At 46.5% G+C, this 576,716-nt stretch overlaps 1 protein-coding gene and 7 long non-coding RNA genes across 10 annotated transcripts; 2 read left to right on the forward strand and 6 right to left on the reverse strand.

Annotated features, from left to right (window-relative positions):
• The first annotated feature begins 3,230 nt into the window (after nucleotides 1-3,230).
• On the forward strand, nucleotides 3,231-477,257 carry EPHB1 (EPH receptor B1). 3 transcript variants are annotated; one of them, XM_035704776.2, is made up of 17 exons: nucleotides 3,231-3,399; nucleotides 56,298-56,357; nucleotides 184,758-184,822; nucleotides 210,242-210,923; nucleotides 336,416-336,571; nucleotides 359,319-359,654; nucleotides 383,993-384,117; nucleotides 391,470-391,632; nucleotides 395,258-395,366; nucleotides 396,231-396,295; nucleotides 408,595-408,717; nucleotides 420,783-421,030; nucleotides 428,781-428,996; nucleotides 463,733-463,882; nucleotides 470,212-470,405; nucleotides 472,317-472,472; nucleotides 475,789-477,257. In XM_035704776.2, exons 3-17 carry the CDS (start codon nucleotides 184,766-184,768, stop codon nucleotides 475,895-475,897), a joined length of 2,889 nt encoding a protein of 962 aa, XP_035560669.1. In that variant the 5' UTR covers nucleotides 3,231-3,399; nucleotides 56,298-56,357; nucleotides 184,758-184,765; the 3' UTR covers nucleotides 475,898-477,257. The 3 variants fall into 3 exon arrangements, with proteins under 3 accessions (XP_035560669.1, XP_035560670.1, XP_025304583.1); XM_035704777.2 differs by lacking the exon at nucleotides 56,298-56,357; XM_025448798.3 differs by lacking the exons at nucleotides 3,231-3,399; nucleotides 56,298-56,357 and adding an exon at nucleotides 44,331-44,745.
• LOC118352037 (uncharacterized) lies at nucleotides 92,185-98,770 on the reverse strand. Its single transcript, XR_004808466.1, has 5 exons — nucleotides 98,639-98,770; nucleotides 96,998-97,210; nucleotides 96,418-96,471; nucleotides 95,290-95,512; nucleotides 92,185-92,494 (listed from the first exon to the last, which is right to left on the reverse strand). It is a non-coding gene; the product is annotated as an uncharacterized LOC118352037 (long non-coding RNA).
• On the reverse strand, nucleotides 98,847-101,343 carry LOC112660978 (uncharacterized). The gene is made up of 3 exons (XR_003137352.2): nucleotides 101,218-101,343; nucleotides 100,401-100,609; nucleotides 98,847-99,904 (listed from the first exon to the last, which is right to left on the reverse strand). It is a non-coding gene; the product is annotated as an uncharacterized LOC112660978 (long non-coding RNA).
• LOC112660980 (uncharacterized) lies at nucleotides 288,916-292,081 on the reverse strand. Its single transcript, XR_003137354.3, has 3 exons — nucleotides 291,812-292,081; nucleotides 289,920-290,059; nucleotides 288,916-289,385 (listed from the first exon to the last, which is right to left on the reverse strand). It is a non-coding gene; the product is annotated as an uncharacterized LOC112660980 (long non-coding RNA).
• Nucleotides 292,055-297,156, forward strand: LOC125753427 (uncharacterized). The gene is made up of 2 exons (XR_007405264.1): nucleotides 292,055-292,624; nucleotides 296,788-297,156. It is a non-coding gene; the product is annotated as an uncharacterized LOC125753427 (long non-coding RNA).
• Nucleotides 387,246-404,614, reverse strand: LOC112660979 (uncharacterized). The gene is made up of 4 exons (XR_004808465.2): nucleotides 404,474-404,614; nucleotides 402,819-403,795; nucleotides 401,292-401,413; nucleotides 387,246-387,830 (listed from the first exon to the last, which is right to left on the reverse strand). It is a non-coding gene; the product is annotated as an uncharacterized LOC112660979 (long non-coding RNA).
• Nucleotides 476,275-486,977, reverse strand: LOC125753430 (uncharacterized). The gene is made up of 2 exons (XR_007405267.1): nucleotides 486,730-486,977; nucleotides 476,275-476,562 (listed from the first exon to the last, which is right to left on the reverse strand). It is a non-coding gene; the product is annotated as an uncharacterized LOC125753430 (long non-coding RNA).
• A 24,981-nt stretch (nucleotides 486,978-511,958) lies between these two features.
• On the reverse strand, nucleotides 511,959-556,499 carry LOC118352038 (uncharacterized). The gene is made up of 4 exons (XR_004808467.2): nucleotides 556,438-556,499; nucleotides 523,639-523,778; nucleotides 520,527-520,641; nucleotides 511,959-517,769 (listed from the first exon to the last, which is right to left on the reverse strand). It is a non-coding gene; the product is annotated as an uncharacterized LOC118352038 (long non-coding RNA).
• Between the last annotated feature and the right edge of the window lie 20,217 nt (nucleotides 556,500-576,716).

The raw sequence follows: 576,716 nt of genomic DNA on the forward strand, positions 1-576,716 counted from the left end.
TAACTGTGTTTCTGATTCTCTGGGCCTGCTGGCAAAATTCTGAACCCTCACTGGAAACTGGATGCAAATTTGGGACAAATATTGTTTGTCAAAAAGCAGAGAGATAAGGATCTTACCAGAAAGCTATCGATTACTTATATACTCTTTAATGAGTTTCTTTTTAAAAATATTTTTTATTTAAATTCAATTTTGTTAACATATAGTGTATTATTAGTTTCAGAGGAACAACTTTGTGATTCATCAGTTGTATATAATTCCCGGTGCTCATTCCATCACATGCCCCTGCTAATGCCCATCACCCAGTTACCCCATCGCCCCCCACCTCCCCTCCAGGAAGCCTCAGTTTGTTTCCTGTAGTTAGTTAAGAGTCTTTTATAGTTTGCCTCCCCCTGGTTTCCTCTTACTTTCCTTCCCTTCCCCATGCTCCTCTATTTTGTTCCCTAAATTCCACATATGAGCGAGATCATATAATTGTTTTTCTCCGATTGATTTATTTCACTTAGCATAATACCTTCTAGTTCCACCCACATCGTTGTAAATGGTAAGATTTCATTTTTTGATGGCTGAGTAATATTCCAGTGTGTACATAAACCACATCTTTATTCATCCATCTGTTGGTGGACATCTGGCCCCTTTCCACATTTTGGCTATTGTGGACATTGCTGCTACAAACACTGGGGTGCAGGTGCCCCTGTTTGTATCCTTTGGGTAAATACCTAGTAGTGCAATTGCTAGGTCACAGGATAGCTCTATTTTTAACTTTCTGAAGAAACCCCATACTGAGTTCCAGAGTAGCTGCATCTTTAATGAGTTTCTGCATGTGTTTTTCTAATGTAGGTTATTCTTCATTACCTGAGCAGAAATACCAGCCCCTCCAAATATTAAAAGAAAGCTTTATTAAAGTTTAATTATATAAAATAAAATGGTGTAGTTTAAAGTAAATAATTTGATAAGTTTTGACATATGGATATGTCAAAACCTGTGAAATCATCTCCACAATCAAAGTAGTGAACATATCCATCACTCGAAAATGTTTCCTCATGTGCCTTTGTCATGTGTCCCTCAGTCCTGTACCTGCACCCCACCCCTGCTTCCCACTGCTGCCTGGAGACTTTCCACAAGCAGTAAACCGGGGTATCTCAGGACTCACCCCATTTGTTTCCTGCTTCTCAGGGATAACCCTTCTCTGCTGCCCCATGCCCAATGTCTCAGGCACCATTGTTCTGTATATTTTGCGTGGGTTTTGTGGTTGTTCCAGATCAGAGGGCAAACTTGGTCTCTGTTGCTCCAGCTTGGATGGAAAAGGAATTCCAACCCCTCCTCTTGAGTGATTCTCTGCAACTTGATATGAAAACAGTGCCTTCCCAACTTCGATTCAGAAAGTCTGAGTTGTGCCATGGTTGATGTCTTGGGTATCCACTATGTAAGAGGTTCTCTCACTCCCACAGTCATTCAACAAAGAAGTGGTTTTGAGAATGTTCATGTGCAGGGCTCTCTCTCCATTGGGGATACAAGACAGACAGAGTTCCTGCCTTCACCCGAATCTCTGTCAAGTGGAGACCCAGACAACTGCACAATCTCGGGGCAGTGGAACAAGGCCACATGAGAGGTGGTCATGGCCATGGTCTATGGGAGTGTGTGTTCACAGACTGGTGCAGATGCCCCGCGGGCCCCATTTCTTCTCTCCCCAGCCCACCTCCAATTTCAGCTGCAGCCATGGTGGCAAGTTCCACATGAGTTCAAGCCCTCCTCAAGTGCCCCTTGCGCATCTCCACTTCTCTGCCTCAGGCCTTCCCTGAAGCTTCAGAATCCCACACATCTGCAGACGAGAGCACCTCTGAAGTATAGCCTGGAGGAGGGAGTGGGAAGTTAACAGGCATGTCAGTCCTTAACCAATGGGAGATGGGAAGTCCGCCTCTTGTCCTTTGTTTTTTTTTTTTTTAAATTTTATTTATTCATTCATGACAGAGAGAGAGAGAGAGAGAGAGAGAGAATGAGAGTGAGGCAGAGACACAGGCAGAGGGAGAAGCAGGCTCCATGCAGGGAGCCCGACGTGGGACTCGATCCCGGGACTCCAGGATCACTCCCTGGGTGGAAGGCAGGCACTAGACCGCTGAGCCACCCAGGCATCCCCCTCCTGTCCTTTGGATGGACAGTCTTAGGGGGGCATTCTGCATGCTTCTCATCTCAGGGGTTCCAGCAGGATGGAGGCCTGATTACCTGCAGTGAGAGTTGTATTGGTTTTCCCTCTCTCCTGACTTGCTCTCCCCAGATCTTTTCTCCCAGTCTCTGGACTAACTTCCTGAATAAATTGCCCACATCCAAATCCTTGCCTCAGGATCTGCTTCCAGAGTGGACTCCAATTAAGACATACACTTATCTAAACTTCTATAGTTCCATTTTACAGTTGAGAAAATTGAGTCATGGAGCTTTTCCTGAGGTCGCGGGACTAGAAAGTGACAGATTCAGTGTACAAACACAGGTGATTGGACTTCAACTCCCTACTTCTTTCCATGTACTCTGGATGCCCCCAGAAGCCAGGTTAATAAGAGCATTGGTCTGGAAGAGCTGCAGGGAGCTTGTTTTGCATCCTCTGGGGGCCCAGCAACATCTCTGTAGTAATAGTGAACCCAGTAGTAAAGTGAAACAACTGTGCCTGTGTGGCAGTATGTGTCCAGAGAAGTCGTGACAGCCTAGGGAGCAGTGCTTGAGGCGTGGCTTTGAATCAGCGGCCATATACATGCAGGGTGCTGGTGTTCAACAGTGCAAACTCGTGGCCGTGCCCTCAAAGAGCTCACAGTCTAGGTAGGCAGCGAGAGAGGGAGAGGCTGCTATTAAGTAGTAGGGTTGTAGGCTAGGCAAGGCTGCAGGGGGGCACCCAGAGAAGGAGTGGCCAGTGTGCCCTGAGAGGAGAAAAAAGGACACCCAGCCTGGGGGAACAGGGCATAGAGGCCTCCAACGGCCCTTGTCCAAGGAGTCCTTGCTAGGTGGAGAAGTCGATGCAAGGTGTGCTGGGGGTGGGGATGGCAGTAAGGTTTGGGGAGGAGGAGGCAGGATTCAGAAGATAGGCAGGGAGTCGGTCCCAGAGGTTCTGGGTGTCATGCCAAGGAATCTGGGCCTGGCAGTGGGAACCACTGAAGCTTTTAAGTAGGTCAGTGGTTTTCAACTTCAGCAGTATCACAAACACTTGGAGAGCTTGTTAAAACACAAATTGTTGGACCCTGCCCTGAGAGTTGCTGAATCGATAGGCCTGAGATGTGGTCCTGCATTTTTTTCTTTTTTAACCAGTTCCCAGGGGATGCCAATGCTGGTGGTCCAGATCCACACTGTGAAGTAGGCAGGTGAAGTGCTCAGATGTTCACCGGGATGGCCTGCAGAGGGACGAGCTGGAGCAGAGAGGTAGGTGGGTCCGACGGCTGCTGGCTGCTGCCAGTGATTCAGGGATGGGCTGGAAGGGCCCAAAGCAGTTGTGTAGAGATGGGGAGAGGGGGATGGGAGGGAGAAATGGACAATCAACAGGACTGCAGTCATTTGGAGAAAAAATAATATAAAAATCTAAGTGGGTCTTATCATTATCTCAAAATCTCCAGAAGGGGAGTCTGTGAGTCCAACCTGGGGAATTGTAGGGAGAAGCCAACAGACCCTCCTCCTTCGCTTTTGTTCCTTCTACCTCCTTCCCCTCCAAGTTAGAAGAGCAAGAGGAATTGTTCAGAGAAAGGAAAAATGCACAGGGAAGATAAAGTGGGATGATAACACAAAATAAGAGGTGAGCAGAAAATTGATCCCCAGCTGGAATCCAGAGGCCAGGAAACTGGGCAGCCAGAGGAGAGTCAAGAGGACAGACAGACAGACCTGTCTGTCTAGCCCTGGGCCTTGCTGGTGGAGGGGTGGGGCCCCCGAGCTGCTAATGGGTCAAGGTACCCTGTGATAGGTCCAGTCTCCCAACAGTTAATTCAGCCTTTGCTACCAGCTTCTGCTGGCTGGTTTGGCTTTGGAGGGAGGAGCACTTGGAAGCAAGTGCCCCACGCAGCCAGATAACACCTTACCATCTCATCTGCTTTACCTGGGTTGCTCCTTTCCCCAGCCCAGTGCTCTAGAGACCGAATCAGCATTAGCATCCCCTGGCCAACTGTCCCAGTGTGAGCCCTTTGGGACTCATTCCAGAATGAGCATTCTTATCCAAGACCAGGCCAGTCATTGGCCATGGCTGTAAGGCATGATGGGAAGGGGCCTCCAGCTGCATTTTGGCCCACTGCTCCGGCCAGAGCCCTTCACTCCCTGCTATGAAATGTCCTGGCCCTTTGGGCACCTTCTGGAGGAGCAGCCCCACAGAGCGCAGCCTCCCTGCTCCTGACCCCGGGAACTTCCAGAGCAGGACCAGCCCCAGCAGTCCTAGGGCCAGAGCGGCAGGATTCCCCTGACTTTCTCTCTCAGCAGCTCATGGGATGGGGTGGAGTTGCCTTCTGCTTTGAGGCTCAAATAGCTTCAAGGCTGCTCAGGGTGCCTGGGCTGCTGAGGCCAGGCCTGAATGCTGGTGCCTGCGTCCCACCCTCTGTCCCAGGGGCACCAGTCCTACACTGACAAGACAACAGCCTCCCCATGGGGGCAGTTGTGGGAAGGCCAGCTCATCTGAGGAGGGTTGTAGAGGAGAAAGAGGCTTTCTGTAAGCCAGTTCCCCATCCTTTGGCCCCAAGTTCCCTATTGAGTGTTCACACTGCTAGCCTTTCTCACCTGGAAGTGCTGGCATTCCTATTCTCATAACAGAAAAGGGTCTATGTTCAAGGTCAACAGATTCTCCAGGGAAAAACTTGCAGGCTCCTTTAAAAATGAGGTGAAATTCACATAACATAAAATTAACCATTTAAAAGGGAAAAATTCAGTGGCATTTAGTACACTCATAATGTTGTGCAACCACAACCTCTGTCTGGTTTCAGAACGTTTCCACCACTCCAAAAGAAAACCCTGAACCCATTAAGCAGTTACTTCTCATTTCCCCTCCTCTCCAACCCCTGGCAACCACCAATGTGCTTTCTATCACTGTGGATTTGCCTACTCTGGACATTTCACGTAAATGGCAGCATATAATGTGTAACCTTCTGTGTCTGGCTTCTTTCGCTTAGCAGAATTTCCAGGCTCTTCCACGAGTAGCATGTGCTAGTACTCCATTCCTTGCTGTGGCTGACTAGTACTCCATTGCATAGATACACCCCATTTCATTTATCCAATCATCCACTGAGGAACATTTGGGTTGCTACCACCTTCTGACTATCATGAATAGTACTGCTAAAAATATTTGTATACAAACGTTTGTTTGAGTATCCATTTGCAACTATTTTGGGTGTTAACCTATGAGGTGGAATGGCATACATGGGAATGGGTTATACGAGAATTCCATGCTTGTCTTTTTATCTTTAACTTTTAGTTCAGGAGTTCTCATGCCTCAGCCTAACCCTGCTAGAATTTCCAGGACACCATTACTAGTGCAGATGGCGGCTGGGTTGTAGCTCAGGCAACTGGACCAATGGGTGAATGGTGGTGTCGTCACTACAGGACTGCAGTAGGACATGGGCGATGTTCCATTGGGATGTTAGATTTGCAGTGCCTGTTGGATGCCCACAGGGACTGGCCTGTGGGGAGGGATGGTTGTGCTCACCTGCAACCAGAGGGAAGAGTGTGAGCTGGACACTGACGTGGGTCTCAGTAATGGCTCAGGCCATCATACACGTCTTCACTCGCTAAGCACTGACCGTTTCCTCAGGTACCATTGCAAGCACTTTCCACTACTTAACCACCCCAACACCCCTTTGAAAAATCTTCATTTTCCATATAAGGGCAAAAGTGCTGGCTGTCTCAGCCCTTCTCATATCCTACAAGCACTGAGCTCATCGACTTTATGGTTGCTTTGTTTCTGGCTGCTCTCCTAGAAGACTGAGCTCCTTGAGTGCAGGGACGGTCTTTCCTCTCTGCCCCCCTGGGCCTGGCTTGGGGGCTGGTGTTCTTGTGCAATGGGTCCTGGGGGTGAATGGGTTTCCTAAGTTAGGGCTTCAGAGTGGGAAGAAGAACGGGCTGGAGTGGCACCGGGGGAGCCCTGACATTTATGGGCAAGTGGAAAAAGAGTAATCAGTAAAAGAGACCAAGAAACACGCTCAGAAAGGGAGATGGGAACCGGAGAAACCACAAGGGGACATAGTTTAAGGTCAGTCAGAGCAGAGGCCGTACCAGATGTTGCAGGATTTCGTCTCATCTGGTTGAAGAATGAATCCCACGGACACAAAAAGGTGAAGTGAACTGAAAGTTTATTACGTGTTGGGCAGCCCGGGTGGCTCAGCGCTTTAGCGCCTCCTTCGGCCCAGGGCCTGATCCTGGAGACCCGGGATCGAGTCCCACGTCGGGCTCCCTGCATGGAGCCTGCTTTTCCCTCTGCCTCTGTCTCTCTCTCTGTGTCTCTCATGAATAAAAAAATAAAATTAAAAAAAAAAGAAAGTTTATTACGTGAAGGTGAGAAGGAAAGGAAAGAAAAAATCTCTCCAGAGTGAGAGGGGTCCCGAATGGTTCTCCAGTGGGGACTTTTACGGTCAATCTTTTATAGAAAACTGACCAAGGAACTTAGATCTTCTTGAGGTCACCACTTAGCACCATGTTTATGTCTCCTTGAAGTTGGGTCACTTTCAGTGGTCAGTTTGTAACTATCATGAAACTCTCTTGCCTATAACATTTAAGACAGACAAGGTGGGTCTCTCGGGGTTCCCTTCCCTCTGGTTGCGCATGCCTCAGTGTTTCCCCACCGCTGGGATCCCTGTGGGCCTGGTCACGCAGCCCCCCCATCTCTCCCTACCTAGCCCCACGCGGCCCTCACCCAGTGTGACCATCACTGCGACGAGCCCAGTGCTGGAGGTAAACAGTCCAGCGGACGTGAGCATGCGACACGACCCCCGTACCCCGGTTCTCCCATCAGGGAGCCGAAGCCACCTTACCCTCCTACCTCCCCCCTCCACCCACCCCATTCCACAGTGGGGGCAGCGGCCGACTCCCCTTCTGGGTGGCAGATGATTAGGTACACGGCCAGCACGTTCGCTTATCCCCCTGGGAAGGCATTAATTACAGTCCTAAAAAGAAGACAGAATTTCCAGGGTGCTCCCCCCCAGAGGAGGTGCGGCCAGGACAGGGAAGAGGCCTAGTGTCACAGGGCCAGGCATCACAGAGGAAAAACACCTTCCGCAGGGAGGCAATTGCTCCGGGTCTCATTAAAGCCATTAAAATGCAGGGCTGACAAGCAAAGGTCCTAGGCGGTGGCCCGGGCCTCTGGGTTCGGAGCCTGTGGAAGCCCCCGCCCTCCTGCCCGTCCCGCCCGCCCGCGGTGACCGTCGCCGCCGGGGCTCGGAGTGGCTCTCGTGGCCAGGAGAGGAAGGCCCGTGGGGTGTCCAGGCCAGGAAGCGGGCCCAGAGGTCACAGGCAGCGGGGACGCCGTGCTTCCATCCTCCGTTCCCGCCTCACGTGGGCCACTCGAGCCCACGGCCCGGACGCTGGTCCTTCTCTCTGTCCGCCGTGTCAGTGGCTGGCTGGCTGGGCCGGCCTTCCGAGGCCGCTCTCCCTACAGGCCGTTTCTGCTCATCCCCTTTGCATCCGTCACCGCTCTATTTACAGTGTCTCTTGCTCTATATTTATCCTGGCTCTTCCCCGCCTTGTGTCCCTGCAGTCAGCGCCCCCTCCCCGGGGACCTGCGGGTCGCTCCCGGGGCTTCGCGGCCCACCGGTGACCAGGGCCCCACTCCCGGCCTGGGACCGTCCCGGCTGCGGGCCCGGACTCTGCTGAGGACCCTCGTTGTCACCGATGGGCGCCCAGGCCACGCTCCATCACTCAGGGAGCGAGTGCCCCCTGGTTTCCAGAGCCCCCCACTCCGCACCGCCACCCTGGGCGTCCGCGCACAGGGTCAGGCACAGACCCCAAACTAGGGCTCTGCAGGCCAGCTTCCCCCTCAGCTCCCTGGACGTAGGTGGCAGGGACACAGGCACTTTTACAAAGGAGAAAGCAAAGGCTCAGAGAGGGGGACTAACTTACCTGAGGACACAGAGCTAGACAGCCACGGATTGCTCTTGGCCCGGGGACCCCCACCCGAGCACCTTGCAGTACCGTCTCGGGCACCGTATTGTGGGCCACGGACGTATTAAGCCGCACACAGGTGTCGGTGCCCGTATTGTATCTGCGAGGTTTCTATGTACGCACGTGTGGGGATTGTTTCTGGGTGTGCCTCTACGTGTATTTTAAGATCCGTTTCCTTTTTAGGGAGCCCCTTAGAACAATGTAAAACGCTCCTTCCAGTCTTTGCTGGAAATGTGATGAAACAGTGTCTCTGAGCCCAAAGGACTTGCCAGGCAAGGCCTCTGCCTCCCAGGCTGAAGCACGCTCCTGCTGGCCTTGGCATCCTACGCCATGCACACATGGGGCTGGGCCAGGCAGGGGGAGTTGTAGGTTGGCCTCAAGGAGTCCTTGTGTCTCAGGCTGACTCCGGTTGAGCCTGTGACAGCCATAGGGGCCGTGCGGCTCTGGCTCAGAGACCCTGGGCTGTCCTCTTTGTCTATCAGGAATCTACTCAGAAGGCCACAGTTTTTCCCCAGGGTTTTTGTGGATGACACAGCTCATCTGTCAACAGAAAGGCTGTCCCCAATGTGAGGAGGGCCTCCTCCTGCATCCTAGCCCCCTCCCCTTTATCAGGCAGTAGGTTACTTTCCCTTGTGCATTGACCTGGGGCTGCCTGGGCTTATGACCACGCCCAAGGCCTCGGGCTGCCTTGCCTACAGATTTTCAAACTGTATCCTTGAGACTCAGCCTCTCCAAGAGGCACTTCAGTGAGGGCTCAAAGCCAGGAATGGAGATGGGATACTCAGAGGATGGGACTCTGTTTACCCTCTTCTGCCCACGGCAGCCCTGATTTTGTGTGTTCTGCAATTGGGCTTTCTTCTAGGAGCTTGGCTAAGCCAGCACCCAGACTCATGTCACATTTTTATTTGTCTTCTTAAAAGGGGCTACCACATGACTCTTAGCTAGGGATAAGCAAGATTTCAGCCCTGCAAAGCCATCCCTCCTTCCCCTGTGGTTCTGAGAGAAGCAAACCTCTCGTGAGTGCTGGAAAGAACATTCAGGGCCACCTGGGCAGCTCTGACATGCCTCTCAGATCTCAGCAGCACCCTGGGCTCCCTCTTCACCATGGAAGAGGCCAGGACATCTGGGGCTTCTTGGGCAAACTGAGTATGAGGGCAGCTTGTTCTGACCTCAGACTGGAGGGTGCTGGGCCATGTGGCCTCCAAGAGCTGGTTTATGGAGGACCCAGAATGTACTACAGTGGAGGGGATGCCTCACCCTCCACTCTGTGGGAACTCCTTCTAGAGCCCTGAGCCCTGGAGGCCCTGGGAGCTCCCACCCTGTCCAGAGCTGCCCTCTAGTGGAGAGTGCTCAAATGGCGACTGAGCCCTCACCTCGACTTCCAGAAGGCATCTCCAGGGGGCTCCCCTGGAGACAGGGAGTGGGGTCCACCACACTGCAGGCACAGAGCAATTTGGCTTAAGAGCCGTCACAGAGCTACTCTAAGGCTGATTGGCCTCTAAGTGGGGAGAGAGATCACGCTCTCCTTCTTCAGCCTCCTGTGCCCGCTGCCTGGGGCTAGGGTCTCTCCACATGGCACAGCTTCTCCCAGACATGCTCAAGGTACTTCTTCTGAGGCTGTGACCAAATATCAACTTCCTTCCCCCCTCCCTTTTTCAGCTTGCCTCCCTTTGGGGAGAAGATCCCGGAGAGGCACCTCAGCTTTGGTAACCCCCTACCGCCCACAGCTGGGGTACTGCTGCTAAGGAGTTGAACCCTCACCTGGCTCTCTGAGTGTCTGATGCTAGAAAGAGCTGTGAGAACTGCAATGGGGGCTTCACACGCCCCTGAATGTGAAGTCCCATAAACAGTTGCTAATGCAACAGCACAAAGTGCTATTCACACTTGGCCTCTGAGTGATGGTGCAGGAAGAGTGGCCCCTGGTTTGGAGAAAGGCTTGCACCTGTGGTCCCTGGCTGGGCCAAGCCCCATACAGGGGGCAGGAGGAGCTTGTGGTCCTGCTGGGAAGCTGGAATCGGTGGTGTGGCAGGCAGGGATGGACAGAGGAGCTCCTGATGGTCACTGAGCCCTTTGTGGGGCATTTGCCCAGCAGAGGGGAAAGTCTCCACTCAGCACTCCAAAGAGTATTTTGAGTGTTCCTGGTCTGGATGGATTTCTTCATTCTAGCTTTCCTGAATTCAGGTTAAAATCAGAGGAGAAGAGGGCCCATGCCTCTGTATACTAAGCATTCCCAAAGGGATGGTCCATGGACAGCGGGGAAATCCTCCTCCTAGCACTGACCACTCTGCAAAGTGTCAGGGAGGCCCCTAGATAGTAAAGAAGAAGATCTTTATCAAGAGCCTGGTGTGGGAAGTCAAGTCCTACCATGTGCAGGGATGGAGGGCTGCAATGTTTGGTACATTTCAAGGACCAGTATGATGTGGGGTCCGGAAACCAGTCCTATTCTGACAGCTGAAGTTCCAGCTAAACCTGGAAAAAAGGAGACACACGGGATAGAGAGCAACAGTCATGTCTGAAGACTTGTCCTGCACCCTGTCCTTCCAGTTCCAGGAGGACTGGTAGGAGAAACTTCCATATGGGCCCAGAGGTCACTCAACAGCAGAGAGACTCTCATATCTGGGTCTCTGAGTAGAACTGGAGTTGGGACCCTGTGGACCTCAGGGTCTGTCTAGCTCCCAGGTTCTGAGCCCCTGAACATAGACCACTCTCTTTCCATGGAGACATCAAGCAGTCAGATACCTTTCCTTTTGCGATTTTTGCATGGAGTCTTGGCTGCTTACCCTCAGCTGGTGATGACTCTGGGACCAGAAGGACCTGCAGGATGCAGCACGTGTCACCCTTAGGCCAAGACTGGCCACCCAGGGAGCACGTTACTACACAGGACAGAATCCAGATTTTGCCAAGGAGCACAACGAGACTGGATAATGGGCGGGTGAGCAGTGGTGTTTGCCAGAGTCCAAGCTCTTCTAGTCCACAGCCTCACTTCTCAGATAAGCGCACTGAGATGCACAGAGTTCCATAGCTGGTGCTGGACTTGGTTCTAGAACTCAGAACTCTGTGCGCCCACCACAAGGTTGTTTTATCAGCACTTCAATGATATTTATTAAATATGCACAGGATTTGGTGATTAGCAGAATATTAAGGGCAGTTATAGGAAGAGGAATCAAGAATTATTCAAAAATTTGAGGTCCTCAAGAGAGGAAGAATGTGGGCACCTGGGTGGCTCAGTGGTTGAGCGTCTGCCTTTGGCTCAGGTCGTGATCCCGGGGTCCTGGGGATGCTGTTTCCCCCTCTGCCTGTGTCTCTGCCTCTCTGTCTGTATCTCTCATGAATAAATAAATAAAATCTTTTTAAAAAGAGAGAGAGAGGAAGAATGTCCACAATTAGGGAAGAGATGAGTGATGAGCAAGTTTAAGTTGGATGCGTGCGTGTAGTAGATTGTGGGGAGATGGGATGGTAGGCACAGGAGGTGCCGCTAGGAGGGAGGATGGCACCAGGATGGCAGAGAGTCCCTGGGACAAGGATGGGACCTTCCATGGTCACCTGTGTCAGCAGGGCCTAGAGGATCCCAGACTGGAGAGAGCAGAAAGGACTGGGGGTGCCTGTGGGAAGGGTGCATCTGGGGGGAAGCTGAAGGCAGTCTGGGTGCTGAGGATGTGAAGGGGACCCACTGGCAGTGAAGGGAGGCGGAGCAGTGGATGGTCATATGGGGGTCAAAGATCAGGGAAGGACCAGTTTGCAAGATTGATGGGACAATGATAGACGTGTAGGCTTTGGTGGAGGAGTCAGAGGAAGCGGGTTTGGGGGTGCAGAAGTGAGCAGATGGACTGAGCAGGGAGGGAAGGGGCAGAAGGGGCTTTGGCACCAGGTGAGAGGAGGGGTTGATGTGAGGGCTTCAGCCCTGCGCCCAGGTGAGGGGCTAGGAGAGCAGGGAGGTTGTGGGGGCCGGGGGCGGGGCGAACCTGTACGTGAGTGTGCATGCGTCCCCATGTGTGACTCACCACCTGAGCCTACGCTGGGATGGGGGCCAGGGAGAGCATCCATCTCAGTGCTGTGTGTAGAGACGGAACAGCAAAAAACGTTTATGAGCACAACCTGTCTGTGCCAAAGTCACCCTTGATCGTAGCTGTTCTCGATTATCAACCCTTGATGGGCTGCTACTGGGGGTAAAGACGTGATCTGGGTGTTAGCGGGGCCTCCTTGAGAGCTGGGTGAGATGGGCCCCAGCCCACCCTTACTGCACCGTCCATGGGAGCCCGAAGGCTTCGCCGCATGTCTGCAGGTGTCTGGACCCGGGCTATTTGTACCCTTCTCTACCCTCGACACTGCTTATGTCACTGCTTGTGTGGTCTGACGACCACACAGAGTAAGCATCTCCCTGGAGCTCTCCAGAGAGCCCGGACACTGCAGGGCCCCTGAGGTCAGGTGTAGGGCAGGGCAAGGCAATGGCCCTGCACCTGCCCCTTCTCTCTACTGTATTCACTGTCTGCCCCTCATGGGAGCCTCACACCAGCCCTGCTGCATCTCTGACCCTCCCCAGCTTGTCTTCTCAACCCTCGCTCTCTCCTCTTCCTCTTTCTCTCCCCTGCCTTTTAGAGTCTTCCCACGGAATGTACCCCCTACCTGAAGCCTTGGTTCCAACAGACATATTTCAAGAGATTCTTGCCAAAAGGAACGACAGCATCCATTAGAAGACTGCATTAAATCAATTTTTCACCACCCACTGATTATTCACATTTCTGCTTAGCTTTATTTTAGGGAGCCCTTGAACTCTGCACTTGACTCTGATCCTGTCTATCATGTTCTCTACCACGCATAGGGCCTGATGACTCTCTGGGTAATATGATCACATGATTGTGACTCCCCAGAACACAGGAGACACTTTCTATGCAGAGGAAAGATCCTGGGCCAGGAGCAAAGAGCCAGGGCCGTACCCGTAGCTGCACCACTGACCATTGTAGCTCGGGGAGAGGGGAGCAGGTTTTGTCTCTCCCTGGGCCACTGTTTCCTCATCTATCAGGTGAGGCTGTGCCAGTCACCCTGATGGGCTCTTTCAGCTGGAAGATTCTGGCTGCAGGTTCCCAGCTGCCTGCCTCTCAGCAGCGCCCCCCAGCTGGGCTCTGGCCCTACTTGTTCCAATGCAGCCACACTCTAGACCCTACATGGCCCTGCTGGGTGTGAATGCAGCTCCTTGAGCCAGCCTGGGACCACTCCCTGGGTACTATCTCCTTTCTTGCTCTTTGTCACCCAAACCACCAGCTGCTCCATTCCCCTGATGTTTTATGCACACTCAAACCCAGGGCATATGTTGTTTTGTCATCCACTTCTCTGGGGACTAAGCTCTAGCTTTAGGGTCAAGCTGGAGTTGCTTTAGGGTCCTTCTGGCCTACAGACCATCCCCATGTGTACCTCCCCATGGGATGGGGTTCTCGTTATTAAGGAACAGATACATACTCTGTCCATTAATTTGGGTATCCAACAATTCCTTCTGTAATGGGTTGAATGGTAACCCCCAAAAGTTATATCCAAGTCCTAACCCCCAGTACCTAGGAATGTGACCCTTTTTGGAAAAAGTTTTTGTAGATGTAATTACATTAAGGATCTTGAAGTGAGATCATCTTAGATTAACCATCTGGGCCCTAAATCAAATGACAAGTGTCCCCATAAAAGGCAGAAGAGGAAAAGACACAGAGAGAAGGGTGTGGGGGAGTTCACATGAAGGTAGAGTCAGAGACTGGAATGATATGGCCACAAGCCATGGAATACCCAGAGCCACGAGAAGCTGGAAGAGGCAAGAAAACAGTTCCCCTAGAACTTATAGAAGGAATGTACCCTGCAGACACCTTCATTTGAGACTCTTGATCTCCAGAACCACGAGGTAGTAAATTAGTGTTATTTTAAGCCACTAAGTTTGTGGTCATTTTTTTAGCAGCTTTAGGAAACATGAGTCTCTGACCAAATGGGTCTGCCTTCCCCATTAGAAGAGCAGCCCTCTTTGCCTGGGGCCTGTGACTTCTGAGGATTCAGAGCCTCACCTTGTCAGCTCCTCAGTGTTTCTGCAAGAACTGGGAACTGGCCCTGTACAGAGGACATACTTTTGTCTCCAGTACCATCACCCAGTGGCTTTTCCTGGCAAGGAAAACCTCATTCCCCTCTCGTGCTGTTACATGAGACCATTCCGGTCCCAATAACAGGAAACAAATCCAAATGAACAGGAAACAGGCAGGATCTGACACTGACTTGTAACACCTGGATTTTAAAACGTGAAACCAATAAAGCCTGACTCGTAGGACTGTGGTGTGGAAAGAACCCCTGGTTCAAGGGATGGCTACCATGGGAGGAAGGGAAACCAAGTCACCTTCCCAATGTTCAGACTTTTATATAGGGGTTTGGGCCTCTGGTACTGCTGTATAAGCATGAGAGCCTTTTAGGACAAGCAACCCTAAAGCAGGAAATACAGCTACAATTATTGCATGTGCTACTATTGATAACAATAAAGACAAAATCTGCAACGCAATAATAAGACTAACAAAGGTTTACAATGTGCCAGGCACTCTTCTAAGCATTTAGCACATAACTTCTTTTTAAATCCCTTGTAGAGTACACATATGATTTTTTTTCTATTGAGATATAATTCACATATAACATTATGTTAGTTTCAGGTACACAATGTAATTATTCCATATTTGTATATATTGCAAAATGATCCCCACAATAAGTCTGGTTAACATCGATGACCACACATAATTACAGATTTCTCTTTGGAAAAAGTGAAGGTGGCCAAAAGGAATAAACTTCCAGTTATAGAATAAATAAGTCCTGGGGGGTGTAATGCATAGCATGGCAACTATAGTTAATAATACTGTGTTATGTGTTTGGAAGTTGCTAAGACAGTAGACCTTAAAAGTTCCCATCCCAAGAAACGAAATTGTGGCATCTCCTTTTTCATCTTTGCAGTAATCTACACAATGTTTGCCTTTATTGTTCCTGTTTTGTAGATGAAAAACTGGCACACAGAGAGGTTAAGCAATTGCTTAAAAGACAATTAGAATGCATGATGAGTCTGACTCTAGGGAATGCATTCTTTTTTTTTTTTTTGAAGATTTTATTTATTTATTCATGGGAGATACAGAGAGAAAGAGAGGCAGAGACACAGGCAGAGGGAGAAGCAGGCTCCTCGCAGGGAGCCCTTTGTGGGACTCGATCTGAGACTCCAGGACCACGCTCTGGGCTGAAGGCTGCGCTAACGCTGAGCCACCCGGGTTGCCCTAGGGAATGCATCCTTGAATCAAGTGTGAAAATATTCACCTGCACCATCACAGATCCCAGAGCACATCCCTCTTCCTGGTGTCATTTTGGTGCCCAGAGCAGCAGACAGTAATCCTCACCTGCATTCTTCAGATGAGGAAACAGGTCAAGAGACTGGTCCAAGGAAAAGTCACCACCCTTGTTCCTGTTCAATGTCTGTCTGGTATATCTGTAGAGCAGGGGCCTGACCTAGGGTTATGGGGAGAGGGATAAATACAAACAGTGAAAGGGCTAGCATCTATCCCCACCATCTGCTGGGGATGGTGTTAATGCATTATCATGGGCTCATTCAATTTTCCTAATAATGCCTAGAGGTGGAGACCAGAGAAGCTTGCTTGAGGTCATATAGTGAGTAGCCAAGCCAGAGCTAGAAATGCTTTGGGATCTGGGATTGAGAGGAGCCCAGAATTTAATGCAAATAGCTTCCATATCCATACTTGGAGACTTAGAAGGGGCGATGTTTTGTTTTCTTTTCTTTCTTCTTTCTTTCTTTCTTTCTTTCTTTCTTTCTTTCTTTCTTTCTTTCTTTCTTTCTTTCTTTCTTTCTTTCAAAGCTATGGTCATCAAGACAGTGTGGTACTGGCACGAAAACAGACACATAGATCAATGGAACAGAATAGAGTATCCAGAAGTGGACCCTCAACTTTATGGTCAACTAATATTCGACAAAGGAAGAAAGACTATCCACTGGAAGAAAGACAGTCTCTTCAATAAATGGTGCTGGGAAAATTGGACATCCACATGCAGAAGAATGAAACTAGACCACTCTCTTTCACCATACACAAAGAGAAACTCAAAATGGATGAAAGATCTAAATGTGAGACAAGATTCCATCAAAATCCTAGAGAAGAACACAGGCAACACCCTTTTTGAACTCGGCCACAGTAACTTCTTGCAAGATACATCCACGAAGGCAAGAGAAACAAAAGCAAAAATGAACTATTGGGACTTCATCAAGATAAGAAGCTTCTCTCTTGGTTGTAAGGTGCTGCTGCAGGATGACAGAGGCTCATGCCTGCTTTGTGCCTCAGAACCCATGGCCCGCTTCCCCCGCACCCTCTCCTGGATTCTCCGGCCAGGACCCCTCCCTGGATTTGGAGTTCTTTGTATTGACTACACTTGTGGCTCAAAAGACTGTTGCTAAAAAAAAGGCTGAGGGGTCTTTCTTACTCTTAAATGATAACCTTCTCACGCAAAAGAGCTTCAGCTTTGGGTGGGAGGAAGGACTGGAACCAGCCTCCGTGGTCACTGGGGTGATTGGTCTGCACATGCTGTCCTCTTCCGTGGAAATGTTCAGAAAGCCCCACCCCTGAGTCTGCAAGCCTCCCTTGGCTGACCACCAAGCTCTGCCCATTCGTTCTCCCAGGACGTCCCCCTAATTAAATCTCAGGGCTTTTAATTTTCATATGCATGAATATGGAACACGAGTGAGGCCGGGAGAGGACCGGGGTGGAAAGGCCTGCCGCAGCCGGAAGGGCAAGGTCAGGACTTGGACTCCCTCCAGGAGGCTCCCTTGGCATTGTGCAGCCTTCAGAGAGGCTGGCTCTGAGGACGTGCTCCTGGATTCACCACAACGCTGAACTGAGGACCACTCATTCTGTCTGAAAGGGCAAGAGGGAGCCCGTGCGTTGGCAGAGAAGCTGTCAGCAAAGCCACTGCCTTCCACCCTGGGCAGTGAGGGAGCGACACGCTCAGGGCAGGGGCCTGGCCGCCACCAGGCCCGGTCCACCTGGCCCCTCAGGAGTGCTTCAGGAATGCTGGCTCTGAGGGAGGTGAACAGCTTGCTGAGATGTGCCTCTTCGTCTCCACCTTTCATTTTTCTTCTCTGTGTGAATCCTAGGATGTGCCTGAGCCCCTCCCTTGTCCTCCTCCTTTGTCCCTGAGGTAGACCACCTTCTGAGAGTTTCTCTTAAACCTGAAAAGGAAGCGAAACCCTGTAGGATCCTCTCTTGCCTGCTCTTTTTTTTTTTTTTTAATTTTTTTTAAATTTTTATTTATTTATGATAGAGAGAGAGAGACAGAGACAGAGACACAGGCAGAGGGAGAAGCAGGCTCCATGCACCGGGGGCCCGACGTGGGATTCAATCTCGGGTCTCCAGGATCGCGCCCTGGGCCAAAGGCAGGCACCAAACCGCTGCGCCACCCAGGGATCCCTCTTGCCTGCTCTTTATTGTTCCTATAGGAGCAAAATCTTCCAGCGGTTTCCGTCCTGAGATTTAACAGAGTTGCCACATTTTGTAGCTAGTTGGGCAGGATGAGAAGTGAGAAACCTTGATATCAACCCCTTGGTTATATAGTTATGATGTGTGGGACCAGCAGACGCATCAATGCCACTGTGGGGAAGGTCCTTGCCTGCCGGATGGTTAATACAGCCGTGAACGTAGGCCTAGCCCTACAGGCCCAGTCTCTAAACACGTTGGTGGGCCCAAAGGGAATCCGTCAGAGAGACCAAGACTGAGTGCGTGCCTTCCTACTTAGCTGCCATGAGGTGGGCATTACTGAAGGTGAGTTTCATATCATGAATGCAAATTTCTCCCCTCCACTGTGGAAATGTGCCATTCTCTGGGGGAGCTGGGCCCAGGTAACGTGGCTCTCTCATCCCCTATTTGGCACAAATACGCGTGAGTGAGGTTGTTGGATGTTAGGGATTGAATTGTGTTCCCCCAAAATTCATGTTGAAGTTATGACCCTCAAGACCTCAAAATGTGGCCTTATTTGGAGATGGAGTAATTATAGAAGTAGCCAAGCTAAAATGAAGGGTGGCTTCTAATTCCATATGACTGGCGTCCTTGTAAGGAGGGGCAATTTGGGGATCCCTGGGTGGCGCAGCTGTTTGGCGCCTGCCTTTGGCCCAGGGCGCGATCCTGGAGACCCGGGATCGAATCCCACATCGGGCTCCCGGTGCATGGAGCCTGCTTCTCCCTCTGCCTATGTCTCTGCCTCTCTCTCTCTCTCTCTCTCTCTGTGACTATCATAAATAAATAAAAAATAAAAAAAATTAAAATAAAAAAATAAAGTAAAAAATAAAAAAAAAGGAGGGACAATTTGCCCAGGAGGGAGATGGACAGACACAGGGAGAAGAGGGCGTCCACAGCCATGGAGAGATCCTGTCCTCACAGCCCCCAGCGGTGTGTGAGACCTTGTCAACACCTTGATTTCAGAGACTGAGCCTTCAGAACTGGGAGACACTATGTTTCTGTTAATGAACCACCCAATTTATGGGCAAAGTGATCCAGGGAACTTCATCAGTCAAACCAAAACAGAATAAAAGTAAACAAAAAACACTTCTAGCTAAAATTTTAGGACTCAGTGAATAAGTGGGGATGAGAAGTTCCTCCTGAGGTTGGGGGGTGAGGGTGGGGCAGGTCCCAGAAAGCTCACCAGGCAACTTGTAGGGCGATGTATTTATAACATTTCTAACTGTGAAGAAGGCAAAGGCAGTTGGCCAAACCAAATTAAAGGGCAAGAACACTTCTATCGTTAATTTTTAAAAGTAATTTACAAGGCTCATTATAAACTGTGGCTTTTCTATAGTTCAGGGCAACATTGGGGTGTTCCATTTTGTCTTCCTTTTATGAAACAGGAATCGGACAGGCCGGGACTCCGTAACGAGAGGTGTGAGATCAGTACCTCTAAGATTTATTAGGTGTCTATGAGAGATATTATGGCAGCTTGTTTAGTTCTAAAACAACCTGCTTAGGAGATATTTTTATTTGTTTTGAGATAACCCTGAGGATCAGAGGGTCTAAGTCACTTGCTGAACTCACACGGTGAGCTATGTGTTGGAGGGATATTTACATCAAATGCACATATTCTTTTCAGAACGACTGGTTTCTGCTGTGAATCAAGTGTCTCCACCAGATATCTGAGATGACGTTGGTGTTCCTCATCCTGACCTCTGGCCTAATTTAGCCTAAGCGATCATTTTAAATAAGGTCCCCTTCTTAGTGACCCAGTGAACGCTTTTCTGGCTTCATGTGGCGAATCTGCTTTTGGTGGGGTTGGGGTGTTCCACTCCTCCCTGCTCATTTCTTGGGGTTAACACCACAAAGGTAGGGTAGTCCTCTGACGAGGACTGCAGATCCATGCCTCCTCTGTTTTCTTCCAGGGTCAGAAGGGCAGCCCAGGGCTGGCTTCGCCGACTGTGTAGAGTATGTTCTGCTGGCATGTGAAGAGTATCTGAGCACGAGCTGTGCAGGGATGGACCACTGAGCGGCGTTTGGTAGAGCTCGAGCCTGCCACTAGTCATGGTTCACCAAGCAAGCCTCTTATTTCCATTTTGCTTCAATGCCAAGTGGCACGAGTTTGCAGATGCCTCATCTTTAGAGGAAGGCAAACACTTTCTGGTGGGACTTCAGAGAAAGCCCTGCACGTTCAGGTTGGGGTTCCTCTTTCCAAAGCCTTCCAGGGACACTGGTGTTCTGCTGTCCCCTGGATCACAGCGCCTCGCCTCTTTTACCCTGACTTCAAAGGGAGAGTATGTGACAGTCTTTGCCTCGTTGGGCAGTACTAACCTGCTTCATTTGTCCCAGTCTGATTCTTTGGCATTCCTAACCCGTCTGTGGCCCCACCCCGAGCCTGGAGCCTCCTCATGGGCCCCAAGGTGCTGGTGGCCACTTGCGTGTCATTTCTGCAGGTCTCACCTCTCCTGCCTACGATGCTTACTCCTCACGAGGGGGTGGCTTGCAGAATTTGGAAAGGCCTCGCTCCCCCAAACCCGCCAGTGAACAGAACACCTCCTCAACAGCACTGCTTCTTACTCCTGCCACAAAACTAGCCTTCAGCTCACCTGGTTTCTTGGTTGTTGCTTTTTTATTCAATCTCCAAATTATTCACCTGACAGAGCCATCATCTTTCCTCCAAGCTTGGAAACTTGAGCAGGAACCAGAACCACCCAGAGATTTATTAAAACCAGATTGCTGGGCTCTACCCAAGTGCTTCTGACTCAGTGGGTTGGGGGTAGGGCCTGAGAATGTGCATTTCTGAGAGGTTCCCAGGCAATGTTGATGTTACTGGTGAGAATAAAACCTTGAGAACCACTGTGGTAGTGCAGGTGTAAGGTATTTAAAACCCTGTCTAATATGAATGTAGGCTAATATCTCCATAAGACAATGACGAAGTTCATGTTCATTCATTCAACAAACACTTATTGAGCACCCATTGCTCACTAGCCAGGCTTTGGGGATGAAATAGTGACTGGGATGGATCTGACTCTGCCGTCACAGAGAATGAACCAGACCAGCTCTGATGATTCAGGAGTCAGGGCTGTAGGAGGGAAAGTGCAGGCTGCTCTTGAAGCTCAGAGCAGGAGGCCCAGCCCAGTCTGATGTGGGAGTAGCGAATAAGGGGGAGGAGAGTAGTCATGTAAGGCTTCCTGGGGGAAGTGACATCTATGCTGGATCTTCCAACAGAGATAGGAGTGAGATAGAAGAATTTGGAGAGGGGTTGTGTTCTAGGTAAAGGAGAGAGCATGTATAAAGATCTGTGGAGAGTTATGGTATGGTATGACCTGGAAATTGGAAGAAGTTCAGTAGTAGTGGGGAAATTTCTGTGTATGAGAGCAGGACGGGGAGTAGGGAGAAAGGCTGGAGGCTGGCATTGGCCATGGTAACAAGGTGAAGCTAGGGCAGCGGCTCCCCAAGTAGTCCTCAGACCACCAGCAGCAGCAGCATCACTTGGGAACTTGTTGCAAATACAACTTCTCAAGCCCCTTCATAGACCTTTTGAGTCAGAAACTTTGGGGATGAGGTCCAGCCATCTCAGTTTTAAGCTGATGCTGCTCAAGTTTGAGAATTACTTGACTAGAGAAGCTGGAAGAAGCTGGGTAGGAGCTATGTAAGTTGTACTAGGGCATCTGGATTTGATCCTACCACAACCACATCACAGGACCATTTCTCAGAAAACACATTTATTGAGTAAGCAAACAAGTGAAGGAATTTAAACAAAATGGTAATGTGACCTACTTGCCTTTTCAAGAAATTGCTTTGGCCAGTGTGAAGGATGTCTTTAACAACATTTCTGTGCATAGTTTTGTTCTCAGGATTAGCTGTCTTTACATTGAGGTAAGGTCTTGGAGTCATAGTCACAGAGGTCAGATGTTGAAAGTATTGGCTGAGCCTGACTCCCCATGACTTTTAAATATATTTATTAATATATACCAACAATAGAATCAACTTGATCAACTTGTATGGAAAGAAAGGGTATTCTGGTTCATGAAATGTTCTGGACAGCTGGGGTTGAATATACTCATACTGTAAAAGTACTTGAGATCAGGGTGCTAGATGCTCTCTCTCTCTCTCTCTCTCTCTCTATTAGGATCTACATCTTCCACGATTTTCTTCTCCTGACAACTCTGGAGAGGGTCAGAGATGCAGATATGAGCAGCCCTCTGGGAAGCAGCAGAGTGTCTGTGACTATGAGTCAAGTCTTGCTCTGTCTTTTCTTGTACACAGTTCTGGTTCTGATTGGAAGCCCTTCCTCGGATTCTTGGGAGCCTGTCCCCTCCAGCATGAAGACTGTCCCAGCGTTCCTGTAGAGCTGCCATCCTATCTGCCTGGACCTTTTGCCACCAGGGCAACCCTGCAAGGACTGCTCTGTCTGGTACTAGAGAGGGTCCTTCTTGCCTGCCCTATGCACATCCCCAGTGGAGGCTGAGTGGGCCTGGTTGGGGGCTATATCTTCTGTCACTCTTGGGCCAGCGATGTGGGCCTCTGTGCCTGAGTTCATGTCAGGCCAATTCAGACTCCTCCCTTGAGAATGTGGGAACACACAAAGGATTGGGCCCTGAGCATAGCAGCTGGAGGAGCAGAGCCATAGTGCGGGGACAGTGAGGCTGGCACGGCCACAGGGCTTTGTGCAGTCTGAGTCATGTGGGAGCAGAAACCACATGGTGGGGAGGTGCTGGTCAGAGAGAAGATGCAGGAAGATGTCTCAGAGGCACCGAGGGAGAAACTTGTCCTCATGGTTTTCTAGCTCTCTGGCTGCTTGGACTTCCAGTTTTCCCACAATCCGCAGTTTCACTCCATGGCATCCAGCAAGAGCTTCTCCACCCCTATCCAGTAGCACGTTAGATCTCTCTCTTGAGAGATCTCTGTTCTTTGTAGCTCTTCGTCCCTCAGTGGTTGTCCCATCACTGGTTGTGTGCCTGGGGCTGATGGGTGCTCTGTGGGGCCTGCCCTGCCCCAGGGATGCCTATCCTACCCACAAAGACTGTGCTGTGCCCTGGGGACCAATCTGTTCTGCATCCCAGCTCTGCCATTTGGCTCCATCTTGCTGCCAGTGGCCCTATGGGCTCAACTGTGGGGAGAGGCTGGCTGTGGACATGTGCACACTGGTGTAACATGGCCTTTTCAACCCCTGGGTGGGGAAAAATGGGGTTTCAGGTATCCAGGTGCCCAGCTATTGACATGGACATGCAACACCATATGACTGACTTGTAATGCATGTGGCATTCCTCCTCTTGGCCAAAGAGGAGGCTGAATGATGTTCCCCCTTCAATTAAAAGACTGCATCTGAAGGTTAACTTGATAGTCACTTAAAAACAGGCCTGAGGGTTTTGGGGAAATGGAAGGCACGTGTTCTGGCCCTCCTGGCTCCACTCTTCAGTGCATGTCAAGATGGCAGGCTGGCGGGCTGGACTTCATGGGCATGTGACCTATGAAGTTTACATTTATTTTTAATAAATCTTAACAAGGGACCCTGCATTTTCATTTTGCAATGGGCCCTGGAGGTGAAGCAACACGGCCTGCAGACTGGGCCCTGTTCTCATTCTTTCCTGACCTGCACACTGATTATTCCACTGCAACTTCGGGTGTCCTCACCCAGGTCTGAGTACTCTAAGTTCTTGCCAAAGACATTATTCTTGTTGCTTGTAAGACAACATCTTTGAGTGTCTATCCTTTGCCAGGCAGCATGCTAGTTCAGGGAGCTCTTTGTCTAGGGGAGGAGATAGATGCATAACTGGATAATCAGCATTCAGGGGTGCCTCATCTGGCCTAGCCCTGGGGGGAGAAGATCCTTCTTGAAGGAGCAGACATTTGAGTTGAGTGTTGGGTGATTAATGATCCTCCAAAGACTAGGGGGAAAAGATACTCTAGGCAGAGTCATCCAGAGCAACGATCTGGCGATATGGGAAGTCACAATGTGCTGAGTAGCTTAGAACCCTGAGGCAGGACATAGTGTGAGGCCGGGAGTGATGAGACTGCAGGAACCACCAGGGTCAGACCAGGGAGCCTTTTACATACTCCAGGAGCTTGGAATCTTTGGCATCAAATGGAGAGCCATGGGAGGATGAGCAACAGGAAGGAACGTGATCAGATTTGCATGTTGGATAATCCTTCAGTGGCTGGGGTGTGGCCAATGGATGGAAGGGCATGAGTCAGAAGGTTGTCTGTAACATGCTACCCCATTATTGAAGATTATCTCTAGCTAGTCAGACCCGAGTTTCCCAGGAACAAGGACTGTGTTTGTCCTGCTGCAGACTTTGCCTACGGATCTTCATTTTGCAAGCCTTGCTTCACAGTTACTGGAGCTCTAATTAAGGCAATGAAAGGCTTTAATAGTGACCAGAGGCCTTTTCCCTCCCTTCCTCTTCATGGTGCCAGAAGGCTCTGAGAACCCCTCTCTCTTCTCAGTTGGCATTGGCATCCCTTCCTAATTCTGGGAGGGAGCTGGGTGCTGGAAACCCTGGGATCCAACGTGTCCAGGGACTGACTGCTTGCACGCATGACACTAGGAAAGAGTAGCTTCTCTGAGTCCTAGCTCATGGGGAAGCATGAAAACAGGTAGTGTCCTGGGGAAGGCACATGTCTAAAGATGCGTCTCAAAACTCCTGCACCCTGGTTATTCAGTCAAACACTAATCTTAGGTACTGCTGTGTGGGGACTTTTCTTTTTTTAAGATTTTATTTATTTATTCATGAGAGACACAGAGAGAGAGAGAGAGGCAGAGACACAGGCAGAGGGAGAAGCAGGCTCCACGCAGGGAGCCCTATGCAGGAATCGATCCCAGAACTCCAGGATCACGCCCTGGGCCGAAGGCAGGAGCTAAACCGCTGAGCCACAGGGATCCCTGTGTGGGGACCTTGAAGATGCATTCGGTTGCCAGTCAGCTGGCTTTAAGGCAAGGTGCTTACCCTCGGCTGCCCAGATGGGCTCCGTGTCATCACATGAGCCCTTAAAAGCAGAGGAGGGTGCAGGAAGATTCCAGGCATGAGAAGGAATGATATGCTATTGCTGGCTCTGAGAAGGGCCACGTGCAAGGACCAGACTGGGTTCTGGGCACTAATTCGGAAGAGCCCAGGTAGAGAGCCAGCAAAGAAATGGGGACCTTAGTCTTCTGAGTTCAAGTAACTGGATTCTGGGAACAACCTGACTGCACTTGGGAGAGATTCTTCCCCAGAGCCCCCAGCAGGGAGTACAGCCCCCCTGTCCCTTTCTTATCTTACCGGAGGGCCCTGGCCTGGCTGGAGGGCCTGCTTTGATAAGGAAGGAACAGAAGTCGGGCAGGAGTCTTGGGCTTATTCACAAAGTAGAATAGCTTTGGGTGGCTCTGTGGGAAGGGAGGCAAGGCTTCGGGTGGACCCTGGATACAGGCTCTTCTTTCTTTCTTTCTTTCTTTCTTTCTTTCTTTCTTTCTTTCTTTCTTTCTTTCTTTCTTTCTTTCTTTCTCTTCTTTTCTTTCTTTTTCTTTCGACTTTACCCATTCATGAGACACACGCAGAGAGAGACAGAGACATAGGCAGTGGGAGAAGCAGGTTCCCCATGAGGAGCCTGATGTGGGACTCAATCTCAGGACCCCAGGATCATGCCCTGAGCCAAAGGCAGATGCTCAACCACTGAGCCACCCAGGCGCCCCCCTACTATGGGTTTCTTGAGATGCAGGCACTAAGTACCTCAGCAGTTCTGAGTGTGGTTCTGGACCAGCAGGGTAAGCATCCCCTGGGAACTTTCAGAAAGCAATTTCTGGGTTCTGCCTCGGGACTGCTGAGTCAGGAAGTGTTGGGTGAAGGCAGAAGTCTGTGTTAGCAATCACCCTCCAGGTGATCCTGATGCTGGCAGTGTGTGAGGGCCACAAATGTAGCTCCAGGACGGCAGTCTCCCCCCTGGCCACGCATCAGGATCACCCGAGATGCTTTCAAGATTATAGTTGCCTAGACCCTACATGAAACCAATTTATTAAACATTTCTAGGGCACAGCCTGGACATTTGTAATTGTTAACAGTTCTGCCAATGACTGTAACGTACATGAGAGAGTTGTCACTCAGGTGCCTGGCACATTATTGAAGCTGAATAAATTTTTCCTGACTGGATGGATGGTTAATAATATACTCTGAAAAATCCTGATGTAAGTGATTCTCCACCAGAGGAGTAACCCCAAAGCTGGACCATACGGGGCCTCAGGGAGTTGTGGGGGGCAGCCGGGGGTCAGCTTTTGGAAGAGTATGGCCAACTTAGGTCCTGGTGTCATCCTCTGAGCGGTCTTCTGACCTCTAATCTGCTCTGTGTTTACCCAAAAGAGGCGGAGATGAGATGTGGAGGCAGGAGAGCCTACATTTACCTCTGTTCCCTCTTAACATCATGTCTTCAGCCCTGGTTTGTGGAGTACAAATTGGTGTATTTCTGAGATATAGGTGAGATGTAATACGTCAGCTCCTCTATCGTGCCTTTGAGCTTCTTTCCTGTCATTTCACTGATGTGCAGGGCCAGCATGTCAAGGTTTCTCTTCTTCTCATGTGGAGGCTTTCTGCAGTAAGGTAAGCTGCCTCAAGTGTGAGATGGGTCCTTGTCTTTGTAGTCCAAATAATCAGGCCTCCCTGGAGGGTGGATAACAGAGAGACCCAAACCACAGTTCTCAAATCTGGCTGCCCATTGGAATCTCCTGAAGGGGCGCCTGGGTGGCTCAGTGGTTGAGCGTCTGTCTTCAGCTCAGGGCATGATCCTGGGATCCTGGGATCGAGTCTTACATTGGGCTCCTCACAGGGAGCCTGCTTCTCCCTCTGCCTGTGTCTCTGCCTCTCTTTCTCTGTGTCTCTCATGAATAAATAAATAAAATCTTAAAAAAAAAAAGAAATCTGGAAAAACAAGTGACCATTCATACTACCAGTTTCCCTCTAGACCCATCCAGTCGGGAGATTCAATAGTGGAACTCAAAATCTTTTAAAATAGAATCCTCAGAGACTGATATCTCAGTGCATGGGAGTTTGGGGATCACTGCATCCTAACAAACTCTTTTCACAAAGTTATGCTCTTTTTCTAGAAAATGAAAATAGGTCTTAGAGTTGTTACATGTGAACTGGTTTTAGAAAAAAAGATTGCACATCAAAGCTGCATTACTTAGAGTGGAAATTAAAGAATTGCAAATACTTCAGAAGCATCACAATCCTTTCTACTCATCTTTCATTTCTTTTCCACTAACCTGATTCTATTCTCAGGACTTGGTGGTACCTCTCATCCTCATCTCTGATTTCAGAATTTAATTCTCTTCCCCCCGTGATTTTGGGGTGTTATGCTAGTTTGTCATCAAGCACCATTCAAGATGCTTCTACGTTTTCCCCTTCCAGATGCAATCACTGCTTAGGTGTAGCGAAGTGGATGGGAGGTGATGGAATTGATCTTTCTACCGACAGGGTCTTTGCCATTCTCCCTCTTAGCATCCACCTTCTTCTTATCAAATGGCAAAGGAAAACTATAAATAGTTAAATAATAGTGTTGTCACCCACTCTTGAAATCTCCTCTTGTGTCTGTTTTGTCTTACTGGTACATGGGCTAATTAGCTTCCAAGTCTTTCGAAGTTACAGCTTGTGTTGATGCTAATTTGGAAAACAATGATAAGATCTACATACCAAACACTTTCCTCTCCATTCCCTTAGTAACCATCCCCAAACCTGATACAAAATTATCAATCCATGTTGCCCAGAAAGCAATTTTAGGAATATATTTGGACAGATGCTAACAAAGGGAGTCAACATCCTCACTTCCGTTCCTGGGCACTGAGGCTCACAGTGGGCTAAAGTTCTAAAGGCAGGAAAACCCAGCCTCCTGCTTCCACACCATTAACTCTACTAGATCCCCGAATCTGGCCAAGAGGACCTTCTCTGTCTTTCCTCCAGGCCGAATGGAGGTGGACTGCCTGAAGGGCTAGTGAAGAGCAATCCATGTCCATCTCCACCCTCACAAGGCACCAGATCCGGGAGACTTCATTTTCTAGTAGCTGTTCACTGACACTTGAGGAATACCCAGAATTTTCTTAGAGGATATTCTTAAATCCATATGCATTCTGGATCCCTGACTTAGAGGGGAACAAGTTACAGGGCTGAGGGTTATTTGCAAGCATGCTGGTGAGATCGAGTTGCAGACATCTTTGTGCAGGAAAGTGGATCCAGCCATCCAAGGTGGGCGGGACAGAAGCAGACATAGGCACGCTGAGCGGAGGCATCCCGGCCAGGCCCATCTGAAACATCAGTCTTGGCCACCCCACTGCCTTCTCCCCTGCAGGCACTGTGGGCATTGTGCTGTTTCGGTGCCAGGAGAGGAGGTGGATGGGAGAAACCTGACCCTTTCATGCCAGACACCCGGTGCAGCTGATGCACGGCTGGATCCTCTTGCCAGACTTGGCTGGCCTCCCTCTCTGTTCGAGGCAGCATTAAGAAGATTGATTTCTGTTAGCTGGCCATAATGGGGGACTGTAATGGCTGTGAGGGAGACACTTGGCTTGTGGACACCTTGTACGGGTGCCAGTAGCTTTGAGGGAGACCACTTGACAGAGAGCCAAGCAAGGCTTCTCTTTAACTTCTCACTTTTCTGTTTTTTCTTCTCTCCTCTTCTCTTTCCCACACTTCTCTCCTATCTTCCATTTGCTTCTCCCTTTCCACTCCCTATTATCTCCCTCATGGTTTGGAAATTTCCATTCAGAGCTGCTCTTGGCTTTGGATGCAGGGTGCTCTCTTGCCTAGGTTTTTCTCATCATACCCCTGCCAAGTGCACACATGGGTTCTCTGTAGCCCCACAGTGGGGGGCTCTCACCTCTTCTCCATGACATTCCAAGATAGCCCTTGGGCTCATCTGCCAACTGCAAGCATTTCCTTGTGGAGTTGTTCCCAAGAGGGAGCAGAGAGCTTGGTCATCTCAGAAGCTGAGAGTTGTTTCCAGGAACTCGGCTTGACTGTGACTCAGTTTATGCTGCTTGCAGCCTTTTGGGATGAGGAGAAGGGAATTTGGCTTCTGGTAGGTGGAGATCGCTAACTGGGCTAGTGCTACCAAGGCACTGTGGTCAGTGAACCTCTCTCCTGGGAAGGGCTTTCTAGATTCCAAAGCATGGGCATAGGCTGTGGCCTCTTTCACATACCCCAAGGTGTGCCCAGAGGTGCCCAGACCCCTCTGAATCATGCTTGCCAGCCCCAGCCTCCCACCCACGTGCTTAGAGACAGCAGGGCTACAGGGTGTCCCAGGGGGACAGCAGATACAGCTGCTTCCTCATTCTTGTCCCCACCCCCAGTTTGCAGGATCCTGCTCCCGTTTGCTGCCACCAGCACTCAGAAATGAGGCCAGGCCTCAGAAAAGACAAGGAGACCCAGCCATCATTTAGAGGTGGGCAATGTAGTGGGCTCCTTTCCTGCAGGGGCCAGTCTCTTTTGGAGTGGTCTGGCTGGGAGGAATTTTGGAGGCCACTCAAGCCACTCCCTAAGCTCAGGAAAAACAGCACTCGTAGAGGCCAAGTCTATTTTGAGCATTAAGTTCCGGGCACTGCTGTTGTTATGGGTAGGTGTGGGGGAAAACTCAAGTGCACCTGCCATGTTACCCCAGTCCCAAGCAGATCCCCCAGCAAACAGCTTCATGAGTGCCATTTTAGAGCATAACCCAGAAGAGAGAGGGCCCCATACAAATGAACCCTGCCCATCTTTCCAACCTCATGTCCTACACTTTTAGCTATTTGCTCCTCACTTACTAGACTTCAGCCCCACTGTCCTCCCCTGGCCTCTGGCATTTGTGTTTACTTGATTAATGTTATGTCCTCATACATGCCCCTCCCTCCCCCCAGTGGCCCTGGGTGAAGTCATGCTCCTCATCCCACCAAAGGCACCCCTCTATCATGCAGTGTTTTACTTTCTACATGAATCTTAGTTGATATCTCTGAGATGATCTTACTTGGTATTGTTTCGTTTCTCGGGGGGATGATTGTCACCCCTACAATTTAACATCCATGAGAACAGGGACTTTGTCTTCTTGTTGCTTCTCCAGCGCCCAGCCTTGGTGCCCAGCATGCCACAGGTGCTCACCAAATACATGCCAAATAAAGCATCGACTAACAGCAGGAACAGAGAGCCTCACTCCGCCACTGCAGAGCCTGGGAGTGAGTGGGGAGTGGTGGTAAGCTCTGTCCTCTGGGTGCCAGAGGTCAGGAGACAGCTCCCATTCAGTGGGCCCTGGGACAACATTTCTGATCTAGCACGTCTCCCCATGTGGCTGTGTTGTTGGTTCACAAATTAGCCCCCATACATGGAGGCTAAAGAGAGACTGAAGAAAGAGGCCGCTCCAGATTGGTAGGTGGCAGGCGTAATAAGCAAGAGAACTTACACAAGAGGCTCCTCTTGGCCCCAAAGCAAGATCTCTGTATCCTCTGTCCAGCATCTTAAAACTTTGATAAAGGACTTAATGGGATTCAATCACAAATACCATCCACATGGTCTCAACAATCCTTGAGAAGAGCTCCCACTGTGGGAATAGTGGGCAGACTTGTATTCCAAGGCAGGGGAGGGGGTGACAGGCCTTTGCCTAGAGTTGCCTCCACCAGCCATCCTGTCCTCAATAACCTCCTGGCAACAGGCTGATATCAACGTCCTTCCCTCCTTGTCCCCTTCCACAGGCTCTCTGGGCGATACTGGTACCCGCACCCTTGCTCCTTCCCTTGCGCTAAGTCATGAAGCTAAGGAACGACACAAATAATTTACTCTCCAATTTAGCGTACAAACTTAAAAACTGAATTCTTAACTCAAGGCAGCATAATGACATACCACAATACTAATATAATAGAGAGGAAAATTGCTTTATTAATCCATAAACACCTGCTAAGGAGAGAGAATTCTGTAAACAGAAAGACTCTTGTGCCCTCCCTCTGTGAACACACACACACACACACACACACACACACACACCCTCAGCATTTGTGTGTGAGGGAGATATCCCCAAGGGTTCGGCAGTGATGAAGGAGATGATTACTTTGCAGAAATACAAATGGCCTCACAGATAGCATTCGATCTTCTCCCAAGATAGACAAGAGCCCATCAAGGGATTTAGCAGGGCACACTTTGGGGGAGAATTGGTATATGAATACCCCAGCTTCCTTGCTTCCTTTGGGGGGTGACATCTCTTAGGTGTGTGTTCTGCACTGGCTCCCAGTGTTTCCCTAGAGGATTAGTATCTAGTCACCCATGGTGGTGACTGGCTCAAGAGATAGTACACCTTTACTGCCTGCTTCGCCTTTGTCTGGCTCTCCCTGGCCCTTCCCCACCCTCACTGATCCAGGTTTCCTTCCCAACCTGCCTTAGTGAGGTCCCTAGAAACAGAGTTTGAAAAAGGGTCTTATTCAAGTGACTTAGTGGGAAGGGGAAAGAGGCCTGTAAGATAGGGCAGGGGAAGGGGTGGAGCAAAACTGTGGTCTTGCCTGGACACTGGCTTCGGCCTGACCCCAGGGGAACTCTGGAGTACAAATAGTACCACAGAGTTAGTCCCCCTTGGAGTCAAGGGAACTGGCCTTTAAACCCCTATTTCAATTAGGCATTTCCTGAGGATTTTCCTAAGGGTGGAAGAGGGTAGGTAGATCCTCCTAAATGAAGCAGTGCCCATTTGGCCAAAGGCAATGTTCCAGAAAAGGGCTCAGCTGAGCTGTTGGTGGCCAGCATTCACAGCTGGAGATGGGTGCACCAGTCAGTAAAGGGGAGCACCCAGTGTACCTCCATATGGGCTCTTATTTTCATCTTTGTCTTGGGATATGATTCTCGGGTACGGAATAAGATAAATTTATCTAGATCTCTGGGACAAGGGAGACCTCAAATCCCTTGATGGCAGAGTCAAGTTCCCAATGTCCATTTGGTACTGGAGGTCATTCTGGATAATTGACGGAGTTATTCAAACATAGGTCCTTCTCTCTCCATCATTCTTTCCATGTGAAATGGTACATCTCCTCCTGGAGTGACCCAACCTCTCTTTTTCATTCTTCTCATTCTTACTGCCATTCAGTCATGGACGTGGGGCTCTCTGCCTCCCCAAACCCCTCTTTCCTGCGTCAGGTCTATGTAGGGAGCACTAATGACTGAAATGGCATAAGTGGCCAGCTGCTTCTTCAGCAAGCACTTCCCCACACATTAGTCTGTGGGCAGAGATATCTGTGGCATTGTAGGACTGGGTCTCTGACTCACCTCCCTACAAGTAGCTTTGCCCCTCTGAGATGCCCTGCACCCTGCTTTGTGGGGACTTGATACCTGCCTAATCCTTGCTAATAACTGGCCCAACAGAGCCAGATTCTGTTTCCTAGAGTTCTAGTCAGCAGCTGGTTGGAGTTGAAACATAATGCAGGCTATGTATTTTCTAGTAAACAAACTAAAAAGGTAAAGAAAACAGGTGAAATACATTTTAATAGTTTAATATATTGTGTGATATTATAAATTTAACATGAAATCAATATAAAAACTATCAATGAAGTATTTTACATTTTTTTTCATACTAAATGCTTGAAAGCTGGTATAAATTTCAGTATATTTTATACTGAAAGTGCATTTCAGTTTGGACTAGCCCCATATCAAGTGGTCAATGACCACATGTGACTAATGAGAACCATATCGGGAAGCTCAATTCTAGAGTCTTTGGTAGTCAGTCTGGCTTTATTGACATAGCTTGACCATGGGGTCTAGGCTGAACTAGGAGACAAGAGAAGCCAAGAGTACCTAGTGCCCTTGGATGATGTAGAGCAGATGGATTGAAGTTGAAGCTATAGGGTGGTGGTGAGGAGGGGGTGAGGAGGGGGTGCTGCTAGCCTGGGAGGTCCTGGTCCAAGAGGGGAATTACCAGAGGTGGAAATCATAGAAGTGGGGCAGTGTCTGATGCTGGTGGCTGTCAAGACGGTGTGGAGATAGGGACCAGTTACCTCAAGTGATGAAGGAGCTTTCAGGTGAGTGTTTTTAAGGCCTGTGAAACCATCCATGATACTGATAGGAAGAGGAACAGACAGACAAGCCATGGCACCCATGATGATGCTATTTGGGGAATCAGGACTGGGTTAAGATGAGGTGAGATCAGAGCCAAACTTGCCAGTCTGTGGCTTGTCTATTAATCACTAGAAAACCCAACCATCCTCAGTTCTATTTTTTCTAAGATTTCAAAGGCGAAAAGGGACAAGCACAAATTTAAGTAGCATGCTTCCTATTGCATTATCAAGTCCATGGTGTAGCTGTTAAAAAAGGCAAGGTTTTGTATTGACCTCCTCAAAAAGCACTTGTGGATTTTACCATTAATAAGTCCCCTTTGGTTCTCCCTCCAATTAGTTGTGTGACCATCTAACAGTATTTTGATCTGGACTGTATTTCTTGTTATAATGATTAGCATTTCATACCTCGGACTCTCTGTGAAGAGCAAGATAAATTGCCTTCATTTCTTCTCCTTGATCAACCACATATAGCACTTCATAAAGAAAACGATCAGATTGTGCACTCTCAAGTGCCTGCTAACTGACTTTTGAGCAGAATATATACTCACTTCATTTTTCAGATGGGTAAACAGAGGCTTTGGGCAATTACTGGACTCATCCAATTGACTTGCTTTTTTTAAAAAATGGTAAAACCCAAAAAATTTCCTTCCTAAAAATACATGGAAACAGTTAGTATGGTGGTTTCTACGTCTCACTTTTGGCAAAATTCAATCCTTCAAGTTTGAGGTAGCCGGCCAAGCCTCTTATTGGTTTAAGAACATTTCTAAGGTTAATATTTTAAAACAATTGTTCCTCAGGTAGGCCTTTCGAAGTGGCAAATTCTTTTTGGAAGCAACTGAAAACACACAAAGTATGCACACACACAATCAGATAAAGACAGACACACACACATGTATGAACACACACTCCTATGGGAAACCTGATACTGTTTTCTCTTGTTTCTTCTGTAACTTGCCTTTTCACGGAACCCTGGGTCTTGGAGACCTCCTCGCATTAAGTTGCACATCACTCTTTTTATACTTGCATAATACTTAGTAGTATGACTGGATCAGAGCTTAGTGTTTTCCTTAATTAATGGCATCTAGGTTATTCTCAATTTTGTGCTATTTTAAGATTTGCTGCACTGAACATCTCTGCACACGGCCTCCATGGTTTTTCCTCCAGGTTAGTGCTGATCAGCGAAACAGCAATTCGTAGAGATGCCCAATTTAGGTGTTCTTAGATACTGCCAAAATGCCCCACAGAATAAAACTGCGATTTACACTTTTACTGTCCATCTGCCCACAGCCTTGCCTGGATTTAATATTAACAAACATTTGTTTTTACCAGCCTGTTGGGTGAAAAATTATACCTACCTCATTTTGAGGAGCTAGTTTTACTATGGTAAATATATACAAAATAATGACTAGAACTACATATATATGTATCTATGCATGTATAGACACACAATTTAAATATTAATAACTACTACTCAGTTGAATATTGATGTTGCCTTAGGAGCATCTTCCCAATAGTGCCGTAGTAATTCATTCATTTTTGCTCCTGGATAAGAATATACCCAACTTTATTTATTCTTTTGTTTCACAATCATGGACATTTGAGTTTTTTCCTGGGTTTTTCTTGCCTGTTAGGAATTGCGCATCAATGAATTTCCTTGTGTATACTCTTGGTGCACACATGCATAGTGCTGCTAAGGTGTACCCTGCTGTGAAATTGCTGAGTTGTAGAGTGTAGTGGAGATGGCCAGTTGTGCACTCAAATCCTTTCTCTCCATCTGCCCGCATGGGGTCCAACCAGACCTCTCTCCCAGCCACATTTTGGTTGGATGTGGCCACATGACTGAGTTCTCACCAATGGAATCTCAGGAGTTCCCACTCTGCTACTTTGGGATCAGGACTTTAAAGCAATGAGTATAAATAAATAAATAAATAAATAAATAAATAAATAAATAATAAAGCAATGAGTGTACTTCCTCCATGCTCTCTTCTCTCTTTCTATGGCCCCAAACCCAAACGTGGTGGTGACTCAACTTCAACTTTGCAGAAAACAACAGAGTCCTACATATTGGTAGAGCAATGACTTAGAAAGAACCAGTTACCTGTATGACCATGAGGATCAAAGTTGTCCCACTGATCAGGACAGTAAACTTTGGGTTTGATATATGAGAGAGTAATACATTCTTTACCTTTAAGTTGTTTTATCATTAGTATCTGCATTATGGTAGCCTGTACTTACTCTAATACATAAGAAAGCACATGTTAAACTTCACTGAATAATGCCATACTCCCATTCAGAATGTTTGAACCGATTGATACTCTCACTAGCAATGTATGAAAGCTCCCATTGCTCTATCTCCTACCAACTCTAGCTGTTGTCTGAAATGTCTATTCAGATCTTTTTCTCTTTTGAATATCGGACGCTTTTAAAAATTATGGTTAAATATATATAACATAAAATTTGTATTATAACCATTTGAACTGTACAGTTCAGTAACATTAAGTATGTTCACAATATTATGCAACCATTACCAGTATCTATTTCCAAAACCCATTCATCACTCCAAACAGAGACTCTACCCATTGAGCAATGGGTAGTTCCCCATACCTCCTTCCGGGTAACCTCTAATCTACCTGCCTACCTGAGATATCTCATGTAAGTGGAATCATACAATATTTGTCCTTTTTTGTCTGGTTTTAAAAAATAAAGAACACTTCATGAATTTGTGCAGATGCCATGCCAATCTCTATCTACATTATTTCAGTTTTATTATATGTGCTGCCTAAGGAAGCACTTGAGCACTTTTAAAAATGTTTATTTCTTATGGTTTGTAGAAGTTCTTTATACAATCTGGATGTTAATACTTTTTAAATTAAATGGGTGGCAAATATTTTCCCACTGGTGTGGGTGGCTTCACTATGTTTATGGTATCTTTTAGTACCAAAGTTTTGCATTTTATACAGTCAAATGTGTCTGTATTTTCCTTTGTAATTTGTGCTTTTTGTGTCCTGTTTATGAAATTCTCCTCCACCCACCCCATGTCATTAAAATATTATCCTGTATTTTCTTCAAGAATATTTTGAAACTTTTGTGTTTCATATTTGTTTTTGATCCGCTGGAATTGAATGTGTTTGGTGTGAGAGGAGCCTAATTTTATTTTTTTCAAATTGTCTCAGCAACATTTATTTAATAGTTGGTTCTTTCCAGTATTTTGTTAACATTCTCTTCTTGACATGGATTTTCCATATACACATTGGTCCTAAATCCCTACATTGGTTCCATATTGTTTTAATTATGCCTTCCATTTTGTTTGTCTTCAAAATAGTCTTGGTTGTTCTTGCCTTTTGCCTTTGAATTTTGGATCAAATTGTCGAATTCTTCAAAAATACTGTGGGTACTTCTCTTGTATTTGTATTAAGTTTATATTTAAAGTTGTAGAGAATTACCATCAGTTTTCTTACCCACGAACATAATGTATCTCCCTCGTTACCTACATGGACTTTAAAGATTTTATTTATTTGAGAGAGAGGAAGAGAGAGAGAGAGAGCATGAACAGGGGGAGGGGCACAGGGAGGAGAGAATCTTGAGCAGACTCTCTGCTGAGCATGGAGCCTGATGCTGGGCTCCATCTCAGGACCCTGAGATCATGACCTGAGCCAAAATCATGACTTGATACTCAACCAACTAAGCCACCCAAGCGTCCCTAATAAAGTATTATAGTTTTTTCCATACAAGACTTCTAAAGCTTTATTTAAATTTGTTCCAAGATACTAGAATTTTTGTTCTAATTAAAAATCATTACGTATTACATATTATTTTCTGTAGATATTTAGGGAAGCAACCAGCAAACTTGCTCATCTCTTATGCTTGGTCTACTGGTCTGTTTGTATAGTCTCTTGGGTTTTCTAGATAAATAATCTTACTGTTTGTGATAATCTTCCTGTTGGTTCTCTTTCTTCCTTATGGCTTTCATTTCTTTTTCATGTCTTAGGATGCTTGCTAGGACCTGCAAGAAAATGCTGAATAGCAACAAGGAGAACAGGCATCCTTTCTTTTTCCTTAACTGTAAAGGGAATACTTCATTTTTTTTTCCGAAAGAGTTTTATTTATTTATTAGACAGAAAGAGAGCACAAGCAGGGGGGAGCAGCAGAAGGAGAAGTAGAAGCAGGCTTCCCACTGAGCAGGGAGACCAATGTAGGGCTCGATCTCAGTACCCCGGGATCATGACCTGAGCTGAAGGCAGATGATTAACTGACTAAGCCTGTCAGGCCCGCCCCCCGCCCCCCCCCTTCCCTGTTCCAACTTTCTGCCTTGCATTCATTCAAAGCCTTGTTTCCAACTGATATACATTAAAATTCAAGCTATTAGATTTCCCAGAACAGGGACTAATCCCCACCCACACTGCAGTGTAAGCTCCCACATTTACTATTTGGGATTTTAGTACTTCTTTGTTTCTAGGCCCTTTGGGAATACTTCTGAGCTCTGCAATATATTGAGAAGAAACTATTTTACACATTATTGAGTTTTTCTAGCTGTGTTTAGCAAGAAGTTTTGCAGGTTAACTTATTACCATGATTGAGAATTATTCTTTTACTATTTATTTTTCCCTTTGTTTTCGGTATTATTATTATTATTTGCCAACCTGAGTCTTTTTAACCAAGTCAGTTCATTTATACTTGTTATTGGAAGTGATTATGTTCCCATATATTCTTACTGTTTAAACTTCATTATGTTTATTAAATATTATTTCAATTCTTTTTTAAAAAAAATATAGGGGTATATTTTGGTTTTGTCTTCTTCAGGATTTTCAAAGGCATATATATTTCTTTAAAGTATATTTATAAAAATTTTTAACTATTTAAATTGTTTTTAAACCAACTTCAATTATTTTAAAGCAATTTCAATATTTGTAAGATTCGAGCATTAAAAAAAAAACCCTACCCTGAATCCCACCCACGTGAACAGGGAATTTCACATAGCTCTGCTACCCTTCCTTAAATGCTTCTTCTCTTAAAAAAAAAAAAAAAGCTTCTTCTCTTTGTTCTTATTTAATATAATTCAAGTTATTAAATTTAGGATTTTGTCATCAGAATTTTAACAACATGTATATTCTTTATTGAGACTATTTTTGACATTTCAATTCAATTTATTAGTAGTTTGCAAACATTTAGACTTCTATCTTAATTGATTTTATTGCTTGTCACCAAATTTCATCTCTTTGTCATTTGAATATATTTTCAAGTAAATTTTTTTCTGAACAGTTGCAAGTTTTCTGGGACCTGAAAATATTTATTGCTTTCAGTATGCTGGAAATATATTTTCTGTGTCACAAATTTTCTCTTATAAAACTCTATAGCTCTGGTTGCATTTTCTTTTGGACCTTAGTGTTATGAAGTTAACAATCTTTATTCTACTGTAGGTAATCTGTTTGTCCATGTGTGTCCTTAGATAGATGTCAGATTTCTTTAAAATATCCATATGGTTCAAAAATGTTACCTAGATGTAACTATCAGGTTTTTGTTCAATTAGGACGAGGTTTATTCCTTCATAGCTCTGTCACTACTTTCATGGCATTTGTACTGGTATCTCCTTTAATAATGCACTTAGGGACTCTTTCAAGTCCCCAGGCCTTTGCAAGTATGGCCACAATTTTGCATGTGTTGGTTCTCTGTTTTCTGTCTTCCATGTGTTTTGTATTTTCTCTAGATGTTTTCCCTTTTTCTGTCCATTTTGTATTCATTCTTGGAGAGATTTTCCAATCTGTCTTCTACATCATTCATTTATTGCTCAACAGCAACATATCTGCTCTTTCCTGCTATACCAATGCGAAGTTAGATCCCTACACAGCATTTCTGTTTCTTGAAAACTCTCTTTCCCTCCCCTTCTATCATTCTGTTCTCTTTTAAGATTTCATTCATTCATTCATTCATTCATTCATTCATGAGAGACAGAGAGAGAGAGAGAAAAAAGCAGAGACATAGGCAGAGGGAGAAGCAGGCTTCCAGAGGGGAGCCCGATGAGGGACTCGATTCCAGGACTCTGGGATCACAACCTGAGCTAAAGGCAGACACTCATCCACTGAGCCACCAAGGTGCCCAGGTGCTCCTCTGTTGTCTTTTCTGCTTAACCTGGTTTCTTGTAAGCTTGTTCCTTTTACATGTCATTGTCTTCATGCATGCCAAGAAGCTTCCTGAAAATGTCTCCTGCCTGTGCAGAGCACCATCTTCAAAGGGATGCTTCCCTCTGGTCCTGGAGGTGCTGTTCCTGCTCTTTATTCTGAAGTATTCCAACAGACCACGAGTGTCTTGATTCCTCTTTACTTTTCCTTGAGAAGTAAGAGATTCATTAGTTCTTGCTGTTTTTTGCTAGGCAAGATGAGTGGATTGGCTTTGGGCCCTCCATCTTTCTCTTGCTTGATGGTTGAATCATCTGTTTAGACCTACACTGGAGGGCCAGCCAATGTTCAATTGCCAATTGCCAACAGGCTTCATCTAGTATATATCTGCTCTACTGAGATGGCATCTTTCCCTAACCACCAGCCTGATTCTCTGGTGCTCTGATCTAATGTGTCATAGGAAAAACAATGCTCAGAAAGCTGCACAACTTCCATAGTTATTACTGTGCCTGCTCCAGCCTCTTGGCCATTCTTCATATCCTGAATACATTGTGCTTTCACCAGCCCATCTGTCTGGCCAGTTGTCTTGCTCATTTTTGGGCTCTTCTAGGGTATAAGAAGACCTTGGGGAAGGGAGGAAGATGACCTGGGAAAACTTCATTCAGTGTGAAGCAGAAGCAACAAAACAAAGAATATTTACTCCATTCTCTGGTTAGTACAGATCTTGGGTATCTGAGTCAGGTATTGAGAGAGAGGGAATGACAACGTATCTTCCTATTTCTTCAAAGCAGGTTCTCCTTATAGAGGAGAAGTTGGCATATGTCATCCATGCTCTTGATAGGTTGTTCTCCATCCAGTTTCATCTGCCTTATAAGTATTGTCAGTTCCTTCCACATCCTGGCAATTAGGTTGTCTGTCAGAGTTCATTCACTTCGTTAGTGTGAGTCTTCATATTTGTCTGTGTTTGCTGGGACATGTTCCTGAGAAGCAAGGAAAGGCTTGCTGGAAGCTGCTTGCCAGAGGCCATTTTGTACAGAAAGCACCACAATGCATTTCAATGTCTCTCTTCCCAGCGAGCCCATGAGATCCTTAAAGGGAGGGGCTGGGCCACACATATCACTGAGTCCTCAGCACCTTGAAGGCTACGGACCCAGAACTGCTACCCAATACCTGTTGAAAGAACAAAAGCCCAGGTGGCTTAGTGGTTTAGCGCCACCTTCAGCCCAAGGCCTGATCCTGGAGACCCGGGATAGAGTCCCATGTCGGGCTCCCTGCATGGAGTCTGCTTCTCTCTCTGCCTGTGTCTCTGCCTCTCTCTCTCTTTGTGTGTCTCTCATGAATAAATAAATTTAAAAAAAATTAAAACAGAAAGAACAAAGGAGAGGAAGCTTTTTGTTATTTGTCTTATCTCCTCTTGTTAAAATGTTTCAAATGACTCGTAAATGGTTCACCTGCTTCTCTAAAAAGAATTGAAGAAAATGTATCTTGCAGCCCAAGAATCAAAGTAAAGGTAGCTTGGGTCACGGAGGGTATAACTAAAGCTTATATTTATGGAGTTAAGTATATTTAAAAAGAAAAATATGGGATAAAGGAGCAACTTAATGTCTTTTCATGTACAAGATAGCCATATGATCATCTTCAGGATGGCTACTATTTGCCTACACTCTCCACAACTAGGGAGAATGAGGAAAACAGGCTTAAACTATAACAAGGGGGATGTAGCTTAGAGGTGAGCAGATCCTTTCTGTAGGATAGCTTTATAACATACAGAATTGTCAAGAGAAGTTGTACAATTGTACTCGCCAGAAATGTTTTTCAACCTTTTAGACAGACGCTCTAGAGGTGAGGGTGAATTGGGTGACTGCTCCAAACCTTCTAAGCAGAAGGGCTTCTGAGCCCTAGAAGAAGGGTCAAATTGCCCTTGGGTTCCTGGGAATCCTTAGCTGCTGGCTCAGAGGCAAGCATGTGTAGCTTTGAAGGAGTGATTTAGTGATACCAAATAGCTGGGTGATTAATCAAGAAAACAAGTGAGCATTTGACATCAGAGAGAAAAACAAAATAGCCAAGGAGATGCTTTGGGGAAAATAGGCACCCAGGCTTGGATTGCCCAACCAATGCTGTTTTCAGGGATATTTGCAAATCACAACCCATTGCAAGAGAAAGATCAATTTGCTGCACAGCTAAATTAATATTTAACTTGTTCAAGAAAAGTCAATCCCCTGGGTTATTAGAGAAATTAACAAAAGCCCTAAACTGATGCTATTCTTATCTGAGCCATCAGCATGCTCTCAAAGTCATCAATGCTGTTGTCCTCGCCCCTTCTGATCTGAAGTGCCCCAACCCCACCCCATCCAACCCTCTCGTTTAACCCCCCCCACACTTCTTCCTATTCTTGTCACAGAACCCTTTCTTCAAACAAAACCTGGTAGCGATGCCCCTAAAACAAAAGGTTGCTAGAATAGAGGTGGGTCTGAGGCCCCATGCCCTGTTCACTTAGGTATTTCCCCACTTGGCCAACCCCTGAGATGACCTGAGAGCACGGTATTAAACACCTGGGCAAGAACAGTGACTCCCAAGTCTCACTGGTGCGGCAGAATCAATTGGGGCGGGGGCTATGAAATCATATTTGTGGGCATCCCTACTGACTTCAAATACCCAGGGGTGAAGCCTGGAAAATTAGAAGACATTTCATCAGAGATTCTTGTGTAATTTGGCTGGTATAGCCTGAAAGACCCTGGCAGAGTGCTCCTTGGGATCCCTGTACTTATGGTCTGCTGGGGTCCTTCCAGGAGTGATGTTTTGAAGTTGGACAATGGTCAGTTCTGTCTTCAGCCAGGTCTGAAAGAGCCACTCAGTACTGTCCAAAGAGATGGAGCATGAGACAGTGGGCGGGGTGACCAGCTGAGGGATATCAAGACATCCAGGGAGAGGCGGGGTTTGGCAAGAAGCAGGGTGGGAAACTCTACTCACTTCATCTCAGTTTTGTATGTAAATGTCCAGCACGGTGCTTGTATGCAGAAGGATGCATAACCAGAAGCCACCCCCCCCAACCATGTCTAACTGCACCACCACCCTTTAACTGTTGCCTTGCTTTACTGTCCTTGCTTTACATGCTGCTGCTGCTTTGTCATCCTTCCCCCACTGCTCTGTATCCTTCCTACGAGCAGGGACTATGTTGAGTCCCCACAGTGAGGCACAGGGCCTGCCTGGCTCATCACAAGTACTCAATAAATATTTGCTGAGTAAGTGGGTAAGTGTGTGGCTAGCCAGGTGCAGGGGAAGGGGAGCCTGGGTGTGGGTGTGAGTATGGGGATCAGGCTGGCTCAGCAGCCCAGGCCCAGAAGGCAGGTTTCAGGGAGCCTGCAGAGAAGTCTGGATGCCTTGCCAGAGTGGTTGGTCTTTCTTTAGCAGACAGTGAGGAGCCACTAGTTTTCTGTGCTGGGGAGAGATAAGATCAGGTTTGGCTTGAGAAAGATTAGTTTGGCAGCAGAGTGCAGAAAGATTAGAGGGGGAAGGAAAAGAAGCTGGGTGGCTGAGACTCTCCAGTTGTCCAGCTGAAGGAATATGGTCAGAACTGGGACAGGCTCATGGGTTTGGGACAAGGGCACTGGGAGGAAGAAGGTGGCAGGACAAGCTCTGCCAGACATGCCTGTCAAAAGTCTGTGACATAGTGAAGGAGAGAAAAGAGTCTGAGACTCATCCATCTGTCCACAAGTGAAGGGAGGGCAGGCGGTAGAAGAGCAGGTGAAGCTGCCAAGGAATTGTCCATTGAACTAGAGAGCAGAGGTTCCAGGGACAGAGGTGGTGAAGGGGCTTCTTTTGAGAGTTGAAGAGGGTCAGCAAGAAGCAGTAAGACAGGAGGAACACGGGGACCACAGAAAGGGAGGGCTGTGGGAGACTTGCCTGCCGGTCACTGATGCAGTCACTGATGTGGAGGGTGCTGAGGATCTGGGCCAGTGATGGGTAACTGGGGGCGGGTCATTCCCATGGTGACTATTCCAGAGATGTTGGGACATATTCAAGGTATGTGGCAGGGCAGAGGGCAGCTGGCATGGCGTTGAGGTGGCTGATGCGGGAATGGATCTCCCTTTCAGGGGCAGAGTCAGGGTGGGATGGTGGGAGAGGGGAGAGGGAAGCAGTGCAAATGAGAGTGGGGGGGAGACAAAGCGGTGTCAGGACAGGGACACAAATCTGGCTGTGACTGAGGGGGTGCACAGCAAGGGAGAGACTCTGCACACAGGTGGGAAACGGATTTAGCAAAGCTTGGGAAGGAGAGCAGAGAGCGCTGGAGGGGTCACCACATCTGGCCATTGTTAACTCATTGACAACTCTGGGAAGGGCTTGGTGGGGAAGAGGCAGCCGCCTTTGCTGCTTTTAGGGGGGCCATCTACCAGGTCCTCCCTGACCCCATAGGGCCGGGCCATCATCAGCTCTGGGGTGGGGGTGATGGGGTGGGGACACTTCTCCAGCACAACATTACAGCCTCAAAGCAGGTCCTTGATTTAGAACACTATGTCCAGAGACAGGAAGGGAGCCGGGCCTGGGGGACTCACTCCTACCTCCAAGGCCCCCTCCTCTTGTTGCTGCCTATTCAGGTCCTTCCAACCCATGCTCAAGGCCTCACCCACGATCAGAGGGCCTTTCTCTGTGCCTCACCTTGCAAAGCCCTCTGCAGCCCCTCCTTCCATCTGTGTTTTTTATAGCAGGCTGTGTGGCCACCTTAGTGTCCCACCTGACCTGACTTCTGGGGTCAAGCCTTCTGCATGCGCGCTCGTAGAATGCACTCAGAAGCGAAAACTAAAGCCCGCCAGAAACTTATGGAGGACTAGAGCAGCAGGGAGTTGGACATGAAGCCTATCCAGTGCCCTGCATACACTGGAGCAGTCGTCCAATCATTCTCTGAACCTCATTCACTCACTCACTCACTCACTCACTCACTCATTCGCTCACTCAGTCAACAGATATACCTCATCGCCTTCTATGGGGCTGGCACTGCTCTAGGCATTGGGCATTCTGCAGTGAACAAAACAGACACGAATCCCGAGAATGGAGACCTTCTCCATTCTAATAGGAGGGAGGAAGACCACCAAACACATAATTGATTAGTAAAAGCCATACTGGGTCAGAAGGTGAAGTGCTATGAACAGGAGGGATAGGGTGTGCCTTCGGGTTGCACTGTAATGGGTGGTCAGGGTAGGTGTTGGTAAGATGAAATAAGAAAAAATATATATACTGTTTAAAGCTCACCCGGTTCCGGTGGGCTAAAAGGAAGGGTAAGGACCGGCACCGGTTCCCCGGGCTGGGCCGCCTCGGTCGGGAGCGGGGCGCGGGGCGCGGGGCGCGGGGCGCGGGGCGCGGGGCGCACGGTGCGCTTCTCCGAGAGCACCACGAGGGGGAGCCCGGCCCCCTCCTAGCGCCTTCCAAGCCCTCCCGCACAGCCTCGCAAGCAAAAGTTTTTCTTAAACTAACAATGCCAGCGTAAGGAGGTGCTCGCGCCTGATTGGCCGGGGGAATTTTGCAGGTTTGATTCCTTGATTGGACAGGAGGTGTTAGGGGTGGAGAGAGAGCCGATGGTGGGGGATCCCGCGCCCTCCCCCGTCAGTCTGGCCGGCTCCGTCCTCCCGCAGGCTCCGCTGTAGCTCGCAATGTGACACCAGGACGCACACGCACTCGCGCGCTCTCCGGCTCACACTCCCTCGCCCTCCCTCACAGACACGCGCACGCACACACCCACCTCTCCCATAAACACACACACACACATGCACACCCACACCCACGCGCGCCCGCACCGCCCCACGCGCGCACACTCCCGCCCACGCCCACGCCGCGCTCCGGGGAGTCCGGTCCCAGCGAGAGCGCGAAAGGATACGGAGAAGCCACCGGCGGGGAGTGCAGCGGCGCCCTCCCCGCGCGGCCGCCTCGGCTCGGGCTCGGGCTCGGGCTCGGCCTGGGGGCCGCCGGCCGGCGATGGCCCCGGATTGCCTGCTGCTGCTCCTCCTGGCATCCGCAGCGGCCGCGATGGAAGGTAACGTGGCCTCCGCCGAGCGAGGCGGCGGCGGGCGGCGGGCTCCCCGGGGCCGCTCCGGCCGCTCCGACCCGAGGGCACGGCTGGGGGGGCGCCCCGGGCGCGGGGAAGGGCCGGGCTGGGCGGCACCCCCGGCGCGCCCCCGGCTGGCCCTGGCTCGCGGCGCCCTGCGGCCGGCTCGCCCGCCCCTGGTCCCGCGCCCCGGCGCTCGGGGCAGCGCGGGGTCCGCAGCCCGGCCCGGGGAGCACGGGGCCCGCTGCATTGCGGAGCGGGCGGGCGGGCGGTGCAGGCGGTGCAGGCGGTGCAGGCGGGCGGGCTCCGGAGTGCGGACGCCGTCGGCTCCCTTCCCTTCCCGTCCCGGCCGCGGACGCGCTTAGGGGGCCGTGCGCCGCCGATTCTTGTGCTCCGCTCGGGCGCGGCGGGCTCCGGGGCTCCGGGCTGGCGCCGAGCGCGGGCCCCCGGGAGGGGCGCGGAGTTCCTTGGCCGGGCCCTCGGGGCCGTCGGGTGGTCCCGCAGCCGTGGAGCCGCAGCTCCCCCGGGAGGCTCGGGGCGGGCGACGCGGGCACCCCCAGCCGTCCGGAGCCTGGGAATGGGGGCGCGGTGGGTGGCCGGTCGGTGCGGCCGAAGCTCTCCCAGCGGCGCCTCCTGCCCAGAGGGGAGACTCGCCGGCCCCGGGAGCGACGGGCAGGGACCCCCCCCCCCCCGCGCCCCGCGGCTTCAGCTTCGGCCGAGCTTCGGGCCAGCGCGCCCCCGGCCCCGCGCCTGGCGCAGCGGGGAGCCCCCGCGAATCCCCGTGGGAAATCCCTGCCGCGCTGCCCCCGCCGCCCCCGCCCCCGCCCCCTGCAGCCCCCCCGCCCCCGGAGCGCCGCCCGGCCCGGGCCCCGCGGAGATGCTGCGGGCGGAGCGCCTGTCGGGGGCGGGCGGCCTCTCCACCAGGACGACCCCCGCCGCCGCGCCCGGTTCTCCCTGCGCGCTCGTCGGGCCGCGCCGCTCCGACCCCGCGGCTGCTCCCGCTGGCCCCGGGAGGCGCCTCCGTCCAGACCCCGCGGCCCGGGCCCTCCCCGCCGGGTCCCGCCTGCGTCCGGGGCGGCGCGGGGCGCGACGGTGGCTGCGAGGAAAGCCCCCCGGCTTCCCCGAAGGGGGTGTTCGGTGCGCCCCCCGCTGCCCTTCCCGGCCGCCGGCCTGAGCGGAGGGCTCGGAGGTGGGGAGCGCGGGCGCCGGACAGCCCGCGGCGGAGATGCTCGCGCTGGACCTGCGGCGCCGAGGCTGGCAGCGCTGGGCACGGGGCGAGCCGGGCGCCGCCGCTTCCACGCCGCTTCCACGCCGCTTCCACGCCGCTCGGGGCCTCCGGGTGGGCGAGCGGGAGCCACGCGCCCGGCCCGCTGGGCTCCGTAGCGCCGGGGCTGCGCGTCCCCCCCCCCCCACCTCGCTTTCCGCGCCCGCGGGGGTCAGGGGCTGGGCCTCGGGGAGCAGACGGGTGCCCACTTTGGGAGCCCGGTCTCGGCACTGGGTCTGCACCGATGGAGGAGGACACATGCACGCGAGCAAAATTGTTTGGAGAGCAGGTGCGTGGGAGCACACCCGGCGTCTGGATGCCCGCAGTTTCCTTCCTAGACCGCTTCTGGGTGAGCTCTCCCTGCCTGCTGGGCTGGCGCTGCCCGGGAGAGGGTGCCCGGTGCGGGCGCCCAGCCGGGTCCCTGGGCCCTGCCACTGGGTCACCCGGAGGGGCTCACACTGTGGGAGTTGCGTGCCTTCTCTCAGCACAGCCCTGGAAACTTTGCCCGTAGCCTGGCAAGAGGAGCCTGAGTCCCTGGGCTGGACACCTCTCCAGCAAGGGTTAAAAGAAACGCCACATTCAGCAGAATATTAAAGCAGCCCCGCGTCCCTGCTCAGCGCGCAGGGAGAGTACACACCATTCACTCCCATCTCTCCTCCAGCGAACGCAGGCGGGTTCATTTTCTCCTCTTCACACACGGAGCCCAGCCGCCTTCCCGCCTGCCTGGCTGGGCCGGGGCCAGCGTCGTTCGGTTTGTGATGAGTGAGGCATAATTATCAGAAAAGTGGATCAATGAGCTGCCTGCACAGACAGCAGATCCCTCCCCAACTCTGCCGGGGGCTAGGGGCATCGCTGCTGACTTGGTCCCCTGTCTTCTTTCCCGGGGCGGGGTCGGGGGAGCGCTTTGGGGTAATTGCACTGGGGTCTTAAGGCCAAGGGCAAGCAGCTCCAAGACCAGACAGTTCCTCAGTCCAGGCTGGGGCAGGAACAAAGGGACACTGGCGGCCATGGGCCAGTTGGGGACACTTGGCCAGACAGGCAGGCTCCTACCAGACCCTCTGCCTGGGCAGAAGGAAAGAAGGGGCTGGTTGAGATAGGGTGTGGGAAACCCTCACTGCAAGAGAGCACCCCTTCCCTCCTCTTCCCTCCTCTTCCCTCCTCTTCCCTCCTCTTCTCCATTCCTAGCCAGAGGCTCTGCTTTGTGGGGAGAGAGAGAGATGCCATTGCAGGGAAGGGCTCTCCTGGACTTTTAAAGTCTATTTTCAGAGGAGAACAGGGCAGGCTGGGAGGCAGGGATGTCGATATCCTCTGGCCTTCTGGACACAGAAGCAGGCCTTTTAGTCTCCAGACAAACACCTCCCTCTTCAAGCCCATGTCTTTTTACACTGGGTCTGGAGCTTGTTGGGAACCCGCCGCTGGACTCTTCGAGGGAAGGCAACCATCTGCATTCTCTGAGCTGCCCTTTGGCCTGTGCTCTTCAAAACAGGGTCTGGAGGCCTGGGCTTCTTTCAGGGTGTTTGTGCAGTAGGACACGTTGGGCTGGCAGCAGACACCCCGCCCTCAGAGTGGACAAAGCCTGTTGGCCTCTCTGGGCAGCAGCCACCCAGAATCACTGAAAGCTTGTAGCATCCTCCCGGCCCCACCCCTGGCATCCACAAATGACTATGTACCTGCAGGTGGCCTCAGTGTCTGGATACTGGCTGACCAGAGCACGCCCACGAGACCTCATAGGTGTGGCCTCAAGTAAAGTCCTGGCCTTGCCGTCCTGGAACCCGCACATGTGTTTGATTTGGTAGTAGATTTCTCAGGGTTTGACAGGAGGGGCTGCTGAGGCACGGATACGTACCTGAGTTACCGTGCCCCTTTCTGGCATACCACACCTTCAAACGCAAGGGCCCTGAGTTACAGGGTACACACTTAAATCTCCATTACAAGTTCTCGTTGAAAACCCCCCACGCTCCGCCCATGTGTCTACAACAGGCCACTGGGCTCCACACTGATTGGCTGTTTCTGCATTTTATGTTAATATTTCTTTGCTGTGTGTGCATCTGTTTTGGGCATCCATCAGTGTGCATGAGCGTACGAGCAGTAGCAGGCGCCAAAGATTAAAAAAAAAAAATGTCTAGCAGAGAAAAGTAAATTTGAGGAAATTCTATTAGATGATTTTATTTTCTGTGCATGGTGGAAAGGTGCCTATTACTCAGTGTTTGTGGAGGGACCCCCTCAAGCCAGCGAATGGAATGCTGGTAAGGTAGGCAATGCCGCTCTGGGTAATTGCTTGAGAAAATTCTTGGCAGTGTAAACAGCTACACAGGTTGGGTCCAGCCCCAGCTTGAAGTTTTCTGGGTCGACAGAGCAGAGTCGCCACCCGTGGTGCCGAGGAGCATGAGGAAGTCCTGCTGGGCCACATAGTATCCTGCCCCAGCCCCTCTTGCCATTTGGTGACCTGTGCAGACCCAGACTGAGATCCCAGAGCCCCTACCCTGGCGCCTCACAAGTACGGATCCTAACAACCAAGATGTGCTTTGGGAAAAGCCCTTGAGGCAGAGGCATGATATGGCATCCTTTACAGTTTCACGCATCTAGAAGTAGTCTTGGATAAAATAGATTGGACCAAAGAAACAGGGTGGTGCCAGGGAGTGCATGACAGCACCTTGACCCCTTCCTCCAGAACGAGTGTCTGGACCCACCCCCAGCCCACTTACCATACACTATGTATTCTCTGGTTGGTTGATTGAATTTCATGAATTTGGGGTGGTGGAGAAAGGTGTAGGGTCAGGAATGGGGTCTGGCCATGAGGATGGGGCTGAGTCCACATGAGGTGGAGACAAATGGCTGGATTGTGAAGCCAGGGTACTCCCTGTAGATTTTTCATCTTCCTACTCTGTGGCTTGGGGAAATCACCTAGTCCCCCTGGCCAAGTGTCTTTCTCTGTACTGCGGGGTCATGACTCACCTTTCAAGTTGGACGAGTTATATATGTTACAGGGTATATCTGTACTATCTTAAAAATTAAGGTGCTCTTAAAGTCAAAGATACTTTTTGATTATTGAAACAAAACAGTCAACTGGGCATGTATAGCTAGTCTCTAAGAGTTCTTAATGACACTCAGATTTGGAAGCAGAGCATGTGCCAGTGTGAGCAAAGGATGGAAACAAATTTTTAAAAAAGATTTTATTTATTTATTCATGAGAGAAAGAGAGAGAGAGGCAAAGACACAGGCAGAGGGAAAAGCAGGCTCCATGCAGGGAGCCCGAAGTGGGACTCGATCCTGGGAGCCCAGGATCACACCCTGGGCAGAAGGGAGGCGCTAAACCGCTGAGCCACCCAGGGATCCCCCTGGAAACAATTTTAAAAACCAAAAGAGGGGAGTATAATCTTGGGCAGTGGTTCTCAGGCTTCAGAAAGCCTCACGGCACCTAGGCAATTTGTAATAGACTCCTGGGAACTCACTCCAAAAGTTCAGCAGGTCTGGATGGACCCTGAGAATCTGCTTCTGGTCTCTCTAGACGCTTCCTGGAGACATTGCCCGGGGAGAGGTTCTCAGCTAAGCTACATTCAGAAATCATGGGTAGTCTTGCTCCCTTTTGCACTTGCTGAGTCAGAATGGCCTGGACATCTGCATTTTAACAGAGGGCTCCAGTGATTCAGGTGCAGGCAGCCTGGCACCGGTGTATTTGGGAATTGCCGATAATAGCCAATACTTTACACTAGGTGTTGTTCTAGGTGCTTTACATAAATTAATTCACTTAATCTGCACAACAACTGTATCAAGTAGGTGCTGTTACCAACCCTACTCCCATTTTTCAGGTGAGAAGACTGAGGTACAGAGTAGATAAGTCATTTGCTAAGGTCATAGCTAGTTAAATGGCAGTGCATCTGAACCCAGGTGGTCAGGTTCTGGAGTCCGCGTTCATAACCATCCACCTGACTACACCACTCTTAGTGTGTTTTGCATGAAAAAAGGCTCGTATCAGCCCAGGTCCACGGGCAGAAAGAATTCTGGTGCTAATTCAGCCACTGGCCTTGGGTGCTTCATTGATTCCTGGGCACTCCATGTTCCCATGGTCCTGGGAGAAGAGGTGAGTGAAGTGCTCAGATAATCTCAGTACTTCAGCTCGAACACCAGTCTCCACGTAGCCCCTTCCTGCCCCTTTCTCACCTCCTATCCCTACTCCCACCACACACACACACACACACACACACACACACGCACACACGCACACACAGTTAGAGACCAGCACTGCAGCATGGCTTCTGATGAGGAATCTAGTAGAAAAACCGGAGTATCTTTCTTCCCCTCCCTGGCCCGGCCAGCTCTCCTAAGGAAGAAATGATTACAGACAAGTGTCCCCAAAGGAGATGGGCCTGGGCACCCCGTGCATTCCGGGGGTAGTGGAGGGGGCACATGAGACCCTTGCCTGTCTCCACCTGACCGCCTAGAGCACATCCCTCCCCCTGGACTTCGGGAGTCTGCGTTCCCTGGAAGAGCTCCCTTTATGTCTCCCTCTTCTGCACTAGCCACTTAAGCAACCTGAATATTTCTATCAGATTTCCATGTCTTCAAAGGTGGTGGGGAAACAGAGCATTGGATGCCTGCCCTTCTGAGGAAATTACTAGAGTAATAAAGTAACACCCTGGGAGAGATTTCATAGTTAAAAGCAAAATAGTACATGAGAAATGCCTCAGCTCCTTCCGTGGATTCCACCTCAATTTCAGCAACAGTTGGGGCTCTTGGTCAGAGTGTCTGACGGTGCTTGGCGAGGGGCATCGACCGGCCAGCTCAGGGCCATCGAAGACCCCTGACCTCTGATGTCTGAGCTGCCTCGCTGGCCTGTGTTGATCGCTCATCTGGGGGTTAGGGAAACGGGAATACGCTTTCTAGGGAGGCCTGGAGGATGGGGGGGCTGGTTCTCTGCTAATGGAAAACTGCTTTCCACCTGACCGAAGCCTCAGAGAGCAGCCAGATGCACGCTTTGCTCCCTCTCTCCTTGTGCCTCAGTCTCCCCGTTGTTGACTCAGCCTGGAGGGGGGGTCACTATGGTGGAGAGGGTAATGGGGGCTTAGGGTGGGGGCAGACCCTGGGGTAGAAGCAGTGCTGGAAGTAGGGGGGTTGACAATTATAAAACTGGGGCGCAGTGGGGTATGGCGACCCCCCTGGCTACTTGTGGGTGGCATGGGGCTCCTCAGAGGTTGGTGCGGTTTCTGCAGGGGCAGCTCAGGACCTGGGTTTTGGGCAGCAGAGATGAGTGAGGGCCTCAGCCTCGTGCCTTCCACGAGGCAGGCCCTGTTCTAGGACCTCCCACTGGCCGGCAGCAGGCCCAGGCCTGTGTAGGTGGTGCAGGCCGCACTGGGGCTGCGTCCCCGCTGGTCCCACGTAGTGTCACCTGCCAGTGCAACTGGCTTGTCAGTTTGCCTCTAACGCAATCAAGGAGAAGGCTTCATTTCCACAGCCTAGAAAAGGCATCTCGCTCACCTGCTCACTCGCTCGCCAGCCGGATGGGGTGTTCCTCAGCTTCTGAGAGAATGCCCAGAGCTGAAGACCTGGGAGCCCTTCACCGTGCTGGAAGACCCTGCCGGTGACTAGGGCTTCAGGATGAGCCATCTGCTAAAGGGGGAAAAATGGTGAGCGGGAGAAGGACCTGTTTCCCCCTGCATCACCTGTGGAGGTGTCCCTCCAGGGCAGGTGAAACCCTGGCAGCCCAGACACGCCATTAGCGGCTGCTTAAGGACGCTGCGCTGTCGCCTCATGGAAGGTTCCCCTGGAGTTCTCTGTAGCAAAACTGGGCCAACGTGGACACGCACAGGAAATTTCTTGAGAATTACCAGGACTCATTTCTGCCTGTGGATTGCACCTGAGGCCCTGAGTCTCTCCTCTCTCCCCTCCCACTTCCTGACAGCAAGTGACAAAATGACTGATTTGAATTTAACCTCCTTGCTCTGCTTCTCCATCCCCCAGTGGAGGTGATAATGAGCAGAGAAATGGGCAGAGGCAGGTGGCAAGGAGGGGAGGGGACAAGCGAGTGGAGCTGGGGCCCTGGGCTGTAGCCTAGCACTGGCCTCTGAGGGGTCTCAGAAGCTCTAGGGAGCTGAGACAAGGGGTTGGACTTGAAGGGAAGAAGCTTCCCAGAAATCCTATAGTCTCGTGGCACTAGAACCGGGACTGAACTAAGCTCCCATCCACCGTTGAGCCTTTACCACCTGCTGGTCCCTGTGTGTGTCTTGATCCCATACCCTTAATATCCAAGCACTCATTCTCCCACTTTACAGGGGAGGAAGCCAAGGCACTGAAGGGTTGTTACTGCTTCAAGAGCTAAGATTCAAACTGACGTTCTGACAAGTAGGATGACTCCCCAGGCCTCTGCCTCCCCATTCAGCACCTTTTCCATTAACGTCGCTTATTCAGGAATTAATTCAAGGAGCATCTATTAAGCATCAGTTGTTCACTGTCCTGCCAGGTGCTATCAAAGGTTCCAGACAGTGCCATGGGTCTCCACATTCAGGTTCCTGTGGCCAGGCTCTTCCTTTGCTTTCTGGAATTGCCCTACTTGTGCCCCCAGCTGGAAGAAACCTGTTTTCCTTCCGGTTTGCCTTTTCCTGCATGCTCTTTGCCTCTCCTGTGTGCTCCCCAGCAGGCAGACTGTGGTCATGATAGGTTTTTGTTTTTGTTTTTTTTCTGTATGTCCATCTGGCACTTGTTTCTGATGAGCTGTTTTGCTTAGGAGGTTGCAATTTAGCACCTGTGCCTGGCTTTTAGGGGTGGGAGTTGGAGGGAGTTTGGGGAGCAGAGTCCCCGTGGGTCTCCTGGAGCTCCCTTCACAGGCTCATCCTCCAGGGGAAAGGAGAGCTATGGGTGCTCACCTTTGGGGACCTCCCTGGCTTCTGTCTTGTGGGTCCTGTCCTGCCTCGGGCATTGTTGCTTCTTGAGTTTTGGCTGCTCCCTCCCTCCCCCCCCCCCCCCCCCCCCCCCCCCCCCCCCCCCCCCCCGACCTGGCCAGGTGCAGACACGGTGACATCAGAGGAGGACACTGGGATTTGGCATCAGCTTTGAGCACAGAAGGGTGTGTGGGAGGACGGGGAGGAGAACAACCCCTCAGTGTCTTAGTCTCACTGGGCAGTGACTGGTCCCCCGTGGGACTGTGACTGTGGAAAGGGCTGAGCAGGAGGACTGGGTTGATTGCACGCAGCTCCATCGACGCTGGCAGCAGAGAGAATGCCTTATCTGTGAGAGGCAGCCGGGCCTGCAGTTAATTATGCTGTTGTTTTCCTCTTGCTGTTTTTCTAACACATCAAGGTAGGACCTTTGCCCTTGGCTTTCTCATTGATGCTGAGGCTGGAACTGAGTGGTGAGCCTGGAGGAGGGGAGAGGGAGAGGAGGAGCCTCACTGGGGAAGGGACCCATCCAGGTATGCTTTCTGCCCCTTTGGCAATGCATCCAAAGGGCCTGGGTGGAGGAGCACAAACTATAATCTTTGGGGCAAGAAAGAGGGCCTCAATATCATCAGAAAATGCTTTGAGTTTTGGCAGATGCTCAGGGGCTTGTGTTGGGCACTGGTCGGACCAAACTTTGGGTGTCAGACCACAGATTGGTATTTTGGTTTATCCTGGCCACCATGTATGGGAATCTCTTCCAGCATCTTCCTGACCAGTGCAAGACCCTTCACAATCCAGGCTTTCCTTTCCTCTTCTCCTCCTGGCCAGCAGCATCACCTGCTGCGTCATTTCCCCCTACTCTGCACAGGCACACACACACTACACAAGTACATACATCTGGGCGTCATCCCATTTTCTTTTTTTCCATCTGTGCAGAGGCCAAACTGAGCTTCTGCTGCTGTGTGCCTCTGGGTCAGCACCTGCCTGCTCTGCCTTTGTTGCATTTCTCACTGATCTTTTCTTGGCTATTCTTTAGAATTCATGGTCACCTCCTCATGGAAGCCTTCCTTCCAGCCCCAGGCTGGATTAGGTGGCCTCCTGGTCACTACCACAGCTGCCTGTGCCTCCCTCTGGTTTGTAGTTGTGTGTTGCTTTCACTGGATACCCCATAGCGCTGTGAGCCTCTGAAGGGTGGGGCTCTATCTTAATTGTCATGATATCCCCAGCAAGTGGCACGTAGGTAGCATCGATAAGTGTGTGTTGTGTGAAAACCTGGGATCATGTCCTGTATAGTAGTTTAAAACATCTCTGCAAAATTTTTGATGCCCTTCTTATCAAATATTAAGTCCCAGCTCCTCTCCCCTTCAATCTGGGTTGGCCTTACTCACTCTCATGAATAGAATATGGCAGAAGTGATCCTGCAGGACGTTGGAAGTGACATCAGAGAGGATTCCAGCCTCTGCCTGGCTCTCTCTCCTGGCATGCTGGAGACCCAGCCACCATATTGTGAGGAAGCCCAGGTGACATGGAGAGGCCATGTGTAGATGTTCCAGTGCTACAGCCCCAGCTCAGATCCCAGCCCTCTGCTAGCATCAAATGCCAGACATTGGAGTGAAGGGGTTCCAGATGGTTTTAGCCCCCAGCCTTCTAACCATCTCTGTTGACTCCCAGTGGGAAGAGACAGGCTTTCCTCACTGAGTCCTGTCCAAATCACAGATCTGAGAACAAAATAGATGTTGTTACTGTTTAAAACTATCAAGTTGTGGGTTGGTCTGTTATACAACAATTGATAAGCAAAACATCCTAGCAGAAATAGAAGAAGAAAAATGGATGGTTTAGAGAAGACCAGAGGGGATTTACTGGAAAGCTGGGGAGCGGGGGAGATGTGGTATGTCATTCATTCAACATCTAACATGTATTTCTTAGCCTCCTACTATGTGCTAGGCTGTATGAGTAAAACAGGATATGTCTTAGCTCTTGGGGTGGGGGGGGCAGTCATTAAGACAACAGATAACATAGAATATAATTTTAGGAAAGTGCTGTGAAGGGATAAACAAGGTGATGTGATAGAAAATGACAGGCTTGTACAGGCTTGGACAACTTGAAATGAGGGAGAAGATGGGGAATGGAAGGCCTCTCTCTGTGAATACGTGAAGGCTGGTCTGCCAAACAGGTTAGCTTTACTCTGGATGCAAGATAGATTTTTGACTTATGAAATTCTTTCCAGCCAAGCTGAACCAAGATGCAGTGGGCTGCCTTGAGGGATGATCAGTCCCATCCCAGGTCTCCACGTGAGGGCTGAGCCACTCCCAGACCGGAGATCCCAGATTCTACAAGAAGGAAATGAGGAGTGGGAGCAAAGAAACAAAACTGACAGCTTTGCTTAGAAGCCATCAGTTTCATGACTACTCATGCAGAACACAGTTATTGAACATCTGCATGAAAAACATTGTACTTGAAACTGAAAACATGAAGGTAAAGAAGCCATTCCTTCAAGGAGCCACCTATTGACAGACTGGTGGGGGAGACAGACCACAGGCTGGAAGAAGACATATGGAGTCTGATAAATGTGGTATACCAGTTACACGCCAGCTGCTAGAAGAGACCAGATGAGAGGGTCATACTTCCAGCGGGAAGGATTGGGGAAGGAGTGTGTGTATGTGCATGATGGGCGTGTGCATGCATGTGTGTATGTGGGAGACAGACCATAGAGAGATCCAGGGTGGAGGTCCTTGGAGGATGGGTAGAAATTTGTCAGATAGAGATGCGAGTGGGTAGGAAGGAGAAAGCAAGCCTGGATTATTCTTACTCCTTGTCTCCTGGAGGTGGAAATCTCCATCAAAGGCTTTGCCTATTCTATTAGCCATATCTTTGGTTGTAGGGACAGATGTTCAACTCAAGTGGGAGGAAAGCAAAGGGCAGGGGTGAAGACTGGCACTTGTTATTACCAGACAGCATGGTAATAACTTTGGTTATGATTATATGTGGGGCCACTAGTGCTGTGTCAGGACTCAATCTCCCTTTTCCCATTCCTTATCTCTGTGCCTGTGTCAGCCAGGGTCTTGGCAGAGAACAGACGGCACTCTCGAAAGGTTGATTTAGGAGAGTTTAGTGAAGAGACTCTTTGTGGAGTTCTGAATGGGGTTAAGGGAATCACTGTAGATGGGGATGCAGCCAGGGGCTGGCAACAGTCATGGAAGCCATGACTCCCCACAGCCTGCAGGACAAGGGGAGGGAGGGTGCTATGGAGACCTGGCAAGAGCTGGAGCATGGGAGAGGGCTCCCTGACCAGGAGCTGTAGATATAGGTAGAGGAATGCAGCTGCTGCCCAAACCATGTGGGACCAGAGAAGGGGCACTGTATTCCCTGAACTCCTTCACTTGCACTTTCTCTCTTCCTGCCAGCACTTCCCATTGGACGAACTCAGCAAGGAGGCAGGAGGCATGGAAGCCTGCTTCAGAAAGGTCAGTCTCCTGAGGCTCAGAAGAGAGCAAAGAAAGGTAGAGAATGGATCTGAGGGGACAATGAACAGAATCATTTTTGTTGACTTCATCCTCAGGCAGGCCTTCTGCAAGATGGTCATGTGGCCACTGGCAGCTCAAACTCACATTCTTTGGAAACTTCCACAGAAAGATAAATGCTCACTCCCAGGAGCTCTAGCAAAAGCCCTGGAACTTTTGTCTCCTTGGCCTTCCTTGGGTGCTAAGCCCCTCTTGGCGAGGCTTGGGGTGCAACTACCTCTGGGGCTGGGGGGAGAGGGTTAGCCCAGACCCATCTGAAGCACCTGGCCTGAAATGAGGACTGGCTCCCCACAAAAAGTCAGGGTGTTGTTATAAGATGCAGGAGTGGGTGTTCAACCTTTCTGCATAACTGGATCATGGAACATGATGAAGAGCAGTAAAGGAAAGGATGTGGGCCGTGGGTAGGGGAGGGGCAGATGGGGCCTGCTGTGTCTGTGGTGCTCCTGGTAGACCTGGGAAAAGCTGCAGAAACTGAAGGTCATGGGGAGAAGTAACAACCCAAGGTGGCTGGGCAAACAGCTTCTTTCTGGATGAGAATGTTCCCTACATTCCTGAGCATCATGACCAAACTCGAAGTCATGAACAGACAAACAGCAGGGGTGTTTGGCTACAAGTAGTGATTTCATGACAAGGGTATCTCAGCCAGACTTTGAAGGAGGAGGTCTCCTATTTGGGGCAAGATGAAAAAACACTGCATGAGGGGCCCTACCTCTCACTGTCGCTCTCAGGGTTGCAGCATAGATAGCAGAACATCTTAACCTAATCACTGCATTTAAATTGGACCCAGTGGAGAGCAAGAATGAAAGAAATGCAAACTCCTGGGAACATGGGATGGCTCCTTTCCCTTCATGTCTTGGCGTTTTCAATCCTGGCTTAGTCTCACCTGGAATTTCCATTTTATATCAGTAGTTTGTTTGTTTTCATTCATTCATTCATTCATTCATTCATTCATTCATTCATGAGACACACACACACACACACACACACACACACACACACACACACACAAAGAAAGGCAGAGACATAGGCAGAGGGAGACATAGGCATCGGGAGAGCCGGATACAGAACTCGATCCCAGAACCCTGGGATCATGACCTGAGCCAAAAGCAGATGCTCAACCGCTGAGCCACCCAGTCGTCCCCATCAGTAGAATATTTATCTGCTGTGCTCTGTGCGGTATTTGTCAAGGCTCTGAGACTTGTATAAAGAAGGCGGGTCTTCAGAGTCCTTCGCAGACTTCTTCCTTCATACTTTAGAGGTCTCTTCCTCTCTTGAGGAATCTGCTTAGAATATATCAGAGGAGGACTCCATTTGCCCTTCCAAATTCCCTGCTCTTGGCTCCAACTTTCCTCTACTCCCAGCCAAGCAGAAAAAGAACAATTTCAATTTTTTTTTTAACACAGTAGCACAATGCTGCTGCTCTGCATGAAAACCCATGGTTTTCTTTTTCCAATCAGAAGAAAGTAATTTTCCTTTCACTCACCTGACTAACTTGTTCAAAGCGTCCCCACCCCACCCTTTTCTGATATCTCGCTGCTAAGTATTTGCCAATTCATTTGCATCTCAATGGTTCCTTAGCAACTATCGTACCCTCGGGATTAGGTACAAAGCTGCTCTCTGACACAGACCGCCTGGGCTACATTGCCCTTTTACGGTGCCTGAGTTCCCAAACCCAGCCTGCCCTGCCCAGACTCGAAACACAAAACAAACACGAAACCCGGTTACTCACAACTGCACAGGTTCTGCATTACAATGCACTTCCTCCTCACCTTATCAGAGCATGCACGCTTCCAGGCGACCCTTGCACAGAGATGCCCCCAGTGGCCTGTTAGCCCCTGAAAACCGTCCTCTAATACCTGTCTCCAGAGAGACTCCAGATCTCAGCATCAGAGGAGAGTCCCGTCTCCTTCAGGCAGGCGGGGAATGAGGTCCCTCTGACAGATCCAGGTGTGAGGAAGGTGCGAGGGCCAGAGCGCAGGGCATCGCTGCTTCCTGGGCCACCGTCACAGGCTGTGTCCTGCCAGGAGCGACCCCGGTTTGCTACCTATTGGTGAGCTCTCGGGTTAAATGTCAAGAAAGTTCTATTTAGCATACTTAGGCGACTCTCTTCATCTGCGGTCCTAGGAACTGTCACTATTCACTTGACTAGAGAGTGATTGCCCACGTGAATATGCCAAGTGTGTGCGTTTTCTCTAGTCCTGGCAGTTGATGTTCTTTCTCTGGTTGGGCTGGTGGCCGAGGGCGGCACGGGCGGAGAGCGTGTGTCTGTGTGTGCGTCTGTGTGTGCATTTACGCAGATGATATAGACAGACAGTGACACTGGACCATTTAGCAAATTAGAGTATTCCACCCCGAGGAGGTGGTGCTGTTTCTGTAGCGCACCAGGCCTCCGCCACCAGGGCTCAGCGGCATGGAACAGCCTGGCAAATGGAAGACACTATTCAGAAAAGGACAATGAGAACAGAGCTCATTCTACGGTAGGGCTGACCTTTGCGACTCCCACTTCACGTTGTTATTAAATATCGGGAAGAGACTGAAAGAACAATTATAGTATTGTCATCATGTATAAGCGCACAAAGCAAGCCATTCCCGAGGAGGCTCTGGCTCGGCTGAGCCTGACAAAAGCGGGGCACTCAGCTACGGCGCTGATTTTCTTCTCTGGAAGTTGTCTTCATTATTTAGCACAGCAGAAAACCCTGAACGTGCCGTGCGCACTGCTGCCATCGCAGGTTCCAGAAAGCTCAGATGTCAGGGAGGGAAGAGGTGGAGGTGCTTGGATCTCTACTCGCATCCCTGTGGACTGCCATGTGGAGTCTTGGTTGCAGCCGGCTTGATGGCCTGGGCCTAGCTGGGTGATGGCTCTGGGGGTTCTGGGGGGCGTTCGCTGTGCTGTGCTGGTTTCTTTCATAGGAGGCCCGGGAGTGCCTGGCTTTCCCATGAAGAGGTAGGTGTCCTATAGAGAAGGATCACGGGAGCTCCTGTGGCCACGGCCTCCTACACACCCACCCACCTAAGTTTGCCACCCAACTATGCCGAAGACGAGGGCCCACCACAGAGGTCATCTTAACAGGTGGGAATTCCACACCTGGGCCTAGGCGCTGCCCTGCAGTGTCACTTTCTCCCATGGAGATCTGCATCGAGACCCGTGTTTCTCAGCCTTCTCGTTGCAACTCTAAGGAGTCTTTTTTTTTTTAATTTATTTTTTTTAACTCTAAGGAGTCTTTAGAGACTTTTTCTTCTTGAGCACTCCACGCCCTATGAAATGTAGTATGTACAGATGCACTGTATGTCTGTTCATGTACTGAGGCTTTTTGATGGACCCCAAACCATTGTAATATTTAAGTGTTTTTGTTCCCCTGTGTCCCCCAAGAATCAGTTTTCACCTCCATTCGGAATCAATCCATGACTGAAACGAAATAAGCCTGGCAGCCAAGTAGCCAGCTCTCAGCTGAGTTAGACCACTGCTTTGCACCATCTGTTTCTCCATCGAACTTTTACCCAGTGTGGCACCGACCTGTTGGAAGAGGTGTCCACCTTGGCTGATCCAGGAGGTCCCCTGCTGGCTGGGATTAACCTTTAGTTGTTGGGTCCTGGGGCACAAGGTCACCAGAAGCCTCAGGCAGTGGTGATTTACCAGTAGGGGTGGAAGTATTTCATACTTTAACAAGCGTGGCTTTATCAGCGTGTACTTTCTGAATGGCAGCCCTGAGCTTACCAGATTTGAAAATAGTTTTTTGAGTCTGTGGTCTATTTTTTTTTATTGTGATTTTAATTTTTTAAAAAAAATTTGATTTAAATTCCAGTTAGTAATATTAGCTTCAGGTGTACAGTTTAGTGATTCAGCACTTCCATACAACACCAGTGCTCATCACCATAAGTGCACTCCTTAATCCCCACCTGGGTCCATTTTCTTTAAATAAATAAATTTTCTTGATATAACTTACATTCAGTAACAGTCACCAATTTTAACTGTATAGTCCCTTGAGACTTGACAAACGAATATGGTTGTGTAGCCATCGTACAAACACGATACAGAATATTTTCATTACCCTCATGTCCCTTCACTGTCATTCCCCTCCCTGTCCTCTTATTCTCTCTCAACAACTGAGCTGATTTCTGGCTCTCTAGTTTTGCCTTTTCTAGAAGTTCATATAAATGGAATCGTAGCATATGTTTGCCTTCTTTCACTCAGCATAATGCATTTGAGATTCATCATGTTGTTTTGTGTATCACTGGTTCCTTCCTTTTTATTGCTGAGTACCATCCCCATTGCATAGATAAATCATGGTTGGTTTATCCGTCCAACAGTTGATGGGCGTTTTTTCCTAGTTTCTAGTTTTTGGCTTTTTTGAATAAAGCTACTGTGAGTACATGTCTTCATATGGACACAAAATGAAAAATAGGTTTGCATTTCTCTTGGTTAAGTACCTAAGAGCGGAATTGCTGGAGAATATGGTAAATGTATGTTTGACTTTACGAGATTGCCAATTTGTTTTCCAGAGTGGCTGCACCACCTTGCATTCCTACCAGAAACGTATGAGAGTCCTGGTTGCTCCACATCCTTACTGACAGCTGATATTGCCAGTCTTTTAAGTTTTAACCATTCTCTTAGCCATATAATGGCATCTCATTGTGGTTTCCCCGTACATTTCTGTAGTGACTAGTGATGTGCTTTTCACATGCTTCTTAGTCCTTCATATATATTCTTTGATGAAATGCATGTTCAGATCCTTTGTCCATTTTTATTGTTGGGTTGTCTGTTCTGGGTCCATTTTCAACTTGGATGGTTGTTTGGAGGCTACAGAGGAATGCCACCCCTACTTCTGCGTGTCTGGGTTGCTGTGTTGTGCTAAGAAGACCATGGTTTGTTACCTGCTGGGTCTTATTCCTGGAGTGGAGGTAGAGATGGACCAAGATCTTCCCCACAGGGATGGTTATTAGTTATCAGGGATGAAGTACATCCCCAGATAGGGGCCAGGACCCTGGAAAGTGAGCTGTCACTATGTGACTATGTGAGCCTCCATAGGAAACCCAGCTTTGGGTGAACCAGGATTGTGTTCCTGGTATTTATTTCCCGTGTGTCATCCCCAAATACTAACCTCGTCTCCACTATACTCCTGGATATGAAGGAAGGACTTGTGCCCTGATCCCTGCTTGGTATTGCAGGAGGAACTGTCTCCCCATTGGTGGCAGCAGAAATCAGGTAGATGTCCCCAAGGATTCTGCTTCCCTGGGGTGTTCTTATTAGAGGTATCTTTTGGTTTAGGGTTTTATTTTTATGAAGAAAGGTGTGATTTTCCCATGAAGGGTATTCTCATCCTACACAGGGAATCACATGCAGGCTCAGGCCAGATGCTCAGGGCTGGGCACCCCAGGCTGCTCATCACCTTGTTCCTGCCACTCCAACTCCGAAGGGGTTTCACAGCCCTTCTGATTGGTGCTATGTTCAAGCTGCAGAAGATGCCTTTGGCTCATTTCTGAACTTTAGATGACAGACTCGGGATTCCACAGGCTTTCTAACACTGGGGATGATGTACGTGCTTCAGCCATGCCTACTGTGATTTGCATGATGATCAGTGATCACAGTAATCGTGGGGGAGGTGACAGATGACAAGGATGCAGAGAGACCTGCTGTGGTGTCATCAAGGATTGGTATGCTGAGCCGGGTCCCACGTCACTTCTCACAAGTACCTCTTGTGCCCATGAGCAAAGCTGTGGTTGGTGCTATGTCCTTTCTGGCTGTGGGCAGCACAGGGTCCCCCAGAATCCAGCCCAGGGCCAGGCACTTGGTAAATGTGAAGGGATGGATGAATGGATGAGTGGATGGACAGGGTCTCTGTTATACTGCGTAGGTCACTCAGGGAGAGGCTGATGCAGGTGCCCCCACAGCATAAAGCCAGGGACTCATGTCAAACAAAAGAGACCATAGCAGATGAGAGCCTGAAGATCTGATTGTGGAGACATGACTGGGGTGACCAGTGCTGGGTACAGAGACCCAAGGTCAGATGAAGAGCTGCCATTGTAAGGCCTGTTTCTAGGGGAATCCTAGGGGTAAGCTGTGCCTCAGATATATGGAGATGGAGAGTGGTGGGGAGTACATCATGGGAGAAGTAGCAGAAGCAGAGGTGTGGCAATGAGAAAGGGAAGCAAGTGCCTGGAAAGGAGAGGCAGGTGCCTGGAATAGCAGGTGAGTGCTCAGGGGTACAGCTGGTTGGTCAGTGCTGTGGAAAGTGAGAGGACGGAGAGTTTGGAGTAGGCTGGGTTAGCCAGGGTGGCTTCCTGAAGGTGGGGGTAAATTTTGAAGGAAAAAGAGAGTTTGCTGTGGTAAAGGAGGGAAGGCATAGGTCTTCCTTCCATCCAGACTGGCCCAGTCCAAGCTGACATCATCTGGGGTGGTGAACTAGCAGACAGGTCTGTTTCTGTGATGCATGCCCCTCTGTCTAGGACATCGTGGCTCTACAAAGGGCAGGAACTGTTCCTGTGAGGGAGGGCCCAACATCACTGCTTCGTCCTGAATCCTGTGGCCCAGTTGACATTGCCCACATGGTTCACCTAGAGGAAAGCAAGATGTTTCTTGCAATGCTCTGGACCAGCTTTTCACTAGCTATTTACTTTGGTCTCATGCTCTATGTGGTCCGTGGGCTTCACCTGAGAGCTCCTTGGAAATGCAGTATCTCCAGGCCTCGCCTCATAGTGACCAAATTCAGATCCACCTTGATCAAGAGTCCTAGGCTTTTGATTTCTGAGTCAGGGAAGGAGCCTCTTTTTAAGAAAAAAAAAAAAAAAAGATCTTATTTATTTGAGAGGGAGGGTGCTGAGTGCACATGAGCAGGTGTGCGAGGAGCAGAGGGAGAGGGAGAAGCAGACTCCTAACTGGCCTGGGAGCCTGATATGGGGCTAGATCTTAGGACCCTGAGGTCATCACCTGAGCCGAAGGCAGATGCTTAACCCAGTAAGCCACCCAGGCGCCCTGACGGAAGCAGCCTCTTTAAACAATTTAACCGTTTTTTGAGCATTTTTTTTAAAAGGAACCATTCCAGATTTAAAAACAAAACAAAACAAAACTAAGGAGACACATCAAGTAAATATAACACATGATCCTTAACTAGATCCTGTACTGAAAAAAGAGTTGTTCCAAAGGATAGTATTTGGACAACTAACAACTGACAATGGGCTCCCAAAATTAGGGTAGAGGGTCTCATTAGATGGAAGTATTATAACAATGTTAAATGTTCCAAATTTGATAACTATATTGTGGTCAAGTAAGAGAATACCCTTCCCTCTTGATGTATGCAGCCTACTCTCAGAGGGTTCACGGAAGAGGATAAACAAAATAATCAATGTGTGTATATATATTATAATAAAGGCACATATAACACAACACTGTATATGAAATTTATTATATCCCATTTTACTATGTGTAGACAGAGAATGAAAAAAATTTGGCAAAATGCTAAAAATTGGTGAATCAGGGTAAAAGGCATATGGGGGTTCTTCGTTCCATTCAAGCAACTTTCCTATGTGAAAAAAAATGTTTTTTAAAAATATATGGCTAGTTTAAAAGTTTGATGGATGTTGTAGGTTACCCTCCAAAAAGGTTGAACCAATTTCTATTCTCACAACGCCGTGAGAGGCTTGGTGCAGCTGTTTGATGGAGCTAGTTTTAGTCAGCTATTTTGATGTCAGAGACTTTTTCTGATGGGGTCATATATCAGTTTTGACCCGGGGACATTTTGCTTTTTTCCCAGTGTATTATAAATATTTCTAAAGGTACAGAGTTCAGAGTGCAATGAGCATCTATTGTCCATCACCCAGATTCAATAGTTGTTAATATTTTATGATATCTATCAGAACACAGTTTTGGGGGAGGTTGGGAATTGAGACTCAGCAAAATTAAGTACTTGCCAAAGGTAAGTGAAAGAGCCAGACGTCATATCCTCTACACCTGGCTCTTCATCTCCTGTTACCCAGATTTTCCAGAATTGTTTCTGGGTCTGATAGAGCTGATACCTTTTTTCTTGAAGCAAACTGGTAGAGCATTGGAGGTGGGCAGATCAGAATTTGAACTCCAGCTCTGGCCTGGAGGGCAAACTCCTCACCCTCTCCTGGCCTCAGTTTATTCATCAGATCAGTGGGGACGACACCTCTTAACCTGTTCAGATTGTTGAGCAGGGTCAGTGAGACAGCCCGCCGAAAGCATGCGGTAGTCATTATCATCATTATTTCTCCTGTGTCCTTCATCTAAACAGATCTCCAGGCCATCTCCTCCAGGTCCCTGCCTTTTCCCTGCCTCCGGTATGTTGTCTGGCCCGTGGACTGCTGGTGTGTGGCTGTCTCATGTACTCCAGTAGATGGGGAGCCAGTGCTCCAGGAGTGTCTGAAAAGTTGGTACACAGGCACATGTGCTGGGGTGATGTTCAGCAGCCGGCTGTCACACTTCACTGACCCAGAATCCCAGGCCTGAGCAGCAGGGCCTCCCACCCAAGTCACTAACCCCCAGGTGGGCAGGCCTGGACAGAGTCCCAACAGCCCTGGACTAGCAAGGAAAGGGCCTGTGGCCCCTTGTTCCCTTTCCACCCTGTCTCTAGGACTACTCACTGGACCAGAGTTCCAGTTTGTGGGGAGGAAGTGGCACAGGGATAGGACTAGGGTGCGGAGAGAGAGGCACTCACCTTGGGTGCACAGTTTAAGGAGGAACCCCAAATCTCAGTAACCAGGATAAATATTTTTTAAAAATAAAATCTTTAAACTCTGGCTTGTTCCTGGCTGCTTGTCTTTGTAAATAAAAAATAAAGCTTCAAAATAATATTCGAAGGTCTCAGTCAGTTGGTCTGCACACCTGCTTTGTGGTCCTTGGAATTGGGCTGGTTGGAGAGCACACTCCTGGCACTTGTTCTCAATACAGCAATATCAACAAGTGTGCCATTCTAGAGTTCGTTCAGTGCCTTCATCCCTTTTTATATATGTGGTTTTGTTTTGTTTTGTTTGTTTTTACTGAAGTTCGATTTGCCAACATAAAGGCATTCTGTGCTCTTAGCACTTGGCTCCCCAGGCCTGTGGTCAGTGTGGCTGGGAAGGAGGCATGTGGGGTGGTGGCTTCAGTTGGTGCTGGGTGGCACTTGTTTTTCTGTCATGGTGGACGAGATACACAGAGTCCCTCTCTGGCCTTCGTACTGAAGTATGCCTCTGTGGAAGAGATGGGGTGCTGGAGGTTGGAGAACTGGCTCACATTTATCTGCTGGTGAGCTTGGAAAGCCACTCATTTTCATCCCTAGTCCAGTGGGCGTGGGGGTGATGGGGTTTAATCGCCTCCAGTCAAGGTTCTTCAGTAAGAGGTTGTGGAGTAGAAATTGGAGCCAGTGTGCTCCAGTGAAATGCTTTGTTCTGGAACTGGGACATGCTCTGGAAACGCAAGCTGCCCTTCTAGTTGCAGTGGATGTGATGGATTCTGGTGGATAGTGTTAGTTCCTGGCCTGAGGCTGAGTGAGTGATCACGCCTATAGAGGAGGATCAAGTCCAACACCTCACCCAGCCCAGAGCAAGAACAGATGGAGGGGCTTCTCAATGTCTAGCCAGGTTCACAGATACCTCTTAAGATCTTGTGCCTTTTCCCCAACCACCTACTTCTCAAATAAGTGACTCCCCGGTGCTTGCCCCTGCTGCCCCATTCCTGGCTCACCTAAGAATTGTGGGGTTGTCCATTCCTCTGACCCTTCAGAAAGCCATGTGGAGAGGAAGGACATGGAAAGGGAAGACATAACGGGGTACCACAATATGCCGGCCGAGTGGTTACCTCACACACCTGGATGATTACAAGGCCATGGCTATAGATTTCACTTTTACCTTCCTTTGACTTGTCATTCCACAGGCGGTGGAACCTGTGGCTGGCTCTTGGGTAATGAGATTGGAAGTCCCTGGTGCCATATTTAAGAACCTGACAGGCAACCAGCCAGTTGGGGGTGGGGGGTTCCCTTGGCTTGCAATAGGCAACCCAAGCATGGTATGACCATACTGCTGAGGACAGTGCTATGGTTCCCCAAGAACCCTCCAGGCACCTGCCCTCTCCTCAGGTAGGACTGTGTTTTAGGGTTAGTAGGGGGCTGATCAGAGGCTGAGGAGCAGAGGGTAACAGGCATCCTGGCTGGAAATGGGGCGGAGGTGAGAAGTGGGGGCAGATTCGTTCTTCAGACTACCATGAGATGCCTGGTGGTCAGTTTATGAGCAGAACTGGTCATGTGGACAGGATAGAAATGAATCTGTACATGGAATAGCAGACAGGAGAATGCTTTGCCAGTTGGGAGTTTTGCTAGATGCAGAGGTGAACCCCTCACTGAATACAGAGAAATGGGAGCTGGATAGGCATCAGCACAACTCTGTCTTACATTTCTGTACTAAATTGGGGTTTTCCATTTGGAGTGTGTCCATCCTCTCTGTGCTTCCTCAGGCCTATTGGGGCTGGATTTGGATTTTTTGGATCCAAAAAATTTATGGATTGGTGTTTATGGATTGGTGCCTCGTGTTTATGGATTGGTGCCTTGTGCAGACTGGCACGGGCAGGCAGGGTGTGTGCCCCACAGTTACTCCCCATTTCCCAAGTGTTGGTTTGCAAACTAGGCCCCATTAGGAGGGCACAGAGATGGAAGAAAGAGACAGACCACTCCAGATCGGTAGGTGGCAGGTGTAATAAGGGTGCTTCAGTACGAGGCCTATCTTGGGCGCCACAAGACTCTTAGATCTCCACCAGAATCTTTTTTTTTTTTTTTTCTCCACCAGAATCTTAAATGTTTATTTAAGAGGCCTTAACAGAGTTCAGTCATGCTTACCATCCGGGTAGCCTCAACAGCATATTGCTGTCTCAAGCCTATGTCCTTGAAAATGGCTTCCACAGTGGGGACGCGGGCAATGTGTACCCAAAGGCAGGGGAGGAGGGGAAAAGATCCTCCACTGCCCAGGTCCAACTCGTGGGTCAGTCAGCGGTCAGGTCCTCTCAGTGACCTCCTCCAACACCATGAAGGACATAGAATGGTGCTCCTTGGGTGGTCTCAGAGAGCAGGTGCCCATCTGCTCTCTTGAGCACCTCTCTTGAGCAGTTGGGCCACTCTTGAGGTGTGGGTCTTGGGCAGTCATCTCGACCTTGGCAAAATGGAATGAGTAATACCTCCGTACGGGGATTTCAGTATAAGATAATATATGTCTGTGCCACTACGGTGCTGGGTATGTACAGTGCTTTCTTTCCTGTGCTCTTTCTTTCCCTTCTCCTCCAAGGCTTGTAGTGTAGGGGTTCTGCTTGGGGAGTCTGAGTCTCCACTCCGTACCCACTGCAGGCTGCATAGACATTGGCCTCGTAGCTCCCCCTGGTGGGCAGGGTGGCTGCCCTAGGACTGGTTTTACCCGCGGCCCTGCTTCTCTTATCTTTCTGCCCTTCTTCTGTGCTTCCCAGTGATGGGCAGCCAGGAGTACGGTTGCCTCCTTACCTACCCTGGTGCTGCCACCCCAGCCTCCTGCCCTGCGCCTTGCTGGGATGGGCCCAGCTCAGAGGACAGATGGATACCCCTGGTGCCAATTTCCGATTTGGCCGATGTCAGCTAATTGCTGTAACAACCGGCTCCATATGTGTTATCCAATAAGATAAAGTGTATTTCTTCCTCATAACACAGGCCAATGAGGCCAGCGGGAGCTCTGGCCCATCCCATCATTCAGGGGCCCATGAAGGAGAAGACACCCCGTTCCTATGTCCTTCACCCCCGAGGTGATGCATCCTTTCCTCTGTTCAGTGGTCCCATCCAGATACAGCTGAGAAGCCGAGTGAGGAAGAGGGTGCTGGTTTTAGAGGGCAGGTGACAGTGTCCCTGCTGTGCACCACAGCCCCTCTGTAGGACAGGGGATGCCTCCCTGCCCTCAGGGGAGGCCTATTCACAAAGAGGGCTAGAAAAATCCCTGCTTCTTCTCTCCCTACTTCCCTGTCCTTCCCTCCTTCTGCCAGCATTTAGAGAGCATTCCCTTGGACCAGAAACTGGCTGCCTTGATGAGGTGAAGGAAGAGATACCTGACTTTTCACATCATGGAGGCTGGGCTCTCTGATCACAGAGCCAAAAATTATCCACATTATTCCAACACAGAGAGAAGTGATGAGAATAATTAAGGGCGAAGCACTTCTCCAACAGCAAGTTCTTGGTGTTGTTTTGTATTTATTTCTGTTTGCCTGGGCGCCTGCAGTGCACCCCCCACCCTGGCTGCCTCCTCTCTTCCTGGCACTTCCCGCGCTTCCTCCTGTCTCCCAACATTTGCACCTGCTGTTCTGCGGCTGGGTAGAGGGAACAAAAGTCCCATAAGCTTTGAAAGGGAGAACGGATTTTAAAAATTAAGGAAAAGCATTAGACTTAGGCATGTAGAGGAATTTAAAAAAATGATAATAAAGTGGTAAAAACCAGGGAGTTAATTTTTAAATTTTTAAAAAAGATTTTATTTATTTATTCATGAGAGACACAGAGACATAGGCAGAGGGAGAATCAGGTTTCCTGTGGGGAGCCCGATGCAGGACTCAATCCCAGGATTCTAGGATCATGACTTGAGCCAAAGGCAGACACTCAACCATTGAGCCACTCAGGGACCCCAAAACCAGGGAGTTTAATTGTGTAAAAGAATTTGTGAAAAGTGAAAATGGCTCAAGTACAGAGAAAAGATAGGGATAGAAATAACGATGGAATAAAAGGGTAAACCCAAACAGACAGGAGAAAACATGTGAAATCCAGAAACCTAAAGTACTCTAAGGTGAGCCTATAATAACATAAGAAAACAAAATTCAGAAAAAGACAACCATTCCCAAGCCTGGCTCTGTGATTGTTCTGGTAGGTGCCTGCATCTCTTTCTCTGAGGACTCTCTGGGTGTGCAAAGTTCGAATGCAAATAGGAACGTGTTCCTCCTAGGAGGAAGAGGCCCCAGGTGGGCACTGTGAAACTGGGGAAACTGGGAGGCTGGGCAGCTTGCACTACTTGTCACGCCCCTGGAGTCCAGCCCTTCTGGTTCTCCCTTCGTTTGTGGCAGCTGTGTGGGACACAGTGGTTGTGGGGGTCGGAATTTGAGGCCACTAAGAGCAGAGGAGCCCCTCCTAGATGGTATATCCTGGAGAACATTGGTGACATGGAAATTGAGACAGTGTTAAAATGGAGGAAGAGGAGGCCCCTAAGGCCTGGTGCTGTCTGGGAATGTGCAGAGGAGCTGGGAGGTCTCCCTGTTCCACTTCTGGAATTGAGGAATGTATGCTGGGTATAAAAGGGGTGCTTCAGCTGGCAGAGACACCCCCTTTCTCTCCCACTGCCCTCCAGCCTGGAACCTGGTCTCCGGGTCCCCACAGACCGTGTCCCCACTATGCCACAGGCATGCACATACTCTGCAGACACCCTGTGGCCTAGGCTCCCGGGCCCTGGCATCTCTCTGCTCTGACACTGACGGCCTTTGGCTCGGACCCGGCTACAGGTGAGCTGAGCTGTTACAGGCCGGTGCTATGTGCAGGACGGTGGGGGGGGGGGCGCTAGCTGCCATGTGGGAGTCCTTTCTTGTTCCCACTGTGAAAGGATTTGCTCCCTAAAGTCAAGACCTTGCTCTGACCCTTCAGGAATGCCCATGATTCTTTTTTTTTTTTTTAATTTTTATTTATTTATGATAGTCACACACACACAGAGAGAGAGAGAGAGAGAGAGGCAGAGACACAGGCAGAGGGAGAAGCAGGCTCCATGCACCGGGAGCCCAACATGGGATTCAATCCTGGGTCTCCAGGATCACGCCCTGGGCCAAAGGCAGGCGCCAAACCACTGCGCCACCCAGGGATCCCAATGCCCATGATTCTTATTTTAAGGTGTAGGATATTCTGACACACGATTTGTGAGCAAGACCTCTCTGGCCTCTTGCTGTCTTGTTCTGATGAACCATCCAACGCCAGAGCACGTTCCTTTTTAATTTCACCTCATTTTGCAAAGATGACAGATCTAGATTACATCAGGGACCCTTCTGTTTTAAAATAGCATACTTTTTGCTATTAAAAATTTTTTTTTGTTCCAATCACCTTGTGTCTTCTCAGGAGCGGTGGGATGGTTTGTGGGAATTGGGGTAGCAGATTATAGCTTTGACTTGGCATAAATGAACCCAGATGGTCTAACCAAGGATCATACTGAGCTGATTTCTCAGCGGGACTTGCACCCTTGCCTCAGATCTGGCCAAAAGGGAAGCAGAAGTGCCCTCGGCGGGTGGACTGGTCCACCGCTCCTGTCCCTGAGACCACCTGGTTTCCTAGTTCCTTTCACCCTGCACGTTTCCAGACACTAGGTTGAAAGGCTTGAGTAGCTTGCTCCTGGGCCTGTGGCCTCTCAGATGACTGATTGCTTTTGCTTAAAAGCTATTACATCTCAGGAGAAGGTGTGAACTGGTGTACACAATTCACCTGCCTCCTTAATGGAGGAAGGAAATTCAGAGAGAAGTGTCCAGAAAACAAGGACAGGCCAGCGTCTCCCAGAAGAGAAGTGTCTTCTGTGAGCTATGAGTGTGGTAAGTGGAATGGGCCAAGTTTGCACAGAAGGGAAAGGCTGGAGGGGGTCACTCTGGACTTCAGAACTGGAAGGAGCAAGATATTTCCAGAAAAAACCCAGCACATTTCTGTAGCAGTCTGGGTTGGGGGTGGGGGAATGGTAGTGTTTGACTCTTGGCTGGAGGAAAGCTCCTTGTAATCCACAGAGGCTGTCTTCAGCATCCAGGGCTTCTGGAGACTTCTCAGATGGGGTCACCGGGGCTAGAAGGTGAGTGCTTGGGATGGTGGGAGAGAGATCTTTCTAGACTAAAGAAGGGTCAGGCTCTGGACTATGGGGTGTGGGAAGAAAGGAAGGAAGGTAAGGGTAGAGGAAGGGATGGAGAGAAAGAGGGAGGGAAGTCGAGGAGGTAGAGTGGGGCTGAAGATGACCTTTTGCTGCTTCATGTGGCCCTTTCTGGGCAGAAGCACCTGCAAAGGGACGCCTGAGTAGCTCAGCAGTTGAGCACCTGCCTTTGACTCAGGGCGTGATACCGGATTCCCAGGCTCGAATCCCACGTCGGGCTCCCTGCATGGAGCCTGCTTCTCCCTCTGCCTGTGTCTCTGCCTCTGTCTCTCTCTGTGTCTCTCATGAAGAAATAAATAAAATCTTTAATAAAAAAAAGAAGCACCTGCCAAAATGGGCCACACATGCTCTTTAAGTCAGCTTGGGGTGCGAGTGGGCATGGAGGGCTGTTCAGAGAAGAGAAGACTTGCCTGCTGAGCACCTGCCTTGCCCCAGATGCTACAACACCTAACCCTCATGTATGCTTTGCAGTAACCCAAAAGGCTCAGTCTCCTCATTTCCATTTTATGGACCAGGAAACTGAGAACTAGTTTGGCCAAAGGAAAGGCAGGTTCTTTCTACTATTCCCACGAGGCGATCATTGACAGGGAACCGAATGAATACTCAGGGAACTGCCAAGTGTCCCACTGAACGAACATCATACATAGGAAGATCCACACCGATATCCTCTTAGGAAATTGTAAATACAAAGAAATTCTATTGCCTGAAATCAGAAGTCGGTGATAGCATCAATTTCTATGGCAACAGGCTATGATGTCACAGACAGATGCCTTCAACAGCAGAGAGACAGCAGGCAAGGGTAGTGGGGAGCCATGGGGGAGAGGATGTCAGACGTGAGCTGTTCGCACAGATGCTGAAGGCCTTCCGTCCACCCTTCCCCCAGCACCTGCTGCTGCTTTTTAAAAGCACTGACACTTGAAGCAAATACATGAGCTTTATGAACCATTGAATTCTTCACCTTGCAAACTCACACAATAAGCCAAAACAAACATGATTTCCCTGAATGTTTTCTTCGAATATTTGCAAAAAGAACCATACTTTGTTGTTGTTGTTGTTACTGTTATAATACTGGGTTCTTGCATTCCACTGAGTGCTGGTTGGTTCTTTGTGTGTCCAGCGCGGTGAGGCTGTTAATTCCTGTTGACATGATGTGCCAGGGTCGGGATGGCAGTGCGACAGGACCTGCTGGGGCTCAAGTGCCGGGAGGCAAGTGGGTTTCTGGAAGGAGATCGGCAGGTGAGGACCAGGTGTTGAACATGCTGGGGCTGACTGCTGGTTGGTATACCTTGGACTTAAAGAGTCTAGGTCTGGGGCTTGCAGGGTGTGACACACAGCAGCTGTGTCCCCTTGCCCTTGCCAGCTGCAAGCTTCATCGTGGTGCTTCATGTTTTCAAACCTGTGGCCCATTATGATTGTTCAAAAATGGCTACAACAGTATCCGCCATCCCACCTGCTCTTCACCAATGGGCCTGTGCCAGCGTAGTCTCCTGCCTCTCGCCTTGAGTCTGGACTGGTTTTGGTGACTCACTCAACCAATAAAATGTGGCAGAAGTTCTGGGACATCTGAAGCTAGGTCATAGGCAGCCTCACAGCTTCCAGCTGGGTCTCTGGCACTCTGCTCCTAGAACGCTCACTCCGGGAACCCAGTTGTCATGGTATAAGATGCCCAAGCCACATGGAGAGGTCCATGGAGGGACTGCAGTTGACAGCCCCAGGTGAGCTCCCATAATGCCAGCCAGCACACCTGCCAGCCTTGTGAATGGGCCATTTGGTTACCAAACTGGGAAGAGCTTTCATGACTGTAGCTTCTACCAACATTGACTGCGATGTTCTGAGCAACCCCAAGTGAGAACTACCCAGCTGAGCCCAGTCAACCTGCAGAACTGTGAGGAGGACTAACATGTTATCGCCTCAAGCCACTATATCTCAGGGTGATCTGTTACAAACAGTAGATAACAGGAGATGACAGATCAAAGGGACACAAGCCATCACCTGAAGCTGTCATGAGGCAGAAGCCAGGCAGGCTCCAGGTCAGTGACCAAAGGGGCAGGTGACTGCTCCTGGCACGGGCCCTAGGGTTCAAGGCTTCACACCTTCGATCCCAAAAGGAACAGTCGGTGGCCTGTCTGTTGGGGAATCCTACTCTGAGGAAGGCACAGTGGAGGTGTGGGGATCATCTGTCAGTCAACTCTATAAGCTTGGCGATGGGTCTGCAGTTTGGCAACGTCACTGCCCATCAAGCCAGATCTATTCTAGCTCTGATGGGATCATTTTGAACCTAAGCATGCAGGACTGTTCATTTCATCAGGTTGGTTTTGGATGAGCATCCCAGCAATTGAGATTGGATGAGTGTCCCTTGCAGGGTTTCATCCAAGTGGTTGCTGAAAATGCCAAAGAGAGCAGAGCCTGTGAAATCTCACAGGAGATGCTGCTTCCACTGGGCCCTCTTTGGCTACTGCTCTTACAGCTGCGAATCCACCAATTTGTACTTGTCTCTGCCCAGAGCTTTCCAGCTGATCCGCCATTTCATGAAGTGCTTTACTGAGATCCAGATACACCATCATCTGGTGGCCTAGGAAGACTTTTAAGGAGGAAAAGAGATTTGGTGGTTCTTGCTCAACCCATGGTGTCTCCGGGCCATCTCTACTTTCCTCTGTGTGTAAATATACCCCAGTCTCCACCTTCCACCATGGCTTGGCTCATGGCACACAGTATTGACTCTTTCTCCCTTAAGGAAATAATGCGTTCGCCTCCCAGTTTTCTACCATGGTTTTCATCCTCTGTCATTCCTTGAAGAATATGGTCATTCTCTGACTATATCTGTATTGTCTTTCTATATTGTATTTTCTCCCAGATAGTATTATAACATAGAAGGTGCTGGAAAACGTTTTCAGATGCATAGCTTAGAAGCCGTATACATTTAGGAAGTTCTTCCTGTTATCATTTTGATGTCTAGCCTAAACCAGTCCGGATGCATTGCAGTCTTTTTTCCTCACTTCTTTCCCCCTCATCTCACATGGGCCAGACATGGGCCTCTCCTCAGCGGTACTGCTTTGCATGTAATTGACGATGCTTGCTGTGTCCTTCATCTGCCTTCCCTGGTTCTGGATAAATAACCCCCAGCTCCTTGTGCATCTCGTCACCACTCCTGTTTTTCAGGGCCCTAATCAGTTTTATTTCATTCTCCACTATAAATGATTTTAAAGCCCCTTGGAAATATAAAGGTTGTCTAAATAATAAATCATCATTTTGGCAAATGATACCGAGACATTTAGAGACATAAAATTAATCACCCCTTATAGCTACCTCGCAGCTTTTCCACGAGGAGTACAAAGTAGTTTGTAGAGCTCATAGTTAATTCTCTGCCCAGTCCCAGAGAAAGAGGGTAGGGGTCGTTTATCTATTTTACTGGGGGAAAGGTGGTGGAGGTGCAGGTGACTTCGTCCTCAGCACCCTGTGGCAGGCACGGTCCGTGGTGTGAAAGAGGCCTGGGCTCTAGCTCTCTACCCAACATCTGCTACCACACCCAGGGGTGCGTGGTCTCTTCTCCAGCTGGAGGGCGCTATGCGACGGGCTCCCTGGGCGGGCATCATTCCCTCTGCAGCCTGTACCGTGCCCAGGCTGATGAACATAACGCACGCTTTCCTTAGAGCGAGTTCTCTGCCCGGAGTGCTGCAGTGTCTCCCACAGCATCACGTACAAGTGCCACAGATTCTACCAATGTTCACGGAGCCTCCCTTTCCACATACATCAGCTCGTGAATTATGCTCGCTTTGTAGATGAGGAAGCTGGGGCTTGTGGCACCCAAGTGGCTTATTCAGACTCACGCAGCTGCCCTGTGGTGGTGCCAGCATCTGAGGCCAGGTTTCTCTAACACCCTGGTCTAGCGCTTTCTCTCCTCTTTGGTCTGAGCTTACGGCTGTGTCCTTGACGATTCTTTTGGTTCTGAGCGACAGTGAGCAGAACCGATGCATATGCACACGGAGACTCACACCGTAGTGGCCCGTGTGATTGCAGGAGCAGTGTGGTGCTGCTTTCAGGCATGGCACGAGTCAATATGCTAGCAGGACTCAGCTCCTGCCCCGCTTCGTCAGGGTTAGCCTCGTGCTCTCCCAGCATGGGCAGCAGATCCGTTGTCCTGACGACAGCAGCAACAGGGAGATTCACTTCTTGGTCCCTGCACTGTCCTGAGGTTCATTCTGAGTGATTCCAACCTAGATCACATGCTCATCTCTGAACCAGTCACCATGCCAAGGGGCTGGAATTTATTGATTGGCCCAGAGTACTCCTTCCCCTGGGGAGCTGGAGGTGGTGGATGGTGTGTGTGTGTGTGTGTGTGTGTGTGTGTGTGTGTGAAATTGCAATGAGTATAGGGGCACTTATGAGAAGTAGGGCAACAGCCCTCCCTTGGCACTCCACCCTGGGTCCTCACGTTCTGACTGGGCTGCTCCTCAGATGGGCATCCCCCTGCCCCACCAACATCTCTTCACTTATGCATTTTTCCTGCCCCTGCTTTTCACCCTTCTCGTCTGAATCCCCCACACCCATTGGCCTGTTTCACTCCTCCTTGGACTGAGGAAGGCTTCCTGGACACCAGGCCTCAGAGGCTTTATCTCTTGAGGTCCTGTGATCTGTACCTTCATTTTCCCTCATTTGGTACCCCATCGAGGAAAGACATCTGCTTGGTACCTTGGACAGCTTTCAAGAAAAGAGATTATGTTCAAGTTGGAATAAATGTGCAAAATTCACATCTCAGCGCTATTTGGGCTTTTGGTGAATAGTTGGTGAAAAATCACTGCAGCAAAGGATGGAGGCAAAAAGAACCATGAATGAGAGGGAACAAAAAAGATCATGGGGTCTTAATAGACCCATGATGAATATGACTGAATATAGTGCTATCAGGAGAAGTCTAGCATGGACCTTCCAGTTCCCTGAGTGGGATTAAAACAAGTAGGGCCATTCAAGCTGGGAAGTTGTCCTCTTGCTCTCTTCCCCGTCAGTTAGAATCTTCTTAGAGACTCATCCCCAGTTGGGTCACTAGATGTGAAAATGTGTGTTAATTCCCAGCATCTGACTCAACCTAATTATTTTACAGATTAGGGATCTGAGATTGAATTAATTCCCCAAGAATCTTGCAGTGGGTTAGCGGCACAGCCAGAAGTAGAAATCCTATTTGGTGCCCTTTCCAATTTATGTGGTTGTCTAGGGGGCCCAGCAAGGTGCATAAGGCTGGAGAATGACTCTGTGAGGCTGGTTTGGGGACTGCAGGTTGTCTCCAACCAAAAGGAGGGTGAGGGTCACAGAGAGGGTCCAGTGATGCTTTCCTGGAGGCTGGTCAGCATAGTCCTGGCACATGTGGACATTGAATCAGTACATGGACACCTGGATTGGCTTGATGGTGCTTCTCAAGTTTGGAAGCTTCTAGCTAGGAAGATGCCGCCTTACTGGTTTCTGTACTGCAGGAGAATGGGACAGAGGCTGGGGTGGGCCACACGGGATGGCTGCTGGGTCCCATCTCTGGAGGCATTAGAAGAGAAGATCTGGGTGGCTCAGATATGAGCTGCCTGAGGCTGGCAGGTTGGGGCTTTCCCTCACCCGGTTCATACTCTGGGAAGTACCTACCATCCCCATCCTCCTCCTCGTCAATGAAGTATTGCTGTGCAAATGTGCTGCTTCTCAGACATGATTTGAATAAACGGAAAACTCTCATATGGAGTATGCTATTTTTAAGAGATACTAGTTAAGGAATAAAATTCTGTGAAACACACAATTATTTAGCGTCTTTGTTTAGCAACATTCTTCTAATTAACCACCACTAGCATCTATTGAGATGCTGGGCAAGGACACCCTGCTATATGCTTGCCTCAAACGGGAAAAAAATTGGTTCATGTTCTTGACCCAAATCCTGAGTAAGCCTCCACTTTAAGGACCTGAGTCCATCACTGCAGGGGCAGGGGTAGGAGACTCTCTTTGTTCTTGGGGCATGGGGACTTTGTCACCTTCCTTAGGTGCCTCTCAGCAACTGCCTCCCTGGGGGGCTTTTAGAACCCCAAGGGCCGGAGAAGGCTTCTCCGATCATGCTGTCCTCTGTACACCCTCCCCTTCAGTCCCTTCTTAGAGCTCCTTTCCATTTATCCTTAACAAAAACCTTTTAATTTTGAAATAATTTTAGACCTACAGAAAAGTTTTTAGTACAAAGAACTCCATTATGTCCTTGTGACAGGTTGAATTGTATCCCCCACCAAAAAAGATAGGTTGAATTCCTTACCATCCCCCTTCCCATGCCTCAGAATATGACACCATTTGGAATTAGGGTCGTTGCATATTTATTGGTTAAACTAAGATGAGGCCATCCTGGAGTAGGGTAGACCCCCTCATTCAATATGACTGGTGTTCATATAAAATAGGGGAGATTTGGGGTGGCCCGGGTGGTTTAGTGCCACCTTCGGCCCACGGTGTGATCCTGGAGACCCAGGATCGAGTCCCACGTCAGCCTCCCCGCATGGAGCCTGCTTCTCCCTCTGCCTGTGTCTTTGCCTCTCTCTCTGTGTCTCTCTGTGTGTGTTTCTCATGAATAAATAAATAAAATATTAAAAAAAATAGGGGGGATTTGGACAGTTCACACACACAGGGAGATTGCCGTGAGAACACGAAGGCAGAGATCGGGGTGATGTACCAAGAAGCGGAGGGAGGCCAGAAACTGCCAGAAGCTGGAGGAGACGCCTGGAACAGAGTCTGCCTCACAGCCCCAGAAGGAACCAGCCCTGCAGGTACCTTGATCTTGGACGCCCAGTCTCCAGAATAGTCGAAAGATAAATTTCTGTTGTGAAAGCCCCCCTCTTCCTCTACCTGGGTGGCTTAGTAGTCGAACATCTGCCTTTGGCTCAGGGCATGATCTTGAGGTTCTGGGATCGAGTCCCACATCGGGCTCCCCATAGGGAACCTGCGTCTCCGTCTGCCCATGTCTCTGCCTCTCTTTGTGTGTCTCTCATGAATAAATTAATAAAATCTTTAAAAAAGAAAGAAAGAAAAAAGAAAGAAAGAAAGAAAGAAAGAAAGAAAGAAAGAAAGCAAGCCACCTCCCACCCCACGCAGTGTGTGGTACTTTGTTACAGCAGCCCTCGCAGACTAATACATGCCTTTGCTCAGATTTCTCAGTCATCGATGTTCTACCACTTTCTCTCCTGCACACACACACACAGAACTGTCATTTTCTGGACTGTTTGAAAGTTGTATGTGCAATGCCTGTCCATTGCTAAGTGCTTCAGTGTTTGTTTCCTAAAGACAAGGAAATTCTCTTACATTACCATACTTATAAGGATCAAAATCAGGGCATTAGCACTGATACAACACTAGTGCAGTACCGTTTCAAATGTAGAGACTCATATTTTGCTATAATGCCAAAAAATAACTATTTTGATCCATTTTATCTTTTAAATATACATATTTCCCAATTAATTAATTCATTTATTTTAAGGAGGCTCCACACCCATTGTGGGGCTTGAGTTGCATGCTCTACCAACTGCGTGAGTTGCACGCTCTACCAACTGCACCAGCCAGGCACCCATAAACAAGTTTTTTTTTTTTTTTTGAAGATTTTACTTATTTATTAGAGACAGAGAGAGAGAGAGGCAGAGACACAGGCAGAAGGAGAAGCAGGCTCCATGCAGGGAGCCCAATGCGGGACTCGATCCCGGGTCTTCAGGATCACGCCCTGGGCTGAAGGCAGCACTAAACCACTGAGCCACCGGGGCTGCCCCATAAACAAATTATAATTAAAGTCTTTAATTTTTTTCTCGAACAGCATTTTCTTATTTTTTAAAAGACTTTTTATTTTATTTATTTATTCATGAGAGACACACAGAGAGAGGCAGAGACACTGAGGGAGAAACAGGCTCCCCGCAGGGAGCCTGACGTGCTCTATCTCTTCCTGTTCTCAGCCGGACTTCTCATATGTGACCATTTTTATTGTATTTACTTTTTTCTCTTCTGGTGATTATGCCTATGTAACATGTGTATCACAATGTGTCTTGGTTTATCAAATTCAGAGGACTTTTGCATACACTGTCTGTTGACTTACCTGAAATAATAGATTGAAGCTTTAATCTGTTTATCCTTCCCATTCTCCATACCCCATTCCTCTGAACACCCAGATCTCTATTTCTTGCTTAGTCCGGCAGATGACATCTCTTGATTTTTTTTTTTTGTAAGAGGAGGACTGTGGCACTGCCTGCTCCCCAGCAGCTCATCCTGTCTTGTCAGCTGTGCCTTCACTTTTACATTGTGAAGGGCGATGTTTGTATTCAGTTCTTTAACCACAGTGGAACTTTTCATAATTTGACTGTGGGTTGATTCTAAAAGCCAAAATCCATCACATAGCATTTATGACATCATAATCTGGAAGTGTTGTTCACCACAAGGCCAGCAACATGCTGTTGATTTGTCTTTCTTGTCCAAGTTTCTAATGCCATCGCTCCTGAGCCATTCAAAATTAAGTATTTCTAGCATTTTTTTTCAAATGGTGCCAGTTGCTCAAAATAATGCTTTAATTTGGTCTGTTACATGTTTGGAGGCTGTCTTCCTTGTTCTTTTTTCCTCTTGTAGTTTACATCCTTCCTTCCTTCCCTCCTTCTTTCCTTCCTTCCTTTTTGTAGTATACGCCAGTATCATATCCCCAGTTTCCCCCATAATAAGTTTACCACAAAGTATTTCTAAACACCCTATCACACTGTGTAACTGAGCTTGCACCCTCTCATTTTTCAGAGACTTCCCTCCTGAAATTCTTCACCCTCATGCTCCAGTCCTGACTGGTTTTCTGCAGGGTTGCTGCACAGTGGGCCCTGCCCCCCGCTCTGCCCCTGCCCGGGGACTTCTCAGCTCTGATCTTGTGGATTGATCCACTCCCTGTGTCCTGGCCCCTTGTCTTTCTCTTACATGATTGATACCCTTGTTTGACTACAGTACTTCAAATAACCTCTAAGAAAGGGGGCCTAGAAAGTAAACTTGGTATTAGCAGGCTGCAAATGGGAGCTGGGTGCCTGGCATGAGCCCTCATGGCTCTTCTTTTGCTTTCCTGTTCTGTGTGGGGAGAGTTCCTTTGCTTCATCCTACAACCATTGTTTGAAAGATACATATATTTTGACAATAATTTTCTAAGCTTTTAAAGATCACTTTTGTCTGTTTGCTCTATTTTTTTTAATATGGTGTCCTATTCTTGCTGCTTGGATCTGATAGAAACAATGCCTTGTTTCTATCTGAAGGTACCGATTAGAGAATTTTTTAATGGGGATCAGGGGAAGATGAGGAAGGGCTGAGGGAAACTATTTTTTGAATTGACCATTTTTCCTATTTGTGTGTCTTTTGTGTTGCAGGGCTCCTCAGAGATCTAGTCCACATTTAAGAATCAGAGAGACTCCATCTCTGTTCTTGCCGATGACTTTTTGCATCCTGCTTCAAAAGGAAGCACTTGTCCGTGGGCTTTCATCAAGGAATTTAATGAAGTCTTTTCTCTAGCTCATTCTCTCTGTGGGTCTGGGTTTCTTCCCCCCTCTACCTACAGGAGGAGAAGATCCTGTGTGTTCAGCCTGCTGTTTTCTGAAGGCTGTGTTTTCTTTTTCTTTCTTTCTTTCTTTCTTTCTTTCTTTCTTTCTTTCTTTCTTTCTTTCTTTCTTTCTTTCTTTCTTTTTTCTTTCTTTCTTTCTTTCTTTCTTTCTTTCTTTCTTTCTTTCTTCTTTCTTTTCTTTCTTTCTTTCTTCTTTCTTTTTCTTTCTTTCAGATTTTATATATTTATTCATGAGAGACAGAGAGAGAGAGAGAGAGAGGCAGAGACACAGGCAGAGGGAGAAACAGGCTTCTTGCGGGAAGCCCGATGCAGAGCTCAATCCCAGAACCCCGGAATCACACCCTGAGGCGAAGGCAGACGCTCAACTGCTGAGCCACCCAGGTACCCCTGAAGGCTGTGGTTTCTTAAGGGTGCAATCTGTTAAACACGCAGACTCACTAACTGTTATTGGTCCTATTCCTCAGTGTGAAGGGATCCCTTATGGGCAGCTGAGTCTTGATGGAGATGGGCTGGGAAACGCTGGAGAACCTGGGAGAGAAGATCCCTTCTTCACAGGAGGTCCTTCCTATCCTGAGGCCTCAGGACTTGGGGTTTGGGTACTTTGCATTTGCTTGCATGTCATCCATAAACAGCCCAAGGAATAGAGGGCCCCTCCGATGCTCTCCCTCCAGTTGTGAAGTGGACAATGATTTCCTACTCTTTATATAAACTGTAATGGCATCCCTCGTCCAACTAGAGAATTGCTCCTAAGTCCTTCTAATAAAGAAATTTCAGCATGGTCTCCAGTGAGGAGATCATTGAACCATTAAGAGGGTGTGCCTCGTTGGCATAATGGAGATCCAGTGTCCTGTCTAGGCAAATTACTGCCCGGGGCTCTGAAAACACTCATAAGTATGGGCCCCAATCTCCCCCAGAGCTTGGGAGAGCAGCTGGGAGGCTAGGCGTGGACCCACAGAGTTCCAGAATCTAACAAGGGAGCTGTGGCATGTTGAGCTGGAGCCCTGATCCCCCAATCCTAGACCAGCTTGCTGATCCCATAGCTGGGCAGATTTAGGTGCCAGCAGGTGCTCTGGGACCATGCCTTCTCATCCTTTTCTGGCTCACTTTCTCCATCTTATTTTCCCTAGGTTTATAGACTGGCTCATGTCCCCCCGAAACAAGCAACACAGGCTTGCTTCTGGCCTGTCCTTCCCCTCTGATATTTCTCCCTTCTTTTCCAGCATCTTTGACAGTTCCCACACGCTGCCTCCACTTCCTTGAGGACATTTTTTTCCTATGATTGGGGTTGACTCTTCATCTCCTTGCTTTCCTAAAGGTTGCCTCTCTACAAATGGAAAATTACTTTCCACCTTCTCTGCCTTCAGGCCATTGTGACTTGGCTCAGTACTCCCCCCAGCCCATTTTATATGATTTATTGCCTCCCCCTAATCCCATTACAAAGGAGATATGTGCTTCTGAGCTTTCCTTATTTTCCAATGTGGAGATTCCATATTCAGGGACAGCTGACAAGTGATCTGGGATGTCATAAGAGAACTGAATTTCCAGATCTTCAAATGAAGTGTCTGAGTTATTGTACCTCCCTGAAAATTTGCTATATAAACTGGGGACACTCCCTAGCTCCCTAGCTTCTGCCATCTGAGTGTCCCTGCCATGATTTCTCCCTTTGCCCCGTTACCACCGGTGCTAGCATATCTGTCCTTGGTCAAATCACTTAAAACCAATATTTGTCCTTAAGTCACTTAAAACCTTGAATAAATGTATTTCAAAAAGGAAACTTGATTCACCTCTGTCAGGGAAAAATCTCACTTCTCACAAATTGAAATCTCACTTCTTAACAAATTGCAGATAACTGTAAACATAAGGACATTGAAATTGATGGGTATTGAAATCTAACTTTTGACTCCGAGTCTGAAACTTGCTCTTGATTCCTTAAAAAAGTGAAATGAGGATGTGGGAGAGAAGTGCTAAATGACACCCTAGTCCCCAGCTGAAGCTTTCTCCTCCTCCTCCTCCTCCTCCTTCTTCTTCTTCTTCTTTCTTCTTTTTTAAATATTTTATATATTTATTCATGGGAGACAGAAGAGAGGCAGAGACAGAGGCAGAGGGAGAAGCAGGCTCCCTGCAGGGAGCCCAATGTGGGATTTGATACCAGGACCCCAGGATCATGCCCTGAGCCAAAGCAGAAGCTCAAACCACTGAGCCACCCAGGCATCCCTGAAGCTTTCTTCTTGATAATCAGAAGAACCAGAGAAGAGTTGTAGAGGATGCCTCTTTCTGACCCAGCGAGGCAGCATATTCAGTGCTGTGGCCATGCATTCAGGGTGATGTGGCTCACACTTCCAGGTAGTGCTGGTATTGGGTATGGTGCAGCAGTAGCCAATAATACTGGTTTATTATTTATTTATTTAAAAAACTCTTTATAAGTGAATTTATTTTCTCTGTGGAGAAAACAAGATTTGAATATTTGTGCTCAGGAGCCTGACTTTCTGCAAAGCATGCATGGATTAGGGTTAGGGTCAACTTGAATCCTTTGTAGTTGACCTTAGGGATAATGTCCCAGGACCATGAGCCACCATCTGGCAAAAAACCATCTTGAGGTCCCTTGGGACTCTCATCCCCCCGTGAGTGAGACTGTAGGGGCAAACCCAACTGGACTCTCCAGCTTTAATCTGATGGTGGTTCCACGCTGACCCTGTGACACTGCCTGGGAATGGTTGGATGGGAGGCACAGCACAGGATACGACATGCCAAATGGACCAACATTTGTCCCTGGGACTGTGAATGGGCAAGCCGTGTCCCCAACAGGCCAAGCAGAACTTGGAACACAATTTTTCCATGGAAACAATGTACTAAAGGGTAGTTAGGTTTTATGGTATGATTGGTTCAGGATAGTAAACTTTCATTGAGCACCTAATATGCTCCAGACACTGTGCTGGGACTAGAGAACATATAAAGCACTTTTTCAGGCTAAATGGAGTTCAGTCTTGAGGGAGAAAGAGCAAATGTGCAGGCACTGGCAATTCAGCATGGTGGGTGCCGGTGCTGAAAGAAGCGAGGGTGCTGTGGGGTCTAGCGGAGGGCCTAGGGCATCTGGAGGAGCTGCTCTGAAGCTGATCTCGAAGGGCGAGGAGGTATTTGACAAGTGAAGGGCAGGGAGGTGGGGCATGCACAAGAGCAAACGGCCAACCGTGGGGCAGGAGCCTGACCAGCTCTGTGTATATTTCTCAAGTGCCTCGAGCTTGGAGAGGTAAGGTGAGAGGGTTATGGAGGCCCACCAGACCCCTAAGAAGCATGGACTCTCCATTTTAGGGAGGGGAACCACTTACCTTTAAGAAAGTTGCCCTGGCCCAGGGCGCGATCCTAGAGTCCCGGGGTCGAGTCCCACGTGGGGCTCCCGGCGTGGAGCCTGCTTCTCCCTCCTCCTGTGTCTCTGCCTTTCTCTCTCTCAATCTCTCTCTGTCCATCATAAATAAATAAATCTTTAAAAAAGAAAGAAAGAAAGAAAGTTGCCCTGGCAGCTGTGTGGTTGATAGCCGAAGGCTGCTCGGACAGAGGGAACAGACCAGCTTCTGTGGCTCTTTGGGTGGAGAATGGAAGACTGGACCAGACCAATTGCCAGGTTCCCTAGAATGCAAACTGCATGATGACAGGGATCTTACTCTGTTTTGTTCAGACATCTCTTCAGTGCCTAGAATGGAGCCTGATACACGGTAAGCAACCAATAAATAGGTATTGAGTGAGAGGCTCAGACTGAAGGGGAGGTTTAGGGACTCCAGCTTTGCAGAGATGAAATGGACATTTGATATTCCAATCTGGATTCCTAACTATCCCATTTAGACCTCTGGAGCCAAGATTTGTTCTTTTCTCTTTTTTTTTTCTCCCCACACAAACCAAACTGACTTATGGGTGGTCTTTTGGGATGTGAGGGCAGGTTGCCTGGGACTGTCTTTGGTGTGATCATCCCCAGGATCCACTCTAGGATCTTTTCTGCTGGATTCAGATTGGCCAGTCCCATTCTCTCTTCTTTGGTCATTAGTAAAGACAAAATAGTGCTCTACCTTTTTTTAATGCTCAGAACATGTCACCTTCTAGCTGTTTCTTAGAGATGGCCCTCCCCTTTGAGCTTTTTACTGTTAACATCAGGTGGTCTTTTCAAATATTCCCAGTTGGAGGTTGTCTTATAATCTTTGAATTGAGGACAGCCAGGCAAAGGTCTCCTGGCCATTAGGGCAGTTTTGGATGTCACCCAGTGGAGGAACATGAACAGCCACACCATCAAAATCTGTGATTAATAGACATAATCTCCACCAGAGCATTAATTTTGGGTATAATCAAAGCCTGCTGAATTACTTCAGTGTCAGACCTTGACAGAGAAGTCAGCCTGGGATTAGCATTTTGATTTAAAGTTCAATGGGTGGTATTTATCTTTATTTCTGCCACATACGAGTGATTGACTGTCTGTCCTGGAAAATAAAAACAAATGCTACTTCCTCAGTCAAGTGAACAGGGGGTAATTTAGAGGCGCTCTCTCACGGTTGGGTGGACACATGTGTAATGGGTTGGCAGCCTCTTTTGGCTTCCAGAGAGTGTCTGGGATTCAGGTTCTTGGTTCTGTCAGAGGTCAGGCGACCATGGGAGAAGTTGTGCTAACATCTGAACAGGTATAGGACTTCTGATGGTAGTGCCTTAGCCATGCCTTTTCTTGAAGTGAGAGATACTGGTGCGTATATTGGAGGTGGTAGGGACTGTGGAGAAACCAGGTCTATCCCAGCGGGACTGGTGTCTGAACACCAGAGATCCCTTCTCCTTCCTGAGCTGGACAGCATTTATTGGTGGTAGATTCCAGATTCTAGCTCTTATGATTGCTACTGCCAGCCCTGCAGAGGAGCTGATAATGGGAACAGATTCACATATGTGTGCGTATGACATTTGTTGATGTTGACAGAGCAGCCAGGCACTGGCCTACTGTCTTTACCAGTATTATCTTGAATCTTGACTACAACACTTTATAGTTAAGGACATGGAGGCCCACAGAGATGAGATGACATGCCTAACAGAAGTAGAAATGGCAGCCAAGAGTCCAGTCCAGAAGAGCTTGACTCCAAAGCCTGTGCTATTCCTGTCCTAGCATGTGATACATCCAGCCTAGTGGAGCAGACTTGGGTGGAGGTGAGAAGACAGGCCACTGAAGGAGGAAGATGGTGGCTCTGTGAAGGAGGAAGGCCAAGGAAGGTGTGTCAGGGCTTCCCTGGCTCCCCAGGGCTGTATCCATTCTCAGCCCCACATCAGCATCCCCTTTATCAGAACCTGGGGATTCCTGTCTCCCTGCCTGTGGCCTCCTTTGGTTGAAGGTTGGAGGCTGCAGGTATGGGAGCTGTTTTGGTCCTAATAAGAAATGACTGGCGCTCTACCAAGAATCAGCAAGCTTCTTCATAAAAAAGGTTTGAGAGAAAGGTTATGTCATAGCAGTTTGTATCTTCTGTGCACATTTCATTTGAGGGCAGAAGTTGATGCAGGGGGTGTCTGGAGATGGAGAAGGGATGCGTCCTCCCTCTGGGAGAGCTGTCCACTGGGAACCCGGTGGGCAGAGCCATCCTGGTCCCGGGCCACGCTGGACACACTGAGCACCCCAAAGGCACGATCAGTCCCTATTTGTTCCAAAGTTGATTTGACTGCAAGAGTCAATGCAAGGCATGATTTTAACATATATTATACTTAGCTTTTTCAATTAAAAAGTAAATTATTAATAATGGATTTAAGCTCTTAGATTTTCATAAATCAGATGCAGGATTTTTTTTAAAAGGTGCATTTAGAGAATTAACTTCATTTGTCTGTGTTTAATTTTGCATCTGAAAATGTAGTAATCTTTTAGGAACTTTTTTTATTCACACAAATTGAAGCAGATATTTGTAAATTAAGAGGGAAACCATCTCCAATCTAGCAGGGAAATGATATATATTTGGTGAATTTTTTAAAACTATATTAAGCAAATAAAGTGTAACAGAAATAACAGACGTTCAAATTATTTTGTTTGGTTAAAACCACCTATTTACACATTATAAATATCTACATTCAATAAAAGCACATTTTAACAAAACCATGCACACGCGTTGTTAGTTTTTCAGTTATGAATATGAAATGCGGGCTTAAAAAATAACAGTAAATATGAATCAGCCTAAGTTTAATCAAGATAAGAAATGCAATATTGTTTATTATGCAGCGACTTCAGCATTTACCTTCTCCTTCCTGCTAATTTATTGACCGGAAAAGAAATAGAAGCTCTCCTACTTTTCCAATTCCCAAGTGACGAATCTCGAATAAATTTGTTTAAAGAAAGAAGACATTGTTTCTATATTTATAGAGGAGGCTACTGTTAATAAAAGGTTATTTTATCATTTTAATATTCTGATGAGTTTAGGTAATGACTTTAACTTACCGAAATTAGTCATCAGCAAATACCTACCTCTTAATGCGTTCATGCTGAGGTTTGACTCATAGAGTTGATATTGAAAAAGGATGATCGCTAGTTGTTCATGTGGCTGCAGGCCAGCGTGTCCCTGCAGTTAAAAGAGTGGCTGCAGCCCCTTCTCTATGGAGACTACTAGCAACCAATGTGTCAGGAGCGTATTGGGACCTATTTGTAAAACTTTCTTTAAAAGATTAAAATAACCTCGTCTTTCAAGTACCCCGTAGCTGAAGAATGTATTTTCTATTTCATGATTCTTTGAGCTGCAGTGTATATTTTTGGCCATAAAAAGGCAAATTGATGTTTTAAATGGAGATTAATTTTTTTAAATGATGTTTTAAAACCTGGTTTACTCCTAAAGAATCCCTGATTGTCATTCCTCTTGGTTCATGTGGGTGCAGATGTTGTTGACATAAGCTTGAGAATGACCACCAGAGGGTTCCCATAGGGTTCAGGCTGCTGTGCAGGATGCTCCAGCTGCCCAGAATGATGGCAGGGGAGGCGACAACCAGTCTTGCTGTGCAGACTTTGTTGGAGCAGGGGAGGTGTGCGGCTGTTGGAAAGGAGGCCTGCGGGGCTGAATCTTAGTGGGCAAGAGAGAAGTGTTCTTGGCCTGGGGCTTCCTTAGGACTTGTTTGCTCATATTTTTACAAGCATGATTTTTTCAAAGGAATGGAATCTTACAGAAAGTTCTCCCCTGGCTGCCAAAGATTGAGAATTAGCCAATATGAAGGAGCTAGATGTTAGGGGCTATTTGATGGATTTTTTTGTTTTTGTTTTTTTTACCACATCCATACAAGGAGGATTTCAAAGGAAAGCAGGGAACATGAATAGTCTCATTCATGCTGTTTCTCCGTTGAGGGTGCTCTCTAGATAAGAAAAGCTGTGATCCCTGCCCCACAGAACAGGCACTGGATGTTACACAGCCACGCACATAGCCATACACAAAGAGGAGATGGCATCTAGGTGGACCCCAAGAACAGACAAGCAGTGAGGGCAGGAGTATAGGGAGTACAGAACTGGGATGTGGTTTGAGTGGGATTGAGCTTTGGGACTATTTGAGAAGTTTTAGGGACTCATTGGTCCCGGACTGTGCTGGTCTCCCACTCTGGCCCCTTAACACCCTCAGGCACCAGTGATCAGATTTCATGCAACTGCTTTGGGGTCTGCCTGCGGTGGAGATTTATCATCACAAGGGAAGACAGAGGCTCGGATCAGGGAGATGCAACACAGAAAGGTTGAAGATATGTGTCAGCTGAGGTCACGGGAGCCACAAGAGACCCTTTACGCCCTCATCTCCTTTTATAGTGAGGAAAGTGAGGCATAGAAAAGTTTGGTGATCTGGGCAGGGGCTCACAGTGTGTTGGGTAGCAGAGCCCAAAGAAAATCCTGGTTTCCTGATTTTTTTTGTCCTAATCTCTTTGTCCCCTCATAGCTTTTCTGGGCTTATTTTAGCTCTTGGGAACATCCCCTGAGTGTCTTCTCTACAGTCTCCTAGCAGTTTATTCTAAAATGTTATTATCCTGTTGGTCAATTAGTTCTTTCTATTATGTCATCTATTTTGCCCAAATTTAAAGCCTTACCCTCTCATGCTATGCTTGAAAGTCATGGGAGAATAATTGCTTAGCACTTTCCTTTAAAAAAAATCCTTCACTTAATAGAATCTTCTAATCAATCATATGTAGCCTTTCTTGCTCTTTGAAAATTAATATCTGGAAAATTCATGGTGGTAGCTAGATCTAAGACAACTCATGAGCTTCCAGCTTGCTAATGAGCCCAAAGCAGCCACCACCACCTGGTGGCAGTGTACCCTAATTACAAGAGAAGTACATAAAAAGAAGGCAGCTTTTTTGCATGTAACTTTGAAGCTAGAAAATGAAGGTGAACACGCTACTCCCAGGGAAATTCTAATAAAAACAAAAGAATGGAGTAATTAGAAGTGGTCTGGAACATGTTCAAGTAAATTCTTTTTTTTTCTATTGTATATTCATTAATTCATCAAATAATGTTCAGATGGAAGAGAACCAATATTTATTTGCATACTGCCTCCTTTTGCCAGACATTGTGTTAAGTCCTCTCATTTGATTCTCAATGTGCAGCCCCCAAATATGATCCCTATTTTACAGATTCAGAGGTTGACAGGCTAAGATACATAATCTGGAACTCTCAGGGTTAGGATGTGAACTAGATCGTTCAGGCCCAAGGAATTGTCTTTGTCACCCCGCTGCTGCTGATTCTGCAGAGTCCTGTGCTCTCCCATCATCAGTGCACAATGAATGGGCTCAGCCCTGTCCTTACCATGCTTATTATTGGCTGGTGGCTAATTCCTGTCCTTGAAAGAATGAATGATCTGAGCTTCACCTGGACTCCTAAAGCCTGTTACTTTATTGTTGGGTGTTCTGGCTGTGTCATCAGCCACTGCCTCTCATGAGACAGGAGGGGGTAGAATGAATCCTGGGGAAGAGAATGTGACAGGAGCCAAGAAAGAGGTTTTAGGTTATGAGAAGAGGACACTGGCATGTCTTTAAAATACCTCTGCCCTTGGGCACACTTTGGAAGCCCTGCTGTGCCATGCGCTCAAGCACAAGACCAAGGATGCCAAATCCTGGTCTCCTGACTAGGTCTAGCCTCAGGCCAGGCTATCCCTGAGTAGGATGACCAGTGCTGTGGACAAATCCCTGATGGAGAGGTTGTAGCCTGAATGGGCTCTGGCATAGGGCCGGGCGGTGGTTGAGTAATACGATATGGACCTCAGAGCCACCTGGCAAGAGTTTTCTATGTCCCTGTGAGCAGAAACCCCTCACCCATCACCCCTCACCCCTGTAAGGAGGGAGTCTGACTCCTTAGATAGTGGGGACTGTTTGTGTGTGGGATGAAAAAGCTTCCAAGTGATTCTACTGTGGACCCTGGGGCACTTTTTGGGAAAAACAAGTGAAAAGTAGAATGTGCTTCTGCTTTGTTAAGGATTAGTTTAGGATGGGCTAGGACTGACACCTCATTAGGGACTCTAGGCCATCCCACTAGAAAGTCTTGGGGCTGGAGCAAGGAGTCACATTTCTTTGTGGGACCCCATTGCTTCTCTCTGCCTGCGAGATCTCTTTATCTCCACTTGGCTCCTCCATTATTGTCTTGTTCTCATTCCTGTTTTGGTCAGTTATTTCTGTGTGTCTATCTGTCTCTCCAGGTAGAATGAATCGCTGGGGCACAGAGATCAGGTCTTACTCGATTAGTTCCCCATGGTGCCTGGCACAGGGCTTGGCCTGTAGGAGACTCCTGTGATAGTGTGTGTGAGTCATCTAGAGCAGGGCCTCAGGCTTGCCAGGCACTACAGGTTTTGTAAGCAGGTGAGATGGCATGATGGGGGCCATGGAGATAGATGAGCCCATTACCCATCTAGTTATATGGGCATTGCCTCATCTTCTGTATTTTCAAGGGGATGTTACCCAATTTTTAAATTTTGATGAAAACATGTTTTCTGTCTTTTTTTTTCTTTTTTACATCTCCGTGTAGTTGGTTGCATTAAAAACCTCTAAATTAAAGCACTATAAATAGTCTGTGTATGCCCTAGTCCTTTACAAAATAGTGTCTTAGTGTGCATGTTTAATGAAATGGGCCTTGGCAATTGAACTTCTGTCTTTCAAATGAGTGAATGTGTAACAGCACCCTCTTCGTAGGAAGGAAAAATTTTATGAAGTTGTCTGAGTTAGAACCATAACAATGCCAATAAAATGTATTTTATGAAGTTGGTGAGAAAGTTGTAATGTGGATGCCATTTTACAGTGCGCAGAACTGGTACATGTTGTAAATGCCAACTCCCTGCCTGTCCCCTTGGCCTCTTCTTTGGTGGCAGATATGAGGTCCCCTCCTTTCAAGAGTCCCCAGAGAAGCTTCCAGCACAGTGGTGGACACATTAGTGGCTCTGGCCACTCGAAGCTTCCAGCACAGTGGTGGACACGTTAGTGGCTCTGGCCACTCACAGCCCTTCAGCTCACTTCCAGATTGACTCATTCTGGGCTGTTATTGGCAGGTATTATTAGGAAGGGTGAGTTTTGAACTTCATGTGATGTGCTGCTCCATCTCAGGGCCCCTTGTAGGAGATGGGATCCCTCCCTGGACTCCCACACTTTCAGAGTCCCCCTCTCCATGCCCCATCAGCAGAGGATGTGTATGCCATGCCCCACCAGTAGAGGCAGAACTCACTGGCACTGAATTGTGACTGGAATCCCCCGTTCCTCCTGGGTTGTTTTCATGATTTCTGTGAAGAGCTCTGATGTGAACAACAAACAGTGGCTAGGATGTCCCCAGAACTCCATTAGATGCTTTGGCTGCCCCATGTTCAGATCCAGCCCAGAAGCCTTGGAGGAGCAGGACTTCCTGCCCCAGCAGGCTTATTCCTCTTGGTATTCATGCTCTTGGCCCAGGGCTGCCTTTTGGTGGCACTGTCTTTCCTGAAAAGGCATATGTCAGTGTGTATATGTGTGTGTGTGTGTGTGTGTGTGTGTGTGTGTGTGTTTGCGTGTAGGGGGTGGGAGTAGGCAGAGATACTGAGGCTGTTCACCACTGCACAATGCTGAGCTTGGGTGTGTTGCTTTCTAGGGAACACAGACGGAGACGAAAGATTCCTAAAAGGACGCAGGAATGAGTCTAGCTTAAACAGCTCTCTACTCACTTCACCACTGATTTGATTGCAAGAGCTTATTCTGGGAGTGGGGGCCTTCTCACCTGAAGAGTGGCTGAAACTGTGGGAAGAGTGTGAGCAGTGAATCAGGCACACATGCATCTGAATCCTGCTTTTACTTTATACTTATATGAACCTTAGGCCAGCCAGTATGTCCTCAGTCTTTTCCTTTGCAAAATGCATTTAATAAAATCTCCTTTTCAGGCTTAAGTGAGGGAATTTGGAGCGTTTATCAGAGAGTCTGGCATTGTGTATGGATTTATTTAATTCTTTCATGGGGCACCTGGGTGGCTCAGTCAGTTAGGCATTGGACTCTTGATCTCAGCTCAAGTCTTGATCTCTGGGTCGTGAGTTCAAGCCCCCTAGTGGGCCCCGTGCTGGGCATGGAGTATGGAGCCTACTTAAAAATTTTTTTGAAAAAATTCCCTTATTCATTCGAGTGTCCACTCTTTGGGGGTCTCCCTCATTGCTTTATGTCTTGATGAGCTTGTTGGCAGCGACTTTGAGAGCTGGGGAGAGAATAAAAGTAAGAGGACATCATAGACATATAATTCCAGTGGGCTCCTGAAAACTCCCTCATAACGTGCCTCACTCTTGCATGCCCATGCCATCTGGAGCCATGCCATCACAGCACCCATTCCATCTGGGACCTGAGCCATTGCAGTGCTGGTAGCCAGAAGACACTTTCCTGAGGCACTGATTAGAAAGATTTATTTCTCTAATAAAAAACAAAAAACAAAACAAAAATCCCTCCAGTTTCCTTTTGAATGGGGAAAAAACCAGTCCTATTTCCTTAGCCTGGCTTTCCACAGGTCTCCTTAATTACCTTTAGGCAAATCTCAACCTAATCCAACCTGGCCCTCAAATCAGACAACTTGCACTTCCTCAAACATGACTTTCTTGTCTCTACACTTTTGGCTGTTGAGTTCTCTCTGCCTGAAGTCCCTTTGCCACTGTCACCACCTCTTAAGACCCCCCCACATCCTTAATGGCCTTGTTGAAGTGATGCCTTCCTCTTCTTTATGCTATTCCTATTGTGTCTCTTGCATTTGTAGGTGCTGTAAACTCAGTACAGTGTTATAATTATTACTTCATAATCTTGTGTTTTTGAAAGACATTAGTAAGCCTTTCCATTATCATTTCTTTTCATGCATTTCTGTGTTTCCACATTACCTTCTGGTTCATTTTCTTTTATACTGAGTGACGCCCTTTACAATTTTTTTGTGAGGGATATTTTCTAGCAATGAATACCCTCTGTTTTTATTTATCTGGGAATGTCTTTATTTTGCCTTCTTTTTTTTGTAGGATAGTTTTGCTGGATATAGAATTTTGGATTGGCAGATTTTTTTTTTCCTTTGAGCACTTTGAATATCATTCCACTGTGTTTGGGACTCCATTTCAGGAATCAGTATCAATCAGATTGATTTCCCTTGTATGTGATAAATCATTTTTATCTTGCTGCATTTACATGCTCTGTTTTGTCTTCTAAAAGCTTGACAATGGTGTATCTATGTGGGAGTCTCCTTAACTTTGGGTTCATTGAGCTTCCAGAATGTGTATAGATCAGTGTTTTTGATCAGATTAGAAAAGTTTTGAAGCATTGTTTTTCAGAAATTTTTGTGTCTCCTGTTCTCTTCTTCACCTTGTGTATCTCTCATCACACATATATTGATGTGCTAAATGTTATCCAACAGGCTTCCAAGGTTCTGGTGCTTTTCACTTTAATCTTCATTCTGTGTTCTTCAGATATGGTACTTTCTATTGATCTGTCTCAAGTTCACGATTTTTCCTTTTTCCTTCTTGAGTTTTTGATTGAGTTTCTCTAGTAAGTTTTTCATTACAGTTCCTATACTCTTCAACTCCAGTTCCATTTGGTTCTTTCTTTATAATTTTTGTCTCCTTAGTGAAAATCTCTGTTGATTCATTGTTGTCACATTTTTCTAATTCAGTAGATATGGTTTCTTTTGGTTGTTGAACATATTCGTAATAGTTGATCTGAAGTCTTTGCTGAATCCAATATCTTGGGACTCAGAGACAGTTCCTATTGACCACTTTTTTTTTCTTGAGTATTGATCACACTTTCCTGTTTCTTTAGATGTATCATATTTTTTAAATTTCAAGCTGGACACTTAGATAATATATTTAGCAACTCTGGGTTCTTTTTTTTGTTCCTCTTGAAGACTGTTACTGTTTTTGTTTGTTTATTTGTTTAGTAACTTGCCTGGGCTAAATCTGTGAAATTTGTCTCTCCTGAAGTGTGTGGTCACTGATGTGTTCTATGTTCAGTTTGTTTTTTAATTTTTTATTTTTTTAAAGATTTTATTTATTTACTCATGAGAGACACAGGGAGAGAGAGGCAGAGACACAGGCAGCAGGAGAAACAGGCTCCATGCAGGGAACCCGACGTGTAACTCAATCCCGGGTCTCCAGGATCACACCCTGGGCTGAAGGTGGCGCTAAACCGCTGAGCCACCCGGACTGCCCCAGTTTTTGTTTTTTGTTTTTGTTTTTTTATTTGTGTTTTTATGTTTTATCTTACTCTCTTGGGGTAACCCCCCTATCTGGGTAGGTGAGGGGTCTTGCAAGGGTCAACAGAGTTTGTGCTCAAATACTTTGTGTCAGTAAGTCTCCCATTCTCTGTTCATGGATCTGCGTGTGGGTAAAAAAGCACATTCAAAATTCATATCATCCTGAAATATACTCTGGCTTTGATTTTGCTTCTCCTATGAGTAAGCACAGTGCTGGTGCTGCCAGTAGGATGTGAATATCTTGGGTCTTCTCTGGCTTCACTGGATATATGTCTAGCCTCAATCAGCCAGAAATATGCTTGTCCCAACCGTGACCACAGCCATACCTTCTGAGATCTTCACTTCTACTGACAGTGCTCCTGGATGTGGGCATCACCAGCCACTCCAAATCAAGTGAGTCCTCTTTGACCCCACACCTCCGCTCTTTTCATGTCATTTCCTTTCCTGGCAGAATTTCCATGTCAGCTGAGGTGGGGGGTGGGTAGGAAGAAGGAAGCAGCCCTACGCAAGAATGACACAGGTTCCCACCACTTTTTATCCAATGTTTAGCCTTTGAAATATAAACACTTCTCAGATGGTCTCTGATAAATTTCCAGAGTGCTGAAAGCGTTGTTTTGTTACTTTTGCCTAACTTTGTAGTTACTTTTTAAAAAAGAGAGTAATCTTTTCCCTCTGCTCTAGCCATGCATCTCTACCCGGTTGTGTATTTTTTGATGTGATCAGCTTTTTCTTGGCTGTGGAGTCTGTGGAGAGCTTGAGTTTCCTCCTCTACTTACTCAAGAGCTCCATCCAAATCTACTTTGGATTTGTCTTTGAATCCTCCACGTGTGGCATCAAGCCTGGTGCGCAGCAGGTGCCCAACAAATGTTTGTTGCACTTATGATATGAAAGATGGCTGACAGATGGCATGATCCATTTAAACACTGGATGTGGACTCATGCAGATCTAGCTTTGGGGCTCAAGTAGAGTGCTTCCCCGTATTGATCCTTGGTTTCTTATCTGAAAAAAAATGTCAAAAATAAAAATCACTTCTTGGGATATTTGTGTGAATTAAATAAGATAAGATATAGAAGTCATCTACAACAATACCCAGCCTGAAGTAGTGCTTTGTAACTATTAATTTCATTTCTTTCCATAAGATGTGGGATTAATGAAGATAATATGCCTTGGGTAATCTGGTTTATCCATCCATCCATCTTTATACAGATGCCAAGATAAATGAAACATGATGCATGCTCTGGAGAAGCACATCTAGTAGAGTAGACAGCTATATAAATAGACAATTTGTAATCCTGTAGGCAAGAGCTATGGCAGGCATCAGTGAAAAGCCACAGGTATAGAAGTCAGAGGAATGACATTGAGTGGGGGATCTGGTGTCTGTGACGCTTTGCTGTGGCTTTGAAGCTGTCTGGTCAGGGGCAGGGAGCCAGAGTTAAGTAGAGACAAGACTGCCTACCCACTTCCTTCATCCCATAGAATCTCAGGGTCTGGTCTCTTTTGGGGAGGTGACCCAGCAGATGTCACATGGTGGTGGTCATCTGTGTGCTCACACTGCCATTTTATTTTTCTTGCTCAGAAATTTATCACTTCTATCCATTGTTTTACCCCAAAGCACTCACATGTCATACATAGTTTTTCAGTGGAGTCCAGGAGAGCCTAGGGAGCTCTTGCTTTTTTTTTTTTTTTTTCCTTTTCATGGAGGAGGCATCCTCACCTTTGTAAGATGCCTGGGGCTATATTCCCCACCACAACACACATACACACACACAGACACACACATATATTTAGCACTGGGAGGTTTCCTTGCCTGGGTCAGAGAGAAGAAGACCTGTGGTCATTTCTATCTACCTCTGCAGAAGGTCTGCTGCAGTGGGGCACACCCTTGGGGAAGTGGGGCTGCCTACCTGCACTCCAGAGTTGCATTTCCTTCTCTGCTTCTGTTGCCTCTTCTCCGGGGCCTAGGGCACAGGAGGGCAGAGATCAACACACAGGTTTTCCCTGAGTCTTTTAAGCCAGCAATAGTTTTTCTCTGCAAACACAGACTCATTTTAGAAGGCGAGTACTCAGTGCTGTGTGTGAATAGAAGCCCATTAAGAAGTGGTTCACTGCTTGCACATTTGCGACCTACCAGGGCAGGGCCCTGGGGTTCCATTCGAAGGGATGTTAGCACAACCCAGTGCAGCCCAGGTTGTCCATAACGCTGCCTCCACACGACCTCCCAAGCTCTGCATTGTTCCCTCCACGCACATCACCAGGAGCGTTGCCCAGGTGCTCCTCTGCTGGCCCTGGGAACTTTATAGCTCATATTTACTATTCATTATTGTTTCCAAAGTACATCTTGGGTGATGTCTGTTCAGTGGTAAAATGACTTCCCCCCTCTTCTCCATGGAGTTACACCAAAACCTGCTCCTGACTGAGGGCGGGGGACAGGCCTCTTTAGGAAAGCTTTTGTGGAGAATGAAAAGACACAGAAGCTTTGCTCACCTTTGCAGTGGTGGTTTGGGAGGAAAGGCTGAGGGCAGCCAGGGCCACTCGCTGGTCCATTTTAGAAGTTGAAACTGAAACTTCTGGGGATTTACGCCGCCAAGTCACCTGGCTGAGGAATGGTTCAGGAGGGTCATGTGACAGGAGTCAAGGCGAACACAAAAGAATCCATTTATTATCCTGGCAGGAAATTTGTTCTTTTGGATGCTGTAGCTGCAGACATAATGATTTCATTTCCTTCAGTGAAGGGAGATTAATGGCCCTTACCCCTGGGCCTATGTGGACTGCTGTTTCCTTCATTTCCCTAAGTGTTGTCAACTCCGGTATGCCTGCCTTCCCGTGGGGTCAGAGGGCATGTGCCAGTTCACACTGATTAACAGAATGTGGCCTTCCCTGTGGAAGGCTCCAGGATACCCAGAGGTGACCTGGGTTAAAACACACACATCATGGAAAAACACATCCCAGACAGAGAGGCTGTTCACGGGAGCCCCTGAGAGTATCCAAAGCAAGCAGGGCCAGGCTTGGTTCCCCTCCTGCATCAGAGATGGCTACTCCTCCTGTGGCTGGAGAAGTGTGCTAGAGCACTGACTCCCCAGGAGATGGCTAGCGCTAAGATGGCACTGCCACCGGCCCATTTGCTATGCAACTTGGAGCAAGGTCCCTAACCTCGCTGAACCTAGTTTCCTCATCTGTAAATGTAGAAATGACACCTACTTTACCAGGCCTTGGAGAGGATTAAGTGAGATCTGTGCCAAAGTGCTTTCAAACCAAGGTCCTGTCTGGGAATGGTGGCCACTTGTGGTGCTTCTAAACTCCTGGTGGTTGTGGGGAGGACATATCTGTTGTTGAATTGGTTTTGTTGAAAGGACATGAGAAGGTGGGTGGATTGAGCCTATTGGTCTGCCCTAGATGAGGAATTTAAGAAGGCAGAAGGAGGAAACCAGAAGGCCTTTGAAGGGAATGTCACTGGATGAGCTAAGGTGGCAACTTCTACCTGGCTCCAGTGTTTCATATTGTGTAAAGCAGATGTCCTATATGGGGAGTCAGATTCCATGTCTGAATAAGGATCAGAGTTGTGTTAAAAAAAAAAAAAATCAGGCTTAAACAATTTTCCCACCGTGGCCTTCAAACATTGTGTGCTCTGAAGCCCTGCCTGGAGTCGGGCCCTGGATTGTGAGTCACTGTGGCTTCCTCCTGCTGAGCCTGCTCATAAGTGGTACTTAATGGCTATTTGCTCATTATACATTTTTTAAAAGATTTTATTTATTTATTCATGAGAGACACACAGAGAGGGGCATAGGCATAGGCAGAGGGAGAAGCAGGCTCCCATGGGAGCCTGACATGGGGCTCGATTCCAGGACCCTGGGATCATGCTCTGAGCTGAAGGTAGAAGCTCAACCACTCAACCACCCAGGTGTCCCTCTTGTTATACCTTTTAATTAACACCTTTGCATTCCATAGAGATGCAAGGTGATTTATTCGGGGAAATATTTGTATTTCTGTAGGCCTCAGTTTCTCATCTGTGTCTCCACTCCACCCCAGCCACACATTCCTAATGGAGAGTAATGAGTTTCTTACGCTTTGCATGAAGAGATGTCAGATTGAATATCATGAAATTAAACTGAGTTAAACTGACATTACCGTTGAATACGGGACTATGTGACCAGGACGAGGATTGTTCCCTGGGGCCTCAGAACAGGTTGAAGCTCTCAGCAGAGGTGGGCTTTAGGGTAGTCTTTCTGGAGGCGAGGGTTATCTCGATGAGGCATTACTAAAAATACGTTAAATATGGATAACAGAGCAATTTTAATAAACATTTTACTTTTAATATGTTTATAGTGTTGTTAATTATCTCTCTAAGTGGAGAAAATAGAAATTGTAGCACATTGAACAAAGATTGCTGATTAGGATAATAAAATGGAAATTTTAATCAAGACGATAACTTGAAGTTAAAGGGGGTTTTCTCCTAGGCTGCTGGAGCTTTCATCTTTATTAAACACCCCATTTATCATCACCACTCCATTCATCGTGAGCATTAGATTAATATTGACAATTTAAAATAGAAATAACTTTTTCTTGCCATTATGGTGCTGATTTGATAATGGTGCCGGAGACTTTGAGGGAGCCATCACCAGCTGTCGTTTCCCTCCCCTGCTGCAGTCGGCTGCCACTCTTCCAGCCAAGCCTGAAGGCACCAGCCACCCGGCAGAGAGGGCTTTTCCTGCCAGGAAGCTCCTCCATGACATGCAGCCCACTAATGCTCCTGGGAAAGCAAAAGACCTCTGGTGGCTTGAGGTGATCTCTTCATGGTGGAAGCGGGCTGCCCAGAAGTCCCAGCCTCTGACTGCCTGTGCCCACAGAGCAGCCACAGGTGCTCCCCAGCGAAGAGGGGGAGGTGGATTATGACCAGTGCAAGAGCTATTTATTGAGTACCGGGTAGGTACTATGGAGTGCCCACGGAGGTGGGATAGCCCTGCCCTGTGGAGACCACACCTGTGCCTAAGGCAGGAGGCCTGAGTTTCAGGTGAACCACTTGGACAGACGCACCCCAGAGATTTAGGTGGAGCTTCTTAAAGTGTGGTGCCCAGGCCACCAACATCAGCGTGCACACCAGTGGCTGAGGTCCACTGCTCCTAACCAGTGGTTCTTTGACTTCAAAAGAATCATCTGGGGGCTTGTCCAAACATATTGCTGCTCCCCTGTCTTGAGTTTCTGCTGAGTAACTTCCGGGTGGAATCCAAAAAATTGCATCGTGAACAAGAGGAAACTGATGACCATGCTTTGAGTACCACCCCTGAGCCCCACCAGAAAGATGGCTAAGAAGAAGACCGAGAAGATTTCATGGAGAAGGATCTTTTAGCTTTTGTAGGAGAAGTTGAGCATCAGCACGTAGAGGCGAGAAGTCCCCTGGAAGGTGAAGTGGCCAGGGTCAGAAAGAGGAGGTTTGGAGTGCAGCTGGCCCCTGGGGTGAGATATCTGGGTTAAGAACCCTTGATGGCCTACGAGCAGGGGAACCAGCAGGTGGACCTGGGAGTAGGACAGGGGAGCTCTGTCTCTGCCTCTGCAGAGGGGTGAGTGCACCTGGGGGAGCTATTGCTGCCACCATGAGAATGAAGAGGGCCCCCCGAGGGTAGAGTTAGGAGATCAGGGGTTAGCGGCCATTCATTCATAGCAGCTGGACAGCTGTCTCCGGAGTGCAGCCCAGCCCACACCACGAGCACCTGTGCCCGTGCCTACTGTTTGGGTTAACTGCGTTTCCCTACACTGCTGTCTTTGCTGGGCAGGGCAGGGGGTGGCCCTGGGTGTGCTCCCTAAGCTCTGCTTCACATGCCCTGTGCTGGGGGAGAAGGATCACCTTGGAAAGAGGATTGCCCCTGCCTTGTGCTGGGTCTGCTGGGCTCACCTTTGGGGGTCACCTCAGCAGCAGGGGTCCCTCAGCTGTGTTGGCAAGCTGCCCCGGATGGTGCTCTAGGGTGCTGGGGATGGGACAAGGTCATTGACGCCTGCATGGTGCTGCCTTTTCTGTGGCTCCACTTCATTCTTTCACCTTCCCCAATCCTCTAGGGCTTCTTAAACGTGCTACATTGCTTCTTAAAAGGCCTCTTTCTTTTCCTTGATCATAAAATTGCCAAGGAACAATGGCTGTCATTTAAAACAGCAGCATTAAAGCTCCTTCCCACCAGTTACTGCCATGTCATCGCCTTCTACATCAAAGCAGCACGGAGCTCCCTGGGGAGGAGAGGTAGGAGGGCCTGGCCCATCGTCCCGGTGCAGGGGGGCCAGTCAGCATGCGGGCTGAGACCTTCTCTGAGTAAAAGGATGTCCTCCACACTGGCCCCTGGGGAGACGTCCCTGGTCTGGGGCTTGAGAGAATGAGATTGGGGGCCTATAAGGATGGGAACCCCTCAGTCTTCTTGAGAATCCTCTCGGCCTGCCCTCACTGACTCCTCTCAGGCAGGGCCGGGAAACGGGGGCATGGAGCCAGAAGGGGAATATGTCCCAGGCAGGGAGGAGAGAAGGGGTCACAGAGCCTGGGGGCTGATGTCGGGGTCTTGGTGCCAGCCACTTATGCTGGCCCCAGAGGGTTTTGGGGATTGTTCCTAAGCCAGTAGAGGCAGGCTGCACTATGTGCCCACATAAGCTATGGGGATCCCTGACTTGCTGTCTAATGGGGCTGGTGAGTCATAATCCAGCCCACTTCCGCTTCCCATGGGGAGCACCTGTGGCTGCTCTGTGGGCACAGGGAAGGCCACACAGTCCCCGCATGGAGCAGTGTCAGCCACATCAGATGCCCCCGGCTGGTGTGTCCAGAGCCAGGAGGGTGATTGTCCCCTTCCCCTTGTGGACAGCCCTGCAGAAGCAGCTGGAAGGGAAATTGCATCACAATAGAAGGATGGTCCTTGACCTCTACCCCATCAGGAACTGCTTTTCTCCTCTCTTCCCTGTTGGATCATTGCCCTGTTTCCTCCTGGGCTGGAGGTCTGAGTATGTTTGGAAGGAAAGGTGCTGGTCCTGTGTCCTTCTGGGATCTGGCTGGGAGCAGCCAAGAGGGAAAGGGAAACTGAGGCCCCCAGGGCTGGACAGACTTGATTCAAGGGAAGGATCCTTGCTGTAAGGAGCCTACTGAGCAGTTGCCTACCTGGCTCCTTAATGCACTGCCACCTGTCTCAGTGACAGGTTTCCAAAGGCAGTTGGGTCTCTGGAGAGACTCCTTTTGGGGCCTCCTTGGGGTCTCCTTCACAGCCTTTTCCCCATGGGGTGTCAGTCCTGTGCGGTCCAGCTCCTCCTGGCACAACCTCCTCTCCTCTCCTCACCACCCCCTTTCTTCCCTTTCATTCTGATCTCTCATTCACCCCTCCACTCTTTTCCATCCCCCCACATCCTCCTCCTGTAACTTTGCTTCTAGAATCCCCTTCTTCTGACAGCAGCCCCCCCCCCCCCTTCCTGGTGGATGTCTGCCTTGAACTCGATGCATATTTGTATGGCCGGGCTCAATGGGGGCTATCTTCGCTTCTGCACTCTTGTTCCTTGGGCCGTTGCCAGTTCATTGTGGGGGCACAACCATGCTCATCGTCCTCAGGGCTCTGCCCCATAGGCAGGGTGGTCACTCTTCACGGCCTGACAAGGGATAGTTTGTTTCAGATCTGAGGTTTGTTCACATGTTGTCTTATAAAAGAAAGTATGAATATTAAATCCCCCTTGTTTCACATTGAGTGAATTATGTTGGCTGAAAATCATATAATGGCACAAAATCTTGAACAACAACAAAAAACTCCTGTAACCTTGTTTAGCATTTTGTATCTGTGTCCGTGCTCAGAGCCAAGCAGTCATCCTTTGCCAGGCTCTGGAGACCTGACGTGTGTCCATGGACCTTAGGATGAGCCAGGGATCTTACTGTGTCCTTCTTTGCTCACTGTCTGTTTTGAAACTCTGGCCAAAGGTGGATTTTCGGTAAAACCCCAGGGCTGTCAGGGTCTGTCCAAGTTCAGATTACGTGCCCCGCCCTCATCCTGTGCAAGCGGCTGTGCACTTAACCCACCTCAGGGGTGTTTTCCTACCCGTTTTAAGTGGTCACAACAGGACAGCGCACCGCCATCTGGTGTCATCCACCTACCCCCACCTCTCACCGCTGTCCTCCTCCGTGGTCCCCTCCTTTCGGCTGCCCACCCCTCTGGCAGTCTGCCTGGACCCTAAATCTGCAGCCACAACACACCCTGACACTCCCACCCTGGCGAGCAGCATTCTCACAGATGGCTCTGTTAAATCTGGATGGGTTCCGAAGATGTTATTTGATTTCTGCGGCCCTCTTGTGCCAAGACCATATGGGGCTACAAGGAGAGAAGGGCAGAGGGTCAGGCGCTTGCTCCCCCACCCCTCCCCCTCTGTATTTCCTATGGGTACTCTTTTCGTGGTATTTTATTAAATCCTTTGTGGTGAAATGATGGGATTTTGAAGAGGATTTTTATAGGCGCATCCAATTGCAACAGAATGCATCAGCCTCACCAGGAGGAGAACTGAAGACCTAAAAAGCCACAAAAGTAACATTTGGAGAGGATGAAACTTCTCTTCTCTGAGATTTTTGGGCGCTGGATTCCATGTGTGCAGTAAAATGTAGAGACAGACAGACGGATGTACAGACCTCCCCAAGCATCTTGATTATTGACTTGTGTTGTAGGAAGGATGGCCCTGTCTTCAGCGGAGGGTCACAGACACGGAGTAAGGAACAGGGACAAGGAAAATCAGTGTTGGCTGGGGTCGGGATATCCCCACTGTCCACCTTGCTGCCGGCCGACGGTGGGGAGAACGGGGAGCTGCTTTCCCACCCTGAGCCTCACGTATCCATCCGTAGTCAGACGGGCAGATGAGGTCACTGGCAACTCTGACTGTCACATCTGAAGACCAGGCTGAGGGTGGAGTCGGGGGCAGAGGGAGGGAGGGAGAGAGAGAAGTCAAGGCCAAGGAGTGGGAGCGAAAGAAGCAGAGTGGAAGGTGGAAACAGAAGTGGGGGCAGACATGAGAGAAAAGCGAAGAGAGAGCCAGGTGAGCCTGCCCTGGGAGCTGGTGTCAGAGGGGACAGGAGCCGTACGTGACCGGCTGGAGGAGCTGCTGCGGGCTTGGGCTCCTCCGGGACATCCGCCCCCGCCCCGCCCCGGCCAGCTTGGGCGGTGCCAGCAGAGGCAGCAGGTGCCTCCGAAGGCGCCTCCGTTTGTGTGGTGCCCGGGGGCAGCGTCTCACAGCGAACCTGGAAACGGAAAGAAAGGCAGATCCGTTTCAGGGATAAAATCAACAGATTTTAGTGAAGGCTGTGGGAAGGGGCGGGGAGGCAGTCAGAGGTGGCATCCAGGTTTCTGGCCTTTACAGCCACTGGATGGTGGTGCCACTTGCTGAAATGGGAGGGGGTGGACGACTGCTGTGTTTGGGGGACTTGACGCGGCTGTGTAGATCTGGAGCTCGGAGGAGAGGTCTGCGGTTGGCGTGGACTTGGAAAGTTGGTAGCTGCGGCATAGAGATGGGGGATCCCCATCAGAAGCACCATGGCCCAGCAGTATTCTTGGCCTCTTCTCAGAGAAGAGAAGAGCTTTGGGGAGGGAGAGAAGGTTCTGGGCTCCACCACCCAGAACTAGAGCCAGGGCGGAGAAGTACGCAGCCTGGTTCCATGCAGGACTAACATCACATCTCTGTGAAGTGCGTTCTCCTCAACCAGCACCAGAGTCCATCCAACACATTTTCCTTCACGTGAGCCCATACTCAGCCCCGGAATCCCTCGCTCCAGAAGCTTCTATCAGTTGCTCTGTTGGCATGCAAGCAGGTGCACATGTTCCTCTCCTGCCCTGGAGATTAACCAGAGGCTTCTGTGCTAACAAAACAAAACAAAAGGTGTTTATCTTGCTGCAAGCTCCAAGATGACATCAGGTGGGACTGGCCAGCGCCCTGGGTGTATGACAGGCCTGGGGTTATTGGGAGTAGTTGATGATAGGTGTGCCCGGGAGGTGCTCAGGGAATGTGTGTGGAGTGAACAAAGGTGTAGAGGAGTGGGCGTGTGCAGCCTCTTTGGGGCAGAGGTGTAGGATCCTCTGATGGCCCTACATCAGGGGACTAAGCCAAGCTGAGCTGAGCCTAGGAAGAGCTGAGTTGAAGGAGGAGGCTCTTTGAAAGGTGATCTGTGTCCTCACCTTGATCCTCTAACGTCTCCCTCTGGGTTATCTGGGATCCACTGCGAACTCCGCCTCCTGGGTGCCCGTCCTCAAGGATTTGCGTTTGCGGCACCCGGCTTTGGGGAGATGCCATCAGCCCACACTGAGGGGCTGTAGACGAACAGCCCCTGGAAACCCTGGGTGTTTACTGTGAGTGTGTCGTCGGCAGCACTCATTGTGTTACACGCCGCCCTCTGTGAGGCCCCGTGGGAGGCATTTGCTTCAGGTTTCCGGATCAGGAACGGCTGGGCTCTTCTGTGCAATCATTCGGTTTATGTCCTGTGGACCCCGTGACCCGTGTAACTGATCGGGGTTTCCTCGTCCATGGACTGTTAGAGAATCCGGCTCCCAATGTGTGGCTCGGCCATAGAAAATGAGTTGCTTTAGCCCCACTGGGGGCTCCAGATTATGCCTTTATTTTAGGCTTGGCTTTTTCATTCTTACCTGTGTCTCTTTAAAAGCTTTTTATTGCTTTTCTTCTTATAAAACAGAAATAGGTGCTCTACAAAATGTTAAGAAAATATAGAAAGGTGTAAGGAGAAAACAAAATCATTTATAATCCCTACCCCCTCTTGTTAAATTTTGTGTTTCGCTTACCTGTGACTTTCCTATACATTCATGAGCATACAACATAGAGGTGTGTGCACACATGCACGCACACAAACACAATATCCAGACAATTTCACCACATTACATATAGTGTATGGTAATGTACACAATAGCAATATATATTTTTATGTGGTTAGTTAGATATAATATTTTACATAATTTTCGTAAGACCTACCTTATATCTTCTAGAATAGAGTGGGTTATAAAAAAATAAAATGTAAGATTTAAGGCAGTGACTTCCAGGGAAGCTTTGGAACCCAGAGGCAAGGTTTGCAGCAAAATCTAGAGAAGAGCCCAGAGGGGCTCCCCAGAAACTAGAGGCTCTGGACTGTGGTGAGAGACATGTACCTCTGGGGTGGAGGACCCCTGGCAGGCTGCCTCAGGTCCTTTAGGGGGTGTTTGAACACACTGGAAGAAGTTCAGAGGTGTCCATTGGATCCCAGAGTCAGATGGAAAGAAATTTACCTGTTGAATCTATAGATAGAATGTTGGGACAGCTAAGAGGTGTTAGAAACGGGGGGAATGTGTGGCCTCTGAGTGATAACCTACTGTTCACCTGAGCAGAAATATCAGAAGTCACCTTAAAGCAACAAGCTGGCTCCTAGTTACAGATTGGGCTGGGACCTGATTGAGTATACTAATTGTAATGGGAATTCTGTTTTAGAAATATCTGCTGATAGGGGCGCCTGGGTGCTGCAGTTGGTTAAGTGTCTGATTTTTGGTTTCAGCTCAGGTCATGATCTCATGGTTGTGAGATTGAGCTGCTAGTTGGGCTTCGTGCTGGGCATGGAGCCTGCTTAGGATTCTCCCTCCCTCTCCCTCTGCCCCTCCTGCTCATGCTCTCTCTCTCTCTCTCTCTCTCAAATAAATAAATAAATAAATAAATAAATACATCTTTTAAAAAAAGAAATATCTCCTGATATATTGTTCTGTATCTATAGGCTTATTTATTTCCCTGCAGCCCTTCCACCAATGATGTTGGCGGAAAGAGGAGGGAAAAATACTGCCCAGTAGGGAAAAAGGAAGCTAGGAGCTAGAGAAGTTTCTGCTCCACTGTTATAACTCATGTCATTGAGCCCTGACCCGGTAGCAGGCTCTCTTCTGAGCGTATTATGGGTATTTGCCATTCAGTCCTCAGAGCAGCTCTATGAGATGGTAGTATTGGGATCATGCCCATTTTATAGATAAGGAAAGAGAGGAAGAGCAGAGTCAGTTTTTTTCTAGGTCATGTAGCCACTAATGGGCAGAGCTAAGATCCAAAGTCAAGGAGCCTGACTAGAGACAGTGGCCTTAATTTATGAGGATCTAGGGCCCAATCAGGATACAAATAAAATCCTTTTGGTTCCTGGAGGAAGACAAAAAGAGAGAAAGGCAAGGGTGGAACTGAGTGCCTGCACCCCACAGCCCCACTTTGGGATGGGGGAAAGTGAGGGGCTGCCACGGGCTGGGAAACCCGTAGACAGGTTGGGGGGAGTGGGTGTATGGTGGTATCAGCAGCTGGGACCAAGCCTGCAGTGCGGCTGCATCAGAAGCAGGAAGCACCCTGTGCAGGCATCGGTGAGCCTGATGGGCCAGGCAGATTCAGCATCCCCTCGGAGGGCAGGCCTGGCTCTCGGCGTGGATGGGGACGGGAGCAAATGGCCACACCCCAGGAGGATAACCTAGCTTCCCTGCACCCCACTCCAGCTCAGTCCTAACTGAGAGGTTCTGTGAGTTAAACATACCCTAGGTTTCGTAGACTTGATATGAATAAAGGAATAAAATATCTCAATAATTTTTATATTGATTACATGCTTCACTGGTAATATGTTGGTCATATTGGGATAAATTATTAAAATTAATTTTGCTCTTTTATTTTCTTAATATGATTATTGAAAACCTTGAAATTCTGTATATGACTTGTATTGTATTTCTGTTGGACAGCACTGATTTAGACCAGGAGGAAGGTCAAACAAAACAAGGTTTCACTTTCTGCAGATCTCACTGAAGTGTGGGAATTTCTGTTGTGGAAAATGAATCACTAGAAGGAAGTGTGGGAATGGAGACCCTCCCGAGTGACTGGGCAGGGTGTAGTAAGGGCTTGATGCCAGGAAGGCAGCAGAAGCTGGATGAGCCAGCTCCAGGAGGCAGCACCCTGTGAGCTCCACTGAGGCAGGCTCCTGGGAGACCCCAGGCTACTCCTTGCCCAGCATGAGGCTGTCCCCTTCTATCTGCTCCCCCCGCCCAGGCACGTGCTCTCCCTCTTCTCTCAGTGTGTCCTCCCTCCCTCCAACCTCTTGCTTCTTTTGAACTTGGCTTCCACTTGGCCTAGGCTCCTCCTAGCTGTCTCAGCCTTCCAGGTCTTACATCATAGTCCTGATATAGGCATTCTGGTTGGTGAGTCACCTTTCCCAGCTGGCCAGGTCACGGTCACTGAATGGCTGAAGATGTCGGTTGCTGGCCTCTAAACAGAGGCCAACTTGACATGTGCCCTTGAGCAGAGGGCAGGAAAGTTGGGTCTGCTGGCAGCAGATAACAGAGGGTGGGGTGATTGATCATGCCAACAGAAGCAAAGACTGGTGGCGTCCATCCCAGCACTGTGCTGGCGGGATGGCAGTGTTCATTCTGAGTACTATTCATAAGTGATGTCTAGTACATCCCTAGGGTAGAGGAGGACAGAACTTGCTGGAGCCTGATGCTGTTAAGTAGTTAATTCTTAAAAAAAAAAAAAAAGATTTATTTATTTATTTCAGAGAGAGAGAGAGAGAGAATGAATATGCATGCTCAAGCAGGGGAGAGGGGCAGAGGGAGAGAGAGAGAATCCTCCAGCAGACTCCCCACTGAGCACAGAGCCTTATGTGGGGGGTGGAAGGTGGGAGTGTGGGGTCGGGGGGCCAGCCAGAACCTGGAGATCATGACACGAGCTGAAATTGAGAGTCAGATACCGAAATGACTGAGCCATCCAGGCCCCCCAAGTACTTAATTCTACCATCAGTCACCCTGTACCTGTTGGATAACACGACTCTACATGCAGCTTGTCTATAGGTAGAGAGCGTGTACTGGCGAGCCGATGTAGGTTTTCTGGTTACCTGGATGGGTACTCATTTCATTTGAAAGCAACACTTGGCATCCTGGTTATACATCACTCTTGGTGAATGTTATTAGCAAAAGTGACCACACTTGGGGGTCTGACCTGGTCTGGGATGATTTCATGAAAGATGATATCAATTTGGCAGGCTTTCTGGAAGCCATCCAGGGGGCCTTAACCTGTTTCATCCCCCCACCTAACTCTTCCAGAGCTGCTTCAGACAACTTTCTCTTGTAAGCCTTATGGTCCCATCAATATTATCATCATCATTATTGTCAACTCCAGGATATCACCACAGGTTGGGATGATATGGAGTCCTTGCTTGGGGCCCAGAAGCCTGTCCTGCTATCACCCCAGGTGCTCATTTGGTTCCCTAATTGGTCAGAATCAAGGGCAATGCTTCGAGTGTGTTTATGTGAGCACTCGAAGTGGCACGTGGGAGGGCATTTGGGGCTACCACAGCTGAGTAATTAAACAGGGAGAATGTATCTGATGTCCAGGTAATTACTGCTGAACATCTGCTAAATATGAAGTTTCATTGATGCCTGGTGTTGTTAGGCACGGAAGTGATGGTGTGTTTGCACTCAACATGGCAAGGGATGATTTAAAATCTGTTCCCATCAGCAGCCCACAGAGCAGCCCCAACATAAGGAGCCTGGAGCTTATGTAACTTGACCCAAAAATCACTTCCAGGAAAGGGCACAGGAAAGCTTCTCTACTTTGGAAAGGCTGCTAGAAATAACAGCAGGGAATGACGGACAGAGGAACACGAAAGGACCCTTGAGAGGTGGTCAAGTCCACTCATCTGATGGTTGAGGAAACTGACACAGCACGGGGAGGGCAAGTGACCACAGACTCAGCGACAGTGCTGGAGCTAGGATAGGCCAGCCCATCTCCAGCCAGGACCTCTCCCCAGCTGGTCCCCAAAGACCAGCCTGTAGACCCCTTGGAAGCACTGGGCCATGCCCACTGGAGCATGGGGATCCAAGTCCTCCCTACCTGCATAGTCACATGAGCTGAAACCCATGGAGGAAGGAATTCAGGGAGGTTTCACCTCTGGTTTAGAGAGCTTTTACTTCTCCCCTCCCCTTGGGGCAGGAAAATATCCTGAACTTGTCTTGATTTTTTGTGCCCTGCTTCTCATCATCAGTGTCTCTCAGTTAATTGTTTTAGGTTCTGACTCAGGGACATGTGACGTGGTATCTTCTCTCCTCCCTCCCTCTCCAGTTACTGCTCCTCCTTAGGCCTCCTTGGGAGACCATCAAATGATGGTTGCCAAATAGAGAAAATTCTTCTCCAACACAGCCTTGGAGTGGTGGTTATCAGAAGGCATAAACGAAACTCATTTAGGCAGCACCTTCCACCCCAATCATCCTGCTGGAAGTTAACTTGGGAGTGCTAGGAGCTTCCCGCCTGTTCTAGCTCATTCTGATCAAGATGAGTGGCAGGTCTGCGCCCTGGTCAGGGTCCCGTGGTCCCAGCCTTGAGATCTCTAGGGGGCCCACCCCACAGTGCTGCTATGTGAAGACTGATGCCCGCAACCCCCTGACTGAGATCCCCCCTTCCCCCCCCGCTGGAGCCTGCAGCAGCCAGTAATAGGACTCATAGTGGCTTCCTTCTGAGCCTCAAGACCCTGTCTTCTGTCCCTGTGGAGCCTGCCAGCTGCACCATTAGGACTTTGAATTTCCCTACGCAAGAGCAATCCCTCATTCAATTAACAGGCATTTATTTGCAGATTTCCTCCTTTTTTACAGTAATGATTTATGCCATAAAATTCAGAAGTTCATTTGTTGGTGATTCCTCTTCCAGTATGTCCAGATGCATACAAATTTAATGCTCATATTTTCCTTGTTCTACATGATCTCTGCCATTTTCATTTTTGATAGCTTTGTCATCGTCCATCAAGTGGCTCTATAATACTTAACCACTCCTCTGTTTCATGAAATTAGGATAAGTAGATCTGTATTTCACTTTCCTTCATAGTGTGTTTTCTTTCTTCTGGTAAACTCTGAAGAGTGGATTATTTTTGAATACCTTTAGAGCTGTTCTAAGTACAGAGTGGCATCATATGCACATTTAAGTGACCAGAATTCAGCTCTAGCAAAGGAGGAAGGGTAGAAATACATACACACATGTACATGTACACAGGGGAAGGGATAAAGTCTCTGCTGATCCCTCAACCCTCCTCCCTCCCACAAGTCTCCCATTCTGGAAATCTCTCCCCACACCCTCATTAAAGATTCTGGTGTTAAAGATGCGTGGTTTTTGTGTTCTCTGGCACCTAAGTGTATACCAACTGCTTCATCTGGCACCTAGCCACAGAAAGGGGCCATCTGTTTCTGGGCTGCTTGGAGAACTGGAAAGATGACATGGTGGTCTCTAGCATGGTGCCTTCCTTGGGGACTCTCAAGGACAGTTTCGACCATAGGGACCTTCAGACCTAACCGTGGCATGAGAAACAGCTCCACTTAATGCTTTCCAAAAAGGTTTCTTGGTGCTGTCACTGGGAGTGACACTAGAGCCTGTCACCAATCATCACACCCACCATGCACCCTGGCTCACCTCAGATTTAATAGGATGAAAAGTAGCACTTAGGACTCACTGCTTAATCTGCATGTGTTTGCTGCCTATTTTGTTTTACTTTCTCTGTGTTTCCCCAAGAAGCGCTTGGTGATTGCATGGGTGAGCAAGAGGCGGTGAGGAGGGGAGAAAGGGCTTGTGAGAGGAAGTGGGTGGACTAGAGTGCCAGCAGGAGGTCAGGGCTGGGTTTGCAGGTGTTGGAATCGTGAGTGGGTGTAGCGGGGAGTGGGGCTGGGGGCAACATATTACATGCGGAACCACACTGGGGTCTGGAGGAGCAGGGAGTGACCCTGGGGCCAGGAAAAAGAAGGAGGTGAAGTAGAAAGATGACTGGGTCATTCTAGAGTTGGTCAGGGCCAGGGTGCTTAAGAAAGCAGTCAAATGCATGGAATGTGGCTAAGATCATCAGTGAAGGGGGCTGGAAAAAGTGGCTTTGACCAGCTCGTTTCCTGGCACGGTGAGATGGAATCCACGTCATCAGGGACAAGGAGGCAAGTGCACCTCTATGTATAGAACATTCACCTGAGATTCAGCAATCAAAATTAGGGAATTTGCTGTGCCAGCTAGAGGAGGCAAACAGCAGAATAAGGAGGACCATGCCAGGTTCCAGAAAAGGAAGCTGTCCTGGAAAGAAGGTAGGTGGAAGAGTTAGGAAATGGATGGAGTGGGGGAGGGGAGGGAGAGACAGGAAGAGAACACCCCCCCTCCCCTCGCAGAGGTGGGAAAGATATGTTTAGCTCTGTTGGATTAAAAGGATGGCTCTTGTGTCCCTGGCCCTGACCAACTTCTGCCAAATGTCTAACTACAGTATGCAATTTGGAGGGGTGAAGAGGAGCCCTCAGAAATACTTAGCAGCCTCCCTGCCAGGTCAGAGTGGGGGCTCTGCTCCACAGGGATTCCTCAGAATGTCCATCTTGGTCTCACTGATGCCCCTGCACACAGCCGATTCTGTGTCTCTGATACTGCTGACCATCGTGGGTGAGGGAGGGATCCTGTGGGCAGCAAGAGAGCATAGGATTTGCCCAGGGTCTTCCCTGCCTGCCAGGAGCATGTGGTCCAGTGCAAAGGGTGGTGGGGCTCAGGGGCAACCCCACCTGGGTGTCTGGCAGAGGGAATGATGCCTGGGAGAAGCTCCTGGCTCTCTGGGGAAGGAGTGGTTGGGCAGGTTTGGAGTTGGGGTCAGCAGAGAGGGAGAAGGAACAGTCTGAGTTGGGCCCAAAGAGGTCAGAGCTGTGTATTCCATGGATTTCCTTAGTCTGTCTCCCTGGAGCCTTAAAATAGACTTACGCCTGTCTTAACCACAGTTTTCCCCCAGGGATACTGCTGAGTTGTTTGGTCATGGATTTGTTTTTCTGGACAGGCTGTTGTTTCTTTGGTTTAAATCATGTAAGTTCCAAAAAAAAAAAAAAAAAAAAAGGTACCCAATTAGAATAAACCTTTAATTAAATCGAAACACCAATTAAAACATATCATCAATTAAAATAGAACACTAATTAAAGTGCTCCCAACTACAGCAGCCAATATGGCCCCGTGGCCTGGAAGCACCAGCCTTGGTCATGGGGTGACTGAAGGGCTGACTGGACGTGACACTGTGGCTCTTGGGGTTTGGGGATCAAGAAGCAGAAGGCTGGCTTTGGGCCCTGGGAGCAGGACATCTCTCTTGTGGAGTTGTTCAGTTCCGTGACCCAGTTGGTGACCCTCTTGCTCCTCTTGGAGGCAGAGAAGCTCACAGCATGTACTGTCCTCCTGGACCTCGGAGTAGGAAGGGCTGCAGGACACACTCAGGACTTTGCATGCACCACACCTGATGGAGTCACTTTGACTTGAAACCACATGGACATTGGTGGGTGCTGTGTTCTTCCCACTTAGGATGGAACTTGGGGCTGTCTGGGTGGTATGGCTTTGAGAACCACTGCGTGTCTGGCTCTGCTCCAAAGGGCGCTGGACATCAGCTGGGGTGGGTCGGGTCTCCTGACCTGGCAGACCTGGAGGACCTGGCGGACCTGGCGTTCATGGTCTCGTGTCACCTGGGCCCTCCTCCCTGTCTTTCCTCATCTCTCACCATCCTGTGTGTACAGAGGCCCTCTACTCAGCCACTCCAGTCTCCTCGCTCACTGGTAAACTGCTGGAAGAGATAAGATGTTCCTCTAGAGCTGTCCCTGGCCACCTACTCCCCACGGCCCACTTAGCCCTATCTTCTTGCTGCTCCTCTAAGTCTGTATGTTGGCCTCGATGGGCCTGTTTCACGTCCTATTGCAATTCCTTCTATACACAGCCATTTCAATTCCTTTGTAGAAGTCAGGGTATCAGTTAAAAATAGCATGAAGTTGCATCTTGTGTAGTTGACTAGGTTTTTTTAAGGGTAACAGTTGACCTTTGCTTATCATTTTAGCCACAAATTTTTATAATTAACTCATCAGCTTTTAAACTTTACGAATTTTATATTCCTTCTAAGGAAGCATTCTATTTTGCCAGGAACAAAGTGTCAGTGTGCGAAAGAGCCCTCTCTGTCTCTGTCCAGCCCTGCCTGCCTGCGGGGCCTGGGACCACCGGGCCATAACCCGGACCCCCGCTTACCTGATGTGAGCTCACTTCAAGAGCAGGCGAGTTCTTAGGTAGAAATCAATATAACCTCATGCGCGTTAGTCTTTTAAACCCAGTGCTCTTAAGTGGCAGCTAGCTCCACCAGGAACAAAAGAAGGAAGAAATTAGGTAAAAGGAGAATCAATATTTGTGTTGGGTTTTTAAAGACTTAACAGTCTTTTACTGTACTTGGTTCCGGGGAAGAGTGGCTATTATTCCAGAGCTCCTGGAGCAAGCCTGGGGAAAGAAACTCAACATTTTGAATTTCCTCTTTCACCTCAGAGCCTGGAAATAGAACAGGTGTGGCACACCCTGCGAAGCATTGTTCCTTCTTCCTAAGGTTGTATCCTCTTACCCGGCTTCGTATTTAATGCAGGGACTGGGATAAGTGGCCTGCTGTGTGTCAGTGTCCTATGGACAGACTATGTGTCCCTTGTCCCATCACCTCCCACGTAAAATGGGGAATTGCAGTGGGCTCCTCTTCACAGCCTGGAGTTAGCGTTCCTGGGGAGGTGGGCAGGTGGGGCTCAGGGCGGTCCTGTGTGTCACGATGAAGGCTGTCTCGTTGGGAAAAGGCTTTGGGGAAAGTGACGCATTCTGTCCTCTGTTCTGCTAAGAACAGCTGGGATGGTGGCTCAGGGGCTCCCCTGCCCCAGTGCTGGGCCTTTTTACATTTGTTAGCCCTACTGCTGTTAGGTGCTTTTTTTTTTTTTTTTTAAGATTTTATTTATTGATTCATTACAGACACAGATTGAGAGGCAGGGACAGAGGCAGAGGGAGAAGCAGGCTCCATGCAGGGAGCCTGATGCGGGACTTGATGCCAGGACCCCGGGATCATGACCTGAGCCAAAGGCAGATGCTCAACCACTGACCCACTCAGGTGCCCCCCTGTTAGGTGCTTTTGTATGAGGTTTTGCTCACCTCCTTCCCTTTAATGCCCTGTTCTGTGGCTTCTGAACCATGCTTGGCAATCCCAGTGTCAGGAGAAGTTTCCAGATGACCTGGGCCCTTGTTCCCAGCAGTCAGGAAGGGCTTCTTTACTTCAGAAACGGCCTGACTGTTTTCTTCGTCCCTGAGGTCGCTGGCCGGCCTTTCCTCCATTTGTTGGGATACCTTTGCACACACACACACTGCCAGTTCCTCTCATTCTCATTTGCTCCTCCCTCTGCCTCCCCACCCGTTCTTCTCTGATGGCTGTATTTCTCTACAGAGCCACAGGCTCAGAGGAAAAGAGAAGCCAGCAGACTCGAAGGAGAGACATTAATTGTTCTATCTCCTTGAACCTTACTTTTCATAAGAACCAAAGCAGCAGGTGGGGGACTCTCTCACCATGGCCAAGAAATGTGGGAGCAGTAGAAGGCCCATGGAGGTGATATGTCGGGAGGAAGCGATTGTTCATTTATTCAGTGCAGCAGATGTCTTCGGAATGCCCATTCACTGCCAGCTGGGCTGGCTAGAGTGGGTGTGGGCTACAAACCCACCCGCCTGTCCTTGCTCGGCTCCCAGTCTTTGCCTAGGGCTATGGGAGCTCCCTGCATGGCCCTTGCAGAGGTCAGAGACTTTGGCGACATTTTCTCAGAAGAGTTTCTACAGTTTTTTTTTTTTTTTCTGATTTTTGAAGAGGTTCAAGATCTAAGGATTTAACATTTAAAAAAATATATTTTATTTATTTATTTGAAAGAGAGCACAAATGGTGGGGAGGGCCAGAGGGAGAGGGAGAAGCAGACTCCCCACTGAGCAGAGAACCTGACTCGGGGCTCAATCCCAGACCCTGGGCAGATGCTTAACTGACTGAGCCACCCAGGTGCCCCTGAGATTTTAAATTTTTGGACCATGGTGTATGGTAAAAAATTCATATCTTGACTCTGTATCACACCTCTGTGTATGTATATCTGTGTGCATGCATGAGTGTGGGGTGTGTGTGTGTGAGACAGAGACCGAGACAGAGAAAGAGAGTTTTCTGGGTATATCTCTATGTACGTCTATATCTCATCTCTGAAACAAAAGTTCTCCAAACAATGGTTACATTGCTTCTACATGCAAATCAATATGGCATTTTCTTTTTTAAAAGAATTTTTTTATTAAGGTATGATTGCAATATAACGTTACATTGGTTTCAGATGTGCAACATAATGATTCTATATTTGTATAAATTGTGAAATGGTCACCACAGTAAATCCAGTTACTATCTGTCATCATTCACAGTTATCTTTGAGGATTTATTCTCTTAGTACCATTCAAGTATTCTCTACAATATTATTGACTTCAGTCACCGTGCTGTACATTATATCTCCATGACTTATTTATGTTATCAATGGAAATTTATGCCTCTTGACCTCATGCACCTCTTTTTCCCACTACCCTACCTCCTTCCCTTCTGGCAACTGCCAACCTGTTCTCTGTGTCTATGATTTTTGTTTTGTTATCTTTCATTTTTTTTTGTCTCTTAAATTCCTCATGTAAGTGAAATCACATGGTATTTTTCTTTTTCAGATTTATTTTGCTTAGCCTAATTCCATCACAGTCCGTCCATGTTGCAAATGGCAAGCTTTTATTCATTTTTATGGCTGAGTAGTGCACACACACACACACACACACACACACATCTTCTCTGCTCATTCAATGGACACAAATTGTTTCCATATCTTGACTATTGTAAATCATTATGTGCTAAACAATAGGGGTGCATATACTTTTTCAAATTACTGTTTTCACTTTCTTCAGATAAATACACAGAAGTGAAATTGCTGGATCATATGGTAGTTCTATTTTTAACTTTTTGAGGAATCTTTATACTGTTTTCCATAGCGGCTGCACCAGTCTACATTCCCACCAACAGTTCATGAAGGTTTGTTTTTCTCCACATCCTGGCCAACACTTGTTTTTTTTTTTTTTTTTAATGTATTTATGAGAAACACACACACACACACACACACACACACAGAGCGAGAGAGAGAGAGAGAGAGAGAGAGAGAGAGAGAGGCAGAGACACAGGCAGAGGGATAAGCAGGCTCCATGCAGGGAGCCTGACATGGGACTCGATCCCAGATCTCCAGGGCTGAAGGTGACACTAAACTGCTGAGCCACTGGGGCTGCCCCCAACACTTGTTTCTTGTGTTTTTGATTTTAGCCATTCTGACAGGTATAAGGTGTTATCTCATTGAAGTTTTGATTTGCATTTCCTTGATTATTAATGATGTTGAGCATCTCTTCACATGTGTGTTGGCTATCTGGATGTCATCTTTGGAGAAATGTCTGTTCATATCTTCTGCCCATTTTTAATTGGATTGTTTGTTTTGCTGCTATTGTTTTATGAGTTCTTTATATATTTTGGATATTAACTTCTCATTGGATATATGATTTGCAAATATCTTCTCCCTTTTAGTTGGTTATGTTTTCATTTGTTGATGGTTTTCTTTGCTGTGGTTTAGTTTCCTTTTCTTGCATGTGGCTGTTCAGTTTTCTCAGCACCATTTACTGAAAAGACGTCCTTTCCCCACTGTCTATATATTTTGCCTCATTTTTTTGCAAATTAATTGACCATATGGGTTTATATCTGGTTTCTCTATTCTATTTTATTGATAGGTGTGTGTTTTTATGCCAATACCATACTGTCTTGACTACTGTTGCTTTGTGATGTAATTTGAAATCAGGGAACATGATGCCTCCTGATTTGTTCTTCTATTTCAAAATTGCTTTGGCTTTTGTGGTGCCATACAAATTTTAGGATGTGTGTTCTATTTCTGTGAAAAATGTTGGAATTTTGATAGGAGTTGCATTGACTCTGTAGATTATTTTGGGTCATCTGGACATTTTAACAATATCAATTCTAATCTAAGAGTATGGGATATCTTTCCACTTATTTGTGTCTTCTTCAAATTTCTTTTATCAATGACTTATAGTTTTTAGTGTACCGGTCTTTCACCTCCTTGGTTAAAGTTATTCAAAGGTATTTTATCATTTTTGGTACAATTGTAAACGGAGTGTTTTCTTAATTTCTCTTTCTGATAGTTCTTTATTAGTGTATAGAAACACAATCAATGTTTGTATATTGATTTTGTACTCTGCCAATTTACTGAATTTATTTATTAGTTCTAATAGTTTTTTGGTGGAGTCTTTAGAGTTTTTGCTATATAAAATCATATCATTTGCAAATAGTGACAGTCTTACTTCTTCATTTCCAATTGGAAGCCTTTTTTCTCTGTCCTTGTCTAATTGCACTAGCAAGAACTTCCAATATGATACACCACTTAATAAAAGTGATAAGAGTGAGCATCTTTATCTTGTTCTCGAACATAGAGGAAAAGCTTCTAGCTTTACACCATTTAATATGATGTTCTAAGCTGTGGGCTTATCATATATGACCTTTATTATGTTGAGGCATGTTTCCTCTATATCCACTTTGTTAAGAGGTTTTATTATAAATGAATGTTGCATTTTGTAGAATGTTTTTTCTGCATCAATTTAGATGATTATATGATTTTTATCCTTCATTTTGTTAAGATGATGTATCACATTGACTGATTTGCAGCTGTTGAACCATCCTTGCATCCACAAATAAATCCCACTTGATCATGGTGTATGATCTTTTTAATGTATTGTTGCATTTGGTTTGCCTTATATTTTGTTGACAATTTTTCTATCTATGTTCATCAGGGATATTGGTCATTAGTTTTCTCTTTTGTGATTTCCTTGTCTTGGTATTAGGGTAATGTGGCCTCATAAAATGAATTTGGAAGCATTCCCTCCTCTTTGATGTTTTGGAAGAGTTTGAGAAGGATGGATGTTAAATTTTTGAATATTTGGTGAAATTCACCAGTGAAGCCATCTGGTTCTGGACTTTTGTTTGTTGGGAGGTTTTTGACTAAAAGATTCAATGTCCTTGGTGAGAATCACTCTATTCAGACTTTTTATTCATGATTTAGTTTTGGAAGATTGTATGATTCTAGGAATTTACCCATTTCTTCTAGTTGTCTGATTTGTTGGCATATAATTGTTCACAGTAGTCTCTTATGATCCTCTGTTTTTCTGTGGTATTTGTTTCTCTTTCATTTTTAATTCTATTTACTTAAGGCTTATCTGTTTTTTTCTTGGTGAGTCTAGCTAAAGGTTTGTCAATTTTGTTTATTTCTCTCTTCAAAGAATCAGCTTTTAGATTCATTAATCTTTTCCATCATCATTTTAGTCTTTATTTCATTTATTTTTGTTCTGATCTTTATTATTTCCTTTCTTCTACAGTGTGCTTCATTTATTCCTTTTCTATTTCCTTTAGGTATAAAGTTAGATTGTTTTTTGAGATCTATCTTATTTCTTGAGGTAGGCCTGTATTGCTATAAACTTCCTGTTTAGAACTGCTTTTGCTGTGCCCCATAGATTTTGGTATGCTGTATTTCCATTTTCATATGTCTCTAGATATTGTTTTACTTCCCGTTGATCTAGTGGTTATTCAGTAGCATGTTGTTTAATTTCCAAATATCTGGATTTTTCCAATTTTCTTCTTATAATTGATTTTAAGTGGCTGGAAAAGATTCTTGGTAGGGTTTCAACCTTCTTAAATTTATTGACACTTGTTTTGTGGCCTAATATGTGATCTATCCTGGAGAGTGTTCCATATGCACTTGAGAAGAATGTGTATTCTGCTGCATTTAAAGGGACTATTCAGTATATATCTTATTAAGTCCAACTGGTCTAATGTGTCATTTAAGGCCAATGTTTCCTTATTGATTTTCTTTCTGGATGATCTATCCATTGGTGTAAGTGGGGTGTTAATATCCCCTACCATTATTACAGTGCTATCAACTTCTCCCTTTAGGTCTGTTAATATTAGCTGTGTATATTTAATTGTTCTTATGTTGAGTGCATAAATATTTATAAATGTTTATCTTCTTGAATTGACCCCTTTATTTTTATGTAATGTCCATCTTTGTCTTTTATTATAGTCTTTGTTTTAAAGTCTATTTGTCTGATGTATGTATAGTTACCCCAGTTTTCTTTTAGTTTCCATTTGCATAAAACTTATTTTTCTACCCCTTCACTTCAAGTCTTTACATTTTGTGTGTCTTTACATCTGAAGTGAGTCTTTTATAAGCAGCATAAGGATGAGTCTTGTTTTTTTTTTTTTAATCCATTCAGCCATTCTGTCTTTCGATTGGAAAAAATTTAGTCCATTTACTTTTAAAATAATTATTGATAGGTATGTGCTTATTGCCATTGCCATTTGTTAATTGTTTCCTAGGTGTTTTGTAGTTTCTCTCTGTTCCTTTTTTCTTCTCTTGTGGTTTGATGACTTTCTTTAGTGTTATATTTAGATTCCTTTTTCATTTTCTTTTTTTTAAATTTTTATTTATTTATGATAGTCACACACACACACAGAGAGAGAGAGAGAGGCAGAGACAAAGGCAGAGGGAGAGGCAGGCTCCACGCACCGGGAGCCCGACGTGGGACTCGATCCCGGATCTCCAGGATTGCGCCCTGGTCCAAAGGCAGGTGCTAAACCGCTGCGCCACCCAGGGATCCCTCCTTTTTCATTTTCTGTGTATCTACTACAAGTTTTTGCTTAATAGTTATCATGAGGTTCACATATAACATCCTATGTATATAACAGTCAATTTTTAGTTAATAACAACTTAAATTTGAATGCATTCTGAAATCCTACATTTTTACTCCCCCTTTCCACATTTTGTTTTTGATGTCACATTTTACATATTTTTATTTTGTGTATTCCTTAATTAGTTATTGCTGTTTTAATTTAATTTTGTTTTTTAACCTTCATACTAGCTTTAGAAGTAGTTAGCCCACTACTTTTATTATATATTTACCTTTTCCAATAGCATTTTTACTTTCATGTATTTTTGTTATTAATTAGTGTCACTTATTTTCAGCTTAAAGAAATCACTTTAACATTTCTTTTAAAGCCAGTTCAGTGGTGATGAACTCCTTCAGCTTTTGTCTATCTGGAAAGTTCTTTATCTCTTCTTTAATTATGAATGATAACCTTGCTGAGTACAGTATTCTTGGTTAGAAGTTTTTTCCTTTCAGCACTTTGAATATATCATGCCACTCTCTTCTGGTTTGCAAAGTTTCTGCTGAAAAATCTGATAGATTTATGGAGTTTCCTTTGCACATAATAAATTGATTTTCTATTACTACTTTTAAGATTCTCTTATTATCTTTACTTTTGACATTTTAATTATAATGGGCCTTGGGGTGGATCTCTTTGAGTTTATCTTATTTGGAACTTCCCTGGACCTGGATGTCTGTTTTGTTCCCTGGATTAGGTACGTTTTCTACTATGATTTTTTTCAGATAAGTTTCTGCTTCTTTCTTTCTCTTCTTCTGGGACCTCTATAATGTGAATGTTATTCTGCTTGATGTTTTCTGTAAGCTATTTTCACTTTTTAAAATTCTTTTTTCTTTTTCTGCTCTGTTTTAATGAGTTCCCTTGCCCTGCATTCCAGCCTGCTGATCCATTCTTCTGCTTCATCCAGTCTGCTGCTTAACCCTTCTAGTATATTTTTCAGTTTGGTTGTATTCTTCAGCTCTGTGACTTCTGTTTTGTGCTTTCTTATGTTTTATCTCTTTGCTGAAGCTCTAATATTGTGTTCATTCATTATTCTCCTGAGTTCAGCAAGCATCATCATTACCATTACTTTTAATTCTTTTCATGTAGATTACTTATCTCTATGTCATTAAGGTCCATTTGTGAGGTTTTATTTTGTTCTTCTGTTTGGAACATATTCCTCTGTTTCTTCATTTTTCTTGAGTTTCTATGTTTATTTCTATATGTTAGGCAAAACTGGTACTCTTCCAATCCTGAAGGAGTGGCCTTGTGTAGGTGATGAATCTTATTGTTCAATCATACTCTAGACATTGGTTGTCTCCTGAATCTTTGTGATTGTTTAAACAGCCTAATTTACTCTTAATATATCCCTGCTGTTGAGGGTGTGTGAAGACATGTCAGTGTTCCAAAGGGGAGGATCTCATTTAGCACCTAGTTTCAGGTCAATTGGCAGCAAGACCCTCAGAAAGTAGCTTTTAAATTATACAAATATATATAGTCCTGTGGGGCTATAACCATAATCCCTGTGGGCCTCTAGACCAGGATATCTGGAGGTGGCCCCCAGGTGATACTTATGAAAATTGGGGCTCTGGACAAGGTATTAGCTTCTTTCTAGGAGGTACTCTTGAGCTGTAGGAAGGCCACAGGAGTATGCAAAGACAGTATCTCCCTGGTTACATTCCCTGAGAGTGCCTCTGTATCCAAAAGATGTGTGGCAAACTCAAAGCCTGTCCCTCATACTGAAGCTCCAGGACACGTTACATGGGCTTTTTCCACAGGAAGACTGGTGGTGTGTTTCCATCTGCTGTCTGTGTAGTGTCCTGAGGGTGGTGGCCTGCCAAGAACTGTCTTTCCAATTGTTACAGTCCTGTGGAGCCCAGGAATGCAAGCCCCCTTGGTGGCCAAATGATCAAGGTACATCCCCCATGTGGATTGCATGTGCCCACTGCCTTTACTGAGGCGGCTGGAAGAATGTATGGGGTAAAGAAAGCACACTTGCCAGCTTTAGCAAGGCAGTTGGGAAAATGCCATGTCTGTGCACCCACTGGCTTTAGCAAGGGAGCAGAAGAGTGCCTGCACAGGCCTGTGGGATTTTGCAAGGGAGTGAGAGAATGCTGTACTGTTCATGCGCTCCCTGGCCTTAGCCAGGGATTGGGGGACAACCACAACTCCTCACTCCCACCAGCCTTAGCAAGGCAGGAGGAGGGTACTATGTCCACCTTTGTTAACAAGGGAGGTGGAGAGTACAACAGTGGCATCCATAGCTCCTCTGTCTCCATGGAGAGTCCCAGCTATCCCCTGTCCCTCCAGCCAATCACCCCAGATTAGCAAATGAATCTCTTTCACATATAGTCTTGGTGCTTTGCAAACTACCACTTTTGCACTTGGTCCCAAGGCAATGTAGTATTTTCTGTTTTATTCTTCTTGATTCTATTATGTGCTATTCTATCTTATTTCATTAAGAAATACTGATTGCAACCCACAGAATTGATTTCATGACTCAGTAATGAGTCACAACCCGCACTTTGGAAAACTCTGATGTAAAGGAAAAATGTTAAGAATCACTGATCTGGGAACTCCCAAACATCACTAGTGGGAATGTAAATTAGCACATTCTTAATGAGGGCCTTTTGGCAAAATCTATCAAATTTACAAATACATACACCCATTGACCCTGATGTTCCATTTCTAGGAATTTATCTTGCAGATATACTTGTGCAAAGTGATGTTCAAGATAATGCTCTTTTGTTTATAATAGCAAAAGATTGGAAACAACCCAAGTGTCCATCATAGGGGACTGGTTGAATAACTAATGGAACATCCACACAATGGAATAATACTCTGCAGCTGTTAAAAAAAAAAAAAAAAAAAAAGGATGCTCTCAATGACCTGAATTGGAAAGATTGCCAAGACTTATTAAGTCAAACCAGCAAGATGCAAAACAGAGTATTTAATATGTTACCTTTTGAATAAAAATGGGGATAATTAGACTCTATATTCACACCTGCTTGTATTGGATTAAACCATATGAAATCACATTTTTAAAGGTCAAAATGATTGAATATTGGCAATTTCACATGGTTCAATGTAACATGCATAGAAGAAGGATAAGCTAAGAAATGAAGCTATCTGGAGAAGGGTGGGGACCTTCTCACTGAGACTCATTGAAGTAAGGAAGTTTTGAGGTGGTTAATGGGAAAGGCATGGAAGTCTATCTGAGCTAGGACGGAACCAGGGGTGGCCCCATGTCCAAGTGGGGCGAGCAGAAGCCTTCTGTCCCTGGCCTTACACTTGGATTCCAGGCAGCACCAGTCCCAGACAGTGGGCAAGAGGCTACGACTGGGTGGACCAGCTGCTGAAAAATTCCTCTGTTTCTCTCCTTCATCCTCCCTTTTTTAGATATTGTGTGTGAATGGTATGGTGAGAATGAGTTGGAAATTTAACTTTTTCAAAATTTTAAATTTTGAAATGCAATTGCATATGGCAAAGAAAGTGTCAAAGATCAGAAAAAAAAAACAGAAGTAAAATCAGTGAATCACTGAAAGACTAATTAGTAAAAGTTTATTGTGCGCACACATGGAAAAGATAATTTGCAAACTGGGAGCACTCAAACCAAAACATGCAACGAGACTCTGAGATAGATTGTTATAAAGTAGTGTGAAGGCAGCGACTGTTCTTCACGGTGATTGGTTAGACTATTAGAATTTTCCTAAATGAAAGTGAATTGTTTATTGCTTACCTCATATCAACTTGGGGGAACAATTTAAGTTTCACTTAGATTTTCAGAGGCATTAGCAAGAAGTGACCCAGGTTGACTTAGCCTCACTTGCCTTGCAAAATAAGCTAAATCAGGCTTTGGTTGTATGAGTAGACTGGTTTTGTCTGTTCAGGGTATTTTCAAGGTGGGTCTCCAGTTGTATTTGATTTTAACAAAAGCATCACCGAAGGAGTGTCAGTCACCATAGGCTGGACCAAAGTGGGCTTTTTACTTCTTAGGGCTAGGCTGGAGAGGGTTCAGGACTCACGAGAGCTTCCCACAGGGAGGGACCACTTCTCTCTTGCCCGGTACCTGCTACCTTCTGCTCAGCCTAATGGTCAAGCTCTGTGAGGTTCCTAGCATCCTAGGGTCATCTGGGTAGGTGTCTGGAGGACTTGGTCATTGCTGAGGTGAGGGTGGATAGAGGTGGAGCCTGGTTTGTTCATTCTAAAGTTCATGCTGATTTTTTTCATGGTTCCCGGGCCAAGGAGGATCCTTAGGCAGCTGGCAGGGTATATTGCTAGCTCTTTATAGGGCACTTACTACCACGGGGAGCTGGATCTTTGGGCTATAGACTTGGAAATTTGTTTTCATCAAATGTGGAGGATAGATCTATCTCTTTAGGGCAGAGTCCCACACTTTAGGTTCCCAGAGGCTCAATGTGGACAGAGCCCTGTGTATTTGTACCCTGGGAGCAGAACTTCCAAGAGGAGCAGATACCCAGGCTCTCTGGCAAGGACACACTTTCCCTCAAGCAACTCTAAAGGGGCAGAAAAACCTCCCTTTGGCAGGCAAGAATCTGAGCTATGTAGGTCAGTCTGGGGTTATGGAACACCAGCCCTGATGTAGACGTAAGACCTGGGGACTTTGCTTTTCCATTGAAGATGGGAAGTACATGTGTGCATGCTGTGGGGGTGGGGCAGTGCTAGGAAGGCCATGGACTAATTCTCTCTGAGAAGTTTTTTTATTCTCTAGGTGTGACCATTCTCCCCAGTGGGGTACATTCTTTCATTAGCCTTATGAATATCTTTAATTTGGTCATAGTTGATTCTAGCTCGACAGAGATCTTAAGTATCCCTCTGAAAATACCATGTTGGAATATTGACATTTTTCTACTTTATATATGTATGTAGGTAGGTATGTCTGTATGTTTGTATGCATGTATGTATTTTGTAAGGGGAAGATATTATGCTCCCTCTCATTTTCTGCCTACGTTTTACCCAGCACCCCACTGCTCAGATAACAGAAGCATTGGACGGTGGTTGGTACAGAGATTGGTGTGACCACAGTGGGCTCTGTGAAATGAATCAGGAAGTGCTGGGGAGACGGAGTGGCCAGGTAGGAAGCTGCTGCAGAAGCCCCGGGAGCATCCCAATGTCCCAGGCTGGGAGGAGCAGGTAGGTGAAAGGGAGTGAGAGGTGCCAGTGACCTTGAGAAGGAGGAGGCTTCAGCTTCAGAAGCTGACTCAGTTTCCGAGGTAAGAAGACAAGACACCACATGCCCCTGGCTCCAAGTGTGGTGTTGGGAAGTGTGATAGAGAGCAGCCTTGGGGAAAAGGTGCTGCATTAGTTCAGAGCTGGGCATTCCGAGTTGACTTGATGATGGGAATGGAGATCCTCCCTCTCTACCTCCCTTGGCTCCGATTTCCTGACTCCAGTAGTTAATCTCAAGATTAGAACTGGGTTCATGATTTTGGTCAAAAGTTCATAGAAGCAAAAGACGGTGACTCACTCAGATGAAGGAATGGGTGAACTCCTTTACAAGGGGGCACAGGGGAAGTAGATGGCCAAAGACCAGATCCTGAGGAACGCTTTATTGGGGAGTGCTGTTCCCTATCACTGATTATTGGGTTTTGTGCTGGCAGTGAGGAGAGAAGGCTGAGCAGACAGTAGGCTGGTCTCCCAGGGCCCTGGGCACCGCATGTTGGAGTCCCCTTCCCAGGGGCTCTGGTACCAACAGTTCCTTCTGCCTATAGTGGAAACGGAGCTGGGGGCATTGGAACCAGCAGAATGTGTACCCTGAGGACAATTAGCAAAGACCTCATCTCTAAAAGTAAAATTCAGGGAGATTTGAAGGGAGGGTTCTGCTGCATCCAGGGGGAAGATGAGGATTAGGTGAGGCATTGATCAATGAGTTAAGATTTAACAAAAAGATACCAAATGATACTTAAGTGCTTATCTTTTTTTGCTTCTTGTTCTTAAATTATGTATCAGATTTAAAAATGTGGACATGATTAATGCTACTTAGGATCTCTGCCTTGGCTGTTTTAACAAAGACTTATATTTTAACTTAAAGAGCATAACTGAGAGGAGATTCTTATCATTTTTCATCAATTAATCACCATACATGAAGCTCAGCTGTTTGGACCCCAAGGCCACACGCAAAGGCAGCACTGCCCCCTGGGTGGTAATTTACCCTCATTCTGGACAGGGTACTTTGGAGGAAAGAAACTACCTCATCGGTGCTGCAGCTGTGATGTGAGGTGAAGGTTATGGGGCGTGCAAAGGTTCTGTGCTCCACGGAAAAAGGAAACAGATGTAGAGGGTGGGATAGGGGGGAGAAGTACAGTGCCGATGCTGGGGCAGGGGCTAGTCTCAACATCTAGATGCATTAGGGAGAGTCATTGGAGAAGCTGGTCTTTGAAGGGAGCAGGTGTGGTGGAGGGCTGGGGAAGTGAAATATACGGAGTAGGGTCCCAACTTGCACAGTTCAGTTTGCTAGACATTTATTAAGCACCTACTATATGTCAGGTTCTGGAGATATAAATAGGAATAAGATGCATTCTTGGCTTCTAGTTGTTTATCATATCATGGGGAAAATGGACTAGTGAAGAGTTGCATACATACCTGTGGTCTCTTCAATAATGGGCATTCGTTTAAGGCACAGAATCAGGTCTCCTCATGGGAAAATAATGAATCCACATAGCTGTCATCTGCCACTGAGTAGCTACATGGTGCATTTGAGGCCATGGACCTCCAGAGTTTGATGAGCTCTAACCAGAGGGATGATTAAGTGGGTTCAGATCTTGCCTCTGCCTCTTACAAGTTGTGTAGCCTTGAAAAGTCATTGAATATCTCCTTGCCTCAGTTTCCTCACAGCGATATTTACTTCACAGGGCTAGTGGAAGGATTAGATGTGTTATATGGTGTTAGCTTTGATGATGGAAAAGAAGGAGCAGAAGTTGTGTAGAAAGCCAGATTGGAAGAGAGTTCATAGAGGAGAGAAAGCTTTGTAGGTGATTGATAGAAAGCCCAACCCAACATGACTTAAACCAACAAGGAATTTAAGACTGTCTCAGTGGACCAGAAAGATCAGACAGTGCCATGGATCTGCTTTCTCTCTCCCCCTTGGTCACTCCTTCTGGGGTGATCCCATTCTCCCAGATTCTCCACATGACCTTACCAAGATGGCTGAGGGCAGCTGCTGGGACTGTGGCCTTCCAGGATGGATTCAGTAGGAAATACTAGCAAGAGTTGTTATTCTGGAACTCCTAAGAAGAGCCCTTTGATGGACCTGGGAGGGTTAAGCCTGTGTTCCTTCTTGAATATCTCCCTGAGGTTGGCTAACTGCTCAGGGGTCACTCTACTCTGGCCACCTAAAGCGCACCCTCTACAGTGGCCACTTATGGCTTCTTTTAATGGAGCAAGAACTTGAAGACCCTCAAGCATTTTGAATTCAAAATCTGCTAGATTTTTAGTGATACTGTTTCTGATCTTTTAGCTTTGTCTTACCCTGTCCAAAAAGTGAGCAATTTCCTAGCAACTTGCGTCTGTTGTCTTTCCAAAACATTCAACTCAGTGTCATAGAAGCAAAAGCTCTTTTTCCACATTTATACTTAATAGGTTTATTAATAGCTAATTAAATTAAGTATTTATAATAACAAACACAACTGGCAAATAGTTGTGTGGACACACACAGCATACTGCAGGTAATTATTCTACTTCACTCGTGGGACACAAGTTTAAGAGTCTCCTTGAGCTGTCACAAGGCTGTGGGCATTGGCTCCATGCCTTTGAGAGAATGAATAGAAAGAAGAGGTAAAACAGGCAAATCAGATAAGGTCATTAACGAGAGTTTCCACTGCCCAAGTTTGTTTTCCAATGACTGGAACAGATGGGCCAGTTGCAGTGGATGTTGAGAGAGCCAACGGTCTAGAGAGAGACATAATGATGTTAGTCCATATCTAGCCTGATGTCCGCGGTCTGTGGTTATCCAGTCTGAGCAAGGAAGGTTCTCAGAGCAGAGTTCACAGGGGTGGAGCGGGGGAGATTGGGAAAGCATAGCCCCAGCCTGCCTATTTTAAGTGTATTCCATTAGGGCATGGGACAGAGAAGAGGATGCCATCCCCTGGCAGAGCAAAGCAGGGGTTAGCTCTAGCTCATAAAAGGAAGTGCACCCCTCAGGTCATCTGAGGAGTATTCAGGAGGAGTTGCCCATCCAGGAAGGCCAGTATGGCACTGAGCCCTTTGTTAAGGAACCCAGGCAGGCACAACATTTTTTTGGATCCCATGAGATTCAAAATCTCAAGCAGAGGCTGGCATCACCTAATGCTGCCTGGGACCGCCTGGCCTTGGCTGCAGTGTGCTAGAACATTCCAGCCTCAGAAAACCCAAGACATAGGCACATCAGGTTTGAGGAGCTTCATCAATAGGATAGCAACAAGGATACCTACCTGAGGATTAAATGAGATGAGAACCACCATGTTCCCAGTGTAAAGTACACACGTAGTATCAGCTTCCTCTTCGTCGTGTCTCCCTGGTTTTCAGTGTAGAAACAGAGGCTCACGGAAGTTAAGAAACTTGCCCCATTTACATGGCACAGGCGTGGGTAGAGGAGGATCCCAGAGCTCCCTCTTTTTGTCCCAGCCCAAGTTTGGTCCAAGTTGCTCCTGCTTCTCTAATAGCTCAGCCCCCTGCGATGGCCCCTGTGATGGCCATGGCCCTTCATGGTGGGTTACCGCATAGGGAGAAAGGCCTCTGCTGAAAAATGTAGCAGAGATCAGAAGAACGGAGGCCAGAGGGAGGCCACAGAAATACCTAGTTACTAAACCGGTATCAGATAACAGCCTCTTACACCAGGTGCAGCTCAGGGGTCGGAGCCGTGCCAGGTAGGTAGTGTCTACAGCTCCGGGCCTGACGGGGAGGCCATCGCTGGTTGATAGCACTCCCTCTTCCTGCTAGTGCATGTGTGCCCCTGGGGTTGGAGGGCTCCTTTCATGGTCTCAGCAACAAATGAGTCCATTTGATCAATTCTCTGGGCCTGGGGACTGGCTGAGCTGAAGGAGGGAAGAATTTGGCAGGTGAGGTCCCCAGGTGCTGGCACCAGGGCGAGAGGGAGGGGTGGGTGGTAAAAGCTCTGGAGTCCTGAGTCCTGTCTTCCATGTGGATTCATTTGCCAGGAACGAATCAAGTGGATGTGGGGCTGTTGGGCTGCCACCTTGCCGTATTCATTATTTACCGTGTATGGTCATTATTATTAGAGACTTTATTGAGTGCACTGTGCTTTATATTCCAGGGCTCCCTAGGGGATCTCCACCATGTCTGGACTTTTAAATACTATCTCAGCACTATGTCTCCCAAAGTCATTTCCAGCCAGAACTGTCCACTCACTCCCTTTTGTCCCTGGATCACTTGGCAGGGATGTCTGACAGGGTCCTCAGGGATAGCATGACCTCAGTCGTGCTGTTCTTCCTCCACTCTTTACACCACAGTAGATGGTGTTATGATCCACTTGGTCACTTGGTCATCACAGCCCCCAAGCGTGGGTCATCTCTAATCCCTCCCTTGCTCTCGTGGCACTTACCCCGCAGACCCTGCTGGCTGTCCTTCCAGAATGCCTCCTGGATCTGTACACTTCCCTCCACCTGTACCACCTGGTGCTACACCTGGCAATCCTTGGCCTCCCTACCAACAGGCACTGCCGCTTCTGGGCTCCTTGTCACCCTTTCTAAGTCAGGTGATTTCTCTCTCCAGTGCAGAAGCTCTCAGTGTTTTCCCATTACACTTGACGTAAAACCCCAACTTTGTACCATGGCCCGTGGGTCCCCGTGTGCTTTGATTCTTGCCCATCTCTGTAACCTTGCCTCCTACTTCTCAGAACCCTCCAGGCTGCACAGACCATTCCGGCCAATTAACAGACCATGCTTGTTCCCCTCTGAGGGCCTCTGCAGTTGCTAGTGTCTCTGCCTGGAATGGTTTCCTTCAGAGTTCTTCGGGACTGGCTCCTCATCACTCAGGGTCTACTAAATGCCAGCTTCTCAGAGAGGTCTTCCCAGCCCCCCTTTATTAAATAACACTCCGCTGCTCCTTATCCTATTCTCTTGATGTATCATATATAGAGCACTTATAATTGTCTGAAATTATCTTATTTATTTACACTTACTTGAGCAGGAACCATCTGTGTGTGGGTTCTGCTCTGAACAAGGCCTAGCACACTGCCTGGGACATAGTAGGCTATCAGTTAATGTTCTTGAGTGAATTCAGGAACGAGTGTTTTTCTAATTTCAATAATAACCCACCAAAGTGGTTTCTTTTGCTCGGTATTACAGTAAGTTCAAGTTCTCAGATGTCAGCTATCTTGCCTGAGGTCATCCAGGCTTGTAAGTGGCAGAGATGAACTTCAAAACCAGTTTTATCATATTTTGACACCCTTCCTGGGGCCGCACCACTTTGCCTGGACAAACCCACTTGGGGGCTCCTCTCAAAACAGAGACCTAGGGGGGTGTCCTGAGAAAATGTTACTTAGCTGGCTCATGGTTATCCTTACAGAGGAGTTACTCTTGCAGGGCCCTGGGGTCTTTGCAATTACTATCATCATCATCCCAGTAGCTGCAGATGAGGGAGCATGGGTGAATGTGTGGGAAGGGCAGGTGGCATAAAGAGTGGCTGCCCTGAAGCCGTGGGTCCTCACAGGGACCACACCGGTGTGGCCTTGTGGTGGTTTGCAGCCAGCCTACCTAAGGGGGGTGAATACAGTTAATTTCACCAAGCTACCAAAGCAAGCAGGGGCAGTGTCTGAAAAAAGTCCAGAAAAGTCCCTCTAGAATGGAACCACTGGGGTAGCTAATTGATAGCAATCATTGGATGCTGTGTTTCCATGTGGTAACACAGGTGCTGCCAAATTGCCCTTCTATCTACCTGCACCTGCTCTTGTCTCCCATGTGGAGGGGACCCCTCCTTCTTTAAAATCCTTGACTTTCTGGTTGTGTCCCCCTTCTTCATTTTGGTTTGTATACATTCTGTTTGCTCTGAACCTTACCTGGCCCCTGCAAATAAAGGTGGCCTCTCACAACAAATTGGCAAAGGATTTCTGGATTCAGGGTAAAGGCTTCACCTCCCTAGGAGAGAACTGATGATCCCACCCTCTCAGGGGGCTCCAGGATACCTCACAAAGTGGCCTTGACATAGTTTACCCGGGCGCTTATACGCACATCTGAAATATGGCTCCTGTTCAAGGGAGAGGCCTTTTGCTAATAGTGTCTTAGTTCTCTCTCCATTGCCTCTTCCATTCCTTATAATTTGGATCTAGCACAATTAATCAGATTGTGAGAGAGTCCAGGAACAGTAAGCAGAATTTGCCGTTTCCATACAAAGCTGAAAGACATGGCAATTTCACATGCGGCGATTAGACGTTTTTATGGCCAGCCTATCACATTACACGCCACAGCTTTCCAATAAATAAAGGAGAGCTGGAGTGGGGGTGCCGATTGTGTAACAATCCAGCTAACAGTATCGTGGACAGAACGGTGCTTTCTTGACATCTAATTTACTCAATTACATGAGTGATCATGTCACTCCCTGCTTAAGCTCCTTCAATGTCTTTCCATAAATTAGAATGACGGGTAAGTACCTCAGTGCTTCCCTCCATGACGGCACTTACGGCAGAGCACCGGGAGAGGATCTTCCCACATGCCTCTCCCACCAGGCTGGGTGTTCCGTGAGGCAGGGACCACGCGATTTTTCCTAGTATCCCTTGACTAGCACAGGCCTAGTGTCCCAAGAGAACCCTCTTGGGGTTCTGAGTGGTTTGCTGAGTTGCCTGGGTGGATAAATGACTGAATGATTAACTCGAGATACTGTGAAGCAGGGGCGAGGTGGACCGGGGAACACTTCGCAGACCTGATGTGGCTCCCGTTCTAGGCAAAATTCACAAAGTGACATTTCTAGATATTTGACACGTCATCTGGAATTTCCTGTCTCGGTGTAGACTGTTACACTTGAATCGTTAGCTTAGAATTATGCACTTAGCTGCTCATCCTGTGACAGAGATCAAGAGAACATGAGCCCAGGAGAGAAAAAAAGAAGGGAGGGTGGAAGGAAGAGAGGGAGAGAGAGAGAGAGAGAGAGAGAATGTGAGGCGAAAGGTAATGATGCCTCTTCTGTTCTGGTTCTCCTGTTTTCCTTGTGACCAAAACGTCTTGCTGCTCTGAGTTGTGATAAGGGATTTGTAATTTAGACTGGCCTTAACACCTAATTCATCCCACCCTTATCCCAAATAAGGGAAAACTTTTCTGGGGCTATATTTGCCACGTCTAAGTGACCCAGATGTTTTGGGGATATATGCTGGTTTTATCTGCATCCTATTAGCTGATCCCAGTAATTATCTTTTTATCTAATCTGCAACTCAGCAATGATAGTGTTTATATTTAGTGAAGACATATGGTAGTGGGGACTCATCACATGCTCTTGTCAATTCACAAGGTTCTGCTTGGAGCTACCTGTCGTGTAACCAGGGATGTCCTGCTCCTTAATTCACCCCCACCCCTTCCTGCTGCGTTTCTGGAGAAGCAGGACTGGCCCATGGTATCATGTCCATAATGCCCCATCGTATGTCCTGGGTCAGCAGGTGGGGGCAGACCGTGTCCTGTGACAGTTCTGAGGAGGGGCACTTACTTGGGGTGGGTTTAAATGCAGGGGAGGGGCCTCCAATGTGGGTTGGGGAACAGAAATAAACAAAACCAAGGAAGCAACCTCTCGCTAAACCTCAGATTCCAGTTTTGGCAGAGTAGCTCCTATTGGGAAGTCACTGGCAGGGCTTTGTCACTCTGGTAGCTCTGAGAGGTTTCAAGAAGAGATGAGGAAAAAAAAAAAAAAAAAAAAAAAAAAAAAAAAAAAAAAAAGAAGAGATGAGGAAGGAGGGTGAGGTGTTCTCCTCTGTAGAAAACCTTTGTTAGGAGCAGAACTTCAGCTGCTTCTGTGGGTTGGTTCTAGAGTGGAAGTGTGAACTCACAGGGCCTGGCAAGTGATGCCTCTGGGGAGAAGCCTGCCACTCACCTGCAGTAGAGCAAGCTGGACCAGATAGATCTTCAGATGTCCTTTAACACAATCTGGAAATTGGGACTTTTTTTTTCATGTGAAAGTTTTGTTTTTTTAACATTAGCAACAGATTTCTAAAATATCATATGCTGCTTCCTCCCCTCCCCCCACAAAAATCCGTGGGTAGCCTTGGAATCATGGATCTTCCGGCTCCTAGAGGCAGCAGGGTGGCCTGGATGACTTGGGAGACTTTTATGTTGAATTCCTTGTGGGCACACAGTGATTCTCCAAGTCCTCCTCTGAGAGCATAGAAATCATGTCTGATGTGGAGACGTGACCTTCTTTTCTTGCTGGAAAATTTGCAGGAGGAGTAACCCCAATGCGTGGGCCATGACCATTACCATAGTTACCCGATGGCCATCTATACAGTGTGGGCCTTCCTCTGCTTGCCTGTCTGGCAGGCTGAGCCGTGCAGCTGGGCCCTTCCCCATGCTCGGGGTCCTTGAGCCTGTCTGTGGGAGACAGTCACTTCCTTCTGTTTCTTCATTGCCTGACTCGGATGGCTGGTGGGCAGGGCTGCCCAGAGCCCAGCTCCTGGAATTCTTTCCTTTTTAAAGGTTTTATTTATTTATTTATTTATTTATTTATTTATTTATTTATTCATTTATTCATTCATTCATTCATTCATTCATTCATGAGAGACACACAGAGGCAGAGACACAGGCAGAGGGAGAAGCAGGCTCCCTGCAGGGACCTGGAGTGGGACTCGATCGCAGGACCCCAGGACCACGACCTGAGCCAAAGGCAGACGCTCAACCACCCAGCCACCCAGGTGCCCGGGCTCCTGGGACTTTAGGAACTCCTCTTCCCAAGGGATCGGCCTCCCTGGTGCTTGCTGGCACCTGGACAGTCTTCAGTTATGCAAGGCCAGGAAGCAGGGCAGCTCGCCTTAGACTCCGCATGTGGCTCTGCTGGCTCCCGGGAGAAGCCGAGCTCGTCCCTGATCCCTTCCATGTGAATCAGCCAGGAACAGCCGACCCGCCCGCCTGCTGGCTCCGCAGGACTTCGTGTTGGCGGCGGAGGGGAGCAGAGGGCCAGCTGGGAGGGAGGGTCCGGGCAGATGGAGGCACCGCGGGCGGGGGAGTCGGGGTGTGGGCGGCCTCCCGGGGAGCGGTCTCGGGGCGGCAGGCAGGGGCTGGCGCAGCCCTGCGGGGAGCAGAGGCCGGCCTGCAGGTGGGTGACGGGGACCGCAGGCCTGCGCCGCCCCGGGCACCGTGCAGCGCCCCGGAGCTCTGCTTTCCACGTCGAGGAAAGGCCGAGAACTACCGCTCACCGAGGCGGTGAGCTCATGTTTGTGAGCTGGCTTCAGACGCCGCAGATGGCTCTTCCTAAGCGACATGCTTGGTTATTCCGTTTACTTGCTTTTATCCCAGTTCTCAAGTACTTATTTTTTCCCAAGTCTTATCTATCATCCATCTATCTATCTATCTATCTATCTATCTATCTATCTATCTATCTATTTATCTATTTATTTTTTATTGGTGTTCAATTTGCCAACATACAGAATAACACCCAGTGCTCATCCCGTCAAGTGCCCCGGTCAGTGCCCGTCACCCAGTCACCCCCACCCGCCCACCTCCCCTTCCACCACCCCTAGTTCGTTTCCCAGAGTTAGGAGTCTTCATGTTCTGTCTCCCTTTCTGATATTTCCCACTCACTTTTTTTCTCAAGTCTTTAATGCAAACGTTCTAAAGACCTAGAAAACGGAACAGATCGGGGAAGTGGCCACAGGGCCTCTCGAGCCTCCGGCACGGCCTGGGGCCCGGAGGTTCTGGCCTCCGCCCCTAACTGGCCTCCGGCACCCAGCTGGCCCCCTCGGTTCCTTGGGTCACACACGGCCTCCAGAGGGAGCTTTTGGAACCTGCTCTTGCCGGGGCGCTGGGTGGCTCAGTGGGGGTATGCGTGTGCCTTTGGCTCGGGTCATGATCCTGGGGGCCTGGAACTGGGCCCCGCATCAGGCTCCCTGCTCAGTAAGGAGCCTGCTTCTCCCTCTGCCCCTGCCTCCTGCTCATGTGCCCTCTCTCTCTCTCTCTCTTAAATAAATGAAGAAAAATCTTTAAAAAAGAAAACTGCTCTTGTCACCTTCCTGCTTCACAACACCTGGTTTGTAATTCTGCACGTAAGCTGTGCCCTGGGCAGGGGGAGGGAGTGAGGAGATGGAGGGGGGGCCCAGCTGTTCCCTAGGCTTATGGGTTGGGGCTGCTCAGTCCCTCCAGGATAAGAGTCACGGCTCCCAAGGTCTCTGGGGCTGTCCCCTTGCAGATGTCTCAGGCCCATCCTCCTCTGCCTCTTTCCCCCCAGCGTCCTGGTTAAACTCCTGGGGCTGAGTGGCCAGTGCTGTCCCCAAACCACTCCTGGGGTGTGGGGGTGGGGCAGTGAGAAGGGGCTCCCGCGCTTTGCCTGCTCGTCTCCCAGGTGCTCTTTCTTCTCCCTCCAGCCCTCCTCATTTGCCAGGTTCCTGCCCAGGCTTCACGGCTCAGCCTTTGTAGGGTTGCAAGCAATAGAAGTTTAACTTAAAAGAACTTAACGGAAAAGTGAATGTATTGATTCACAAAACTTGAAAAGTAACATGCTCTCTGGGTCCAGGGGCTCAGGCAGCCCCAAGAGCCGGTCTCTCCCATCTCATGGCTCTGCTGTCTTCTCTGTAGGCTTTATTCTTCGGCGGACCCCCACAGTGGGGGCAAAGGTGGCCACCTACAAGTTCAGGCTTAAGATACAGCCAGTGTGCATTCCGTGGTAGTGCCAGCAAAAGGCCCTGGGTGCTGGCTCAGTGGGCTGGTCTGGGGCTTGGGATTAATGCTGGTGGCGGGGGTGATAGGTTAGAACCAGGTAGATGTTTGGTGCAGGATGAGGAGGGTATGAGCCTGGCTCGATCCCATGGACCGAAAACGGGAGGGAGCATTTACCAGAGCAGAATTGTGTGGTCTCACTAAAGGAAAGGGCCAGAGATGCCGCGTGGGCAAGCACAGTAGGTTCCAGCACACCTTTCTTAACTGCTGCTACCAGCCTCGGAGTGGCTTGGGGGTCGTGGTTCCGTGCTTTCCACGTGCCTTGCTGCCCTTATTAGAGTGGAATGAATTTTTGTTCATTCACCTGTTTCTCCCAGGGACCTGTGAGCTCCCCTGAGGCTGGAGTGTGTGTCCCCTTAGCTCTGACTCCTCATCGTCCGACCCAGAGCCTGCACCGCATGGGGCTCACTGAACAAGGCCCCGTCTCGGGCTCCCGCACAAATGGAACCACACTGAGAAGAGTCTGGAGTCTGCTGGCAGACCTGGGGGTTGCAGTCCTGCCACCAGGCTCGGACTCTTGCCAGACACATCGGCCCAGATCCTGTGGGTCTTGTGGTCTGGTGGGGTCCTCTGTTTAGGTCTGCTGCTTTGTGAGCTGAGAATGTGCCACACGGACAGGATGACAGTGCTGCCCGGCAAGGACGGTGGTGCATGGCACATTGTCACAGGAGCTGGTCCTTCTCCTTGGGGGAAAAATCAACCCAGTGGCCAGCCCCTGAGCCCCACAGAGCAGGGCCAGCCCTGAGGCTGCGTTCCTCCTTTCTGAGCACCTCTCCTTATCCTCCACTGAGCCTCAGGCCTCCAGCCAATCCCCTTCAGCAGTTAGCTAATTATACCTGACACCTGCCTTCCATGTCACCTGCTGAGGCAGGGAGTCAGCTAAGATTTGCCATCCTAGGCCTTCCTCCTCCCCTGTAGCGATAGGATAACTTGTCCCTGGGCACCCAGGGTTGCCCAGGGTTGCTGGGTGAAGTTGGGGTGAATCATGTGCAGTCCCTTGAGACAAGGCCAGCTGCTTCCTGTCTGCCTCTGTGTGGAGGTTATCACCAGTCCTCCCAGTGATGGTGTTGCTGAGCCTGAGAACGTCAGTTCTTCACAGCCCAGCTAGGATGGCGGTGGGAAGTCTGGGAGTTCTGGAGAATGTTCTGGTCCCGTCTCCATTGATCTTTCTGACAGATATTTGACTTCAGAACAAGTTTCAGGCTGTTCTTAAAGCAGGTTCATTTCTTTTCTATCTTTTTAAAAGATTTTATTTCTTTATTCTTGAGAGACAGAGGGAGAGAGAGAGAGAGGGAGAGGGGCAGAGACACAGGCAGAGGGAGAAGCAGGCTCCCTGCAGGGAGCCCGATATGGGACTCGATCCCAGGATTCCAGGATCACGCCCTGGGCCGAAGGCAGATGCACAACCACTGAGCCACACAGATGTCCCTTAAAGCAATTTTTAAAGAAAATAGCTCAGGTGAAATGAGCTATTCTGAATAATTCATTTTCCTTCTTCCAAACTTACATTTGCTTTTCTCTCAGTGGAGAATCAGCCAGATGTGAAGCAGGGATTGTTGGGGGCTCATATTAAAGTTATGAAAGGACAGAGGGATGCCGGAAACCCCGTGACTGTCGACAGAGAGAAGTGATACAGGGGTTGACATCACCATGCACCACTGGAGTAGAGGTCTCCTTGCAGAGCACCAGGCAGCCCATTGGGCTGGAGGGCCGAGCTCCTGGGGACAGCAGGTGTCACTACTTCTGGCTTCCAGATGGCTGGTGGGAAGGGCAGGCTTGGCCCTTGATGAGGACTGTGACAATATATAGGGACAGTGGTTTTCTCAGTCAGGAGACCCATGCTGAGGGGGAAGTGACCTCCAGTGCCTTGTAGCCCAGTGTTTCCTGAACCTCTGTCATTCACACAGCAGCCAGCTTGTTGAATTTTGGACATAGGGGTTTACTACCTGTACCACTGTTGATGCACTTATAAAAATTTAAGTACGTTCATTTGTAAAAGAAAGTTTAAATCACTCTAGTCTGTGGAAAATTGGACATATACAATAAATACAGGACAATTGTCAAGATGAATCAAATGAAAAATTGGATATTCAGCTGTAGCTAAAATCTAAAGCCTGTTTTCTACATTTGAATATCCAGCGTTCAAGAGGTATTAAAGAAATACCACACCCAAATTAAGACTTTCTCCCTTAAGGTCATCAGAAGACAGTTGAGAGGGGCATGTGTTTCTCCCAAACCAACTAGGTATGATTTAGTGTGGTGTTGGCATCCTAAAATTGCTTTGTATGTTACCATTAGTGCTCACCCTGGAAACTCTACTCTCCCAACTCTCTGCTCCCATTTTGCAGAAGGTGTGACTGAGGCTCACTTATTTTTATTTTTATTTTTAGTTTTAGTTTTTAGATTTTATTCATTCATGAGACACACAGAGAGAGGCAGAAACATAGGCAGAGGGAGAAGCAGAGACTCCCCACCGGGAACCTGATGCGGGACTCGATCCCAGGACCCCAGGATCATGCCCTGAGCCAAAGGAAGACATTCAATCACTGAGCCACCCAGGCACCCCCTGAGGCTCATTTATGGAACAATATATTCAAGGTGCCCAGAGCTGGCCAGAGACAGCACAGAGTGAAGCCCAGGTCTGAAGACTGTTGAAGGAACTGGAATCATTGAGTCATGGCTCAGCCTGAAAAACCAACATCTGATCCCAGTTCCAAGCCAAAAACATTTACTAAGCAGAGAGTCCATCAAAAAATGCAAAGGGTAGAGATCCAAGGAGGAAATTGGCCCCATTTCCTGAACTTCAGAGGAAGGGAATCTCTTTTGGACAAAGTTCTGGAAGAGAGAAGAAGAGGTCTGCAAAGTTGTTATAGAATGATTTATATCAAGACCTAGCCTGATACCATGATAACAGGCAAAATCAAATCCAAGAAGGACATTGGTAGGGTTCATCCGTGAAGAAATTTTAAGACAAAGGTCAGAAAATTATATAAATGAGGCTTGAAAAAAATCACATTCCCCAGAGGGCATTTCTGATTTGAAGCACAAATAATAAGGGACTTCTCTGAGAATCCTGGATTCCTGTTCCTTTATATCTACCCCAAATGCTAGAGTTTGGGGGCCTTCCCTGACACCACAGTGCACTCCTTTGTCTCAGCTGTTCAACTGTGCCACTTACTCCAGGGCTAAAAATGGCCTTGTTGGGGGGAAAAACTGTGTTCTGGTCTGAACCGGCCTATGTGGCCAAACAGTAAACACAGAACCAAAGGTGACCAGGACTTTGCTGTTCTCTAGCTGTTGAAGAACTGCCTGGAAAATGTGAGGGTGCCATGCTGGTAGAGTGGGCTTCTGTGGGAGTGAGTTTATTTATTTTTATTTTTTTATGTTTTAAAGATCTTATTTATTTATTCATTCACGAGAGAGAGAGACACACACACAGAGGCAGAGACACAGGCAGAGGGAGAAGCAGGGTCCATGCAGGGAGCCTGATGTGGGACTCGATCCTGGGACTCCAGGATCACATTCTGGGTCGAAGGCAGGCACTAAACAGCTGAGCCACCCAGGGATCCCCGGAAGTGAGCTTCTTTAATGTTAGCAGTGGCTAACACTAGGTTTATTATAGTCTCCTAGGCCAACAAAGGTGCTTTGGTGAGGATGCCTTCAGGTCTGGTTTGTCTACTCTGCAGTGAGCACCTCCCAGGTGCTGCCCATTGGAGGTACAGACTGGTTCTGCTCCTTCTCCTGTGTCCATCCCTCTTGTCACTGGCCTAAAATGTTCTTGGTGCAGGTCTGCTAGTGGTGGCCACATGTCCACAACTGAGAGTTCTTGGAGACTGCAATAGCCCACCAAGCCAGCCAAGAGATGGCTTCAACCACTTCAGATGGCATGGCAATGACGGCCCACTACTAGGAACCCCGGGGCCAGACAGCTAGGCCCATACAGCTGCTCAGCCAAGATTTCTCTTCCAGGGCCACCATTAGAACACCCAGCCAGTGCTTGGCCGAGTAAGGCCACAGTAAATGAGCAACTCTGCCATTGAGCTATGAGGCTGGTGGCCTGCATGCCTTCCAGGCACATTCAGCACTGATGAGAATCCCAAATATTTCCTCATAGGAAGGTTAGGCAGCTGGGAGTTGGGCTTCTGGGTCCTTCCTTAAAGAGGGAAACCTGTGGTTGCTTTATCTGTGAGAGGAAGGGGTGGTGTGAGAATTACATGGACAAGGGTTCTGGAACTTGGGAAGTAGTTAAGAGGAGTAAAGCTGTCCATCAGGGAATAGCACCAGTTCCACCCCCTGCCTCAGCAGATCAAGGGTAGCACATGGGCTGTGATCCAAAGAGTTCGAGCACTCTGCCCTAGTGGGGGATTCTGGGTAACTGAGCCTTTGCTGATTGTGGGAGGACCCTTTGTTAGCAGTGACCTAGAGCCTTCCTACCAGCATCCTTAATGTAGAAAGTGGCACTTCTTGGGGAGGCAGAGACTCCAAAAGCAGAGGCCCCCTCACCATGAGAAGAGGCGAGTGGGTGTGTTTCACATGTGGATGGATGGGTAGTAGGTGTATAGCATGTACCCAGTGGCATGTTGTATATAGATGTATGTGTAATGAGACGGAACCTGTGGGTGTGTGCAAGCAGTTAGGAGCAGAGGATTGTCTGAAAGGAAAACACACCGAGAAACAAAATGCAGACACCAGGCTGATTTGAAATCAAGGTGCCTTCGTTGATAATGGAGATGAACCCCCATTCCAGAGCTCCTTCCTCTGGCATCCCACCTGCCTCAGATTGATGAGGCCATGAGAGACCACTGGCAGAGACTGAGTACTGGCCATCTGCAGAGCCGGTTCAGAGGAGATGCTCTCCTGGAGGAGCCTCTTTCATAAACCAGGCGAGATCCACAGGGGAAGGAGGCCTGACAAGAGATGCTAATTGGTTTATGTCCATCAGCAGAGCTGCCTCAAAAGACTTCCATGCCAGAATGGTAAATAAATGAATAATTGAGAGTGAGGAAGAACCTCTTAGACAAGTCAGCCCCTTAACACAGGCATAGATCTTATTTTTAATCCTCAGAATTTTGACTTTTCAAAAAGAGCTTGACTTGGCAGGCAGTAGAAGAAAACGTGGGAGGGACTGTTACGTCTGGCCGTGGGTTGGCACAGCTTCCAATCAAAGATGACTGAGCAAATGAAAATAAGGGTTCACGGAGGGTTAATAAAGCTTTATTGCAAAAACCAAACAAAGAATTCATGGAACAAAATGATAATGGGGAGCTGTCCAACTATATTCTTTGGGATGCATCCAAGACTGTAATCAGAGGCAAGCTAATTCAGTACTAATTTCAGGAAAAAAGATGGGAAAAAATGGATAATTAGAAAAGAAAATGGAAACACTAGAGGAATCATATAAACATAAATTAGGTCCCAAAATACTAACACAATTAATCACAGCCAGGGGTGAATCAAATCTCATCCTATCAAAAAGAACTGAATATTTCATAAAGAATACAAAAGAAGGATGAACTGAGGGGCATTATAACCAGCCATAACTTAAAAAAAAAAACAACTACCACTTGTCAGAAATTAACAACCGAAATGTGAGAGAGAAATAACATCTTCATTAACCAGTGGGGATGAAAAATGGACTCAGGAAATACAACAAATGCTCATATTCCTCAAAGCCCAATCTCCTTCTATTGAAATTACAGCCATAACTTTCAAAAATCTTTTTATTTTTCCTCTCAGGAACAGAATGATTCATTGTATATAAAAAAGAAAAGAGAACAGAGGAAATAATTAAAGCTATAAAAAAAATTCCCAATTACGAAGCATCAGAGTCCAGATGGCTATACCACAGATTCACCATGAAGAATCAACTTGCACGCGCATGCATGCCCCAGTGTGTGTGTGTGTGTGTGTGTGTGTGTGTGTGTGTGTTGAGGGGAGAACATCTCTTCTATGCTGGTGGAGCCAGAGACCTGCAGAAGGATGTCCTGAGAAAACACTTCTTTCTGCCTGCAGTGAGAGTGTATTAGGAGTGGAAAAGAATATACAAGCTCGTGTATTCCTCATTTGCTCACCCATATTTCTAATTTGCTCATCCTAACGTGTTGGCACTCTACCTTGAAGGAGGAGAAGCAAGCCATAGTCTGTTCCTAGGAGCAGCACTGGAAGCCTGTCCCAAGAAGACCCCTGGAGGAAATGAGGGCAGGATGAAGAGGAGAAGTCTCAGAGACAGACACGAGAGTCGCTGCAAGGGACCTTTCTGAACACAGAGTGTACACCACCTCTCTGATCTGGGCCCTGGCTGTCTTACGAAGAAATGTCCTGCCATGGGGGGGTAGTGAGCCCTCCATCTCAACAGGGGTGGTACAACCTCTTGGCAGAAATGTTGAGGGAGAATTTGAAAGGGTCCTGCTTAAGCCTTGTGTTTCATAATTTTGGGATTGCAAACTGGTCCAACTTGAAACCCTCTTAGAAAGGTCGAGTGATATATTTAAGATTTCTGGAGGAGTTCAGGGTCACATGGCTGGCTTTGAACAACTGGCCATGAAAATAAAGGACATTGCTTCACTCATGAAGAGGAATTGAGGGAGGTTCTGGACAAGGGGACGGCTGCCTGTTCGGAGATTGGACCTTTCTGAGTAACATCTGGTTGTCCTGGAGCCTCTGTAGCAGCTCCCAGCAGGGCCAAGATGCTCAGAGGGCAGGTGTTGCCCTGCCTGGGTTAGGGGAGAGAGTGGTCAGAGAGAGAGTCCTCGGGTACCTTTCTGGCATTGGGAATAAATGGATTTCATACATCTCATGGCAACTCTGTGAGTCACAAACCATTTTCCTGAGTTTAAGCAGTAAAGAAGTGTAGCCACCTCGAATTTAAGTGATTTGTGCGAAGCCACACACATGTGGTAAGTGGTGGAGGGATGGGATTTGAAACCATGTCCACCATTCTAGAGCTGGGTATACTGCTCAGTGCCTCCTCTTATTCTGGTTTCTGGGTATCAGGCCCTATGGCTATCACAGGGCTGCTCGGCCAAAGATATCCAAATGGCCAAGCAGTGTTCCAGTGTGAGGCGCCATTGGCTGAGTCCCACGGGTCAGAGGCTGTGGTCCCCACTGCAGCACGACAAGGAGCAGTGACAGTGTGGGGAAGGGATTTGAATGCTCCATGTTGGGGAGTGCGCAGCAGGAAGAATTCAGAGTCCGGGAGCAATCACAATTCTATCACTTCATGAAGCCTCAAAGAAGCCTTTTTATATGCATATGCTTATTATAAATCAATGAACGTGAGCCTTCTTTTAACTCTTTGAAAATATATGCTTGGAGCCAGAGCTTCTGAGATGCCCTTCCTGGGGATTCAGAAGTTCATTTGATCAGAAGGTGGTCTGTTCTTGCTAAAGACTATGGTGGGTTCTAATTAGTTGGGGTTCAAAGTCTGAGCGAGCACTGCACACAGTTCTGTTAGTTAAACAAAATATCAAAAATCAGCATAAACAAGCAACAGGATATGAGTTAATAATACCATTTCCCTTCAAAAGATTTGGATGACCCAGACCGCATTTCCTTTGGCTAATTTGACTCTTTGCATTTTAAGAGGCCAAGGCTCCAGGGCACTAGAAAATTGGCAAGAAAGCCTCTCGGTTTCCTCCGTTGTGTGGGTGAGCTGTGCTGTGCCCGCACCTGACACGTGTGAGCACAAGGGAAGTGCTGGACCGATGAACAGAAATTGAGCAATCCATCTATTTAGAGCTGGTCTTAGAAATGTGGTCAATCAGTGAGCATTTATTGAACATTTATGGAAATAAAGGCCTGCTGGAACTGACGTCAGCCCTTGGAGGAAACACGCGTGGATACGGTGATTTGCATACTGGCTTTGTCTTGAATTTCCCAAGTAATTGAAGAAAGAAGTTTGAGATTCTAAGAGTGCAGAGAGTTGTCTCTGCTCTCTGAGGAGATGGAGGAGTGCATGGACACGGTCGGGAGAGACACAGAAGATAGAAAGGGGGTCGCAGTGGGACTTTTGGAGATGAATATCTGAGATGAGAAATACACTGGGTGGGATTGAAGAAAGCCGAGGAGCTGCAGAAGAGATTAGTGCTCTTGAAGACAGGCTCATAGCAACGATCTAAAACAAAACACAGGAGGATAGAAGATTGAGGAATAATGCCTAGAGCGTCCGTGAACCGTGGACCTTAGAAGAATGACACAGAATAGTACGTGCATGATGTTACGAGTCAAGCAGCAGCCAGAAGTGCAGAATGAAAATTGGTAGCCTCTTTGCCCCGTCTGCTACCTGTTTCTCTCCGCAGTGATAATCACCACTAACAGTTTCCTGGGCTTCTTTTCAGAAAACTAAATATGCCCACATCCACCTGTTTGTATTTACATATCCGAGAGGTGATCCCAGGTAACCAAGAAGCAACAGACTGTCTTCCCCACTTCTGTGACTCCAGGACTCCTTCACCAAATTGCCTTACCTGGTCTCCAAGGAATTTCATAGAGCATAACTGATACTGCAAGCCAGAAGGGTTCCATGGCCTAGAAAGTTGGGAAACGTCGGAGACAGCAGAGTCGAGCGAGTGGGCTTAATTGCTGCTGACTTGGTGGAACATTCGACTCCCGGTGGAGGAGAGAGTGAGCAGTATTCCCCAGGCTTCTTTGATTAACGGACTCCTTCGAGGAAAGGGGTATCCTGTCACTCCCACTGGAGGTACATTCTTCGGGGGATGCTGTACTGCCAACACCTGGAGAGGGCGGCTTGACTGGAAACTGAGTCAGAACGAAGGGGCCATGCTGCGTGAGCCTGAAGACGGGCAGTGTGAGGGAGCTCGTAGCCTGGGACGCTGAGCAAGAGCCCAGGTTGGGCAGGGTTGGAAGCTGACCCCACCCACAAAAGTGGTGCCACAGGGAGCTGAGGGTTGGTTAAAGAGTTGATAAAACAAAACTAAACAAAAAACCTTTCCGGGGAGAAGCAGATGATTCAGCAGGTGAGTTTAGTTCCAGAAAAATGTATAAAGTGTTGGAGAAGCTGGCTCTGCTGCTGGAGTCGAGCAGAAGCAGGACGGTTTGGGGGCCCATTTTCACAAATGTGACAGTGGCAAGAGCAGAAGGCATGGAGTCACATAGCTCTTCTGCTTGCTACCGGGTGACCCTGTTCACTTTACTCATGCTTTCGGAGCCTCAGCACCATCATCTGAACTAGGGGGATTATGACCCATGATGCATGCTTGGCCGGAAATAACTGACTGACTTCTCACAACAACCCCAGAGGGGAAGTGCACTTTAATCTCCAGGCTTCACAGGTGAGAAAGAACTGAGACATAGGGAAGTTAAGTCATTTATCTAAGGCCACACAGCTTGTAAGGGACAGAGATGAGAATCAAACTTGGGCACTATTTTCTGCCATGCCCACAAGGCACATCATTGTAAAGGCAGAAATAAGGATCCCTGGTACACAGAAAGTGCTCCATAAAATGTTAGGTCCCTTTCTTCCTGCAATTAACAACAGTAAAGGTATTTCTTGAACAAATATTTTGTAGTCATAACAGCAGCTAATATTTTTTGAGCACTCATAGTGTGCTGGAAACTGCGCAAACCTATTGCATGTTTTCTCTTATGCCCCCAACAACCCTGGGTTGGTACTGTCGTTATCCCTGTTTTATAGGTCTGGAAGTTGAGGCTGAGACTGAGGTTAAGTTACTCACACAGTTAGTGGTTGGTGGGGTCTGAGGCAGTGTCATGACTTCTGTCCAAGACCAGGGGCTATTGGAGAGTGATATAAACCAGAGTGGTGCTTCTTTCCAGTGTGTTTACCTGGAAGAAAACTGGGAAATTGGAAATTAGAAGTTGGAGATGCAGAATCATGGTGCAACAGACATAGGGCAACAGGTATCCATTGTTACATAGCAAACTACCCCTAAATGCAATGGTTTATATTACTTTCTCTTCTGATTTCACCTGGGCTCACCTGTGCAGCTGCATTTCGCTGAAGGGTCAGGGGCTCTAAAGTGGTCTTGCTCTTGTGTCTGGCAATCGGTGCTGGCTGTTGGTTGGGGGACTTGTTCTCCTCCATGTGGCCTCTCATCTGCAGTGGGTCCACTGGGCTTCTTCATGCCATGGTGAACACAGCGGTGAAGGACAAGGGTGGAAGCTGTCGGGCCTTCTGAGTTCGTGAATTCACACATCACATCCACCCACACTACTGGCCAAAGCAAGCCACAGGGACAGCCTGGCCTCAAGAGGGTGGAGAAACAGACACTGTCTATTGAAGGAAGATGTGGTAAATCACATTACAAGAGGCATAGACACAGGGTGGGAAGATTCATTGGGGACCATGACCACAACCATCTACCATACCACATTTGGGACAAAGGGCAGCCAGGAAGAGAATATTTGCATAGGAAAGAATAGCGAGTATTTATTCATTTTCATTTATGTCTTTTGATGTTAGAGCAAAGGCTACCAAAACAACTGACTCCTTATGAATCTGAATAATGCAATAATGCTTGGGGAGTGATGATAAAAGAAATCTAGTTTTTGTTTTAACTCTGCAGGATGATCTATATTGTAAGTTAATAAAAAGTTGAAGATTAATGAGATTGTATCTATGAAGTATTTAGAGCTCCTTGTAAGGAGTGAGAACTATATCAGTATTAGAAGCATCATCACGCAGCTATCAAAATGCCATTTAAAAGAGGACAGGTCATATTTTCTACTTGAAAAGATTTGCTTCTGATTTTCAGGGGCAGCCTGGATTTGTGTAGAGTGTCTTCTCCCATTCCTCTTGGCAAAAGTGGAGTGAGAACCTGCACTCCTCTTGCTGGGAGTGCTGCGGAAGGGGCCGCGTAGAAAGATCCATCTCTGAAGAATTTGCCCCCTTCCCTTGAGGCAGCCACCAGGGGCAGCTGAGGCATACTGTGTGGAGGGAATCCTTTCTGAGGGTAGGGAAGGAATATTACCCGGGAGGCAGCATCTGTGGTTTCACACAGGGGCAGCCTGTTGGAGCTCTGGGGGGGCCTTCCCGTGCCTGGCCTGATCTGGCCTGATGCACAATTTATAATATCACACTAGAGTATCTCAGCTCCACACCAATATAGAAGGTCTCCACAGTGAGTTCGGTGTCCTCAGGGACCTGGGAGGTCCATAGTGAGCTCGCTGTCATCAGGGAGGAGATCCTTTATAGCATCTAAGGACCTGCGGTAAAAGCATTCTGTGGTCTGTTGTGGCCTATATCCCTAGTCCCTCTAGGAAAAGGTACCCCCTCTTTTCTGGAATGAAAGCACGTCTTCCTGGAACGTGAGTCTTAGCCACATGTAACTTGCTTATTCATTAGATATATTGAATGGTGCATACAGGGCACTGTGCGAGGAATGGAGACCCAGCAAGGAACGAGACAGACAAAATGTCTGCTCTCTTAGAGCTTTGAAGAATGTTCTGGAAGGGGAAGCAGGTTAGTGCAAGAGTTCTGAGGGGTTGGGGTTTGGCAGATTCCAGTAGCAGAGAGAAGGTTAGCTGCTAGCGGCTGAATATAGGGCTCAGTGTTGGGTTGAGGTAGACCCCATAGAAGCCAATCATATAGGTCCTGGTAAGGAATTTAGATTTTCTGCTGAGTACCATGGGAGGCTGTTGAACAGTGTTAAGCAGGAGGGTGAATGGATATGACCTACATGTTTAAAAAATCCCTCTACCAATTGAGTAGGGGAACAAGAGAGGAAATTGAGGGAAGGGACCATTGAGGAGCAGGTGCAGGAGGCCAGACCTTATGAGATGATGGCCTGGGCTGGGGTAATCAGGAATGAGAACATATTTTTGAGGGGATTGCACATTCTGCATTCATCACAACAATAAAGCTTGAGTCTTCAAAGTCCCAAATAGTGGGCCAATTTGGGCTGTGGGTCCCGGACCTGCAGATCTCTGTTTACTACCATTTGTCATGAGGGGTACTTGGGTGAAAAACTGTGAGGAGCACTCCCAGACAGAATGTGTTATGTTAGAACGAGTAGGAAGCCTTCTGGAATAAAGAAACAAGAGGAAATTTCTAACTGTTCTTATTTTATTCCACTCATTGACATCTTCTGATGCCAGTACTACACTGTTTTTACTGGCTATGGCATGATGATATGTTTGAATATCTGGTAGGACTAGTTGCCTCTTATTGTTCTTTTATGAAAGCTTTCCTGGCTTTTTTATCATATACACTAGAATGTTTCAGACCTATAAAGAGTAGAGAGAATAATGCAGCACTTTAAGAAAAGAAAGAGAAAAATGTGTTTAGAGACTGACCTCCCAACCACCCAGCTTCTGGAATGTCTCCAGTTGCATCTTCAAATTCAGGGGAAGCCCCCTCCACCTCACTTCAGCCCCTACCCTCCTCCCACCAGGCAGCCACTGAAGTCTGTGCTTTTTATTTCTGCGCATTTTATTCACTTAGAGTATCTGTGTATGTGGACCTAAACAAAACAGTAATCTAGATGTATCTAAATGCTATGTAAATGGTGTACTTTATGTGTTCTTCTGAATCTTTGCCCTTCTTTTCACCCAACTCTACATTATGTTTGAGAGATTCATCCGTGTTCAGACAACTTGCTTTTAGTCCATTATTGCCACAGCTGTGTGGTATTTTATCGTATGAAAATACCACAGTTTATTCATTTTCCTGTTGATGGGCATTTAGCTTGTGTATGATTTTCTGCCATTATAAACAGTACTTCTACTGACATTCTTGTATATTCCTAAGAATTTCCCTTGGATCTTTTGCGTCTCTACCTAGGAATGGAATAGCTTGTTCATAGAATATACACTGTTCAGCCCTCCTAGGTAGAGTCAAACTACTCTTTGCAGAGGGTGTACCTGTTTATTTTTGTTTTAATTTTACAATTAGCTTTACCATTTCCAAATGAACATAGAAATAAATAAGTTGTATTGGATTATATTTTTATTTATTTATTTATTTATTTATTTATTTATTTATTTATTCATGAGAGACACAGAGAGAGGCAGAGACACAGGCAGAGGGAGAAGCAGGCTCCATGCAGGGAGCCTGACATGGGACTCAATCCCGGATCTCCGGGATCATGCCCTGGGCCGAAGGCAGGTGCCAAACCGCTGAGCCACCCAGGGATCCCTGTGATTTAGGAATAATTAACATTTTATGATGTTTAGAATTCCTATCCAAGAATATGGAACTTCTCTTTTTTCTTAGTAAGTGTATCTCCGGGTATGTTATCTTTTTTGTTACTACTGTAAATGAAATTTTTCTCTTCCATTCTGTCTGACGATTGGTTGTTGTTTGCAATGATAAAAACCATCACTTTCTATGTATTACTTTGGTAACTTACCCTTTTTCTCTTCAGAGCAGATTGCAAGTTGGTTGCCTTGGGCTTGTCAGGTGTACAATCATATTATCTACTGATGTTGACCATGTTTGTCTCCTTCTGAATTCGTACATCTCATTTCCTAGACTAATTGTTTTGTCTACTGTCCCACAACACTGCTAAATAACGGTGGCAAATGTGGACATTGTGCCTTGTTCCTAATTTCTATGAGAAAAATTCTGGTGTTGTTCTATTAAGCATTTTGTGTTGAGGAAATGTATATCATCATGGCTGAAGATATCCATCTATTCATATTTTATTACGAGATTTTAAAAATCAAGAATGAGTGTTGAATATTATTTATTGCCTTTTCAGTGTCCATTAAGATGTTTAGATAATACTTGTGTCCAGTAATATGGATAAATTGTAATATGGATTCTCTAATATTGAATCACACTTGCTTTATAATCAACCCCATTTGGTCCTTGAGTGTGTTGTTGGATTCTCTGCCAGTAATTTATTTAGGAATTTTACATCGATACTCATAAGTAAGCTTGGTTTCAAAGGCCTGTGTGGGTGTTGGGGAGCTATGTATAAGGCACCCTGGTCGGATCAGGGTGTTAGAGTCCTCCTTAACAGCTTCCACACTTACACCAAAAGCCAGTTCTCATGATTACTTGGGTCCCCAAATATTCCACAGACCTTTAGGTTTCCAGAGATGATTTTCTCCATCATCTTGTCACAGGATGGCATGTCAGATAGGAGGGGGTCTGTTCAGATTCCTTGGGAATGGCCATGAACCACAGCCCTCTGTTACAGCTCATGTTATTCTCTCTCTAGTCAGGCTTTCTTCCATATAAGTGAGTTTTGGAGAACTGGGCATAATTCATTGTCTGAGCTAACCCTTTCCCAGCCCCCTTTCTGCTCTGTTTACTGCTTCACTAGAAATTCTTTCCAGTTTTCTAAGCAGATTTTTTTTTCAGAGTTGAATTTATAAGGGAGATCTTGGATTCCAGAATGTATTTTTCCAGAGAAAGGAGGTTTTAAGTAGCAGTTGAACTACTTCCTTATCCTGGCCTTGAAGCCCGTTTACAGCTTAATGTCCCTACCAGGGGTCTGGGTGTGGTAGTCTCAACCACAGCTCCTCCCTCACTCCTTGTCTTGGTTTTGTGACAAGAACCTGAGCTGAGTTCCGTGCTGGTATCCTCCCCAGGAGCCCATTCTTTCTGACCTTGGCCCGACCAGAGCATCTTTACTTTCTAAAGGGCTGTCGTTGCTTCTGGGGGATTCTTTAGACTGGGCTGCCTACTTGCACCAGAACAGGTTAACTCTATTTAAGAAGAGGTCCCCTTCTCTATTTGCATGAGAAAAGAGAATTCCCTGCATTTTCACAGGAGAAAGCAACTGCCCATCAATCACTCCCTAGGTGACCCCTCAGGAGAACAAAGGGCAGTTTTTTAAGTCAAGGGTTTGTAAGTTTGGGGTTACCAGCAAATGGGTTCTCTCTTGGTAGGACGCTTTTCTTTTTCTTTTTCTTCTTGATGGACAAATTAGGCTCCATTTTTATTTCTTTCTGACTCCAGGCATCTCTGTAGGTCTCTATTCTCTGGCTTTCCCCATCCTCTTTCTCTTTATTCTCGCTTTCCCCAGTTGGCTACCATTCTGTGCCCCCCCCCCCCCATCCTATCTCTTGGTGTGTAATTTGTTTGCAGTCAGGTTGTCTCTTTGATTTACTGGGCCTCTTCTCAGCAGAATTATAATAAATGGATTGCTTTGCTGAGCCCCAGCTAGTTCAACACCATTTGCTCAGCCTGGGTCAAGCCCCTTGCAAACAGAGGATGCGTCCAGCCTGAGCAGAGGCACATGCTTGCGCACACACCATATCAGTCCTCTGCATCGTTTTCTAGCCAAATATAATGAAAAATCACAAGTCATCCATCTGAGAACCAATGAAGTTACGGTCACGTGGGAAGAGACGTGCTCAGGACAGCCTGCCTTCCCACGGTGCAGTCCTGGCTGCTGATGGCTCGGGGCCTAGAGATTGTCCCGATTACAGACTTAATTAGTTGTACATTAGCAAATGTAGGCTTATAAAACCTTTTTTATTTGCATCCAGAATACACATAAAGAGTGTAAACCTGAACTCTGCTAACTGAAACGGGGAATAAACAAATCCGTTCATGGGTCGCTCTGCCTCAAACACTTTCAATGGCTTTCCTTTGCACTGAGAATAAAGTAGAAAAACAAGCATAGAAGCCATATACATCCAAACAAAGAACATCTTGATGTGGCCTCTGAGGCCCAGCTTGCCTGGATCCCCCTTCTGTTCTGTCCAGTGCAAGTGTGACCTCCCTGCCCTATGCATGCACATGCAACACACACACACACACACACACACACACACACACGTGCGTGCACCAGACCCTGTGAGGACTTTGGCCTCACCCTTGCCTCAGCCTGACAGTCCTGCCAGGTACCAGGTCCCCTCCTTCAGTAGGCCCTTCTACCAATCCATCTAGGCTCAGCTTCAAAGCTGCTTCCTCCAGGAAGCATTTTGTCATCTAAATGCTAGGTTCTATTATCTTCACCACCCACTGTCATCCTCCTCTGCGTCACTTAATGCAGTGGTCATGACATGAGTATATGGGCCACTCCTTGAGGGTGATCAGTCTATCCCTCCAAAACATACCCCTCCTGTATGTGGGCTCCTGTCTGTTGCATTCTGGGCTTCATCTGCAGAGCAGGTGCTCCCTAAGTACCTGTGGGCAGGGCTGAGTGAAAGAAGGAAGGAATGCCAAGAGCAACAGCAGCTTTGTCTCTCTTCACTAAGTTGTTGGGAGAGATTTGCAGCGAGGTGTGAAATCTCTCTTTTCTTAGCTCTCTCTGTTTCCTTGTCCTCACTTGCCCACCTTGATCGCTGTGCATGGCTCATTCTTTCTGAGGTGAGCCCATGCTGGTGTCTCTCCATCAAGGCTGGAACCCGAAGAACAGGGCTTGAGCCTCTCCCCATGTGCATGGGCTCACTTCACCTTCATTGAGTTGCGTTGGTGACTTCATCCAGCTGGGGGTCTGGTGTGGCTGGTCAGAGCAGGTACAGAGTGGCTTGCAAGGCCTTGGCTGTGGGCAGACCCAACTCCCTGTGCTGTCTCGAGACCCCCCAACTCCTGGTGGCAGCTTCCTCATCTGAGGCCCCTTCTAATGATATGTTTTGAGTTCTCTGAAGCAGAAATGCCTACCAGCCTTCCAAGAGGTCATCTCAGCCCCCTCTTCGCATCCAGGAAAGGTGGCACCTGGTATGTCTGTCTCTTCTCTGACATCTGGGCCCTCCGTGTTGTCCTTCTCCCTGACTAGCGGTGTTTGTGAAGACCAGAGCTGTTGATTCGGTTCTTTGGGTTCTGGAGGAAGAATGGGGAGTTTTGTTTGGGCCAACGGCTCCGATGTAGCACATCAGCCAGCCTCTGTCCCCGGACTCTCTGCTGTGGGCTCTGCGAGATTCGCTCCTCAGTTCGGCATTTTGTGAATACATCAGTCAGACAAAGTACATTTCCCCTGCCTCCTCCTGTGGTCACCTCTGATCCACAGAGCTGTGTTGAAGAGCCAAACGCTTTGTTCCTGGAAAACAACCCCTTCTGATGGTTTGATTCCCCTACCTGGTATTTTTCTCTGTAGTCTCTCATTTTTCTCTTTGTCTCGGGGAACGAGGAGCTGCGGCTGTTATGCCAGGGCCTCTCCTTGTCTTGTTTGAGTTCAGTAAATCTCCAGCATCTGAAAGGATGACAGCCTCCAGCCTTGGGCTTCTGTGCAGAAACAGGCTGCCTAATGTATAGCCAGAGCTTCTGCTCTAATAATCAGCCCCCCTCTCTTCTGGAGATTTGCAGTTTCAAAGGTGTCATTTAGACAAAATTAATGCAAAATGGGAATCTGAATTGGGAGAGCCCTCTGCCCTCCACTTGCCCCTGCTCTCCCTGTGGCCCGGTGGGCTGTCTTGCTTTTTCTGGCCAAGCCTGGCCCCCGAGAGTTGACACCCACAGAGATCAAAGCCGCCTCTATCTTGTCTTCTCATTCTGCATTTGCTGGCTTGCTGGATGCCCAGTGAATTAAACATTTCACCCAGTGACAGAGGATCAGGGTTCAGATGGACACAGGAATGGTCTTGGTGGCCAGTGTGGAAGGGGGTGTCGGAGAGTGACTGCCTGTCCTTCCGTCATCGCACTCGGCGGGGAGGGTGAGCTTGGAGAGAAAAATCTCTAACTGTTACCAATGCATTTTTTCCCACAAAGAAAATAAGGAAGCCACAGCTTTGAAGTGGAAATTTTCTAGGCTTGGAAGAAGCTGAAAAGTAAAATATGGTGCTAGGGACCTTTTGTGTGCAGATACAGAATCTGAAAACATGTACTTTCCCATTAAACATGCTCAAATATCCTTCTAGTACTCATGTAAGCAGACGTGAGTTTGCCGTTTATAAGCTCTCAGAGGAAAAGCCACCCGAATGTTAAGAAGGGCAGCTTAAGTTTCTATTCAGGTTTATGCTGCTGGAGAAGGTGGCCTGCTACTAGGGAAAAGCATGCCAGGTTTTTCTTCTGCATTTTGCAACGGATGGGCAGGGGGATGGGAAGTGGGTACAATTTGAATCCAAACTAAAAGGTGCATGGGCCCTTCCAGAAGGTCACCCTTGACCTTTCTTTTTCAGTTCCAATTTCTGCAGCCTTTTCAATCATTGTTGGAAAGGGCAAACGAGACTTGAGGATGAGGTAGGGGTTGGGGAAAAACTAGAATCTTCCCTTGGATTCCTCCAACTTTCTTCCACATAGCCAGTAGCAGGCAGTTGAAGCAAGAGGGGGATGTGGAAATAGAAGCATTTTAATGGGTGCCCGCGTCAGGTATATGGTATTTTAAGGCCAGGGAAAGACGTTCTGAGACACAATACCAGCCAGACTGCCCAGACCTCCAGGCTTGTTCATAGTTCCAGAAGGTCCTCTGAGTCCTCCTTGTGGAAGCCATCCCAGAGATGCCCAGTCTGTGTTTCATGTGTTTCGGCTGGATGTTGTTTTCTTCGGTCTTGGCGCCTTCCTTCTCATAACCTGGCACACTGGATGGAAGTTATCCTGTTGGTAAAGGGGGACGATCAGAGAACCTACCTCATGGGGTCATTGAGGACTGTGGAGACACTGAGACCATGCCATGAGTGTCTAATAATAGTTGACATTTGTGGCAGTGGATATTGGTGTTATGACTGACAATCCTTATCTCTGTCCCTGTTGGCATGCTGCTGCTCACCTGCCTTGTTGCTGAGTGACTTGGTGGTTTCCTCCTGTCCATGGCCTACTCCCTAGCGGGCTGGTCTCCACCGTAGACCTTCACATAGTCGCCCCCCTCTAGCCCTTATTCTCTGCCCTGAAGCCTCTTGGAGGCTTTGCTCATCGGTAGCTCCCTGTGGTGTCAGGCACAGAAGGTAGCCTTACTTGGGCAGACTTGCTAGAAAGCACTGTGGGTTTGGTGTTGACAGAGGTGGCAAACTGAGTACACAGCAGGCAGCCGTAGGCCCCTGCTCTGGGGCCCCACCAGAGGCCCTCTGATTCAAAGAGGCAGAGGGGGCAGCCCTGGTGGCGCAGCGGTTTAGCACCGCCTACAGCCCAGGGCCTGATCCTGGAGACCCTGGATCGAGTCCCACGTCAGGTCTCTGCATGGAACCTGCTTCTCCCTCTGCCTGTGTCTCTGCCTCTCTCTCTCTGTGTGTCTCTATGAATAAATAAATAAATAAATAATTTTAAAAAAACAAAACAAAACAAAGAGGCAGAGGGTGGTGAAGCGTCAGCCCTGGTGGTTCAGCCTCGTGACGGAGAAGCTGAATGGGGAGTTCCCTCCTGGCAAATGTCACTCTCCTTATGTGGTATCTGTCTTGTCACCAGCAGGGCTGTGAGAGGTGTGTGTGACAATGAGGGAATGGACCCATACGGGGGTGGGGGTGTGTAGGGGGGCTGTTGGAGGGCTCTGGTGCTTTGGTGAAATGACTGTGCTTTAGAGAATTTTCCTGAAAAGCTGAGGGCAGAGTTGTTCCCTGATTCTTTCTCACCACCAGGTTTAAGTTAGGAAGTCTAGGGCACACCCCAGCGCCTTCACCATATTCATTCCTAAAGAGCAGCTTTCTTCTTGGTCTGCTTCCCACTCATAGGAGTCTGGAAGATTCCACCTTCCTTTGGCCTGGAGAACCATGAAGGGCTACAGCATCTTTAAGGGGAGGGATGCCACATCCAGCCACTCCCTGACCCTTTGGGACTCAGGCCAAGGGCACAGGGACCAGGGGGTGCCCAGGCAGCAGTAGCCCCTCAGGAGAATGATAATGCAGGTCACCAAAACAGGGTGGTGGGCTCACATGCAGGTCACACAAGGTGGTCCTCCACCACAGGTGCGTCCAATCCTCAGGCACCATTGTTCCCCTGTCCAGAATGCCTTCCCTGCCAGTCTCTTCAAGGCCATGACTCATCTAGAACTCAGAGGGCATTTCCTCTGGGCTGCCCTGCCTCCCTGGACTCCTGGTTCTGAAATGGCAAGCTCCCATCCTTCCTTTGCATTGTTGACTAATGCATGGAATGGATGTTGGATGGAGGGTCACTTCTCACTTTGGGACCTTTATTACCTACCCCTACCCCACACTCTCCTTTTTCTTGGCTTGGAAATCCCGGGCCTAGCTGTGAAAGATGGAGGCTGCTCTGGGGCACCAGCCTGAGTGGGTGGGTTGTGTTTGCCCTCCCTCCACCATCTTTCTGGTGGGCAGCTTGGTCTCAGTGCTCTGATGAAGGGTGGGAGTTTAGAGCTGCTTCTTTTGTCTTCAGGGACAGCCTCCCTTCTCTTCTCTTAGAGCCCAAACTGCATGTGGACTATGGCCTAGGACCACGATGCTCCCTATGTTTCACCATTAAACATCCCTCAAGGAGGGACACCTGGGTGGCTCAGTGGTTGAGTGTCTGCCTTTGGCTGGGGTTGTGATCCTGAGGTCCTGGGATCAAGTCCCGCCTCTGGCTACCTGAGAGGAGCCTGCTTCTCCCTTTGCCTGTCTCTGCCTTTCTCTGTGTGTCTCTCATGAATAAATAAAATCTTAAAAAAAAAAAAAAAAAAAAGCATCCCTCAAGGATTCATGGCTGGGGCCTGATTAAATTAATCATGAGAGGGCAAATCGATGCTGTCTCCTGCGCCAGTGGCATCAGTTGGCATGTCAGCCAGGTGGGCTGCCTAGAAAAAGATTGTGCCTGGGTGGGTTAGTGTGTGGACAGTATCTGTCATGGGTGAGGGGAGAGGTATGGCTGCATGAGGCCAAATGTTTGGTCATCCCAGCTAGCCCCTTCATGCCTGGCCTCCTATAAGTTGCACTTTTATAGTCATCACCTCCAAGAGTCATCCTGTAAAGGGGCTTCGTTAGTAGCCCCATTTTCAGATGGGAGAAATGACTTGATCACAGTGGTACTGAGTGCTAAGGGAGGGACTGAGAGGAAAAGCCAGCTCAGCAGGATTTCCAGCCCAGCCTCCACTGGCTCCTCTTTTCTGCTGACCCCATGGTCTTGTTCAGTGGCACAGATTTGGCTCCTCTGTGTCGCTGGTGGCAGGCCAGCCCTGATGTTCCAAACTCCCAGGAGATCCCAGGCAAGTATGGGCAGTCAGCATGCTAGCAGGTGATCCAGGCCTTCCTCACAGTCTGGTTTGGAAGCAGTGTTGTGTTTTCTAGGCGCCCATCTGTGGAGGAGAGCAGTGTCTGCGCGGGTCTGTCTGCTTCCTGAGGAAACAACTGATGCTCAGGAGTGGAAATGTCTGCCCTCTCGCGTGTGTCATTTCATTTCTAAGCCGAGAAGCTCCAGGGCTTCTCAGGAGATGGATCCAGGCTTCAGGAGCTCTGTCTCCAGGCCCTGGGAGTGCTTCGATGTCTTCCTTTCTTGCCGGAACGAGATGTGTGCATTGCTGGGTATGCAGCAAGCTGGCCGAGAGCTCCAGTCTTGTGTGCCCCAAATTCTGATTCTGGCTGGTCCCTTGAGTGAGTGCAGGTGGAGGGCAGTGTGTGGGGCAGCATGACCTGGAGGGTGTCCTCTGCTGGTTCTTAGTGGGCTCCCAGCAGACGAGGGAGGCACCCCTATTGAGCAGTTCTGGCTTTCTTACTTTCCCAGTGTGCTGATCAGTGAGGCAGAAGGCGAGAGGAGGGCCATGGGCTCTTCCTACCATGGGTGCATCTCAGGGCTTAGAAGTAGAAAAGACTTACCTTGGATGCCTGATGCATGAAGTTCATCCTCATCATCCTCATTATCATCTTTATCATCCTCCTCAGCCTCGGGGACCTGGAGGTTATGGACCATTTTTGCTGGATGTTCCAGGTAGATAATGAGACAGCTCCTCACTGAGGTTGGCCCGAGTGTTCATTTGCTCCTGTCATTGCATCTGAGATCCTACACCGAGCAGCTTGCTGATCCCCGTCACGCACGGTTCTTGCATGCTTCAGTGCCTTTGTCCTTGCTCTTCCCTCTGCCTGGAATTCCTTTCCATGCTTCTTGGACCAGCATACTTCTACTCACCTGCTCGGCCCCTGCTCAAGTGCCCCTTCCCATCTGACAGAATAAATATATTTCCAAGGATGGTGTTGAGCACGTTCTAAAGTTGACCTCCTCCTTGTTTTCAAGTGCCCTGCACACACACACACACACACACACACACACACACACAACTTTGGGTTTATTGAGGAGAAGAGCTTTCTAGATAGGGGCACAGCAGAAGCAGTGGCAGGAAGTCATAACTATACCTGGTGAGTTTGTGAAGTGATGGAGATACTGATAGACCCAGAGCTTTTTTCCAGGCCAGGAGTGGCAGGACATGGGCCAGGTGGGTCATGGATGTCACTGGCATCCAAGCTGATGAAACCATCCCAGGAGAATGGCCTGTAGGGTGAGACAAGACCTTCCTTAGAATCAGGTTGTGGTTTCAGTATGTTCTGAGGCCTCATCTTTGAGCCCAGTTTCTCTGTCTCTAGAAATGTGATAATACAGCCTGTCCCTTAGGTTGCTGTGGGAAGTATGTGGGGTGATGCAGGTAAAACACTAGAAGGTACTCAGATGGGGTGGCTGTGATTGTGACAGTCCTGGCTGAGAAGCTGAAGCCTTTGGGAGCAGAGATCTTTCCGTATATAACTTTCGATCTGCTAGGGACCTAGCATGGTGCATATGCTTATTGGCTGCTCATTTTTTATAATTGGTTGAGCAGAGATTATACCCTAAGAAGAATTTTGAGCCAAAAGAAGAGAGAAGGCCAAAGGAAGAAGGCTCTGGCAATGCTGTGTGTGTAGGTAGGTTAGAGGTAAAGTAGGGGTGTTGGAAGGGAGAGAGAGGTGAGGAAATATCAAGCATACTCTGAAGTGACCTGGAGGGGTCTTTGGAATGTCATGGAGACTCTTCTTCCTGCTTGGGCTCATGGGGCCTAGTGGGCAGGTAGCCTTGGGCAGAGAGGTGGAAGGGACGGACATATGTATGGGTAGAGGTGCTAATGGGTGTGTGTAGGTGTTGGGGTGTGTGTGTGGGTGGGTCCAGAGGACCCCATGCTGACCAAAAGACATATTTCTGCCCTCATATGACTTAAAGTTGCATGGGGAAGAATGGCATCTATGAAATCATTACTTGAAAATGTGGTGAGTGGTCAGATGAGAAAATACAGGAATTCTTTGAGATTTCAAACAAATACCTAATTCATACTCGGGGGCTTGGGGAAGGCAATTTGTTTCAAAAAAGCTTTTATCTTGTGGTCTTATTTATCACAATAAGAATAATTTAATAATTTTTACATGGATAAAGATGTTCATATTTTCTTTAACATAACCATGATATGGGATGCCTGGGTGGCTCAGTGGTTGAGTGTCTGCCTTTGGCTCAGGCCATGATCTCAGGGTCCTGGGATCAAGTCCTGCATCAGGCTTCCTGCATCAGGCTCCCTGCATGGAGCCTGCTTCTCCCTCTGCCTATGTCTCTGCCTCTCTCTCTCTCTGTCTCTCATGAATAAATAAATAAAATCTTAAAAAAAACTATAACCATATCATGATCATATCAAAAAAATTAATACTAATTTCTTAGTGTTATTAAATACTAGTCAGCATTGAAATTTCCGTGTCTCATAAAAGTTTTTATGGTTAGTTTATTTACATCAGGATCCAGACAAGATCCACCTGTTACGTTGGGGTGAATTGTCTTTTTATCTGTTGAAAGCTTTTGGGTCAGAGGGTTATGATCCCATTTGCATTTTAGGAAGCCCGACCTATTTGTAAGATGGATATGGGTTTGGGAGGGGCAAGAACTCAGGTGAGACGAAAGTTAGGTTGATGCTGTTGTCCAGAGGAGAGGGGTCTGGTGTGGGTGGGTGACAGCGATGGAGGTGGAGGCAAATGGACTTATTGGAAGGTATTAAAGAGGGTAAGCACAGAGAAGAGGTAATAGACAAAACAGGTGAGAGGAGGGAGCCAGGAATCCAGGAGAGGGTAGAGAGCTTTGGCTTGAGGCTCCAGCAAAAGGATGGTGGTAAACCTCTGGGATCCTGCGTCAAGCATGCACTCCAGTACTTGTACATTTATGTATTGTGTGGACATGTGTGCATGCTACTGTACTAATATATTCTGTGCATTTTAATATATGCAATAAAATAAAAACTTTTAAAATCAAATAAAGATGAAATAAACAATATTTTAAAGTATCTTGCCATGATTAAATGCCTTCTTAATCTCATTAGCCGGTACAGCAAGGCAAAATATACACTCAAGGAAAGGTTCGTCATTAGCAATGGCAGGTATATATCCATATTTCAAAGAGTCTTCTTGATTATTTGATGTTTTTGGCCAATTTTCAGATCTGATTAGAGAGCATGGCTCTCAGCTCCTTGTGTGGCTGATGAAGAGCAATTACTAAGTGTAGGGCAAGTGTCAGCAACCTCAGGCTCAATGGGCTTTATTTACACTTGAGGTATTGGGATGGTTCAACTTGTGAGTTCTTTGCAGGAAGCTTTTAAAGGTCCTATTCCATTTTTATAAGGGTTAGTTTCGTCTCAGCCAGATTGTAGAACCTGTCAGTGCTCTTCACTGGTCATTTATAAACTGTAATGTCACGCTACAAATGAACACAGAGTTAGGGCCCTCTGGCTGCTTTCTGTATGCTGCCCTCCCATGCTTCTTTCCGGACAACTCAGAAGCTGTACCTGACACGTGACCCCTACCATAGCCTGAGCGAGGACACCCAGGGTCATCTGTATGACTCAGCTCACTTTTCCCCTTTCCTTTTATGTTTTAAGAAGAAATAGAAATGGAAGTGCAAGCACCCCACTTAGAGCCCTGGGTTGCTCTATGACAAGCCAGGGTTGATGGAGGGTCTTGTGCAAGGTGGTTAAGAAAGAAGAGGCCAAAAAAAAAAAAAAAGAAAGAAGAGGCCATAAGGAGCCTGTTGCTGGCTCTAGTCTGGGCTCTTGTATTCCAGGTACCTCTGTAGCTCATGGCATCTGGCTGGTGCATTGCTTCCTATTTGTGCTGGAAAGGCAAGGGTGGGTGTATGAGGAGGGGAGGGGCAGGGAGGGTTAGAGCTTTACATCTACCCTCTCTGGCCTCTTCAGCAGGCTGTCCAGGGGAGAAGCCCCAGCTTGCCCCCAGGCCTGATGTGTGGGCATGTACAGTCAAACCGGCACAGTTAACAGCATGAGTGCCATTAAAAATGAATTTGCCTAAGATCGTTGCTGCCCTTTCTGAGAATCACCTTCCCTGCAGGTCCTAGGGGCTGGAGGTCCATGGTTCTCTCACTCATTTCCCTTCCACCCAGCCAGAGCCGAGTGTGCATTTCTAGGGATGGTGGACCACCCTAGAAATGGTGCAGAGATGCACCAGGCCTTTGAGGCCTCTGCAAAGGGAGGGGCCCTGGGATGCCTGAGTGGCTCAGTGGTTGAGCCTCTGCTTTCGGCTCGGGGAGCCATCCCGGGGTCCTGGGATCAAGCCCTGCATTGGACTCCTGCAGGGAACCTGCTTCTCCCTATGCTTATGTCTCTGCTTCTCGTTCTGTGTCTCTCATGAATAAATGAATAAAATCTTAAAAAAAAAAAAAAAAAGGGAGGGGACCGGGTGCCCATCAGAGAGAGAAATCAGATAATGGATTAACCAGGCAGGGTTGGCAAAAAGAGATGTGTGAGGTTGTTTAAAATTGGTCAGTGTTCTACAGGCCGGTTGTTATTCCGTTACTGCTAATCCTAGATCGTGATGAACCCCCAGGAGATCGCAGGGCTCGCACGCCATTCCCAGGCTGAGCAGGTCCACCTTGACCCCACCACAGCCCACAGCCACATGTGCCCAAGAGGGAAAAAGATTGGAGGAAAGCAGGCCCTAATTGGCTGTGACTGTAACATTGCTGCTTGAGGGTGTGCAGAGGCAGTACAAGCAGCTGCTCTGGCCCTGGAGCCCCTGCAGTTCTGGGGACAGGAGCAGGTACCTGGGCGCTGGCAGGAGGGGGTGTCCGCCTTAATGGGACTGGCTGCTGCCCTGCCCAAAGGAGCTAACAGGATCTCCAGCCCCTGTGGAGTTCCCAGCCCTGGAAAGCAGGTCGAGTGTGAGAAGAAGCAGTGCTACTGGCCAATTAGGAGCCCATGCCGTGTGGCACTCTCTCCCCCTGAGTGATCATTTCCTTCCGAGGCTGGGTTCTACCCTCTGATTATCACAACGCCTTGCCTGTTTGGTTTTTCTCCACTTAACTCCCACACTCATTTTGTGCATGAATGAGTACAATGAAACCAGTTTAATTTGCTGTTAATTCTCTGTTCAAAATATTCTCTTATGTTTAAGAGACATAGTCCTTTTCATCTTTCTGCGGTGGTCTGGAAAGAAGGCACCTGTTGGGGTGGCAGAGGGGGCGAAGAGGGTTGTGGGAGATAGACACAGGTCTTTGGGGAGCAGATGAGCACCACGGAGTGGGACATCCCCTACAGCCTGTTTGGGGGGAGGGTCCATGGTGGTGGGGTCTTTATACTGTGGAGCTAGGGGTCAGTTTGTCATGGGACAAAATTCATGAGTGGGAGAAATACCTCCCAGGGGAGGGGCTATGGCGGAGGGATTCGAGGGTGCAAAGCCAAGCTGGCTTCTGTGGACCCCACATGTGGGCATGAGGAATTGAATTCTGTAGCTGATCACAGTTGTGAGGTGGTCGGGGAAAACATCTGATGTACTCTCTGATGAGAGACGAACTTTACAAATTGCTCAAGCTTCGCTAGTCTGAAAGAGATCTATTTTTGACAAAAGTTGCTTGTTTGGGCCAACCATGCCTGGCTCTTCCACCTGTCTGCTTTAACCAGGGGCCTTGGGGGAAGAGAGCTTTGCAGCTGGTGACAGGTGTCCAATCCCCAGGAGCAGGGTTGCATTTTGAGTGACGAATGACCTACACAAGAGGCGAATCTGCCAAGCCAAAGTAGTGAGTGGAGCTACAGCTTTGTTGCTGATCACTGGACAGTCGCTCAGGCCACGTGGAGGCCGAGGCAGCTGGGTGGGTGAAGTCAATCCATCTTAAGGGTCTGTCTCATCCTCCAATAACTGCAGGAAGACCCCATCCCTTGAGGAGAGCACCCTTTGGGATGCTTTTGTAAGTTGCAGATGGAGGAGGTTGAGAAACCACCACGGATCAGCTTCCTTCAACTTTCCTCCCTGGAGCTATCAAAAGTGCTGGGTGAGCAGCACTTTTGGGGAGCAGATGAGCACCACAGAGTGGGACATCTGCTCAAGAGCCTCCAGGAGGGTGTCAGGTATTCCTCTGTATTCCTTGGCATTCTCGATTCCCAGCCACCACCAACCTACATAGGAGGGCAGAGTTCTGCTTTGGGAAATGTATGTGCTTTATCCATCAGTTCAGGGCATCTATAGGGACCACTTGCCAGGTAAAGATGCCCAGGTGGGTGCAAAGGAAAAGGCAATGAGCAAAGGTGGCCCATGGTGGGTAGATTTACAGAGGCCAGCCAGTATGGCTGTGGGGCTTACCACACTGTACTCCCTGGGGTACTGCCTGGCGAGGAGTGGGGAGGGAGTCCCAGAGTCCCAGGATACTGGGAAGCAGGGATCTTTGGAGCAGACGCAGCTCTGAAGGTGAGGTAGGGGGGTGCGCTGGGCTGGGTTGTGCTCAGCGAGCAGTTAAGGACCCCACCTCAGGCATGTGGCTCCTTCCCACTGCCCCCACTTGAAATGAGCACAGTTTGGGATACTGGGGCAGGGATTCCCACCAAGGAGTAAGCTGAGAATGGACCAAATCAGGGTCAGTGTGTTGTTCAGGGGCACTATAGTTGTACCAAAGCGGAGTATCATCGAGGGATCTGGGTGGCTCAGTCAGTTAAGTGTCCAACTCTTGGTTTCAGCTCCGGTCATAATCTTAGGGTTATGAGATCGCGCTCCATGCTCAATGCAGAGTCTACTTGTCCCTCTCCCTCTGCCCCTCCTGCCCTGCCCCCACTCAAGTGTGTGTGCTCTGTCTCTCAAATAAATAAATAAATAAATAAATAAATAAATAAATCTCTAAAAAAAAGTGGAGCTTTTTTTTAGCTTTTTAAAGCTCATCTTAAAGGATATAGAATGAAGGTAAACACAGTGTGTGCCCCGTCCTCTTGCCTCCTTTACTTTGTTATGAAATTTTCTTCCTCACCAGAAAAGAAGTCATGGCACTCAAGCTCACGTGTCTTACCAGGTGTGTCTCTACCACAAGCTGGGCCCTCCTCATCTCTGGCTTCACATCCAGCTTGTGAGCCACGTGGATGGAAGGCTGAGAATGGTGAGGACTGGCCCTCTGTTCTGCTGCTCCCACCACGCTGGCCCTGCCACAGCCACTCTCTGCTGCCCACTTGCTGTCCTTCTCCTTGGCAGCCAGTACTTGTCCGGTGGCAGCTACTGACGATGGTCTGTTCCTGGAGCCTCACTTCACAACCCACCATTTATCCTTACTCTGAAGAGTCTTGCAGTGAGGACACTGGTTTAATTAACTTTCTAACCAATTTGACCATACCCTCTATTTTCCCCTGGAATATATATTCTTGTTTCCCAGTTCCATAGATTACCCTTTGAGGAACTTGGCTCCAGACCTCTCATTCTCTTATTTCTTCTCCCATCCAAATCCTTCACATAATCCAAGCTGTGCCTCTCGTCCACCTCTTGCAGGATATCTTCCCTGATCATTCCAGGCTCACCTGTTCCTCCGTCCTTCCCAGGGCCCTGCTAGTCTGCACCAGTTAGCTCCAAGGATTCTTTTGGAGACTGAGGTGATAAAGAACATTTTTCAGGACAGTCACAAGCCCCAGGGTCATGACTTTCCAAGAACCTGATCACTACTTCCAACCTCTGCTGTCACTTGCCATAATTCCTCACTCCCACAGCCCCAGTGCCCCTGAACTCTGGGGCTCTCTGACTCTCCCAAGTCAGAGAATTTCACAGCCTTCAGGCCAGTGCCTCAGCTAGCTCACCCCCATCCCTGATCTCACCTTCAGGCCCAGGAACCACCCATCAGCCAGCTCAGGGCTTGCAGCAGCCCTGGCCATCCATTCACTGAACAGATAGTGAGTATTTACAGCATGCCTGGGCCTGAGGATATAGGTGTGAACAAGATAGACCATACCCCTGGGATCATGGGAGAAAGATGCCATTCCTGGCTGGATTAATTCCCTAGGACTACCATATAAAATCATGGTAAGCCGGGTGCTTAGAACAATAGAGATTTATTCTCTCACCGTTTTGGAGGCCAGAAGTTGGAAATCAAGGTGCGGGCCAAGGTGATTCCTTCTGGAAGCTCTGAGGGATAATCCCTTCCATGACTGTCTCCTAGCTTTTGGTGGTTGCTGGCACTCCTTGGTACTCTTTGGTTGTAGCTACATAAATTCAATCTCGGTGGTGATAGGAGCCTTGTTGTGTCCATTACCTCCCAGCTGCCCTCTAGGCTATGGAAGGTGCATAGAGCCTTGCCATTTCCCCATGACTCCTGGGCAGGCCTTGGCCTGTTTGCAGTCAAATGCTCTACCACTGAGATATACCCCCGGCCTGTTTGAATTGAGCATCTTGCTCTTGGCTTCCCTTATGAAGCCCCCTTTGCCCATCTGCTGACTTCTCTCCTTCTGCCACCTGGTTTTGCTATGTTGCATTTTCTCTCAACTGATCTCCTTCATTGTGCCTTTGATTATGGCTCTGTCAGATCAAAGAGGAGTCTTCTCTCAGCCCAGGGCCTGTGGCCCTCCTGAGTGCTCCCATGGCAACATGTCTCTGTGGATGTGCCAAGTCTACAGACCCCCCAGCTGACAGATAAACTAATTATCCATGTTTCTCTGAAAATTCAGTCATGGTGAGTGCGACCTGGGCTCCCTGTATTTCTCCTGTTTCCCTTCAGACCTTCTAGGAAGGACTTAAACTCTGTCCTAAATCTGGTAGAAACCAGTTAGCCCATGAGGATGGCATCATAGACCAGAGTTAGGCTAGTCATCTTCCATGGGTATACTCTGCCTAGAATACCTATAAATGTAAACCATATTTAGTTTTGTTTTTGTTTACTAAATATCCCTGGGGTTGCAGCTGGTGTCTTTCTGGTGTTCTGAAGGGGTCACACAGACTTCTGCAGAAGTCTGTAAGTGTGCTGATAGCTTGAAAGCCATTTTATTATTGTATGCTAAAATAATGAATTAATTGATCAGAAATTACAAGAACAAGTTCAACTTTCACTGAACAAATTATGTTAGCATATTTGTCCAGGCCAGAGTCCTTGCCTGTCTAGATGATGGGTGGGCAAGCAGTGGCCTGTTTTCATGCCGTAATAGCAAGGCAGATTTACATGAGTGCACCAGAAACCTTATGGCTCACAAAGCCTAAAATATTTACTATTTGTCCCTTGGCAGAAAGTTTGCCAACTGTTAGCAAAGATTATTATAGTGGACATCATTTAGCCCAGCTCCTGGATAGTAAACTAAGGCCACCTGGGAAGGGTGTGCTCCTGAGTAGGCTGGATGACTTCCTGTAGAATGATGTTCTTTTCCAGCCAAGATGGTGTATCATCTTCAGAGATTTAGGGAATGCAAGCCAAGACTCAATTAATTGATGGTGCTATGGCTAGTGTGTATAGTAAGATCTCAAGCAGTAGGGCACATACCTATCTCTTAGTAGTCTTTTGAAGATGTGATAATGTCTTTGAAAACATTTTATAAGCTCTAAGGGCTATTTATTAAAGCGTATGTCAAAATCCCCTCAAAAATGAAATACTTACGTATAAATCTAACAAGATATGGATGAGATCTTTATGAAGACAATGGCAAAACTCTGATGAACAAAATTAAAGAACTAAGTTGAGAGATATTCCATGTTCATGGATGGGAAGATTCAATATTGTCAAGGTGGCAGTTCTTCCCAACTTGAGCTATAGATTTAATGCAATCCTTTTTTTTTTTAAGATTTTTTTATTTATTTATTCATAGAGACACACAGAGAGAGAGAGAGAGAGAGAGGCAGAGACACAGGCTGAGGGAGAAGCAGGCTCCATGCAGGGAGCCCGACGTGGGACTCGATCCTGGGTCTCCAGGATCCCACTCCAGGCTGCAGGTGGTGCTAAACTGCTGCGCCACCGGGGCTGCCCAATTTACTGCAATCCTAATGAAAATCCTGACAGGTTATTTTATGGGCATAGACAAAATGATTCTAAAGTCTATATGGAGAGATAAGAGACCTCAAATAGCCAAAATAATATTGAAGAGCAAAGTTGGAGAACTTTAAGACTTACTATAAAGTTGCAATAATCAAGAGAGTGCAGTATTGGCAAAAGAATACAAACATAGATCAATGGAACAGAATAGAGAACCCAGAAAAAAGACCCCCACAAATATAGTCAACTGATCTTTTACAGAGGAGCAAAGGCAATAAAATGTAACAAAGACAATCTTTTGAACAAATCATACTAGAACAACTGGACATCCATCTGCACGCGAAAATTGAAGGATCATGGAGCTGCTATCAAGACACAGACCTTACAGTCTTCATAAAAGGCATATATCTTAATTTTTTATCTAATAATTTAAAAAACAATAATAGATAATATTAATGAGTGATTATTATGGGTCAGGTGTAATGATAAACACTTTACAATAGCATCATTAGCTCTTCATACTACCTTGAGAAATAGTTATGTTGTATCCACGTTACCAGTGAGAAATCTGGGGCTCAGAGAGGTTGTGTGGGTTGCCCAGGGTCACACTGTTATTATCTATTTGGATTAGAACCCATGTCTTCTGACTTCAACTCCAATGCTCTCTTAACTGTACCATAGCTGGCTAGGTAAGGGTCCTCCAAAGGAGGCAGGTATATATATTTTTTGGCTGATTAGTAAAGCTTTGCATCTTTATTTATTTATTTATTTATTTATTTATTTGTTTGTTTGTTTTTTGAAAAATTTATTTTAAATCCAATTAATTAACATATAGTGTAATACTAGTTTCAGAGGTAGAATTCAAGAAGAGTTGGATATAACACAGTGCTCATGACATCACGTGCCCTCCTTCAAGCCCATCCCCCAGTGACACTGTTTCCCCAACCCCCTCCCCTCCTGTGACCCTCTGTTTCGTATGATTAAGAGTCTCTTTTTCCTCCCTCTGTTTTTATCTTCTTTATTTTTCCTTCCCTTTCCAGATGTCCATCTGTTTTGCTTCTTTAATTCCACAAAGGAGTGAAAGTATATGGTAATTTTCTTTCCTGACTTATTTCTTTTTTTTTTTAATAAATTTATTTTTTATTGGTGTTCAATTTGCCAACATACAGAATAACACCCAGTGCTCATCCCATCAAGTGCCCACCTCAGTGCCCGCCACCCAGTCACGCCCACCCCCCGTCCACTTCCCCTTCTACCACCCCTAGATCGTTTCCCAGAGTTAGGAGTCTTTGCATCATTTTTTAAAAGGAAGGGCAGGTGGGCCTAAGGAATGTGGTGAAGCATGAAGAAAACACAGCCCATGTCTCTGGCCATTCCTAGATTTAGCACTGAATTTTGGCTGCTATGGAGTGAAGTTCCACATCATTTTGCTGAAATGTGAACCTAAGATGTAAAGCACAAAAGGGCCTTCCAGGAGGTACACAATTTGCCGTTTGCCATCTATCATCATTCCATACATTATATACATCAGAGCAGCTCTTATGATGTAGAGAAAGGGTGACCCCTTCCTTCCTGAGAAAGCCAGCCAGTAATACTGCTGATGGAAATCAGGAGGAGGTTAAGGAGAATTGACATCTTACAAGAAAGAGAGTACACTTGATTGTATTACTCAATTTGAAAATTAATAGAAATCTTAGAACATGCCCACATTTAGATATTACCAATTGAGTGTCCTTGGGAAATGAGGAATAACCATCCATGGGCCTGGTTACTTCATATGTGCTCTCGCCTCCCACACGCCACAACTTGGCCTTCCCTGTCTGGGCCCCAGACACACTGCTGCCCTTAAATTCAGGGTCTCCTGGTACAGAGTTAGAGACCAGTACGTTGCAGATGTGCTTCCTCCCCTGAGAAACTGCAGGCTGGTATCCTGGCTAAGGAGTTGTTCCCACACTGATTCAGTCACCGGCCCATTCACCCAAATGCAGATGGGCTGCTGGGGCTCTCACCAGCTCCTGGATGCATTCCTACCTCAGAGAGCCCACGGTGCCCTGAGCTGTGTATCCCATCTTCCTTTTTGCAAGCCCTCACCCCTCCTATTGTAAACACAAGATGTGGGGCCTTCTGTGACTGCAACTAGAGACTTCTATGTGTCAGACACAGAGGTGTTAGTATTCCCAATAAATGCATGGGGTGGGGGCCTTGCCAAGCCTCCCAGAGCTCTGACTAGAGAGGCGCTGGCCCTCGTCCCTGGCCTTCCTGGGTCTAGGACGTAGGGCTCTGGCCTTGCTTGCACAGGGGCCCCACGCTCCCCTGGCATCCCATGCGGGCAAACGTGCAGGGAAGGGGATTTGTTCCCTGTGCCTGTCACTCTGCACTGCGTGGAGGGAAATAGGGCTTTTGTGAGCTCTTAAGCGAATCCGCCGGCCCATTGTCTGGGTCTGCTCTCCACAGAACTCCACCAGCGCCCATGAGGACCGGGCGGGGCTGGGAAAGGCCGGATGTATGCCCGGCTAGGGCTGAAAACACTATTCATCCCAGAAACACCCTATTAAGCAGCAACAATGGCACAAAGAGGGAGGAGAGAGGAGCCTGGAACGAGGAGGCAGAGGCAGCGGGCAGAGGGAGAAGGAAGGAGAGGTGAGGGTGGGGGAGGGAGCGAAGAGGCCCAGGGGGAGGGGGTAATCACAGGGAGGAAGGGCACCCACACCCCAAAGAGAGGCTGCTCATCATGTCCTTGGGGCCCCGGGGAAGGATTTAGAGCTCTAAGAAGCCACTCCTGTGGAGACACCCACCCCTGGCATGCTCAGTGGGGTTCACAGGGAATTGATAGGGAGATGAAAGGTAGGCTGTGCCCACCAGGGAGGTGAGTCCCCTTCCCTCCTAAAGCATTTGAAGTCCATGGTGGGCCCTGTCCCATTACGACAGTGCAAATGAGGTAGTAGGCTGAAAGAAGAGCCGAGGGGACCCCGAGTGTGGGGGAGAGAGAAAACTCAGAAGGGTTTATGAGGTTTCCCCTCATAATCCAAAGGGCTGCCAGGGAGAAAGAGGTGGTTCTTTTGGGGGGTCCTTTTGGGGGCACAACAAGGGCCAAGGAAAGGAAATCCCAAGGAGTCAGCCTTCGGAGAGCTGGAACAACCTGAACAGCCAGCCTGGAAAGGTAGTGAATGGCTCATCCTCAGTGGTATGTAAGCAGACACCAAATGATCCACTGATGAGTGCACTGTATCAGAGGCTCAAGCTTAGGATGGTGGAGTATACCAAACTTCTGGAACTTTTTAAAAAAATATTTTATTATTTCTTCATGAAAGACACACAGAGAGAAGCAGAGACATAGGCAGAGGGAGAAGCAGGCTCCCTGCGGGGAGCCGGGCGCAGGACTCCATCCTAGGATCCTGGGATCACGCTCTGAGCCGAAGGCAGACACTCAACCGCTGAGCCACCCAGGGCTCCCTCTGGAGTTTTTTAGACCTTGAGAGGTTCTGAATTGAGAACGATGCTGAGATTTGGGGCCCAACCCCCAGCGTATTTGGATAAGAAGTGATAGAGTGTCCAGACATCTGAACAAGTTATCATGTCCAAGCCAGAGGACATGGAACAGAGCTCCAGGTCCTGAAGCCACTGGACTTGAACTTTCCTCAGGTCGGAAGGAAGAGAACTGCAGGTGTCATTTTTCCTGAAGCCTGTTCTTTTGGTCAGAAAGCCAAGATAGAGAGTTGAGAGGTACCAGCCTCTCAAGGAGACCCCTGCCTCCAACCTGGCAGAGAAATACAAGGCCGAGTAGATGAAGGACTCTCCCCGTGAGCTTCCTCACTGAAGAGGAGGGGGTGACTTCCAGGTGCCCCCCACTGCCAATTGTTAACTTAGAAGCTGCACTTCAGCATCCACTCAAGGAAGAGCCTCGGTCCAGAAAGGCCCAGAGAACCACCTCATCCGTTGTCCACCAGGGGCACTGGGCAGAGGGATAGCCAGGCTTGCACTGCATGCTGATGGCAGAGCCAAGCCTGGACCCAGCGCAGGTCTCCTCTGTGGTTGAGAGCGCTGCCCGAAGCCCAGGACCTCCAGGTTATGCCATCACATTTACCCGGTTCCTAAAGCTACAACGCCAGAGCCCTGGTAGCTGCAGGAGTGTGACAGCTCCTGCCTTGGGAGGTTTCAGGCTCCAGACTTGCCCCTGCTCTCCCTTCCTGCTGTGGGGGACAGATCAGGTGCTCACAGCCAGAGCAGAAGCTGGACTCTGGCCGCCAGACCCGCCGCCTACAGTTGTGCAAACCCAGCAGCCTCCCTTGCAGGCCAACAAGGGGAGTTTTGCCTGGAGCCTCAAATCCCTCTGGAGATATTTCTGCACAAAGACATGCACTGCAAGAGTTTTACAAGGCTCAGGGAGGACATTTGTGGCATTGAGACTATTTGGGACCTCAGGAGATTCTGGAAGCCAGGAGCCAGTCAATGTTATTGATTGGGAAACACAAATAGAAATCTTCCCAGGGCCCTTCCAGACACCTTGGCAGTGAGAAAGAGGCCTTGGGGGCACGAGTGAGAGGCAGGGCTGGACAGGCTTTCCCTGACAAGGAGAAATGGAGCGGCAAGAGGTCCATTCTTGAGGGCAGGAGGCATTTGTGGAGTTCAAGGGCCCTTGCCGGAGGGGCCTTGGGCATCACCCCATCGATCCCCCATGGCTGCACAGCTCAGGGAGGCCTGAACCATGATCTCACAGCTAAGAATGAGCCATTCCCTGGCAGGCTCCTCTTGGGGTCTGCTCTTGGTGGTCCATTGCTTCCATCACTTCTTGCCTCCCTTTGACACTCTGTGTAGTTAACAGTGGTCACATGGTGCAGCAGGACAGGGTTAGACCTGTGGAGAGAGGACACGTTGCAAGCAGTTCCGGATCAGTCCTCCAGCACAGGGTGAAATGATAAAAGCAGACAGTGAAGCTTGCACTGAGTGGTGGCTCTGGATGGAGGCGAGGGTGGGACAGACATGGTGGCTTGAGTCATCAGGAAGGTCTTCTGGAGAAAGAGTGAGTGGGCCTCCACCTTGCTGCCTACAGCCCTGGAACCTAGGGCTGTTTGCACAGCTGGGCCCACCGGTCAGCTCTCCACTGGCTGTGAGTTGCCACTGCCAGGCATCCTGCAGGGAGCCCGTGCAGGTGAGCCTTGTCACTTGGTGTTGCTCTCACAGAGCCTACGGGACACTGTGCCAGGAAACCACAGAGAAGGTGACACAGAACACAGGCCATAAAAGACCGAGGTGCCAGTGGGGGTGAAGGTGACACAGAACACAGGCCATAAAAGGCCGAGGTGCCAGTGGGGGTGGACTGCATCTTCGGGTGCAGGAGGAGAGTGAAGCCTGGGTGGTCAGGCAGGCTTCCCAGAAGGGACGAGAGTCTTCCCAGCTGTGGCCGGAGGAGTTTGGTGGGTGGACAGTTAGGGTGGGATGAGGACAGATTCGGTCTGGGGTGCCTGGGTGGTGATTCTGGGGGCTGCAGTAGGCCAGGCTGGCTCTCTGGAGAGGGAGGGGGAGGCCTCTGAGTGGGGGTAGGGTGGGCAATGAGGAGTCTTGAGGCTGTGTGCAGGGAGAACAGTGGGGCACAGCAGACCCAGCACTGTAGTCTGACCCACAGACCCAGCATAGGCACCTGGAAGAGTGTGTCAACAGAGAGGGTTAGCACCTGGTGGCAGGTGAGCTTTGGAGCAGCCCTAGGGGGCTCTGGTGGTCCCTGGGGACTTAGCAGCCCTAGTCTGGTTCAGGATGTGTCCAGAAGAACATGAGAGCCTGCCTGGGCAGCCCCCACCCCTTCCTTTTCTGACTGGTGGCCCCTCACCTGGCACATCCTCTGAGCCCCTGCCACAGCCATCCCCCTAGGGGTACCTGGATTTCTCTGAGTGCTACCAGTGTATGCAGGGACCCTCGGGCCAGTCCCCATGCCAGTGGCTTCAGAGCGTTACTGTGCCATAGATCAATCCAGGATGAGGGCACAGGAGGGCCTGGAAGGGGAGGCAGACGGCAGCGCGTTTCTTCTGATGAACGAGCTCGGGCCACCATCCGTCGCTGGCCTTCATTAGAGCTGCAGAGAGTCATTTTGCATGGGTGTGTGGGCTCTCCCCCGGCTCTTCTCCAGGGTGACTGATGCCCTGGGGGCCACACCCCCCAAAAGTGAGAGGCCCTCTTTTCTTGTGCGCGAGAAAAGCAGGAGGCAGCAGGCTTATTATGCATGGTCTCTTTCTTTTCTTTCTCTTTCTTTCTTTCTTTCTTTCTTTCTTTCTTTCTTTCTTTCTTTCTTTCTTTCTTTCTTTCTTTTTTTTCTCTTTCTTCTTTCTTTCTTTCTTTCTTTTTCTTTCTTTCTTTCTTCTTTCTCTTTCTCTCTTTCTTTCTCTTTCTTTCTTTCTTCCTTTCTTTTTCTTTCTTTCTTTCTTTCTTTCTTTCTTTCTTTCTTTCTTTCTTTCTTCTTTCTTCTCTCTCTCTCTCTCTTTCTTTCTTCTTCTTCTTCTTTTTTTTTTTAAAGATTTTATTTATTTATTCATGGGAAACACAGAGAGAGAGGCAGAGACATGGGCAGAGGGAGAAGCAGGCTTCCCACTTCGGGAAGCCCGACCCTGGGATCATGACCTGAGCTGAAGGCAGACGCTCAACCACTGAGCCACCCCGGTGCCCCTGCATGGCTATTTCTTATGCACCACTGGTGCCCACTCACTGGCGTGTCAGAGTGGCTGGGGTGATCACATTTCATCTCCATCAGAACTCGTGGTGCTGGAGGGCTGGAAATGCCGGGCTCCTCAATTTTAATCGTTCTTTGACTTTCCTCACACAAATGCAAATAGGTGAGCACTGAGCATCATTGCACTCCCAGCCAGGCCTGCACGGTCGGTGGTGGGTGTTGATTTAAATGATGTCCTTGGACCACTGCATCCCTCTGTGATTCCCTTTTCTCTCCCTGTGCCTTCTGTGTGTGTGTGTGTGTGTGTGTGTGTGTGTGTCTCATTGCTGCTGGGTGGGGCAAAAGGGCAGGTTCATGTTGTTGTCAGGGAGGAGTCTGGGTCAGGAGGAGGTGAGGCTCAGCTTCAGGTCTGGTTATAAAGGCCCCAGGGATGCCTGATGGCCAGGGAGTGGACAGGGCAGCCAGCAGTCAGGCCTGGGCCAGAGGCAGCCTCGGAAGTCTGCTTTGCCTTTGCATGCTCACGTGATCTGGTCAGTGTGGCTTGTGCCTACAGGTGTTTGATGCCCAAGAGATCTGGAGATCCCTGGCCAAGGGTGGAGACCCCTGGTTTTCTTCTTGGTTCTCTGGCTGTGGCATATCTTCAGGATCTGAGAGGGTGTTGGACCATCTTAAAGGATGAGGGAATACAGAGATCAGAATGGAAAAGAGAACTGAGATGGAAGGAAAAGAAGACAGAAGAAGAAATTTGGCAAAGGAAAGACTGTGAATGTTTGGGATTTTTGTACCCCAGATGGAAGGCTTTCACTCTCCCCCTACCCTGTTCCTGTTTTGTCTCACCTGTGCAGGCTTCTCCTTCATTGTAGAATGGCTGTCAGTCCTGGCAGCCCAAGTCCCGCATCTGCCACTGAGCCATGCGGAGACAAGAAGTTGTGCCCTGGGTGGGGAGGCCAAGGTGGAGAACACACAGAATGAGTAGAAGCTGTGCAGGGGCACGGGGAGGGGGATGCTGTGGGAGTATGTGGGTCACAGGACAGACACTGTTGTCATCCTGTCTTTGTTCTGAAGAACTACCTCCAACCCTGCCCCCCTTGGGAAAACAAGGGCAGTGGAGCTGCTTGCCACCCCCTTCCCAAGGGCTGTGGATACAGGGAGAGACCCTTGTCTTAAGTTCTTGGTGGCCTCCTCAGAGGGAATCTGAGATAGTAGATGGGAGAGGAACCCATTGCCTTGCACTGTCACGGGAGGGGAGCAGGGTGCAGAGGAGGGCAATACTGGGGGCACTGGGCTTGGGGTGTGGCTCGTTCATCCATCCCTTCCATGCCAGCCTCACATGCTCTGCATGAGCTCCAGGGCACTGAGAGGAACCCGGTACCCAGAAAGCCCAGCGCTGCTTTCTGGGCTTCACCTTGTTTCTGGGGGTGAGGCGGGGGAGCCACTCGGCAATCCGGGCTCCTTCTTGTTGGCCTTCCCCATTGCTTCAGACCCAGCAGGGCCACATGGGGTCCAGCTGGTCCTCCCGGCGGAGCCCACAGGACAGACATTTAGCGAGCTCTAGCGGAGGCTGTGGCCCTCCCCAGGTCCCTTCAGGCACAGCATCTGTGGGGGGAAGGAGGCTGCAGCGGGCCGCCTGTCTGTGGTTGGGCAGGGGGTGGCTGAGGAGACGCTGATGTGGTTGGAGGTTTAAATGTGGCTTCTCCATCAGCTGAGGCTGCCAGGGCCTGGTGGAGCCAAATGCATCCTTCAGAGGGGCCTTAGGGTGGGAGACTGGTCGCCGGCCCCGCAGTCTGGGCGCAGCTGAGGACCTCGGGCTGGTGAGAGACTGCGCTGTGGTGAGAGACACCAGGTGAGGGACACCCAACATGGAACCTAACCACAGCCTCTGTGTGGGGACCCCTATGACAGCTTGCCAGAGGCCGCGAGAAGCCCTTGGCGAACAGTATCTCATGTTACCTTCATGCGGGGGACGGCCAAGCATGAGCTGTGGGGGTCCCAGTGACTTGCTGCTGAAGGTCGGACAACCGGCTGGCGGTGGAGCTATAACCCCCCACCCCTGGGTGCGTCCGATCCAAGTCCAGTGTGACCAGGACTCGGCCACTCTGCAGGCACCCCCTCCTGCGTGCCGTGCCGGAGGATGTGGCGGGAGAGGGACGGGAGACGTGGCGCTCCCCCCCGTGGGCTACTGACACGGGTCCTGAGGGTCAAGGGGGGCCTGGCAGGAGCACGTGGCAGCCCAGAGATGCGGCTGAGGGAGATGAGTGAGCACAGCAGCGAGGTGGCAGGTGCCTAGACAGCCACAGTGGTGGGGCACCTTCCATCCCAAGGCCTGAAGGGCAAGGGGAGGGACCCCGTAGGCAGAGGGGGGCACCAGCCTCTGCCCACTCGGGACGGAGGAGCCAGGGATGTGCTCCCGTGCTGAGGGGCCCAGCTGGTGCGGTCCCTAAGGGGCTGCCCTCTAGGAAGAAACAGGGAGGAGAGGGATCCCCACAGGATCTGGACAAGCAAATGAACACTGTTCCTTGCCTCCTAGGAAGGATGTCCTTGAGGGAGACACCAGCCTTGTCTGTGCCTATATTTGCCAAACTCTCAGCATGCGGCCTTTTGTTGGAGAAAACCTTACAGCTTTATCCCCGGCATCTTACCCTCCTCTTGTGGATTGAATTGTGCACCCCTAAACACACCCAAAAAAGGTTGTATTGAAGCCCTAACCCCCAGCACCTCACAATATGACCTTATTTGGAAATACGGTCATAATGGATGCAGGTAGTTAACATGAGGTCCTGCGGAAGTGGGATGGGCCTCTAACCTAACTTGACCGGTGTCCTTGCAAAACAGCCATGTGAAGACTGAGACACGCAGGGACAAAGCAGAGATTGCAGTTATGCAGCCGCAGGCCCAGCGGCACCAAAGTTTGCCAGCAAACCACCAGAAGCTGGGAAAGATTCTCCCTGACAGGTTACAGAGGGAACGTGGCTCTGCTCACACCCTGATTTTAGACTTTTAGCTTCCAGAACTGAGGCAATACATGTGTGTTATTTCAAGCCCCCCCCCCCCGCCCCACCCCCGGTGGTGGTACTCTGTGGCAGCCTTGGGAAACTAATACATTTCCCAAGAGAGTTGCCCTTTGGTGTCTTGCTATGTTTCTTCGAGAACACTCTAAAGACCTAAAAGCCAGAAGTTACCATCTGATGCCAGAGAGGAATGGGATCCTCTCCAGCCATATACCATGTCTGGGGCCAGGGTGGGCAGAGAGGGCCGCCCTTCAGGGGCTTATCTCCAGCCCGTTCCAGCTCCCCAGCTGCACTGCCCATGCCCTGTCCCCATGCTCTGGTCTGTTGCCCTGTGACCCTTGGTAGAGCCCTCGGAGGGAGGGCAGTCAGGGGCCTGGGTACATGTTCTCAGGCTGTTCTCAGGCTGTGCCCCGTGTAGATCAAGTGCAGATGGAGAGCTACCCCAACTCCCTGAGGCGTGCTGCTGTGTTGTGACCCGTCTATGTATGCTGTGGCTTCCTTCTGTTTATGGTAATTAATTGCACCTTGGAAAAGAAGAGAAACAGAAAGAGGAGGGGGGCCGGTTACTGCACTGATCTGCACATTCCTTAAAAGAGCAAATTTCACAGTTTGTATTTATCATTTAAATGCCTGTTCTGACTCAGTCAGTCCATCAGTCAGCAGATGGGTTGGACTGGCTCATCTGTTTACTCGGGCTTGTTTCTCTTCCTTACCGGCCACCATGACACATCCATCAGCGGAGACTTCTCTAATAATAGCTTCTCTTACCTAGCATTTTACACTTGGCAAAGACAGTCAATGAGTGTTAGTCCAATGTTGTTGTTAAGAATATGCAGAGAGCAGCTCTCTGGGCATGGTCTGGCTGGCTCCTGGGTGCAGGCGGGGCTGCCTCTACCCGTGAGGATCAGGCTTTGATGCTCAGACGTGACTTCCTTGGCATGTCAGTTGTGGCACTGGGACTAGAACCCAGGACTCCAGAGTTGCTTGAGTGTTTTGCTCAGCGTGGCCGTGTTGCTTTTGAACCATTTACATTGGCACCAGGTGGCTGAGATGGGAGCTTCCATGGAGACATCAGTGAGGAGGTGATTGCTGTAATCCCCGTGCATGGTGGGGTGGGGGTGGGGGTGAAGCCCTGGACTCAGATAGGTGGCTGAGAATGCGATGGAATGCACAGCTGCGGAAGGTGCTGCAGAGAAAGAGTCCCTGGGGCATGGCAAGTGATGTGATGAGACTAAGGGGAAACAGGGAATCACAGCTAGATGCCTCTGAGGCTTCCCTCCTGGACTCCAGGGAAGGGTGGTTTGGAAAGCTTGGGTGGGGGCAGTGTGCACGAGAGGATGTGTGGTGTAGAGAGAAGATTTAGTTGGGCTGGACACACGGGATGGGATGCGCAAGGCTTCCTTGGAATACTTTCTTGCTTTAACCTTTTGTAGCTGTGCTGGGTCCAGGCTGGTGATGCCAGAACATGGGTTCTTGAGGCTGGTTGGTGTCCTCAAGAGTTCTCACTCAACCAGTTCACTCCAAACCCAGAGCTGGCAAAGTCTCTGTCTCCCTTGGTCCAAGGAGGCAGCTTGAGGCCAATTCCAAGGGGGTAGGGATGACATTCCAGGGAGGCTGGCCAGTGCCAGCAGCGGGAAGTGTGGGCGTGGTGTGAAGTTGGGGGTTGGAAGCTGTTGGTTCTGGGACTCTGTCTCAGGGACTGAGCATCCAGAGCAGGGCCACATGGGCACATGGAGGCAGGACACAGCTGTGAGGAAGGTCAGGGAAAAGAGCCACATAAGAACTCTGCAGGGAGGCTGGGCTGAGTCCTTGGCAGGCTGCTGTGATGGATGGAGCAGGGCCAGGGGTGCGGGCACCATAGTAGCCAGGGTGGTGGCCGGAGCGCATGGGCTCCAGGTGGTGCTCGGGCTGCCCTGCTGAGCCCAGGTCTGGAGGGCAGCATGGGCATCCCCTCACTGTGGTCAGGGCAGGGGTCGCCAGCACATTCTGGTCCTCAGCACACTCTGGATGTGGGCGTGGGGGAGACTGTTTAATGGCTATCTTACCTGCCAGTTCACACTCGGTCGTAGGGCAGGGATGTGTGTGTGTGTGTGTGTGTGTGTGTGTGTGTGTGTGTAGATGTGTATGTAGGGGGTGGTGACCCCTGTGCTTTCATCAGCCAGGAGTTGGGGAAGGAAGGAGGCAGTGCCAGCTGTCTGCCAGGCTCCAGTACCCCTGTCATTTTATTCAGTGCTCACAGCTGTCCCAGGGATTCCTCTCTCCTGCCGTACACTGAGGCTGTACATGCAGATTTATCCGCATGGTTATTTGATTAAGTTCTGTTTCCCCGCTTGCCTGCAAGCTCCCTGAGGGGTGAGATGTCCGTCTATACCCTCTGCTCCTTCTCTGATGCCTGCGCAGAACTCACTCCGCCCCTAGCAGTTGCTCAGACAGCTCTTTGCTGAACGGATACCGGGGCCACTTTATACCATTGCGTTTCAGACCTCTCCCAACCATCCCAAGCCCTCGCAAAGGCTCTGGGAGGGAGTTGGGGCTTCAGTGAGCTGCCCCTCAGCTCCTTGTGTGTACCTAACAACAGCTTGGCTCTTGCAGCTACAGCATGGTGTGGGTTCCAGGCTTCAGGAGTTCCTGGGCCCGGAGGGAGTACAGGGCAATGACGCATGGCTGTGCTGGCTCTTCTGGGCTCGGAGGGCCCACAGCCTCACCTCTTCAAATACACAGGAGGCACTGCTCCGAGAAGGCCTGGAAGCCCCGATTCCATCTGTGCATGTTGTTGCATATTGTTACCACCACGGAAGGACGTTGTAAATATTTTCAGCTGAATGTCTGATTAATGTCTCTCCAAAAAGAATGGCAGAGCTGTAAGGAGAGGGGTTTATTTATCTCTCTTTCACCATGATGGGTATCTAATTCATCCCAAATGTCAATACATCCCGAGGTGCCAATCCAGACAGAGACAGTTGCCGCCTGCAGAGCCAGGCAGCAGCTGCCTCTTCCTCCACTCAGAGGGCTCCGACCTGGCCCCTGACCCGGACCTGCAGGCACCGGCCTCCAGAGTTGGAGGGGACACCCTGAGGGTTTCCCTGTATCAAAACCACTGCAAGGAAATTGTTTCCTGGGAAAATGGGTTCTCTCTGCCAGGCTTCTCATGTGCCTGGGTCCTCGGGTTCTTGCTAGCCCAGCCAGCTCTTTCCAGAGGCCTCCTTCTGTCTCCCCGCATGGCCTCCCTCCCCTCCTGCTCAGTCTTCTCACCCTCTCGGATGTTTGGGGTGGCTCCCACTTCCTTCCCATCAACCTGTTTCTGCTGCCGCCCTTGTTGCCTCTGGGTAGTCACTCTGTTCTCTGTCCCAAGAGCCAGGTGGAGCTCTCCATCCTTCCCTCTTCCCCACTACTCACCAGCACCCGGAGACCAGTGTCCCATCGCCCTCTACCTCCACACAGTGTGGAGATGGGCCCACTCATTCCCCACATGCACAAGAACCCCATCCATTCCCTTGAATTTCTGTCTCCTTCTCATGCGCTCAGCCAAAATAGTAAGGCGAGTGTGACTTTGCTTCTTGTCCTTCCCTGGACTAGACCCGAGTCTTTCTAGGGCACCCACCTCTCTGATAGGCTGCTGTATCCTCAACGTGTCACTCCTTGGTCTTTCCAACGTGCAAGGAAGAATGTAGATGAGCTATTATTAGATATTTAATATTGTTGAGTCTTACAGATCTCTTATAGGTGTCTTACAGATAGCACCGTTAGGGTTTTTGCAATAGCTAAGGAAACTGAAGCTTGGCGTGATTAAGTGATAATAATAATAATAGTAATGATAATGATGATAATAATAATAATAATAATGGCATATTTGCAGTGCTTTATCCCCACCCCCTACCCCCAGTCCTGTATATTAGCTGGCTCTAGCCCCATTCGGTGGATAAGGAAGGAGGGAGAGACGGATGGGGATGGGAAGGAGAAAGAGGGAGGGAGGGAGAGAGAGAGAGAAGAAGGAGAGAATGAGTGATGGAAGTGGGATCCGGACCTAGTCTGCCCACAGCTGCACCCACTTTCCCCCTGTGTATGTGCCCTTCCCAGCGGGCAGAGGCCAGGCGGTGGGTGGAGCTCCCAGAGTTGCATCCCCTGTAGGCATCAGATCTGACAGCAACACATGCACCTCCAGCTGGTTGGCCCCCACGCCACTGTTTGAGAGCAGAAGTGATGGTAAATATTTAATTGTGCTTCCACCATAACTTTCTGCCAGAGCTCTCAATATGCTTTATAAATGCAAATGAGTGCTCTTTTCCTCTCCAGGGAGATGTAAACCTCCTCAAATCACTTTTATTCAGCCCCCACCAGAATGTAATGCCATAATCAGGAGCTCTCTGTGCCAGAAAAGAAACTGCCCTTAATCATATCGAGTGGATGGTTTATGGTTCTGTGGTCTTCTGTCTCCACAGCGGGCAGGATGCAGAGAAATGGATTCCTCTTGCTGCAACTTCTGTCCAGTAGGGTGGATGAAAACATTATTTAGAAACAGTTTCAATTATAGCCCTGGAGCAGGTGACTATGAATATAATGAAGTCTTAGATTATATTAATGGGGTTAACAGGACAAACTAGTGCTTGGGAGGTTTAGAAATGAAGGCTAATTCTTATTTTTGATTCTGAACTCTATTTCGCTTGCTGCCACTTCCTCTGCCTCTTTACCACTACTTCCGCTTGGTCCTGAGGTTAAGGCAGGGGTGATGCGTTATTCTGGGGGCTTTTGTGGCTCCTTGGCTTTAGGAGCAAAGCACCCACCCTGACCCCAATGGCCACAGTAGAGCCCCAGAAGCCCACATGTGCCTGGTGGGTGGCACACTGGGGTTTGGAGCTACGGCATCAGGGTGGGAGGCTGTGTGACCTTGCAGGAGGCACTGCTCCTCTCTGCACACTGGTCCCCAACTCTGTCAAATGCATTCACTGGCTCCTGCTTCAGACCCACCTGGCGGAGGCATTTTAATCATGAAGATGAATTTCTGCAGAGCCTCATGGAGTGTCTTTTGAGAAGCATGTTATGTAAATTCGGTGTGTCATTATGATCATTATTAGTGCTGTGGAGTGGAGATGAGGGGGAGAGGGAGGGTTGCTCCAGGAAGGGCCCGGCCTCCCCAGCTGTCAGAAGAATCAGAGGAGAAAACAAACTCAAGAAGTCTGTTCCAGCGCTTACCTTCCTTCTGATGTACGCCGGGTAGGGCTCTCAGTCCAAACCCAAACTCAAACGGGCAAGAAAATACAGCTTGTTATATTTACTCTACTTCTCTCGATTTGCTTTTTAGACCCCCATTCCCTCAGGGTGGCAGAAATGTGACCAAGGTTAAGGACTGGTTGTGTAGTGCCCAATTGTGGAGGAAGCTGCCTCACTGGTCCTGTCAGTACCTGTCCACACCGCACTCATTGAGACTCCCCATAGCCCGTCTGACCCTTGCTTATATATAGTATAGTCCACGCAGGTCCCCTCTGTGTGGTTCTGAGTCCCTTTCATTAGCCCCAGCAGGACCTAAGGCTTCCTCCGCTCTGTCCAAGCCGTATCAGCCTGGTGGAGTTGCTTGCTGCTGTGGTACCATGCTGGCATGCTGGCCAAGGCCCTGTCACCTCCACAGATTCCCACCATCCATTCTCTGGGATGAGTCACTAGGAGACAAGAGCATGGTGAACCTGTTTTCTCAACACAGGTCCTCATTTATCACTTTGATTTTCATTCCCTCCGCCCTGCCCATAGGGTGGCTTTCTTCCCAAACCTTTGGTTTATGCCAGGAGTCATTCCTAAGGGTCCCACAATTTTATAACTGTGCATTCTGCATTCATATCTCCCATCTCCTGCCTAAAGCACTGAACACAGAATAGGGGTGCTCAGGAGAAACAGGAAACAGAGGAAGGAAAAGCCAACACAACTCATGTCTATTTCCCCCTCCTCTGTTTGCTGAGCACTTATACAGTGGGGCCGGTACCTTTGATGCATGTCCTGAGAAATCCAGGTAGAGAAGACACCTCCACCAGCCTAAACGGCACCATTGTGTGAATTTTAAGAAGGTGCCCCTCTGGAACAACTGGATATCCACATGATAAAAACAATTGTACATTTGATTCATATCCCCTACCTTACACAAAAATTAACTCAGAATAGATCACAGACCTAGGTAGGAGAAAAACCTTTGTGACCATGGGTTAGGCAAAGATTTCTCAGTATGATACCAGACCATAAAAGAAAAAAATTGATAAATTGGACTTCATCAAAATTTAAGACTTCTTTTTGAAATATACTGTTAAAGAGAAAAAGATAAGCTGCAGAATGGAAGAAATTATTTGCAAAGTATGTATCAGGTAGAGGACTGGAATCCAAAATATATAAAGAACTCTCCAAACTCAATAATAAGAAATGTGGAAATTGTAAAATCTTGAACACACTGCACCAAATGAAAAAACTACAATGAGATACTACCACGGACTGGTGAAGATGGCCCAAATTAGAAATGACCGACCATACCAAGTTAGTGAGGATGTGAAGGAACTGGACTGTGCACACACTCTGACATATAGCCCCAAACTGGGAATAACAGGTGAACCAGTAGACAAACTGCAGTGTGTCCATACAGTGGAATGCTACTCAGCAACTAAAAGGGATGAACCGCTGATATATACAACACGATCAATCTTTTTTTTTTTTAAGATTTATTTATTTATCTTAGGGAGCATGCAAGCAAAGGAGGAAGGGAGGGGCAGAGGGAGAGAGAGAGAGAGAGAGAGAGAGAGAGAATCTCCAGCAGACTCCCTGCTGAGTGTGGAGCCTGATGCAGGGCTCTATCCCATGACCCTGAAATCATGACTTGAGCTGAAGCCAAAAGTCAGACTCTTAACCAACTGAGCCACCCAGGCTCCCACAACATCTAACCAATCTTAAAAAAAATATATATATCCTAGGTGCAAAAAGCCAGATAAAATATAATATGTACTATATTTATATAAAATTCATATAAAATTCTAGAAAATCCCAGTTAATCAATGTATAGTGATAGAAAGCAAATCAATCATTACCTCAGGACATTGATAAGGTGGGACCCGGCCAGGAGGAAAGGAGGATTTATGAAGGGACAAGACACCTCTGGGAATGATGAATATATTTATTATCTTGATTGTGGTGATGGTTTCACATATAAAATATATGACAGACCTTATCAGATTATATGCCTTAACCATGTGCAGTTTATTGTATGTCATTCCTACCTCAATAAAACTGCTGAAAAAAAACCAAAGAGGCTTTTGGTTTTGCTGCTCAGGAGCTCAGGAGCAGCTTTTGGGGAACAGTTTCCACTGAGAGGTGTGAACTGACAGCGGTCAATAATAGGCTGAAGAGCAAAAAAGAAAAAAAAAAAAAGAGGTGCCTCGTCCTCGGGATGCTTGACTGCTGTCTGCCAGAAAACTGGTCTTGTGAACAGCAAGTGCGTGGTCACTATGTGCCTGGTGATTTTAGTGTGTGAACTGTAGCTACTGCCACGGCTCCCAGCAGCTCCCAGCTGAGTCAGGGTGCCTCTTTCCCTGACTGGCCGGGGGATCAGTAGCCAGGAAGCGGGCCGCAGGGACCTGAGAGATGGTGCTTTGGTGTGAGTCCTGGCTGAGTCTTGGGGAAGGGGATGGCATGCATCTGGGCCCAGGGGCAAAGGGACCTGCAGGGAGGCTGAGTCTTGGGAGAGTGATGGGGGCCAGGAGAGTCGATAAGAAACCACCCAAGGGTGTCAACATGGTAGGGGACAGTTGTGGGGAGAAGTGGGGACAGACACATGAGGCTGGAGAAGCAACCCAGTGGGGAGGAAGAGGGCAGAAATACATGGCTCAGGAAGGCCAAGGAACAAATTAAATCTGGCTGCTGGGTTGACATAGCTCTGGAAGAGCCTCTGGAAGAGTATGCTGGGAAGAAGCCATGTGTGGGGGTAAAGTGTCTGGAGCGATGACTTCATCCACCACAGGCGTCTTTTGGGCTTTCAGGGAGAGAGTAATGGATGTAGCATCAGGATACCTGATGGTCTGAGCCATGGCATCCTGAGGAGCCTCTTCCCCTCTCTGAGCCTTAGGTTTCACAAAGAGGCCCAAGGCTCCTGACACTGACATTTACAGTCCTTAGTAACCTCATAAGCATAAGGACCACTGTCTAGCAATCCTTATGACTCACCAGATTTTCTCTTTTGACCCACAGAAACTTTAATGGACACCAGGACAGCTACTGCAGAGCTGGGCTGGACAGCCAATCCTGCATCAGGGGTGAGTGTCAACCATCCATTCTTCAGTCCTGCTGTGTGGTCCTGGGCCTGTAGGATGGCTGGAGGAGCAGAGCCTGCATAGGGCAGGAAATCTGGGGGGATGGAATATAGGTGTGAATGGCTATGTCCCCTGCCCATCCACAGAGAGGCAGGACCAGGGGTCTCAGAGCTGAGCCTGCTCCCTAGTGTGGTGTTGCAGGCCATCTCCTGACACAGTCCTTCAGGGAGCTGGCCCCTAGGTAACTGTGTGGGTATAGGACTAGTGGCTGCCAAGAGCTGGGCACTCAGGCTGGTGGTGCTGATACAGATCAGAAATCAGAAATCTGTGATGCCCACAGGGCTGCCAAGAGGCAAAGGCATAAGGAGAACTAGAGGTCAGAAGGGCTAAGGCTTTCTTTCACCTGGTGCTTGGCTTAGAGAGATATTCTTCATTCATTTGGTCAGTGTTTGTGCCCCTGGTCAAACCCTGTTAATTATAAGAATGGACCAGCTCTGAGGACCTCATGGCCTCCCATGGGTGCTGGAGACCACTATGTTCATGGATAGGCTAAAGGACATCTCTTCTTTGTGGGAGTGGAGAGATCAATAGGCAAGTATGGCCCAGAGCTGGAAGTGAGGAACTTAGAAGGGACACACAAGCCTTTGCAGAGAAGGTGCCTGCTGGTTGGGGTGTACAGAGTATGTAGGAGTTTGACAGATGGTGAATGAGGAGTCTGCAAAGATAGTTCAAGTAGGACCCATAGTCAATTGGAGGGAGAGGGTCATGAAAAGACATGAGAGAGGAGAGTCTGTGTTTCTGAAACATGGCAGGGTATAGACAGTGCTGAGATAGGGCTGGGGTATGAGCTGGAAAGGGGCACGGTGGTAGGACCGTGCCTACCATGCTGAGGCAGCACTGTCGATTCTCTCCTGTAGGAAATGGACAGATCCTGAGCAGGACAATGACATGGTCACGCTTGCTGACAGGACTGTAGGGAACAGTTGAGAGAAAAGCAGTTAAGAGCCTCTCCCAGCTGTCTTGGGTGGGTCGGAAGAGAGGGCTGAAAACAGTCTACTTAGAGGGCTGTTAGAGCAAAGCAAAGGAGGAAGGACTGGCAGCATTTGGCAATGGATGGACTGCCGGCAGGGACGAAGCAGGAGATGGAAGAGGAGAGATGACGTCCAGAAGCCTGGCATGGGTGACTGGCTCCCCGCAGGGCTTGATCACCAGGGGAGGGGGCAGGGGAGTGAGGGGACTCTTCACTCCAGCAAGGGAGCCAAGTCGGCGGGGGCAGGGCAGTCCACGTCTCCCGTCTCCTTCCCTGCCCTTGGTGATCTCTAGCCTGAGCCTGTCTACACCCTGTGGTGCACGTCACAACAAGGCATAACCAGGCCGTGGCCCCCTTTTACTGTAGGGACAGTTCTAAATGGGACACTAGGGTCCCAACAGGCTCTGCCTACTTCCCAGCTCTCGCTGTCTCCCTTCCAGCCCCAATACTTACAGAACAGCCCTCCCCAACTCCCAACCCCCGCCAGGAGCAGGTGTCCTATCTTAGGAGTCAGGAAGACAAGGATTAGGATGGGTTGGTGTTTGCCGAATCAGGACCAGGGGCAGGGGCCAGTCCTGCCCATGCTGACCAAGTCCCAGTCCTGCTGGGAGCACCATGGGCTACGAGGGAACCTTTCCCACTTCTACCAGGAAATTTACGCCAAACCAATGAGGCAGCAACTCTTCAGGCTGCTGGATATTAAGAACTTGCCACTCTTTTACAAATTACGTTATTGTTTGAAGGCCTGTGTTTTCATGAGGCATCGACATGATTTATGGTTAATTTTCCCCTTGATTTTTGTACACACCACCTGTCTTCTTTAAACTTCTGCTCTCCTTTCCCAAGGAAGATTGTCCTTTAGGAAAACACTCAAAGTCAAGTGATGCCCTTTAGAGACAGCAGCTGGCTGGGCTGCTCCATGCTTGCCCTCCCACTGGTTAGCAGCCACGACTCAGCCACCTTTCCCCCATGCTTTTCTCTCAAGAACTTACAGCCGGGTACTTCTTCTCTTCGTGCCCTGAGCAGCTTCAGAGCCTGTCTGGTTTATAGTGAGTGGTGGGAGGGTCAGGCTGGCCCTCACCCAGGGTCGAGAGGGAGGAACAGGGACTATGCTTCCATTTCTCACCCTCTCCCCATCGCCCACTCTTCTCATCCTAGGCTGTTGCCCCCGATTCTCTGAACACCCCAGTGGCTCTCAAGTGTGTGTCCCTATCCCATCTTGCATTGGATGCTCATGAGCATGTCAATCTAAGCCTGGACCAAACAGAATTCACCTCCCTTCCCATCTCCCACCAAACAGGTGGGCTCCATTTTACCACGTCGTAGAGGCCAAACACTGGAGCAATTCTTCTGTATCATCTTCAGGCCCATCTGCAGGGACACCTTCGTTGCATCCCTGACCTCGCTGGGTCCGCATCCCAGGTCCACCGAGGGCCAGGGTACTTTCCTCAGTAACACTTGGCACAGTTACATATTTTGCCTCTTTATATGTTAGTGTTGGGTTAATTTCTACCCCCCTGGCTTCTAGCACCCCTTTGGTCATACCAAAGGGGTAATCTCCAAGGTAGCTGGGGTCCTGCCTATTTGTGCACCATTGGAAATTGACCACCTAGTTCACCACCTGACTTGGGTCCTTGTTGCAAGTTTCTGACCTGGGCAGGTGGGTCGATGACAGTGCCATTCTCAGAGATGGGGGACATGGGAGGAGCAGCATGCTTGGGCAGGAAGAGGCCGAGTTCAGCATCAGACCTGTTGAGTTTGAAGGGCACCCATGGGACTGGCTCTGCCAGTGCTTGACTCGTGAGCAGTGGAATTGGAAGGCAGGCAGCCTCACATCCATGGGAGGGGAGCCTGGCATGGCTGTGGCCTCCCAGGGAGCATCTGGAGGGAGAAGAGGTGACAACTTTGGATGAGCAACCTGCGCTGCAATGTCAAATACAGAAGGAAGAACCTGGGAAGGAGGCTGAGGAGGCAGGAGAAAACCATGAGGTGGTTCTCTCAGAGGAGCCAGGAGTGTGTCAGGGGGGAGGGGGGTCAGAATTGGCAAGAGCCTCAGGGGTTGGGTGGGCTCAGTTACAGGGCCCCTGTTGGTGACTTGTGTGGAGGGTTTCACAGGGGACAGGAGTAGAAGCCAGAGAGCAAGAGTTGAAGGTCAACGAGAGGTGAGGCGATGGAGACAGCACTTCATGTAGGGGAAGGAAGACCACACATGGGGATGGAGGGAACGGGGCTGTGGGTCGTGTTGGCCTTGCAGGGGACGGGATTCCTTTTCTGCTGAAATGGCAGGACAGAGATCAAGGGCCTGCAGAGAGATATGGGTACTCAGGTTTGGTGACAGAAGCCATAAAACAGAAAATTCTTTCAATGATCTATCTTCTCGCTGAGGTTAGAGGCCAGATTCAGACAGCGAGGGTGGGTGGTCATGGGTTTAGGAGGGTGGGGCAGCTTTGAAGGAACCACTGCTAGAGAGCTGGAGAGAGGCATGTTTAGAAGGAGTGTGGTGGCCTAGCTGTGGTGGCGGGCCATGCGTCTGCGACACCTCGATCAGTGGGCCTCCTTCAGTTGTCTGATCATACTGGAGGAAATGTGCTGCTGGAATCATCCTGAGGTGTGGATTTGCAAGCACAGAGGGCCTGGTCCTCGAGGACCAGGAGTAGAGGACATCGGTGAGAGGAGGTTGGTGTCTTGTGTCATGGCATCTATTCAGTAAGAAGAAGAGTGAAGCCACAGCAGTCTGACCACTGTGACAAAGTCTAGGGGCCCAGATGGAGGGGTGGAAGCTGAGACTCATGAGACTGGTGGAGGGCCATAGGCCGTGGACTTGAGTCAGGGCTTGGATTTAAGACAGGTAGAGAGGGGATCGCCCGGGTGGCTCAGCGGCTTAAGTGCCTGCCTTCAGCCCAGGTTGTGATCCTGGAGACCCAGGATCGAGTCCCATGTCGGGCTCCCTGCATGGAGCCTGCTTCTCCCTCTGCCTGTGTCTCTGTCTGTCTCTGTCTCTCCCTCTCTCTCTATCATGAATAAATAAATAAAATCTTAAAAAAAAAAAAAAAAAAGACAGGTAGAGAGTACTTCTGGGTAGTAAAGAGGTCCAGGGAGAGGGGCCAATGTCAGGCATCTGAGAAGCCAGGAGCTTGGGTGGGTGGCCCACATCTTCGTGGGACCCACTGAGGCAGAGACATCCCTCATCCCTACCCTCAAGAGGGAGCAGAGGCCTCAGAGCCTCTCTGCAGTCTGGATACCGAGCACGCATGCTCACGACGGAGAAGGGTGGGCTGGCATTGTTCTGGTAGCCTGAGTGTTCCCAAAGAACTGAGTTTGCCTGACCAGAAGGAGCATAATTCTTCCAGGGGGCCCACCTGGCGTTCCAATGAACCCTATCCACAGGGCATGGCCTGTGAGGCTGGCTCCTCAGAGAGAGGCCGTGGGGTTCTTCCTTTTACGGGGCTCACTGGGTGTCTTCACTGCTGTGCTCGAGAACCGCCAGTTGTGGAGACGAATTGGACTGCCTGCCCCACACAGAGCCCACAAACTGTTTTCAGTTATGTTGCTGGAAAGCAGATCATAATATTCCGTGGCACAACCAGGAAGGAGTTGTACCCAAATGTTGCTTTCAGATCTAATTGCACCGTTAATTCAAAGCCTTTAGGTCGAACCTGAAGTGGAGGCCACCTGGTGAGCAGAGGGAGAAAGGAACATTTATAAAGTCACAAATGCCAGGGAGGAGCTCAGCTCCCAGCAACTGTATCCCTGGGGACCCTCACTGGTGACACTGGCATGGTGCCGGCTTCTGACATAGTGTCCATGGCTCTGTGAGCTAACCAGGTGTTGCTGTGTGGCCTTCCCCGCTGGCCAGAGGATGGAGCAGCTCTATCTCTATCCCTGGGGCTCAGCAGCAGCCCAGCAGGCGGTAGACTCCAATAAATGTTTGTTGGCCCAATAAATGAGGAGAACTCTTGATACTTTTGCATCTCCAACCCAGGGTTCTGAACTTAGAAAATGTTCAATTTTAGTATATGTGCTGCTGAAGCGAGCACGGAACTTAGAAAATGTTCAATTTAGGTTTACTGTAGCCCAATAAAATGTTTGTCGTAGGCCTCTCAAAACCCAGTTGGTTGTCAGTATCTTTTTAAAGAGCTTACTTCGTGATGCAAATGGTGCCACCTCTCCTGAGGTAAACATGATCAAGGACACCAGGACACCTACCAGAAGGTGCCAGTTGCTTTCAGATGCTGGATGGTAGGTCAGAAAAGCAAGCCCAGGTGCCTCTAATAGTGGGGCTTATTCCACTTGCTTGTTGGAAATCCAGCCCCAGAGTTGTTTTGCTTTTCAAGAGTTTTTCTGGGGTTCGCTGTGTACTGGGGCCGCCGGTGGCTTCTGTGTTGGAGGGACATGTGGCCTTAGTGTAAACATCTACCTGAGTGATCTTCAAAGAGCACTCTGTGGGCTTCCAGACCCCAGCTCCATCTGCACTGCCCTTGGGAACCCATCTTCATAGCCTGTGACATACTCTGTTGACTACTTTAATATTGGCACATCTTTATGTGCCAATATGGGAAGGAGAATTTGATGGAGGAAGGATGGAAAAAGGAGTCCAGAGCCAAGCCTGATGAGCCTTCAGGATGAGTGTGCTGGGTGTGTGTGCCTATATATATGTCTGTGTATATGTGTGTCTGATTGTATATCTATATGTGTGTGTGTATATGTACACATGTGTATATATACGTGTATGTGTGTATGTGAGCATCTGTATATATATGTTTATATGTGTGTCTATGTATATGTATGTGTGTATATATGTATATGTGTGTATGCATATATGTGTGTGTATGTGTGTCTGTATATATGTATATCTATGTATTTATAGTCACCTGCATACCTGTATGTGTGTCTATATGCGGGTCTGTATATGCATGTGTATGTGTGAAGTTAAATGATTTCAATCCTGGAGTTCTGAAAGTATCTTAAATGATGGGAGGGTTATTGGACTTAGTGGCAGAGCTTCCAGAGGAGGCCACCGTAAAGGGAATGACACGAATTTAAACATGTGTATCTGGTAAATGAACTCAGTATGTCCTGACACAAGATACACGTCCACGAGAGTAGGACAAGGGCCTCACTGCACAGCCACTCCTTGCTGTCCACATGGACCCTCCTGGACACTTGGCTGTCCTAGGCCGCCTCTTGCTTCCTGTCAGTCATCCAGGCACTCCTGCCGGCTGCCCTTATCATGGGAATAAGGAAAGCATGCTCAGGAGAGAAATCCACTCTAATAACACCCCATTCGTTCCAAGGCCATGCAAAATCAATTGAAATTTATCTGTCTGATGGATGAGAAGTTCTGGAGGAGCTCTGAAGGCTCTAGGCCTTGGCATCAAATAAACTGGCTCCCATTCCAGCTCTGCAGCTCCCCTCTGTGTGATCTTGGGCTGGGCATTTAGACTCTTTCAGCTCCAGATTGGCCCTCTCCTCAGTGGGGCAAAGATGGCATCTTTTCCATAGATGCGATGAGTCAGTAAAACATTTTCTGCGGTAAACATTCAAGAAGTGTTAGCATAGTACTAACCCTTTGGAGGACTGGATTTTTCTCTTTTCTTTATTTGATGACTCAATCATGTTAATGAAGACAGAAAAGCCCGAACTAAATTAGGCAAATTCAAGAGAAATTTAGCTCTGGGCTAAATGATTTTGTGAATGGAGTTTTCTGGTGTTTGAATTTCAGGCCTTGACAGGGGACAGGCAGGCAAAGGGGGTTGGGATTGGTCATCCTTTCTCAGACTGGCACTACTACCTAGGACTTGGGAGCCTTTGGCCTGGTCGCTTATTGCTGAAAGTCACACTTTTATATCGGTCAGGTTCTCTGGTGGCCAGTGACAGAAAAGCCCAACTCAGTCTTAAAGGAGGTGCCCTGCCTGGCTCATGTAACTGAATGGTACAGGGGCTGATGTGGCTTGTGTGGGCTCTCCAGAGGCTTTGGTCTCGTCTCTGCCCCTGCTCATTCTTTCTTTCCCCATCCACTTTCTCCTGTGTCTGCTCTCATGGTGCTGGCTCCGTGCTGGGCCTCCTCTAGGTCACAAGAAGTCTGCAGCAGCCCCAGTCCCTACAACCTCGTTCATTCATATCCCCTGGGGAAGAACACATCCCTCCTTGTGGTTGCCTCGGGAGAAGCCCTTGAAAGTAGCTCCAAATGGGCCTCAGGGGCTTGGCTTGAATCCCATGGCTGCCCTGAACTAGTCCTGCACAAGCAGAGCGCCCGGTGACCCAACTAAATTCTGTGCCCTACCTCTGTGTTGTGCTGAGCCCACCAGAAGCCCAGGGATGGAGGGCAAGAGGGAGTAAGTCCCCAGAAGGAATTGGGGAATAGCTACAGGAAGGATGAACAGGTGCTAGATGGGGAAAAATTAGAACTCGTGTATCACAGGCCGTAAGTGCATGACAGCCATGCACACATTAATCCTCATGACAGCCCCACTTTACAGATGAGGAATCTAAGGCACAGAATCAGCTGTGAAATTACTTCCAATCACATGGCTAGAAAGTGCCAGAGCTGACATCTGACCTCCAGCAGGCTGCTCTCCTGCTGACCACCTTGCTGTACCATCTTTCCAGATGAAGTGCTGCCCACCGTGGTGTCTCCAGAGGCTGGCTCCAGAAGGAGCTCCCGGGTTGTGTGGCCATAGGCTCCTCGAATGCAGGCTCCCTATATAAATGTTTTTCCCTCACAGCGCGGTAGATGGATGGTATCCTTTCCCTGAGCTGTTACCAGGAATGAATATTGCTTTCTCCATTGAGAGAGGCCATGCCTCCCAGGGAGTAGGCCTCTGACCTCCCCGCTCCTTCCCTCCGTTCCTTCTGTCCCCTGGCCTCCTCAGGTAAACCACTGAGATAAGTCAGAGCTCCCCACCCTGGGCCTCCCACCCACTCTTTATCTTTTTCTCTCGCTACCAAAAGGCCTGTAATTAGAAAACATTAGCAGGCTCCAAACAGCTTTCATACCTGAAACATCCTCTGTAATTGCACTCAGCAGTGCTCTTCCCTGGCTATTAATGTCACTTTTATGAAGCAATGAGGAACAAAACACCCTGAGGCACTTAAAACATTTTTTTATATAATATGCGTCTTTTAGGAATGGAAGTTTAAAATCACCTGCCTGACAGAGACAGTGATAGACAAAGGCACGGGAGCCGGGGAGGTGGGGCCCCAGGGAGAGGAAGACAGTCTACAGAGGTGCTGAGGTGCCCCTGCCACTCTGGGAAGGGTGCTGGGGCTTGGTGGGCTGAGGCCCAGTGGGACCCCAGGAGAGGAGAGGTGGGCCAACTGAGAGGCAAGGGCACCGTTCCGGCTGGCTTCGTCATTTGTCATTGCTCTCTCATGGGGCTTTTATATGAGATCTTCTCTGTGGGCGTGTGTGTGGGCCTTTAACAGAGAGGCCAATAGAATGTCACAGATGGCCAGTGTCATTGAGAAGAGTAGTTATTATATTGGTGGTATGACCATGTGTGTGTGGGCGGGGGGGATAAGGTAGGAGTGGAAGAGGGAGACAAATTAAGGGAGAGATGCTTCCCTAGCTCGCTTGCTGTATTAAAGAACTTTGGGAGTTGTGGTGGGTCACCAGAACCTTACTGTCTGGCAGATTGATCATCTTGCTCTTGGAAAGGGCTCAGAGCCACGATCAGCAGCAGAGCAGGAGAGGTTTCTGTCTGCAGACTCCGTGTGAGAACCCCAGAGGTCACCCAGTGCTCCTTCCCCCTTGTGGAGGAGCCTTCATATGCCCAGGTCGATAGGTGTCTCTGCTCTCCTCCGAAAAATTCCCGAGAAAGGCAGTCGCCCCACTGCATCCCAAGTTCCAACCCTAAAAGCCTCCTGCCGCTGGTACGTGAGCCTGAGGACCAAGGGCCTGATGATGGAGCTTCTCAAGTTGAAGGCAGGCGTGGCTCTCAGGGCAGCGGAAGGAAACAGGTCTCCTGACACAGGCACCAGGGCACAGCCGAGGTGGGTCAGCAGAGCCTGAACTCACAGCTCCGGCACACTACCTGCCTTGGTGAAGGAAAGAGAGGGGGAAGGGGGACAACTGGGTGGCTCAGTGATTGAGCATCTACCTTCGGCTCAGGGCGTGATCGCAGGGCCAGGGATTGAGTCCCACATCGGGCTCCCCACAGGGGGAGCTTCTCCCTCTGCCTGTGTTTCTGCCTCTCTCTCTGTGCCTCTCATGAATAAATAGCTAAAACCTTAAAAGAGAAAGAAAAAGAAAGAAAGAAAGGAAGGAAGGAAGGAAGGAAGGAAGGAAGGAAGGAAGGAAGGAAGGAAGGAAGGAAGGAAGAAAGAAAGAAAGAAAGAAAGAAAGAAGAAAGAAAGAAAGAAAGAAAGAAAGAAAGAAAGAAAGAAAGAAAGAAAGAAAGAAAGAAAGAAATGGGGCAAGAGGAAGCTTTAGAAGGAAGGTGAGGCAGTTGTGAGGCCTCACAAAGACGGGTAGGTGGAAAACGGAAGAAGGGAGGGCAGAAGCGGCAGACACAGGTGGGCACCCTGAGTCTGGCTCTGGAGGCACGAGCCTGGTCTCTGTGGGAACAGAGCCGCCTTCCAATGATGCCTTTGGCTTTACCTCCCCTTACGGCCAAAGGTTCTAGAATCATCTGGCCCAAATCGCACTGTATGGCAGTCTCCCCTTACCCACAGTTTTACTTCCAAGGTTTAGTTACTCATGGTGAGCTGCAGTCCAGAAGCAGAAGAGCCTCCTTCTGATGTATTGTCAGGAGGCCAGTCGTAGCCTAACGCGGTGTCACAATACCTACATCATTCCCCTCACTCCCTCTCATCCAGCGACATTTTATCATCTCGCAGCATCACAAGAAGGGTGAGTGCCATACAGTCAGATATTTTGAGACAGAGACGCCACATTCATATGACTTTTGTTGCAGTAGATGGTTATAATAGTTCTATTTTTTTTTGTTCTTGTTGTGAATCTTACTGTACCTGATTTATAAATTAAACTTTATCCTAACTATGTACACCCAGGGAAAACATATATAGGGTTCGGGACTATTTGCAGTTTCAGGCCTCATCTGGAGGTGTTGGAACAGGAACCCCACGGATAAAGGGGGGTTGCTGTACTTCTGGTGGTATAAAGGAGCAAGCCCAGCATCTGGAATCTAATGTCCTGGGTTTATTTCCATTTTCCTTTCCATTCTTTAACTCCTCTGAGCCCGTTTCCTGCCCTATCACATGGGTAATGTAAGATCTTGTTTGTACGGTGGTTGGCAGGATTAGATATTTACTTTTTTTTGTAAACTCTGAAGCTCAGTCAGTACCACTTGCCCTGACTAGTGACTCTGGCTTGAGGGACTTGACTAGCAAGGGGTGAGGGTGTGAACTGGTTGAGGGGGCCCTAGAGAAACAAGATCAGCATTCCAGTGTTTCCTTTGAGAAACTGCTCCAACGTGAATACCATCAGAGGGCCCACCTTGTTATTAATAACGATGTTATTGTTAACGATAGTGATAACCACCGCTACTACTAGTCTTCCTTAATTAAGCACCAGCTGTGTACCAGGCACTGAAAATTACTTGTCTGACCTCAGCGAACTCTCTCCAGGCCTGTGCAAGCCAGGTGCTATTCCTCCCACTCTACAGAGCAGACACGGAGAATCGGGGCGATTATCTAGAGTCACAGGACTGCTTGGGGGTGTTGCTGAGACTGACCCCAGGCCGGTCTGGACACAAAGTTCACTCTTGTACCTCTGCCCCCAAAGACTTATGAAGAAGGGATCTCAGAGTCATTTTGTCATTGAGAAACTGGGGAAGAGGGGCGAGGAGGGGCAAAGGTTTCCCTGTTTTCTACGAAGAGAAAGAGAAGGTTTGAGAGCCCTGTGCTAATGAGCAGTGCACATTTTAAGCACGACATGAATTGTTTTGTAAAGCAAGTTGTATGGGGAGAGGAGGAACAGATACTTGGTGATGTGTGCAGTTGGGGGCAGGGAGCACCAGGTCCGGGAGGACCTATAGGGTTCCAGAGGAGGACACAGGTAGTCCCTGGGGATGGCTGGCTCCAGGCAGTGATGCAGGAGCCTGGGGGTCAGCTTCCCCTCCTAGACCTCAGTGAATGTTCAGGCAATAGGACTCCTAGGAAGTGAGATGTATGAAGGGATGGGCCCCCATGAGTTGCTTTGTCCCATCCAGTGGCCTCATTGGCACTTCTGTAGAGCCAGCCCCTGCTCCATTTGAGGTGTTGCTGTGCCGATAGTATAGAGGGGGCGTCTAGTCATGGCACATCCTCTTCTCCATGGACCCTGTCCCATTCACCACTCTGGTGGCAGCATGTCCAGTGCACTGCCCAGTGTTACAAAGGACAGCCAACAGGGAAAATGTTGGAGTTGAGGTTTGAACTTATCTTGCCGATGGAGAGCTCTGCCTTCAAACTAAGATGGTTAGTGGCGATGGTCTGCATTTACGTTTATACCTGAACAGCTCATTCTGCAGCAACAAGCCAGGGGCGAGCCAGGTGGGCAGTGCCCCAGGTGGCGGGGACTTGCATGTGGCTGGTCACTTACTCATGGGGACTGAGCACAGGATACAGAAGCAGGAGAGGCCAGGCTGAGCTTGTGGTATTTGGAGTAATCCAGGTACAAGTCACAGGTGATGGTGGTCCTGGTGTGTGCTGTGCTGGCCTGAGCATATCACCACAATGGGACCATTCTGGAAGCCGAGTTTTAAAAGAAATATTGGAAAATCTGGAGCATGCCTAGTGCTAGGGTCACTAGGGTGACCAGTGATCATGTTATTCAAAGAATCTTTGTGGACCTGGGAACCTCAACGCAAAGACAATCTGTAGCAAAGTCCGGGAGGCAAAGGAATGAGATCAAAGCCCTCCCCAGGCTTCCCAGACCACACCCTAGCAGCTGCAGTCCCAGGAAAAAAATGCCTTGAAGTGGGTCACACACTGCGGCCACACTCTCACAATCAGAGGAGAGAGAAGACAGGGTGGAGGGCAGTGTGTCCTCTTCCCAGGCTAGATGTGATTTTCTTGAACCCTGAGAATGAGGATTTTTCCCCAACCTTGAGATGGCAGGAAGCCATGAAATTTAGGGAGACCAGCCTCTTCCATCCCCCACAGCTTGCTCTCGTCTCCAGGACGGCTCCAGCTGGCCACAGCCAGCCTGGCCCTGGTGCAGCCAGAACTCTCTGCTCTCATGCATTGAGGAGACCACGTCCCTAGTGGCTGGCCCAGTGTGGTGGCCCAGCTTCAGGCCAGCCTCAGGCCAGTCTCTGCTATGCGCTTCCTGAGCAGAGATCCCTCCGAGCTGCAGGGAAACGTCCTCAGTTTCTCCCATTGGTAGCTCTGCTCCTCCCTCATCAGTGGAACCCCGATCTGGGTAGAGCAGGATTAGGCAGCTGGGGCCTGGGGCCCTGCAGCTCCCGCCCCTGCCTTGTTCGACAAGGCCTTGTTGGACAGCAGTGAGGACCACATTCAATCGACAGCTTAAGATAATCACATGTGTGAGGCACTGGGATAATGACAGCTGAATACCCTGCCACGGTTGCCATAGTGACCAGCCAAGCACTGGTTCCCTCCTTTTTTTTTTTTTCTTTCTTGTTTTCTGGGCCTCCTTGTTATCGGGCTGGCTGGTGGGGTGGGGGCTGAGTTTGGGAAATGGGAAAGAGGGGGGAAGGGGGAGGGGAGACCCAAGGGGGCAGCCCATTATACTCTCTTTAAATACCCCAGCTGGAGGTGTTTTAAATCCCAACAGAGACAGAGAGAAACAGTGTCTTAATCCCTAGCTCCCTGTGAATTATTTAAAGGGATCTTGTCAGAAGGATGAATTTGTCACTGTTGCAGTGTCAACAGCAGCAGCAGCTGTCATAATGGCTGAGGACCCCACTCCAGGCAGGGCCTGGTACAAAATGCTGCTGCCTGGTGGAAGTTACAGTGGCCCCGGGGGCTGTGGACAAGGAGCCCCCTCCGGAGGCACAAGCCTGCAGTGTTTCTCCTGGCGTGCTGGCAGAGACCGGGGTGTGAAATGTGCCAGGATGCAAAGAGATGCATGCCATCTGGACCTCGGGCCCAGCCAGCCTCGCTCTCTGTTAGTGGCTCCCAGAGCCGTGGGATCTCTGAGCAGTGAGAGGTGCTCACCCTGGCTGGAAGTGGGCAGAGCGGATCAGTGCTCGTAAGACGACTGGGGGGGGGGGGGGGTCATACCCAAGAGAGGGCACACGGGCCCCACCTAGGCCCCAGCCAGCACCTGCAACCCCAACCGCACACAGGCACGTACCCACACATGCACACGCATGTGCAGGAACCAAAGAGGATACGCAGGTGCAAACAGCCGGACAGACAGGGAAGAGTCCTAGATCATACACACCATGGAAGGGGAGCCAAGACTTTTAAGGAAAAATAACAGGCCTGTGCTCAGGGAGGGGCCAAGCATATGTCTGGGGGTGGGGGGGGCTGATATCATAATAGCTGACTTGCAAGGGGTCCCTAACTCAGATTTAAGTACTTGACGTGAATTGTCATGTTTAATCCTCACGACCATCTCACAGGGTAGGTGCTGTTAGTGTCCCTGTGACAGAGGAGCAGCCGAGGCTGAGAGAGGTTTAAAGACTTGCCCATGGTCACACAGCTGCATCTGGCTGACTCCCGAGTCTGTGAATTGAACTCTTATGCTGAACCGGGGGTCACCATGACTTCTGGAGTCCTGTGTGAGGCATGGTGACAGCAGTGCTTCTTAATCCCAACCCTTTTGGAGTAAGCACAAAAATCTCTTTCCCAGCGATCCGGATGTGTTTCTGCTTGGGGCCATTTCTCCTGCTTCCACCTCAAAGGCGATATTTCTTGCATTTTTCCATCCAGTCTTTTTTAAAAGGATTTTGTAGAAACTTTTAGAGACTGCACTGGGAAACAATGAGTATGTTTTCCATATTCTAATCATTTCCGTACCTAACTGTGTCCCGTACTCCCCTCCCAGTGCTCCTCTGCATGGCAGAGAGTAAGTGAATAGTTGATGGAATGCGCTGCTCTGTACCACTGCAGTAGCAAAGCCCTTTCCAGCAGCCCCCGCCTCAAGGTAGCCAGTCCAGTTCTTGGGCAGGCACACCACATGGAGCCATGGTAATGAGTGGGGGCCGTTCCTTCCTCCCGGCCTAGCACATCTGGGAGGTAAATTAAGGCTATTGGGAGGTGGGCTAGTGCTTGCAGCCCTCAGGAGGGCCATTGAGTACATCTCCGCCTTGGTTGGTTGGTGTACTAAATGGTAGATCCCTCAGGGCTTGTAAGAATTTATGCCCCATGGACCACATTTTACATTTTAATTAGTCCTCTAGCTTATCTAATATCTCAGCTTTTTCAGACTTAGCCTACTGTCTACACAGTGGCCACGTGCTTGGGGTCCAGGCCGATTGGATGGCAGTACCAGCCCAGCCCGAGCAATCTGCTACCCCAAAGAATCAGGGGCCTCCTGTGGGCTCTGTGAAGTTGTGTGCTGTCGGGCCTCAGTGGGCTTCCTGTTCAGAGAGGCAGCCGTCTCTAACTGGGGTCTGAAAGTGGGTCTTTGGGTTTCCTCTGATTGGGCGGTGCCGGGAAGGTTCCATATGGTTCCGTTGGGTGTGTTGGCAGTGACGGTTTGCAAAATAACAGGTTCCCTCAAACAGCAGTCTGTGCCCAAATATGGACTGAAGGAAACCTAAGCCTGTGCACGGAGTCCAATGTCATCTCCTCGCGGTTTGAACTGGTAGCTGACAGGGCTCCAGGGATTGCCTAGTTGAGAGAAGGGAATCCATGCTGAAACCTGCCCAGAGGAAGCCTGGAGATTTCAGGAGGGGCAGGGAAGGGGGCCACTGGCCCTCTCTCCGGGCCTCTGAGGAAGTGGATTTCGTCCCTTTAGTCCTACTGTTCTGCTGACCAGACACGGGATTATTTATCCAAGGTGGAGGAGACGATTTCCACATCCTGATGTGTCAGCCAGAGATGGATCCTGTGGTTAACCTAACAATGGTGATGCTGCTGATGATGATAGTGGAAATGATAATTGGTACCTCCTGAATGGAAGTTGCGTGCAGGCACACGGTGCAAGATAAGTTACTTACACGATCTTTCGGTTCTCCCGGCACCCACCAAGGTAAACAGTCTTTTGCAGGTGAGGAAACTAATGCTCAGAAAGTCGTCCATGGTTATAGCCAGAGCTATAACTGGCAGAGGTGGGGCCCGCCTGGCCTCTGGCAACCTCTCCTGCCTCACATCCTCCCTTTTCCCCTTGCCCTGTGAGATTTGACAGCCACCCTGGCTTCCGGGCTTTCTTGGCAATGGACTAGGCACATTCCTGCTCCAGAGCATTCATTCTTGTTCTCTGAGCCTGGAACACCCCTCTGTCTGGTGCTCTCTAGGCTGGTGGCTCTTGGTGTCATTTAGATCCCTGCTTAAAAGGGGACCTTCCCTGATGACCCCACTGCCAGCTGTCATTCCGTCCCCTTATCTGTTCCTCAAGTGTATTTAACAGTCTGACTTGATATTATTCGTTTGCTGGTTCATCCTTTGGCTCACTCTATTAGAATACGAAGTCCATGAGGGCAGGGACTTTGTCTCTTGCTCACTGTTGGGTCACCAACACCCAGAGAACACTGCTTGGGGGTGTAATAGATGCTTGATTCTTTATTTTAAAAAGTGAGTTAAATGCGCTGGGCTTCATACAAATCAGAATAGCTGGGATCTTGTTAGGCTAATAGAGGCCAAAAAGCCGGTTTCAATTATATCTTCCTCCTAAATAGCAGTGTCCAGAGGAAGTGTCCTTCCCGGTCAGGCCCCAGGGAAATGGCTTATTCAGGGCAATTCTTAGGATGCAGCATCATGGTAGCCTTTGGGCTTTTGGGAGGGGCAGGGTCTACAGGGGGATGTTGCAGCAGTCCAGGGAGCAGGTAATTATCACAAATCTTTCCAAAACTCCATACTTGGAACTATCAGCTTGCTTCTCTTCACTTTATTTTATAGTAGCTCTTCATTTTTGAGCAAGAAATATTATTTCTTAGCTTGTTCATCCATCTGACTCATCAGATTTGGCTCCAAGTGCTTTTGTCTGTTTCTGAACTCCAAATCCACTCTTGGAGGATAAAGAATGTGTTTGAGTTTCTGAAGGTTGTTCTAGAAGTCAGTGTAGATGGGCAGGTAGATAGAATCCATGGCAGTGGTTTTGAAGGGGAACAGCATGTTTTAGACACACACACATCCAGACTGCAGATAGTGAATATACACCCAATATGCACTGTTCAAATGTCAACAGACACTGCTGGTCACTACTGAGCAACAGACCTGCAAGATCTGACTTCCAACAAGCAAGTTTAACAAATCTAGATCTTTGGAGGAACCTAGAGGTGTCTTTCTCATACATCAAAGTCATGGTCTCAAAGCCTGAACAAGTACTTTCTAATGGTTGTCATTGTTTTCTTTACTATGCTTATCTCAAGGACAGGTGGTCCATTTGCATCAATAATAGTGCTCTTTCAAAGGCTGTTAATATTCTGCTGGTTGTGCAAAGCTGCTCCATTTCTTCTCCCAGCCATAAGTTAGCCTGGTGTCACCAGCAGTAAGTCCTCAGGAAAGGACCGGGGGCTAAGGAGGCAGAGAAGTTAAGGAACAGACCAGGGCCTTACTCATTCCCTCAATCTTCCAGTATTTTTTTTTTAAGATTTATTTATTTATTTATTCATGAGAGGCAGAGAGAGAGAGAGAGAGAGAGAGAGAGAGGCAGAGACACAGGCAGAGGGAGAAGCAGGCTCCATGCTGAGAGCCTGACACGGGACTCCATCCTGGGACTCCAGGATCACGCCCTGGGCTGAAGGCAGGCGCCAAACTGCTGAGCCACCCAGGGATCCCTCGGTCTTCCAGTATTTATTGAGGGCTAGGCGCTGGGATTATGGAGAGGTTCCCAGCACAGTGCAGCTCACTAGGGACAAGCCCGTGGGGAGGATGGATTTGTGTTTTAGAAAACTCACTGGACAGGGGCGTTAAAGAGAAAGCCTGGCAGAGTGACCAGGAAGGGGAGGGATGTCAGTGGGGAAAGGGGCAGACCGCATGGATGAGCTATGGAGGAGAAGAGAGATGTGGGTTTGGCACCTCAGCTCCGCGATGGGCGACAGAAATGGGTGGGGGGGAGTCCAGAGTGCTTCCTGGATCCCTGGCACAGAGACTGGCTGGTGGAGGTGCCATCCGTGCACAGGAGGACTGCAGAGAGCGTGGGGGAGCGCCAAGTCTTCATCAGGAGGCGTCCAGCAGGCAGCTAGGGAAAGAGTCTAGGGGCACTGGGGAGAGGTGGAAGTTGGTGATAGATCTTCAGGAGGTTGCAAACTTATGTGTGGACATCTTCTAGGGTAAAAAGTGAGAGGAGAAGGGATTCCTGAGAAACCAGTGGATCTCACTGGTCCCAGATATTACTGAATAAAAATGCAGCAGTGTAGTAGCAGTGCTGCAAAGCTAAATGCATAGAATTACTGTGCTTGTCGAAATCAACTAATAAATTAGTCAAAACATAATTCCCTGTCCTCAAGGAGCTCACAGCCTGGTAGCGGAATCCAAAGTCCTACACGAAGCAATTAACAAATCGTTCAAAACGATGTATTATGAAATGCTAAATTGTGTGGAATAAGCTCAATCATGCTTTTAAGCATTCGGGAAAACAGTAGCTGAATATAAGTTAGGAAGGCGTCGTGGAGAACAGAATACCTGAGCCCCCTCACAGGAGGGAGCTACACGGAGAGCTTGGCTCTCGCACTCCTCAGCTGCCCGACTTCAGACCAACTATTGAATGTCTCTGGGCCTCAGTGTGCCCATGTGTCAATGAAAGGTTTCCATCAACATGATCTACAGTGGATTCCAGCCAGGTTGGTTATCCTCTGGTTCTGTGTCTTGGAGGAATGGGATGAGGGTAGAAGAAAGGAGTTAAGGGCCAGTCAGAACAGCAACAACATCAGGAGGCAGGGATGGCCACTGTCTCCATGTGCAGATGTGAGAGGATGTATCCCTGGTTTGAATCCTTGCCATCTCTTGCCTGGTCTGTTGTCATTACTTTCTGACAAACAGCAAATCAGGGCATAAGTCCAGGCATTAAGTAATGCCAGCCCTAGCACATGGTCATGGGAATGCAAGAGAGAAGCCAAATAAAAGGAACATTGTTCTGGAAGAAATGGCAAATTATGGTGACAAAGTGGGTGTGTTGCACATGGAGGATGCTTTTGGCCTGACACCTGCCTGGCTCCAGGCTGCAAAATCAAGTGGTCCTTGAGTGGGCTCCTGGACCCAAGATTCTGATCCCATCTTTGGACCACCCTAATGATTCTACTCAGGCTCCCAGAATCAATGATAGGGATTCCACTTCCTTGGTCACCTGTCCCCTCTCTAGATGCCATCTTTGCCTCAATTCAGGCATCACTTATTCATTCACAAATGAACTTGGTCAAGCAAATGCTGATCACTTGGGATATAGGGATAAAGGCATGAGAAGGGCATCCCTGGCTCAGTGGACAGGACAAGCAAGGGCCTGAACTTGCAATGGGCATGCCTTTTGTGGGTAATAGAGACCAAGCCAACATTGTTGGGGTGTCGAGGAGTAGGCTGGATCAGATAACAAAGAATGTTTTATTTTTTAATTTTAATTTATTTTTTAAAGATTTAATTTATTTATTCATGAGAGACACAAGGAGAGAGAGAGGCAGAGACACAGGCAGAGAAAGTAGCAGGCTCCATGCAGGGAGCCCGACGTGGGACTTGATCCTGGGTCTCCAGGATCACGCTGGGCTGAAAGCGGTGCTAAACTGCTGAGTGACCCGGGCTGCCCAAAGAATTTTTTAAAAAGATTTATTTATTCTTTTTAGAGTGGGATAGAAAGCATGAGCAGGGGGAGAGGCAGGAGGAGAGGGAGAGAGAGAATCTCCAGCAGACTCCCCACTGAGCACAGAACCCCACTGAGGGTTTGATCTCATATGCTGAGTTCATGACCTGAGCTGAAACGAAGAGTCAGACAACCGAATGAGCCACTCAGGTACCCCAAAGACATTTTTTAAAAGCTAGATTGAGGTATTAGTTACATGTCATAAATTTATTCACTTGAATTGTATAGTTCAATAATTTTTAGTAAGTTTACAGAATTCTATAGTTATCACCATACATTATGCCATTTTAGAACATTTCTATCACCTCCAAAAAAGATTCTTCTGCCCATTTAAAATTACTCCCCATTCCCATCTCCAATGTCAGGGAAATACTAAGCCTTTTCTATCTACAGATTTGCCTTTTCTGGACAGTCCATGTATGAGGCATCATGCAATATATGGTCTCTTAAGTCAAGTTTCTTTCAGTTAGCATAATGTTTTAGAGGTTTGTCCATGTCACATGTACCAGCAATTCATTCTTTTTTATTTCAGAATGGTATTCCATTGTCTGGCCACATCACATTTTATTTATGTGTTTACTAGTTGATGGACATTAACATGTGTCTTAGGTTCTGTATTGGAGTGCGGATGAGAGCTCCAAGAAGGGAGGACTCAAGTCAGATTGTAATGCAGGATTATGAATTTTAGTCCACAAATAAAGATGCATAAGAAAGGTCCTGGACCTTATTTTTTTTTTTCAGTCAAATTATTTCAGACTCTGAGTACTCCCTATCCCACAGATTGGTGAGAATTTCTGCCGCAATTAAGGTTTTTTTCGACCATGCTTGTGCAAAACTCCCAGAGGTTCCACTCAGAGCAAATTGGAGAAGGCTTCTATCTTGTCCATAAGCCCATGTTCCTCTGAGGTCCAGCCACCTCCAGGTGTTGTGAGCAGATATAAAACTCTGGAGGTGGTGGTGGCTGCAGGTCACAACTGTTCATACCTATCTTTATATATATAAAAGAATATCTGAGGCTTGATCCTACAAGCGAATGGCTGAGTCAAAGGGTATATGCAGTTATAGTTTTGGTAAATAAAACCAAAATTTTTATAGAGGCTGTATCAATTTGCCCTTCATCTAGCTACATATCAGAGCGCATATTTTCCACATCTTCTCCAACACAGTGTGCTATCAAACTTCTGTCCCCCCCCAACAAATGTGTCACAATGTGGTTAATTATCACTTTGATGATATTAAATGATGTTCAGTATCTTTTCATAAGTTTATGAGTTGTATCTATCTCTTTTGTAGTGAGCAGTTTGTTAGTATCCTTTGCTTGTTTTTGTATTTCATTAATGATATATAGATTATCTTTATATATTAGGGGAAATTAACACTTTATCCATGATAAATTACAAATAGTTTCTTCCCAGCATGTTTCCATTTTTTTTTCTCCTTTTGATTTTATTTCTGGCCAGTTTTGCTATGCCCTTAACAAAAATCGTGTAGAGTTGAATAGATCAGTCGGTTCATTTGTGGCTTCTTAGTTTCATGTTGTAATTACTATACATAAATTGTCCATGATTTCTTTTAGTATGTTTGTGGTTTCATTTTTAATGTTTAAAGCTCTGATTCACTAAGAATTTCTCCTGGAAGTAAGGAATGAGGCATGGATGCAAAGTTGTTTTTTCCCAGATGGTTACTCGGTTATTGCGATGATTTCTTAAAATGATGTACCTTTCCCCTATTGATCTGAGCTGTGGCCAACATTTTAAATGTTGAAAAAAATTTCTGATATGACTTCTAAAATATTTCATCAGTCGTACTGTCACCAGTAGGCTTGCGAGTGCCCTTTGCTCCAGATCCTTACCAAGACTTTGTATTTTGTCTAATTTTTTGCCAAGCCGATAAGCAAATTATGGTGCTTTGTTGTCGTTTTAATGGGAAAAGACAATTATATAAAGGAACACAGGAGGCAGTATGTCAGATGTCTGGAAGGAGAGGCTGAGAAGCTGCCAGTGAACAGAGACCTTTAGGAAATGAGCTTTGGGACAGGCTGTGAGAGTGCGTTCCAGGGACTGGGGCCGGCACAGGCCTTGGCTGAAAGAATCTGGATATTACATGTCAGTGGGGTAGGATATCCAGTACTGGTAGGCTCCTCTTTTATGGGGAGCTGGGAGGCAGTGTGCCCAGGGACACAGTGTGGCTCAAAGTCTGGTTGGAGAGATAGAGCCAATGCGTGAAGAGTGTTAAGGGGATGCGTGGCCCGTGGTCTGGTCAAGTGTCTCTCTGGCCCCTGCCCAACACTTGGCTCATGAGAACCTAGGGATGCTATCCCAGGGTATCTTTTTAGTAGCCACAGGTCTAGTGCAACCTATAGCCATGTGTTGCCAGAACCACTCTACCCACCTCCAGTTGTCCCACCCATGCATTGAGGTGGCCTTCCAACCCAGTTTCTACATCAGAGAAATCTTCTGAAACCTCAGCTCTGATCACCTGTATTTTCCTCACTAAAACTCATCAGTGACTACCAGTTCCCCTCAGGATGAGATTCAGAGTTCTAGGCCAGACTCATCCTTTCCTCAGTCTTATTCCTGCACCTGCAGTTTTTAAGACTCTTCTGTCATAAGGGAGACATGACTCCACGGCACCAGGCCATATTTTACTCCCACAACCCCCCCCCAACCCCAACACACACACACTCTTTCTCTGTCCCTCTGGGCACCCTGCAGACACACATTCCTCCTGACTAACTTCTATCTGTCCCTTCTCTCTCAGTTTGGAGAGCCTTCGGTGACGCTCTTCTGTGTATCAGGTACATCCCCCCTTCCTGACACCCTGTAATTTCCCCTCACAGCAGTTAGCACGAGTGTCATTATTTTGTTATTTTAATAAGCATTTGTCTAATTTCTGTTTCTCTCACTAGATTATAAGCTTCATATTGTTGTATCCCCAGTGGCTAATAGAACGCCTGGCATAAAGTTGGCATTCAGTAAATATTTTTTCCATTGATGAATGAACGAGGTATAACTCTAAAGCAGTGAGGCTGATTCCAAATATCACAAACAAATAACAGCATTTATCTCTCCCTGCTAGGAATGCCAAGCCACCCTCATCTCCGTTTGCCAGAAGATTCTCTGTCTTCAAGGTTCCCAGCCCTAACTGCCACTTGCCTGGAAGGCGTTCATACCTCCTCTCGCCCACTCCGATCGCGTTTTCCAATCCCTGTCGTACCTACTGGCAGGGGAATGAAAGGGAGAAAGAAATGAATGCGAGGCATTGTCATGGCCTTTCCCCAAACATCAGGGAGTTATGATCTCTCCCTAAGCATCTCTCCTTTCTCTCAATTTCCCTCTCCCCTTTCCCTTTGAATAGACAGCTGTATTCCTCCTAATTTGCTTTGATCACTCCCTTAGGAGCTGTCATGGCATCATTTAAATCTGTGTAGGATTTTATAACTCGGGTCACCCAGTATGATTCCTCATTTTACAGATGAGAAAACTGAGGCCCAGAGAGGTTAATGTTTGAAACGATTGCTTCTGTTGGGTCTTATGATACCAATCAGTGTCATGTTCTAAGATAAATGTTCTCAATATCCCAGCTCTGTAAGAGTAGAAATGCCTCATTCTGTCTACTTAAGACCTGCTGGTGGTGCCAGTCTCGGTGCTAAGATGAACCCTGAAAGGTGGGCTTCCCGTCCTGCTCCCATGCAGTAAAGCTGCAGTGGTCTTGAGTGGGTCAGGGACTCTGGCTGGGACAGGTCCCTGTCCTAAATGGGGCTACAGGCTTCACCTGTGCATTGACAAAGGCGCCTTGAGTTTGTGTAGAGACCTCACACAGCCCAGCTGAAGTCTTCCTCCCTGTAGTATCCTGTTTAAACACTTGCAGAACAGCAGGAAAAAACAAACAAACAAACAAAACAAAACAAAACAAAAAAACAAAAAAACCTGTCCTTCCCTCAGAAGTCACTTAGGGTCAACTGGGAAAATGGTATCTCAGAATGGCCATGGAAGGGAGAGAGTTCTGAAAATCTGAACTAAAACAACTGTCAGCAAATTCTCCTCAGTATATTTGCTTCTGGTTCCAAAAACCCAGGCAAGCAGAACATAACTTTAACCAACACACTTAAATAGAACATAACTCAATCTTTAAGAAGGAGTAAAAGTTGTTTCCTTGGCATCTACAGAATCAATAAGAAATCAAGCAAACTCCAGGTGAGGTTTGGCAGTGTGGAAGGATCTGGAAGGAGCTTACCCAGGACTCCATACTGGGGAAGGGACCTCACCCAGAGGTGCTGGAAGGGGCTGGGGGGAAGGGCCTTGGATGGATTGCTAGTCTGCTGCTTGGGAGGTGGGGCCTGGGCTGCAGGAGTGACTGTGAGGTTACTCCACAGGCCTGGGCGGGCAGGACCAGCTCTCCCTGTGCCCATTTTTCCTCCATGCCATGCCTGGTCTTCAGATGCTTTGGCGCATGCTCGAAGGATAGCCTGGCTCTCCCCCTCTTACAGGGGGCTTAATTCTGTGTAAGAAGCAACTGTGTATATTTCCCCTACACACAAGATGGACTTCAACTTTCTAAATGAAGAATTCTAGTTTGTACGCTTCAGCTCCACACTGTGAACAATAAGCCATTAGCAGCACAGTAGTTAAAGAAATGAGTGGTACTATTTTCTACTTTTTTTTTTTTTTTTAGTGCCACTGCTAAATATTAAGATCAAGGATCTTAATTTATTTTTTCTTTTCACTATTTAAGAAGCTTAATTTCATCTGTCACTTACTTGTTTCTGGCAAGCAGAACACAATTTAAGGAACACATTGAAACTTCCTGGAACTACCCCCAGTTCTTGAGGTCAGCATCCGGAGAGCTCCCCAGTAGGGAGAGCTGCTTCCTCTTCCAGCCCAAGGAAGGAAGAATGACCTGGTGACTCTTCTTTGGCTCCTGCCAAAGAGTGGCTTGGTTAAGGAAGCTGTGACTTTATGAACCTCCTGCCCCTTTTTACCTGTTACTGAAATAAGTTAGTAGGTGCATTTCTTGGGCCATTCAAAACACTTCTTCCTCTCTCCTTTCTATCCTGTCTCCTCTTATGGCCATGTGACCATGGGCAAATTGCATATCTTTTCATCTGTAAATTGGGGTGACAGTATCTAGTTTTCAATGTTATAGGGACGATCAAGAGATGGCACTTAATAAATACAGTGTTTCTCTTCTCCTTCCCACCTACAGGGCTGCTAAAAATGAGTTTTCTTTTCCAATGTGAAGTGTGCTGTCTCTCCCCTGCTAAGAAGCTCTCCTTCCTCCCTGTGTGACACCCTCCAGCATCTTCTTCCATCCTGTCCCTACTTGCAGTTTGCAGTTTGCACACAATGAAGTTTGCTTTGTTCCTTAAGGTTCTCACGTAGCAGCCCCTACTCCTTTTTTTTTTTTTTTTTTTTTTTGCTAGCAAAGTAAACGTTATTATGGCCCTGAGGTTGGAGCTCCAGGTCCTGCAGAACACTTGAGAGTTGGGGCCAAGGCCTCTCGTGTTGGCCTCAGCAACTCCATCCCTTTCAGACTCAGGTGGAGAGAGGCTGGTTGGGGGAGACCTGGGGTCACAGCACATGCCGCGGAGGAAGGCCACCCTGCCTGCTAAGCTAGTCAGCTCTCCCTTGATCGGTCACTGCAGCCAGACCACTCCTGCCTCCTCATTTCTTGGATCCTGGCTTTTTAGGTTTGAGTGTGGGTTTGGCCTTTTTCATAGGACTCTTGTCTCCCACCAGTTTTCTGGTCTAGGTCTTTCAAAGGGATCAATGTTATTAAACAAAAGTTTATGAGAATCTATGCTTGTTGAGAAATTCTTAAAAGCCTCGTATTCATATGCTTTTCACAACTCCAAAGGTGCTTTACCACCATAAAAGAATTAGGTTCAGAACTGAAGCTTTCCAAGATGAGGAATGACCTGTAGTCAGACCCCTCATCCACAGAGTGGCTGTGGAGAGGAGAGACTGTGGCCCTTATGTATCAAGTCCCTGCTGGGCGGGAAGCTGCAGGTTGACCCTGTGGATGTAATGAGCCAGAGTCACAGCAGGAGCCGCTGTCTGTTAGGTGCAGAAGGGCTTCCTAGAGTGAAGTCTATTATATGTCAGGATGGCCAGCAGAGAAATCTTTGAAATCTGCTTATTAGGAGGTCTTTAAAAGCAGGTTAGAGAGGTGGCTGGGTGGCTTAGTTGGTTAAGTGTCTGCCTTTGGCTTGAGGTTGTGATCTCAAAATCCTGGGATCCAGTTCCATGTTGGGCTCCCTTCTTAGCGGGGAGTCGTCTTCTCCCTCTCCCTCTGCCTCTCCTCTCCCTGCTCATGCTCTCTTTCTCTCAAATAAATAAAGCCTTTACAAGGAAAAAAAAAAAAAAAACAAGTTAAGGTTAGGTGTGCTCATTCATTAAACCAGGCAGCTAGACTGGTGAGCTCGTAAGGCCCCCTCCAGCACCAGGCTTCTCTGCTGCCTCTCGTTGTCTTCTCACCCTCTCTTTTGTGTTTTTGCATGTGTTCATCCGTGGCCGGCTTGGGACAGTGGGAGGAAGTCAGTGGCTATGATGAAAACCTGAACACCATCCGCACCTACCAAGTGTGCAACGTCTTTGAGCCCAACCAGAACAACTGGCTACTCACCACCTTCATCCACCGGCGGGGGGCCCATCGCATCTACGCAGAGATGCGCTTCACTGTGAGGGATTGCAGCAGCCTCCCCAACGTCCCTGGCTCCTGTAAGGAGACCTTCAACCTGTACTACTATGAGACTGACTCAGTTATTGCCACCAAGAAGTCAGCCTTCTGGTCTGAGGCCCCCTACCTCAAAGTAGACACCATTGCTGCAGATGAGAGCTTCTCCCAGGTGGACTTCGGGGGAAGGTTGATGAAGGTCAACACAGAAGTCAGAAGCTTTGGGCCTCTCACCCGGAATGGTTTTTACCTCGCTTTCCAGGATTACGGAGCCTGTATGTCTCTCCTTTCTGTTCGTGTCTTCTTCAAGAAGTGTCCCAGCATTGTGCAAAATTTTGCCGTGTTTCCAGAGACCATGACTGGGGCCGAGAGTACATCTCTGGTGATTGCCCGGGGGACATGTATCCCCAACGCAGAGGAAGTAGACGTGCCCATCAAACTCTACTGCAACGGGGATGGAGAGTGGATGGTGCCCATTGGGCGCTGCACCTGCAAGCCTGGCTATGAGCCTGAGAACAGTGTGGCCTGCAAGGGTAAGTCCTGGGGCCTCTTAAGGCCTCTGCTTCCTGCCCACCTGGGGTGGGGCCCAATCTGCCAATTTTCCCCACTTCCAGCCCTGGGTCATAAAGGAACAGAAGAGCCTAATGGCTTGTTCTAAAGCTCTGAGGAACCTACATTCCCAGTGCTAGGCATGATGAGTTTTCAACTGTGTCCAACCAGAATGTTGGTATTCATGGTGGGAGAAGAGATAGGGAGAACTCCAAATGGTAGATAATAACTTAATAACCACTTACTTATATTTAGTTTTGGGCCACGGACCTTCATATTCCCTCACACATGCACATGTGTGCTCTCTCCCTCTTCCCCTGCCCTCCCCTACCACAGACACACACACCCCTGCATCATGTTAGGACCCATGTTCTGAGGCATGGAGAATGTGGGTTGCCATAGACAGTTCACTCAAGGGTAGTTAAGAAGTGGCTGAATTTGGAAAATATTTTAAGTCATTTCAGTTCGGTTCCCTGACTACCCAACTTGGCCCCGCACCTGTGTAGCTCATTACCTCAAAGTCCTACGCTCAGCTGTCTTACCCCAGGGACTCAATGCCAGGTCCTGGGGCAGGGATGGGGGCTAGCTTTCATGTGTCCTGGAAGAAGGTGAGCTGTTAGAGATGGGGGGAAGTGGTACCAACTATTGTGTTACTTTTGCTTGAACGATACAGAATGGTGCGGCCTTTGTAGTTTGGGAGTGTCAAGGAACTGTGTGCTCATACTGGCTCTGCTCAGTCCAGGAGAGCACATGTCTAAAACCTGGTAATGAATGAGCTGAACTGGCTTGAAATTCTTCTCTGAGGGTAACTAAGAGGGTCTCGAGAGCCTATACAGCTCATTTCTCCAGTAAGTTCATGGGAGCTTGAACACGTGTAGCAGACATTAAGAGCTGGGGAAGAGAACACTGTTCTCTTACTACATTTTGCCCATGACAGTCAAAGTTTCAGATTCACATAAACCTCAGAAATGACCACCATGCCCCTAACTCATCGTTTAGGTTGCTTTGGACCACTGGGGGACAAGTTGAGGCTGTATTTGCTCCTTCTGCTCTGCTGTGGGCTCCCTGTCAGCTCTCCTCCCCATTGTCACCCACCTCCCCACCTGAGCACCAGACTGCCCTTGCCTGTCTCCCGCCCCCACTCACTCAGCTCCCCAGATGCCTGCAGCCACACACCAGGCACAGGATTGCCAATGCCCTTCAGCTCAGCAGTCCTTTGGACTCAGCTAATTGCTTGGGCTGGGGCACTCCTGCAGCCTCTCTGAGGACTGCTGAGAGCAGAGAGCCCGGCCTTTGTATCTTTATTGGATTTCTTGGTGATGGGACCTGTGATGGATGGTGTGGAAACAGAGGGGAGAGAGTGCCAGAGTGAGTGATGAATCAAGGCAGACAGTTTTAAAACCAGCCTTGCCTGGCCCCACCGCACTCCTCTCTGTCCCCTTGGTTGGGGGTGGGCAGGAGGCGCCCTCTTGGGCACTTGTCAGGTCTGAGTGGGGACCCAGGAACTAGGCTGACTTCTTAAAAAAGGTGCAGGTACAGCAGCTTCCAGGCAGGCTTGCAATAGCACCGGTGATTTCTGCAGCTTCGGAGGGCTGCCATGCTGCACTTGCTGGCTGGGGCCCTCTTGTTTTTCTCATTATTTCCCGAGCAGAATGGCAGGAACCAGAGCAAGCATTGACTGGTTCTGATTTAATTGCAACTCTGGGAACAAGCTCTCATTTCTTTGGGCTAATTGGAACTTTTCTCTTTTGGTTTGAGGGGGGGGGTTCTGCTGTCCTTGCTGCTTGTCAGTCACCCCCTCTGGTTGTTGTGGGAGGGCCTATAGAGACAAATGTGTCAATTCAAGTGGTTTCTTTCCACTTTCCCTACCCAGCTCCAACCCCCTTCTGACTCTTGGTGGACATTCCTAATCTAGAGTTATTATGAGCCTGGCGCTTGATTTCACACATTGCTTATTGCCAGTGCATCGGAGGCTGGAGGAAATGTGGAGGCCAGGCACAGTCACTTTGCCATTTAAGAGGCACAGGCAGCCATACTTTGGTGGCATTTCGGAGAGTGGGGAGTGGCAAGCTCTGGTGACAAAATGGATCTTGCAGCCCAGCAGCCTGGCTGAGCTTAGTGCCCCTAGAAGGGCAGAGAAGCACCTTTGTTTTTCTGTCTCAAGAACTTTAAGACGCATCCTCCAAATCTTAGCTGTTGGCTCTGCTGGCAGTCGGGCTTTGATGGCTGAGCCAGAGCTCCCTTCCCAGCCTGCCCCAGGGAGGTGAAGAAGTCTTGGCCATTGATGGTGATCTTGGGAGGACCCTGCACCCTTTGAATGGAGATGGGCAGTACCTGTGGAAGATTTTGTGATTGGTGTCCGTGGAGTGTCTCCGAGCGAGGGTACCACACCCATTTTGGCTACTCATGCTGTGCTGTTCGGTGGGCACCGTATAGCCCTACACAGCAGTTCTGGGGTGGCCTGCCTCATAGAGCCAGTTTTCATAAGGCCAGAAGTGTGGAGAATGGGGGATGCCAGTGAACTGTGGGTGAGCCTCCATCAGCTGTCTTGGTAGGACTGGAGAAGGAAGGCAAGCTAATCTTCCCTAGCACAGCTCTGAGGATTAATGCCCTGGAGCCTGGCTGGGCAAAGCCTGGGTAGCTCTGGGCTTCACACAGTTATACTGATCTGATAAATGTTCTTTTCTGGATATTTGAATCTGAGCCTTTGCTTGTATCAAATCAATAGAATATCCATTATATTATACTTTGGCAAGACAGATTTTTGACATGGATAGGAACGTTATTCTGACTTTCACTTTGCATCTGCTAAACCCTCTCCGGTCAAAGTCATGGTGACCAGTCGCTCGGTTTTGCAGAGACACCTGGAGACCAATTAGGCATCCCAGCCAGTGAAGAGTGGTCCTGGCCTAGAGCTGCTCCTGTTCTGACGAGGGTGGTGACGAGAAGGGGGCAAGCAGAGAAAGCTGTGTGTGTCTGTGTGTGGGGGGGAGGTAGATCTTAAGCATTAGATTGTGCTGCAAGTGACAGTTTCATTTTCTAGAGGGCTCTGTGACCCAAGGCCTCTTCCAAACTCATCCTTGCTGCTCACACAGGTTGGACCAGTCAGGGAGAATCATGGTAGCCTGCTAACCCCACCAGTGACTCTGACCCCATCTATGAAATTGTTAATTACTAGGAAAATGGCCCATCTGCCCCGACTTCAAGCCTTATGCTCATCGTGTAGTGGATTAATGAGCAATCATGGCTTTGCCTTGACCCACCCCATACCTCCCCTACTCAAGTTGATGGCTAAATCGATTTTCTGTGTGGGTTCCTGCAGTCTGTCCATCCTTGGGGCCGGGGACACTGAGAGCTGGTGCTCAGCAAGCTCATTCTGTGCTGTGGATCCTGAAATACTGTTCCAGCTGAAGTCAGCATTGGGGAGGTTGGCTGAGCTGAGACTGACAATTGTTAGAGGGAACCTGGCACGGGCAGGCCTCTTAGGTATCTATCAGAAGCCTCCGGGCTACAGTATCCCATTTAGGTGCCCAGGGATGGGTCTCAGGTGCTGGGACAGACGCGGGCAGCCAGATCCTAGCTGGAGCAATGCACCCATGGGGATTGATTCTGTCTCTGCCCCTGAGAGCTCCTTGAGGGCTTGGCTTTCCCTCCCAGGCATAGTCCCTGGAGCTTCCAGCAGGAGCTGCCTCATTAGCCTGCCTCTCCAGCCACTCAGAACTCAGGGAATGACAGTGCTGTACATGGCCTTCGCTGTCATTCTTCCTTATTCCTGCTCCTGTGGAAGGTTAGGCCAGCCTGGGCTTACCACTGTAGAGGGCACACACTGACCCATGGGGCCCAGGCCTTCATTGTTGGTGCTGTTACTCGCGGGGCGTGCAGGGAGATGAAAGGGTGGAGGGGGTGCCTCCAGGTGGAAGAGGCCTAACCTAGGGACAGGAGCTGGTTTTAGTGCTGGCTCTGCTGTGAGCTTCTGGTGGTTCATAGGTAAGTCCTTCACCACGATAGCCCTGTCTTCTCTGCCTGCTTCTCACGGTGGGTGAAAATCAAGTGAGTAATGGATGTGAGAATGCTCTGGAAGCCATGTGTGATGCCGTGTCACTGCCCTTAAGCCTTAAAACACACCGTGTGACTCTGGCTTCTAAGGGAATAAGATTCTGAAGTGAAGGTGACATGTGGTACCCCCCCACTCAGAGGCACAGGTCAGCAGGAGACCTGGATATTCATCCCTCACCTGCCCGCACCTGTGCAGTCTCAGCTCCATGACTGCCCAGCAGCAGCCAGTGGTCAACACATATAGGTGACCCACTGTCAGGGGGTCAGTTAACACAAATTTGAAGGGTGTGGCTCATTCAGCTGCCCTGAGGCAGGGGGTATAGGCAGGTGGGCTTTGTGAGCACGTCTGGGAAGACTCCCCAAGCCTGAGAGAGATGATGGTTACCTAAAGCAGTGATTCTTGACCCCAAGGAGCAAGAGAACCCACAGGAAATGTTTGATAAAATGATGTCCCCAGGTGGCCCCTTCTGAGATGTACTGGGTAAGTCAAGTGGGGCCCAGGCCAAGAACCCCCGATATAAGCTCTAGACCAGAACCATTGGTGTTGTTGGAATATAGAAGAAGGGGCTTAGGGGAGGTCACTGGAGCCTTCTTGGGCTTGTGGGGTTTGTAGAAAGAGTGCACCTAAGGGGGACATAGAAGGTGTCTGCAAAGAGGGACTACAGGAGTGGGCTGGAGAGGGGAGCAGACTGAGCAGGAGGCCAGCAGGCCAGCAGGAAGGACAGGCTCAGAACATCACTGCATCTGGAGGAGAGGCTGAAAGGCCATAGAGGGCCCTGACACCCTGAGCTGCTGGAAAACTGCAGAGGAGAGAGGGCAGAGAGCTGAGGGAGGCCTACCTGGGGTTACAGAAAGGAACAGAGGAACAGCCTTCCCCGTGGCTGTGTCACTCAGGACCATCCAGAGAGCAAACATTAGGGGTGCCACTGCTGTCTTCAAGGGCTCGGTCGAACCCACAGGATTCCTATGCCCTGCTCAGGGCCTGCCATTTCGGACTAGGGCTAAAGATCCCTGTCCCAGAACTAGGAATCCACATGGCTTTTCCCAGGGGACTCTCAGGTCAGCTAAGACCTTTCCAACTCCTGGATGTTGGCAGGACCTTGACAACTTCTAGAGAAGACAGAGCAGTTCTTGGTTCATCCGTGTCCTCCCCCACCCCCTCCACCCCCGTGTGTGTCAAAGCTCTGATGTAGGGCCTGAAACCTCCCCAGCACTGTCTCATGCAGCCCTCCCTGCACTCCTCAGGCCAGCCACTTCCCTGCCAGCACCCCAGAGGCCTCCTCACCTTCCCCGCTGTTCCTGCAACTCCCCTCTATCCAAATAGGGACTTTTTTCCTTAGTAATTTTCCACCTACATGTAAATTCCTTCATGCCTGGAAACCCAAGGGACATTTTGAACCTTTCAACAGTTTCGGCGCCTTTGTCAACTTGAGCAGCAGAGATGAGCCAATTTATAAGCCTGGGGGAGTTGAGACGAAAAATCTGCAGGATTTGAAGGTGGAGAAAAATGTGTCTAATTTAACTTCCCTTGGAAAAAAGTTGCTGGGGCCTGTTTCTATCTCCCCCGGGGTTGCTGATCCTGGCTTTGGGTCACCACTTCATCCTCAACCTGGGTGCTGAAAGAGGGTGTGTGTGTGTTTGTGTGTGTACACACGTGTGTGCATGCACCGAGCTGGCAGCTGCTTCCAGGGCACTGGGGCACCCCGTCTACTCACTCCAGCCCATCAGCTGTTGGCTGAGAGTGAGAGGAAGCCTCCTCTCAAGCCCCAGGGAGATCAGCTCCGCTCAGGGCTCGGGGAGGCCAGGGTCATTAACACCACAGCCTTGTAAGATGAGCTTCATAATAGGATTTCCCAACAGGCTACTTCATTTAGAAGTCTCTCGGGCTTCCTCTACTCCCTACGGTGGCCCTGCCCAGCGCCCTTCAGAGAGGAATCCAGTGTAATTGGCTGGATGTAATGGGCTGTGACACCGGCATGAGCAACAGCAAACAGAGCTGGAAGGATGCCCCACTGCCTCACCGACTCCGGCACATGGGACACGAGCACTCGGTCCTGGACTCTGGTGGCAGTAGGGGATGGCAAGGGGGGTTGAGGGGAGGAGCTTTGGGCTCCAAGTCCCCTGTGCTCTGTCTACTGCCCCTCTGCCTTTGAAAGACAGGGGCAGATTCCTCTAGTGTTGACCAAATAATTGTGATTTTCCCAGGTCAGTGCTAGAGTGGCGGAGATCGATTTGGCAGTGTTCTGTGCCTGAGAGCTGCCCTGGGTGGGAGTCCACGACTTAATAAATGTGTGCTATCAAAGATGCCAACAGGGACACCATGTCATCACGCTCAGGTGGTGTGGGTAGAGGAAATGTCCCTGGGCTAGCAGTCTAGTTGGTGCCACCACTTACTCCACCATCATTGGCCTGTGAAGAACTAAAGTCTGAAACCACCCAGGCTGGGTGGGCATGTGAAATGCTTAGAGACCATCTATGCTGACCACCACTTTCTCCATAGACAGCGGGTGGCCAGGCAGCGTTTCTGGGTACCAGTCTAGAGAGCCCTGGCTGGGTTAACAACAGAGCCGGGATCAGAACCCATGGTCTGGGGAGGCCGCCATCTGCTCTGCGTCTGAGACTGGATTTTGTTGAAATTAACCATCCTTCAACACATAGCATGTATCTTCAGGACTGTCAGACTTCTCTCAGCTCTTCTCTCATAGATGCCCTCCCTTGTGTCTGTGTTGTCCCTTGTTTTTTTTTGGGGGGGGTGTTGGGGATCCCTGGCACCATGTTTTCTAACCGTACTTTTCTGCACTGTATAGAACAGAGCTCCACATTGACTATCGCCATCTTCATTTTAACCTCTCTGGGTGCAGTAGTGTCTCTCCAGATGCCCTGACATGTAGATCTGCTTGTGAGGCCATCCAAAGGGTGTGCAGCTTCTCAGTGTAGGGGGGCAACCCCAAGCTCTCTGGGAAGGATGAGGTTGAGGCTTTGTGCTTACAGAAGAGGGCAGAAGGAAGGTGGTGAGACTGTGGGCTGGAGGCCTGGTCGTGGCTCTCTAATGGGCACCAAGGACCAGCATGGGTCCCCAGGGCTGAGTCCCAGCTTAGGCAGGTCAGTGATCAGACTTAGCCACTTTGCTCCCTGTCCTCATCTCTCTGGAGCTGGGCAGTCCCTGCCTGAGCACCAATATCCACACAAACTCCACACAAAGTGAGGAATTACTACATTTGACTTTGAAGCATGAAGATGAAGATCAAACTGAATCTGAGCCCACTTGGAGTGGGGGCCTTCAGTGCTGGGCCCCAGGGAGCTCTGATGGTCTGAATTCTTTTTCTACTGCTTTTGGCCATTGACAGGCTGTATTGACAGGGCCCTAAGGCTCTTGAGTCTTATTTCTCCCTGATGGCATGGGCATGAAGAAGACTGAGAAGAGTCAGTCTAGAGCAGGTGCCGGCAGAGAAGGGATGCATCCCAGGCACAGGCAAACCACCAGGAGCAAGCTTTAGTTTGCCAAGAAGGCTCTGACAGGGACAATGAGAGAGAGGCACTCTTGCCTTTTCCTAGGGGAGGGATCTCTGCCTGTAGAGGTCCTATCTACATTCTCCTTGCTGGCTGCACTAAGGCTTGGGTATCAGATACCTGATAGGGCAGCTGAGCCTCTTGAAGGGCCAGCAAGTGAAGGCAAAGCAGGCAAACCCTAGAAAGATGTGACTTCATACAGAGGAACATGCCTAGGTTAGCTCTGGTCCCCAGGAGCTATATCCCTTATGACGGGAAGCATCCCACCTTCCTGTGTGCCCTCCCAGCCTACTACAGAATGAGTCCATGCAGCTGCACGTATGCTGGACTCATCATCTTGTGTGTGTGTGTGTGTGTGTGCACGTGCACATGCCTGTGCTCATGGCCAGGGAGTCAGGAGGAAATCAGTTCAGCCACATCAGGCCCTGGAGAAGTTGGTGAGGGGAAGGAGGCGCTTCTGAGAATCACAGGACAAAAATTCAGGGCCAGGATGGGCCAAACCCAGCCCTAACAGGTTTTCATTGAGGGTAGGGCCCAGTTCAAGGGAAGATCTGGACAAAGAAACGGGCCTTTAGTTTCTGGCTTCTCCTTGGCCCCTGTCTGGAATAGCCCACCAACCCCTAGTGGTGCACATTCCTAGCTGTCCTAGCTGTCCTAGCTGGACTTACTTGGTCTTTGAATATGACCTTTGGGGACCTGTTCTGGTAACATCCTTGCAGGCGTGGGCAGTTCTGGCCTTCCATTCCTCAGTCAAGTTGGATTCCACTCATGAGTTCGTGTGGCTTGAGTGGTACGTGTGCTCATTCTTTCTTTAAGTACTAACTGGGCAGCTACTGATGCCAGGTCTTTTATGCTTCTATACTCAGATTGAGCGATTATACTTCTAAGAATTTGCTCCATTCTTAGTTCTCAGAAAGTGCTCACAATACCCAGAGGACAGGGGAGCCACAAGTGGCTCTGTTGCCCTGATGGGACCCAGTAGAGGATAGCCCCTCCCAGCTAGGTGAGACCTCTAAGAGGAGTTGAGTCCAGCCCACCAGATAACACTATGAATTCCCATTGTGGTCCCCTGGCCTGCTTTCCCACACCTCCAGTACAGAGACATTCGGACTTCCTGAGGCAGCCTGGTTCATCAAAATTCTTCTTCCTAATACTGAATCAGGGGCCCACTGATCCAGTCCTTGGAATGGGACTTTTATGCAAATCTCTCTTCCACCAAGTTACCCCTTGTAGTGATTATTTTTAAAATGTTTTGGGGTTAAGCATCCGACTCTTGATTTCAGCTCAGGTCATGATCTCAGGATTCTGGGATCCAGCCCCGTGTGGGGCTTCCCACTCAGCAGGGAGTCTGCTTAAGATTGTCCCTCTCCCTCTGTTTTTCCCTGTTCATAGTCTCTCTGTCACTCTGTCTGTCTCTCTCTCAAAAAAAAAAAAATGGAATGGGTAGTACATATGAAAAGGGTTTCCCTCCCACTCTGGTCCGCACTAGGGTCCCTCGCTGTTACTGTTTCTGATACTCTCTTGCAAAAAAGGCCTGTGCATTTGCACACCCAGAATATAGATCTACTTTTTCCCCACCTGTATAGGGACATATTACCAGGGCTTCCACCCCCCTACACCCCTTTCTTATTTAACAATGAAAGTTAACAGTAGCTTGGCTCTATTACATAGAAATTTGCCTCATTTTAAAAAATGATTCTGTAGTGTTTTATTGAACAAGTGTGCCTTTTATTGGTCCTTCATTTATATACATAGAGGTTGCTTACTTTTTTTTTTGTTAGTTATTTGTAAACAATGTTTCAACAAACATCCTCGCATCTATCTTTGAACTTGTGTGGGAGCGTATCTGTGAGTCAAATTCATTAATTAATTTATTCAATGAATATTTATTGAGGCCTTTCTATGTGCCAAGTACTTTTCTAAGAGCTAAGGATGCAGAAAATTCTTAGAAGAAAAATTGCTGAATCAGAGTATAAAAGTTTTTAATTTTGATAGATATTCCCAAAGAGTCTTCCAAAAAACGGTGTTTTCTACTGATTTTGCTACTTCCAATCGTGTAAGAGAGTTCCTATTCCGCACACTTTTGCTAAGAGAATAAAATGTCAATCATTAAAAAAAAAAAATGTCAATCATTTTTATCTTTGCCAATCTGATGGATGAAAACTGGCCTCTCACTCTGGTTTCAGTTTACATTTGTCTTGTTATGAGGGACATTGAACATAGCAAACTTCCATGATTTGCCCTGTTCAGGAATTGTTCAGGGCTTGACAAGTGTTTCCGTTATAACACATCATTAAATCAGGTGAGTTTGCTTGTTACAGACCATTTGGAGTTTGCTCCCTCCATGGTATGGTCTACCCTTCACTTTTCTCTGTCTCATTCCCTCCTGGAGGGCATCCTGCCTTTTATCTGCTCTTTGCCCACCTATAAAATCAGGCTGTTTTGGCACATGTCACTCATCCATTTTGGCATTTCTCACTTGGTGGCAGGTGACTAGTCTGCAGATGGTACAGGGCAGATGTTGGTGCTCAAGGGCCAGCCCCTTCTCCTGGTCCAGTCCCAGAAAAGCCAGTCAGCCTGGTTTGATGGAAAACACACCTCACTTTCCCATCCTTCCTTTCCTGCCTGGAGTTGGTTCTGGGCTCCCTGTACACCCTGTGAAGCCCTGCTGTGCCCCACATATCTCTCAGCTCTCAACCTTTGGCCCAGACCCCCTGACCCCACATCCTTTCCTTTGATTCTCCCAGCTTGCCTCTGGAGACTTGGGCTTCAGCACACCTTGGTGGCTCTGCCTTAACCACCCCTTCCTAAATCACTAGTGCTCAACCCTCACCTACCCCAGCCTCCTCTTTATTTCTTCTGCATCAATCCACCCTCAGAAGAGCCTCCCAGCAGCCTCTGTCCTGGCCCTGACCAGGCAGCTGTGTTTCTGCTTGGGAGGGCCTGGTCTTAGCCCTGGGCAGCTGTTCACTTCCTCCTTCTTTTTGTGGCTTTTGTCTTCCAGCTCTGCAGGTTTTCTTTCTCTCTGAGGCTACAGAATTCCTTCCTCCTTTCCTTATTTCAGTCCCCCTCTCCCCTCTTCCCCTCCCCTCCTTACTTCTTCCTTTTTCCTATCCTGCCTCCTTGCTTGCTACTTTTCTGTTAAAAATAAATATATTCAGGTTAAAGAAATGAGTCAGCTTAAAGAAAAAAATAAATAAAATAATACGTTAAGAACCTGGCATGTAGATATGGCAAAGCCCAATAAAGATGATATGCAAATGACTGATGTTTGAAAAGAAGGCTGAGCGCATGGCCTAAGGAAGCAGGACAGTCCTGTGGTTCATTGTTGCATCATGGTGAGGGCTATTTGCGTATGGAGCAAACCCTTCTGGGTTGGCTTCCGGCTTGCACTGAAGCACTAATCTAGTGTGGCTATCATCTGCAGAGCACTCACTATGTACCAGATGCTCTGCCTAATTCTTTTCCTGCATTATCTCGTAAATCCTTAACAATAGCCCTGTGAAGTACATATGATTTTCAACCTCATTTTTCAGTTGAAGATACTGAGACACAAAGAAGCTCAGTAACTTTGCCAAAGTCACACAGTGTAAGGACTCTGGGGCCGGCTGATAACTGCTGTTCTCTACTCCCCCTTACATACACTCCCCAAACTGGGGAAGAGTGAGATTCCTTAGGGGCAGACTTGTGGTTGTGGTGGGGTTTAGGGCTTCAATATCCCATTTGGACTGAGATATAATCCTTCACTAAGGGACCTAAGGAAAAGTCATCAGTTTGATGGGCATTTCCCATTGGCTAGGGATGACCCAGAAGGTCCATGGAGGGATCGTGCTTGAGGCCAAACCTGTCCACCTCCATCTTGTGCCCGCCTTCAATCTCAGCCTCCTTCTCCCCAAGCTCCTCATGGGCATGGTCATGCTTGCTGTGTCTCTGCATCCCAAATGCCCGCTCCGTGCCATCTGTTAAATGAGAACAAAACAAAATGCATTGAAAACAAAATTTGTGGAAACAGGGTGAGAGCCTAGGAGGGAGAAAGGCTTTGCGTTAGGATGTGTAAGAAAACCTCCCAGCAGCACTGAGTAGCGTAAGCTCTGAAGAAACCAGGCAGGAGCCACGCGGGGGTTGCTGACAAGGCATGCGCTTGTAGAGGTGATGATGGCAGAACCAGATGGAGGAAGTAACCAGGGATGGCGGAGGCCTTGTCTGTCTGTTGTCCAATAGAGTGACACGCTGTGCACACACACACAGAACAAAATCAACAGAATGGCCGCAAGCCCATACGTCGTGAAACCCTTTCACTAAAAGTTGGTGAGAACGCCTCAGTTTGACAGAGGACATAAGGTCAGTGCTACGTGTGTATTTCAAGTGGAAAATGACAATCTGCTCTTTGCACAAAATGGATAGAGCTTCTCATTGAAATCGTATGGAATATGCAAGAACTCTGCCAAATCATGAACTTGGCAAAAATTTGCCTGTTCTGGGAATTAGGCGACTTGAAGGTTTCTGTTTGGTTTTTGGGTCCGCCACACACATGCCTGCATTGATCCGAATGTGGAGGTCCTGGTGACGCGGGGCTTTTCTTTCCCTACTGGTTCTGTTTGTCTTCCCTTCTGCGTCTTTAGCCAAGTTGGTCTCCCTGTTTTCTTTTCCTCCATTTATTCTATTCTCTTGTCTGTCTTCTCTCTGGACTTGATTCAAAAAGGAAAAAAAAGAGAAACACATTTCATTGGTAGAAGTTTAATGAATGGATAGTTATTTCCTTTCACCGTTTTTATTTTTTCCCTGGGAAACTGTTTAGATGCAAATTGCAATAAAAATGAGTTCTTTCATTTAGTATAATGCAGGAAATCAATGTTTATCATTGAAATCAATTGCAAATATTGTAAGAGTGATTTTTGTCATCAAAATTATTAATATATAATCACACGTGTTGATAATGAGATCATTCATTAAAAAGAACAATAACTTTTTTTTTTTTAAATGCCTTCGTAGAATGCTCTGCTTCTCTGTACTCATTTTTTTTTTCCTTTTCTGGGGCATATTCTTCTTTTTTCAGCTTCTTCAACCCCATTATTGATTATTTTCCCCATTGGAGAATTCTTTCAAGCTCTCTTTTCTCCCCTAACATCTTTTAAATCTTTCAATCCAGCTACCGGTTAAAAACCAGCCACCAAAGCTGTTGATTGTTGAATTTAACTTTCCCAGTCAGGGTGACTAATTCAGTCTTTGGGGTTGATGATGCCGCTCTCCCTTTGTGGGTGCCTCTGCCCACTCACCTAAGAATTTCCTCTAATGGAAACTCAATTATTTGGGCTTGACAGCACCAAAGTGAGCAGTAGATCCCTCCTTCCCTCCAGGACTTTCTGCAGCCCGGGGGGCAATGGCTTTGGTACCCAGAGAAGGCAGCACGTCAGTACACAAGCCAACTAGACAGCCATCCACCCACTTCCTAAGGACCCAGGAGGAGGAGGAGACAGAGGTGGCTGCCCCTGGACATCCAGTGGGTTGAGGGCCTCCATCCTCTCCCTCCCCTAGCTTCCTCCAGGGGCAGGGCCCTTTCAGGCCTTTCCCCACAGACTCCTTTCCTGCCTGTAGCTGTGTGCCCGCCCCTCCTTCTAGGCCACAAAGAGCTCTGTAGACAGACATTGTGCGCTGTTTGCCAACACGGGGGCCCAGGGACACAGAGGGGGCGAGGGAGAAGCCATCTGCTCTCTCCTTTCACACAGACCTTTGCTTTCTCCCTTTCACTCCCCTCGCTCTCTGTCTTTGAACGTGCATACAAAAATAAAAAAAAAGCAGTTGCTAATTAGAGCAAGAGAATGAGAGTGAGCCTGGAAGGGGGTGAAGCGGAGAGGCAGGCCCTGTGCAAATCAGCCCGCTGGTAAGAGCCAGTCGGGGAAGCATGAGGGGGGCGCCGAGGGGGCTTCGGAGGGATATTTTGACAAAATAAGCAACAAAGCTTCTTCTTCGGAATGGCAGAGGGGCTTTGTCTTAACTTCTCATCACAGAAGGGGAGGAAATAAGAAATGACAGAGTTTCTTGTCCACTCCCACTGTTGGTGTCCACCGACCTTTGCTCTTATATTTTCACTCCTTCAATAGTCCAGGAAACAATAGTCTCTATCAGGGGGACATTTAAGTGTGTCCTTTTATTGGTAATTTTTGTTCTGGCTGATAGCTAGTGGGAACTCGCTGGCTTCGCTTCCCAGGCTGGGCTGGCTGAGAGGGAGCTTCCCCATGCAGGAGCAGCTGAGTCATCAGGAAGCCAGAGCTGGGAAAAAAACCCCTGACAAATCAAGACTTTCTGTCGGGGCTGTTTTTCCCCACCACTCTTTCCTATTCTTGGTGCACCAGGTGATTTCTTTGCTCAGCCCCGTGGTGCTAACCTGGCCAGGAGCAGCTCTGATGTGTGCGTGCTGAAGTGCGTTGGCAGGGGGGCAACTGCAGCCCATGTTAGAACAGGATGTTGCCCCAGCCCTGAGCTCTGTAAATCCACCCCATGCTCATGGAAGGTTCTGGACACGGCAGCTGCCAGGGCCAGAGCCATCTGCCTGGCCATTCTGCCTGGACTTAGAATGGAGTCTTCCTATCTTCTTTCAGCCAGGTTTACTCTGAAGGTCTGGAGGCTCCAGGAGGACCACCTCTGGAAGGCCCGATGACCCGGTGGCTAAGCTAAGCCTCAGTAGAGATGCAATTTTTTCCAGGCATAAGCTTGAAGGACTGATGACTCAGATAAGGAAAGATTTTGATGTCAGTATCCCATGTGTTGAAAGAATGAGGTGATTACGGGGGTTCTTGTGAACGTGAACAAATGCAAACGAGAACATGGAAGCCTCGTCATGATACACACTGACACGAACTTGTCAGAGAGGAGAGGAAAAGGAAATAGAACCTGGAAAGAAGGATTATAATTAGTTCACTCTCTTCCATGGGATGTGTAGGTGATGGCTACCCATGAGAACACAGAATGACATGTCTGGAACTGCTGGGAAGATCTCCTGACTCTGGGATGAGGTCCCCAAATGAACTTTTCAGGGTCCATACTCAGTGCACCTGTCTCTGACACACGGGGTGCTTCCCAGGGAGTTCAGTGCAGCCTGCCTTCACCCTGCCCGAGGACCCCCTCTGGGGAAACGAGGACACGAGTCTACACACCATGCACCAAGCCAGGCCAGCAAAGCTGTTGAGAAAAGAGCCGTGGATGGGGTGTTGTTCAAAGCCTGTGGCAGGAAAGGTTGGGCTGTTCCAGTCTGGCTTTGCGTTTATTAGCAGAGTGGCTTCTCTGGGCCTCAGTATTGCTCTGCATTAGCTGGTTGTTTAACACTGGACTCAGGTTTGCTGTGAAGACTCTATGAGACTCTGCCTCTATGGAGCTGGGCAAAGACCTTGACACCTTGCAAGGGTTCAAAAATGGATGTTGATGTTACCGGCATTTTTGCTGTTAAATAAGACGGAGGATAATTTTCTGTTTGGTGCTGGTTCCCTTGAGACATATGAGAACTCTGGGAAGAATGTGATAAACGTACAGAGATTCAGTAAATATTAAGAAGGCTTAGATAACATGATCTGGGTCATGGGTACGTAAAATATTTTAATGCAGAGTCATTGAAGATGGTGGAAGCCACCCATCTAGTCATAAATGGGTATGAGTTTGCTCAGTTTGTCATTGCAAGGTTAAGTTCTTCTTTAAAATTCTTTTTTTTTTAATTTTTGTGACTTTACATTTCATTTAAAAAGTTGTCTTATAGAGGCATATCTGGGTAGCTCAGTCTATTAAGCACCCAACTCATGATCTTGGCTCAGGTCATGATCTCAGGGTCATGGGACTGAGCCCCACATTGAGCCCCATGCTCAGTGTGGAGTCTGCTTGAGATTTGCTCCCCCCCCCCACTCTCTCTCTCAACTAAATAATAATGAAGAAATCTTTTTAAAAAATTGTCATATAGAAAATCTGACTGTGTTTGGTAGGAAGTTTTATGAATTTTTTTTAAAGATTTTATTTATTCATGAGAGAGAGAGAGAGAGAGAGGCAGAGACATAGGCAGAGGGAGAAGCAGGCTCCACGCAGGGAGCCCGACATGGGACTCGATCCAGGGACTCGAGGATCATGCCCTGGGCCAAAGGCAGGTGCCAAACCACTGAGCCATCCAGGGATCCCCAGTTTTATGAATTTTAATGCATGTACAGATTTGTGTAACCACCCTACAAAGCAGAACACAGAAGAGCTGCCTTATGATGTTGCTTTGTAGTCTTTGTGAGCACACGTTGTGACTGCTATCAGTGATCTAGTCCCCACCCCATTGTATCATCTGAGATTGGCTTCTTTCACTTAGTGTAATGCCTGTGAGATTCACGTAAGCCTGTGTTTGTATCAGTACTTTGTTGCTTTTTATTGCTGAGTAGTATTCCATCATATGGATGCACCGTAGTTTGTTTATCCATTCACCTGTTGAAAAGCATTTGGATTGTTTCCATTTTTTTGGTAATCATGAATAGAGTTGCTGTAAATATTCAGGGACGGGTTTCTGTGTAGACATATGTTTTCATTTCTCTAGGCCAGATACCCAGGTGAAGGATTGCTGGGTCATCCAGAAAGTGTGTGATTAATTGCCAGATGGATCTTCAGAGTGGCTGCTCCATTTTGCATGACCACAACAATTTTTTTGCATCCTTTGCAGCACTTGGTATGATCAGTATTTGTTATTTTAGCCATTCTGTTAGGTGTGTCTTGGTATCTCGGGTGGTTTTTATTTGTGTTTCTCTAGTGAATAATGATGTTGAATGTCTTTCATGTGCTTATTTGCCATTTGTTTATCCTCCTTGGTAAAGTGTCTATTCAAGATGTTTGCCCAAGTTTTAATTAGGTTGCTTGTTTTCTTACTATTGAGTTTCGAGAGATTTCTTTATATATTTTGGATATGTCTTTTTGTTGAATATATAGTTTGCAAATATTTTCTTCCATTCTGTAACTTGTCTCTTCTTTCTCTTAACACTGTTTTTCACAAAGCAAGCATTTTCAATTTTGATGAAACCCAATTTATCCATTAAATGCTTTTTTTTTTTTTTAAATTGAAGGCTTTGTTTTCCTAGAGCAGTTTTAGATTCATAGCAAGATGAGGGGAAGGTACCAAGATTTCCCATGTGTCCCTGCTTGCACACATGCATAGCCTCCCCCATTTCAACCTCCCCACCAGGGGTGGATATGGATCACAGTCAGGGAACTTATACTGCTGCTTCATAATCCCCCATAGTTCACATTGGGGTTCACTCTTGGTATTGTACCTTCTGTGAATTTGGACAAGTGTATAATGACACGTACCTACCATTAGGGTATCATAATGTTTAGTTTCACTGTCCCTAAACATCCTTGGTGCTCCACCGATGCATCCCTCCTTCTCCCTTAACCCCTGGCAATCATTCATCACTTTACTGTTTTGGAAAAAGTACTTTTTCACTTTACTTTTTTGGAAAAGCCAAAAGCCACAGCTTTGGCTTTTCCAGAATGTTATATGGGTGTATACAGTATGTAGCCTTTGCAGGTTGCCTTCTTTCACTTAGTAATATGCATTCAAGGTCTCTTCCTCATGCATTCCTCATGTCTCTTCATGGCTTGACAGCTCATTTCTTTTAAAAGCTGAAGAATACTCCATTGTCTGGAGAATGTATTCATTTATTTCTCAAGGTATCCAGCCAACTATCTTTTCAATTGATCCAGGTGATGGATCATACTTTTGGTGTCATGGCCAGTAAAGTAATTCCCTGCCTAACCCCAGATCACAAAATTTTCACCTTATGTTAATCTTCTAAAAGTTTTACACTTCTATGTGTCACATCATGTCTGTGATCCGTTTTGAGTTAACTTTTGTTTAAGGTATGAGATTCAGACTGAGGTTCATTTGTTTTATCATTTTGCCTCTGATGTCCAGCTGTTCCAACATGAGAGAGCTGTGGGGATGGCTCTTTCACCTCCTCCAAGCCTTTGTGTGAATAATACTGTCTCTGCGTGATCCCTGAGTGACTACCCCATTCATGGTGTGGGCCACCCCACTAATGGCGTAGGCCACCCCACTGACAGTGTGGGCCACCTCACTCACAGTGTGGACCACCCCACTCACTGTGTGGGCCACCCTTAACAGCCTTCCCCTTATCCTACCTTGTGTTATCTTTCTCCATAGCACTCACCATGTGTACACATCTGACATAGTGTACACTTACTGATTTTTTTTTTTAATTTTTATTTATTTATGATAGTCACAGAGAGAGGGGCAGAGACATAGGCAGAGGGAGAAGCAGGCTCCATGCAGGGAGCCCGACGTGGGATTCGATCCCGGGTCTCCAGGATCGCGCCCTGGGCCAAAGGCAGGCGCCAAACCGCTGCGCCACCCAGGGATCCCACACTTACTGATTTTGTGCACGATCTGCCTCTCCTCGCCGGCACGCAGGCTGCATAGGGGAGGGATATTTGAGTATGTGTGGGGAGGGGGTTGCTTGTGAAGGGATGTGTCCTGAGTTGCCTGTCAGTGTGGGGTGCATGAGGAGACTGGGGCCACCTAGGGCACACGGCTGCAGAGGACAGAAGGCACAGGCCTCCCCATCTCACATGTTCATCAGGCCAAACAGGTTTGTCAAAGTTAATGCTCAGCTCTGAGCTCTTCTCTCACCCACCCGCCTACCATATTGTTTGAGACAAATAAGAACTTAAGCAATTAAACCATTTTGCCTCTCATTCTTAAAGTATTTATCCCTTGAAACGTAAGCTTTATCCCTTTTTCACCCTTATACTCCTTGAGAGAAAGAAAGTGCTCTAATGCCCTGGGAAAATTATCTTAAATTCTAATCAGCCCTCCATCCGGGGTGTTAGAACCGACTCAGAGATGAGGTGGTTGGCAGGGCAGGGGGCACGCAGGGAAAGCTGTTTAGACGGCAAAGTCAGCTGGAATGGAGGCTTTCAACTGGCTGCTGGTGCTTCAGTTCCAGCGAGGGGGCTTAACTCATCAAGTGGGAGGCCCAGGGAGTCCGAGAAGCAAACAGCGCAAAGATGTGGAGACACCCGCAGAAGGGAGAACAGATGAAAGAAACTGGGGTACAGAGTTGATTAGCTTCCTGTCCCCCACAGTGGAGCCTTCCTCTTTATTCTGTCCCTACCCTGAGTTCCACTGTCACTCTGCCCCAGGCTTTTCCAGTAGCAGGTGGAGTGGGTGCCTGCCCTTGTGTCTCCCTGGGGTCTGCTCTGCGATTTCTTTATTGGATAGCCTGGGGGTTGGCTGGGTGGGGAGGCGCCGGCTGGGCCCTTGAAGCCTGTGTTTCTGCAGCAAGCACACTGTTCTTAAAGTGAATGTTAATTTGAAGTCTTGCGGGGAGAGAAGGGGACTAGAAGGAAGGGGATGGGAGGGCTGCCACTGTGTCTGTCAAGACCTGGCTGATGGGCAGCCCGGGGGGCTCAGTGGTTTAGTGCCACTTTTGGCCCAGAGCGTGATCCTGGAGACCTGGGATCGAATCCCACGTCGGGCTCCCTGCATGGAGCCTGCTTCTTCTCCCTCTGCCTGTGTCTCTGCCTCTCTCTCTCTCTCTCTCTCTGTGTCTCTCATGAATAAATAAATTTTTTTAAAAATCTTTAAAAAAAGACCTGGCTGATGAGGGCTGGCAGGAAGCATTTACAGAAGGAGCTGATCCTTTCCCTTCCTCGATGCAGGGGAAACCAGCCTCCTAGATGCCACCGCACCTCTGGCCCTAACCCGGTACCCTGCATGTCCAGTGGGTCCTGGCAGACGGCCCTCTGTTCAGCTAGCCCTCCTGCTCTGCTCTTTGATGATCTCTGAACAGCCAAGGCTCCTTGTCTGTTTGGAATCCGGACACATACCATGTTTGTTCCCACGAAAGCAAACCCATGTTGTCTCCAATTTCTGTCTCATTTCTACCACTGGATGGACCAAGTCAACTAATTTTCCCTTTTGATAAATTTGTTTCAGTTCAGTGGGAGGAGCTGCTGATTTTGAGTCATCAGACCTATGAAGGTGGGGGAACCCAACTTGTAATATTTCTTAAATTATACTTTAATGAAGACGCCCATTAACACTTGTAATAATTCACAGAAAGGAAGCCCAAGCAGAGTTTGTTGAAATGTCTTCCTTTGTCTTTTCCTTTTCTTTTCTTTCTTTCTTTTTTTTTTTTTTTTTAAGTGTTACCAGCTTAAACAGAGGTTTTAATTATGGAACAGAAACAGAAGCTAGCAGAGTCTGGGAATTTCCTTTCACCTGTGTGCACCAGTCCTTAGCCACACCTTCCTCCTCTGGCTCCTCCCAGAGGACTTGCCCCGGGAGAGGCCACCTCTCCCCTTTGCCCTCCCCTTCCTTCTGCTGCAAAGCATCCTTGGCTATGAACCAATGCTGTGTGTAGATCTTCCTGGCTGGACAGAGAGTACCTAGGTCGTTGCGTCTTACATGTGTGTGTGTGTGTGTGTGTGTGTGTGTCCGTGTGTGTGCATTTAAAGAGGTAAAGAGGGTTACAAAATTGTGACATGATTTAAATGTTTGCTTTCAACAAATAAATGCTTTTAACATACAAATTGCAATACTCTACGTAATGCTACCAGAAGATACTCGCAGGATTCATAAAATGTATTCATGTCCAGAGCCCTAGAGGATGGCTGGTTGGACAATGGGATATAGTTTTAAGTTGTATGGACTCCTTTCAGTCTTGTGAGGAGATCTCACTGAGTGTGAATTTGAGGTCTTTCCTGAATGGGAGTGGGGCCGGATGGTCTCCTTACCCTGTCTGTGATGGCCCTGCGAGGCCTCTGGGTCTGGGAGGGTCAGTCTCGTGTGTATCTGCTCATCCCAGGTTGGTCATATACTCCTTCCGGGGAGCCTGGTCTGGGTCTCCCTCTAGAGCCAGGGTGGGTGCTCCATCAACAGAGACATTTGGAGTCAGATTCAGAGGACAAAAATCTGACGCAGGATTGCACTGGGGGCTGCTGGTGCAGTCACTCTCCTTCCTCCAGTCTGGGGAATGTGTCCTGTTGCGGAAACCCCACCCTGAGGCACCCTCTGTGATTCTAGATGCTCATGGGCCCTGTCACCCAGGTCCACAGCCTGCTCTAAATCCACGCACACAGCAAAAGGACTGTTTTCTCTGGCTATGTTGACTGGCTCCCTCACTGTCCCCAGGGAGTAGGGCAGGGGGAACTAGATAGTGAAAGGGCAGAGCTGACCAGGGTTCAGAGCCCCAGGGGAGGCCCAGCTCAGCTCCCTGCTTCTTTATTACAGAAGAGCCAACTGCAGGACTGGCAATAGGAGGGGAGCTGAGTAAAGCTCTCCTGGACTGTATTCTGGTCTTTGAAAGGAATCATCTGGGCAGAATTAGAATGTCCAGAAGTGCTAAGTGTGGGTTGGTGTGGAGGTTCCCAAAGAATATGGGGACAAAATAGTTCTGGAATGCTGATCCTTAGAGGAAGATCCTACAGCTCCATGCTCCAAGGACTTATCCCTTCAGGGAAACGTTAGGACCCATTGTCTGACCTGGAAAAAAACACCGAGAAGCACATGGGCAGAAGGGACTATTCAAGGGCTGGTAGGAAGTTGGTGCTTTGGCTGAAGGGATGGTCTTCAGAGAGTGCTAGAGAATGCTTTAGAGCTGCATCTGGCCCGGGGGGCCTGTCTTGTCTCTGCCTGTATCTTGCCTGGTGGAGATCATTGCCACTGGCAGGGTCTCCACCCAAATCCTGCCCCAGGGCTCTGTATCCACCTCTTGTCTCCAGACACATCTTCCTAAATCCCCGACCGGCCCAGGCATCCTCCGGGCTCACACGCTCTTATAACTCCCCACTGCTGGAAGAGCACGTGCTCAGGCAAGTTGAGAGTGCACACATACACACAGATACCACAGGCCTCAAGCCCAGCGTCCTTAAGAGTGTGAACTCTGGGTTTGAATGTGGTGGCTGCTGCCTACTAGCTGTGTGACCTTGGGTGGGTAAACTTAGGTCTCTGTGCCTCAGTTTCCCCAGTTATAAAACAGGCATTATAGCAACCTGCTTCCTAGGGTGGTTGTGAGAACCATGTGAACGCTCGCGGAGTGCTTAGGCCTCTGCTGGGTCTCAGGGAGCCGTGGGCATGTATTAACCGGGGCTCTTTCCCAGTCCTCTTGTGGGGCATGTGGAGCCCTCCCCTTTCCACTCAGCAGTTTCAACTTGAAGCCTCCTCAGCCTTTCAAGGCCTCCCTGAGCTCCTGCCTCTTCTCTCAAGAGCTTTGGATTTCCTGGTCAGTTGACAAGGGGACATCCTTTTTTGTTCCCACCTGCCTCACTTATCTTTGCCTATCTGTTCCCCACCCTCTCTGTCCCCTGCCCTCCAAGTGCTTGAGGCCAACTCTGGGCCCCTGGAGGGTCAGCAGCCCTCTTTGTGGCCTGTTCCTTGCTTGCAGAGCTGCTTCTGTGTCACACCTGCACGTCCATGTCCTTCTTCCCGTTTGCACTCTTCTCCCTGCCACTGCCCACCTCCCTCTTCCTCTTGTCTTCCCCTCTCTCCATCTTTTCCTCTTTGAATCTCCTTGCTTCTCTGACCTCCCCCACCTCTCTCTTAATGAGAACTTTCACACATCATATTGATTTGGAGTTTTAAAAAGCCAGAATTGATTTTTCTGGGGGACTTTTCACGATCTTATTTTTAAATGTAGGAAGAAAGCTGTTTCCAGAGCTGTTGACTTTGTTCTATTGAGTTAGGAGTCGATGTTGGAAACTCTTTTCCGGAGACTCAGAGAGCTCAGGGACCTCCAGTGCCATATCTAATGAGCTGTGGGTGGGGGCCGCCCTCCCTTCTGCAGCCCGAGCCTGGGAGCAGAGGGCCCTGGCAGGGGGAGGCCTTGCACACTGGCCTGGGTTGGAGGATGAGGCTAAAGAGCATGTCCAGGGAGTGAGCACAGACAAAGCAGACATACTATAGGCCTTATGGAGTAAGGGGCAGGCTGCGGGACAACAGTGGTGGGAATTTGCAGACGAGGCCACAATTTCTGCTGCTCTGGCATCAGAGACAGGTTCTGGGGACCGTCTCATCTATTCCCAAATGTAGCATGTACTGATCTGACACCTGTGCTACGTGCCCGGCCCTGTGCTGAGGGTTTTGCCCACATCATCTCATTTAATCCCAATAACCCCAGGATTCAAGTCATATTATTTACACCTCACTTGACGAGTAAGACAACATTTTAGCAATAAATTCAAGTTAGTTAAGGGCAGGGGTCCGTGGGTGGCTCAGTCGGTTAAGTGTCTGCCTTCAGTTCAGGTCATGATCGCAGTCCTGGGATTGAGCCTTGTGGCAGGCTCCCTACTCAGTAGGGAGTCTCCTTCTTCCTCTCCCTCTGCTCTTCCTTGTGCCCTGCTCCTGCTCATTCTCTCTCCCTCGCAAATAAATAAAATCTAAAAAACAAAAACAAAAACAAAAAGTTAGTGAAGGGTAGTGGGCTAAAAAAACTATCTGTAAGGGTGTAATAATAGAAAGATCTAAAAGAGCAAATGAGGGGGAAGAAAGGCAACATCTTGCCTACCGGGATGTTTGTATGTGCACATATGTTCACACGTGTAGACTGCTTTAAATCTTTTTGGGAATAAGGCTGGATACATATAAATAAACGAACAGAATAAATGAAATAGTTGAAGATATTGGATGAAGAGAAATTAAAGGCAGGGAAGTAAGATGATCTGTAGCCAAAGGTCCTGACTCCCATGTTTGGGGTGGCTCTTCTGAATCAACAGGTTGATCATCACCAGGTTTGACCTGCTCCCCCCTTCCTTGGGTGCTGCAGTCATGAATTGTGTGCTCCTTTTGCCAACATGAGTTCAAAGCTCCATGGAAGCAGCCAGAACAGGAGACTCACCACACCTCATCTGACTCGGGCTTCTGGGCAGGGGCAAGGAGGATGGGTCAAGGGCATTCCTGGGTTGATGCACAGCCCCACCCTGGGCGCTGAAGCCGGGCGGCCCTCTGGCTAATGCAGAACAGCTTCCTCACCTGGCTCAATAAAGGCAGCATGGGGCAGGGTCATTTCACAGGAAGATTCAGATGGTGTGGTTTGGCAACTCTGTCTAGATGTATTACAGAACAATTTTGCTTTTTTTTTTTTTTTTCTACCTGGCTAACTGCTCCTCATTTTCAGATTTCAGCTTATGGGTCACTTCTTCAGAAGCTACCCCCTCTCCTCTGGGTGCCTATGATACCCGTAGTGGCCAAGGCATTTCTTTTGTAATGCCACACATGCTTCCCTAAACAAACTTTTCTGTAAAATTGCAGTCTATGATAACAGTGCTTCTGGGGGAAAAAAGGTTAGGGGTTGTCATTTAACATCTGCAGAACTTTGTAGCCAAAGTCCTAAGAAAAACAACAATCCTTATGAAAACAGTAGCTCAGATAAATCTCTTTCAGTGTTTGCACCCAGCCTCACAGGAGGTGGAGGCTTTTTAGCTCTGAACCTTGGGGCACTTCCCTTTTCTTTGAAATGTCTGTCCTGGAGGGCATTCACTTCTAGTTGAGACCCAGTTTACCAAAATTATAGATCCGAAACTTCTTTGTGGATGTTTTAACACAGGCAGAAAAGTCTTCGTAGCTTCTTCATCTGCATTCCTACCTTCAAGGCTTAACAGAGGAGAGGACTAGAGGTCCTTGAAGCTGCTGGCACCACAGTTTACTCGAAAGGATGCACTGGGCTTTCAGCCCAAGCTTCGCATTGTCACAGGGTTATTACAGTGACTGGCGTGAGATGTGGGGGAGAATGCCTCAGGACACCCCCAGCTCCTGACCTGTTTTCTTTCAGCAAAGATGTACTCTAGGGCGGGGCACTGGCCCACAGGAGCCACCCTGCTCAGAATGGACTCCCACAGCCTGCATCTCTTTCATAGCACCTCTGGGGCCCATGCCGTGGTGACTCCCCCCAAATCCTCTTCCCTCGTTTTCAGATTTTCTTCTCAGTAATGATAGCAAGGCTCATAATGTTTCTGGCAGACTCTTTTTCAATGACCAGGACACCCTCTTGTCCCTTCTTCTCCCATGTCCCCCACTCAGTTTCTTATCAATGATCCCAAGCACATAGGTATTCCCAGGGTGAGGGGTCCCCCACCTGGGGTCCCTAATTTGCTCCTGGGGTGAGATGCTCCCCACCAGGATCACTCTCTGTGACTCTTCCTCTCACTTGTCTCCTCTGCCTTCTCAGCTGCTTTTCCCTCCCACCCCTACCATTGAAAGGATGAGTTTTCCATTGTCCCAAGATGCCTCTGGCTCCCCTTGAGTTGTCCACAGGAGGCACAAGGGCAGAGGCCTGACTCCAGTGACCATGCGAAACCTTCAGGGCTGGTGAGAGAGCCTCTGGCTCTCCAGGCCAGGCTGGTGGGATAGCTCTACCTGCTGAAGAAGGAATGAAGGAGACTTGCCTGGCATCCTTCCGGTCCTCTGTGTGCTCCTGCCTACAGTGTCCAGGCCTGTTTGGAGGGTCTTTATTTATTTTTTTGAAGATTTTATTTATTTATTCATGAGACACACACACACGCAGAGAGAGAGAGAGAGAGAGAGAGAGAGGGAGAGAGGCAGAGACACAGGCAGAGGGAGAAGCAGGCTCCATGCAGGGAGCCCGATGTGGGACTCCATCCCAGGTCTCCAGGATCTCGCCCTGGGCCAAAGGCAGACGCTCAAGCACTGAGCCACCCAGGTGTCCCTTGGAGGGTCTTTAGACAGTGGGATCCATATTGGAGGAGCCAGGCATCTCCAATGCACCCACACACCAGCCTGGGGCTGAATTAAGCCCTTCTGAGGAGGTAGGGCTGCCAGTGGAGCCTCAGAAGTTGGAGGTGCAGGCTTTTCCCTCCTCCCCCCACAGGGCCCCCTGCTACCCAGGCCATTGAGCTATCAGATTCTGTCCATTCTACTGATGCAGATCTCTGGAGCCTTCCCTCTCTCTCCATTGCCCCTACCCTACTGCAGGTGGGCCCTCTCTGGTCTCCCTGGCTCCTGTCCTCACCTCATCTGCCCCATGGCTGCCCCAGGGGCTTTCCAAAAAGTAAAGCTGGCCCCAGCTGCCTGTGCCAAAGTCTTTAGGTCTCTCCACTGCTTCCAGGATAAAGTCTGACACAGTCCCCTGACCCACCCTTTAGCACCAGGGCATTTAGTAATCTGGCTCCTGGCTACATCTCCAGACCCATTTCCTGAGGCCCCACTTCATGCTTCTGGCCAGACAGTGCTCAGGGAGGGATTCCTAGAGCTGAGTCTGGCCATCAGTGCTGTTGACACACTCTTTCCTCTGCCTGGGTCTCCCTTCTCTCTCTCTCTTTGACTGGTACAGCTCTGGGTTTGCTCCTATAGCTCCTTCCCTACTGGTACAGCTCTGGGTCTGCTCCTGTGGCTCCTTCCCTACAAGGTCCTCGCTGTCTTCCCCCGCAGAGGCATGATAGCAGTTCTTGCTTCTGTGTCCCTGGTGCTTTGTGAGCATGAGCTCGAGTGGCAGCTGTCACACTGCACAGCAGTGTCTTCTCTCCTGGTTCCTCACAGTACTCTGTGCTCCCTGAGGGCAGGCAGCCTCCAGGTCACTTCTGCGAATCCTCATCTGGCCTAGTGCAGGTGTTGCGAGCACTCATTACACATGCATTGGATGAGTAAATGAAGGCAAGAGCGGTGTGGGAGCTACACAAAATGTGAGAGGTGGTGGGCACTGCTGCCATCTGGCTTCAGGGGAACCAAATAGAACTGGCCTTCTTGGGTGTCCTCCCCGAGGACATGCTGTCCCTGTGGAGGGTGGAACCAGGCAGTGGACCCCATCCTGGCATCTGGAAGCTAGACAAACACTCAGGATTTCTGGCCCCATGATATAGTGTGTCAAAGCCCCCAGGGAAACAAAGCAAAAGATGTCGGAAGATTTTTCTTTGGGGAAAAGAAATATTCTCAACTAATATATTTAGAATAGAACAGTATCTTCTACCTTATGATTTGACTGATGGAAGTAGTGTATTTAAGCTATTTTTAACCTGGAATCTTAGGAGGAAGAAATCTAGTGATTAGATATTTGGAAGCTATTGTGTAATTTTAAAACTTTGGTAAAGGAGCATGTTGAAAGAAAGAAAGAAAGAAAAAGAACCCAACCAGATTGATGTGTTTCAGTTCTCCCTGTAACGTTAGACTTTTGTTCTGAAGGAATCCATTGTCTTCAGGAAGGGGCAGCCAAGGGTGTGTGTGTGTGTGTGTGTGTGTGTGTGCATGTACGCATGTGTGTGTGCGTGTCTGTGTGTAACTCACTCCCTTCTCCATAAATAGCTTAAGATTACATTCTTTGCCTAAAAAAACATTTTACAAAGGGCCTCCTTCACTCTATTGACAGCAACAACAAGCATTTGTGCAGGGCTTGGCAGGCTGCACTTTCTCATGTATTTTTTCAACACTCTTGTGAGGAAGTTATTTGCTGTGATCGTTATTATTCCCATTTTGTGGGAGGAAAAAAATGGAAACAAGAGTGGCTGAATGACCAGCCCAGGACCATCCAGTCAGAGCATGGTTATATAGATGGTGTTTGGGTCCAGGTCCTCCTGCCCTAAATCATATATTTTTCACTATTACTCTGAGACCTGGATATGAGAGGTATTTGGGCTGTTCCCCATAGGACACTGCCAGGACCTCAACTAGCAGAGTTGTTTTCCTTACCTGTTGCTGCATAACAAGCCACTGTTTTACTTCTCTGAGTGAATCCCTTCTTTCAATGGGAACCATTTTTATTATGCTCACAGATTCTGTGGATTGGGAATCTGGACAGGACACAACAGGGGTGGGTTGCCTCTGCTCCATTACAGCTGGGGCCTCAGCTGGGGGATGGAATCATCTGAAGACTTCTTCACTTACATGTGTGGCCCCTGGGCTGGGATAACTAGAAGGCAGAACTCAGTTAAGAGTTCTAGAACTAGGGCAGCCTGGGTGGCTCAGCGGTTTAGCGTCACCTTCAGCCGAGGGAGTGATCTTGGAGACCCAGGATCGAGTCCCACGTCGGGCTCCCTGCATGGAGCCTCTTTGTCTCTCTGCCTGAGTCTCTGCCTCTCTCTCTCTCCCACTCTCTCCCTCTCTGTGTCTCTCATAAATAAATAAATAATATCTTTAAAAAAAAAGAGTTCTAGAGCTGTACTGGAATGCTTATGGTTGTCCTCTCCATGTGGCTTGGGCTTGCTCATAGCATAGTGGCCTCAGAGCAGTCACACTTTTTTTCATGGCAGCTCAAGACTCCAAGAGAGAATGTTTAAGTGAAGAAGGAAGAAGCTACGTGGCTTTTGTGACTTAGTCTTAGGAGCCACATGTCATCACTTCTGCCATACTGTACTGGTCAGAGTCACAAACCCACTCAAGTCTAAGAAAAGGGGACACAGATGGCCACCCCACAATGCGAGGGCTATTAAGAATTTGCAGCCATGTTTTTAAAACCACAGCAAAGTACTTCTCTTCTGACTAGATTGATCTGACTTCAGTGCTGTCTGGAAGAAAGCAAAGGAACAGGATAACCTCTAAAGAGACTTCCTAGCCATGAACTCAGGTGATACCTTAGATTTCTCCATCTACATGAGAAGACAGGCCTTCTAGATTGCCCCATTTAGTTCTTGCTGGCAGTACCAGGGCAGAGAAAAAGTGGCCCTTGCCACCCTCTGCTGGGAATACATACTCAGTGCATGTCAGGTGGATTATTGGGTGCCATGGGCTAGGTCAGGCACTTAAGTATTACATAATTTTGGGATTCTCTGCCCATTGCTCCTAAGCCATAACACTACATCGTCTTGCGGGGAGTATACTTCATCTGGCACAATCTTTGGGAACAAAGGGATTGAGAACCTCTCTGAAAGAGAGAGGCTGCAGAGACAGCTTCCTGGAAATTCAAAGAGCTGTATCCATGAGCTCCACAGCTTTCCCTTCTTCAAGTCTGGACCAGGGAGATGAGCATGGACAAGCAGGGGATCAGACCTCGCAGGGTCATCTTTGTTGTGCCAAGCCGGTGCTGACACATTAGGGTCTCCTGGGACACACAGTGACCAATTTCTTCATTCTTGGTGGCCCCAAATGACCTTTCTTACCTTGTTCCCCACACCTATTTTCACTTGTGCTCCAGCTGCACCACATTTTGTCATTAGATTTTCATGAGCCATCATGCTTGTACCAGTTAGCATAGGCTAAGTTATATCGCAGTAACAAACACTCTCCCAACAACACATGCTTATTTCCCCTCATAGTGTTGTTTATTATGAGTTGACAGGGGTTCTGTTCTGTGCCATTGAGGGTCACCTGTTAGAGGTGAAGAGAACTCTGGTGGGTCTAGCACTGATAATTAAATGTCCTGGCTTAGAAGTGACATATGTCGGTTCTATTTACAACTTACTGGCCAGACTAGACTCATGGCCTCACTTCCACCTCAGATGGTCCAGGAAGCACAATCCCATGATGTCCCTGGAATACAACTGGAAAAAAAAAAAAAAAAAAAAGGCCAGTCGCATTGACTGCTACATGACTACCACAATGCTCTCCTTAAATCAGTACCTGTGCCCTCTTTTTAGAACTTCTGCTCCACATTTTTATTCATGCATGCAGGTCTGCATGCAACTATCCATCTACTCATCCACCCACTAATACTTAGTGAGCCCCTGTCCTGTGTGCCAGGTATGGCTGTGAATGTCAAGCATGTGGGGATGAAAAAGTTCTCTGGAGAAGTCCATAATCATACTGGAGTTGTTCAAATCTGTCCAACTTTTCCGGGCCATAGCTCACTCTCCATGAAGACAGCTAGTATTAATGGGTCCTTGCTCGATGATATGTCATTAGTGGTTAAGCACAACCACAACTATCACTGAGATATTTTCAAGCCCTTACATTAAGCTTCACACTTTGCTAAGAGTTCGGTTTCACCCGCACTACAATTTTGAGTGGTTGGCCATATTATGCCCATTTACAAATGAGTAAATTCACCCTCACAAGGGTTAAGGCACTTGTCCAAGATCACACAGCTACTAAGTAGCAGCGCTGAGGTTTAAATTTGGCCTGAGTCCACGTCCTTACCCTTCAAAGGCTGCATTACACTTAATCTTAAATGCTCATGCAGTTTTTTCTGTGTATCAGAGCCCTGGAGAGCGCAAACAAGGATTATTCTCTGCAGTCATACTATGAGCACTTAGAAGGCAGAGACCATTTCTAGGGCTTTCGGATTATTTGACTCCTTGATGAGCAAATGAAGGAGGGAGAGAGGGAGGGAGGGAGAGGAGAAATGAAGGGAAAGAAGGAAAGAGAAAGAAAGGAGCAAGTAGAGTTAGAGCAGCTGATTTTCTGAACGTGGAGTGAGAATCCTGCCAGCGAGGCGCAGTGGCGGCGGGGCCGTGTGCGCGAAGGCGGCTCATGCTCTGATCCTGCAGAAAGGTGCTGTGTACACCGGCAGTGCGTGCTTTAACCCGACCAGCAGCGACGTCTCCGAGGCGGGGCTGCTCTCTTCACCCCACTGTCGGGGGAGTCTCCGGGCGGACGGGCTCTGCGCCTCAGCATGTCTCATTACCGCTCAAGAGGATCTTCAGTCTACCACGTCTGAACCGACTACAATTAAATACACAGATGTATTCCTCCTCACTCGGCTGCTGAAAAGGAAATATTTTTGAAAACTATGACAACTCAGTATCACAGCTCAGAGAAGCTGGAGGAAGGAAGAAAGGGCTACAAAGGAAGCATTAAACAGAATTTTTAAAGGTCACTCTCTGATTTTGTGCATTACTTTCCAAAGCCGTATTTTGAGATTAACCGAGCAACAACAACAAGCCGTGAATGTCACAATTATGGCTAGCCTCCGCCCCGTGCAGTTAGATAATGGTTTCCTTTTTTTTTTTTTTTTAAAGATTTTATTTATTTGCTCATGAGAGACACAGAGAGAGAGAGGCAGAGACGTAGGCTGAAGGAGAAGCTCCTCCTGTGGGGAGCCTGAGGCAAGACTCCATCCCAGGACCCCCGGATCACGGCCTGAGCCAAAGGCAGCTGCTCAACTGCTGAGCCACCCAGGTGCCCCTAGATAATGGTTTCCACTGGGAGCAACAATGGTGAGGCCTGAAAGTGGCGCCTTTTTCTGCAGCCTGGCCCTGTGTGCCAGGCCCAATTTGTTTTCCACTACTCGGTCTTTATCAGAAGAACAATCTGCAATCCCATGCTGTGCTTATCTGGTGCTGGAGCCTTCCTCGACTGGGTCTTACACATCGATTTAAGGCTTGGGTTAACCTAGATTCTTCTAATGTGGCTTCTTGATGGCTTTGATTAAAAGGCCTTTCCTCCATAGTGTCTTTTAGTCTCCAAACTTGAGAGTGAAATGCTTTCTTCTGTGTTCGCTCCTTCATCAGGAAGCATGTGTGTGTGTGTGTGTGTGTGTGTGTCCCTCTGGATGTGTCTGTGTGTGTCCCTGAATATGTGTTCATGCTCATGGATGTGTGTGTGTGCTTCTCTAGATAATATGCATGTGTGCCCCTGTGCATGTGTGCGTGTGACCATGCATATGCTAGTGACTACTGTGTTGGCAACTTTCATCCTGGAGATAATGTGTAAGTGCCTAATTGCATTTGCTATTTAGCAATTAACCACTTGCAGGTGCAACTAGTTGTAAGCACAGTTCTGCATGTGTGACTAATTGCAGGTGTAAAATATTCACCTCTTCAGTTCCCTTCATGGCTCAGTGGGGCTCAATGCTAATTCTCCCTCACCATCTGGGTTCAGTCTCATCCTCTGGCCGGAGCATCTCCGAGGGAGAAAGGCCCAGGGGGGAAGTGGGAAAGCTGTCTCAGAGCAAGAAGGGACACATAGGTGAAGGGGAGCAGGGTGGAGTTGGGAGACTTTGCAGAGCCTCAGAAGCTTAGCTAGTGAGTTTCCTGCCCACTGTGCTGCCCACGCAAAGCAAGGTGGCGAGCTGGGTCCTGGGGCTGCAGAACCTCCATGTCAGGGGCCTGGCATGTCCTCAGGTGAAGCCCTCTGTGATGGGTGTTGGTTTCTGAAGGGTTTCCCTCTCCTAGGACCCTTCGCCCAGGCAGCGATGCAGATCCTCCTAGAGCTGGCTGATGGAAGCTTGGACAGATGTTCAGGAAGCTTGGATCTCCCTGCAGTATTGCCACTGCCCTGTGTGATGGCTGCACCCTTGCTCTCAGCAGCTGATCTGCAAAGTGGGAGTGACACTCTCCCCTACGTTCCTGGTGGGCCACCGGGGTGTCCTGAGGATTAGTTAGGTGGATGTGACTTCGGTTTTGGACTTGCCTGGTGAAGAATATATTCTGGGGGCAGGTGACTCTTGGGTGGCCATGGGCACCTGTAATATGTTCATGGTAAAGATCTCCACAGGGGATCCCCTTCTGTCAAGGGGATGAAGAAGTAGGAGCAAGGACAGAATTCCTGGCCCTGAGATTCACTCCTGTGCCTTTCTCTCACTACTAGTTGCAAGTGAAGGCCTGAGAACAGACCCTCTTCTGGACAAGACCCTCTTCTGGGCTGTGAACTCCCTGCAGCCGGGCCTTCTTCCCCTGCCACTGAGGCACACCCTCCTGTGGAGAGGGACCCTGGCTGCAGCCTGCAGGGTGCCACTCCCCACAGCTTGAGGCCTCCATAGGAGGGGCTTCTGGGAAGTGAGAAGGGGGAAAAAGCAGAGTCTGGAGGAAGAAGAAAGGCCAGGAAATAGCTGGGACAGTGTCAGATGACAAGCAGGCAACTAGATGAAATGTCAAGCTCTCTAAGAAGCTTCTCTGGAAAGTCTGGCCGGAGAGCTACTTCCAGGCCCCAGACAGGGAAAGACCCTGTCCTGGAGATCCAGAGGGATGGGAGCTCCCAGCCAAGGGCCTGTGGGGAGCCACTCTTGCCACATTAGACTAGGTCTCCTTGCTGCCCTAGACATGCATTTCCTGGGGTGAAGGGGGCAGGGGCAGCCCGAGAAGAAAGCGTCTGTAAGCAACAGGCAGGTGTACTGCCTGGTGGGGGTGTTATAAGGGGCCCAGGGAGGAGGGGTGAGGGTGAGGCCCCAGGCGGAGAGGGAAACAGGCACGTCATACGCCCCCTTGTGGTTAGGATTAAGGAGCTCAGGTGGCCACAGTGGAGCTCGGTGGAAGGGTGTGAAGCCCAGTCAGGACCTCCTGGAGCTTGTGACTCCCAGTGTTTACTCCAAGGGGGGGCTGGATTAGGAGGAGCCACTAATCTGGCGTCACATTTTCAGTGCAATCCTTTTTACTGTGTGGCTGAACTTGGTTTCCCAGTCCTGACTCTTGGGTGCCTACTGTGGGCAACTTTTAGTAGAGTACCCTGTAGAACTTTCCTTGACACTGGGACCCTTGGCTTGCCTCTCAGTGGTTCATTGGAGTGCGACTCAAGACGGTTTTCTGTTGGGATTCATTTGAGCTGGCCCTTTATGCCATATTTCTCCAGATATTCGAAAACTCCTTGAAAACAGGAATGAGGACTTTCCTATACCTCCTTCACCACTCATTGGTTGTGCCCTAGATTTCTTATCTATAAAATGGGATAATAATAGAGCTTATTTGATAGGGTTGCAGGGAGGATTAAATGAAATGAGCAAAATGCTCACCATGTTAACTAGAATGGAGCAAACCCTCATAAAATATTAGTACTCAAGTTACTTGTATTATTCTTGCCACTCTTATTTTTATTCTTCATTTTATTTTTTAAAGAGATTTTATTTTTTGTTCATTCATGAGAGACACACAGAGAGTCAGACATAGGCAGAGGGAGAAGCAGGCTCCCTGCAGGGAGCCTTATGTTAGACTCGATCCCAGGACTCTGGGATCATGCCCTGAGCCAAAGGCAGATGCTTAACCACTGAGCCACCCAGGTGCCCCTCTTAGTTTTCTTTTACTGAGGCTCCTTCCTTCCAAGAATGCCTGCCCCTCACTCCCCAGGATGGCTTCAGGTCAGTGTTGTCTGTTGGCTTTGGATACCAGCACCCCATAATTCTGAGACCAGTGTGATTTGAACCTGAATCGTTGGCTTACTCATGACAGCAGATGGCTTTGGGGACTGCTGAGAAGCCTTTGGTCAGGAGTCACACACAGTTCCAGCCAAGCAGAAAATGTGTTTGCCCCAGATAGTGGCCATCAGACATAGATTTCATGCGCAACAACTCTAGAATGAGACACGAATAAGGAAGTCTGCATTCTGACCATTGCCTTAGATGATAAATTCGGGCTTAACGTAACAGGTCAGGATGTGATCATTCAAATGCCAACTCCTCAGCTTCATCCCATGATCATGGGGAGCTGACTGTTTTCCAGATAATTAAAGAATCTGAATGCTGGGAGAATCCCTCATGATTATTCCATGAAACCATCTTTTTCATTTGGGAAAAGTGGTGACAGAGTGTTCAGAGAATTTAGCCAGAGTTCAGCCTACGCAGGGTGCTTTATCTCTTAGCTCGTTCTTTTAAAGTCATTCCTGTCAAATGCAATGCAGCTTAAAAGAGCCTTTCTTAATTGCCAATCCTCACAAATAAGTATATGCATCGATATGTGTCTGTGCGCATGGCATCGTGCATCCCAGCCAACATGCAGCTGATTCCGGACGTTAGCCTGTGGGACTGGCTGAGGTTCAGCATCAGCCAGATCACTTGGAAACACCCAAGCGAGGTTCCAAGAGAACTTAATTCTCTGGAAATCGGAGGCCTACTACAAAGAACTCTGCTTTTTGAGTTCATATTAGACCAGAGGCCAGCCCATGGGTTCCATTTTTGGGACCAAAAATGATGTGAAATACCAGGCTACTAATATAAGCTTTCCATTAAGGATATTAAAACACACACACACACACAACCCAAATGATAACATGAGAGCTGCTATCTATCGTCCGTGCATCATTTCTTAAAGAGAGGTGAGTTTAACACCAAAACAAGGACAAAGCAAGGGATCCCTTTGTCTTCAACTAAAGGCATGTAATTGTATTTCTAGAAAAGCCTAACTATGTGTTTCCAAAATAAAAAGGGGGGAAAATACAATCCCAGAAATTAAGAATTTAATCTTTATGAAAAACTTTGTGAAAAGTTCATCTTTGTGAAAATCTCACTCCACTACATTTTCCCCTTGTGTTCCTATAGCTTTGTCACTTCTGACAGACCTAAGTATGGGGATAGCTGTTCTCACCGATCTTAGGATGAATGACATTTTCTTTCTTACCTTCTACACCTCATCCAAATGCTCACCTAGAGGTAACTTAAACCATGAAATACTGGGCACTCATTGATCTTCAGACGTTAACTGAATCATGACCCAGCGTTCTGAAAACAATAATATCAATAGGAACAATTGCTAACATTTATTAAGCATGTAGTGTGTATAGACACTGCCCTTCCTAAGTGTATTATGTACATCAGCTCATTTAATCATCACAAAATTCACTGACTTGCATCCCTACAAAATTCGCTTGTCACAGCCCCAATCTGCAATGTGCCTGTGTTTGGAAATAGGGTTTTAATAAAATGATCAAGATTAAATGCAATTATAAGAACAGGGCCCTCCTCCAATAGGACCAATGTCCTTATAAGAAGAAGTGGGGGCACCTGGGTGGCTCAGCGGTTGAGCGTCTGCCTTCGGCCCAGATCGTGATCCTGGGGTCCTGGGATCGAGTCCCTCATCGGGCTTCCCAGAGGGAGCCTGCTTCTCCCTCTGCCTGTGTATCTGCGTCTGTGTCTCTTATGAATGAATACATAAAATCTTAAAAAGAGAGAGAGAGAGAGAAGAGGGGAAACCAGAGCTCTCTCTCCATGCACGCCCAGAGAAAAGGCCACGTGAGGGCACAGTGAGAAGGTGCCATCTGCAAGCTCGAGACAGAGAGCTCTCACCTGCTGGCACCTTGATCTGAGACTTCCATCCCTGAGAGCGGTGAGCAAAGAAATGTCTGTTGCTTCGGCCGTATCAGTTTGTGGTGTTCTGTGAGGGCAGCCTGGGCAGACGAAGACAGCAGCCCTTTGGAACAGGTACCCCCGCCGGCTCCGTTTTGCTGAGGAGGACCTCGAGTCCTGGGATTGTGACCAGCGGGTCCAAGGTGGACGGCAGTTGTGCAGCCTGGCCTTGTTCCAGGGCTGAGCTGGTGGCCGGGAAGGGGCTGCCCGCCGCTGGGATTGGAGCGGGAGGCGGGCGGGAAGGGGGGTCCTCGCCCCCCACTGTAAGCCCGTAGCCCCTGTGTCTCCGCGCCGCAGGACAAGGCCCTGTGTTTTGAAATGCCTGTCACCTGGGGAGAGGGGGTGGCCGTCACGGAGGAAAGAACGGATACAAAGTCCTGGGCCCCGAGCTCGGCACAAAGTGGGCCAGAGCTCCAGAGAGGCTAAAGGGATGCGAGGAACGAGTAAAGGAACAGTAGGCCGCCATCCCTATGTCTTCGGCTTAATGTGTGTGACCGTAGTCCTAGAACAGCCTCGCCATATATATATATATATATATATATATATATATTTTTTTTTTTTTTTTTTTTCAAAGAGGAGCAGTTAGCCTAATGAAATGAGTAAACATGAGCACAACGAATCACTGTCAGGTTCTAGAAATTGTGTCTTGAAGTGCTAACTGCCCTAATAAGAGCAAGCAGAGTAAGCGAATGCGCCATTGCGCCGAGAATAGGCCTGTGGACCCCGAAGGGCCTGCCCCTCACCTCCTGCCTGTAGCTGGCGGCTGCCCGCTGGCCTTCGGGTGGCCTGCTCCTGGGCGTCTTACTTGTATCACGCACGGGGATTTGTGTGTAGGGTAATCCCTCCCCAAACACAGCTTCTCTTTTTATGAAATTCTGGTATCCTCGGATTTATTTCCGTCTACTTTGAGGATTTCTGTTCCAGGATACTCAGGTTTTGAGTCACTGCTGCTGGGGATAATTTAGAAATAGAGAAACTGGTGGGCGGTAGGAGCAAAAGGGAGCGCGTGGAAGGCGGCGTGGCAGCAGACGCTTCACAACACAGTCGTGGAGGAGGGCCTGGGCCTGGGACGCCTTCTGGTTCCAGGGGGCTCCGTTGGCAGCGCAGGTATGTGTGGCCTGGGTCAGAGTCCTCGGCCGGGCGCGGAGGGGCTCTGGCTGTCTCTCCTGCCAGGTTCCTAAGCAGGCTGAGGCCTCAGAGCCCGACGGAGCTCCTCTGAGCAGATTACGTCAAGATTCCTGAAAATGTTGCAGGCTTCCCCATTACTGTGGGTCTCCGGCCTCCCAGGGGAGGCAGAGTCGGGGCCCAAGTAGCAGGTGCTGTAAATCAGAAAAGCTCTGAATATTTGATTGGAGGACAAGATGAGGCCACCCCCCACTAAAAAAAAAAAAAAAAAAAAGTGAATTACTTTGTGCATAACTGCAGCAGAGCAGAATTACAAATGCCTTTTCAAAACTGTGAAGAGGGAGATTCTGAAAATGTTTCAGCAAATAGAGTCCAGTTAATGAGAATTACTAGCATGGGAACCATAATTATTACTTTTAACTCAGGCATCGTGTTATTGATCTCCTATTTCTGGTGGGACATTTATAATTTTAGAAAGGTGACTTCGTTTTTAGTCACTAAAAACATGTTAATGTGAAATGCTAATAAAAATGACACATTTTTATTAACATTCGGAGAAGAGGAGAACAAAGTATAATGGAGAAAGTAAAAAAATGACTTTAAAACATCCAGAAACAACAATTGTTAGATTTCAGTCAACACCACTGTATATATGTCTCTGTCATCTAGCTTCACTGTGACTGGAAAGATAGATGAAGAGTCAGGGCTGATTTTAGAAAGCTGTGATAATGGTACTCTTGGAAACATTAATTTTGTTTAAATGTAATCTGAAGAAAAACGAATGCAAAATGGAGGAAATCGCTCCACTGGATAAGTGTTTCTTCTGCACAAAATATATTATTTCCTGAAAGATTCTCTTAAGATTAAGAAAGAATATTTTTAAAAAGATGAGATTCAAGTCATTGTTCTAAATGTCGTATTTCAATTATAAGTAGCGGACAGTCAACCCCTTTCTCTGAAAGACGAGGAGATCGGTATACTTCCTTTTCTTCTGTTTCTTTCCTTTGCCGTGCCTCCTAGTTTTTGTTACTTTTTTAAAATTATTTTTTTCGTGCTGAGGTGTATAACAACGTCAGAGTGTTTGCATTGTATTTCTGTACTTAAAAGACCGTAATGACTCCCAGTCGCTCCCTCACGGCTTCTCTATGCCGAATTCATTATTTGGATTTATCTCTTGGTTGATTGAATTTCATTATCAAGTAATTGTTCCCCGTGGAAGGACTCATCGTTACCTGAGGTTCTACGTCCATGAGAACACCTGCCTGCAAACGTCACCGTAGACAAGTCTGTGCCTCCGCTTCCCCTTTGAGTGACTTGCTCGCTCCTCTGCTGCTTGATCACTTCTTCATCTTTGAATTTAGCCACACCACCGGGCTGTGCCTTGGACTCCGCTGATTATTCCTTCATTTTCAGAGACATTTTTTCCTGTTAGCTCTTTGAATTACTTCCACCCCCCACCCTTTTCTGGCGGGGGGCCTCTAATTTAGGAATACCAGTCGTCCTCCATAGATTATTTTGTGCTTCTTCTCACCTATTTTTTTATGTATTTACTCTATGCGATCTTAAACTCTATCAATTCTGTAGCCATTTCTACTTTATTAGTTTTACGATATCGTTATCTTGATCCATAACTCGTTTCTTTAACTGGGCAATCTCCTTTTCTAATTTTAGTCTGTTTTTTTATCATTTGGCTTTGAGCTTTTGTACTATTGAATTCTCCCAGGAATGAATCCATTTGGATACTTTTCTTCTGTTTCTTGGGCTGTATTTTCTTCCCTACTGAGTTCTTTTTCTATTTCTTTTCATTCTATGTTTCTGAATCTCCTTCTTATTTTCGTATAGTTGGTAGTGAGTTTGCGTATTTGGCCAACTGCTCGTTTCTTTCCGTTGTGGATGCTCTTGACAAAGACAGCTCTGTGCAGATCTCCTGTTTTCTGATGTGCAGTGGATGGCTCCTCATAGACTCTATGCTGACTTTGCCTGAGCCACAATTGGGAGTGCTGGGTCACCCATCCCCTCTGTACCTTTCTGTACCTGGGGGAAGAGGAAAGCTCATCTGGGTCTGTGCACAGGCTTTGTTTTTGTGTTTTGTTTTTAAAGGTTTTTATTGATTTATTTGAGAGAGAGAGAGCATGAGAGCAGAAGCAAAAGGCCAGGTAGAGGGAGAGGGAGAAGCAGACTCCCCACTGAGCAGGGAGTCTGATGCAGGGCTTGATCCTAGGACCCTGAGATCATGACCTGAGCTGAAGGCAGATGCTTAACCGACTGAGCCACTCAAGCACCCCTGTGCACACTCTTTGAGGGAGACACTATGTCTGCTCTCTGTCTAGGACTTTGTAAAATGCTTCCAGCCAGGGCTGGTCTTCCTCCAGCTTGGGGTGGGAGCAGGGGGTAAAGCCTTGGCATTTGAATTGTTTCCTTGCTTCAGAATAGAGCCCTGCAGCTTATCTTTCTGTAAGGCTGTTAGCCCTGAAAAAGATGATATTTTTTAAAAAGATCCTTTTAATTTGTTCTTTTCCCACCCTCCAGATGAGGGGTTCCAGAAGGAATTCTCAGAACCCTAACTCACCAGTTGTACCCGACCAGCCCTGCAGACCTGTCTGGACCGCCTGTCTCACACCTAACCCCTCTGCACACTGCTGTCCCCCTTGCCAGCCACCCCTCCTGCAGGCCTGCTTCTGGTCCCATGTCTGCCTCATGTTCTCTTCTGACTTGAGGCCTTCCAGGTGCTGATCTCTCTGCCTGGCTCACTCTTCCCCATCCTCCCCCTCATTCCCCAAGTCGCAACTCAGCTCAAATGTCTCAACTTTGAGGAGCCCCCACAGGTCCCTCACACAAGGCGTCTGCTATTTGCACCGCTCTGCTCTCCCTGATGAAATATCTCTTCTTCTCCAAGTTACGGTGTGCAGTCACTTTCCTGGGACTTGCCCTGGATGGCTGAGTCTGGAAGCAGGCTGGTTTCCAGGGCTGTTGATTCCAGCTACCCGTTCTCCCTGCGTGACTCTCTCAGCCTCCACTTTTTTCCAGCTGTATTGTAGAAATTTAATCCCAGGTGCCCTGGGATTTGAGGAAAAACTGACTTTTTCTTTTTTTTTTCTTTTAATTTTTTTTAAAGGTCATATTTTAAATGAGCTCAATGTTGGGACCTAGAATGTGACGCTGGGGCTGTAGAAGCCTGTGATTTATAGTGCCAAGACACCAGCCCAGCATGTAAGGGGGCAGTCCGGGGAGCAATGGGCTGCCCTGGGATGAAAATGAATGCCTGAGATCATGCTCACCTGGCGCTGTAGGAATCACTCACTTCAGGCTGCATGCCTATGAGGATGTGGTGATGCCTCTGGGACAAGCATCCCCAAGCAGGTGACAACTGATACGCGCTCCAGACTTCCCTCTGGTCCCAGGGCTACACTACCAAGCTTCTGGTCAGTGTGGTGAAAGCAAGCTGTTTGTGTTCTTGTTTCCTGAAACAGAGGGATTAAAGCAAGACTAACATCCCACCAGTATTGACTGAGCGTCTCCTATGTGCCAGGCACTGCTGTCAGCATTTGAACACAAGCAAAAAAAAAAAAAAAAAAAAAAAAAAGATCCTGCCCTGATGAAAGGGATCTGCACTAGCGCTTGGGCTGCTAAGGTAATGCCCTCACAGTCCCTTGGGCCTACAGCCTCAGCAGTTGCTTCCTACAGAAAACAGAATGTATAGAGTCAGATGGTGGCAGGGTCGAGTCTTGTCACACACTCCTCCATGCTGGGAGTTCTCTGAGGGCAAAACTTGTCTCATTCATCCAACCACCTTGCAGTGAGACAGCAAATAGGCCCTCTTCTTTCCTAAACCACACTGGTCCTGCTCTTGCGGCCCCTGGGTACCACTAATGAGAGGAGCCTATCTGTGGATTTCTGCCTCTTGTTTCTCACCAGAGTTTGGGCCAGACCGATGGTCTCCTTGCTTCCCAATTCCAGCAGCCCCTGGCCCTGTGTTCTTTTCTGAAAGCCCTTCTCCAGAATGCACCTGTTCCTGACAGGCATCTCGAGGTCCAGAAGGATGCCTGCCCGACCAGAAGGGGTGCTGTCCTCCCTGCTCCCTCACTTCCACACCGCCAGGTTCCTGTCCGCAGTTCTTGCCCTCTCTCTTTTGAAGCACAGCAGCACAGGCTGCTGGCTGCCCTTGCTGCCAGAGCACAGCCTGGGAAGCCATCCAGTCTCATCCCCATGCCAGGTGAGCAAGACCTGGGGAAACAGATAGATCTAATCCTGGCCTCGGAGGGGACAGCTAAATTGTCAAGCAGCACACTAATGGGGGCTGCTGACTGCACAGGTATCTCTGGGTTATAAATGCCCAGCACCAGAGAGCCTCCTAAGTCACACAGAGGACAACTTTATGATCCAGAAAGTAAAGAACTGGAGCAAGATCAGCTTGTGACAGGAAGCAATTGATCGGGGATGGGAGAAAGCTTGGCCCAGGAGCTCAGAAGTCCATAAACCATGGATACTCAGTGCTTCTGGAGGGGACCTGCACTGACCACAGCACAGGGATGCCCAGGAAGCTGTGTGAGTGCTCTGGATGGCTGTGCAGTGTAGACCTGGAGCACAGATGGGGACTGCAGCTGGGATTCCCGGCCCCACCCTGGGAATTTCTTTCCCTCACTGCTCTCAGAATGATATGCCTGTTACCCAGTTCTGATCATGAGCCTCTCCCATGAAAAAGATTTCAGTGGCTCCCTCATCCCCCTAAGAGTCAGGCCAGACTCCTTAGCGTGGCCTTTGGGGTGCTTTGGGATCTTAAGTGTGATGAGCTTTCGGCTACATTCAATGTCTTGGATTTCCCCAGTTGTGATGCATGCTCTCACCTCTGGGTCTCTGTATAAACCATTGATTCCTTTTACCTTGAAGGCCATCCTCCCCCTACCTCTGCTCATTTGGCTTTCTGTCACTCATGCTTCTGGCTTTAGCCCAGATACCATCTCTTCCACTAAGTCTTCCAGGTTTGGATGCCTCTTTCATGTGCATACCCTGTCATAGCATTCATCACACAATAATGTATTTGCTATTTCTGTTTGCTTATCTCCGCAGCAAGATCTTGGCTGGAGTAGGGTAGGCAAGGTTGGTCTTTTACTTATCATTTTGTTCCTAGGGCATGGTGCAGTGTCTGTCACATGGAGGATATCTGTTGAACAAATGATTGAATGAATGAATGAATGAGTGAGTGAATAAGTGATATGATAAATAAGTAAAATAACATGACAAAGTGGGGGAAAATGTTGGCCCTCCTGGGGCATCCTCTCTCCCTGCTTCTCCTCCCTCCCAGAGATACAGTCATCACTGGGACTCAGGCTACATCGCCATCCCCTGTTGCTCTGTGCCTGGGAATGCTCTGGCTGGTTGCAGTCCCTCCAGATGCCTCAGTTAACCCTTTCTAGGAAGGCCTCCATGAATCCCTTGTGGGGCAAAATTCCCACTGTGCCTCTCCAACCTCCAGGGTTCACCTGGCTTCTTGCATAACTCTGGCTTGACACATACTTTGTTGCATTTCCGTTATGTAATGTCCCATTTTTATTTTAAGATAAGTACAGATCCTTGTGCAGTTGTAAGAAATAATACAGAGAGACTTATGTGCCCTTCATGCAGCTCTCCCCAGTAATAACATCTTGTATGACTATAGTGCAATATTACAATGAGGACATTAACATTCATACCATCCACTGATCTTATGCAGATTTCGCCAGTTTTCATGCACTCACATATGTGTGTGTATATTTAGATATTTTCCATTTTATCACATGTATAGAATCAGAGGGCCATCGCCACAGTCAAGATGCAGAGAAGTTTATCACAAGAGTCCTGAGTGATACCCTTTTATAGGCATAGCCGACTCCCTTCTTCCTCCTTCTCCCTCATCTTTGGCAACCAATCTACTCTCCATCTTTATAGTTTTGTCTTTATAAGGATGCTGTATAAATGGAATGACACAGTTTGTAACCTTTAGGGATTGGCTTTTTTTCACTCAGCATAATTCATCTGAGATCATCCAAGTTGTTGTGTGTATTAATTGTGTGGTCCTTTTTATTGCTGAGTAGTATTCTGTGGTTTAGATGTGCTGTAGTTTGCTTCACCATTCACCTGTTGAGAGACAATTGGGTTGTTTCCAGTTTTTGGCAATTATGAATAAACCTGCTATAAACATTCATGTTCAGGTTTTTGTGTGAACATAAGTTTTCATTTTTATACAGATGGGCAATAAGCACATGAAATGGTGCTCAACGTCCTCAGCCATTAGGGACAGACCAGCTAAAACCACAATGAGATACAACTGCATACTTAACAGAATGGCTAAAATTAAAAATAATGATAACACCCAATGCTGGCAAGGATGTGGAGAAAATCTATTCCCCATACATTGCCAGTGCCATTCTGGAAAACAGTGCCATGGTTTCTTACAAAACCAAACGTGCTTATCGCATGACCCAGCATTTGTACTCTAGGCATTTTAATTGTATTTTAAAATAAGTTTGAAATAATTCATGCATAATTCATATTCATGGTGAAAAATAGAAATACATAAAGAAAAACATCAAGGAAAAATCTCCCATTGTCTTGCTATCTAGACATAAACTATTAGTAATGTTTTAGCATTTGTAAATGTGTTTTAGCATTTATAAAAGTGTACAGCATTTATAAAAAATGACATTATATACTTTCTTGACTTTTTTTTTATAATATATTGTTTCCCCCTCTATGTCAATGGGTGCCTCTGTATCATGTTAACACTTGCCTTATGTTAAATTCAGTGACTTATTTCACTTTTTTCTCCTGCTATCAAAACAATACCTGAGGAAGTTCCTTGTTCACATATTTTTGATAACTTACTGGTTGATATTCTAAAGATAAATTCCGAGTAGAATTTTTGAATTAAAGTGTTTCCCATGTTTAAGGCTTTTGATAAAAATTTCCATTTGCCATTCAGAGATGCAGTACTGATGATGTGTCCTTCAGATCCTGGATGCCCGTGAGTGACCCCCGACTGTTTCCCAACAATGGTCATTATAATTCTTTTGATTCTATGTTACTATGATGGCTGAAAAATGTTACATTTTAGCTACTTGAATTTAGATTTTTAAATTTGATTACCAGTTGGACTAATTAGTTGCTTGTATCTTTATTTATTGTCAATCATCTGCTTATATTTTTTACTCATTTTTCTTTTTTTTTTAAAGATTTTATTTACTTATTCGTAAGAGACAGAGAGAGGCAGAGACATAGGCAGAGGGAGAAGCAGGCTCCCCGCGGGCAGCCTGATGTGGGACTTGATCCCAGGACCCTGGGACCATGCCCTGACCCAAAGGCAGAGGGTCAACCACTGAACCACCCAGGCATCCCTCTTTACCTATTTTTCTACTGATTTGAATTCATTGTATACATTTCATTGTTTCCTAGTTTTGTATTTTGATTTAGAACCATATTTTTGCAGCAAATCTTAATGTTTTTATGTAGTTACTTGGTCTTTCTCCTTACATGCTTTCCCCTCTGGTTCCTTCTTTGAAAGTTACCCTAAACTTACATAAATGCTCATTTGTGTTTTGCCATATTTAATTTTATGGCTCTATTTTTCATTAAAGTATTTAATCCAGTAGAGATTCATTTTGGGGATTTGGTATAAAGTAGGGATTTAACTTGTTTTCCAGCAGCTAACCTGTGTCTCTGAGTCATCTCCCATTTCCCCTGACTAGCAAGATCCCCTGCATCACTGCCCGTGTTCTCCACCCTCCGGTCTGTTCTGTGTCAAAGATGTTTGAAGCCACCTCACTCCACCTGCGAGCAGCCTGCTCTCTCTCTCCAACATGGTCTTTATCATTTTCTGTGATGTGTCTAGGGTCTCTTTTCACTGACTTTGCCTGGTGAGCCCATCTGTCTGTACACACAGGCCTTTATCTTCAGTTTGGTAACAATTCATTACATTATATCTTTCATTTCTCTTCCACTTCATTTGTGGATTCTATTTTAGGAACCCTCATTATCTACATGTGGCTCTTCATTCTCTCTTTTCTAGCTCTTTCACCTTCTGCCATATTGTCGTGATTTCTTTCCCATTTGTTGTGTGTGTTGCTGACTTGATACTCCGAGGCTCCGCTGCTAGTCTTCCCTGCCTGCAGAGTGGCTTTGCTTCTGTGATTGTGTCTTTAGTTCCCTGGCTGCCTCTCCGTTTAGAATGTACCTTCCTCTCCCTCTCGTCCTGCAGATTGGACCTTTTTGTGGCTTTCTGCCCCTCTGGCTTAGAAGCCATGCTTTCTTGTAAGCTACTGAGTTAAAGTGTACAGCTTCCTGCATTTTTCTTCTGCATTCTAGGGTTATCTCATTTTTAGAGGTATGCTCTTCCTCTGAGTCTACGGGATGGTGTCCCCATTCTGGTGTCTGTGGGGTTTTCCCTTTTACTTGGAGCATGATCGATGTTGGTGGGATTTGGCGAGGTTCCACAGAGAGGGTGAGTGGCTTGTTCTGGGGTCTTTTTCTGGCCTCTTTTGGGGTGATTTCATGCCCTTCTCATTTCTGTGCTAGCTGTGGAGACTGATGTGTGTGGTTTCCCCATCACCTACTCCTATTTAAAATGTCTCCCTTGATGTATCTCTGCTCTGCCCAGGGAGCATATTCCTTTGACCAGAGGGTCATCTGGTTCTTTGGTTCATCTAGCCTGATTCCATATGTGAAAAGTACAGTTCCCTGTCAGCACCACTCCTATCCTCACCCTTTCCCGCTACCACTTCCCCCTTTGGCCGGCAGCTCTCAGAAGCTTGATGCCCCTTGCAGGCCTTGGGCAGCTATGTTCTGTGCAGCTGTGTTCTGGGAAGGGAAGAGGGCATAAGGGATGAAAAGGAAACTTCCTTAACCTTCAGGATAGCCCAGCTCCTCACTGGTGGCAATTCTGGGCCTCTGAGACAGGGATAGAGGGTAGCACTTTCTGCCTTTTTTCTCAGGCAGTCTGTTTCAGGTTTTCGAGTCAGGGTGAGCAGGTCCTAAGCCTGGGTGGGTTCTCTCAACCCATCCCTGGCACAGATATGCCTCTTCTCTACTCTGATACTGGACTATCTTTCAGTATTAGTTTGGATAGAGGTTGTCGTGAGTTTTTGCTCTTTGTCTGACATCATAATAATTGTCCTAAAAGATTGTGAGTGTCTTGGGGCCTGCTAGCCCCATTTTGAGCCCCAAATTCTTCTGCATATAGTATGTTAAATCATTCATTTATTGGTCTGCCCCCCCACTCCCCCACATACATTTGTCTGTCATCTTTTTGAAAGAATTATAACTCCCCACTACATCAACAGTGCCTAACACAGGGCCTTGTATATACAGTGTAATATTTTTTAAATTAAACTAGGATATGATTTCCAAGACAGGGAACATACAGAGAGAAGAAGAAAAGGAGAGTGGACAGAGGGACTCTGAGGGACCTGGCAGCAGCAGGAGAGAGGGTCATACATAAGCCAGCGAGGGAGTCCCAGAAGTCACAGGCAGTGAAGTCAGGATAGCAGAGCAGCTCTGAGGAAGCACAGGGTCCCAGGAGGAGGCCCGAGGGGGGACAGGTTAGCGATGGTGGGGTTGGCCAGCTGGCAGGGAAGGGTGATGAGGGAGGTGATTGTATGCCTGGGCCATCACGGGCGACCTTTCATTTCAGGAGGTGGACACAGTCCTTTCTCAAGTTGGAAGGCCGAGTGGGTTGAGGAAGAGGAAGCGGTTCAGTGCAGATTTAAAAAGAAAAAGGAGAGAAAGAGGAGGGCTTGAGGGGAAATCAGCATGCCAGAAGGTTTTTGTTTTGGTTACTGATGTTGCTGTTGTTGGAATGGGGAAGATTTGATCAGCTTTATATCCTAAGGGAAGGAGGTCGTGACTAGAAAGAACAATTTGTAGACCGAGAAGGCGTCTTTGAAAAAGCCAGTCTGACTCTGATCTGCAGAGGGTGAAGTCAGCCTTGTGGAGAGAAAGCATGGTCTGAGAGCTCCTGAGGACAGAGGCTGCCTTTCCCTGGGTCCAGCCCGTGCCCAGCAGGGCATGCGGGGCACCTGTCAGTGGGGACAGGAGGGCCATGGGCTGTAGTGGGTTCACCTAAGGTGGCAGGAGAGATGGGGGGTGGGTGCTCTCTTCTGCCTCCTTGCAGAACAGGGGGCAAGACACAGCCAGGCCTGGGGATAAGAATAAGAATAAGAATAAGAATAAGAATAAGAATAAGAATAAGAATAAGAATAAGAATAAGAATAAGAATAAGAATGAAAAGGCTTCCTCGTAGCCCTCAGGCCCAGGCTAAGGACAGAAGAAGCCTCTCAGCTGGATGCAGGGTGGCACAGCAAGAGAGCCTGGAAAGCCTCTTGTTTCTGGTGGCCTTTTGCCATGTGCTAACATGGATTACTTTTCTGGAAGGCTTGAGGAGTGCATTTAGAAAGTAGCTTTGATTTAGCCAGGAGAGGGACTTGCCCTGGACCCACACCCTCTTTTCCTTACCTGTCAGGTATTGTGGGGTATTGCTCCTACGTTCTGTCTCTAGAGATATGAAGGTCATTGGCTAGAAGCCTCTGTGGAGATGGTCCTTGGGGTCCAGGCCCCCTGACCCCCAGTGTCAAGGTCCCTCCCCTCTGGGCCCCCCCTCCCCCTCTGGTCACTTACTTCACCTAGGACAGGCTTGAACCTAAGCTGGCTCAGCCCTGGCAGCTGGACGAGAAAGCTGGTGGTGAAATAGGCAGCTCTGAATTCTGGCTTATGATAGCCTTCTTGGGCTGAAAAACAAGATCTTACTTAATTAATCAATTAGTAGGTAAAACATCTTTGAGAACTTTCTGTGTGTCAAGTACCAATGCCATAAAAGTGATGAGGCCATCATCCCTGCCCTTGAGAATCCGTATCTAGTTCAATGAGGGAAACTCACTTAAATAAAGGCTTTTAAACTAGGGGAAAATTCATGTGAGGTGTAGACAGTCCATTTAAATGAGAGGCAGAGGGATGGATTAAGTAATCCCTAGAGTCCTGTCCCAAACAAGCAGTTTCATTATAAAGCAGGACCTGCAAATTGGCTTTTCCTTTCAGTATTCTTCATTGCCCTTTCAAACAAATAATTAACCATGCAAAAATCATGCAGCATATTCTAGAACTCAATTCCTAGTACTACTCTCCAGAGTACTTGAACCGTGCCCTGGGGTTGGCATTGTTACAAGAAACTCTTGATGAGAATAATGCCTGATATTGTGCAATTGTGTGCAGTTGGCCTTCCTTGCATGGTTCTGTGTATGCACATCAATTACACGCATTCGGTATAATTTGTCTTTTTAAAATCACACCTTCTATTTCACCCCAAGAAGATAAATGGATCCTGCCTCGGTCCCAATTCCATTGATTTTTCTGTGGTCCTATGGCGAAGCTATTATCAACACTAATCTCAAACCCTGCTAGGAGCCAGGAAGTCCTTAGAATACAGAGCACCAATTTCTGCGACTTCCAACTTATTTTTCTTTTCACTGGCTTTTGTTCTGACTCCCCTCTCCTCATCTCATTTTCAAATATGATTTGATTATCATCCTGTGGGGTCTGTTCCACCGGCTCTGAGCAGAAACCTTTTGGACACTTCCAGCCTGGAGGAGGTTGCCAGGGGTCTCTCCTGATGGAGCGTGACCCTCCCCGGGGCAGAGTAGCCCAGCCACTTTGAAGCCTCACATTATGGCTTCCCTTTCTACCAGGGTGAGCCCACACTCTTCACCTTGCTGCTCTCAAAATGATTTTTCTAGGGAGAGGCGGAAGAAAAGAAGAAATACGGGGATTAGAATGGAGACTACAAGGCACTGGGGAGGCTTTTGACAGTGAGCTCAGTGTTTGAAGATGGGGAAGCAATGATGTTCCTAGGACCTGAAGCGATCAGTGTCAGATGGTCATTTGTTTCCACCTTTCAGGGCTGCTCTGCAGCCTTCCTGCTGTCGCACACCCCTCCTTGTGCTGGACCCAGGGCCAAATTCAAGACCTTAAGAGATCACATGCCAATTAAAAATCATATTGATTAATTTTCAGAAGGCAAAACATTCTGTTCATTAAACTATTTCCAACAGTACAAAGGGCATTCAGTGAAGAGTAAGTCTTTCCTCACTGCTGACCCTGGGCCCAGTGGCCTCCTGAGCACTGCTCTCATCGGCTCCTGTGGAGCCTTCCAGAGACAGTCTATAAATCAGGTGTGCACTCAGTTCCTCCTGCTACTGCTACTGTCCACATGGCTCCTTCTCTTGTAGCCCTCTTCTTTTCCATCACCCTCCTCCTCTTCCTCTTCTTTTTTTATGTATTATCTTGTAGATGATACCGTACCAGAACTCATAAGCCGGCCTCACTCTAAAGGGTTGCATGGTATTCTCTGGTGTGGATATACAATAACTTATTTAACAAATCCCCTATTGGTCGCTATTTGGTTTGTTTCCAGTCTTTTACCATTAGAACGAATACTGCACAAAAGGATTGAAAGCAGGGACTCAAACAGATATTTGTACAAAAATGTTTACCGCAGCATTATTTACAGTAGCCAAAAGGCAGAAATATCCCAAGTGTCCATCAGGAGATGAATGGAGCAACAAGAGATGGTATATCTGTACAATGGAATATTATTCAACCATAAAAAGAATGAAATGTTCAGAGATACGACTTAGATGGACCTTGAAAATAGTATGCTTAGTGAAAGAAGCTGGACACAGCAGAACAAATATTTATGATTCTGCTTATATGAGGTACCTAAAACAGGTAAATTCATAGGGACAAAAAAGAACAGAGGTTATGGGGGATGGGAGAAAAGGGAATGGGGAGTTACTGTCTGCTGGGCACAGAGTTTTATGTTAGGGATGATGAAAATGCTTGGGGTGTGGATAGTGGTGATGGTTATTGTGAATGTATTTAATGCCACTGAATTATATACTCGCAAATAGTTAAATTGATAATTATCATAACATATCATAAACATATGTTTCACCACAGTACAAAGAAATGACAATAGAAACGCAAGAATATGCTACTGAAGCCTAAAAAAAAAAAAAAATGATGCTGCAGTGAGCATCTCTGTACAATAGGGAGCTCTGTAGGAATGCAAGTGTATCTGTATGATACATTTCCAGAAATGGGGTTATGGACTGGGAAAGCATATGCATTTAAAATGTGGATATATGATGGCAAATTGTCTTCTAAAAGATTGTGCTAGGTAATGCTCTGACCCATGAGATATGAGGTTGGTTTGATGCCAACCACAGTCTGATATCCAGCATTTTGATCTTTGCTACCCTAACAGCTGAAATACGGTGCCCCTTATAGATTTAATCTGTATTTCTCTTAGGGTCTTATGCTATATGTGTGGGGAGTGTCAGAGACTCCACAGATCAGGAGTCATCTCGGTCCTGGGTCAGGACAGAAACAGGCCAGGAGCAACCTGGAGGCACAAGGGAGCCCTGACTGGCTGTGGTGTGAAAGAAGTATTTCTGACTCAGTTTGCTCTTTCTCCCACCTCCCTCTACTTGCTGCTTCAACCTTCTCATATGATTCATGGGGCCATGGAATGGCACATTGGAAGAGAGCCTACCTAACACAGCAGGAGTCCTTGATATGCTCCCTTCCTGTCCTTGAAAGCCTCTGAACACAGCTAGTGATAGCAGGCTTACTCCTTCCTGATCTTTATGGGAGCCATGCTCCCATTAAATGCACCTTCTGGTTTCCAACCCATAATCTTAGACCTTCTGAAGAACCAAAACAAGTGTGGTCCTTCTTTTCACAGCTCTTGAGCCAATGACTTGCAAAGATAAAGCCTGAAACATGATGGTGGTGAGTAGATCCATGAATAAACGAATTCTCTGCAAACTCTAGTTACTCGGGTTCTTATCATCCTATCCTATGGCTTCCACAACAGCAGAGAACTCTTTGGAAGGAACCTCTTCAATTGAGAAGATGGTGGGTGGCTCTTTTTGGGATGCAGCTCTGTCCTGGGTCAGTGTAGGAAGCGTGTAGTCACCTGGCCTGCCTTGGTCTCCTCCACATCGTGTGCTGCGGAGCCACGGCTCCTTGATTTACGTGCAATTGTCCTGTCTAGACAGCACCTTCTCTTGGCTTCAGTCCAGAATTCCAAACCCCCACGATCAATCTGAGTGAATCTTAGCTCACTCACCGGCACTTTAGTCATTTCTTCCAGCTTCCTGTCACTTCCTGATTTGATATACATTCTGTTAAATATTTTTCCTCTACTTTATGGATTAAAATGTTGATTAGGTCAGGACCAAGGGCAGTGTCAGGTGATGACATCCCATTTCTCAAGTCTGACAGGATACAGTTACTTAACAGAATTATTACTAATGGGATGGCTGAAGTCTCGGCCAACTATCATGTCCGTGGTGAGATCATGCAGGGCTCAGACTCTGCTGAAATCAGGATGACCAGGACTGTGGGAAGAGGTCTAGGGGGGATGAAAAGGGGACAGCTACTATTAGTGCCTGAGCTCTGACTGCCATGAAAGAAGCAGATTGTGTAGTGTAAGTGGGGGGACTCGGGACAAAGCACTGGCTTGGTATGTGGAACTGAAAGACATGTAGGTATAACATGAGAACACAAATAATGAATACACTCATACCGCTTACTACGTGCCAGACACGGTACTATATACATTTATGTGTATGAATTCATTTAATTCTCACACATCCCATGAGGCAGAGGTAATTATTATCTCCACTTTACAGATGAGGACACTGAGGCACAGAGAATGGTTAAAGCATTTGCTCTGAGTCATACCTCTGGTGCTTAAACCCACGTAGGCTGGCCCAGAGTATGGACTCTGAAGCGCTTCCTTTCTGTGACCTTGGGAAGCTCAGCCTCCATCGTTACTGTTGAGTGAATTTCAAAGAATGCATTGGCATGTTCAGCTTCTATTCTAGAAAGAGGACTTGGAAAATCCCCGGGATTCTGGATCTCAGGGTAATCTCTCCAGGACCAGCAGTAGCTGTGGAATCTTCTCTCAGCAAAGTGGAAGAGTAAAAGAGACTGCTAGGAGTTGTTAGATAATCTCTCTCCAAAGGTGTCCCCTTCGGTTCTGAATGTGTGGTGGCATTTCCTGGCTAGTAGGAATGGCACAGGGCCAGCAGGAGAAGGTCTGGCTGGAGGGAGGGCTTTGCCATCACCTGACACCTTGGTCTTCAGTGGCGTCAGCTGTGAAAACATGAGACTGATCTAAAAGACAACTTCAGTGTAGTTATGGTCTTCAGCAACAGTTCAGAGTGTCTTGAGAGGGGAAACATAAGTCACATATCCCAGTGTCCCCAAGATAAGTGGAATCAGTGCCAGTAGACCCTTTCCTGGACAGGCATCGTCACTGGGGCAATGGACTTGGCCTATCCATCATACTCTGTTGCAGAGCCACAGAGCCCTGGGTTGCCCGGAGAGCCGGGAGCAGCATAAACCTACATCCTTCATCAGATCCAGCAGCAGATGTGAGGGCAGGACTTCTCAGCACAGCAGCAGTGAGAGCTTTCTGGGAAGATCGGAAGTCCACTGAAGATGCCCTGGGCCACCTGCAGAGTCTGATTCAGTCCTCACAAGCTCACACGTGGGGTGGGGTGAGGGGTGGGGCGGAGCAGGCATCAGGACCACCTGGGAGCTGCTTCCAGGTGTGATTCTGATATCTGTCAGAGTTTGCGAACGGGTGGTCTGGGGTATGGCTCTGAGTCTTTTCTTAGAGCTCCGAGTGTTTTGCTGTGCAGCTAAGACGATATAATCTGCAGGCTCTCCTAGGTGTTAGGGGTGCAGAGGGTAGCAGCCGAGAGAGAAGCAAAGGCAGGCCTTGGGATGGGCAAGTTTGAGCATGGGCTACCCTCAAAGGCTGTAAGCACCTGCCCAGGGCACCAGAAGGTTTTCAAACTGCCAGAGAAACGTCTTAATACAAAGCATTCCAAGGTTGTCATAACATCTTGGTACTGGAAAATGCTATTTGTTGGACCTAGAGTAGTTCAGTTTTTAGCTGGCTTATCTCTCAATTTGACTTCTTTAACCTCATTTTAATTATTTTTTCCTTAAGATTGATACAATTTAAGTACTAATTAGAACATCATTGAAATCTCTTATTCCAAACAAAGACCTTTCTGATTATGCTTCTTAAGGATGTTTTTTTGTGAAGGGGATACAAGCCCATTATTCGTTTTTTTCAATTAGGTGGTATACAAATGTGCCCCAAAAAAAGAGAAAGAAAAAGAAAAAGAAAAAGAAAAAATTACTTCAAATTCCACCACGGAGAAGAAATTAACATTTGGTGAACATCATCACCACAATTCTTTCTCTGATAGCATGATAGCTAATTAGGTAAATTGAAACACTTTTACAAAAATAGAATGTTACTGTACACATTTTTAAATTAAAAGCAATATGTTTAATTTGATTTGAATTTAATAGACAAAAATTCAAATGGAACTTCAGAAAGTGCTGAAGTTCAGAAATATTTTTCTTCGTTGCAAGTTTTCAATTTCTGAAACAATTTCTGTAAAGTTTCTAATTTGGGCAAGGGGAAAGATGTGATTTTTTTTTTCCCCTCAGTTCCAAAATTTCAGTGTCTGGCAATGTCCTGCCACTCCCCACACCCCAAACCCTGGATGTCTTATGCCACTACGTTTCCATCAAGGAGCTTCGTGGTGTCTGTGCTCTGCGCCCTGTGTAGAGGCTTTGCCAGCCCCCCACCCTCTTCAATGCCATTCCCTGTCTTTCACGCTGATTCTTTATTCTGGCCTAGTGGTCCCAGGCTTTAAAGTGCATATGAAGTGCTTGAGGGTTAGGTTAAATTGCAGATTTTGGTGCAGTAGGTCTGAGGTGGGGCCCTAGGGCCTTTGTTTCTAACAAGCTCTCTCATGATGTCTGTGTGGCTGCCCCAGTAGCCAAACTTTGATAGACAGGTTCTAACGTTTTTTGTTTACTTCAGCGTCAACCAGATTCCATCCTCCCCCACCCCATACCTTGCGCTCATAGCCTCTTTGATGTCATGTTCCCTGAATTGTGACATTCTTGAGAATGCCTGCCTCTCCTTGCCTATTGGTGTGCATGGAGCAGAGAGTAACCTGCCTGGGTTTAAAACACATAGATGACCCAAAGTTGTTTTGCTCACAATTGTGGACATTGCTTCAGTGTCTTCCAGCATTGAACATTGCTGTGGTCAGTTTAGGGCAAGCTTGAGTGTTGTTGTTGTTGTTATTTTTAGGTGATTTGCCTTTCTCCACCTGGTGGATGTCCAGGGGAGTCCTTCTTTACTCTTGAGGTTTAGTGATTGGCCAGGATGTGTCTTGATTTGATGGTGGGATGTATTCTGGCTTTTTCAAATGATAGTTTCAAGCTTTTAATCCAGGAAACCTTTCTCCCATAGACCTTCCAATGGTTCTAGCTGTACTTTTGGTGTCTCTTCGGCAGAGCAACAATGATACATATGTGGGTGGATGCACAGGGGTGCGTGTTTTTATCACAGGTGCTGTGGGCTGTGACCCACGAAGCTGTTTCCGTGCATCCTCCACACTCTCTTCTGGAAGTATCTCTGGGCCGGGGGCTCTCTGCCCAGAAGCACTGGAGCCAACATAGAGACAGAAGAACACCCTCTGGTCTATACCGCAAGTTCCCACACTTTCCTCTGTATCTTGAAACTCTCATATACTGGGGCGCCTTTCTGGATGTGACATTTGCCTTTAGAGAAATCCAAATCTTATCCAAAGTCTGAGGAGCTTTGTCAGCTTTCAATATTCTTCCAAATTCCCCTGCATTTTCTCTATGTGGTTTATAGTGATGGCTCTTTCTTTATTTTAATGAAGGTTGATATTTCTTCTCTTCCTATAAGAAAAATCCCTTTTCTTTTGTGCATTTAGTTAGAGATAGGTGGGTGGAGGTAGAAGGCCTCAGAAACAACTTTGCTTTCCTCTACCTTTCTGTGTTGCCAAGACCAGGATGTGATTTAATTGGGTCCACATTTAACCGACCTATTTTCCCCTGTTTTCCAAGATCTGTAACAAGGCTACTGGGGGGCAGGGGGACACGTGACAGACAAGTGCCTGGCACTCTGTCCCCACTGCCCCGGTTCCTGGAGCTGTGGCAGCTCTGTCCTGAGGCTTCCTGGGGCCAACCCTTTCAGAGGGGGAATCACTTTCAGCCCACACTTCCCAGGTTGTGTCTCTAGGCAGGCTGTTTTTGAGCAAAAGGGGAATGAGAAAAAAATATGAAACTACCAAACCCACCAACCCAGCTCCTTGGGTGAAGGCCCCAAGCACCCATCATTTCACATGCAATTATTTGCATATCTGTGCTTTATTGGAAGATGGGGAATGTTGGCTGGAAGCACTTCAAGGTGGGCCAAACCTCCCTTCTTCAGTTAACTTCACTCATGCCATGACATCATAATAGACATGGCCCCCAACCACTGCAGAATGAAGGCTCTTCAGTCTCTGGAATCACCTCTACCTTTAACCCATTTAGTAGGATCCGGCCAAACCTGAGGGGCATCCTCGCCACTTCTGAGAAAAGAAAGTTGAGAACACAGAAGTGGGAATCACTCACCCTCTTGGCTTGGATGAAAAAAACATGAAACCGATGACAGTATCCCCATTATCTCAGGACCCTAGCAACAGCCACTGGGCGACCCAGGAAGGCACAGGCTGTGCTCTGCCCCCGTGGTGCCTACACAACCATGCTCTGCTCCCCTTTCTCATGGCCTGGCTGTGGAATCGGTGCCTGCCTGTGGGGAGGAGGGGAGCAGAGCAGATTGCAAGCACCGAGAGGCAGCAGCCTGACTCATGTATCACCTCCGTATGCTGACATGGCTCCCAGATGTCAGAGGACACATCTGGGAGAGCTAGCAGACACAGACAGACACTCTTAGTGTGACAGCAGGGACGGGAATGAGAGGAGGTGTCAGCCACTGGGCCGAGAGCCCTGGGGCCAAACTCCACTAGGAAAGAAAAGTCGTTTTGTCCAGACCCCTGCCTTCAGCCAAGACTGCAACTGTGCTCCCCCTCACAGCCACTCCACGGTTGGAAACACCTCCCCTAGACGGTGTCCCCAGCCTCCCTTGATAACCACAGGCTAAAGTTACAACTGCAGTGGTTTCCTCTTGGCTGTGGATTTAGCACATTGTAAACACTAGATTGTAAAACGGACTCAGTTACACACCTAGCAAGGGAGCTCACTCCTGCCCCAACTCTGCTACTTTTAAAAAATCTGATGGAATAAAACCCCTGTGGAAGTTGAAGATGGGATTCCATGTTGTAGTGGACTTAACCTCTGGGTGGGAGGGGCACCTCCTCCCCCGGAGTTGGAACACCCATTCCTGCTTGGAGGTGGGGAGGGTTGTCTTCCTGGAGAGTGTGAGGAAATCCATAGGGCCCAGGGACTGCTCCTCTCCATCCCTGGGGAACTAGAGCCCGGGTACCCAACCGGTACCCGGCTCAGCTACTCAGATGCTCCTGACTAAGGCTTTGACTTTTTATTTTATTGTATTTTATTTTATTGTATTTTATTTTATTGTATTTTATTTTATTGTATTTTATTTTATTTTATTTTATTTTATTTTATTTTATTTTATTTTATTTTATTTATTCATGAGAGACACAGAGAGAAAGAGAGAGGCAGAGACACAGGCAGAGGGAGAAGCAGCCTCCATGCAGGGAGCCTGATGGGGGACTCGATCCTGGGGCTCCAGGATCACGCCCTGAGGTGAAGGCAGATCCTCAACCGCTGAGCCACCCAGGCGTCCCAGGCTTTGACTTTTGAAGGAGTGGCTGGAAGATTCAGGAGAGCTGGGATATTCGCCACAGCATTCAGTCCTGGCAGATGCATCTGCATCATTTGGAGGGCGGGCAGCGTAGAGCAGCCATCGGGAACGTGCAGCCAGGCCCAGATCCTCCCTGACGTGTGGCCGGGGCTCTGGGGCCCAGCCTGCCTAGCCTCCCACCCAGCCTTTCTGATGATTCGGAGCACTGTTCTACGGCCTTCCAAAAGGCTGCCTTCCTTTTCTGTTTCCTTCTTTTCTGTTTACTATAGCTAGGAGTCCTCACTGATACAAGAGCGGTGCTGTTACTATAGCTAGGAGTCAATTTCGGTTACTGTAGCTAGGAGTCCTCACTGATTTAAGAATGGGGCTGAGTTTGAGTCAGCCTCTTAGGGGAAGGCTGCTTCTAGCAGAAAGACCGTACCTCTTGAGCGGATCAAGAAATGCCCATTTGTAATTCAGTAAATGGCTATCAAGTGTATGCTGGGGGCAGGCACTGTGCTAAAACACCAGGAAACTTGTGCCCTCATGGAGCTTAGGCCCTGGTGGAGGAGACATGCCTGTCCAGCTTCCAGGTCACCATTCTACATGAGTCCCGTTTGGAAAGCTGCCTGCCTGGTAGGAGCATGTGCCATATGTCCAGGAAGCAGGTGCCCAGCAGGCCTTGTGGAGTGTCAAGTAAGGTTCTGGCATTCAACAGTGGCAACTCATCTAGAGACCAGCTTTCAGATAGGCACAAATCATCCACTCTTTTATGGGCTATTACAGCTATTTCGTCTAGTCTTTGCTTTCTCATTTTATTTTCCTCTTCTTATTTAATAGACCTCGAGAGAGAGAATTGCTGGTCATGGCCAATCATAGATTTACGCTCTGTCTTTAGGGGTGAAGGGACACTGGGCTGCCAGATGTGTATGTGTTTGGCATGTTAGGAACCTCCATGCGGCACTCCAGACTCCCATACAGTATGCAGGCTCCAATCCTGACTGCTCCTTGGCAAGACAGGCCCATTTGGACCCGGAGCCTGACGGCCTGCAGCCTCCTGTAGGCTGGCTCGTAGCTCCCACCTTCCAGTTGCTGTCCTGTTCTGGTTTGTTTCTCTATCGCTAAAGGTACTGGGCATCTCAGCGCTCATCAGCAGGAGCCTCAGACTCCCTGGCCCAGTGGCCTTGGCACGTCCCAGAGAGCAGGCAGGGGGCATTCCCCAATGGAAAGGTAGCAAACATCCCTAAAGTGCTGACCCTGACTTGGCTAAATTTAAGAAAGCTAGGGGAGCTTTTAAACACAGACTGATGGGGATCCCTGGATGGCTCAGCGGTTTAGCACCTGCCTTTGGCTCAGGGCGTGATCCTGGAGTCCCGGGATCAAGTCCCACGTCAGGCTCCTGGCATGGAGTCTGCTTCTCCCTCCTCCTGTGTCTCTGCCTCTCTCTGTCTGTCTGTCTCTCTCTCTCTCTCATAAATAAATATTTAAAAAAATAAAAAATAAAAAAAATAAACACAGACTGATGTCAGCCCCCACCCCTCTCCTGTCATTCTGACTGAATTGGTCCTTGTGGGGTATGGGCCAGATATTTTAAAAAATCTTTCAAAAAAAAGATCTTTCCAAAGTGATTCTTGTAAGCTGTCAGAGTTAAGAAACACTATTTGAGTTTTTTGTTTGTTCGTTTGTTTTTTCTGAGATAACCCTTTGAAGAGGAACCTTGAAGAGTTTAGGAAAAGGAGGAGTCACGTCAGAGGTAGAGCCTGAGAAAAAAGGGGTGGGCATGGCTAGTGGGGCTGTGTAGAGAACCTGAGAGCACAGACTGGACTGTCAGGCTCTGCCAAAATATAGCCACAGTCTTGACACATCTCTCTAGCAAGAGGCAACTAATAATTTCTTACTTGTGTTTGATGGATCTTCTCTTTGGCCATGACCCTGGAGAAAAGAGGAGGGGAGCAGACCCTTATAGTCTCAATCACATCCTCTCTGTAGCCCACCCCTTCTCTGGTGGGAAAGGGGTAAGCAACAGAGTGACGAGGATTTCAGCTGAAGTCAGAGGGTGGGAAGGAAAGTGGAGGGAGAGTGGCTGGGACTGGGGCTACTTTAGAAGGATAGTCCAGGAAGTCCTCTCTGGTCGGAAAATTAGAAGCCAATCATGAATTGATACTTGGGAGGTATCATTCCCAGAAGAGCATTCCAGGAAAACCCAGCAAATGCAAAGGCCCCGAGGCAGGAAGATCTTGGCAAGACTGAGATGAAGTCTGAGAAGTAGGTATGGGTCACGTGGTGTGGGGCTGGTAAGCTGTCCTCAACTTACCTTTCTGACAGGTAGAAATAACCCTGTTCCTCTTCAGCATTGTCATGCCCCCTCCTAGACAGGTAAAAGTGGAAATTTAGAAATTGAAGAGCCTTCGCTCTGAACTGATCCGGGGCCACATCTATTATGATGTCACGGCTTGAAACTATACCGAGGAAGGGAGGTTTGGCCCACCGTGACACGCTTCCAGCCAACAGCCCGTTTTCCAAAAAAGCACAGATGTGCAAATAATTGCATGTGAAGTGATGGGTGCCTGTGACTTTCACCCAAGGAGCTGGGTCAGTGGCTTTGGTAGCTTCAGACTTTTTTTTTTTTTTTTTAATTTTTTTTTTAGTTTCAGACTTTTTTTCCTCATTCGCCATTTGCCCCAAAACAGCCTTCCCGGAGACACACACTTGGGCTGAAGTGTACTTCTCCGGGGAGTGTGAAGGAAGCCACTGGAGAGTGTGGAGGTGGGGAACGACGGTCTGACTGCGGTGGGGTAACAGCACTAGTGACCACAAGCGCCGCCGCTCCGGCCAGTGTGCGGGGAGGGCCGCTTGCCCTGGAAATCAGAATGGAAGGCCAGGAGACAGGGGCTGAGAGGGCAGTGCCCTCCCGTGGCCACCCTGCACGACGGTGACCAGACGGGGTCCGGCCTGGCAAGCCCGGAGCGGCGGTGTCCCCCCTCCAAGCTCAGGCTCCTCCCCCTTGCCAAGAAATCAATAGCCCGTCCTCTCTCTTCTTTCAGGATCGGAATAGGAACTTCACCGACGTGCGTGGCCTCCATCCCATCCATCTGATGATGGGTCTTTCCTTCAAAAACGTCTGTTAGGCTTATTTCCCAGGACCCCGGCCAGGAGTATTTTCTTCCTGCAGAGATTCCCAAGCAGCTCTCCCCTCAGGCCTGGGCTTTCACTAGCCAGTGACTCCCTTCCCTTCTCTCCAGGCAGCGGATGAAGGCCGGGAGCTTGAGGGGGAGTAGGAGGCAGAATTGGCAGACGTTTTCCTCGGGCAGGCTGGGAAAGATTGTTTAAATTTAGGCCTTACCCTCCCAGAATGAAAATGAGTTATTTTTATGTGAGTAAGTGTTAGTTATTGAATTAAATATAAGTGCAGGGCACTTCTCCTAATTTATAGCTCCGGGCCAGGAGCTGAGGCGGCCTGCGTCATCCGGGCGCCCTCCTCCACAGGCCACGCTGGCTTCTCTGCTTCTCCCACCCTCTGTGTTCATCCGTCTTGATTGTCTCTTCCAACTTTGTCAAACGTAACGCGGAAGAAAGGGAAATTAAAAGAAAACAAAAGAGAGGTTTTTCCGAGAGGGGAAATCAGATTTATCCTGAGGTAATTAGATGTGTAGGAAACTGAGAACAAAGGATTGCAAATAGTGTGTGTGTGTGTGTGTGTGTGTGTGTGTGTGTGTGTATGAGAGAGAGACACAGAGAGAAAATAAATCATTATTTCCCAGGCAGCCAGAGCCCTCTGATGAATCTTAAATTCAGGTGCCTATGAGGTGGAATTGGCAGGAGAAGCCAAACGTGGGCTCTGTGTGGCTGCAGCTGAATGCTCAGGTGTCCCGGGCAGCTGCACAAGCCGCTGTCAGCTTCCCGTGGCTTCCCACAGTGCCTCAGCCGGCCCCGGGTGGTGGTGGGAGGCAGGGATTGCTGAGCGAGCCCCCCCCTGCCGTGGTGGGAGCACGTCCGTCCACCCCCTTTATATGCAGCCTTTTGCTCCTACCTCCCTGCAGAACTGACCTTTCCTGCCCGTGCTCAGGGCCCTCGGCGCTGGACTTTCCTTTTGTCTTTCTCATCCTCTAGAGGCTGCATACATCAGGAGTCAAGGACTGTATCTTTTACTATGGCGTTCCCAAGTGTCCACCACGGGGCCTGGCCTAGTGCCCTCAGTACGTGTTCGGGGAATGAATAAGTGAGTGAATGAATGAAAGGGTCTGGGGGGACCCTCATTCATTAACATCAGACACACTGAGATCATCTCACTGCCAAGTTTGACAGGTGCGTCTCCTGCACCTGTGTTGCGAGGTGGGGTGTGCTGGGAGCTCCGGCAAGGACAAGGCGGGGAGGAGAAGCAGGGAGGTGGAGATAGCGCTTAGACTGGGCCTTCCAGATTGATGGTTTTTGTGAAGCCCTTCTCACAGGGCGTGCTTGAACTGCAAGCAAGCAGCAGTCACCCCCGTCGTCCCCACACTCTGCCCCACTTAGACCCGTGAAGGCATTGGTCCTCAGAGACAGTGCTGACGAGTGGCCAGCAAGCCTTCCAGAAGCGGCTGTGACGGTCATGCTGAACAAGGACCAACCTCCTCAGAAAATGTTCTGGGGCTATAGTCTACACAGCCCATCTTCTTATCTTCCAGCCTCTGGGGTATTGCGGGTGCTGTGAGTTCCTTCTGCTATAGCCTTCCTCTCCTTCTTCAGCGACCAGCCCAGATACCACCTTCCTCCCCTTAGCAGGTTCTTGAAACTTTGTTTATGCCCTGGCCATCTCCACCCTGTCCCATGGTTGCTCCTGATGCACCTTTTCCCATGACCTACCTGTCCATGAGCTGCACAGGGCCGGAATAGCATCTCGTCCAGCCAGCCTAGGAGCTGCTGAATAAACGCAGGGCTGATTTCCTCCATAGACCAGTTTCCTAATGCTTTTTGAGTGGCACTGTGTGATAGGGGGATTGTACGTGAGCTGTGCGTGATGATCTCCTTTCCTCTTCCAGGCTGGACAGGAGTGAGTCTTGCCAGCTGATGGGAACGAAGGATAGAAAATTCTGGGCTGAGGCTGAGCCCTGGCGAGGCGGAGGCAGAAGGGGCCAGAGAGACTGTGGGGGCCTTGGGGGAGTCAGCCTAAGAGCCTGTGTATTCAGAGGGATCTTGCCTTTCTACCGAGGCTTAGGCGTCGCAGGTGGCCCAGCCGAGCTCTGCCTGCAGTGCTGCGGAGTGTCTGGAGGCTGCATCCCGCATTGCCCTGCCCTAGTCTGCGGCCCTTAGCAGGGGTGGGGGCTGGCAGGCTACCTCCCAGCAGCAAGCTTGGGGACTGAGTAGAGAGATTCCTCCCCGCTCCTTCCAGAGGCCTGAAATTCCACCATGAGACATTATTATTATTTTATGGTGGTAAAATACACATAGCATAAAACATACTTTATTAACCATCTTTAAGTGTGCAGTTCTGTGGTGCTAAGTACATTCTCACTGGTGTGCAACCATCCCCACCCTCCATCTCTGGAACTCTTTTCATCTTGCAAAATTGAAACTCTGTCCCCATTAAACACTTATCTCCTCATTTCCTCCCCCATCCTCCAGCCTCTGGTAACTACCATTGTGTTCTCTGTCACTGTGAGCTTGTGTGTGTGTGTGTGTGTGTGTGTGTGTGTGTGTGTGTTGTGTATCCATTCTACATATAGGTGAAATTATGCAATGTGTGTATTTCTGTGTCTGGTTTATTTCACTGAGCATAATGTTCTCCAGGTTCATTCATCCACATTATCACCAGTGGCAGGATTTTTTTTTTTTTTAACCAGTGGCAGGATTAACAGCCTTTTTAAGGGCTGCATAATATTCCATTATATGAAGCTATATCGCAGTATATACAATGAAATATATATATTCCATTATAAGAAGTATGTATATCTCACATGTTCTCTAATCATGCAGCATTCTTTTCACTGGATTCTAAAGGTTCGTTAGAGCCTATAATGGCAGTCCTTGTTAGAATAAACACCACTTTGGATTAAAAGACCTTCAGGTTTATCAAAGATACCAGCTTTACTATTCTTTGTGGACTCAGCCCCACAAAGGACAGAAACCTAGATGAACTGGAGCATATGAATGGGGGGCTCTTAGTCAGTGGGGCCCTTAGTCAGTGCTCTTGTCTGAATATTCATGTCCCCCCCCCCTTCAATTCATATATTGAAACCCTAACTTTAAGGTGATTAGGAGATAGGGCCTTTGGGAGGCAGTTAGTCCTGAATGTGGAACCCTCATAAATGAGATTAGTATCCTCATAAAAGAGGCCCCAGAGAGCTCTCCTCATCCCTTCAGCCACATGAGGACACAGTGAGAAGTCTGCAGGCAGGAGGAAGGCCCTCCCTTGACCATGCCAGTACCCTGATCTCAGACTGCCAGCCTCCAGAACTATAGGAAATACATTTCTGTTGCTGATAAGCCACCCAGTCTGTGGTGTTTGCTTGTAGCAGGTCACAAGGACTAACAGCCTGGTCAGCAAGGGTGAGGCTGCCTCCAGGAGGGTGGGTGGCCTTTTAAAATAGCCTCCCCCCTGTGGTTCCCTGGGGCAAGGGAAGTGGGGGAGGGGTACGTACCCAAGCAGATACAGGCTTTTAAAGGACTTGCATTGCCATTATTCATCTCTTCTGGCCAAAGGCATATCTGCAGATGAATATTCCAGAAAATATCATTTTTTTTTTGTTTTCAAGTTACAGAAGTAAAGTGTGCCTATTGTAGAAAACAAGGACAATACGGGAAATATAAAGAAAAACTGGAAATCACCCAGAATGCCACTGCCTAGAGATCTTTTCTTGCCAGCCCTTCGGTGTATTTCATTTTAGCATTTGGTGTGTATGGGATCATATTGTAAGCAATTTTATGTCCTTCATCCATTGAGCATTACACTGTGATCATTTTCCCTGTCATTAAATTTATTTGAAAACATCATTTTTAATGGCTGCGTAATATTCAGCCTTGTGGCTGATTCATAATTTATTTAACCATTTCTCCCCTTTTGGGCACTGATGTTCATTCTAATTTGTAGATATTATAAATATCCACAAATAATGGTGCTGTGAACACCCTCATACATAAATCCTTGGGCGCTTTGTGCTTATTTCTTGAGGACAGATTCCTAGATGTGGAAGAGAGGGGATATGTATTTGGTAGTAGATCCGGGTAGTAGATCCCAAGTTGCTTTCCAGCAGAGTCTCCCGGTGAAGGCTTTGCCCCACTAGAAGAGAATGTTCTCGTTCTGGCACTTTCTTCTGCATTGAGCATTACTTTTTCGTAAATCACTGCTAATGTGATAGAATACACACTGCTCCTGAGCTGCTTTGTCATTTGTTCATTGATTTTGCCCAATTTTCCAATAGGGTGTCATCATTTTCCTTGCTATTCCTAAAAGTTCCTTCTACATGAAGATTCTTCATATTTTCACAAATACAATACAAATATTTCTCCCAGTTGGTTATTTGCCATTACATTTTTTATAACAGCTTTATCGAGATATAATTCATATACCATACAATTCACCCCATTAAAGTGTACAATTCAGTGGTTTTTAGAATATTCATAGAGTTGTACAGCCATCGCCACTATCAATTTTAGAACCTTTTCATCATCCTAAAAAGAAACCTCATACCCATCAGCAGTCACTCCCCATTTCACCTCAACGCCCCTCCCCCAGCACCTGGCAACCACTAATGTACTTTCTATCTCTATGGATTTACTCGTATTCTGGACATTTCATATAAATGGAATCCTACAATATGTGATCTTTTGTAACTGGCTTCTTTCACTTAGCAGAATGTTTTCAAGGTTGTAGCAGGTCTTAGCGCCTCAATTCACCATTCAATTTTGCTTATGATTTTTAATAGTAGAAGTTTAAAATTTTTATGTACTAAATGTTTTGAGCTTGCCTTTCGTGATGTACCCCCTTCTCTCCTCAGGGCTTTTATGCTTACAATGTCCTTCAGTTAAATTTACAACTATATTTTCTGCGAGTTTTTTTTTTTTAATGCTTCATTAAAACATTAGAATAATTAAATCTCAAAGTAATATATGGATATGGTCCTGTTTTAAATGGCTTTCATTTTTATACCAACTCTTCAATCCACCTGGCATGTATTTTAGTAAATAGTAATAGGGTGAGAGTCTAATTTAATTTTTTTTCCAATAGCCAATTGTCCCGGTGCATTTCTACCCCATTTACTTGTACTGCTTCCTTTGTAATTTATTAAGTTCTTAAATGTAGTTGGGTCTATTTCAAGACTCTTCTGTTGCAGTGCTCTGTTTATCGATGATTGCACCAGTGCTGTGCATTTTAATTCTAACAGTTGTAAAACGGCAGACAGGCTGGTTATTAGACGAGTTACCTCTCTTTATTCTTCTTTCTACAGACTTGAATTCCTTGCCCTACTCCTTCCACCGGGAGATCTTAGAAGTTTTTTCTTCGAAATTCCTTCTGTTCTTTTTAGCAGTGCCTCCCCTCTCCCCAGACCAAACAGCCACTAGTAATTTCATTGCTTATATTTTCAAGTTAATATTATTTTAGGAATTAATTACATTCAGTCTTCTGTCCAGGGGCACATCTTCCCATTTTGTCAAATCTTATGTTATATATTTTAGTAATGTTTTTAATTTTCTTCATTTTGGTGCCACAGTTTAGGGTTATTCTTATGTCTTTGATTGCTTTTGCTATTTTTTATTGCTGTTGTGAGCAGATTTTTAAAAGTGGCTATTTCTAATATTAAAGAAGGTTCTTTTTTCCCCTTTGTAATGGTCTACATTCCTGAACCCTCTTTCTAATTATAAGATATTTTCCAGTTGTTTGCTTTGCAATCTCTGTGTCTGATCATACTATCTGAAACCATGATTATTTCTTCCTTTCTAATAGTTAACATCTCTAATTTCTGTTTCATTTCTTATTGCCTTAGTCTGATCTTCCAGAAAAGTGTAAAACATTAGTGAAAGGGAACAAGCTCATTTTCTTTCTAATTTTAATGGAACTGACTTTAGTTGTTTCATTATTAAGGATAGCGTAAGTTTAAAATAGAAAACTAGGACGAAAAATAATGTATATTTACTTGAAAGAATAGTAAAGAAGAATATATTCAGTATGTTTTAAGAAGAGCATATTGTTTTCCTTGTTGCTCAATTGACATGCGGTTTTGATTAATGTTAATAAAAATAATAAAATTGTACTTTAAATTTCAAGAATAAATCTTAGTTGGCCCTGGTGCATGATGTATTTGGTACATGGTGCTTTTATTGAGATGTTCACATCTGTATTTTCGTGCACATTTTTATTTTAGTTTTTTTAGTTATATCGGTACATTTTGGTATAAGGTTTTACTGACTTCATAAAACAGGTGAGTATTTTTTTAAGGTTTTATTTATTTATTTGAGAGAGAGAGTAAGTGAGAGAGAGAGAGAGCATGAGCCGAGTGGAGGGGCAGAGGGAGAGAGAGAAAAGCAGACTCCGCACCGAGCAGGGAGCCTAACATCTGGCTGGGTCCCAGGACCCTGGGATCGTGACCTGAGCCAAAGGCAGACACTTAACTGAGCCCCCCAGGTGCCTCCAGACTGGAGTTTGAGATATATTTTAATATCTAATATTAGATAACATATAATATTAACTATAATATATAACAATATATAGTGTCAACAAATCATGGAGCTACCTATTTTTTTAAAAATTTAAAAGACTCCCCCTGTAAAAGTATTTAGTCTTGGAATATTTTTCAGATATCAACTTCAGTAGTTTTTATTTTATTCTGTCCTCAGATTTCTTGTTTTATCCTCTGTCACACTCTGATAATTTACACTTTCCAGAAAAACTATCCAATTTGTTGAGATTTTTCAATTCATTAGCAAGTCTGGTATAGAGGGATTTTTTTAGACAAGAAGAAAACACCGTCTGTGGTTGTGTCCCCTTTTTTATTACTTATGTTATTTGTTTTCTCTCATTCTCATTATTTACAATAATACTACAGAGAACTTTACATGTAAATGGGTTTTATCGCTCACCTCCAGCTTCCTATTCTGGAATGCTTCATTTTGATTCATCACTCAGGCAGTGGAGTATGTTTTCAAGTAATCTTTTTCTCTTCTAAAAGATACATGTCATAATGGTAGAGTTCATGCGTATTTTGAAATGGCTTTGTGGCTCCACTTTTTTTTTTTTTTGAAATTATTTATTTATTTATTCATGAGAGACACAGAAAGAGAGAGAGGCAGAGACACAGGCAGAGGGGGAAGCAGGCTCCATGCAGGGAACCTGACACGGGACTCGATCCCGGGACTCCTGGATCATACCCTGGGCCAAAGGCAGACGCTTAACTGCTGAGCCCCCCCGGCGTCCCATGGCTCCACATTTAGACCATGTACTCATGTACTGGATTGGTTGAGTATAACATTTCAAGTCACAACCACTTTCTGCAAAACTCAGCGGGTGTTGTTGTCTGATGTTTTCTGTTCTTGCTTTTGTGTTGTTGCAGAGGTGATCTGAGGCTAGTTCTCCAGTGGTTAGCTCACTTTTGGTTTTGCTTTGCTTTTGCTTCTTTTCCTGCCTGAATGCTTGTAGATTTTTAAAACTTCTTTCAGGTAACATTATTAGGGCCTTTGCACCTAATGTAGTAAGGAGTATGAAGCATGCGTGTGTGTGTGTGTGTGTGTGTGTGTGTGTGTGTGTGTATTTCTGTGAGACAGAGGGAGGGAGAGAGAGAGAGACGCAGTATGATGGGGGAACAGGCATTCTCGTTGCCTTCAAATACATCTCCCAGGCAGTGCAGCAGTTTTCCTCATCCTTGGCATCGTTGATGTCCTGGTCTAGACACTTCTCTGGAGAGCCATCCTGTGCATCTGAGGATGGTTAGCAGCATCTGTGGTTCTCTACCCGCTACATGCCAGGAGCTTCCTTTCCCTTGAAGTTGTGATAGCTCCAGATGTCCCCAGACATTATGTCCTAGGGGGCAAAATGGACCCCCGTGGAGAATCTCCACAACAGAGAGTGGCATGAACGTGTGCTCTGACCTCAGATGCGGGAACCCAACAACCTCCCTTATTTCAGCTGGGCTCCAGCTCAAGCAAAAATATATATGTGGGCCTTGGTTTGTGTTTTTCACTTCCACTCCCACGCTTTATAATTGGTGGAAATCCCTCAAGGTGTAGTACTGTATCAAATTGTAGTTTATGTAGTAGCATTTGAGTTTTTACTGGCCTGGTTTTCCCTGGTCTTTAGTGGGAACCTGGGAGAACCTGGGACAGGCAGAGCTGGCCAGCCACTGTTTTTCACAGTTCTCCTTTGCGTTGGATTTTCTCACTCTGTGCATTTTTATACTCAAACGCTTTAAAAACATTTTTTTTTCCTTAGGGGAATTGTTTTTTAATATAAATGCTAGTGTTTTTGGGTGACTATATATATATATCACTGGTTCAGACAGTGATTTGGGATGCCCAGTGAAGTAGTTTATTCTGGGCCACACGGAGAAATGGCCCTCTGCGACCTTAAATCCGTGGGCAGCCCCTCCAGACCCGATGACACTTTTCTCAGGCCACATGCGCTAATGACGACTGAGCTGAGCTCTCAGCTTGCAGGCTACACCTAGTCAATTCTGAAACCAGGCAGTGATGAAAATCCCCTCTAAATGCAAAGAAGTGTGAGACTCAGTCGAGGCATGGTGTGAAAAACAGTTTGGCTGCATACCCTTTGCCCAACTTCATCTCAAGAGACTCGGGAAAAACACAGAAACACCTCCTTTCCAGTATTGTTTATTTTCATGTCACAAACTGTGCACTAGAATGAAAACAGGGCCCTAGTGCAGCTCTGGTTGTGTGAAATGTGATTTTACTTCGTCTATTTTAATCCCGGAGAGGGAAAGTTCCAAATTATCTGCTAAAGCCACCTTCTTTGAAACCTTTCAGCGGCATGGTTTAGAAACAAGGATGGGTGTCGCCAGAATTTAGGACGTATGTCTGTCCCTCGCCAGAGCAGAACATGTGTTTGGGGGCTCCTTTTGTGTTTGGCCTCCCTCTCTCCCTCCCTGGAGGGGGGTGATGCGGATTAGCATCTTCCTCTTCCATGGTGTGGCGGGCCTGCTTGGGGGAATGGCAGCTTTGCATTTTTGAATTAATTTTGTTTTTACCAAAGTGATGGATTTAAAAATTCAGTTTGTACCAAAATGAAAGAACACCAATCTCCTGCCCACCTCCGCCACCCCATCCTGCTTCCTGACACTTTGCTCTACTTCGTATATTTACTTCCATTTTTAAAAATCATACTCTTATAATGCTACTTATTGATGCCAGTTTAGACCTTCTCTTTTGGTTGCCAAGGATATGGCTCTCTCTTGTGCTGTTCTCCACATTTTTCCTCTTCTTTTATTTTCCTAACATCTTTCTATTGCTCTATCTGTTACTTGTCTGTAATGTTTTGGGTCTATGTATGTGACGTTGGGATGTAATACGTGTGCAGTAGAGAATTGATGCTTATTTATTGTGTCGATCTCTATAACTTTTTTGGTAAAAGTTATATCCTGCTCCCATCATTATATGGATGCAGCTATTTTTCAGTGCCAAGCTGAGTAGAGTAGTGTATGGAGCATATGGTGACTTTCTTTTTCGTACACTTTTTAATAAAATCTGGGATTAATGGTTTCCTCATTTTTTTTCATTTATCTGATTTTCTGCGTACTACCTATGTTCTTTCCATGGAGTCAACCAAATCTGTCCAATTATAACCAAGATCATTTCCCAAATGCTCAGAAGGTGCTTAGTGTCTCCCACCTCCATCCTGAAAGCATGTTGTGTCCATCCTGCTCGTTCTTGGGTCCCGCTGCACAGTTAGTGCTAGGACTTGTCTGCGCTACTTTCGTGCATTGCTGGTGTGATATATGTACACTTTGTGCTTTATTTATCTGCTTCTTTGTTGGAGCAGGGGCGTCTGTGCCTGTACGCCTCACCTCCACTCTCTGAGAACCATGCCCCTGGGGGACCCAGTGACCGAGCCACTCACATGACCCCTTTAGAGGTGTGGACATCGTGGCCCTTATCTCAAATTCAGTGTTCACTCCTCCCACCAAAAATGTATGCAGACCTTTGTAGGCTGAGTCCCCTTCCTGGTGCTCCTTATCCATGAGGACTCACACCTTTTCTACTGCTTTTTGTCATTTACTGAGATTCCAGGAGGTGGCCAAGAGAAACCTGTGTGTGAGTCAGAGATTTGAACATAGATGGTTTTGGTGGCAAAAATCCATACGTCTGAAGACCATGACTAACACAGTGGGGCGGGGAAGAGGAATCTGAGGCTGTCACCAAAGAAGGAATAAGAGCCTCCGGGCTTTGAACTTCGAGAAGGATTCCTTTTGTGTTGAGATAGGGTATTGCAGGAGATTCCTTTCCTGCAAGGTGACAATCAGGGTAGAATCTGGAATGGTTTACTGCGGGTTTGGCTGAAAGGCAGAAGGAAATACTCGGAGAACTCAAGCCCAGAGCTCACCTTGAAGACAGGGCAGCAGTAACTTCTGGGAAAGGTCAGCTCCATCTGGGAGCTTCCATCATTATAGCTGCTGGAGTTCCCAGAGTTGACCATCAGCCCCAACCCTGCAGGACATGTGCAAGACAGCTGCTTGAGTCCTTAGGCCTCAGCCCTTCTGGCTATAAAGTGGGCAGATTGTTTTCAGCCTTCTGGGGAATGTGCCTGTGAAAAACACAAGGTACACCAGGGGTTGGAGGTTCCACAAGCACCTTTGACCATTGACTTAGAGCCAGGCCTGGCACTGAGGATTCATACACGTAAATCCTTATTCACAATGTATCTTAATATCTTCCTAGGAAGTGGGAAATAGCTCAAACCAGAGTAATATCCTTTAAAAAGGAGGAACTGCTGTTTCTGAATAAATTGTTTGCAAATAGGTTGAGAGAGAGAGAGAGAGAGAATCCGGAAATGAAGACTAATAAATCACTAGACCTTTCCTGTTGCATCAAGAAGGTTCCATCTAATTCCTGTGTGCTCCAGCCCTGGCCCAGGAGCACTCAATAACGTGTCACAGATTCAGAGAATTTAGTTGCTGGAAGGGGCCTGAAAGGTTCTAGCAAACTGCCTCCCTTTGTAGATCCTGCCGCAGAGGAGCCATTGTGCAGCGCGCTCTCCCTCACACCATTAGTGTCAAACCTTCGTCAATATTTAAACATTCATTATTCAGAATTTCATTTCTCCGCTCCTCTTCTTCTATTTTTTTTTCCTTACTCGGAGAAGGAAAGAAAAACAAGGTTAGCAACTATATCCTGTATTTCTGCAGGAAAGAAATGAGCCGCTTCAAAGCTGAGCTGATTTACTGGATAAATATCTACTTAAGCATTTGGGGGACTTTAAATGTATATGATTTACCAGAGAAATAGGGGGCATCCTTCAGAATCCACTATGCAAAGATATATTGACACAATTTCAACTGTGTGGTTATGTCTCTGATAAATCATCCTGCTTCCTTCAGACCTTCATGGTCCACTGGAGATAAAATATGCAGTGGCCTTTGGGGGAGGGCAAGGGGCAGGCGGGCAGGGGTGTACAGCTAGGTCTGCTGGGAAGGATCTCATGGGGAGGCTCCTGAGTTGGGGAGACTGGGAATCTAGTGAGAGGGCACGGGCTCCTGGCTGTGCATTTGTAGCCAGGTTCCGAAGGCTGTGGGAGGCAACTGCTGTCTGCCTGGGGAAGGACTGGAGACCAGAACCCTGAGCAGGAAATGGGCAGGTGGATTGTGGTGAATTGGTAGCTTTAGGGCCTAGACAAGGCTCAGCTCTGAGTCACAGCCACAGGGACCCTGACCAGGTCTTGCCAGGTGGCTTTGCCCAGGGAGGCCCTTCATAGGAGATCAGGTGACCCTATCAAGGCAGCTGTTGTGTCTTTGGGCAACAGTGCTTTCTAAGGTTGCTAGAGTGGGGCTTGTGGATATATAAGCATATGGGGGGCCTCAGCCCTATAGCTGGTTTGTAAGTGCAATGTTTTTTCACTGGGTGCCTTTTGAAACCGCTCATGGAGGAGATCCTATGGATGGACCCTGCTCGTGGGACCTGAGTAGGACTTACGGCCAGAAAGAAGCAGGATGACTGACAGAGAGGCTACCAGTGCAGCTGAAGGAGAACAGAATCTGTGTATCGGAGGCCAAGATGGTGGCCCAGGCTTCACATACTATCCAGGCTGGCAGGATCTTCCCATGGGCACTTCCGCTTCCTGCTGAGTGCTCCCAGGTATTTCTAGGCCAGCTCTGGACTTGTTTCCTCTATGCCCATATTCTGAGCTCATTCTTTTAACTCCACTGGGGTTTGGAAGCACATGGCCTGAGCCCTAGAGTTTGCTGCTCACAGAATGGGCCTGAGTTATGCCAAACAACCCTCTTCCCTCTCTTTCCCTCTCACATCTATCTCTCTTTGGGGAAGCTGCAGAAAAGTCTATGTCACCCTTGTTAAGGGTCTCAGGTGTCTTTTTATGCTTAAAGCTGTGTCTACGACCCCTTTCTACTGAGAAGGACTGGCTTATTACCTACCCATGGAGCTGGGATTTTACTGCCTAGTTCCACAGAAGGGAATGCTAGAACTGCATGGGAATAAAAGAAAAGTCTCTTATTCCAAGCCAGTATTTACAATAATTACATGAATGGTAAATGGAACTGGGAAAGCAAATTACCTTCAATTAGGGAATCTTTTATTCTTAAAGTAGATTCTAGTGTGCACGTCTTTGAGTAATTCAAGAAAGTGGTTAAAATCCAGCAGGTTCTGTGTTTGGGCATGGTCTCCCACTCAGGACTGTCCTGCTGACCCCACAACGGCTTTCATATGCATCACATGGGCCTGGCTCTTGTTTCTGGGAAAAGCTGGATCAGCTGGAAGCCTGGTGTCCATCAGCTCTGAAGTACTGTCTCAGCATCTCCTGCATCTTGAGACATCTTTGCATGATGCATGAGTCATAGGCCATTCTAAAACATATTTGCTTATGGCAAGGGTCAGATGACTGGCCCATGTGGAGGCCTATTGGTAACATGCCAGGGCTCTGCTATAATACAAAGAAGAGAAAATTGGTCCCTAAGGAGGTTGGTGCCTGATATTTGTCAAAGTATCTGGTATAGCCAGGTCTACAGGTTTGAAGAAAGGAGGGACATGGGTCATGGAAATCCCACTGGGAACTAGCATTCATTTATCTCTCCAGCCACCCATCTCCATCCTTTCCCTGATTCCATGTACATCCACTGAGTATCCTCCAGTGGCTACTGGGCTCTAGGCTAAGTGGTGAGGCCACAGGCAAGAAGCTCCTCCTGACCCCAAGGAGCCCACTGTTGGATGGGGAAGATAGACTATTCATTGGCATGAATATTCATGAATATTCATGCCAATGAATAGTATAATGAGGCTGATGGAGCCCTGTCTCTGAAGAATCAGAGCCTTAGGCCCATATTATACTTAAAAAGGGTATAGGTATAGGGGGATAGTGCCAAGGAAGTCCGGGACCTGTCCAACCAAGTGGCTAGGGCTTGCTTGAATTGGATAGGGAGAAAATTAATCGAGGAAGTGTTGAAATTGGCACACACACCTGTCCAAACTGCCTAGGATGGAATGGGGTGGCAAGCTCAATGGCCTATGAGGTCAGGAGCTCCTGGCCACTTTACTACTCTGTGCCATGTCTACCATGTGAGTATCCTGCAGTGTACAGATTATTGTGCCCTGAGATTGGGAGAGATGTGTCCCCTGTAGGCTTGAACATCTTAGGTTTAGCTATATTTACCTCATATTAACTAATATTAACCTCCGCCCTTAGACCTGTGGAGGGTCCTCCTAACTCAGCCACCATGACAGTGTAACTGGTAGGTGTCCTGCCCTTGCCTTCCTGTGAAACTATGTCTGAACTAAGGATAAGTTCCTTAACCTCTCTGGTTAGTGAGGACCTTGTGCCTATTTAAGAAACTTCTAGAATGACACGTCTTACTAATGACACACAGCCAGTTCAGAAACCCAAAAGTGGATTCCACAGTTGAGATCTGGAGGAGGGTATAGCAATGGATTGAAGTGGCTGGGATCCAGAGCTGCAGAGGTTCACAAAAGTGTGCACTAGGCTTGATGAGCAGTCATGATGTAGCCATAAACATAGCCTTCTGTTCCCTTGATTGGTTCAGGCAATGGAATGTCATACCAAATGGGCAGGACAGGGGCTCTAGGATGGTAACTGGACTCCCAGAAGATGGATGGGTGGTTATTCTGTAATCAGACATTCTGGGGCTGCATCCTGACCCGGGACACCTCCAACCTCACACCGGGCCTCTTAATGAGAGAATTAGCACTTTACCACAGAGCCTGAGTAACTTCTCAGGCCTGGAAGGAAGAGAGGATTTTCAGTGCAGCAAATCATTCTGAAACTCAATCTCCTTACCCCAGATGCACACTGAAGATGAAAAGTTCGCTCTTTGTTTCAAATCTCCATGAGATGGGATGAATAGTAAGATGAGACACTCTGGCCTCCGGGAGGATTTGCTAGAATTCTTCATAGTTGTGGCCTTGAAAACTGGAGAGGGTTCAGCCCCTCGAGGGGATGTCCTTTGAGGATGAATATGCATAGAAGCACTTGTTAGTATCTAAGGGAGAAAATGACTGGTTTTGCATATATTTGGCTTTTAAAGGTCATTGGCACTGGTTCCCCACGTCAAAATGTTGGAAGGGATTTAGAAATCATGTAGGCCAAGTCCATTTTACAAATGGGAGACTGAGGTTCAGAGCATTCAGTTGCCTCACCTCTGGCCAGGGAGAGCAGCTGCGTCTCATCCCTTACCCAGTCCTCATGGTGCTGACTTGTGTAGACTGGCTATTTTGTACTCATTCATTGAAAAGGAAGGAGCCAACAGATACAAGGTTGAAATGTGGATTTTAATGTCTACATGGAGTGGGTACTCATTAATTCATTGCATGAATGGTGGATTTCATCAGGCCTCATTGGCTCTCTTCCTTAGCCTTTGACTGGTGGATGATTTATGCAGAAGAGTTACAGGAATTCTGTAGTTAGTTTTGGAATACTTTTCTGGTCTGGCCCTTATGAGGCCTACCCCTTTATTGTCATCATCATTGTCTACACTCACCAGATCCCCCAGCCTGAGAGCCTCAGGAACATCTGGTGTTATCATAAGAGCTCTGGGGTGGTGATCCCTTTGTGCAAGCATGCTCCTCCCGTCACCCTTACCAGGAGAGATGTGAGGGGCATGTGGGCCATTTGTAGCTCCGGGGGAGGGGGTAGCCTTGCCAGGCCCTGGCTTATGTAACATCTGTGGGTTTACTAGTCACCTGTGGTGGAATAGAGATGATAGCAAATCCTTAGACATTCATCCCGTGCAAAGATGGTTTCTAATTACCCTCCCCTTGAATCTCGGCTGCCCTGTGGCTGTTTTGACAGACAGAGTGTGGCAAAAACAACAAGTTGCCCCTTCCAAACCTTGCCTTTAAGAACATATACTGCTTCCTTCTTGGCCTCACCATGTAACAGTCTAGCTACCATGCTAGAGAGAGTACATGGAGAAGCCCCAACACTGCAGACCAAGGGAGATGGGCCCAGCTGAGAGCAGCCTACCAGCCAGTCCTAGCAAGCTGCCAGCAGGTGAGTGAAGCCATCCTTGGAGCCTCCAGCTCCCTCAGTCCAGCCACCAACTGAATACCACTGAGGGACACTGCTCAGTGCCATATGGAGCTCAAGGATCATCCCACCAATCTCTGTCTTAATTCCTGACTCATGAAAACTTTAAACATAATAAAAATATGAGCTTGGAGTCTGACTTCATGGGTTCAAGTCCCAGCATAGCCACTTTCTGGCTGTGTGACCTTAGGCAAATGCTGATCCTCTCTGAATCTTAGTTCTAACACCTATAAAACTGGGCAACACTCCCCTCCTTTCAGAACTGTGAAGCATTCACCATGGTAAGGTATAAGGAGCCTGGCATGTAATAGGTATGCAGTAAATCTAAGCTATCCTTTCAACTTTTTTCAGTAAGCCAGAATTCTCTCAGGCAAAGATGCCTTAGGAATGGCTCCCCCCACATGCACTATGATGTCCTGAGAGCTGCCTGGCTTGCCCTTTTGGGGACCTGTGGTGAAAGGAGGGAAGGATGACCCAAAGACACTGAGTCCTGGGTCTGGGGATATTTGTGAACTAGAGGCCCATGTGCCAACCTCCAAGGAACAAGGAACCACACAGAGTTTATGGATGAGACACATCTGCATCTACGGGCATGCCCATGTGCTCATGCACGGGCACATGTACATGCGTGTGTGTGTGTGTGTGTGTGTGTGTGTGAAAGGGGAGCAGTGGAGGATGAAGGGTTCAGGCCAGTGGATGTGGCTGTAAGGAGCACTGGAGCACTAGCTGTGAAGGCTCAGGGAACCATGTCAGGGTCCAAGCAGGTCACTGCTGTCCAGCCTCAAAGGTAATGCCCAGAAAGCTCTTTCTAGACTGTAAAGCACTCTATGTATGCAAGGCATTATTTTTAATAGCTTGACAAGGAGGAGGAGGAGATAGAGGAAGTGGACGAGGAGAAATCCGCCTGAATCCTCCTGATAACAATTTTACATCTATAATTCCTTCCCCTTCTTACTGCATTGGAATTTTATGGGGATTAGTGAGCATCCAGCTGCAGAAGGCCCCGGAGCCCCTTAGGAAAGGCTCAGCCTGGACTTTATTTAATGAATCCCCTCAGAGGGGATTTTCCTTTGTGGCAAAATGTTCCCTGCTGGTAGGGGATGCATTCCACTGCCTAGGGCCCCTTCCCTGGGTTTCTGTAAACCAGGAGGGAAAGGCTGCATCCATCTTCAATACCTCATGGAGGGCATGTGTTGGTTGAATTACTTAAAACTCTGGAGCCACAATTATAATTTCCTTCCTCCTTGTCTCTTCCCTAGAAAGAATATCGCCTTGCCTCTCATTCTCCATCCTTCCCCTGGGAATCCTTGGAATTTATTTGTATGGCCCAGGAGTACTGGGTGTTGAGAAGTGTGAAGTGCCTGGGGAGCCTTCTGGGGCCCATGTGCTGGTCTTTGCCTTTGGGTAGAGCCACTTCCTCAAATAGAATTTTTCAAATGCAAGTCTTCCAACCAGTCTTGGATGAAGAACCCCATGATCTTAGCCTCCTTCATAGCCTTGAACAAGGCCACTCCTCTGAAAATGGAAAGGAAGCTCCGGACTACAAGATATCATGATCCAGAATGTGAAAATTTGAAGCCTAACATTTGAGATCATGATGATAGGGTGGCCAGACAAAATACAGAACCCTCAGTTAAATTCAAATTTCAGATAAGCGACTGATAGCTTTTTAGTAGAAGTGTGTCCCAAACGGACCTCTCACAAAGAATGATTTTTCAGTGCATGTCCTATGCAATATTTGGGATGTACTTAGACTAAAAATAAAAATTACTGAAACACAAATTAAACTGGGTAGGCAGCCTGTATTCTGTTGGCAAATCCAGGACCCTTCCTAAGGACTGCCCCTCCTCCTGCAGTGCTGGTAGGGTCTTGCACACTGACCTGAGGTTTGCTGAGTCTGCAAGACAGTCTTCACTGGGCTGATTGTTTCCTCTCAAGAAATTCACTTGAATCAAGGTCAGTGGCCCCAGGTAGGCAAGGTGCGCCTTATTATCTGGTCTGTCCAAAGAGCAAGTGCATTCTTCAGCTGATCTGGAGAAGCCTCATGACTCCTCCCCTAATGCCCTGTCTTTAAGCATATTAATAGCTCTCCATGCCAAATAGCAAATGCTAGATTACTGAATCAGAGATAAAGAAGTTGACTTCTGAGATTTTATTTTCTTATTTATATCCTACTCTCAATTCAAAAGGAATATGGAATATCTGAGTCCCTAAATACAGTTGGGTACTTTTTTCTCTAATGTTTTAACTGTTAGTAAACCAGGCTCAAGCTTAATCAAGGCTAGACTCAGAAGGCAAAACCCTCCATGAGACATACTTATGCACCTGGGTTGCCCTGGGGCCAAGGCCTGGGATGGAAACTCTCCTGGCATCAGGTCTTCTCATTTCCTCCCTGTGCCCCTCCATACCTTCTCCCTTGACTTCCCTGTCTGGGGAGGCATCTGTCTCTGTCTGATTTGGGATGCCTTGAGGACTCCCTGCCCTCTACCATGCTCCATTCATTTCTGCTCCATCTCCACAGCAGAAATTCTCAAGCCTTGTGCATCCATGGAAATGCTGCCTCCAACATGCTTGATGCCTTGAGGCTGGTTGGTGCCTGTACTCAGACCCTGCTCCACAGGTCCTCTCCTGAGTCTGTGCCTTTTGGAGGAAGAAGTAGGATAGGGGCTGACCTGTACGTTGCCCAAAGCCCAGGGCAGGAGGAGGATGGTGAAGTGGGGAGCACTGAGAATGGGGCATGTCGGCTTCCCCGTGAGCCCAAGCCAGTCCTGCCTAGGGGGTCTCCCCGAGACTCCACTCTTCCAGGCAGCCTTTGGCTGAGGGTGGAGGACAAAGACTCACTCGAGAGTGAGTAGGACAGTCACAGATTGGCAAGGCAGATTTTGTGCAATCTATGTCCTGAGTAGTGAATTTATCAGGAAATTAAAACTGAATTCGTCTCACTTTCCAACCACTAATTAACAAAAAGAGGTCTGCTTATATTTGTTGCCTGTATTTGCCGCGGTCCCCCAGGAGATCAAGGGGCAGACGTTTCTGTGTGTGTGTGTGTACATCGTGTACAAGTACAATGCAGGGCCCTGTGGTCGGTGGCAGCTTGCTGCTGCTGGGCCAAAGAAAAGGGAGCGGGAGTCCTCTCGTGGCAGAGTCGGGCTGTCCTGGAGGAGGGCAGCTGTGCCCGCATCTGCCCTGAGGGGCAGTCCCAGAGGATGCAGGCCAGCATCTCACCCCTGGCAAGCAGCAGAGTAACTTCAGCTCCGCCGTGTGGTCAGCCGTGCCCAAGGGACTGCAGAGCCGAAGAGCTAAGAACGCTGGCTTCCTGGTCGACAGAACCAAGATCATAATCGCAGTTCTGCTTCCTTATTTGCTGCTGTGCTGTTCCATACGGGGCGCATCACTTCACCTCCCCAAGCCTCAGCTTCCTGGCCTGTAAATGCAAGTAATTATATTTGTTTCATAGGCTAGTTGGAAAGATCAGACAGGATAACATAGGCAAAGGTCTCAACGCAGTGTCTTCTTCCCTTAGTAAATGTTTAACAAATGGTACTGATTATTATTAGAAAACATATTAATTGGGTCTGTAATGTCTTAACACATTTGGTTGTTTTTAAAGTGATGCCTTTTAAGCTAAATTAAGCTGCCTGCTTAATTCAACTATATGCTTACTGCCTGCATTGCAGTATAGACTGTATCTTTCCTGAAATGTTTTTCCCCTATATTTTTACCTTCGTGCTTTCTTTCCTTGATGTGCTTAATCTCTTGAGACATCTCAGAGGCAAGGCTGAGTATGAACAAGATAGGTAGGTGTTTAGGAGATGTTTGAGAAATGCTGAGGAATTTAAGCTGCTGTGGTACAGAGGTTCTCAAAGCGTGCTCCACGAACCTCCATTCCCACACAGGGTTCTTTTAGGAGGAATTCAAGGCCAGAGCTATCTTCATAATAAAATTTGATGCCACTTACCTGTTTCACTGTGTTGATATTTGCATGGCTGGTGGATGAATATTGGATCTGCCTGCCTGAAGCTGGTATTTTTAATTTTTGCCCAAGCAGACTATACTGGTAGTCATCCTGTCCTTTACCAACAATCACTCAAAAAACTCCTAGAAAAAACCAATGCCAGTTTCACTTAAGAATGCCTTGATGAAGCACTAAAAGTTAGTAATTTATTTACACCTTGACCCTTGAGTACATGTCATTTTAACCTTCTGTGCAATGAAATGGTAAGTTCAAATAAAATAAAATACTTCTACATCCTGAAGTATTATGGTTGTCTCAAGGACAAGCATTCATGTGGTTATTTGAGTTGCAAGCTGAACTAACCACTTTTCTCCGTTTTTTTTTTTTTTTTTTTTTTTTTTTTTAAGATTTATTTACTCTAGAGAAAGAGAGAGAGAGAACATGCATGCACAAGCAAGTGGGGGAGGAGCAGAGGGAGGGAATCTTTAAACCTACTTCCTGCTGAGTTCAGAGCCTGATGCAGGGCTCAATCCCAGAACCCATGAGACCACCACCTGAGCTGAAACTAAGAGTCAGATGCTTAACCAACTGAGCCACCCAGGTGCCCCCAAACTAGTCACTTTTTTCAAGGAACATAATTTTCAGTTGCAAGAACATCAGACACACAAATTAGGGCTGTTCAGACTTGGATACTGCATTGAAAATTAAGAGGAGTGAGCTTACCATTCCAATGAAAAACACTGAAGGTATTGGTTGCTAATGATAAAACTTGAGCTTTCAAGTAAAATTGGAGTTTTAGGAAAATTGATAGCTTACCATTTTTTAAAAAGAATATTAATGAATATATTTTTTGATACTGTATGATGTGTCAACATTTAGAAGATCTTCATAACTCAATGTACTAATATTTGCCAAAAAGCAATATGGGATGTGACTAAATCAAGCTTAGGTAAAAGTTGCTTTGACAATTCAAAATAGGGGCACCTAGGTAGCTCAGTCTTTAAGTAGCTATCTTCGGCTCAAGTCATGATCCTGGAGTCCTGGGATTGAGCCCCACATTGGGCTCCCTATTCAGCGGGGAGCCTGCTTCTCCCTGTGCCCCTCACCCCACTTATACACACACATTTTCTCTCTCTAATAAAAAAAAAATAAAATCTTTTTAAAAAAGAAAATTCAAAATAGATGAATGTATTTTAATACAACCTGAATGCATAATTTTCATTGATCAGGTTTAAGATTCCACATTACAGCTAAACTTATTGAGTTTTAATGTAGTATCAAAGAAAAATATCCCCAATTATCTGAAAAGGCTACAATAACTTTCTCTCTACATTGTTTCCTTTTTTCTTTTTCTCTTTTATCAATTTTCTATATATCATCAGTCAAAATGACATATTACATCATATTGAATGCAGAAGCATAAGTAAGGATCCAGCTATCTTGAGTCAAATATAAAGAGATTTGCAAGAACCATAAAGCATTGCTAGCCTTTTTTACCTTTTTTGAAAATATAGGTTTTTTTAAATAAAAATTTGTTGTGTGAACATGCAATAAATTTATTATTGGGGTTCTCAATAATTTTTAAGAATTTTAAGGGGCCCTGGAACCAAAAAAAAAAAAAAGAGAGAGAGAGAGAGAGAATGGCTACTCTAACAAATGTTTTGTTCTTTCTGAGCAATATCTCTACCTACACTTTAAGTATGGGTGTATATGCCTCTCTCCCTCTCTGGACATGTAAGCTCACAGAGAACAGCTTCATATTTTTGTGTCATACCCAACAGCTCACACATGGCAGGGCATGTGATAGATGTTTGGTAAATATTTAGTGAATGGGTTAATGAGTTTAGATTGTCTCTCCACCTATAAAAATGGGATCTGTTGGCCCACAGGGTTACCTGAAATAATGCCAGGTTATGACCTCAGGCTCTACCATCCAAGAGACCTGATTCCTGTACATATCTGCTCTTTGGCAAATGTGCGATTTAAGTTAAGTTACTAGATTTCTAGCCTAAGGTATGAATCCTCCAATTGAGAAATAGAAATCCTTAGGCCCTAGTCCAGACCTACTGGATCAGAAACTCTGGAGCCAGGGCCCAGAGATCTGTCTTTTAACAAGCCCTCTAGGTGATTCTGATGCACCCTTAAACTTGAGAATTTTTATATCCCCTTTGTTCTCCTGTAAAATGAAGAATAGAACTCTAACTCCATAAGGTTGCTGACAGATTCCATGACATAATAATCATAGAATGCTTGGCAGTGCCTAAACCCTCACTAAGCAGGACCTATTCTTACCTTAAAGGATGAGAAAGCCTAGACTGTTTTACATCTTCAACAGCTATTTTCTTGTCCATGGCCCTAGCCCTTGCTCACCTTCTGTGGCCCTGAACCTAGGATGAAGAGTGTAGTTGAGCTGGAGAGAGAACAGAGATTCCCAGAAAGCCAAGGAGTGACAGTGTGTGGCCAGGCCCTCATGCCTTCTGTTTCCTTCTCCCTGCCTGATGAAAGTCTGTTGACCCATAGCAGTACAGGTTCCCTGGTCCTACCTCCATAAGGAACAGCACCCAACAGTGTAGTCATCTCCCAAAAAGACCTTGATGGAGGAAGAGAGAGGAAGAGAAGCGGGAGTTTGGAGAGAGGTCAAGGGAGGAGAAATTCTGAGCAAATTAGAGCAAGTAACCTTTGCAAATGGCAGCTGGGGAAGACAGAAGGTGAGAAACTGTCATTCCAAATTGCAAACTTGACAAAGGAAATGAATCCACGCCTTGGCAGACAGGTGCCTGAGCTTCCCTGTGTCACACTCTGCAGCCTGGCTTATCAGAGGCCCCATTCCTGTGACCCTATTGAAGGTCCATTGACATCTGCAAGTCTTCTTGTTAATTGGAAATGCATCAAACTGCACAGTCAGCAAAAGCCCATTGAGGATTCAGGGTCCCAGTAGGACTGGCTGACCTATTAACTGCGTCTCTGCCTGTAGCTCTCAATTTATATACCCGGAGCTCCCCAGGAGCAGGATGCTTCCTCTCTTGTGCATTGATTCACTCATTCATTCATTTATCCATTTCTGTGTTCCTTCCCTTAACAAACATTTATCCACACCCTGCAGCAGCCGCATTTTACTCTAGACTGATGGTTCTCAAACAGGTACAATTTTTTACCCTTTTCCCCCAGGAGGCCACTTGGCTTTTGGTTGTCAAATCTGGAGGGTGTGCAGGCAGATAGTGGTAAGAGATGATGCTCTTGAACATTTTACAATGCAAAGGACAGCCTCTGACAACAAAGAGTTATTTGACCCCAAACATCAGTAGTGCCATAGTCAAGAATGCTGCTCTGGGTGGGAGATGGGTATTCGAGGGTTATGGAAGGAGTTAATACGTGGAGGTGGCAAATACCAGACTGTATCAGCAGAGGGAAGAACTACACAGTGCAGCGATGGCTCTAAGAGGGAGCATGGGGAAACTTAAGATTGTTCTCTCTAAGGGTTGATGGGAGGTGCTAGGGAGGGCAAGTGTGACTGCAGATTGAGGTCTCAGGGGAAGAGAGGAGGGAAGCATTCCCTAGTCTGTCTTTTGTCAAGTCTTAGAAAGTCTCTCCTCTCACGAGGGCAGAGGATCTTAGATTTGAAGTGGTGCCGTGGGGAATAAGGGGGCACGGTAGCCAAGTCTTCACACCCACAGCTCTGCCATGGGCATACTCATGGTGGGATCTAGTCCCATTTTCTGGGGCCTGTGGCCTCCATAGCAGGGCTGAGGAGCCCTTGATTATGGGACTTCTGTGGCTTCTGCTTCTTCCAGCTTCGTGAGGAGGCACAAAGTCGGTTCACTCCTCCTTCCTACCCCTGTGGGCTTGGTCGCTAAGCCCACAACATGTGATCAGAGAGGAGTAAGGACTTGGCTGTTCCTTCCTTCATTCATTCATTGATCAAACAGCCCTAAACACCAACTTTGTGCAAGGTTCTATGTAGGGGCAGAGGTGACTAAGCCATTCCCCCTGCCTGTGAGAAATTCAGGACTCATGGGCTGACTTCTAGACCTTGGAACTCTGTGTTCCATGTTCTTCCTGGTTGGAAACCTGAAATGGGACAAAAGCTGAATGGGCCTGAGTCTAGGTGTTGTTCTGCTGTAAGCTTCTGACGGTACCCCAGGACAAGCGGCCTGAAGGACCTCACCCTGGGAGTGAAGCCTGCTTCCCCCTTCCCTTATAATATTCACAATGTGAGTGTAAGCTCAAGTGTAGTGGGTTTTCTGTTGCGTGTATTCAGACTGACATAAGAACAAATTAGAGGGAATGATGCAGGAATGCAGACAAGCTATCATGTATGCGTGACTGTCATGCGGGCTGCTGGAGGGGGCTTTCTAGGATTAGACTATGGGTTTTGACTTATGTGTTGACTTGATAGCCTAAACTTTGAGTTAGATAGGGACTCTTATGAAGCCACTGAAATATAATGACCGTCCATAGCCCTTGTCAATTCTGTACAAGAGAAGACACCTTCATCCCCACTCCCCAAAGTGGCAAGGACAGAATAATAAAGGACAGCCCTTTAAATGAAAATGAATTTATCTTTGTTAAAACGTCCTGACATTTTCATATTTGTGTCATCGTACCACAGCCTAATTACATTGTGGGCACGCTCTCCTGGGGGTGCATCCTTTCTACATGGGAGGGTAAGTGGCCTTTAATTATCAGGGCATGCTTTTTGTTCCTCGCCGCTATGGGCCTCACCTCAGGCAGGAGTATCTCCTCAGAGCCTCTGATCCATCCTAGCTGCTGCTGAAATAAGTCAAGTGTCTACCACCACACGTGAGAGTCCTTCTATCCCTGATTTTCTGGGCTCTATTATCCTCACTTCAAGAATGGCCAGAAGGAAGGGAAGTAAGAAATGCAACAAGCTAGATGCTAGACTGCAAGGATCATCTCATTCTAGCCTACTCTTGGCCTGGGTCCTCCATCATCTTCACTCTTCCCAGAGTTTATTTTTTTCCTTGCAAACCTAAAGCAGGACCGAGGCACCAAAGTAGTTATTCTCTAATAATAACTCCCCCGACCCAGCCTTCTTCCTATCTCTGCATTAATGACTTAGTCCCTTGGTGGTTCTCTCTTGAAAATTTAGGAATGGCTCAAGCAAGCTGTCATCTTTCTAAATGATGTCTGATCACAGCCTCAAGATTGATTAGCACCTGCTTTCCTGCCCCCCCCCCACCCCTGCAGGCATCTTTGAGAGCAACATTGCTGAAAGATAACAACGGTAGAGGCCTACGTAATTCATAAATGGCTTTGGCTGCGTGGGTTTTGATGAGGCAATATGGAAAATGATTGCATTAAGCATTGCTATTTATTTACTTGACTTTGTACAGGACAATCAATTTGTTCACGTTCTGTGCCTCCTGTCAGGAAGTTAAACAGCAGAGAAGGCAGGCTGGATGCATTACCTCATTGCTCTAAGAGATGCTGTCACTTCTCAGATCACTTTAGATTGTTTTTAATAACAGCATCTTTCATTCCTGTCCACTGAGGGAGCGGAGATTCTCTTTCCACAGAAAACAGGACACTGAGGAAGGTGAGGTCTGACCAGGAAAAAATGAGCTCATTTTTTTTTGAACTATATGAAAATGCTATTTCTGTAGGTCAAATATCAGCAGTTTCATACAGATCAACCTAATAGTTTAGCACAACCCCTTGCCAGAGCAGAGTTAATCTGTCCGAGGCAGGCAGGAATTGGTCCTGTTGGAGCCTTTAGGAAAAAAAATTCTAGATCCTTGCAGAAAGAGCCAGTCAGTATTCAGCCCTGGTCACAGTGAACCTCAGACGGTGGTTATGTAAGAAGACTGTGGGTCAGAGGCTGAACCGAACTCACAGAATGGGGCTGATGAGGGTGCATGCATCTCTGCTGTGTGTTGATTGAATATTTTTGGAGATTCTGGAAAATGTCTCAGAATGATAGATGGTCTCTGAATTTGAATAAACTCTGGAAATCAGACTTCTAGGTTGGAGGGAAAAGCTGTTTAGAGAAAGAAAAAGAGAAAAATAAAAGAGAAAAATTGCTTTTATTTAAGAAGAGTGGAAGAGAGAAATTGCTTAGACATACGGTTGAATTTGAGTTTAGGCTCTCTCAGCTCTGTGAGCAAGTCTTGTTGTCTCCAAGGACGTGTTTTTTTTTTTTTCTTCTTTTTTTTTCTCATCTGTGAAAGAATCAGGTTGGTGTGATGGTTAATTTATTACATCAACTTGGTTAGGCCACGGTATTGTTTGGTCAAACATTATTCTAAATGTTTCTGTGAAAGTATTTTTTTTTTAGATGAAATTATCATTTAAATCAGTAGACTTTGCGTAAAACAGATTACACTCCATAGTGTGGGTGGACCTCATCCAATCAGTTGAAGAGCTTAATTTAAAAAAAAAAAAAGAAAAAAAGACTGACATCCCACAAAGAAGAGGGAATTATGCCAGCAGACTATTTCTGTACTCAGGCTGCAACTCTTTCCGGGGTCGTCAGGCTGTTGACCTATCTTCCAGATTTTGAACTTGCCAGACTTCATAATGCATGAGCCAATTCCCTTAAAATCTCTCTTTCTTTCTCTCTCTCTCTCTCTCTCTTTCTCTTTCTCCACATACATACACACACACTCTGTTGCTTATGTTTCTCTGGAGCATCCTGACTCACACAGTGGAGAAAATAATTTTTAAGTTATCTCACTCATTCATTCAAGGCATGAGGAACCTGCTTGGGATCTGACATGGCACAAGGTACCTTGGCATTCACTTAACCTCAAGGAGACCACACCTGTTTCATTCCCTGCCGGGTCTCCAGTTCTCTGCAAGCACTGAGCACAAAATTTGTTTCTAGTAAAGATCATTTCTTTTCCATTTTCAGCTTTTAAATCCTGGGTCTGTTCCGGGCATGGGGAGTTGACTTGGAATTGGAGCAGGATGGTGTTTCTGGAAGACCTGGAAGGCCAGGGGTGAAGAGGAAAATTCAGAGAGCTCTGGAAAGATACTAGGAAGACTCAGGATGAGAGTGCTATGAGCTGAGCATCTACTTCCCTCTGTCCTGGAGGGCAGTATGGTGTCCCACACAGGTGAAGGAGGGCAAGCACTTCAGAGCATGGCCAGCTGAACTTGCCATTGCTGCAGCAAACACCCTGATCATCTGCAGGGAATCTAGGACTTTGCACAGCACCAGCTAGCATGGATGTGAGCTCACTGGGTCTTCACAGATTTATCATAAAAGATTTACATCATATACATATTTATCGTTCTTTTTTTTCCAGATGCAACACAATTTCCACAAACACTGCATATTTATTCCTTATAAACTCAAATTTATTATAGATTCAATTTTCTTTTTCTCTGCATGGGTTTATCTTTTCCTTTCTGGGTATTTTCCTGATTTTAGAGATGCTTCCTTCCAAAGGCGTCCATTTATCCTTATGCTTCCCATTGCCTTATAGCTCCTCATGCCTTACGTTCTACATAATATTTCTCTGGCTCTCAATTTTCATTTTTACTCAAGTAAATTAAGATCTTTTAAATATGTAATTAACAGATGCCTACTGTCAAAAATTTAAGAAGTTAAACATAACAAGGAGTAGGCAAAATAGTACCCAAAACGCTGTTAATATTTTGGTGTGTTTATTAACTGGTATCCTCTTTTTCTCGTTTATTATCCTTTTGTGCCTAACAATCTAGTCTAAGCATTTTGATAGAAAAAATCATGAACCTTATTTTTAATGGCTGTCCATTTGGCTGTCTACCTTTGGGTATAATATCCTATACAAAACAATTTCCATAATGTTGGACATTTGGTTTGAAGCTGCTTTTCATAAAATGACTATGCATAACGCTTCAAAGAACATATTGCACCTACATCTCGTCTGCCTTTTGGGGTACATATTTAGGAAAGACTCGATCATAATGCTGGCTCACATCTAGTGAACAGTCCCGTGGGCCAGCCCTTTGCTAAGTGCTGCCTGGTTGTTTCTGAAGCAGCCATATGGAATTGATACCATGACTCCAACTTTTTGAAGATGAGAACACCAAAGTGTGAGGAGGTTACGTGTCTATAACTTGTCCATGGTGACCATTCAGTTAGCAAGTGGCACAGCCCAACTCTGAGGATGAATGGGCCCATGCAGTCAAGACCTGGTACCAGCCGACACTTGGTAGGTGCCATCAAGGGTGAGTGCTGGCATTTCTATGGTGAGACTTCCACGGCCCAGGTCTGAAAATGGGCCTCATTTACCCCTCCCTATAGGGAGTCTCTCTCTATCCCCATTTGTGCACCTTTCTTGTAGCCTAGAGGATAGGAAAGCAGGAAACACCTAGTACTTCCCTGGGTGCTCTTTCACTTGGAGTTCTCCATCACATCCCTAATGGCCTGGCCCACAGCTCTTCCATCTCCCTCATCTTAGCACCAGTAGCCCACCTATCAGCCACTAGCCTCTCAGAGAAGGAACAGTGTCCACTTCTGATTCTCAGCCACCAATACCAGGTGACCATGATACCAGGGAACCTGTACATCACTATAGAGGATTGGGCTGCTCCCAGCAGAGCTGGATCCTTCAGCCTCCAAAGCCCCCACAGGGCGGGTGCCCACCACTGCATGCAGGAGGGGTGAGGCTCTCTCCTGCAGTGCTAGTGTGCCTCACAGGCCTCTCACCCCCTGGGCCACCTCTGCCTTGCAGGCTGAAGAAGCTCTGCAGACTCTTAGCACACTTCTTATTCCTTTAGACAGAGCAGCTTTGCTAGGCTCTTCCCAGAATGCATCCTCCTCAGCAGGCATTTGAACTCTCTAGAGCTTCTGGAAGGCCCCGTCATAGACAGAGCTGATGTGATGCTCTGTGTTTTACCCTGGAGGTAGCAGATTTCACCATCGGGGTCGAAGCTGGCATGGAGAGTAACTCAGGTGTGCTAAGTGTGCCCTGGGGCACTCCCCAGCAAAGGCAGGGTCACAGGAAGGCAGACATGAGAGGGCAACATTAAATCCAGGGCTGGGAGAAAGAAGTTAAATTCTGCCTTTCTATTCCACTCCGGTCTCATTAGATTTCTAGCAGATTTCATGCTTCCAAATGCATTTGCTACACAGAGATGCTTGGGGTTTCTTGGAGCCCACAAAGACAGATGGTGGGGAGGGGCGTGGCTGTGTGGTAGGGGACTCAACTCTGGCAGCAGGGCTACTTGCAAAGCAAGGAGCTTGAAGAGTATGGGAGGGGATAAAGGACATGAGCCCCAAGAGAAGATTCCTGCCCAAATGCAGACTCAGAGCAACCTGGTCCTCCTCAGCTCTGCTCAATACCCACCCAGGTAGCCTGTGAGAAGGATCCACTTATGCGGAGTGGTGAGTTCGAGAATCCCCTTGGGGCCTGCTCAGTGACCCCTGATTAAGTGGGTACTGGTATCTTGGAAAAACCATTAGACCCCACACATGCCATGGCCACATCCTTCCTGCTGCCTCAGATCCTGGGAGCAGGTGAGATGGGACCCGGGAAAGGAGCTAATGCAGGCCTAGAGGCGTCCTGGTTACACACATGTGCTCCAGGTGCCACATGGATATGTGGACTTCATGAGAAGTCCCTGGATGAGAAAGGCTTACAAGAAAGAGGGCCAAAAAACAAGAGATCACAGACCCAAGGGGTCTGGCGGCAGGTGAGAGGGATGGAGAGCAGGCTCCCCTCAACATCCAGCACTGACATCAGTGGGTTCATTCGCATCCCCCTCCAGGGACAGCTCCATTTGTCCCTCTCCTCTCCTTTCTCCTTTCTCTTTTTCTTCCTTCTCTATTATTCCTTTCTCCTTTGAGGAGTTTCTGGTGTGCCCTACCAGTGGGGTTATCGTGTCCCCCAGACCCCACATCCCCCAGCCCTATGCAGTTTTTAAACCTCCCACCTGGGCCTATGGAGGGACCGCTGTGCCCTCCATCTATGATGCTTGCAGGTGCCCACTGTCCCGCCTTCTCTCCACGGGACTGGCTCCCCTCTCCAGCTCTTCAGAAGGGTTCTGTTCCCCACCCCACCCCCAAGTTCCTGTGGCTTTAGTCGCTATTTCTTCCTTGCAGGTTTGCTGAGCATGGAGACCACATTTTCCAGTCTCAACATCAGATTCCCCGATACCCGTGCACAGATGTCATATGTATGCGTATGTCTGTACATACACACACACTGTATGTATAAGCGTGCATATGTCTGTAGGAAGAAACAATCTTGTCTTTTGTTGCCTTTACCAAAAGCCCCGGCCAACCTAGGCTGCAGGGCTGAGCCCCCACCCACTTGGGCATTGCGCTCCGGCTTTGTCTTTTACGTTAGCTTCATTTGAGCTGCCTTCTTTTAGTGAGTTTATTTTTCTCTCTCAACTGGAAAATCACATTTGATCAGCTGTAGAGAGCAATCAGATACCGAAACATTGGGATTTCGCCCCAGAGACAGCCCCTCCAAAGCCGGTAGAGATTCTCTGGGGCGAGATGGGACTCCCGGAGGGACACACCAAGGCCCAGGAGCAGTGGGTCAGGCAGACGGTGGATGGGCACAGATGGGGCCGGGGGGAGCGAAGCAGCCGCATCAGAGACTGGAGAAAGCCGTGCTGAGCGGAGTGGGTTTGGGCTGGTGCCTTCTGTCTGCCTCACTGTCTCCCTCGTTCCTCTGCTCTTCATCTCTCTTGATGAACGTGGCGTGGGTGGATGAGGTGCCTCGCGTCTCAGCACCGGTGTCGGCCCCTCAGCTGCCGGGGCGAGCTGTGCGTGGGAATGGTAGCCTCCTGGCCTGGCACTGAGCTCTGCCCTCTCCTCCCGCCTCCCCCCTCTGCTGCCAGTGGGCCCCTGCGGGCCCTGGGGAGAGGGAGAGCCTGGCCACGATAGGGACTTCTTTGCCAGCTTGCTTTTCCCACCAAGGAGAGCGTGGCTCTCCTGCTGCTGTAAAAACCATCTGAGCTGCACCTCCACCCTCTGCCCACATCAACCCCCCGGGGGGCCCGAGGCAGCCCACACCCCTGAGGGACCTCCCACCACCCTATGCACCCCACCTTTATGTGGCAGCCCGGAGTCAACGAAACACCTTACTGGCTACTGCTGTTCAATCGTCCCCAACATCAGAAGCTCAACCTGCTGCTTCACCGCTGGCCACCCACCCCCGCCCCACCACCCACGCTGGGCATCTTGGCTCAGCCATGGCCTCTCCTCCCTACAGGCCGCAGAGCTCTTGTTCCTTCAGCTGACACAGGGCTTCTGTGAAAGGGGTCTGTGGTCAGAACAATGTAGTGTGTGTGGGTAGGGCTCTTCTGCGGGACTCCACAAACCTTTTTGTATTGCAGTGTGCTCCTCAAAGACTCCAGTAGGGATATTTAGTATTAACCTTTCCCTACACTCTTTTGGCCACAGGAAGCTTTTCTCCTCAGAACACCTGATGATGCCTCACGGAAAATACAGTTTGGGGAAGCAGTGTGGGAGAAGCTTAAACTTGACTCCTCACTCACGCTCATGAAAATGATCCTCGTGGATATTACCAAACAAATCAGATTTGCAAATATTTTTCATGAACTACCTATGTGCAGGGTCTCAGCTTGGTCCTTGTGGGGTAGCAGATTCTTTTGCCCAAACTACGTTCTGTGATAAAACCAGGCAACTTATGTTGGGCTTCTCTGCAAGGTTTACTTATGAGGGAGGAAAAATTTTATCAGAGAAAGAGTCTGCTCCGGGTGAACACGATCATTTACTGCTTCACAGCTACTAAGCTGACATTTAGAATTCAGGTGTCACCAGGAGTGCCTGAAGTACCACGTTATCTGTGATATTATGACATGGGTCACATGCCTGGCAGCTCACCCCATTCCAAGGAGGTCTCTTGATTTGCCATTGCTTGAGGAGTGAACTCCCACCTCCTTGAAACAACTCAAAAGGAGGAGAGGAGAAGAGAGAGGAGGGGGACAGAGTAGAAGGAGAGGAGGAAGGTAGCTGGGGAGGAGAAGGTGAGGCACAGGCAGTGCCTTGCACCCCATGGGGGCTTGGGAGAGCAAAAGTTGCCAAGCCTCCCAGCTTCTATGACAGTGTCTGTTAGGTAGGCATGGCTTTTGTTTTTTTGTTTTTTTGTTTTTTACCTGTTTCAGGTATGGGGGAGTTTTGCTTCCTAAGGGGAGTAGAGGAGAATGGTAATAATGTAGACAAGAAAGCCACTATGTGTTCTATTCCAAATAGCATTCCAAGGCCTTCAATTCCTAGGGAAGTTGCATAGACTCTTAAAGGCCCTGTGGTGGGGGCTATGGGCTCTGGTTCCAGCTGTGCCACTGCTGATGTGTGACCTTGGTCAAGTCCCTTGGCCTGTTTGAGCTCCACTGTGCTCATGCATAAGGTGAAAATCAGTCCCAGCCACAATTCTCAGATGCAGTGGTTATGAGGGCTGAGCCAGGAGCCAGACAATGAGGATGGATGGAAGTGCTTTGAGTATATTCATGAATTTGTGCAATCATCACCACTATCTTACTCCAGAACATTTTCATCACCCCAAGAAGAAATTCACACCCATTAGTAGGCTCTCACTATTTCTACCTCCCCCCAGCCCCTGGCACCACTAATCTCCTTTGTATCTCTATGGACTTACCCACTCTGGACATTTCATATATATGGAATCATATAATCTTTTGTAACTAACTTCTTTCACTTTGTATAATGTTTTCAAGGTCCATCCCCAGGATGGCACATAACTGTACTATATTACTTTTTATAACTGAATAATATTCCATTGAACGGATATCCCACATTTTGTTTATCTCTTCATAAAGTGGAAGTCAGTCTGTTTCTAATTTTTAGTCCTTATGAATAACAATAAGTGTTTGTGTGTATGTTTTCACATAGACATACGTTTTCAATTCTTTTGGGTTTGAAATTGGAATTTCTGGGTCATATGCTAACACTATGCTTAATTTTTTGAAGAACTGCAACACAGTTTTCCAAAGTGGGAAACTGTTTCTTATTCCCTCCAGCAATGAATGAGGGTTCCAATGTCTCCACATCCTCTCCAACATTTGTTATTGTCCATCTTTTTGATTATAGCTGTCCTAGTGGATGTGAAGTGGTATCTCATTATAGTTTTAAATTACATTTCTGTAATGATTAATGGGATCGCGCATCTCTTCATGTGCTTATTGGGGCTATTGATACATTTTCAGAGAAATGTCTATTCAGGTTTCTTGTCCAATTTTTAATTAGGTTATTTGTCTTTTTATTGAGTAGTAAGAACTCTTTTGTTTTAAAGATTTTATTTATTTATTTGAAAGAGAGAGAGAGTGCGCACACATGCACCAGCAGGGGGAAGGGCAGAGGGAAAGAGAGAGAGAGAGAAAAAAAGAGAGAGAGAGAGAGAGAGAGTCTCAAGCAGACCCCATGCCCTGCTGAGTGCAGAACCCAAGGTGGGACTCAATCTCACAACCCTGAGATCATGACCTGAACTGAAATCATAAGCCAGATACTTAACCGACTGGGCAACCCAGGCACCCCTAAGAGCTCTTCATATATATATATATAATAGATGCTAGTACCCTAATAGGTATATGATTTAAAACTATTTTATTTGACTCTATGGGTTGACATTTCACTTTGTTACTAGCATCATTTGAAGCTCAAAAGCTTTTAATTTTGGTGAAATCCAATTTATGTATTATTTCTTTTTGTTGGTTGTGCTTCTGGTATCATATCTAAGAAACCATTACCTAAATCCAAGACCATAGGATTTATATCTGTGTTTTCTGCCAGTGTTTAATAGTTTTAGCTCTTATGTTTAGATATTTCATCCATTTGAGCTAATTTTTATAGTGCACTCTTTTAAGATAGTCACTTCGTTTTTATTTTTTATTTTATTTATTTATTTTAAAGATTTTATTTACTCATGAGAGACACAGAGAGAGAGAGAGGCAGAGGCATAGGCAGAGGGAGAAACAGGCTCCATGCAAGGAACCTGACATTGGACTCAATCCCGGGACTCTGGGATCGCACCCTGAGCCAAAGGCAGACGCTCAATCGCTGAGCCACCCAGGCGTCCCACTTCATTTTGTTTTTAATTTGAGTTGGGTCAGGCCAAACCCTGTGTGGATCACCATTTTGCAAGTTCTGAGCAAAGGTTCTATGAGGGCTCTCTACTTCTCTGTTAGGCTGCCTGCTTTTTGTGAGTTGGTGGAGAATAACCTAGAACCAGTTAGGAAGAGAATTTGGAGCAGGACCTCCAGCATCAGTACAGGCTGATGGGGGCTGTCATGGGCAAGGAAGTGTGCTGGGTCTCCTGATGAAGAAAGCCATAGATATGCTTGTGAGCTGGCCTCAGAACTGGGTGAGGCCTTGCCAGTTTATACTGAAGCTGACTGTAGGTTCTGTGGGCTCAGGCCTGGCATGTTCACTCAGACATGTCCTCCCAGAGCCCAAGCACTGGTCTGGTTTCTGGAGATCTGGGTCCTATTGTGTATAACCAGCTTTGTGTTCCTAGGTCACTCACTAAATCACTCTAAGCCTCTGGATCTTTCTCTGAAACAGGACATTGGGGACCTTGTATTAAAGATTTTGATAATTGCTTAAGTCACAATGACATGAGGTACTGCTAAAAGTTAAACTGGTTTGATCATGGAAGTGTTGAGTAGTGTTTCCCCAAGTGTGTTATCATACAAATGTGAGACACAGTAATTGTGTGGTCGAATGACTGAGAATCCCTAAATAAAACACAAATAGGTTTCTTTATTATGGGATTTTCCAGAGCCTTTCAAAGAAGATGTAGCCTGAATCTATTGGAGGGAGATGTGCTATGCAGCATTTCCTAAATTAGTTTAACTATGAAAGAAATATTGTAAAATGTGAATGCTGCCAATTTCAAACAATGTGAATGAAACCACAGTCCTGGAACTGGTCTTCTGTCTGTGTGTGATGCTGTGTGGATCAGGGGCCACATTATCCAACCTTGTGTATGGAAGTATGCCTCCCAGAGTGAACCTCACACATCGGTGAGGTTTTATAGGCACACCAAATAAAAGTCCATCAGTCTGGCCTACATGTTGGAAAGAGACTCTGTTTTAGCCTGTGGGTCTTTTCTGATTTTTACTCCTGGCTGATCTGACATTCAGGGATGCCCACGTTCCTCTCTTGGGCAGCATTGAAGGGCCACTCTGCCAAGAATCCAAGAATCCTCCTGACTTGTCCCAGATCAGTAGGGCTTTGGTCTTTGATCATGTCAGAGGTAGAAAGCCAGGTGTCTCTGGGCTCAGCTACCAGCACTAGTGGCAGTAGAACTGACCAGGCCATTGGATTTTATAATTTTAGACAAGTGTTTGCAATATTTTACATTCTTAAAATATAGATTGAGAGTTACATGTTGGATAGCAGGTTTGGAGGTGGGCATGGGGCATGAAAGACAGAGTTCTGGACCTGAGACAGGTAGATGCAAAGGGACATCAGACTGCAGGCTTTATTTTGCACGTAGTAAAAAATGGTGCATATGGGCAAGTGTTCATTATATTACAGCATAAGTATGGCCATTTGGGCCAGTTGATCTATCTGGTCTGTTTTCTCTCTCTCCACAAATCTGGAGGCTTTCTGGCATCAGCAAGATCACTTCCTTGAGGGTCTTTCTCAAAGGCTAAGGAGACCTGCCCACTGCCCACCTTCCCTTGCTGACCTCATCTGGTTCGGCTTTGGCACATGTCTTGCGAATTTTCTTCACCAATTGAGTATGTTTTGCTGGTAGAACTGCTAAGGAGGTCTAGATTTCAAATATCCATCCTGTTCATGCTGGGACACAGGTGAGGCTAACACAATCTCTGCTCCTGGGGACATCAGAGCCTCATTGAGGGAGACTGCACCCACATAACCACATCACAAGGCTGAGAGTAGTACGATCTCAAAGGAAGGCATATATAGAGAGGAGTGGAAAATTGTTTCCAGCTAGTCTGAAGGACAGGACACCTTCATGAGAATAGAATGACCTTTTAAAAGAGTCTTTAAAGATGGTAGGGCTTGAATACACTGAGATATATTCAAAGTTGGAAGGACTCATGTGGGTTTTTCCAAGAATTCATAAAGGGGAGCTGCAGTTATATGACAAGATAATGTGCTAGATCAGAATGTGCACAGTCTTCCATACTGGACTCTGGGGGTTGACAATTTAAAACAGGTTGACACCTCTTTCTGTTCTAACACCATTTCATTTGAGGTTCAGTGATGGCTTCAGAAAGTGGGAGGGTGCTCCTCTTAGTACTTTATTTTGGTAATGAGTGAAAAAGCTCATAGCTCTAAATACCATCTATATGCTAATGACTGCAGAATTTACATCTCCAGCCAAGACCTGAGCTCAAGAGTCATATATTCACCTGCTGACTTGACATCTCCCCTACGATGGCTAATAAGCTTTTCAAACTCAATGCATCCCACTCGGAACTCTTGATTTTTCTCCTTCACATCGATTGCTCCCCACTCTTTAGCATCTCAATAAATGGCACCATCACAGATCCAGGTGTTGAATCAAGAAAGTTAGGTCATTCTTTTTTTTTTTTTTTTTTTTTTGGAAGTTAAGACATTCTCTTTTTTTCCAAACACACAAGGGTTTATTTACAAGCTCGAGCTTGGGTCCAAGTATACCCGACACAGCGGAGCAGGGACTTGGACCCCGAAGTGGGTTCCAGCTTAGTTTTATGGCCTGGTCTAGACATTCTTGACTCCTTTCCTTAACTTAATATCTTCCCTAGCCCTGCTTCCACTTCACCAAATTCTGTTGGCCCCACCTTGAGAATACATTCTTGTCTCTGCTTTGTTCCATCTCCACTGCAGGGCTCAGCCCAGTCTACCATGCCTCTCTTTTTAATGAAATCAATTTCTTACCAGCCCTCCTTGACCAGACCCCACTCTGTGCTCTGAGGTATATCCTTCTGCTCTGTCCAGGCCCACAGAGGTGCAGCCACACTGACTTTCCTGCTATTCCTACTACCCTAAGGTCATTCTTACCTGAAACCTTTGCACACTATTCCCTCTGTCTAGAGAATTATTTCCTCTGATCTTTTGTGTGACTGGCTGTAAACTTAAAGTCTAAAGCACCCTCTACTCCTCATTCCTGTCCTTTCATTTCCCCTGTTCTGTTGTCTTCAAGGCATTTATCAATGAAATTTTTTTGTGCATTAATTTATTGTCCATCTCCTCCCCTTCTCTCCTCACTAGAATGGAAGCCCCATGAGCTCTATGAGAGCAATTTCATTTTTTGTCTAGCTCATTGTTGCATCCTCTGCACCTGCCACCTCATAGGAGCTCAAAAATATATTTTTAACATATTTATGATGGAAATTTTCAAACATATACAGAAGTAGAGAGAATAGTATAATGAACCCTCTTCTATGTATCACTCAGCTTCAACAATTTATCAACCCGAGGCCAATCTGTTTTCATCTATCCCCCTGTATTGAAGCAAATCCTGGTTATCATATCACTTCATCTGTGATATTTCAGTGTATATCTCTTAAAGATAAGGGTTCTTTAGGAAAAAAAATAACTACAATACCATTATCACATAATTCATAGTAATCCCTTAATATCATTGAATATCCAGTGAGTTTTCAGAACTGAATGTCTTGCCTTTTTTTTAAGTTTATTTGAAGTAGGCCCTAAAGAAGGTCTTTAAATTACAATTGATTTTTGGTGCCTTTTGAGCCTCTGATAATCATAGCTCTCTCTGCAACTCTCTTACTTTTTCTTCAAACCTATTTGTTGAGGAAACTAGGTCCAGCAGGGTATCCTATAGTCTAGGTTTGCTAATTGCATTCCAGTGGTGTTGCTTAACATGTTCCTCTGTCCTCTGCATTTCTTGCAATTGGAAGAGGTTTGATTAGACTCAGGTTTGTTCCTTTGGAAAATAATACCACTGCAGGCTCACAGTCTTCTGTCAGGAGGCATGGTGTCCCTGGTTGTCCCTCTGTGATGTTAGAGGGATTGATTCTTTTCATCCAGATCCAATATTTCATTTGAGTTTACAAAATGTTAACATTCTAATTCTGTCATTCTTTCTGCATATATTAGCTGGAATACTTTTAGAAGAAGCTTACCCTCATTAGTTATTTGGTTACCCTGAGGTATAGTTTGTATAAGAATGGCAGAGAAATGCTTGATTCTTTCTTTTATCAGATTTCAGGATAACAGTCTGGTTCCTACATCCTCCAAAGTTGACCAATTAGGATTTTTGTTTTAAGTATCATCATGAGCTCATAGATTTAAATATACTTGATGCATTTCAATCAATAGAAATATGTTGAATTAATGAGTGAATAATTGAACAAATGCAAATTTAGAACTTTCTATAGGCTTTCAGTTTTTTCTTTCCAGACTTTATAGTCCCAGATTTCATATGCAAAACCATTGCATGATTTTTTTTCTAGAGTTAATTCTATTCCTTGAATTTTTACTTAGTACTCTGGGGTTTAATTGAATAAGTAAAAAGCAAGCCCTGCTTTTAGGAATATTCTTATCCATCTGCTACTGAACAAAACAGTTTTAATTAGATCTCAAATCACTTCATTATCAAAATCCACTGATGTGTTTGCCACCTGAGAATGTGCTGGTCATTAGCCCAGAAGCAGCAGCACTGACCTGGGCCTGGTTCAGGCTCCTGTGCTGTGGGATTGGGCCAAATATCTCCCCCCACGCCTTAGTTTCCCCACCTGCACATATAGAGATGACACAGGTCATTACCAGGGCTCTTTCTAATTCTTATATGATATGGGGTGCCTGGGTGGCACCCTATTCGTAGTTTTGGCTCAGGTCATGATCTCAAGGTTGTGAGATCGAGCCCTGTGTGGGCTCTACACTCAGTGTGGAGTCTACTTGAGACTCTTTCCCTTTCACTCTCCCCCTTTTCCCTCCCCACTCACACTCTTTCTCTCCAATTAATCAATCAGTCTTAAAAAAAAATTCTTATATGATGGGCAACTGTCCTTTCTTCTTGCTACATGTAACCTCTAGATAAAGGCCATGTGAACATGTCAGAGGGGCAAGCAAGGCAGCAGTGCAGTGTTGAGGAGTTAGGAGGGAGAGGCCAAGAGAGAGAGGCCACCACCACACATAACTCAGCCAGCTGCTCAGAAGGACCCATGGCTGGAATACATTTGTTATTCTGCGAGCTGTTTTCTTTGAAAGCTTTCTAGAGTTTGCTAGGAGCTGTGGGTGTTCATCAGGTTAGGAGAGATTTCTGGAAGTGTTTGGTGGTCTGTCTGTCTGTCTCTCTTTTTAAGATTTCATTTATTTATTGATGAGAGACACGCGGAGAGAGGCAGAAATACAGGCAGAGGGAGAAGTAGGCTCCTCACGGGGAGTCCGATATGGGACTCGACCCAAGGACCCCAGGATCATGCCCTGAGCTGAAGGCAGATGTTCAACCACTGAGCCACCCAGGTGTCCCTGTTTGCCTCTAAAGGAAGAAACATGAGGGGCTGGGTACAGGAGCCTGGTGCTCTAATGCCTGAACCCTCCCACCCCTGACCCCGCATTTCCTGATAGGGCTGCCCCCACACCTTCAGTTCCCCTGTTCCCTGTCCCTGCGGCCCTCCCTGGAGGCAAAGGCAGCTTTGCCAGCCCCTGGCAACAGTGCCTGTCTGGGAATTCAGACATTCAGAATGCCAGGGAGTCTGCTGGCATTTTCCTTTTGTCTGCACAGGGGTAGATTGTATGAGAATCGATAGCCTGTATTCTGGGAGCTCTGATGAACAGGCCTGCTGCTGAGTAGTTGTCTTCATCCCGCCCTCCAGTCACAGGACCCTCATCTTCCCATCTCTGTCAGTGTGCAACCCAAGAGCCCGAGAGGAAATCAGCTTATCTGATGCTCACGTGGACCTGATGAAGTATCCGGAGGTGATGGAATGTCTCTTCTTCCTGCTTCCCAACACTAGCTGCCAAGAGCTGGAGGACGATGGCCTTTCTATTAGCCAGGGATGGGGCTTGGCAAATAAGGGGGTGTTTTATCTTCCATGGCATCATCTTCAGCTCCTCTTACCCCCTCTGTGGGAGGAAGGGAGGCTGCAATCCCGCTTCCATCCCATCACCCTCACAGTTGTCCATCACTCTTCTCTTCCTGGGTGTGCAACAGTGGGCAGCAGACTCTAAGATAGAGGAGGTTTGCTCTGGACCCTGCAAGGGGCTGATACGATGAGGAGCCCCACACCTTTCTCCTCAGCACCCTTTAAGTACTGTCAGATTATTCTCCCATTTGAGGCGCCTGAGGATAAATGGATGGTCAGAGTCCCGTTGGTGGTGGGAAACCATCCTAAGAGGTGGTTTTTAATACTCATTTAGAAAGAAGAGGGAGTGGTGATACAATTGGAGATCCATAAGAAAGATAAGGAAACTCACACCCTTTCCTAACACCACATGCAAATGTTAAATCAAAATGGATCATAGACCTACATTTGAAAACTAGAACTGTAAAACATGTCAGAAAAAAAAAATTGTGACCTTAAGGCAAAGATTTCTTAGATATGACTCCAAAAGCACAATCAATAAGAGAGAAAATTGATAGATTGGACTTCATCGGAATTAAACCTCTTGCTCTTCAGAAGATTACGAGACATGGCATAGACATGAAAGAAAAGATACTTGTACCTCGTAAATCCAATAAGGGATTCATAGTCAGAATATATGGAATCCTTAAAACTCAGTTAATAAGAGGTCAAACAGGGGTATCTGGGAGGTGCAGTCAGTTGAGCAACTGACTCTTGGTTTTGGCTGGGGTTGTGCTCTCAGGGTTGTGAGATCAAGTCCTGTTGGGCTCTGCGCTGATCATGGAGTCTACTTCAGATTCTCTATTCCTCTTCCTCTGCCCTTCCTGCTTGTGCTTTCTTTCTCTTTTCCTCTCTCTCTCTCAATAAATAAATATATTTTTTTAAAAAGTCAAGCAACTTGATTTTTAAAGTGAGGAAATATTGAATAGGCATGTTGGCAAAGAATACATGCAAGTGGCTGACACACACCTGAAAAGATGCTCAGCACCATCAGTCAGCAAGAAAATGCAAATTAAAAACACAGTGAGGTACCACTTCACATGCACTAGGATGGCTATAAATTTAAATTTTAAAAAACATGGAACCTTTGTATAGTAGTGGGAACGTGCAATTGCACAGCCACTTTGGAGAATTGGCAGTTTCTTAAGTTAAACCTGAATTTACCATATGACCCAGCAATTCCACTCCTAGGTTTCCACCCAAGAGAATGAAAACATGTCTCCACACAACACCTAGCTTGCACAAGTTCACAGCAGCGTTATTCATACTAGCCAAAAAGTGGAAATAATACAAATGTGTATTACCTGGCAAATGGATAAATAAAATGTGGTACATCCATGCAATGGAATGTTATTCATCAAGAAAGAGGAATGAAGTACTGATACATGCTATGAAATATATAAACCTCAAAAACATAAATAAAAGAAGCCAGATGCAGAGAAAATATAGATAGAATCTATGAAATATCCAGAAAAAGCTAATTGGTAAAAACAGAAAACAGATGGGTGGTTGCCTGGGGTTGGGGATGGGAGCAATTATTGGCAGCAAATGGGCATGAGGGAGCTTTTAGGGGTGATGGAAGTGTTCTAAAACTGGATTGTGGTGATGGCTGCACAACTCTATAAATTTACAAGAAATCTTCAAACTGTATACTTAACAATTAATTTTATAGCATATTAATTATACTTCCATAAAGCTATTTAAGAAAAAACAAAGAAGGTAGAGAAGTAGATTCCAGCATGTGCTTTGCCAAAGGTACCACGGGGGAGAGGGAGAAAAGGGGAGAGTGGGCTCAGGAACCCTTGGAACATGCGTGTCTCAGGGCAGATGCAGAGCCTGCCTGGTCCAGCCCGCTGAGCTGAGTCCTGAGCACCTTCTGCTTCCCCCTGCAGGAGTGACAGCCCTACGCAGCTTGCGTTCGAGCCTTAGGCCCCTGCTCTTTGCAGCCTCTTCCCTTTGCAGCTCCTTCGCTCTTCATGTCCCACATAGCACAGATGTCCTCCTGCTCCCTGTATCCCCTTGGCCACTATGCCTCTCTGACTTGCGTCACAGCCCCTGTCCCAGCTCTGGTGTCAGTCATCCCCTCCCACCCTCTCCATTGTCCTAGAACCTGGTGCTCTGCCCACTGATGGGCTCACCCTGCTCTTCGGGGTACACCACTGGTTCATGAGATGGCTGGGCTTGGCCTTGTCAGGAAGGGTCTCAAATGTGGGGAGGAGGAAGACTGGGTGACTGAAGGAGCTGACTGGGTGGAGAGAGTGTGGGGTCAGGGGAGCTGAAGGGCAGCATGTGGGATGTGGGACGCACAGCACTTCCCTGCACCCACAGGAAGAACTAGAGCAGCCCAAGGAGGCCTGTCTTGGGGCCATAACCCAGCAACTGGAAGTAGGAGCAGCTAAGGCCTTTTGGGTTGACTTTGCTGAAGTTCAAGAATTGAGACCCCCTGAAAGGTCAACCCTTTCTGTTGGCTTGTTGTCATTTACTTCTGAGTGTTAACCAGCCCCACAGAACTTTGAGGCTAATTTTGGAGGCCTTATTATGGGGTAGACCCTATAGAAAGCAAGCAATAGGCATCAGTTCACTCAAGCCTCACAAAATCCTTGGAAGTAGATGGTGTCTTGTCACTCCATTTTGCAAATGATGGAACTGAAGTCCAGAGGTAAAGCAAATTATCCAGTGTTTGAAAAGCGGTCAGTAGCAGCACCTAGATTGGAGCCCAAACAGTCAATCTAGTTCCTCTGCCTAGTGTGGGTTTGATGGTATAAGAAGCCAGACTCTTAAAGGCCCACTATGAGAAGGCTGGAGGCCCTCAAGATAAGCTCATCCTCTGAGCCTAGTGTGGGGAAGAGGAAGGAAAGGAGTAGGAGAGAAGCTGACATGCTCTGGACAGAGGAGAGGCATGGATCCTTCTAGGGATGTGTCCTGGGAGCCTGTCTGCTGGAGAGAAGGGAGCCAGATGGGCAAGGCACCCAAGCTTAACTCTCTGGCTACATCTGAAATGTCCGCATAGATGGAAGCCTGGGCCAGTAGCTCTGCCCATCCTTTTGCACACCTTGGCATGGGCACTGCAGAGCCAGTACCTTCTTTGGCCGCAGCCAGCTTGCAGGATGGGGGTCTATCTTCTGAAAGAGCAGTCTGTAAGGCCAGTGTGCTGGTGGCCAAGGACCAAGGAGAGGGTGCTACCTATGTAAGAGGGAGGGGGACTGCAGCAGAGAGGTGAGGAGCCGTATTGTACTCTGCCCAGAAAAATCTGAGCATGACGGGGATCCCTGGGTGGCTTGGCGGTTTAGTGCCTGCCTTTGGCCCAGGGCATGGTCCTGGAGTCCCGGGATCGAATCCTGCATCGGGCTCCCAGCATGGAGCCTGCTTCTCCCTCTGCCTGTGTCTCTGCCTCTCTCTCTCTATGTCTATCATGAATAAATAAATAAAATCTTAAAAAAAAAAAAAAACCTGAGCATGGGTCTTTCTTAGGGAGGATGGGGGCTCCCAGTAGCAGAGGGCTGGGCCTACAAGAATCCACTGACAGAAGACTCTTGAAACTTGAGAAAATTTTTGCCTTCTCCTAGTATGGCTTCAGATTCAACCTGTACTCTTTGAGTGCCTGCTGTATGCTTGGCTTCCTGGACAGAAGCCTTCTCGTGGGTTTTGGTGGGCTCACTCTCTTCTCCAATCCCTTTTTCTTTTCTTTGATTTCTGCAACCACAGTATCCTCTAGAGAAGGACCTCAGGATAAGAGTACTTGTGAACCGTTCCCTCCAGCATCCAGTGTCTAACAATATTATGCTGAGACCAAAACAGCACCTGGGGAGTTGTGGACACGACTTTAAAAACCCGACCAGCCACTAAAGAGTTACCTGCCGTAACATACACTTAGAGAATTGTGCCTCTCTTGCGTTTGGCGGTGATGACCCAGGGGGCCCAGAATGAGTTGTTCATAGAACTCTGAGACTGCAGGATGATGGTAACCATGGAGGATGGGCCATGCCTCCATCCACAGGGTCTTATACTTCCATCTAGTTGGGACCCATACTTCCACCTAAAGGCCCATGTCCCTATTCAAAGGGGCACCCCTGTCTTCATCTAGTTGTGCCTTGTGAGGACACTTCTGCCTACCACTGCCACCACAAATTCCCTGACTGCATTGACTCAGGTACTCTGAAAGGCTCTACCCCAAACCCCATGTGGGAGGAGGCCTCAGTCTGCCTCCTGCCTCCCAGAGACCAGCCTTCAGAGAGCAGGGCAGGGAGACCCTTGAGGAGCAGTCCTGAGCTCCTTCAGGGCTATTCTCCTTCCCTTTCCCTTCAGCTTGATTATTATTCCAAAGGCCTCGTTATGGAAATTACAAAATAATGGTTCTGCAATTTGTGCATGTGTGGCTGTGTGCACGCTAATTGTCATCCGTGTACCCTCTCAGAGGGGCTGCAGGAGAATCTGGACGTAGCTCACTCTCTGCTGCAGCCTTGCCTTCCTCCCCTCCTGTCCTCTGTCACCTGTCACCGCAGCCATCTCCCTTCCCCAAGGCATGGGGAAGGCATATCTGACCAGAAATGACCACCCCAAGCCCATGTGTAGACATGTCCAGAGGGGCCCAGGACTCAGAGAGGTTCCTTGTCTGGAAGAGGAGATGCACATCTCTGTCTGTGAAGCACACACACTGTTTTAGCAGAAAGCCTGTTTATTTGGGGTGGCTTTGGGGGGCTGGTGGAGATAAGGAGGCACACTGCCCCCTTAGCACTGTCACTGTGGCAGATCTACCCTGGCTTGCCCTATCCTCTTGGGTGGGAGTGGGGGGTTATTTTCAACGTTTGGAAAGGGGATGCAGGGGAGAGGGGTATATTACCGTGAATCCTGGTCCAGACGTGATGCTCTGAATGGGGTGATATCTTGGCTTCAGAGGGAAGTTCCCAGAGTGGGTGGAGTGGCTCTGAGCCAGAAGTCGTTGAAGGGGAAGCCGGGGCTGAGGCAGAAGGCAGACAGGGCAGGAAGAGACATGAGCAGGAACAGCCTGCCTCAAACCCAGATTAGTCAGATTCTTTCTAAAGGAAATTGTTCAGGGAGAAAGCTAAGCTTTCTTTTCCAAAAGGGGTAAATTGCTTTAATGGAATTATCCCTGGGGACACTCGGGGTAGAGCAAAGGCAGAAGCTTCAGAGGTCCATGTTTGGACAGCACGAGGACAGTGTGGTCCGGAGAGGTTGAGGGGTAAGCACGTGTGAGAAGGACACGGAAGCATGTGCTGGCAACAGGACAACTTGGCATCTTTAGGACCTGAGTGCCAGTGAGCTGGCTGGGGGTCATGATCAGAGGCTTCAGCCCCCAACTGCTCTAAGCTTCGATCAGACTCTGGAGCAATGCAGACCTGGGCTGAATGTCGATTCTCTGGCTTACAGCTAACTGGAGGCCCAGGGATGAGCTACTTAACCCCGCTGTGCCTTGGTTTCCACGTTTATTTAAAGGTGTAGTGACAGCACCGACTTCGAAGGCTGGTGGGGGAATCGAACATGACATCGTGACTAAGCGTTTAGCACAGGATTCACCCAGAGCAAGTCCTTGTCCACAGTGGCCGCGTGCTGTTATTACTGCGCATGGTTATTGGGTTGTTTTAAGAATTCAGTGATACGGTTATATAATTTGTTTAGCTCTAACACAGCCCCTGGCATGAAACCACTGTGTATTCAGTGTTGATGGCTTTCGCCCCCAACCTCTTCTGGGTCAGACAGACATCCTCCATTCCAAATCGCCATCCCATCTCCCACTAGAGAAGTGAGGTGAGTCAGGTTGGGGTAGGGGGTGAGGAGAAGGAGCAGCCCAGCCTGGGATTCCACCTTACACTCTCTGCCATCAGCGAAGCTCACGAAGTCTTTGAGGAACTTCAAATTCCTGGTAGCTTTGAGTATGCTCCTCACACGTTCTTAGAATGTGTGGCATAAAAGGAGGTCTTTGGGAAGAATTCATTTTAACCTATTTTAGTAAAAAGCTGTGCGCAGGGAGGAGGAAGGGAATTGGCATAGAAATATCGCAGGTGATTTCAGGTAGAATCAGATTTGATATAGGAATTCAAAACTCTTGAAAGAGATGGGGAGACAGAGGTCAGACTAGACCACCGAATACTGTCAGGTTGGCCACCAACTTCAGAGAGTCTGTAACCAGAAGATCCTGTTGACCATGGTCACAGCTGCCTCCAGCACTGAGGCAGGTGCATGCAGAAGAAACAGCTGGAGGTCACTGCAAATTGTATGCCGTGAGAGGGCCTCTCATTGGCAAACTCTAATCCAGACCCACAGGCCAGCATTCTGGGAAATGTCAGTCCCCTGCTCCTAGCCTCTGTGAACCTAAAGGAAGCATAAAAGGTGGTGGGGGCTGGTTTCCCAACAGATAATCCATGGAGGTGGGGATCTGACCCTTTTAAGATTCAAAAGTCAGTGATCACAAGTGTAGAGGCAGGATCCCCTTCGGGATGGCAAGAGGACACAGAAGGCTCCACCATTTTCTTGTGGGCAGAGAGCTCAGAGCCACACAGCTCAGGGGGAGGAAGGGGAAGGAGAAGCAGAGGCCTGGGTACCTCTCTGTGAGGCAGATGGAGCAGCAGCAGGAATGTGAAGATCTCAGCAGGAGAGCCAGGCTGGGAGGCATTAAATGCAGGCCCTCCCCAGCATGGGTGATTGGCAGGGTAGGTGGGACTCAGAGTTACAGGAAATCTTATGCAGTTCCAGAGGACTCCTGAAACTGAATCAGGACTACAAGAAGAGCCTGGGGAAGCTAGGGTTCAGTGGGAGGACTGCAGCATCACCATGGACAGACATGAGAACCATAGGGCCAATGGGGATATAAGACAATCTTATGATGAATTCAGTTTGGCATGAATCCAAAGCCACCACCTGGGTCAAGCAGGACTTTGGACGCAGAAGGGTACAAACATGACCTGGAGACAGCCCTTGCTCTCAGAAGCATATGGTTTAGTGAGGAATGATGATGATGGTAGTGGCAGTGGTAGTGACGAGGAGGAAGATAGTGATGAGCTAAATTTTTTGACTGCTTATTATACAAATTATTTTACATGGATTATCATGCTTAATCTCCAACAGTACAAGTAGGTACTCTTATTATCATGTACTAGCATTAAATACTATTATTAACAGGAGCTAAGATTATTCCTAATTTATAGATGGGGAGCCTGAGGCTTGGAGAGGTTGGTGACTCACCTGTGGTCACAGCTGGTAGGAGGTGGAACTGGGATCTATCTGTGGACTCCCTGACTCCATATCCTATTGTTGTAATACAAGACAGACAGCGTTGGTGCGATGCCGGGATGCAATGCACGGATGGTAGTCAGGGGCCTTCTGGGAGGAGACATTCGTGCCAACTGGGAAATGAGAGGTCTCAGTCATGGCTAGGATAGGAATGTGAGGTAAGGCATAGGGGATAGGCACATTTCCGGTGCAGAGATGGGTGAGAAAGACATCTAGAGAGTAGGATCCATGTTAGCAACATCTTAGAAAGTCACTAATAGTCACATAGTAGGGAAAAGTGCAAAAAAAGAAAGTCTGAGCTCTTAAAAGTTTGTCTTGCCTAATACCCACTTTTTTGCTCATTTAACATGAGTACATGAGCACTGTTGACGTACTGGCAGGCAAAGTTGCGCAGGGAACTGGGAGCAGCTTGGCGGGGGAGGCAGGCAGGTAGACAGACAGCCATACCCGGGTGGGCAGTTCTGCCGTGAAGGCATATGGGAGTCTAGGACTGGTGCAGAGGAGGGCAGTTCTGACACATGGGTGGGAGGTTCTCAGGCAGCTGCCAGGTGTGGGTGGGCAGGGGCAGCGAGAGGCTGGAAGTGAGCAGGATCATCGACCCTGAGGGGCCGTGGCATAGCCACGTTCAGGCACAGGGCTTCTTTACCAAGACAAGGGAGGCCTCAGAGGCGTCGAACAGGAAGGTGGCCCCATCAGACCCCTGTTAGTGGAAGATTTCTCTGGCAGGTGTGTCGAGGAGGCAGGCAGACATTGAGGAAACCAGGCAAGAGGTGACAAGACAAGGGCTTGCACTAAGTTGGGGACAGGCATCAGGAGATTTGACAACAGAGAGCTCAGAACGTGGAAAGGGCAAGATGTGATGACCGTTGGATTCAGGGTGGGGAGGGAGGCTTAGGGAAGCAACAGGTCATGGGAAATGTGCCTGTCGGCTATCCACAGGATACATCCTCTGCACAAAGATTGAAAACAGAAGAAGGGATGACACAATTAGGGCAAGGCCCGGGTCCCAGCCTAACAGGCCTGAAATGGGGCTGGGAGTGAGAGGGAATGGGGTAGGGTGGGGTTCCTCTCTGGCACAAGGAGAAGCTTCTCCCGAGTTCATGGAGGGTTTAGGGTGGGGAGTGGCAGATGGGAGGTGGTGAGCCTCCTGTTATTAATTGTGTGTTGTAGGCGGGAGTGAGTGCTACGTGGATCAAGTTAATAAAAGCCTACACCTTAAAAATAATGATATTCAAGGCCAAATGAGCCCCTCACATTATCGATGCCTCTTGCTCCATCCCCTAGCTTTCCAAGGAAGCCTGAAGCAGTCTTTGAGGCCCTGGTCTCCGTGGGTCTCCAGTCCGATCCTGAGGCCCCCTCACTTCCCAGGGGCAGGTGACAATGGCACTCACACGGGGTTGTGTTTGTGGTGGCAGAGCTGTGAAATAGTTAATCTAGGCAGAGAGTAAAATCTTTGCTGGATATGGTTCCTCCCTCTCCCTTTTCAGGAATAGATTTTTTTCTTAGCTCAGAGATAACGCCAAGAAAATGATATAAAAGTAAAAGGGAAAGAGAGGGAAAGGAGAGAGAGAGAGAGAGAGAGCAAGAGAGGGAACACAAAGTGCCTTTAATTTGAATAGCTTTTCCCCATGTGAAAAAGCGACAGTTCATTGCAAAATATTTATCTTCATTACGGTTGGTATCATTATTGATGGAGAAGCCCCATAGACTAATGGGAAAATTTCTCTAGAAGGCCTGAATCCAGATGAGCTAAGTCTCCACTTTGCCTTCAACGTGCTGGGTGAGCACAGCCTTTTAATTTCTAGGTGCCCCCGCTGACCCATGGGTACAGCCGGGAAAGACAAGTCCTCGTGGCTGGACCGACCTCTCAGAGCTGGAAGAGGTCTTCTAGCTCAGGGTGTGAGCTGCTGGTGGCACAGACTGCTTCTTGTTCGCCTTTGGATCATACAGGCCCTTTCCTAATAAAGGCGTGTGTGGTGTGGCTGAATGATGGATGGATGGTGTGAGAGCGAGCGTGTGTTAAAGGGATAGGTGGATCAATGAATCCAGTTGAACCATTCATTTCTCCAAAGGGTCAGTGGGGTCCAGAGAGGAGGCTCACACCCATTAGCTGCGGAGTTGGCCTGAGGTTCAGCTCTTCCTCCCCAGGGGCCTTGCTGTCTCTGTCCCTTCTGCTGAGAGGTGTTGTAAAGCATAAATGAGAATGTGCTCTTGCAGTTATTTTTGCTATTCGGAATAAAAGGAGCTTATAAAAATCAAAGTATCATTTATCATGATGGATGTTCAAGAGGCTCAGGTTAGCAGCCTTGGAAGCAGTAATTCACAGTAAAATCAAGCCTCGTATGTGTTCGCCAATCAGCAGCAAAGGCGGGGAGCTCCCCGTGTCCCCCTTTCCCAGACAAGCCCACTGTGGCTCTGAGAAGCTACCGTGGGACTTGCCCAGGACTTCAGAGGTAGCCAGGGTTTAGGAACTGGTTCTGGAGCCCAGGTGTGTGGAGTCAACAACACTCAGAGTGAATTTTGCTGTCTGGGTGCCCCCTCCTGTGACATTCTGGGGCCCGGTGTGGAATATGCAGCCGTGAGCAGGAGAGTCCCGGGCTCAGAGCTGTGTCTTCTGCTGCCTGAGTCAGTGGATTAACACACAAGGTACTGAGAACGTCTCTGACTTTGAGGAATTCCTGGAGGGGAGCTGAGTGTGTCTTCCCAAGCTCATTACCTGGTCTCAGAACTTTATAGCCATACCCCATAAATTGGTACCACGTGACATTTGGCTGTTTGCTTGGAAGAGACGTCAGGGGTGATTTAGAGCTCCTGCGTGAGGGTTTCCGGTGTGTGTCAGCCCATGGAAAGCTTGTGGAGGATGGAGACCTTTCTGGGTTGTTTTCTCTCTTCAAACCCAGCCACTTGCAGGCCCAGGTTTACTGCTCTGAGATTATAAAGATGCTGAGGAAGCGATACTGGGCCTGGCTTTTCCTGTGGCCGCCTTGGATGGCATCTGCTTGTCTGGACAGAGATGGCATCACACGTGTCTAATGCAGGTGGCTCACCTTGTCCTGGGGGTGTCATCCAGTACCCTGGGCACACACTCATCCCACACAGCTATAGCAGGAGGCATCCAGACCATTCCCTTGCTGCCTGCCTCTGCTGCAGCCACCCCCCTCCCCCCAGCCATGACTGGCCTCCCCCACCACGTGTCCATCTCAGCGCATTACCGACACCTCCTTCTGTCTCAAACCGCTTCCCTTCCCCCAGGGAGTGCTGTGGGTTTGAAATGATGGTCTTTAATCATTTCTTAAGTGACCAGCCCAGAAATCATTTCTTAGTGCCATACACACAAATTAAATCATAAATCCACACCAGGCCCTGCCCAGGAAGGACTGAAGTGCAGCCTGATTCCGAGCAGAGAGGAGGCCTCCGTGGGAGGAGGAGATTGGCACACACCTGGAGGAAAGGCCGGGGCCTCGGAGAGAGGGAAAAAGTGCCCCTGCTATCAGAGCTGGGGCTGCTGTAACAGTATCATAGGCCGGGGGGCTTAAGCAATATTGATTCTCACAGTTCTCAAGGTTGGAGATCTAAGATGAAGGAGCTGGTGTCTGACTCTGTGCCTGGTGAGCCTGAGCCCTGGTTTGCAGAAAGGTGTCTTCTGAAATCCTCACATGCCTTTTCTTTTGTGCTTGCATTCAGAGAGAAAGAGGTATCTCCTCTTTCTCTTTTTGTGAGGGCATTAATCCCATAAGGGCATTAATCCCATTAATCCCATAATGTATCCATATGACCTCCAAATACCATCACACTGGGGATCAGGGCTTCAACACGAATTTGGGGAGGGGAACACAAGCATTCAGTCCATCACACCTGTTAACAACTCCCCTTTCACAGAAGGGTCCCTTGGATGTCTGTTGTCTTGCTCTCAACCAAAGAGGCCCCAGAGAATGCAGATAGGTATGCTCTGGGCATTAGGAGGGTACCCATCCATCTCAGGGTTAGGAGGTCTGGGCAGCCCCATGCAGGGTCAGGCTATCCATAGCTCACCATCCAGAATCAGCCAGGCCCGAGAGGTTCTCTGATGACCTCTGAGAGGCCAGAAGGAAGAGGGCAAGCAGGATTACTGGGAGAGTAAGAAACTGGCAGGCACTCATCAAGGGAGATGCACTAGTGCGGATTGAGTGTGGTTTTCCTGAAACATGTCTACGATTCCTACTCATTTTGAGACTCAGTTTAACATCATAGCCCCCTCTAGGACCAATTCCAGCCTATTTGAAACATCTGATATCTCTCCCCATGAAAGCAAAGATTCCTGCTTCACTAGGTTGGTGATGGGTGTGCAGTAAGGATGCTACCAAACTTCTTAATATCCTTGACTCTTTCCTACCACCATACATTTGCACATGCTGTCTCCTTTACCTGGAATGTCTTCCTTCATTTTATCTACCTAGTAAACTCCTATTCATGCTTCAAAACCCAGATCAACCATCCTCTCCTCCAAGGTGCCTTTCCTCTCTCCCAAGTAACATAGAGAGGGGACTGCCTCTCTTCTCCCTCTCTTCTACGTGCTTCTCTGCTCATTACTCATGCTACTTTATAACTACTGTTGGTTTTCAGTTCTTCCTTCAAGATTTGTGTTCCTTGAGAATGGGGACTCGAGCTTACCCTGCTCTGTATCTCTAGTGACCAGGCCAGGCCCTGGATCCAGGGAGTGATGTTGCCAAAGCCTTGTAGTAAAGCAGTTTGGGGCCCCGGAGTGAAAGAGCTGCCATATAGCTTTTCTTTGCCTCCAACATGCTTTGTTTATGGCAGTCACTCAGTTTCAGAGTTGAGATTCTGAGTTTCTCCCTCTACAAAATGGGAGAAATAAAACCAGTTCTTTGACTATTTCAGAAGCCTACAAAGAAGATGAATCTGAGAGTGGGTTGGCGGGGGAATGTGTCAAAATGCTTTAGCTCCTTGAAAAATTCCATTAGAAAGTCAAGGTGTTGGTATTGCAATTATTATTTGATTCCCAAATGGTGAGAGCGCTTCCAGAAATGTGCTTTGCTTGATGAACCAATACATTTTCAGCCCCCACTGATGAATTTGGGAATCGAATACCTGTCATCTTGAAATAATTGACACATCTTGGTGAAGCGCTTACATTCCTCTGATGAAATTTTGGATTCTTATTGAAAGCGAGGAGAAAGACGTGTTACATGGGAGCTATATTGTTTTATGGACCTTTATCTTGGTTATTAACAAATGAGCGTTATGTGTGGAAATGGTAAAGGGGGAATTCAGTAATGAAGTTTCATAGGATTATAATGATTATTAGCCTGATGATGATGAAATCCAGGTTATATTGCATGGAGTTTCCTTGGCACTCACTGTTCCTTGGCCCCCAACGCTGATGGACAGCAGGTAGGCTACTTCTGTCCTCATACCCCACTCTGAAGTTATCTGGGAAGTAGGCATAAAAGTGATAGGCTCCTTTAGCATATTTGCACTGGGTGTCAGTAAACAATAGTAATTATAGGTGCCCACATGTCATGTCAGTATCTTATAAACTCAGAAACTGGCACCCACTAGAGCCACGAGAGGTAGGAGCAGTTCGTGCCAGTGACCGCTTACCCACAGCTGCTGCTGAGCTGCCCCGAGCATCCTCCAAGAAAAACAGCCAACCCACCGTTTACACCCTTTTCATTTCCCTCTGCTCACCGGAAGCCACTGGGAAGATGAATTTGCCTTTCAGAGCTGGCCTCTGCAGGATACCCAGTGACCACATCCATACATCACCTTTTTACACCCGGCCGGGAATGCAGGCAGCCAGAGACTCAGAGGTCTCAGAATCAGCATACGACATAGACTGTAGTTTTTTGTGTTCCCCCCCCCCCTCCCTTTGGAAGTAGAGAAAGGAGGGCAAGGTGCCTTAGCAGAAACAAAATATGTGAGTCCCTTTCCCAAGTTTCTCATCTGGACTCACGTGCCCTTGAATGTGTTCTTGAACCTTAGCACGCATGCTCACAAACACAGAGTGTCCCCACCTGTGTGAATAACCTGTTAGTAGCTGCACAGGGCATCAGCTTTCAAGCCAGGCAGACCCGGTCTTGAATTTTGCCTCTGCCAAGGACTAGCTGTGAACACCACTAGCGGTTTTACCTCCCTGAGCCGTAACGTCATTGCCAGTGAAACAGGAGACCAAGACTATTGTTACTGCATTTTATGGATGAAGAAACCAGGACTCAAAAAGCTGACAAAATTCAGTTCCTGTGGCTGTAAGTGGTGCAGCCTCTAACTCTGAAGGAAGGTGACGCTCTCATCTCCACGAGTGATGTTGCCATAGTTTATATTTAATGCGATACACATTAGCTTTTGTTGGTTCCAAGGAAATTTACTTGATTGTTAAACACTCCAACCACTGAGCTCTCGAGTCTCTGGAGTCACCCAGGCAGCCCATGTTCAATTCCTGGCTTCACCATGGACTGGGGGACCTCAGATAAGCTGTGAATCTTATTTTGAGCCTTACTTTCTGAATGTGCCAAATGGGAATAATTGTAGCAATGTCTCTTGGGGCTATTCTGAGCATAAAATGAGGTCATGCTAAGCATGTAGCCCATGAAACATGCTTATTTAAATACTGGTTATTGGGACATCCCAGGGGCTCCGTTGGTTGAGGGTCCAACTCTTGGTTTCAGCTCAGTTCATGATCTCAGGGTCATGGGATCAAGCCTCATGTCAGACTCCATACTCAGCATGGAGTCTGCTTGAGATTCTCTCTCTCCTTCTCCTTTGGCTCTTGTGCACCACACTGCATGCTCTCTTTCTCTCTCTCTCTAAAAATACATACATACATACATACATACATACATACATACCTACATACATGCATACATACTGGTTATTGATACTATTAACAACATTATTGTTACTAACAGCAACACAACTTTATAACGGATTTCAGTAGGGTAGTAGTCAGCCTGCCAGCCCACAGAACTCACCTTAGAAAGGTGCAGAGGCTGGGAGTGCGCTGGCCCAACATCCCATCCTATCCTGAGCTCCGCAGGACATGCTAGTCTCTCATTTAATAAAAGAGCCTTACTGGCCTGACCCAGAGGCCTGGAGGTGGAGGATGGGCAAGGAAGAGCAGGCCCTTTCCATTGCAGTTGGGGCAACCAGCATAGTGATCTTCTGTCCAGCTGGGCTCTTGTCATCCCTTTGGCCCTGAGCTTACTCCCTTTGGGGAAGGGCTTTCCCAAGGTGCTCAGTAGGACTTGCCCCCACTTGCCCCCATTCTTCCCCCCAGCCCTCACTTGGGCCCACACCTGCTGCCCCTTCCCTAGGCCCTCCCTGACATGGGGCCTTCAGTTGAATGGCTCTTCCCAGAAGTGCACATTGAGATCTAAGTGCTAAGTGCACCCTTAACACCTCTGATCTTTGCTGCAAGCTTCTCCCTTAATCATGTTTAACTGACAAACCTGAAGGTGGTTCGTAATGCTAATGTTCATCCAGGAACTGCAAATAGGGAGGACACAGAGCTCTGGAAATTACCTCTCAGCACCTGGGAATAAATGGTGACTTGGAGAACACAACTATTCCATGCTCTCCTGCTTCCCCCCTGCAGCAGGAGCCCTCTCCCACCTGCTCCGATTGCAATAGCCACGGGGCTGCTCACGGTCTCCTTTGCTCAGCTGCTCAGGAGGAAGGTATCCTCCTTGTTCTAGAACCCGTGAACCCCATTTCTCTGTTCAGAGGCTACTGGAGACTTGGTGAGGTTCCTGAGCAAAAGCCATGGGAAAGACAAAATGCATTCTGCCAAAGTTGTCTGCCTTCTGCCCTTTGGATAAATGTCATGCCACGGTTCTGCTTTGTCACTTCCACTCCCACTTGGAGAATCTTTGGGGATGAGTGCAACCTTATTATTTCAGTATTGATTATATTGCTTCTGGTTGTTTCACTTTTTCCGAGTCGACTCTGGGACTTGCAGAGGGCTCCATCCACTGTCACTGCAGTTTAGGCCCTGAGATGGGCTACGACAAGCTCTCCTGGCAAGTGGGAGGCAGAGCCAGTTAGACCTCACCTTGATTCCTCTGTGACCTCGGGCAGGCCACCTTTCTCTGACATTCTTCCAAGAGGCCCATGCCACACTCTTGGGCTGACAAGTGAGGCCAGTGTGGAGGAAGGAGTCCTGTCTTTTATCTGTCAAACAGCTCTGGTAATACAGCTTGAGAATTTCAGCCTCCAAGCTTTTGCTCCATCATTACTATAAAATAAAAATCATTTCTTTTGCTCACTTGTCCCACTTGAATGGTGTGTAATATCGTTACAGATTTATGTGTTTATGACTTTGTGACCTGGGGAGAAGCTGGAAATTCCACTGTGCCCATTTCTACTCCTGGGTTTCTGTAAAGGTCACAGCAAAATTATTTTATCAAGTACACCACAGAAGGGGAAAATCTTAATCTTATATTATACATATGCAGCACTTGACCTTCTCTTGAGATGCGGCACCTCTTAGCTACACTTACTTAAACATAATGCAGCTCTTCCCCGGATGCACACAGAGAGAATAATTAGGTGCCCTGGCATCCCGGCCGGAGAGGAGGCTGTGCTGTGGGGCTGACCTCACAGAGGAGAAGGGGAACGAGTCAAGGATGGTGGGGGCAGGGAAGAGGGTGAGCCTCACAGAGCTACAGCAGGCTCATTCCCATGAGGGGCCACGTGGACAGGTGGAGCCGACACTGGCTTCTTCTGCCTCCCTTGTTGACTGTGCGCTTTTAGTCGGGTCATTCATTACCTTCTCTGGGCTTTGGTTTCCCCTTCATAGGTCCGGGATGTGCCATCTTTGATCCATGAGGAGCAGCTGCCTGGGGCATTGTGTTAAAGATTCGGAGCTCTGGTCTGGGTTGAGTGAGAATGAGAGCTGTGATTGATTAGCAATGTCTGCCGTGGGCAGCACGTGAGATAGTGATTGTAGCAGTGCTGGCTAACCTTGTTCCAGGGTGTTTTTAAGGTCTTTTCCCAGTCTGGCTACCTGTGATTGGTGGACTCGCCAAAGCCCTGGGGTGAGGAAGCTTGGAAAAGGAAAAACAATAATCAATAATAAGCTTTCCTAGGAGAAGGGTACTATTTGCTTTGTCAAAATGGGAAATGATATTTGTGTGATGCATCCAAACATTGCTTGTTTGTTTATTAATTAATTAATTAATTTATTTATTTATTTTCACTCTGAAAAGCAGAAAAAGCAGAGGAAAGCAGTGTTATTTTTCTGGATGTGATGACTCACCAGACCTAGCCATCTGTGTGTGAACAGGTGGCCAGCCCATGCCCCCTGGTTCACAGGAAGAGTGAGGAGCTCTGGGTGGCTTCTCACCATTGTCCATCCTTGAGAACCACAGTGAGAAGTCACCTTCGTTTATCTTAAGAACTTGGTTATAAATTATTTTTTAAGGGAATCCATGAAGGTCTGTGTCAGGGGAAGTGGTTAAAAATAGGTTTTTCTCAAAGGGTAAACACTTCAGTCTGAAAATGTGGGAAGATGCCTGACTGCCAGCATATGTCCCCCTAACCCGCTACCCAGAGCTACCAGATTGATGGTGTTTTTAGAACTTTGGCAGCCAAGCTCTGACGTGGATGGTGACAGGGCCTGGGGAGGGGGTATCTGGGGATTCCCTGCCCACACCCCTGGCATGGAAGTGGAAACCTAGGCCTGGCAGGCCCGGTGGCCCACTGGGCCCAATTAGGAGAGATGACCTTGGGGTCCCTTGGAGTGGCCAAAGTGATCTGACTCTCACCTTCTTGTTTGTTGGTTCCCAGGGGCCCTATGAAGCATCTCCCTGGTGATGAGAGAGAAATGGGGAAGCCATACTCCCCTAAAGAAGTCTGTCCTGGCTGCTGGCAGGATGCTAAAGGCCTCTCTCACTCCCCACCCTTGCCTTGGCCCCCAAGCACAGGTTCATCCACCTCTTTCGCCACCTGACTATGACATTGACAGTCCTCCTGCTCTTGGAGCCCAGCACTTTGAGATTTCTATCCCCATCTGGACATTTGCTGCCTCTGGATTGGGGGCTTCTCCAGGCTCCCTCCCACTTCTCATACCCCACACATCTGCCCCACTCCTCAGTAAGAGCCCTGTTTTTTTGCTTATGTAAGGAAAGTGACTCTCATCTCTAACTCAGGGCACATAGAAAGTGCAAATGCGTTGTGTGGAATGAATGTATCAAAGGGAAAGGCTCTGTTGGGCTGAAGCTTTAGGAAGCAACTGAGGACTTACAGCAGCTACTGGCTGTCCAGGTGGCCTGCAGGGGAGGGCTCAGGAAGTGCTGCACCTTCAGGGCCCAGTGGCATAAAGTAGCTGTAGGGATGGATTTCCAGCCAGCAGCCCCTCCCCACCCTATTACCAGTCCTGGAGGCTCTTGTGGCCATTCTGAGGATTCCTGCATCTGAAGACTGATGCATCCCCTCCTTGGGGCAGGAGCTGCTTGAGCCTTGTTTGCAGGCTTGCAGTTAGAGGACAGACACACTTGGGGCAGCCACAGACTCAGGGAGCAGTCACAACCAGCTCCCAGAGGAGCCAAACCAGTCCTGGTTTTTGAGTGAGCCCTCACCCCGCCTTCTCTGCTCTGGGCTCTTTCCTAAGGTAGTTCCCAACCACCTCAAAGTCATAGAGACAGTGGATACACACAGCCAGAGCATTGGATGTTTAAAAGAGAACTCTAGAAAGAGGAAAATGTCCAACTCAAGTGAATGAAATGTGGAGGGTGGGCTTTCTGGCACCAGTAGGGATTCAGTGCATATCTACTGAATGAGTGAGTGATCCCAATGAGTCACCAGGTCCACTTCTTCTTCTTCTTTTTTTAAATTTTATTTAAATTCAATTTTCCAACATATAGTATAACACTCAGTGCTCACCACATCTCGTGCCCTCCTTAGTGCCCATCACCCTGTTACCCCATCCCCTCACCCACCTCCCCTTCTGCAACCCTTTGTTTCTCAGAATTAGGAGTCTCTCATGGTTTGTCTTCCTCTCCAATTTTTCCTCACTGAGTTTCTCCCCTCCCCTTATGGTCCCTTCCAGTATTTTCTTATATTCCACATATGAGTGAAACCATGTGCTGATTGTCTTTCTCCAATTGACTTATTTCACTCAGCTTAATACCCTCCAGTTCTATCCACGTCAGTGTAAATGGCAGATACTCATCCTTTCTGAGTAATATTCCATTATATACATATACCACATCTTTATCCATTCGTCTATTGAAGGACATCTTGGCTCTTCCACAGCTTGGCAATTGTGGACATTGCTGCTATGAACATTGGGGTACATCATTTCACTGCATCTGTATCTTTGGGGTAAATTACTCCTGAATCCATCTACTTCTTTCTGTTCCCACTACTCTGATAATTATCATTCTTTCTGGGCCACTGTATTTCCCCCTAACTGTCCCTACCCTTTCAGTCCTTTCTCTCCCAGAAGCCAGTGTATTCTTTCAGAAACAAAAACCCAATGGTCTTTCACCTCATCAGTGGCTTCAATGAACCTAAAGATAATAAGGTCCAGAGGCTTGATGACATGAACTCAGGTTACCTCTCTAGACATTTTCCTCCTTGCCACCTCACCCCTGCTCACCCCAACTGCCCTCTGCCTGGCCATGGAAACGCTACTCTCAGCTTCTTGACTGAGCCACATTCTTGCTCCTGGTCCTTTGTACATGCTGCTCTCTCCATGTGGAGGGTTCCCTGTCTCCCCTCACTAACTTGTCTTACCTCTGCCAATCTGTATGGCTCTTATTTATTCTTCATGTCTTGGATGCTACTTGCTTGAGACCCTCCCAGGTGGAGTTAGGTCCCTGCTTTGGCCTCCCCACATTGATTCCCACCATTAGAATTTCCAGTGTAGAGTCTGCCTTCCTCCACTAGGATGCCAATTCCATTAGGAAGTGTGTTTCATCTTTTGATGTATTCTGGGGCTTGGCACAGCTCCATGGTAAGTGGCCAACTTAAATACTTTGAATTCAGCCTGGCTTCTCACAGAAAACATCCAGCTGCTATTTATTGAGGAGATGCTACATTCCAGAAGGTTTATGTACATTACACAGATCTTCACAAAGCCATGAGAAGAAAGTTTTCTAGCACCCTGTTTTAAAGAGGAGAGGGCTGAGATTCTGAGGGCTAAGTAACTTGCTTAAGATTATACAGCCAGTTAAGTGGCAATTTTCTCAGGCCCCAAGGCCATGATGTTTCCACTCTACCAGCTGGTCTAGAGCAGTGGGTCTCAATGTGGAACTGCATCAGAGTCTCCTGGAGGACTTGCTAACACTCAGGTCCTTGGGCCCCACCCTGGAGTTTCTGGTTCAGTAGGTTTGCACTGGGGTCTGAGGCTCTGAATTTTTGCAAGTTCCCAGTGGATGCTGCTGCCATTGGTCTGGAGATCAGAGCTGGAGAATCACTTGCCTAGATCAGTAGGAAACACCTGGGTCTGCCTTAGGGCTACTCCCACTTTCTAACCACATTGCCCTTGGGCCAAGATTATAGGATGCAGCTCTGAGCTCCCTTTGGAGAGGCTCTGATGTCTGAAGAGCCTCCCACATCTGGACCTGGCCTTGGCTGTGCTGTGTCTAGCTGCCATCGCTGACCAGGGCCTAAGTGTCTGCCCCTCCCCCTTGGGACACTGCTCTTCTGTTTGTCATCCTTCACTCCCTACCAGTGACCTCCCCATTCCCATTTCACCGAGGCAAAGGTCCCGTCCCCAGCCCACCTTTTTAACAACTTCCATGCTGATTGATGCATTCTAGGCCCACTGCTGCTGCTGCCATCTGAGCAGCTTAATAGCACGGGAAGTTACAGTCTTGTCTGTGTCGTGGTGCCTGCAGCATTCATCAATTTCAGCAAGTGTCACCAAGAGTGATACAAGTGTGTGACACAGCTAAATATCCCCTCTGCACAGGCCATTACAGCTGGCACCTGGCCCAGGGAGGCAGCAAGTGGAGACCCATCTGGCTTAGTGTGTGCATGTCATAGACGTGAAAGAGCCCGGGCCCAACTCCTGCATGGCCCCTTTAAATGGTTTGCATTCCTAGCAACCTCTAGGACTGCCCCAGGCAAGCCGGAGCTCTGCTGTCTGTCTCCACGTTGGCACATTCTTTTCCCTTTGCCCCACCCTCCCATTTCTTCATCAGCTGTTACTCTTCCTTCAAGGTCTGTACATATCTACCTTCTCCAGGCAGCCTTCCTGGCTCCCCTTCACTCTCCTCAAGACCTCCAGCACGGGGCATCTCCACCCTGGTGCAGGGTTTTTCTCAGTAAACAGCCCACTCTGACCTGCCCTGCTTCAGTTTAGCTCCATTGGGATGTTCTGGCATTGTTCAGGGAGATCCATGTTTGGGAAAAGCAGAGGCTGCTGGTTAAGAGTAGACAGGGGAATCTCAACACGGGGGCCAGTGCCACCTCCCTGCCATGGAGCTTCATGCCTGGAGTTCTGGAGTCAGTGACCCATGGCGTCAGCCACCAATAATGTGAAGGTGTTGGAGACATTTGGCCGCTGGAATGACTCCCAATACCAGGCTCCACCTGGGGCCACAAGACCTCTGGGGAGAGCTGTGCAGAGCTGAAGCACATGCTTCAGGAGCCCTCCACTACGGCCACCCCCACCCTCATCCCATAGCTCTCAGCCTTTCCTACAGAGCGAGACCAGAGTGTGGAGAGGAAGAGGAGGTTTTAGGAGCAGAGAGCTGAGCTCTGTGGCCTGTGAACCTTTCTTCCTGGCTAGGAACTAGTTAGTGCCTTGCCCAGCTCACTGTCACCCCTCGAGGCTGGCAGACCTCCTGAGCCAGCTGCTGAGCAGCACCTGCCTTCCAGAAAAAGGCACCCGGTCCTTAAGCAGGGGATGAATATTCATTGGCATGAACCTTTGCAAACTCATTTGGGGAAAAAAATTAGATCAGGAGAAGTAATCAGATTATTAAAAAGAAAGCAAGGACAGAAGGCGGCGGTGGAGGGAAGAATCACATTTAAAATGCAAGGAGAGATTTCCTTCCTGCAGAGTAGCTGTGACCCCCTGGACCATGCACCGGGAATAGTTAAGCTCTCCCACATTTCTGCTGCATAAAAATGTTGTTTTTTGGAGGCTTCAGTGGATGGGGGGAGGGGCAGAGGCGATGCACGCCCTCCACGTATGAAAATTATAAAATAATGTTTGGAGGTTTTCATTTTATCTTCATTGGATATCGGGGAAAATCATGAGAGCTAAAGAGGCTCCGGTGAGTGCTGAGTGACAGGTTAAAGGGCCCCAATAAAGATTAGATGGTCCACTATCTCCTGAGGAAATTGCATAAAAGTGGTTATTCCCTCTTGCTTCTATTAATTTCCTTTTCCTGGCTGCTTCGAAATGCTTCATAACCTGATGCTGCAGATGGGGACGAGAGGCGCTTTCCATTATCTCAATCACTGCACTGTTTATGAGACACTTAATCTGTTTCTTTATAAAGTAATAGTACTGTAGGTGATGGATTTAGTGTCACTGGAAGTCTGCGCACAGGGACGGGAGGGGAGGGGGGTTCTCCAGAGCATTGTAAGCACCAGGTCATTTGTTACATGGTTGAGGCTCTGAGAAGTTGGGTGGGCGTTTCAAGGTGACCTTCGGATATCAGCTAGAGGTCACATGTACCAGTCCCTTGTCACTTGAAAGGGGAGAGAAAGGCTGTGTGTTTTTCCTGGGGAATGGCAAATGCACACATGCTTAGGGACCTGGCACTCAGATCCTGTCTCTTCCTGTCTGCCAGAGTTGGGGGTGGGGAAAGAGGCCTGTGTGGGGAGGTGCTACCCAAAAGCTCCATTTATCACCTGTCTGAACTGTGATCACTTGCAATGGAGGGAAGCAAGCCCCCTTTTCTTAAGGAAACAAAGCCAGCTGGGCTGTACTGGCGACCTTACAGCCTTCCTGCTCCCAGGTGTCTCACTGACCAAGGTCTTGTGCCAATAAGCGGCCAGGCGCAGGAGGCTCCTCCGTTCCCACTCACCTGCTGGAACAATAATGAGACCCTTCTGGCTGAGATCTGGGCTGGGCACTCTCTGACCTAATTTCCCTTCCTGTTCTTCCACTTCTTACTCCTTGCTTTGTTTTTGCCTCTCTTGAGACTTACCTCCTAGCTGCCACAAGAAAATGCTTCATAGGGTCCTTATCTCATGATGACACATCCTCGTCATGATGCACGTCCTGCCTGATCAGTCCTCTCAGCCTGCGTACACATAAATGTCACACGGATCATGCCATACATGATTCAGCTTTCATCTCCATTGTCTGCCTCCCTGACCTTGGCAGGGTGCTTCCCCATGCCTGCACCCTACCTCCTGCACTGTGCTCTGTCCTTCTAGCAAGGTGCCTAGCCCTGGGCAGGTCTTCCTTAAGCCTTGTTGGGTGAGGGGCTCATGTGTAGCCATAGTGATAGTGCTTGACCATACTTTGATATTAAGGGATTTAAAAACTCTGAGTTTTGCTTTAATAATATTAAAGCTAAGAACTGTGTTATCTACCTCGAAATTACCTGAAAGTGTGGATGTGTGCTTGGCTAGTTGATCATAGCATTATTATTTTTGTGAATATAGAGAGCGTATAGGCAGGTGTGCCATCCCCATGCAGCCAGAGTGCCCACCACTCTTCATTGTGTGTTACTCCCAGCTGCTCTCCATACTCTGGTGACGTATCTGTGCTGAGACCATTTGCTTTTGTTTCCCTTGGCCTAAATACTCTTTGTTAGAATCTCCCCCAGAAGCACCATGTATCACCCCTAATTAAAGCTGCATTTTCTCAAGGGGCAACATCATTTTCTTATTTATTTTTCTATGTTAAATTTCTAGTAAAATAACAATGTTGTTAACGTCTGTTTCTTATTAGTGGTGTCTGATACAAGATGAGTTAAAAAGGCTTTGTGGACTAGTCTGGCACTTTAACCATTATTTAAAGCATTAATTCTATGGGAAAATATAGCTCAAGTGTGCTAACAAGTCACAGTCTAAAAGTTTAATAGCTGCCTAGAAATGTTGCTTCTTTATAAATTAGGGGATGCTTAGACACAGGTTTTATTAAAATGTTAACTTATGGCATCTGGTTATTAAGAAGATTCATTCATTTTATAATTACATGTAAAATATATCTTACAGATATAATGATTCACCATTATACAAAACAGAAATAATCTGTGCAGAAACACAGTCTTCATTTGGTTCCAAGATTGATTTGTCTGCTTTGGGACTCTAAACTTATATTCTGACCCTGAATTCTAAAAGTTCTTGCGAAGAAAACTTGTTTTTCAACAGGGAGTGGGTAAGCAGAAGTAGAAAGAAATTTGCATTATTTAGCATTTATTAATGCTGGGTACATTTTCATATTTGAGTTTATTAAATTCTAATGACCTGTGGGAGTTATGAGAAGTGTATGTTTCTTTTTTTATAGATCCTTTTTACAGACAAACAGATTGAGGCTCTAAGGCATTACATAACTTTCCAGTGGTCACCTCGCTGGGAATGAGCAGAGCCAAGAATGGGACCCAGGGCTGTCTAATCACTGCTCAGCGTTCACTGTCCTGGAAAGGATGGAGTCACAACCCCTTCCGGGACCTCTATCCCTAACCTTTCTCTGACCATCTTTCCCTAAAGTTTGTCTTAAACCTGCTTTCCTTCATTTCCTCCCCTTGTGGACTTGATAGCATCTAGAGTCTTCAGGGCACCCAGTTCTGAGCTTCCTCCATCAGGAATCTCAAAGGAAGGCACTTTCTAAGTCCTCTGCTACTTGTGGATATCAGGATGATTGTTTATGCTGTTAACTTATTAAATGTAAAGCAAGTAGGCTTTTAAATGCTCAAAAGAAAGTGAAAACACCGTGTTCCTCTTGGACTGATACATTAAGGAAATTACAGTGTAGCAAGGGACCCAATGAATGCTTGTGATTCACCACGCTCTCCTCCCCCACTTTCCAGGGAAAGGGCTTCTGCTGTGTTTGGGCAGCCTGGGATTTCTCTGTGTTCTTTAGCTCCAGAACTGAATGGCCCAGCGATGCTGAGTGATTTACAATGGGAAGGATCAAATGCTTCTCACAGGAGACAAGGGAGAGATGTGGAAAGAAGAAAGGGAAGAGGAGAAAGACAGAGAGACTTTCCTGAGTGGGCTTGCAAAGATAGATCAGTAAGCCACATTTGAGGCTACTTTGGGTTTGCCACTTAGAGACACTGCTGATATTTTGTTGAGTCTTGAGTAAAAATGTAATTTTTTTCCTCTACTGAGAAATTTCTTTTGAATGTGCTGAGGTGGGTGAGCAACTAGCCCATTTTTACATGGGTTGCAACCAGGAATCTTTAAGAACCTTACTGGGTCATCTCGATAACATGCTAGTGTGTTTCATGGAACTTGAATTCAGGGGATGCTCTACAAAATAGGGCTTTTTGGTGAGAAAACAGGATTCTGTATTTCTTTTTTTGGAAGTTCTGAGAAATTCTGTAATAAAAATGAGATTAGCTTTTTCAATACACATTTTCAAATATCTGGCCACAGAACCCTTTTGTAAGTGACAGGTGCTAACAATCCAAAGAACATGGACTCCATGGAATACTTGGGTTATGCCATCCCAGAGCATTACATTTCAGAAATTACCTCACATCGGAGATGAGCTCCTACCCTGAGGGCACTTCCAGAGTAATTGATATCCTGTACTTCACTACAAGTGAGCAAAGGACAGAGGAAACTTTCCCAGCTTAGGAAATACTCCTTCCTTCTTGTTTTAATAGAAAAACTGTGGGTATTTTTCAAATAGTTTATATGTATATCATCACTATCATCTCTCCCACTGTGTGATTCTGGGCAACTTTTTTAACCTCTCCATGTCTCAATTTCCTCATTAGCAAAATAGATATAATAATAGTACCCCATAGAGTAATGCATGCAAGGCACTTAACAAGAATGTTTAACGGGTAGTGGCTACTGCCATTATTAAAGAATATTCTATACTTTCCAGAGGGAACAATATATTTGATAAGATGAGCTTTGTGTAAGTAGAAACCATTATAATGGTACTTCTGTTACAGCAACAATCACATTGTATTATAATTGTATGACTATACTAGATCAAGAGCTCCTTGAGGGCAGGCTCTGCTCTCTAAATTCTCTGGATGGAATTCTCAGAAGAGTCACAATAAATGTTTGTTGGATGAATTAGTGAGAATGTCAAATGAGTTAACCATGCAGTGAGTTTTACTGTCTCCAAAGAGGATGAGTCAGAGCAAGTTTCCCAGGGACAAGAAGAGTCCAGAGCTGTAACGGTGAGGAAGTAGGACAGGCAGGAGCAGTCTTTTGAGGAATCTGCAAGAAGGAGACCAGATGTCTGGAGTAGAGGGTCTCTGTAGATGAAGCATGGTGAAAGTCTAAAGGATGGCCTGGAGCCAGATTTTTTGGAGCATGGCTTCTCATAGGCAGACCACACACACAGAGAACTAAAAAAAAAAACATGCCTCATGTCTGAGGGTACCTCTAGTGGGCATCGGGCTGTACCAGGCATTCCCAACATTCTCCACTGTCATATACATGATAGATGACACCAAGTGCATGACACATTCCCTGGTGCACTGCCTGAAAAACCATCTTTTTTTTTTTTTTTATCACACCCCCCGAAGCATTTCAAAATGCAATTAAGGGAGAATGATATTGTTAAGCCAGTAACCTTGAAATCACTTTAATTTCTTTTTAGAGAATCACTCATGAATTTCAGTTCTTTACTATCATTCGTAACAAGTGCTTGTTAACGCAACTTACAGTGACCCTCATGAGTGTTGCAACATGACATTTAAGAACCATGGGTCTGGTCCATTATAAACAAGGAACCCTTCCCATCTGAGGATATTAGGTGAGATTTTTTTCAATGAGTGGTTCTGGGTAAGGCCCTGGCTGTTAACCAGGTGGAAGAGGGAGGGAATAACCATTTATAAAGCACTTATGTCCCAGACACTGAGCTACACATTAGATTCATTTTCTCAATTAAATCTCTCGACACACCTGAAAGGGAAGAATCATTATTCATATTGTTCAAGTGAGAGAGGACATTGGTACCATGGAAGGTGTATTTCACTAAGGATATTTAAAGAATTGGAAGTGTTAAATAGGGGCTTCCTTAATCTGAAATGCTCACTTTGTGCAAGGAGGTATCTCATTGTCCTTTTCAGGGGGGCAGGATCTTTCGTTTTCCACATCCAAGGAAGGGCTTCTGACTGCCACTCTTTCATTAATTCTCAGATGGTCTCTTTGTGTTCCAGCCTGCCCTGCCGGGATGTTCAAGGCCAGCCAGGAAGCTGAGGGGTGTTCCCACTGCCCTTCCAACAGCAGATCCCCTTCAGAGGCATCTCCCATCTGTACCTGTCGGACCGGCTATTACCGAGCGGACTTTGACCCCCCAGAAGTGGCATGCACTAGTAAGTGTCTAGTAAGGACTCTGGGCTGTGGAGTTTGGTTCCCTGACAGTGCAAGTGGCGGGTCTGGGACAGGAAAGACTAAGATGCCGGGTTGTGCAGTACAAAAGAGAAATGCTGGTTGTGGTGCTGAAGTGGACAGCTCCTGGGCTGTTTAGTAGCACAAGGTCAAGATTATCATGTTTTTCTACACTCCTCCTCCTAAATGAGTGTTCCTCCCACCGACACAAGACAGCTTCTGCCCACCAGATGTTAAAAATGACAGCCTTGAGAGTTCTTTTTTTTTTTTAAGTTTTCATTTATTTGACAGAGAGAGAGAGAGAGAGTATGAGTAGGGGGAAGAGCAGAGGGAGAGGGAGAAACAGATTCCCCACTGAGCAGGGAGCCCAACTTGGGGCTTGAACCCAGGACCCTGGGATTATGACCTAAGCCAAAGGCAGATGCTCAACGAACTGAGCCACCCAGGCACCCCATCCTCAAGAGTTCTTGAGTGCAAAGTCAAGATCCACTAGGCTAAAGCAACAGTTCCTAGTCACCTCCTCCAAGAAGCTCCCTTGGTCCTTACAGCTGACAATATTCTCTATTTTCACCACAATTCCTGTATTCCTGTATACAATTCCTGTATCCTATTTTCTCAACGTCTATTAATCTTATTAATTGCTCAATTATTTTGTAATCTTCCCTTCTCAGTTACCAAAGGAAGATCTTTGTGTGCTGGGACCATGTGTTCATCTCCCTGTGTCCCTTCCAGTGCTCAGTATGGTGCAGCACCTATCCGCTTGCCAGATGATAAGACCAGAGTCCTGGCTGCAGCATGCATCTCTGAGGCAGAAATTCTAGGGTCTGGGGCTAATGCATCCACTTCACTGCTCTCCCATTCTCTGTTGTAGAGGGAAGGGCAGTCATCTTGCCAGAAGTGGATGGGGGGCAAATCCACTCCCTGGGTGGGAATCAGGGAGAGGAAAATTTTGTCCCAATATTCTCTCCCAAAATCATGGGGAAATAGAAAGCACTAACTCTGTCTGCACTGTGCTTTAGAGAGCTTGCTCTGGCTCTCCTCAGTGTTGTAGTTCTGAAACAAACATGCTTTTTTTAAGTATTCTCATCATATTTGGAAGTCAGTGTTCCAGGTCAGCCTCTAGTTATGCTACAACTTTCTTCTGCATTAGATGCTGTTGCCTGACTCCCTAGACTTCCCATCACCTCTTTGAACCAAATCGCTCCCTCCAACCACCAGGATAGAAGGGCACAGAGGGAATGTTTTGTACACACTTGCAGTTTGATGGACAGAAAAAATGATTCAGGTCTGAATAGAAGAATTTCTTAATTCTTGCCTTGCAGTGTATGTAAGGGGAAAGAAGAGGAAATGGAAGTGTCTTCTAGATCAAGGTTCTGAGATCGATCAATGCTTATAGATTTGGACTGAGGAAAAGCTCCTCCTCTTGTAAGCTGATTTTCCCCAGACCTCCCTCCCTGGTGCTTTATATGAACAGAAATTATTCCTTTTCTGCTGACCGGAGTCCCTGTCTTCCTGTGGTGTATCATCCCCACTGATTCCTGAGGTTCCATGTGGTCTCTGTGAGCATGTGAAGTCCATTTAATGGACTTCTTTAGAATCTGAATCACTGCTGCCTAGATGTTCATACCAAAGACTAGTCTCCATGAGTGCCAAAGCATATGTCCAGGGTCTCACAGCTTCCCTTCTGAAAACATTCCCATTTGCTTCTGCCATGAGCTCTGTCTTGCTGGTCAGGCTGTCTCTGCAGATCAACTCATGGAAATAGAAGTCTGGGTCCCCAGCTTCCCACTTCAGCAGACACACCCTGTAAATCCATCTAGCCCCTGCATAAGGTCACCTACACAGATGATAGGCCAATGACCAATTGCTCAGAATGCCAATGTGAGCTGTCTCCCCGCCTATATGGCACCTCTCCATCCACCTCTCAATCCTTATCTTCCAACCATCTCACCTTATGTGCTTGAACCAATAGGACCAATTCCTGGAATAAATAGCAATATCCCAAAGTTTTCAGTCTGCACATTGCAGACCCTCATTCTTCTTCTCCATCTACCCATATCCTAAGTTCACCTCATTAAAATCATACCCCACAGGGATTTTTTTTCTCTCCCATCTCTGGTCCAGCTAGCTGTGGAAGCAGGCACACTTTCCTCACCCCCTGTGGCCCCACTAAAATCTCCCCACCTTGTCCAGAGAGGGGATGAATGTCAGACTTGTATGTGTCCCCACACCCTTTCCATGGTTTTGTGCTCTTATGCCCCCAGATATAGAACACTAGGGTCAGACCAGAAATTGCCAAATCAAAGCCACAGTTGTCTGTGATGGTCAGACCCCAGGTCAGCTCATGGATGCATCTTTCAGCCCCTGGTCCTGGCCTGCAGGATCAAGCATTTGATGAGGAACCCAGAGGCCAGGCTGGGCCACAGCACAATAGTAGACAAAACAAGTGTAAATAAACCTATTATTTTATTGAGCCTCATTATATATTTGATTTATTGTGTGCCAGGAAAGTACTGTATGAAAAAGTCAATTTGTTGGCTTTTATAATCTCATTAGGGTTTCCTTTTAAAGCATTCTAATTGGAGGTGCCATCTGTTCTTTTAAAAAGGCATCGCACATCACCACAGTAAATAATTTTTCAGATATAAGGAGCATATCTGGAGCTTTTGAGGCCAGACATGGCCTAGCACTATAGCCTGGGGCCCCGACTAGTTCCTTGGGTGGAGCAAGGCAGCCAGGCATGAGCCCAGCCAGCCCAGCCTGGGAGAGGGCAGTTGGGTTGGGGAGGGTGCAGGTGCTTGTTCACTTTGCAAGTGTGGTTCTCCATCCATCTAACCAGGAAACAATTGTGGCCCAGCAGGGCACAGGGAAGACCCAGCTAAGGGGGAGCTCTGTCCTTCAGTGGGCATCTGCAATGTCTAGGTGGCTGTCAGGGAAAGGGAACAGTGTTGGGAGTGCCCGAGAGCCCAGACCTTGAAGTCTGGAAAGGCCTCAGACTTGGCCTGTCACCATCATCTTTAAATGTGATTATATCATCAGTTCTACTCATTCACTGACAATATTGAAGGTTTTATCAGGAATATTATGATTTAAAATGTGTTCTTTTACAAAGCTAAAATATCTATCGTGCATTAAAATTAGTATTTTTTTGTGAATCCTGTTAGTCTCCTGGGACCAGCATGTATATAGTCATAGTAGTTTTATAGTGTTAATTTATTCTCAATTAATCTAAACATTTAGAGGGCATGATAGCTTTTGTAGCCTTATGTGGGCATTTCTTCATTTTCTTCTTATTCTCCCGGGAAAGCTTAGAATCCCCTTGACCTCTGAGAGTCCCTGGTAGCCTTGGGTGTCCAACATTGTTCTTGATGAGGTTCATGGACTCAGCAGGGATTTGGGTACACCCCAACACAGTGTCACAGGGAGTGGTATGAGCTCTGAGTGAAGTCAGAGGAGGGGGGCACAGTGGGCTCTGTACCTTAGCGTATGATGTTCTTGATACCACTCTATGGACACATACCTCCCTTCTTCCTTCTCCATCATCCTCACACCTCTACTGGGATTAAGCAAAATAGTTTTATAGAGTCTTTGGCACAATGCCCGGTTCATAGTAAACTCTCAATTGATGTTAGAACTTGCTTTGGTTACATCCCTGGAAAGTGTGAAGATTACAGCAGATAGGGAAGCTTCCAGCCTGCTAGGATGTTGGAGCACTAAGAATAAAAGCGACATTCTTAGGGAGAATCCAAGTTCACTGGGCATCACAGAAGAAGCTGTGGTGTGACCCCAGACCACACAGTCACCTGGGCCTGATGGAAACAAAGAAGTGACAGCCCCCGTGGGAGCAGATGCACTGTGGGAGAAGGAGGGAGGTACAGACCACAGACCCAGCATCCCAGACGCCAGCTGCCCCGGGGGCCGAGAAGCTGGGCAGGAGAGGTGGCCAGCACGACTGGCTTTCAGTCCTCAGGGAGCAGGGACTGGTTCAAGCCCTCAGGGTCAGACATGCTTCTACTCACAAGAGGGTCTGATGGCACAGCAAGTGTGACACGGTCAGCAGAGAGAGGAGCAGGCAGGAGAGCAGGAGACAGTGCACGGCAGAGTGAGACCAAACACCTAAATGCACATCTTTGGTTTTAAATAATTTCTAGTTTGCTGGGGGACAAAATGGAAAGGAGGAATTTATGAGGCAGGTGAAAATAGATAATTATGCCTTATAAAATTGCGGTCTGTGAAAAACTATGCAGAAGGACTGGTGTAAAAATAATTTCCTGGTTACATTTCTGACCACAAAACCCTTTTTTCTGTCACCCTCATGGAAGAAACTTTGATGGATCACAGAGACAAGCTAGTGCTTCTCTTTGTTTCTTATTTCTGCTTCAAATGCCAGTGGGTTTCCCTCTGCAGATTTAGATCATAGAAATGTAATGAAGGGGCTTCGGAGATCGTAGTTTCATCCTCTGGGCCCATCTGCCGTCCCCTCACGAGAGCCCTCTGGGGTCGCCTGGTGACCACCTTGACCCACCTCCTGACTCACGGGTGGAGGCCGGGAAGCTGAGTGGTGAAGCAGGGTCTCTGGGTGTGGATCCCAGCGGTGTGCCCTGGTGCCCAGCACAGCCTGTGAGAGCAGGAGCTCCTTATAGGAGGGAACTGGGCATGATGGAACTCAATGTCAGGAGCTTGTGAGAATTACCAGACGGAGGTCAGTGCAGACCCGAGGTGAAAGCTTGGGTCTGCCTGCCTCCAATGCCATGAACTCACACTCGGTGAGAGGTAAAATTTGGCACGTTGCTTAGGAAGTTGCTGCAGATGGCCATGGCAATGGTGATCTGCTTTCACTCTTGAATCAACCACCCCAGAGAAAGATAGGAATCCATTCTTCCCTCTGCCTTCTCGGCACATGCCAGTTTGTCTCTCCTAAGCTCCTGCTTTACCTTTAAGGTACTCCTTCTTCTCTTTCATCCCAACCATCCCAGGGCAGCAGGGTGGTCCCTGTGACACGGGGGTTATGGACTGCCCAGTGTGGCACTGCCCAGACCCTGGTCTTCCCTGGCAGGCTAGGTGAATTGGAGGAGGACACCAGGCCCCAGAGGGTGGGGAGGGCCTTGGGATGGCAGAAAAAGAAGGAAGTTCCTCTGCAGCCAGGCCTGATGGTCTTTGGGCCACTGTGAAAAGTCTGTGAGGACATAGGCTCATAAACCTTCTCTGACCAGCCTTGAGGCCTGCTGGACCACGCTCTTCAAGATCTCCTGTGATGTTTTTTTCTTTATAGCAGTGGTGTTTAAATGCAGTCCCTGGGCAAGCAGCCTCAACACCACACAGGAACTAGTTAGAGATAAAATTCTCAACCCCTCCCTAGGCCCACTGAATGAGAAACTCAGAAAGTAGAGGTGTGGGGGAGACAGCAATCCTAGTTTTTAACAAGCCCTCTAGGTGATTCTGAAGCATGCTAAATTTTGAGAACATCGCTTTAGAATTAGGTTGTTTCTCTGTCCTCTGCTTTATGGCTCCTGGGGGAGAAAGGCCATCAAGTGAATGTCTGCAGACTGGAACCACGGGGCCTCCCCCTCCCCATTTGTGCCCTGTATATCAGGCTGGAGAAAGAGGGACAGAGACTGTAAATACCTGCATGTGGAAGAGCAGGGGTGGGGTGTAATATGAGTGTGCATGTGTGAATATGCATCAGTGGTTGTGTGTTTTGAGGGAAGGTCTCACTAGTTCTCAGAAAACCCCCCACTTGTCCTGGCCCAGTGTTTACGTCATTCTCACTTTTGGGTGGTTAGAGCAGTGTGGAGACCTCCAGGGCACCACATTAGTTGGGGCTGCAGGCAATGATGAGAGACGGAAGAGGGTAGAGGTCAGGGAGTGTGGCCTGATTAGAGTGGGCTCAGGGAGGGCTGAGAGAGAAACTGAGGCAAAAAGAAATTGAATGGTGGGGCTCACTCACCCCAGCTCAGAGAGTTGGGCAGGGAGAGAATATAAATGGGTGAGGAGCTCATAACTCGGCTGGTCTTCCACCCCACTCAGCAGGAACTAAGCCAGGAGGAAACCTTTATAGTTGTCCCTGAAGACCAACAGGGTAGGGAGGTCCCCCCGAATCACAGACATGCCACCTGAGTCATAGCTCATCAATTGGGGACTGCTTGCTTGTCTACATGCCCACTTTAGGGATGATCTTTTTTTTTTTTTTTTTTTTTTTAAGATTTGAGAGAGAGAGAGAGAGAATGAGCAGTGGGGAGGGACAGAGAGAAAGAGAGAGAGAGAGAAGCAGACTCCCTGTTGAGCAGGGACCCCGATGTAGAGCTCAATCCCAGGACCTAGAAATCATGACCTGAGCCAAAGGCAGGTGCTTAACTGACTGGGCCATCAGGGCTTCAGGAAGAGACACACTGTGTATCCCATTCTATAAGTAAAGGACTACTTAATTTTACTCTGATACGTGATGTTGCCCATGAAGATACAACATCTGTGTTTTTGTGAGGGAGGAAGGCTGTGTTTTCCTTGAGGCAAAATCCTGATAAGGGTCACAGATGAACAAGAGTTGTAGGGACAAGCTGTCCTGCTGGATGCCTGGATTTGACTGGTTCATCCACTTAGGTGCGGATTTGAGGGACTGTGACAACCAACGAAAGCTATTTATAACTGTCCCTGCCATTTCCAGAAGGGTCAGCTCTGCCTTTGTAAACACACTTCCACACTTCTATCATCTACAATTTCCTTTCACAGTTGTTGACCTGAGTGGGTCTAACCCTTAGGAGGCATCAGAGAGCTCAAAGTTTTAAGCTGACAGCCAGGGACACGCTACATTTCTGTTGTGGCTTTTCATCATGAGGGTGTCTGGAGTCACAGATTGTTAACATTCGGAGCCGCCTTCAAGGTCCTGCCATCCAAATCTGTCCTCAGTGTCAACCTCTCTCTCCAACAACCTGAATATTGTGATGACAGACAGCTGATAGATTTTGCAGGACAGCTCTGTTCCATTGCCAAGCAGCCGTCATCCATCAGTGAGGAGCCTTCTGGCCCTTGGGTTGGGGCCTGTCTTCTTCTCCTCCTCCCCATTGGTCGGCCACTGAGGACCAATGTTCTGCAGGCCAGCAGCTACAGTGTTTAAGGACAACTTCCTCATCCTTCCTGAGTCACCTACTTTAGGCTAAACACCTGTTATGTTGTCTATTCCCCAAAGCACATGATGTCCTAAACTCCACCGTCTGAGCTGGCCTTTTCTGAATCTCCCACATTTATCAAAAAAGCTCTCAAGATGTGGTGTCGTAGCCAGAAAGAAACGTGTGACCCTCACCTAAGAGCACGGTTCAGTGGAAATGTGATGGATCTTCTCCTGTGCCTGGGATACTGTTGATTGTTTACGGGGGTTGCAGTCCTCATGCTCTAGCTCCTACCAGATGTTTGGCCACCACACATCGAGGGGTTTTGTTCGTCCCTTTGGGAAATGCTGCCTATTTGCATCTTTTTTTTTTTTTTCCTGCACTGATGAGTGTGACTTCAGAAATGTGTCTTTTGGACCTATGCATAGTGCTCTTTCAAGTCTGGATTATTTTGAGTGCGATTTTTGTTATCTTCCAAATGAGAAGTATTAGCCTAATTGTTAAGAGTGTGCCTGGGTTCAAGTCCCGCTTTGCTGTTTGCCAGCTGTGTGATGTGGGGCAAGTGCTATGGCTTCTCTGTGTCTTCATTTTCTCATCCATAAAATAGGTAGAGTATTGGTGTCTGCCTCACAGTGTTGTCAAGGGTATAGCACCTGTCATAATACTATTTAGAATGCAGTTTGGCATACAGGAAACACTCAATGAAAATAAGCTATTTTATTTTATGGCTATTATTAGAGTTGCTTACCCTACTTTGATGCTATTTGCAAAGCAGCTAAAACCCAAGCAGCAGCATTATTATCATTTAGCTAACATTTCCTCCTTTGGTACATAGGGTTTGTGTACTTTTTTCAGTTACCATTGTTGAAACCTAGGCATACTCTTTTTCTCTGCAGGCTCATAAACATTTGGAAAAAGAAACAATGTCATTTGGCCTGACTTGTACTTAGAGACAAACGCTGGTTCTTGTCACTCTTTGCGTGAGGCTCACAAAGCACCGCTTTAACTGTGAAGTTTCAGAAGGAGGAGGGGATTGTGGTAAAATGTAGTCATTTAATCTGTTCTCTTTCATTGAAAATGTGAACGAAACCGTCCACCCTGTGGCTCTAGGACCCTGTTGTGTCATGAATGCTCCTTAGCAGTCTTCAGGCAATGACTCTGATGCCAAATTTGCAAGCTCTGGTCCTAGATGGGGCTGGTCTGAGATGCATGTTGGAACTTGATGGTAACTGTAGCTCATGGTTCTTAAGTATTCCCTGCTCCCAGTTCTTCGCCTCAGGGGAGAAGGCAATCAGAAAGAGGTGGCTTTACAACCTCTGTCCTCTGCCACTATCTCTGAATATTCTGTACTTGTTAGAGCTATTCAGGTATAGGATGTTCTCTGTCTGCTGGACAGGAAGCTCGTTGACATCCTGGCCTGATTTTTTTTTTTTTTTACCCTCTTCTATACAGTAGTTGCCCAACATAGTCAAGTGGTAAGAGCCCTTCTGTTGGAATCAGATAGACCAGGGTTAACTCTTGACTCCATGCTTCCCTTGCAATATGGCTTTGGGTAAATTACCTAACCTCTATGAACTTTCATTTCTTTTCTGTGAAATGAAGATACTGTTTGGTTTTGTCCCCATTGTGATGATGTATGTAAAATAACTACCTCAGTATTAGACATATGGTAAATGCTCAATAAGTGATTGTCCTTATTTGGTTGTTATAAATAAGGACAAGAGGTGAGCCTGGGTCATATCTCAACTGCATAGTCCAAAATAGGAACAGAATAAAAGTGTGGGGGAAATGGGCATTTTACAGCAAATACTCCTGGAGAGCCATCCTAGGTTGGCCGAATGGTGACACCATCACCCCATCTCCACCCGATGGAGATGTGATAATGTGATCACAAATCTGTGTATCATTTGTGCAGACCACTTTGGTCCTCAGTCGTCACAGGTGCTCCCCAGATGGCCTCCTGATATCCTCTAGTCTCCCCTCTTCCATCTGTGTAACTTAGTATCAGACCCTGATCCAATTCTGACACCAAGTCAGAGGCCAAGTTCAAGTGTCATAGTGGGGGCTAGGATGTATCTCATTCCCAGACTTCTGGCCACTGTTGTCTCTATGGCCACTTTTTGAGGTCACTACTATCAGTCAGCCCAGGACCCATATGGACCACCCCCCACAACCTTGATACTGACCATTGACCTTGTCTAAGAATTGGGTTTGGAATCTACCTTTAATTCCATAATGGGCGAGTGGGGGGCAGAGGGTGTCCCTGGCTCCACCTCTCTTTCATTCCATGGCCTTCCAGTTGCCATCTTAGAAACCTGGTATCAGCCAGTCCTTTCCCAGACCAGAACTGTGACCTTCCAGATTTTCTGGTTTGGGAATACATGTGAATGTGGCAAGGAAGCCAGAACCAGAGACCCACATATATCACCATGGCTTCACTTGTGTGTGACAGAGACCAGGACACCCAGTGTCTTTGACTGTCACCAAAGATTTAGAAGGAAGCCACTTTCCATTTAGTGTGAAGGTAGATTACTAACATTGTCCAGGGAACAAAAGCCACCTGAGTAATTAGTGGAAGTATACAGAAGACATCCTTGTGATGCCTGCCAAGTGGGCTTCTGAATTGTGTGGCAAGGTGGATGAAGTGAACAAAAATGGGTCTCATTGTCAGTTTGGGTATGCCCATGCCCTCTGAATTATGTGTGGCATAGGACTGGGTTGTCAGCATTTTGTAGTGATTTATTTTGTAACTGTGTGCCTGGTGCCTTTAGAAACTTTCCACACAATTGGCTGGAAAGTACCCAGTCGGAGCCAGACACCTGAGAACTATTATGTTATAGGGTTGGCTGTGGGCTTCAAGGCTGGCCTCCGCAATGGATAAATGATCACGGATGCCTTTGCAGAGAAAGAGCAGGCTACAATCTGAAGTCAGCCTGTGGAAGGGCCAGGATTCCCTCCAGCCTATGCCAGAGACCACCTCCATCCACTCAATCAACAGTGCTCTGACTCTGAAGTCACATCAGGAAGAGTGGCTTATCTCAGGGGCTAAGGGCAGAGGGCCAGAGGCTGCCTGGACACAAGGGTCCCACTGTCTTCCCACTATATTCTATAGAGAGAAAATCAGGGCAGTGGTAGTAGTGGTATGCTGTCCTCTGCATGGCTGTGGACTCAGACTTGGAGGAGATGCCCAAGGCGGCCTTTTGAGCAGCTCCTCTGGGTCACCTCTGAGCTCTGTTCACCTTGAAAATGGGGACAAAGGCTGTTCAATTGTGCTGTCTGGAGTGAGGCCTTCATGGCATCTGTGTAGTGAGATGAAGCTTGGTACGAGCTGGCTGTGCTGACCAGACGTATGCAGAAGGTGGGTGGTTTGGCGGGGGGCAGGTGGGCTGTGGGCAATGGGAAGCTATGGTCACTGCCAAGCCCTGACAGTGCTCAGTGAGCACAGATGGAGGGCTACTCGGTTCCTGTAAAGAGCACGCTGTCTACTGGCCAGCAAAGGGGGACTGTGTGTGAGGTGAGAATTTGTTTTTCTTGTGAGTGAAGGACAGTCTTTGCGCCCAGGCTACAGGTCTGTGCAGAGCTCTAATGAGGGTAGCTGTGCCCATACCTGCAGCCCCTGCTCAGGCCTTAGGGCCAAGGCCTCTTCTGAGCAGACCTCACGTGCTGTGTGCCATGGCACTCCACCACCATGCCGGCTACAACAGATTAGATTGGGAAGGTAGGTGCCTGACAAGACAAGATAATAGCTGGCGCTGAATGAAGTCTCACCACATGTGAGGCATTGTGCTGAGTCCCTGATGTGGATCTCCTCAATCAACCTCACAGAATATAAGCCAGGTACCACTGTCATTCCCCATTTATAGGTGACAGAACCGAGCTCCAGAAGGGCTTGCGCGTAGGTGAGTGAGTAGGCCTCACTGGCTGGGTTCAGGACTCTTTCCCTTCAGTGTGAAGCTACTTCCTTCAGGAAGGAGGACCTCTGCTTCTGAGGTGGCATGTCACCAAACTAATGACACCCCACTTGAGGCAGTGAGGGATCACACTTCATCGTCTCAGACTCGTCGTGTGATCTATATGATGGTGTCTGTGAAGCCTGTCTTCTGCGAGGCTGGGGCAGAAAGAATTGGGCAGGGGAGGCACCAGTGTCCTCTGCTGTGGACCCCTGGGTGAGCGTTCGGGCTGACTCCATCGTTTCCCTACTATACACAGTCCTACTGCAAAAATGCTCACACAGACCTCAGTAGGGTGGGGCAGGGGGCGCACATACGCTGGTATTTGTGGAGGAAATTCACCTAGAAAAAGAATTGCTGGGCTGGGGGGCACATGCACGCAGAAAGCCAATCAGTATTACCCCAGTGCTCTCCCAAAGGACTCATGGGTATAACCCGTTTATACCCTGGCAGGAGTGTACATCTTACTTCTCCATACATGGGCCAGCTTTTACTTTTTGCTGATTTGACTGATCTAGTAATTTTGACTAGTATTTCCCTAATTATAAATTAGTCTGTATTTTTCATATGTTTCTTGACCAATTTATCTTGTCTTCTGGGAATTAACTGTTTATAACCCTTGCCCTTTTTTCTATTTAAAAACATTGATTTCTAGATGCCCATTAATTATATGTGACATCTGTCCCCCCAGCCCTCCACTGATTTTTAACTCTATATATGGGCATAGCATTTTGTTTGGTTTTGTTTTGTTGGTCATATTGATGTTTTTAATTTTTCAATTCAAACCTGACCATCTTTTTCTTTCTGGTTTTGGAAATTTGTGTAATGACTTTTGCCTGAGTTTTGTTTATGTCCTTCCACTCTAAGGTATAAAAACAATCTCTTATATTTTCTTTCAATTCGTTATATAGTGTTTAGGTTTAGCTCTTTCCTCCATCTGGAATTTATTTTTGTGTAGCATGTGATACTGGTGTTCTTACACCTTATTAAAAATAACATCCCATCGACTCCACCTGAATTGTCCACATGTTAGTGAGATGCCTCTTTTATTATCTACTAAATGCCTGTATATGCTTATCTTTATTTTTTTCCATCAAAGAATGTTCTGTTCTGGCATCATTTCTAATCTGTTCTAAAGATGGTCGCTTTATAAACATTTGAGTAACTTGTAAATCAAACCCCTACGTATTACTCATTTGTCAAAAATGTCTTGCCCATTCTCAAACATTTTTTTCTTCAAGATGAACTTTGAAATCAGCTTGGCTCATTTCATTAAGCAATCCTATTAAATTGAGATTGGGATTGCATTGAATATATGGATCACTTTGGGAAGGTCTGTCATATTTATGATATGCCTCTCCATCCAGGAGCATGGTATTCAAGTCTACTTTTGTGCCCTTGAGTAAAGTTTTATAGTTGTCTTCATGCAAGTATTATTATATAGGCCTTGTGAGACTTAATCGTATGTACTTTATGGATTTTGTGGCTATTGTGAGTAGGTACTTTCCTTCATTATATTTTTAAATAGGTTATGCTTATCCTTAAGAGATGACTCCCTTGTGGTGGGAATAGTGAGCTTCCCATCAATGGAGGAATCAAATGGAGGCTGGCCAACTACGTAGGGACTGCAGAGGGCATTCACCACCAGGGGCACACTGTGATATGCAAGGTTTCTTTCTCTTCTAAGAATAAGTGTGTCTATGAAGTGTCAGAATGAGGACTTGATTTTGGATGACCCATAACTTTCTGGGAGGATTATCTACTTTCTCAGTTTCTCTTTTTGTTGCCCTGACCTTGAGTTGTTGTTTTTGGAAACTGGATCTTTCCCGTATCCCTGGAGAGAGGCGGCACAAGTTTCTTTTAGAACTGAAAGGGACAACGCCTGGAAGATTCTTCTGTGTATTCCCAGGGAAAATCGAATGAATAATCCATGAGTCCAGGGCACGTATCTTCACCAGCCTTGTCAGTCAGTGGTTAGTTGGCTGTTTTACAGGTGCCCATCTCCCCTGCAGAGTTTTGAACTCCTCAGGGCAGATGTCAGTGAATTTATGAATAGCACAATCTTATACACAAGACACAGCACCCAGTGGTGTATCAATAAACGTGTCTAGATTGATCAGTCACACATCAATGAAAGATTAGGCCCAGAGAGTGTAAGTGACCTGCCTAAGGTCACACTATGGCAAAGCTGGCACTCAGCCCTGATCTTCTCTTTGTGAGTCCACTACATCTTTCAGGACTCCACAAGGCTTCTGAGCCTCGTTTTAGGGCAAGGAAAGAGATCGTGAAGGCCAAACCTTTAGGATGACGTAATCTATAGCTTTCCTTGACTCAGAGTGTTCCCAAGGAACATGTAGAAGAGAGTCATTTCAAAGCTTCCCTCTCCCTGGCCTCACCTTTGACCACAAATAGAAGTTCAGCCATGTGTACCTCCTACATGTAGGCAGTTGTGTGAGACATTCCTACTAAAATAAGCTGCCTCCCCAGGTACAGGCATCTCAGCCATACTCTGCGGCCTTATAGAAACTAGACACTTGGGCTCCAGCTCAGACCAGGTAGAGAGGCTGTCTTTTTTCCCAGAAAGTGAAATCCACCCCCTCTCTCCCAGACAATTAGCTCTATTGAAGCAGGAGAAACAAGAAGTACTTTCTACCAACATTGGTGTTTGGTGAAATGTATAACACTAGGTTCTCCAATTCTCCTGAAATCCCTCCCAGCAGGGTCCCTCCTTGTTTTGACTAATCATTTCTTCTTATTACTAACTGTTATGATTAGGAGAACTGCCTGAGTACAGGCCCAGTGTTTCCAAGACCCTAATGAGCAACACGTGCAGACTTGCTCAGCTGAGCGCTGGAGCCACTGTTGCTCTGTCTCTATAGGGAAGCCACTGAAACAGTTCAGGAATAAGAGCTTCCTGCCACCCTGAGCACCCCCTCCCCACACCCCTACATCCAGCACTTGGCTGCATTGGCATCACTCCTGCACCTGGGTGGAAGAGTTGCTAAGGATGAGCTTTGGGACTGGCCAGGCCTGTATTCAAGTTTTGATTCCACCACTAACCAGCCTCGTGACCCAGGCAAGCTCCTTAATGTCTCTGAGCTACAGGGTCCTCATGTTTAAAGTGGGGATAATATTTCTACCTCATCGAATGTTGAGAAGATGAGATTTTATTAAATAACATGTCAAAATACCAAAGAGCATATTTTGCATCTAGGATTTGTTATTAAAACAAAACTTGGAATTCCATACAGAACACCACTGAATGGGAACTAAAGCTCTGCTCACTCAGATGATCCCTGTAGAAATCTACTTTAGGAAAATAGCCGGCCTTAATCATCATGCCACTTAGTGGCATGAAGCAAGTGAGTTCCACCAAATCAGTGCCTTGTCCTTCCGACTTCCATGCAGATGGCACAGGTGTCTGTCCACAAGAAGCCTAGGTTTAACCACTTCCAAAGGTGGCATAAAATTATCTCTGGGAACATTGGGATCCAGGGATGTTAGGAAATGTAAAGCAACATGACTTCCCCAGCTTTCAGCTACCTCTTCTCCTTGCCTCAGAAGGACAGCCTGCATTTTGAGGGGAGTAGTCAGGGTGCCAGCTTGCAATGGGACAGGTACCACTCAGCTTTCTAGCCCTGCTGCCTCTTTGGAAGGGGCACTCAGAACTTTACACACTATCATCTTCACATTTTAAGCTAACAGTATTCCAAATGTCTGGTGCTCATCACTCACAGATTGTAGACCGTTCTCATTCTTTTTGTAGGGATCCCAAGCCTCTCTAAGCTTCTACTATTGAGTAAAGGATTCCTCACTAGTCCATTTCGATGCCCCTACTTTGCACCAGGTCTCTGATAAATTATTTGTGGTTTTCTGATATGGCCTCAGACAGCCACCCCATATCCCCCAGTGAGAAAACCTGACAACTCCTGCTGCTACTGACTCCTCCTATTATGGTGTTATTGGTGCCTGACATAGAATTTTAGGAACTGCCCCACTGTCACCCATGGCACCTCTCTGAGGGGGTCAGGCCGCGAGCAGGCACATGCCCCTCTCCAAGGTTCTGAACCAGCACGCACACCACATCACAACGCTTTCCTCTAGGACAGTGGTCACTCTTGTCCAGTCTCTCCCAGGAATTCTACACCAACTGCAGGAAGGATGGTGTCTTGGGAGGGGAGAGACAGGGAGAGAGATAGAGCTGAACTTAAGCTGGGAAGTGTCATGGCTACACATGGCACCTAAAAGAATAGGGGTTTTTTTTGTTTGGCATCGTTTTCGAATAACCAGTTACCAAAGAAGGAACCACAACTGAACATGAAACTGACTTCATATTTATTCGATAACTTTACCATCTTTCTGATAGTTGCAAAATTTCCCTCTTTTGGCTTATGTCCTGATTTCAGCCCTGTATCCTGTGTTGAGAGCAAAGGTATAACAATCAGCCTGACCTGGTTTTCTACCTATTTTGCCTCCATAGAAGACCTCATCATATATCTACAGCCCCATTTCCATGTCTGTCTGTGTTTCTTAACTCCTATCTATCTCTCCATAAAATCTCAAAGGACTTTCCCCTTTCTCCAGGAAGCCTCCCAATTATTCAGACATGGCTCCTTAAGTAACGGCTCAGAGTGAGCAGTAAATAAAGAGATGTCCCAACAGTACTGTCATTTTTTATAATTAATCCTGAACCACTCCACCCATGTTTTCCTGGGCCCCCACACCATGCTTTTTGCACCATCCCTACCCCTGATGTCATTTTCTGATCTCCCTCTCTATCCCTTCTTAACCCTTAACCCACATTAAAATATGCAGTCAGTTTTCCAAACTACCATCTTGACTCTTCTGAACCACAAGAACATTATCTCTGCATTATTTTGTCTTACTATATTTAAGAGTCTTGAGTATCAACTGTCCTTGGCTCATTCCCTGTTCCTATTCCAACCCTTTCTCATAAAGGAAGATTGAGTAGAAGATATAGTTTGCTGTGGGAGTAAAAGAGGGGCTTCCCTGCCCACAGGGTGAGGGAGAACAAACAAGCCCAGGTAACATGTCAAGGCCAAACCACCCTTGGGAGGTCAGGGGGCAGATATATAGGTGCACAAAGGAGTTAAAAAGAGCTGGATCCATTCTGGCATTATAGCCTCATGCCCAAGATTAGGCTTCTCTTCCTTCCTGGATGTGCTTGCTGGGGTTAGGGGACCTAAATTGTATAGACTGGAGCACAGAGCCTCCAAAATGTTCTCCTCTCATATAGCTCCAACCTGGTGACAAGGCCCCCAGATGCCATCTCCGAATATTTTGTTCTACATTGATCTTACCTTTCCCCAGACATCTGTAACTCTTTGTGTCTGTATTACTTACTTTGATCCTTACCTGTATGTGTCCACAGTTCCCACTACTCCATGAGTGGGTGGGGGGCTCACCTCACTAGAAAGCATCTGGGTTCACCAACATCATGGGCTGAAACCTAAGTATCTTCATGGCTTTCAGTGTCCAGCACAGTTCTGGGCATGGGGTCTCTGCCCAAGGAATGAGGGGCTGCACAAGGTCAGTCTTTATTGGATGAATGGTTTGGGGTTCCAAATCATCTAATAATGACAATACTACTAATAATAGCAGCTGATATTTACGGAGTTCCTCTGTGTACCAGCCACACAGCTAAACTCTTTGGGTGTATTTTCTCATTAAATCCTCAAAACTACTACTTTTTCAGATGAGAATATTAAGGCCTAGCAATTCGTCTTCTCAAGGTGCACCCACAAGAGAATATTTTTGAACTTGGTTGCTGTGAACATCTAGTGGGTTCACTGGTTAGATACAAGGAACTATAAGTCCCTGGGAACCTCTGAAAAATGATGTGTGTATTCAAGAATTTGTCCATTTTTCTGGGGAAAATCTTCATTGCTTTCATCAGATTCTTCAGGGGGTTGTACACACAATGTGGAGGAGCCCATCGCTGGCCTGATGCAGAGCAGCATAATCTCAGCCTGCACTTGGGGTCTCCCTGGAAAGTTTTACCTCATCATGGTTGCCACCCTCACCAGCTCCCCTTGGGGAGGGATGCAGGGATGTAGAACCTGGCTGCAGCAGTATAGTTAGCTGGACCCTGCCTGGTTGGCATCTTGGACCAGACTGAAGTTCACAGCTAAATTCTGAGACCAGGAAGTTGGCCTTATTAAGATTCCTGATAAAGGAATTGGCTTTTAGGGCTTACCTATCTTCAGCAGATTTTCCCTCTGATTACTCAGGAGTGCTCTTATTTCCAGCTTAATGCCTACAGATACACTCACCCACTCTCTCCCACCCACCCTGGCTCTCCATTTTTCTAAGAAAAAAAAATCATCTGGCCTAAATCACATTAAGAAGCAGGAGATTCTATCTCAATATGGCAACACTTGGGCCAATCCTATGTCTCTAGAAGGATCTTTTCTGTTTAACTCTTTGAGTTCCCAATACCAACCATACTATGCAGGCTGATCCAACCCCTTGGCCACATTCTGGAAGACACAGTAGCCCCATCCCCATAACCCAGGACCTACCATGCCCTTCCCACTTAAATCAGCTCAGTGGTTTTCCCATCTTTTAAAAGGACTGAGTCTCTTTAGCCTTTTCACAGGAAGCTTTCATCAGTAGTAACCGTGGCAACAGATCAGAGAAGCTTCAAAAAGCCTGTCTGTATGTAATTAAGAAAAACGAGGACGTGGACGCAAGAGCAGTGAGCTTACACAAGGAGCCTGTGGCTCTGAGCCCTGCCACTGCACGCACTGAGGGCTTTTGCTGACGGAGATGACAGATTTTCTTCTCCCTCTGACTTCCCTCTTCACTCCCCCTTTTAGCGTTTTTGTGTGGTTGTCTCAATTGGCCTGCTTCCTGGGGATATTGCTGGGAACTCTGGTTCTGGAAAGATACTCCCTGCAGGGCTAGGGCCTCAAACCCAGGGAGGGCAGCTTGAATGAGCAGAGGTGGTTCAGCACCTTTCCCTTGGGAGGTTTATTCAGAGGCTAAACCTGCTCTGGTCAGGCTCTCCAAGTACAGGAGAGGCAGAGCAGCCTGCTGGCAGGGACATGCCCTCATCATTAGGCCAGTGGAGCAGAGACCAGGGACCATTGGTGTTTAGCCACCCAGACATTGGGCCCTGCCTTGTCCTGCCCGGGGCAGACCTCCCAGGAAAAGGAGCAGGAGCTAAGCATTGTTGGGAGGCAATCTTAACCTGGTGACTGTTTTATCTCTCAGCACTTATTCTTACTTGAGTCATCTAATTTTCTCGATGTTTTCCTTCTTTCCTATCTGTTTTCTCTTACCACAGTGTAAGATCTATGGGAGCTGAAGCTGATCTGTCTGGCATTTCTCCTAACCCCTGAGTGCCTAGAATAGCACAGAGTATTTGTTAAAGGAATGAATGAGCAGATGATGAGTAGGGAACAGGATCCCAGTCATCGCTTGTGGCTCATGCTTGGGCCATCTCCACAGGTGTGCTCTGCGATCCCAGGCACTGTGCTGGACTCCAAGATACCAAGACACACCGTTACTGTGGAGGATACGTAGCAAGGCATATTGGGTTCTCCCAACTCTCCTTGAAAGGAAAGGATTAAAGGATTCAGATATATGCAACCAGGGACTCAATAACCATGGGCCCTAGAGGCCCCCATTCATGCCTCACAGATACATTTCTCTGGAATGTAGCCATGAATGCGAAGGGGGCAGTAGTTGCTTTATATGAAGGCTATTTCTAAATAAACATGAAAAAACCTTCCTGGAGATGCACCACTTTTCTTCCTGAGTGGGAAGCAGACTTGGGGCAGCATCAAATGAAGTCTTCCCAGATGCCATGGACACCACTGGATTAGGGACAGGGAAGGCGTCTTCAAACCAGCTCCTCCCTTGCCACCTTTATGTCACTAAAGCCTCTACCACTCAGGGTCACAAGCAGTGAGTCCTCACTGCGGCCATGTCTGTACCCTCCCTCTTCCCCACAGCAGGGCATCTCACATTGGAGTGGGGTGCACACATATAATCTTAAACCATGTATCCTGAGCAGAGGTCAAAATCAGGTACAAGGGTTTTGCTTCCCCTTGGCAAAGAGCAGGGGCCTGGGAACCTTGGAGACAAGCCAGCCACAAGCTCCTGCCCACCAGGAGGCCACTGTGTGGTGAGGACAACACAGAGGAAGAGGTCATCACCAGGCAATGGTGGAATCTGTGTTAGCATCTAGAAATGAGCTTATGGAATACCAGGGGTGGAGGGTATATGACTGGAGGCATCAGTCAAGCCTCCTGGTGGAATGAGTGCTAGATCTTAAAGGGTGTCCAGGAGTTCACCAAGAATATAAAGAGGAAAAGAATTCCAGACGGCAGAGAACACTGTGCAGAGGCTCAGGGGCATGAAGAAAGTTTAGTGTGCACAGGAAATCACAGGAATCTTCCTATTGGCCACGATGTAAGGGCAATGGTCAAGTGGCCAGGGGTGAGATCGTGAAAGACACAACTGCATGGGGACTTGAAGGATGTGGATAGGAGGGTAGATTTTGGGCCTTTGGGGTTTGAGCAGGAGAACACTATGATCTCATGAACATTTCAGAACTCATGCTCTGGCAGGAGAGAATGGATAGGAGGGATGCAAAACGATGTGGGAGGATTTATGAAAAGGCTGCTGCTATAGCGCAGAAAGGTCCACAGGGCCTGTAGTTCTGAGGTGGTGGAGGTATTGAGGAAAGGAACGTTCTGAGGAAAAAGAGGTGGGGCATCACTGTGGTGACAATCCATCTGCGGGGGACACAGAAGATGTGACTGTCAGGGTCTGGTTGGTGATGACTCACGGTGTCAAGGAAGGGAAGGGCTGAATAGGTGTTCCCTGCATTAATCAGGTAGGAGGCCACAGGAAAAGTGGACGTGGTGGGAGGAGTGGGGAAGTAACCAGGCTGCACGTGGCTGAGCAGGGAGAGAAGAGAGCCTCCACTTTGGAAAGCTCAGCCAGAGAGCAAAGAAGAGAGAATGTCAATGCAGAAAGATGCCAATGACAGCGTTTTGGTTTTAAAATGGCAAAAATGGGGGCAGGCTGGGTGGCTCAGCAGTTTAGTGCTGCCTTCAGCCCAGGGCCTGATCCTGGAGACTTGGGATCGAGTCCCACTTCAGGCTCCCGGCATGGAGCCTGCTTCTCCCTCTGCCTGTGTCTCTGCCTCTCTCTCTCTCTCTCTCTCTCTCTGTGTGTGTGTGTCTCTCATAAATAAATAAATAAATAAATAAATAAATAAATCTTTAAAAATAATAAATAAATAAAATGGCAAAAAGAAATGGAGGTTAAGCAGAGCAGTGGAGTCAGGGGAGAGGCTGAAGTTGAAAGTCATGGGGGACAGGAGATACTTGAAATGGGGAGGCCTCCAAAGGGTAGGAAGGATGGGTGGCCACCCTACTGGGCAGTACCTATCCCTGCTCCGTCACCCAAGGCTGTTCCAGTGAGAGCCTCACGATGTCCCAAGAATGCAAGAAGACAGCACTGTTAAAGAATTCACTCCACACCCAGCGGAAAGCAAGCACTGGAGCAATGTATTTATTAGGAGTATGAGAAACGGTGGCCTGTGGAGAGTCGAGGCTGTCTTCTGAGGCAGGGAGCAGGTGGCGCTGACCACTGGGGGCCTGTGGTCCGAATCTCATCCGTCTGAGCAAACAGACGCTTCCAACACAGGCACTGGCCAATATGCACATTAACGAATAGTGCCGCGTGAGGTGAAGCTGCCCTGGCCTGGAAGAGCCCACCACCGGCCATGCCGACCACCCTCCCAGTGCGCTGATTCAAGAAGAGATGGATGTTTATCCCTGGGCAGGGTCTGGGTGGGGGATTCTTGAATGCTATTTGCAAGACTTCAGTAAAAATGCTTCATGGATCCTGCCCTGTCACAAGCATGTATGAAAGTTGTGCTTTAGCTCAGGCCTAATGGGCTTTATATACTACAGTACTGATTTTCTTTCACATTTTAATAGAACCCGATTTAATATTTGCTTTCTGCTCTAGCTGCTTGCTGTTGACTGATTCAACACAGAATCCTTCCCTGGTGCCCCCCGACTTTGTTGTTATTCCCTCATTTTGTTTGTTGGCATTTGATTCCTGTCTTCAGCATGAAGCACTTTACACATGTCTTCGTTCAGCTGGCGACAGTCACGTGCGTGAATTCTGAATGCATTACTATCCAGAACGGCTGCTCCAGCAGACCCCCCATTCGGAAGGGGGGCTTCTGGGTAGGATTCATTTTCATCGTTAGACATTGAGGATATGCAGCGCTCAGCTTGGGAGCCTGCGGCCATGGTCTGTTCTGTTCTCGGGCAGGAGATTCTCCAATTTCATCAAATGTCCAGCACTGTGGCTGGTAATTCAGAAACATGTTGCCTTTCTACAAAGGACCAGGCTTTCTAGAATCTAGTATTTAACAAGGCATTTCAACCTCTGCCACAGGCTGAAGAGCAACCGTAGACAGAGCTGTCCAGAGGCAAGGGGCAGCTGCCCTCCTTGACTCCCAGTGAGCCTGGCTGGTTTGCAGGACAGAGAGTCTGTTCAGATCTCCTGTTTGCCATGAACAGATCTTACCCTCCACCTTTGGAGCACCATACCAGTGTAAGGCCAGAGTGGGGGATGGCTTTCTCCTTCGTAGGGAAAGATAACCTGCTTTACTAACAGGCAGCACAGGGCTATGGTTGAGAGCGTGAGCTTTGGAATCAGGCAGACGTGGGTCTCCATACTGGCTTCAGTTCTTATAGACCGCGTGATCTACAGCCAGTCTTCATTCTCAGCTTTAGTTTCCCTGTCTATAAAGTTGAATTAATCATTGTATCTTCCCATGTAAATGCATGTCAAGCAGCTAGCAGAATGTCTGGAACAAACCTCTCTGCTCTTTTTATAGCATGGGATCAAAAATGGTGGCTCTATGGACCTCCCACCTAACTTTGCTTCTTGTCTTCATGCTTGGGCACTGTAAACTGTTCATCTATCCAGGGGATGTGGCGGTCTGTCCTGCAGAGAAACACTGCCAGCACGGACACACTACACAGACCCCAAATTGTGTGATGTTTTGTCCAGGATGCCAGGATGTGTTGGGGCTTTTGCTGGGCCACTCATGTCCCCCAACTCCCTGAGTTCTATACTAATTAAAAAGACAGGAATCCAATAATTGTCTAATACATATACATATTATACTCTCATAGTCCTAAGAACAAAAGGACTTGAAGCCAAGTCACCCTTCTCACCTTTGCACACATGACTAAAAGAAGTCGTCCCAGGGGTCTCTTGGGTGGCTCAGTGGTTGAGCATCTGCCCAAAGCATCTGCTCAGGGTGTGATCCCAGCGTCCTGGGATTGGGTCCCGCATCAGGCTTCCCACAGGGAACCTGCTTCTCCCTCTGCCTGTTGTGTCTGTCTCTCTGTGTGTGTCTCTCATGAATAAATAAATATAATCTTAAAAAAAAAGAAGTTGTCCCAATGGGGACGCCTGAGAGAGGAGTTTGGGGCGGGTTGTCATCTCTGTCCACCACATTTTCTCAGAATGGACTGGAACATGGAGATTTGGGATGGAGGAACAGGAGGTGATGTGTGCAAGTGACAAGGGTGGGAACATACCGGCAGATGGAGAGAGGCTGGAAGAGGAAGCCCTGGCCCATCCTCACTGGGCCCTTCTTTGTCTCCCTACAGGTGTCCCATCAGGCCCCCGAAACGTCATTTCCATCGTCAATGAGACATCCATCATTCTGGAGTGGCACCCACCAAGGGAGACAGGCGGGCGGGATGATGTGACCTACAACATCATCTGCAGAAAGTGCCGGGCAGACCGTCGGAGCTGCTCCCGCTGTGATGACAATGTGGAGTTTGTGCCCAGGCAGTTGGGCCTGACCGAGTGCCGTGTCTCCATCAGCAGCCTGTGGGCTCACACCCCTTACACCTTCGACATCCAGGCCGTCAATGGAGTCTCCGGCAAGAGCCCCTTCCCCCCACAGCATGTCTCCGTCAACATCACCACGAACCAAGCCGGTGAGTCTGATGGCATCTGTGCTCCTCCTTCTGTCTGCGGGGCTGGCTCCTTGGCCGTCTCTGTGAAGAAGCAGAGCTGTAGCCCCACCCATTCTGCTCCTGGGCCCCCTTCCAGGAGTGAAGGGGTCAGGTGATGGGCATTTGTGGCCACGGTGGAAACAGGTGGAGTGTTCCACCTCTGAGAGCGAGCCGGATTCTGAGGGATGTTCTCAAGCAGGGCACAAAAGCAAAGAGGCATATATCCAAGTCAGAGTAGAACCTAGTACTCTCTATCCAGCTGGGGCTTAACTGATGCCTTTGGAAAGATAGATGGAAAAACAGACAGACGGACGGGTGGGAGATGGACAGACAGATGGGCGGATGGGTAGGGGGATGCGTGGAAGCCCTGCACGATCTTCAGAACACCAGTGCTGCTTTATCAGAAAACCCAGTGAGAGAAACTTCCCAGAAACCACGTGCTGGAGTATTGCCTTCATAGATTATTTTTCAATTAAGCCACGTAATTCAAGGGTGCGTTCTCCTGTACCGCTTGCTTAGATGGATGCTACACTGTTATAGAGACCTCAGATCGTGGGCAATAGATCACTCCTGATAGCCCGTACATCCCTGTGGCATGCACAGCTCAGAACACATTTGCTTCTCTTCTCTTTATTTCTGTGTCTCTTAGTCTTCTGACCTTTTCTCTTTATTACCTTTTACACCTCTTGCAACAATCCATTTCTTTTTATATCCATTTAACTAGTCCGTTCATGCACTCATTCACTTATTTATTTACTCACTCATCATTAAGAGAGAGTTAGTTAGCATCTGATGTGTGCCACGCTGTGGGCTAGGCACTGTGAGGGATACAGCGATATGTGGACACCACTGTTTCTCCCACAAAACTCATTAACTGTGGAATTTGCAGGGCTATAGACACAAAATCCGAATCTGCAGCGTGGTGCATTCGAAGCGTGGGTACCGCGCGCATGCGGTAAATACCGAGGGAGTTAGGGAGAAATGAGCAGTCTCTCCCCTGGGGTGATGGCGCAAGACTGCAGAGGGAAAGTCTATAGGCAGTGGGGGTCGTGGGCAATGGACTGTGATCTTATTTGGAATTATGGATTTTTCTCAATCAACAGATTGTAGCAGGACAGCTTGTTAGTGGAATAGCTGGAGCAAGCACTCTCGCTCTCCCTCCGTGTAGCTCCCCCTTCTTAACCTTCTCTTCCCTACTCTGTCCTTGTCTGCTCCTCACCTCCCCAGCCTCCGGCTCCTTCTGCCTCTTTCAATACTAGCATCTTTGATGGCAGATGATTCTTGGGTTTAAGCTGTCAGAACTCAGGAGAAAAAAAGGTGTTGTAGGAGAGCATGGCTGTCCAGATGGCTGCGTTGTTGCCGTGAGCATGTGTGTGTTCGCGTGTGCATGTTTGTATGTATGTGTATGATCACGTGTTTGCATGCATGCGTGTGCAGTGAGAAAACAGGCGTGGAAGTGTGGAAGCCTCCAGCTGGTGACCACAGCCCCAGCGCCTTGGAGACAAAGGTTGTGACAGTCTGTCTTACCCAAAGAAAAGGGGATGGTAATTTCTGGATCACGTTGAGCACGGAACACGGGCAGCCTTTGTTAGCATTGTTTCCCTTGGAGAGTTTAAGGCAGAAAACTGGCTGAAATATTTTAGTGTCCCAGCTTCTGGGACTAATAATCCTGCCAGGCTGTCATGTCATGCTGGGCTTGGCTGTCTGCTCTCTCTCTCTAAGAATGTGCGAACAAACCTGCCACTTATAGCGGTTTGCTTTGATTCCTGCCCCTCCCTATCCTTACCCTGCTATTCCCGAACCTGCCCATCTGCTTGTCTTGCCATCTGCACCTTCCCAGGCTGCAGAGGCGCCGAGGGACCAGGGCTCCTGCAAGGGGCCAGGCATTGCCAGCATCAGAAATATTTGTTGTTATCCTCACTCACTTGCTCCTCCAAGACTATCTTTCTCCTGCCATTTGTTCCCCCTCTGGCTGCCCCTTTATTCTTAACCTTCCCTGATTTTGGAGTCCCAGCCCCATTGGCATCTTCCAATTTATGTTTTCTTTTGGGTCATCCTGGAATTTGGATGTTGGAAGGTTTACAATCAATGAGGGAAGGATGCTTCTTGGGGGCATGGAGTATGACAAAACAAATGACAAGGTGACCCGTGAGTCCTAAGCTGTGGGCTGTGGAGCTCTGAAGGACATGGTGCTATTACACTGCTTTGACAGATCTACGTGTGAATGAAAACTATTTTTAACCAACAGATAATTCTTTTAAAAGATGGGATCCTTCAAAATAAACACCTGGGCCTGTACCTCTGCAAGAACAGTTTAAAAACATGAATGGAAGTGACGTTTTTGGGGGGAGGGCATGGGGAGAGGGAGAGGGAGAGAGAAAGAGAATCTTAAGTAGGCTCCAGGTGAGCTCGAAGTGAGGTTCAATCTCACGACCCTGAGATCATGACCTGAGCTGAAATCAAGAGCCACCCAGGCACCCCTAAGTGACACATTTTATAAGAGATGAAAGAGAGACTAAGTAGCAGTCATCATAAAAGCCATATCACTCAAATCCATTAAAGGCAGAGGTAGACGGACCCATGTAAGTCCGTAAGTCATGACACATCTAACCCCTTTCCAGGGACCCCCGAGCTCTTCCAGTCTGGGTAACATCAGGTCAGCCTCCTCACCCTGACCTTATGGTATGGTATGGCTTCTGCCACCACTTTTCTACTGCCTGGGTCATGAGGAGGTAGGTGGAAGGTAAATAATTTGACCCAGAGTTGTTCTAGAATCCATCCTTAAGTCACATGGTAAGTGCTGTTCCAATGCCTATCCTAGGTCCAGAACTGCCCAAACTGAAATAAGTGGGGACCATTGAATGGATCCTGATTGAAGAGTAGGTGAATAATTATTATTATAACTTAATGCTTCATGCTTATGGGTCTGTTCTGTTTGTTTTGTTCTTGAGTTGACAGAATTTTGGAGCACGTGGACCAATTTGATCCTCATAGTTACCCATGACTTGGGCGTTGTTCCTGTTTCAGATAAGGAAGAAAAGGCTTAAGGGGGTTTGAGAATCTAGGATTAGAAGAAGTTCAGCAGGGCATCACCTCTGTTTCTGCCTTCCTATGGCCTGTCCTAAAGGGTTGGCAGTCCTCTGAGCATACAGAGATTTTCAGAGGCAGCCAGTGCCATCCTGCTGAGTGGGCACCTTACCGTACAGCCTCTGTTACCCTTCCACAATTTTCTCTATGACAAAGAACCCCAAAAGGCTTTTTTTCCTGCCTCTGGACAGAAATGGAGATACGTGTATGTTTGTTGAGGGATCTAAAGTGTCCCCAAAGTGAATTGGAGCTTGACAAGTGGGTGTCAGTAAGAGTCACATGAGAGAAGGGTTTGGATAAATCAGCTGCTAAGTGGTCTTTGACTTGATCTGAAGCTCGATGCTCATGAATATCAGACTGTCCTGGGAGGCTGCTTGCTGCTCTGGGCTGGTTTTTCCTTTGGTCAGAAGCTACTGACCACATCTATGGCTACACATGTAGTTTTTACTGTTCAGTAGACACAGGATTGTCATGCTCTTCCTTCTTGGGGCTGCCCAAACATGACACTGATGCTCTATCCCAGTGGAAGCAGGCAGCTCATCCTAGCTGATTGAGGTCTCCAATACAGAGAGTTATGGTTGGCATCAGTCCATCAGAGGGAGTTACCAAGAGGCTTTTCTTGACCCTAAGGCTGGGATCTAAGAATAGATCTTAGGAGGTTATTATTTTTTTATTTTTTTTAATTGGAGTTCAATTTGCCAACATATAGCATAAAACCCAGTGCTCATCCCGCCAAGTGCCCCCCTCAGTGCCCATCACCCAGTCACCCCAACCCCCCCCCCGCCCACCTCCCTTTCCACTACCCTTTGTTTGTTTCCCAGAGTTAGGTGTCTCTCATGTTTTATCACCCTCACTGATATTTTCACTCATTTTCTCTCCTTTTCCTTTATTTTTATAAGCATCTTCTGGCCCATAGAGCACACAGAGACAAGCATCACCAGGGGGATACTGAAGGATCTCTTAGGTCCTGAGAAACAGAGGACTTCCTTCTATCTCCTTCTGTGATGGCCTCAGTCATGTCTATAGTCATGACTACTCAAAGATCTTGTATCACTTGGAGAGCAGCAGAATTAGATCTCACTGGCCCACAGGCAGTGGCAGAGAACTGCCATTTGGAGCACCTCCAATATGCCACACCCATGCCAAGTTCTTTACAAAGTTGAGGTAGATCAGATGAAGAAACCGGGATCAGAGTGCTTTCAGAATCTGCTCAACATCCCACAGCCAGCAGTGCTGTTTCTAGGTTTCAAACTCAGATTTGTGGCCATTTTATCCTCTGACTGATCAAAAATCGCATTATGGTGAGCCAGGTAAGTTGTGAGCTCTCTCTAAGCTATTGCCACATAGCTGGGCCACTTCAGCTGTCAAAAAAAATGTCCATCATCTCCGGTCAGAGTTGGTCATGAATTATGCAAGCTCAGGTTTACGTGAGGTCTTCAGGGATGCAGCCTTGCACTGAATACAGCTGCCTGGAGTTTAAAATAGACCGAATCAGGTGGCACTGTCTTTGTTCCAGTGGCCAAGCGATCTGCAGAGAGGTTGTTATCACCACTAACTCCTGCAGTCACTCTCTGGCACCTGGCCCCAGATTCAGACTGATGGCCGGATCATCTGGCTGTCAGAGAGAATTAAAGTGAATGACAAACTTTACTTCTTTTTTCTGCCAACTAGATTCAGAATGTCAGAGTTGGGGAAGGGGACCTCAGAGGAAATCTTGGAAAAAATAAATAAGACAAATCAGACGGGCACATCTAAAAAATCAACTTGCCGCAAAATAAAAGAGTCAGTGAACTTGGGACCATCTAAGCCAGAGAGAACAAACTCAAAGGCCCAGGAAGCCTGGCAAGGCAGTGGAGAAGAGCAAACAACCCGGGCAAAGTGTCAGGCAGTAGGGAGTGGTGAGGACTGCAGAGAACTGTAGAGAACAGGGCCAGCCTCTGCTCAGGGCTCCAGCAAGCAGGTGCCGTACCTAGCACTGCCAGAGCTTATAAACTGAAAACCAAGATTTAAAATGATGACAATTAGAAAATTTTAAAGTACTTGGGAGCCAAACAAATCCAATACTGGGTCTGACCTATTGGTTGTGGTTTGTAGCCTCCAATTCAGAGGACTGATTTGATTTACCCAAGTCTGAATGGCAAGTGTGCTGTGTTGACCTAGCCTGATATATTCCACCATGGAGCAGTCACCTTTCTCACCTCCTGGGGTTTGTTTGTTTGTTTTGAGATTATTTATTATTTATTTATTTATTTGAGAGAGAGACAGCAAGAGAGAACAGCAGCCAGGGGGAGGGCAGAGGGAGAAGGGAGAGAAGCAGACTCTCCGCGGAGCAGGGAGCCCGACACGGGTCTGGATCCCAGGACCCTGAGGTCATGACCTGAGCCAAAGGCAGATGCTTAACTGACTGAGCCACCCAGGATCCCTCACCTTTCTCACCTCCTGGACTCAGTACAGCAGAGGTGTGGCAGGGGATCCTGCAGTTGGACCCTCTCTATTCTTCACATGACTCCGACAAGTTCACCTGAACTGCCATGACCCCTCCTTTCTCAGCTGTAAAAAAGGAGTGACAACACTTGCTCCCTAGCGCTCTTGTAACAAACAAATGAGATGGGAAAGAAAGTCACTTTTCGAACCATGCTGTGGATGAGGGGATGAGCGTCATTCTGGGCCAGACAGCAGTTTGCTGGACTCTTTCCTGAGGCCGTTTCCTTCCAAGGCCCCTGCCATCTCTTTGTTTGGAACTGATGTCATCCCCATCAGATAAATGACTGGTATCTGTCCATTCTTCGAGGGAGGAGGAGGCACCTGAAGGGTGAGTAGCAAAGTCCCAAGGAGTTGATGAGGGCAATAGTGCCAGAACCTGTGTACCTGAACCAGGCTGATCCTGCCGCTCAGAGGAGCCTTATCTGTCTTTCCTCCTCGTGTGTTTAGAGGAGCAGCACTTGCTCTCTTACTTTTATGATGCCATCAGCAGTATTTATATCTGACATTTATATTACGCACGGTCCATGTGTGGCCCACTGTGCCTATTGCATGTGGAATATTAACACATTCACTGAGCCTACAGACACAACCCATTACTTAATTTTGTTTAAAAGATACTGCATTACTTCCATTAATGGTCAGAAGCCCCTATAGTTTGTCCATTTTAAAGGTGTTTTTGAGGCTCCTAGACAATTAAAGTCACTCAGAGATGCTACTTTTCCTACAAAAGAATTACCTAGCCCACCAATTCCTCTGAACACATCACCTAATTTGCATTATTCCTTGGTTAAATATAGTATTTGCATGCATAAAGAATAATCTTTGAATATGAAAAGGAATTTTATGATATTGCAATATATCGAGCTCTTTGGAGGAAAGATATTATGTAAATCTCAAAATTAAATATTAAAACAATATTACAGTGCTGCCTGTAAAAATTTAGAGTGTTAAGATCCATATGCTGAAACCAGTTCATTTTTAGGGGCTGGTCTCATTGGAAATTAGTAGGCGAAATTTGCTCCAAAGTAGAGAAAAGATTGAGTCAGAACTTTAAAAAGACTGGAATGACTTTAAAGAAAACTTTCATTGAAATTAATAAAGAAAAGTTTAGAAACCTTAAGTAAACGAAATTTTCACCTTTCTTAATTCAATTTCACAGAGCATTTCATTGCTTTCAGCCCATTGTTGATTCTAAAAAGGTTGTTTTTATTGTTTCTTAAGCCCTGACAATGAGAAGAAAATTTAAGTGGTCTCGAAGAGTTCTAGGCCATTTTTGCAAACAGTGGTGTGTTGTCTGTTGAACTGAGTGCGTCAGCAGATAGTGCAGCTCTTGATCAAAGCCTTGGCTTCCACCCCTCGGCAGTCTTGAGGCTCTCCAAGAGACGGTGAGCTCTATGGGAAATCAGACTCTCTCACCTACCCAGCTTCGTGAGGGAGGGACCATACCATGCTAGGCACAGGAACCTTGGTAAATACTTGCCAGGATCCTCTCATCCCTACATATGAGTTAGGACATAAATGTTTGGCTGGGGTGTGGTGATAGCTGGCTGACCGGGTGTCTTTCTCCTCTGTGGCTCCTAAAAGGAAAAAGGTTGGGAATGATCCTAGGATGATGCCAGCAGACTTGATCCATTCAGAGGAGCATGGTGAGACTCGTACTCTAAGGGGTTTATTTATTTAAGCACTTTACCTTTGGAAATGTATTCATTCATTCAACACAGTCTTCGTGACTGCCTTCCACAGGCTGACTCATTGGTTCCTGCTTCTAGGGGCTCCCATTCATTCACTTTTTTTTTCTCTCTCTCTCTCTCCTTTTTTTTTTTTTTTTTAGGTATTTAAAATTTATTTATTCATGAGAGGCACAGAGAGAGAGGCAGAGATATAGGCAGAGGGAGAAGTAGGTTCTCCGTGGGGAATCCGATGCAGGACTCAATCCCAGTACCCTGGGATCACGGCCTGAGCCAAAGGCAGACACTCAACCACCAAGCCACCCAGATGTCCTCATTCACTTTCTCAACAAATATTTATTGAGGCTTTCTGGGTGTCATGCACGGCTCTAAGCATCAGGAACATGGGTGCAAATAACAGAGATGACAATCTGTGCTTTGTGGAGCTCACATTCTAGTCCATGGCACTCACCGAGACTGGGGTCAGAGGCCCAGACAAGGCACAAGGGAGCAGACAACTAGCTGGTCAGCAACACAGAGGGCCCTTCAGGGGAGCTCTTGGTCCACGACCCACTGTGATGCCAGCCTCCTCTTTGCAAAAGTTCAGCTGCAGCCACAGGTACCTGACAGAGAGCATTTCAGTATGTAGCGGCTGCTGCTGAAAGGTGAGTGTTGAGTGGGCGATTCCATTGCTCACTGACTGACCTATTGGGACTTCTCGTGGACAGATATCACCCGCTGTACTGAGCAGTGGTTGCATGTGGTGGTTCTCTGAGTTTCTGGTCCTGAGCAGTGTCTGGTGATGCTAACTTCTGGGGAACAGCCGAGAAGCACCCTGCCCTGCATCCCTGCTGGGATGACTGGAGGGCCCCATGGGGCTGGGCGCTCATTTGCTCATTTTATTCTACCTGGGGCTGGGCGCTCCAAGTCTGTAGTTTGTTATATGAAAATGGGACAGACTGCTGGCAGTGAGATTGTAGCAAGTTCTTACCCTGTTCCAAGTCCAAATGAGATTGCAATAACCCTCCTCATAGAGGGAACCTCACTGAGGGAACTTCTAGTTGGATTATGAGATAGTTGCTATTCGCCCTGTGGCCTTGGCAAAGGAGATGGGAGGGAGGAGGAGTCCTGGTGATGTGCCTGCCCTCCACTCCTCCAGCAAATGTCAGCTCCGTGAGCCCCAACTATAATCTTCCGGACAGCATCCCTGTATTCATCTTATTGGCTATTGTTCCCCAGTGTCTCGCTAGATGCCTGAAATAATAGAAGCCAATTAATGTTTATTGAATGGATTAATAAATTATCAAGTAGATGTATGAATGAATGCCTCAGTCTTTCTTAGACTCATCTCAGGCATCAGCAAATGGTGCAGCTTGAGCTGTGGCCCTTGCTTCCTCAAGCATCTTTGGGCGGGCGCTGCGATGGGAGTTAAGCCCTTACACTCTTCCAGATGTTGCTGAGACGTGGAACTTCCTGGGGGCACTGTCCTCCCCTAAACGTGGCCCTGTGGGAGACACCCCACTGTGACCCAGGCTGCCCCTGCCCTTCAGGCCAGGAGCCAGCTGCCGGAGCAAGCCTTGCGGGGGTGGTTGGGCTGGCGTTCCGACGCGCTGTCTGTCCACCGGCATGCCAACTCCGTGCCTATCATTTTCACAGCACCAGCCATGTTAAACAGGCAGGAGCACCAGGGGTTTTTGAATGCCGCAATTAACAAAACAGTAATCAAGCTAAGTGTTTAATTTCAGAAAATTAACATCTTCTCTAAGCGGATGTGAAAGATGGAGAAAAAAGGCACATTAAATGTTCTGGGTAAATAAAGGCAACAGCAGACCACAAATATTTTCCAGTTCAAGGGAGACTTTTTGCCACCCCTCAGGCCTTGGGATGAGTTGCCTTCTGAGACCTGGGCTGCAGGACATCAGCGAAAGAATGGAGCCCTAGGATTTCAAAATGTGTGTGCTTTTGTCTTGTCTCGTCTCTTTCTTCTCATCTCTTTTCTTTTTTTTCCTTTTCTTTTCCTTTCTTTTCTTCTTGTCTCTTCCCTTCTCTTCCCTTCCTTTCTCTTTTCTTTCAGAACAAAGCAAATGCTTTATCCATCCAGAAGAGCTCAGGGGAACAAGGACCCTCTGTGAGCATATCTGCCCCATAGAAAATCCTGATATGTGTATTGTCCTTCTTTGAACTGTACTAGTCATAAAGATGACACAGTGAGTTCTTGAATGTGCATTAGTTTTTCATGAGCATAGGCCATATTTCTCCTGATAGACTTTACAGCTCCTGAGGGAGAAGACCAGGTCTCACTCTTCCACTAACCCCTGTATGTCAGCACAGTGTCCTCTGTTCTGAGATGTCCTGACTGGCTTTACATAATGTTCATGGTTTTGTGATGCCTCATAAAGCAGCCAGCTGGCATTTGTTTGTAGGCAGCAGGTTTGCATGTGGGGAGGGAAGCTTGTGAGGAGGTGGGTGCGCAGGGGGCTGGATAGGGACAGGACCTCCTGGTGTCTGTTGGCTTATCCGATGCCTCACAGAAGAGAGTGAGGGCCCAGGACAAGGACAGCAAGGGCAAGGAAGGCTGTTTTGCAGCAGGAACCAGGTGAAGTTTGAGCACAATAGGCAGCCTTGAGACTCGGTGATGAGGTGCCACAGTTCTACAGGAAGGGAGGGCACTCAGGGCTTGTGGGGGTTGCACTGAACATGACCACACGTCCTCAGAAAGGGGACTGGAAATTTGGCTAAGTGAGCAGCTTTCCCAGGGGGTGTTTCACAGGCACCTGACATGGAGAACAGAGAAAACAAAGCAGGAGACTGAGCACATGGATTGCAAATACATAGACATGCCAGGGGCTCCCAGAAGTGCTCAGGGACAACGACCAGGGGAGGGGGGCTCAGTTCTGCACATGTGTGATTTGTGGAGATTTGAGTTCCCAAGCCCAGCACTAGTTATGCAGTTGGACATTTTCTCCACGATGTGAGAGATAAGCTTGGCTGAAGATAAGCTGAGGGTGAATGGAGAAGTATTGGGGTCAAAGGTTTGAGGATCGTGGCAAGTTTGGCAGTGCTATTGCAGAGAATGGGAGATGGGATTGAGCAGAGAAATCGCTCATTTCCAGAAAGCGTTGAGGGCTCCTAGGAAGCTGATGATCATGTGTTTACAAGGCTGTCCATCTGCCCTGGTATGTGACTTTCTCAGCACTGCATGGCTGACCCTACAGGAAGTTAATCAAGGATCTCTCTTGGGATGAGTTTTGCTGGCTATGTGCTCAGAAAAGATAAAGGAGACTCATGCTGGAGGGTTCAGGAGTATTGCCAGTTGTGTTATTGCAAAGATGGAACTGGGGTGGATAATGAGGGATGCAAATAAGGAAGAGAGATAATGCTTAGGGTGGAAGTCAAGTCCGAGAGGGCCGGATGAGCCAACCAAAGTTACTGGTGGCTCATCAGAGGTTGCTGAGAGGAAGGAGAAGACCTGAGTTTGCAGCTTTGAAAATGGAGCAGGTGAGGCTGAATCCAAGTGTGCCACAAGAATGGGCAGGTGCGTAAGAGTGGTGGGGCCAGGGCACAGAAAGTACACTGTTCTGGGGGGACATGGGAGTCACCCACCGAAGGGCAAATCCTGGCAGTGGAGAAGACAAAAGCTCAAGTGTTCGGTGAGTCGGGACTGGTGGTAGGAGGGAGAACACAGTGATCTCAAGCTTGGAGACTGGCAGCCCAGCTGAGACACACTTTAACAGAGGGTGTAGGAGATGGTGAGCAATGGTGTGGAAGTGGTGACTGGGAATAGGGACATAGCCCACTTCCCGACCATGAGGTATGCTGGGCATGAAGCTGTAAACTGCCACACTTTAGAGGGCTGCAGGGCAGAGGTGTCCCCAGCAGTCATAGTCCAGGGGAGGGAGACCCATACCTTTATGGGGATGGTGGCATACAGAGAGGGGCTCGCAGCTGGGCATTGAAGGGTGGAAACCTGCCTGCAGGATGAGGGGTTCTGGACCTCTGGGTCCTACAGCTGGGAGACTTCCATCTCCGGATCACAGAGGATAGTCACAGAGACTGCAGGCACAGCAACCCTGCCCAGTGTCAGTGGTGGCACTGTCAGTCTGTGGGTGGTGGCAGTAGGTTGCCCAGATGTGAGGGGCGCCCTACTGGGCATGTGTGAGTGAGAGCCAGTTGTGATGGGCACACAATCTGCTGCAGGGTATCCTTTGCTCTCTCCCGTGGCCTCGTCAATGTCAGGGTTTCTGTGAACCGCCTTCTGTGATCAAACATTCAACAAACTGGAGCTGCCATCATGCTTGTCTCACATTGGGAAAGGCTAACGGGTCTGCAGGAGGCACGGCTAATGGGTCTGTCCTCAGCCTCCTTGCCCTGGGACAAGGCATCACCTGACAAATGCCCCTCATATCCCTTCAGAGCCTCCTACTGCTACAGGGCCATAGCACTCACCATTCTTTCCACAATAAAGGGCCATTTCCTGGTGCGCCTCCTGGTTACCCCAGCAGGGAAGAGTCAAGCAGGATGACCTAGGAGGGCCCCCAGGATCCCACGAGCTAGATGCTTCCTTCCTCTGGCACAGACCTCTGCACACTTCCACCTCTCTGGAGACCCTCGATCTCCCTGAGGAGCTGTCCTCCCCTGTGCTGGGCATCCTCAGTGCTGGGGCCTGAGTGGAGGAGGAGGGGAGAGATGGGCAATGCCATCATTTCTGGCTCTGCTCTCACCTGCTGAGGACTTAGGGAAGTCACTCTCTATCTAGCCTTCAGTGCTCAGATCCATAAATTGTGAGAATTGGCAGAAAACTGAAGTGACCTCATATGTCCTCTCAAAATTTTATATTCTGATCTCTAGACAAATAGTTCCCAAATTTGAGTGTGTATTAGATACCCTGGAGGGCTTGTTTAAAAAGTCTCTCTCTTTTTTTTTTAAGATTTTATTTATTTATTCATGAGACACACACACACACACACACAAAGAGAGAGAGAGAGAGAAGCAGAGACACAGGCAGAAGGAGAAGCAGGCTCCATGCAGGGAGCCCGACGTGGGACTCAATCCCGGGTCTGGGCTGAAGGCGGCGCTAAACCGCTGAGCCACCCGGGCTGCCCTGGAGGACTTGTTTATTTTTTTATTTTTTTTATTTTTTTATTTTTTTAAAGATTTATTTATTTTTTTTTTTATTTTTTTTAAATTTATTTTTTAGTGGTGTTCAATTTACTAACATAACCCCCAGTGCCCGTCACCCATTCACTCCCACCCCCCGCCCTCCTCCCCTTCTACCACCCCTAGTTCGTTTCCCAGAGTTAGCAGTCTTTACGTTCTGTCTCCCTTTCTGATATTACCCACACATTTCTTCTCCCTTCCCTTATATTCCCTTTCACTATTATTTATATTCCCCAAATGAATGAGAACATATAATGTTTGTCCTTCTCCGACTGACTTACTTCACTCAGCATAATACCCTCCAGTTCCATCCACGTTGAAGCAAATGGTGGGTATTTGTCATTTCTAATAGCTGAGTAATATTCCATTGTATACATAAACCACATCTTCTTTATCCATTCATCTTTCGTTGGACACCGAGGCTCCTTCCACAGTTTGGCTATCGTGGCCATTGCTGCTATAAACATCGGGGTGCAGGTGTCCCGGCGTTTCATTGCATTTGTATCTTTGGGGTAAATCCCCAACAGTGCAATTGCTGGGTCGTAGGGCAGGTATATTTTTAACTGTTTGAGGAACCTCCACTTCTGAAAGAAATTGAGGAAGACACAAAGAGATGGAAAAACATTCCATGCTCATGGATTGGCAGAATTAATATTGTGAAAATGTCAATGTTACCCAGGGCAATATACACGTTTAATGCAATCCCTATCAAAATACCATGGACTTTCTTCAGAGAGTTAGAACAAATTATTTTAAGATTTGTGTGGAATCAGAAAAGACCCCGAATAGCCAGGGAATTTTAAAAAAGAAAACCATATCTGGGGGCATCACAATGCCAGATTTCAGGTTGTACTACAAAGCTGTGGTCATCAAGACAGTGTGGTACTGGCACAAAAACAGACACATAGATCAGTGGAACAGAATAGAGAATCCAGAAGTGGACCCTGAACTTTATGGTCAACTAATATTCGATAAAGGAGGAAAGACTATCCATTGGAAGAAAGACAGTCTCTTCAATAAATGGTGCTGGGAAAATTGGACATCCACATGCAGAAGAATGAAACTAGACCACTCTCTTGCACCATACACAAAGATAAACTCAAAATGGATGAAAGATCTAAATGTGAGACAAGATTCCGTCAAAATCCTAGAGGAGAACACAGGCAACACCCTTTTTGAACTCGGCCATAGTAACTTCTTGCAAGATACATCCACGAAGGCAAAAGAAACAAAAGCAAAAATGAACTATTGGGACTTCATCAAGATAAGAAGCTTTTGCACAGCAAAGGATACAGTCAACAAAACTCAAAGACAACCTACAGAATGGGAGAAGATATTTGCAAATGACGTATCAGATAAAGGGCTAGTTTCCAAGATCTATAAAGAACTTATTAAACTCAACACCAAAGAAACAAACAATCCAATCATGAAATGGGCAAAAGACATGAACAGAAATCTCACAGAGGAAGACATAGACATGGCCAACATGCATATGAGAAAATGCTCTGCATCACTTGCCATCAGGGAAATACAAATCAAAACCACAATGAGATACCACCTCACACCAGTGAGAATGGGGAAAATTAACAAGGCAGGAAACAACAAATGTTGGAGAGGATGCGGAGAAAAGGAACCCTCATTGCACTGTTGGTGGGAATGTGAACTGGTGCAGCCACTCTGGAAAACTGGAGGACTTGTTTAAACACAGATTGCTGAGCCCTACCTCCCAGAGTTTCTGATCCCATAAGTCTAAAGTAGGGCTCAAGATTCTGCATTTCTTGCCAGTTCCCAGCTGATGCTGGACTGGGATCACATTTTGAGAAGTAGCAGGGTCATTCGATCCCAATGAAGAACCCTTCCACGCAGAGTTAATATCACAAATGAGAGCCTCAGGTGTAAACCTACATCCCCAGAGCAGCCCCCAACCTATAACCCCCAGTTGTCATACCCTTGCCCTTGGTTTGGAACCAGGCCCTTCGTGGATAGACCCAAGAAGGAAGCATCTGTCTGGGGTACAGGGCGGACTCAACCACACAAGCCTAAAGCCCTCACTGTCTCTCCCACTCCCACTTCATTGAGCCCATGGTGAGACTCAGGCAATATTCTACAACAGATTAAAATGATGCCACCCCCACAAAGCAGTCCTTTGTCCTTAGTTGACTCCAAGGTAAAGAGGGAGATTGGAAGGGGGTGTCAGGGTCATCTCAAGGCAAGTCCAGAGCAAAAGCCAAGAAGCCAATGTTCAAAATAGGAGAAAACAATTAGAAAATAATTAATTCTGTTTTTGTATTCATATCCAGTCTCCAAACTAATTGCTTATTTGTTTAATCTACTTTGGCCAGAAGTGTTACTGCACCAAAAATATTTAATGAGTCAGGCTTCCTAATGTAAAATTCAAGCATATTTGTGCAACGAAATGAGTTTTCATCATCAGAGGGAGAACCTGTTATCTAAGCAATACCTTCTCGACAAAGTTATCCCCTAGAATAGAAATGTCAGAGGAAACACAATTCATCGTTTGCACAATTCATCTGTGTGCAAACTGCTCTTCTTTGTCTTCAGTACTGGTGGGCCTGAAGTCTTTAGCTGACATTTAAATCTAGATTTTTTTTTTTCCTGAGAATATGTTTCATGTAAGGAACAAGATAACCTGCTGCCCCCAACTCCTCATTCCCAATCTCATCACCCATGCCTTTTAGGAGCCCCCATAGTTTCATCTGAGGCCTCAAGGGGACTTCTGGAGCCTGCCCAGAATTTTTGGATCTCCCTGTGAGCCCTCCAGAGTCTAGGCCGGGAACATAGGTAATGGACTAGTTTCAGGGCTCTAGGACTCCTGCTTCTGATTTACCCAGAGCAGCCCTGAATTGTTCTGTTTCGCTTTTAATGCTTCAAGGAAAATTTTTTGGGGAGGAAGGATTCCACAGCTCTTAAAAAAGAAGGAAAACTAGAAAGCTACTGAAGTTAGACTAGCATTTCAGCTGAAACTTCCCAGTGAGGTGAGGATGGCCTCAGCCTCCTGGCTTCTGCCTCTGTGCCATGTAAAAGCACTCCTGCCCTGAGTCCCCAGAACTGCTATATTCAGACCCACTCTGTATTCCTCCCCCGGTACAGGCTCCCAAATGCTGCACTCCACCTGCTTCACAGAAGGCTGTCCACACCCTTGGCTCCTCTTTCCCCCTGGAGGGCGACATCCATGTTAGGTCCCGGTACATGATTTGCTGACCCTTTTACTTCCAGTGTCATTAGAGAAGAGCCTACAATCATTACAGTAAGGGCAAACTTATATGGAACATCTATTATGTGCTAACACAGTGGGAAGAGGCTAAAGACATGACTTATGCCCTAAAGAGTTTATTATTCCAGTGATGGAGAGCAGACATGAGCACCTGGAAAGTTAGACCACAGTGCACGGTCCCAAGGTAGCAATTACAGACGGTGAGAGTTACTAAAATAAGGGCTTTGAGTTGGGGGGGAGGAAGGAAGGGGTGCTCTGCAGGGTGTGGTCAAGCAGGGCTAAGGCAGGGCAGCATGTGGCCTGGTCTGTGCCTCTGAAGACTGCTGGGTTGTGAAGAGACATGTCGGAGATCCCCAAAGCCGGGCTCTGCTGGGACACGGTGTGTGCAGCAGCTAGAAGAAAGCAACAGGCTCCTCTAGGGGACAATGTGGGGGCAGCCTGGGCTGGCCAGTAGCTGCCTCATTGTTAAATGTTGGAGGGGACATTAGAACTTTTTCCATTGGGAAGCCATTGAAGATTAAAAAAAAAAAAAAAGATGTATTGATTTATTTTAGTAGGAGAGTGAGTGTGAGGAGGGGGAGGGGCAAGGAGAGAGAATCTTAAGCAGACTCCTTGCTGAGGGTGGAGCCTGACTAGGGGCTCGATCTCATGACCCTGAGATCATGTCCTGAACTGAAATCATGAGTCACACACTTACATGACTGAGTCACTCAGGAGCCCCCTGCCCCACCAATTGAAGATTTTTGAGCATCAGAGGAATATGGGTGACTCTAGCTTTGGAGGAGTAATCCAGCCACAGTGTAATTTGAAGTGAAGAGGCCCTGAAGTGTACAATGGAGGTGGGAAAGGATATTAGGTGTAAGGAGATACAGGTGACAAGACCAGGAGAAAGGTAGGGACAGAGTGAAAAAAGCATCCATGACACCTGGGCCTGAGTCACACTATCAGATGGGCAGCCCATGGCTCATCCCCTCCTCAGGGTCTCGAGGTCTCCTTGTCCTCAAGGACAAGAAACCTATTGTTTACATCCTAGATTACTTCCCAGAAATACTTTAAGTCATCTTGAGATGTCCCAGGAAATCATCTGTCTTCTGGAGCATCTATCACACCAGCCTCTAGGGAACCCTGTTGTTAACCTTCCTCTTCTCCAAGCTCATTCTTCTCCATCCCTTCCATCTTGACTGGGTGGACGTGTGTATTTATCACCTCAAAGATATTTATCTGATAAATGCCCATGACTGGGTCATGCTTTTCACATTTACATCAGGAACTATGCCCAGGCATTGCTTTGGATTTATAAAGAGTAGTGGACCCAGAAGGAGACTACGAGGTGGTTGCTGAGACTGGCAGACTAGACTCAGGTGGAAGGAGCCATGGGCCGTACAGGCACATGCACAGAACATTTGAAAAATATGTAACATAGGATTAATACTCCTGTTTTACAGTTGATGCATTTGAAGCCCAGAGAAGTTAAGTGACCTCAGTCCAAGGTCACACAGTAAGCAGATGTCAGACTAGGAACCACATCTCCCTACAGCATCTGTAGAGCCCTAGGATCCTGACTACTCCTCACACTGCCTTGTTTTCCCCATAACTGGGGTCTGTGGTCTACAGATTGCAGATGGTTAGTCCAAGAATAATTTGGCTGGGAAATGCTATTCTAGAAAGAACAGAAGAGGTTAGCATTACCATATGATCTAACAATTTTACAATTAGATATACGCCCAAGAAAAATGCAAACCTAAGTCCACACAAAAACTTGTACATGAATGTTCCTAGCAGCATTATTCATGACAGCCAAAATGTGTAAACAACCCAAATGTCCATCAACTGATGGATATCTGTCCTAGAAAAGGCAATGCCCAGAAAGGCAGAAGAGATTACTAAGCCGCAGAGGCACACTGTTCAGGCTGGGGCAGCAGCATCTCTCTGAGGGGTCGCTGTGAGGACCTCCCCTTCCCCCGAACCACATGGAAGGGCCAGGGTATATATTCCCCCCACCCGCCCAGCAGGAGTTATCATGAGGAGTACAGATGGGCCTTCTTCTGAACCTCTTTGGAAAGCTTACATGTGAAAGTCCCCCTAAGTGGAGAGGTCATTTATCTTCCAGGATACTTACTAGGGCTGTCACCTGAGCCAAGGTGAGAGGGACTCAGCTGTGACCTGCACCCCAGCTTCTAAGGTGGGTGAGAGGTGGCCTCAGAACAAGGCTGTCTCTGGCACAATTTCTACTTGCAGAGCAGCATTGTTTTCCCTTTAGATGAAATCTGCCAAAAACTTGAAATCCAACTTTCATATTTTTATAAACTCTCAAGGCCTTTTCCTCTAGTAGATCAGCTTAATTTTGAACGTCTGTGTGTTGCTATTATTTTTTTTCAAACTACGTTAAGTACTTTTGATGTCTTAAATAAAATATTTTAATACAGTAGACTGTTATATCATTTATTATATCCCCAGATGGATTATGGCTAAAGCTGTTGAAAGAATTATTTTGACACAAAAATCAATTAAGACATTAGGAGGCAATTTTTAATAAGCAAAGATAACATGCTAGAACTCAGTAATTGTCCTAGAAAAGAAGCATCAACTCATTCTCATATTTTGGGATTTGAGATGCTTAATTGTTGGGGGGGGGTGGAATGCCCTTATTAAATAAGGAAAACAAGGGGCACCTGGGTGGCTCAGTTGGTTCAGTGTCAGCCTTCGGCTCAGGTCATGATCCTGGGGTCCTGGGATTGAGCCCCACGTTGGGCACCCTGCTCAGTGGGGAGTCTGCTTCTCCCTGTCCCTCTGCCTGCCACTCCCCCTGCTTGCGCCCTTTTCTCTCTCTCTCTCTGTCAAATAAATAAATACAATCTTTTAAAATAAATAAATAAGGAAAACAAAATAAGAGGAAAACTTTGAATATGCCTGAGTTGGTAACTAAATTAAAGGATCAAGGAATGTCATAAACATAAAATACATGATCCAGGTGAACCTGAGATTTGGCAGCAAGGCTTCCACACGTGAAGACTCAAGGTTCCAGATTTGGGGTTAACTCCTGAGATAGAGTCACGCCACCCTCCCAGACCACAAGCACTGTGATCTCCTTTGGAGCCGTCCTTACAGATGGAGGGCTGGCTGGTGTCTGGCCAGGCTCAGCCCTGAGTTTGAGCCCAGGTTTGCCCCGTCTCACCTGTAAGTTCTTTCATAACTGGCAGCCGGGGCCATCCTGTCCTGGCAATTTATCCACATCTCGTTTGTCAGCTCAGGCGAGAACATTCTGTACACTTTCTCTGCTGTGTGTGATATACTATCTTGGATCCGCCTGCTTCAAAAGCAATTTGGGAGTATGATCTCCCCAAAGTCTTCCTTGGTGAAAAAGAGACTGACTCACTGACTCAGCCTGTCTTTGCATTTTTTCCATCCCTGAGCCCCTTGACCAGTGGAGGTTAAGTCTCTTGCTGCTTCTACACATTTAAAGGGCCTCTTATTATTAGCAGTAGCCTCTCTTATCAGACACTCTGGGTTCTGGTTCTTTTCAAACCCAGCGGATTCTTTCTCAATGCTTGACAGGACACTGCACTACCTCCACATTCTTTTTTTTACATCCCAACTTATCAAGTCCAGCCTCTTTATTTTTCTAAGAAGGAATATGGAGCAATTTTGATTATATTTGGGGCTTTGGGGCATCTCCTCATTAGGACAAACACATCCTTTTTGAACCTTTAGTACCTTTTTTTCCAAATAGCCCCTAAGTTAATTCTTTATTCTTACTTTTTCTAAAGGAACGCCCATATTTATTTCTTTGCTAAATTTTAATAATTTTGTGAACTCTTTATTTTCATTTTCTTCTCTCTGTAGAATGTTTAATTTAGTCAAAAGCCTTCTTGCAAGGGAGAGATTCTTTCAAGCATTCGGTGAAACTATTCCTTGAATTGAGGATGCAAGTGTATGGAGAAAAGACAACTGGCCAGGACTTACCGTTGAACCAGCATAGTCAGGGTTTATGGGGGCTGCTGCATTGAATTAATCTTCCCATCCCTCTTTAATCTGTCTTAGTTTTGCTAGAAGGTGGTGTTTGTGTGGATATCTGAGCTCATTTTTAATTTTCTGTTTTGTTGGAAGGTTTCGTAACATTTAAAACACCAGATTTAGAGGTGGCATTTGCACTTGGAGAAAGAAAAAAAAATGGTCACCTTGGGTGATCACCAATGTCAGAGCACCAAATATAAGTTAACCTTGATTTTCGGGGAGCAAGAGTAATACTCTTTTACTCTCTCCCATGTGCTAAATCTCATCTCAATTAAAACAAGACATTTAGAGTGACCTGTGTGAGAATAAACAGCCTTCAAGGGGGCCTGTAAATATCTGTCATCACCACAAATCTGAGCAGTGTGGGCAAGTGGTGACCATTACCCTCTGGCAGCTTCCCTCCAGATTCACGTACTGATTGGTTGCTGGAGGGTCTTTGCCATCTGTGTAACTGGGGTGTTTCTCTCGGATTTGGCTCTGGATTGCTTCTGGATCACCGTGCTCTGTGATTGACTCTTCACCATGTAACCTCAACTGGATGCCAGAGATCTTCAGGGCAGGGCTGTGGCTTTTTTTCACTCATTCTTCTGTCCTCTGTGATTAGAGCAGGGGCCTGGCACAATGTTTGTCAAATATGTTGAGTCTTGAACGATGGCTTTCCAAGGATTAGAGGCAAAGAAAATAACCAAGTCCACCAAAATCCTCAGACCGTTAGGGTTGATCTTTCCAATTTTTAATCCATGGTGCTTTAGCATTCGAGGCAAAGGAGGATCATGTAAACCTATATAGCATTGACATGGTTGGCAACCTGTAAATCATGTTTCCCTATAGGCTGGAGGGCAGCATGGAGCAAGCTGGGCAGCAAGTGTGGCAGGGGTGGGGGAAGTAGGCTTCCCCGGATTGCCTGTGTTGGTGGGCCCACCAGGATCCCCTCGTGATCTGGCCTGACTCCAGAAACTGCCTGACCTTCCTCCTCTCCCTGGCTCTGCACAGTGCACATGAGGTCAGGAATGCCAGCCATGAGCCATCCCCGCTTAACCATTCAGCCTTTTGCTAACTCTGAGTTCAGTTCCTGGTTTCCTTTTACATAATTTAGCAGCAGCGTTTCACACATTCTCTCCTCCTGGGGACACTCATTGCCTCTTGACTTCTAGGTAATCACACTCCCCTGCTTCCTACCATCTCATTGGCCTTGCCTTCTCCTGCCATTTGGCTGTTTCTCCTCATCCCCGGAGTCTTAGACCAAATATTCTCTTCTCATTCCCTTGAGGATCTCTATCTGTTCTGCAGCTCCCCTTATCTTTGAAATACTGATGGCTCTAAACTGATGTCTCCAGTCTGGACCTCTCATACACATGTTTGCCTTCTCAGACCGCTCTACTATTTCTTGAGGCATCTCAGTTCATGGCAGCCCCACTCTTCCAGTTGCTCAGGCCAAAAGCCTTGATGTCATCTGGGCTCTTGTGTTTCTTCCCCATCCCACATCCGGTGAGAAGTGCTCAATCTATTCAGAATCCGACCACCCCCATTCTCACCACCTCCACCACTCCAAACCTAGTCCAAGTAGCCACAGTCTCGCAGCTGGATCATCACAAGAGTGTTAAGATAGAGCTTTCCACTTTGGCATGGGTCCTGCACTCTATTTGCAGTGCAGCAGAGGGTGATGTTGTTAACGTGCAAGTCAGATTATGTCACTCCTCTGCTCATCACCCTCCCGTGGCTCTCCATGTCACTCAGGGTGGAAGTCTGCCTGTGACCTCATCTCTGCTCCAGTTCCTGTGGCTCTTTGCTGCTCGTCTGGAACACCAGACTGCTCCCAGGTTAGAACTGTTGCCCTGGCCTTTCCCTCTCAAATGCTCTTCTCCCAGGTGTCCACATGGCTTCCTCCCCTCCTTACACCCCATGCTTCTGCATCCACTTCTTGGGCAAGGCCTTGCTAACCCAGTGATTTAGAACTATAGCCTTCTCCCAGCCAGCCCCTGCACTCTGGCCTTCTCTGTCCCTTCTCCTCTGCTCCATTTGTTTCTGTTTTACTTAATATTTTAATGTAACTTCTGATTGACTGATTACATTTGGCCTCTGAATCCCCCCACTAGAAAATAAACTCCATGAGGGCAGGACACTGTGTTTCATTCACTGTGGAATCTCTAAAACCCAGAATGGTGACTGGCATGTGGCAGGTGCTCAGTGAACATTTGTTTGATCAATTAATTAATGGACCTGGATCGTGATGCTAAGGAAGAAGGAGGAGGAAGAGAAGTTGCATTTGATGGTTGAATCAGGATCAAATATTATTTCAGTTTACCAGATTAATAGGCCCAATGCTACACCATAAAGGCAAAAACATACATGTAAATCCCTGTAGCCAAGGCAAGCAAACTCTACCAACAGAAGAGGAGGAGCACACCAGGAGAAAACCCTAGGGGTTATATTTGAAGGTGATTTCAGAATTGAATGTCAGGGATGTGTTTTTGATGCAAAAAAGGCTAATGGTCACATTAATAAAGTATAGCACACAAATCATGGGAGATACTAGTTTTACCCCAATCTTTGCTGCTTCAACAGCAGTGGGAGAATTGGATTTACCTCTGGGCCACATGCCTAAAGAGACAACATGAGCCCCATTGGGAAAAGAGCCACCTCAGGTGGCAGCATGTCATGGGATAATTGCTCATAGCATCTGGCCATTCTTTTCAGCAGGAAAAACTCAGGGGAGACCTAACTAGTTTCTTTAGCTATTTGACAAGCCATTCTGTGGAAGAAGGAACATTCTCTATTACTTTAGTCAGTGGAACTGAGAAGAAGACAAATTTCAGATAAGGGTAGGAAGACATGCAAATTGGTGAGAGCTACCCAAGTATGAAGCCACAGCTCCTAGAGGCAGTGAGCATCCCGTCCCTGGGGACACAGCAGGGCCCAGCAGAGAATACTTGATAGGGGAATTCAGGACTACATTAAATCAGATCCTCCCTGAAGCAAACTCCAGGATGGGATTAGAGGTGCCAGAGACTGGGGAAATGGAAGGGGAGGCCAGGGGAAGCTCAGAGAGCCATCAGATCACAATGAAGGAGAGAAGGCAGGAAGGAGGATTGGATGGGAAGACTCTTAGGCTGCCGTGCTGAACAAAGAAGCATTGGTGAGTCTAATGGGAAGTCTTTGGGCAAAAGCCGCCCAGCAGAAGAGTCAGGAATGGGCCTTTCAGAGCATCCTTACTGCTCTCAGTCGTTGGCTGGAAGCAGCCTGTGGGAGACGCTCTGTTTCTGAGTGCAGCAGCCCAGGGCCCTGAGTCAGCTATGCTCCCGGGGTCGGGGGAGCTCTGAGAGGCACATTTTCAGGGCCACCCCAAGGTCCCTAATGGGAACTGTACGGGGTCCTGGGTGGACTCTCTGATTCTAAGCCCTCCTAACACTGTGTGCTATCCTGTGGCTCCGGGGACTGTGGGCATCTTCCCCACAAGTGCTCTGCTTCCCTCCCCCACTGCCCCCCACCCCCGCCCAGCCTAAGGGCCCGCATGTAGGCGTAGGCGGTGCTCACTGAAAGCCCAGTGAGTGGAGAGCAGAGAGCCCATCGACCCCCACACCCAGACCCATAGCCATGCTCTGGAGGGGGACCCGTTAACTTAAAGTGAGGATAGTAAATGTCACTCTGCCACAGTCCCCAGAGAAACCCGTGTAAAGTGGAGTTCATGTGAGGAAACGACCTTCATAGCTACAGAAGTGCCAGGACTAAACTGAACAGCCCCTGAGCAGAGCGCAGACTGAAGCTTCATCCATTACCCGCCTCTTCCCCTAGAAAGACAACCCTCATTTGTTATTTCCAGACTGTTTTCATTTTACTTACACCGTGTGAAAAGCATTGAATTGGGAAATAAATAATATTATTTCCAAACAGAGATTTTGGAATCACTTCACGGATTTTGGAATTATTATCCTGTTTCCAAATGTTTGGTTTGTGTATCATTTCTTCATTTATATTTGTGAGCCCTTTATTGCAAATGTCCTCATTTGGAAAACTCTGACAGAAGTCTGAATGAACTCGGTTGTTGGTCTGTGTTCATGTCTTTTTGAGAGATGCCTCCTCCCTTTCTCTTGAAGTGCAGAAAAATCTTACTGCAGTTTCAGGAGAGATGTTTGCTAGAACGTTCCTTTCTATTGCAGTAATTCTGCAGTGACCAGTTCTACTCTCTCACTGGCATCCCTGTCTCCCGGTTCTCTTCTCTACCGGCTTTGCCCATTAATGCAAGACTGAGATTCCTTCACCACCTTCTGTTCAAAAACATTCCATTGTCCCTCCTGTCCCACTGTCCTGGAAGCCTAGACTTGCCCTGGTTGTCACACCCTCCCTAAATGGCCACACTGTTTTCATGGGATTCCTCCAACCATCTCTTTTTGGCCACGCCTTTCTCCACCTGTCCATGCCCAGAAAACACTGAGTCCATTCCAGCCCTGCCCTCATTCGTGTTCCCCTGTCCTAAATTATCACCTTTTCTCTCCTTTGGTGTTTGAACTCCATTCATTATGCAAAACCCACAGGAAGTTCTGCACAGCAGCTCAGCTAGTGAGAAAGAAAGGGTAGGTTCAAAACCAGAGACACTTCTCTCATTTATCTCTGAAAGATGACATGTGTCATATAATCAAAGGTCTGTTCACCAGCCCTGTCTTTTCTTCTCTCCACAGCCCCTTCCACTGTTCCCATTATGCACCAAGTCAGTGCCACGATGAGAAGCATCACCTTGTCATGGCCACAGCCAGAGCAGCCCAACGGCATCATCCTGGACTATGAGATCCGGTACTATGAGAAGGTGAGTCAGCTCTGCCTTCAGGCTTCCAAGACACAGGGCCAGCTACTGTTCAGTGGAGGGAGGCCAGCTGAGGGCACAAGTGGAAAGGCTGGAGGAAGTTCTGAGGTAGGGAAGGATCTGCCCATGGAGGTCAGGGGCTCCTTGGGAGAGTTTGTTGGGTCTTCATTGGCAAAAGTCCCCGAAGTCCAGAGACTTTTTGTACCAACTCAGAAGAGACTCTTCCAAAATACCACCCTGCTGTCCCAACAGCTCAGTGCGCTGCTATAGGCAAAACTGATCCTATTTTCCCAGTCGTGTGTTTGCTACACTAATGTAGATGCCACAAAACTGCCAGGTGTCCCCTGAACTTTCCAAAGATTTTGTGGTTTCATGGACCAGTGTTTTCCAAAGTTTTTGATCATATTCTTCCACTATAAGTTTATTTATAAATCATATGCTAGTACTACTGCACTAATCTATTTGTTGAGCTTAAAAACATGTAAATGGAAATTTTAAAGGATGAGATGGAAATTAAGAGAAATAGAAATTTGTATATTATCTACGGACTGTTCTTTAGCAACTGTTCCTGGGGCCGGCAGCAGGGCACTTGCTGCCAAGAGAAGGGAGAAGGTGCCCTGTGGGGTTGATTTCCTTGGTCTCTGTGGGGGAAGCACATGTTAAACTATAGCATTTGCAAAATCCCAGGAAAATACTGACCCAACACATTTTTTGTAAAAACACCAGATTCATTGATTTGTTCAGCAAATATTTATTGAGTGCCTGCTATTTGGCAGGTACTAGTCTAGGATATATTAATGATCTACACAAAGATTCCTGCCCTCATGGGCCTTACTTTCTAACAGAAGGAGACAGAAAATGAACATAATAAATAGGGAGGTCATATAGTATGTTAGAAAATGAATAATGCAAAGGGAAACAGAAAAAGCAGAGCATGGTAAATGGGATCAGGAGGGTCAGGTTTGGGCGAGGAGCAGGTCGCAGAATTAAATAGAATGGTAAAGGTAAGCCTCTTGGAGTAGGTAGGTTCCAAGTAAAGACTTGAAAGAAGTGAGGTTATTGTGAAGCAGGGGAGAGAGAGGCAACTGCCTGTGCAAAGGCCCGGAGGCAAGGTCATGACTGGTGACTCTAGGAGCCGGAAAAAGACCAGCATGACTGGAGGGGTACAAGCAATGGGAAAGTAGTAGAAGGTGAGAGAGGTAACCAGGAGAGGTGATCATGCTGGACCTTAGAACTGCAGCTTTCCCACTGAGTGAGACGAGGATCTGTAGCAGGGTTAGGAGCAGAGGAGAGACAAAATCTGACTTACATTTTTAGAGGATCATTCAGCTGTTCCATTAAAAACAGGCCTACTAGATTACAATAGAATGAGAATGATGGTGGCTTGATGGGAATGGGAGAGGGCCAGGAAGACAGTAAATTCTAGATACAGAAACTAAAGACAGAGCAGCAGGATTTCTAGCAGGTTGGACCTCAGATGTGGGAGGGTTTGGTCCTGCCCCAATAGGAGAATGTCCCTAGCCATCATTGACTTAGTAGGAGGCTTGCTGTGCTAGAGCTTACTTGGGGTAAGGGAAGGGACAGAAGCTCAGCTCGATGTCTAAAACACTTCTGAGATGGCCAAATAGAACAGGCAGCTAGATGTCCATGTCTGGAGTTCAGGAAAGAGGACCAGGTTGGATAAGTCCATCTGGGAGTTGTCAGTCTGTAAATGCTATGAAGGCGCTGAGCCTGACGGAATCATCCAGTGGGGCAGTGGAAATAGGAAGAGCATCAGGGATGGAGCTCTCCATCCCTCCGGCGTGGAGGTAATGTTGAAGAGTGAGCATGTTGAATGTGACCACCTTGGGAAGCAGGGCCCTAGTTTCCAGTGCCCTCTGTAGCTAACCAGCCATGTGGCCATGGTCAAATTACTTAGCCACTCTAGGTCAGTTTTCACACTTATAAAATGCGAACAGTTTACCCCCCTGAAAGTGGAGGGCCAGATGGATCAGCAATCCAGCCTGTAAGGAGGTATACTCTTTGGCCCTTATAGCCAAACCTAGAAGCAAGGTGAGGATTAGGGAGCATTCTACTCTATCTAGAGAACATTGGGCTTTGTAGATTCAGATAATTCAACGAATTGGGGGTTATTTAAACCATCTGGATTTATAAGCAACCATTATATCCAGTAAGCTTTGAATTTGGGGTCCTTGTTTGTGGGATATTTTTTATCAGCTAGTACTGTAAATGTTGGCTTTCTACCACATTTTGGACCATATGTGTCAAACGATTGTCCACACAGTCTCATTTCATCATCCAAGTTGACCTGAGAGTTCAGTAGAGTATCACCTGTGGCCAGCATATGATGCAATATCGGAATCACCAATAAGATTCCAATGGAGCCACTTCCCCCATACACTTGAACTTGAGCCTTAGAAGCTCATCTCAGGAAAATAATAGTAATTTTTCCCTCATATGCCCCTACTGGGTGCCAGGAGCTTTAAAAATATTTTCTATTTTTCTCCTCACTACCCAGCCTGGTCAATATTCATATCATAGCTGTGGGGCAAGGAACCAATGTACGAAGTTCAAAACAAAACAAAACTTGCCCACAACCACGCAGCTAGGAAGTGAGTCTACAGCCTGGGTTCTTTACCTACAGCAAGTGACAGGGCTGGAGAGGGGCTAAGTATATGGGAGCCACCTGCTTTCTACTTCATCTGCCGGGCAGAGGGCATCCACCCCAGCATAGGCGGTGGGCTTTGGAACAGACTCCTGCCTATGTCCCTGGACTCCTTGCTCCCCAGTCCACACCCCAGCTCCTCTGCTACTTTTCCCTTTACATGAAGACCTCCTCCTTTGAAACACTGTAATTAACTTTAACTTCTGATGCTATGAAGGAAGCTTATTCCCCCATTTCAGACCACGTCCCTACTCCTCAGTAATTTATACTAATTATTAACAGACACACATGCACAGCAGCTCAATGCCCGAGGCAGCTTCCACACCTCAGTGAAGCATATTATTGTCCTCACTCCAGAGGATAGAATGCTTTCCTTGGGAACACAGAAGATTCTTTGCCCAAGCACTGGTTACCGTTCAGTATGTTACTATGCAGCTCTACACTTCACTTATAAAGTGCTTGACTGTAAGATCTGTTACATTGCCTGGACCATTCCTAATACAAATAAAGAAAAAGACATTACCCTATGAGGGTATTTTGAAATAACCACAATGATAATAATTCATCATATATTGAGTATCTATTATGTGGCAGATATTCACAGATACATTAGCTCTGATCCTTAAAAGAAATGAAAGATACTTGAAAGCCTGGTATAACCAATTTATAGATGATGGCACTAAGTCACAGAAAGGTCAAATGACTTACCCATGACCACAAAGGACCAGAAGTACGGACATTTTTACTATATTTCAGTGGCGCAATCTTCTGAGCTCAGTGTGCAACTGGATTACAATCATGCCCATGCTGAGCATCTCAAAATTAATGGGGCCTCTGAAATAAGAGAGTGCATCTTCATTTTTAAATCCAAATGCTTATAAGCGGAATGATCCGCCTGCCTGCTCCACAAGGCCAGCGAATCCTGTCTTTAGAAGATGCAAACACAGTAGAACTCAGCCTGGAAGATATCCTGGATTCAATCCAAAGAATCAAAAGCACTATTCCTCCATTGTGTGCCACTTCTTCTAAGCCAGGAGTCAGCAGAGTTTTTCTGTAAAAGACCAGACAGGAAATATTTAAGTTTGTGGCCATATAGTCTCTGTCCCGACTACTCAACTTGCCTTTATAGAAGAAAAACAGCCATACACAATATATCAGAAGGTGGGCGTGACTGGGTTCCAATAAAACTTTATTTACAAAAACCGGTAACTGGCCATGGACCATGGTTTTCTAACCCCTGAAAACTCTCCCTGGATCCCCTACCTCACATCACTCTCTCAGTTTGTGCTTAGAACACCTTTCCATTTCAGGTCTTACGAATAGAATCAATGAGGCTTTCGCCTCCTCCAACAGCTCATTAATAAAGAGCTCAGATGCCATCGAGCTGATGACACTCCCAAAGCCTCTCTATGTTCATCTCCTTCCCATTTTAATATGCTTCCATTCATCATTCTCTCTTGTTTACTGTCTTGTAGCACTTTTCACTCCTGGTGTCAGCGCTTGTAGGCAAACCATGGGAGGAGCATCTACATCTGCTCTCAGCTGTCGTAATGATTAAGCGTTTAGACGTTTACTAGCTCTTCATAATAACTGTCTGGGCCAGAATGGGCTGGTTTAGGCCTTGGGAATTTCTACCCTTCAAATTTTAGGATCATTTTCTCCTAGAAACTCTTTCAGGCCTTGGCAATATCTTGTGCTCGATCGATTGGTTCAAATAACTGGTCTGAAGTGTGGTGTTTATTCATTCATTTAGCACCGAATCGTGGAGCACCCAGGCGGTTTGGTGCCAGCCCTGTGCTACATGTTGGGGATGGGAGCTATGGTCTCTGCCCTCAACAGCTACAGTCTCGTACCTCTCACATGCTTATAAAATCAATCATGAGAAAAAAGAAAGAAGGAAGGAAGGAAGGAAGGAAGGAAGGAAGGAAGGAAGGAAGGAAGGAAGGAAGAAAGAAAGAAAGAAAGAAAGAAAGAAAGAAAGAAAGAAAGAAAGAAAGAAAGAAAGAAAAAAGAAGAAAGAAAGAAAAAGAAAGAAAAGCAAGAAACCGTGCTCTTCACTCTCACTCATTTGTCTGAAGTTGATTAATGGTTTTGAAGGGAAGAACGACTAATACTCATTTTAATCACTGAACTTCTTAAAGAATATGTGGGCTATAAAGTGATTATGGGTTAATGTTTTTGTCCTCACAATCCAAATACCAAAAGGCAGTTTTCAGTAAAAGAACTGCCGGGTCAATGTTTTACTTCTTTCAAGCAGTGCCTAATTCCACAGATTCTGATAAAACCAGAGAATCCAGACAGCTACTTGCTATCCAGATTTTGTAGCAATAGGATTTTATCCTAATTTGCAAGGTGATGAGGTGATTTTTATAGTTTCAGTCTCAGATCTCCAGTGTGTCAAGATAGTAATGACCAAAGTTCTGGATGATATTGCTTCTGTAGTGGCCAACTGTCTTTCTGCTGGATTTCTGATTGGGGGTAGGGGTTGGGGGGAATCCTCCTTCTTTTTAAATATATCAAATGATGCATGGGCAGTCCTTCCCCAGCAGTCATTCCTGGAAGCCGGTGGATAGCCCCTCCATGAGGACGGGCATGTAACCTTCAACTGTCTATTCAAACTGGCCTCCAGCCTGTGGTCCTTTAAACTGCTTCCGAAGCATTTGTCACCACCCCATGTGTTGCCACACTCCAGATAGGCTCAATTGCTTGCAGGCTTCTGAATCTCTTTAGGCCTTGCTTTCACATGTTCTAGTCAGTTCTCACTCTTCACCTTTTTCTACGTGGCCAGTTTCTTTCACCTGTCATGACTCAACTCATGTCACCCTCCCAATCTCCTTATCAGCCTGAGTTAGGGGAACCCTCTGCTCCCCCATGGCCCCTTAAGCTGTCTTCTGACAAGTCACTCTGTCAACACTGCTGTCAGCGTCTGTTCATTTGCTGGTCAGTCCCACAAGATTTTGTGTCCCCAAGGAGAGGGGCCATGTCTCAGTCCCTGCAGCCCCTGTGTAGCACCCAGCATGCGATAGTGTGTCATAAATGTGGCTGCCTGGCCACATGATTGAGTAAATACACATCAGGTCACCTTTGAGACATTTACATGTTTTAAAACAATGGCATTTAAAAAAAAAATCATTCCACTGTATTCTTTTGTCCTGGCTCAACTCCCCAAACTTTTGTCGCTTGTCTGAGGATGTGGTTTACACGTCTTGCCAGCAGTTTTCCCCTCATGTGTCACCATACTTCTCAAACCATTGTGCCTAGAACTCATCACAGAACCTCAGATCTGCACATTGGACTTAGGGGCTTCCCTCTCAGTGACCCAAGCTCTCCATTTTCACCAACATCCCCATTTTGCTCCAAGATTCGTGTTCCGGACAGGGACAGGCCCAGACTCAAAACTTTTGTCCCTGCACACTTGGAGATAACCCATAATCTCTCAGATGTGCGCATGCAAATGACCAGAGCCCCGGCTGGTGTGTAATGACGGAGAGCAATGAAGAGAATCCATGGGAAGCCTTCCTGGAAGAGGAGGCCTTAGAAGTGTGGGCATAGGGAATCTGCAGGGTGCAGAGGAATACTGGAGAGAAGAATTTTAGACTGAGAAAGCAGACTAAGCAAAGGCCCTGGGGCTGGGGGTATGGTTCCTAGAGGAACAGTGAAGAGGCTATTTGGGGGATGTGAAATTAGAATTGCTTCTTTCTGCAGGGCCTATAAACATAGATTTAGGAGTTTTGTTTTTATCTGGTAATAGTTTTTCTTTTTCTTTTTTTTTTTAAGAAAATAAGTTTAGATGATTTAGTGTGGGGGGGGAGTAGCAGAAAAAAAATGGGAGTCTACAAAAGTCTAGGCACAACCCAAAGTTTTCAGCAAAACAATCAGCAGCAAAGAGAAAGCACCCTTGAAGGGCACCCACCAAGGGTAGAGGAGTCAGAAGGATGAGAAACATGAGCAAAATCTGTGCATGCCAGAGGACAGTCATGTGTCAATAATAGGGACTGTGGGAGACAGGGTGGAAGGGTCTGGACAAAAGTGACAGGGGTAGGGAACTGACCCCTTGAATAGGTGAGAAGGGACAGGGCTTGCTCTCCAGGGATCAGGGATATACCCCCAAATGCTGGTGGAGAGGGAACTGGAGGTGACAACCTAGACAGGCCAAAGCGAAGGCAGAGCAGGTAAGCCAAGTAGTGCAGAATGGCCTCTGGCTCTGCAGCAGAGTGGACACTAGGTCACTCAGCTAAGGACTCGGACTTGAGGAAGCTTAAGGGGTGATCTAGAACAGCCGTGATGAGGAGTGAGGAGAGAAAAGAGGAGGCCTCAGGAGGAGCAAGACAAAGGACAAATGTCCAGTTTGCTTCCACTGACCTCAGAGACCTGACAGGATTTTGCAAAGCTGCACGTGCTCTGTTATTCTAGCAATGAACCCTGTGGTGGGGAAGGAGCTAGGAATGACAGTGAGCCTCCCTGAGAGCCCAGCCATTTGCTCAGAGCCTTCTTTTTAGAACACCGCCACCTCATGACACAGAGCTGATTCCTTTCATTCCCTTGGCCCAGGCCAGACCATCCCCCATTCAGAGGGAGGGTCTGGGGCTGATGACGGCTTCTAACTGGTGGGGCCCCGGTGCTCCAGGGAGGAGCAGGTAGGGATGCAGCACTCAGGAGCAGGCTGCACACTGTTCTTGCTCTTTTTCAGGAGCACAATGAGTTCAACTCCTCCATGGCCAGGAGCCAGACCAATACAGCGCGGATCGATGGCCTACGGCCAGGCATGGTGTACGTGGTCCAAGTGCGTGCCCGCACTGTGGCCGGCTATGGCAAGTTCAGTGGCAAGATGTGCTTCCAGACACTGACGGATGGTAAGAGGCGGGCCAGTGAACTGGTACTAGGCCAGCACTTGGGGGAGGGAAAGAAGCCCCGAGAAGCTACCCTCGCAACCCAAATGCCAACCTTCCCTGGATTCCAGTGCCATTCCCTTACCTCAGGTGGGGCTGTGTGCACTTGTGTGATTCATAAGGCAGGGCATCCGTCTGAAGTCTGGCCCGTTTCTCTCCTAACATCTCATGGATTTGCCTTCAAAGGGTCTCTGCACCACATGCAGGGAGGTCACTGCAGTGAGACCCACACATACCTCGGGAGTCATGTGCCCTCTTGCCTCTGGATCAGGACCTGGGTGCCTCCACTATTTTCCCTTCACTCCCACTTCACCCCCTCTCTACTGGGGGACAGGGAGCTGAGCTCACAGCCTAACGGCACGAGCCAAGGTCTCCAGGAAGGAAACACAGGAGCAAAATTTGAGGTGCAGCAGTCCCTTGTACCCAGTATCTCAGCTTATTTGAAGCAGCTTCACATGTGACTCTAGTAGGTCCTGTTCATGTGTCATCAGAGGTAACAGAGGCTACCTTCCAAGCCATCCCCAAAGTCAGTAAGCCTGTCACCCCAAATACTTCCACCTTTGGGCTTTGTTAGTTCCCTATTATAACGATCTCTCCCAGTCAGTCCTCCGAGAACTACCTTTATGAATGGTGATGAAAATCTGATTTCCCTGCAGCCTGAGCATTGAGCATGGGGTACCTGCCTGTGTGTTCACTCACTCTTTTCCCTTAGCCACCCACTTACCGTGGTGCATGCTTTTGTTTATGGGTTGACTATCTACCTCTTTTATTTATTCATTTGTGAGCTCTTGCCTGATAGTTTTCCAAACACCAGTCTATTTTCAACCTCCTCAACTGAAAGCCTTTAATTTTTCACTTATTACTTGCATTATGTGCAAAACAGTCAGCTTTTACAGAACATTTTATTTTAGGCCCATACTCTCTGACGAGGCACGTGATAGGACTCAGGGTTTTATGCTGACTCACATAATAATTTTTTAACAATTTAAAAAATCACCCAAAATATTTTAAAAATTAGATGATCTCATGTGAAAACCATAATGTGCATTTTCTTGTGAAAAATTGCAAAGAAGCCAATGCTGGTGGGCATTCTGGTGTGAGGGCTCTTCCCCTGAGCTAATAGGTGGCTGCCCCTGTGGGATGCCTGCCCCTTCTCAGTGATTTGTACCCAGATGCTTGCATGCGAGCTGTCTGACCCCTGTAGGATTGGAGTTTGCAACCTATTTTGAATTTTTTTAGGTGAATCTTCACAATTATTTTGAGGATGCTGAGATGGGATGGAAAGGCAAGCCAGTTTATTCAGATTAATAATGCTGCTGGTATGAAAAGAACGCAGCTGTCTCCTGTCCCCTCTTTGCACCTCACTTACTATCTGGATTTATGGGCACTTAGGCATCAGGAAGTACACAGGATTAAAAACCCAAAACTCAGAATGCTCTGAGCACTGGTCTCTTGGCAATTCTGCTAGACAAATCAAGAAGTAACAAATTTCCCCCAAGAAGACTATTCCTTTTACATTTGGCAGTTAAGTTTTATAAACCCAAGAGGGACTAGATGTAAGAGAGTTTTGGTAAGTGGCCAAATTCAGGAGTATTTATTTTAATGACTGAGGTTCACACATGGGTAATAATTATACTCACTGAGGCTTTGGGCCTTGTCTTCAGCACAAAGGTGAATCTGAAGGTTGACTAGTGAAAGGGTCAGTGGAGCAAGGAGGACCTGTGGGATTCCACCCAGAGTCAAAGACCACGCCTTGGGCAGGTGACCACCACATAGCACAGAGCCACCCTGGTCCTGAGCTGCTGTTAGCTATAGTGTGCCTACATTGGTCTTAGCTGCTGTTGTTTTAACCCATCCATAAAGTATGGTATCTATATATTTATCAAACAGTCCAGGTGATTCTTACGCTCCCCGGAGTTTGAGAATCATCCTTCTACTCTGTGAGCGGAAGAAGACACTTCTGAAGATAAGGGTGTTGGTTCTTGAAGCTTCTCACTCTCTAGAAATCAATTTTAAAGACTGGAGGTCACATTGCTTTATGAAGTTTTTAAGTTATAAAGATGTTTTTATGGACTCTTTGCTGTGGTTCCTTGAATTTTTTTTTTTTTTTTTGCCAAATTCTTTTTTTTTTTTTTTTTTTTTTTTGTTAACATACGTGTTACAGAAAGCTCTCAGCTGAGGGAAACCTTCCATCTTTAAATCGATGTCTGTGGAGTGGTTGGCTTCGAGAATAACATCCTTGTCTTTGGAAGTCACTTTCTCCACCCACAGAGTTGAAGAGTGGTTCTTAAACTTTGAGGAGCATGAGAATCACCTGGAGTACTTGGTAAACACGCAGAAGTTCTTTGCTCAGAGGTTCTGACTCAGTAGATCTGAGGAGGGGCCTGGAAATAGTCCTGTTTAATCATTGGGCTCGGGTGATTCTGATGCAGGACATGGGAAACTTCACTTCAAGAGCTATTTATTGCCTTTAGGGTGGCCAAATAGAGGACAGCCAAATAAATTTGAATTTCAGATAAAGCCAACAACATTTTAGTCCAAGTATCTCCCGTGCAATGTTTGGGGGCATACTTATACTAAAAGATTATTCATTGTTTATCTAAGAGTCAAACTTAACTGGTCAGCTGTATTTTTATTTACTGTATTTGGCAACCCTTATTGTTATAGAACATATAAAGCTTGACCTCTATATGCCTCAGTCCTGAACACCAGGTGAAAGAATAACCATAATTATTATTGTGCCAGCCGGGCCAAGTTGTTTCTATGGATTAAGGAAGAGTGTCAGTATTTGGGGTCCCCCTGACAGTACAGACATTATGAAATGTGCCCCACAATAATTTGATTACTTTGTTATTGCCTTTTTTTTTTTTTTTTTTTTTTAGCAGAAAAGAGTCTGAGAGTCAGATGGACTAAAGACTTTGTTCTTTGTCCAAGAGCACAGGGCTCACACACACACACAAAAACCAGACTTTGGGCGAGCTCTGGTGTCCTCTGTGACTCAGGGGCTTCCCGTCCTCCTGAGTCACACACCATGGTCTTAACCTTGACAGAGGCCTCAATCCTGTTCTTGAGTGGGCCATTTCCCCACTGTTTCTTCATCCCCCGCAGCACCTGGCACAGGACTGCCCAGCCGCAGAGACTCTGTAAATATCTGCCTGGTGAAATCTGTGCACTCTGCTGGGCTTCAATACCTTTGTGTTTCAGGAGATACTTCCACAGTGGTTTTCAGTCTTCCCTCTTAGATCATCCTTAGCATGACTGACAGTCCTTTGAAAGACCTTCCAAATGAGGGCTGTAATATGGAGTCACCTCTGCCGTGGGGACAGATGTCATCAGCATTTAATTCTGAGCTTTTCTCTGTCGCTGCTGTTTCATTTTTATTGTTGCTGTCATTTGGCTTTAGTTGTTTTTTTTATTTGTGATTTGAAGCTCCCTCTTTGTTTTAGTTGGGCTTCTGGCTCTGTAGCATAGAAGCCATACTCCACATATACATATATATTTATTTATAGTGTCTTTGGTGTCATGCATTGAGTCCCAGCAGTATGCAAAGGGCACACAGGAAGGACTCTAATGGCTCTTTCTCACCTAGATGACTACAAGTCCGAGCTGCGGGAGCAGCTGCCCCTGATTGCTGGCTCGGCGGCAGCCGGGGTGGTGTTTGTAGTGTCATTGGTGGCCATCTCCATCGTCTGTAGCAGGTAGGCCTTCCGCTTCCGCTCCCAGCACTTCCTCTCCCACTGCCCCAGGTCCAAGAAGCTCCTATCTGCTTACAGGCCCCTCCCAGGCCACACACAGTAGATGGGGCCTAACTATTCACAGACGTGCTGCCAAGCTCACGGTCATCCCCTCTGTCTCAATCCACGGGCAGCCTAGAATTTGCCAGATTATGTGTTTTCTCTGTGCCTAAGATAAAATCCCCCGTAAGAGTTGGGCAAGGCTATGAGTAAACAGCATCCATCTTTCAATCTCATTTTATTCTCCCTCACTATCAGAGTGACAGTTCTCAAATTGCATTTGATCCACTGGTTCATCATAGCCTATACCACAGCCCATCCTCTGGTTAGGGGGCCAAGGCCCTCGGCAGAGGACACAAGGCAGGCAGGTAGGAGGGGAGCCTCGGAGAAAGACAGGAACTCCAAGTTCTGCAGAAGGGCAGGCCCTGAGGCCTTGTGAATTTTTAATACTGTTGCTACTGCCTTTGGGGGTTAGCCCAGATTCTGCTGCAGAAAGCAGTGTAGCTCGCTTCTCCAGAGCTGTTCCATGGTGCAGTCAGCATGCTGACAGGTGTCCTTAGCGCTCTGCCCGCAACCCTGATGGGGATACACGGCCCTGCCTGGCCTCTGAAAGACCTTGACTTGAAAGCAGACCCGGCTGCCTACAGTGGTGGTCAAGCCAGGAAGCAGGCCAGGAGCTAAATGTTAACGTGAGAGCTGCCCAGTTCCCAGCCCCAGGAGATGCCTGAGTGGGTCCCCATCAGGACAGGGGAGCTGGGTGGAGCTCCCTGGAGCAGAGCAGTGAGCTTGCACCCCAGCTGAAAGAGCTCCTCTTGCTTGCATCTGCAGGAAACGAGCGTACAGCAAAGAGGCCGTGTACAGCGATAAGCTCCAGCATTACAGCACCGGCCGAGGTGAGTAGAAAGCACACACCTGGCGGAGTAGGTGAGTACTTGGAGTGCTCCTTAGAGCCAGGCTGGCTGGTCCTGACGACAGAACCCCTTCCAGCCCCCGGTGCCCCAGCAGTGGCTTCTCTCTGCAGGTTCCCATGGGCCACGGGCTGCCTGCCCCTCTGAAGTCTGCCCATTGTGGGCACTCGTTGGGCGCCTGGCGAGTAGATTATCTTCCACATTGATAAGCCCATATAGGACACAGAATGCAGGGAAAAGATTGGGTTTAGCAAGTCAATGAATCCTGAAATCAGACTCAGTGGGAAAAGATGGAAGGTTCTCTATTAACATCTTTTGCCTTATCTTATCCAATTGAGCGGCTGGGGAATGTGTTAACCAAATTCACAGATAAGCCAGAGAACATGAATGTAGGAATTAAAAAGATAGCAGAGCCCAAGAGGCCAGAGTGTTGGGATATCTCCCAAGTGTTTTCTTTTAAGCAGTACCTTGAAAAGTTTTTCTCACTCATTATCCTACCCATCTCTTTTTAAAAAACCTTATGTAATACTTTTGTGGCTAAAATTTCTCCTCACCAACGTACAATGTAAAGTCCTATGTCAGAATTATTCTTCTATCTGTGTCATTACATGGCAGGATCTGTAAAAAGTCCCCCTAGGTCAGTTAGGCCACCTCTCACTTCCAGAAAGCTTAGATCCTTGGGACATGTTCTCTTTCTAAGTAACTCCTTTTGAATTCCTCTGATGCCCTCAGAAATCTGTGCCAGCACCTTGCGCTATGCTCTGTCACAGGCTTCTTCTGTAAACCTCTTCTCACCTAAATCCCCCGGTGCAATGCCAGCCCCTTTCTTCCTGTTCACTCAGCAGTAAGCATGAAAAACAGACCTCCTGGACACACACAAACCCTCAGCATGCCTTCAGTGGGTAGTTCCTGGAGTGAAAATGGGCTCAAAGGCAAAATTTCTCTCGGACCCAAATCCTCCCTTCTCCAAGGTTCCCCAAGGCAGGAAAGTGAGGCCAGGACCTTCACCCAGCAGCTCCACCCCAGGTAGCTAGTGTTGTAGCATGGCCAGCGCTGGCTGGGACTGTACCAAGGTCACTCTGTAGAAATGGCTTTGCTCTCTGGGGGCTTTCAACCCAAGACCAAGAAACTGCCAAGGCTTTGTAGAGGATGGAGCCCCTGGTGGCTGGCTGCTGTTACAGGCAGTTATTACTGGGAGGGAGGTGGGGGCTCAGTGTGGGCTCAGATGCCCTGACACGCCCTACCAGGGGTCTGGGGCAGGCTCCAATCAGCAGCACAAACAGGCTGGGGGATTGAGAGAATGGACCCCTTCTAGGGCTACAGGCAGAGTTCCTGCAACACTGAGTCCCATTTACTTTTCTTGCTTTGCCTGTCCAGGCCCCCCTGGGCCTTCATTTTAACCAGTTGTAGCTGGTTTCACAGGGGAAACCTTACTGTGTTCCTTCTCTTTTCCTGTGTCCTGACTCTGTGCCTTTCTGCAAAATCTACAGATGTGTTTAACTTATTTTAACCTCTGCATTTGCCCTTCCAGGCAGTGCCTTAACTTCCCCAACTAAAAAATAAAGACTTTGATTTTTCTCTGATTCTCAAGTGAAGATTCCCCCTCCACCAAGCATCTGAATTACCTGAAGGGTTTTCTCCATCTGCCTGCTTCCCTGCCTCTGCCTCAGGACTCGGACATTGCCCCTACCCACCCCCTACTTCGGGCTGACACCTGGCCATATGAAGACCCATGGTGAAGTCCATTTCAGATGTGGCATCTGGGTGACCTCTTTTGACGAAACATTTGAGATGGCCATGTCAGCTGGAATGCAGAGGATGCAAAATTGTGTTCAAGAGGAGAAATGCCATTTTGGAGACTAGAGATGCCCTAGGGTGAGAATGGGGTGCCCTAAGAAGGAGCTCCCCTTGTCAAATGGCAGGCAAGCTAAGCCTTGTCACTTCTTGGGCAGGGTACAGCAGGCATCAAGAATCCAGTCCAGGTGCAGCTTGGTGTCCTTTGGACCACATCACCCTGAGATCTGGCCATCCTCCTGCTCTGGAGGGGTGCCGCTCTGCTGGCCCACCACGTGGCACCCACGTACACAGAGATATGCTTCCACAACACCCGAGCCCCTTCTGGGGAACTCTGCTATCCCTAAGGCCAACAGAAGGAGGTGTCCATGGTTGTTAGGGTGCACAGAGAAACCAATCCCCAGTCTGCAGTGATGGTGTCCTGCTGCAGCCAGTGTGGACAGCTGAGTCCATGGTGCCATCCATGATAAGCTGCACAGTCGCATCCCTACCCCTCAGACTGGACACTGTGCCACACAGAGTTCACTCCCTTGGCTGCTTTAGAAGGCTGTCTTCTTTTTAATTCAGCTCCCCTTTTATAAGTGCCCTTACCCCTGTCCATAACAGTTCTGGCTCCTCTTTGCAACCCAGTTCCCTAAACTCCTGGTCTCATGCACTGAACTGCATTAGTGCTTTTTCTCCCAAGCACATCCATCACTCTGACCAAAGCTCTTACTGTTGGAGAATCACAGTTGAGAGGCTTTTAGAGCTGGGGGAAGGCTCAGCACACTTGTAACAGAAGAGAAAACTGCTGGCTCTGATGGAGGACGTGTCTGGCCCAAGACGGGGAAGGAGTAGGAATATTTAGTTATAGAAAGCCTACTCTGTGCCATGAATTGGGAACTTTCTTCTGTTAGCTCACTTAGACTCATCCAACCCTGACAACCACTTAAGAGGCAGGCATTAATAGGGCAGGAGTCATAGGGCTCCTAGGTGGCAGAGGTAGATGGCACACTATCTAAGTCTGGCTACAGAGTCCATTCTCTCTCTTACCATATTGCAGAGACTCAAGGTGCCAGGTGATCAGGAGCTGGTGAGGATAGGGTAAAGACTAATCCCTGCGGTCCTGGTTGGTGGTTTATCAGTTCTCCAACCCTGTTTCCCACTTTAGAAGGTGGAAAGGTCAGTTATGTCTAATCTGAGTGTGTCTACATACACGTGGCCAGCAACTGCAGTCTGAGGACTTCCTGCCTGGGAAGTGATGGGAAGCCCACAGCAGCCCCACCTCTCTTCCCCGTGGGCAGGCACTAGGGTACCATAGAGAGGCCCGGTGGTCCCTGCACTCCCAGACCGTCCTTTCAAGCTGATACAAAAGCTAAAGGAGAAATAACAGAAATCTTTCCAGATGGAATACCTTCTCTAGCCCATCCAGACATGGAAAAGATGTTCAGTTTAAGAACAGTGTGCTTGCTGGGGCACTGAGTTATGCCCCCTCCGCTGAGCTTGGAGCATGTGAATAAGCACAGAAAGGGGAGGCTGAATTTGAGTGAGAGAGATTAGAGGAAAGGCAAGTTGGGAAGAGGATCTGCTGGATGTGATGCTAGATGCTTGGATGAAGAGCCTGGAAGCCTGTGGTTCATGTTCAAGGTGGGTGGGACCATGGTTTTCCCGTGTCCAAGGAGAGGCAGACAGATGGTGTGTTCTCATGATTTCTGTGAGCCAGATCTCAGAAGGTGCTCGCTGGCTGACTAAAAATTGCCTGGACAGGATGATCCAGGTAGGCCAGGGTAGGCTTGGGAATCTATCTTAGAAAAGTTCTAGTCAATTCTGCATTTGGGAAATGCTACTGGGCATTTATGGGGCTTATGTAACTACACACCTGATGCCTCACTGATTTCTGAGTTGGGTGAAGTGGGGAGGGGTGGGGAGAGAGGAAGAAAAGAGCTTGGTAAGAGGTCAAAGGCTTTCAGAAAGCAAACCTATCACAACCACCTCCCTGTTGCAGGCAACTGCAGATACAATGACACATTTATTCTTAAGCCTAGAGAAAAGCAAAAACAAATAGGGCACGTGCCCAGGGACCGGCTAAAGCTCTAATTTCCACCTAGGGCAAGAGGACAGAGCACTGAGATTACAGAACAGGAGTGTGAGCTTGATCCGGGCCAAATGCTTGTAGAGACCAAAGCATGTGGGTACTGGGCATTTACAACTGAATTCAGTGATCATTGGGAACCACAGTGGCTTCTTAAGAAAAAAGAATGAAGACCTCATCTCATTTACTAGGGTTATATCTTTAGTAATTTCAAGAGGAATTGAAGATGTAGTGAATTTTTATTTTGGCAAAAATATTTGATGATCTCTTAGGGAAAGTGGTGTAAAGTAAGTACAGAGCTTGTCTTCATACCCAACGAAAGTAGGTTAGTGACTCTGTCAGCCAAGAAGGAAGTCACTAGCTTTATTCTAGTCCATGTCCGATTCAATCTCTTGTTCATTTGATTGTTTTTTTAAATTCATGAGTCAGGTGCAAGCAAGCCTAGGGATGCTTATCAAGTTTGTAGGTAACAGTTGGAGAGCATAACTAACACCATATAAAACAATCAAAATTCAGAACTATCCAACAGCTTTGAATGCTAATTTGAAATCTGCAACATGAAATGTTAGAGGGATAAATCTAGAATCTAGTGTTTAGGTTAAAACTAAAATAAAGCAACACAGAAAGGAGGAGACCTGACTTGCTATTCGTTTGTGTGAAAATGTGTAGGTATTTAGTTTACCGCATGCTTAATATAAGTGATATATAGCAGAGTGAAAAGCCAAGCACTGTTACTGATGCAAAACAAGAGTAAAAATAATGTCCAGTTTTGAGTACTTACTGTGTTAAACACTTTACCTCTATTCACTCATTTAATTCTCATAACTGTCCCATGAGGTAGATTTTGCATGTGAAAAAAAAAAAAAAAAACAGCCTCAGAGGGGATAGATAACCTGTCCAGAATCTTGGAATCAATGATTTGCAAAACAAGGATTTAAACTCACATCTGTCTGACTCCGGTTCCTGAATCAGAAGAGATGATACACAGACACGCTGTCCTCTGTGCTAGTAAAAACACACCTCCAGTGATGTCCTTGGTTCTGAGGACCCCATTTCAAGAAGAGCATTATTGACAAACAGCCTGCCTGTGGAAAGTGCCAACTCTTGGTCTCTTACCTTAGAGTCTTGGAAATACCCGTACGGCGCTGGGGAAACACAGGCAGGGATCAAGCATGATGCTTTTATGGCAAAGGAAAGGAGATGGTGCTGCCATGCTTCATGAGGTTAAATGGAACCATCTAGTCAAAGAGCAGAGTAGACAGACATTGGATTCAGTTCAGAACTCCCCTGCCCCCCTCCACCCACCCAAACTGGAGCTGTCCACCACAGAGCCAGGCTGCTTTGTGGGGAAGTAAGCTCTCTGTTCTTGGAAGCATTCAAGCTCAGGCTAGAGAGCAGCCAGTAAAGGATGTTGTGGAGCGGGCTGCTGCTCCAGGTGGGAGATTGGACTAGATTAGACCCAGAAACACATCTCGCTCTAAGATTCCACACCCAGCTTTCCTGACTCTGGGTGCTAGATGCACTTCAGAGCTGTAAAGGACCAGCAGCCAACCCACTGGAAATCACCTTGGGCACCAGGGTGAAGGTCGGGTGGACCCATTGCCTCTTCTGGAAGTAACAGGAACATTAGTAACTGGTCATGAATACATGAGGGCTTATAAGGAAAGGAGAAAAGGCTCCCAGGTACAGAAGGGGGCGGAGTTTTCAGTGGGTGCTTATTAAATGGCGAGTAAATTTAATGAGCAACTCTATGGCTGTTGCCTTTGGGTTCCCAACGACACTTTGATGGCCCAGAACCAGTGGGCCTTGCCTGGAAAGAGCTGCCTGTGCTAGTCATTGATGCCAGAAGCAGGAGGTGTTAATCTCTTTTTCCTAAAGTACCTTCCTCAGTAGCAAGTAACCTGTGGTCTACTTTCCATCTCTTGGAGACACATATGAGGCAATCACTGTGGTTTTAAAAAGAAACTTTAAAATGTGGTGAAACTGCCAAATACAAGGAGGGAGGGAGATCCTGCTTGGATCCTCTGCTTTTCCACTGAATCACTGCCTTCCTGGGGGTGTCCCTCTTGGATTCTTCCTCAAACCCTTGCTGGGCACCCATGACCTCTGCTCCGTCCTGAAAGAAACAACTGCCCATCGCCCCGATGTTGGCCTTCAGAATCAGGTGGAGCAGACTATAGTTTCTAGTTTCCATCAAACTTTCCTGGTAGGTTAACTCCAGGAAACTGCCTATCAGGTCAACAACTTCAACCACCACTGATATGCCTCCTAAATCCACAACTGGAGATTTAGATGTCCAGCTCTGTTTCTGTTCTGAGTTTTACAACTGACTTCTAGGCACTTGCATATCTCACCTGTGTATTCAAGGTGTAAAAGCACATGTGCAAAATTCCCTGACAGTGTGGTTTCTTTTTTTTTTTTTTAAGATTTTATTTATTTATTCATGATAGATAGAGAGAGAGAGAGACAGAGAGAGAGAGGCAGAGCCACAGGCAGAGGGAGAAGCAGCCTCCATGCAGGGAGCCCGACGCAGGACTCGGTCCCGGGACTCCAGGATCATGCCCTGGGCCAAAGGCAGGTGCTAAACTGCTGAGCCACCCAGGGATCCCCAGACAATGTGTTTTCTTTCCCAAAGTCCATTACCTGGTAAATTGTACCACTCTATTCCAAAAGTCTAGGCATTGATTTGGATTCTTCTCGTCTTTCTTCAATTCCTTGTCTTTAAATGCTCACCAAGTGCTATCAGTTCTCCCTTTGAAATTGCTCTTGCTTCTTCTGTTGTTCTCATTGCAGCGCTCTGGTTGAAAACCCTGCATCTTGCACCTTAATTACTACGGCAACCTCATAGCTGTTTTGTCAGCCTCCAGCCCCTTCCCCACGACATACATGTGAAGGCTGCAGCCTGCCAATAAAAGGAACACCTAGCTCTCGGGGCTGATGGATCTCTCATTTGTTGATGCAACAGTTGCCAGCACTGTGTGTCTGATGGCATCAGTCTTAGTGCCTTTGGTTTAGTCATCAAGGCCCTCCCGTACTAGAACATCAGTGCTCTTCCACCTTGGTCCTGCCTTCCCACTGCCTTGAGGCTGGTCACACTCTCCTCGTTCATACAAGAGTGGGCTTCTCTCTGAGCTTTGCCTTAGATACTCCAGGCTTCTCCCTCTTCAGTGCATGACTATGGGATCTGTCCTTCTATGATTCTGACCTAGAACACTGACACCCATAGCCCTCTGCCTTCTCTGGTTTCTGCAGCATTGATAGCTCATTTCCGGGTGTGGGCTCTCGATTCTAGACTCTCCAGCCCTATTCCCCAAGTATTTCAGGTCTTCGTCATCTGAAGAACCTCATGGGCTTTTCTTTTCCTATAGCTGCTGTAGTCACTAGAACAGTGTCCTGTCAACATTGAGACAGATGAGGGGTGATCTATGTACTGAGGCAGAGTCGGGGATGAAGTTCCTCCCAGGGATTGGATCTTATGTGTAGATCCCTGAATTGCTTCCTGCTTGTGGTTAGATATCTGGACCAAATTTAGGTGAGTCACAAAGATGACAAAGTCTGCCTTGGATCCGGAATGGGACACAAGGAAGCACACTTCCCTCTTCCATGTGTCTCCGTCAGACCTGCTGGGACACAAGATATCAGTGACGGGGAACAACCTAAATCACTACCTCTCCGGAGCCATACTGTGCCATTCTAGGAATCCTCAGCCAGCAGGAGGATATCAGGCTCTTCCTGGCACCCCTGAAGCCTCCCAGGCTGTCATGCTCTCCATGGACACCCAAGATGTCCGTAGCACTGATTTTTCTCACAGAAAAGCATACTTTCTGCATGTGTGAGAGGGTTGAAGAGGAGCACTCAGTCTTCTTCAGCTATTAATCCTCATAGGTCACCCCCTAATTCGAACTGGCACTTGCCCAGCCTGCTTCTGCTCAGCCTTGAGATCCTGGCACTTGCAAGCGGGGCTAACTGACTTTTCAGATACTCTCTACACATCTGCCAGCATCCCCAGAATTTGTCCCAGGCACTTTGCTTTTGAGAGCCCCCAATCTACTGGTGTAGGGTCTCTAACAATGGCCAGGAGTTTCTTCTGCTTGCAGGAGTGCTCTGTGCCACTCAAGAAAGCTCTGAATAGTGGCTAAGTCATTTCTCCCCAGACTTCTCTGCCTAAAGCTTTGGTTCATGAGTAAGATTTGGCTAATTTCCTGGGACTGTGGTCTTTTAGAGCTTGAGGCAGTCCAGGCTGCACCCCCTCCCCAGCCATAGCATAAGTGGGTTTTGGGGTCAATGAACAAACATACCTGCAAATGAGTTGTTTATAGAAATGAATGGATTAGAAGATTATAAAATTGAAGATTTTTTTCTCTCTCAAGACACTAGCAATCAGATGTTTAGATCCGTACATACTACTTTTGTGCCAAAGGTATGGAACCTATGTTAAAAATAAGAAAACAATTGGTAACTGTTAACTATTATAAATATGTAATATTAACAATAATAATAATGTGAAACACCCTACAGAGCATTCTAAAATGCCTTATATTATGAGCTATATTGCATCTGATATTATTATTACTACCACTGATAATATTTCCCCAACACTCATAATCTGAGAACAATTTCTGAGCCCCGTCTCCAAATGTTTGGCTGTGCCTGACTCGGCAGCTGACTTGAATTCCTTGTTCACTGTCTGGTGATTCATTGCACTAAATACCATTTTCCTGATAATTAAAAACTGCTCACTGGCAAGTGGGAGCAGGAACAGGCTGATGCAGGATTTATGCAGAAACACAAAATGAGCCAAAAGACAAATGACCTGTTCCGCCTAGCTGAAGGCATTTTTTCTTTCTCATCATCTTCGGGGGCTTGAGAAAGCCGAGCGGTAATGCAGGAGGGAGTTGTGGAGAGCTGTGTTATTCCGGGATGAGGTAGATGCAGGGGCGCCCTTCTTGCCAAATCACTTTCCTGATTTTGAGCCCCGGATCCCTGCCCCCAGCCGGAGGAGTTAGGCCGGGACCTTCCTCATCAGGAGAAAAGCACTGATTCTAAGCCGTTTGGTAGACTTTCGATTCCAGTTTCCCTTCCTCCATGTGACAAAGGTATCTTCAATTTCAGGGAAAACAAGTCATGATTCCTACTGTTGCACAGATGCAGAACTTCAGAAGCACATTGCATCAGCCCTCCTAGGCTCTTCCGTATGGCCCCCTCTTGCTGCTTTGTGAAGGGCTTCACTGACAGTCAGAACCCTGGCCTCAGAACAGCCGTGACATTGCACACGTGCCCCCTCCACCCCCATTCCTTAATTCTACAAGTCAACAAGGTAGCAAACCTGTCCGTGTAAGTAAACCACACTCATCATTGAAGTGTGAACTTTCTCCCACCTCGGTGCACTTGGTCGCCTATTCTTGACTTGAAAGAACACCAGCAGCATCAGGAGATGAGCCGACCGTTCCCCTCTGGGAGTAGGTCCTTCCCAGAACTGAGGGGGGCTACTATCCGTAAAGCTCATTAACTCAGAATGCTTTCTCATTCATCCTTATATGTGTCTGTACTTGCAAACCATTCATTACTGCACATTCTAGATTGTTTAATTAGTCTTTGTGGAAGAGTTCCTGTAGGACAGCTTAGCATACATCGTTTAAAAGCCCTTGATCTAAAATAACAAGGTGGTTATTTTTAAAGTAACTAATATAACTCTTAGTGGCTTACATTCCCCCACTGGCCACCCCACTTTGCTTCCTCATCCTACCTCCCCAAACACTTCCTAGAACCATTTACTGATAATCATCATGAGTACGTCAGCTTGTGAGCCCTCCCCGAAAACATCAGGCGCTGTGCTGGGTATGTCACTTGCAATATGTTCTGTAATATCATAGTCGCCGTGGGAGGGAGGTGCTAGCTTCCCCACTGGCAGAGGAGAAGCCTGTTCTAAGAGATGGATGCGGCTTTGCTGTGTTATGCCAGGCTAGTAAGAGGCTTTGGGGTTCTGTCCTCGCCTATTGGCCCCAGCATCTGGGTCTCAGCCTCCTCCCCTCTCTGCATGGTACAGAATTCGGGGAACGTTACAGGTTGCTGACACTAACCTGCTGTCTGCTTGGCATTTTGAGGGGCTCTATTGTTGCCTCACCTCTTGCCCTCACCCCTTCAGCTCACGCTGGCCAACTTCCACCTGCCACATCCGTGTTTCTTCGCCTCAAAGCTCTCTCTGGCCACGGAGGCTCCCTGCTCACCTGTGCAGCTGCCCCACCAGAGGCTGATGGGAACTTGGGTGGTAAGACTGGAGCTCCCTCCACCCAGGGCAGGCCAGCTCTGAAGCATGTGGTCACACACACCAACTCCCAGAGCTTTCCCCGGGGGACTTAAGCCTGCTTCGGCTACTCACAGTGGGAAGTGGCTTGAGATCACACTTTTTCTAGGCAGACTTTTTTGCCCAGTCTCACTTCCCCACTCACCTGCGGGTACTGCTCGGGGCCATCTTTCAGATAAGCCACTTGGCTCTCATCACCTTGTCCCAAGGGTCGCTTTTGGTGGAGCCCAAAGTATGGCTGCCTGGAGCTGCTGACGTGGTTTCGTTAGACACTTCAGTCTGGTTTCAACCGTTCTTGCTCTTCACTTGTTCTTCATACCAAGTAAAAAAGAGATGACCTCCATCCCTACTATCCTTTTAATCCACTGTTAGCAAAGTGAAACACCTCTGTCTCTCTCTCTCTCTCTCTGTCTCTTCCTCTCTCTTCCCTCCCTGCCACATTCCACAGGGATTAGAACATTCTTCATAAAGTGAGGATCTCTCTGTTTGCTTGGTCCAAATCTCAGTCAGCTGATTCCAAAGTCAGTGTTGTCATCCCCAAGTTTCCAAGGAGCATTCCAGCATGCTGTTGACCATCCTCAAGCAAGCAGGCTAGCATGTTAAGAGTGGGTTTTCTTGACTGAGAATGAACTATCTTTCAGAAAGAGTAGTTCTTCGGGGCATGGGACCTGGCTCTCTCTCTGACTTAAAAAAAATCCCCTTCACTTCTTTCTGTATCTTCCTTCTCCCGCTGGATTGTATTCTAGTACTTTTAATCCTTGCCTGAATTATGACCAAAGCAACATGAATTTGGCGGGGGGGGGGGGGGGGGAGCTGTAGGGTCGGTCCTCAGAGTTTGGGGGGATGAAAACTGTCAGAACTAGACCCTGGTTATAGACAGGGCTGGGAGTCAGCAAGATGAGGCGCAGTGGGGGTGAGCGGGGGTGGTGTTCGGGGAACCTGAAGACTGCCTCAGACTTGGGTCCCAGTCATGGGTGCTTGGCACATGGGCCTCTCCAGACCTGCCTGTCCTGCTGACCTGACTCTTTCACCGACCAGACAGGAGCAGCAGGCAGGGCGAATGCCTCCTCTTCACAAGGATGCCATGCTACACCGTGTGTTTCCTTTGCAAAGTCCTCTCCTGCCCACCACACCACCACCGAGGAAACAGTGTCTATACTTTGCCTAATGACACATCAGACACTTTGAAAATTACATCGTCAGTGAATCCATTTGCTTCTTGGGCTCCATTTCCTTTTTTGTGTCCTCTCTCCTCCACCTTTTTGAATATATTTTTTCTGCAGTGACAATTCTCTTGTTTTGTCCCCATGCACACCTATTTATCTTGCCACTGTAAATATCAGTGACAAAGTCTATATTCCTTTTTGTATTTCTCATTCACCATTTCATTCGTTTTTCATACTTCAGTGTGTCTGAAGGCATGGGTGTTCATTACCATTTTTCTTTCATTCCACCTCATTTTTTTTCTCTAGACTTTGCTCTTTTCTCCATGAGTATTTTCTAAGCTTTTCCCTTCATGTTTTCTCTTCTGGTAATTCTGTCTTGACACTTCTAACTTGAGATTTTTCTAATAGCAATTTCTCCTTCTTCTTCTTCTTCTTCTTCTTCTTCTTCTTCTTCTTCTTCTTCTTCTTCTTCTTCTTCTTTTTAATCCATCCTCATCCCTCTTGCAGCCTTGGCCACAGCCGTCAGTTATAACCTTAACAGTGGCCTCCACTCAGAAAAGTTGTCAAGTTGATAAATATTGATATCTACCCTACCATTTTACCACCGCTTTTCTGCTAATGCATTTGGTTGGCATCAATCAGTTTCTTTGCCTTCTGTGAGCGCTCAGTGTGGGAACTGGTCCCGATCTGTCACTTATAAGTAATCTGCTCCACATTTCATCAAGAGCTCAAAGGGAGAAGAAAATATGGAGGAGAAGTAGAGGACAGAGAGCCAAGCTAGTGTGGCCCAGAGGGAAGGGAGCTAGGAAGACCCAACAAGGCACAGAGAGGCAGTCTGGTGTGCAGGGGGGACCCGCCCGGCCATACCCTTACTGCTGGGGACAGCAGCCAGGACTTACCGCACCATGTCCTCATTGGGATGTTAACCCTGCTTATCTCCTCTAATAAGGCTCCCCAGGGATGAAGATCTACATTGACCCCTTCACTTATGAGGACCCCAACGAAGCTGTCCGGGAGTTTGCCAAGGAGATTGATGTATCTTTTGTGAAAATCGAAGAGGTCATCGGAGCAGGTATGGCTCTCCCCTCCCCTCGTTTCTGTTCTCTTGGTGTCCAAACTTCTTCCCACCATTCTAGGTGCTCTCTTTCAGCATAAAAAGCCATCCCATTGGGAAAAGAGCTTTTAACATCTTTCTCCCCAGAAGATGAGTCTGAATCATCTACAATGTATGTCTAGGATCTTTTGGGGACCTTGATCATGGTGACCAAGCTTGACTGGTGTTGCAGAGAAGTCAGCGGTAGTTTTGCAAGATTCAGGCATAGCTCTGGAAATGGACTACCAAATGTGGGTAGAAAGAGAGATACACGGTACATAACTGAGAAGACTTTGAAAGAAACAGATTTTTAGAAAACTTAGTGTCTCACTCACTGATAATATCTCCATGGCTCTGGATCAAGATTTCTTCCCAAACTTTCAGTTCTCCTTTTCCTACATACACGTATTTAGAGACAGATCACAATCAATTGAAGAAGGACCACTGTTTCCAGAAGAAAACCAACCCATAATGTATTTCCTATAAAAGAACTATGATATGGACAGTGACCCAAGACAGATTTCACTTCTGAGAAACATGTGTGCTTTCATCCATCTTACTGCATTGGAATAGAAACCCAGCCCAGCAGAGAGCTAACTACCTGACATGCTCTCAGGAGATCCTACCTAAAGACTGACCTAGAATTTTCATCTTTCCTTAATGGATCAGTAGTTGAGTCAATTTGGCAATGGACCCAGCCTTATTAATGTTAATGAGTAAGATATCCCAAAATATCATCACTTCATAAGTAGTCTCTTTATGTCTCCTCTGCTACCTGTTTTGAATCTTCTTAAAATTGTGTTTGGTTTGTGTCCTCTTTCCTACTTTTATTGTCTTCTATGACATTCTTTGTCTTTCTCCTCCTTCAATTCTTATCAACCATTGTTCAAGCTTTCCTCATTCATATGATGTCGTCTTCGTTTTAGTTCCTGCGTTCAGAAGTGCTTTATTCATATCAATATTTGGAGATCCATGGAGTTGCCTCTTCCTGTAACGTTTTAACACGATAAAATATGCTTAGTCAAAGTCTTATAGACAGCCACGTCGTATATTATCTTTAGGGGGAAAGCCACTATCCTTCCATTCACTGCGTCTCTTAATGCACTAAGGGGTCAAAAAGCCATCTGTGAAATTGGAAGTCACATTTGAAAGCTTGCCCCATTAGGGCCACCATTTTCATGCTCTGGTTTCTCTCTTAAAGAGTTCCGCACTCATAACATCTCTGTGGTGGCTGCTAGAACTGTCCCTGTCAGGACACACCTCTCCCCTCTCCCCACCCCCAGAGGAGTTCCAGCCGGGTGGCCATAATCTGATCCACATGAATCTATACATATTTCCCATTGACTTTCATTAAATATGTTACTGAACCACGACTTTCACTTCTGTGCAGATAATTTTCTCTTCCTCCTTAGATGCTGACATATTTAAGGATCATGCCTTGGAAGGCTGGATACCAGATAAATTGGATTACTCGTAGGGGCTCAGATTTCTCCAGTGAACTTGAAAGAGTGTTGGGGAGGCATGCTTCCAGTCCTGCACCCTGTTTCCCCACATTATTAATTGTTGTTATGTCATGTGGTAATGGAGCTAGTGATTTTAATGTTGTTATTTATGTCATGTGCTTAGAGCGATGTGTTCTGGACTGCATTTCACCCCAGAGAGTGCACATCAGCCCCCTCCCGCCTTTGTCAGGAGAAGAGTAAAGAGCCTTCTCACTTTATGACCCTGCCGGGGAGTGACAATTTGGGGTGAGCTCACCAACTGCTAGATGCCTATAAAGGGACATTCGATGGCCCTGCTCCATCCTTCACTTTCCATTTTTGTGTAGCTTTGTTGCTGCCGCTGTGTTTGTGCATCTTGCTCAGAGAAGGTCAGTCCTGTCCATGGCTCACCCAGTAGTAGGGAGCGATCGATACATTTAGCAGTTTATAAGATGGCCAGTAGCACAGGGTAAAGATTGTGCCTGGTCGCTGCTGACCACCCTCTACCAGACACTCATCTCCTTATGATTCAGAAATTCTGGGGCTAATCCCTGTGGATATTAATTCACTATGTGTAACGCGATGCAGTTTTTAACAGAAGACACTCCTAGCTGGAATCAATCCCCACTCTCCAGTTCTTTCTCTCTCCTCTCTCTCTCCACTCCTGCTTCTCCCACACCCCACCTCACTGAGACTGGCTTCACTTTGTGCTAAAAGAGAGCTGGTGTGAAGGTCAAGTTAAAAAGAAAAGAATTTTGTAAGTTAATATTTATACAGTGTTATTGGCAATACTGCTCTTAGCCTCCTGGCCAATTGGGAGCAGGGGGCAAACACTGGGTTGCAGATGGTAATGACAAAGGAAAAGAAGACTCAGAGCCATTTGTCCTTCCCCTGCTTGTGTAACCTTCCTCCCCACACCCCCCCCCCCCACAAGCCCTTATTGAATACTTCCTACATGCTGGATGTGGGGTTCTGGAGATGACAAAACAGCAATCCTCTCCCCTCCCCAGAGGTCTGGCAATCTTACTGGGAAATAGACCGGTAGTGTGTTCACTGTTTCACCCCATCCATGACACGGGCGTGTACACAATGTTGGGCCAACACAGAGCTATGTTGGGTTCCTTGTTCTGGAAATGGGTGTGGACATCAGGAAGGCTTCCACAGAGAAGATAACCTTTGGCCTGAGCTTTAAAGGATGAAAACTAGGAAAAAGAACAAGCTTTTGTGAAACTCATTAGGGAATGAGACAATGACAGAAGAGGAAAATTACATGATTTAAGGAGAGAAATGAATATGACCTTCTAACAGCAGGATGCTGGAGCCAGCTGGCACTGCCTCACAAGGGCCCATGGTGTACAGTTCTTTCTCGTCTGGTGTTTGGTGATACGTGTTGGTAGGGCGACCCCAGCCCCAGTTAGGAGTATTTACACAATGGGAATTGGCAAATATTACAGATGGAAGGTATTTGTTTCTTTGTTTCTTTGCTTTCTGTAGAGCTGGTAGTAGAACACTTTCTAGTACATCCTAAACTTCCAGGCTGTGCAAGATTATTTCAAGAGGATGCAGAGGAACCTGCCTATGCCTGCTGAGTGTGGAACACAAGGAGTGGGTTGTGATCATTGCAAAAGGGATTGAGTTTAGAGTTCAAGAAGATCCGCATTCATGAAACATTGATTTTGTCCCTGAGACTGTGGTGGATGCTGGGAAATGCATGATGCCTAACAACCCCAGCCCTATAGGAGTTATCATTTAACAAACACACAGTGCCATTCCACAAGAGGGTGGTGGGCCATTGACAGCTAAGACAAGGGACCCAGGGGACAGATAGTCCTGGAGATGGGGGAAGAGGCTTGAGGGCAGGAGAGAATCCAGGGAAAAAAGACCTTAGGGGCCCCTGAGGATGTGGAGGCTGACACTCCATTGGCACATCCTGAGAACAGGGAGAGAAGGCTGACAAGGAGGTGTTTCCTGAGGGTAAATAGCAAGTGTGGAGTCTGGGGAATTAGGCTGAGACCTGGAGTTCCAGGAGCTTGGGTATGGATTTTATCCTATAGAGGGAGGATGGTGTGAGTCTTAGGTACGTGCCTGAGCAGGCTAGGTGATAAGAATGAGGCTCTGGGGACATGAATCTGATAGATGCTATATCCGGATTCGACTAGAAGGAGTTGATGAGAAAGGGTGAGTGAATCTTTGGAAGCATGGAGACCAGTTATGGGGTTTTGCTTGGAAGTGTGGGGAAGGTTTGAAATGGCCACCGCTGGAATGGAGGTGGTAGGCTGTGCTCAAGTAACTAAACAAAACACACACACACACACACACACACACACACACAAAAGTAACTAAACAGATCTAAACCCGAATGTATCCAAACATGGTGAATGGAGCTGATGGGGAAATGCTACATGGAGGTTGTGGCCTCCAGTTAAACACTTGGGTGGGGGGGTAGCGGTCATGCATGTGAGTAAAGGCCAGTAGAGTCAAGTCTAGGTGCTGAAGCTGAAAAATTGCAACAACTGCCCAGGTCTTCTCAAGTTGTTGGAGATGTTGGACAAAGTAACCATGACCTGGATATGATAGCATCCAAGAAGACTGAGCGATGATGAACTCATTAACTATCATGCAATTAGCTGCCTGTCTTTCATCATCACCCTCAAAGTTCCATGACGGCCACACAACCTCAGGGTTTTGTTAGTCTCGCACCTGGCCTGGTATTGCACTCAGATGTTCCATCAAATGTTTGTTGCATATGGTTGAATGAAAGTGGGTCCTTGGGAGGAGAGTAGAGCAGGGAGGAAAATTTGGGGAACTGGAAGAGCTTAGGAGAATGGAGAAAACCCAGAGGGAGGTGAAGGGTCCTGAGTCACTTGGCACTCCAGAAGTGGCCCAGTGGGATGATGTCCAGCCTTTCACCCTTGCTGCAGATAATAGATGTCACTGGTCTCTTCAGAGAGGGCCACAGGCCTCTAGTGTCTTTAGAAAATATCATATCTTTGTAACCATGAATTTTACTCATAGGAGCCATCTCACAGGCCAACTCCAATGCACTGGTTAATTCTGATCAGTTTGATCCATAGATTCACCCAGAGCATAAAGCAGGGTGCCATCCATAATTGGGCTCCATGGCATGAATGGCAGTCTGGGTTGTGCAGTGTGTAACCTATGTAGCATCCCTGATCATGACTGTCAAGTACCTGAAAATGTAGGTAGAGGTGACACTAGAGGGTGGCGTCTGGAGGAAGATATGGCAATTGTATTTTATTAATAAATCTCCTCCTCTGACTCTAGCAGCTGCCAATTCAGCATTTCCACAGATCACTTTTTTGTGAGAGAGGGGCAGGTTTATGGGGAGAGGGCTGCATGAAGAGAGCTGTGGAGGGGAATCTGTGATGTGCACAGATTGGGAATGGGACCAGAAGGCCCACTTGTTCCGTCTTCGAAGAAGATGGGTTTCTTGGGGGGTGCTTTGGTAGAAAGGCCACCTGCCAGCCTGACTCTCCTGGACTTATTCAAAGTGAGGGTAGGCAGCATGAGGATGGCCTCAATATTGGATAAGAGTCACAACAGAAGGGTTTCCAGAAAAGGAAATCAGATAGATGTCTTAAGTAATTATAATTAAGGTAACTGGCATATATTGAACACTCACTATGGACATACTTTACAAGCATTGTCTCACTTTGCTCCCTTAATGTGAGGTAGGGTGTGTGTGTGTTTGTGTGTGTGTGTGTTTAACCTGGTGAGGAAATCAACATTCAGAGGATAGCTTGCCAAAGATTGTGCTGCCAGCTGAGTGAAAAATAAAGCAAGAATTGAAACCCATACACAAGTGATCTAGGTCTGAGGAACATAACCCCCACCTACCTACCATTATTGGATACCTACCAATATTCAGTTACTATTCTGGAAAAGAGCTGTTGAGTATACAGGGACATTACTTCTGATGGTAAACTCAGGGAGTTTGGAATATGCACACCTCCTTGCTGGCAATGATGATACTATCCTGGAATTCATCATGCCCATGGGGTAGGCACCTCACATTCCCTGGGGAAAGCAAGTTCTTCCATCCTCCAGTCCTCCTCCTCTAGTATGACCAGTTACCGACCTTAAGAAGGATAACGATGAGGATCAAGATATTTAGCATGTTCAGCTATATGTGCTTGCTTACATTATGCAACTAATGTCATCTATTGGTGGGCAGTTGCCAAATGACCACAAACAGCTATAAGAAAAGAGAAAATCAGTTTGCTCTCACCATATTAGGTATCGTGGACATCATGGCTGTCGAGCAGGTTCCATCTCATCTGCTAACGCCAGTAGCCTGGTAATGGGGACCTGGGAAGCTCTGCTGAAAAGGAGGAATAGGAATATTGTGATCGATAAGGAATGTCTGTCCTGGGTGCAGGGTTAGGAGGTAGCTGACTGCCTGCCATGGTTTTACTATCCCTGGTTTAGCCATAACCTACTTACCTTGCACGGGCTAGTGTGATAAAACAGGCTGGAAATCTCACTTTTAAAACCTAGTTTAAATTTATTCTTTAAAAGTTCCTTTTCTGGTGGAAGCTTGAATTAGTAACTAGAAGCTCTGCTTTCCTTTTTTTCCCCCAAGGCAGTTTGTGACTTCAAAATGCTGCTAAAAAAAAAAAGAGTGCAATTGTGTGTAGATTTGCACTGCACATAGCCAACAGTCACTGCTTGAAATACCTGCTGGCAGGTTGGATGTTTCATTTTCAAAAATTGAAAATTCTTTCCTTCTGATTTTATATATAATAGTTGAGGCATTTAATGCTGCTGAACCACTTTTTCTCTCTTCCTCATTTTGTCAAGGAAAGTAGGAAAGAGGATCTGGCAAGGAGCTGAAAACTTGTAGGGAATTATATCAGTAGCTGTCTGGAGGACAGTTGTGGGAACTGGCTAAATTACCCTCAGCTGACAGCCTGGAGCGCCAAGGTTCTCAAACTTGAGCCAGGCATCAGAACCATCTTGGAGGCATATTAAAACTCCTGTCACCGGGCTGAGCTTCTGAACCAGAAGGTCTAGGTAGAGCTACAGAATCTGCATTTTCTAACAAGTTCCCAGGTGATTCTGATGCTGTTGGGCAGAAACCACACCTTGAGAACCAGTGCTGAGAGCCCCTGGCCCCCAGACTGGCCTGAAGCTGGAGCGAGGTCTTACCCAAAGGGAGGTTTGGCGGTAGAAGAGGTTCTAAGGTCAGCTGCAAAGATGCCTGCCAATCAAAGTCCAGCTAGAAGAAAAAATTAGGCTGGCTACAATTACTGTCAGATCTGTGTAGAAAGAACCAACCATAACCACTACCCAGTCATTTCCTATAAGCATCTATTTTAAATATGATGTTAATGCTTGATTTGTTGAGAATATTTTTAGGTATTATGAATTTTTATCAAAAACTGAAAAATGTATGGCCGTGGTTTGGAACTCATGTAGAAGCAAGCTCTTTAGAGCTCAGATCATGGCAAATCAAAGCATCACAGACAGCAGGTTCTGGCCCTAATTACAGGAAAGGTGTCAAGAAGCAAAAATAGTTTCTTGAGAATGATATATGAACCTGAAGTCAAAGATCAAGGAGACAGAGTCTCTCAGATGGTAAGCCACACCAACCCTTGGTTTTCCGTTACTAATAATGGCAGTAGGCCTTGACTTCCACTCCCTATGAGGGTGTGGTGGTGCTAGAGGGCCAGAGCCCTCACACTTTAGTGCCCTAGGCTTATCTGGGGATGCCTTCCACACCCAGATACCTGGCAGCAGGCCTTCCCCACTACACCTCTGTCTTGGGCCCCTTCAGTTTTCAGATACCTGCTCTTCCACCTTTTTCTCTTCCAGAGCCCATACCCATGCATTACTACCCTCACGCCCCTACCCCTGACTTGTCTTAAATTGCTGCCCACATGTGTCTCCACAGCTTGTAGTTGCACTACAAAAAGCACAAAGCACTTTCTCAGAGACTTGACACCCTGTGAGGAAGCCCCCATGGTTGGTCCTTTCTTTTTATTGTGTAAAGCTGAGGAAACTGAGCCTGGAGACATGCCCCGCAAGTCGATGGCCAGGCTGGCGTAGATAGGAGCTGCTTCCTCCACTCCCTGCCAGAGTTCCTCTCCTAGCACTGGGGCCACTTAATGAGAGGGTGGAGCACAGCCTCTGAGTGAGAACTGTGGACTAAGTGGCTTCCTTTGCAAGTGGGTACTTTGAAAACCTCTGGGCTTGGAGAATATGAAGCCATTTCTTTGCCAGACAGGAAAGGAGCTATTTTTACAGAATCAGTATGAAGCCACTGCTTCCCATGACTGCAGAGCAAATTCCTGGGAGCAGTCACGCCACTCCCACCATAGTGACTGACTACAAAGCCCATTACAAGCTACCCAAGAACAGCACATCTTTTTAAAGTCTATATTTTTTTAGAGTGGTTTTAGGTTCGCAGTAAAATCAAGTGGAAGGTACACAGATTTCCCATATACTCCTCGCTCTACACATGCACAGTGTCACCCACTATCAGCATCCCCCACCAGAGTGGTACCTTGGTAGATAAACCTACACTGACACATCATTATCACCCGAGGTCCATGCTTTACATGAGGGTTCACTCTTGGGGTTGTATACTGTACGGACCTGGACAAATGTATGATGACACCTATCACTATGACAGTTTCAGACAGAGTGGTTTCACCACCCTGAAATCTCAGGAGAGCACATTTTTATTTCATAATTTTCAAGACCTATGTGATGCAACCTGCGCAGAGGATACAATTTAAAGCTCAAGTAGTAGAAGCACTACACTCGGATACCAGTCAGCCACAAAGATTAGACAATGAACTAACATTTGTCAGTTAAGAAAGTAGTTTGAGCCACACTGTTCTGTGTAGATAGAGCTTGCCAAAGCCACACCTTCACTGGTTTCTTCCTTTTCTTGTTCTTTCTTTTCATTCACGTCTATGAAGCCCACACTCTGTGGCAGGCCCTGTGCTGTGAGAGGCAGCCTGTACACAGGCGCTGCTTTCCAAGGGATTCAAAGTGGCAGTGATAAAGTCCAGGTATTCTGGGGCCTTTGGCACTTCCCCCGATCCATTTGAAATATGCTTGGGTGCTTTAGGCCCATGGCACTCAACCTGGCTGCACATCAAAACACTCTGGGCAGCCAGTCCCATCTTCACGGGTCACCACCCTGGGCCCCATGTCCAAAAGGGCCCACATTTAGTTTAATGCACTGCTCTCCCAGTCTTGAAATCCTTCATAATTTTTGAATGAGAATTCCTTCAGTTTCATTTGGCACCTCGGTCTGACCCATAAATTGTGTAGCTGATCCTTTGGGCAGCTGTTAACTATGTCCAGGCTCAGGGTGCACCCAGACAAGTGAATCAGAGTTCTTAGAGGTGGGACCCAGGCCACTACTCTATACTTTATATGAAGTGCACCTGCTCCCCTATAGTGGGTGGCCAACTTTGGGAACCACTGGTGGTGGTCCCGTGTGTGTGTGTGTGTGTGTGTGAGAGAGAGGACATCAGATTCCCCTGGAGCCTTTCCAAACTCCACACACTAATGTAGAAATTGATGAATATTCTGATGCCTAAATATTCTGACCCCACCTGACTCCCAGGCAGGAAGTTTCAGTGAATGTGAGATCTGTCTAGGAGATAGTCCTACTCCATTTTCAGTTCCCTGCATATGAGTTGCCGTGACGGTGACTGCACTGTTGGGGCACGGTGGTCCCTGGATTGTGACTTCATATCACATGGCTATGTTCCCTGCGGCACCGCTGAGTGAGCATACCTACCAAGAGGCAGTATGGCAGGAAAAGGGGTGGGCTTGGACAGCATCCCTGGCTCTGACTCGCAGCTGGGGGCTTGGGGCATGTTTTCTTTGTGCCCCAGTTTCCTTACGAGTAAAATGAGCATAATAACACCCAACTCACAAGGGTGCTGCAAGGATAAACTGAGATAAGGCATGCAAAGAGCCTAGCACATTGCCTGGCACATAGTAGGTAGGTGGTCAATAGATATTGATGTCATATCTCCTCCAAGAAGAAATGTTACCATATCTTTGCTTTCAACTTCCATCTTTTTACTAAAAGAAAATGTAACTCAGTATTATAGCAATAAGGAAGAAATACTAACCAATATTCTTCAATCGGTATACTTATCAAATATGCAATTTGTATTCATGCAGCTCATGGTTACTGAATGCTTCCTATGTCAGGGTGTCAGAAGGATGGATTTAATATCTATACACACATATTATAGATCATACATACATACACACATATATGTATATTTATAGACACATGTATGTGTGTATACAAATATATACACACATATATACACATACTATATGCACACATATATACGTACACATACATACATACATATATATGACAGGTTCCTGTTGTGGAGCACTTTTAAGAAAATTTTACTCAGTTGAATAACAAAAGTAATGCTTATTGCAACAAGTCAAACAACATAAAAGGAGCTAAATTAAGTTTACTAACTTTACTTCCCCACTCCTATTCCCACCTTGTAGGGCAACCATTTTTAAAAATAATTTTAAGTTAAAAATAATTTTATGTAGATTTTTTTTCCATTGTTTTTCTTTTGCATCCACACACACTCTGTTTGGCTACAAACTGCACTCACATTCTGTAGCTTTCTTTCCTTTTCTTCCCCATTTAACAATACAAGTCAGGACGTATGACTCATCTACTAGTTCTCGGTAGCTCATGGCATTCCACAGGATGAATGTGTCATTTTCCAGCCATTTCCCTGGTTATGGGCATACAGTGTTTTGCTGTAGAAGAAAATGCTGCAGTAAACAATCTTTTATAAGAAATTTAAATACTTCCTTTTTTTTTTTTTTTTGGATAAAGCAGGGATAGAGTCTCCAACAGGTTATAACCCAAGAGCAGACAAAGCAGAAGCCAAACAGGTAGTAATAAATATGCTCCCCCACCTTTTATGGGCATGCCTACCCCATACCAGGCACCACGGTGGGTCCTACAAGCTAGGAACATGAATGAGACTTAGTCTGACCTCAAGCAGTTCACCAAAGCAGCATTTGATTAATGTCGAAACCAGTGTCACACATGATCTATGCCTTAAGCTCCGCGTTGAAATCATCCTAATGGTGCTTGAGCCAACCTCTACTCCAGCCCTAGCTTCCAACAAGTCCCCCAGACTCTGGAGCAGTTTGGTATAAAAAGCCCTTTTTCTGCAGCTTCCTTCCAATGACTTCTGCAGGAGAAAACAAACAAAGGGAACTCCCAACCAAATCACAGAGATGTTAACTTGCTTTTCTCCTTTGGCCAGCAACAGATTCTGCTCACAGTTGGGCCCATTGTTTTCTTCCAGAAACTAAAGATAAAAGAGGAAGTCTCTCCCCGACCCCCCTCCACCAGCAGAAAGCCAGGAGTCTCCCCATCAGGCTTTTGACACACATGTCACTGACGTACTTGCAAGTAGATGCTAAAACTGCTTCACATGGAAGAGCTGGAAGTTACAAAGCCAAGCTAAAGAGTAGAATAATTTTTGAAAGCATGTTTAACAGGATTCAACAGATTTTTTTTTTTTAAAGCAGCTATGAAATAGTGTCACCAGAATTGTTTTTACTCCGGGTGATTTTACTGCACAAATGCTTAAGTGCTGCGGCACCCATGGAGGTGTACCACTCGTGTTTGCGCGGAGAAACCACTTGGCTCTTCAGCTGCCAGGAATACAGGTAGCTGCCAGCCCCAGCTGGGGCACCTTCGGGACCAGCCTCAGCCTTCCCGCCAGAGGCCAGCTCCTCCCGGCAGCCCAGGCCAGTGACCGAGCTCGGTGGGAGGCTAGGGCCTGGGCCTTCCCCGCATGGGTGCTCTTTATTCTGGAACGCTCCAGGGGTGGATGAAACTGACAGGCCTGCTTCAGCCCGGTCTGCATGGCCATCTGGAGCTCTCCTTATTCATTCCTTCCTGCTCCCTCCTTTCTTCTTTTCATAAGGTCAGGTCTGCACTGTGATCTGGGACTCTGGCCAACCCTGCTTCCTCCCCTTCGATCCTGCACAGTGTCTGCTAACTTCCCTTCCTGACTTCTCAGTGTCCGCTCTCCGGGGGACCCAGTAGACACAGAAGTTTTCAGGGCAGTGTAGGAACATAAATGTTGTACATCTCATTCAGAGCACTAAAGAACCCGTACATATCCCCTAGCCCCTTGGATGTTCTTGCGTCAGGCTCTGCTAAAAATGAATTATGATCTGCCAAAGTGAAACTGACCGTTTCATTTCGATTATTCAGCTGGGACACAAATGGAAAACCAAACGTGAGGGAAAACAAACTCATATATACTCTGAAATTTCCCTTTAGTTACCCGAGCTATTTTGAAGAACCGAGGCAAGGAACATGTTTTAGTGTAACCTCTGTGTTTGCAGTGAACTGATTGGGATCGGGACACCACAATGAGAGAACACTGTTGCTATCTCTGTCACTTTCACGGCAATTCCACTCTGAGCACTGTTGTGCCCACCACTATGGTGCCCTTGCGGTTCCACAGACCGGGAAGGAAATGGGTACTGATTGCATTCTTGTTGCAGGGGAGTTTGGAGAGGTGTACAAGGGGCGTCTGAAACTTCCGGGCAAGAGGGAAATCTACGTGGCCATCAAGACGCTGAAGGCTGGATACTCGGAGAAGCAGCGTCGGGACTTTCTGAGTGAGGCCAGCATCATGGGTCAGTTTGACCATCCCAACATCATCCGCCTGGAAGGCGTGGTCACCAAGAGTCGACCTGTCATGATCATCACGGAGTTCATGGAGAACGGTGCTTTGGATTCTTTCCTCAGGGTAAGAGCAGCTCCAGGGTGTGGATGACGTTAGCAGTGTACAGTGCTGGGGACACGTGTCAGCATGAGGACACCGCTGCTTAGAAATCACCCGATGAAGTGTGAGTGGGCGTTGGAAATGGTAGCGAGGTTGACGGATCTGTTCCTAAAAGGATAGAACAAAGAGAAGCCTGTGGACCCCTCAGTAGGAGGATAGCGTGGAGTAGGGCCTCGATAAATGCTTGTTGGATGAATGCGAATGAATAGAGGCGGGTGAAGAATGGCCATCGGCATCTGCATGAATCACGGAGATTGAGGAGACTTTCAGCTGCTGCACTGCCCTCTGTGATTCACGCAGACGCCGGTGGCCAACTGCCTTTTCCCCGCCACAGCTGCCCACCCAGCCTACTCCTTTCATCAGAGATAATACGGACTGCCCTTCTCTGATGCCCACGCCACCCACCCTTGGAGGAGGTGCTCCTGGGCAGGAAAGGAACAGACAGTGTCACAAGTATTCACAGGTCTTTTCTGGGCTTGATGAGGAATTGTGACTCCAAAGCAACCTGCAGCAGAGGTGAGGGGATGCCTTGAGGCCTATGGCTGGGAGCTCTGTAAATGGTCATTGTCATACATGCTCACATGGAGCCATGATAGAACCACCTACATTTCTGTGGGACATCACAGAGTGACTCCGAGCAGGGGTAGGTGAGAACATCCACAATGCCGATGTCTGGGGAGTGGCAACTGACATAACACAGGCCAGCCAGCAGGTCCCGCCTTGGACCAGAGCCTCAGCTGGGGACTGCTGGGGAGCCTGAGAGCAGAGGGTGCACGGGCAGCATCACAATGGGGCAGGGCCTTGTGAGCAAGGACTTCAGGGTAATACCAAGTGGCAGGCTATGCATTGTCACCAAAGCTACCAAACAGTAGCTGGGGCTGCAGATCAAAGGACCATTCATCTGCTTGATCTTGAAATATTCATGAGGTGACTGCTGCGATCATGCCCTCTCCTGGGTGCTGGGCCTATAGACATGAAAGAGACATTGCTCTAATGCTATGTAACAAAACACCCAAGATTTCAGTGTCTTACCATAATTTATTTTGTTCATGAATCTGCAATCTGGGCAGGGCTTATTGAGGACATCTTTGTTCCCTGTGGTGTCAGCTGGGGAAGTTAGAGATCTGGGGCCTGGAATCACTTAAAGACTCACTCACTCATCTTGGCTTACTTGGGCTTCCTCACAGCAAGCTGAGTCCCAAGAACAAATGTCACATGAGAAGAAGGCAGAGAGGATGGACCACTTCTGTAACTTAACTTCAAATTCCACAATACTCTTCAACCTCTGTGATGGGCTCCCCAGATTCAAGGGGAGGAAATAGGCCCCACATTTTGATGAGAAACAACATGATGTCATCTTACACATAAGGGATGGGAGGTCCTGTTGTGCCCATCTTAGATACTACAACCCACCACCTCGGTCCCTTCTCTGAGGACATTAGTGCCCAAGGCATCCAGCAATCATCCGCCTAGATTCTTTTTGTTTCCATGTGTGGTGTAAAGAGGTGTTGTGAGCCAAGACGAACTGAAAACATCCAGGGAAAACTTTAAAGAGGAAGGAGAATTATCTGATATTAGGGAATGAGGACCTCTCCGGCAGGCGAGGGGGCAGGCAGGTACAATGGAACAATGGAGCAGTGTGTGTGAAGGCCAGAGCCAGCATGGCCAATCTGGTCATCTCTCAGCAGCTTGTGGTGGCTCCAAGGCTCAGAAAGAGGGTTGACAGGCTGTGGTGTGGAAGGATAGCTGAGAGGTTTGTCTACAAGTTGCATTTGCACATACCGAAGCTACCTTGGCAGGCAAGCATACACTTTTGCCTCCTCTGGGTTTGTAGGCAGTAGTGGCTTATGTTTGGTAGGGGGCATGGGAAGACAACCGATGGGGCTAATGTGCTTTGCCTACACTTGAGGGTATGGGTTATGCCTTTTATTTTGAAACCCCCAGTACCTAACACAGCAAGCACCTGGTAAATGCTGGTTGAGTGAAAAACATGAAAAGCCATTTCTGGCACAAAAGCATCTGGGAATGGCAGGAGAAATGTAGTCCTCTTGAGTGTACATGGTCTCTTGTTCCTATAGCCAGACCTCTCATGTCAGAATGGGGTGTATAGACCATGCTTTCCTGGGGGCATTCATTCGTGATCAGAGATCTCATGAAGACAACCAAATAAAAATGAAGAGAAGACAATGTTAGGAGAAAATGTATTTTCTGGAACCAGCCTCCAGACCTTTTTAGGTGCCATTTATTTCCTATGAGTCACCTGACCGTACTTCCCAGAGTCCCAGCGTGATTTGAGGACTGTGATCAGACTTTCTCCCTGGAACATACAGGGGAATGAGGAGATTCATTCTCAGGAGCCTGCGGAAAATCAAAACCCCACACTGATGCTCCCTCCACACAGGACTCTTTCCATGTGGGGCCTGGGACATGGGGGCATGTTAGACACCGGTATTTTTCATGATGATAAGGCCCAAGTGGTAGGAGTAGAGCCGGGGGCAGGAGAGGAACACAGGGAAACAGAGGATGAGGGATGACAAGAAAGGAATGGCCAGAGCAGGCAGTGCCAGGAGGAGAGAGGAAATGAAGCGTTTCTGACTCCTCGCACGGCATGGAGGCAGGTAATCTATAAATCTAATTTCAGCCCTACTACCAAACCCTGGAGCATAGCAACATTAATTGATGTATCTGCTGCTTGGTAAAATTGAAAAGTGGGTCATCAGTTCAGTTCTGCAGGGTCCATCTTCTGGGAAGTAGTGTAATTTTAGGATTACCATCCAGAGAAGAAAGGAAAAGAGTTAGTCCTCAATTTGAGCCCTCCCCCCACCGTCCCCACCTCGAAACTGGTCACTGTGGTTTATGCTGGATGGACATGGCAGCTTTAGAGAGTGGCTGCAGCTCCAGTTCTCGGTCAGTGTTGGAGAGGCTGTGGGCATCGGGAATCCGGGGAGTGCACTGGACATGGCTTTTCACAGCCCACCCACTGCCCCTCTTCCATTGCAGGACTTAGAATCCTTGGCCTTCTGGAAGGATTAGAAGCACCATTATTTTTTAACCACACGTTCAGTCGGTACATTATTATCTGTTTTTGAAAATGCCAGCACCATGGGTTATGTAGCATGAAAATCCATAATGAAATATTTCCTTATTGGCACTCAAACCTAGGGGACTCAATCTGGCGGCTCTTGTATAATCTTAGGTACACCCCCTCATCAATGTCCCTCTTGTGCCATAGCCCAGAAGGTCAATGTATTCTGTAAGGCCTTCCTGCCTAGATTGGCCTTGTAGTTACTGCTGGCTCATCCACAGGTGGTCATAACTGGAAGACTCTTAGAAGGTAATGAGCAATGTCAAATGTGGACATTTCTTATCAGGGAGGCTCATTCATGGGCAGGAGCTAGATGATCATAACTCAGACGTCAGGAAGAGAACACCAGATTGGACATCCCAAACCTAGGTTCTGCTTTGGGCTCCACTATGAGTCACCTGGCGGCCTTGAGCAAATCTTTTAACTCTATTTCCCAACCTATAAACTAAAGGCATTGAGCTGGATGATCTTGAAAGGTAGGTCTCTTACAGTTAAAAAAAAAAAAAAAAATCTGTGATTCATTCTCTTCAAACAAATCAAATAAGGGTTTCATTTCCTGAAGTGGATTTGTCAATGAAAGTTGAAATACCTAAATCCTTCCTGCCTAATAAAAGGGCTAGCAAGTGGCTTCAGTGAATTTGCTGAAAAGCAATTTCAGCAGAAAGCACTTCATGAAGGAAAGAAAGTTTAAATCACTTCACCCAGGCCTGTATTTTTTCTCTATACAGTGTTTTTACGATGTGATCAGCATGGAACCTGACCCTTTTCCAAAGTCACTAAGAAAACTAGGCCTTTTCTGTCTTGTTTATCTCTGTCTGCTGGTATTCTTATCTTTGGAAGTTCTTCTTGGAGAGTTATACCAATGAACTGAATATAAAACAGTTGATCATATTAGGGGATCTTAATATGCTTATTATATCTTTAAGTTTCACCAAGATTATGAACTGAATGGGCATGATCCTGTCTTACTGTGATATGTGATTTCCCTTCAGGTTCTAAAGAAAATGTGTTGCCATTGCAAAGTCAGCATATTCCATGGAAAAGGCCCTGAACAAGAGTTAAAAGATTCAAATAAGAGTAGCATATTTGAGGTACACATGCCTCTACTCTTTCTTTTTCTATGACCTTGGCAGACATCATTAATCAATCATGTCACTTTTTGCTGCAAAGCTTATACGCAGCCTTATTCTCCACACAACATTTGAGGAAGTCGTTACCAGTTGATCAGAGATGGGATGCCAGTGAAGTAATTTGGTATTCTGGACTTAGATTCTTGTTATAAGTCAAAGCCACACAGTGATTTAAGGCTGATGACTTAAACTTTCCAGACTTCCTTTATCTCCTCTGAAACCATCACCTGCCTTACACAAAGGAGGATCAAAACATATTCTAGAAGTATGACTTGCCATTCAAAAGTTACAAAATGGAAGAAATCATGTTTGTTAATTAACTGACCCAAATTTTCAGCCTTCATCATTAGCTGGGGTGTGGGCTGTTGGGGGGCTCTACTACAGATGCCAACCTGTTGAGCTCAGAATGCACTAGGTTCACCAGGTGAACTAGGTTCTCCTGGGGCAGTGATCCTAAGGTGTCTCCCTAACACACCAGATAGCTGTGGGAACCTATAGTCTTGGCCCCAAGTGTCCTCCATCCCTCTCACCAGGCATCTGAGCACGTGGAGGAGATGGTTTCTGAGACATTATGGCCTGGCTGATAACACCAATGGTCATTGCTGCTGTCTTAATATTCACGGCCACCGTGAATATTGTCCTTTCACATTGTCTCATTTAATCTCACCAAAATCCTATGGAGAATGGACACTGTGTTCTTGTTTTATAGATGTGGGAATGACGGCTCTGGAAGTTAAATAACTTGCCCAAAGGCACACAGCTAGTGAGCAATGGAGCCTAGACCCCAGTCTGGGTCTGTCTGCCTCCAAAGCCAGGACTTTTAACCACTTCTTGGCCTTTGTTGACTCCAGAAACTATAAGGATGACTGATCTAAATATTAAAACAAATCAGATAGTAAAGCTGTTTGATGAAGGCTTAAGTGATTTAAAGTAGAAACAGACATATTGCTGCACATTCTTTCAACATTTCTTTTTCCAGGGTTGTTTACAACCAGCACCAGTCCCCTCCCCAAAATCTATCTACAAGCCAGCTTCTTTGGGGAGACATTCATTTTTAACCACATTGTTGTCTACACTTACAGAGAGGAAGTAACAAACTGAATTGGAAAAATATGACCCTTGTGACTCGCAGCTGAGATACATTTCCTAATATACAGAAGTTGCATGACAACTTTCTGGGGAGGCAGGTCTCTAGAGACCTACTTAGAGAAAATGAATGGTGCTAGCAAAAGCCTGGCTAACTTCTCGAGGAGGTGTTGATTGAAGTTCATTAGTGAGAAGGAGGATTCGCATCACTCACGGCACATCCAGCTCTCGCAGATGGGCACCATGTGCTGAACACCAGTCAGAGTTTCCAAAAAAGCAGATCTGCACTTCCTTTTGGAGTTGGTTAGAAGAAAATATTGCAGGGAAAGCATTCCAGACAGGCTGGGAGGGGGTTAAGGTTTGAGTTAGAAACAGTCTGGAACTTGGGGTATGTCGATCCCAGTGTGTTTTGGGGGGTTTGCCTCTGGCAGGGGACTCAGGAAGGAGTGGAGGGAGGATCAGTTGGCTCACTCTAATTGATCAAGGGGCAGGACCCTGGAACACAGACCTAGGTTCACAATCTTGCATGAGGAAGTCTTCAACATTCCCACTATCATGGTTAGACTTTTTGATTGGTGGGGCTTTCTCTAATAAACAGGGTATTTTTGCAATAGCCGTTTTATTTTCCTTATTTATTTTTGCATAGAAAATGCATTTGTAGAAACACATGCATAAATGATGTATCCCACATATATTTAAGTGAGGTAGTGCATGTGAGCACATTGTGTATCATCTCGCAGGCAGCAGGTGCTCAATAAATGGGAGCTGCACCCACCGTTTATGCTTTCTGTGTTCACATGAGGCCACTGGGGAGTGGATGCCTTGGCTTGTGCCTACACTAGATCTAGGATGTTCCACCTCCTTCTACCTCTCCCCTAGTCAAAGCAGCTCAGTGCCTGGGCCACGCATTACCTATAGAATACAACTTATAGCCCTTAGGGCAGCAGCTGAAGCTGGATTAGAAGGGAAAACGTGTTGTTGGAAACACAGCACAGGCTCCACTGATTTAACCAGTGTGTGCAGAAGCCAAGACCCAGGAGGTTTTGGGGGCAGGAGGAAGGGTGGTTCATTCACTGAGGTGTGTCATCAAGCCATGAAGGAGAGCTCACCCAGGAAACGGTGAACCCACCATTGACTGGAAGAGGGCAGCCCTGTAGGTTGGCCTGAGGAGGAGAAGCAAGAGCTCCCATTGGCTAAGAGGGCCCACATGTCAGACGCCGTGTCTGTGCTTCTCCTGTCACTGATCCCTTTGAGGTGAGTGCGGTTATGCCAATGTCGAGGTTGGCAGCCCTGGTAGGACCCAAAGAAGACACCTTAAGCATTTAGTTCTGGAAACAGGGAGATATGTAGTCATAAATTGAGCATATGTCTGTTGAGTTTTTTCTATTTACATTAAAGTTCTTAGCCCTGGGAGTACTGTGGTGACCATGAGAGAGAGGGTCTTGTCTTCAAATTGGTTAGAGTCAAGCTGCACAGAGAGACAGACAGGTGTGTACATACACACACACACCTAAAACTTGTGATGGGGCACCTGAGTGGCTCAGTTGGTTAAGCATCCAGCTCTTGATTTTGGCTCAAGTAATGATCTGAGGGTCATTAGATCAAGCCCCGCACCAGTCTCTGCACTCAGAGGGGGAGTCTGCTTGAGATTCTCTCTCTCCCTTTCCCCTCTGCCCCTCCCCTTCTCAAATAAATAAATCTTAAAAAAAAAAATAAGAGCATGCACTAAAGACAGTAAGATAGGAAGTGCTAGGTATATTTGGAGCAGGAGAGTAGTAGTTATGGAGACATTGTCTCTAAAGAAGGGACACTTAAGTGGAGACCTGAAGGCGGATGGTGCTGATTGTGGGGAAGAGCAGCAGGGATGGCATGAACAGGAACCCTAATGCAGGAAGAGTTTGGCTTGGGAAAGGACTGAGGGGTCGCCAGTCACTGTGGCTGGCAGGTGAGGCAGTGGCTGATCCCCCGGGGTCCCAGGGGCCATGCTAAGGAGTTTGGAGCTTTTCCTTAATGAAATGGGAAGCTGTTATAGAGCTTGAAGCCAGGGAGTGGCATGGCCTGATTTATGTCTTGCAAAGATGGCTCTAGCTCCTGTGTATAGAAGGGGGGGGGGGGGCAGGTGCCGAGAGGCTGTTACAGGTGATGGATGACGGTGACTGGGTTAGAATGGAGGCAGTGGAGATGGAGAGGCGTGGATGGCTTTGAGATGTAATTTAGAGATGGAATCGACAGGGAGGAGAGAGCGGAGCATTCAAGGAGAGGGATGAGGGTGAGAATGGGAGGGAGAAGGGCACAGTGAGCAGCATGGCCAGCGACCAACAGAGGCTGACAAGCAGCAAGGCTGTAGCACCTCGGCTTCTGTTGAACCACCGAAGCCCATCTTGATCCCAATGTCCTTTGTGTCTCATTACAGCAAAATGACGGACAGTTCACGGTGATTCAGCTGGTGGGGATGCTCAGGGGTATTGCCGCGGGCATGAAGTACCTGGCCGAGATGAACTATGTGCATCGGGACCTGGCTGCTAGGAACATCCTGGTCAACAGTAACCTGGTGTGCAAGGTGTCTGACTTTGGCCTTTCCCGCTACCTCCAGGATGACACCTCAGACCCTACCTACACCAGCTCCTTGGTGAGTCCTTCCTGATACTCTCGGATAAAAGCATGGCATGAGTAAAAAGTGGCTGCACGTGGCTGGGCTAGGGACCTGTGGTCAGGCACACTGTGTGGGACTGGGACCTGAACTTCTCTCTCTACTGGGAGAGGCAGGTGCCATATGGAGAAACAATAGCAGCTGGTTGTCCAGGCAAGCATTTGGGCCTAGGCCACAAGGAAGGGTCAGGATGTCTGCTCGGGAGTCCTGGTATTCCTTGGCCAATGGAAAATCATTGGGCATCAGAGGGGAATCCAGGCAGCTGGACAGTGGCATCAGAGACATTCATCAGCAGAAGTAGGCGCTGGTGGGGTTGGGTACTTGGTCACCAGGCAGACCCTTGGTGCCTTTCTCTTCTCCCTCTCTGGGCCTTCCAGACAGCTTGAAGTACCATCTGCATGATGAGTACTCTTATGCTTGCATTTCCTGCTCAGCTTGCTTCTCCACAGTCCGAGCAGCTCCGGTCACCTATGGCCAGCACCTAGCTCATACAGGTCCAAAGCAGAGCTCTTGTTTTACTCCATTTTCCTCCCCAATCTCTGTGTCTCAGTGGTTGCACCAACTCAACTAATGAAGGAAATCTGGGAGTCAGCCTTGATTTCTCTCTGCCTCACCATCCCGTCCAAGCCCTCCATGACTCACACAGGTCCAAATAAAACCTGCTCCTTTCTTTCCTTCTCTACAGTCCCCACCCTATTCCAAAGCACCGTTCTCTTTGACCTATTCCCTTCTAGTAGCTTCCTAACTGGTCTCCATGGTTTCCTCTTGTCTCCTTATGTCCACTCCCAATATATTATTATAAAAATAAGAACAATACAGAGAAGTAAAGGGGAAACAAGGTAACCAAGAGACCACAATTGCCCTGAAGCATCATGTAGTAAGTATTTTAGGCTTTGTTGGCCAAGAGGCAACACAGAGGATATTGTGTAGATAATCAAATAACCATTTAAAATATAACCCTTTAAAAAGATATAAATACCATTCTTAGCTCACTGGCTATAAAAATCCAGGTGACCAGTCAGTAGTTTACCAACTTCTGTCCTGAAGCATCAACTTTAATAATCAGGTGTGTCTCTTTTCACATTTTTTTCATTGTTCAAAATTTGAAATTTTTTATTTTATAAAAATGAGATCATACTATGCCTGTTTCTCTGCCTTGCTTTTCTCATGGGCATTCTTCCTGCCAAACTGCTTTTCTAAAAGTTTGTGAACAGTGACTTTCTGCTGGGAATGTATGGTGCCCATCTTCCCACATCCTTACCAGCACTGAAGGTGATCAATCTTTAAAAATTTGCCAATCCAAAGATGAAAAATGACACTTCATTTTGTTTAAGTTTGCATTTTCAACTGACTGTTAGAGATATTACTTTACTGTCTTTTCACACAGTTACTGGGATTCATGTTTCCTCTTCTGTTAATTACCTATACGTGTCTTTACCTATTTTTCTGTTGGGTTGTTTGCTGGTTTCTTAGAAATTTGTAGGAAGTCTTTTTATATTAGGGATGTTAACCCTTTGTCTCCACATACGATACAATTAGTTCCCCTACCCCCCATCTGTTGTCCTTCTGCTATTATTTATGATATTGTTGGGCTTCCAAAAGTGGTTAATAATATTCATACAGTCAATAATATGCATCTTTTCTCTCTACGTCTTCTTGGGTTTTCTGGTTTTCTTAAAAATTTCTTTCGCTCCAAAGTTATAAAGTGCTTTTTAAAGTTTCCTGTACTATCTTATTGGGGGGGTTTCTCTGTATTTAAATATTAAGCACACTTGAAATTTATTTGTTTTTCCCAAGATTTTATTTGGAACAATTTCAAGCATACAGAGAGCTTGATAGAATTTACAGAGGATAGTCATCTATCTACCGCCTATGTTTTAGAATTAATATCTTGCTATGTCTGTTTTATTATATAACTATCCATCTGATCTGTTCCTCTGTCCATTCTTTACTCCATCTTATTTTGTTGGTGCATTTCCAGATTTCATGTTTCTGTTGGCCATCTGTATGTCTTCTTTGGAAAATTATCTATTCAGATCCTTCTCCCATTTTTAAAATCAGGTTGTTTGTTGTTTTACTGAGTTACATGAGTTCTTTATATTAGATATTATTGGATATATGATTTGTAAATATCTTCTCCATTCAGGAGCTTGCCTTTTCATTTTTTTGATAGTGTCTTTTGCTGTGCAGAGGCTTTTTAGTTTGAGGTGATCCCGTTTATTTCTGTTTTTGTTTCCCTTGCCTTTGACACCAGATGCAATACAAAACATTACTAAGATTAATGTCAAGGAGCTTATCACCAGTTTTCTCCTAGGAGTTCTATAGTTTTAGATCTTACATTCAAGTCTTTAACCCATTTTGAGCGGACTTTTGTATATGACATAAGATAATGGTTCAATTTCATTCTTTTGCATGTAGCTGTCCAGTTTTCCCAACACTCTTTATTGCCCTTTCCTCATTGTATATTCTTTGCTCCTTTATTATAAATGAATTACCAGATAGGCATGCATTTGTTTCTAGGCTCTCTATTCTCTTCCTGTTTTTATGTTTTTATGTCAATACCGTACTGTTTTTGATTACTCTGAGTGCTTTACAGGATAGTTGGAAATCAAAGACTATGATATCTCTGGCTTTGTCCTTTTTTCTCAAGATTGTTTTAGCTATTTGAGTTTTCTTTGTGATCCTATGTAAATTTTAGAATAATTTGTTCTAGCTCTATAAAAAATTCCATTGGAATTCTGACAGGGATTGATTGCACTGAATCTGTAAATTGCTCTGGGTAGTTATGGACATTTTAACAATATTAATTCTTCTGATCTATTAAAATGGAATAGTTTCCCATTTGTGTCTTCTTCAGTTTCTTCCTCAATCTCTTATAGTTTTCAGTGTACAGGTCTTTCATGTCCTTGGTTAAATTTTTTCCTAAGTATTTTATTCTTTTTGATACAATTATGAATAGGATTGTTTCCATGATTTCTCTTTATGATAGTCCATTATTAGTGTATAAAATGCCACATATTTTTGTACATTAATTTCATATCTTACAACTTTACTGAATTCATTGATTAGTTCTAACAGTTTTTTGGTGGAACATTTAGGGTTTTCTATATAAGGTATCATGTCATCTGCAAATACAGCTTTACTTCTTCCTTTCCAATTTGGATGATTCTTATTTCTTTTTCTTGCCTAATTCCTCTGGCTAGGACTTCCAATACTATGTTAAATAAAAATGAGGCGAGTGAGCATCCTTGTCTTATTCTTGATCATAGAAGAAAAGCTTTCAGCTTTTCATCACTGGGTATGATATTAGCCATGGGCTTGTCATACATGGCCTTTATTATTGTGAAGTACATTCCCTCTATACCCACTTTGAGAGTTTTCATCATAAATGGCTGTTGACTTTTGTCAAATGCTTTCTCTGTGTCTGGAAGTGATCATATGGTTTTTATCCTTCATTTTTTTAATGCTGTATATGACATTGATTGACTTGTAGACATTGAACCATCCTTGCATCTCTGGAATAAATCCCACTTGATTATAGTATATGATCCTTTCAATGTATTATTGAATTTAATTTGCTAATATTTTGTTGAGTATTTTTGCATCAAAATTCATCAGGAATATTGGCTTGTAATTTTCTTCTTTTTTTTTTTTTATGGAGCCTTGGTCTGATTTTGGTGTAAGGGTAATACCAGTCTCATGAAATGAGCTTAAAAGTGTTTCCTGTAATTTTTTGAAAGAGTTTAAGAAGGATATGTATTATATCTTCTTTGAATGGTTGGTTGAATTTACCAGTGAAACTATCTGGTCCTGCACTTATACTTGCTGGGAAGTTTTTGATTAGTGATACAATCTCTTTACTAGGAATCAGTGTATTTATATTTTCTGTTTCTTCATGATTCAGCCTTAGAAGATGGTAAAGTCTTTATTTCTTCTAGATTGTCCAATTTATTGGTGTATAATTATTCATAGCATTTTCTTATAACTTTTTGTTTTCTGAGGTATTAGTTATAATTTCTTTTCTTTCATTTCTGATTTTATTTGCACCCTCTCCCTTTTTTTCTTGGTGAGACTAGCTAAAGATTTGTCAATTTAGTTTCTTTTCAAAGAACCAGGTCTTAGTTCCATTGATATTTTCCATTGTTTTTTTAAATCTCTATTTCTTATTTATGCTCTGATCTTTATTATTTTCTTCCTTCTACTAGCTTTGGACGTTATTGGTTCTTCTTTTTCTATTGCCTTTAGGTGTAATATTAAATTGTTATTTGAGATCACTCTTGTTTCTTAAGTTAGGCCTGCTATTGCTATGAACTTCCATCTTAAAACCACTTTGCTGCAGCTCAGAGATTTCGGTTAGAAATGAATAAGCCTTAAGTGTACATCTATTGAGTTTTAACAAATGCATATAACTGTGCAACCCAAACCCCTGTCAAGATACAGAACATTGACATCACACTAGGAAGCTCCCTCATATCCTTAACCATTTCACTCTCATCCCGCCCCCACACCCAGAAGCAACCATTGTTCTGATTCTTTTTCCAACCATGGGTTTGTTTTGCCTGTTCTAGAACTTCACATAAGTGGAATCAGACAGCATATTCTCTTTGTGTTTGGTTGCAGTCTGTGAGAGTCATTCACATTGTTGTGTGCAGCAATAGTTTGTTCCTATTTATTGTAAGTTCACTATTTATATATCTATTCTTTTGTTGATAGACGCAAGGTGTATTTTCAAACTTCTTTTTGAGTATGTACTAGGATGTATATTTTTATGCTGTTTTCATACAGGTGAATAGATAGTTATGTCAATACCATGTATTAAATATATTATCATATTTTATTGAATCACTTGTCATCCTTGTCATGTGTTAAGTTGCATATATGAACTTTGTTTTGATTCTCATTTCTGCTCCATTGATGTATTTGTTTATTCTATGCCCAGCCATATTGTTCTGGTTGTAATAATATTAGTATGAGTTTTACTACCTGGATTATTTTGATTATAATAACCTTAGCAAAAATTTTACTGTTTGGTTAAAATAAGTTATCTTTCTCTACTCCTTTAAGAAAGTCTTTGTTAGCTGTTCTCAAATCTTTTCTCTCATATGTGATTTAAAATCACTTTTTCCAATCCTAAAACATGCACATGTATACCTATACTTACATTTGGAATTTGAATGGAACTTGATTTTAACTTTGAAAGGACTGTGAATCACCTAAATAATTATGTGAACCAAATATTTGTATATGCCTTACATTGAAAGTATTTTAGGTAAAGGATTCTCCACCTGATTTTCTTGCATACATTAGTTAGATCATTTATTGCAATTTTTGTTTTTCTTCTAAATGATAAAGCTTAAAAAAAAAAATAAAAAAAAAAATAAAAATAAATGATAAAGCTTACCAACCCCAAGATCTAAGAGCTCTTAGTCTCCTTCACAGTTGTTATGTTAACCTGACTCACTATAATTATTATATTATTTCTCCAGGCTTGCTTTTTATCCAAAACAGAAACAAATAACATGTTTGCTGATGAATTTGTGTTTCTAAAAATACAAAGAATTTATTCACATGAAAAGTTATTTATTGAACATCTACTATGTGCCAGTACTGCTCTGAGGCTAGGCACACAAATAGGATCAAAAAGAGACATTTCCCACACATCACTCACAGTGATGAGGAAAGAGACTTCTCCTTAATGAGGAAAGAGACTTTAGTTAGACACATAGGCAAATAAGTGCAAAATTACCTGTTGAGAGAAGAGCCCTTGTGTTCTGTGAGAACTTGAATAAAACAACAAGTAACAATATAATCTGACTATATCTAGGGGGATGAAGGAGGGCTTCCAGAAGAGGAGATGGTACTCCAACAGATTTGAAGAATAAGTGTTCTAACCTACCCCAGATGAAAGAGGTAGGTTAGAACACTGAGAGATATAAATAGCACGTGCAAAGGCCCTGTAGCAACAGAGAAAATGGAACATTAAAGATGTTCAGAGGACCCCTATGCCTGGAATTTGGAAAAAGAGGAAAAATTGGCCAAAGAGTTCAGCAGCAGCTTCCTGGACCCTCATGATGGAACTTAGGGGCTTCAAGCAATGGGGAATCATTTTAGGACTCTGTGTGTGTGTGTGTGTGTGTATGCACACATAGATGGATATACATGACCAAAAGGTGATGAATTTGCATTTTAGAAAAATAACCTGGCTTTTCTCTTGCCTTTCCCTTACAATCTCTTCCCTTCTCATCTTTCAAAACAAAGCAAAATACTTTATTGGCTTTCTTCATTTCATCTTTCACCAAAAGGCCACTTGGCAGGCCCAACCAAGATAGATGTATCAAGCAAAGGAGGCATGCCTAGAATCTAGACCCACGTGTGAGGGAGCTGGCAGCCCAGCAAGGTTGGGAAATTATCTATTTACAGGGAGATTGGGAAATATATTTGAGATAATGGGAGCCATTGGAAAGGGAGATACAAATATGGAAAACATGAAAACTAGAATGAATTACATGGTGTTGAATTGGAATTGAAGACATTGGTGTGAATTTGAGGTTTTTAATATATAAAGAGGTAGAGAAAAAAAATGCAGGGTGAGAGTGCCTCGAAGCTATGACACCACGTACAATACAATTACCTATATGTAGAACTTACAAAATTGTTCCACTGGTTCCTGAGGCTCTGTTAATTATTTTCCCCAATTTTTCTTCTCTATTCCTTATAACTATCTTTAAGTTCATTGATTCTTTCATTTGCCATCTCCATTTTGCTAAAAGAAAGTTCATCTAGTGATTTTTTTGATATTGTCTTTTTTAGCTTTTATGGTTTCTTATTAATCTATCTTTTATAATTTCCAATTCTCAACTGGGGTGTTTTATCTTTTATGCATTATAAGCATATTTTTCTTTACCTCATTGAGCATAGCTATAATAGCTGCTTTAAAGCTGAGGTCGTCCTGAGGCTGGCATCTCTCTTTCCCATGAAAATGGGTCACATTTCCCTGACTCTTTGTATGTCTAGTAGTTGTGGATCACACACATTACGAACATTATGATGTAGAGCCTCTAGGTGCTGTTACATTGATTGAGTGTCAATGCTTCTGATTTAACAGGAAGTGAACTCGGTTAGACTCAGCCTGCACACTGTCATGTCTGCAGTGGGCAACAGCTCAGATTTCAGCTCCTGTGGTTTTCAGTCTGTGTCATCCATGCATGATTCAGGGGTCAGCCAGAGAATCAGGAAAAGTTCATATCTGGAATTTGGGATTCCTTCTTCATGGCTTTCTTGTTTCCAGGGAGTCCTCCCAGCCCCAGCTCACCAGCCACCTTGATTATCCTGACTCCTTCCCTTGGCTCCTCCAGCCAAAAAAGGGATGGGATTTTCAATTGGAGTTTTAACCACAGGGCAGAGGGTCCTCAGAGCAAAATCGCAAAAGGTGAAACTTGCCTTGTGGTGTTCAGTTTCTGGAATGCTTAGATAGTTTTCCTTTATGTTTCTTCCTCTTATTTCCTGTCTCTTCTCTTCTTTTTGTTCTTACTCACTGGAGAGTCTGGTTGTTGGAAGCATCACCCCCCACACACCAAAAGTGGAACCTTCCACTCCTTAACCCTGAATCAGCAGTTCCCTAAAACAATCCTTAAGACCTCTGTATTCCATCTTAATTCTCCTATTTCATGCAGTTCTTTCAAGACCTTTAAAACATCATCATCTTCTAATACATCTTGTTTTGCTCTTTAAGTGAAGACCTCATTAATAGCTATTAAAGTTTTCTAGTTTTCCCTATTTGGCCCTCAGCTTTTATCACTTATTCTGTCTTAATTCTCCACCATACTTTTCCCCAGGTCTTCCTTCTTTAAATTGCTATTTCTAGCCCCAGGATCATTTCTTTCCCACCAGGCTCCTGGAATAATGAACAGATAGAGAATTTGTTCCTTTGTGCTTTCTTATGGTTGGAATCAACCCACTAATCTAAGGAGGAGTTCTGAGCTGCTGTGACATTCCCACCCTTTAAGAGGAACAGATACTTGAGCTGGGCTGGGGTCTCACATCTGTATGATTCACAGAACTTTATTTTGGGAAAAAACGTGTCTGAATACTGGAATGAGTGTTCACATTCCCGTTCCCATCTGTCCTGATTTTCCAGGGCAGCCATAACAAAATACCGTAGTCTAGGGGGCTGGAACAGCAGACTTATTTCTCACAGTTCTTCTAGAGCCTGGAAGGTCCAAGATCAAGTTTCTGGCAGATTTGGTTCCTGGTGAGGGTCCTCTTACTGGCTTGCAGATGGTCGCCTTCTCCTCGTATCCTCATGTGGCAGAGAGCAAGAACTCTGGTCTCCCCTCCTCTTCCTCTAAGGACACTGATTCCATCCTAGGGGTCCTGCCCTCATGACCTCATCTAAACCTAGTAACTTCCCCAAGCCTTACCTCCAAATCCCATCACATCGGGGGTTAAGGCTTCAGCACATACATTTTGGACACGAGCATGCAATCCACAACACCATGCTTGTATGAACAGACCCCTTCTCAAGATTTGACGTCAGAGGTCACATTCTGGTCATTATTCGTCCTGTCATCTGTTACCAAGAGGGGGCAAAAAGGCACACACGTACCAGGAAAGGTGCCACATGTCTGATGAACTCTTTGTATTAGGGGCTCATGTACACACTCACAAACCCCATCTTCACCTTTTATCAGCCATGTTGGTGGACAGAGCCCCAACAGGATCCCACAGATCTTCTCTGCGTGATGGCTTTCCGTTGGTTAAGTCAAAAGCTATACTCCAGCGTGGTTTGCTTTCTTCTTCTCCTCAGTAGAGAGAGACCCCATCCAGTCCCTTTGTGAGAAAAAAAATCTTCCCTCCTTAGTATTCAGCTAGGTTCCCTCTGCCAAAGTAGTGTCAACTCTCCCATCCTTCAGAGCCGCAGGCTGTCTCTCTGAGAAGTCTCCAGCCTTGCTCGGTGCCTTCCCTTGGCCTTGCTCCCTGCAGGCCCTCCCTGTTTCATCAGGAACTGCGCTCCATCTTCAAGGCGCCTCTGATCTCCCTCAGCCCCTTCCCCTTTGCTCCTCCTGCTGCTCCTTCCTCTTGTCTCAGGCCCCAGCCCCTCCCACACCGTGTTTCTGCAGCTTCTGATGCTTTCTGCCTTCGGAACCCGCCGGTCTCTCCTCCTCCTTGCTTTCTCTCTTCTAATGTCTGCTGGCATTCTCTGCCCCCTGCCTCCTCTGTGAACCTCAAACAGAGCTGTTGCCTGGGCATCTGCCCCTCCTGGCAGGAGGCAGGAGCCATCTTCTCAGACAATTTGCCAGCTGCACCTTTGTCCTTCTGTGACAGTTGTCTCCTTTTGCCAGATCTTCCTTACCTGCTGCGCTGCCTGTTGCTGCCCTCCTTTCCCACGTGGAGTGCCTGCACCGGCTCAGGGACAGCTCGGCTGTGGCACTTCCTCTAGGATCTGCCCCTTCTGTGTCAGACTCATCTCCTGCTCACTTCTGGGCCCTGGGCTCCGAGGGCCCATCCTCGCCCTGGGACCAGGGACCACCTCTCCTCGAGGACAATCCGTGTGGGCACCTGGTGCCCGGCTCATCCTGAGCCTGCTGGGGGAGACCAGGCCTGCCCCCATCCCCCTGTGTGCTCTGCAGAGGCCCTGGTTCCCCTGTGATGAATTTCAGTCATCCCATGTCATGATGGGGGCAGGACCCTTGTCTCCTCCTCCCCCACTCCCTCCCCCGCCCCCGTTATTCCCATGAGTTACTGTCTAGGCTGAAGTCTCTATCCTCGCTGTGTTTCTAGGGGACAAGATCTGTTTCAGCCACAATACGTTCTGTGCTGAAACCTGTAGGGCCTTTGCTTTCACAGAAAATTGTATTTTAATTCCATGTTATTATGTTGCCCATTTGAGCCCTATCTTCAGCAGTGTCAGTGAGGAAAGGAGCAAAAAGACCCTCTCTAGGACTTTCTTGTTCTCAGACATGCAGTATAGTTCTTTGACATGATAGGAAGAATGCAGGACTTGTATCCAAACTATGCTCCATAAATTTGGACTTAGGTCTCCTCATCCATCAAATGGGATTTGTGAGACAACTTGTGAGATTCATAAGACCCCATGTGCTAAACTGGAAACAACCCCCAGATCTGGTCCTGCCCTGGTCACAGCTTATATGACCATTGTGGGTGTTGCCATGACTGCTTTCCATGCTCTCCCAACCCATACCCCATGGAAGACACACACAGACATACATTCTCAAGGAGAACTCGTAAAAAATAATCCTCTAACTTTCCCTATTCCTAGTCACTCTGAAACAGAAAACAATAAAGCAGAGAGCCTCCAGAATCCCAGGAAAAGATGACACTCACAAAAGACAATTAAGGGCTCTTGTGACAAGATCGCTATGGAAGGATTTTGAAGAAAATTTCTCAGGAGGGAGCAGGAGAAAAGGCAGCTGAGTTACTGTATCCATTGCCACGGCAGTGTTCACATCCCATTGTGCACTAGGAACCCCGGAGAGCTTGTGAAAGCACTGATTTCTGGCCAACCCCTCACCCCCTACAATGGTTTCAGGTCTGTAGGTCTGAGGTGGTGCCCAGGAAGTGCATTCACACAAGCACCCAGATCATGCTGATACCACTACCCGAGCACCACACTTGGAGAGCCACTGCATTGAGACTATTTTAGGGAGCATACTTTTACTTCACATACTTGCATTGCAAGAAATGTCAATTATTTTTCAAAAAGCAAAGCAAGTCTGACAGAGTCCTCATCTTGTCAGTCTGGAAAAGGAAATGTATTTTCCATCATCTTGGAGCTCTTCCTCCCTCTCCAACCCCAGGGGAGTGTGAAGGCCCCGGGGCCACATGTATACACCATGTCTCTGTGTCGTCGTCGTCTGGAGCCCCTGTTCCTCTGGTTCAGTTTCACCTTTGTCTGAGGAGGTGGGGAAGGCATGATCCTGGCAGAGGTCCCCACCACAGAGCCCCACACCAGCACCTGCTTCCAGGGCTTAAGGTCCTCACTCCGATCCTGCCACTTGGCTCCCCTAATAACCCAGCTCCCAGAGTCTGATCCCCTCTCCCATCCGTCAGCTGCTTTGGAAGAAACACAAAACAAAACAAAACTAAAAATATTAATCAGCCCTAGAGATCCTGCAGCTGATATTAAAGAGTTGGGGTCAGATCTGTGATTACCTTCAGTCTGGAGATTCTTCTGGTCCATAGAATAAAACTCATATAAATTAACAGTTCAGTCATGTTCATTGTCACGGTCATTAGTGAAGAGGCAGCCCATAAAGTGGGGTTGAACCCAGAGAGTGTTTTCTTGCTTTGGGTTTGTTTGGTCCCCACCTTTTCTAAGTAAACAAGTACTTAAGGAAGGAAGATATTTCAGGGAACCTGAGGGGATCACCCAAGTCTAGGATGGAGAGTTCTTATCTCTCTAGGGAAACTGGCTTGGTAGTCTTTCAAAGGGGCAATCCACGGAGAAAAGATTGATGGAACCAAAACCTCAGCCTTATGCCAGGCTCTGAGCCCGACTTGCTCAAAAGAGGGTGAACAATCTGAGCCCCCTTCTCTCTCACATACCCCAGAGGTGAGGTGGACCCACCTCACTGTTCCCCGAAACAGCAGGGGACCAAGGGCGGAGCTGGGAGCACAGGCTTCTCCAGGCTGCCAGAGACTTGCTGTACCACCAGGGGTTGGCAATGCCATTCACAGCCCTCCTGGAGGACAGACTGGGTAGGTGACTCTATAGTGAGGACGGGAGGACTCTGTGAATTTTCCTAAAGCCTATGGTGAGCAGCTACTGTCAGCAACACGCACAGAAGGCACATGTGTGCTCGTGCGCGCACACACACATACACCCACACGTAGGTAGTACAGGATACACATAGAGATGCGCAAAAGCATAGTCAGAGACACGCAGACAAATGCACACACCTGGACTCCCCAGAGGCAGCCACCCACAGGCACAAACCTAAGCGGGTGCAGGGTGATAGCTGGGCGGTCTCTTTCATTACCGCTGAGGAATGGGTTCCATGCTGTAGTACTGTACTAGACTGTTCTGTTTTTTTTTTTTCTTTTATAATGTGCCTAATCCTTAAAAGGTGCAAGGAAAGCAGAAAGTTATCTTGAAGATAATCCTTCCTGCAAGGCTTCAGGAGAAAGCCCCTCTGTCTACACTTTGCAGCTCCGACTTGAGGAAGCTGCTGCTAACTGGGTCACCATCTGCCTGACAGGTTTCAGTGCAGGCTGGGACCTTTGTCCTTCGAACGAGGAAGGTCTGTTGGCTTTCTGTCCAGTGACCCCAGGTCCAGCGCTGCTTCTCCCCTCAGTTCCTGGTGGGTTTTTACATTTAAGCCATACTTCTCCTCCCTGTCTGATCCATGGCTTCCCTCAAGAGGCCGTTTTCAAATTATGATTCCTCACTCTTCTTTCAATCATTGAGCTTGGATAACAGGCCATCTCTTGGGTAGATGGAGAGTGGAGAGGAATGAAGACGACAAGCAAGGAGAGGAGGGGAGACCCTTTAATTGCAGCCAGAATAAAACCGAGTCCCGGTCCCCTGGAAATTCTTCTATAGCATTAATTAAGCTGAAGGAGGAATAATTCAAATGCCACTCTGCCCCATGCTCTGCAGCTCAGATCATTCTTCTTCCAGCAGCCCTGCCTCCTCTTTGCTCTGATATCTCTCCCGGGTCACTTTGTCACCACATGCTCAGTTAGGGATATCAGGCCCTGACTGAAATGCCCTTTTGAAGAAGACTCAGCGTAATTATTATTAGTAAGGCCAGTATATTATTAGCACAAGTGAGATGGGGATGGGATTTCAGAACCCCCAGGGGCTGGAGTGAGGCTCGAGTCAGGTTTCTCTGGAGCATATCTCTCTGTTCTGAGCCCGGTGTGTGAAGCCAGGAAGGCAAAGCCCTCCCCTCTCTGTGCCTGTCATCATGCCTGTCACCACAGAGGAGGGGCCAGCTGCCTGGGTGTGGGCCCATGCAGTGCCTCCACTAGCTGCTCACCCAGCCAACACATTCTTGTGAAGCGCTTAGTATGTGCAAAGCACAGCAGTTAACAAAACAGACAGTTCCTGAGCTCCTTGCATTTCCTTCCTGACCAAGAAAAAAAAAAAAAAAAGATGGACATGAAACAACTAATTAAGCAATTAGCTGTGTAATTATGGTTACACACTGTAGGGAAGTATGCATCATGTATATATCACAGGACCCCGAGGAAGGAACACCTGGGCTGAAACCCAAAGATAGAGAGGAGAGAATTTGGGGGGACAGTATGGCCAGTGCCTCATGGGGACTGTCCCCAAACAGGACACAGGCTCACTTCCTCAGCAAGGACAGAGTGTGAAGGCGAGGAGTCTGTTGGCCGAGATTGTGCTCAAGCTCAGAGCGGGGAGAAGCAGCTCTCCTGTAGGAACAGCCATAGGGTGTTGTGAGAGGTGACAAGCTGGGGTGAGTCAGCACCAAGAAGTAGGAACTGTGTGGGCAGCTCAGGTGGGCCCATAGTAGCTTGGATGCAAACTATGAAGTCTAGGGTTCTAAGAAGAAAGGAAGAACCAGAAATAAGACCCCAGATGCCAGTCTTCAGAGACTGGGCTGGGGAGCCCTGTGAAGAAATGCAAGGTTGAACTGTGAGGGTGCCTGGGGTGAAGCACTCCCAGCGGAGGGTAGTGAGCCTTCTCAATGGAGGTTCCCATGAGAGTCCATCAAGAAGTCAATGAGCCAATCAATCAAGGATCATTGATTTCCAGCAAGAGGCAAGGACCTCTGCTAGAGAAAGAAACCAACTTTACTTATTTTTAATATGTTGATTGGCAGTAGTATTTGTAAATCATTCACTAAGATGTAGGCTTATTTTCCTGATTCGGTGCTTAGTAAATAAAAGTGTGGAACAATAAGCAATAAGAGGAAGGAGATGGCTTTCAGTGGAGGTGAGAAGGGGATGGAGAAGGCTCCCAGATGAATTAGATAGGAACTAAGCAGTAAAACTGGCCACATAAAAGATACTCATTGACTACTTATAGGCTGGATGGATGGATGGATGAATGATGGGTAAATGGATAAGGTTAGTATGAGGGCTCAGAGCCTGAGAGTTTTCTAGAAAGAAGTAATAGCCTGATCAGAATTAAAGAGGCAAAAAAGTAACTGGTATGCTCATTGGGTAGTGAACAGGATAATTTGGCTGATGTTGGAAAGGGGTGTGCTGGCCAGTAAAATCATGCTATGTTAGTCCTCGAAAGGCCCTGTTATCAGATGAATTGTATTCCCCCCAATAAAAGATACATTGAAGTCCCTACCCCATAACTGGTGACTGTGACCTTATTTGGAAATAGGGTCTTTGCAGATATAATCAAGTTAAGATAAGGTCATACTAGATGAGGGTGGACCTTAAAACCAATCATCAGCATCCTTATTAGATGCAGAAAATTTAGACAGATGCACACAGGGTAAAGATGGCCATGTGATGACAGAGGTGGAGACTGGAGGGATGAATTGACAAGCAAAGGAAAGGCAGGGGTTGCCAGCAGATACCACAAGCTAGAAAAGGCAAGGAAGGATTGTCTCCTGCCGATTTCAGAGGGAGATTAGCCCTGCCAATGCCTTGATTTTAGACTTCTAGGCTGCAGAACTGTGAGACAATAAATTTCTATTGTTTTAAGCCACTCAGTTTATAATACTATGTTACAGCAGTCCTAGCAAGCTCATGTGAATCCTAAGAGACCAACTCTACCCCTATCACTGGGCAGGTGCGCAATCAGACGAGAAAGGATGGAATGTAGTATACAACATGGAAGGTCTTGGATATACATCTGGAACTTACCCACAGTCAGGAGAACCTTACTGCATGATAATTAAGGAAAAGCTAAACAAACAAACAAACAAAACAAACATATTATAATCCCTGTTTGCTAAATTCATGAAGTGGTGGTACATCTTTGCAGGAGCACTGCCTTCAAAGACCTATGGCCTAAGGGGTTATGCAACAGGGACTTCTCAAGTTCTGAAAGCTCTGACCAGCCCTGAGATTCTGGAAGTCTTTGCAAATCTTCTTCTAGTTCTTCAGGAGTCCTACCATTGGTAGACAAGTTGATTTGGAGGGTGGAGGTGCCTGTCCTGTGCACCTGACCTAACAGGGCCTTCTAACAGGGCTTGGCCTATGAGCCCTCCACGGAGCAGAGCCGCCTCACAAAAAGAGGTCTGTGGGTCTAGCAAATCTCTCTAAGGTGAGGTGTTTCTCCTGGAAAGGGAATGTAGGCCCTTCAACCCAGCTCTCCAAGAGCACACAGAAGCAAGAGTGATTTTCTAAAGACCCCAGTAGCTCAAAACCAGCACTATCAAGACTGAGCATATTGCACTTCCTCTGAGAAAGCAGAATTCCAAATCCAAAAGCAGCCAAGACCCTCTCACCCGGTACAGTTTACAGATCCAGGGGTTAAAAAAAAGAGAGTAGGAGTATGAGGGAGAGAGAAAGAAGAGAAAGCGGAGTGAGGAGGGAAGACCAGGAGGACACCTGATCAAAGGCCACTGGCGAACTCACTTGGCAGATCGTCTAGCTGCAGGGAAACAGGCAGGGAGGATTTTAGAGGTGAAGATTTTATTTTAATCCTCCCACAAAAGCATTCAACTAAACCCTTTCCCTGGGAGAGAATAAGAAAAAGGAAGGGAAGATTCTCTGTGAAAAGATCCACGTAGACCTCCACTAATGTTGCTCACTTAGAGAACACATGCCATCTGGGTGTTTGATAAAAAGAAAACTAAGGAAGGGTCCAAAGCCGTGGATCCGGCTCGTGAATCGCAAGCTGCCTGCCTCTCCTCGCGGCCGGCTCTCTGCTTTGTTGGAGGCGGATAGTTCTTTTCTTGGTGAGCGTGGCTAGGTTCTCAGAGTGACCTGTCAGGGCTTCGTTTGTTTGTTTTTTTCCTGTGGCCTAGGAGCTGAGCAGTGGGGAGAGAGAGGCGAGGTGACCCAGCTGACCAGAGCAAGGCTGACCTTCTATTCATTTATCATGTGAGAATTCACCCCTAAAATGCAAAACCTCAACCCTCCTGTGCCTGGGGCCGGCCCCGTAGCTTCATATCTTGCTGCTCCATGCCAGATGGGTCAAAGGTGCCTGCTTTTGTCCACACGTGTTTTCTGACTTCATGTCTATCAGAGGTGCTTATTCTGGGCACACACCCCAGGACTCTGAGCCATGACTTAGCCAGGAGTGGCCATGGGGCTTGACTTGAAGCTCCAGAATGTTTTTAAACTTCTCTGGAAAGAAATTCGGCCCACCCCAGGGATATAGAAGATGGCAGGAAATCTGGGTGGACTCCACCCCAAAGTGCCAACCAATGTGAGTCCATGTGCTTTTAAAACCAACACCACTAAGGGATCCCTGGGTGGCGCAGCGGTTTAGCGCCTGCCTTTGGCCCAGGGCGCGATCCTGGAGACCCCGGATCGAATCCCACGTCGGGCTCCCGGTGCATGGAGCCTGCTTCTCCCTCTGCCTGTGTCTCTGCCTCTCTCTCTCTCTGTGTGACTATCATAAATAAATAAAAATTTAAAAATAAATAAATAAATAAATAAAACCAACACCACCAATCAAATGGTCTTAAATGGCTCTGATATTTTACCCTGAGCAATCGAAAGTGCAGAAGTTTGGCCAGGAAATGCTGGGGTAGAAGAGGGAGTGGGTGGGTAGAAGGAAGGGGAAGGGGAGGCCCTAATAGGGGGAGGGGCCAGTGTACCTCCTAAATTACTTTTTTTCCTATTATACAATATGGTTCTATTATCTTAAAATGATAATTAGTATTCTGCAGTAATTCTCGGTATTAGAAAATTATTTTAGTAAGTAAATAAGACACTATCACTTACAATCCATTATTCAGGGGTTTTTTGGTTGTTTGTATTGGCCTTTGATTCCCATTATCCTACCAGTAATCATTATCTTCAATACAAACACACTAAAGTCATCCTTTCCTTGCTTTATTTTTCAGTGTTTTCATCAAATTTCAAATCATATAGCATAACTCGGTCCAGTAGCTCTAATGACAATTTCAATGCATAGGACTTCACTGCAGATAATTCTGAAGGGTGGTCCCCTCTGTAGTAATAAGGACAAGGATGAATTTTGAGCCAGAAAACGTGGCTTGGGTCCTCCTCTGCCAATTATTAACTTGGGGTAAGCCTCTCTGAGGCTCCATTTCATTATCCATCAAATGGGAATAGTAAAGGGATCCCTGGGTGATGCAGCGGTTTAGCGCCTGCCTTTGGCCCAGGGCACGATCCTGGAGACCCAGGATCAAATCCCACATCGGGCTCCCGGTGCATGGAGCCTGCTTCTCCCTCTGCCTGTGTCTCTGCCTCTCTCTCTCACTGTGTGCCTATCATAAATAAATAAAAATTAAAAAAAATTTTTTTAATGGGAATAGTAAAAAAATAGGTAAAAAAATGAGAATAGTATATTATATGTGGTCTATATCACATTATTGTAAAGATCAAAGGAAAAATATCGTGTTGAAGGTGTTTTAATAAATTTCTAAAACCCTATAAAATATAACAAAATAAAAGTTACCATAAAAGCTGATGAAATAGAGTAAGTCATTCTTAATCTCTGTAAAATACATTTTTTTCTCCGATTGGGGGGGGCGGTGTTTGCTCCAATGACACATGATGTGCCAAATATAATTAGCAGTGTAGGAACTAGTTCCATTCAGTAACACAAGTGGCAGGTCTTAATCTAGCAACCAATGCAATGTAAAGAACAGAAATTTGGACAGTAGTGCTATCCAAGCCCCTTGGCTCGGCTATTAACACATTGTGTAACCTGCATGAGATATTTACTTCAAGAGCCTCAGCTTCCTTACCTGTAAAATGGGGATTAAAATCTAGGTCTCAGGGTAGCTCGGGTGGCTCAGCAGTTTAGTGCCTGCCTTCAGCCCAGGGCCTGGCCTGATCCTGGAGACCCGGGATCGAGTCCCACGTCGGGCTACCTGCATGGAGCCTGCTCCTCCCTCTGCCTGTGTCTCTGCCTCTGTGTGTGTGTGTGTGTGTGTGTGTGTGTGTGTGTCTCATGAATAAATAAAATCTTAAAAAAAATCTAGGTCTCAGTATGATTGTGAAAACTGGAGGATATTAAATATGTAAAGTGCCCAGCAGAGCAGTTGGTGGCCAGTGGATACTTGACAAATGCCCATCTGCTCTCACCAACTCAGGTGCCTCATAAAAATGGGAGTGGAAACATAGCCTGTTCTGTTATAGTGCCTATTCCTCAGTGCAAACTCCCTCATTTGGTGACCAGCAAATGGGGGGAGGATGTCAGCATAATGGGGAAGTCCTATGGTTTCATCTAATCTTGACTCAGGATATTTATGTCTTTTTCAAAAGATTTTATTTAGTTCTTGGAGAGAGAGAGAGATGGAGAGTGAGTAAGCAGGGGAAGGGGTAGAGGGAGAGGGAGAGAATCTTAAGTAGAGCCCATGCTGAGTGAGGAGGCCCACATGGAGCTCCATCTCAGACCCTGAGATCTTGACCGGAGCCAAAATGAAAAGTCAGAGGCTCAACCTGAGCCACCCAAGCACCTCACAGGGTACTTATATCTTAAAGCAATCAGAGACAAGTTTTCTTACAAGGAAAGAGAGAGCCTTAGCATAATAAGAAGAGCTTAAGTCAAAAAAAAAAAAAAAAAAAAAGAACCTTGACAGAAAGATCTTTCTTTTGTGCAAATAGTAGTTTCATGGTTTCCAGAACTGCTGTGTTTTCCACTCTTGTTACCTGGTGAATCTGAAGATGTGGAAACTGAAATATTTTCCTTTGTGTTAAATTTTAATTTGGGAGCAAGGAAATCTACCCTCTGGATCAGATTCGGCATTTTGATGGAACTGATCTCCATGAGATGTGACTGCTGCGCCCCCACCCACCCAGCCACTCCCTAAGGACCTCTGTCTCCTACGAGGAAACACAAAATCCAGGGCTTAGGCTGTAGAAGTAAGGACGGATAGGCTGGTGCAAAGGCAGTTCGTAATTTACCCATGCTGCTATTTCTTTATTAGGAGTGTGGTGTTTTTGTCACATTTTGAATGGTCGTCTCCAAATGTAATTTTTTTCTGATAGGCTGTGTTATTTTATTGTGTCAGTTGGCAGAAAATGAGTTTTTTTTTTTTTGTTCAAAATGTATATATGACATTGTAACAGAAAAGCCTGGATTAGGATATTAGAATCTATTCAGTCAGTTTCAGGAAGCATGCGCTGCGTTTAGGTGTGATCAATACTTGAACCATCAACAGGCCTAGCCATTTGAGACAGGGAAAACTTTTAGGGTCCTTCACAAAATCAAAATTAAAACAATTATGTTCTTACGTATAGGTGAATTAAAGGCAAGGAAAACAATTGTGATGTCACCTCTTGTACATGAGTCTGCAGAAAGCCTCTCTACCCCTGTGGCCAGTGCTCTTCCCTCCACGTCCTGTATTAATAGGGATTTTTCAAGACTTTCATCTCCTTTCCAATCATGTAGCATTACTCGGTCTGAAAGGTCCATTGACAGGCAGTTCAGTGCATAGGACTTCACAGTAAGTAATTATGAAGGGTGGTCAGGGACCCTGCTGGGTGATGGGGACACACAGCTGGGCTCCAGACCATTACTCTGCTTCAACCATGGCAGCTTCTGTTTTATCAATTTTAGATTCTGAGCTTTTACCAAGCTTTCCTTTCAAACAAGTGTTTTGCCACTACACGTATAGTATTTGGAAAGTATAGGCAATCAATTGTGATGATAATAGGTTATTTTATGTGGTCAATATCTCTGTCCCTAATCACACTTGTTCCAGGCCTTCCAGAGAGTCTACAGGCCATGCTAAATATTGGTCTTTGAAGAAGATCCCAGGGAAATTGTATTACATTTTAGGAGCTTCCAAGCTAGGATGCTGTCCATATTACTTTTTTTTTTTTTTTTTTTACTGTCTGCCTTGAAACCACGATAGAAATGTCTTGGGACTCTCCTCTCTGTCTTCTCTATAAGAACAACTTCAAATGAAATGCCAGTTTGGTCAGAGAACTCCTCTAGATACCCAATGAACTGAGAAGGAGATTTTTTCAAACTTTTTATGTGAGTAAGAATTCCAAAAAATGGCTATGATCTCAATTTGTTAAAACTAATCTCTCCTAGAAGTGAATGCCCTCCAGGTCCTGCAGTCTAAGGTCAGGTCTTGCAATTGGCTGTTCTTCTTCAATCTGGAACAATTCCACTGTCTTTCTTTGTCTTTCATGACATTGACTTTTTTTAGGAACACAGTCACTTTTTTTTTTTCATTAATAGAACGATCTTCCTTTGGGGTTTTTCTGGTATTCCTCATAATTAGTTTCAGGTTCTACATTCTTGGCTATAATCCTACATAAGTGATGTTGTATATTTCCTAGGTTGTCATTCCTCAAGACATACGAGGTCCATGTGCCCTTCATTGGTGCCATGAATTTTGATCACCTGGTCAAGGTTTTGTCCAACTTCTCCACTGTGTATTTGCATACTGTATATATTGCATTTTTTCCCCTGTGATAACTGATAAGCAAACTGTGGGAAGAAAGGCTGTGCAAACATCCTGCTCTTCGTAGAAATCCCCCCGCCCCCAGTTTTAGCATCCATTGATGATTCTTATCTGAACCAATCTTTATTATTATGCTACAGAATGATGTTTTTCAACCCTAGCCACCATGTTATACTTGTCATTGATATTTTGGATGGTAGTTCCATAATCTGATTAAATGTTCCAAATGTTCCTTTACTCTGCTTGAAAAGTCAGCCAAATAACATTCTGAGGATCACATTCTCTTTGATTTTTGCCTGGGAAAGTTTTGGAATGACCTTTGGCTAAAAACATTAAGATTCTCATCTGTTCCCAATTCCTGTCTTAGGCTGTTGACTTGCAGACCTGGTCTTGTTCCATCACTATCCACTCTGCCCACATCTTTGATGTGAACACTCTAATTTATTTGAGGGGGGGCAAAAGAAGGAAACAGACAAGCGCCTCTCTGCCCACAAATATGCCAGCTTATTAATTCCTACTTCTCTGCCCTCATCCCTCTCTGCTCCAGGGATAGGAAGTCCTGCCCTTCACTTATCTAATCCTACCCATCCTTTGCCATAGGCAGGAAAATACAGCCTTGAAGGGCCCAGAAATGTGAAAGTCTTAAAGGCCTTGGGAAACATTGAAATGTTCCTACAGGGTGTAGAGCCTCCAGGAGGTTCTCCAACAAGACCGGATGAGAAGGCATCTCTTTATCTTATGCACAAAAGCCGTAGTATATCTTGGGAACCTTCTAGGACTTCTCTTGACTTGTGGTTGAGGATTATCTCCTGAACCATTTGGGCTCCCACAGAATGGTGAATATGGGTTTTAGGCCTTGCGAGACCATGGATCTGGTGGAAATGGTAACTAGGAGGAGTGTGGTTCACAATTCACCCGCCCCCAGATAAAATGGATTCTGAACCCTCTGAAAAGGGGGTGTTTTGGACTTCAGCAGGAGATGCTACTGTGACTGTCACAATTATAGAAAATTCTAGAACAAAGACCACATAGTCCTAGACAGAGCTTCAAGGCTATGGCAAGGTTAGGAAAGCCCCAAGTCCAGTGAGTGGGGCTGGTGGTGACAGCCACTAAGAGCCACAGAGAAAGGTTCAAGTACAGGGTTGGAGAAGCAAACACTGAGGGGTGTCTTTTTCCACTGTGAAGAACTCAACTGCCTTTGGGACAGCCATATGGTAAATTTATTCACAGGCAAGGAGGCAAAGACCAGGGATCTAGACCCACCAGGTTGGGGTAATTAGGTCTAGGAATGTGGAAACAACCCCAGGAGTTGGTTTTCTAAGGAATGCGGGAATGGAGTGTAAATCCTAAAGCATATCAGAAAATAGATCAGTCACCAGTGAAAGGACAGAGAAGATGCCTGCAGCATTGGCTGAAGTCCACATCAAGCTGGAGACCCCAGCACACCTCAAGCAAGGCTTCTGGCCAGCAGACCTATGCATACCAACAGCATCCGAGGCCAAAGGGTGAGGGATTAGACCAACCATGGGCGCCTGGACCCAAGGCCAGCCTCTGCTGTGCCCTCAACGTTGCTCTCCCAAACTGCACCTGGTTGCGTGTCAGTACCCACCCCCCCAGCCACTGGTCAGTTACTCCCCTAAGCCTCTGCCACACTCCTCAAGTTCTACCCAGCCGGACAATCTTCTCTCCTCGCCACTGGCCTGGCTTCCTCTTTTATCATGGTATCCTCAGGCTTGTGTGTGCTGCTCAGTAACTGTTTGTGAAGTGAATTAAGAAATTAGGGACGCCTGGGTGGCTCAGCGGTTGAGCATCTGCCTTCAGCTCAGGACGTCATCCTGCGGTCCCAGCATCAAGTCCCACATCGGGCACCCTGCATGGAGCCTGCTTCTCTCTCTGCCTGTGTCTCTGCCTGTGCGTGTGTGTGTGTGTGTGTGTGTGTGTGTATGTGTCTCTCATGAATAAATAAATAAAATCTTTTTTTAAAAAAAGAAGTTAACAAGTGACAATATGTCTCTGGTGACCTGAGATACCAAGTAGGAAAATGGTATACCCAGGGAGCAATATGGTGGGCCATGGCAGCTGGGTGCTTCACAGTGGGAAGAAGAGACCCCTCTGTCTCTACTCCTCCAACCCTGGACTTAAAAGCCTTTCTCTCTGGCTCTTAGTGGCTGTTATCACCAGCCCCACTCACCAGACCTTTGGCTATCATGACCTCACTCCTTCCACCCACACCTAGGGGAGGACTGATCCCAGACCAGCCAGAGAGAAGGGAACTTATAGTCCAACTTGGGAGGTCAGCCTATCCAAAGAAAGAAGTTTCTAGAATGCCTTTCTTCAAAGATTTTATTTAATTTTTCATGAGAGACAGAGAGAGAGAGAGAGAGAGGCAGAGATATAGGCAGAGGGAGACGCAGGCTCCCTTTGGGGAGCCCAATGCGGGACTCGATTCCAGGATCCCAGGATCATGCCCTGAGCCAAAGGCAGACGCTCAACCACTGAGCCACCCAGGCGTCCCACCTTATTTTTTTTAATGTTAGTCTGGTTTTATGTATAAAAACAATGCTTAAAAACATCATAAAATAAAAGTGTGTTTAAATCACAAAGTGAAACAGACTTTCTATCCCCAATTCCTGAAAGTCACTGTCAGTAATAGTTTGGTGTGGGTGTGTCTTTTGTGGTCTCCAAAATGGTCTCATCCATACATGCCACCTCTTCATCCACTTGCTCTGTTACTTAAGAGTATGTCATGAACATGACCTTTTCCTCTCTTAGTACCTTACTTCATGCCTTTGGAGACTTCGCTGCTGCCCTTGTCGGTGTCTCAGGCATCCTTCGTATGAAGGAAAGTGGAGACTAACTAGCTCCCTTTGGATGGTCATCCTGGTAGCTTCTGATGTTGTATCACTTCAAACAGAGCTTCAGTGACTGTTCTTACATGGATGTCTCTGCACCCTCATATGGATATCTCTGTACAATAAATTCTAAGAACAGAGATCCCTGGGATATAGAATTTTCACATTTTGCATTTTTAAAATACCTTCAACCTTAAATAAGAATAAAAATAAGAGTAATACACTCATACCTTTTTTTTTCCAGATTCTTTACCTATTATTATCACTTCACCTCCATTTCTTTATCATTTGCCTGCTCCCCCTCCAAAAAATAAACTTTTATTTTCCTAAATTCTTGAAAGAAATGTTGGATACCTTATGGCTCCATGTCCCCATATACTTCACTGTGTACTCCTGCATTTCCTGAGAGCAGGAACATCCTCTTACATAACTATAGTATAGCTGTCAACTTCAGTCATTTGATATGGATAAAATGCCTGACTCTCTGTATTCTAATTTTGTTAACTGACCCCAAAATGTCCTTTTAAGTACCTTTTCCACCTAGTACAGCATCCAGTCTCAGATCGATGTTGCATTTTGTTGTCATGCTTATTTAGTCCTTTTTAACCTGGAGTATTTTCACAGCCTTCTTTTGTTTTTATGATATTGATATTTTTAAATACCATCTTTTTAAAAAACATAACTAAAACCTTCCTCATTTTCAGTTTGATTAGACCCGGGTTACGCATTATACATTACATAACTGATGGTGTGTCCTTGTCAGAGTATCACATCTGGAGGCACATGATGTTCATCTGCCCCTCGTGGTGATGTTAAGAATTGCATATTTAAAGTTTTGGTAGAAAAAGTTTATTTCCCAAAACATTTTGCCCATTTAACTCCTGCCGCGGTTTGTGGAGTCCTCCCATGTCCCCCATTCCCTCCCTCACACTGAGTCCCATCAGTCTTCCTAACTTTTTCCTGGCCTGTACACTCACTCTGCTTGTTAAGGCTTTGTTTTTACAAACAAAGCAATACATGGTTTTTTTCCCTCCCTATTTCACTTTGAAATACACTTTAATATTCTTATCTCTCAGCAAATGTTCCCCAAACATCAAAAGTGCAGTACACTCACATGGTCTTTTGTATCCCAAAACTCGCTTGGCCTTGGACAGTGGAAACAGTGCAGGTGGGATGGGACCGACCCCTGGCTGAGAGTCAGGGGCTCCACGCTCTGTGAAAGTAAAACAGAAGCCAGTCCTCCACAAATGGGGACACCCTCCTCCATTTCTCTTTCCTTCCTCTTTCTTGTTCCTGCTATGAGGAAAAGGCAGCGCAGGATTTGGCATGGGAGGACCCAGATTTAAGCTCCCTCTCCACCTTGGATCAAGGGTGGCCCCAGGCTGCCCTCCTCTCCTCACCAGCTCCCAGTGCTTGTAAAATGAGCTTCAGAATACCTGCTCCACATACCTGATGGGTAAGGTACACAGGGAGGAGCTGGCCTCCCTGATGGTCTTTGGGGCTGGTCCTGCCCTCCCCGGCCACCCCTCACCCCCACCAGAGGCAGATGTGTGCCTCACAGAACAGGACTCATGCCTGGAGGCAAGCAGAGCAGCCTCGCTGCACATCTCACACTCTGCTAGCATCAGCCAGCAGCTCCTCATACGCCCCTCTGAGATAATTAAGCATTATTATCCCTATTGGCAGGTGGAGACAGTAAGACAGAGTGGTTAAGTGACTTGGTTATAACTGCTGGGATTGTTTGAGAGAGAAGCTGTGCCAAGAAGGGAGTGTGGTTCAGAAGGCCAGAAGAGCTTAAGCTATTTAATGTGACTGATTATTTTAAAATAGCTGTTGGAGGGTGGAGACAGGAAGAGAGACTAGAAGTGTGGCTAGTGGACATTGGTAAGGCACCCCAAATTACACTGTGCTTAAGGAATATACCCAGTATATCTATTAAAAGGGGTTGCCATGGACAGTCTGTTAGATGTTTACATCATGTGAAGAGGAGGGAAAGAATCAAAGGCAGTCGTCAACTCATCGAGGGCGATAGAATAGACCCCGCAGGCTTCGCACATGGCTGGACAGAGGTCTCTGAGAAGTCCCTGCAGAGATCAGCCTCAGTCTACAGACCACAGAGAATCGGCAGCCCCAGCCACGCTGCACCCCAGGGAGGTGCAGCCCTGCCCCAGGAAGCTTGAGGGTCCTCATGCATGGTGCATCGGGCAGGAATGCAATGCAAGAAGAGCGCAGAGCCTGAGCTCATGGGGGGGGCACAGGGGCAAAGGTGGGATGGCCATCACAGGTTATTGACAGAGACAGGAGCCCCGGGGACAGAGGGACAAGTAGGAAAGCCCTGGGGTCAGTCCTCTTAGGGTGGGCCTGGGCTAAGAGTGGACAGCAATGAAGCAGTGTGGGTGTGAGTGGGGCTCCGAGAAAAAGCACAGCACTTGCCTCTTTCAGAGGAGCAGTGGATACATAGTGGACATGGCACAGGAAGCAAAAGGTCGATGGCAGGGTGACTGCCTCACCCCTTCCTCAACCTGCCCCTCCTCCGTTCCCTGATCCTCCCCACAACCTTGTCCACCAAAGGACCCAGAGGTTCACGGACCCTCCTCCACCTCGGGAATGGGCAGTTCTTTTCAGCGGTAGGCATGATGGATTCATTCTTGCTTCACCAGGTCCTTGATGAGGACTGGCTCCCTCCCTGCGTCACCAGCAGTCCACCATCTGGGAAGGCCAAGGGCAGAGAATCTGCAGCCCACTGGGCCACTAAATCCAACCACTCACTCCAGGGGCCTGCTTTTCAGGAGCGTTGAGAGCAAGACCCAGGCTTCTGGGACTGCACCAGGAGAGACCAGGCCCATCCTGTCCCTGAGCCCATTAGCGCTTCAGGATTCCCAGGACAGTGCCCTCTTCAGGGCAGCAGTGGTATGGTTCCCTGGCCTGGGCCAGAGAAGGGAGCAAGACACAGCCTCTTGGCAAGTGAATAAAGGCAGCCAGTGAATTCTTTGGCCCCTGTCTCTCCCCCTTTCTTTTTAATTATAAACTCAGTAAGTGCTGTGTGACAAAAATAATAATAATAATGCCTGTCCCCATCTCAGCCATCAGGGGCTATTTCGAGGGTGAGTAGTAAAAGACAGCTGTTTGCCTTGCTGCTAGAGTACAGAGAGACAGCGTCTGTTTGGTTGAACGGGATTTTTTTTTCCAGCTGGGAAACGTCACCAAGTGGCCTTTCTGTTCTTCACACATGAAACACACACTATCATCCGCATATTTTTAGTTAATTTATGTCCAAATAGGCCTTTCTCTAGCTGCTGGAAAATTATGTTTGGGCTGCAATTACCTTTCGCAGCATCTCACAGAAGGTTTTCAGTGCTCGCAAAGCTCAGGGGAGAGGTAGCAAGGACCCCACTGACTGTAAATCTCTCCATTTGTAGTTATTCAAATCACATATTTTATTACGAGGACAAAATACATTGTGTCATTCATTTTGGAGAAGCAACTAATGCTTCAAGAAAAGCTTTGAAAAACATTCTATTTAGAAACAATTTTGTCTGCAGCCAACGCAGTGTGTCTTTCTAGGTTGTCTTTTCTCCCAGCCCTTTTTCTCTGTTATTTGTGTCATTTGCATGACAAATAAGACCATCCTCTCCAAAAGCTCACCTGTTCCTGCAGCCTGTTTCCCACCTAAAGTTCTAATTCTCTGTATGTTGCATCATAATCCTTAGCATGGTAATAAATTACAGTGTCACCATCAAGATTGTGGCTTCTGGAAAGAAATAAGCAGCAGGGCCAGATGAACTCTCTCAGAAGATGGAGAGACTGTTTTCATGCAAATTCCTGGCATCCTGGGGAACTAGGAACAGCCTCTTTATTATATAGACTCGATTGCAATTCCGCAGCCAGAAGCCATTTCCACTGGCTGTTAGAAGCTGGTAACACTCAAGAAAGATAACCTTTTAGGCAGAACCTGCTTTTCCTTCCTGGCTGATACAGGTCTTATCTGGAAAAATCACTTTGCTGATTAGGTTGGGCGAAATGGGTCAGTGTACTTTCAGAGCGCTTTTGAATAGAGACGTTCGTTCTAATATACTTTCTTAATTTAATGGTTAGAGCCACGTTAGACTTCTCGGTCCAGGGCAGTGGACAGTGACTAGGGAACAGGAGGAGGGCGTGTCCCATGCACGCACCCTGACCGCAGGGCCATCTGTGTCTGAGCTGTCCACAGAGGGCTGCACAGAGCCCCTCTCAGGGGCAGACGCCTCACCTAGGCTGACCAGCTGCACGGTCAGGACGGCCACTGCTCCACAGGGAGTGTCCGAAGGCCACTCCAGAGGGACACTTTCTGTGCAATGGAAACTTCAATTCACCCCACACTTGCCTTCGCCCATAGCTATACTTGGTGGAAACTTTGGTGAAACCAGCTTGCTGCCTTTTTCCCATCATTTTGAGATCTTTTGAGGTTTAGCGTAATGTTGGCAAATACATGCCCTATATATAGCCATTCATTCCCTCACCCGTGGCAGACATCGCTCATCAGTCACGGCCCTCTTCCTTGCTGAGCCCAGATGAAGTCTCGGAATCCTTCTCAACCCAGCCATTAACAATGCCCAGAGTTGGTATTCAAGATAAGACCTCACTCAATCCATGATTTATGCTTGGCGGGTCTATGCCAGTGGTTCTTCAAGTGTGGGAACCACACTGGGAATTTGTTAGAAATGTACATTCTCAAACCCTATCCCCAGAACTGGTAAATTCGAAAGTCTGGATTAGGGTTCTGTGATGTGTATTTTAACAAGACTTCCAGGAGATTCTTATGTACACTCAAATTTAAGAACCACTGTTCCAGGCTGGTGGCTGCATTCTAATGACTGCACATTAGCATCACCTGAAGCATGTTAAAATGTTAAAACCTACCAGCGCTTAGGCTCCACCACAACCAGAGATTCTATATAAATTAGGATACGTGTTGGCATTTAAAGAAACGAAGGAAAGAAGGAAAGAAGGAAGGAAGGAAGGAAGGAAGGAAGGAAGGAAGGAAGGAAGGAAGGAAGGAAGGAAGGAGGGAAAGCCTTTTCCAGAGTAATTCCAATGGACAGCCAGGTTGGAGAACCACCAGCCTAGGTTTTCTGGGTATGCCAAGAATGAGGGTATTGATGCTGCCTTCAGCTCTTGCCGTACACAGCTAAGATGCAACTGCCTAGGCCTAGAGTGGCCAAGCTGGGTCTTTGGCCACTCTGGTACAATGAGGATAGATTCTTCCTTGGGCATATCATGCCTCTCCAGCAAGCAGGAGTAGCGACAGTGGCTCCAGCATGGTCATCAGAGCTGCCTTCTGACTGTTGTCCTCATTACCACACCAGTGGAAGGGCCATGGTGCTGCCTCTTGATGTCCTCTCCACGCAGCGCTCACATTGCTAAAGGAAGGGCAGTTCTTTCAAGGTGTACACTGGCCTGGGTCTGATCAACAGCACCAAGGAAATGTCAACAGAGGGGGCCGAGGTTTACCTGGCGGGCTTCCATCTAAATGGTACAGGTACTCTCACTCCCAAATCCCACTGCCCCCTAGCGGCAGCCCGGGGCAGCTCTGCCACCTGGGAATTCAGCAGCAGTATTTTTAAGCTAGGGCCTAATAAATATTTATATCCTCAGTGTATTAGTTTTCTGTGACTGCTGTTACAAAGTATCACAAACTGCGTAGCTTCAAACAACAGGGATTTATTCTCTCTGTGTTCTGGAAGATAGAAGTCTAAAACCAAGGTGCTGGCTGGATCAAGCTTCCTCCCCCCTCCCAAGGCTCTAGAGAACAATCTCTTCCATGACTTTCTCTTAGTTTCCGGCTATTGCTGTCAATCCTTGGCATTCCTTGGCTTGCAGGTACATCATTCCAATTTCTGCCTCCATCTTCATATGTTATTCCCTCCTGTCCGTCTCTGTGTCTTCACATGGCTTTCTTTGGATACCAGTCATTGGATGTTGGGTATGATCTCCCCATCCAGTATGATCTCATCTTACTTGGTTACATTTTGAAGCACTCAATTTCCAAATAAGGTCACATTCACTGGTACAGAAGGTTAGAACTTGAACATATGTCTTTTGAGGGGGGACGGGATACAATCCAACACACACAACTCAATAAATCTCTTTTAATGGTAACAAAAATACATTGAGCGGTTTACACATACAACATGTTGAATCTTCACAACAATTCCAATATGTTTTATATGTTGTAAACCTCTTGGAGAGTTGTTTATTGTGAAATTCAGAGATATTACATGATGCTCTTGGTCATAAACCTATAGCTTCCAGACTTCAAGGGGATTCCTCATGCAGCATGATCCCAATATTTGATGAACAAGTCTTTTATCACCATACTCAGTATTCATGAGTGTCTGGATTCCTGCTATATCCCCACTGAGACTTCATCTCACACAAGATGGCAGAGAAAAGTACTGTAGCAATGCCTCTCGCCCACAGAAGTGTTACTTTTATGGGCATCACTAGGATAAGTAATCAGCAAGGGGAATCGGTGTGATGCTCAGACTTTGGCCTGTAAAACTCCACAATTGACTGGGTTTTAGGACCAAAACTATGAGCTGTGCCTGTTTAATCCCACTGTGACAGGAGAGTGAGCTGGCTGGTGGCACTGGGGCTATCCCTTGATCCTCGAGAATGGAGCTGAGGCTCATCACTGACTGCCTCATCTCCGCGGGGATGCTGGGCAGCATGGGTGCTTTAAACAACAGGAATTTATTCTCTCTCTGTTCTGGAAGCTAGAAGTCTAAAACCAAGGTGCTTGTTGCAGTCTGGCTTTGGCTGAGGTACTAAAGTATCTCTACACTAAGACCTGCCACCTGTTGGTCACAGCTGCTGGCAGGTTGACCCTGAAGATGGCTGGGTTAGAATTAATCCACGGCCAAATATCTGCTCTTATTTTGTCAAAGTACACACACATACACACACACACACACACACACACACACACACACACACACACGTTTTCTAGTTTATCTTATGCCAGAGGTAGGGCATGATTATTCTGAAGCAGTGAATTTCAAACTTTTGAAGAATATCTCAGCAGCACAACAGTGCAAAGCTTTACAGGGAAGGTCAGTGTATGAAGTCCTGTGGGGAGCCTAGGGCCCTGATGGTGGTGAGATGCTCCTCCCTCCTCTGACCTTCTCCCTCCTGCACACCCAGCAGTGAGCCATGGCAGCTCTGGGGAAACTGGATCCCTGCAGGATGCAGACTGCTTTCAAGTCCCTGGGGATAGCAGTCACCTGGCATCTTGAAGAAACACTGTGCTGGGGGACAGTGCTCCCTTGAAACCTGGTGTCAGCCTCCCTCTGCCCATGTGGATGCAGATTCCTTCCCAGTGAGCCTCGTCTGTTCCTCAACCCCCTGAGAATTCTTCCCTCATGTTCTTTCTCATCCAACAGGGCAAACCACTCCTCCTCTGTGCTCCTTCCTCCTTCCTGCTTTGGTGGGAGCCAGTGACTTCTAGAGCATGTTGCAATCAAATGAATGCTTTGGCCTTGGGCCTTCTGGTCCAGACTTCCCTTCCAGTCGGAGGACTGTCCTCACTAGCAAACCTCTGTCTGCTGTAACACCATTCCATTAACTTTTCTTCCGTTCTCCCTCCACGGGGCTGGTCACTATATTCTAAATTAATAGCTTTCCTTTCACTCATCCAAAGACAAGCTAAGTAATGATCACCGTAGTTACCTCTGAGCATCAGAAGGTAATGCTGATGACGTGATGCTTGAAAAGCTGGGAGGAATAGTTGAAAATTGTCAGGAAGGACAGCACCCATCCTTGTGCTCCTTTTGCTTTCCCTTCCTTTTGTTCGCCTCAGAGGTCAGCATCTCCTGCTCTCTTGGCTGAGTGGGAGAGCTGGTGTGACAAGCTGTCACCTGTCTGTCCAGGGCGGCTCTTCTGGAAGGCTCTGCTCCCTGCTGGCATTGGAGGGGGGGGTGGCCGTGACAGGCCAAACTCAGTGTTCAGTGAGGCCCAGCAGCACAAGGTGGCGGGAGGGCTGAGGCGCTTTGCCAGCAGGCCCAGCTCCGCCACTTTACATGCAAGAGGGAGCAACTCAACAGCTGTCACCGGCAGCCCCTGGGGTCTGCTCCAGACTTGGCAGAGAGGACACCTTCAGACTCCCAAACCACCTCTTTGAAATTCAGAAGAGCCACTTCATGTCCCCTCCCCCTCTCTGACACAACCATACACACACAAGATAAGCCCGAACTCGCTTCTCCACAGACCTACACGGCCAAGCTTTCTCTCTGTCTCACACTCTGCTCTCACACATATTGATAAGTACTCACAGAGCCCCATTCTCTCTCTCTCTCTCTCTCTCTCTCTCTCTGTCACACACACACACACACACACAGGGAGAGTCACATTTCTTCTCTGTCTCACACACACACATACACACAGAGTCACATTCTCTCTCCCATTTACACACACACACATATATATACACAGTCACATTCTCTCTCTCTCTCTCTCTTTCTCATACACACACACACAGACATACTCACATTCATTAAACTCCTGCTCTCTCCTGCCTCACTTAGCCCAGGTATTGTGAGAGGTCAGAAACCCCTCCCTTGGGGCCCAGGTGTGGTGTCCACCTCAGTGGTGGACACTGGCATCCAAGTGTTTAATGACTCCTGGTTCACTGGCTGAATTTTCCACCTCTCTTCCCAGCCATGGGCACCTTGTAGATAAAACCAGTGAGCTCATTCCTGTTCTGGAGGAGGATGAAAACAAAGCACCCCGGTGCGGCAGAGGTCCAGGCCTGTCCTCCAGGCATTTGTCACGTTGCTGGTATTTGAGCTGAAGATGTCTCCTGCCACGACGGCCTGCCATCATCCTCGGGGAAATCAGGACTGGCTTCTTTGCAGGAAGCTGGATGTGCACCTGGGGAGATTCGGGCCCGGCAGGGCAGCCGTTCCTCCTCCCAGGCTCTGGTCAGGAAACCAGATAGAAATGCACTTTGTTGCTTGCTCCTTTTTCTGTCACTTGCACTCAGATTAACAACTTACACATTTTAAAGGTATTTTTGCCAAAGTCCAACATGCATCTCTGGTGATTGGAACAGATCGTGAGAGCGGTCAGCATAAAAATAGCCTCCTTCGGCGGAGGCATGAGGCAGATGCGGACGGGAGGGGGGAGCCTCATGTATTGTGCAGTCAGAGACCAGGCAGAGGGAAAGGCTGGGGAGGGAGAGCCCGCTACTTGGCAGGAAGATGTGAAAATGAGGATCATGTTTGTTCTAGAGATTGATGAGCTGTGGAGGGCAGTGTTGGCCAGTGCCCCCACTTCACTCCGAGGAGCGGAGTGGCATCGGTTCCCTGCAGAGTGTGCCCTGCGCTCCGCCCCCCCCCCCATTTCCCTTAGGGACTGCCAAGCTGCAGCCACGTTGGGCTCCCCCTTCCAGGTAGTTATCATCCCTACTCTTACCCCAGCGCCTACGCATGTTCTTCCCTGCCTTGACTTCCCTTCTCCCTCCCCTTTGCCGGGTTAACTTTTGCTTGTCCCCTGGGACTAAACATATGGTGAAGTAACAGTTCCCACGGGTGCAGCATGTCAGGCCCTGTCGCAAGCACTGTGTGGATAGTAACCCACACCATCCACAATCAGACTACATTGTGTGTGATCATTACCCCCATTTTGCTAATGAGAAAGATTGGCACAGAGAGGTTAGGTAACTTGCCCTAGGTCACAAGGGTTGAAAGGGGCAGTACTGGAATCTGGACCCAACCAAAGGCTCTAGGTGCTCTTAACTCCACAGGACGCTGGCCCTCTGGCTACTGCCAGCCACCTTGCCCACCCACTACCTATGTTAGGGAGTCTCCTGGTTGTCACAATGCCCTGTGTCCCCCTGGGCTGCACACTTCTCACTTTCCATCCTGCTAACAACACATTTCAAGTGTCCGTTGTCTGTCTGCCTCCCCATTCCCTATGCAGCCAGAGGGCAGGGACCATGGCTGGCTCATCTCTGGGATACCTGCATCTCAAAAAGGGCTTAGCACAAAGTGATACCCATTGCCTAATGTTGACGGGGCAGATGAATGAATGGATGGCTATCAATCCCTTAGGTACACAAAACAGCCCATGGTGTGGCAGACAAGCTGAAGGCCAAGCAGAGATCCAAGCTGGAAACATCCAGCGTGGGGTTGGAGGGCAAGAAGAGAAGCAGGCAGGGATCCCTGGGTGGCGCAGCTGTTTAGCGCCTGCCTTTGGCCCAGGGCGCGATCCTGGAGACCCGGGATCAAATCCCACGTCGGGCTCCCGGTGCATGGAGTCTGCTTCTCCCTCTGTCTGTGTCTCTGCCTCTCTCTCTCTCTTTGTGTGACTATCATAAATAAATTAAAAAAAAAAAAAAAAGAAGAGAAGCAGGCATAAAAGTAGAAAGTGGGGATCCCTGGGTGGTGCAGCGGTTTAGTGCCTGCCTTTGGCCCAGGGCGCGATCCTGGAGACCCGGGATCGAATCCCACGTCGGACTCCTGGTGCATGGAGCCTGCTTCTCCCTCTGCCTATGTCTCTGCCTCTCTCTCTCTCTCTCTCTCTCTCTCTCTGTGACTATCATAAATAAATAAAAATTTTTAAAAAATCTTTAAAATAAATAAATAAATAAAAATAAAAGTAGAAAGTGTATCTCCAGCCTTTAAAGATCAACCAACACTGAGAGGCAGGGAAGGTAGCCAGTGTCCGCAGAAACCTGAGCACCCTTCACCCCAGGGCAGCCCAGGGCTGTCCCCAAGCTGCAGGATGAGGAACACTCTCCACTGCCCCTGCATACAGATAGAACATGATGAGGAAACTGGGGCAGAGGGCAGCACAGTGTGATCCTGTAGAAGGAGGCCCCCAGGAAGTACTGCCTACCACTTGCCTGTTTTTGCATTTGTTTTGCTTCCTCCTGACTCAATGCTGTGAGCGTTACAGTGCTGCAGAACGAAGACTGCCATAACTCACATCTCACGGCTCACATGGCCAATCTTGTGTAGTACGGAATTGCATGTTGGCTTGCGCATACATTTCCACTCCCTCTCCTACCCACCCCTGCAATGGCCACATGAGGATCAGTGTGCGGGGAACTGGGGACCAACGAAGCTTCAGTACAGCCGTCGCCTCACGGGTGGTGTGCCCACATTCAGTGTGAGAGCAGCACGGCCCACAAGGATCCTCCTTGAGCCCCGGTATGCAGGTGCATAAAGGCAGCGCGGACTACCCTGGCTGTCCTGATTCATGAGACAGGAGGGTAGGGGAGCAGAAAGGATGTGCATGCAGAGTTCATTTTCTCCTGCCTTCAACTAGAAACCTGACAGTTGGGCTGACCGGCTTCTCTGTCTTCCAGGGAGGAAAGATCCCCGTGAGATGGACAGCTCCAGAGGCCATTGCCTACCGCAAGTTCACGTCTGCCAGCGATGTCTGGAGCTACGGGATTGTCATGTGGGAAGTCATGTCGTTTGGAGAGAGACCCTACTGGGATATGTCCAACCAAGATGTGAGTGTCAGTGGTACCTGGTTGCCACAAACCCCCATCCAGGGGTTCCCACGGGCAGTGGCATGCCAGATCTTCCTATCTGGCTTCAGCTCAGGGCCTTACAATCTGAACGTGGGGTGTCCGGGCATGGAGTGAGTGTGGGGGCGGTGCAAGGACCCCCTTGGCACCAATGTTGGAGCCAACCGAGGAGTCCAGGCATGGAGATATGGCAATCCCAATACCCCCAAAGGCCCATATAGGTGCCGGGGCCAATCCAGGAGCCCCAGGGCTAGTTCTGAATGGCTGTGGACGATGAACTAGAGAAGGATAGAGCAGAGATTCGGCCCTGCTTCAAAGCGCCCAGCCTGCGTGTTGTCCCTGTGTACACATCAGTGGGGAGCAATGCTGTCTGTTCTGACAGATGCGCTGCCGGGGGCCATGGGCTGCCATGAGCCAGTTGCAGTTTCTCTGTGGCTCACACCTCTTCTTAAAGAGAAGAATGGGAAAGGGCCCTTCTTTCCTGAGAGTCTACTCTTTGGGGGCCTTTGTCACCTATCAGTGAAGGAGGAGCTGAGCAGGCTCCCCAAAGCCAGTCAGGTTCAGATGACCCGCGGGAGTGGGACCCTATCCGAGTAGAGGGCACCACCCCTCCAGGCTGCCTCCAAGGACAGCAAGGGGCGAGCAAGGGAGAAGAAGGATCATCTGAGATGCTTTAAACAGAGGTGTTCCGGTTGGGACCCTTTGTTTCATAACTGCTAAATGGTGAGGAAGACTTTTGAGGATGATGTGCTTTGTTAAGGCCCCAGTCGAAAGTCATATATGGATTTCCACACTGCCTTTGATCCTGCGCTCTTCCCCCGGACCATTTCGCTTTTGTATTTTTAATATCTCCTCTCCTTCTGGAGCTGAGAGGATTGCAAAGCCTGCATTCCTGTTCCACTTACTCTTCCCATCTCCTTGGGGGCAGTTACTACATTTTCCAACCTAGCAGCAGGAAGAGGCAGGGCTATCCCCAGTCCAGATCTGCTCTGCTGGGCAACTAGCTACACCATATACATCTCCATGCTTGGGTGGCTCTGGGGCACTGTTAACTTGAGAAATCTGGCCTCACCAAGCCTTCTGTCCAGCCAGAGAATTAGAACCGTGTCAGGTGCTCAGAAGAATGAGAAAGGTGGCGGTCTGAGGGCTCAGGAAACATTTCCCGATGGGACTGTGGGGAGGGGCTGGGTCCTGCTGTAGGGGTGCACCCTGCTCCCATGGGCGCAGTGGCATCAACCCAGGGCAGGTGAAATGGCTGCATCGTTAACCAGGCCCCAGGGCCATGGGTCCCCTCTCATCTATGATTATCCACGCCTCACCTGCACCCCTGTAGCATGTCAAAGCAGTAAATGTCAGAATTGATGTCGAGGCTGCGTTCATGAAATCAACTGCACCCCAGCTGCATCCATCCCGTCAGCTTGAGGAGTAATAAATGTGATTCAGAAACATGGAGGCCCTTCCCTGAGACTTTAATCCTATTAAGAACAATTCAGCACACATAGAATGGATTATGAAACTGTCTGACAGGCAAGATTTGACATTCAAGATATTCTCAGCAAATGAGTTCACCTATGCTGAAAACAAATGGAGCTTCTGGTATTAGACTTCCAGAACTCCCAAATCATTCGCTCAGCAAACACTGGTCACTGCTAAGCACTGCAAGTGTCGGTCGTGCTCTGGGGCGGTCACGGTCCTGCGGCGCATACACCGGGCCGTGGGGACATTTGGTAGGGGCAGGAGGGGAAGGCGTCCCAGGTATCGGATGCTTGAGCTGGGTCTCAAAGGGAAGAGGAACATGTGCCAAGTAGCAATTTATTCCAGTTGTGCTGTATTCTCCCCCCACACACAAAACCCCTAAGCATGGCCCCGAGCGTAGTCCTGCTCTGGGTGGAAGGTGGGCATCTGGGGGCACGAGGCCCACTTGGAGATGGCCCGGCTGAGGGAGAGCCAGGCGGACCTGCATCTGCCCGGCTGCAGCCCCACTCGGCGGAAACCACGGAGGTGGTGGCAGTGAAGGATTCTACAGATGACAATTGAAAGGCTTTAAGAAAGGGAATTGCAGAGGCAAGTCGGAGTGCTGGTAATTGGGCTTCCGGAGCCCAGGAAGGTCTTTGAACATGTACAGAGAGTTTGTCAGCCAGAGAGAGAACTTGGAAGTTCTGCTGCTTGGATGTGATTGACAGAGATAATGAGAGTGGCAGTGTCTGTGGAGAGGAGCTGCGGTTTTACTGAAACATCAGAGCTCAACTTAACCCCCTCTGCCCTGGTTCCTCCACTGCTCTGAGCTTCTCCACTTCACTCTCCTCTGTGGAAGGGGGAGCGGGGGCCCTCGGACTCACTGATGGGAAAGACGTGTCCGGGGGCAGCCGCTAGCCCACTGAGGACAGGAGGGCCAGGGCAGGGGGCCCCTGCTCATCAACCAAGAAGCTCCAGTCCCTTCCTAGGAGGCACTGGGGTCAGACTACCTGCCTCTGACCCCATCCAGTTCTTTCCCCCTAACCCTACTCCCCCACCCCTGCCTTGTCCAGGTACAGGGAAACAAAGGCAGTCCCTCACCACTCCCTGGCCTGGCCCCTTAGGGTCCAGGGCATTGGCTTGTGCTGACCTTCAGAGGCCCGGAGAGTTGCTGCAGACCATTCCAAGTGAGCTAGCAGGCTGCTCTGCTCGGGTGACGGTTGCCTCAACTGGCTCTTGCTTCTTTATGGAAATACCATCTACTCTCATTCTAATCTCCAGTGTTTTCAACATCCGTGTATCTCATCCTGTTACAAAACAAGGAAAGCGGCCCAGGACTCACTCCCATTCTCAGGTCTGCTCAGAACACCCTATGCCCCCAACCTTGGGCCGTATCTTTCCATACAGTTCAAACGTGGTCACTGGTGTTTACAGCCATCAGGTGGCCAGATGTAAGGTGCTTCTCCATATCTCCTCCCTGTTTTCCATACCTGCTAGCAAAGCAGATGTGACAGAGAATAATTCCAAAACCCCATTAGAGGACCATAATTATTTTTCTGAAATAAAAATGTTTTGATTAAAAGTTATATACTCAGAAAATTTGGAAAGCACCCAGATCCTTAAAAAGAATAAAATTATTCAAAGGCACAGCACTTCAATGAAAGACTTGAGCAGATAAATCAATTAATGACCTAGGTAATGTTTTTCTTTAGGGTGGCAGGTAAAGGCTTTTTTTTTTTTTCAATGTACAAGAGGCATCAATGCTTCCAGAATATCAACCCAAGTAGTAACAGCAAAATTATCTAGAAGACATAGCAAATGGCATAAAGTCCCATTTTGTAAACATGAATGGCTATCCTCTATTCTGGAAGGTGAAAAATAAAGATCTGGAATCAATTAACCCTCTACTATGTGCTTGGTGCTTCTCAAACACAATCCTCCTAGACCTCCAAGTGACCAGCTTCAGAACAGTAACCCCCTTTGCAGAGACATCTACTGTAGTAGATGTGGCAGGGATGACAGCCTCCATCTGATGAAGAGTTTCCTTCTATTATTCATGTGTGTGATGTTCAACATCTCCTCGTTGTGTCATGTAATCTTTTTAATAACCCCATCTGTGCAATTTTCAGAAGTCAAGTGGCTCTCCCACGGTTCTGGAGCTAAATAAGAAGTGAAACTAGGACTTGAACCCAGGCCTCCAGTGTCTTTTGCCCCTAGCCAGCACAGTGTGTGGGTCTCGCTCCTGTCTGACCTGCAGGGAGGAGGGATCAGTGGTTGTGATGTCCTCTTAAAAAGAAAGTCAGTATACCAAACAAACGAAAGAAATACAAAAACAAGTGCCAGAAGAGTCTTCAACATTTCCAACGAAGTGGCATGCAGAGGAGACAAGGGAAATGTAGTTAAGTTGCATTTGATCCGAAGCTCACAGACAGAGGATTCAGTGCATGCATGGGTCCTCCAGGCTCTTGGTACCCTGCCAAGCACCTGGGTCAGCTGGTCACATCATGGAGCTGTGCCACCTGCAGAAGGGCCCTGACTCCAGTGCTCTTACCTGTCATAAGCAGATCCGAGAAAAACTTGTCTGTGGGGATAAGTACTATTTTGGGCTCTGGCATCAGATAATTTGAGCAGAGATGCCAGCAGTTTAGAGGAACATGAGCTGCCCCACATTGGAAGACTTTGGGAGTTCCTAGCCCCATCGGAAATTGAGTACAGACACTAGCCCCTCCTGCCGGCCCTACCTAGTTTGTCCTTAAGAAACCCAAAGAGTCATTCAATGGATAATCCCACTTGTCTCCACAGTGACTGGGGACTCTGTGACAGGGCCCCTCAGTCTGGCTGCCCAGAAGGAGCTGGGAAAGGGTGCCAATTTCTGAGCCAGGCTGATGGGAAGGATGCCCGGCCACTCTTCCTCATGTATTACTTGGTTTAGTTCCATACCCCTGTTTGCTGCCATGAGGACACCAAACAGCTCCACAGGCAGTTCTCCAGGCTGAGATTACAATAGCAGCCCCACAGACAGTTTGGAAAGGGGCTTCCAGGTATTCTGAACTTAAAATTAGATACCCCTGAGACTTATTCTCAACTCTACCATTTCCCAGCTGTGGGTTCTCTGGCAGGTTACTTGACTGTGTGCCTCTGCTTCCTCCTGGGGAAAACGGGCTGTAATGCCCTCCTAAGAGGATAGCCGGTAATCTGATTGACAAAAGTTTGGCAGAGGTAAAAATCTGTTGGTGGTGCAACATATTCAAAAGTGAATGCTCACAGTCGACCAGTTTGTATATTGTGCTAATATTGGTATGGTCTGTATGCTCGTTTGTTTTTCCACCACCTAGAATGGAGAGAATAATATGCCTTGGTTATCTCTAATGACTTCAGGTCATATTATCTCATACCCCACTTCATGTCCTATATATTGGGCATAGAATGTATGAAAAATATAAAATGATTGAAACTATCTACTTTCTGACTGTCTGCAAGGTCAAAAAAAAAAAAAAAAGAATAATCAGTTGAAATAAATCTGACATTTTTTTTTAATCTGACATTTTTTAAAGTAGAGGCAAAAACACCCGAAAATCCCTGAACTCCAAATTATTTCCTTTGTTGTGTAAGGTGCTTGAGCTGTTTATTTTAATATAAAATCAATGTATAATTATTACAGAAAGTAAAAACACAAACAAGTGAAAAAGAGAAACATAAAGAGCGTTCGTGGGTCCGCCTGCCCAGAGGCAACCACCATTAACACCATGGTATAGATCTTTCTGAGGTCTTTCGCATGCATGTGTATAATTACTGTTTTTTGTTTTGTTTTGATTTTTGTTTTTTACAAAAGCAAGATTATACTATACCTGCAGTTATGTGCAGCCTGCTCTTTTACCTAATATTACAATGTGAGTACATTTCCATTTCAATAGGCACATTTTTGCAACATCACTTCAAGGCGCTGCTCATTGTATTCCAGGCCTTCCATTGTGGTAGGAGGGGACCATAATAAATTCATATGTTTAGTACTGCGTCGTTTACAATTATTTTCCCCGATGACGAAAAGCGCAGAGGAGGCATAATTGATTTAAATGAATTGGAAATTAAGAAGTGAAGTGTGGAAAAAAAAAAAATCCTTACAACACATGAAAAGCAGACAAAAGTACTTAAAGATCCAGAAATCTTAACAAAATTGTCCCCTGGAGTCTGCACAAATTACCAAAACCTGATTGGATATATTCATTTTAGCTTGCCTTGTTATTTTGACCATTGTTGTTGTACTTAACCAGTTTGTGTAGCCAAATTATCTTCAGTCCTGCTCGTGTTGCTGCATCCTGAAGATTAAGGCAAACAGTGCACGGGAAGCATCTAGAGGAGCCCTGGCACGGAGTAGGCTCTCTATCAAAAGCTGATTCCTTCCTTCCATTAGCAGTATAAGGGCTAGCCTACCGCAGACTTTGGAGGATATTCTTTATAACTAACAAACTCACTAGGTTTCTTTCCCACATGCCATTGCTTCATCACCCCCAGTTCTGCCATCAAGGCAGAATGGGGCCTGCTGTCCTTTTAAAGAGAGGAGAAGCTCAAGCCATTCACCAGCTCGTTCTTCAGTAAGCATTCACAGAGATCCGGTGTGTGTCAGGCCTTTGCTCCAGGTGCTGGGGACATGAAAGGAACAGTAAGATGTGGTCCTCACTTTCAAGAAGCCCACAGTCTAGGTGGAAAAGGCCAAGTACACATTAAAATCCATGATGGTGAGAGGTATAGGAGCATAGAATGAGGGTACTTGAGTCAGGGAGGCTCTGTCCCTAGGGACTAATTTGTGAATGACTGGCTGGTGTCTCATCCCCCCATTCCCACATGTGTCACTGCAGGTCATCAATGCCATTGAGCAGGACTACCGGCTGCCTCCACCCATGGACTGTCCAGCCGCTCTACACCAGCTCATGTTGGACTGTTGGCAGAAGGACCGTAACAGCCGGCCCCGCTTTGCAGAGATTGTCAACACCCTGGACAAGATGATTCGGAACCCGGCAAGTCTCAAGACTGTGGCAACCATCACCGCCGTGTGAGTCTCATGGAACAGAGTGGTTCCTAGGTGTGGGTGGCCTCATAGTCAGGGTCAGGCCCAAGAGCAAGGCTGCTAGCCTTTTGATTTATTGACAGTGAGAATGAAGTGGCTATGCTTATCCAGTTTCTGGAAGAAACTCCAAGACTTCTCCTTTCCTTTTTCTTTTCCACCTCTCTAAAGTATTCCCCACCTCCAGCGTGGGCTATAGACAGATATCCAGATACCTGTCTGGGTCTCCACCTTCTGCTGGCTTCAGATAAGCTGGGAGCTGGGCTTTGTAATAATTGAACATATGTGATAGGAGTGGGAATGAAGCTCCACTTCTGGGAGATCCTGTTTCCAGAAGGTACCCTTTCTGGTAACCACACCAGGTAGAGCTACAGACTTGGAACCTTGGCCAACCTATTAGCAGGTAAAGGCCCTGATTGCTGTGGGACACAGAAATACAAACCTATTGGACTTATTATGAGCAAATGCACAGAACAACTTTCAGGCTCCTGTCAGCAACTGTCAGCTGTACGTTACTCATCTACATTGCAGTGTTAACTGATTTATTAATTGATCTTATCAATCAAAGCATATTGGACATTCATATGCTAAGCACTATGCCCATTGCTGGCAGTATAGAATGAACAAGAGTGACATGATTCCTGCCCTCATGGAGCTTAGAATCATTTAGGGGGTCATACCCAGATGATCACCCAAAGAAATACAAATGTGAGACCTTGATAGCCACTATGGCAAGATGGTGTGTGGTGTTGGAGAGCATGGATACATACTTCAGGGGGGCATCCCTGATGTTATTTCCAGTTGAGAGCTGAAGGGAGAGAATAAATGAAAGGAAGATGGGAAGAGAAAGACAGGTGTTTCAGGCCAAGGAACAGCATATGCAGAACCTCGAGGGTGGGAAGGACAGGGCCAGTGTGTTCAGAGTCCAGTATGTGAGGGGACTGGGTCAGGACTGAGGCTGATGAGGTGGGTGAAAGCCAGACGCTCAGAGCCTGTAAGCCCTGTTAATCCTTCTGGGCTGATTTTCAGAGAAGTGAGCCCCCATTGAAGGGTGTGACATGAATCAGGGTCAGTGTGAGGGTTATGGACATGATGCATCTGCATTTTTCAAAAAACACCAGGCTACAGTGTGGACCTTCTGTCGAGGACAAGGAACATGCATGAAGAAGATGGACAGGAGAATATTGCAGCAATAATGACAGAGAAGATAGGGTCTTAAGTCAGAGTAATGATGCAGAGAGAGGTGGATGAGTTTAAGAGATTTTGGAGGTCAAATCTTTAATTCTTGGTGAAGGACTGGGCATGGGTGTTGGGAGTTGAGGGATATTGACATATATTGACATGACACCCTGCTTTATGGGTTGGGTAGCAGGGTGTGTCTACTTTGAGAACCTGCTAGAGAAGGTCAGTGGAGGGCTGCTCTGTTCCATTTATTTCAATTAGCTGAAAATAGAACCAGGGGGAAAAATATGTTACCAATAGATTTGGGAAGGTCATAATGAACTTTATATATTTTTTAAAGAACCAGATGTTTGGATGGTGAAGCTCTTCAGTTCTAGTTTACAGAGGAGTTGTAGGTCTTCTCTTCCCTCAAGACTGCATGCTGTGCCAGTCTACCTGTCTGGGCTGACTGATATGTAACAGAGTCCATAACCAAGGGTACTGGCCACCTTACCTCCAGAAGTCATGCTAACTCAGAATTCTGTAAGGAAAGAAGGGTCAGCACGGGCTCCCCTGTAATCCTCATTCTGTCAGGAAGGAATCCTCATCCTGCAGGAAGTCTATTGTCTGACCAGAATGTGACTCTGTCCATGTACTACTTCTACAGCTGTGGGGTCACCTACTCCTTTCTCTCTCTCCCTCTCTCTCTCTCTCTCTCTCTCTCTCTCTCTCTCTCAGGCCTTCCCAGCCCCTGCTAGACCGCTCCATTCCAGACTTCACGGCCTTTACCACCGTGGATGACTGGCTCAGTGCCATCAAAATGGTCCAGTACAGGGACAGCTTCCTCACCGCCGGCTTCACCTCCCTCCAGCTGGTCACCCAGATGACATCAGAGTAAGTGACAGGAATCGCCTCTATGCAGCCTGTGGGTGGGGATCAACGCTCCTTCCCTGCTATTGCTCATGGTGCGAGTCAAGTCTTGATTTCTGGCCTCACCCCCAGAGCTCCACTTCTGTATAGAACCAAGCCTGGTGCGGAAGTGCCTTGGAAAGATGGAAGGGTTGGGTGGCGAGGCTGAGATCCATCCTGGCCCCAAATGAGAGTTCTCCAAAGTCGTAGCCATATGTCATTTGCCTAATCATCAAGAGTCTATCCTCCATTTAAGTTTTTAAATTTAACCCATCAAAGAGAGCATCCAGATGGAAAGAACACAGCCCGCCAGCACTTTAAACAACATAGCGGGAGGAGGCACTGCACTGATTCAGCAACAATCCCAGACGTACGGGGGGAGCCTGGATCCGTACTTAGATAGCGCTTGTGAATAAGCATACGTTTCCATCCCCCACAAACTATTTACCAGTCTGCAGCTCCCACAGGAGTATGGAGGAATATGAAAACTAAAATTATTCAAATAAGATGAGAGCCAGAAAGGGTCTTAAACATCCATTAGTCCATCGTTTCCCCAAGAATGTTCTGAGCAGCACCCGTTCTGGGAAATGTTAATAGGTTCTCCTTGGAAAAAAGGTCCCCCGGTCAAATAAATTTGGGAAATACTGCATACTTTATCACCCTTTTGGAGACTTGCTACACATATTAGCATTGTAAAGGCCATGAGAAATCCTGAAATAAAGAAACCCATTTAAAATTATTAAATACTGCGGAACCGTATTTTTGAGGGGCAGAGTTTCATGGCACGGTAGGTTGGGAAATAATTATCTAGCTCTGCCCCCTTCCACTCAGCAGATTCAGAAAGTAGGTGAGTTAGTGCCTGAAGATCCAGGGTTCATGAGTGGCAAGGCAGGCGCTACAGCCTGCTTTCCTGAAGGCCACTTCTGTCTTAGCCTACCGGTCCACCCCAGGGGCACAGAGGGCCCATACTTTGCAGCACCCTGGGATGACCTGGAAATCTTCAGAAAATACTAATGCCTGACTTCCACTCCTAGATCTTCTGGTTTAATTGGTATGAACTGAGACCTGGGCTTCCGGGCGTTTAGAACTCCCCAAGTGATTCTCACATGTAACCAAGGCTGAGAAATGAAGTTGGCAAGGTCGAATTTTGAGTACACACACCCTGCCAGAGGGACTTCACCGGATGCCTGGGCTACAATGCGTATGGCCAACGTGGGGGTTAGTAGCCTGTGACACACATTTCCCAAATGAGAGGATTGGTCAGTCCTCCAGGCAATTGGCAAACACTAACTGATGACCTGTTATGTCTAAGACACAGTGCCAGGTGCCAGGTTTTCCTTCTGCTGTGGGCCAACTGCTGAGTCCCAAGGATGAGGGGTGGTCCCATCCAGCCCCAGAAGCTGATCCCGGACTACTGCTTTGTACCCAGTCTGCCTGGAGTCCCATTCTACCTCTCTGAGATTGATTCTTGGCAGAAATTATGGAAGCTCCATTCTCCAGGGAGATGGTGCATCTAGTCTAGGATCCACTAAACATCAGAATTCATTTTTAAAATGTGGGTTCATTTTTCTGTTGATGTCTAAAAAAGGCACTCCCTGCCACTATGAATTATTGTCAGGCAGCACCAAAAAAAGGGGTGGGGGAGAAACACTTACCAGTGGAAAACCAGCTTCCCCATCTTGCAGAGCTAACGTGGATGTCCTAGATGATTGGAGAGCCCGGATTCAGGGGCAGAAGTGAGTGCTTATGCCGGTGGGGCTGCTTCTGCTTCCCCACTCTAATGTGGCTGAGTATGGGGCCATCACCCTCTAATCCCCCACGACTGTAAGAATCAAATGTAGTAATTTCCTCAGTCCGGAAAAGGAAAAATTAAGGGATTTAGTTCAAAGTAAAAAATGTCCACATACTATTGGAGCAATTCAGTTTGTTTCTTGAGAGATAAAAGATGGAAAAAGAACATGAGCAACTAAATAAAATAGATTGCAAGACAATTTGTGAATTCGAAATTCGAGCATGCCTCTCAGAAGTGTTTGCTGAAAAGGCATGGACAATTTGACAACCTGAGGCAGCTGCAGCCCTGAGGGGATTGACCGCCAGCTGAAAGGAGAGTTTGAGGAGAGCATGGAGCCTCCTCCATGGGTCTGGGTACAAAATGATCTGCTATGCTAGGGACAGGGGCATTTGGGGGGAATATAGTCTGGACCTTAGAAGAGTTCAGAGAATACCCCTTCAAGGGTGGCTAAGACCAGGTAGTCTTGAATTTGAACCCCAGCTCCATTACCAATTATCTGGTGTGTGTCCTTGAGCATGTTACGTAATTTCTTTGAGACCTACTTGCCATGTCCATAAATGAGCAAATAATAATAGTACCCATCTCATTGGTTTGTGGTGAGAGGCTAACAGAATAGTGCAAGCAAAGCACCTAGCCTATTGCCTGCCTACAGGATGCACACGGGAAATGATTACTGTTAAATAACTATTATTGACTTTGAGTGGTTTGTCAAATTTAGGAAATGCTTCATTACATATAAATGAGATAGCATATGGCACATGAGAAGTACTTGAACATGCTATTTATTATTATTATTATTATATTATTATTATTATTATTAACTAGGAAAAGAAGCATGGGTCTCCCCACAATTAAATATAAGTCATGAATGATTATATTAAGACTCACAGCTTAAACATGAATCTAATCAAAAGCCCTCTCCTAAACATATTACTTGGATTCCCGCTTGGGCAGATATTTGAAAGTTATTTTGAGATCACCCTTCTTAAAAATTCATGACATTAAAATTCAAACAGAGGCAGAAAATGGAAACTCAGGGGAAAAACATCAGAAAACCCAGCAAACCCAACATCTTTTCGATCTCAGTGGGTGATCACTAATTTAGTCAGAAAGCTCCACAGCATAACTAAAGCCCCATATAGTGTGTGCTTAGAGTGTTTAAAAAAACAACACAGAGAAAAGTTCCAATTCACCTAAGGTCATGGATACAATGAAGGGGCTGCTTCAGAACCCACAGATGAAGAACAGGGCACAACACTTCCAGGACTGTCTAAGTTGGAGGGGCCATTGGAGTCTAGGGCCACTGCATGAAGCAAGTGAAATTGAGCAAGAAAATAATCTAGGTAGACATTTGCCAAAGACTTGGGTAAACTTGAGTGTTGGATTTTAAATACGTTTATTTGCTATTCAACAATATCAAGAGCTTGCCTTCTGTGATGAGTTTTGATCGGTGAAAAGCTGCCTTAACACTAAAGTGTCTTTTTTTATGTCTGGCTTTCTCCCTCCTAGAGACCTCCTGAGAATAGGGGTCACCCTGGCAGGTCATCAGAAGAAGATCCTGAACAGCATTCATTCTATGAGGGTCCAGATGAGTCAGTCACCAACGACAATGGCATGAGAACTCTCATTTTCTGGGGGGAGGAGAGGAAGGAAAAGGACCAGGCTCAAGAGAGAACCAGAGGTTGACCACTGTGGAATGTTCTGGAAAGATTGGCTTCTCAGCTGAGAAACGCATGACATCAGTGAAGAAGAAACTGGACCTGTTCCTAATAGGCGACCTTCGTTTCTCAGTGACAGAGCATGTTTAAGATGCCTCGGGAAACCAAATCTATAATAATAAAAATATGGAAAAGTGATGTTCAACGGAAGTGAAGACAAAACAGTATGCATCGGGGTGGGGGGGTACCAAGAGTAAACTCGGCTCCCACCCTCGGGGCACTGGAGTCACCCATCCACAGGAAGAAAGGGAAGGAGGTAGAGGGAAGAAACAGGCAGTTTTCCATTTTCTTCCTCACCAATGACATTCTTTTCTTTTCTCCTTTTGTACTCCTCCCCACGAGCCCTCTCCCTTCTCCCACATCCATTTCCCTTTGCTCATGACTCGTGTAGGGAAGTTCCTTCAAACAAACCCCAGCTCCTGAGTCTCCAGATGTCGTTCTGTCAGTTGCCAAAGGACTTTGCTGACCACTGCATGGGGGATCCAACCAATTCAATTAATGTCTTCATATTGAAGAAGAGATGTACCTTCAATTGAAAACCTTGTTTTTCTTTTGTTTGCATTTTCTGCAAAAAGGAAAAAGAAACCACAAATTGGAAAAAAAAAATAGAAAAACCTGTTTCCGTGTGCAGGAGCACACATATGTGTGTCTGTGTTCTAAAATGACTGTGCTTGTTCGTAACAGATGCAAACAAGAAAGAAGAACCAGGAAGTCTCTGCCCCCGGAAAATCCAAAGGGGCTGGAACGTATTGTTGGTTTTGTGTTCTGGTTGGCCCAGTTGGCCTATTGGCTCAATGGGGAGAGAGGGCAGGGAGAAAAATAAAATGAAAGGGGAAAAAACTCTCAGGAGCTTGCAAATTCAGACAGGAAACAGGTGAGTCGTTTGAATTGGGTGCAGTGTGGGCCATTCTAGAATGATACTGACTGATTAATTATTCTTGGTAACATCTGAAGAGAAGGAGAAGGAAAGTGTTTCTGGAGAATGTTCTTGCACATCCCTGGAATCTGCAATTCAAGAGATGGCAAGAGAGAATTCTTCTTACCTTATCTGTGGACTGGCTTAAGCCGTGTGGCATCCGAGGAATGTTTCAAATGTGTCTGTGTTTCTCTGCATTCCTTCTTGTACCTCATTGTTCAATTCACTTTTGTAAATTCCACCTAACATTTAAATATTTTTAATTTCTCCTTTTATCTTACTCTCCTTGCTAATTTTATCTGTCTAATTAAAATGAGCAGAAGCATGTCTGGGTTTACATAGAATGGTGTCAGAGTGTATGTTCTCACACCCCGGTGGGTCCATCCCCAAGGTACAGGAGAATCCTGAGCAGCTGTCCTTCCTTCTTCCCCTTGTAGGGGAGGGAAAAATATATCCTGGACCTTGTGACTCCCAAGAAGCAGATTATATTAGAATCACTCTCATCCATGTGACCCAAAGGAAGAACTGAATAAATATGAGAGTCTGAAGCCTCAAATATGCAGCTTAAGAAGTCACTGGCAGATAAATATAAACAATCACCAATAATACACTATCAGCCTTGATTTCAGTTCGTATATTGAGTTTAAGAAGTTCATATCCAGGCCAATTTTGTAAAAGCCACTGAAGACTGTTTTAGACTGCTTGCTTGTGGTATGTCTGTGAACAAGCTTTTGGAGGGGAGAGTGTGAGGCCATAAAAGGAGCCATAAAGAAAAGAAAGGAGGAAAGAAAGAAAGAAAGAAAGAAAGAAAGAAAGAAAGAAAGAGAGAAAGAAAGAAAGAAGAAAGAAAGAAGAAAGAAAGAAAGAAAGAAAGGAAAGAAAGAAAGAAAGAAAGAAAGAAAGAAAGAAAGAAAGAAAGAAAGAAAGAAAGAAAGAAAGAAAGAAGAAAGGAAAGGAAGGAAGGAAGGAAGGAAGGAAGGAAGGAAGGAAGGAAGGAAGGGAGGGAGCCACAGTTCCCATGTAGCTTATTTAATGCAAATTTAAGGTGAAATGAGCCTTAAATCTACCCCCTAATCTTGGGTAACATTGTACTTGGGGAGGTCTTACTTTCTGAAGCCCCTTCAAGGAGGCTCATTGGCCAAGGGGTACAGTTCTGATGTAGGGGAACCCATCTTAACATATCAGCCTTGTGCTTAACCCTGGGGGGACAAGAGGAGATGGACAGAACTGTCCCAGCAGATTTTCATTTGCAAAGAGCCCCAACCCTGCTATGTAGGAGGTAGAAGAGAAAACTTCCCCTTATTAAGCTTGCCAATTCCATGCACAATTTGCTAATTACCCCAAAGACCTCAATCCATGAAGTGTTCTTACAAGTCTAGGCAATTCAGCTAATCTACTCTCAATTTTCCACAGGAATGAATTTTAATTTGTCACCAAATTTCTCAGGCAGCATCCTTATCTGAAATCCTCACTGCATCTCCACCAATGCCAGCCACCTTCTGGCTGTCAACAAAGCAAGGTCAAAGTGAAGTCATGTCATGCCCTTAGGTTTGGTTTCACCATAAGATCCCACAAAGGAGATAGAAAGTGGGAGAGAGAGAGAATCCAAAGTGCACACAGGGAAAGCATGAGGGGTCAGCAGAGCCAAAGCCAGGGCACCTCGAGACCTAGTTCTCAGTGGGAGGGGCATGACCAAGTTCTTGACATACCCCCTTCTCTGCAGATGCCCAGCACAGCTTCACATGCCAGGCTGCCCCCTACCCTACACCCCAGAATGTGGTGTGTCTCTAGTGAGTGAGATATCATGCCTTCCCTCTGTAGCCCAGGGTCAGTCATTTACCTCCCTGAGCCTCTGTGCCCTCTTATGTATAAACGGATAGTAGTAACGACCTCTGATAAGGCCTGTCTAACACTCCTGAGCAGCTTCTCTATGCCAAGCACGGTGTAAGTACTTCACATCTATGAACTCTCTTCCTCACAAGCATCTTACAAAGTAGTAGCAGATACTTTATTGTCCCCAGTTTTCAGATGAAGAAACAGACAGGACCTTTCCTACCTCACACAATGGTGGAGTCAGGATTTTGAGTCAGACAATTTGACTCCGTGCTCTTATCCACAATCCCAGGGGTCTCACACTTGAGCATGCATTAGCATCCCTGGAGGGTGTGTAGAAACGCACATCACTGGGCCCAACCCATGAGTTTTCTGACTCAGTAGACCTGGAGCGGAGTCCAATAATTGGCACTTCTCACAGATTGCCAGGTGGCCAACTGATGTTGCTGGCCCAAGGACCACACTTTGGAAACCACTGCACTACACTAACCGGCCTTCCTGGAATCAGTAATAAATGTGAAGTTCTTGACTCTGGGAGGGATAGTTATTAAAGTTCTTGAGCTACTCAGAAAGAGAGAAATGAACCCTCACCTTCTTGGACATGAAGCTATAGGAGCTGAGGCTGGTCTCCTGAATAGAGGTATCTGTGCTCGTTGGCAGTTTGGTGCCAGGAGACTTAACTCACACCTTCAAAAGAACTCCAGAAAAAATGCTTCCTGGCTGTGAGACCCCAGCCTCCAGATTTCAGTTAGACATGCTACTTTATCATCTGGCAGAGGATGAATTCCAATTCAAATTGTTTCTTAAAAACACACTTTGCACAGTGGGCAGTGGCCTGTGGCCCCCTGAGCTGGGCTAGAAAGATGTAAATCTACAGCCGTGCTACACAGCCCAGGATATGGCTTACAGAGACAGGCTCTGTGCCAGGCATGCCTGCAGCCACCAAGGGTCATGCGGGTGAGGACTGCACAGGGAACAGGTGGGCGATATTTAATTAGTGCTCCTGACTCAGGGGTTATGGGAATGGAGGTGATTTATGAGAAAGCCTTTGAGATTATGACCCACCTCTCTGTGTTCTCTCCTTGCCCCCTCTAATAAAGGAAGACAGGGATGAAGCGAGTAGATACATTTACAGAGTGGGTGTTTATTGTGTCATTTGAAGATCACTGGAGCTCATAGATGTCAAACAGGTACGGATAGTACCAAAATCACATGCCTACTCTCACCTACCACCTCCCTATGCCCCTCCCCCCCCACAAAGTTATGTGTAGATCTGGGTCAGTGAGGTCCCGTAGGATAATTGAAATCACTGAGGTCCCCTAGTATAATCGAAATTAAGTAAAGGACAGAAGTTACCCTTGGCCATGCCTTTGTGAAAAGAACAGAAACCAGTGAGGATTGAGGAATACAACACCAGGAATACTGGGGGCAGGAGGAGTGGGATACTGGGCCGAAAGGTGAGAATCTACCATGTGATTCTCAGTTAAAAGTGCAAGACTCTTAACAGCTAGGGTTTATTCTAAAAAGGCTTTTGTGAGTTAGCCTGGGAACCTCATTATCATTTCAAAAGTAATAATGGCTTTGGCCCCAGCTGAGTAAGGGCATGATTAGGTCCCTGGCAAGTGAAGCAAGGGACAAGCACAACCATGATGGAGTATTAGCAACAAACAGGTAGCATCCAGGGTTCTCCGCCACCAAGAAGGCTCAAAGGACACTTATGATCCATGTCACAGAGAGCTTTGCATTCACTGAGATGCCTTGCAGTTCATATAGAAGTTTCAGGGTCATTTTCAAAATTGAAATGAGATTTTGTATGGTCTAAGATATCAATAGGGCTGGGGGTTGGTGATGGGAGATGGGAATCACTGAAGCCGCAGAAAGGTTGTCAAAAGGGGAGGGGGTGACTGGATCACACACTGAAAGGTCATTCAAGTTGATCGATGTTGAATGGCAACTATGTTCATCACCAGGGAATCTCTTGAGACTAGCAATTTCCAAATGAGAACAAGGGCACAGGGGGCTGATAACAAATTCTCAGTCCCTCTCAGAGAGTACCAGCCCTGGTGGTGGGCAGGTGGGGGTTGAGGTGTCCTACAGATCCTGTTTAAGGCGGGGGGTGTGATGGACAAATTTGGGCAGTGGTGGATGGATCTCCATTATGCGCCTGGGAGAAAAGGAGAGCCCTCTGCCCTTTACCCCTACCCCTGCATCCCTCCTGGGCTGACCGTGTTATTGCAGGCCCTTCATGGGTTCCTGTGTTGCCAGGAGTCACAACGTGACACATGGTGTTCCTTCTCTTCCAGAAACTTCTGGTGATCTCCGGAGTGAGAGTGGACTCAGGTCATGTCCTAGTCACCTCTGTATCCAGCACCCAATACACTGCCTAACATGTGGCAGGTGCTCAATACCTATCTGGTAATTTAAATAAATTTGAGTTGAGAAAGTTTTGGGTATCATCATTTTACCTACTGAAGTCCATGACCTGAAACAGCACACTTTTAAAGAAATTAGTCCCTAGGTATTCAGTTGGAATCTTTCTCACTTATTCTTAACTGCTATCAATTGTAAGCTATTCTAATTTTACTTTTGTGAAGTTTAACACACTCCTTTTCAATGCCGTCTGCATCTTTCACACGATGTCACGGTCTTCCCCAGAGAACCAGCCGGGGAAAGCAGCATCCCATCAGAGTGTCAGTCACTGTGTGAAGAACCCACCCGAGACACAGCAATGAATGCAGCCCTGTCCTTGGTACAACAGAGGCAGTAAGAAGGTCAATGAAGGGCAGTGAGCAGCCCATCCTTCTGAAAGTAGAACCAGGGCTTCTGCCTTGCCAGGTTGTATCCAGCTGGGTAGAAAGGATGGTGGGACTTCCTTTGCCAAAACTGTGTCTTTTACCATTTCCTGTATACTGGGACTTTCTTCCAAGAGTTGTTTTACCATACTAAATCCACCTTCATTCCAAGATTCCTGTAGCCACTCATTCACCGGGGGGGGGGGGGGGGGGGGGTAGGTCGGGGGGGAGTTTAATTAAGAAAAGAAAACAAAATTATGGACAGATAAGCCACTTTCAAGGTACTGAGATGCTGAGCACATGCTATTTTGGTCTTTTAAAATATAGAAATTCTCTTCTCTTGCATTTCCTTTTCTGCCATTTAAATTCATATCTGCGTGTACATTAGGAACTACTGTAGCTCTGGAAATGGCTTTCTGGCACAGAATAGATGACAAGTTCTAGCTATAATCTTTATAAGCAGAACTCAACTTTGTACATAACTTCCACAGGGACATAGGGTGATGGGAGCACAGAGAACAGCACTGCCCTTGTCCTAAGGGGTCAAAGAAGGCATCCCCGAGGGAGGTCTGTTAAACTGGAACCTGAGGAGTGAAAGCAATTATCAAAATTGGGAAAAGGAGATGTGAGTGGTGGAAATGGTCTTGTAGGTGGAGGGAATAAAATGGATAAATGTTCCAAAGCCACAGAGGAGGTGGTATGTTTGTGGGATGACAGGCTGTTCAACAAGGCTGGAGAACAGTGCTGGATGTGGGTGCCTGGAGGGGTAGGCAGGGGCTAGATCATGAAGGATCTTATATGGCCTAAGGGATCTGGATATTGTTCTGAATGCAATTGGTGGAAAGAAGGTTGAAGCAAGGGAAGTATATTTTATATAAATCACTCTGGCCACAAAATGGAAAATGGAGTCGAGTGTACTAAACTCAGTTCTGGGAGACTAGTTAGGAGTGGTTGCGATAATGTAGGCAAAGGCTGATGGTAGCCTGGGTGAAAGTGTGAAGTAGCAGTGGGGACAGACTGATTCAAGAAACAGAAAGAAGATAAGATCAATAGAAGATGGAAGGGGATTTGCTGTCAGTGGAGAAGGAGAGTACAGTCAAGGATGAGATTCCAAATTTCTGCTTTAGGCAACTGAGTGGCTTTATATACCATTCACTGAAATAAGGGATACAAAGGAAGAAGAAATTGGGGGAGGGGAACAATATGAATTTGAATTGCCCATAGGCCATTGGATACAGGGATCTATAATTCAGCGGAGCGCTCTGGGCTGATGGTACAGATCTGGGAGTCATCCTTTATCCAGATGGCCATTAAAGCTGTGGGAGTGGAAGGTTTTACTGCATGAGAATGTAAGAGCGAGGAGAGAAGTGGGCCCCCATGGAACCCTGAGAAACAGCCAGACTTAAAAGATGTTCAGGCAAAGGGAGGCTCACAGAGGGATCAGGATAGAGCCACTGCAGAGAATGAGGAAAAGCCAGGAGTGTGCAGTGTCCATGGAACCAAAGGAAAACCTTTCAGGGGGAGATAGTAGCCCGAGGGCCCAGGGCTGCCAAGGAGAGCTAATACAAGGTAGAGGTTGAAAACTTCCCATGGGTTTAACTGCCGGGGGTTCATGGGTGCCCTTGGTAGGGGCAGTTGCAGCACAAAACACTGGCTGGATTGAGAAAGAGAAGCGTAACTTCAAAGTGGTGGAGAAAATAAGGAGGTAGCTGGATTTCTTCCTCCTTTTGGTGGTTGTTACCTTGTTGGTTTTTTTGTTTTTTGTTTTTTTTTTAAGCAGGAAAGACTTGAATATGTTTGAAAGATACTGAAACAGAATCCATGGAGAGAGAGAAAGGAGGGTCACTGAGAGAGTGGGTCCAGGAAGGCAGGGAATGCAGCCAGAGGGAGGAATAGCTTAGAATACACAGTGGGCCCAATTGTTTATGGACGATGAATGAAAGGATGATGGCATGAGCTCCTAGCAGAATTTTGGCTCACTGGCCAGCCTCCTCACAATCTCATCACTTAGTTCCCACAGCCTCTTGTGCAGACGGTGGAAGAGCCACGATTGGACTCATGAGACTTGCCATCACACGCTAGTGCGATAGCAGGCATGCTCATTTCTGATGAAGGGGATGGGCAGAGAGTGTCAGGGTCATCTGAGAAAGGAATGGGAAGAATCACAGGCCTTCTTCTCACCCAGAATCCCTCTGGGGCTACCAATGAGCAACATTCAAAGTCCTGATCATGGAAGGGAGGCCTATGCCCACCTCTCTGGCCAAACTGCCCACCAGCCAAAACCTACTGCCTATCCAGACCCTTTTTACCTGGTTTCTATACTCATGGATATTCTTATGCTGAGGAGCCCTCCAACCCCCAGCCTTTGAGCCCATCAGGCCCCAGCTCAGGTGTCATGCGTCTGGTGAGGGTAGCTGAGCCTGCAGAGTCAGGACCCTCCATATCTATCTCCTCAACAATTGTCCTTATTTCCATCACATTCAACCTTCAAGCCCATGAGCTCCTTGGACCGTATCCATCCGTATATCTCCAGCACCCAACACAGGGCCCACATGTAATAAATGTTTGTGGGAGGGAAGGCATGGCCAGGCCAGGGGAGACTAAAGCCGAAGGAAGGAATGTTCTGGGAGAGTTGAGGGTCAAGAAACTGGTGAGCTCTGGAAATTGGCTAAGAAAGCCTCAGCAGCAGAGAATATAAAGTGTGCCCAGCGGGGAGAGGCTGAGCTAGGATGATAGTGAGAGGCCATAGGTGGTCACTCTGGCATGGGAACCAGGGCAAGCTTTGGACATCCTAAAAAGTGGAAGGACCTGACAACTGACCAACTAGACAGACCATGGGATTGGGATGTCTGTACTTCAAGGTCAGGTCTTAGCCATAGTGACGGATCCCAGACTCCCAGCAACTACAGTAGTAGGATGGGGAGCAGAGGGTAGTAGTAGCAAAGCAGAACTCCACACATTCATCCACCCAACATGTGTCAGACTGCTACCTGGCCAGGAAGACAGGTCAGATAGTTCAGGGAGGACCCTCAGCATTTCCACTCAAGCTTGGTATATGCTCGGGCAGGTCACCAGCCTCTTCAGCTGCTGCTTCCCCAGCACTCACATGGGACAGACCCAACTAAACCAGGTGGACGTGGGGGTCATTCTTGGGCAATCTTCACTGCTGCAGGACACAGTCCTGAGTGTACACAGCAATCTTTACCTGTTCAGATGCTGTGCCATGTGTTGATTGAGCAGGTGGGCAGCTACATGTGAGCTGGGGACTAACTGCTCTCATCAGGAGCATGAGCAGGAAATAAAGACTTCAGAAAGTGTCCCACCTCAGCTCTACAAACAAAACATACTGCTTCCAAATCTGACCAGTTAGCCTTTCTTTTGCTGGATTGCTGTGGTTCCATATTAACTCTTTGAGTCCCTCCACCCTACCCCACCCCTGGCCCCATGTTGAAGCAATAGGCTTGATGAGAGCCGAGCTCTGCTCCCCCAGCACACAGTAGGAAAGGTCTGGACCCAGGACGCAGAGCATACAGATGTCTGGCATTCAAGCCTATGGGCTTTGGCAGGCAGATTGGGTTCCCACTGTCTGATCGCAGACATCTCGGGGATCTCTGACCACAGAAGCAGATAAGCTGATTAAGCCTCCCATACCAGGTTTCAGTCTAGGAGTGAGAGCTGAGAGTGTTCTGCATTTAGAATTTAAAGTGCATCTTTTTATCAGCTAATTAAAGGAGGTGCTCCTGGGGTGGGGGCCAGAATTATGGCCACTTGAGAAGTTCTCAAAAATAATAATCACAAATTCAATTATGTAATTGGTAATAGAAATTGCTACAATTTTGAGTGTTTGCTATGAGACAGGAACACTGAGTACTTACACAACTGGTATTATCATGCCCATTTGAAAATTAGATAACTAATAAGGCTCAGAGAAGTTCCAGCGGCTTGTTCTAGATCACACTGAAGATTCAGGATTTGAACCCAGGTTATTTGCCTGGAGCATGTTCTCTGAATCACAAACCATTGTGCCACCTGAGACATCTGGGAATTTTTATGGACCACCCCAGGCCTGGCACATAGCATAGGTGATTTGTTTATATGCTAAGACTTTGGGTCTGTAAAACAGGGGTGATGTTGCTATTCCATGAGGTTTTTGCAAGGGTGAAACGAGGAGCCACATATAAATCACTCGGTCTTGTTCCTGGTTTTTAGGGAGTGCTCAGTAAATAGTAGCTATCAGTTCGTTTATTTTACTTCTAGGGATTTGGGAATATGACCTAAAAATAGAAAGCAAATTAGTGCCTGAGGTTTGTTGTAAAAAGTCTTCTTGCTTTCTGATAAAGGTCAACCCTTAACCTCTGTGGATTTGGGTTGGGTTTTTTTTTGGTTTTTTTTTTTTTTTTTGAACTTCAAAGTTGCATGTACCTGTCATCTTAATCATTTCTGCCCTTCACCTTGCATGTTTACAGAGATTGCAATTGAGCTTTGCCTTGCTCCTAGGTGCATTTCCAGGCCACCTGTCATATTGGACCAATGGTTGGATTCTGGAAGCTTCTTCAACATGTTGCATAGGCACTTGCTTGCTTTTTCTCAAAGGTCAGGGGCCTGTCCTCCTGATACTAAAGCAAGTATCTTCTTTGGATTAAAGCCCAATATCTGAGCCTGTCAGTCAGTAGGAGGAGTTTTCTTCAACTAATAACTTTTCAGAGATTTTTTTCTGTGACCAAAAAGCCATTTTTGGAGGTCAGCCTACTGGGTTTCCAAAAGAGTACCGAGTATTCCATCGGTAGGCAAGTGGGTTTTAGGACCTACGTGTCCAAATTCTTCAAAATCATAATAGTCATGCATTTATTTTAATGTACACTAGAGAAAAATATATCTATCACACAAAATGCATGCATTTCTTTCAGAGATATTATTAAGTTTCCTCTTGGAATAAATTTATTCAAGTAAATAGTGTCTTGGTTTTAAAAAAAATACAGCAATCAAATGATAGCACAATTAATATGTAGATATGGCCAAAAAAAAAATCATGAAGGAGAGGATTGAAAAACAGAGGCTAGGAAACTCTTGAATCCTTCTCACTTCTCTTTGCATTTTCCGCCCCTCCTAGACACGTCCCATAATACCCACTGCCCTGTGGCTTGTCCTAGAATTTTAGCCAAAGTAATGCCTGACCCACCTCCTCTCTCACCTGGTAAGCCTCCTGGCCTCCCTTCAAACCTCAGCTCTCTTCAGGGGCATGCCGAGGTCCTCCCACGTGGGTCTGCTGCTGGTCCTCAAGGCCCTGAGCGCCCTCTGCCTCTCACTGTCATGGTGTCAGCTCTCTGTATTCTGATGCTCTGCTTATGTGTCTGTAATCCACTGTCCCAGACTGGGAGCTTCTCCAAGCCAGGAGCATGCTTTCCTCATGGCTGAATCTGCAGGCCTGGTGCTCAGCCGTCACACAGTAAATCTGTTAAGTAAATGAACTGATAATTGAATCCACGTACTTTTGCCATCAGTCGCCTCCAACCAGGAAAACAAAGGACCAAAAAAACCCGTATTGATTACAATGATTCTTCTTGAACTTCCCTCGCCCCAGGCTCAAGGTTGGGCCACTTCTACTACAACTCTTTAAAATCATGTTTACACCACCTGCTCACTTGGTTGTATTTGTGCTTTCACTCAAGGAAAATGCAGCAGCTGAGCAAGGCACCTGGTGGCGGGTGTCCCTGCAGAACAGAGCAGATGGCACCAGGACTTGCATCCACTTTGCCCATTGGGGGAAGGGCTACTTTGCTTATTGGTGGCCTCTTGTCTTACAATCTGATATTTTCCAAACGCAAAGGGCCTACTGCAACTTTGAAAGATATTCTCTCTGACATCCAATTTAACAATTAACAATTTTTTTATTGTTTTTTTTTTCCCACCATGGGGTTCATCTCCTGCTGGGATGTTTCACAGAGAGGGCAGTTTGCCAAGCATTAACTTGTCTGGCCCAGGGGGCATAACTGTACAGCTGATTTCATCGGAGTGAACATCATTCCTTTGGTCTTATTTGCAAACTGTCACATGGTGCTGGGATTCAGTTAACTGTTTGTGGTTCTGAGTCCTGTGATTAGCCAGAGAGAGAAAAATAAAAGGCCGTAGCATCTTTTCTAGACTCTAATGCAAAGGATCTAATCCAGGGGATGCTAAAACTTCTCTGTGAAGGACCAGAGAGTAAATATTTTAGAGTTCTGGGCCATAGGGTGTCGGTCACAACTTTTGCACTCTGCAGTCATAGATGGTATTTAGTTGAATGGATGTGGCTGCGTTCCAATAAAATTTTATTTACAAAAACAGGTGGCAGGCTGCATATGGTACATTGGCCTTAGTTGCCAAGCCTGGTCCAACTAGTGATTAAAACCTCCTGCTTTTGGGGATCCCTGGGTGGCGCAGCGGTTTAGCGCCTGCCTTTGGCCCAGGGCGCGATCCTGGAGACCTGGGATCGAATCCCACGTCGGGCTCCTGGTGCATGGAGCCTGCTTTTCCCTCTGCCTATGTCTTTGCCTCTCTCTCTCTCTGTGTGACTGTCATAAATAAATAAAAAATATTAAAAAAAAAAGTTTAAAACCTCCTGCTTTTGAGTCAGGTCAACGTGGACACAACTTGCCTAAGGAAAACTAGAGAGACACTGGCTGGAGTCAGGGAGGTTGTGGCAAAGTACAGGAACCCAAAATATTTGTAGAAGCCTTACCAACTAAATGCCAATCCTGAGATTGATCAGCTTTGTGAGGCAGTCCCTACCAGTGGTGTCTTATGAGCATTCTTGAAAGCTGTTCCATGAGAATCAGATTGTTACTATAACCCTGTTTGTTACTACCCGCATTATGGAGAGGGAGAAACAAAGCAAGTTCCTCAGAATATAACTGTGAAGTAGAAAGGAAATGACTCACAGTCAGTGTTAAAATGGTTGTGGTCCCGAACTAAAGCACCAGGAAGGAGAACAGTCAGCCACCATGGACTCTGTCTCCTTGGCTGATTAGGGAGAGTGATGACTTTCTCCAGGGAACTGATGGAGTCACAGGGAAGGAGATACATGCAAGCAGTGACTCAGGAGAAAGTGGAGGCAACAAAAAACTCAAGGAGAATCTCTAAGGGGTCACAAATATCTATTTGCCCAACCTTCATTCATTCACAGATCTCTACTGAATCCTATAAATGCCAGGCACAGTCCTTGCTCTAAAGGCACTCACCGTCTAACATGGGAGGGAAAGATAAAATGAGGTGTGATGTGCTGCCATGGAGGCAGGAGTCCTGAGAGGAGGCTGAAGAGGCCAGTGTGAGGGGTCGATCGTGGGTGAGGCATCTGGCAGAAATCGAGGTGGGCATTTCCAGACGGCCCCTCACTGTGCACAATCCTCATGGAGAGAGGCTGGCTTGAGAAGCGTGGCCCGTGGCTCCCAGCACCTTCCCTCACGGGGCACCTCTGTGGCCGGCCTGGATGAAGTGACCCTGCTGACTCCGATGCTGCCTGCCCTCCTAGTCCCGGCCCTCAGAGCCATCAGCCCACCTCTGTGGCCTCTGGGCCCTAGAGCTGCCCTGAGAGCTTGGTAAGATTTACTGCACGTCACATACTATGAGGAAGTCGTCCCTTCTCCAGCCCGAGATGAGCAGCAAGCAGAATGGGCTGCCTCGCACGTGTAATTAGAAGTAAGAGCAGTGAGGGAAAATTGGTTAAGTAAACCCAAAATGACTTTTTATCATGAAGGAATAAATCTCAGGGAAAAGGAGCTAAGTGAAGCCAGAGCGCACCGCCCTGTTTCCCTCTGCCACCCGTCAGGAGGCATCACAAGGTCACCCGGCCAACAAAGGGCTTTGCCTGCCCCAAACCAGAAAGATGGTGACCCCACTGCCCAGGGTGAGGGTGGAAGGGAACCTGGAGGGTCTCTGTGTGCTTTGCTGCATTTCTATAGTTTCTGCTACTTGCTTCTGTGGTTCTAGCCCAGCCATTGCGTTACCTCGGCCCTGCCCTCTGGCAGGATCTGCGCTCCTAGGCCAGGACGGCATTTCCACATGGTCTCCTCCAGGCATATTTTCTGTAACTGCCTGCTGATCAGCAGCCCCTCTCAGGGCGTTTATCACCCCTTACGCACCTCTCACTGTCTGTCCCCTGTGCTCATGAAATGCTTCTCAGTTGTCAGCTCCATTTCTATATTTCTATGGCAACCGCAACCCCCAGCCTCTTTGCCTTTTCTCCCCCTACCCCCACCCCTTCCTTTTGCAAGTAGGATTTGCAGGGAAGCTGCTGACAGACTGGTCTTCTAGCAATTTCCCTCATAAAACAAACAGCTGAGGAGAGGGGGTGTGTTGGTGGGGCCAGCTCAAGGACTCCCCAAGGGGATAGAGGAGAGTGGTGCACTTACAAAGTCCTGGGGCGCAGCGTTGACAGCCAGCGGTGTGAAGTCAAGTTGGCCTCAGCCTGGGGCACCGAGCAAGGTGTGGAAGGCTCCCTCCAGACGTGCAGGGATGGTGGGCCAAGTGCTAGCACAACCGCTGGCCATCACAGCGGCCTTGGGGGAGGTGTCCCTCCCTGGCTGCTGTGACATAGACCAGAGGGAGCGACGACACAAACTGCAGCCCACAGGGGAAATTATCCCAAATATCCTCATTACCGAGGCAAGTGCCTCTGAACCCGTCAACGCTTAACTGCCGGAAGTGCCCTCTCTCTGGAAGACAGGGCCATTTCACTGACTCTAATGGCAGTTTCCATCCATCCCAGGCCGCTGCGAGTCACAGGTTCCTCTGGGTGCTGGAGGCTCTGGGCAGGTGTCAGGGATAGGGCAGGTGTAAGGAAATGAAGGCCACCAGGAGGGCACATTGTCAGGGGCTAAGGCAAGACAGCAGCTTACGTTGCAGCCAGGAAGCATGCCAGAGCTCAGGGAGGAGAGTAAATATTAATGGCTTTATTACATGCCTTTTTTATAAATAAAAGAAATATGTTTTTGGCTGCTAATGACCTTCAAATTAGCAGCTCTTTCAGAAAGCGCTTATGTATTTTTAATTCCAAACGTAGCAGAGTGTCAGTTGCAACAGCAATGAAAGCAGCAGGGCAGCTGGGTAGTTTTAAATAAGAGGAAACCCAGATCATTATTTTTGAAACTGTCAGCTTTTACGCTTTTTAATGGATTCACTTTCTCTCATCTCTCCCCCCACTTCTGTGGTCTTTGAAGTTTCCCAGGCATTCTCTGTGGGAGAGAGAAGCAGAGGCACAAGGCCTGCCATATGGACCCGGGCTTTAGTCCCCACCTTGGCTCTCAGGGTGTCACAGTCACTGGCAGGGATGCTTTAGGCCAAGGGTTTGCGAAGAGCATTCAAGAGCCTCAGAGAGAAGAGAATCGCAGGACACTGGGTAATGGGACTTGGGGCTTCCTTGTCCACCCTGCTCCTGATTTTAAGTTACAGAAAGAGAAATCAGAAATGTTGTGGCAGCAGAGAGATGGGGAGATTAGCGAGGATGTAGAGGAGACACAAGAAAATGAGAGGACATAGATGGGCAGAGGTGGATAGAGAAACACAGGGAGAAGTGGAGATGTCGGGAGCAAACAAGCAGTACAGCAGTGCTTCCCAAGGTATGGACCCCAGACCAGCAGCAGCAGCAGCACCTGGGAACTTGTTAGAAATGCGGCTTCTGGGATCCCTGGGTGGCTCAGTGGTTGAATGTCTGCCTTCTTGCCCAGGGTGTGATCCTGGACTCCCAGGATCGAGTCCCGCATCAGGCTCCCTGCATGGAGCCTGCTTCTCCCTCTGCCTGTGTCTCTGCCCCTGTCTCTGTATGCCTCTCATGAATAAATAAATAAAATCTTAAAGAAGGAAAGAAAGAAAGAAACACGGCTTCCCAGGCCTCAGCCCAAAGTGCTGAATCAGAAGGTCTAAGGGATGGGCCCCACTGTCATGTGCCCCCTCTGAGGGATTCTGAGGCTCACCAAGGCTTCAGGAGCACTGATCTAGAGCACAGGAAGGAAAAGGAGAGCATAGTAAAGGGAACAAGAGGAGGAAGAAGAGATGGTGGCAAAGGAGGAGGCACACAAGAGACAAGAAATGTGGAAGTGAGTCTGCGGGACCCCGGGCCTCCACGTCTCCACTCACACACTCCGCGTTGTTCTCCAGTAATCAGCCAATAGGCTGCTGCTACACCAGCCTCATAGACACCAGCACCCAGCCTTTACCAGTGACTTTCTGTGTGGAGCTGACCCCCAAGTCACCAGGATCCACATCTGTATCAGACTTCTTCCGACCTCAAGGGAGAATGCAGTGTCATGTTGCTGGTCTGAAACATGAGGATGGTGCTCCTCCTCTGTTCGTATGGGCTCCTGAGCAGCCCTTTCCAATGGGCACCCCATTTTTACTTCAGCTATCAGAACAATCAGCCTCCAGGCTGAATTTTAGATAAAAGTTGAGCTTTTTTTTTTTACAAATTGTCAGGCTGATGGACAAAAAGCAAGGATATTTCCCATTCAATCATGAAGTTCTTGGTGCCTAAGGCATAATTGCCTTTATATTTAAAGTTGACAAACACATGCCAATTTGTCTTCAACCCAGCCAATAGATTTTATCAAATGTCTGCTCCATGCAGAGGTAACTCATCCTGGCTGATCCTCTCACCCCCACCACCCATTCACCCAGGGGCCTTTGATCTCCCAAGCAGTGACTGAGGATAAAGACTCCTTCTGGAAGACCCCTAACCCCATCCAGGCCTTGGTGTTTGCCTTCTCCAAAGACTGACTTTCTCAAGCGGCTGTTCTGGCACCATGAAAACATCTTAGATAGGCTCCCAGGACTATTCTGATTTTAACGGTAAATATAACTATTCGTTTAACAAATGTTTATTTAGTAGGGACTCTAAGCCACCTGGAAACAAGCATTATTTCCAAATGCTTAGAATTCATCAGTAAACAATTCACAGATCTGGGTCTTCTACAGGAGCTAGCAAGAGGAGACAATAAACATAAACAAATTATCTAACATCTTTGAATGTGAAAGTGCTATGGCCGAAAGAAAATTGGAGAGCAGGAGAAGAGTAGTTTGCAATTTTAGTTAGGGCAATCAGGACAGAACATATTGACAAGGTGGGATTTGAGAAAATATTTGAAGGAGGTAAGGAAGTGAGCCAGGATAGAAGAGTCTTTGCAAGCAAACACCACTGGGGCTATGCCCAGGTAAGTTCTAAAAACAATCTGGTATATTCAAATAAAGGCAAGTAGATTTTCCATCTGCTATCTAAGTCTCACTATGCCCTAACACATCAGATATTTTTATTAGCATTTCACTGATGTAAAAACTGAGGCTTAGAAAGGCTTCCTGATTTGGTTAAGGCTGTTCAGATAGTGGGTTGCAGAGCTGCAACTCAAGTCCTTATTCAGCTGATCCTAAAACACACATTGTTTTCTAAAACCTACCTACCTCCAATGTGTCAAGATGGATGTTGGAGTACTCATAACACATAGGACACAGAACTCAGCCATGCAAAGGGAGACACCACAGCCAGGAAGCACCAACTTCATAGCAAGGTCATCCCCAACAACTATGACCCAACTTTCAGAAAGGATGGATGCCTCTCAGTCAGGGGGAATAGTCTCACACTAGAAAGGGTAAAACTCATGGCCAAGAGAAAATGCAAGTCTTAAATAGTAACAAAATAGTCAAAGAGAAGGCCAGACATTCTAAGTGATTTCCAATCTTCCAGCCCAGATGACTGATATTACAAGATTGTAATAGAAGGTGTCTGATGGCAAAGAGTTGAGGCAGTCTGAGTGCCCACTACTGAGAAAACTGATAGTCAAAATGTGGTAGACACACCATGGAGTGCTTGTGTTTCAGTTAAGACATGATTAGATTTTCACATTGCAACCTGCATGGATTTTAAGATCAGAGGGCTGAGTGGACAAAACCAGAACTAGGAAGGATGTATAATATGATAATATCTGTTTCACAAGAACATGTGTCTACCAATGTGTCTACTTTGGTAGACAACTAGACAACTAGAATGGTTGCCAGTGGTTGGAAATAGTGGGGAGAATCTACCCATTTCTCATTTATTTCATTTGTAACTTCGTACATGTCTATATATACCTGTTTCTGGACATCTGAGATGCTTCATTAGTCTGCCAACTCTTATTCCAGGACAGCACTATCTTAATTATTGCAGCCTCATTGCACACTTTAATGTTGTGTAACTTGAGTCATCCATCCTTATTCACTTTCATAATTCTTGTAACTGTTTTCACCTACATATTTTCTAGTTGAATTTTGAGATGATTTTGTAAATTTCCAAAACAGTGGTATTTTTATTAGGATAGCTCTAAGTATTAAATGTATATGGGAGAGTGGCAATCTTTATTAGATACATCTTCTATTTTCAAATATGGCATTTCTATGTATTTCAGCAGTTAATCTTTTAACCTCAGCAAAGTTTTGTACTTTTTTTTACAGATGTTATATATTTCCTCCTAAAAGTTCCTATAATTTTATTTTGCTGTAGTCAAGAGAACCTTCTTCTTCATTATACTTTCTAATTTTTAACGTATATCTTATAATCATCCAACATGTTAAACATTAATCTTTTTAAATATTTATTGAATGGAATTGATTGTTTCATTTCTTTCTTTATTCAGGCACATAATAATATAGTCTACAATGAAAAAATAGTATTTCAAGTTGCCAATGTTTTTTATTTAATTTGTTTTCCTGCCTTATTGCATTGTCTGGGACTTCTAGAAAAATATTAACTAGTATTATTAGCACACATATTTATTTTTTTGCTTATTTAATGGAAAAGTCACTATTGTTTCATATTCAAGTGTGATATTGGTTGCTGCTCTGTACAGATATTCAAATAAGGGAGTTTCTACCTTTGTTGTACTAAGAATTATTATTTAAAATGAATACCTTATTTTTCAAGTGCATTTTAGCACCTATAGAGGAGATGATATATTGAACCAGACATGAATTCTTGAAATAAACTTTACTTTATCACGGAATGTTTTGTTTCTAATTTACTGGTGGATCTGACATATCACAATTTTACTTGGGGCTCTTGCTTCTGTATTAATAAATATAACTAGTGTGTAGTTTTCTTTTTTGTGTATTTGCAATAGCCTTTTCAACATTTTATAACCAATGGCCCTGATTATTTATTTATTTTTTTTTTTAATTTTTTATTTATGATAGTCACACAGAGAGAGAGAGAGAGAGAGAGAGAGGCAGAGACATAGGCAGAGGGAGGAGCAGGCTCCATGCACCGGGAGCCCGACATGGGATTCGATCCCGGGTCTCCAGAAGCGCGCCCTGGGCCAAAGGCAGGCGCCAAACCCCTGCGCTACCCAGGGATCCCGGCCCTGATTATTTAATAATCACATTTACTAAGGTACAATATAGCAAAAAAATTATCCAAATAATTAGTCAGCAGCTTGATAAATTTTCATAAAGCAATTTCACCCATAACCACCACCCAGGTCCAGAAATCAGAAAACCACTAGCATCAAGCTCTTTCTTAGTCACTAAGCCCCAGTTTGTAAAAGTAAATAGGAAACTACTCTCCTGAGTTCTAAGCTATAAATTGTTTTGCATTCTTTTGAACTTTATATAAAAGGAATAATATAGAATTTTATTATTTAGTAGCTGGTTTGTTTTACTCAACTCATATTTGTGAAACTCATTCATGCTCTTGTCATTTTAATTCATTCATTTTAATAGCTATATAATATTACTTTGTATGAATATAACCACATTTTGTTTTATGTTTTTGTTATATGTTAGGGCCATTTCCAGTTTTTTATTATTATAATTTTATAATGAATATTCTCACATGTCATTGGTGTACATTTCCTTCAGTATATACATTTATGCATTTCTGTTAATATATACATAGAAGTGAAATTGCTGGGCCAAAAGATATCTGTGTGTACTGCTTTAACAGGTACTTTCAAATAGTTTTTTAAAGTGGTGGAATGGAAGATGTATTGTCTCTATACTTGTCACTTTTATATGTAAATCCAAGATGCTGCTTGGCCAACCTGATTGAGTACTTGAATATGCTATTTCTATTTGACAAGTTGGCTTACTGAGGACTTCTAAACTTGTTAATCATTGTCTGAGTCACAAGGACTTTATGAATCAGTCGCTTTCTTTCCAAAAGAGCAAGCTAATAGATTCTTTTCAAAAGGGGTGTATTTGAGCATTGTGAATAGATCCACATAGTCTCAAAAAGCTTTTTTTTGTTGTTGTTAAAGATTTTATTTATTTATTCATGAGAGACACAGAGACACAGGCAGAGGAAGAAGCAGGTTCCATGCAGGGAGCCCAACATGGGACTTGATCCCAGGTCTTCAGGATCACACCCTGGACTGAAGGTGGCGCTAAACCACTGAGCCACCCAGAAGCTTGACACAAAGAGCAGGGTTTGAATTTTATCAGAGTTGTGAGTCACCTTACTGGCAGAGGTGTGATTACACCATGCAACCATTGAGATCCAGACTTCTGACTTGCTAAGCAACAAGGTATCATTTATGCAGTAAAGGCTTTGGACATCAGGGAGTAGAGACAGTTATGCTGAAACCTAACTCATTCACTGGTGGCAAGTCACAGCACAGTTTAGGCACCTGTGGGGATATACTAAAAGTTACTCGAGGTCTTCCCTTCTGATCAAAAGACTCTCTTCTGGACTTTATGACCATTCAAAATACATGCATATAAAATATTAGTATCAATTATACTTTCAACAATAAAAGCCACAATAGTACATTTAATTGGCCCAAAGGGTCCCACTCACAAAATCATGTTAACTTCCTTTCCCTACTCTGAACCTTATCCAAACCTCATAAGCTAAATCCAGGCAATGGGTATGTTGGTGAATTGGGCATCTGTGCCCAACAGAACCATACAAATTTGAATGTCTCCCCTCCCAGATGTTCCCTAGTGTACTCAAATAGATGCATACTGTCTTCAGTACTCCTGGGGGCAAGAGGAGATCTTGGCTGCATGCCTAATCATCTCTTTCCTTAAAGTAGCTGAGGAAGAGGGGAATAAATGAATCAAGAGGACTGGACAGAGAGAAGCTCCACACCAGTAAGCAAAGCATATCCACTTTCCATTTTGAGCAGTGCAGAAGCTACTCTCAGCTCAACCAATGGAACTCCCACTGTTTTCAGCCTACCCAATACTTTACAGAATGGTGAAGTTCTCATATCTGATGCCCTGTGTTTCATCCTTGGGAACTCTTGACTCAACCAGCTATAGCCTCAGTGACTTCCAGCTGGGGCCATGCAGTCTATGCCCCCTGGCCAGCCTGGCCCTAGCTCACACAGTGGTGACAGCTTCTTTGAGGAGTCCATATTAGTCTGAGGCATCATTTCTTGTTACTAAAATAACATCTCCTAAGTTCTCATTTGATTTCCATGTAAGAGCTAGGGATATTTTCCAGTGAGGCAGGCCTGAAAGTGAGCATTTATCTAAATTTCTTTGGGTCAGTTTCTCATTCTGCAGTGGGTCACTTCCATCATTATTATAAACCCAATTCAGTGCAGTGAGACCCTAAGTACTAGTTAATGACTCATTTATGTTTTCCCGGGGGAGTCTGTCCCTTTTTTGGGAAAATTCTCCTAAAGCAGCCAGAACCCACTGCAAAAAAACTGAATCTTTTACTGTCATATCCAAACAGTTCCACAGTTGACATGATGGACTGTAGGAGGGACTGAGCCATAAGATGATCCAGCTACTCCCATTCTTCCTTAACAAAGCATTATTATGCAGGGTGCCTGGGTAGCTCAGTCGGTTAAGTGTCTGACTCTTGGCTTCACCTCAGGTTGTGATCTTGGAGTCGTGATCTCAGGGCTGTGGAATAGAGCCCTGGGTGGGGCTCCACACTCAATGTAGAGTTTGCTTGTCTCACTCCCTCCCGTTCTGCTCCTCCCCCTCTGCGCTCCCCCCTACCGTATCTCTCCCCCCTCTCCCCATGCCTGCATGAGTTCACATGCTCCCTCCTCTCTCTCATAAATAAATAGATAGATAGATAGATAGATAGATAGATAGATAGATAGATCCCTTTAAAAAAACAAAAACAAAGCATTATGTATCCTGCCCCATTCATCTCTCAAGTGAACCAGCCAAAGATGTATAGACTCTCTCTGTACATAGTGATCACAAATCTCCCTCCTTTCAGCCTCCTGTCCCCAGGAAAAATCTTAGCATTAGTCATTACAATAGAACAAACTTGAAGCTGACCACTAGATGGGCAAAGAAGTCCCCCCACTAGAGGGAAGTCACGTCATCCAAGGTCCAGTCCATGCAACTGTTTTTAAATCTGTTCCCTAGTACTTGCCCTACAATGCCTCTCCAATTCCTTCTCATTAACAGGCAGCAAAGTGGAGGAAAATTTATTGCCTGGTTGAACATATACTGTGGTCAATATGTTTGCTAAAAGTGTCAAAACTGTGGAGGGTCAAATATTTTATCCTACTTGCAGACTAACAAGTCCTGTCACTGTCCCATGGGTACTGTCCTACCAGAAGGGGTAGCCAGAGTACCATAACATTTGGACCAATTTCTAAGCCCCAATTCCCACAGGGTGACATGACATGGGCCAGATGGACCGTCATTACAGTGCTTGGCACTGCAAAAGAGGGACCCTAAACTTACTCAACAGTAAGTTTGTCTTTTGCTCCAGAGAAAGACATTACCTTTATTATACTGGACAGTAAGCATGCCTGCACTTTACTCCAAAGAATGACACTATCTTTCTGTCTACCAAGGCTATTCACTATTCAAACATTCCTGAAAAAATAGTCCAGAACAAAGGACAATCGTCTCCTCATAAGACATGCAAGAACTCCATGGAAAAATGTCTCTCAACAAGTATAATTTACATAAGGTTCACCCTTTTGAGCTGTACATTCCCATGAGTTTTGAAAATCAGTCATATAATCACTACTATAGCAATATAGAATTTTTTTAATCAACTCCCAAAGTCCCATGTAATCTTTAAACCACTGATTAGACTTTAGTCTCTATAATTTTGCCTTTTCCAAAGTGTTATATAAATGAACTGATCAAAAACATTCCCATTTGTGTCTGGCTTCTTTGACTTAGCACAATGCTTTTGACATTAATCCATGGCGTTACATGTATTGACAATTCATTTATTTTTATTGTTGAATAGTATTCCATTGTATGTATATATGATTTCCTTATCCATTCACCAGTTGATGGGTATTTGGATTATTTATGAGTTTTTTGGTGTTACAAATAAACATACTGTAAACATCCATGTACAGGTCTTTGTAGGAACATATGTTTTTATGTCTTCTGAGTAGTTTGGAGTAGATTCTTGGGAGTAAGTTCATGTTTAACTTTACAAAAACAAAAACAAAAAACGAAACAAAACCTGACCATTGTTTTTCCTAAGTGATTGTACCATTTTTCATTCCTAGTAGCAGGGGATTAAAATGTCACTTCCTATCCTCACACTTGATATGATATGGACTTGTTTTTGTTTTTAATTCTGGTCATTGTAATAGGTGTCCAGTGATATCCCATCAGTTTTCATTGCATTTCTCTGATGGTTAATAATGTCAAGCATCTTTTCATGTGCTTACTTATCATTTCAAATGTCTCATTTGATGAATTATCTATGCAAGTCATAGCTTTTTTTAAAAAGATTTTATTTATTTATTCATGAGAGATACACAGAGAGAGAGTCAGAGATGCAGGCAGAGGGAGAAGCAGGCTTCATGCAGAGAGCCCAAGGCGGGACTCAATCCTGGGTCTCCAGGATCACACCCTGGGCTGACGGTGGCGCTAAACCACTGAGCCACCGGGGCTGCCCAAGTCATAGCTTTTAAATGAGTTGTTTTTTTCTTATTGAGTTTTTTGAGAATTCTTTACATATTCTAGGTACACTTATTTTTTAAATCACTTTTTATCCCAGACATTTTCTTCCACTTCATGGCTTATCTTTTTATTTTCTTAACATTCAAGGAGCCTGTTTTAAATTTTAATTAAATTCAATTTATCTTCTTTTAAATTTTATGGTTTGTGCTTTCATGTCCTAATAAATTCTCTCCTAACTAGAAGTAAACCTGGGGGGTTCAGTCAGTTGAGTGCCTGACTTTTGATTTCGGCTCAGATCATGATCTCAGTGTCATAAGATGGAGCCCTCAGTGGGGAGTCTGCTTGAGTTTTTCTCCCTCTACACTTCCCCCTGCTCTCTCTCTCTAAAAATAAATAAATAAAAGTCTTTAAAAATTCTCTTTAATGTTTTCCAGTTTTACATTCTATATTTAGGCTTATAATCCCTTTTGAGTTATTTCTGTATATGATACAAGGTACAGGTTGAGAATTTTTTGGAGGGGATTATTTGGTTGCTATTTGATTTTTTGTTTCTTTGCATGTGCACATTCAACTGTTCCATCAATACTTGCTGAAAAGAATAGATCTTTTATCTATTAAATTACATTAGGACCTTCATTTAAAATCAATTGAACATATATGTTTGAATCTATCTCTGCTTTCTCTATTCTGTTCCATTTACCTGTATGTCTTATCTCTCATGATTATTAGACTATCTTAATTATTGTAGCTTTATAGTAAGTGTTAAAACGAGGTAGTAGGTGTCCTTTTGTCCTTCTAAAATTGTTTTGGCTATTACATTTCTTTGCTTTGCCATATAGATTTTAGAGTCAGCTTTCTGATTTCTACAAAAAGGCCATCTGGTGTTCTAATAGAGTTGCATTGAATTTATAGATTTATAGGTATAACTCTCTATTTATTTAGTTTGTCTTTGAGAGCTTCATTAATGTTTTATAGAATACATTGTAGAATACAATGTTTTATACAATTTGTATAGAATACAAATATTGGAATATATTTTGTTAATATTTTTCATTTATGATGCTATTGTGAGTGGATCTTTTAAATTTATATTTCCTCATGGTCATCTCTAGTACACAGAAATATAATTAATTTTTTTATATTTACCTTGCTAAATTCACATATTAATCCTAGGAAATGGTTTTATAAACAAAAACAAAGTAAAACAAAACAAAAACAAAAAATCCTCTAAGACTTCTACATAGAGGCTCATGTAATCTGCAAATACAGAGTTTTATTTCTTCCTTTTTGATCTGGGTATCTTTTCTTTTTTCTCCCTTCCTCCTTTTCTTTTCTCTTTTCTTTTCTTTCTTTTTCTTTTTCCTTATTGCCCTGGCCAGACCCAGAGACACTCCAGAAAAATATGATGAGATGAAAATAGACATCTTTGCCTTATTCCTGATCTTAGGAGAGAAGCATTCACTCTTTCACAATAAGTATGGTATCAGCCATAGGGTGGTTTTTTTTTCTCTATGCCTTTTATTAGATTGATGGAGTTCACTTCTTTTAGCAGTTTTGATGAGAGGTGTTTTTGTTTGTTTGAAATCAGGAATGGATATTGAATTTTGTCAAATGTTTTTTCTGCATCTGTTGAGGTGATCACGTTTTTCTTCTTTTTTAGGTTGTAATATAGCAAATTGTACCGATTGATACTCTAATGTTACACTACCCAAACATTCCTGATATAAATCCAGTTTGGTTGTGAAGTATTATCCTTTGTAATATATTCAGGTGACTGAAGTTTTGTTAAGAATTTTTTCAACTGTGTTCATGAGGGATATAAATCTACTATTTGCTTTTCTTGTATTCTTTTTTGTCTGGTTTTGGTATTAATGTAATGTTGGCCACATAGAATTAGAAAGTGTGACTTCCTCTTAAATTTTCAAAAAAGTCTGCACTGAGTTGGTATTTTCTTTCTTAGATGTTTGTTAGAAAACCCCACTGATGTGAACCAGGCTGGGATTCTTTGTGGGAAGTATTTTAACTACAGACTCAATTTCTTAAATAATATAGAGCTATTCAAGTTATCTACTTCCTGTAAAACTTTGCCAGTTTGAGTATTTCAAGAAAATTTAGCATTTAATCTAAGTCTTAAAAAATTTATTGGGAAAAAAAATTTATTGGAATGAGGAACGCCTGGGTGGCTCAGCAGTTGAGCGGCTGACTTCGTTCCGCTCAAGTGTAATCCCAGAGTCCTGGGATCAAGTCCTAAATTGGGCTCCTTGCATGGAGCTTGCTTCTCCTGTCTCTGCCTTTCTCTCTGCCTCTTTCTGTGTCTCTCATGAATAAGTAAACAAAATCTTTTAAAAAAATTTATTGGAATGAAATTCTCTGTTTTCTTAAAACTTTTTGATAGCCTTAGAATATGGCTGCATATTTCATACCTGATAGTGATAATTAGTGTCTTCTCTTTTTCATAATCTAGTTAAAAGTCCATCTATTTTTTCAACCTTCTCAAAAAAAATAGCTTTTGTTTCCATTAATTTTATCTGTTTTTCTGTTTCCTTTTTCATTGATTTCCTCCTTGACCTTTATTGTTTTCTTTCTACTACTTATTTGAATTTAATTTCATCTTCTTTGATTTCTAGAGATGAAAGCTGAGATCATTGATTTGGGATCTTTCCTTCTTTTTTTTCTAGGTGTTTAGTACTATAAATTTCCCTCCTAACTACTGCTTTACCTACAATCTCAAATTTTGATATGAGTGTCTTATATATTTTTAGTTCTAAATATTTTCTAATTTCCCTTCTCACTTTTTTCTCTTTGACACATGAGTTTTTTAAAAAATGTGGTATTTACTTCCAAATATTTGGGAATTTTTAAGATATTGTTCTTTTATTGATTTCTAGTATAATTCCATTTAGGTCAAAGAACAAACCTTTTATCATTTCAATCTGTTTAAGTTTATTTATTTTTATTTATTTTTATAAATTTATTTTTTATTGGTGTTCAGTTTGCCAACATATAGAATAACACTCAGTGCTCATCCCGTCAAGTGCCCACCTCAGTTTAAATTTATTGATACTTATTTTGTGGCCCATGATATGATTGACAAATATTCCATTCACACTTGAAAAAAAAAGTATTACATTGCTACTGGGAGAGTGTTCTAAAAATGTCAAATAGGCCAAGTTGGCTGATAGTGTTGTGCAAGTGTTCCACTTCTTTACTAGTCTTCTGTCTACTTATTCTGTTAACTATTAAGAGAGGAGTGCTGGAATTTTAAATAATAATTGTTTGATTAATCTATTTTTCCCAGAGGCACCTGGGTGATTCAGTTGGTTAATCATCTGCTTCTGGCTAAGGTCATGATCCCAGGGTCCTGGGATGGAGCCCCACATTGGGCTCCTTGTTCAGTGGGGACTCTTTCTTCCTCTCCCTTTGCCCCTCACCCCTGCTCAAAGTCCTTCTCCCTCTCTCAAGTAAATTAAAAAAGTTTATCTCCTTTATCAGTTTGTCAGTTTTTGCTTGTACCTTCAAGATCTATTATATGGCACATAAACATTTTAGGTAGTTATGTTCTCTTGATACACTGATGCCTTTATCATGAAATGACCTTTATCTCTGGTAATATTCTTTACTGTGATTAATGTTAGCATGCTGTATCATTTTTCCATTCTTTCATTTGTAAACATGACTTTATACTTAAAGTGCATTTTTTTTATAGGCAGCAATAGTTGGGTTTTATTTTTTTACCCAACTGATAATTCTATTTAATAATTAAAGTGGTTAGACTATTTGTATATAATGTGCTTATTGAATAACATTGTTATGAAGATAACTTTAAAATACCATTGAGACACAAGATAAGTTTTTAATCATGGAAAGGCTGCTGTATTATTGGAAACCAAAATATCAGTACATTTAAAAAAATTTTTTTGGGACGCCTCGGTGGCTCAGTGGTTGAGCACCTGCCCCTGGATCAGGGCATGATTTGCGGTCTGGGAATCAAGTCCCACATCGGGCTCCCTGCCTGGAGCGTGCTTCTCCCTCTGCCTACGTCTCTGCTTTTCTCTATCTGTGTCTTTCATTGATAAATAAATAAAATCTTTTAAAAATTTTTTTATTTATTTGACACAGAGTGAGAGAGTGTGCATGCACAAGCAGGGAAGTGGCAGAGGGAGAGAGAGAAGCAGGCTCCCCACTGAGAAGGGAGCCCAACGAAGATGTAAGGCTCCATCCCAGGACTCTGGGATCATGACCTGAGCTGAAGTCAGATGTTCAACCAGCTGAGCCACCCAGGTGCCTCCCAAAAAATAGTATTATAAGACTTTAGTTATTCCTAACTTAATATCTAAATTTAACTTGATCCCTATAAAAGCAACATTATTTTTGAACATTGAATTATATGTTGATAAGGTAAAAGAAGCATGTAAGAATCTCTAAAAAATTCTGAAAAATAAAAATAATGAGAAAAATTGGTCTTATGAGTATTAAAATATTTTATAAAAGTGTAGTAATTAGTGTGCTATTGACATGACTAGATAATCTCTGAAAGGAGCAGAAGAAGGAATGGAGAAATAGATATTCATTCAATATTCATGCAAAAATTTTGTATATGAGAAAAGTGTATCAGTGTGGAAAAGATGAATTCTTCAATACATGGTGTTCAGACAACTCAGAAGCCCTCAGAAGAAAATAAATGTGAATCTCTTCACACTTTACATTTATGTAAATTACATTTGCATCAAAAATTTAAAACACAAAATACTAACCAAAGACATAAGAGTACTAGGCAAAGATAAGAGAGAATTTTTAAAATAATCTTGGAAAGTTAAGGCTTTTATATGCACAACATAAAACCAGAAGGTTTAAAAAATGATAACTCTAAAAACATTTAAAAAATTAGGACAAAAATATAGTCAACTGATCTTTGACAAAGCACACGTGCAATTCATTGGAGGGAGTATATTCTTTGCAATAAACAGTACTGACTGAAAGAAATAGACTTCCATATGCAAAAAAAAGCAAAGAAAAAGAAAAAAAATAGACACCAACCTTATGTCTTTCACAAAAAATAACTCAAAGTGGATCCTAGACCTAATGTAAAACACAAGATTATAAAAGTTCTAAAAGTAAATATAGGATAAAATTGGGGCATCTGGGTGGCTCAGTTGGTTAAGCATCTGCCTGCAGCTCAGTTCATAATCCTGAGGTCCTGGGATCAAGCCCTGAGTCTGGCTCCCTGCTTGGCAGGGAGCCTGCTTCTCCCTCTGCCTCTGCCTCTTCTCCTGCTCTTGCTGTGTGTGTGTCTCTCTCTCTAATAAATAAATAAAATCTTAAAAAAAAAAAAAGGAAAATATAAGATAAAATCTATATGACCTTGGGCTTTGTGATGAGTTTTTAGATAAAACATCAAAAGCATGTTCTGCGAAAGAAAAATTGACACTTTGGACTTTATTAAAATTAAAAATATCTGCTCTGGGCACCTGGGTGGTTCAGTTGGCTAAATGTCTGCCTTTGGCTCAGGTCATGATTCTGGGGCCATGGAATTGAGCCCGGCATTGTGCACCCTGCTCTCCGGGGACCCTCCTCCTCCCTCCCAATTGTGTATGCTCTCTCACTCTCTGTCTCTCTCTCAAATAAATAAAATCTTTAAAAAATAATAAAAAAATATATCTGCCATGTTAAGAGAATAAAAAAGATAAGTCATAGACTGGAAGAAAATAATTACAAACACCTATCTCATAAAGCCTAGAGTCCAGGGCTGCCCTGGTGGCTTAGCAGTTTAGCACTGCCTTCAGCCCAGGGCATGATCCTGGAGACCTGGGATTGAGTCCCATGTGGGATAGAGTCCCTGAATGGAGCCTGCTTCTCCCTCTGCCTGTGTCTCTGCCTCTCTCTATAGCTGTGCCTCTATGAATAAATAAATAAAATCTTTAAAAAAAAAGCCTAGAGTCCAAAATATTCAAAGTACTATTATAACCCAATAATAGGAAAATATCCAAACCAATTTAAAATGGACCAAATATCTGAAGAGACACCTCACCAAAGAAGACATTCAGATGACGAATACACAAGTGAAAAAATGCTCACCATCATTTGTCATTAGGGAAGTGTGAAATAGAAACACTACATACCTATTAGGATGACTAAAATCCCCCCCCAAAAAAAAAAAATTGACAGTACTAATTTCTGACAAGGATGTAGAGGAACAGGAACTCTCATTGATTGCTGGGGGAAATTTAAAATGGAAGACAGTTCAGCTGTTTCTTACAAAGACAGATGTGCTTATTATATGATCCAGCCATCACACCCCTAGGTATTTGCCCACCTGATCTGAAAACTTATGTCCACACACACATACACACAGACACAGACACACACACACACAAACCTGCATATGAATATTTATAGCAATTTTATTAATAATTACCCAATAGTAAAAGTGACCAAGATATCCTTTGATAGGTGAATGGATAAACCAACTGTGATACATCCACAGAATGGCATACTATGCAGTGACGAAAAAGAATGACCTATCATGTCACGCAAAAACATGGATGGATTTTAAATGCCTAATATTAGGCGAAAGAAGTTAGTGTTAAAAGACTACATACTGCATTTTCCATTTACTTGATATTCTGGAAAGGATAAAACTATAGAGATGCTAAATTGATCAGTGGCTGCTAGTGGTTTGGGTCAGGAAGAAAGGACTGAAAAGGGGAAGCACAGGGATTTGTAGGGTGGTGAAAATGTTCTGAATGATACTGTAATGGTGGCTGTAAGACATTACATTTGTCAAAACCCATGGAACTTCAGAGTACAAAGAGCAAATCTTAACCCACAGAGTTTTACAGCACAAAGAGTATAGCATATGCAAATTTTAAAACTTTTTTAAGACATTGAGGGTGCTAAGTTGGAAAGTAGCATGTGACAATGGAACCTATTTGTATTACAAATGCATGGAACAACTTCGCTGAGGAGGATGAAGGGAAAGGTGCTGATCTAAGCAACTTTGGAAATGAGCAGACTCTACAGATTCAAAACAAAAGGATTTGTATTTAAACACCGTACTCCAGCTGATAAAGTTTTTCCCATGGGGGTAAAGGTTAACAGTGCTGAAAACAGTGCACACAAATATACATATAATTAGACAATGAAGTAAATGGGTGAAGTAGGAGCCAGATTTCTCACTATGAGAGCAGAATTTTACAAGTAGGCAAGGGAAAAAGCTAGAGAGAGCCATGTGGTACTGGATTGTAGTTTGAAGGCTACACATTGATATGTGAACTCATGTTTGGCTTAATATAGATTCAGATGTTACATATAGAAATAGTTATAGATAGTCGTATATATATGGGTTAGCATACACACACGTATTTCCTTTCTCTGTCAGCTGAGAGGGCCTACAAGCAAGGACACCCCAATTAAAATAAGCACACCTAGAACCCCTTAGTTTTGATACCATTCTTCAGCTAAAGGAAGTGCACTCCTTCAAGAAATGACTGATTGTGGCACTGGGACGAGAAATGTACAAGACGGGCCAGGGGCATCTTGCAGGAAGTAAGTGCTTAAAATACAATGACAGGGGTATGTCAAAGGGGCATAGGAGCTGGCTGAGAGAACTCTCAATGGCCAAAGCAGAACAGTGTGAGCCACAAAATAAAGTAGTATTGGATTATAAACCTAAGTATATAATAAATATTCATGAGTCCATACTGACATAAATAAATCATTGAATAAATAAATAAACAAACAAATATGTACATAACTACATAAATCATAAATGAGAGAAGAATAGACAAATCTGCAGTGTAGAATTCCCAATAATTTATGAAGATGCTCTGTTTCAAGAAGCTGGAGGCTAAGTCCTCACTCCTGAGGTGTGAGTGGCACAGTGACTTCCTGCCAGAGACATGGATGAAGGGGGGAAAGAGTGACTTTACAGTGAGGAAACCTGACCACCTCAGCCAGGTGATCAAGATTAACATCAACGATGATAAGTTGTGGTTATAGTGTGTTGACTTTACAGGAAGTGATGAGAATGGTACTTTACCTCTGCAGCCTTCCTCCCAGTCTAACCATGAGAAAAACATCACACAAATCCCAACCTGGGGACGTTTGACAAAACACCTGACCGGTATTCCTCAACACTGTCAAGGTCATCAGAAACTAGGAAAGAGGAATCTAAAGACACATGGTGGCTGAATATAATGCGATAGGATCCTGGAACAGAAAAAGGACATTAGACAAAAGCTAAGGAAATCTGAATAATAAAGTATGGACTTTAGTTACTAATGGTGTGTTAATATTGATTTATTAATTATTACAATTGAGCCATATTAATCTAAGATGCTAATAATAGGGTGGATAGAAACTCTGTCTTCACAATTTTTTTTTAAATCCAAGACTATCCCAAATTTGAAAAGTTTATCGGAAATTTAGGGTAGAGTGGATAGAAACTCTGTCTTCACAATTTTTTAAAAAATCCAAACCATCCCATTCCAAATTCGAAAAGTTTATTGGAAATTTAGGATGGCAAAAACTCCATTAGTAGTTTCTAAAGAAATGTTTTGAACTCACATGATAGCAAAAGACTAATTTCTTTAACACATAAAGAATTCTTATAAAACTTTTATTTATTTATTTTTTTAATTTTTTTATTTATTCATGATAGTCACAGAGAGAGAGAGAGAGAGAGAGGCAGAGACACAGGCAGAGGGAGAAGCAGGCTCCATGCACCGGAAGCCCGACGTGGGATTGGATCCCGGGTCTCCAGGATCGCGCCCTGGGCCAAAGGCAGGCGCCAAACCGCTGCGCCACCCAGGGATCCCCAAAACTTTTAAAATATAAATAACTTAATAGAAAGGTGGCCTGGGTATAACAAAATAGTTAACAGAAATGGAATCACAAAAGATTTTTGAATGTATAATAATTTAAGGATCAACTCATAATAGGAAAACGTAAATTAAATGACACTGAGATACCATTTTTCACTGATAAGGCAGGTCAAGCCTGTTAGTGTACTTTGCTGGGGAGGGGAGAGCGCACAGAACTCTTTTTATTATTTATGGGAATTGTTAATAGAAAGATTTGGCAATAGCTTGATTTACTGTTTAGGTGTTTATTCTTTTTTTCCTTAATAGTCAAGGTGCTATTTTTTTCAAATGAGATATAATTGATAAAACATTATATTAGTGTCAGGTGTACATTGTAACAATTTGCTAATTGTATGTATTCCCAAATGGTCACCACAATAGGTCCAGTTAACATCCATCACCATACATTGTTATCATTTTTTTCTTGTGATAAGGACTTTTGAGATCTGCTCTCCTAACTACTTTCGAATATGTAATATAGTATTATTAACTATATTCACCATACTATACATGCTAAACATTAGCACTTTTTGCAATTAGAAGTTTACTCTACTGTAGTAATAACCTATATGCACAAAGATATTCATACAAGGAGAATACATGTAAAATTGTTTGTGTGATATCAACTCTTTTTTTTTTAAAGCCAGATCACCATTAGAGGACTTGTTAAAGAGTTATACTTAGGCAAAGAAGAAAATGAAATACAATGTAACCATTTAAAATAATTTAATTAATCCTGCGGGTACTGACATCCAACAAATGCCAAGATAAGATGTCAGGTGAAAAGAACAAAATTCAGAATATTGTATGCTTAAAAATAAGTCTTATTAGTATACATAACAACAGTTTAAGAGAAATTATACCTCTAGAAGAAAAACTAGATCTTTTAAAAGGTGCAATCAGAAAACAAAAAGTGTTCTCAGTAATCAAATATGATTGCAAAAATAGAAAATTAAATTGCATTCTGAATAATAAGCACACAGCTAAAGACAAAGTTGGTCCTCTGGTAAATAAACTTATGGTAATGTCTCAAAACATAGAGTAAAATGAAACATTTAATTGAAAGTTAAGTCACTGTAAGACAGTCTAACATTTATATAGAGGAGGTTTAAAAGGGAAAACTGGTGGGGGGTAAGGAGATAATAGCAAATTATCAAGGAAATATTAGAATAAAATGGTGCTAAAGAAAGAAGGGATTTTCTAATTTTGAATGATCCCAACCAAATCCCAATAGAGTTAATACAAAAAGTTCACATTGAGAGAAATCTTAGTGACATTTCTGAATTCTAAACAGTAATAGAAAATCCTAAAACTTCCTCAAAAGCAAAAAAGAGATTATCTCAAAAGAAGAAAAATCAATCTGATCCAGACTTCTCATATGCAGCAGTGGATTCTGGAAGACAAAGGGGAAATGCCTTGAAAATTCTGAAATGGTTTGAATCCAGAATTCCCTGCCAATCTAAATGATCAGCCAACTGTGAGAGTTAAATAAAGACATTTCAGGCATTCAAGAATTCATAAAGTTTAAATTCCATTCACATATATTTTCCGAAACAAAAATGCTCAAGGATGTATTCCAGATACCCAAAAGGAAATTCAGGAAAGAGAGACACATGGACTCCCCAGATGAAATAACTGCTGTTTGGCCATCCCCAAACCTAACCAGCCATGCAAAAACAGGAGCATGAGGACTTCCACGAAGAATGTTGCAAAGAGAAAAAGGGGATTTCATTCAGTCAACAGCACGATTAGGAAGATACTTTATTTATTTTTTCTAAAGATTTTATTTATTCATGAGAGACACACACAGAGAGAGAGAGAGAGAGAGAGGCAGAGACACAGGCAGAGGGAGAAGCAGGCTCCATGCAGGGAGTCCGACGTGGGACTCGATCCCGGGTCTCCAGGATCACGTCCTGGGCAGAAGGCAGGCACTAAACTGCTGAGCCACTCAGCAATCCCCTAAGAGGATACTTTAAAGATCACCAGATGTGAAAAGAATCTATTAGGATACTAGGAAAAATGAAAGACTGCCCAAGGAAAACATGGTCCTGTCTTTAAAAGCAAATTAGGATGAGGCATGGTTTGAACTGAAAGGGATGTAAGTAAAGATAAAGCATTTGGCTTTTTTTTTTTTTTTTTTTAAGCATTTGGCTTTTACTTACTGAGCCATCTTCCTTAATAATGAGGGAGAATATATATCTTTAAGGGGGAAAGCACAGTACTGATTGGCAATGAACACTATTTCCATATTCATAATATATTAAATAATATTTATTTATTTTTGGAATTAGCTTATGGATAAGTGACAAAAGAACTAAATAATATTTAAGAATGAAAACAACTATTACGAACTTTGACCATTTGACATGTTTCTTCTCCATAGTTTCTTCTCTGTATATTACGAGCTGTAGATAACATATAAAGTTAAGGATTTAAAAATAGAGGTTTTGTTATGTTATTAATCAAGGTAACAATTTTAGAAACTGATTCACAGTATTTTAAATTTGAACAATTAAAAGAAGATAGGCATGTTATTTAGTGATACAGTGATAACCATCAGAAATGCAAAAGGCAAGAGAGGTTATATGGGTCTGGCCCAGGGAGGGAGATTGTGTCTTTGGGGTGAAGGAGGTCAATTAGGGTTATCACTTTGTTTTTTTAAAGAGTTATTTATTTTAGAGAAGGAGAGAGAGAAAGAGAGAATGAGAGCACAAGTGAGGGAAGGGGCAGAGGGACCGATTGAATATTCACACAGACTGCACTTAGCAGGAAGCCTGACTCAGGGTTCCATTCCAGTCTCATCTCTGGGGCCTCAGGTTCTTTATCAATAAAACAGAGGCTTGAGCTTGGCCATCTCTAGGTTCTTTTCAGCTCTAACCTTCTGATATTCTAATTCGAACTTCATCTATTTCACATTTGATAAAGTCACTAGCTTGGTAGGTTAAGGGTCTCCCACAGATACTTGTATTTTTGTGCTACCAGGGAGTTTGTATTTGGCTGGTCCTTCAGGATTCCACATGGTAAGATAGAGCACTGGGCTGGAAGGCAGGCACTTCCCATGGGTAGGGTCTGGGCTTACGACAACATGGAAGAGAGACACGGCACTGAGCTCCACCTTTACTGACAGGGTTATCAATACATCCACATGGGACCTCCAGAGAGGTACTTAGGATTTATTTTCAGAAAGACAGACCTAAGAAGTATGATGAAGAGGTTTTCAGGGAATAGACCCCAAGATCCAGAATTGAGTTCCTGCAGGGCAGGAGTCGGGTGGGGGTGAGGGTGACTTTGGCACAGCATCCTGTATGGGGAAAGGACTGATTGTGCAGGAGGAAAAGGAAAGGAGAGAGAAAATCTCACCTGCTCACCCACCTTCAAGGTCAACTGGACCCAGCTGCTGGGGTCAGAGTGGTAGTGACAGAGCTATTTCCAGAGCCACTGAGAAAAACGGAGACTCGGCTATGCTGTGATACTGTGATTTATAGTAAAAATATATATTTGGGGATCCCTGGGTGGCGCAGCGGTTTGGCGCCTGTCTTTGGCCCAGGGCGCGATCCTGGAGACCCAGGATCGAATCCCACATCGGGCTCCCGGTGTATGGAGCCTGCTTCTCCATCTGCCTGTGTCTCTGCCTCTCTCTCTCTCTCTCTGTGACTATCATAAATTATATATATATATATATATTTGGTCTTCATCCCTATTCCTGGCTCAGAGCTCCTAAAACTCTTGGACTCTACTGTGATGAGGCCGATAAAGGTGTCTTTTGTTATGCTAATTATGTGACTTTTGAAACCAACTAAGGATGGGGAGAACCAGCTTCTGATTAAAGAGTGAGAACTTTTAGTCCCATCCCCCTGAGTGGTGGAAAGCAGAGAGGGCCTGAAGGTTGACTCAGTCACTAATAAAATGTTTGAACCAATCACACCTAGGAAGCCTCCATAGAGACCTAAAAGGGTGGGGTTTGGAGAGCTTCCGGGTTGGTGAGTGCATGAGGATCTGGGGGAGTGTGGTTGCATGGAAGCTCCTGGCTGTTTCCTCACACCTTGCCCTTCCATCTGGCTGTTTCGGAGACAGGTCCTTTTATCATAAACTGGCAATGTAGTAAGTGAAATGTTTCTCTGAGTTCTGTGAGCTTCTCTAGCAAATTAATCAAACCCAAGGAGGGGATCTTTGGAATCTCTGTTGTTCAGAAGCACTGGTAACAACCTGGATTTACAATTAAAGTCTGAAGTAAGGGGAGGTGGGGTAGGGACGGTCTCGTAGAACTGAGCTCTTACCCATGGAATCTGACACTATCTACCTGGAGATAGTGTCAGAGTTGAGTTGAATTATAGGACACCCGGTTGGTGTCAGGGAATTGCTTGGTGTGAGGGGAAATACCCACACATTGTAATTGGGTACAGAACCTGAGGTGGGTTTAGGTATTAGTTTGCTGGACCTCAAACTGGGTAGCTTAAACAATAGAAATGTATTGTCTCCAATTTCTGGAGGCTGGAAGTCTGAGATTAAGACTCAGGTCAGCAGGTTGCTTCTTTCTGAGGCTGGAAGGAAAAATCTGTTCCATGTTTCTCTCCTGGATTTTTGTTTGGCTGGCTGTGGTTGGCATTCCTTAGCTTCTAGAAACATCACCTCAATCTCTGCCTTCACGTCCTTGTGGCATTCACCCTGTGTGCAAGTCTGGCTGTGTCTAAATATTCCTATCTCTAAGGACACCAGTCATTGGATCGGGGCCTACTCTACTCTACTATGACCTCATCTTAACTAATTACCTCTGCCATGACCCTCTTTCTGAGTAAGGTCATATTCTGAGGCACTGAGGGTTAGGACTTCAACATATGATTTTTGAAAAGATATAATTGAGCTCATAACAGCTCACAGTTAAGTTCTAGGCTAGAGCACTTCCTATTCTACAAGACAAAAAGTCCTGAGTAAAATAAGTAAAATAAGCTTTTTCAGAAAAAAAAAAAAGTGAATTAGAGTCAGCCAGGAAACATGGCTTCCACTTCATTACCTGTTAATGTAGGTGATGGTAGGTGGCAGGTGACTTAAGGGTAGGAATGGCTGAGCACAGCTGGAGTGGCTGGTGGGAGAAGCACAAAGCCAGGAGAGGGTAGTGCAGTAGCCAGAGGAGAATATATATCTCTCCCCCTTTACCACAGGAGATGTGTTCCAAGACTCACAAATAGTACCGAATCCTACATATACTATGTTGTTTTTCCTCTATGTACATACCTATGATTAAGTTTAATTTATAAATTGGGCACTGTAAAAGATTAGCTCCAAGAACTGATAATAAAACAGAACAGATGCAGCTCTATATTGTAATAAAAGTTATGGGAATGTAGTGTCTCCCTCTCAGAATGTCTTACTGTCCAGCGCTCACCCTGCTTGTGATGATGAGAGATGATAAAATGTCTACAGGATGAGATGGAGTGAGGGGAATGACACAGGCCCTGTGATGGAGCATTAGGCTACCACTGACCTTCCAACAATACATCAGAAGGAGAATCCTCTGCTTTCTGACAGCGATTGACGGCAGGTCATTGAAACCAAGGCAAGCATGACATGCGTAAGGGGGACTACTGCACTGCGAGAACACAGCAGTCAGCATAGGAGGGGTCGACTCTCCCTTCCAGGCAGTTATTACTGTAATTGCTCTGTCAAAACAAAATAAAACAAAACTTCTGAAATTACATTTATTTTTCTCACTCAGGATTCTGTGGGTTACTGGGGGCGGGGGGCGGTGGATGGGGATCACTGCCTCGGGCTATGGATCTGGTTCACATCGGCTCTAAGGGCTTTCAGTTCTCAGACCAACATGCTCTCCTCACGTTGGGTGGTGGGCTGCTGAAGTACAAGTGACCAGACCAAGCCACATCAGTTAACATCATATCATCATAGCAAGTCACATGGTCAAGTCCAGTGTCAATGTGTCAGGCCTGTATACACTGCCTGCCCTCCTGGGGACCAGTATGAAGTCCCCCAGCAAAGGGAATGGGTGCATTATCTCTTCCAGGAAGACAATGAAGAGGCAAAAACAATATCCAATCTATAATACTCTGGCTTTTCTTTTTTTTTTATTAATGACACTATGAAACCATGCCCATTTATTTTTACAAATACAACCACCACCACTTGGAGACAGCTGCTGCTCACATTTTGGCACATTTTTTATTTCACTGTGTATTCACAGTGACCTTCATAAACCACCTCTACCTCACTCACCTACCCCTGCCGTTGTTCACTTAGGCCTGGAAATGGGTGCACTTACTAGACTCGGGAGGAGAGAGCTTCCATGCTTTGGAGTCAGGAGCGAAAAAGATTTAACTCCGTGGAATGCCAGAACCAGCTACACAAAACTCAGTAAGAAGACATAAAATATCCTACATTTAGGTGAGAAAAAAAAAAAAAAAGAAAGTGTACAAGATGGAGAGATGAAAACTTAATAACACTTCCTGTGCGAAAGATCTGGGTGCTCCAATTTGTCATAAATACAACAGGAGCCAATCACAAAACTGCCTTAAAAGATGTATCCGAGCTAAGGTAGGATTATCTGTGCGTTATATCTGTACCTCTGTGTGTGTGTGTGCATGTGTGTTCATGATTTTAAATGCAGAGCACACTTTTTGAAAGATATGCAAGAGACCGCTAACAGTGCTTATCTCCAAGTGGAGGAGGGCTATTGGGGAGGGAGTTCTTTACTTTTCATTTTGCATCTGTTTGTGTGGATGAAATTTTTTTTTTTACCATGACTCTGTATTATTTTTGCATTGTAAACATCATTTAAATTGGAAAATCTAAGAGAGGCGATAGAAATACTACTGGGGCTGGTCAAAGCTGTTCTCAGTTTGAGACGAGCTACTTCCCATTATTTTTATTATAATAACACAATGCGGCAGCATTAGAAAATATTCACCACATATCCTCATAGCTGCAGTCATGGCTTATACACAGTTCTGTAACTGTAGCTTTATTATTTGACTTTAGCAGGAGCCAGGCATAGAGGCTCTGGAATTAAACTACCTGGGCTCCAGCTGTGTGATCACAGGCAAGTTACTCACCCTCTCTGGGCCTTTTTTACCACTTTAAAAAAATGGGAGTGACCGTGTTATCCACCCTGTGGGGCTATTGAGATGATTCAAGGAGGTAATCACTAATATGCTTAAATAGAGCCTAGGGTATAGTCAGTACTCTCTTTCAATGTTAGTTATTAGCATTAGCACTTCCTCTGGTTTCTAGTGGTTTCTATGCATATGCATAATATCTCATAGCCTTAATATATCATAATTAATTAATCATCCCATCATTTGTTATAGAGGTTACATATAAACATGTGCCTGTGTTGCTATGAAGACACCAGAGACTTCTCAAACTTTTATGTGTGTATAAATCGTGTCGGAAGCCTGTGAAAATGCAGTTTCTAGCTCTATGATGGGACCTGAGAATCTGCATTTCTAGCAAGCTCTCAGGGGATGCTAATGTTGTTGGTCGGTGAGCCGCATTTGGGCAGCAAAGAAACCTGAGCAAGTGCTTGCTAATGCTAATAACCAACATTGAAAGAGAGTGCTGACAACACCTTAGACTCTATTCTAAGCATATCAGTGATTACCTCCTTGAATCATCACAATAACCTCAAAGGTAGATAACACTGTTATTCCCATTTTAAAAGTGGCTCAAGGGGTGCCTGGGTGGCGCAGTCAGTTAAGCTTCTGCTTTCAGCTCAGTCATGATGTGGAGGTCCTGGGATCAAGCTCCACATCGGGCTCCCTGTCCAGCAGGGAGTCTGTTTCTGCCTCCCCCTCTGCCCCTACCCTCCCTGCTCATTCTCTCACTCTCTCTCCCTGTCTCTCTCTCATAAATAAATAAATAAAATTTTTAAGTGGTTCAAAAGGCCCAGAGAGGGTGAGTAACTTGCCCGTGATCACCCAGCAGGAGCCCAGGCAGTTTAATTCCCGAGCCTCTGTGCCTGGCTGTTAGAAACAGCTAGTGAGAACAGGAGGGTAAAGAGGAGTTTAGAAACAGTCACTGCAGAAACAAAGGCGATTTGCCCAGATAATATGGATATTGTGACTCTTGAATGCCTTCGAAGACTTGGAAGACTGTCACACAAAGAGAAGCCTGATTTCTGGAGCTGCAGAATCCCAGCTAACAGTAAGAAGTGCCAGGAGGAGAGGTTTCCGTTGTTATAAGGAAGGACTTTCTCACAGGTCCCGTTTACCTCCACAGCTTAGGGGCCTGTGAACTAACATCATTGGCTCTGCCCGTTACCACAGCAACAAAGCTGACACCCTTCAGCAAAGCGAAGGGGGATGCAGGGATGGGTGTCCCCACGGCAGTGGCAGCTTGATGGGCACCTTCCAAGAAAAAACAAGCCTTCTGGATGTGGCCAAGGAGGAGCCCTGGAATTCCCACGGTGTCCTGCAGGCCCCTCTGCCCTCGAGCCGGGCCTTCTGTTATCCAAGTGAGTGTGGTGATACCTGTCCTGTGGCTGGATCATTCTGCCCCTGAGTTCTTCCCAGGCCAGACTCCTCAAGACCGCCTGTGGCCCTGCTGCTTTCTAATTCATTTCCTGGCTCCTGGTCCTCATGAACTTGCAGCCTGCAGACTGCCAAGGCAGCAGACTTCAATGGCAGATTTTTGCTCACCACGTGGCCAGGAAGGATCTGGGCATGTCCTTCGATGGGATGTAGACATCTCATCCTCCTGCTGGCAGAAGTCAGTGGCACCTCACTTCCGTCCGTAAGTGGCAAGTCTGGCTCTGCACCCACCGGATGGGAGCAGCTGTGCCTCTGTAGGAAAGGAAGAGCACCAGCTTCCTGTCCCAAGTCTGCTTGGAAGCTGAGTATCATTAGGGTCCTTAGGCAGCTTTTGCAGAGCCAGGGAAAGAGGGGAAGCATTCAGGGGGTGAGTTGGGGACCTTCAAGGAAAGCATACTGTCTGAATGGAACAGTACCCATGAAGCCAGAGGGGGAGGAGCTCTTCTAGCCTCATAGAGTCTGGCCTGGGCAGAGGTGCTTGTCACAGGAGAGACCTTCTCAGTAATATCCCACAGCAGGACCATCTTGGTTCTGAGAGACAGCTCTCTCTCCAGTTCCAGAATAGTCTGTCTCCTTCTGAACCCAGCATAAAACCTACCAAGCAGAACTTTTCCCTCTCCTGTTGGTCACTTTTGCAACGAGACAAACTGGGTACGAGGTTAGAGAGCTATTTGCAGAATTAAAACTCAAGAGTCCTGTCCTTCTCTGTGCTGTCTAAGGCACTAAAGCAAGAGGACAGTATCAGGAAAGCAGAAGGCCACACTATTGGTGGTTCACAGACACTGCAGTGAGTGGCAGAGAAATCGGGATAGCAGGAAGCACACACACACTATTTTGTCTTGTCCCACGGTTGGGTCAGATGGCTGGTCTTTCATATGCTTATCTTCTGCTGCTGAGATCCTTCGTTTGTCTTATATGCCCAAGGCATGGTTCTGTGCCCCATATGGAGCTGGTTCTCAATAAAATCTTGTTGAGTGACTCAATCTCTGAATCAAAGGGAAAGGCAAAGAAAAGCCAAGAAGGAGATAGGAGAATAGCACTGTGGGAAACTCCGGCACAGGATCTGGCACATGGTAAGTACCCAGCCCTAGTGACAGGAGACCAAATCATTAGGTGGGCCCTCTTTTCCATCTGAAAAATGGTTGTCGTTTCTCTCAAGGCCAAAGCAAATCAACTGAAGGTACTTCCCCGTGCTCAATAGGATCAAAATATACCTAGCCCTCCACTCGGAACCTCAGAACGACTCACCTTGACATCACCAATAGCCTTGGGATGGTGTAGGCTTCTCATGAACCTTTGTTTAATGAATGAATGTGAAGCACGAATAATAATGGGACTTAACATAAAGCCTTCTATTGGCTTCTTTCCACAAGGGGAAAGAGAAAGATGTGAGGAGAAAAGAGCAAAGAAAAGAATGATCCCCAGCTAATAATTAATTCAGCCTGAAGGAGTTTGGAGCTGAGCTTGCATGTTGGGTTTCCACCAGGCGGAACTCTAGCTTGACACCTGGTGCGGACACAAGCAGATGGGGTGCAGGAGCTCGCCAGCACCCCCTGCATGTCCTCACTTATTGTTAGGTTCTGTCCCTCCTCCGGCCCTCCCTGGCCTTGCACGGTTCTCTCTCTTACAAATACACTTACAAAGGCTCTTACAAATACACTTATTAGACAATTAAATGCTTACAAAAACACTTATTAGACAATTAAACGGTCTTCTCTGGATAAAAGAAGAGAGGGTGTGAAAGTGATAGTTCACACGCACATCTGATTAGGAAGGATGGAGTAGGGTAGATCACAGAAGGCCAGCTCGGATGCATAAAAAGAAGAAACCTATAGTTGGAGAATCGCACTCTTCATTGACACGGGGAGGGCGCTGGGTGGCAGCCTGACCTTCCCACTGTTTGCCGAGGACTTCGCTTTATGGTTCCCCCCACACACATTCACATTATGTTTTTGTTGCCCCGCGTGGGAAGTTCGCAAAGCTCTGTGTACGGTTTGGTCTGTGGCATCTTCCAGAGCTGGGGCCCAGCGGGGTCAGGGAAGGGCCCAGGGATTGGACCAGTCCTCAGAGCCTAGAGAAGGTGCAGGTCCAAGCATCAGGGAACAGAAGATTGACCAAACAGAAGATGAAAGGAGAGATAACCTCCTTCCTGAATACAAAGAAACCCCAGTTACCCAAGTTTGGAAATAGATTAATTGAACAGATACCACTTATTGAGAATTGACTATGTTCTGGGCACCGTGCTGTTTTGTCTACCTTATCTCAATTAAGTGCTATAATAATTCTGTGCTTGTGAGTATTAGGGTTTTTACTTTTTAAGTGAAAAAACTAAGAAGTAGAGAGATTAGGTAAACTGTCCTAGATCATAAACCTTGTAAGTGATGGAGGCGAGTCTGTGACCCAGGTCCATGTGCATTCAAAGCCCATGTGTCTAACCACTCCACCACCATCGGCCTCCAAGCCAGAGGGGTCGTAGAACCAGTCTTCCCAGGCTTCCCGGTCACCCCCAAGGCTATGCTTCCTCTTGGGAGCTCAGTAATGGCCAAAACCGCCTCTGCCTGGTGGTTTCAGGTGGTCTGACTTCCTTTTTCACATTTCAGCTGAAGTGGAAACCCTGAACCCTACCTCTTCTAGCTAAAACCATACCATAAGGTTGGAATAAAACCTAACCTGCTACTCAGGTTTCCACCACACCCTCCCTGCAGTCAGTGTGGTCTTATTTGTTTTTAATGTAGTAGGTTCTCTATTAAGGTTTATAACATGGCATTTGGTAATCGGTTACAAAACAATTTTGAGACTTTCTGTTCTAGCCTTTCTTACTCACTAGTCTTCACCCTCTTGGTGGAGACCATCAAAGCACCCCTTACAACCCAGGAGCATGTGTATAGCCCACTTAGCATAAAATATGGGTTCTCTGATACCTCCAGAGAAGCAAGTGGTGTTACCTCCCCAGCTGACTGATATAAAGCTGGCATCTATGGGACTGTTCAGATGGATGGCCTCACCCTTCAGGACCAACCCACAGACAGGGCACCACCCAAGCCCAGTAGATCATGGAGTCAGTGCAGGCTGCAGAGGGTGGGAGGAGGTCTTGCCAGTATCTCCCAGAACACAGGACAGTGGGAAGAAGTCAGGGAGTAGTACTGAACTCTCCAGCTAGAAGTTGGGATTTTAGAGCATGAGGGTAGGGACATAAGGACATGACCAGTGAGCACAGCATTCCACGATGTAGTCTGGGAAGACACTTAACCTGAGGATGGGGACAGGTGTTCGAGTCATGAAAAATAAGGTACCCTGTTAGGTGTGTATAGCTTCCAGGTGTAACAGCAGATAGGTTCAGTGATGAGATAGAACCTACAGGTGGGGGACAGAAGAGAACAAAGGCTGAGAATAAGACATAAATCTAAGAGAGGTCAGGATCCCAGACACAGACTCGGGGTTAAAACAAATCTCTGGAAGACTTGAGGTCACCCAGGACCTGCCACAGGTCAGGAGGAGCTGAAACCCAGAGATGGGATTTCACCACAGAAGCTGAGGCAGGTCTCCACTGGATCGAATGAAAATAAAGGGAGATGCTGATTTAAGAAAAGGAGTGAATGCCATGGTTCTGTAATCCAGGACACTTGAGATGGGACCACAAGATTGATGGAATCCCAAGCCACCAAGTCACAGATCTGGGGCGCCTTACAGAGGACCTGCCTAGAGTGGGACATGATCTTTGACCCTGAGAGGGCTGAGCTTACTTTGAGGGTTAAATGGTCCAGCCACAGGGGAGGGCTTAGAAGCCAGCATCTAAGCAGACAGCCCATCTTGTCACTCTTCTTGTGTCCGGTGCGATATCAACTGACGATCAGCCAGCTGTGGAAATCCAATAGACATATAACATGGGCATGTCAAGTAAATCAATCTTCAATTGACCTGGACCAGACGTTTCTGCCTCCCATCCTAAGCGGGTGCCACTCAGGAGCTGGCTGACAGCACACATCGCAATGTCATGACCTTCCCACAGATGCCTGGGCCTCCACATCTACTGCACCAGGCTCTTCCCCCTGAGGCCAGAGCAGTTATAGGAGTGTGTGTGGTCTGACAGCAGTCTGAGCCTTACCAAGGAAACCTTTAGGTCAGAAGCCATGTCATGTCATGTCAGTGTCCTTAGCAGGCTCAGAGGACAATTTATTCACTACCAATGGCAAACAACCCAGCACTTGGCCATTGGGGTTAAGACACCAATCTAGAAATTTCTGCCCCTTCCTCAAGGGTCTCTAATGGCTCCCCATCCCCTGGTCAGGAAACTGAAGGCTGAACCCACAGCACTGGTACTGAGGCTGCTCTCTTCCACCCTGCTTGGCTCTGGGCTAATACCAACCTTGCCATCTAAGAAGCAGAAAAGCCCCCTTCCCTACCAAGGATTGGGAGCCCTGGCCTGGACATGGGGCCTTACTTCCACCAGTCCCTTCCTCAGAGCTGGGCCCTGCCACTACAGCCCGGGGAGACTGTGAGATTCTGGAAGGCAAAGCTTACTCACAGTCATCTAAGTAGAGTATAGGCCTGGCCCTACAGGCTGAGGGATGAACTAATGAATGAGTGAAGGAATGAAGAAACACAAGAATGGAAGTTATCCTTATCCCTGAAAGATTTTGTTGAGATGTGTCTAGAAGAAGAGAGTATTTTTTTCTTGATAGTTCCTAGACCTTGGTAGACTATATGAATGCCCTGATGAGAGAAAGGAAGGTATCTGTAAGCCACTATTACCAAGTCATTAATCAGTCAGGAATTTACATCCCACTCTCTAGTCACCCAATAAAAAAATCTGTGAGGACTTGACGCCTCTTTTCTCCTTCCAGAGGTAAGTGTGAGATAGTGGTTCCTGTACCTTCATCTCAGTTCCTGTTGCCCCTCCTCCTTACTCCCAACCACCTCAGTGCCCTAAACACACACACACACACACACACACACACACACACACATACACACAGTTGCCCACAGCAGCCTTAATTCCACCCACCCCAGCTAGGCCTCCCTCTTCTCTCCTCTGTCATTTCTGCATCTTCAGATACCAGGAGAATGAATCTCTTCATTATCATCTGGGCTAGGCTCTGTGGTGGCTTGTGGCTGGCAGACAAGGCTAATTGTTCAGCCTAAAACTCATTCATTTTGCTACTTTTTTATATAAATTTATTTTTTATTGGTGTTCAATTTGCCAACATATAGAATAACACCCAGTGCTCATCCTGTCAAGTGCCCCCCTCAGTGCCCGTCACCCAGTCACCTCCACTCCCCGCCCTCCTCCCCTTCCACCTCCCCTAGTTCGTTTCCCAGAGTTAGGACTCTCTCATGTTCTGTCTCCCTTTCTGATATTTCCCACTCATTTTTTATCCTTTCCCCTTTATTCCCTTTCACTATTTTTTATATTCCCCAAATGAATGAGACCATATAATGTTTGTCCTTCTCCAACTGACTTATTTCACTCAGCGTAATACCCTCCAGTTCCATCCTCGTTGAAGCAAATGGTGGGTATTTGTCGTTTGTAATGGCTGAGGAATATTCCGTTATATACATAGACCACATCTTCTTTATCCATTCATCTTTTGATGGACACCGAGGCTCCTTCCACATTTTGGCTATTGTGGACATTGCTGCTAGAAACATCGGGGTGCAGGTGTCCCGGCATTTCACTGCATCTGTATCATTTTGCTACTTGTTGTTCTCCAACCCTTCAATGGCATAATAGCCTATGGGGGTGCTATAGTGATGGGGCCTCCTCTGAGCAGAGTGGGGAGACAGTCTGTGGGCCCTGAAAACATTAGCTCTGTGTATAGCTCAGGGAAGGCAGTGCCCTTGAGACACTGATGGCCACAAATCCCATAGGCTAGCCAAGGTGGCCCAGCACTCAGCAGTCTGGAAAGGAGGCCAAGCCTTTCCCCATTGCCCAGTCTTGACTAGATGTGAGCAGAGTGAGTCCGAGCTCAGTAGCCTGCAGACTTGCATCCTGGCCCAAGGCACTGCCAGCCTCTCAAAGTTCAGTTATGAGTTCCAGGCCTGTCCTGCCCTTGGCCATCTCTGGAGACATAGTCAGTTCTTTTGCCTTTCCTCCATTCCCACCCTAGATACATAGCCCACTCTTACATTGCTTTCCATTGTCAGGGCCCTTCACACTAGCCCCTGAGAGAGGAGAACTGTGGCTGAGCCATTGTGAGAATCCTCATCCCACACCCAGCTCTTAGCTCTAGTGGAAGCGCCCTTCCTCTGGACAATAAAACATTAAGCAGAATAAAGGGGCAGCAGGAGGGAAGTTTGAGGGGATGAAACTATTCTGTAAAATGACCATGGTAGTGGATAAATGACCCAGTGCATTTGTCAAACCCCATAGAATGTTGAATTTTAGAGTAGGCAAAAAAAAATTTAAAAATATAACAGCTTTGAATCATAAGGATGAGAAGCAAAACTAGGGGGTTGTAAGCAGTGCCATCCTTTTGCTTCCTGGGCCTGTGTATCGGAAATCTAAGGGAAATAGCATATGGACCACATATTGCAAGATAGTGCCCACTTCTTGCAGGGTGTCATGTCCCAGCTGGTGCCTGGAATGGAGTCTTCAACAAACCATTCCTGCTCTCTTTCCTGCTTCTGGTTTATGGCTGGAGGATGTAATCCAGGGCCTTCTGGTGTGTGTTCCTAAGGGCATGGGTATTTTCAGGCTCTGGACCTATCTGGAGAATTTACCCCTCCCTGTGTCCACAACCTTCTGATACTGATCCTTCCAAGATTTCAACCACCCATACAATCCATTGGGATTGGTAATGCATGGATACTCACTCAGCTTGGGATTGGGGCTCTTGGGAATGTGTGGATACTCACCTCAGCTCATCTCTCCTATTAAGCAGAACTGGCCTTCTAGGACTTTCCCTGCCCAGTGGTGTTTCAGGCCACTTGAGTGGAGATATGTAACTCCTCAGCATGTGCTTGTTGATGGTACTGACAGATACTGCTGGAACTATCTGAAAGCCAAATTTTAAGTTTTCTCGTTGTTATTTAAAAGGCCACAGGGAACTTCCCCATGGAGTCAGAGGTTACCATGTGATATTCAACAGGATAAAGTGGCAGCCAGGAATTAGTCTTCTTTCCCAAATGTGTTCAGTTATGTTTTTTAAATACACAGTAGACTGTTTCCTGGCTTCCTATTGGTTGGGTAGGACTCTGTGACTAGTTCTTCCCAGTGAGAAATCATGCATCCCTCCTTTGAGGCTGAATATTTGTTTAATTGCTGGTATGAGACCGTCCAGGTCACCCTTTCCCTCTGGGTGTGACTGATGTCATTTGACACAGTGACAACTTCATTAGCTTGGGCCTCTACATAACTGCAATGGTCACAGCCCTTCCCAGACCCCTCCCTTGACTAACCAGCCCTCAGTGGAAGATGACATGGAGTAATTGAGACTCAGATATTTTGTTATTTGAAGCTGCTGAAATCACAGGAGTTGTTTGTTATTGCAGCATAACCTAGCCTGACCTAACAGTTACAGACACTGAGGTGGTCACAATCTCTGAGGTCACCCGACTGACTGGCCATGGCTAGTTACAATAGCTGCATGTAAGACCATTCACTGAGTCCCAGCCCCCATGCTTACAAAACCACCTATGATGAAAACCAAAACTACTTTGCTTCTAGATGTATCCTGAGCCATGTCACTCTAAGATTTTTCCATCCTCATGGGTGCCAGGGCCCATTTTGAGTGAGCCCCATCTACAGTATTCTTGGCCCAGAGAGTAATATCAGTAGAATATGTTAAAAAAAAAAAAAGGTTCTGACATTTCTCTTACCATCTATTCCTCAGGCAAGGGAGAGAAGTCTTTGGGCCTTGTCAAGGGATATAGCAAGAGGGTAGATCTTTGAAGTCCCTTCACATTGCTGCAGAGCTTTCTGACCTTTTGGTTTCACCCAGCATGGACCAGTATTCAGTAGAAATTTTTATTAATAAAAGTATCCAATTGTTGGAATCCAGCTGACTGTCCAAGCAGGCACACAGCAGGTACGGTGTCTGACGGGCTTACTTACGACAATAGATTCTGCTTCATTTAAGATTATGTTTCACTCTCATTAGTTAAGCACTTTCAAAATGCGTGCCCCCAAGTTATCCCAGATGATGGACCTGCAATTACTTCTAGAGACAACTTATTCTTTTGCATCCTACTTATTCATTTCCCCTTTCCAGACCATGTTGAGTCCAACTCTTGCTTATTCAGAGAGCAGCAGTGAGGCGAGGACAGTGTCAGCCACTTCTGCAGGCAAGAGAGGTGCAGGGGGAGTACTACAGAGGGGGTCTCCAAGCCCTCCAGCTCACAGATGTACCCATCCCAGGATCACAGTTCCCGCCTACCAGCACACCTGGTTTCCGAGGTTGTGAATTAACTAGTGTTGTCACTCAGAAGCCAGAAGACTCACTCCTTGAAATTTTTAAGGGAGTATCAGCCCAATAGCCACAAGGAAGGAGAGATTACTTACTTTAAGGAGAGATTTTTGATGCTTGGGCTCAGGTTAGCACTATTGTCTCGGCTATCAGATGCTCTTCTGAGAACCCACCGTCCCCATGTCTCACTCCCTTCCTTGCTCTGTGGCAGGGGCTACTGGTCCCCAGGTCTGTGCCATCACTGGGCTTATAGGCATCTCAGGTAAAGCACAACAGGTAACCGAGGAGCTGCTCCCTCTCTATATACTTACACATTGCATTTGGGCTTAGGACCAATTCCATATACCCCAAGAGCCTGCTGTATATGACTAATTTCTGAAACCAATTTCTCTATCAGCCAAGATTCTGCTGCAACAACAGAAAACAAGCATGAGGAAAAAGGGAGTGTGTGTGTGTGTGTGTGTGTGTGTGTGTGTGTGTGTGATTAATTGGAAGGATCCTGAAGCAGCTCACAGAACTGAGGAATGAAAAGCTGGCCTTGGATCCTGGGTCTCAGGGACAGAGCTGTTCTATGAATCTCAGCAGCAGCAAGAACTATGAGACCTTCTCAGACATACAGCAACCCAACCCTTCTTCTTCCTTTGCCCTATACTTCCCAGGATGGGATGTGAGATTGGTCCAGCCTGGACATGTCCAATCCTGGAAAGAGTCAGAATCTGTTGCTAGTAGAAGGGGAAGAAATGGGTGGCCATGTAGGAAAACCTTAACTGCTCCACCTGGCCCCAGTCTTCACAACCTCCCTCTCCTGAGCACTTTTCTTCTCACTTAGCAGGTGGCATGGTGGTGGGGAGGTAGGGTGCCTGGCAGTAAGCTGGCCCCTTGCCTAGAGGAAAGGTTGGCATCTCTCAGACCCTAGACCCAGGCACCACTGGGTTAGTCGTCCTGGCCCTGCCCACAAGGAATTCCTCTGAGCCTCTCTCCACCAGGGCCCAGGTTGTGTGCGCTGTCACTTGCAGAACAGGTTTCTCAAACATTGTAGGAAGCTGGGGAATTCTTCCCCTCGATGCAGGGCTGGGATTTGGGCTCTCTCATTTCCAGCCCTACTAGGAGATCATAATAGGGAAAGATAACATTCTCTATTTCCACTGGGTGGATTTAACAGGTGAATGAACCCCCTTGACATACTTGGCAAGAGGGCGGGTTTCACTCAAGAAACTCAACGCTTTACGAGCAACAGCCTTTCCTGGGAGGACTGACCCCATTTGAGTTCACGGACACTGTCAAATTTCCTCTCTGGAAGTGTGAAAGCTCACTTCCCTGACAATATGCATCCCTTTAGACATGGCGCAGGGAGGACTGGGCTCCAGGGAGCACTATGTTTTGGAGGAGAAACCCATAAGGCTCCATACCCCAGCCTGAAGAGTATTGGCAATGGTCCACGGACAACAGTCCTGTGTGTTTCTGGAGATTTGTTTGTGTGACCAGCAGCTCTGTCCCATCACAACCAAATGCCCATCTTCCCACAGGCCAGGACCTCGTCCTCACACCAACCCAGCCCCATGCAAGTGCTATGCTACTATTACCTTCTAGAAGTAATGCTGATAGGAAACAGCCTCTCCAGGAAACTACAGGAAGGCATTTCCTTCATGGCCTGAGCTAACCGAGTATCTAAATTGTCCCTCCTTGCTAAAGCCCGTACTGGCTCCCCCTGCCTCCATGCCTGTTCTCTGTCTACACTTGAGCCCTTTCCATTCCTCCTAACAACATCCTCACTCCTTTCCCCAGGAGAAGGGGCTACTTTTCTGTGCCCCAGCCTATCCCATAGTTCTATTAGAGCACCTTAGCATTTTTGGCAATGATTCACTTAACTGCCTGCTTTCTCCAGTACACTGAGAGCTCCTCCAGGGTAGATGCGATACATCTCTCTATCCTGAGGGCCTGGCACAGTGCTTGACATAAAAGTCGCTCAAAGGATTTACTTAGCAAATGGGTACATGGCTAGGACAGGCCGTACCCTGTGTTCCCCGGCAATGCTCTGAGGCAGGACACAGTGCAGGGGCCCCATTCTCAATCTAACTGAACCCACATTCCCAGTTTTACATAGCTTCCTCTTATCCCTTTGCTTTTGCCACTTTGCAGGTTTTTCAAGTCATTTAGAAACTCTAACTTTCCACCAGCATTCTCCTCACACTGTCTGGTGACAGAGAACAGTGGGTTGGCAGGAGAGTTATGAAATACATCTTTTCATTTTTAGTAGAGTCCGAGTTTAGTAAAGCCAGGTAACAGAGTAAGCTAGGAAGCAGTGTGGGATGACAGAGAGAGACAAGCCGACTGACCTGTGTCTCCGTGCTGGCTCTGCTACTCCCCTTCCTGATCTCAGGTTTTTCCAACTGTGCAAGAAACAAATCTTCCTCAAAGGCTTGCTATGAAGTTTAATGGTGTAAAATAGGTTAAGTACCTAGTAGTGCCTGGCACATAATAGGCAGGTGACTGTCCCAAATGTAGGCAATCAAGAGACTGGCTAGATGAGAACATCCATAAAACCTAGGAAACTCAGCAACATAGAATCTTTTTTTTTTTTTTTAAAGATTGTATTTATTTATTCATGAGAGGCACACAGAGAGAGGCAGAGACATAGAGGGAGAAGCGGGCTTCTCCAGTGGACTCGATCCTGGGCCTCGGGGACCATGCCCTGAGCTGAAGGCAGACACTCAACCACTGAGCCACTCAGGCATCCCAGCAACATGGAATCTTAAAAGGGACCTGTGAGGAGATGCCATGAGCTCATTACACTCTGCTATCAGAAGCTCTTTCTCCCCGACAAAAGCCAGAGACCCCACTGTTTTCCCAGAAAGGCCTAACCTGGACCCCCAAGGGCAACAGTGACTGTTGATTGTGGGAAAGAAGTGTCTTGTGTCAAATAAAGCTGAATGTACATGCATACTTCACGAGACAATAATTTCATCCAACACATTCATAAATTTATCAAAAATCTTGTACAAGACTATTCATAGCAATACTGTACATGAGAGCCTAATACTTGAAAGTACCCAAATGACCATTAACAGAAGGATAGGAAAGTAATAGTGGTGTATTCATTCAATGGAAAACTGCACATCAGTGAGAATGAATGAACTACAACCATGTGTTGAGGCAGATGAATCCCACTATCATAATATTGAGTGAAAGAAGCCAGGCACAAATGACTACATGCTCTATGATTCTATTTACATAAATTTCAAAGCAGGTGAATCACATAGATGCTGTTAAAAGTCACGAGAGTAGGGGTGCCTGGGTGGCTTAGTCACTTAGGCAACTGCCTTCAGCTCAGGTCATGATCCCAGGGTCCTGGGATCGAGCCCCATGTCTGGCTCCCTGCTCAGTGGGGAGCCTGCTTCTCCCTCTCCCTCTGCAGCTCTCCCTGCTTGTGCTCATTCTCTCTCTCCTTCTCTCTCTCTCTCTCTCTCTGTCAAACAAATAAATAAAATCTTTAAAAAATAAATAGTCATGAGAGTATAATGGATCAAGAAAAAATGATATACACACACAGAGGAATACAATTCAGTCATTTAAAAGAAGGAAGTGCTGCCGTTTGTGACAACATGGATGGTCCTAGAGCGGATTATGCTAAGTGAAATAAGTCAGACAAAGACAAATACAACATGATCTCACAAGCAAAATCTAAAAAAACTAAAACCAAAACCAAATTCGTATAAACAGATCAGATTTCTGGTTGCCAGAAGCAGGGGATAGGGTAGTTGGAAGAATTTGGTGAGGGTAGTAAAAAGGTACAAACTCTAGTTATAAGATAATTAAGTCCTGGGATGTAATGTACAGCAGGGAGACTATAGTTAGCAATCTTATATGGCATGTTTGAAAGTTGCTGAGAGTAGATCTTTAATGAGTTCTCTTTATAAGGAAAAGAAACTTGTAACTGTGAGGTGATGGGTGGTACCTGGACTTATTGTAGCTATCATTTCACAATATACACATATATCAAGTCATGTTTATACTTTAAACTTAGATAATGTTATATATGCTACTTATATCTCAATAAAACTGGAAAAAAGGTCAAGAGAGTACTGACCCTCGGAAGGGGGAATATTGACAGGAAGAGCGTATCTTCTGGGGTGCTAGTAAGGCTCTGCTTCTTGATCTGGGTGCAGGTTACATGCATGTGTCCAGATAATGAAACCTTACCAAACTAGACATTATTTTTGTGATTTTTTCTATGTGTATGTTATACTCCAAATTTTAAAAATTACTAGAATGTTACCCCCCTCACCCCCACAGACACACACACACTGCAAAGATGGCTTATGGCAAGTCCTCTGAAAGAGAGGTCATATATTACGTCTAGGTGAAACAGTTCCTAGATCTGTGACAATGTGATGATCCCCATGCCATGCCAAATGAATACAGCATTCTCCCAGTGATGACACAACATCTAATTAACTGCCTGGAGCCAAAGAAGAAGGCTTTGGAATGAATTCTGATTCCAGGATTCTCTTACACTTGCTCTGGATTGTGGGCCCTGATCTTCACAAAACACTTTACGCCACATAATTGGGGAGGTTTGGTTTCAAGTCTACTTAATGAATTTAAAGAGAATAATCCCTGGATTTCCCAAGTTTTAGATACATCAGCCCATTGAGAGTTGATCCCAGCTTTGTTTTAGATAAACTATATTCCTGGGCACCTCAATCTGAAATACCCTGTGAAGTTTGTTTTCCCTAATTGGAAATGCAAGTAAAGATAACCTAAGGCCTGGAAGCATGTATTGATGTTGTCATCAACGGTTTATAGCACCGACAGAAATCAAACCTGGCCCAAGTCGTACAGTCTCATTATTGACCCAAGCCTATTTAATTCTCTTTCAAAGACTTTAGTGCAAGACTCAGACTGCAAAACATGCCGTTATTTCTCACAAAATTACCAACGACATGAAAAATATCTGTGCCCTACATCCATTCTGATAGTTTTTAGATGATTTGAATTTATTTTTGTCTGCTGTAGCAGAAAAAGATGGTCAGCATCTGCTCTCTAAAGATGACGTAGCATTCCCAGGAGGAGCCTCATGAAGCAGTTTCTGTCACCAAAAACAGCTAATGCCTAGTTATGCCTGTGGCTGACTCAGCAGCCATTCCCAACCCCCTCCTCCCCTGTCACTTTTCACTACAAGAAAATGAAGAGTTAAATAATTTCCCATCCTCTCCAAAGCTAGAGGTTGTCATACTACACAGTTATGGCCAAGGAGACTTTAGTAGAAGTTTTCTAGAAGGTTGTTTTGTTGGTTAGTGGGAAAACTAGTAGGTATTTCCTTGATTGTTTCTTCCTGCATTGACTATGAATGATGTCTGGAAGTGCACCTCTGTATGCTATAAGTCAACCTGCCAAGGATAGGGAGGAGGGAAAACAGAAAGGGTGCAGACTGCCTGCCTCTTTACATAAGGGACATTGTGGAGACAGGAGCCAGCATATTCAGTAGAACAGTAGTATAAACGATCTAGACAGTAAAATTGTAGTGATCTACTTCCCATGAGTTCCAGCACATCATGAAGAGCTATCTGTAAATTAGGCCTTCACTTTTGGTGGGATGGGTTGGTCAATTGTTCATAGGGAATTTCCCATGATGCCATAGATGTGTCTGTAGGAAGAGGAGGCAATGCAGTTGGACTATGTGCTATAGAAGTCTGAGTCCCCTGCAAATTTGTCTTACTTGGACCTCCTGTAGGACCTGCTTGAGCTTGATCATTTGATTTATATATTTACACTTGATGATGAATTGTGCTTATGCATGTCTAACCTTATGACTTGAAGGGTCCAATGACACTCAATTCATGATGAACAGCTCAGATCACATGGAGGCCCTTGGTCAGACATTCAGAAAGTACCAGGACCACATAGCAAGCAAGAAGTTACTTGTCAGAGGAATAATTGTCTTTAGAAGAGAGATGAGTTTTTCTTCAAAATCCCAAGGCTCTCCACAGTGATGCATGTCAGAAGACATGTAAACTTCAAAAACTTTGTGTGATAAATGGGTCTGAAAATCATATTCCAATGTCATTTGTTGCCTCCAAAATCTAAAGAAGCTTCCCCCTCAAAAATGTTCTTCCATTATCTTTAGTGGTAGATTATACAAGGTACAGGCACTTATCTTTCACATTGAAAGGCATATCCCATATGACCTAGATCATAAGAATTCCAGATATGTCACTGAGGTTGTAGTTCCTTGAAATCTTATGGAATTTATCTCCAATCTTTTGGCACTAATGTATCTTATTAAAATTTCTAAGATACTTGATACCTTCTGATTTTCAAGAGCAGCAGTGCCCAGTGTGATATTTTGTGCATTGTCAAAATGATTAATATCTTTAGGTTAGATTATAGCAAAGATTAGGAGAGTTGGCATAGCCTGCAGGAAACAATGAAGGTGTACTGAGCCCCTTGCCAGGTGAAAGAGAACCTTCCTGTACTCCTTTAAATTGATGGTGCTAAAAGCATTTGCTATACAAATAGCTACGTAATGGGTTCCAGGAGTTGTTTCAACCTGTTCCAGGAGAGATTCCACATCTGGAACAACAACTATACTGCTATTAGCACATAACTGAACTTAACACTATTCCAATCATTCTCCAAGATCCATGTACATTCTGCATAAGTCAGCAGACCAAATCCACTGGGATCTGAGCAGAATTACCACCCTTGCATTTTTTAAGTCTTTAATGTTGCCACTAACCTTTGCAGTTTACCCTGAGATATGATTTTACTTTCAGTTTACTATCCTAGTTGTGTGAGAGGACAAGTTCCAGAGGCTTCTGTTTGACTTTTCTGACCATAAAAGTCCTGATTTCTTGTATCCGAGAGCCAGTGTGGGTGTTCTACTAGTTGTTGAGTGGGTCTATCCTAATCATACGTTTAAAAACTAGAAAATGAACACAAGGAGGACCATCAGGCTCTTTACTATGAGACAGGGTTGGAGCTGATTTACCGTAAGACTTTCATAAACTACTCTGCCAGTGGAACACTGTGGTATTTTGGATCCTTAAAGATTAACATAAAATCAGAGCCAGTTTCTAGTTAAGTCCTGAAAGATCTTGATGTTACTCATTAGTCTGTGTACAATCATCCAAGTAAATGGGTTCATAGTCCTTTGGAGAATTTGTGAAGGCATACACGGTAGTAGAATTGTAGGGGCCTATTTCAAGAGAACTCAGTCTTCCCTGCAACCAACCCAAGAGCTGTGGTCTGTTAACTGATAGGCTTTGAAACCAGGATTCTCCATTGTGGCATCTCTCTCTAGGTTTCTGACCAACACCCTATAGTCTTCCCTGTTATATATATTAAGTAACATTTTATTTATTTTTTTAAAGATTTACTTATTTATGAGAGAGGGGAGGGGGAGAGAGAGAGAGAGAGAGAGGAGGAGGGAGAAGCAGGCTCCATGCCAGGAGCCCGACGCGGGACTCAATCCTGGGACTCCAGGATGATGATCTCATCCTTGCTGCTCATTATGGTAATTTTGTCCACTCTATCTCTGGCATTTTGGTGTTATCACTTGGTTTCTGCTACTTCAGAATTCTATCAACCTCAGCAAAATTAGGAAGTCATCTCAGTGGCAGCACCCTCCAGCCTATAGATTGCCATAACTGAGCTACTCAAGATTTTTTGGTGGTCCCTCACTAATGTTCTTCCCAATATCTTAATCATAGAGGTGAAATATAGACCCTTTTCATGGTCTAGTGAAACATTTTTGTAAGTGTGAAGGCTGCATGAGATAAATCTACCCCAACATTCTTAAGTTCTTAAGCATTTTGATTTTTTTCTCTGTATTATGTGAGGGAAGTTTGAGCATCTCAGCATTATCAAGCTCAGGATTCAGTAAACTAACCAAGAATCATATAGATAAATTCAGCCCAATCCACTGCTCCAGATGATCCTTCTTGCTCTATCACCTTAAAAATCATCCCCAGACTCTCCGCTTATGTAAATTAGAAACTCTTGCAGGTTTTTTTTTTTTTTTTTTTTTAACATGTATCAGTTATTTCCCTCTGGGATAGACTTTGCACCTGTCTTCTGGAACATGTAAACTAACGTTAGATATGTGTGGAAACAGTAAGGGTGAAGAACTAGAGGTGATGGCTCAGGCAGGGATGATGCTGGAAGCACCAAAAGAAGCTGGGTCTGGAGCCAAGTTTCTGCTGTTATTGGAGGGAAAATGAAGGAAACTGGAAAACCAAAAGAAATTGCTCCTTTCCCCTCTTTGTTTCTCTAATCTTCCTCTAGTCATTGGCACAGCTTTACAGGAAGCCAACCGACAAGGGAGTCTGGGAAGTCACATTTGCAGAGTCTCAGCCCCAGTATCACAGAGCAAAGTGTGAAAGAACAGTCTGGAAGGTGAGATGCAGTGGGTGAATAGCTGATCCTGGTATGGTCCCAGCATTGTTTCATTTATTAATTTATTTTGCACATAGCATCCATTCACCTTCTCTGGGAAAAAGAAACACTATTGAAAATTTTTGGAGATCACCCTTTTCTCATTCTCAGCCCTTGAAAATTAGGTAAAATGTCACACCCACAGCTCCAGAGGTGAGTCTTAGTTGGGTTTAAACCAACCAGAGCATCACATCATACTGGTCACAATGAGGAAGAGCAAAGAGGGAATATAATACACACCAACCAGAGTGAATGGGATGAATAAAGACTTTCTTAAGAATTCTGAGATAAGGGCATAAGAAGCTTAAGGTTGATCTTGAAATTCTGTAGACTGGAGCTACTAGCATGATCTTTCTGGAACTTGAGTCTAAGCATAAAGTCAGTATGTGAAAGAAAGCAGAGCTGAGACAGACACAATCCAGGTCCCTGGGACATTGTATGAGTTCCAATCTATCTTTGCCCCAAAACAGCATTATCCTAGAACAGTTCCATGTACATACTACCCTCCCTTTTTGTGGGCCAGTGTGCAGCATTGCTTTTGATATCTACACAACCCATTGCTCCAGAGAACTAGCACTGAACAGTCAGATCTGCCACAAGATGTATGCCCATTTCTATAAGACCATCCACCGTTTCTCCTACCATTACATGTACAGTCAGTTCTCCACAGAAGGGTCAAATCTAGGAGCTAGACCTTATGAATATGGTGCTGATAACCAAATACATTTACAGTAAATCTATTATGGACTTAAATCTGCCAGCTTCAAAAGCATATTTGAGGTGGCTATAAAACAAACACATGCAGTGTAGAATGAGGCAAAATGAAAACAAATAGAAACCTGCAAATAGAATGAACCCAGACTGGATGCTGGAGGAGCCTATAGTTGTACCTTGAGTTAGCTCTGAGCTTCCAGACAGTAAGGTGGAAAAGAAACAAGCATTTACATAACCCTAACACTCTGATGAGATGAAGCCCACAGATTTGTTTGCAGAAGGAAGAAGCCATCAATATTCATTCAGCACCTACTATGTGGCAAGCACATTCCATGTATTTCATTCACTCCTCTGAGTAAGTCGGTGGAGTGTGTGCTAGTCTCCAAGACTTAGGAATTAAGAAAGCGGAGGCTCATAGAAATTAAGTACCTAGCACATAGCATCAGCTACGGCACATGGTGAAGTCATGCCTGGATTCATCCACCACCTCCTAGAATCAAAGCTATGTGTGATCCATGAGAAGTTAGCAGATGCTCATTTAGTACCCAAGAGAATGCAAGAATCCTCACATATGTGGTCACAGTTGACCTTTCCAACAGCCCAGAAAGGTCATCCCATGATCCCCACATAACATATGGGAAAGCCATGTTGAATGTGTTTCTTGATGCTGAGAAAAGGAAGTTCTCAAAGGGAAACCCCTCAAATCAGGGATATTGGTTATTTGATGGACAACATCTCACTTCAGTTTGACAAAAACACAGGGCAGCTTTCCAGAAGGAGAGTGGGAGAACAAAAACAGCCCAGATCAACCTTTTGGTTTTTGATGACTTTACTAAATAAGAGTATGAAGCTTGGAGGATCTGGGGAAATGGGGAATCGGCCTGCTGTTCTGACTCTCTTTCAAATTGTCCGTGTCTTGAGCAGGCCTGTGGGAAGGGCTCGGTTTCTGTATATCTCTGCTGGGTTCTCTAGACGGCAACTAGAATGATCTTTCTAAAATGCAAATCAGAGCATGACATTATCCTGCTTAAAAACCTTTATTAAAGCTGCACATGGCCTGGATAAAGTCCAAGACTCTTAATGTGTTCCTTTATGACTAAGCCCTCACACTCTGGACTCATGTGTCACCCCTTTCTTCCCCAAACTGTGCTCTAGTCACACGGAGCTACTTTTAGGCCCTGCTGCAACCTTCCCTCACCTTCTGGCATTTCTCTGTGCTGCTTCTTCCTCCAAGAATGCCCTCTCTCTCGCTGCTCCCTCCCTGGGCCCTTCTCAAGCCATCTTTGCCTGGCTTGCGGCCACTCACATTTCAGGAGCCAGATATGGCCTTGCCTTCCCAGGGACGCCTCCTCTGAATCCCACATTTGGACTGAGATGGCCACAGAACCTGCTCTCATTCCTGTCCTGGCACTCCCGCACCAAAACACCATCACCTGATTTTACACTGGACTCACTGGTTTCTCTGCTGAAGTTCTGGGGCAGTCACTGTGTGTAAGGTGCTTGCAGGCGATGAGGTGAATAAACGAAGTGTCTCGAGCATGAAGTATTTGGATGTACAGGTAAAAGAGATGATGCCTGTTGTGGACACTTGAATTCTGAGTTAAATTCTGCCCTAAGCACAGGGATGAAGCTGTGGACAAAAAATTAATGATGTTCTAGAGTAGGTTCAAAAAGAGCTGCAGTCGAGGCGCTGGAAGACAATATCACCATGGGCTAGTTGGACCAGTGGCTCTGAGCCAAGGCCTATGTGACAGAGCATTGGATGTTTCTGCTCCAGGGACCAGGCCTGGGCAAGTCCAGAGGTGGGAGGGAAGTAACCGCAGCTGCTGGAACCTACAGATCAGGGGAGCAGGGGCCCAAACCTATCTATGCTGAGCTTTATTTCTGACTTTATTTTGTTTGTTGTAACAGGGGCATTGCTGATGTGGGGCTCTCTCCCCAGCACCCTGAAAGCCTTGGCGAGCACACCTGTCACAGACACTGGACAGAGCCAACACTAAGTATCTCAGTTGCACCAGCTTCTCAGTTCTGGCCCTCCAAATGCCAACTGGGCAAAGGCAATGTACTTTGATAGAAAGAGCCCCGAAACAGCCATCAAAGGCTCAATGCTGCTCCAGTCTCTTCTGGTTTGGGGGTCCTGTCACCTTGGGACAAATATCCATCGCTTTGAGACCCAGTACAACACTGTGGTATTTTGATCCTTAAAGATTAACATTAAATCAGAGCCAGTGTCTAGTTAAGTCCTGAAAGATCTTGATGTTACCCATTTGTCTGTGTACAATCATCCAAGTAAATGGGTTCATAGTGCTTTGGAGAATTTGTGGAGGTATACATGGAAGTAGTATTGTAGGGGTCTGGAAAATGGGGATAAAGATACCTGCCCTGCCTACCTCAGAGGTTGTCGTGAGGATCAAATAAGATAATGGCAGTAGGAGAGCTTTGAAAACTGTAAAGTGCCGTAGAAATGCCAGAGAGTGTGATTAAGAGACAGCGCTGCCCCCACACTTACTTCAAAGGGGAGAAACAGGGTGGAGAAGGCTGACACGCTCTGCTTTTGAAGTGCACAAGAGCAGCTCTCAGCAGAGAAAAAACAGCGTTGCTGCTTAAAAGGCAACTTTCAAAACAACCATTTTCTCTCTGAAGGGAGAATATAGTTGGGAGTACTTCAAAGGCTGGGGAAATTTTCCAGAAAAAAAAAAATGACGTTCTCAATCCAACTTTTAGTCAAGTCAGAGTTATTAAAAAACCTTCAGAACTCTTCACTTATTCAAAAAGAATTTTAATGCATTTAAAAATTAAAAACCGTTAAGAGGGGGCAGACAAAGGCAGTTTTCCCCGTTCCTTAGGATCACACTGCAGAAGGGGGGTGTAACGAGTCTGTCCATCGTCCATCGCTTCCTCTGATTAAACATTCTCTCCAAGGCTTTCCTCCCTGTCCTGATAAATTTCCTACCAAGAATAAGTCACCAGGAATAGGCCCTTATCTTCCCCTATCCATCTCTGACACCTAGCTATCAAGCACAGTGAGATTATTTATTCGGTTTTTCTTACTCCTTCCTTTAAATATGGCAGCCTACAAAGGAGCAACTTCAAGAAGCCAGAGCAGAATTACAATTCTGCAAAAAGATATCTCCACTTCCAAGCAAAGAGAGAATCCCTTTTCAAACCACCACATATAAAAATGAATGAAGCCCTGGTCTTGGTCTTGGTCTTGGTTTGGTCCTTGCCAGCTGTGGGTAGCAATGCAAAAGCAGTGCCTGGCCATGATGGCTGGGAGGTCAGCCAACTGGAATTTGGCCAGACCCATAGGGAAATGTGACCATGCCCTCCTCCCTCCCCTGTCCCTCTCTATTCCCAGTGGTGTACTGAGAAAGCAACCGGGGACTGAGCTCCTCAAGGTCCTGAGAATCAAGCATTCCCCTCAATTCTGCCCTGAAGGGACTCTCCAGGTTCCTGTTGGACATCACAACAATGTGGTTATTGGGAGATGTAGCTTATTTTCCCCAAAGCATGTACCCATGTCTGTAGAATATAATCAAATTAGATACTTCTGAGACAACATGCAATGCTCAATTGGGCGGTCACATTTTCTACTTTTATTAAACACACACAACTAGACAGGGCTAGAGGGAGAGCAGGAGGAAGTACAGAAAGAATTCACTCTTTCCAAAGGGGCAACCCACAGAGAGGAAGCTCTTTCTGCCCCTCACTCCCCACCAGATCTGCCTTAGAGTTTATTTTTTGCAAAGAGCTTTGAAGACAGAAGTTAAAGAAATCTCAGTGGTCTGAACTCAGAGAACGGCAGCTGCCAAGGGAAGATTAGTCCAGAAGAAGGGAGAAAGAACACCCGCAAGCAGGGTGATGTCATAGGAGAAGAGGCCGTCTGAGCCCCAGCTCTTCTGCCGCAGTTTTAAGCAACTCCATTTAATTAAAGTTGTGCCTCGCGCTGGCATGAGAGCAATGGAAGTGTCAGTTTGCTTGTCAGGAGCTCCTCTGCCTGGAGCACAGATCAGAGCACCCGTGGCTGAGTGCCAGGCTTCATCTCCAGCACAGATGGGAAGGCCAGGGGTAATTACCCCGCCCTGGCCAGTCGCCTTCCCGGGTGAAATTACAAAAAAGTGGGAAACAGCAGCTCCATCTGATTCTTATTCAGCATCATTTCCAGGGAAGGAATGAAGACAATCAAGCATGACGTCCTGATTTGGGCAGGAAGGCTGCCCTGAACCTTTCTACTCCACGGACTGCTTTGTAGGAAAGTAAGTCAGAGATGCAGGCACGCTGTGAATCGGCCCCGCAGTGGTCCATTCTGGCATTCAGCTCCATAAATGTAACTGGTTAATTGAACTGTCTGAACTCTGCAGGGCACACACATGAAGAGGTTTTCCTCCAATCTCTGCCTTCATTTGTGCTTTGTCAAATCTCTTCCCATCTTTCAAGTATAGCTTGGAAAATTCCAGGCTTTCTAGTCACTTCCAGGCTAGATGGCAACTTACCATCTCTCATTGTCGACCAGGTTTGGCCAAGGCCTCTTGAAACAGGGAGGAGACGGCCTTGTCTGTCTTGTTACCCCCATACTTCTTCTGCATTGAGGATGGGGTTGACCTGCCCACAGGGTATGTCCACCAGCGGTTGGTGCCCGACTCCCTTCCTGACACTGTCACTCTCTCCCTTGGTGCCTATCTGTGCAGCTACAGAGCTGATGCCTCTTGTTCATTTTCTCCATGCTCCTCAGAGACTATTCAGGGCCACTTCTGCATCCTCTGGGGACCACTGGCAAGCAGAGGGTGCCCCATCTTCTTTTTGAGCAGACTACTCCACATTTCCTGCTTCTAAGTGCCTTTGAAAAGCCCTTCCCCCCAACCTGAAGAAAGGCTCTGTGATGCCACCCTCTTCCTACCCCTGACCACTCATTTTGTAGATTGGGAAATTCGATTCAGTAAACCTATGATACCTTAGGGTCACAAAGAAAGTCTACAGCAGAGGGGGACAGAACATTTTGCTGAGTGCACGGTTTGTGTGAGGTTGGTGCTGATAGACAGTAGAGGTCACCAGGTGTGGCTCTGAGATTATGGGGGAACCTGGTTCTATGCCAACTGACCAGGATCAGTGTGTGGCTGACTAAGAGTGAATGTGACCTTGGGTTTGCATTAATTTTTATGACGATAAGGAGAGAAATAACAAAAATTGGTTGAGCACTATGTATTGTGTACCTCTTGTGTCATCTTTCATATCATTTTAGCTCATGTTGTATTCCAGCTTTTGTTGGAACAATTACTTTTATGCAAATATAACTTGATAGTGCCTTGCTTCAGCTGTATCTTGTCATTCTTACTTTTGAGAGATTCTCAGATTCCTCAGCTATGAGACATTTGAGGAACCTGCTGGAACTTCAAGATGCAATCAGAAAGTGTGAGGTGGTTAACACAAAATAAGGCCATCTTTGGCCAATGGGCATCAATAAATGAGCTCCTCTTCCAACCTCAGGTGGACACTTCTAAGATACACTGCTTAGCAGAGGACCCCAGCAGGACTGACCCCTAGTTGACATCAGTGGTGACCAACTCAAGAACATACCATATAATGGTCTTCCGTCCCTCCTGTTTCCCTCTTCTAGGACTAGTTTGTAGACCTCCCAGTCCTCCATTTCCATTCCCTGCTCTCTTTTGCCAAAATAAATTTCTTTTCTGCAAATTATTGTCTCAGGCTCCAGAGGTGACTCATGCTAAGCTGATTAACTTAGTCATTTGTTTAATGCCTTACATAGATTATCTGTTTTAACCCTGAGGCAACCCTATGAGGCAAGTACTATTTTTCTCTTCCTTTGATCGATCAGGAAAGTGAGGTAGAGAGAGGTGAAATGAGAGAAGCCAAGTGCCCTATGGATGAGTTGATAACCCCAGTGAACTCAGGTAAGAACATTTCTCCAAACTGGAGTGCTCAGTTTGGTTCTGGGCTCCGACCTCATATCAGGGAGTATGTCCATAGGAAGCCCCCAGGATGTTAAAGGAAAGAAAAACTAAGCCTAAGAAGAGAGAATGGGGAGAATAGATGGCTGAGCCCTTCTGCCATTCAGATGGCACACGAGAGCAACCTTTCCCTTCAGAACTTCATGTAGAAGTGAGGATGGTTGGTTCTGAGTCATTGGAAAGACAGAACAATCACAGTACAAAGAGGCAGGTTTATGCTCATTATAGGACAGAACTTTATAACAGAGCTGCCCAGGTACAGAGTGAGTAATTCTAGCACACAGCAAACCTGATGCTGCAAGTGGGAGAGCTGAGGGGGCATGGCCAACCATTTCATGGGAACATTGCAAGGAGAGTCCTATGGAGAAATTCTATCTGATTAGGGCAGGGTTCAAATTTGGGGCTGACAAAGATTTACCTCTTCAGTCACCAGTCCAAGGTAGCCTTACCCTAGCAGCCTCCTGAGGCTCCTTTGAATCTTTACTGCTATAGAGCCACCAAAAGGTGAGATTTCACTGGTGTGGAGAAGGGGAAGGATGCATTTTTAGGCAGGAAAGATGACTGTTGGCTGAATGAATATGGGGTTTATTCCACCAGGTAACATGTAAAGGTGAGAACCTACCTTGAGATTAATTTTCATTCACTACAGTACTTAGAACAGGGATGGGCACAAAGATAATGCCCAATAAATGTCCATAGTATGTAAACAGGTTGAAAAGGTGATTGGTCAAAAGCCATCTGTGAGCTTCAACTTGGCCTGATGCCTCAACTGTAGCTCAGCTCTGTCCCAAGTCCTTCTTGATGTGCTTGGAGCATCCTCTTGACTATTGAAGTCACTTCCCTTAAAACCCAGTGAAAGCTCTTCAAACCCAGAGAAGGAGCCTAGGGCTAGAAACAGAGCAGATGTAGGACTGGATCCAAGAAATGGGTCAGTGGGCTGGTAAGTAGATTGTTCATGGTCATTTTAGGGCAATGCTGAGTGGCTGAAAAGCTTCCTGCTTGGAGGTGGGTACTCTATCCACCTATCCACAGACACAAGAGACAGGACTGTCATCACAGATAATTGCTCTTGGTATGTGAGTTACACACACACAGAGTTGGGCTGGGAGGGGGCCATTATCTCTAACTAGTTTTTCAGAGAGAAGAAGAAGAAATGGGCTGGAAAACGGGCAGTGTAGAAAGGAATTTAAGAAAATGAGTGAATCAAGGCCCAGGGTGGGAGAGTCCCAGCCCTTGTCAAACACATTCTATTTCCCTCTCCTAAATCCACTGACTTCATACACAGTCAATATGAGCGGCCTGTGGCCCAGGAGAATTGTGCACCAATGTCTACAGGAAGAGGTCCAGACTGTCAAAAATCTCCAAGGAAGAAGGACTAAGTCAGCAAGGTTTTTAGGGTCATAAGATATGCCAGCTCCAGCCCAGCGTCTCTCTGACGAGAAGGAAAGAACCTTGGTAATTGAGGAACAGGGACCCATGAGAAGTTGTCTTTAGACTGAGAAGAAGCCCTGGGAGCATTGAGTTCTCTTCTGCTCTCACTAAGCCAAGGAGTAAAGGAAATACACCCAGACTCTGCCCAGTTCTCTTCACTCCCACTGCCAACTCCTGGTCTGCATGGCTGCCTTGCATCCTCACATAACCTGGGCCAATCCATTCTCCACACAGCAGCCAGAAAGAATCTTCCCAAAATGGAGTTCCCCAGACTTTGCCACCTAAAACAAAGTCCATATGCTGTACCACAGTCTTCAGGGCCCTGCATGTTCAATCCCATGTCCTTCCCTCCAGCTCATCTCAAGTCTTTCTGCCCCTTACTCATCGTACCCCAGACATGCTGCCTTTCTTTCAGTTTCTCAAACACAGCACAGTTCCCCTATTCCACCTGTGAGCATTTGCCTGTGCTGGGAGTGTGTGGTCCTTCATTCTTTCTCATCCTTTAAGGCCCAGTTTGAAGTCACCTCCTCAGAGGACTCCCTGACCTCTCCAGATAAAGTAGGTCCTGCACCTCTGTACCTTCAGATCCATTTCTTATCTTTGCTCTGACATTTTGTGTCTTCGAGGTGGAGGCAGAGAGAGACAGATCCCTGCAGGTAGTGTTCCCCATAGCCCCTTAACCACTGCATCCGGTCAGGCTCAGCCAGTGGGAGGCACTGACAGCACATTAGAGAGCTGGAGGCAGGGAAATGCAGGGGGGCTTTTTCACCTCTCTCTCTGCTCAGGTAGCATCTTGTAGTCTGGACAGCTTTCAGGGAAATTGGAAGCCTTTGAAGCATGTTAAACAGAGCAGGGACACCATCAGTTTACTTTTTTAAAGGATCACAATAATTGTTTGGGAGAAAATGTGTTAGATCTGGGAAAAGGATTTAGGAGGCTGTCCCAGTGAGAAATGATAATGGCTTGGACTAGGCTGATTGTAACTCAGACAGAGAGAAGTGGGCAGATTAAAGCTGTCTTTGAAGGAAGAATTACCAGAATTTGGTGATAGTTTGGCTGTGGTGCCTGAGAGAGAGGTATGGTCAGGAATGACTTCCAGGTTTCTAGCTTGAGCAACTGGGTAGACAAGGAGTGCCATTTATTATGGTGACAAAAACAAGAGTAGAACAGGTATTGTTCTGTTTATGGGGGAAATGTTCATATACTTTCGTGTGATCTACTTTTTCCCTATCCTATCCTGCAATGCCTTTTATCTATATACATAATCTCTTATCTATCTATCTATCTATCTATCTATCTATCTATCTATCTAATCTATCAATCTATCTACCTAACCTATCATCTGTAATATCCTGAGGTTTGGATTAAAATGTGTGTATTGGGCTGTGATTTCATTTTCCTATTATTTCCTACTATTTTACAGATATTTATTGGTATTCTGTATTGATTATATATTTCATACTTTTCCAATTTCATAAATTAGATTCTGTTGAGTTTTTCAGTATGTGGTAGATTCCTTAAGGTTTCTAAATACACAATAATGTTGTCTGTAAATAAAGGCAATTTTACTTCTTCACATCTTAGTAACTTTTTCTATATCTTGCCTTATTACAATGGCTGGAACCTCCAATGCAAAGTTGAACAGAAGTGATGAGAGTGACTATCCTTGCCTTGATACCAATCTTAGCTGAAAAGTGTTGAATACTTAATCATTAAGTAGAATAGTTAGCTAGAGGATTTTCTGATAGATGTTCCTCATCAGTTTGAGGCAATTTCCTTCTATTCCTAGTTCCTGAGAATTTTTATCATGAATAGTTGTTGAGTTTTGTCAAACTTTTTTCTGTATCTATTAAGGTAATCACATTTTCCATTTATCATGTTAATGTAGTAATTACACTATTTTTGAAATAATAAGCCAATTTGCATTCCTGGGATAAATCTCACTTAGCCAAAGGGTATTACTGTTTTTATATAGTTCTGGGTCCAGATCCAATTTACCAGTATTTTGTTAAAGATGTTTCTGCCTATGTTAATGTCCATTTGTTTCTTTCTTATAAAGCACATGATCTATATGGTTAAGATGTAGTGTTCCGGGGATCCCTAGAATATTTCAGAAGTTCATAAGGACTCTTCTCATGACTAAATCCAAATTCTAATGTCTCCCAACACTGTGAGCCATCGAGTACCTCTGTTAAGTTTTTATCCTGCAGAATCTGCTCCCTGAAGGCATTACAGGTCTCTCAGTGTGTTCAAGCTATCCCTCCAAGCTATGGCAGCAGCTTCAAACCCTAGTACCCACCTCCTCAGGTCAGTAAAATGATGCTCCACTTCTCTGCACTATGATAGGAAAAGTGTCTCCAGATAGAAAGTCAGGTGAACTTGAGGTCAGCTCATCTTGAGTTTCTCTTCTCCCAAGGATTACAGTTCTGCTCTGCCTATTGTCCAGTGATGTAAATAATCATAAATATGTTCACTTTCATGGATGAAGGGAGGGTGATGGGAAGAAGTTGGGTTTTTTTTGTTTTGTTTTGTTTTTTGGTTTTTTTTTTTTTTTGGATTTTACTGGGAACTCAGTCTTCTTAACCTGGAAAGACATGCCCTTCAATTCAGAGAGGTTTCCTTAATTTCTTCATGAAAAGGATGGATGCCTGTCTCCCATTTTCTCTGTTCTTGCTTTTGGGAATTTTTATTATTTAGATTCTGGATCCCAGAGACTTTCTTAAAATGTTCTATAGTTTCTTCTAGACTACATCGCTTTTCTTTTTGTTTTCTTTTTATTTCTACTTTCTAGGAGGTAGCTTTAATTTTATCTTCCATTGAGCTGTTTATCAATAATCATATTTTTGTAATCATATTTTTAATTTTCAAGATTGTATCTTTGCTCCCTAAATGTTAATGTTGATAGCCTCCTCTTCTTTTGTTTCATGGAGACCTCTTCTTCTGGCTATCACTAGACCTTAATGATAGGGTTTTGCTGTTGCTGTTGTTACTGTTTTATTCTCGCATCTTCCCTAAGTTGTTTTTTCTCTCACTTGCTTTGATCTCTGTGTTTTAAATTAGAGGACTTCTTCTGTTTTCTGGTTATGTTTGATTGTCCACTTATATTTAAGATTAGGAAACTGAAAGGCTGATTGGGAGCTCTGTGCAAGTGGCCAGAATGTTACCATCATGAATGTCACATAGTGAAGTGCTGACTGAACTTTTCTTTAGAAAACTTCAATTTTATTATCTTCAGGCTGGTCAGGTTCCTTAGAGAAAATTCTTCTGATCTCCTTCCTAGAAGGTCAAGTCTGGCTGCTAGAGTCCTGGGAGCTAATAGTGAAAAGGGGACTGGCAGCCTCAACATCCAGTACATAAGCTTGCATGTATTCTCTCTCTTTCTTTATGGTAACCTTGACTCACATGGGCCTGAGACCCCCCACTCCCCAGGCAACCTTCTCCTCTCTCCAGGATAGAAGCCTCCAGGATTTTGGAGGGGGAGAGAAGGAGCAGTTGTCCACCTTTTTGGAGTGGGAGGGATCTAGAGAACCACATTCATCCTGATTTTAGGCCTATTTCCATTCCCACCCTCAAGGGTACTGGAAGAAGTGAGTTCTGAATCTTTAGAGGGCTTGGGGCTGGAAACCAGTTTGCTTTTCAGCTGTCCTGACTGTGGCCTTTAGATTCAGCTCACTTTATACTAAGTCACATATGACTTGTACATCTGCAATCTAGCTTTCAAAAATATTGTTGTTGCTGCTTTTCTTATAGTCTCTTTGTCCTTGAAGGTTTATGCCTTTTATCTTTTAAATATCATTTTAGTAGGGTTTTGGAAAAGATCCCTGTATTTTTTCAATGGAGAGATGAAATGATGGCTTGATATCTAAGGCTAAAACTGGTAGCTCACAGTTACCAATGGGCAGCAAACATGCATACTTGCCAGGTTTTCCAAAATATACAGTGCTGGATGAATATAAATCTTTTCCCCAATCTCCAGGGCAATAGGCTAAGAGGGTAGGTCTTAAATTTGAAAGTATAAAAAGAAAGACTTCTACCCTCTATAGATGGTAAGCTTAGGAAAATCATTATCACCAGAATTGGCCTAGGATATTTACTTACATACAATTATTTTTTCCAATGTCCAGAAAAACCTAAGAAAGCAGAGCCATAGAAGATCACATAAGAGAGCAAGCATTTGAGACCTATCTAGGAGAGCATCTTTCTCTTTCCCTTGGCTCCTACATTCATCCACATTCTGAGCTTTAATACCCCAAAAGCCCTTCTCTCGCTCTTGGCCATGGCCACCTCAACTCAGACCTAGCAGAAAGTTGCTTTTCCATTGTTATCACTGGCTGATAGAAGGAGAATCCCAGTGTCTAGGTAAACAAGACTCTGTGGCCAGCTATGTTCTTAGCTATAGCCCCCAGCCTCTGTTCATTCAGGAAAGTAACTATAATAGTCATCAGTTATTTCAAAAATCTTTGAGGAGAGACTGTTTCTCTAAGACCTTCTTTAACAAGAAAGTGAACACCCTTCCCATGATCTGCAATACTCAGAAGACAGAAAAGGGCTTTAGTGCAAATGGACCATCACACAGAGGTGTCTGTGCCTCCTAGTTCAGAAGATAGGTCTCCCCCTGGTGCTGGACCCTAAGCACTACAACCCACCTCACCCTCCCTGGAGCTTTCTGCACTCCGCCTCCCGGGGATCATTCTCTTAGGGACACAAGCCTGAAAACCACACTGTCTGAAGCAGCCTCCAGCTTCCAGAACTCCACAGACATGGACAGGCTATCTCCTCAGCCCTGTCCCTTCCCATTCACCCTCAGGGTGGATATAAAAATATAGAAAGGGCTGGAAAGAGGGCATTACCAGGTAAAAACTTCTTCTGCAGGTTGAGAGATTTCATTTTGATCCTGTCTTCAGTGCTGTGTTATGATACAGCAATGTCATGATCACTTCACAGCCATGGAAGGAATTATTTTCACTGGCATCTTTCATTTCTGATCCCCTCATCCTCATGTGTCTGCCTGCTGACAAACCAGAGCTGTCAGAGCTACCTGTCACTGCAGGGGGAAAAAAATACCTTTTTGACAACTGTATTTTCCTCCAGCATACTCTTTGTACCTGATGTCTGCTTCCCAACCCGTGTTTGTGACATTTTTGTTATTTCAAAGAGCCTCGTGAAATTCTCCAAAAAAGGAATCTCAAACCCAATTAATTTAAATTCATTTTTGTGTTGAATGTGCTACGTGACATATTTAGGAGGGAGTGTGTGCATTGTAAAATGAGGCAATGGGAGGGTCTTGTGGTAAAGAAACAGCCTCCCTCATTAAAAACAAACTCAGAACTCTCCAAGGACCTAAGCAGGGAAGGGCTCCAAGAGGTGCCTCATTGTGGTTGGGGTAGGGTTGGGTGAGGGATGCGTGATTCTAATTCTAATGTTAGCTTCACATTGGAGGGGAGATTTTTCTCGGTGGAAATAAACAGTCCTTCCTAATTTCCCTTTAAATAACACCACCCAGTGACAATAACAACTTGCCCTTCCCTCCACCAGCCCTACCTTCCCCTTAGACAACCTGCCAAAGCCACGTGAGGCCCCAGAAGTCCTCCATTGCATTATAAAATCTCAGCTTGCATGCTCTATCTTCTGATCCCTGAGTCAGGCTGTTTTTGTTTGTTTTGACTTTTGTTTTAATAAAGACCAACAGAAAATAAAAAGAAAATATGGTTTGCAGAGGAGACATTCATAGGAAATTTCTTGTTCTCCAAGTTCAAAAGCAACCTTTTGGCTTTCGATTTAAGATGGTAGCCTGTGCATATGCATTGTCCTCTCCCCCTGCAGAATCACACAAAAGGGTCAGTGACATTTGGCAAAAAGAATAAATCCATGGAAGCCCCTTAAATATAAGGAAGAGTGTCATCAATGGAACAGAAATGATAAAAAATTTATGGACAATAGAATACAGATGTGGCTGCATCATTGCACTTGAAACCATGAGGGAAGGCTCTAGTGGCAGTAAGAGCACTGCTTCCCAGGGGAGCCCCAGAGGGTCTCCCAGCTTGAGTTTGGCTGTGATGTGATAATAAGAATCATTAGTTAGAGGACTATCTATGGCCATGGTTTCCAAATTGTTTTGAATCACTCTTGTCATTAAAAAAAAAAAAAAGGCACACATCTACAATTTATATAAATTTATTTATAAGTTATATACATATACGATCTCATTAGCAAACATCTCAACATAATTTATATTTAAGTGAGAGTAATCATTAGTGATCATGAGTGAGACTTTATCTTCCAAATAGTCTTCATGATAGGTCTGAATTTTAGGGACCAAATCCTCATCAGATCTCATGAAGTCATCATTATTTTCATCACATAATGCAGTGAATGAAAGTTAGAAGTACCAGCTTTGCGATTCTCCAGTTGTTTACTAGTGTTGGCATTTTAAGATTCTCTTTGATTCACATTTTTTATGCCAGAATTTTTAATCACTTAACCATTTTGCAAAGATTACATTTTTTAATGGAATGTATTATCCATAAATCTCCTTAGCCAAGAAGATACAAACTGCAATTCAGCATAAGACAAGCAAACAAGTGGATTAAGGAATTCCTATTCTCACTTCAGGAATGACAATCCATATGCTAAAGTTAGTAAACCTTACTGCCTTTCATATTTTAGATTAACTCATGTCAGTAAAAGTGCTAAACTTTTCTTTGCTCACCTAATGGATTTCTTCTCGTATAACTCTCAGGAAGACCACCACTAGCATCCGCTGGGGTGTTATCCTTTGGGCTGGGTGGCCCTGTGCCTCCCTGAGTCACAGAGGGTATGCTGCAGCTTCTGTACCTGGCTGTCCCTGGGGCCCACAGTATGTCAGAGAAAATGAGCAGGAGAGACTATGCATCTCCTAACCTCCTCAGCAGACCAGCAAACAGAGATGGAGGCCATGCAACTCAAGAGTAAGATGCAATGAAACGCCGGGACACCTGCACCCCGATGTTTCTAGCAGCAATGTCCACAATAGCCAAACTGTGGAAGGAGCCTCGGTGTCCATCGAAAGATGAATGGATAAAGGAGATGTGGTTTATGTATACAATGGAATATTACTCAGCCATTAGATTCGACATGGATGGAACTGGAGGGTATTATGCTGAGTGAAATAAGTCAATCGGAGAGGGACAAACATTGTATGTTCTCATTCATTTGGGGAATATAAATAATAGTGAAAGGGAATATAGGGGAAGGGAGAAGAAATGTGTGGGAAATATCAGAAAGGGAGACAGAACATAAAGACTCCTAACTCTGGGAAATGAACTAGGGGTGGTGGAAGGGGAGGAGGACAGGGGGTGGGGGTGAATGGGTGACGGGCACTGAGGGGGGCACTTGACGGGATGAGCACTGGGTGTTATTCTGTATGTTGGCAAATTGAACACCAATAAAAATAAATTTATTATTAAAAAAAACAAAAAAAAAAAACAAAAATGAAGACAAAACAGACAAAAAAAAAAAAGAGTAAAATGAAGTAAAGTGCTGTGATGAGGGTCAAGGCCAGTGTATCTAGGCAGTGGTGGGAATCGTGAACCTGGTTGTCTGCCCAAGTTCAACATCATCACTCCCTGCAGATCTTGCACATTGCAAAAGTGTCCTTGTGTGCCCTCCATCCCAAACAGCCTTGTCTTCCACTCATGAATGTGAAAAGTCAGCTAAAGGTCACAAAACCTTGGAGAAAAATCAACAGTATGGAAGAAGAAACCAAAATGAACAACAACAACAACAAAAACAACAACAAATCAATCAAGGAAAAGAAAGCAATTTAAAAATACTACTTCTCACTTGCATTCTTAGAGTTATTGAGACATTTATAAGGATTAACTACCTATTTTCTCTTCTGTACCCCAGGGCTACAGAAGGAATCCTTCTGGTATTAGAACTGCGTAGTATCTCAGTCGTGGTGGTAGAAATACAAGCCTATACAAATGATAAAATTGTATTGAGCCGAATTTGCACACACATGCATGTACCCACACACGCAGACACATACGAGTACGAGTAAAACCAGGGGCATCTGAATAAAATTGGATTGTATAAAATGCCAGTCCCTTGGGTATGATATCATACTACAGTTCTGCAAAGTGTTGGGGGAAAACAGGGCAAAGTACACAAGAGATCTCTCTATATTATTTAAAATTGCAGGGATCCCTGGGTGGCGTAGCGGTTTAGCGCCTGCCTTTGGCCCAGGGCGCGATCCTGGAGACCCAGGATCGAATCCCACGTCAGGCTCCCAGTGCATGGAGCCTGCTTCTCCCTCTGCCTGTGTCTCTGCCTCTCTCTCTCTCTGTGACTATCATAAATAAATAAAAATTAAAAAAAAAATAAAATAAAAAAAATAAATAAATAAAATTGCATATGAATCTATGAAAATCTCAACTGTAGGTACTGAAATACATACATTCTAGTGGTGAAATGATGTGGACAATAAATGAGCAATAATGAACAACAAACAAAGACATATATAAAATGTAAAAGCAATGAGAACTATAGTTAGTGGGAATACGACTTTATAGAAGTAGGTAATGAAGGCCAGCACTGAATCAAATTGTAAACAAAAGAAAGCTTATGATATTCATTTAACTCAAGATTTTATATATCAAAATAATTAAGAGTTAAGCATGGGTTGCACAAAATTATAAAAAGAATAGTCTAGAAATAAGATACAACGATTGTGAATTGTCAACAGAGATCCCATATGGAACTTGTATGACTAAGAACATGAAATTCCTTAATTGTCAAAGGAAAGTAGATCTGTCCTCTATCAATAAGAAAAAGAAATTCTAGGCTTAACACTAGCCAGTTTTAGAATTCCTTCTCTTTCAACTATAGAAGCTCTCTGCAGTATAGTGTATACTAACACAAATCATGTTTGCAGAGGGCAGCTGGGGCAGTAAGCCAGCCGGTGAAGGAGACTAGCAGACTTGCAGTGTTTTCGTGAAGATCAAATGAGGTCATATTATTTATTCAAGTGTCTAATTTACTATTTAACAGGCAGTAGACATTTGTGTTTCTCAGAATAGTATAAGCAATGCTGCAGTAACAAATAAACTTCCAAGTCTCAGGGTCTTGACATGAAAATGTTTATTTATTACTCAGATAAATTATAATGCAGGTCCGACAGCCCTCCTCTATCTTGTAGCTAAAACACATGGAATATGAGATCTCAAGGTCAACGCAGCCAGGAAAGAAAGGTTTGGAGGATTTTGTAAAATGTTTGTAAGCGAGAGCCTGGAACCAGCTCCTAACGTCACTGCACCTGCATCCCACTGGTCAGAAGTCTGTCACGTGTTGCTAACGTAATTGCAAAGGAGGCTGGGGCATGTGGTCCTCCTGCTAGACCAAACAGTATGGAGGGCACAAATCCCTGTGGTGCCACAGCACTCAGTAAGTGGAGACCCTGCCCTCCTGCTGGGGCTGCTATTCCACTGCTATTACTTCTAATGTCCTAATAATAACAATAGCAATGCCTAACACTTGCTATCCGGCACTGCCACTTTTCATTATTTCAGTTTACACAAAACCCTACCAAATAAGTTTATAATTTATTGTCATAAATCAAGACTCAGGGACACTGAAATTGCCTGAAGTCACAAGCTAGTAAATATTTGTTTTATTACCAGTACTTTTCCTACTAAAAGAGAGAGTAGAGTGTATCCTCCAAGGGACTGGGGAGCCTCAGCACAGACTCTCTGGAAGGCTCCAGCCCTTCCCAGCTCTAAGCCACCTGCCTGGTACATAACCATTGGAACATCTGTAAAATGCTTCCCTCCACGGTAATTTTTTCTTTGATTTACTGGTTGTGTTAAAATTGTTGTTCTGTAATGGTCAAGTCTGGAGGATGTTGCACTTAAAGAGAAAATTGCCTTAAATAAAAACGAATGATACTAAAATCCCTTCCTTCCCAATGAAATGATTCTCCTGTATTTTGTTCTCCTTGTGAGCACACCAAAAAAGCTTCTTTGGTCTATTATTTCCCAATTACCTCCTCTAGTGTTAGCTGAGAGCAGAGAAGGAAGATGGGATCATGAGGCTCATAACATTTGATCTTTTCCAGGCTTCAGCAAACCTGTGAATCACTTTCATAAGCTAAATCAATATCAGGTGTCACCTGGTGGCAGGTAAGGGCAGTTCCATGGCTTTTCTAATACCTCGCAAGCATTGATTTTCCCACAGATCAGGAAAGAAGAGGCTGAATAGGGAATGGAGAAGCAGGCAAAGGCAAAGTGACCACACAGCTGTGCAGGTGAGATCAGGAGATCTCAGGCCTCACATCTGCCCTGACTTCACCCCGACTTCCCAGCTGCTGCCCGCCATGCCCATTTCCCTCAGAGCATTCCCAGGTCCAAAAGCCCAGAGAACACCGCTTAGCACCTGTGTGCGAGAATCAACCTGGACCCCGCATTCACCAACTGAAATAGGGCAGTTCTTCTTCTGTTTTAAAGGGCTGAACGACCCAGATGGCATGACGAAACACTGCTCTCCGAGAATGTGAGGTGGAAAACATGGTTCTCAAAGTTGGCTCTGGACCAGCAAGAGCAGCAGCAGCACCTGGGGAACTGGTTAGAAATGCAAATTCTCAGGCTCCAACCCACACCTACTGGATTAGAGTCTCTGGGGGTGGGGCCCAGCCATCCGTGTGATAACAAGCCTGAGAAGATTATCATGAAACAGTTTGAGAACTGTTGTACTACAAGAACCTCGAGAGATCATTCAGCTGAGCTCCTTATTTCCTGGAAATGAAAAGCCGGGCCCAGGAAGAGTTGTGTCATATCAGGATGGGAACCCATTTTCTTGGGCTCCCTTCAGTACCACTCCTTGCTGCTTGCTCTGGGCAGCCCACTAGACATGCTGGAGTTGAGTGGGGTGACCCTCCAGGCCGCAGAGTGGCTGCTGTGACACAGAGCTGAAGCCCAGAGCTCATAGCTAGGAGGCTGTGTGGGGGACACTGCGGAGAGCTGCTTCTCGGCTGAGGGTATGCCACTGACTGCTCAGAGTGAGTGAGCCAAGGGTACACAGAGTCTCAGCAGTGCAGTTATTGCTGAACCGAATCCCAGGCAAAGCTTCAGATGCATTTGTTATGGGGAAGGACGTCCAGGCTAGACCCTGGCAAGCTTGCCTCTTCCCCAAGAAAGGGCAAAAGCAGAGGGATGTGCTCATCTTTCATCCTGGGCGTCCCAGATTCTGTTCCTGCTTCCCTGCCCCCTCCGGTCTCGCCATTTCTCATCTGCTCTACTGCAAGAGCTTCAGGATTGCCTCCACCAATGTCACTGCTGTCTAGTCACTCTCCATCCAAGGCTGGAGAGAGAGAGCTCTGTCTGACTGTGTTTAAAATCTTTGCCCAGGGATCCCTGGGTGGCTCAGAGGTTGAGCGTCTGCCTTCGGCCCAGGGCGTCATCCCGTCATCCCGGGATCGAGTCCCACATCGGGCTCCCTGCATGGACCCTGCTTCTCCCTCTGCCTGTGTCTCTGCCTCTCTCTGTGTGTCTCTCATGAATAAATTTTAAAAATATTTTTAAAAAAATCTTTGCCCAGCTTCCCTCAGCTTTGAGAGGAAATCAGCACTCCCTCGCTGGCATATTCTTGTCCTCCTCTGCTGCTGATGCCTGGCCCTCTCTAGCTTCCCCTCCTGCTGCTTCCCTGCCAGGGCTTCAGCCTCCCAGGGATGCTGCCCTCACAGTCCCGCCACTTCATTTCCACTTCTTTCAACATCCAGACTGGAGTCCGCTCCTCTGAAGAATCAGAACCCCCTCCATCAGCACCCTCACAGAAGTTGGACCTATCTCTAACACAATCCTAACCCCGATTCAAGATACATTTGTCTGTCATCCCCACCAGACAGTGAGAGACCAAGTGCAAAATGACCTCCCTGGTGATGAGATCCTGAAACCACTAGCATTTGTGTGTATTCAGCTATAATGCCAGATATTTTACTCACTTGGCTATTGCCCCAACCTCTCTCCTTTGAGTACCACCTCAGGTAGGAAACACATGGAAGTTTAAATTCCTATAGTTACCTGTTTTTTAATTCTAATTATGCATGGTCCTTCCTGGCTGGAAGATCCCTTGAGAGGTGATCTCACCCAACCCCTGCCTCTAAGCAAGACTCAAGGAGGCTTCTGGGCTCCCTTCTACAATAGGTGATCGGTATACCTTAGCCTGGAGAAGGTACCCATCAGACACTGGGGACACTGCCTGCACTGCAAGACACATCCTCTCAGCCTTCTGCTGTCAGTGGACAGAATAAGAAACCCTTTAGGCTGGATGCAACTCAGCCTGGAGCATCTACCCAGAGAGGCCTTTTTAAATAGGCTTTGTGCTACTTAAAATAAAAGTTACTTTGTCTCCTTGCTTTTATCTAAATTTAACCCCATTACTTTTACTATCTTTGTAATAAAGCAGACTGAAGTGCTTCGTGGAAGAGGTTTGAAATAAAAAGCTTGCTTTCCTTCTTATTTTCTTCCCTTTTTGTTTATGTCTTGTTTTAGTTAAAAAAAAAATTGAGGCACTCAGGGAATATTAGAGATCCATACAAGGCTCCCCAACTTACAGATGGAGAAATGCTCAAACACTACTATTGGTCATTTGAAGCCTACATCATGTATTCTATAAGTAGAGGCTTCATTAGTGATGGTTCCCAGAGCAATATCAGGTAAAGTGAGGCAGGAGTGTGAATGTTTAACCTTGAGCCTGATGTAGGCTCTGGGGTCATCAGAGGATGGATGACCAGGAAAGCAGATTGTTATACTGTTCACCAAGAAATCATGGACCTATACAACCATGAGGGAGGGGAAACAAGTGAGGCGACCTTCAGGATACCCCTACCAAATGGAACATCTGGGTATATCCTCTAGCTGTCCTCCACAGTGCCTCAACACGGCCTGGCACTCAGGTCACAGTGCAAAGGACGGGTCCTGCTCCTGGTCAACAGGGAGGACTAGGCTATCAGGTCTGCCAGGAGACTTTGGGTTCTCTTGAAGTAGCCTCAACCACAGCTTCATTCGGCCTATTTCTCCACTTGGAGTGAGTCATCCTATTTGTGCCTTCCTGCTCCAGAGTCTAGCTGTTTTCTCTTCCCTAAAATAGCCCGAAAGCCTCATGGTTGACTATTCCTGTGTACCAGAATGAGAGAGAAATGTTCCTAAGATGGGTGTTTACCAATAGGTCTTCTCTTGCTTATTTTCAGTATTGCCAATCCTCAGGTTGCTCCTCCAGAAACCCCTCTTTTCCTTAGCTCAGAGTAACCTGAGAGAACTCCCCAGAGAGTGACTGGCTTCTAGCCACTATTGTGTTAGTCAGGAGAGGGCAGGCTTTGCTGCACCAGCAAGCAACTTCAAAATCTCTGTAGTGTAACACAACAAAACTGTCCTAGGCCCATGGGGGGGTTCTACTCTGATTAGATACTCTGTGACCCATGGTGAGAGAAGCTTCATCTTGACATGTGCTTCCATGACCACCACAGTAGCAGGAAGAAAGTCAGGCTCTTGATGTCTTTTACCTGGAAGGGGCACAGTTCATGTTCACTCATATCTCATTGGCCAAAGTAAATCATATGGAAGGATATATAGAAGTACATGGAGCCCCATATAGGAGCCCTCAAAGAAGGACAGAAGCATGGTCCTACTATGTGCTCACAAGGTGGAGAATGAGCTAGAAAAACTTAGTGTACATCCATCACCAGCATCTTGTGGACCCAGATAACATACTTTCCCAAGCATGACAAGCCCCCAGGTCCCTCTCACACTGTTTGCCAAGAACTACGTGGAACCATGCTGACACCTCCAGATACAAACCCAGTCTGTTCAGAGACCACACTCTCTCCCACCCCTCCTAGGGGAGCTTTAATTATAGCAAACAGCCCTGTCATCTCTGCCACAGAATCCCAGGATATTGGGGAGAGTGAAAGGAATCTCTGCGTCACACAGTCTGCTCTGCAGCCTCCTTGAAGAAATAGACCTGTTCTTTTTAAGGAAATTATAAAAAGAAGGAAAATCCTAAAGCCTTCTCTCCTCACCCATTCTCCTGCCAAATAATTATGTCCTTCCCATTCCTCCTTTCCGGACTGTTAAAAGCACTTGCAAATCAAAATAGCGAAAATCAAAACAAAACAAAAAACAGTTAACAAACATTAAATATTGAAAGGAGATATAGTGTGTGTTAGGGAGGTGGGAGAGTGAATAAAATAGATCTCCAACCCACGTACTCTCCCTCAGAAAGACTGTCTAAGAGACATACCCAGTTGGGCTGCAGGCTATGATATAATTAGAACAATATTGCCCAATTGCAAAGACATGTGCCTGTTTGCATGAAATGGAAGCATCTGCTGAAATTATTTGAGGTGTCCCATCACTAATTAAAAGAGCTTTCATTTATAGAGGATGCACCATATGGATGCTGTTGATTCTTGGGTTGCTGGATGTGAATGAGCACTGGGGGAGTTGTTGGGGCAGGTGTATGGTGAAGAATATCCGGCAAAATATGATTTAGCCTTCCAAAAATTCTCCTTACAAAGAGGTATGGGAACGGGGGAGGTGCTGCTGGAAGTTGTTTTAGCGAAGCACAGAAATGTGACATGTCATCCCAAATTGGACCTGACTTGTCTGTGACTGCTTATGAGTTTTGCCCCTGGAGCCTTGCTGTGTCCCTTTTACTTTTCAAGCCATTACCTTGTCTTCAAGGGGTCGTCTTTCAGGTAAATAAGATCAGCTTCAGAATTTGTGGGACCCTGCACAAAATGAAAACGTAGGTCCTTGTACTAAAAGTTATTAAGAATTTCAAGACAGCAACAACAGACCATTAAAGCAAGGAAAGCCTATCCCAAATATGGGGCCCCTGTGCATCTGGAGAAAGCAAGATCTGTTGGACAAATAGGGACCAAGACATAGGGAGGTTAAAGCAGAGCCATGCCAGACAATAGTCACCATAGTACATTGTAGCCTGTAAGGGGCTTTCACATCCACACTCAGCTCTGAGGGCCACATAGCCCATGCTCTTGGCAGGACAGACTCAGGGGGAAGAAAGGACTTGTTATACCTCTGTACTATGCAGAGTGGTAAAACCTAGATGCTAAATTTTGGCCCCACATGCTTTCCCTTACTTTATATCCTATCTACTCAGAAAGTTTCACCATTCTTTGCTAGTACATACGGACTCTTGGAATCCATGTACATCCCATTTAGTACAGCAAAGTAGCCCAGGAAGTAGCCAAATAGGCACCATGAAAAACGAAGTCAGTATTGCCTGAGCTGGAAATATATGCATTCAGGAGAACCTAGTAAAGCTAATTCTTATCATTCTTTTTAGTTAGAAGGGAAGTAACAGACTATTCAAGATGGGATTTTTAACCAACTTAAGCTATAGAATCAATAACTGGAGCACACTTTAAACAATCACAGAATTCTTTGTCTCAAAAAAGATACAATTGTCTTTTCAAAGAAAAAGATCATTCAAGGGTCAAGGAAATAAGAGTCACTGAATGAAGTCCTCTGAATCCAGGCCTTTTTTAAAGTTCAGGGAATGTCCCATTCCAGAATCACTTTGGGGTGCAGCAATACCCCTGTTTCAGATTCCAACTTTTTTTAAGATTTTATTTATTTATTCATGAGAGACACAGAGAAAGAGAGAGAGGCAGAGACACAGGCAGAGGGAGAAGCAGGCTCCATGCAGGGATTCTGATGTGGGACTCGATCCCGGGACCCCAGAATCATGCCCTGGGCCGAAGGCAGACGCTCAACCGCTGAGCCACTCAGGCATCCCATCAGATTCCAATTTTTAAGAAGCGGTAAGGAGGGAGGAGATCCACAGCATCCAATGGATACAGTGATCTTTTTGTAAAACAACGGAAATTCAACATGTCAAAATTTGTTCCTTGTAGGTAAAGCTGTACTTGGAAAGATAAAGTCAAAATCAATTACCTGGAGTCTCAACTTTTAAAAAAAAAAAAAAAAACTGGAAAAAGAGCAAAGTAGACCCTAAGTAGAGAAAGTAAAGAAAATTAACACAGCAAAAAGCTGGTTCTTTGAAAAGTTCAACAGAATTGACAAACTCTAACTACATAGATCAAGCCAAAAACAGAAAGAACACATATCACCAATTTAGTAATGAAAAGGTCTTATCACCACTCATCCTACATACATGAAAAGGATAACAACAGTTGGTCAGTTAACATTCCCTGGAATGCCATTCAGCAATAAGTGCGTATTATGAAGTGAAAGAACATCTGAAAACATTGCCAGTTTTATTCAGAAAATCGATGGAGAATCAGGATTCCAATGCAGGCAGGCTGACCTCAGGGCTTGAGTGCTGCACTGTGATGCTACCCTGCCTCCCTTCCTCTGTCAGGGCCGACTGTCCCCTGGAGCACTGTTAGGTCTCCTTGGCACCTGTCCAGATTACTGATATTGCCTTTCCAAGGCAATAGATGTGTGGAGCTGTACCCTCAGTCATCCATTTAGACAAAGATGGTAACAATACAATTGCAGCAGCAAAGGCAATCTTATCTTCCATTGTCTGTGGTGGTTCAATGTATAGAACCAACCTCCTTGGGTTGAATTCCCTTCAAGAAGGACTCTCTCCCATCAATGTAAGTGTCAATGAACAAATTGTCATGGAGGGCCTATTGACCACTTCTGTGGGTCTCTGGTGGGACAGAACTCCCAAGATCTCAAGGAGTTTGTAAATGCGCAGGGGTAACATGATGGGGTAACATATAAAAATAAATGAAAGCCAGGATGGGAAGAGTAACTGAAAATGCTTGTAGGGGCTGAAACAGAATTCAGGCTATGGGGACTGGATTGGGAAGTGACTGAGCCCACAAAGAGAAAATGATAACAGTCAGGAAACTTTAGATATGATAAATAAAAAGACAAATCTGTGACTCATTCTCATCTTAGTCCTAGGTCCTCTGTTTATCTGGGAGATGGTTTCTGGTTATTCTTTCAGTGGTTCTTCAAAAGATCGCCAGAAAAGTCTACCTGGACTTCTTCAAAATCTTTGGTCATGAAGTGCTGGAGAAAAAAGAAAAAGCACCATTTGTGTGACTTGAGTCAGGAAAAGAAGCAAATCAAGCAGCTGGGAGATCCAGATTTTGCTCAATAATCTTCTGTAGAGAAGAATCCTATAATCTGTTTAAACACAAGATAGGAAAATGATTGTTTTAGCCAATGTAATTTTTTATATTTCTGAATTGAAATAATTATGCTTCTAAATCGATCAAAAATTCCAATATAATCTACCTCCTTGATAAAATTACCCAACCTTTAAAAAAAAAAAAAAAACAAGAAGAATTTCTTTCTTTCAATTTAAAAGTATCAGGAATCAATTTCCTATTTGTCCTCAAGGAAACTTTCCCACCTGGCCCATGGCATCCTCTAGTGCATCAGCACTTCCTCAGAGCTGTCCTGCTCATCAACAGATGTGTCAACTTAGGACTAACCAGCATCGGTGTTCCCTCCCTATGAGTACCCCCCACCCCTTCAACACACACACTCTTTCTCTGACTTGGAAGACAAGATCGAAGTGGCAGATGCTAAGAGGGAATTCAGCTACAGGTGGTGTGCTAACTGACCAAGTGGTTTGGAGCAGGCCAGTCAGAGAGATGGGTGGCCCTGAGGTTGAGGAGACACACACAAGAAATTGTTGAGAAAGAATTAGCAGGACAAACCACCTATCTGTAGAGGGAAATCAAAAGACAGAGGCAGACCCGAAGTGATGACTGATATCCTTTCTAAAGCATGGGAGAGGTGACTGCTCAACCATCACAGTGACAAAATTGGGATCAGGGGCAGCAGAGGAACAGGGGAATGGATGAGCAATTCTGTTGTCCTATGTTGGTGTGGGGACCTCAGTGTGGACCTCAGATAACCTGTGGGAAAGAGCAAATGCATGCCATTGAGTCCGAATGAGACAAACACCCTTGCAGCAGGAGGCTTGCTCCATTGTGCCCTTGCACGACAACGGGAATTTTTTTAGGACAGCAGACTACGAGTGGGTCTCTGTGGTCTTGAGAATAAGGAACCATCTCCCCAGTCTAGACCTTGAGATCTACTTGGCACAGATAATCAGGGTGATCTTCCATGGACCAATCAAAATTGATCACTGGCCATAGTCCTAGAGCCAGGTGGCCCTGGAGATCCCCTGTAGAACTGGACATTAATCTTTAGTTCTGGATTTGAGGGACTTTTGACGGAGGGGGGAGGGGGAGTAATAAGTTGGTCATCCAAGGTTACTGACAGTACATGGACTGTACTTTTCAGTACTTTAACAAGAAGTACTTAAGCAACAACTACCATGCAATGGTTGAATCTCCCCAACCAACATTACCTATAGCAGCCCCCAGATTCAATCCGTGTTCCAGTCAGCTTGGTCTCCTTACTGTACCCCACAACTTATTACACTAGGCCAAGCCTCTCTGACTTTGTTTCTGATGTCCTTTTACCCAGAATGCCCTCCCACCACCCTGGGTTATTGCTTAGAGCAGAGTTTCTAACTCCTCCTTTCTCTTTGCTTACGCTAATGCAATACCAGTGTCTACACTGGATAAGTACACACTGCATGGAAGTGTCTTCCTTTCAGATTTCCTTGGAGGCGAAAATGATGCCTCTAATTTTTGTTCTCCTTGTGGGTCCCCTACAGAGTTGCACACCCTGCTGGGCCCACAGCTGGCCTTCAGTAAATGCTTTCTGCAAGGAACTGAACTAACAAAAAATGAGGTTATCGGAGTAGGGAGAGAAATCCGAAACGACGAAGTGAGAATTCCCATCCTCTCCTCTCCCACCCCCACCCCCATGGAGCTACTTTTAAGCTTAATGCACTTAATCTGTGTATTATCAATAATATCTGATAAGTATTTGGCATTTATTAGCTTCTAAAAGCTTACATGTGCATGTTTTCGATCCACAACAAACTTCTGAATCATGTAATATAATTATCCCCATTTCACAAATGAAATATCTGAGGCAGAACAAAGCAAGATGACTTGCCCACAGTGCTTCTAGAATCTATCCACTTAACCCTTTGCTTTGTCAACTCTCAGATGAGTGAGGCTTTCTCTGGAAGAGCTTGCTTCTTGGGTTTCCTTTTCAGGTATTTAAGGATTGATCCTTCGGTACCTCCCTCATCTCAAAATGATGCTGATTTCTTCCTGGCGACACTGTAATGGGAGACAAGCCAGCACTCCGTAAGATCAATTTCTGAAACAATAGAACTTATCTAAATTTGTTCTGGATCAATGGAAGTCCTGTTCTGCAAGCCCATGAGGAAGAGAGAATATAGATCAAACCCTTTTGCGGAAAATTCCAGACCATTGCCCACATACTTTTTGGTTGTGCTGGTTGGGCCATACTAATTGTTATGATGACCCATTGGAAGAAGTAAGCCGCCTATTGCAACTTAGTAGTGCTTTGATGATTAATTTTAACGGGCATTTTTGGGATACATTATGGATCAAGCATCGCCCTAGAAGATATACATACATCCTCTCTTTTCTCTCTCCCAACAATCTGAAGAGGTAAGTGTAATTATTATTGCCATTTCAAAATTGAAGTAACTAAGGCACAACAAAGTTTACCAAGTTTTACAAGCTTCCACAGGTAGTTGGTAGTGGACCCAAAATTCAAGCCTTGATGTGCTGATTCCATGTGTTAGAACCTAATCAGGTCATGTGTCTACCTTCTGCTTATTGTTTAAGATTTTTCACTGAAACCGAAATGTGATGCTATACACTAAAATGTGGTGTGCTGCAAAGCCTGCTCAGCTGAGAATCAGACAACATCCAGAAGCCTGAACAAGTCTTCCAAGAAAATCTCTCTTAGGGGGTCCCTCAGTTCTAAGTCTATAGAAATCCTGTGCTTCTCTACCTCTATAGATAATATGGTACTTGATTTTGTCATGGAAACTAGGATTCGTGTTCTTTGAGCACAAGTATGAAAAGATAAGTATGCATACGGACAAAGATACAGATATTAATATAGATACAGTTACTTAGAATTATTTAGCCTTATTCTGTGCCAGGTCTTATATCATTCACTTTAGATTCAGGATTGCATATAATGCCGCACAACAAACATTAGAAATTGGTATTACATTCTCATCTTACAAATAGGGAAACTGAGATTCAGCAAGGCTGAGCAACTTTCCCACTGTTGCATGATGAGAAAGTGACAGAACTCACACTCCAGAATCATCAGATTCCTGAGCTAGAACTCAGGTGAGAAGCAGGCACTCTTCAGACACAAAGTCAGTGATCACTTGCCAACAGATTTTGTCACGGGCAAATACCATAGAAATCATTGAAAACAGTGATGACACCTAGTGTTTGAGATGGCTTAAGGAAGTTTTTCTGCAATTAGTGGGACTATGTTGTGGCCCATGTTTGCCTTCTTGCATACGCTACAATTCTGTTCTCCTAAAACATCCTTCCCTACATGTCTTGTCAATCCCATGTGCCCTTGACTAGTTGGTCAAACGTCATTACCTCTGGGGAGTTCTAGCTGGCTGAGACTCCTACCTTCCCCAGGTAAAGTGAGTCTTACTCTCTGCCAACTTCACAGCACTGGGCATTTACCTTTACAGGATTCTCCTTGGTGTTGTGGCCATTACCTTTGTGCCACACAGCAGAGGTCCATGACTCAAACTCCATGACTCAAACTGGAAACAGTGTTAGCAACTTTAACAAATGTACAATGCTTGGGTTTGATTTCCAGCTCTTTCACTAGCTACCTAGATGACCTTGGGCAGGTTATGTAACTTTTTTTGCCTCATTTTTTTTTAAATCTATAAAATGGAGTTTCCAGGTGAGAACCAAATAAGACAGTGCATGTCAAGTGTTTGGTACGTTGCCTTGTCACATAGTAAGTTCTCCATAAATGAGAACAAAGATTATACTGCCCTGTTACTGTTTGCACATCTGCTTTTTCCTCTAGTCCACAAACCCCTCAAGGACATGACCCTCTTTTATTCATTCATGTCTCTTCGGAGACTATCAATATGCCTCCACTCAGTAGATGCATGATAGTTGTAGAGTGACAAATTTATATGCCTTTCATCCTTTGGTATCTTTTAGACTCTCCCTCCTCCACTGCTCAGATCTGGAGCTGAGGGGCTACCCATTCCTGGTTTGGCAGGTGTTTCTTTGTCTGGCTCCAGTTTATGAGGCACCCACTCCCAAGCTCTCTCATTCCCTCTGATTCATCACTCCCAGAGCTCCATGTCCAACATGGCTTTATGTAGCGATACAAGTGGGAGTTCAGTGGTGTGTGCAAGTTTTGCTTTCATTTTGAATCAATGGAAGTTTTTAAAAAATCTTACCTTATTCCTCAAAGGCCCATAAAGCCCTTCATGGGACTCAAGAGAATTGTTCACTGTGAAGATTTTAAAATTGCTTCCAAGTTACTTATCATTCATTCAGGCTCACACCATTCTTTAAAATTCTTATTGATTTTGGAAACAGTCCTTTAATTGATATCAAAAAGCAATTACATTTTCCAGGCTGTAAATCTGCTTCGCTCTCAGTATTAAATTCATCATCTCTGTAAATAATTTTCTCTTATTATGCATACGTATTAACCAAACTATAAATAGCATCATTAGTGTGCCCATGGTTGCCTTAACAATCAGTGACCCCTGAATTTGATTTAGAAAAATTGATTCCTGCTGAAAATTTCCCTTAAATGAAATTGCCATTCCTGCTGAATGTCTGGGCAAATGAAGGCATTAGAGAGTTGTTACCTTTCATTTCCTCCTGGACTTCAATATAACAGTTTTAAGTAGGGATTTACATAGATGCACCTGTTGATGAGCAGTCCTTAAAAATCACTGCTGGAACAGCATGCATAATAGTTCTTATTAGATGCTCAAGTTTGAGTTTTTAAGCAAAGAGACTCCTCAGCATAGCACTCCTTTCTAAACACACGCAGGAACATGGAGCCCTCTACGGTTCAGCTGGGGGAGGCTATGGGGAGGTAGAGTGGAGACAGGGGAGGCAGGGAAGCACAGGGTTCCTACAAGAACAATCTACATCCCCTGAGTATGGTTGCTTCAAAGGCCCACAACAACATGGGAAAATGCCCATGATGTGACATCAGAAGAATGCAGAATCCAAGATGATACCTGATACCAAGATGAAACAAAAAATATGAAGGTACTTGGATAAAGACTCAAAGGAGACTTAGGAAAATTAAAATGGTTGACTTAGGGTAATTGAATGATACGTAAGTTTACTTCATTTTTCTTTCTTTCTCTTTTTTTTCTTTATTCTTAATCCATTATTTGCTTATAAACCTGGGAAAACTGGAGGGAAAAAAGGAGGAAAAGAATATTTGAGTTATAAAGATCTTACTCTTAGCTTTGGTTAGACTTATTTACCAACCCTATAGCTCCAAAGAGCTGAGATGTGATGAAAAGTCACAGATTTTTGTGTTAGACTCAAGAAGGAACCAGCCCTCCACCACTGAGCGGGTTGAGGAAGCTTCATGTCCCACAGGCCTTGTGATAAGTCAATGAGATAAAGTTTCTAAGGGGTCCAGCTTACAAGATGCACTCGGAGCCTCACCTTCCTCATCTGTAAAATTAAGGATATTTATGCTTGTGCTGTTAACATTACGTTATATAAACCATATAGGAAACTACTAAATTGTGTCCAAACATATTTTTTTCTTAAGATTTATTTATCTTTTTTTGTATATTTTTATTGGAGTTTGATTTGCCAGCATATAGTGTAACACCCAGTGCTCATCCCATCAAATGTCCCCGCAGTGCCTATCACCCAGTCACCCCATCCCCCTGCTTCCTCCCCTTCCACTACCCTTTGTTTGTTTCCCATGTTCTATCTCCCTCTCTCTGATATTTCCCACTCATTTTCTCTCCTTTCCCCTTTAACATATAATGTTTGTCCTTCTCCGATTGACTTACTTCACTCAGCATAATACCCTCCAGTTCCATCCATGTCGAAGCAAATGGTGGGTATTTGTCATTTCTAATGGCTGAGTAATATTCCACTGTATATATAGACCACATCTTCTTATCAATTCATCTTTCGATGGACACCGAGGCTCTTTCCACAGTTTGGCTATTGTGGACATCGCTGCTATAAACATTGAGGTGCAGGTGTCTCGCGTTTCACTGCATCTGTATCTTTGGGGTAAATCCCCAGCAGTGCAATTGCTGGGTCTAGGGTAGTTCTATTTTTAACTCTTTGAGGAACCTCCACACTGTCTTCCAGAGTGGCTGTACCAGTTCACATCCCCACCAACAGTGCAAGAGGGTTCCCCTTTCTCCACATCCTCTGCAACATTTGTTGTTTCCTGCCTTGTTAATTTTCCCCATTCTCACTGGTGTGAGGTGGTATCTCATTGTGGTTTTGATTTGTATTTCCCTGATGGCAAGTGATACGGAGCATTTTCTCATGTGCTTGTTGGCCATGTGTATGTCTTCTTTGGAGAAATTTCTGTTCATGTCTTTTGCCCATTTCATGATTGGATTGTTTGTTTCTTTGCTGTTGAGTGTAATAAGTTCTTTATAGATCTTGGACACTAACCCTTTATCTGATATGTCATTTGCAAATATCTTCTCCCATTCTGTAGGTTGTCTTTCAATTTTGTTGACTGTTTCTTGTGCTGTGCAGCTTTTTATCTTAATGAAGTCCTAATAGTTCATTTTTGCTTTTGTTTCCCTTGCCTTCATAGATGTATCTTGCAAGAAGTTACTGTGGCCAACAACAAAAAAGATGTTGCCTGTGTTCTCCTCAGGATTTTTGATGGATTCTTGTCTCACATTTAGATCTTTCATCCATTTTGAGTTTATGTCTGGTGTAAGAGAATAGTCTAGTTTCATTCTGCATGTGGCTATCCAATTTTCCCAGCACCATTTATTGAAGAGATTGTCCTTTTTCCAGTGGATATTCTTTCCTGCTTTGTCAAATATTAGTTGACCATAGAGTTGAGGGCCCATTTCTGGGTTCTGTATTCTGTTCCATTGATCTATGTGTCTGTTTGGGTGCCAGTATCACACTGTCTTAATGATCACAGCTTTGTAGTACAACTATAAAAACCGGCATTGTGATGCCCTCAGCTCCAGTTGTCTTTTTCAATATTCCCCTGGCTATTTGGGGTCTTTTCTGATTCCACACAAATCTTGAGATTATTTGTTCCAACTCTCTGAAGAAAGTCCATGGTATTTTGATAGGGATCGCATTGAACATGTAAATTGCCCTGGGTAACATAGACATTTTCACAATATTAATTCTTTCAATCCATGAGCATGAAATCTTTTTCCATCTTTGTGTCTTCCTCAATTTCTTTCAGAAGTGGTCTGTAGTTTTTAGGGTATAGATCCTTTACCTCTTTGATTAGGCTTCTTCCTAGATATCTTATGCTTTTGGGTACAATTGTAAATGGGATTGACTCCTTAATTTCTCTTTATTCAGTCTCATTGTTAGTGTATAGAAATGCCACTGATTTCTAGGCATTGATTTTATATCCTGCCACACTGCTGAATTGCTATATGAGTTCTAGCAATCTAGGGATGGAGTCTTTTGGGTTTTCTATGTACAGTATCATGTCATCTGTGAAGAGGGAGAGTTTGACTTCTTTGCCAATTTGAATGCCTTTTATTTCTTTTTGTTCTCTGATTGCTGAGGTTAGGACTTCTAGTATTATGTTGAATAGCAGTGGTGAGAGTGGACATCCCTGTCATGTTCCTGATCTTTGGGGAAAGGATCTCAGTGTTTCCCCATTGAGAATGATATTTGTTGTGGGCTTTTCATAGATGGCTTTTAAGATGCTGAGGAATGTACCCTCTATCCCTACACTCTGAAGAGTTTTGATCAGGGATGGATGCTGTATTTTGTCAAATGCTTTCTCTGCATCTATTGAGAGGATCATATGGTTCTTGTTTTTTCTCTTGTTGATATGATCTATCACGTTGATTGTTTTATGAGTGTTGAACCAGCCTTGCATCCTGGGGATAAATCCCACTTGGTCATGGTGAATAATCTCCTTAATGTACTGTTGGATCCTATTGGCTAGTATCTTGTTGAGAATTTTTGCATCTGTGTTCATCAGGGATGTTGGTCTATAATTCTTTTTGGTGAGGTCTTTGTCTGGTTTTGGAATTAAGGTGATGCTGGCCTCAAAACAAGTTTGGAAGTATTCTGTCCCTTTCTATCTTTTGGAACAGCTTTAATAGAATTGGTATTGTTTCTTCTTTAAATGTTTGATAGAATTCCCCAGGGAAGCCATCTGGCCCTGGACTTTTGTGTCTTGGGAGGTTTTTGATGACTGCTTCAATTTCCTCCCTGGTTATTGGTCTGTTCAGGTTTTCTATTTCTTTCTGGTCCAGTTTTGGTAATTTGTGGTTTTCCAGAAATGCATCCATTTCTTCTGGATTGCCTAATTTATTGGCATATAGCTGCTCATAATACTTTTTAAAATCGTTTATATTTCCTTGGTATTGGTTATGATCTCTCCTCTTTCATTCATGATTTTATTAATTTGAGTTTTTTTCTTTTCTTTTTAATAAGGCTGGCTAATGGTTTATCTATCTTGTTAATTATTTCAAAGAACAAATTCCTGGTTTTGGTGATCTGTTCTACAGTTCTTCTGGTCTCTATTTCATTGAGTTCTGCTCGAATCTTTATTAACTCTCTTCTTCTGCTTGGTGTAGGTTTTATTTGCTGTTCTTTCTCCAGTTCCTTTAGATGTGAGGTTAGCTTATGTATTTGAGTTTTTTTCCAATTTTTTGAGGGATGCTTATATTGCAATGTATTTTCCTCTTAGGACCACTTTTGTGTATCCCAAAGATTTTGAATGGTTGCATCTTCATTTTCATTAGTTTCCATGAATCTTTTTAATTCTTCTCTAATTTCCTGGTTGACCCATTCATCTTTTAGAAGGATGCTCTTTAACCTCCATGTGTTTGGGTTTCTTCCAAATTTCTTCCTGTGATTGAGTTCTAGTTTCAAAGCATTGTGATCTGAAAATATGCAGGGGACAATTCCAATCTTGTGGTATTGGTTGAGACCTGATTTGTGACCCAGTATGTGGTCTATTCTGGAGAAAGTTCCATGTGGACTTAAGAAGAATGTGTATTCAGTCGCATTTGGATACAAAGTTCTGTGTATTTGTGAAATCCATCTGTTCCAGTGTATCATTTAAAGCTTCTGTTTCTTTGGTGATGTTGTGCTTAGAAATCTGTCATTTGTAGAAAGTGCCGGGTTGAAGTCTCCTACTATTAGTGTATTATTATCTAAGTATGTCTTTACTTTGGTTATTAATTGATTGATATACTTGGCAGCTCCCACATTTGGGGCATAAATATTCATGATTGTTAGGTCTTCTTATTGGATAGACCCTTTAATTATGATATAGTGTCCCTCATCATCTCTTACTACAGTCTTTGGGATAAACTTTAATTTATCTGATATGAGCATTGCTACCTCTGCTTTATTTTGAGGACCATTTGAATGGTAAATCATTCTCCAACCTTTCACTTTCAGGCTGGAGGTGTCCTTAGGTCTAAAATGAGTCTCTTGTATTCAGCAAATAGATAGGTCTTGCTTTTTTATCCAGTCTGAAATCCTGCATCTTTTGATGGGATCATTTAACCCATTCACATTCAGAGTAATTATTGAAAGATATGAATTTTGTGTCATCGTATTACCTATTTAGTCCCTGTTTTTGTGGATTCTTTCTTTGGGCTTCCTCTTTCTTTTACAGTGTCCCCCTTAATATTTCTTGCAGAGATGGTTTGGTGGTCACATATTCTTCCAGTTTCTGCCTATCTTGGAAGCTCTTTATCTCTCCTTCTATTCTGAATGAGAGCCTTGCTGGATAAAGTATTCTTGGCTGCATGTCCTTCTCATTTAGTACTCTGAATATATCCTGCCAGCCCTTTCTGTCCTGCCAGGTCTCTGTGGAGAGGTCTGCTGTTAATCTAATATTTCTCCCCATATAAGTAAAGGATCTCTTGTCTCTTGCTGCTTTAAGGATTTTCTCTTTATCTTTGGAATTTGCAAGTTTCACTATTAAATGTCGAGGTGTTGTTGATTTGGGGGGGAGACTTCTCTATCTCCTGGATCTCTGTCTCCTGTTTCCCTCTCCAAATTAGGGAAGTTCTCAGCTATGATTTGTTCAAATGTTTTCTGGCCCACTGGCCCTCTCAGCCCTCTCTGGAACCCCAATTATACACAGATTTTTCCTTCTGAAGCTATCATTTATTTCCCTTAACCTTTCCTCATGGTCTTTTAATTGTTTTTCTCTTTTTTCCTCAGCTTCCTTCTTTACCATCAACTTGTATTCTAAGTCGCTCACTCTTTCTTCCACCTCATTAACCCTGGTTGTTAGGAGCTCCAGTTTGGATTGCATCTCATTTAATTGATTTTTAATTTCAGCCTGATTAGATCTAAATTTTGCAGTCATGAAGTCTCTTGAATTTTTATCTTTTTTCCAGAGCCACGAGTAGCTTTATAATTGTGCTTCTGAATTGGCTCTGACATTGAATTGTAATCCAAATTCTGTAACTCTGTGGCAGACAGTGTGCTTCTGATTCTTTCTTTTGTGGTGAGTTCTTCCTTCTAGTCATTTTGCTCAGTGCCGAGTGGCTGTATGAGTGGACTGAATCAAGAATATCAACCACAACCTAAGTAAATTTCACCCTAGATGATTCTGATAAGGTCAGATACAAGAAATTGAAAACAAAGATCAGAACGAAATAAAACAAAAAGGCCACCAAAGTGAAAAACAAATTTTAAAACAAAGTAGTGAAAAATAAAAGGCCAAGCATCCCAAAGAAGAAGAAAACAAAAAGAAAAGAGAAAAAAACAGAACTAAAGAGGAAAAAAAAAAAAGGAAAAAAAGGAGAAGAAAAAAAAGTGGGGGGGACTGGGAGATGGTGTGGTGATGAAGTTGTAGTGGAGGGAGAATATAGTCTACCAGAGGGATCCTAGAGGGTGATCCTGTTGGTTCTGAGTGTATTAAGTTCTGTATGTTAGAAGATGCTCAGTCTCAAATTTATATAAATCAGAAATGTAGAGAGCCCCACCATTGACCACCAAAACATAAATGAGATAAAAGGGGGGGGGGGGGCAAAATGGGAATGAGGAATCTCACAGAATGAACCAGCATGGAATACCACTTGGTTCTGGGTGCATGCTGGTCATGTTTTAGAAGGTATTCACTTCTGCCATTGTAGAACAAAATGAGGCAGAGAAAACAAAAAACACAACACACACAAAAAATATATATCTTGTATATCTCCCAAAATTAAGTTGAGTATGTTGAAGGGAATCTAGAAGTGAAAAATATATCTAGGATCTGTAATTGTAGAAATATGAAAGTCAAAAAGGAAGAAACTTAAAAATGAAGAGGTGGTAAAGTATTGTAGTTAAGGTGGGAAAAGAGAAAAAAAATGGGAAATTTACAATCTAATATAAAAACGAGTTGTGCTGGAAAAAGGAAAAAAAAGGAGGGCTACCCTCTAGCTCTATACACTATAAATCCCTCGACTTCCCCTGGAGCTTCCCAGCGCTGCTCGGTCAAGAACTTGTTTGTCCCCGTCCTTCCAGCTGGTCTTCTGGGGGAGGGTCCACTGTGCTGACTCTCAGGTGTATGCACCTGGGAGCCGCCCAGCCCCCCGCTGGGTGCCGGGCCCAGTGGGAGCTGTTTACCCCTGGAGGGCCCCATCCCCTGGTGGCCCCACCCCTCCCAGGCACAGGGTGACACCAGGAGGAACGACCACACTGGCGGCGGCCAGCTCCCCAGCCCTGGAGTCCACTCCCGCAGTAACTCCCAGGATGCTCCCAGGCGGGAGGCGCTGACCTGCACAGCTCGGGGCGCCCAGCGGCAGGAGCATCCTCGCTGTCCTGGGCCCTCCCCGCCTCTGCCTGTCCCGGGGAATCTCAGGATCCAGGGCTGTGTCCCCGGTGCTGGAATTGCACTGGAATCGCACTCCCGAGGCCCCACGGGCATGCTCCAGTCCTTTACCGTGCTCGGCCGGGCGCCCCTCCTCTGCTAGTGACCCCGGGAACCTGGGGGATCCACTGCCCCTCCTGCGATCCTGCCCGAGGTCTCTGCTGAGCACCTTTCCCACCGCGAAGAATCCATTGCAGATTTTTAAAGTACCCGTGTCTCTGGGGTGGGGCTTTCTTGTCCTGGAAATTCTTGCCGCCCCCCTCAGCCCGGCTCCTCGCGGGTGCCCCTCCCCAACTAGATTCTTTTTTAATTTTTTTCCGCCTTCCTACCTTGTTAGAAGTGAAAACCCTTCTCTCTGTAGCATTCCGGCTGTTTTCTCTTTAAATCTCTGGTGGAATTCATAGGAGTATTCAGGATGGTTGGTTGGTGGGTCCAGGTGACTTGGGGACCCTTCCCCTCTGCCGTCTTGCCCGCACCCTCCAAACATATTTTTATTGACCTAGATAAGACTATATTTTGAAAGAGGAAAGCAAGGTGGTTGCCCAAGGGGATAGAACCTGTAACTCCCCCCGGCCTAATGGCTCCCTTTGCTGGGTTGGGGCATCTGAAAAGTTTGTCAGTGCATCTAACCCTCTCAGTGTCAAGATATCTTGTGGTATAAGGACTTTTTATTATAATGCAGTTTCTCCATGGGGCAGAGAGATGAATGGATGGTGACATTTTGAATCTTTACCCCGATGATGAATTTTGAGAGGTAATTTCTTGTTGATCTAGAAATGAGACCCTTCATCCCTGGATTGGAGATCTGAAGATATGTGGGCTCCTGAAAGGAAGGCACAGGTGGAATTGGGTGAAAAGGCACAAAACAATTTAGCCTGAAAGAGTCCACTTTGGCTTCCTCTACCCTAACGTGTATAATTGTGGTTTCAGAAGAAGAAACAAAATAGAGAACATTGCTATTACTTCTGAAAGTTTCTTCATGCCTCTTTCTAGTCAACTAATTCCTACCCCATCCACTAGTCAATTTCCATAACCATAGCTTAGCTTTGCCTATTCATAAGCTACGTAAAAGTGAGATCATGTGGTAGGTAGGTACTCTTTCAAGTCTGTTTTTCAAGTTTTCCTCAATGTTTTTGAGATTCATCCATGTTTTTGTACTTAAAAGTACAGTTTTATTCTTTTATGTTGCCGAGTAGTATTCTATATGAACATGCCACAGTTTGTTTATTCGTTTTCCTATTTATAACAAAGACTCACAACAACTCCAAAATGAAGAGAAATTCTTCAACCTGATAAAGGGTATTTATAGAAAATCAGTAACTAACATGTGCTTCCTCATTCTGGCCAATTGGTTCTGTCTTTGTTTGGCTGCTATAACAAAAACAAAAAAAACCAAAAAAACAAAAAAAAAACACCATAGACTGTCCAGCTTAAACAACACAGTTCTGGAGACTGAGAATTCCCACATTCTGAATGCCAGACCACAATCCTACTGCTGTGTCCTCATATGGTAGAGAGAAAGAAAAAGAGAGCTCTCTGGTTTCTTTTCATTAGAGGACTAATATCATCATGAGAACCCTTCCTTCATGACCTCATGTAAACCCAATTATCTCCCAAAAGCCTCATCTCTTAAAACAATCACGTGGGTTAGGGCTTCAACATATGAATTTGGAGAGTACACAAACATTCAGAACGTAACATTCTGCTACCGGGCCTCTCAAATTCATGTCCGTCTTACATGCAAAATACATACATTGCATCCCAACAGCCCCAATGTCATAAGTCATTCCAGCATCAACTCTAAAATCTAAAGTATTTTTTTAAAGATTTTATTTATTTATTTGACAGAGAGAGAGAGAGAAAGAGCATGCACAAGCAGGGGAAGCAGCAGGCAGAAGGAGACGCAGGTACCCCACAGAGCAGGGAGCCCAACACAGGGGTCCATCTCAGGACTCTGGGATCACGACCCAGGCTAAAGGCAGACACCCAATGTACTGAGCCACCCAGGTGCCCCTTAAATCTAAAGTCTTATTAAATGTCATCTAAGTCAGATATGGGTGACACTTGAGGTAAGATCCATCCTGAAACAAATTCTTCTCCATCTGTGAACCTACAAAACTGAATAAGTTTGTGTTTCCAAAATGCTATGATGCGACAGGCATAGGATAGGCATTCTCTTTCCAAAAGGAAGAAATAGGAGGAAGAAAAGGGGTGACAGGTCCCAAGGAAATCCTAAAGTTAGCAAGGCAAATTCCATGAGATGTTAAGACTTGAGGATAATTTTCTTTGGTTTGATGCTCTGCCCTGTAGGCCCTTGGGTAACAAGAAGCCCCCCCACAACTTAGCAAGGTAGCCCCATCCCTTCAGCTCCATGAGCTGCTGTTCACAGAGCTCTCTGCAGTGGCTCTGCTCTTGAGGTGCCAGCCCTCCAAACCAAAGAAGTGGCTCCACCCTTTGAAGCCCAGTAGGAACTAGCTCTGCCCCCTGGGTTTGTGGTGGGAAAGGCAGCTCTGATGATCTCTCAATCACCTTTGATGTCATTCTTCCCTTTTCTTGAGAAAAGGCACAAATTTGCAGCCTGCCTTCATTTCATTTTCCCTTTCTTTTAGTTCCAGGTTGCAGTATTTCTGCAGGTAAAATCCCATCTCTACTTCTGACTTCTGTTGAGAAGACTGATTAGGTCCTTGGTTCACACTCACACTAATCTCATTGGTTAGCCACATGCTTGGTGTTCTCCAAACACACTTCCTCATTTTTACTTATTTATTTGCAATGTAGATAGACTGAGAATTTTCCAAATATTTAAATTCTGGCTCCTTTATTTTTAAATCTTGTTTCTTAAATTGTTTAATCAAGATTTGGATATCAAGCCTCCTTGTGGTTTTATTTCCCAAAACATTTCTTCAATTTATTTCTGTCTTCTTACTTTACTGTAAGCAATCAGGAGGGACCAAGACTCTCCTTCAACACTTTGTTTAGAAATCTCCTCAGCTAAGGGCACCTGGGTGGCTCAGTTGGTTAAGCGTCTGACTCTTGATTTCAGCTCAGATCTTGATCTTGGGGTCATTAGTTCAAGCCCTGCATTGGTCTCCATGTTGGGCATGAAGCCTACCTAAAACAAAACAAAACAAAACAAAACCTCCTCAGTTAAATATCCAATTTTATCAATTTTATCGCTCACAAGTCCTACCTACCAAAAACCAAAAGACACAAACAGAATCCACCTATCGCTCACAAGTCCTACCTACAAAAAAACAAAAGACACAAACAGAATCCACCTCAGTTCTTTGCCACTCTACAATAAGGATGGCCTTTGCTCTAGTGTCCAAAACATATTACTCATCTCCATCTGAGCCCTCATCAGAGTGGCCTTCACAGCCCATATTTCTACCAACATTCTGTATGTGATTCTGTATGTGTTCTTTAAGAAGATAGCAGCTTTCTCTACAGCTTTTCCCCTTTTCTATCACCAGCATGCACCCCAAAAGACTCACAGCTTCTGTCCATCACCCAATTCCCAAGCTGCATTTCTAGCTATTTGTTACAGCAGCCCCCCAATTCTCACTACCACTTATTGTTCTAATCAGCTCAGGCTAGACTGTTATAAGAAAAAGCTATAGATGGCAGGGGGTGGGGGTGGGGAGGCTAAAAAACAGACAACTATTTCTCATAGTCTAGAGGCTGAGAAGTCAAAGGTGTCAGCAGATCTGATTCCTGATGAGAACTTGCTTCCTGTCTTGTAAGACATCTGCCTTCTCCCTGTGTGCCCATGTATACATGGGAAGAGAGGACCTTGAGCAGGGCACACACTTGCTTCCTTCCTCACATCATCCCCTGATAGGGAGACTCTCACTCTTACCCTGCCATCCAGCAGCTCACTCTAGAGAATACTTCTCCTTACTATACAGTCCTCAGCTGTGAGCCGGGTTTCTCTTCAGACTTCTCCATCCCAGAGTGTACCTCCCCCTCCAGAAGTCACAGGACAGGAGCTCTGAGTGGTTCTTCTAATGCCTTCTCTGAGGTGAAGGGGAGAGGGAAACACCCTCCTCTTTCTCCTACAGACAGGCAAGGGGACATGCCACACTACTCCAACCACTCTTGCCAAAGAAATTTCCTCTTCCGATGTCTCCAGACTTATCCTGCTATAAAGCTGCAGGTAGGTAAAAAAAAATTTTTAATTAAAAAAAAAATAAAGCAGCAGGTGGGTGATGAGCTAACACTATCACCTTGCTTTGGAATATGGCGCTACTTGGCACTTACCACATTGGTATTGGATTCCGGTCAAAACTGAGTTTAAAAGATCCTCATTTTAATAAACTCTTATATATGTAAAACCTTGATAAAGCTGGGTAGTGGTTCAGATGTTCATCTTATTTCTATTGCTTCTCCTGTGTTTAATATTCCCAATAATTTTTTTTAAAAGATGAGGGTCAAACATTTTTGACCCTTGATCATCATCGAGTGGTCAAACAAGGTCTCTCCAGGGAGGCAGTATTTTAGCAGAAAAGTGAATAAAACGTGAGGTAGAAAGATTGTCACAGGCTAAGGGGACAGCAAGTACAAAGGATTAAAGTCATTAATAAGTCCAGCATGTTCCAAAATAGAAAGCTGATCTCTAGGGTTACAGTGGAGTGAGTGAAAGAATAGCAGATGAGACCAGAGAGATAGGCAGGGGCCCATTCCAGCAGGTTCTTGTTGGCCATGACTGTGGTCTAGAGTTCATCCTAGGAGCATAGGAAGATATGAAGGGTTTTGTACAGGAATACAACACTAAGTAATTCACATTTTACAAGACCCCTCTTCCTCTAGTGTGGAAGGAGCCTCTCCTGGGTGAGAGTGGGCTCAGAGGACTATTTACAGTGACCTGAGGGGGAGATGGGAGGTGCCACAGGCCTCCTGGAAATTTTCCTTCCTTGGTTCACAAGCTGTTGAGAGTGGCCGTTTTCTTCTTTTTCTTTTCTCCTGCCAATGAAATATACGCAGAAGTGATGTGCTTCACTTATGGGCCCAAGTGATTAGGGAACAGTATGTTGTTTCCCCTTCCTCTGTGCCCATCTGCTCCAAGAGTGGCATCTGAAGACTTAGGGGATGGTGGGGTCATGACCTGGAGGTTGCTTGGGTTCCTGAAGCCTCTAGGGAGGAGAGTCTCTTGCCAATCATAAACACTGTGTTAAACTCTAATATATGGAGGAAATAAGCTTTAATTGTGTGAAACCACTGAAATCAAGAAGTTTATTTGTTATGGCAGTTGGTATTCACCTAACTAGCAAAAGATGCTACAGAGAGGTTGATAAAAAGTGATCACATTTAGGGATCCCTGGGTGGCACAGTGGTTTGGCGCCTGCCTTTAGCCCAGGGCGCGATCCTGGAGACCCGGGATCGAATCCCACGTCGGGCTCCCAGTGCATGGAGCCTGCTTCTCCCTCTGCCTGTGTCTCTGCCTCATTCTCTCTCTCTCTCTGTGACTATCACAAATAAATAAAAATAAAAAAAAAAGTGATCACATTTAGAATATAGGTAATTTTGAAAGTAGATGCTATTCAAAGACTGTCCAGAGATTATTCTAGGCAATATGAAGAACATTTTGATTCTAATCCTCACAAGAGCCCCCCAGAAGAAGTTATTATTGTCTCACTTTTACCATTGATGAAATAAGGCTCAGCAAAGTTACATAACTCATATGGGGCCACATGTCTAGTAAGTAGCAGAACCAGGATTAGAATTCCAGGACCATTTATCTCTTGTGCTGCTCCACTACCCAGTATGTTAGCTCCAGGGCTGGTTCTATGGAGAAAATGAAATAGGGACTAAAGTGCTCCTGATATGCTAGTTGTTGTTATCCTTATGGAAAAGGAGGCAAAGCAGCTAGAGAAGTGACCTTCCTGTCTACACCACCCTGGACAAGGCTCATGCATCTCTGATGGTCCCCTGCTGGAGTATAAGGTCTGCTTCATGCATTAAAGCCATTTAGACTGGAAGATAATCACCCAACCAGACAATGAAGAGGTTAATTCAACCATTGGAGTTGAAGTTCATGGTTC

Source organism: Canis lupus, chromosome 23 (assembly GCF_003254725.2).
Source record: "Canis lupus dingo isolate Sandy chromosome 23, ASM325472v2, whole genome shotgun sequence".
Classification (NCBI taxonomy): Eukaryota; Metazoa; Chordata; class Mammalia; order Carnivora; family Canidae; genus Canis; species Canis lupus.

What these genes read in the sequence shown, in the direction of transcription:
- EPHB1 (XM_025448798.3), top strand. Translation starts at nt 44,688, where the DNA reads ATGGCCCCGGATTGCCTGCTGCTGCTCCTCCTGGCATCCGCAGCGGCC. An exon ending in ATCTCCATCGTCTGTAGCAG is followed by an intron (nt 395,367 to 396,230) that starts GTAGGCCTTCCG and finishes TTGCATCTGCAG; the next exon opens with GAAACGAGCGTACAGCAAAG. An exon ending in GTCACCCAGATGACATCAGA is followed by an intron (nt 472,473 to 475,788) that starts GTAAGTGACAGG and finishes TCTCCCTCCTAG; the next exon opens with AGACCTCCTGAGAATAGGGG.